The sequence below is a fragment of the Pelecanus crispus genome, chromosome 12, assembly GCF_030463565.1.
Source record: "Pelecanus crispus isolate bPelCri1 chromosome 12, bPelCri1.pri, whole genome shotgun sequence".
In the NCBI taxonomy this organism is placed as follows: Eukaryota; Metazoa; Chordata; class Aves; order Pelecaniformes; family Pelecanidae; genus Pelecanus; species Pelecanus crispus.
In genome coordinates this window covers 5,287,563-5,798,501 of record NC_134654.1, presented here as the reverse complement: position 1 = coordinate 5,798,501, position 510,939 = coordinate 5,287,563, and the positions used below count along the sequence as shown (strand labels likewise).

The window sequence follows — 510,939 nt, the reverse complement described above, 5'->3', positions numbered from 1 at the left end:
GAGGGGCCCCCACGGGAGGCGATTTGGAGAGGGGCGCGAGGCAGGAATCGCCGGGATTCCGCAGCCGCAGCGAACGGGAGCAGCGGCGGCACCCTCGGGCTGCGGCCGGGTTGAGCCGCAGCGGCTCCCGCAGGAGCCGGAGCCCCGGCCCGCTCCCGGGCTCCCCCCGCAGACCGCCCGGCAGCAGCGCAACCGGGACGGGCCCCGCCGGTGCTGCCCGGGCGCCGGTGCGGGAAAAGTCGGCTCCAACAAATATTCCTGCCCGCTTCCGAGGGAAGCACTGGAGATTTTGACTGCTGCTTAACCAAAAAAAAAAAAGAAAAAAAAAAAATCACAGGCTGGTTGTTGGAAAGCCTGAGAGCAGAAGGGGGAGACAACTTGAAACTTGTCAAAAATTTGCGACGTGTTTCACACCGTTCCAAACCTCTGATGATCCCCACTGGAGCACGTTGAGCGAGGTGTTGGGCAGCTAAATGAGCTCAACTCCCGCCTCTGCTCTGAGCGTGCTCCGCCGCAGCGGAAAAGGCCAGCAAGACTTTCCCCTCGGATCGCCTCTCCGGCCAACGGCTCCCAGGTCCCTCTCGGCACCGAGGCAGAGTGCAGACAGAGCCAAGGACTCCCCACGGACACCCAGGCAGCACTGAGACACGAGGGTTTTGATTTGAATGCAGAGCAGTGAGGAAGCGAGGCAGGAGTTAATTAGGAAGGCAGGAAAGGGGCAGAGAGAGGGATGCGGAGACCCAGGATTGGCACCTACAGGCCTGGAGTTGGAGGCAGAGTCCTGCTCCGAATTACTCGCTATTCTGGTGTGATCAGTTACCTCCAAATACTCACAGTGTGCACCACAGCAAACAGGGAGGAAGAGTGACAAAAGAAAATGCGATCATGTAATTAAAGACTTTTAATTAATGTGCACAAAAAGAAAAAACGGGCTGCACAGATGATCCTAAAAACAGTATTTCCTCATTTCTCAGGGCTCACACTTGCAGCTTGAATGCCCTGTTATGTTTTTTTAGTATTTTAATACAACTGAACAAAATTAATAAAGTTCCTGTGTCCAGAAAGCCCTATCAGACTTTGGCTCTGTTCTGCTGGGCACTGTACAAAAGACAAAGCCTTTGCCCAGAGATTTTACAGTTCCCAAGTTTTATTTCACCAGAACGTAGTTGAAAGTTTATGCCTCAAGCACAGCTTCCCACTCCACCCTCCTCTTTAATACATAGGAAATAAAACTTTTCCTACCAGAAATACCAGCTTCTACATTAATATAGAGGATTTTTTTCAAGATTTGAGGTGCCCGAAATATCACGAGTTCTGTGCCCAACTAGCCCCCCAGTTTGCATTTCTTTCAGCACGATGCAAAGCAATTTAAAATGCAGTGAAACCGTTTAAGCAAGCAACTATGAACTTTGGGCTTTACCCGCGCTCTCAGGAATAACGGTCCTTTCAAACGCTGACTCACAGAGTGACCTCACATCGCTTAGGAGACGAGTCTTAAAATGAGGAGCCAGGCTTTAATCACAGTTGACATTTTATTGGTGGCTTGGAAGAATTTATTTTTAATATAAGGAACTGGCTTGGAGACATACACTTCAAAAGACTGTGAAGAAAGCAAACAACTACGGACAAATCAGCTCTGCGCGCACATATACCAGAAATCTAAATACAGAAGGCAGCGGGTTGTCTCTTCTTGAAAGATAAAGCAACTACTCTGCTGCTTGGAAGTGTCATGTTGTCAGTACGATATTATCTAAAGCTTGCAAAAACAGATTAAAAAAAACCCAAAATGATACAGCCTGGGGCCCGTCACCGTCGGTAGCACACCTAGCAAACGAAGGGCAGGCACCCCGCCGCAGGCACCCCGCTCCGTGAGGTGTTAACTGCACGGTGTACAGGGTGGGCGACCGCCCCGCTCGGTGCGGGGATGGATTTTAAAGGTACTACAAGTTCCAGCATGCAGCGCTGCGCCGCAGCCTGGAGTCTCCTACCTGCCCTGCTGGGACACGTAGTCTTCGGAAGTTGTACTTTATATTAATCCCATCCTTAGCACAACGTTGCGCCAGTTACGCTATGTTATTAATATTCAGCGGTTGTTCGGGATGTGTTCTCTGTGGAAAAGGGAAACTGGAGATTTCCGTGCCTCCTCATCCGCAGCAGTTTTCCTTCTTACTGCTCTTTGAGTTTGGCAAGCCGGCAGGGTCTCATGCAAAGGAAAGAGGTAATTTTCCTCAGAATTCCACACCCTGTGCCAACTATTCCCACATCCAGGCACAAAGTTGGGCACAGCCAGCATAATTTCTAACTCAGTAATTTATTCAAAGCTTTATTTTATAAAGCTTTGAAGTAGATGGCTTTTCAGAGAACCTGCCATTTAAAGCTGCAAAATGAAGGCAGCAAGGAATGAACCAACTGCTACAGACATCAGGAGAAAGTTTTCCTGGAAAGTCTCACCCGAGATGAGTTTTGAATTCATATGAAAATGCAGTTAAACCAAGACGCTAGTCTAGTGATTTTCTAAGAACAAATAATTTCCTTGCAAAGGCAATCCTTTTTAAGACACTACATTTAATTTCCATTAAGTGTTTTCAGATAAGTTAAAATTGAAACTATAAAATTAATCTGTGAAAAATGCTGGCTTTGTAATATTTCTTGTTTCTGTCTCCCATTTTAAGACTCAAAATTGGAAAACATCAAAATGACAATATTTATAGATATTGTGAAGGGCTCATATAAAGTATGTGTGGCATTTACTTACTTCTTTTTTGCCACAGTATTTTCATTTATAGCAAGGGTTCAGACTTGCAAAGTTCTCTATATTCTAACACATCCAACCTAACAAAGCACTCAAGCACATGTTTAGTTCCAAGTATGTTTATAACCATACTATTCAAAACCTTGCCACGTTTGGCCCCTGAAATCTCACGTATTTCAGTACAATGCAGTCACGATTTACCAGTTGATGTTCAAATGTCGGAGGAAGACAGATCTCAGAAGTAGTTTAGTCAAGACAGATGAGAGGGCTGACACTGCTCCTTGCAGCCTTCTGCTTGACCAGGGGTACAGCTATCCTCACGGAGCTCACGCTGCCGGCCTTCGCGATTACGTTCAGGTAAGGTGGTGCCTCTCCTTGACTCCATTTTTGTACTCTGCTGTGTACATTATTTATAGATACAAAGCTGGTCTCTTTAAAGACTTCTTTCTCTAGAGACAGCTTGATAGCAGACTTTGGGTTAGGGGTCTTAAAAAGCAGCCAAAAAAAAAAAAAAAAAAAAGGATTTATCCCCTAATTTATCCCCTGAGTTGTAGGAATGGATACTATGGACACCTATCTTTCCCATCCCTAACAATTTAAGCATTTCCACCTAATAGCACATGCTGAATTAACACTTTTTTTCCCCTAAAAATTTAGCTTCCAACTGCCATAAGCACACTGCATTAATCCTTCATTCGCTCTCCAGAAAATTAAGGCAGCCCAGCACCAAAAATAACCATAGGGCATAGTTTTGTGAAGCAGCAAAACTGACGTAACGGCTGCTCCCAAAAGGGAAGGTCAGCTCTCTTCTTCTGCCTGCCTCTGCCCTGCCCTCACAGCAGCACTGGTGCTTCTCCGAGCCCGTCTGAGAAATTAAAGACAATTCTTCAGATGAAAAAGTGCACATTTTTATTCTGGTTAAGCTTCCTGAACTGTTTCACGGAGGAGCCAGACAAGTATTAATGCCCTTAAGAATGGGCTGTGGCTACAGCAGCTCAGGAGTTGCCTTCTACAGCCAACCCTGCTGCAGGGATGACCCCTTCTGGGAATCGGGCACTGGGGACACAGCTGGGGTTGCAGCCACTTAAGCCGTCTAATTTTATTTTGCTCCTATTTGTGAGTCAATCCCCTCAAGTGCCCGGAGAGGGATGGCGTGACCACCCTTCAAAGTGTTTTGAGCAAGCTGTAACAGAATGGCTGTAACCAGTGGGACTTCCTTCTGGTGGCTACATCCATTGTTTAATAGGAGTAGATCTGAGGAACGTCCCCTGTTGTTAACACATTGAAGTGTTCACACAGGCATGAGTAACATCTGCTGCCCATATCTGCATGAAAAATTGTTTACTAGAGTGCAATCATATAAACTGGAGGCAGCTTCTTGGACATATATAAGAAGCAGCACAGGAGGCAGGCTAGCAGGTTGGCTTCAGCCAAGTCTCTCATCGTTACTTGTCTGAGATTTCAAAGAATCCTGACTCTGGGCTTTCAGAGAGTTCTGGATCTCGTCCTGCTTATGGGGAAACATAACCCTCATTTTTAAAAAGGCAAAAAAAGGAAGACCTGGAACTACAGGCCAGTCAGTCTCACATCTGTGCCCAGCAAGATCATGGAGCAGATCCTCCTGGAAACTATGCTGAGGCACATGGAAAATAAGAAGGTGATTGGTGACAGCCAACGTGGCTTCACTAAGGGCAAATCGCGCCCGACAAATTTGGTGGCCTTCTACAACTGGCTTACAGCATTGGTGGATAAGGGAGGAGCAACTGATGTCATCTACCTGGACTTGTGCAAAGCATTTGACACTGTCCTGCACGACATCCTTGTCTCTAAATTGGAGAGATGTGGATTATGATGAATGGACCACTCATGGATAAGGAAGTGGACGGTCGCACTCATCAAGAGTTGCGGTCAACAGCTCGATGGAGACCAGTGATGAGCGGTGTTCCTCAGGGGTCGGTATTGAGACCAGCGCTGTTTAACACCTTTGTCGGTGACATGGACAGTGGGATTGAATGCTCCCTCAGCAAGTTTGCAGAGGACAACACCAATCTGTGTTGTGCAGTCGACATGCTGAAGGGAAGGGATGCCATCCAGAGGAACCTTGACAGGCTTGGGAGGTGGACCCGTGAGAACCTAATGAAGTTCAACACGGCCAAGTGCAAGGTCCTGCACATGGGTCAGGGCAATCCCAAGCACAAATACAGGCTGGGTGGAGAATGGATTGAAAGCAGCCTTGAGGAGAAGGACTTGGGTATGTTGGTTGATGATAAGCTCAGCATGACCTGGCAATGTGCGCTTGCAGCCCAGAAAGCCAACCGTACCCTGGGCTGCATCAAAAGAATCGTGACCAGCAGGTCAAGGAAGGTGATTCTGCCCCTCTGCTCCGCTCTCATGAGACCCCACCTGGAGTACTGTGTTCAGGTCTGGGGCCCTCAACATAAGAAGGACATGGACCTGTTGGAGTGAGTCCAGAGGAGGGCCATGAAGATGATCCGAGGGCTGGAGCACCTCTCCTATGAGGACAGGCTGAGAGAGTTGGGGTGGTTCAGTCTAGAGAAGAGAAGGCTCCAGGGAGACCTTATAGCAGCCTTCCAGTACCTGAAGAGGGCCTACAGGAAAGCTGGAGAGGGACTTTTTATAGGGGCATGTAGCGATAGGACAAGGGGTAATGGCTTTAAACTGAAAGAGGGTAGATTTAGATCAGATATAAGGAAGAAATTCTTCACTATGAGGGTGGTGAGGCACTGGAACAGGTTGCCCAGAGAAGTTTTGGATGCCCCACCCCTGGAAGTGGTCAAGGCCAGGCTGGATCAAGCTTTGAGCAACCTGGTCTAGTGGAAGGTGTCCCTGTCCATGGCAGGGGGGTTGGAACTAGGTGATCTTTAAGGTCCCTTCCAACCCAAGCCATTCTAAGATTCCCAGGATCACCACAGGGACCACAGAGAAACCCACACAAACACCTTCTAAGGTGCTCTTGCAAAAACTGCCCTGCTGCGCAGGCAGGCAGTCTAGCCTGACTTACATGGGGGATTGTATCAGTCACTGCTTGCAGTAGACTTTGACCTCTGGAAGACAAACGAGAAAAAGCTCAATCCACAAATCCCAAGCACTTTTTATCTTGTTATACAACACAGTCACAAGATCGCTAGTCACTTACATTTCATTCTCATTGCATTTGGATACCAAGCACATATTATTTTTAAACAAGGATTTTTTTAATTATTATTTTTTAAATATGCATTGGGTATGTCTCCATCTGGCACGCAGGGACTTAAACACTTGTGTTTGGACTCAGGGTCTCCAACCTAACAATGCCTGGCAATGGCAGAACATTGACTCTGGAAGGGTTATTATTTGAGTTATTACTACGATGGCTGTTTCATTATGTGACACAGGGCAATGACAGTTGACTACAAGATTAGGGATTGAGAAGAGCCCTTGTCTGAAGGAAAAATAAAAAGACTGGGACCATTCTCCTCTGAGGGAGTGAATAAAAAAGTCCACAGTGAAGGCATTACAGAATGCATAGCCTGGAGATAGCAGTATGAGAACTTTTGTTCACCTTATCTCAAACCAGGAACACAAGAACATGAAGGGAGGAGGGAAAAAAAAAAAAAGGTAAATTAAAAGATAAGCAACCAAATTTTAATGCTTTGCCTAAAATATATACAGAATTCACTGACATGCAACATAGTGAAGAGCAAGGTATTATTAGTATTCTCAAAGGATGGGCATAATTCAGCTAAAAGTAAATATTTAACATCCAAAATAGAGGTTTTAGAAGGATTATTATCTATCATTCTTCAGGGCACAAGTGAGCTTCTACCTCTTAGGATGTAAAAGGAGATTTCTGCTAGGTATCCAACACCTGGAGAGCTCAAATAGAAGTGGGGGGCAGAATTTACTCATAATAAAACCATCTACTCCAAAGAACTCATGAACGGAATATAAACAAGACAGCTGATGGCTCTAGCTAGACAGGGAGGAAAACACAAGGCACCAGAGACCAGTAATGACTGGCAAGGCAACCAATGGTCACTATGCAGCAGATGCCTGTCAATATCTAGATTCCATAGAGGGGTTCTTGCATTCTCAACTTAATGGATCTATGCTCCAATTTATAAAATTCAGGTATTTTAGTTATGAAATAACACTGCAGAAGACAGTCAAAGGCTAACTCTCACCTCATCTTTAGCCCTACTTCCATATCTCGGAATCTGGTCCACAGTGCCGCTCTCTTTCTCCCACACAGTTTCTTTACTTCACTGCTTACCTACTCATGAGGACTGAATTACAGGACAAAGGCTATTGTTTGCAGCAAAGGGTTTGTGGAACAGCTATTCTAGCACAGCTCCCCAGGTGGAGATACAGCTCATATAGGCAAAAGGACTCACTAAACCATCTCCTTAAAAGGCAAACTACACCATCAGAATAAATCATCTCTACATCTTTGCTTTTTGCATGCCATCATTGCTGCAGGGTTAAGTCTGTGATTTTTACATTCCAACCTGCATAACTATTCTGGCAAGACTAGTAGTTCCTTGACCAGGAAGACAAGATGCACCAGGAAACAAACAAAAAACCCACGACAAAGGGAAAAAAAAAAAAAGCAAGCTTGTTTTGTTTCCTTAAACTGCTTCTTTTTTGTACATACTGAAAGAGAAGAATGAACAAATGAGCCATGGGCACTGGCCCTGTTAACAATGGGAAGGGGAACTACGTCCAGAAGTCACCTCTGGGGTGGAGAACAGCAGCTGAATAGCAGTACACACCAACCCTTACAAAAGAGTTTATTTACTACATGTATGGAACAATAATATTATGTCCTAATGAAGCTATAGTGAAAACACAAGTAAAATCCAAAGACATAACACAATCAACTCATCCAGAATTGAACCAGAATTCTAGGTATAAAGACCCCCACTCTACTGGAAAGTAGCCTAGGAATTCATACACCAAGTCCAATTAATAATATTCATTCTTCGTTATCATCTTTACACTGCAATAGACCTCTTGTTGGCCCCGGGAAAGGATATGAGTCAATCCTTGACTAACTGGCTCTGATTCACTAAGGAACCAAGATATATAAAATCACTCAAGATAAAAAAATGCAAAGGTTTGCCTCACTGATAATTTATCTAATGGCTGCTGAGATTGGAGTAATAGGAGAGAGATGAGAGAGAACAGCACTACATTGCTATGGAAACTAGAATTTTCAAAATAAATACCTTTGCAGAACTGAGGTTGCAGACCTAAAATAATCCATACCGTTTTCAACGTTACCTCCCTTTGCCACGAGATCCATCCAGGCTGACCAGCCAGGCATAGGCAAAAAGCTTGCATGCGGTGATATAAGATATCCCACGGCTCGCGTTGCTTATTCCAGTGCAGGTATGGGCTCTGAATAAAAACCTCAGTGTTTGGTCTGTTACCTGTACAATTTTGGGAGCCTTCCTGCCACGCAGCCAGTCTGGCCAGGCCAATGCAAAATGAATCCATAACCACTTAAGGCAGGAAGTGTTACCTTTATCCCACTATACTGATAATCTCAAATATTTGCAGAGTCTTTTTTTTTTTTTTTTTTTTTTAAGTGAACTAAGACAACATGATATATACAACTTTGTGAAGTTCTGATTCCCTTGCTCACACTAGGAAACTCCTTACCCTGCAAACGGCTCTGCTGCAGTTACTGTTCAGGGTATCCAGTCCTTTGCTCCCTGTTGCTCCCTGTTAGTCTCATTTTGGAAAAACAGTTGGTAGCTTCCCCACTTGCGCTTGGGCAAAGGGTTTCTCATTTTAGACACACACAGACCTCCATACCCCACCTACCTAGTACCATCTCGCCGATTGCCACGGTAAACAAGTCTACAGTCTAGAAATGCTGACTCACAGTGCTAGGACTATGGAAAATATTTAGAGTTGCTAAAGAAGTGAAGTTCAGCAGGTTTCCTGCCCTTTCTCCTTATCTGTGAGCCCCTTGCCATGACAGGCTGTAACAAAGGACCTTGCTTCCTGAGAGGAGGCAAAGAGTAGGTACTTGCTTCCTAAAGATAGGCCAGGTTCCTTTGAATTCCCAGTTGCTAGCTAGTAATTGCAGGCAGGGGAAGAAAACCCCCAAGTGCTTACAACCACAGGGCTACAGATGTTGAGAGATTAATGGCTCCTGGGTAGGCTCTTGCCTAATGCAGCATTGCCCACTTCAGTGCACTTCCTGGGACACAGTCAAGCTCCTTTAAAATACCTCAGTATCTACTATGGAAAGCTATTCTTTACCTATAGACTTTACTGAACCGGATTTAGCTCTGATTCCTGCTTCAGCATAGCTGAGGCAGTGCAGACAGGCAAATCACTATTTGCTTTGGGAGGGTTTGCCACCAATCGAGACACAGGCAAGCAGCGCTGGGTGCAAATTATGGTTTACTGTAGGCATGCCAGCACAGGCAAGGAGAGGGACCTGTGCTCACGTGAACTGCAGGGACGGCAGAGAGCAGTGTGGGGAGATCGGCGCTATCTAGACGGGAGCCAGTCTGGGTGCATTCTGCCTGTGTTAGCACGCTGCTGCGCCCAAACTAATCGGCTCTGGATTTTACCCAAGTGACAAGCTGACTGCCCACCACATCAACAGCCTGTTTTCCCCACTGGGAAATGACCTCCTGTTGCAAAAGGAAGAGCATTTAGGGAAACAACAAAGTTTTATACCCACACGATTCATGTGGCAAATAACTCCAGAAAGCCCAAGAAGCACGGAGCCTTTACGACTGACTGGGATGGGCACGTTGCTGAGCTGCCTCCTCCTCCTCCTCCTCCCATTACCTACACAGCTCATTTGCAAAGAAGGAAAGGCTGATGAGCTACATTTGCAAGCTGGGCAGGGCAGACCAGGGAGCAACTCTCACTGAAGGGAAGGAGGAGGCTGTGGCGAGAGCTGTATTGCAGTGCTCAGAAATGACTGTGCTAAATGGTCATGGGAGTGGTATTGAGTTGATTTTACCTATAACCTATTCTAACTACAGTCTGCAATCAATGTGGCCTGTAGCTTCGAAATGCACTAGAGGCACACAGCTAGAGATGCAGAGCTTCCTTTCTTACTGGCAGCTGACTTTCAGCTCAGCTTAGCTGTGCATCAAATGAAATCCTTAGCGAGCCGATCTTGCCCAGAATTCTCTCTGTACTTGTCAATTTGGAGATGCATTTGGCTGAAGTTTCCCTCTTTCAAGGCAACAGGAGCCATTTTGCATAGGCGGAGACTGGGGCTGGTCCTACAGGGCCCTCACACTAGTTTAAGAGAACAGTAACTACAGTGCTTTTGCCCTATTTATAGTGCTTACTCAAAGCAAACCTGAGGTCCTAGCTGTCATTCATCTCGGATAACTGCTGTTACGATGAAGGTGGCTCAGTGCGAAGATGGCCCTATATGAAGAATAGATCAGATCACAAATGCAGAACAGCTGCTTAAGCAGAATGCAAGGAAAAGAAGCAACGATGTTGCTGGGCAGAGAAAAGCATTGCGAGAGTTTACAGATAGCCTCCTTTCTCCAAAGGCACATGCGCACTGCTATCACTCAGTCACATTTCTCTCAAGCTTCCTGGTAGCAGCATCAGCAAGTGCATTCCGTCACATCTGACTGGCTACAGGACTCTCTCCTCGTCTGACAGTAATGACCTGGCCTCAATTTTTCACAATTTTGTCACCTCCTTCCTCTCCTTCAGCACCATAAAATCACTAGGCATGAAGCCTGCAGCACAAAGGAAATTCTTGCTAGCACAGCCTGCTGCAGTACACTTCCCTCAGCAGCACAGGCGACTGCAGGCGCGGCAAACCTCTCATAACCTACATTAGATTCCCATAATGTTTCAAATCAGGCACTTAACTTCCAAGCTTGGCTGAGACTTCCCTCCATGGCAAGGCTTAGGATACACAACAGAGACTAAAACTCTGAGGATCATGGTGAGCAGCTTTGCTCCTTTGGTAAAACGTCATGCTTTACAACAACAGACATTCAACGCCATAAAAACAGCCTTTTTTGGCTCAAGAACAAATATTTAAATCCCCCTAGAACTAAGGGCTACCCAGATTTCTCCACATGCAAGTTGCGCTGCAAAAGATCAGTTCTCTGGTTGAATGGCTACAGGAAAACACACTTGACATTGCCACAGCCATAGCCTCGGATCTGCCACTGGCCAGAGGTGATGTCATGGGCTGTGTTCGCTGTCTGGAAACGCGGAGCAAGAAACGCGCTGCTGTTGGCTGGCTGGCCCAGTCCACTGACACATCCTGACATGGGCCATGACGAGACAGAAACAGGCAGACTGATGCCTCTTAAACACCACAGAAATAAAACCCCAGGGAGAAGTTGTCTGTGCAAAGTATCTTGGTCAGGGGCAGAGGGTCTGCCCTGGCCTTTGATGTTTTTGTCCATCTCTCTTGCTGCACCTCCTTAGTCCTTTCCCACCCCTTATCACCTCTCTCTCCTCAAGGCTGCTTAGCTAATTAAACCGCTGCTGTTGCCCCTTTGTTTACCCAGTTCTACCTGCACTGAACAGCAGCAAGAGTGCTCTCCCACTGATGTCACCACTACCTTTAAGAAAAAAGCTGACCTGCAAACTATTTTTAGCCACATTGTAAAGTTATGGAGCTATTTTGGTCACATCTCTGTACTGTAAGCTGCAGGACGCTGACAGGCTCTATGTTTGCCTAGGGCAACAGGGGCTTTAACTGTGAATGAGAACGGCTTGTGACTTTGCACTGAGGCTTCTCTGCCCTTCCTATGCCATAGGACGCTCTACACCAAGACTTGACTTCTCATCATTTTAGAAAAGAGCAAGACGTCCTCCTGAATTCCGCTGGGATACCAGAGGCTCTGTAGGGCCTTTGCATTGCTGTCCTCTAGCCTTCATTGTTTCTAGGTCTGCAGAAGGTGCTACTTATGCTGTGGGCTCCCTCACTCCCATTTGCCTCACTTGCTAGGAGGAGACAGGTGCAATTATGAGTCCACAAAGACACCAGACAAGATTTTATCGGTCTTCCTTTGCATCAGATCTTTGCAAAAGATCAATAGACATTAGGCTAGTGCCTGCTGAGAAGTCAGGTGCACGTAAGCGTGTGGAGGTAGAAGGAAGAGCAGAAAGGAACTATTTGCACAACAACGTGTTGTTCCGAATACAGACTGACGCCTTGGAGCTCTGGGGTACATCCAGGGCATCAGGCAGAAGGTGCCTGGCCTAGACAGTTGTTTTCTCTCGAGTGCCCAAGGGTTGGTTGCCAAGTTTGCTGTGGCTACGGAGCAGGTGCAAAGCACAGGCAGAGTAGAAGCCAAAGCATCTGGATTTAATAGAATTAAGCCCATAGATAAAAGAGGAAGCTTGAAGGATAGGAAATATGAGCTAAATGAGAGGAGAGAAAAGAAAATACTGAAACTGGTGTGTTTAGGACAGGCACGGGTGAGTCAGATCTATAAAGGAGGAACAGTGGAGTAACTGTATATGCAAGTTTTTGAACAGCTGTAAGCCGTCCCTCCCCAGAAAACTCCTCTTAGGACTACTGCTGTCTTCAGCTGTAGTGCATGTTTTCCCAAGACACTTCAGATAGGTGCACGACTATTAATACCACTATCCTGTTTGGGGCAAGCCTGTCATGCCACAAGAGGAACCAGAATTTCATCAAGTCAAATTTCAAAGTCCATCTCATGTATTTTTCCCCCAACTTTCTTCTGGAAGTTCTTCTTTAAGAGTTCTCACACTAAAACCTACGTCCTGCTCCTAAGGTGAGCCACTCCTTACTCTACTGACGCAACTTGCACTTGTGTTCATGAGTCAGCACAACCCACATCTCTCCTTCACAGCAGGATCACCGCCTGCTAACAGGATGGACTCTCCCAGGGAAACACTGGCAACCTGTTGCAAACAAAGATTTGATTTACAGAGCATCACTGTATTTCACTGGGTATTTCAGCAGAAGGAGCTGCTTTTACTCATTTGGTCCGAGGCAAGCATTAATCTGTCAGTGCTATAGACATTACAATCTTCATGCCAGTGAAATCAGCTGACCATTAACTAATATTTTATGTAAATTAAATGTTAATAGGTAATATTTAATATAATATGTACATTTCAATTGGTTTAGTAGGTATTTAACTTTTTAGTCAATAGGTAGAAATGGCACAGACAGAATAATACTTTTCAACATGATGTTATTTTAGCAGGACAGAACAGAACTGCTGCAGTTCAGATCAGACACAGAGATGTGTCCAGCAGCAATATGTCAAGACCTGTCGGGTCAAAAAGTTCAATGAAGTGTTTTGTGCTTCAGCTTCCCCCAGAGTCTATGCACAAGACTAGCAGCAAGCGTTACATAGCGAAAACATTTTTGTGAGATGAAATAACATAGCAACATGTTGCATTCTTTCCCTGCTGAGCTCCAGCAGCCTTGCTTTGGGACTCTGCATAAGCAGGCTAACAAACACAGCATGACGAAGAGTGTCTGACGGAATAGACAGAACAGATAACCTGTCAGCTCCTGCATGGTGGACCCATGCTCCTGCTAGCAGAGCTTTGCTAGTGTCGGGAGTTACTAGTTTACCTTTCATCAACTGCCTAGATCCTTATATTTCATCCATTTTCACACAATTTATCTTACTGTGAGAACATTACTGGAATCGTCACTTGTCTCCACCAATTATTTAATGAAGACATCATATCACCATCTCTACAATGCAGATATCTTTATATTTAAAGAAAATGCATTTTTAAATATTCCTACACCTGTTCTATTTTCTGGTATGGAAACACCAGGCATACGGTAACAAATCACAGGCAGCTCACCCCATAGACGTAGTCAGAGGTTGTCCACCAATTGTGTGGATCCAGACAAGTGCACACAATACGCTTTCGCTGCAATTGTTCCAAGTCTCCTCTAGGGAGTGCAGTCGTAAAGGAAGAAATTAAAACTGCAGCACACACATGAGCTGGTAATCGGTGACTCAGGATATTCAGGCAGTCACAAATGGTGTCTGTCCATTTCCAGCTGAACGCAGGGAGCGGCGATGAGGTTTGTGCTTGATGTAAGAGCAGGATTCTACCAGAACCCGAGGTATGCTTTAGCATGTGAAAGAAAACTCTGCCAAGATACTAAAAATCAAGATGTAAATCAAGCAATAGGACTTCAAATACTGGATCAATCATTTAACCCAACACACCCACAGCTGAATGCAGCGTGGACAGCACCGCTATGGGGCTTCCTTCTCTTGCCCACTAGTATATCATGCTCCATATCCATCAAATCATCCAGGGAAAGCATGCTCAGTCTCAAAACATCATTTAGGCCTTGGCCTCTGAGCAAAGAACAGCAAAGAGACAGTCATTTCTAGAACTAGCTGTATTTTGTGTGTATGTGCACATCTCTGTATGAGAAACTGGGCAGAACCGTCAACTTATTTCCCCCTGGATTCACAAAACAGCTAAGCAGATAGCATCTGGCTGATCTTTGTGGTAAGGAATCATGGATGAAAAGGCATAAGGTTGCCTATGTCCTCCTTACAAATCACATGCATGCCTCGACTCTGTGATCTTCTATGTCTTCCTTAAAGAAGCACCAGAACATGAAACAAATCTGCTCACAACAGGATCTTTGCCCCTAAAAAAATCTCTATGTTCCCAGTCTCAAGGGAAGGAAAAAAAAAAAATTAAGGAATGCAGAAATCATACTACCATCCACCTGAGGCAAAGGGTAAAAGAACAAACTTGCCAGGTCACAGTCTGGATAGGAAGAGCAGGTTGGCAGCAGGGACATAACTACATTCAGACAGGTGCCAGGGTCCATCCCACAGCGCAGCAGAGGGCACAGTGACTGCTGCAAAGTTATTTACTGCTTTGTGACAAAGCAGCTCTATTGCATTTCCTAAGGATGGTCCCTTAGTGTCACCATGACAGCACACCTTTAGAAGCAGGGTGTCTTTCTGTCCTGCCACACCACACACTCTTTACTTTTCTAAGTGCTACATAAGAAGCTGCTGTCACAATAATCAGGGATTGCACAGCGATCCATTGAAGCAGAGATCTTTTGCAAGATCCTTGCTTTCTCACAGGGTGCCAGGCTCTGGGCTCCTCATCAAAGCCAGCGAGCAGCAGCAGCTTTGAGGAAGCGGGTTTTGGAAGTCAAGAAGCAGCAACCGTTGCTGCTTATGGATAAAGCTGCCAGGCTGGCACTGACAACTTCACCACATACAGGAATCATCTATAGCAAAACAGGAACAGACATTCACAAATCCTAAGGACAGCAACTGGACAAGTGGCCAGGGATTTCACTTTCAGCCAGGCATTCAAGTGGCAGCAGATACCTATGGGGCAATGCCAGCCTTGTGCTTTTCGAGACTAAAAGTTCCCTCTGTAGCAGGTGAGAGGACGATAGCTTCTGCTGTGTCTGTTACTAGATGTGGGTTCTGCAATTAAAATGCCAGCAGCTGGCTCAGTTTAGACTGAGCAGCATTGCTAGTATCTGCTAGTGTGTAGCAGCCCATGGGAAGGAGGTAGAGGCACTGAGCACAAGCTTCATGTTTACTCAGCAAGCACCAGCTGATGAGAACCATCTGATTTCTAAACTCCTGTTGCCTCTGACTTTTTATCTCATCATCACCCTACGTATCTAAGCCACACATGTAAGGTACCACAAGCTAATTCACTCATCCACTCCCTTTATTATAGCCCCTCTTGCTGTTTTCTCACCTGTCTCCCTCAACCAGCATACCAGAAGCCCTATGTACTGACATGGGGGGGCGGGAGGGAGAGAGAAAAAGCCTCTAGAAGCTGTGATAAATAAAAAGGAACCATCAGCTCTTTCTCACCCTTGCAAATAACAGAGTATCTCCTGCCTGAACTGTCCCATCAACTCTTTAGTTTTCCCACCAGCAGTGATTTCTATTGCCGTCTTGAATAGTTACAGGTGCTTTTTAATAGAAGCATGAGAAAGGCAGACTTAGCATTAAGAGATCCTCAGAAATCTGTAAGAATATTTCTGGTGAGCGCGCATCTGATTTTAGGGGGAATGTTCATGATGTATGCATTATCACAGTCTCAGAACTTCGTTCTCCACCTATTTAGGATTCCCACACCGGATTACAACCTGCCTTCAAATATGAGATGTTGAAGCTTTCAATGAGGTCACACCAGACTCTGACAAGCACTGACGGGTGAGTCATGCTGCAGTAGCCAGAGATACTAGCAACAGATTTGTTAATCTGTATGCAGTCTAACTCTTTTTCTGGTCTAGAATCTTATTCAAGAGTAGAACACAATGTCTCAGAGATAGGTGACTGCAGAATTGCTGAAGAGCAAGGACACATTTTCGCAACTGTTTTACAGACTATAATAAGAATCAGTTCCTGGGAGTATGTTTACAACAATGCAAAATGTGTTGTTTTACCTATAAAATGGAAGATCAAGATCCAGATGGGGTCAACAGCGGAGCTGTTCATTGCAGATCACTGGAAAAGCCGCCATGCTAATAAGGAAGGTAAAGGTTCTCAGAAAGTTCCACCAACTCTTGCTCCAGCAGTTTAAATCATCATCTCCAGCAAGCCGCTCTTCTAGAAGCTACATCCCTGTACCAGCAGGTGTAAATACGCGTCTGTACACCAGCCAGTCTAGCACAAAGGCCAGTGTAGTAACAGGATGGTTAGGTTGGGGTTTGAGCTAAGCCATCTAACCCTAACCCAGCAGGGTCAGGCACAGAACAAACCCTCTTCTGCTGCCTCTGCTATGGGGCGGGAGGGAGCCTGTGGAGAAGGACTAGACCAGCAAAAGCAACATCCTGAACCGCCACAGCAAAATTCAGTGGAGCTTGCCCATGAAAGCTTTGGAAGCGTAGCAACAGGGACACAGAAAACCATGGAACAAGTGAGATATGGGGACCGAATGCATGACAGCGGAAAAAGTTTCTTCATTTTGGCTAAACTACTGGACAACCAGAAAAGAACCAGTCAGAAAGGGAAAAGGCAAAGCAAATCTAAAAGAAATTCTGTAGAGGGAGAACAAAGAAATGAGGTGCTGCTGTAGTCTCATCGCTACGAAGCTAAATTAAGCTTCCCAAGTCAAGCAGAGAAATAATTGTTTAAGACTCCTATTCAGAAGACAGCACAAGCAGCAAATGCCAGTGGGCCAACTAACAAAAGGTGTCTTCTCACAGAGAAAGAAAACCACCTGGAGATTGCGTAACTAGAAGAAGTTTCCTCCCGGTTTCACATTATTAGTCACCTTTCACCCTTCTCTGCCAAAGGCCTCTTCTTATCCATCCATCCAAGGACCAGAGCCAAGACGCAAGCCTTTTCTGCGCTGCTTCTTTCCATCAGTCACTCTTCAAGGTCAAGGCCTTCACAGTACTGATCCTTGCTACCCATTCCAGCCATTCTGAACCAACTCCAGAGTAAAACCCTCTTCAGCCCTGCTGCTGGGAAAACATCTGAAATACCTGAACAAACCCTCCTTATACTCAGTTGTCACACCCTGGAAAAACAGTTTTTGGACCAACACATTTTGATTTTGCCATTAAAAGGGAGTCAAGAACATTGTTAGCTACTACTGTGTTTAAGAGACACCCCAACACCGCACTTGTCTAGAAGCATCCAATCTGATATATCAAAGTGCCATGCATCTTCTTGTGCTGTATCGGTCACAATATGTTGTACTGATATTCTGGAAGTACTTCCCAGCATCAGTTCATTTGGCATGTATGTTATAAGCTATGTATAAAAAAAAAAGCACCTGAAAAACGACAGCTTAATCAGCTAATTGTTATTCCCTTGCAGAGATGGGTAAAAAGAATTCCTGGGTGTCCCTGGGCAACATCTATTACAAAAAACCCTGAAAGTAATCAGTGGAAATGTACATATGGCAAAAAGATAATTTTTTTCAAGTTCTGAAAATATTTCAAAGCAAAACCATTGCAAAGATCCGTCGAGGAGCCCCCTCCAGCAGAAGACGTGCCTACCTAGAGTCCCTTGGAAACCTGTTTGACTCAGGTGGAAATGACCTACTGGCATTTATTTGTAATTGCCCAGCATGGCAATTGCTGAGGAAGGAAAAGCTGTTGAGTCACACTGCAAGCCACTTTTCCACTTTTGTCTGGTTGCCCAGAGGGTAGAGTGGGACAGTCAGAAGGCTGAGATTGTGTTTATGCCTCTGACACTGATTTCCCATATGACCTTGTAAGTACTACTTCTTCTTGTGCCACTGTTTCCCCATTTCTTAATAGATAAAACCACTCCCTTCACTTATGGGACAATCCTAAGTGCACAGCAAGGAACACATTTGTTTATCTAATAAAAGGTAAGAGAGAAGGGTGAAGTATTATTATTGTTGTCATATAATACAAAAGTGGTTATGTAATAACATCGGTATTGCTTCATTTTTGTCATTGCGACATAACAAACTGTCAGAGGGATACTGTTTGACATGGTATCTTCATCCCAGCAAATGTACTGAAGCGTTTGCCTCATTGATTCAAAGCCAGATTACAACAGTCTGGAAGACTCTACCTCGTTTATTTTGACCAGCCTTTCTCTAGAACATGTTTTTCCTGTATAACCTTGTAACCCATAATAATGGCCCAAACTACACTGTAGGAATGACGGCAGGTTTCATGAGCTACTAAAAGCAAAACAGTTCCTCACTTCTGCATTTCACAACTAGCCACGCACTAACACACACAAGTGCTTATCTTTTTTGCAAACAGAGAACAAGCTGAAAGTTAGGTTCTACATCGGTACATAATACATACAGGGAACACGTTCTAAAAATCTCAATGCCGTGAAAGAATTAAAAAAACTCCACAATTTGGCTAAATTACATTCTGCTCGTATGAAGACAAATTTCCTAAAAGAAAAGCATTGACAACTGCAGTTCATAACTGCTATCATAATTAATAACCAAATTCCATTGGTTCAAGTTCTACAATTTATTCTAAAACTTACAATTGTTCGCTTAAAAAAGGTCAGATTAAAGCAGCATGTGGACTGACAGCTAAGGAAGGTATGACTGTGATTACAGCAGCTGAGATCCTGCCCTAATCACACTCTTACCTTTCTTATCTACTAGAAGTATTTATAAAGCAATGATTACTGTACTAGGCCCCATCACTCCTCTGAGTTAGTTCTGAACCAGCACCTTTGTGTTGCTGTAAGAAGTTTATACTGCTAGAGGTGGTGTCATTCTGCTGAGACAGAAAGCCAAGCTCCTCATCATTTAAAGTCATTAAAAAAATAAACTATGACACTTCTAAAGAAGTAGGGGTGTTAACCCCAATGTCCTGGCCAAATTCCCAGCTTGAGTGTAATTACAATGTGCCTTGAATAAATTCTTGCCACAGTTTCCGTTGGACATAGTATTGTTCTCTACTTCCTCTCCTACAATATTATGGAGTGCTGATGCGTGCTCTTAAAGGTCCTGTCTACGCTGGAATGTCGTACGGGTCTACCCCAGGACCAGCTCTGCGGCAGAACACTGGGAACAATGTGTTGAAACCAGTTCTGCCTGTCAGCTGAACCGCTAGGCAATTTGTAATTTTTATTTATTGATGTTCTGGCACCTCCTTCAGATGGAATTAACTTTGGGTATAGCTATCTAATAGATAGCCTGGTGCAAATCCCAGATGCAAACATACACAAACGGGTTTAGTTCTTCTTTAAATGAACTAAATTTGCATCAGGAAATTAGCAAACCAAGCTAAATTAATTTAACTTTCTAGATGCCTACTATGGTCACCTGAGAAGGCAACGAGAGCATGCCTAACATGCCTAGAGAACCATGCTAAATGTGTCTGTTTAGTTTAGCTGGTGACAATAAACACCACAGTTTTCATACTGTCTGTTCCTTCAGAATTTCAGCGGACTTCTTCTAAACCGGTGGTCCACAGATGACAATGTTTATTTTTGAAGCAGGCACCAAATGCGTATCAAATGCAGATCCAGTATTTTAAGTAAAATACTTGATAATTAATGGTAAAGCATTTTTCAGATTTTTCTGCAGCCACCTTTAGAGACTAAGGATTTTTACCTAGAGCTTTCATTCTCTTTTTATATGTGTAACACAAAGAGCTGAGGCCCAGACGCTCTGCTGGTGTTTGCTAGGTTAGCTCCATGGGCCTCAATAACTGCAGCTTGTACTCTTATAATTCATGAACTTTAAAGGCAATTTGTCTGCAGGAAGAAGTACAAGATCAAGATTCAGAAGAACCTGATTCTCAATTCCACCTTACGACCCCATGGGCAGATCACTCCCTCTTACTGCTCCATTTAGTTCTCCCATCTGCGAAAGCAAATGATACTCAATTTGCCAAAACAAGAACAAATTTATATTGATAGGCCATGCTGAGCAGATTTGTGTTCAACACCATTGTTCTAACACTTGAAAATACAAATATTTACCTTTCAAGCATGTCCTTAATTTCCGCAGAAGCATGCCTCCAAACCCATATTATTTTAGAAGACAGAAACGGTAGTTTCAGAAAGTGGATGGTTTTATTTTTGTGCCATTACAAAAATGCCTTTTAACTTGTCAAACGATACGCTACAAATATCTTTGGCAGATGAATGAAACCAAGTTTCCTGTCATAGCTGCCAACTTCAAGGTTGAGATAATCAGATAAACCTTTAGTTTGCCTCTCCCAATACTTACAACAACATATGTTTGAAGTGATCCACATTTGTATTTCTTTTCCTATTGGGATTTGAAAAGGCAAAGTATCAGACCACTATGTGACAACTTTGCAAAACGCTAGATGTTGTCGGCAATTATTACAGCCAACCTCTGTTCTCAGCTTTCCTCAGCTTTCCCCCATCCCAGGTTAAATAGTCCCCAGTAGCTCTGCTTGTCTAAAGGTAAATGCAAAGTTCAGATCAATAGTATCCAGCATGGTCTTCAGTGCCTGCTGGATACAAAGCCTTCTTATGGTACAAAATACCTGTTAGTTTATGGGAAAACAGAAGGAAGTTTGTGTCGCTTGTTTTATTTCAGCAGTATCAGTAACACTGGGGCTTACAGAATTGCATTATTTCATATTGGGGACGCCTCAAAACCATGAATATTTGCAGGGTACTTTATAACCGAGAACACTGTCTCTTCAGATATAATCCCGAATTTAAAAGTGGAAGCAATCCCTACAAACACACCTTTCACAAACTTTGTGCCTTACGTAACTGTTTCTATTAATTTATTATCAGGATGTCAGTAGAAATTGTTATTTTGACGATTCCTTGCCCCCATACTTCTGAAAGGGAAAGCAACTATAAACACAAGGGAGACTGACCTCAGTGATTTCCTCTGTTCAGACAGGAGCACAACGCACTTAAACACCATGACAGGGAGAGGTGGACCGCTTAGAATCCCTCCAGCTGTAATCTATAGTAAAAACAAATAAACAAATACGTGACTACAGGATGCGATAATTAATCCCTGCACGAAGCCAACTGTTATCTCTAGTTCATAGATGGAGATACCAAAGCACACAAAGGCTCAACAACCTACCAAGCTCAAAACCCACCACTGAGAGCCAAGACTACAGCTTGGGAGGCCATGTGCTTGGTCTATGGTATTTTTCCCCCCCCCCCCCCCCCTCTTCTGGCCATAAAGCGGATACAGTTCGGGCAAGGGCAGGCAGTCTGAAGCGCACGCCTTTGGTCAGGCCAGCTGCACAGGAGCTGGCACAAGCAGACACCTACCACCTCCCGGGATCATGGCCTGTGGCCGAGCTGCTCCCGGCGCGTAGGGCAGCTCGGCTCAGCCATGTCCTCACCCCCGCTGGCCTACCCCAAACCCACCCTCCTCCGCCACACCTGCCCCCGACAAGCTCCCACCTGCCTCCAGGCCTCTCCCCCGCCCTCATTCTTCACCTCCCCACCCGTGCCCAGACCCCACCTGCCGCATCCCCCAGCCCTCCTCCCCGCTCCCCCCCAGCTAGGCTTCCCCACGCCTTTCCTCAGTTTCCCCATTCCCCTTCGAGCCTCCCACCCCCCCGCAGCCCCGCCCGAGCTCCGGCGGCCTCAGCAGCAGCCCCCCCCGCCCCCCCTCAGGCCCCTCACAGCCCTCGGGGTCCCCACACGGGGCTCCCGCCAAGCCCCGCTCCCCTCCCCGCAACCCTCGCTGCCTCCAGCGCCCGCCACACCGGCTCCCCCCCCTCCCCCTGCCTGCCCCCCAGCCGCCCCTCACGCCAAGGCCCCGCTCGCCCCCTCCTCGCACGGCCCCGCCGCGCCACAGCTGCCCCTCGGCCGCCCCCGGCCCCGCCCCGCCGCCCCCCGCCCCTCCCGCGGTGCTGGGGGGGGGGGAGGGCGGCGAAGTCTCGCGAGAGGGGCGGGCGGGGGCCGCTGGCTGCGGGCAGCGCGGAGCGGCGGCGACGGAGCAGCCGGAGCCCGGGCGGCGCTGAGGGGAGGCGGCCGGCGGACGGGCAGGCGGGCAGGCAGGCAGCCATCCCGGCGCGGCCCGGCCGAGGGACCCCGCTCCGCCGCGGCAGGCACGGCCGGCGCCGCCCGCCCTCCCGCACGCCGTGCCCCCGCGGCGCGGCGCGGCCTGGCCGCGGCTCGGCGAGCGGGGCCCAGGCGGCGGCGGCCGCGGTGGTGGCGGCGGCTGCAGCAGCAGCAGCAGCGGCGGCGGCTGGGCGCTCCGCCGCGCCTGCCCTGCCATCTTAGGTGCCGTGCCCCGCCGCCTTTGTGCCCGCCGCGCCCGGGCACCCGCGGGGGCCGGGCCCGACGCCCCTCCGGGGGCGCCTCCCCCCGCGGGGCCGCCGCCCCTTGCCCCGCTCCTCCTCCTCCTCCTCCTCCGCGGGGGGCCGACCGGCGCTCCCAGCCCGGCTGCGGCGGAGGGTAAGGCGGGCATCGCGGCGGGGGGCTCGGCCGGGGCGGGTCGGCGGCGGGGGCGCCCCCGGGAGGGGTGAGGGAGGAGGGGGGGGGGGGGGGCGGCCCGGTGGGGCCGGCGCCTCCCCCGCCGCGCTCTGCGGCACTGCCGCAGGACTCGGGGCTGCCGCCTCGGCCCCGGCGGCGGGCGCGGAGCCCCGGCGGGGGAGCGGGAGGCGAAATGGCGCTTCCCTCGGAGGGGCGGCCGCCGCCGGCGGGGTGTTCCCCGCGGCCGCCGCTGTCAGGGGCCGCCAGAGGCCTAGGGCCGGGGCAGGGCTGCCGGCTCCCGCGGCCAGGCGTGCCCTGCGCTTCGGGCCCTTTTTGTCTGCGCGGCCCCGGTGGGCTTCGGCGGCCGAGCCGGGAGCCCCCGGGGGGCCGGGGGTCCCTCAGAGACCGGCACGCATTCCGGCTTACCCCCCCTTACCCCCCCCCGGTTTTTTTTTCCCCCTTCCCTACCCCTCGCTCCTCCCCAAGTGGTGAGTTTTCAGTGTAAATACCATTTTGTTCGGTGCTGGTATGGGATTTGGATGAAAGTGACCTATTTTAAAGACCTTTTCTTGCTTCCCCTCAGCAATGCATGTGGCGGCCGATTCCGTTAGCCAAATAGCGTTTCCCAACCATTTTAATTTGTCAGATTAAAACATCCTCACAGAGGCTAGATTTCTGTAACCCGTGTGTGGGTATGTCTTTAGAAATATCCTTCAGCCTGCTTCGCTGCAAGCATCTTTGGAGCATTAGAGTTCACCTTTGTCACTGTGAAAGCAGAAATAAATATAAACGCGATACCTGGGCGCCTGGAACATGCAGTTGTACCATTGTGTTGGGCGCGGTACAAGAAATGGGGGGGGGGAAGAACCGGGGATTAAAATGGTTGTTGTCAAATGTAGATCTTTACGTGTCTTAAGAAAAATGACAGAACGGTGTTAGCCTTGAGGACTTGCATTTATTTGCTTAGAAAAATGCTTCGTGTTTATCGTGCTCGTCTCTGCTGCTTATCATGGTATGGAGTATTTCATTAGGTGGCATTTTAGTGGCTGAGTTGGTTAAATAGCAGTTGCATTAACTAGTTGAACAAATTGTGTCCTTCACCTTTGACTGGTGCATTTTGAGAGCCCTTACAGGAGTGCGTCCATGCATGCCAAGGACGGATTAATAAGATGTTACCTAAAGGTTTGGATGTTATTGATTCCTTACTATTAATGCTATTTATAGTGCATTTGACATGGCTCTTGTTTTATGTATTTGGATAAAGGTTATCAGCTCAGAATGCTTCAAATGAAATGTTCCCAAAATACCCCCCACAACGTTATATATGTGTGTAATATATATATATTGTTGAGCAGTATAGTTCAGATCTTCAGTGTCTGAAAAATAGCTTTAGTAGATGGCATGCCATAATAGTGAAAACACGGTAGAAAACTGTGATATATTTTGATGCTAGTGAAGGTTTGTTTTCATGTTTCAAGATCACAGAATAACAACTTTTGTTGCAATAAATATGTTTTTAGATACATTTTTCTTGAAACTACTTTAAGCCTACATTTTCCTTGCCTTTGTGCCTGTTCATAGTAAGCGTGTCATAGTTTTTGCTACTTATGTCCAAGGGCAAACCTAATCAACGATTGGTTTGAGCCTTCATATTAGATTCTCCACAACATTGGCCTAGATCTGACTGGTACGTTTGCCATTTTTAGGACTCTTCTTCCTTTTATCTGTAGACTCAAATACATCGATGAACTTGAACCTTAATTTGTCCTTTGAACTTGAGAGAATGTTTTTCTCCTCTGTTAAGAATGTCTCAATGAAGGGAAAGTGATTCTGGTAGAACAGCTTAAATTAAATTTAATCCTGTTGAAAAACAATTGCCTGAAGTAAAAACTCCTTGGATAGTTTGATATTTTTTTCTTTTTAACTAGGCTGAAATTGAGTGCTGCATCTAGAGGACCAGATGTTGGCGTTAAAATTACATACAGATAAGGTGACTTAGGCCTCAAGTTAGACTATTGGAAAAAGTTATCTACTGTATGTCCTTCTGTTAAATTCTGGTGTAAGCTAAGCTGGAGAATTTTAAATGTTTACTTCCATGTAAATAACATTTCCCTTTGTGCAGCTTTCATCTTTGCATATCCATTATAATTCATCAGTTTCTGTCACTGGAATAACATATTTTTAATGAGTTGTAAGACAGCCTAAGTTTTTATGCTTGGTGAGATACATTAGAAGAGAAGCAAATATCACACTAATAATTACATCTTCAGATGTATCCTAGTAGTGGATTTCCTGTAATGAGGATGTTTTGTAGAGAACAATAGATATGGCAACGAATTCAGGGATTTGTTTTAAAGATGTTGTAGGTAGCTGACTCTGCAGTAGTGAGTTCCACTTTGACACAGCCCTTGCATACTCAACAGGAACATTAGGTGGTTTCCAGGTACTTCGTTTTCAGGTGCTAATTCTCTTTCTTGCAAAGACAGACTGGATGGGACTACTGCTATTGTCTATCTCCTGCAAGGATATACTTCTGATCTAACTGAACAGAGGCTATGGTCATTTGCAAAATATGCCTTGTATAAGTTTATTTGATGGTATAGATGTTTTGTCAAATAAGAAAACGTTCAGGGTTGATCCAGCTCTCTTTGTAATCCAGAAGTGGTAAGGAAGCTATGATAAATATCACTTGTCTTATTCCATTCTCAACATATTTTGGAGAACGCTTGCATAATCACTAAGATCCTGTCTTAGAAGCACTTTCTGTTGTGTTTCTGTTCATATTAAAATCACGTAAACAACATATTGTTATGTTGAAGTGCACTCTAGAAACTATAAAAATCTTTGGTATTACCAGTGGTGACCCAGGCTCTTGTCTTCTGAATTGCTGTGGTTATGGGTGGCCATTACATTTTTCCTGTTCAAGTATGCTATGTAGTGTGAAGGTTTTCTGTTTTATTTCCTTATGTGAACCTGGACAAAGGGAAGAGCTTAACTTCAACTCTGGACTAAAATCATGTCTGCGTTAGAAAGTTATCCTGGGTCTGACAGCAGGGTTTCAGATAGGGGTAACACAGATACCCTCCTTCGGTTAACCGTGTTTGAGATGAGCTTGCCTATAGCACTACAGAGAAGGATGATTTAGTACCTTCTGCGACTGATGGCTGTCCTTTCTTTTATAACTCTTGAATGTGTCTTGCTCTTCTCCACAAACTGCTCATTCTTGACTGACACGACACAGGATGAAACCCCGGTCTTTGTGGTCTTGTGCTCGCTGGTGAGTTCCGGTTACGCTAGAAGTTGATTTAGGTGCGTGATCCCGTCCTCCACCTGCTTTTCCACATATGGCATTCCATTGGTGCTAGTCTTTGATCCTGCACTGAGCCACGCCAGCAGAAAGCTAACCTAAAGAAAAAATGCAGAGTTTTGTGCCGGCTTGGTGATCTGAAATGGCTCAGCGTGCAGTTAGGTGATGCAAGAGATGACCCAAGGGACTGGGCTGCACCGTGACAGCCAGCGTGTAGATGAGTTTATGCTGCTGTGGAACCACAGCTTGTTCAAAGAGAAATGTTTGGAGACAGAGGTGGTTAGTGGCACTTTTTCCTAAACTTGTAGTAGTTAGGTTTCAGGATTCTTTGTTTTCATTGTTCTTTAATGTGCTGTGGAGTTGCTCATCATACATTGATTTCTGTGTGGAGAAGAGACTGGAAAAAATCCAATGGATAAAGGGTCAGAAAACCACTAATCCCCTCATGTGAAGTTCCAGAGGGAGCTCAGCTGTGCAGAGCTGCGAAGCAGAGTCCTTTCTGTGAAAGAACAACTTAAAATATAAAAACATGAAATCAGAGGTGAAGTGCAAAGCCTCTGAGGGGAAAAAGTGTGCGCAAAACGGGAGGAAAGGATGGAGACCTGTTTAAAAGCACAGCTGGCTTTTAGGCACTGTATTCCCTCCTCCTTGTCTAAGTGCTCATTTACAGTACAAAACATGGAGGAAGGAATACTTTCTGACGGCCCTTAGAAACACAATGGCCATTAGACAGCACAATGGGTGCTCCAAACGTGGTTTCTTAAAGCAGTTTTCGAACAAATATTTGGTGATCACTGGAATGACAGTATTTTTTTAATTACCAAAGGGAAGCTGTTGAGAACTTTTAATACTTTGTCAGAAATTAGTGCATTGTTACTCTTGATTTTTTTTTTTTTTTTTTTACATCCTGCTAAATCTTGCTTTCTTTGCCAGAAGAAAAGGCAAGGTAGCCACTGTAAACATAGCGTGAAATTGCCAAAGCAGCAGTAAGTTTTGTCTAAACAGAAAAGTTTCTCCGGTTTAATCAGAGCTTGCTGAGGCCGGATATGCAGAGTTAGTTATGCACCTAGAGTGTAGCTTAGAGATGAGGTTTTCCTTCTCTTAGGGGTATGGTGAGGACAGCCCAACAGACATTCTGGGTTACAGTGATGATGGCTTCTTAATACGAGTGGACAGTAGCTAATAGTTTTGCCTGTTGTATTGCTTGGCTAGAAACAGTTTTGATTTTTCTCTAGGGGTCAGGATGGGGTGACAGCATGAGATTTACATATTGAATATTGTCCTTAGAATGGAAAAGGCTAGAAATGTTTTGTTTTGGGGAAAACTTAGATCTTGAGGAAAGAGGTAAAAATCACAGAACTCTAAAGCTGGCAGGCTCTGCAGTTTTCTGTGCCTGTGATCTTCCACTGACCCTTATTACACTCCTGGCTACAGCCATACAAATATTTTCTTTAGAGTGAGATGTAATTTTATAAAAACAGTTTAATCCTACGCTCATCAAGTGTAGTGTGTTTACAGGGCAGCCTTCTATCAGAATGTGGGTGAGCGGTGCCTGTGAATTTAGTTGGAAGCTTTTGCTGCATGTCAGTGATGTCAAGCCATATCTGAAAAGTAAATTTTGATGTTTAGTGTTAATCTCGGAGATTCTTGCTTATAGCTTTCAGACCGAAAGCCAAAGTGTATTATACCTGAATTCTTAAAATATGACTAAAGTTGCTTTCAGCCTTTCGCTTAGTTCAGCTAAACTTCAAAACCCCTTTTTCTTCCCTTTACTCTGGTGCCATTCACTGAGCAGAAGTAGACACAGTTTGCGAGGGGCTGGGTCCTTTAGGATCAGTCCCTCTCTTTGCGTTGCTGGTTCAGCTTCAGTTCATTCTGGTCTGGCTGATTTCTAACCTGTGGAAGGCTTTGGGATCCAGGAGCATGGGAAAGTGCAATATGCGAATGCAAGTATGTTGAAAGGGTAGGGAACATTTCTTGTAACAGTTTTTGGCTTGTTCCCCGTCCATGTGTTCAGTCTGTTTTCCAAGCATCCAGTAATCCTTCCTCTTCCCTGACATACCACTACTCAAAGGCAATAACAGACCCATGAGCCTGTTCCCAGAGAATTGTTGTATTGGGATTTCTTGGAAAGAATCGCATGTGGTATTGCACATGTTTGTTATTTTTGCCTCCCTCCCCCTTCTTAATGTGCAATTCCTATTTCCCACCTCGGTCCCCTTTTAATTGGTGACTGTCACTCCCTCCCCCAGCCGAGGAGATGAGAAGAGAGGTTATTTTTGCTAACGCAGTTTCTCAAATAGGCCACGGGTATACAGTAAGTAGTGCAGTAACTTTCTCCATGGGAAACCATCAGTTATTAGGATTTCTCAAGTGCGTCCCGGTGGCAGTGCAACATGTTTCTTCTTTAGTTCTGGCTTGCAGTTGTCACTGGCATTAGCTCCTCCCAGTTCCCACTTCCTTGTAACCCAATCTGAATAAAGATCATGGGATTTGAATGTGCCTTGCTTCGCTGCTGCTGCTCTGAATGTTTGGGTTGTCTCTGTGTTCTTCGTAAACTGTATGCCGTGATCTTCTATTTGGCTTTGTCTGTTCCAAAGAGCAGTTGACAGTTGTTAAAATCAGTTCTGGGCCAGCCATGATTTGATACGATTAAACTGTGTTAAATATGTTCCAGAACTGTTTCTTGGCCTAGATAGCAAACTAGTTAGACCCTGGTTTTGAAATCTATTTAGGTATGATTTGGCCCTGTACCCCTAGGTAAGCTGTCTACCTCTGCAAGGGTCAAACAGAGCACGGGACCAATGCACAGCACATGATCTTCTGCCTTTAAATCCACCGCCCTCCCACATCTCCTTGGGCTTTTTTATTACTCTTTGCATATCGAAGTCTTGTCTTGAGAATTATGTGCCAGACTAACTGTAGTAATGTGGTTTCACCACCCGTAAAGACTAACGGTGTTGCAGTGAAGTGATTTTCCCTGGCATCAACTGAACTGGTACAAACCCCACTTTATACTTGCTCAGTATATCCTAGTATGCAGGCAGGCTCCTAGATTGAGGTTTTTATGAAGGCTTGCAACTTTAATTAAAAAAGAGGGTAACCTAGGCCTTGACAAAATTTCATGCTGGCTTCTAGAAGTGCATATCAAAGTTGGGAAGGAAATAATGATATGTTTTAGAGGCAGTGCCTTACTACAAATGCCGAGCTCCATTTTTATTATGGGTTAATTGCCATATAGGCAAACCTGAACTCTTACCTGGGTTTTTGGCTTAATTTTCCTGCTTCCCTTTCCACACAAACCCCCCTCTAACCCGTGCTTTGAAGTATTTAAAACTAGGTTAGTCTCTGGCTGGAGGTGTGTGGTAGAACCTCCTGTTAATTCTTGCTGGGACCTGCCCGTTTTGCAGCAAGAATGCAGGCGAACCCATCTGAATGCTGATCATCTGTCCTTTGTGGAGGATGGAAGATTATTTTTCCTTCATTTGACACAATACACGGGCAAAGGAATCCTAGAGCATCTCCATTCCAAAAGCCATGGCAAGTGCCCAGGAGAGCAGGAGTGCAGGCCCACGGAGGTGGGGTAGGAGGGCTTGTGAGGATGCTCAGTCTGAGCTTGCTCGTTTGCATGACAATCACTGGAGCTATTTCCTTCTCCCACTCTCAGAAGATGTTGCTGTGAGCTGCTAGCTCAGAAGTTGACCACATTCTTACCAGATCAACCTGAGCTGACCAGAGTCTTCAAAATTTCACTCTTGCTGACTGGGAAGACAGAGCACAGGGTCCCAAACACTAAGATAACCGGTACTTAAGAAGAGGTCATGATGCATGCTTTTTGTGCAAAATAAAATGTTACAGAAGAAGCAAGTTCTCATCCTCACCATTACTTTTGATTTCACTGCAATACTGATGCAATGAATTTATTTGCAAAAACAAGACTGGGCAAAAGATTTGTTCCTGATTTGACAATAACAAGGAGAGCGCTTTGGATGCTAGACTAACATGAAAATAGTTTACTTACAAAGAACATGAGTTACGTTCACTACCTCATAATTAGTCAGGAAAACATAAAGAGCATTTAAAGAATTATTTGCTACTTTATTGAAAAAGATTTGACATGCAGTTTTTGATGCACACTGTTTTTTAATATATTTTAAGAAACTCCCTACATTTTCCAAAATATTTTAATGGTAGGTGCTTTTTCTTAAGTAGCCCCTGTGTCTTGAAAATATTAATTCGCACATTATTTTAAGTATCTTGTCTTTTCCCCTGTTGCAGGAATTGGTAATTGTGGGAGACTGCACAGGCAGGTCGTCACATGGGGCTCTGGAGTCTTTCCACGGTGGCTGGTCCAGCACCAGGGTGTGTGATCCTCATTTGAATAGTCTTCCCATTGCACTCTCTGGTATTGAAAGTTAATTACTGTAGTGACTATAAATTGGTATAATCACTATGCTTCTTGTAGGTATTACAAATATTTTTATGTTTAAATAGAAATAGCTATCATTAATATTAATATGATGAGAAATGAAATATTAAGACACAAATAGAATTTTAACTAAGCTGTAACACAAAAAGCTTATCTTACATATGTGATGTTTTTATACTTTTCTCCGAGTTGGCAGGATAATAATAGTAATTCCCACTTCTTAATTTCATCCGTAAATCTCAAGGTATTTTAAACGAGTGATGAATGCATATTTATTTTTCACATTTACAAGGTGGGAATACTGAAGTACAGGTAGAGGAGTGAGTGATTTGCCCAGCAGAGCTGGTGACAGAGGTAGAAGAATTTGCCTCCTTGGTCTCCAGTTAACATCTGACCAGCAGGACTCCAGCACCTTCTAGGTTGTGAAGCAGAAGCGTACGAGATGCTGTGTTGTCTGTGGGGTGCGGTGGAACAGCACAGGCCTCAAAGTTCAGCAGCACCACTGTCCCAGATCTCTTCCCGAAAGTCTGGCTGGCCTACTAATAATTCAGGGGACAGGGTTTTTTGTTTCGTCCTATGAGCGCTATGTAGATTTTTCTTACCATAATGGCAATTTAATGCTGTTCATGAATGAGCTAGCTAAATCCTGACATTTGTAATATGATATGTGACTATGATGTGACTTGTTGCCTGATTTTTTTTTTAGTTTTATTTTTTAAAATAAATCCGAAAGGGGCCTTTAATGCATTGAAGATCGATCAGTCCTTGAACCCGATGAACAACAAACTAAGTATTTTCATTTTGGGAGTCAGTCACATACAGGGATAACTGGGGACTGCTCACCTAAGTAAAAATATTCTTGTGCATATATATTTGCAAGACTTGGGGATTGTCTGGACATCTTTATGGGGATCTGTGGAGGCAGAGTGTGTCCTTTTATCCCGTTTGTGCAGTCCCTGCTACAGCTGAATCTCACGACTTCTTAAGGGTCTAGTTATTGTGTAATGCAAACGCATATTGCTGTTTTCTGTAAAAAGCTGAAAGTGTCCTCACCTGATACACTAGGAAGGAAGAAGAGCTTCAAGCCCCTGTACCTGTCAGGAATCTTAAGCATTGCTGAGCGAGCCGTTGCTCAGCTCATCACAAGTAACGTTCATCTGTTCTAGATTAACTGTCTCTGCAGAGAAGTTTACCTTGTTGGTATTCATTTAAAGCATGTCTATGCAGTAGAATTGCTGGGGCTTATTTGGAAATAACAAAACTAAGGGTTTTGTTGCTTCAGTTGTGTTATTTTTAAACTAGAATAACTCCAAAAGCATAAAAACCTTGAAATTTGAGTCCTTGTGTAGAAGTGCTCAATATTTTGGGACCTTGGTTTTCTGAGGGATTTTTGTTCAATGTTGCTTGCCACAGCCATGGAGTATGAAACTTAGCAAATTTTCTCCAAGATCTGCTTTCAGCTTTGGAACTAATGCCGCCTGTGCTAGTTTGAAGTAGTTTGTACCTGTTTATCATGTGCATTGCAAAATCTACCTACGTATTTACATAGGTGTTGGGGAAACAAGGATGATACGGACTAGCATGAGTGGTATGGAGCAGCATGAGTGGAAGGAGAGTATGGTGTGAGTTGTGATTCTACTTGTCTGCTTATTTTCTGGTTTGGAGGCATCGAGCACCCGCTGATTTAGGGGTTTTCTGTATGTGATTTCATGCCTGTGATTAGCATTTCTAAGGACATGACACATACAATCTCACCGCTAAAATACGTTCTGTAAATATGTAAACAGAAAATTACAGAGATGGTCATTGTCCGTCTGTCCTGACTAGTCTCCAGAGGTAACCCAACAGGACTCGGCACGCTTCATTGGGCCCATATGATACAACAGATCTCGGACTTCAAACTTAGGAGTAAAATTCCTTCTCTGAGTGGAGTTACCACCTCCTTTTGATGCTTCCTTAATGGCAGTTGCCGGTCTTATTTTCTTTCTTTTTAATCACTGGGGCAGGAGATTGAGATGTTTAGATAGCGTATTCCAGTGTCTTACCACTTTACTGTTTAAAGTCTTGAAGTCAAACTCTAGAAAACTTCAGCTGCTTCACAGAAATCTGTAATTGCATTTTATCTGAAATCACCCATTGGTTATGCCAGGATTTCTCAAGGTAGCAGTAATAACAGGACTTGTAAGTTCTGGGGAGGTGTGGGAGATCCTGTATGATGGCGTCTTTTAAAAATGTTTTTGTGGACAAAATCTGAGAACAATACCTGGTTAGTTGATGTTATTGTTGGAGCGTTGTCCCTAAGGTAATAGCAAGGCTATGTTTGTTTTGCTGCTTTGAGAAATTATTAGTATTCTGTCGGAATTGAGCAGGCTGCTAATACTGATTAGCTTGTGCATAAGGTGGAGATGGCAATCTCCTTAATTTCATATTTAATTACCAAAAAATCACAGCAAGGCATTATCGAATGATTTTTCACCATTGTGCTGTTCAGTAGCTATCAGTGGAACCATGTGACCACTGGGTATTTAATATCTTCCCCTTCTATTAATTCTCTCCCCCCCCCCTCTTTTTTTTCTTTGCTGTTTTTTGCTGTTGCTGTTCAAAATTAAGTCATAAATTGTTAGGAGCAAGGAAAATGGTCATGTATGATCTAGTGTGGTGTCTTGACTCTCCAAGAAGCATCTTGGAGATTTGCTTCCAAGATTTTACAGATATTTCTCACTTAAACCCTTTTATTTCTGAGCTTGCCAGTCATGTTGATCTGTTGAGTTCAGGTGTTACATGAAGAATAAATCTCCTTGTGATGTGGAGCAGTCGGTGCACATGTTCTAGCATGGGCCTCTCCTGAGTTTTAATAAATACAGACAAGGTATGAATGCCTCTTCACTGCGAGAGGCGTGTTTTTTCCCTCTGCAGGTGCTACCTTCTGCATGCATGCACATCTAGCAATTCCTCTGTCTCTGGTGTAGCATGTGTACTTGCTCTGCAGCAAAGATCCTTCTTGGGAACGCTTACCTCCTATGGAAGAAATAGTTTTATAAAGCCTTTAAGTAAGAGCAGTTTCCAATTTACAGTGACTTAAACATGCTATGCTTTGCTTTGCCTCATCATGTATGTATCACCACTTGCCTGTATAACTCGAAAACAATAACAAACCAGGCATAAACAAGCATAAAACAATGTAGTGTTCAAGGTATCTTTGTAGGCAAACAATACTTAAATACCTTTCAGCTTGATTCTGTGTGGTGTGGAAAGCATCAGGACTGTCGCCTTCCCCCATTTTGATGGGCTGTTCTCATGGGCCAGGGGTCTGAAGGGAAAATTATTTTACCCCTGGACACGTCGAGTTTTGAGTTGTCCAGAAGGTAACAGCCGGAGGCAGAGCTGTCGTTCAGAGCTCGTGTTTGAGGGAGAGCTGCTTCCCTCCTGTTTGGGTTTTGCTTTTTTTTTTTGTAGGTGTGATGTCATCATTCTGCGAGGTCTGCGCCGCCGCGTCCTCCAGGAAAACAAAACAGGGGGACGAGACCTGAATGTCAAATGCAGAAAACAAGCAGATCTGATTCTCCTTCTCCTCCCTCCCCCTTTTTCTTTGAAAGGAGCTTTCAAGCTGACTTTATACAACAGGAATTAGCTTAATAGAAAAAAGAGAGCGAGAGAAGCACGGTTATTTCTTTTCAGTTCTTACTATCAAGTTCTCAAAAATAACTTCTTCCTGCCTTGTATGCTGGAGGATGTGATGTGTGTTATGTGCCAGATGCAAATACATGGGCATTTTAAAAATACCCGAGTCCTCCTTGCTTCAGGGATCTTTTTTCTTCAAATGTAACCTTTCTCTGCTTTTTACTGTTTTGGAGGTATTTAAATAAGCACTGCACAGTGACTTCTTGTCACACGTGTTGGTTTCTATCAGAAAGTGTCCCGTATGCTTCAAATGTTTGTATAAATATCATGGTAGTACTAACAGCAGCCTTCCACCAAGATTACTGTTGGGCCCTGGCCAGGGTCAGGGGAGCAGCCAAAACCAACTGCAGGACTGATATAACCAGGCTGATTTTTGTTCAAGCCTGTGAAATTTAATGTAAGAGTATATCCGAGTTCTTCCTTCTTTATGGGAGCCCTTCTGTGGCCTGGCAACAACTGGCTTTCGTGCAGCTTATTAGCTATACTGAGTAATACAGCTCATGTAAAAATGGACACGTTTATTCTTTTTCAAGCTAGAGCTTTAGATATTCCCTCACTCAAGATGACTTTGCAAAACAAGCTGCAGAGAGGTTTTTTTAGGTATTTGGAGGCCATAAACTCTGAGTATTGGTTGTGAGAGGTTAGGCTGGTGGTCTCTGAGAAGCTGTCCAGATGCAGTAGGAACTTCTGAGCAGCAAGCAACACTGGAGCTGATATTCTTTGCCCTGTTGTGTTCAGGAACCTTAATTACTTCTTGGTTGCTCTTTATAGGTTGCATCCAAAAAGTAAATACTGTTTTCTGGCATGGCATGTTGAGTTCTCACTAGCTCCCTGTCCAGCTGGGCTGCATGGGTGACCTGCATGCATGATGAGGGAGCAGTTCTTGCTTTTTCCTGGTCGGTTGTTAGGGGTGTATCTGCCCAAGGTATCAGGAGGTTGTCCTACTTCTCCAGCTCAAAAATCCGAGATCCTTAGAATTTGTAAGATGGACACCTGACTTTCCCTTTGTTTATTAGCCAACAGGAGCAGTCGGCAAATAGATCTTCTTTTAATAAAGGAAATGTTGCTTGAAACTTTACAGGTTTGGGGTTTTTTTGTTTTCCCCCTTATTTGTCTGTTCCTACTGACAAACAAAAGGCATAATCCATTATTCCAAACTGCTGAAAAAGAGGCTTCAAATTGCCAGGTATGAAATTATGCTGCTTGTTCAGTTACCAGTAGGAAACGGCATGCGAGATGTTTCAGAACCTACAAAGGAGAAAGTTCTTTGTACGTGTGAATTTAGTATTCACAAAAGATGTTAGATTGACAGCCTTGGAAATTGTGGAGATTGGAATTTTATTTATCCCTAGAGTAGGTGCAGTGCGGGCTGCAATAGTGCAAAAATTTCCTATATTACTCTGCTGTTACATCCTACTAGTGCCCTTCACAGGCAGACTGTAGGGGCAAGGAGCTCCTTTCTCTGTGCCCCTTCGAACAGCTGGCTGCCAAAAGGGTGTGAGGGTGGGTTTTTTTTGTGTGTGATGTGGGTGCTTGTCTCCTGAAATCTAAACAGACGTGAAAGGAATTTGATAACATCTACCTCTAAACAGCCACTGGAGCAGAGGCAGCTTTCAGCCTCCATATTCTCTGGTTGTGTGCAGACTGGTACTCTCGAGTCAAAAGATGCTAGTGGTCATAATTCTGTTATTCACCGACTTAGCTGTTCTTCTGCAAAGGTTTAACACTCTGTCTTGTGATAAATGTAAATTATATTGAGATAAGAAGGTTATAAAATCAGGTAAATAATACCGCTCCTTATTTTAATAGACTGGGCACTGGGTGAAACTTGGAAAAGAAACGCAGACCCTATGTATTTAATGGTTGGCATAAGAAATGGGACATCAGACCTTTCTGTTCTTGCTGTGAACTTGTGTGGTCTTGGACAGGTCACCTCTTATTCATACAGTTTACATGTTTGTAAGGTAAGAATGTTTATTGCAACTCTGCTAAACACTCAGAAAGTATCAGGTGCTTTTTAAGCCTTGGTAATGAAAGTATAGGTCAGATTGTGAGTTTTGTGACATTGTGAGTTTTGACAGTTGAATAATATCCTTTTAGGAGAAAGTAGTGAAAATGGAAAAAAACGTGAGATGGAGCAACCTCTACTCACCAAAGCTCTGGTCTTTCCACACTTTTCCAGACCCAGCATAAGGCCTGAGAAATGACAAAGGACCTGTGAATGGAGACATTGCAGGTGCGGTCTCCTCCATCCTGTTGAGTTGACACAGTTGGCCAATGTTAGTCATGCAGAGCTGTCCTCGCTCTGTAGGCTGCGAAACCATCAGCATGAGCTGTGAGCTGCTTCCTTCAGTCTGTATGGACAATACGTTTGAATACCGCAGACTGATAGTGTTTTGGCTTCGGGATGAACGGTCTTTATTTCAGAGAGATGATTTTACTTTACTTTTCACCAATAATTAAATACCATCAACCCCAGTGCAAACCATTGCTTCTGTCCCAAAAGGAAAAGCTCTTTGTAAAAGCTTTTACTGTTCACCAGGACAAAATTTCTAATGCAATTTCTCAGTATAAAATATCTGTGGCATGATAAAATCTAAACACGCATAGCTATCATTAATTAAGCTGGATTTTAGGTGACAACTGATTGCCTGCTTACATGCTCTTTTACTTTTTAAATTCCATGAGTTTTCAGTGAAAAACGCTGCAAATTTTTCTACCTCAGAATAAGGACTAGTTCACTGCTGCTGTAGCTGCGTATAAGGCAGGTTCTTAAATACTGTAAGGAATAGGACCGTTTTAAGGGAACCTGGACGGGTAGGATGACAGTATTTGAAACTCTAATGCAGCCAGCTTCTCTTATTTTGTCTAAAAATGTTTGATAAACTCTCCAGGGAAATAGGAGGGTCTCTGGGAGGTGTCATTTAAAAAAAAGTGTAGTGTTTTGTGTAAGCTGTCTAAAATGAAAATGGAGAAAGAAGACCAAGCCCTGTTTCTGGAAAAGAAAAACAACAACACCAAAATAAACCATCAGGTGATTTATTTTTGAAAATTTCTAATGTCCCCCTGGCAAGGTCTGTCCCACTGCTCTCTTGGGACTGTTCTTGTCGCTGTCCTTGTCCCGTGCTGCTTTACTTCTTCCGTATCTAGATGGGGCCAGACCCCTTTGTCGCATATTTGCAGACAATCTTAAGGAAGCCCTTCAGACCGTACAGCTTAATCCTGCTCCAGCTGTGCCACGTGGTTATAGCTCTGGGTAGTAGCTTTTATCATCTCCAGTTACCATCCTTCATTAGACGGCACGATTGTGTGCCTCTCGGAAGCATGGTTTAGCTTTGACCAAATCACTGATTGCCTTCAGATCAGAGACTCCTCGCAACAGCCACCGCTGCCGTCCAGCAAGGCGCAAGGTGCTGGCTGAGACGAAGGCCTTTGAGCTCATTCCCTGCCAGCAGTGAATGCTTAAGGAGAAGTATAAGATTATTTTAATTGGCTTTTTCTTTGCAACGCTATTCCTTTACTACGTCTCTCAAAGATCAGGTCGGTCTTGGAAAAGTCACCTGTTGGCAGCTCCCTGCCTCACCTCATGCAAAAGCTGAGGCCAGAATCCTTAAAACAGGCAGGACAACCTTGTTTTCAGAACGTCCAAGTGTGAGAGCAAGTTCCACCATATCTCAATTAACCTTTTATTTAAAGGCACAGAAAATAGTTTTGTCCATCGACTGAAGCAATCAAATTATTGTTCACCTCAACTAAAGGGTAGGAGTGGAAATGGTTGCTGATTATTTCTTTTTCATTCATTTGCTTTTGTGAATGATTGCTGAGAACAGCTGGATTAAGCAGCTTTGTGTGTGAGCACACAAAGAACCTGTGAAATATAAAGGTGTTTGGATCTGTGCTATTGGAATAGACCAATTTCTGATTACAGTTTTCTGTCAAATTTAGGATGGATGTGTTCCTACTTGAGCTGAAATTGCCTTTTCAGCCTTAAAAGACTTCAACGCTTACTAGGTACATTGAAGCAACTTAAATGCTTTCCTCCTCTTTTCAGGCCGGAAGAAAGTGCTGTATTTCTTGCTTGGGAGCTGAAGAGTTGTTGTACAGTAGAAAAAAATTTTTAAATACTCCCAGTAAGAGTCAGCCTAGGTAGGATGGACCTTAGGCATTAAAACCTGCTTTGTGGGCCTTGTTTCTGAATTGTTGTTCCAAGTATTTGTTTCAGGTGCAGATGCTGACCTACCTCTTTCATCCCTTGTATTCAGGACAATTAGTAATACTGCCAAAACCAGAGAAGAGCCAGATAATTTTTTTTTTTTTAAAGCAGGTTTTTGGAGAAAAGATGTAGTCATTTACCTTCTGTGTGCGCACAAAGATGTATTGACTTAACCTGTCTTTCTAGTGGAGAGGCAGTCAAGCAACAGGATGTCCAAGTCTGTGATTTGGTAGATGTTTTAGTAAACCTTCTGTAAGGAGAGATCTGCTGAATTTCCTGGGTATGCTCCACTGCAGTGGGTTCCACTCTTCACTCCTATAGTGCTTGCAGGTGCTGGTGTTCAGAGAAAACATAGCACTTGGGCATTCCATGCATGTGTCTTTCTCCTAGCGCACGAGAGAGATATATATCTCAAATAATGATATAGGCAGGTAAAGCATAAAGGTTGATTTGTTTTATATAAGTTCCATCAAGATGGAGACTCTTTGTATTTGCAAAACACCTCCTGGAACAGGGACTTACTCCTTAGTGCAACCTGCTCTTACAGTGCAACGTGCAATGGTAGTAAGAGGGTAAACCAGAACTGAGCATTGCTTAGGCATTCTGCAGCTCCTGGTGCTGAGCAGGCGGTTACCCTCAGAGAGCAGCTGAAGATGCTCCAGCCCTGGGCTATGGGAGGTCAGAAGGACTTTTCCCTGCCAGAGAGGCTCCTCTGCTTTCCAGTTCCTAGACTGTTGGGAATCTCTGTCTTGTGTGCAGTGAATCATTCCTGGAGAGCACCCAGGCAGTGTGGAGGAGGAAAATGCCTGGTGTGAATGCAGGAGGTATAAAAGTCAGATGAGAGAGGAGAGATAAGAATACGTCAGGACAGAACTATAGTGAAACTGGGGCTGCAGAGGGATCAGAGAGGAAGCAGCTACAGCTGGTGGAGAAATGGAGCTGGAGGTTTGCAGGAGAGGTGACTTGGGAGCCCGGGAGATGGGGAGGGAGGCAGCAAGTGAAGTGAGGGAGATGGCAGTCTGAATTCTGACACTTTCTAGTTTTGGAGTGCTTGCCTTTGTAACCTCAATAATTTTGTTCTAATACACTAGATACAAAAATGACATTATATGTTCTGAGGAATTTGGTTACTATGGTAATGGGTATATAAGTACATAAGAGATAAGATGTCAGCAAACGGAACAGCTGTAATGTAGCACACAAACCTGTGACTGCCTGAATTTGGGAGGCAGGCTGTTAGAGACTTCTCCTGCTTCAATCTCGTATCTCGCTGCCGGGACGTCTGTTCCTGTGTGAAAGTGACATTAGAGCTTCTACAATAAATCAGGTGTATGGAATTTCAGCAGACGTGCCCAAAATTCCTGAGTAAACGGACCATGTACCGCCCTTCGGTGCCAGGGCGGGGAGGTGTCTCTGTTCCCACCTGGCCTCTGGAAGTGCAGGAGCAGTGCTGGCCAGCTGGACCGCCAGCGTGCGGGATGGGAGCGAGCTGCTGCCTGCGCTCTGCCCTCTGCTCCGGCACCCTCCTTCCCCTTGCTTGGAGGCTGGGGCTGGCTGAGCTATGGGTGGGCGGGTGGCTCCTTCCCACAGTTGTGCAACCAGTTTCCCCCTCCTCGCTGCTGGTGCCCTGTCTAGACGGATTTTGGGAAGTGCAGCTGATACACAGTTTTAAGTCTTTGCCAACAGCCATTACTTTCATTACAGCAGCTTGGTCACAGTGTTGTGTTGCTCAGCCGTGGCAGTCGGGGAAGGTGATGGGGAATAAGAGCATTCTGGGGAGCGTCGGGAGGAAGCGTGGGGCAGCTGTTGGCACAGGAATGGAAAGGACAATGGTTCTCACACGCTTCTTGTCCCATCCCTCCCCTTCCCCCATCTGCAGCAAGGATATGTTTTGTACACCCGCCCATGCCTTCTGATGTAAAAACTACTCGTGCGATGTTTCTCATGCTTGGATGGAAGGGTTGTGAGGGAGCGACTGCCCTTGCCAGGAGAGGGGTGCTGGGGAGCTGACGGAGCAGGACAGTGGCTGGGATGGAGGAGCACTGCAGGTACAGTTCATCTCACGTGGGTGAATGTCAGCACAGCACAGGACACTGTTGGAGGCTTCTTAGAGTACGGTGCAATGGTTTAGGGACCGTCTATGGGAAGGTGAGTTAGTCCTGTTGAAGGAGGAAGTGTGGGCTAGAGGGAAGCTGCTAATGGTTTTCAAGGACCAATCTTCAGACAAATTTTAAATGGTCTTTTGGCCTTGGTGTACACATGAAAGGACTGCTTTAATAAAATTGGCTGGGGTGAAGTTGGGGGGCATCGTCAGGCCAGAGGACTGGAGTCTCGCACGGCAGGACTGAATGAGCTGGAGGATTTGCAATAATAGAGACATAAATGGGATAGTACAAAGTGTATTGTCATGTAGTAACAACAAATACATTGTAACATATAATACACAGAAATGTTTGTAATAATATATATATAAAATATATAAAAAATATAAAAATGGGGTTTGTCAGAAATGGAAAGATGTGAAAGACTTGAGCATAGCCGTTGATAACATGGTGATCTTAAAACTTTAATGCTCTGTGATCAGGAAATACACAGATGTGGAGAATTCTGGTCAAGGATGTTTTAAAAAAAAAAAAGCCTTAGTTTGGGACAGATGTGAGGAAGGGCTGTTACGATGGTTTGGGAAGTGAATTCTCTCTCTTGTGTCGTAAAGGGAGGCAAAATTGGCTTACTTCTTTCAGCTAACAGGCTAAGGGGACACGTGTTATATCTCTGTACTTGTGCTTATCCCTCAATATTGAAAAGGGAAGAAAACTGTTTAAACTTTTAAGGACAGTATGGGAAAAAGAGTAAGTCAGTGTAAACTGACAAATAATAAATCAAAACTGCAAATCGGTCTTAATCGGTTCTTAATCTTAAATTGGTTCCTAATCAAAATGGAGTGGGGTTCTGGAGCAGCCTTGTAATCAGAGTAGTGGCTTTGAGAGGTTCTCAGGAGTTGGTTATTATTTGATGATTGGATTCTATTATATAGTTGCTTAAAATAGCAGAAACAGGACTTAATAGGATCTCCAGTCCTATGATCTTAGCTGTCCAATTGAGACATATTCTGTGTCTGAACCACTGCTACCTAAATTGTTTTGTATATTAGTTGAAATGAGCATTTCCCCACAAAAGCAGATAAAACTCATCAAATTAAAAGGGTATGCTTGTTACCTTAATATGTGCTGAAAACTATTTTTTTTAAGTGGAATGCATAAAAAGAAGTAATCTAGGCTTTGCAGAACCCACTGGAGAAGCATATCTTCAAGTAGGTAAAACAGTGAAAAGGTGTTTTTTCATTTGTTGTTGTTTGCTTTTGGTTGCTTGACTCATCCCATTGCTGTGTGCTGTTTAAAAAAAATTGTTCTGCTCAGTCATGTGGAGACAGGAAAGAAAAATACTCAACCTGAGCTGGAGTAAAACTGGACAAATTGCCATGACTTTGGGGAGTTCCAGCAGGAAAGGAGGTGCTCATGGGCTCTAGAAATGTGTGAAATAATTGCTCAGTAAAGATAATCCATTTATGGGTACAGATAATCTGGTAGAACAGATTTAACAGTTATAGAAGGTTTTAAAGTCCTGTGATGCTGAAATGTGTTTGAACCCCTTTTGGCACCTGCTTTAAGTTACAAACTCACATAAGCAGATGTATAACTGTGCCATACTGCTAATACCTCTTTCTGCGTGCTCCGTTAGATGGGTCACTCCTTCATAAAGAACCAAATAGTCTTTCACTGGTAATCTGTTCCGGAACAGCTTTTCTGCGTTTGCCCAGTGATGAAGGTCCATCACATACGTGCACCTTACTAGAACCTAGTAGGGTACTTTCTCATTATTTCTGTGCAGTCTTTCAATAAACCTTTTTTCTGTTTATGATAACAGTAGTATATTTTATAAACTCCTGTGTTAAACAAAATTGACCTTTTTCATAACAAAGTATGTTTTGATGATGCTTGTTTGACCCTAGAACAGCAGCAATATAAAAATTGTTGTCCAGAATCCAATACATAGCCTGTCTGGTCCTATCTGCTGTTTCTGGCAGTGGTAGCGACTGGATGCTTCAGAAGAGGTGCCAGGAGCATTCGGGAAAACCTCACCTGACCTGTCTGTGGATGTTCTTACTTGTGTAAATGTCTAGTTTAAAAAGCAATGTTTCTATCTCTTGGGCTCAATACCTTGCAGTAATTTCTGCAGGTTAATCTTACTCTTTATAGCTTGATTGGTTGAATTCCTTCACTCTGTTATAGATATTCTCTTACATTTTATGGACTTTCCCCTTGTTCGTGAAGTCTGAGCACTTGACATGGCTTCCTTATGTATGATTTTTAACTCTTTACCTTTTCTCCTCAAGCTTAGTTTGTTGTCTTGGGCATTTACAACTTCCTATTTGAGTCCTTTTTGTACTGTACTTTCATTTTATTGCTAGATGTGAGTGAAGAATAATAGCCAGGAGCAGACCATGGCAGAGACTTCCTTAATGTATTGTTAGAAATTCTGTATTATTTTCCTAATTGACTCTTCATGTTGTTTTTTTAAAAAAAGTCTGACGCTATCTTTGCATAATTGTGCAGTTATTTTCATAGAGCTGTCTGCACGAGGCTCAGCTCCTGAGTTATGTTTGGTTTAAGAGTAGATATGTGCTTGATGGTTCTTTACTGTTTGTCCTTTGATCTCCTGCCTTGTTGCTCATTCACATTGTTTTTTTAAGGTTCCTGTGTACTTTCTGGTACTGTCAACTGCCCTAAATAAAACTTGTCATGTTCCTTTCCCTCCCATTCCAGACCTTAAATGCAAATATTATGCAGTATCTGCACAGTATCTGTGGTCACTCTGGTTGCAAGGGCCTTTTCCCTTGCTCAAAATACATAATTATGTTTCTGACCTCTTGCTTTTTTCAGTTTTGTATCAGTTCAGAGGTTATGTTTCTGTTCTCCACCTATAACTAATTAATACTCAAAATAATTTTGTATACAAGACTTTGCCCACTTCTTTTTGAATATTCTTTTGAGTTGTTCTGTTAGTTTAATGACATACAGTCTAGTGCATAAATGTTTGGCTTGTTAGTTCTTGGTGTATCACAGTCACCAAGTGATTAGCATGTTACTTCCACTAATTATTAGTTCAATTAATTCTTCAGTTCAGCTGCAGCCATTGTGGGGTCTTTCTCTGCAGCAGCAGCAGCTGTTGGAAGGGGACAGCAGTTGTGACAAAAGTATACATCACTCTGGAGCTACATCAGACTTTTAGGGCAGCTACTTACTCATCTCCATAGGTCAGTAATGTTTAATTTATGAGTTTATTGAAGGACCAGCTTTCTTGCTGTGTGGTCTGTGACAGCACCATACCTTATACCTAGCCATCTTCTTTGTGCAGATAATTTACCTTCTTTCCTGTACCCTTGCTCTCCTGCATGGCTTTTTTCCAGCCTGGTAGCGGAGCAGGCTGGGTGACTGCCTGAGGCTTTTTGCTGTCACAGCTTGGGTTTTAGGATTATTCCTGCAGATCTTCCAGTTTTCTCCTGGATTTTTCCATTTGTATTTTACTTTATTTTCTACCTTTAGGTCCTTCCCACTGGCTTCCGTTTCGCCAGGTTTGTACTTGCTCAAATAAGGGTCTGACCTGTGGCCGGGGGTGGGTTGGACATGGCCTCTGGCTGGGGTGGACATGTGTCCTGGCGTTCTTCTGCACTCCAGTGAATTCAATTACAGGCTCAATTTAAACATCTTTTTTTTTTCTTTCTTTTTTTTTTTTACTTATTGGTCAGAATGACTTTAAATTCCTTTCAGGCCACCTTTCTAGAACTGTGTGTGATACTGCTACTTTTTAATTACTTCTTTTCTCAAGGGTAATTATCTATATTGTGAGCTTTAGTAGCTTATTTTCTGAGTTATTTATGCTGAATCCAAAATAGCTAATTTGCTTACGTTTACTATATTTATTGTTCTGGGGCAAAATTGCTTAGGGGTCAAGAAAATGTTTCTTTATACTCAAGTCCCATTAGGGTATCTGACTAGTTGTTGTTTTTTTTTTTTTTATGGGCAGCTGGAGTTTCCCAGTATTTTTGCCTCTAGACTTAATTGACTCTCATCAGCTGGCCGCTTGCTAACCTCTTCCTGGCCGGCATGCTGCTAGCACGGCATCTCCTGCACTGGAATCGTTATAACATACGCTCTTTAGTCTGAGAGACGTGGCCACCGAGAGCTGTCTGTAGGTGATGCAGTCAGAGAATGTGCATTAATGCAATGCTTTGCGTAGTAAAGGAAAAGAGTTGGCAATGACTGTGAACTTAATGAATTGCAAAAGAAGGGGGACAGAAGATTTCATTTTTTCCAGTTGCCTTCCTCATAGCTTTGTTAGCCTAAGGAATTACTAAATTTAGTGCTGACCTTCTTAATAAATGTACTAGAACTATCACAAGCAAAGACGTTCAGGAGATGTTAGTGTTGAAGATGTCAGGGTATGGTTAGCGCTTCTTGGACTTATATGACATTGGTCTTTGAGAAATGAATGCTGGCTATTCTTCAGCTAGGTCTAACTTCTGATCCCATGGGATGTTTTATTTTAAACAGGAGAAAAAATACAGGATGCTTTTTGGCATTAATGTTTCTTTCAACTGCATCAGTAATGTCTTTTATTTGTGTTATTTAAGTGGTAGGGTCAATGGTAGATTCGGTGTTTCTCGGGTGAGTGATGCTGCAAAAATTGCCAGTTAACAAAACTAGTGTTTTCAGGAGTACTGGTAGTATTAGGTATATTAGTGTTTCTTTATAACTGGTATATGTAACTTGTCAAAATAGATTTAGTTTGTTCAGAATATGTGTCTAACACAGGAACAGTCTTACTCGGAGTTATCTTTTCCACTATTTAGAAAACTTGAAAGATTGTAGAAATAACCAGAAATACAGAAAAATGTTTTCATTTTGTTTCAAATGGAAAGTACAGGGTAGTTGTTGCACTGTTGGCTTTACTGCTGGTGTGGATCATCCTAACACATACTTACACCCAACCCAGAAGCACAGGTCCTGGGCTTGTCAATGGAGCTTTGGGAAACTTATCTTTCTGACCCTTTTGCTAGTGACGTTCCTGGACAGTAAACATCCAAGCAGAACAGCTCAGCGGGATCAGAAAGTGTGCTGGGGTAAGTAATTCAGGGAGTTGATGATGGACATTTTAGTGTCAGAATCTTGAGAGGAAATCGAAGTAAGGCACACAGTCTACAAGTGCATGTATAAGAGAAATGCAAGCAATACTCTAACATAAAAGTGTCTTCCTGGGGCTATTCTGTGAAGAAGTATAATCCAAGAAAAAGTACAGGTAGAGAAGCAGGGAAAGAAAGAAAGAAAAAAAAAAAAATCTGCAAAGAGGTTTTTTTGGGGATAGAACCATTCCTCAAAAATCTTTTTGAAATTGAAAAAGGAATCTTACTGGAATGATAGGCTTGCTCTTTGTCAGATGAAGGAAAATTTACCATGTTGGGGAAGAAAAGCTTGTTGAATATAGGTCCTCATACAGATAAAAAGCTGCTAAAATTCACCACGATATCCAGGTGCAGACTCATCCTTTTAATCTGTTCCTTCTGGAAACACACAGATGAGGGAATGTGAAAGATATAAAGGGGACAGCATTTGATGACCATTCTTTGCCGTAAACTCCTGCTATGGAGGAAGATCTCAGTTCACGTGCGGTGAGCAGTACTGGTGTTACACAGGTGTACGTGGGGCTGTAGACCGCATGAAGTGCTCCTTGCTGTCATAATGCAAATTATGGAAGCGTCCAGCACGGCTGTAAGATCTCACCTGCTTCAGGCTTTGGCAGCAGAAGGGGCTCCTGACTCGGAGACAGGGCACTCTCGTCTTTTCCCTTCCCCTGGGGACTGGCAGAAAGCAGAGGAGCATCTTGCATACATAATCCTGAGACTGAAAAGCATTGTAGAGAAGAGCAGTGTCTCAGTGGGGCTTTCCGTGGGCCACAGTTACCTTCCACAATCCAGTTTTCTCAGCCCATTCCAGGTGTCTTTGTTCTGCTTGTAGTTGGCACTATTTCAGGATCGTTTCTTTTTTTAATCAGTTTTGTGACAGCATTTTGGATTTTTTTTCTGAATATTAAACATTTTTCTAACAGTCTCTTATAGAATGCCATTCATCTGCACCTCCCTTTTCCTTAATGACAGATAGTCCTAGTGGATCCAGTGTGGAGAACAAGTGTACCAAAAAGAAAGATTTTAAGATAATGAAGAGAAAGGCAAATTCATGACTTCGTCAGCGTTTTTTCATCTGATCTGCAGCTCACTACGAAGTGGTAGAAGTAAGTTAGCAGGATCCTGAGGGAGGTGTTCCCGAGTGCCTCTTGCCCCTTTTGCAGGGCATGGGAGAAGCTAAATGCCGCTTGCTGCATCTCCAGGTTTTTCTTGGTTTATTTCTGGGATATTTTTTTTTTTCTTCCTTAATTACCACTCTAGGAAGATTTCCAAATTGTGGAACTAGGAGGAGAAAAAGTAACATGTTGTTAGCTTGGTGGGAGAGGCTTACCCAAGTACGCAAGTAGTCTGTGGTATGTGGTTTCACATAAATCAAGTGACTAAAATTGCCGTCCGTTTTGAGAGGCTTGGAGATGCTGATAGACTTTCCATTGTGATAGTCACCTAGAATACAACTGTCTTGACACCATCTGCTGTGGTGTAATTGAGCATGGACGGGAAGCTGATGTTTAGCTGTTCAAGGAAACAGCCTTTTTCTGCTGTGAGCAGAGAGTAACTCATCTTCACGTGTGCAATGCATGTTAAGGCACTTGGGAGTTGCTCTGTTTTTGTCAGAGCAGGAAAAAAGAGTGGACTGGGTGGACCTGAGCCTAGGTTAAGAGAGGTTTTAAGGAACATCAACAGCACTTGGTGGGTTGCCAGGACTTTTTTTTTTAATTGGGGAGCAATAAAAACCATGGTACATAGTTTTGACAAGCTTGCTGGAAGGAAAAGTTGGGCACAGTGATCAAGAATGTACTTTCCCAGTGACCATGAAGCACCCAATCAACATGTGTCCCTGTGTTTGCTGAGATCTGCAGACACACGGATAGAAGATGATCCTGAATCTGGCAGCATTGCACTTGGCTGCAGATCCCCTGAATTTCAGATCAGCCAACAGAACTTCTTCTATCTGTGCCCTTAGAGGAAGGACCCACTGACTCAAGTCCTGTTGTGCAGCCCCACTGTAGCAGGCTGGCCAGCGCCTAGTTTTTGATGAACAGCAAATAAAGTGATGGGACGTGTAGTAGGTAATCTCTGTCTGCCCTTTACGTTTCCAGATAAGGTAACTGGACGCGTAGAATTCATCTGACTAAAATTTTAATGGCTGGTTTATGTGCAGATCGCAAAATGAGTCAAGGGTAGTAGCATCGTTCCTAAAGTCACGTATATCAGCACTGCCTGGTGTGATGGATGTTCATTTCTTCTGATGCTGGACCTTCATCATCTTTTCTGAATATGTCCCCAGCAAGCATACAGCCCTTCTGCTGCTGATACCAGGTTAGAGTCAAATCATCACACTTGCATCCCCATGGGTTTGAGGGGTGGATATTGCAACATACCGCTGTTGCCTGAAGAGAGTACGCTAGTATTGCAAAACACCAGTTTTGCCTGAAGAGAGTACATTGCAGAATAAAATGAGAACTATCTTTCTTTCTTCTCAGACAATGCGTATGCGGTTCATCACATGGTCTTTTCTTTCCATACATTGCGCCCTTGTTTTGCGGTGTTGTGGATCAGGTATTTTGCTCTCAGTCACATAACAGCCAGCGCTCGGCCTCCTGTGCTCAGCAGTGCAGTCTTGATAAAGTGGCGGCGTGCCTGGGTACACAGTTGTATGTTGTGCTGGGACAGCCTCTTTGGCGTCTAAAATATATGTCAGACAAGAAGCTTCTCTACCCGACAGACAATATTACATGATACTGGAAGTCCAGCTGTGGTTTCCTCTGCATGGTTTAAAACCAAGCAGCTCATACATGCTGGTATTTTTGGTTAGTATGCTAGAAAACTCTTATTTAAGATTTATTTTTCTGAAAATCATGGTGTAGTGACTACTTCACGTTTTGCATACAAGGAGCAACTTGCATTCTATAATTTAGCTTCCTTTTTTTCATCGTACAGGTTTTTATTCAGAGTCTGTCAAAAATGGCGAGTCATTTGTCTGCTACTTCCAAAAAAATTATGCTTTCAGGTCAAGCATTCAGTGCCATACAGAAATTTTTTAAAGTCGGTATTTTAAGCATTCTTGCCATCCAACTCTCCCTTTAGGCATAATTGTAAGTAAAAGAAAAATAAAATTAAAAGTCAGTTCTTTCAATAGTTCCAGCTTACCATATTTATGATAATGGTGGAAATTTTCAGTGTCACCTGGAAGCCATTCAGGAAATTTTTAATAGTGTGTTGAGAGGGTAATCTCAGCTTCATACACTCCCCGGATCTGACCCATATGCAAGTAAGAGAAAATCCCTTTTCCCTTTTTTGACTGTTGCGTGATGACACTCGTTCCCCATCTATTTGATGCTCTTGCATTAGATCCTGCCAGAGGAAATTACGCTAAAATTTAGCAACTCTTTGCACTGCATGCAATGCAGATGCTTTGTAAAGAAAAAAAAAAAATCTAAATATCAGTTTCCAAAAGAAGTTATGTTGTGGTGGGCTGTTGTTTTTTGATGGTGGTTTATTTTTTGTTTGGGTTTTTTTTGTGTGGTTGTTTTATTCCCCCTCTGACTTTGAGTAAGAAGACCTGGGAAGGACGAGTGGTTTTGTGTGTTGAATATTCAGTTTATAGTCTTTGCTGTTAGAGTGTGCCGCTCTAAAGATCATAGGTGCTATAACTGGTCTCCTGGTTGGTTGGTTTGTTTTTAAAGCGCCATGTATATTCTATCAGGGAAAAATGCATCATGTACCTACATTTTATACTGAAGGCAAGTTTTTATAGAATTTACTGTGTTAAGTGTATTATATAGCAGATGACTATAACATAAAACAAGATTTGTCTCTCAAATTGCAAATAATTTTTTGTTTATAATTCAGTAATGAAGGACAGCATTCCTGTCAGCCTCATTAGCCATCGTAGGAGTCCATGTAGCGTGCCTCTTGGTAGCCGGTGAAATGGAGAGACATGCAGGATGATGGATGCATAAATCTGTTTGCTGTTTCCATTTTGTGCTCACATGGTATTTGTTTAACTCCGGTTATAATATTCTTGTGTAGAGAAGCTGAAGGATATTGAATATGTTGATTCCTTGAAACTTCATTTGTATGGACGAAGTGTGCTGCTTTTTAATGCTAATAATCTACAAGCAAGCTTACATGCTAATTGTCACATTTTGGTTTCTACAAACTTTTGAACCATCTTAAGGAACTACAGATGCTTTGATGCCCTCATGTTTAGTGTAACCGAATACCTTCTGGTCACTGTCACTCTCACTGAGTTGGTCTGGACGTGAACTTGAGAAATAACATGACAGATAGGTGGAAATCTCGGTGAGTAGGTTCACTTCTCCTTTGCAGGGAAGGCTAAGTACATTCTCTTCTTATTACATTGATTTATCACATGAAAACAGTTATCTATGACGCTGACAGCCATCAGATATTTTGCTGTGGACAGATTTCAGTTTCTCTGAGGTACCTGTAGCATAAGGCTATGCACTTTAAATATGGCAGCTGACCATTTAGAGCTTTGCTTGTTCTGCTCTGCGGGATCCCAGGGGATGTTAGTCACAGGGGTGGGTCTTACTTGAGCTTGAGATGACATGGCAGGGAGGCAGAAAACTCAGAAGAGAACAGGTCTTACCCCGTCCTCATCTTCAGCTTCCTTATGTGAGTGGTTCAAGGGGTGTGTGTGTACATTTAATATAGCCATAATTACAGGGAATGTAACATCTTATTGATTCATAGACTTCTGTGGATGTGTGCATGCGGTTTCTACTAACTGGTAGTCGTTCAGATGAAAGTAATTTGATAAAATATTTTGGCCTGTAGTCGGTGTCATTTACACTAGTAATGGTAGCCACTAACTAAAAGTAGTTAGTTCAGCCTACTGTATGGAAATAGAGTTGGTCCAGTCTTGTGCTTTGGCCATTCCCTGGTTTATTTTGAGTCTTTCTCATATTCCTACAACGCCTTGTTGGTCATGAGTGGAATTGATCTAAGTACCAGTAGTTGCGTTGTATGCAATGCAATGTTCTCTCTCTGTATGAGTGACAACTAGGAAAAAAAGTGGCACTTATTTTATCTAATTTTAGCAGCCTGCAGGGTGGCTTGTAGGTAGACTGCCTCTTCAGCCAGCAGAGAGACGGGCACAGTCAAAGGGTGCCGTATCCTGTTTGCAGTGCCTGTCTCTTGGCCACAACTGGGATCCGGCCACCTGAGCTGCCTAAGGTGAGATGATCAGTCCCATCCACTGGGAACAGTTGTGTTTGACAGTATAGCTGCACCGACCCAAAAAAACTGTAGTAAAGAGACTGCAGCGGTGGAAGAATGTAAAATACGTAAGTGTAACTTGACTGTAATTTAGAAAACCAGCTGCCTGCTGGTATATGATTTAATTTTCAGTGCAGTTTAGTTGCAGGGATTTTTTTAATCTTAAGACTCGTCTGTATTTTTTAGTACATTTAAAATAATGCAATAACCACGTCGCATGCCACTTCTAACTTCACTTCCATTTCCCCAAAGTGTTCAGGTGTCGTTACTGCAAGGCAGGAGGCAGAGCATCTCGGCTGCTGGCACTGTCGGGCTTTGGCAGGCAGTGTGTGTTGTCTGGGTAAAAAGAAGACTGAGGGAATTTAATATTGTAGCATCCATAAAAAATGGGAGCACTTTATTAAGCGAGACTGTGTAAAGCTTTCTTATGGATGGAACGTACATTAATGCATTTTACTGTTCCATCTAAGCAGATCAAATGGTAAGCATAGTGTCACGTACACGTTTGTGACTGTTCTGTTTAAATAGGTTTTAATACTTAATGTTTTTATTCTGATGCATTTCAAAACAGCAATTATTTCCAAGAATAAAGATAATGAAATTTGTGTCTCGGGATTAAAGGGGGAAAAAGCTGTATTTTAAGGTGTATCACAATAGATGAGGAGTTCTGCTCTGACGTGCCATTCAAAGTCTGGCAGCACCGTAGCCAGTCCCGTACCACTTCTGCATGTATTGTCAACAAGCCTAGTAAGAGTTTTAGCAGCGGTAAAAAGTGTTGCCTGTTGATGACATTTCAGAGGCATGCTCAGAAATGATGCCAAGAACGAGTCTGGTGGCTGGTTTGGCATCGGGGGTAGGTGGGGAGGGGGAGAAAGCCGGAATCCATCTCAGCTGTGCGTGCGCAGGGTTTTTCTCCTGGCTCTGGCTCTCACACGCAAGCTCGCTCGCGGGGACATGTGACTTTTGGCCATATTAGCAGGTTTATCCAAGCCTAGCCCCTCTGACTAACAGATGTAGGGAAAAGGGCATTCTGGGATTGCAGCAGTTGCTTTTGAACAACAATGTCCTTTTTGTAAGAATCTGATGCTTCTTAAAAGATGGAACATGACATCATTACCGTCGATCCAAGAAACATTCCTTCAATAATACTGAGTGTGCTCTGGTTATCAGCTCCCTTCCCCCAGCTCCTTTCTCTCCCTTTTCTGACTGATGCTTTTTGTCTATTGTTTCGTCGGGGGCTGTAAATGTGAAACAGTTGTCTTTCAGTGCTATGTGCTTGTTAGAGCTGGAATCAAGTGGAATATTGTTGGCTTATTTGAAAGAAAGAAAGAAAAATAACAAAAACCCCAACTTTTCTTCCAGGCTTCATAAATGTAGCATGCTTTCAGGTACAGGCTGAATTGAAGCTAATTATTTCCCTTCCCACACGGTATTAGTTACTGCATTATGCAACGGAAGGTGGAGATATTGCAGTCCCGTTCCTGTACATCTCACTCGGCTTCATTGGCAGCTGGGTATGTTGTGTGCTGATGCTGCCTGCTTCGAAGGTTCCTATAATCATCCTGCGTCGATGCAGAATGTGTGTGTATGCTCACGAGTGCAGTATAGCAGAGTTGTGAACAGCTGCATATTCTCTGTGTACGTATATATATATGTTTTTATACTTGGTCCACCGCTGGGATTTGAATGTCGGTTTTTCCTTAGCCCCTGAGAGCGGGCTATCATGGAAACACGTTTTGGGTTGCATTATAAATCTTTTTGAATGCTGACTGCTTGGAGGAAAGCTATGAAAATGCTGGATTTCGCTTCCCTTCTCTGCGTTCTCTCTCTCCCACGCATGTCTTCATCAGAAAAACTGGAGACTCTTGCAGACTTTACAACTAGGTATGTCTTGGCTGTCTCTCGCACAATCGTGCTCTCCTTGTAGCGATGCTGGCAGTTATTTGAACTAACGAGGAGCTGGCAGTCTTTGGCACTTTCACATGCTGCAACTGTCTAGAGAAGAGTACCACGGAGCATAAACATGCAGGAGTATGTCTTTTTCCATCCTTGTAGGAATTGCTCTGCAGGGAGGGGAAAACACATGATTCATTGATGATCTAGAGGCTTGGAGAAAGGTGGAGTTACAGTGTCCAGAAAAGGAGGAAAAATAGACAGGGCCTTCTGATACATTGGTTAAACTCAGATTTATTGTCTTTTTTTCCATTATGAAGATGTAAAACTTTTTTGAAAAACAAATTTGAGGTATGAAATATGAATTAAGAAAGCACAAGTCTTGACCAGACAAGGATTTTTTGGAAAGAAGTGAGCTGTGTGATCAGCTGTTTGCCAGTGACACAGAACTGTGTTTATTGGTGGCAATTTACAGGGAACTGAGAGGAAATGCCAATACCCAGGCCCTTCCTTTAGGAGGAAAAAAAATTGTGCATTTTTACTTGTAATGGTTGTTTGGCTTCACCTGTTGTAAAGATGCAGTAAGATTTTAGCACAACTTGAAAGTATACTTTTATTCTGGATAGATTCCAAGACACACTTTGAGGAAATGAAAGCAAACACATGGTGCAAACAGAAAGGATTTGATACGTTCCCAATGGCATCTGAACTTGCAAGTTCCTCTGAAGAAAGTGTTTGCCAGTGGGCTATTGTAGAAGGCTGTGTCATGTGCTGTCACAATTAAAATGTACGTTTGCATCTGCTGAAGCAGAGTAGAAAGACATGCGTTGTGTGTGGAACTGGGGATCTCCTGTTCTGGATGCTGTTCCTCTAGAGAAGGGGGTTGCAAAGAAGAATCTGAAGAGCATGGACTTTAAGATGGAGATGTACAATTTAGATAAGAGAAGAACCCCAAAAGGACCATGACTTATTTAGTTGTGGAAGGAGAAGCTTCCGAGAGGTCTCCACGCGCATGCTGAAATGAGTAAAAATTGATCACTGGCTGCTTCTTAACTGGAGTACAATTGCAGAAGAAAAAAATGCTGAACTGAATTTACTAATCTGTATTTGTATTTTTTAAATAGCAGTGGTGGTTCATACACGTCATACTTGTACCTTATATCTTGTCTTGCAAAGACCATGAGATATATATATATATATATATATGCAATTGTGTCATCCACTTCACAAAGTTCAAATAATACTTTAAGATGTAGTGTGTGTAACTCTTAAGAGGGAGGGTGTCAAGGTAGTATGGGCTCGTTAGTGACAAACTGGTTATCACTGTAGGTCAGAGAGATTCTGTTGACCGCCCTGTGAGTGACTGAGCAGATGCTGGAGCAAAGAATCTGTCTCATCTTGTGTTTTGGTTTTAGTTTGTGTTCTGTAGAAATGCTTGACTGCTGTCGCAGTGGGACCGTGACGTTATCCCAGCAGATAGGTTGCGTTGCTTCACGCAGCAGGGATGCTTGCTCTGGAAGAAGTGGAAGCTGCTCTGCTGTAGCTTTGTGTCTGGCTCTTTGAGAGGAGGATAATCAGTGAAGGATTGCAATCTTTTTCTTGCAGTAATCCATGCTGAAGAGGCTCCATTCATACAGATGAACCAAGGGTTGAGGCAGCACTTTAAACCCAGATAGTCAGTCGGCTAACTGCCCAGCAGGATGCCATCAACCAGCCGAGCGGGCAGCCTGAAGGACCCAGAAATTGCAGAGCTCTTCTTCAAAGAAGATCCAGAAAAGCTCTTCACAGATCTCCGAGAGATTGGCCATGGAAGCTTCGGAGCAGTTTATTTTGTAAGTAGCTCTGTGACTTGTGAATTTTAGCTGTGTCTCTTTTTATCTTTAAACTGTGGACGTAGACTTTTTTGAATGTATTGAGGAAAAGAAACTACTGTGAATCTTTTTGTATGGTGTTTGCGGCAGAGGTGTTTTCTTGTGTGTCTGTACAGTCTCAGTCCGTTCAGACTCACAGTATCTGTAAGTTGTTTGCATACAAACTGAAAAGGAAAACTGGAATGTGGTCCTTGCCTGGTGCTTTTAGGTGCATCATTATGTTGCAAGCAGGGATTCATCTGCAAATTAAAATATGGACTTCTGCTCCATCGATTCTGACTGGCAATGCAGTTCTCTTGGTCTGATCGTCTCCTTATCATCTCTTGTCCCTTGAGAGAAATTGAGTTCTCTCTCCCTTCATGCATACCCCCAGGCTCCCTTAAAGCCGTTCTTTGTGTTTGACACCTGAATGTTGGTGCTTTTGTTATCATTTGTCCTGTCACATCCTTCCCTACTGCAGGCGAGAATCCCAGTATTCATCTGCATAAAACTTATTTGATGTGAACGTCTGGACAGCAGAATTTTTCCCAGGCTGCTTGTATAGCTCAACGAGAGGTGGGATGTCTCATGGTAACCTCATTTGCAGGTTGCTGTATGTTAACCAAAGTGCATACTGTGAGACCTTCATTAAAAAAACATTTTCCTCAGAAAACCTTTTCACATTTATAATTATAGGAGGTGTGGCCAAACCTGCCAATTTTCCTTCAGAAAACCATTTGTGTCAGTATTTTATGAGATGCCTATTCATTGTTAATAATTGAAGCAGACCATGTTGGGAACCTTCCAGCACAAATTTAATGCAGCACAGATGAACTAATTAGGAAAAGCTTCTTAATTTTGTTCTCTGCTTAAAACTATGAGCCGCCACTGTCTGGGAACAGATCTGGGGGAGGAAGTATTTTCTAACGAAACAGTACTCACCTGCAGCCTTTACTTCATCTCATTTACTCACTTTGGTTAAAGAGTGGATATAAAAGGAGGGAACTGACAAATCTGTCTTTCTGCAATGTGGAAATGTTACTGAAGTTTTTCAGGAATGCTGTTATCTTCCAGAGGCGTGCATGACCCACGCAGGTGTGAAAAACCAGCATACAGGCTAGAGGTAACCTGCGAGCTGTATGCTCACAGCATTCCCAAACATCAGCAAGAAGCTGCCATTGTGCCATTTGTAGACTGCCTGAACTTTGCAGTTGTGGTAAGGGCTGATTGCCCATTACCAGCTCCTTCTGCAAGGAGATTGAAAGTAAGAGGTCATTAATTTCTGGGCCTTTCTTTCTCTTTTTCCCCACCCTTTTAGACTACCAATTCATTATAGGTTGGTATTTATTCACTGAAGAGTGCGATTACTTGACAGTGTGTGGATTGTGCTCCTTTGACAGAAAGTACGTCTAATTTGGCGCTTAGAAAAAGACAAGCGTAAGCAGCGCATTGCACTACTCCAACCCATTTGGGGGCTTTATTTTTGTCAAGTAAGAGAGAGTTTCCAGTAAAGAAGATACGCTGTTGCGTTTTCTGTGTTACGAAGTTGTAACCTACAAGTTTTGTGTTGTGTTATGGTATCTTTTTACTAGTAGCAGGTCTAAGATCTTGAATCTGAAACTGTTTCATGTAATGTACTTGATACCTCACACAGAAGCCCAAGAGATGAGAAAGACAACGTGGAGGGAGAAATTTAGGTTAAATTAAGTAAGCATAAAGAACTAAGGTAGAGGAGTGTATCTCTTGGGACCTTTATTCCTCTGTAAAGCTAGAGGAAGAAATTTTTTACAATGAGGGTGGTGAAGCACTGGAACATGTTGCCAGAGGGGTAGTGGAGGCCCCATCCCTAGACACATTCAAGGTCAGGTTGGATGGGGCTCTGAGCACCCTGATCCGGTTAAAGCTGTCCCTGCTCACTGCAGGGGGCTGGGCTGGATGATCTCTAAAGGTCCTTTCCAACCCAAAGCACTCTATGATTCTTTTAAGTTTCTTTAACAAGATTTTGATTCCGCTAATGCAAACAATTAAACTTTCTCTAATCAATGTAATATTGGATTGTAGTTAATAACTGCTTAAAAGCATATTACCAAAGCTGATGACATACTCCACCTTTTCTTTGCTCATGTTTACCAGTATCACTGCTGAAGTTACTCTGGTCACCAGATATTGGTCTTTGTATGGAGTTTTCAGAGGAAAGCAGGATATATGCGCATAAATGTCTGCCATAAAACAAGCCTTGTTCGTTTGGATTGTTTAAGTTAGCTGGCCTTGTAACATCTTCATGGCTTTTGTCTAGGAAACCGTCTCTTTTCAATTATTCAAGATCACAAGGAAACTAAAAAAGCAAATGGAACTCCATGATTGTAACATTCATGGGGTGTCAGCTGTGATGGTTCTCTCTCTCCCAGCCCTGCCGCGGCAGTGAAGGACCGTAGGTGCTAGGTAAATGAAATCAGGGGTTGCTTGCTTGGGTTTTCTAATACATAGCACCCGCACCACCAGTCTGCCTTCATTGCATATGGCCTGGACCAAAAATGTTGATGATAAATAGACGTGGGAGTATTTAACAAGTAGGAAAATCCATAGAATCCTGAAATCTCCCCCTGCCTTTTTTTAAATGCAGTTTAGTCTTTTGTTGTTAGTTGTACCTACCTTTCTTTCCTTTTAGCAGTGATCCCAAGAAGGGGCGATATATTTATCTTAGGTGATAACTGGCTAAGAGTGTTCACTCTGGTCTCTTTCTTTGTTTCTGTTACATCCTGCAGTGGCAGAAAGTTTTAGGTTGGTGTTTTTTTTTTTTCTTTTTCTTTTTCTCATTTCATAATTGACATGAATTTTGCTGGTTCACCTCATGGCTTTAGTTTCTAAGAAACTGCAAGTCTGGCACCTCTGAATCATTTTGGTATTATCCTTACCCTACTCCCTGCTCTGCAGTGTAATAATAGCTTTCGCTTGACACAGGAAACCTACTACACTGGAACACTGCAGATGGAGCAGAAGAATAACCCACTCTCTTTTGTCAGAGCTGTGTTCCTTCTGCTCTACTCTAGTATTTTGCTTGCCTGTTTTATTGCAGTTTTTCACCGATCTGAATGTTTCGGAGATTGTCTCTAATTAGTAAAGATCTAGGAGGCAGAGTTTTATTCTTTTTGTCTCAAAAACAAAAAATAGTCACATTTCCCCCAACCTTAGAGGTACTGTAATATCAGAGAGACAGTAGGAAGCATCCTCTCAAACAGAAAGAAAACTAAAAATAGTATTGGTTCAAGCTTATCATAACTGGTTGAAATAAAGACTGACAGGGAGTTCTGGGAATCTCTTTAATGCATGGCAGAATTAAAACATGACAGAAAAACCTTTCTACAAAAGGCAGAGTCCTGGTACTTCATTAGTCCGTGTTCTGATAGGCTGTGCTCGATAGTACAGATATATTAAAAATCAGCATTTTCATCAGTCATCAGTGGTGCACATTGTTTTGATTTATATCGTTTGGCTTCGTACCCAAGTTGATTATTCTTATCAGACAGACTCAAAGGTCTTTTCCTCCACCACCCTCCCCTGCTGCTGAAATCCTTAACAGAGTAGAGGCTGGGGTCTTGTCTGGAGCCATCCTTCCTGCAAGGTGGAGCAGCGCTGCCTCTTCTGTCAGGGTGAATGAGCTCTTGCTTTGGTGCTAAATTAAGCAAAACTTCTTGTCTCGTCTTATCTTGGATTGTTGCTGTCTGAAGTCAGGAAGTCTGCCTTTGAAGTGTGAAAAACCATGTACATTTATTGTGCAGTGTAAATAATAATATTGGACTGAGAAAGTGAAAGTCTGAATGGGAATCGGAGGGTGGGTTGCTTAGGTTGCTGCCATCTCTCTATATATCATCGGCCTTCCTTTAAGACGCAGTAGCTAATTCGTGGGAGCACTGGGGAGAAAGCTGCCAGCATCTGGAGCAGGTATCTCCTGCGCATCCTGCGACATCTTTCTTTGTGTTTGGAATGGAACAAGGGGGCTGAGCCTTGCTTCTGTTTGGTCTGGAATGGACCTGGGCAGGGAGGGAAGCCGATTTAGGGAAAGTCCATTCTACTTGAATCAGAGCTGCTTTTATAAGCTGTGATTTTTAGTTTAGAAGTGACGGTGCTCGACTCCTGCAATTTGCTGGATGCTGACCGTTGAAAATTGTCGTACCTTGTCTCACAAACAGGAGGTGATCTTTGATTTTGGAAGGAAATTTCTAATAGATGCAGCAGTCACACGCCTTGGAAGATATTTTAGTTTAACTCTCTGCAAAAGTTAACTAGTGGATAAAGATTTTTCATTGCTTCATTGTGAGTGTGTTTGGTTTACATCTTATGGGAAGTCATGATCTGAAGAACCTGATGCATCATGTTTTCATGTTACAGGCACGTGATGTGCGCACCAATGAAGTGGTGGCCATCAAGAAAATGTCATACAGTGGGAAGCAGTCCAATGAGGTATGTAGAATGTGTTGCTTATTAAATCTTGACCATTGCAAATACTTATTATATGGGATGATTTTAATTAGCTTGGGTTACAGCAAGAGAGATCTTTCCTATAACTGTAAAGGTGAATGAGGGTACTGTGTAAACAAAACAAATTAGTTTACTGTTCACAGTGTATTTCTGCCTAATCTGCTCCTGGAAAATTGGTAGGACTCATTGCTTCCAGACACAAAAGGCTCTTCTATGGGACCACATAAACGTGTAGAAAGCAAAAAAGCAAATTAAAAATGGTAGTTTTGTCTGTTAGTATGTCTTGTTGCCCTTAAAAATTCCATTTTAAATACCTTTTAAAATAACCATGTTGCTTACTGGACAAAGGAATAATAGCAATGGATGCAGTAGTGAAAGATTCGGAGGAAATCTTGCTTGAACAAAGTAGTAAGGCAGAATGCATCCTTCCCTGGAATGACCGCGCTGATGAGGAGCTAAAACAAAAGCAAAACAGCAGTGAATGAATGAGTGTGAAAATCTGAACAGCAGCATAATTACGGAAGAACTGCCAGAGCTAGGGATTAAGGCAGTCTTTGCAGAGAGGTCTGTAAAAGTAGGCCCCTGAGATTTCAACGTTAAGTGTTTTCATGGCCACCCCAGAAATCTGTTTTTTCCCTAAGACGCTTAATGGAGATAATTGATTTTATACTTGAAATGTTTAAGTGCTAATACAGGTTCTTGAAAAGCCCAACATGACATGAACAGCTGATTTGGTATTATTTCTGGTAAATGACATCTATCAAATCGTGGCATGATTTTTCAACAGAAGTATTTATTGTAACCATGTTGTTTGAGGCATTTATGGTTCCTTCCCTCCATTCTCTATATTCCAGCCCTAGAAGCAGTCTTGCTCCGATGAGTTTGACTAACACCTCATTGCTTTCTGTGCCTGCCTTTTGTGTATTGATCATCTGCGCTACAAGGAGCTGAACTATTCCTTCATTTCTCTGTGTGTGTGTGTGTATGTATCTGTGTAGGAGGTAGAAGTGGCAGTGTCTCTCCAGCAGTCCTAAATTCTAGCTTCATAGTTAAATTTGCTATGCGTGTCTCTATTTTGTCACTGCGGTGACTTGTTTAACTGTGTACTGATGAAAGAATAATTTGTACTTACTACTTGTCCTACTGTTTTAATTACTGTGAGCTATAAATACTCTATTCACATGAATGAAACAAACTGTGCATGCTTCAGAAATAGCTTTTGTTTGTCTTCAATGCGTATGTTTCTTTATTTTGAAGAAAGTAATAAGACCAGGATTAAAACACTTTCTATTTTACTTCTATATTTATTTGTTTTGCTCAGAAGTTCGTTAAGAGTTATGATCTAGCCTATGTAAAGAAAATTGATTAAGGGCATTCTTGTATCTTTTATATTTACTTTGGTTTCATAATAAGATTTTGTCATTGGTGGAAGCAATTATTCTCTAAAATAAGGACATATTTTATTCTAAAAATAAGTTAAAAACCTTTGAAATACGTAGTACTGTGCTCTTAATGTGATCTCGGAGCTTTTTTTTTTACGCAGGAAATCATGAATACATCTTGACTAATATATGACCTCTCTTCCCAATATAGTTTAGCATGGCGCTTTCTTGGTTTGGCTTTTATTGCTTAGTACCTCAAAGCCTTTGAGGCTCAAGGTAAAAGGCAACTAAGTTCTTGTACTGGAACAAGGCTGTCAGTGAGAGAGTTTATGTTAGTATAGCTCCACTAATGTCATTCTCATGAAGTCTCTGGTGTTAAGAAATGCTTAGTCAATAAGCTGCCTTGATTGTGGCTACTGTGTTCTTGGTTGTGGCTACTGTGTTCCTGGTTTCATTTGTTTCTCTAACTGTAAAATTTTTATTTAGGAGGATTTGGGTTTTGTCCATGTTTGCCAAAGCATTTGGGTGTAGGCACCTCTGTCCGTCTGTGAATCCTAGCCACATACATACACCTAAGTGTGTGCTGAGAGATTAACAGGACCTGGAAAACAGCTTTTGAACCTTTTGGTGTTGGGTGCGGTTTCTCTAATTCTGATTAAGTTCAGAATGGATACTTTCTCGAAAACATTTTTAGTGTCAACACTCCCGTGTTGACGTCTGCGTACTTAAATGGTTTTAGCTACTGAGTTTGTTTTTGAAAAATCTTTTCCAGTAGTTGTAGTTTTGCTGTTGCACTTACAAGCTTTTGCCTTTCTTGCTGGAGGAGGTGTGGATGTGCAGCAAATGGGAGGACACGGTGATTTCCTCCGAGGGGAGTAATGGCAGTGTCTAGGCACACATTGCAAAATGACATCTTGGCCTCTTCTGTACTTTAAAGTTGCGCTGGTAGAGCTCCCCCCATTATAAACCTGGATTTTGTTTTATCTGTTTATTCTTTTACTCCTGCAGAACCATTCCCTTATCTAGTACGTAACTCATTTTAAATCGGTCCTTGTAAAGACTAAACTGGTAATGGAGAAACATCAAGAATGTAGTCTGATATTTAGCGGCTGATAAATGGAGCCTCATCCAGTGTAATATAGTTACTCGTAGGGATAGGTCTTTGTATCTACAAGAGTTAAATGAGAGATGGCTGATCCTGCCAAAGGACACTTATCGTCCACATGTCTTTCAGGTTGGGATGTATGTTTGATTTGACAACAGGAATGGTATCCCTTAAAAAAAGGATTGCTTCTTTTTTGAGGACTTTCTCAGATATTGTTTACCAGTATATCCTATGCGTACATATAAAGTATTGTGTTGATGAGAGATCCTTAGGCCCTTCCCATCCAGCCTAATTGATCAACTTCTTATTTAGTAGATCTGTTGAGGAGTTAAGCAGTGAACATCATGGTGTTGATGTAAATTTATTTTGATTTGGAACCTTAAGATGGTTTTGCCTCTTAAAATAATTAAATGACATACTAACCTAACAACAACAGAAAAAAAAGGTAACAGTTTTATAAAGTCTTTCTATTCCTTTTATTTTCTACAGAAATGGCAGGATATTATTAAGGAAGTCAAGTTCCTCCAAAGAATAAAACACCCTAACAGTATAGAATACAAAGGCTGCTATTTGCGGGAGCATACAGCATGGGTAAGCATCTGCTGCACTCTGCACTTCTCTTGCCTTGGGTAAGGGCGCTTTAAAATATCTCCAGCTGGCTTTCAAGAGGCACCTGAACATTTGGGTGGCACAGACTCAGATGAGAGTAGCCAAGGACCTTACAAATGCTCACCAAAACTGTCTGTAGTTTTTGGAAACAAGATTTAGGGAAACTTTTCCTTTCGCTTGCAGAGTAAGGTGATGGTGCTGTTGTTCTAGTATATTTAGCTTGATGGATGGGTATTCAAAATAATAATGAGCAGAGGGGACACCCACCAACTGTATCCATCACTTTTCTTGCTGTAAGGAAAGGTGCGGATTTCACTTGTACTGACTGAAAGGCAAGTATGGCAACTTTATTAGATACTTGCGGGTCATTTAACAACGTGTTTGGTATGCCACTGAGTATTAATGGTTCAGTACTTCACAGGTTGACTGAATGTGTTCCAGAAGTAAGCGTTCAGTTGTATTTTAATGAAATAGGTTAGAATCTCTCCTGATAATTGTAATTAAAGTATATTTTGAGCAGCTAATATTTCTGTTTAACTGAATTATTCTGTTGTATATTCTTTGCTTCTGTTGTCATTTTTGTGTGTGTGTGTTTAGGTGACAAAACCAAGTAGCTGGTTTTATCTCTGGCTGTCATCTCCTACCCAGTTTCATACATTTGATTTCAACAAACAAAAAACCCCAACCCTCCCCACACAACTAAATTTGGTTTATTTGAGTTTGTTTGCATAAAAATGTGTGTGTAGAAATATACGCAATTGGCTACGCAGAGGAAGCATTTTGTCAGATCAAGAGTGTGATGTAGCACCTCTCATTGACAAAATTTTTGTAGTGTGATACACTAAAGAAATCATATTGTTGAACTAACAGTTTAAATTGTAAGTACTGTTCATGTATTAGCTTCAATAAATCTGTAGGACAAAGTTTTATTGTCTTTTTTGAAATCTGACAGGGACAAAATCTTAAGTAAATCCTTAAATAGCCCCTTAATACTCCGATAAGCTTGTTAAGTGCAATTTAACATTCCTGTTAAGTACGTGCATGTAAAATAAGATACGTAATACAATACATAACCGGTCATGAATATGTTTTTGCCTTCCTTATAAGTTTTGTTGCTTGGTATCTTAACACAGGAAAGCTATGCTAATTCCAGTTAGAGCTGTCGGGGTTCAGTGTGACAGTGCTAGGATGGGGCTTATGTTACAAGCAATACTTGCTTTGTTATAGCAGTCTCCATAGTATGCACCAGTGATTATTTCTGGATTTCTCCATAGAAATCTAGAAAAAATGCATTTACTATTGGAGATTTTCTAACAACTATTTCGATTTCTTCCTGTACAGCTTGTTATGGAATATTGTTTAGGATCAGCATCAGACTTACTAGAAGGTATGTCATGCACGTTTATTTGATTGAAAGTCAGAAGTATAGTACTGAAGTAGGAGGTTACAGCATCACAGAATTGTCCTTGAGTATATAGCTTTATTTGGGGGCAGAGTGTGTGTGAAAAGTTGCACTTTTTTGAATTTTTGCATGGTTGTAATGTTTTTTTTCTGTAGAATACTGGCTTTCCTAGGTGCCTTGTTTCTCGTTGGTTCATATTATTTTAAAGTTGTCAGCCAGCTATTTATTTTCTTTTGAGTTTTAGGTTCTTCTGTCATGACAGTTCAAGATTTATTTCTGAAAACCCTCGCTGTTGATTTTAATGCTTACTAACAACTGTAGGCCTGTTGACTAGAATAACATTGCAGCAGTATTAGGGTTTTGCTTGATGAGGTCTTTTGTTAAATGGTCGTTTTTCTATCAGGCTTCTTGAAGTGAACTTTCTTTGAAGGTATATGTGTGGCCAGTAAGTTGTTCATCTCCTTTCCTTGCCAGAAGTGTTTCAGGACAAAAGGCTGAGCTGCCAGAGAGTCATCTGTATTGCTACAGTTTATTTATTCATGTGTGAATTGTTGTAAAGTTCTAGAGTTTGGGATTTAGCTTCATTAATGGAAAATTGAATATTGGTCACAGAACTGCCAGGAATGTAGTTTATGGTTGCAGAGTAGTCTCTTCTTGATAGTAAATAGCTGCTGTTTTACAGTTAGAAGATTACATCTGATTATAGAATGTACTCTACGCTGTGAACTATTTTTACATTTGCTTCTTGTACTGAACGTAGTAAAAATGAAGTTTTAGTATTTTCTTTGTTTACACTGTTAACAGTACTCACTTGCATGCTGCAAACTGCACTGTTTTCTTTAATATTGAATTTCAAATAAATTCTTTCCTTAAGTTCATAAAAAGCCATTGCAAGAAGTGGAAATAGCAGCAATTACCCATGGTGCTCTCCAGGGATTAGCATACTTGCATTCTCACAATATGATCCATAGGTAAGTGGTTATACTTCTGTTGTCTCACACACTTACAGGTAATTTACCTTGTTGATTGTATCCCCTTCATCCCAAATTTAATATTTGTAAGCAGACATTTTCTTTTTGCAGTGTCCGAATGCTCCCAAACTAGTGATTTATAGTAGTCAAATACTAGTAAGCTGTGTATCCCCATATACACCGTCTCTTACAGCTGGTGTTCATAATTTCTGCAGAATTGCTTTGAATCTGCTAAGTTTTTCAGTACTTGATACGATGCTTCCCTGAAGCAGTGAATGGCAAGGCAGGCTGAGTTCGCCTGAATAGCTCGTAGCAACTGCAAGGCAAAGATTGCTGGGGCAGGGGGGGCAGTGCTAATGCTTGAAAAATTAGTTTTATGTGAACACACATGTTGAGAAGCACACAGTAAGTATGAGATGCAAATGTTCTTTGTGTTTGAAGTACCTGCTGCATTTTAGTAGGACGAAGGATTTGAATAGTTACGTTATTAGGACTTATAAAGGACATAGTTGGTTCAGAAGGTTTTGTCGAACTGTATATGAAGCTTATCCAGGTGTGCCATTTTGTTGATTAAGACAAACTAGATCCAAGATCAAGGGCCATGTTAAGCAATTAACCTAAAGACTAAAGATTTTGTATTTGGAGGAAATGTGGGTATTCTGCAGCTTGGGGATGTGAATATTCGTGTGTTTTGTAGTCTGTTCTATAGAAAGTTTTATTTTTTGGAGAGGAATAATACTGACATTTGTATTCTATAACTAGAGATATCAAGGCAGGAAACATCCTGCTGACAGAGCCAGGACAGGTGAAACTTGCTGACTTTGGGTCTGCTTCCATAGCATCTCCTGCCAACTCATTTGTGGGGACGCCATATTGGTAAGCCAAGAGTTTTATGCATTTCTGGCTTTGTGAAGTAAAAGGGTCATTTATTGGGTATTTATTATACGTGGGCTTTATTGGAGCTAGCTTTGTAGTCTTCCAGTTGTGGTAGTGATAAAATGTACTTTGATAAAAAAGATAAAATAGTAATTAGGCTCTGAGTTCGAGAAACTGTGAATCCTTGAATTCGTAGCTCACAAAAAGTAATAAAAATACTTTGTTGTTCTACTTACCCTGACTTTAAGTGATAGAGGTGGGATTGAATCATCTGTAATATATTTTAATCACTCCCCCCAGTGGTTTTAACAATTCGTATGTTCTCACCGCGTCTGGTTGTTGAAATAACTGAAGTGTTTTTTCTTTCATAGGAAAGGCCAGGTTCATTGAACAAAACCCTTTGCAGATCCCTTGTATGCTTTTGATCTCTTACACCTAATCTGTGGTGTTTACACAACTGCATGCTATAAACTATTTCACCAGACTTGGCCAGCCAGCTAAACTATTGGAAATGTGGGAGGGCGAGAAGGTGGCGTTACTCCTAAATGGAGAGCTGGGCAAAAAGCACAGGAGAACATCGCGCAGCCTCTGTATAGGCTTGTACTAGTGTGGGTGCCTGGTCTTTGTTCCCAATATCCCGTGTTCGTGTCTGATACTTTGGGGAATGATTTGTTTACGGTAGCTGAAATCAGTGAAAAGCCTGTTTCATTGAAATACTGATGATGATAATGTGTTCCATTGCACACGATTTTATGAGCACCCATTTCCTATTTTAGGATGGCCCCAGAAGTGATTTTAGCCATGGATGAAGGGCAGTATGATGGCAAAGTAGATGTTTGGTCTCTTGGAATTACCTGTATTGAGTTAGGTAAGTTATTTTCTTTGAAAAATTATAAAGTATTGTTACTTAATACCTAGAACTTACTCAGCTGAATCAGAGTGCAGAAGATCTATGCTTCCTTCTTTGTCCTGGTTTCTCTGGGACTTGAGTTTTAGAGAAAAGAGCTAAATGTGCCCTCTAGAATTCAAGACCGAGTCTCCAATTTTATGTTTATTGAACTGGTGTTTTCAGTGCCTGAAGAAAAAGAGATTATATAGACAAAGTAAATAGCCAAGCTATATCACTAAAGGTGTTCACATTCTGTGGGAGAGGCAGTTAACTTTTGAACTGAAAAACAGTCTATTTGCTGAACAGCTTTAGAAATGAACCGTTAAAAGTACCAGTGTGAAAATATATTTAATAAGTTGATATTGTTTGCATGAAAATTTAAGATACATTAACAAGTCCTGCAATAATGAAGTTTTGGATAAGTGGACAGCTTCAAAGCTATATTCAGTGTATGTTGTCACTTGTGAATAGATTTGGCTGGAAAATATTTATTTAAAAAAAAAAAAAAAAAGATATGGAATAATCCAGTTTTGAAGTGGTAACCTATAAATCAAACCCAAAAGAAATGATGGCATGGCCATTACAACAGACTCCTTAAAGCAGAACGTCAATTTAAAAGGACTATGTTTGTATGGCGTTCTATTTAAATGTAACGTGTAGTATTTCCTTGGAGCAAAAATACACTCACTGAAGCACACCACCATGCACAGCGCTACTCGGATTTTAGTCAGGATCCAGCTCTCTGGAAGCACTTAGCTGTAAGTTTTCCTTGGGATGGTGAGGTTCAGTGCTGTTCGTTGCACCTGAGGCTGTCCTACCATCCTTGTCAGATCTCGTTGCTCGTGCTCCAGACCAACCTCAGTGGAGGAGCAGCCCGGCCAGGCAGCGAGAGCTCTCAGGAACACGCTAATCCATGTGAACTGCACAGTTTAGCTAAAAATGCTGTCTGGCATTCCAAACTGTCAACTTCATTTTCTTCCAGGACGTGAAATAGATTCTTTCTTCAGAGCAGAGTTTTTTTTGGTTGCCAATATAAAGCAAGTTGAAGGGGTGTGACTGTCATGACAGAATCCTGCTCCGAGTGGAGTAAGGAGACTTGGCTGGCTGCAGTGCTCCAGGAATGCAGTGAGCTCATGGCCACCACACCCCCGGGTGCCTTCCTGCACACTGCCTTTTTGCAATATGAAGCGTTAGGCTTCGTCTATAGCTTCTAGTGTGGTGGGAGGTGAGACTAGGTCAGGATGGTAGAGCGTTGCAGGCTGGGTTGGTGTGGTTATCTCATTTGTGTTGGTTTGAATAAGCATGGGAAGAAGGCAGAAAAATGAGACATCTAGTAGTCTTCTCAAACTATTAGTCTTAGAAGTGGCCTCACTGAGGGCTCAGTTTCAGTGTGTCCTAAGGATTTTTATTTCATTTGGGTAAGAGAAAAAGAGAGAATAGTCAATTAAAATAGTTTAAGGGGTCAGTTAAAATAGTTTCATTGGTAATCAGTCTGATACTCGATAGCGGCAACTGGTTATCTTACAGATTAGAGAAGGTAAAGTGCTACATTTGAGGAAAGGCTTAACTGCTCAATTTACCCGTTCTGAGGAATTTGTAGGGCTTAGTCTGTCCTCTGATAGCAATGAGTGATCTCTGATATATGGCTTACTGCTACTATTTGACTCAAAATTAAAAAGCAGAATAAGAAAACTGGCATTATTTTTTCCTTGTTTGTTTTTTTTTTCCAGGAAGGAAAGTTTTCTGTTACATTTTCACTAGTGTAGGAATGTCCTCGTGGCCTGACCAGCTTCTCCGGAATGTTTATGGCGAGGCTGAGCTTCATACGTTTACCCCATAAACATTCTGATGAAGCTTCAATTTTGTTGTTACAGTGAGATCATCTCCTTCCTCATTAAGCTTTCATGCTGTGTCAGTCTATAAGAGTAACACAAGCTTGAAAGAGAGAGAAGAGCCAAAGAGAATGCAACTCTCAAAATAGTATAAAGAGTTGGCCTGTTACTGACTTCCTGCCCATGTGCTTAGTCAGTTAAGTGTGATTTGATGGTTCTTGTAACCAGCTTTTTCTTCATCACTGCCATCCTGCTAGAATTAAATATTTGTTAGTTTTTTAGCAACTGTACCTTAAAAAAAAGGGGGGGGGGGGGGGGGGGGGCGGTACCAAGAGTGAAACCAAGAATGCTTAGTGGCTAAACACCGAGTACAGAGCTTACTGTTCACTTCTATTTTAGTACATTAAAATGAGTCAGAGTACTCAACTATGATAAACCACGTAATTTAAAAGCTTGAGAGGACAAGGCATTTGATCTTCAAAGTGCTTTCATCTTCTGCAATGGTATAGGACATATGCCAACATATCTGTCTGATTGCAGGGTAGGGTTGGTTTGGGGTTCCGTGTTCAGGCAATAGTGATTCTGCTGATGTGGTTTTCTTTTTAAAGGGATGTAAACTAAAAAAGAGCAAAAACATGAGACTATCTCCCTATATAAAAATTATTTTCTTTTGTGTGTAGCGGAAAGGAAGCCTCCTTTGTTTAATATGAACGCAATGAGTGCCTTATATCACATAGCGCAGAATGAATCCCCTACACTACAGTCTAATGAATGGTGAGTATTACTGAGGGAGGAATGTTGTAGGGAATTGCTGTAAATGGAGTGCTTTGTCATGCTGAGTTCTTGAAATGGCTGGATTCCTGTTGGGAGGATGTGAGCTGGAAGGTTCTTATTAGGTTCACTATACATTTTATATATAAAATTGACCAATTACTAAATATGCATTTTAGACTCTAAAATGTAGTAGAAACAGGACATGCTGCTGGAAGAATTTAAGATCCTGTAAAAAATTCAGTTCAAAGGTCAGTGAACTTCTGAAGCTCCCAGGCTAGCCCAAAATGTGGGTTTTAGTGTTTTTTAATCACAAACCACACTGTCAATTCCTAAATCTTGTTTTGCTGAAGTATTGGTTTGCAAGATGAAGACACTGCTTGTGTGCGGCAAGTGACTGTGGCATAAACTCCAGAAGAATAAAGCACAGTAGTAACATTTTGTGCCTCCCAGCCTCAACAACTGCCTTTTGAAACAGCAAACACAGTAAACTGATTTCAAAAGTTAAAAAATTCCTAATTACGTTTTTCTGAGCCATAGTCTTAGGCCTCTAACAAAATACATTGTGCCATATTTTTATAATTTTTTTTCTACTTTTGAGATTTTCTGGTTAGGCTATTTCACACCCTGGTGCTTGACAAAACATTCAACTCATTTTAGGCGTTTTTCTGACCAAAAAATGCAATAATTCAATTTACTGAAAAATTGCAGTAGCAAAAACCCCCCTTACACGATGGGAGGGAGGGAGCAGTGGGGGAGGAAAGAAAGAAAACCTGTACAACTGAGGTGCTACTGTTCTCAGGGTATAATCCTGCCCTTCTGAAAACCTGTGTTGAGAGAAAGAAAAGGCAAAATACAGAATTTTAGCTTAAAGAGGGAGAGATGTTACTAAACAAATCATGACCTTAAGTCTTACTTGTGACAGATTGCACAATAGTGTAGAAGTTGTGTCTGAGGGGCCAAAGGCATTTCAAGAATTGTGTGTTAATACAGTTTGCGGATGAAACACCTGCGCACAGAGGTGAAACGGGGCAGGGGCTCCGATTAGACCTTGAAGAGCTTGTGCAATATAGAATTTGACGGGATTGATGCTCACGCTGAGATGTGTGGGTGTCTGCCTTGATATGGAACTTCCCTTCCTCTTGAACTGCCCCATATTTTTGCATTCTTAAGCTGAAACATTTTGTCTGCAAGCTGAGGTTAAAGGGATCTACCTACTAAGAGCGGTGGGCTTTGGCTTGACTAGGGATGTCAGAGGCTGTAGTATGGAGCACTGGGTCTGTGTGGTTTCTCCCCACTGTTTCTACTAGCAGTGCCCAAATGTGAATGTCTTGATTCCTTAATGAGCTTTGAAAATTAAACTGGGTAGTTAACTCAGACGTTTGTTTTTTTTTTTCCCTCTTTCCTTGCCACAGGTCTGATTATTTTCGAAACTTCGTAGATTCTTGCCTCCAGAAAATTCCTCAAGACAGGCCTACATCAGAGGAGCTTCTGAAGGTTGGCTTGCTTGTCCTTTTTGTTTCCCACATGGTATTAAAAAGGGACCATGCCCTGTGACGCTCTTCTGTCTCACCTACCGTACTAGGTTATGGTTAACGATGCTCTCTGCCCGTTATCCGTAACACGTTTGAGCTGAGGGTGCTGTGGAGTGTACCGAGCTGGCGGTCCTAGCTTTACTGCCCCTTTCCAGTGTCTCGGGCAGTTCCCCAAGCCAGCCTTATTCTCAGCATAAAAGGATGCCCCAACAAGTGACACTGGATCACCATCAACTTGTCGAGAGTTTCAGTTTCTTAAGCTCAGTCTATCCTTCCAGTGATGATAATTAATCCTGACAGAGCTGCCATGCATTAGTTAATAAATACCTTTCGTTACTTCCCTCTTTATTCTATGCTATATATACACTCCTAAAGGCTTTTTATCCTCTCCCCATCACCTATGTGCTTACCCGTAGAACTGAAATTTGCTGTTCTAATAGTATCCCTGGGGGAAAGGGGGCAGAGGAAAGCAGTTTTTCTTCCCCATACTTTTCCTTGACATGAATAAGCCTCAGCTTTCTGCAGGTTTTCTCCTGCAAAACCATCTGAAGGTTTTTCTTTATTTCTTAGCCTTTTTTTTTTTTTTCCTTCATTTGTGCTCCTGTATGCTGCAGATACTTGATTTTCCTTGCTCTAGTCTGGAAACAAAGCCAATGTGGTAGATCGTTGCAAAAAGCTGATGTGTTCCTGAGTGAACACAACTCAGATAGAAGTTAGGTGTTAGAGCTGCTTTATTGTAAGTGTGACTTTGATGGATTTCCTTTGTGGCATCAGGTAGCATTCAGAATTTTGCTAGCTTGTCATTCTCTTTACAGTGCTCATGACATTATTTTGGGGGATTTTTATCCCAGCCATGTTTCTGCTAAACAGCAGTTTTCCAAAATTTGGCATTGCAGGGAAATGTATGCTATTTATGAAGGCTTTGTCATCACCTTTTTGCATGTTTTTACTTAAATGGTTCTGAGGACTTTTGCCTCTTTAAAAACTGTGTATTCAGAAAGTAAATGCAATTATCCGGTAAAGGTTTTGGTGTGGGTGTGTAGTCCTGCCATTTCAGAATTCTGCAGATTGGTTTTATTTTGAGCAATGCACTGCAATTAAAGAGAACATTGATGGAAATTAAATGTTTGTGAATGTATTCCTTCCATATCTATAGTCTGAAACAGCTGCATGCCACTTTACAGGGACAGGTAGGGAATGTGACATGTTGGAAATGGCAATGCAGTTCTCCAAAGGAACAAAATGAAACTAGCGGTGGTGTTAATAATGACTCATGCTTGCACAGCACATTTCATCTGGAGACTGCAAAAGCTGCTTCTGACATACATAGACAGGACTTGTTTTACCTATTGGCAAAATGTAGCCACCTTTGCAGTGAAATGCAGTGAATATTTCCAAAAAAAGTGCATAACGTGGCTAACTATTCTAGGGCCGGCCTTGAAGGTTCACAGCCTATTTCATGACTCAGAACTGTATGCTGAATATTTGATTCTCAAGCTTTTCTAAACAAGGAAAAGGGTTTTATAGTGAGAGTTAGCTGATGAGTTAATTAACATTTGGTTAGAGATACGTAACCAGTCTAACACCTTTAGCATTTATATGTTATTTGTTGCTCTTCCCCCTCTAAACCACAAGTAGATAACGTCTCTAAATACCCCAACATCCAAAGAAGGTTTAAACTAGAGCCCACTTTCATGGTATATGAACTACCATTTCCGGGTGGTTTTTTTTTTTTACATCTTTACTTTTTGGTGGATGTCTCCTATCAGAAAGCAATCATTCTGAAATCTATCTGGATCATGAAGTCTCAAAATAATGCCAATGTAAGCTGTGAAGGTATTTTCCTCCTGTGCAGGGAAGAGGGCTGACAGACCCAACTAGAGCTCATAATTTTATCCTCAAAGCATGTGCACTGGAGGCATTAGAGGTCACTCACCTATTTGTGTGTTCTACAGCACATGTTTGTTCTTCGGGAGCGGCCCGAAACAGTGTTAATAGACTTGATTCAGAGAACAAAGGATGCAGTGAGAGAACTGGACAACCTGCAGTATCGTAAAATGAAGAAGCTCCTCTTTCAGGAGGCACACAATGGCCCTGCAGTCGAAACACAGGAGGAGGAGGAGGTGAGAGAAACTTTGGATTTCATCACTGAACCAGAAAATGGTGCTGTAATTTAAATAACCACAACTCAGATATTGCTAAAACGAATGGAGGCTGTTTACACACCTGGCTGTAAACTCTGTCTTCCTTTCTGTGCTTGGAATAAAGCTACCTCAAGGCACAAAGAAGGACAAACAGGGTAGATGCCTAGTGCTGGCAAGAAGCTGTGCCATGTGTTCATGCTTAAACAGTTAGCTTCCAGTTCTGTAAATCCTAGCTCGCTTTGCCTGTTTATAAGGCTTCATGAGGACCCTTTCAGCAACTGCAGTTAACCTCTATTTTGACCATATGTACAAGGCCCTTGACAGTCTTGTAGTTTTGTCTGGAGAATGTTCTTCTGAGCCTAAGACCTAGTACTGTACTTGGTTTTTAAAAAAAAACCCACCCAAAAGTTTTCAAGGAAATTAATTTGTCTTTTTTGGGTTGCATGCTGCAATCACCATGCAGAAATTGAGACTCTCTGGATTGCAGTTCTCTCATGTACAGAAAGGAACCATGCGAGGTGCAGGGTCCCAGCTGAGCACTTAGATGATACTGGTGTCAGAACAGTTTCTGGTGAGACGCTGTTGCTGATACATGCTAGAGTTCAGCTTGTTAACAGGATCGCTGTTGAAAAGAATCTGACATCAGCCAGTTAATCTTGACAAGGCTGAGTCTTTCTCTCCCCAGCATCCCACAAGAGAAATGTTTCATGGCAATGCCTGGAGGGAGGGAACTGCCATGACATGGCAAGTAGATGCCTTTAGAAAGGAATGGAATGAACGGTTCATTTGGTAATGACCATAGATACAACTGTGACAGACTTGGATTTTCTTAATAATTCCTTTCTCCTAGGAACAAGATCATGGTGTTGGCAGGACAGGAACAGTGAATAGTGTCGGAAGCAATCAGTCCATTCCTAGTATGTCTATCAGTGCCAGTAGCCAAAGCAGTAGTGTTAACAGTCTTCCAGATGCCTCGGATGATAAGAGTGAGCTGGATATGATGGAGGGGGACCACACCGTGATGTCAAATAGCTCTGTCATTCATTTAAAGCCGGTAAGTGTTGCATTTTTACTGGATAACTTTGAAGGTTGGCAAGATGACAAAAAGTTGAGTGCTTCCTATCCTAAATCATTATCTGCAGGTTCTAATATTGTGTCCCAATATATTAATGTGCTCTGGAAACTTGGGAAGGCTGCTGTAAAAATTGTTTATTTCTGTTGATTCACTAAAAATTATTTTACTAATTGCATTGTTTAAAAACTGTTTTGCTTTACTGTGAGGAGTTGGAATGGCAGGTTGTGAATAGGTGTATTTAGTGAATGCCCTTAACTTACAGAGCATTGCTTCATGGGACAAAAGGATGTGAGAGTTCCCCCCTTTTACCTCCTGGTTAGTGAATTCTTACTAAGTTCCCTGAGTAGTGATTGAAATCTGCTCCTGAAGCACCTAGCTTCCCAGCTCTTGATATGAATATTTGGTTAATGAACCAAATATGCACAGAAAAAGAAAGGCAGCACTCTGGTCATGGCGAGCTGTGAAACCACTTCCCCTTCTTTACCTCTGCACGATGAAGGATAAACTGGGGAGTGTCCTTCTGAACCATGCTGCTCTTGCTATGGAGGGGTTATCGCACCTTTTCTCAAACCAGTAACGTTTCCCTAGCTAATGATAGGTGTGGTTAGAATGTTTTGTTCTTTGCCCAGATAGGCAACAAAGATGCAGGTATTTCCTCGGGGAGTTAATTAGTATATCATATCTAACTACTAATCGCTCTGTGATGAATGACAAACTCAAAATAAGAATGTGGAATACACCATGACAAACTTTAAAATTTGCTTTGAGGTATTTCCGTAGTGGGTGTAATGAAAATCTTTCTCTGTCTTTCAGGGTTACAAAGATGATGGTTTTTTTTCTTTCAGACTTGATATAATCTACTTTATAGCTTTTATGTTTTGTTGAAGTAAACTGTTTAACTCAGTTTTCAGTTTTCCATTAATTTTTCTCATTTTCAGCTTTAATTAGTAATTTTCCTCCCAGTAATAAAAATGCGCAATGAAATTTCAAAAACAAGGATCCTAGATCAGAGCTCTTGTTGCAGTATATTCCTTCATCCAGCTTGTTGGCAGGAGGATTTTTCAGAGCTGCTGAATGTAAAATTGTTTTTCTTCCTTTTAAATGTCTTTTGAACCAGACCAAAATCAAAATATTTAACACAGATTCTCTTCATTCTCTCACGTTAATATTTGCTCATAAGGAGGAAGAAAACTACAGAGAGGAATCAGATCCTCGAACGAGGGCATCAGAACCCCAGTCTCCTCCCCAAGTATCTCGCCACAAGTCTCATTATCGCAACCGAGAGCACTTTGCTACTATACGCACAGCATCGCTGGTATGTTAAGGTTTTTACTTTGATGAAATTGTATCGGGAGGGATGCCTTTGAACATAGGGCTATGAAACTACTCAGAGCTGTTAGGATTTCATCAGAATATGAGCTATCCTCATTGACTGAGATATTATCACTGAAATAGTTTTAATGTAAGTTAATAAAAGCTTAAATGCGACACCTGGGCAAATGTAATTTGTGTATATTAGATATTTTCAAAACCAATATGCCTAGCAGAATGCAGGAAACCGTTTATAATAATAAGCTGACTTTTATTTCCATACGCATATTATGTATATTAGTGTGTGTGTGTGCATATATATGCACACTCATTGCAGTGGGCTAAAAAGACATTATTTAGTACCAGCTTTATAACAATTGTACAGTTTTTCTGCTGGAGCCCATATGAGCTTATCTTCTACAGCAGAATTCAGTTTTTAATCTGCTCTGATGCCATTAGGATGTGTGCTTTTCTTTACAACAAAATCATATTTCTTTGCTGAACAGTTTTCTTTTGTGGTTTGAAGACTGCTGAAAAGCAGATTAAGAAGCATTAACTTACTTCTGGCCCGATGTGGTTACCTTCCTAGGTGACAAGGCAAATGCAGGAACATGAACAGGACTCTGAACTCCGAGAGCAGATGTCTGGCTATAAACGTATGAGACGGCAACACCAGAAGCAACTGATGGCATTAGAGAATAAACTGAAGGCAGAGATGGACGAGCATCGCCTCAGGTTGGACAAAGATCTTGAAACACAGCGTAACAATTTTGCTGCAGAAATGGAAAAGCTAATTAAAAAGCACCAAGCAGCCATGGAAAAAGAGGTAGGAGATTACGGTTTAGCAGACCAGTCTATATCTGTAAATTACATTGAATTGTCCGCTTCCCCTCACTGATGAAAAGATGACATTGTAGTCTCTTACATGTCTGTTTTCAGGAGCCAAGCAAATTGCTAATTAGAAAAAGGCTAATACATCACCTCCTTACTCTAAGGGGTTTATGTAACTAGAGGAAAGGTATGTCCTTCATCACAGTGCGTTATACTAAATGTTAGTGTACTGACCCCAGAAAAAATACTGTAAGGGTTTTCCTTTCTTTTGCCATATATATGCTGTCAATAACTGACTGCTATCAAGTGTTATGGAGGCAGATTAGCCTGCAGAGAAATGTGCCAGCTACGCTTAAATGTTCACTGTCTAGTTGCTTATGGGTATGGGGGTTTTTATACTTTTAAATAATTGATAATGAAGTGGTGCTGCCTACAGCGATTATTATTGATTCTTTGCTCATCTTGGATCTCTCGGTGGAGGGCTAAAGATATAGTTTATCATAAGGTGTTGACTTTGTTAGACAAGACTAGCTGAACAATAGGGCTGAGGAAATGAGACACTGAAAAAGGACTTCTGCTGGGTGCGTTGATTATGGGGTGGAATGAGAAGAGGGTGAGGGCAAACTCCTGAGACTCACGCTTACTTGGAGTCATGGTGAGTATCATGGTGACTGTACCATGAGTTCTTGGTCTTGGGGCTGAAATGGAACATGAGCTGTGAGTCCCGAAGGACTAAACTGATTTGCTGCTGGATTTGCTCTAGGCTAAAGTGATGGCCAATGAAGAAAAGAAGTTTCAACAGCATATTCAGGCCCAACAGAAAAAAGAATTGAACAGTTTCCTGGAGTCCCAGAAGAGAGAATATAAACTGCGCAAAGAGCAGCTGAAAGAGGTAACTCATCTGTAATGAGAAGTGTGAATACAGTACAAGATACAGTGTGAGAGTGGTGAACGTTCAGAAATAAAAGTGCCGCTGTGCACAAGAGATCTTTCGCTGGATTGCAGCAAGTTCTGCATTTCACGAGCAGTCCTGTACATACTGTATTTGTTTTGTATATTTGACCTTAGAGTAAGAGGGTTATTTATATATTGGCACCTATATATTTATCCTGTGAAAGTACAAACTTCCCTATTGTTTAATACTACTTTTTAGCCAGAAACATGCAAATTTGGCAATCCTAAGGAATGAAAAAAGGTAGTTTAAGAAAGGTCATGAGCATTTTTCTCATACTTGTTGCTGCAGATATTGACCATGCACTGCAGCAGTTAGTGAAGTTTCTTATCACTTAAATGATGTTTCTTTAGTAGCAGCAAGAAAACAGAGCAGTAAAGATGACCTGCAGGATTTTTTTAAATGAAAATATCTGTAAAAAACTGTAATTTTAATGGAGAAAGCTGTGTTAAATAGTAGTTTAATAATCACTGTATTGTAGTGAAAATCATGACCTTTGTGAAATGGAGGGAAACTGTAGAATCAAACTTCCTGATTCTTTTTGTGGAGTAGCTGAAACCGTAAGCACTATAAATAATTTTTTTGAAAGAACCATTTGATGCTCAACCATCAGCTTGTGTGACGCAACTTTGGAACTTGCTCCAAAGGGGAATATTCCCAAACACAGGCATTTCCCAGGAGGAAAAAAAAGGCTAAAGAGCAGCAGAGCCAAGAAAGATCTAACAAAAACTTATAGTAGCGTGGGCTCTTTATAATAACATAGAATCTTTTTCTAAGTGGGCAGTAGATCACAGAGCACCAAGAAACACTGATGAAATACAGAGGAGTTCTGTCTCATACTTAAGTTGAAATGTATCACGACAAGTCTAGTTACTGTGTGGGCATCTCTAGTATGCAATTCAAGCAAGTAGAGTCTTTTGCCAAAGATGCTTCAAGCTATATATTGAATTTAGTACAAATGTGGAAACTGTGGCCTTACGTTTCACCTGTGAACTTCTTTATATTGTTTTTGTAAATCATGGAGTCTCAGTGAGTGGCCCTGCCTTGATGAGTTACTTACAAAACATGTATGTGTTCTGATCAAGCAAGACACGAATTTTCTGATGTGTTTCATGTGGCTGGAGTTTTGTATGAATAACATTTGCAAATGAGATAGGATAACAATGCTTTCCTTCTCAGTCCTTTGGGAGCCTGTAAAAACATTTGTCAGGCAGTATGGCAGGACCTCCAAGTGTCTTTGTTTTCAGTGGCAAACCATCATTTTTATGTTTTGAGCTAATACATATGTCTGGAAACTGTGGACATGAACCAGCATTTTGATGGGTTAAAATGGCCAATGCAGTTGTAGTTAAATTTGCTCCACTGTGAATTGTCTCCTGGTGTTCCCTTAGATAAGCGATATGAAGCGTTTTTGCAGAGGCTGGGATGGTACTGGCCATGAGAAGACAAGGTAGAACAGCTTTGTCTGAAATGTAGTTTATTAGGCAGGTCTGTCCAGTTGTTCAGGGCCAAGGAGCTTAATGTGACTATTCCACAATTAATTATCTTGCTGTTATCAGGAGCTGAATGAAAACCAGAGCACTCCAAAGAAGGAGAAGCAGGAGTGGCTCTCCAAGCAGAAGGAGAACATCCAGCATTTCCAGGCAGAGGAAGAAGCCAACTTACTGAGGCGTCAGAGGCAGTACTTGGAGCTGGAGTGTCGCCGCTTTAAGAGACGGATGCTCCTTGGCCGCCATAATCTGGAGCAAGACCTGGTTCGGGAGGTAAGAGAATAAGCAGAGATGAGACCTAGAACCACCTATGTGAAATGTATCTCACAGGAGCACCTGCCATCCAACTCCAGTCTCGCTGAAGTCTTAATTACCACATCTGAAATTTTTTGATAAAATAATGGTTCGATATGTTTTGCAATGCCATCTGGTAATCCCTGTGGCATTTAGGGGATCACGCGGAATCAAATGTTCAGATTCACGCCCTACTGTGGGAGAATTGTTAGATCCAAAAAGTCAACAGACACAACAGTTACGGTCCTTTCTAGAAAATGCTTACTGTGAATCCTGTTGAGCATCTAGAACAGGAAGAAGAAAAGTGAAATAAGGAAGGAAAAATTACCGGTGGTGGTGCTGTCTGCTTCTGATAAGATGTAGAAACCCTGTGCTCTGTCCTCAAATGCCGTGGAAGGAGAGAAATGCCCTTGTGAACAAAGTGGAATGTCATACTGTGAGTGGAAATCCAAGTAAGTACAAAGAATCTAGTAACTCCCTCTGTCCTCCTGTTAGGAGTTAAACAAAAGGCAGACACAGAAGGACCTGGAGCACGCCATGCTGCTGCGTCAGCACGAGTCCATGCAGGAGCTGGAGTTCCGCCATCTCAGTACCATCCAGAAGATGCGCTGTGAGCTGATCCGACTCCAGCACCAGACCGAGCTCACCAACCAGCTGGAATACAACAAGCGCCGGGAGCGGGAGCTGAGGCGTAAGCACGTCATGGAGGTCCGGCAGCAGCCCAAGAGCCTGAAGGTACTAAGTGATGTAGGAGCTCTGGGCGCGAGCTGCTGGTGGTGGTGGAAAAGTGGTACATTACAGCTCGGTTCTCATTTGCAGTGTATGCAGGTCCAGGGTATTTTGAAGCTCGTTAATTTGAAGACGTGTCTCATTCTGTAACGAATACCCTTTTTAAAAAGTGTCATATTTGTCAAGTTGTGTAACTGCCAGAGTGCAACTGCAGCCCTACAAGCACTGTATGTATGAACCACAGCAACGGTGATCAGGGTTGCAGTGTATTGTCGGCAGGCCATAGCAGCACTATTCCCTCATTTTGTTTGAAAAGCTGCTGTTCTCAGCAATGTGCCTTCCTTTTTTGTGGTAGTTTAAAATGCATTTAATCTTTTCAGTGCCCTCCCCCCCCCTTCTTCCTCCTACACCGTTTTCTGATCCTCTTCTCCCTCCATATACAAGAAGAAAATCTATTTTTCTGTAATGAAGCAGTGTCGTTTAAAAAAAAAAAAGAAAAAAAGCTTTGTGTTGCTCTGTGCATCAAAATGAACTGCACTATTGGTCTTGGCTAGCACACCTTGTTATTGTTTTTATGTTAAGGCTGGTATGCTGGCAAGTTGGGGGGGAAGAGAGAGAGATACCAGGCAACTGCAGTGTCCTCAGGAAGCTCCTAGCGCTGACCTTTGCTGTGTTGTGCTCTCATGGGTTTCTCATGCTGCCCTTGTAACTGCGGTGGCTGACCAGAACTATAGGGCCTCTGTAATTGAGGCTCTTAGTGTTTTCATTGTAAGCCCTCACTTCATCCAAAGAAGTCCAGTGGTTTATTCTAAAGTGTCTGAGAAGGGAGTATAAGGCCTTTCACAAAGCTGCCTGGTACATTTCCTTTGAGGAGGCAGACTTCTTCTCTCCACCCAGTGTTCAGCTGTGCCAGTAACAAAATGAGTGTATGGCATACTGAGCATGGGGTTTCTTTGTTGTTCTAGGTCTTTCCTCTTCGTGATATTTCCCATCAGACTTAGTTTTCACCACCTGCAAGTTATCTTCTTACAGAGAAAATAACCAACTTGAAAATAGAACTTCAGGAAAAAAAAAACCAAACCAAACCTGATTTGTCAATATTAGAATAATATTAAATAGTGAAAACCTAGCTTGTGAGAACAAGGGACCATCTGATCGCTGTTGAGAATCTCCAAGGATAGAGTGTATAAATAGCTGATGACTTCACAGGGAAGCTGCGCTGCACTCTGAGCTGAATAAAACTGAAGCAGCTGTATTAGGTTGATCCTTCTGAGATTAGCATGAATGAGTTCTGCCTCCCCAAGGTGATGCGGTGCAAACACGAGTGGGTAGCATGTCCGTTCTCGTTCCCTTGCTGGCAGTCGGGACAGCAGGATCGGCGGTCTTTGTGGGCTGTAGAGGCTTGGCTGCCCTCTCACCTCTGCAGACTCTTCAACGCCTTCCCTTTTCCAGTGAGGATAGGGCTGGAGCATTCTGCAGGGAGCATGGGAAGGTTGCACTTTGCTTTGCATGCCTGTTCTGTGATTAGTGAAGGATTTCAGGCTTGAGCTGTCAATCCAGCACCTTTGCGTGTACACAGTGCTAATGCAGCCTGCTGGACAACCGTTCGGTTTGTAGTACAATCCCCTATTTATCGAGACTGTTCCCTAGTATTAACTCTTCTCTTGCTTCTGACTAATGCAGGCAAGTATTCTTATTTGACTAGATAGCTTGACTATTTGTTCAGTTTCTCTGCTCAGCAACATTTTCCCTTGAGGGCACGTGTTTCAGGCTTTCCCATTGTTATTTAGTGAGGTCCTTTGTCCTGAAAGCAGACTTTTAACGGTCAGTGTCTGTTGCCACTATTACAGCACCAGAAGGACCGATAACTAGAATTCACCCTTCAGTGAAAACTGCTCTGTTATTATTTCAAGCATGTTAATTGTGATGCAAATACCCTCTTGCTGGTATTTCACAATACTAGGTCAAAATGATCTTGTCAGAAGTCTGACTGGAAATCTTACCCCTCCCTTCTGTTTCCTGTTGTTAAAGCCTTTGGATTGGAAGCCTGTAAACAGTCTGGTGTCCAAGTGAGACTTCACAGAAAGTGAGGACAAAATAGATTGCTAGTGTTTTGCTGTGACCAGGTCCCTGATGGGAATGTGTAACCCGCTGACACTTCCCTTAGGGGCGGGGAGAAATAACCTTAAAGGTTTCCTGGAGGGAAATAACTTCCTATGAATTCAGAAAGGGTCAAAGCGATGTATTCCTCTCCATGATACACGTTTTAGTTTGAATGAAACACATCTTCGTCCTGTTTTCTGCATCAGATTAGCAAAGTGGAATTTGTCAGTTTATGCAGCAAAGCATGCTGATGTCTAAATTGGGCTGGATATGTTGTCTGATCCCACTGCATCGTTGTAGGTAGCTACAAGTGCTGTGCTTATCACCTACCCCGCTGAGCCTTGAGTTAGTGCCAGGAGCAGGCAGCGGAGGAGCTGACGGGAGACACGCACATATATATATTTGCCTTGCTGGTTCAGATCGCAGAGCTCTTCCAACTTATTCAAGGAACAGGAATCTGCTCCTATGCTCTGTTCCTGTCCGCAGTGCTTCAGGATTTGACCATGGTGGCTGACAGTAGGAATGGCCCAGAGTGTATACTGACTGCCCTGATGTGGGGGCTTGGAGGGGGGGTTTGTTTGTTTGTTTTTTCTTACCATGCCAAACTTGACTATCTGTCAGTTAGCCACCATTGCTCATCACTTCTGGGTTTTGTTTAGTTAGTATTATCCCTGCCAGCCCTCCTGTAGGAAGATACAGGGAACTCCAGAACACCCTCCTTTTTAGGGTCTTAAAACACTTAGCAGATGTTAACCCTTAAAGGCTGCTCTGGAGGCAGATAAGGCAGGTGAAAAGAAAAATTTATTAATTTCCTCAAGGTCATACAGCAAAATCAGGTCCAGATACCTTTTCCAGGATTGGTGTCTCCCAGCTCTGTGTGCAGTCATAAAGTTATGCCTCTAAACAATACAGAGATGCTAGCAAAGTGCAAAGGGAAAACTCAGTCTCCAGTAAGCCTCCATTGGGACTGGGGAATTGTTTCGTTTGCTAGACTGGCACAATGCTGATGTTGCTTGTGGCATACATCTTCAAGCATCTTATCTTTCCCAGCCATTTTTTGAGTATCTTTACGAAAACCAGGTTCGTAATATCAAGGGTTAGAATACATCTTATCTTCATCAAACCCTCAATGGAAAAAGTGTTGCTCTTTTTCCCTGTCCCTTCCCATGCACCAGATCTGCTTCTTTTCATAACATTAAGTGCTGTTCATATATATGTGCCATACAAGCAGAGTCATGTGTAAGTATGGCTTTTGGTGCTAATAAAAATTAGTCCTGTCCCTCAAGAACTTTTCTTGAAAAGCAACATCCAGGACTGGATCCAGTCCAGTGACAAATGTGAGGCTCTTTGTGCAGAGACAGCTGTATTTAGGCTGGAGCTTTGTTATAAAAGTGTCTGTATTGCAATTGTTTCGCACAGTAGCAGTGTCAAAGCAGCTGCAGCAATAGTCGTTGCCTCTTGTGTATTTTGCTTCCCTCCTTGCACTGTAGATGTTAATATACATTTGTGGATTCTTGAACTCATATCCTTAATGCAATCCTAAATATCCATTCGAATGGATATTTCTCCCATTTGAAACGTGCTGTTTTTCTCTTTGTTTGTGTCCCCTCCATCTTTCCAGTCAAAAGAACTACAGATAAAGAAGCAGTTTCAGGATACATGCAAGATCCAAACCAGACAGTACAAAGCACTGAGAAACCATCTGCTGGAGACCACGCCAAAGAGTGAACATAAAGCTGTCCTCAAACGGCTCAAGGAGGAGCAGACCCGGAAGCTGGCTATCCTGGCTGAGCAGTATGATCACAGCATTAATGAAATGCTCTCTACACAAGCTGTGAGTCACCTCCGAGGGACCCAGGGTTCCTCAGCCAAATAGGGATGTTTGCATTTTAACCAATCTGTATCCTGACAGCAGGCTGTCTGCTTCCCTGCTACATGCGCCATACCCAGCACAGTCATTCCTCTGTATTTAAAAAGCAGCATTCAAATGCAGAGGAAAAGAGGTATTACCCACTTCAGGCAGGTTGAAGCTGCTGTTGCTGAGATGCCAAGTGATGCATCTGTGTGGCAGAGGACTGCTTTTGCATGAAGTTTGGCGACATAAATGTCCCTGTTAGAGCATCGTTAAATAATGTGCGGCTTGCTGTCTTAAGTCATTTAGGTTTTGATTTGTCAATGATACCAATCAAAGCATGTCCCACTGGTGGAAGATGCTCATTGAGTCCTGGAGGAGTCCAGAGCTTTGACTGTAAATCTGAAATAATGTCAAAAGTTCTGTGATTCCTTCTATAAGAGATTCCTTCTTTGGAATGACCACATGAGCAATGCTTTGAGTCCTTGCTACAACTGAATGTGCAGTTTTCTTTGCACTTCTTGCATATTGCGTCCTGCTTGCATCACTCTGTACAAATTTGACAATGTGAGGCAGGGTAGCTGGCTTAATTTATGTATGGGAAGGTTAAAAGTTCAGTATCATATTGCTTTTAGGTTTATGTCATCATATTCTTTCACCCAAAGTCCTGCATTGGCAGGGGTATGGACTTAAGTCTCCTGCGTACAGGTAATTGGTTAATCCAGCTGAACAGAACAAGAGATCTTCTCTTTGCCACTAGCAAAAGGAGAGCTGTGGATGTTAGCACCTCCAGCAGTCTGGTCTCTGCAGTATGGATCGTGGTTCCTGAGGCGCCACTGCTCATCAGCATCACTTGCATTAGCGCTGTGGGCTCACTGTCACCAGTCTTTGTCACTATAGGTTCTCTGTTCACTGAAACGAAGTACAATAGAGACCAATTGTATTGCTAAGAAAACAAAGTCCCATCCCATTCTCTCCCCCTCCTCGCGGTCCTCCCCTGGAGTGTCATGAGTGGTTACCCCATAGTGAAACATCTCTATTGTCTGTCTTTCCCAGCTGCGTTTGGATGAAGCACAGGAAGCAGAGTGCCAGGTTTTGAAGATGCAGCTGCAGCAAGAATTGGAGCTGCTGAATGCATATCAGAGTAAAATCAAGATGCAGGCAGAAGCCCAGCATGATCGGGAGCTGCGTGATCTTGAACAGAGGGTATCCCTCCGTCGGGCCCTCCTTGAGCAGAAGGTAAAATGGGCAGGCGAGCATCATTAGCACGCTCCATATTTCAGATCTTAAATTGCACTGTACTTATCAATAGAGAAATTGCTTTTTACCTTGCTGTATATAGTAACACAAATCATTTGGGTATTTGCCTCTCTGGGATGATAGCTCAGTGACACATAGGCTAAACTTTCTGCCAGCTCAGCCATCCTATGTGAGCAGCTTCTGGCTGGGATAGAGCTGCTTGAAGCGTGCCAGAGGGAGCCCTGCCTCTCTGGGCAGAAGGGAAAGAGAACTGTTCTTTCTGTCTCTGAGCTGCAGATTAGAGGACAGACAGTAACAGCCTAAAGCTGGGGGGGTGGGGGGGTTGGGCGGGCTTTTGTAATTTCCATAGTGTCAGTAGTAGGTATCTTTGGGGAGGGGGCGGGGGGGAAAGGTAGAATGCATTTGAGACCCTGTGTTCTATGGTAATACTGTCTTACTGCAGATCTGCTCCATTTGTCAGTCTGTGGAAACCAGCCTGCAGTTTCCCTGTGAAATTATGCTTGTTATGGAAATGCTGCTGTCTGCAGCACTTCCCTAAGCAAACTGAAGTAGCCAGACCCACAGGCACGGGTCACCTGCTGCTCCCTAGATTTCAGCTTGTAATTGGCTATGTGTATTGGTGCTCCTTGTTGAAGCATGCTTTTCTGTGCAGCGCCAGACATGGCGTGTGTATAGAAATGTGAGTGGCCTACACGGACCAGGGGAAGGGTAATGCACCAGTCAATGAAAGGAAATACACAATCAGCCTAATGCACCAGTCAATGAAAGGAAATACACAATCAGCCTTCCTCCTGCAAATTTTTTCCCCTTTGATTTGCCCTGTGGGTGCCAGCCATCACCATTCACGCAACAGTTCCCAACTTTGCCGATCAGCGGTTATTAAATTAGGGCAATTACTCTGTGGCCTCGAGGTTCTTCACACTTAACTTCTCCCAGAGGCTAACAGATTGATGTTGGGCTGATAGAGGGCCCTTGTCGGAATAAAACTGCTCCACCTCATGGTCAGCTGAGGAAGCATCTCTGAGAAGACAGAACAGTCCTATTGTGCTTTGGTCTCCTGCAAGTAGACTCGAATCTCTGGAAGTAACTGAATTTGTGAAAACAGAGTTCCCGTGCGGCACTCATGTGTGTAACAGCTGTCTTTAGACCCCATTGCTAGTTATTTGCTCCCATCCAGAAGAGGACAGCTCCTGTCACAGCCCTGCGTTTAAATATATATTTATGCTGGGTGTGCATTGCCCTCTGGCGGCATGATCTGACGAGAGCCCTGGGAAGAAGAATGCCACGGCAAGCCTGCTGCTGGGCATTGCTCCTTGTCTGTGGGAGCAGCATATATTGCATTGCCCGTAGCATTATGTTAAAAGTTGAAGTGAGGCCAGTGACTTAAGGAAACACACATCAACCGATAATAATGTTGTGTAAGTCTTTCAGTGTGGACCAGGATTGAAGTCTGTGCATAGAAAGCCCCTGCGAAGCGTTTGGCGTCAGTAATGGTGATAGAAAGCTTAGAAATGCAACATCATAGGAAAAAAAAAAGATAAAATTAAGACCTAGCATGATTTTTCTGTGTGTGTTTGTGTGCCCTGTGTGTGCCTATGTGACTACTGCATTAGAATATGGGCTCAAGCTGCGTCAGGGGAGGTTTAGATTGGATATTGGGAAAAATTTCTTCACGGAAAGGGTAGTCAAGCATTGGAACAGGCTGCCCAGAGAGGTGGTGGAGTCGCCATCCCTGGAAGTGTTCAAAAAATGGGCAGAGGTGGCACTCTGGGACATGGTTTAGTGGGCATGGTGGTGTTGGGTTGATGATTGGACTGATGATCTTAGAGGTCCTTTCCAATCTTAATGATTCCTAGTTTTTACTTTCATTATAAATAATCCAGCCACCAAGCCAGGAAACATGAAATTGCTACTCTACCCTTAATTGGTTTAGTGGTAGACTTGGTAGTGTTAGGTTAATGGTTGGACTGGATGATCTTAAAGGTCTTTTCCAACCTAAACGATTCTATGATTCTCATAGCAAAAGATTGGATGGTCCTTCAGTTTCCATAGGTGGGAGCCTTTATTTAGCGATACGTGCAGTGTATTCAACTCTGTTGCAGAGTTTTGTGAGTTTGCAGACTCACAAAGTCGCGGACCAGCGATAAGACTGTTTCTTGCTGGGGTTACAGTCACTTAGTGGCAGCTCAAGGGAAAACATATGGGTGCAAAGGTAGATGCATCCTCCTTCTCCAGGGGTATTCTTTGGGGGGAGAGAGGGTGTTCTGTTTTTGTAAGAATTAAGAGTTACGAGTATTCCGGTGTGGGTTGCTCAGCAATGTCACCTGGTGTTTGCTTGCATGTGCTAACTGAAACTGGCAGCCAGAGAAAGGACAGGTATGTGAGCGAGATGAATGTCTGAATTTATATTCACAAATATGTACATAGCCTCTGGCAAAGTCAGTCCCTGATGTTCAATAATAAACCAGATTCCAGAAGTTAGGGTGTGCATAGGACTCTGCTTCCTTCTCAGCACACTGCTCTTTATTTTTGATGGTGCCCATCGCCATAGTAACTCACCAGAGCACACACATCTGACTTGGGCTAAGGAGGGAGTAACCAGCCCCGTCGATGCGCAGCCTTTAAGTGCCAGTGACCGAGGCGCTGTACAAGCTATACCCTGATGCTATGCTGTTTGTGTTGCACCAGTAATGAGCATGTCCCAAGAGCGTCTTTAAAAGACTTCAGATTTACTCATTTCCTTCCCACATGCCTCAGACACCTCATCTTCAGAGTCCTGCAACCCGAGGTTGTTTCTAAGGGATGTCATTTTAATGTGGTGTGTTAGGCATGTCTTTCTGTGAAGCTCAGTTTCACTAAGTCCCGCGTGTTATGCTGTCGCAGAGCCTGAAAACTGAGCAGCTGGACGTGCTGAAGACAGTGTAGTTTTGAAAAAGGAAGAGGAGGATTCTGCTTAGATAGCAGGACTGGAAAAAACAAGTGGAGCATTTTAAAGAGCTAACATTAGAGAAGGCACCTTCTTCCCCTTCTGTCTTTTCCAAGGCAGCTGACCACTGCGTGGCTTTCAGCAGGAGTGAGCAAGGCTGCTCTGTGGAGAGAGTCAGTGTCACTCGCCTGGCGCTAAGAAACAGGCAAGTGGATAAGGCAGTTTCTGAAAGCCCCAAATGGCTCAGGAGATGACTCACGCTGGAGCAGATTGTTTCCTAAATTCCAGATGAAATCACTTTGCATATTCCCTGACTAAGGCAAGAGAGTGCTTACAAGTGCAAGCTCTGCCCAGTACCTTTAGCACAGACCAAGATAACACCTCTTGGCCACGTTACTGCTGACGGCAGGGGAGATGCCAGTGAGCTATGCTAAAAGTCTTGGCTGCTGCTTTTTACCCATTTGGTCTTTTTCACTGAGGCCAAAAGTAGCTTTTTCAGTGCTGGCAAGAAGATAATGGAGCGATTCTTTGGTTCTCCACCTGACTGCAAAGATTTCAATAAGAAAGGCTTTCATCCCTGTCTGATGGGTGTCAGGAGGCCGTAGCCCCATGTTTTCTGTACTTAGAGAGCTGATCCCAGTGCCCCTACCAAAGTACCGTTGGAAACCAATTTGGAACAGTGTTATGGGAAAGAAATTGGAGTTGCCAGCTTGCGTATCATGTAGCTAATAATCTGCCATGCAGTTCAAACATCACTGCTTTCTTCAGCCACACACCCTGGAGAAGGTATCAGGGTAATGAAACAGGAGAAACCAATTTAGGAAAGGGGTAGATAGGAGGTGATAAACATGAGCTAAGAAAATCTGGCCAGCGAACGTTGGAGAGGAAACTGAGTGTGGGCTCGTACATTGAATCTGGAGAAAATGGCAGTCGTCATCATCACATTCAGCTACAAACAGTGAAGGTCACATTAAGCTGTGTTGGCAGGTATTTGACTGTATAGGCACTGTGCTTGGCTGTATCTGAAGGTGCTTTCCCAGTAGGCTTTTATGGACGCTGTAGACTTTGCTGCATCTTAAAAGATTAACCTGTGTCAAGCTGTTAGTATCACTGCAAACTGTGGCTTTGCATCTTTAAAACTTCTGTCATCACCAGGGAACGGGGAACAAAACCTTCCAACTGATGTTCACCATGCTTTGGAATGTGCAGGTCTATGGGACTTAGCCCTTTGTGTTCAGAACAGATTGTGTGTCAGTGGACATCTGATCTAGATCCGGTCTCATGTAGGAACGTGGGGAGAAGGTTCCTCCTTAGCTTGCTGTTACAAGTGCTTTGGAGAGTTGAGGCCCTGCCTGTAAAGAAGTCCTGCTGCTACAGACTGTCTCTTCTTTTTTCCTTCCTAGATTGAGGAGGAGATGCTGGCGTTGCAGAACGAGCGTACCGAACGGATACGAAGCCTGCTGGAGCGTCAAGCTCGCGAGATTGAAGCCTTTGACTCAGAAAGCATGAGGCTAGGTTTTAGTAATATGGTTCTTTCTAATCTCTCCCCCGAGGCGTTCAGCCACAGCTACCCGGGAGCTTCTGGCTGGTCCCACAATCCTACTGGGGGTGCAGGACCTCACTGGGGTCATCCCATGGGTGGCCCACCACAAGCTTGGGGCCATCCAATGCAAGGTGGACCCCAGCCATGGGGTCACCCCTCGGGGCCCATGCAGGGGGTACCTCGAAGTAGTGCTATAGGGGTCCGCAACAGCCCCCAGGCTCTGAGGCGGACAGCTTCTGGGGGACGGACGGAACAGGGCATGAGCAGGAGCACAAGTGTTACTTCACAAATATCCAATGGTTCACACATGTCTTATACATAACTTAAACAATAACTGAGGGTGGCAATTCCACTGGAGCTGTCTGCCAACAGAAACTGCCTACAGACACCAGCCCAGCAGCCTCCTCAGTGCGGTGCTGACGTGTGGAAGCTGGGTGCACATGGAATATTGTATTCATTTTGTAAAGCATTACGTTTTGTGTTTACTAACTGGGATGTCATAGTATTTGGCTGCAGGGTTTGCGGGGGTGGTTTTTTGGGGGGTTTTTTTTTGTTGTCATTTTTTACTTTTTGGAGGGGTCTTGGGAGGGCGTCTGAGAAATATATGCAATTAGTCAGAAGAGCTGGCTGGTGGTTGTCACACTGACAGGACAGAAGGGCCTCAGACTGCCCTTGTCACGCCAACCATAGGAAGTCTGAGGGAGAATGGAGACCTCCTCCCATGTCCATAAATTTCGAACTGCCACCCTGCAAAAACCAGGCGAGCTGCCTTTAAACCAACATCCAGGGGAGGAACAGCTGGATCTTCTGTTCCATTTTTATTTGTCATTAAATTGGATACATTTCTAGGGTATTGCCTCTGCCAAGAGGCATTTTCAAAGACTTGTAGATGAGGAAGAAGGGTGAGAAGAGAGGCCAAGAGACACCAGGGCTCAGCAGGGCCCTTCTACCCAAGTGCCCGCTCCGTGTCGCGTAAGAAGTGACATTCTCTCAGAAGGCACTGGTCAGCTTCCCGAGAAGTGTGTAGGTAAACCTGTCCGGAGGGAACAGGCTAGAAATGTTCAAAATTGTATTCCTGCTTTGGCACTCCCTGACTGTGCTGCTGGTAGCTCAGACGAGGTTGGGCAGAGGAGCATAAGTAATGCACTTGTACAGCTAATACTGTGACATCTCATTTTAGCTAAGCATCAGAATAATTATTGGAGCCCAGCATAGTCCTTTTTGCTCCATTCAGAAATGTTTAGACTTTCAGCCAATCAGTCTCAAATGCCAGAGGTATTTTGAAGGATGCCATAGTCATAAAATGTCATTGATCGGGTTTTTCATTATTACACTACATCCACCAATTTATTACCTTTTTGGCTTGTTGCAATTTCCTGTTTACATGTAGAGTGTAGCCAACTGTTTAAATGTTTAGTTGCCACAGTGTACCAGGAGGAGCTGAGCCAATGACTCTTTCCCAGCTGATGACTAACCCACACCACCACTGTAGATCTTGCTGCATGTGAGGCTCCTTTTTATTATTTTCGTTGCTGCAATACTTCACAACTTTTACGGTCCCTTGAGATGCTGTGATATTTTTGGCAGCATATCACACCATGCAAGAAGGCACTACTTCCAGAGGCTCGTTGGAGCTGCTGTACTACTGAAAGGAAGCAAAGGAGGTTGTGAAATCCATACGGTGATAAAGGGGTCAGGGAGTCTAATTAACCGAATGACTTTGTGGCATTGTGTCATCCCTTAGTGCTGGGAACTGGAGGTGCCCCCATGCTCTTGTGCCAGTGCCAGGGCGGTCCGGGTCAGCCAGCACTTGGGGCTAGGGAAAGAGCAGGTAGATGAAGTTTGGCTTGAGGCAAAGATTTCCGTCTTGGGGACTGACCAGCCAGGGTTCTTTGTAAATGTTTTTCCTTGCACACTAATCATCTTGAAGAAAACACTAGCTGCTAACTCTAGGATTTGCCTTTAATATGTTTATAGGGTTCAAAAGCAAGGTTTTCCGAATGTGTTTGTCCATGTGACATATTTATATAGTAAATACTCTAGTGTCTCGCTGCTGTTCAGTACTCTCAACAGGGCGACGTTCTTTCGTTAGCTAAATTAACATCCACTCCCAATCCTTAACTCTCTGCCAGTGTCTGGTGAATCCAACTGGGATTTCTAGCATCTTGACGTAGCACATCACTCTAAGCGAAGATGGAAGCTCTACCAAAATATGTTTGAGCAGCCCCTTAGTAAGGAGCTTTGTAGTACTAACAGTTGACGGAAGCCTGGGATGAGGCGGTGGTCCCGTGGAGGTGACTCAGGTTGCCCCCCGCCGGGGCAAGTGGTGACTGTGAATTGTCCTGTCCTTTCCTCTGCTATGTTTTTATGTGGAATTGGATGTTTTGGGGTCATTCTTTTGCATTGCAGTGTTGTTGAAATGCAGCGAAACTGATTCAGGAAAGATACCTGTATTTTCCTGGGTTTAGAAAGAAAGACAAAAATGAAATGAGAGGCCAAAATTGTTCGGGATTTGCCACGTGAGAGTGGAGGGTGTGCCCAGAGCATGGTGCTAACGCAGCGTTTTGAAGTTCAGCTCCTCTATCACAAACAGCAGCAGTGACAGCGGGGACAGGCTATACCTGCAAGTTCAGTGGGTTCATTCTTTTGCTTCTGTTATGGTTTGAATTTGGTCAAAGTCTCTGGCTTAAATTGAGCTACTTTCAACAGAATTCTCTCAACCCATCTCTTTGTGTAATGTCAAGCATGACTGAATGCTGAATCCAAATGATGGCTATCCCATATTGGCTTTTTTTGTATTCAAAAAGAATTGTGTAGTAACCATTTTTACATGTATATCATGTGCAGACCTGGACTATTCCAACAAGTTAATATTTTAATTAAAATAGTTTGCAAAAACTGATTCAGATCAACTGGTCTAAATGTGTGTGTCCCTGTGTGTACGTGGGGGAAGGAAAGCTGTCCCAAACAAGCCTGATCTTGAGAGAAAGTGCCCCGTTGTGCAGCCGTAGCCAGAGGGACTCAGGGTCAGGCTGTGCCTTGGAGGTATATGAGGAGGCCCTTGGTGTTGGGAATTTTAATGTATCTCGGGTATATTTCTGAGATACATAAACAACTGTAAAGTATGCTAGAGAGAACGCAAACACTCTCTGAATCAGTTTGCAAACTCTGTTTTTTAAAAGTGAGACCAATTACTCCATATTGTACTCGTTGCAGTCATGCCCTAACTTTGGTTTTAAAAATACTGTAATCTGTAAATTGTGGAAACTACTCCAGTACCTCAGCAAAGGTGTTCTTTTACATCTTTTATGTTCGTATTTAACACTGGGGAAACTCTTCTGTGTGGACTACTTTGCAAATTTTATTGCAGAATTTTCAAATCACCAGCTTGACCCCTGAAATCTCTTACTCTGTGGTTATTTTTCTGTCCCCTTTGCAAAGACCTAAAGTTCTGATGTAGTTTAGCCCAGAGATGAAAAAAAAAAAAACAGAGGAGCCAGCATTTTCACCTCTTTCTGATTTGAATTTCTTTCCATTTTACTTAATTAAAATCAGTGAAAGGGACCACGTTTTTCTTGTTCTCCATGGTCCCAGGGAGTCAGCAGCCACCTCTCCCTTCCATGTTGAACATTACGTGCTTTCTTCCTCGGATGCAGCACTGAAATGGAGGCCAGCTCTGTTTCACCTGCATTTGCTCCAAGCCTGTGAGCTTCAAAGGGGTTGAAGAAGTAAATGTGGTACGATACCAAGCTTTCCACAGAAAATTCCCTGCAGCCATTCCTTGCCTGGCTTGGGGCCAGGCTGGCATCGCTCTGTATCCCACCCAGCCCTCCCACTCCAGAAGAACGTGCGTTGCACGCTAGCTGTAACCTGCACGGGGTGCACCCCGGTAGATCTGGGATGATGCCGTTTATTAACACCCCCCCAGGGAAAAGGGCCCCTTGCACTTCAAGCCGCCCTGCCCCTGTGACCCTGCTTACGTGCCATTTCTTGAGAGGCAATAAATTGTATTGTACCACTGTCTACCATTACTCTGTTGAATACGCACATCTCTCTGGTTATATATATGGTATCTCATTTGTATATATTTATATACTCTGTACGTACGTGTGTGTGGGTATACGTGCACACACCTCATGCTGTGCATTTCTGTCAGGGCACTTCAGTTCCGCTGTTCTTTAGCACTCCTGTTCATGAGCAAAAGCAACCCCTGCAGCAGGGCGCTTTAGGGCGAGGGCACATACGTCCGCGCAAGCTGTGCCAGGGCTGAACGCAAACGCCCTCGCTTAAATGCTGCCCTGCTAATTGTAGCTTTCTTTTTCTGGGGAGTGGGAGGGTAGGCTAGCTGCTATGGGTGTGCTGTAAAGGAGAGAAGAGAGCTCCTGGAGGGTACCAGAAAGTCAGAAGACAGAAGAAAACAAGATGGTATAGCGATAGGAAAGCAGCTGAGGCGATGTACCGATCTGCTGGGGAAGCGGCGAGTGGGCTGGGGAAGTGCTCAGCAGGCTGAGCTCGAGTCCCCAGCTGCGTCTCGCCACGAAAGATCACAAGCCCGGCACGGTCTTGGCACGCTGCACCGGCACTGAGTTTTGGCAATCCTGAGTTCAAGCCGCCGCTGACTCTGAACACTGTCTACCTTTGTCTGTGTCTAATAACTAGAGCAGGTTATGCGGAGGATCAAAAGAGAAGCGAAATTGGAAGATTTAAGAGATACGTGTGTGTGTGTGTGTGCGTGTACAGCACACACATACATATATATACACCCACACACAGGCACTTTTGGTCCCTTCTTTATTCTGCTTAGGCATGTGTGTTTTGTTACTCGAGTCCAGTAAGCAGAGGACAGACTTGTTTTTCTCCTGGGTGCTTGCTCGACATTTCTAGTAAATCTTGCGCTGGTCTTTTTCATAGCAGAGGGGCAAGTGCCATGCTGGACACCGCGAGCTCCCCAAGCTGTGAAGACCCTTCTAACCTTCTCCTTTGTCCTCTACAGACCCCATCTTAGTGAGACATCTGGCAGTTTGGGGGATAAATGGTTCTTGCGTGTGTCGAGTCACAAACATTCATCCAGCTGCGATATTTACCCCCCGGGGAAGCCCGGCCAGCTCAGCAGCGCGCCAAACATGGGCTCTCTTCTTTGCGCTATCAGAGAATTTGGAGGCAATTCTCCCCCCTGTCCCTTTTGGAAGGTCTTTTGCGAGCTTTTTAGGTGAGGCTTGGGTGTGGTTGGGACATCCTTACCCTTTCACAATGAGTAGTGTTGTCTTTAGCTGTGCTCCTGCCTGCGGGACCTTCCCACCGCGGCGCTGGCCGGCTGAGCCCAGAGCCGCGTGCCGAGGATGGCGGAGCGGTGGATGCCCGGACGGGGATGCCGGTCGGTGTCCCTCTGCTGTGTTTGTTTCAGTTTGCACTTTTACGAGTCGATTGAGCCGGAGTCTGTTAAGACATACGTGTGAGGCGCTTTGGAGGGTTGTGGGTAGCTGTTCACAGCCAAAAAAAAGAAAACCAAACCTCATCTAGCGGTCATGGTAAACATCACCCCACGAGGGAACGGTGGCAGCAGATAACCCTGGTTCCTGTTGCACGGTGAGATTCGGCCAGCTGGGGCTGTGCCGCTGCCTGCTGCATCCCTGCCCTGCCCCTCGGCCCAGGCTTTGCTGGGGACGGAACGGCCTTTATCAGCTAGAGAGGGACTTAGTAAATCGGATTTGCCGGCAAACAAGCACCTTAACCACCGAGCTGTGGGTCTCAATACTTGCACTTCACCTGAAGGCTCCTCTGCGGGGGGAGGAAGGCAGTTTGGTACGTGACCATTGGCTTCGCACCCGTCTGGCGTCCTCAGAACATCCTAAAGCCGCATCCTAGGACAAAAAAAAAAAAAAAAAACAACCCCAACATCGGTTCCCTCTCTCCTTGCTTTCTCTGAGTGCACACACTGAGTCCAGGAACCAGGAGGGGCGAGCGTTGCCCCCAGGGATGTGAACAAAGCCGGGGGGATCTTGCCCCCCCACCTCGCCCCTCCGGTCCCCTGCCCCGCTCCCCACCCCTGAGTACGGGTACCTCAGAACATGCACAGTTTGAATTTTCACTGACAATTAGTTTAATTATTGTGAGTGAAAAGAATTGTAATTATCTGTAAATATGTAGTTAACAAATTGACCTAGTTTCTGTATTTTTTAAGTTTTTGTACTAAAATTTATAGATACAGTATGTGCCAGCTAGCAAAAAGCTACTGTAATTGCCAGTCGTAGTTCAGCATGCATCTAATCCCCGAGACTTGTCAAAGTGATGCTGTGAGGAATTGTGCTTAAATATTGCGAGCGGGGGAGGCGCAGCGGCAGCCGATGGGGCAGGAGGGCTGGGGAGGCCGACGGCCGCTCGCCTGGGGCTTTCGGTTGCCCGCCTTCAGCCGGGTTTTCCGCGTTTGCTGTGTGGAATCTTCTTCCCTTCGGCGTCGTGTGCTGTACGGTGGGCAGTGCGAGGGACGGAGCGGTGGCTTCGAGCTTTCTCTGGGGCTGAACTCGATGGGAACCGAGTTCAGGTTCTTTGCTGCAGTTTAATACCGGCTTACGATGATATTTTTTCAACCTCTCTAGAAATGATCTGTTTTCCCCTTCTGACTGCTTTTGTCTTAAACCCAAGATGATCTAAACCTACTGGAGAAAAGAAAAAAAAAGAAAAAAAAAAAAAAAAAAGGACTTTCATTTAAGATTGTTGCCTGCTTTTAGTGCCAGGATCACGCATTTCTATGGCAACTCTGAGCTCAGCAGAGTTTAGAAATCAGCACAGGGTTGTTAATGAGCTGAAGTACGTCGCCGCTGCTATTGCACGGCTCCGGCAGAGCCTGACTGCAGCCGGCGGCGACAACGAAGGGCGAGTTTGCAGGTGCGATGCGGTGGCTTGCGGGGGTCTCGGTGTCCCTGCCCCGGCTGCGGCTGGCTTGCGCTGCAAGACCCGCTGCTGAGTGAGGGGTGGGCTCCCCCGCGCTTCCGAGGGATGAAGTAAGGACCTGTGCTCCTTGTCTTGTGGCAGAGGCAAGTCTGCAAGTTGAGAATAGCTTTGCTGAGCGTCACGGGAAGCTGCGAGCAGAGGAGTTTGAGCGCCGGTGAGGCCGTGCTCTCCAGGTCTGGTTGTCCCGGAGGTCGTAGGGGATGGGAGCTTGTACGGATTCAAGGATCAGAGAAGGAGAGGCATACGTGCGCGTACGCGTTCGGCTTCTGGCAAGCAAACCACCCCCTTCCTTTCTTCGGCTTTTCTTCCCTCCTAACCCCCCGCAGCTCTTCCCCCTGCTTGCTTGGAACAGGAACATTTTTTTACCTGCCTAGAAACAGCTAAAAGATTTGGGGGGGGGGGGGGGGGGGGAGGGGGGCAGCCCTGATGTAAATAATTAACGTTACAAAGTGAAGTGTGTATAACATAAAAGGCTACAGCCCTTTGGTGACTTGTAAATGCTTGAGAAGGTTGTGGTGAGACGTGGAGGGCCGAGCGACCTGCCTGGGGCTCCGCAGCCATCGCCGCCCCACCGCCACCTCGACACCTCGGGGCCAGCGGGTCGGGGAGGGGGGGCCCGCGGGAACCCCCTCGGTTTCGTGGATGGGAGGGTAGTGTAACGTGTGTAATACGGATAGGAGAAGCTGTGTGAGGTGTGTATAGTGTACATTTTTTTAAAAATAGCTTGCTTGTATTGTGAAGATTTTAAAAGACAAACTTGAGAATTCTAGCCTAACTATTAACACAAGTTTAACATCAGTTACCCCGCTGGGTTCAGAGCCTCTTGAATGTATATTCCTTTTTGTAACCTAAATGACCTATTCTTCTACCAGTCAGCCAGACATCCTATTTATATTTTTAATTTTATATATTACTTTCCATTTGTTTTCATTATTTCCAGCATGTTTCTGGTTTTGGTTTTGTTTGGGGGTTTTGTTTTGTTTCTTTTTTTGCACAAGCATTGTGTGAAGTCAAGGAAATGTTAACTCAAACCTGGTATTTTCCAACCTGTCCCGTCGTCCCCCCTTCCTCTCCTCCACCCCTGTTTTTTTTTTCTTCTTCCGCCAACAGTTTGGGATTTTTCTGGGCTGGGATGCAGCGGGTGGGAGGAGGGGATGGCTATTTTCCATTTGCAGCTTCTGTGCAAATGCCAGGTCTTTTGCCAGTCAACTAAAAACGCTTCACTTGCTGGTTGCTTTAAAAAAACAAAAAAAAAAAAACCAAAAAAACAAAAATGTAACCTTATCAGTCCAATGTAGACCATGGTGGGAGGAGGGGAAGTGCACACCTGTAGCCACACAACTCTAGCTTCGGCTGCGAAACAAAAGCAAACCTTTTCTGGCGAGCAGGTAACCGCAGCTCCCAGCCCCGCCGGCTGCCCGACCCCGTGGAGGTTTCGCCAGGCACGAGCCCCGCGGTTCGGCCGAGCCGCGCCGGGGAGCGACGTGCCTTGGGCTTGCTCTTCCCCCCTAGGCGCCTGCCTGTTCATGTGCACAAACCCCAGAGCTGCCTACCGAGGACAGCAAGGCTGTTGCTGCTTTTCCTCTCCTCCTCCTCCTCTTCCTCCTCTCCCCCTCCGTAAGGAGGTCCAGCTCACCACCAAGAGCTCGCCCAGTGCCGTGGCCGTCTGCTCTGGGGCATCATCCAGGTACAGCAAAGCCCAGCTGCCGCAGTGCCGGGCGAAGGTGCCTGGCCCCGCGGTTTTGTGCCACAGAGCGTTAGTTAGAAAAAAAAAAAAAAAAAAAACAAACCCACACACATATCTGCTGTTTTACTATGAACACTGGTCTGAGGTTTCCAGGCCCAGCACCACGGTGATGGGCCGCGAAGGATTTAGGGGAATTAAACTCCTTCCTGCTTCTGTGTCTGGTAGCACCAGCTGGTATGAGTGAATCTACAGGTGTGCGTTTTCCTTCTTGTAGAAAATGCCACGAGCACTAACTGGTAAGGCTTAATGTACAGTATATTGTCAGTATTCTGGTATTCTGGTTCAACATACATTATAGCTCATATATAACCTGTATTAATTGTATAGATTGTGCATTTAAAGCTGTTACCAAGTTGTCAGAAAATAAGAGAAGAGAAAAAAAAAAAATAAGGTCATATGTAATATTTTGTTTGTAAGTATCCTTTGTATCATAGCAAAGGAAATGTTAAAAAAAAAAAAAAAATCAACTGTAATAAAGTAATTTTAGTACACGGAGTGTCTGCCTGCCTTTCTGAGCCCCCCCTCCCCGGCGTGTGGGACCCGGCCCGGGGGCTACCGGGTGTAGGACCTCTGCCAGGTGAAGACGGGGGGCTCGGCGGCCGGGACCCCCCACCTGCGGGGCCGCGGCAGCCCCTTCCTCCGCTCCTCTGCCCGCAGGAACTCGGCCATGGCCCTGAGGTACTCCAGCACGGCCTCGTGGCCCCAGCAGCGGGGTCCGCGCCGGGGGAAGCCGCAGTGCCCCCCGCGCAGGGTCAGCAGCAGGAAGAAGTAGGGGCTGCTGCGGAAGAGCTCCAGGGGCAGGCTGCGGGCCGGGGGGCCGCGGACGGGGTCGTCGGCGCTGCAGAGGCACAGCACCGGCACGGCCACCTCATCGGCGTCGCGCAGGGGCTCGTTGCGCTCCCAGTAGGCTTCCCAGCTGCTGGGGCGGCTCTTGGTCCGGCAGAAGAGGGCTTCCTCCAGCTCCCGCAGCGAGCGGCTGCCCAGCAGCCCGTCCACCTCCACCGCCTCGGCCAGGGACCCCACGTACCTGCGGGGACGGGGCGGCCGCCGTGGGCTGGGGGCCGTGGGGACGCCCGCGGCTCATGCGCCTCCCCTAAATGGCTGGGGTTGGGGAGGGGGTGGGTGATGCATTGAGGGGCCCCCCCCGCCTCCAGAGCTGATTCAGGGGTCCCATCCCAGCCCCTTGCTGGGGATGCTGGGGGGGGGGGGGGTTGGTGGTGGTGTGTCCCCGCAGCGCAGCCTGCACCAGCCCGGGTACCATGGCAACGGGAGGCAGCCAGCGCTCTGCTCCGTTGCCATGACAACAGCGCTTGCAAGGGGTATCGGGAAATGGGGGGGGGGGGCACACCCCCTGCTGCCCACCCCCCCAGCCCCCCATTGCTGCAGTAACCACTGTGCCTGCCTGCACCCACCTGGGCTTTGCTGAGGCTGAACTTGGCACCTGTTTACCCCAACATTTTGGGGTTTAGTTGCCTTTTTTTTTTTTTTTTTTTTTTTTTTTGGCCCTCATTTGCCCACCAGTGGGGCCCCTTTGTGTCATGTGTCACCGTCCCCCCACCCCCCCGAAGTCTCAGCACCACCCAGGGAGATGCTGCTTGCTCAAGGCCTTGGCACGGGGCAGTTTCTCTCCCGTCCCAGCGTGGCCACGTTGGGCAACAGGGACCCAGAGCCCTCGAGAAGGAGAGGTGGCAGCTGCCACAGCCCCCTGCCCAGCCGTGGGTTGGTGGTCCTGGTCCCCCAACCCCACAGGCCAGACAGCCTGGGTCGCTGCTGGGGGGGGCAAGCAGCAGCCTGAGGCGGTAGCCAGCCCCACTCAGCCCCTGGGGTCCAGCGCAGTGCAGGGGCTTTGCCAACCCACCCAGTGCTGCCGCACGGCAGTGCCACATCTCTACCAGGGGACCCCGCGGTGCTGCCACAGCCCCGGCCGGGCCAGGGAGCACGTGGCGGCCAAGCTGGCCTGGTGGCAGCCGGCTCCAGGCTGGTGTTCATTAACCAGCGTGTTTTGCTGCTCTCAGCACCTCTGCCCCCACGCTGGGGCTCCCGGTGCCGGCAGCAGCACCCATTGCGTGCACCACCCCCCCCCCGCCCAGGCCAAAAGGGCTCCCAGGGCACCCCCTCCCCAGCCCCGAGGGACCCCACTGACCTGCTGAGTCCCCTCTTCAGGTGCAGGAGCAGCGGCCACTCGTAGAACCAGGGCATCCCGGCCTCAAACCAGTCCCGGCCGCGGAAGACCGGGGAGATGCAGGCGGCGGCGGCCAGGCGGCTGGAGGAGCCGCTCTCCCCCAGGTAGGCGAGCAGCAGCCCCGAGCCCGAGCCCTCGCTGACGGCCAGCAGCAAGGCGGCAGGGTGCCGGCACCGCAGGTAGGTCACCGCCTCCCGCAGGTCCCCAGGGTCCCCAAAGGGCTGGAGCCGGGGGGTGGTGAGGGGGCAGCCGTTGTGACCCCGGCGGTTGAAGATGACGGGGATGAAGCCCCGCTCCAGCGCCCGCAGCCCCAGCTGCAGCAGCCCCGCCGTCACCTTCCCGGCAGCGTTGGGGATGAGCAGCAGCACCGAGCCGGGCCCCCCCCTGCCGCTGCCGGCCCCCCGCGGCCCCACCAGCCAGTCCAGGGCCACCAGCCCCATGTCGGGCAGCTGCAGGAGCTCCCGGGCCACCACCGGCTCTGGCTCGGGCGGCTGCAGGAGCTGCTGCAGCATCCGGAGCCGGGGCCAGCGCGGCCACAGCCAGCGGCCCCCCCGCAGCCCCGCCGACTGCCCCAAGCTCCGCACCAGGTGCTGGGCCAGTGCCGAGGGCTTGCACAGCAGCCGGCAGCGCCCTGAGCCGTCCTCGGTGATGAAGGGGATCCCCTCTTCCTCATCCTCCTCTCCGCCGTCTCCAGGTACCTCCAGCCTCCCTGCCCAAAGGCACCAGGCCAGGAGGCCCAGGCCGGCGAGCACCGCGGCTGCGGCCACCAAACCCTCGGGGGACACCATGGGGGCGGCAGGAGCCCCGGCCGGCAGCCCCAGTGCTCGGCGGGTTCGCAGAGCGATGGCGGGGCTGTGCCGGCAAAGCCCTGCCCCGGGGCTGGGCGAGCAGTGGGGCCATGCCGGGGACGGCAGGGCTGTGCCGGCGACGGCGTGACCGGGCGCCAGCCGTGGCCAAGGGGACTGGGTGAAACGGGAGGGACACGTGGCCGAGCCCTGCCTGGTGCCGGGGGGGTGAATCCCCTGCAGCCACGGCGCAGGGGGACGGGACCCGCCCATGGCCGCAGGAGCCGGGGGCCCGTGCAACGCTCACACCTTTATTGATACAAATGTACAAGGACACATCTTACAGTAGGGAGCGCGGCCCCCGGGGGGGGGGCAGGACGCCCGGGGAGGGGGGGCCCCGCGGGCGCCCCGGTCCAGTGTAACGCTGCGGGCGGCCCCGGGGGTACCGGCCGCCCGGCGAGGGGCTTTTGGGGGAGAGGGGGTACATTGCCACCGCCGCCGCGGACAGCTACACAGGCTATGTACAGGATAAGTTAGGCGTGTGCCGCAGGGCGGGCTGCGCAGGGGCAGGCAGGGGTCTGTACAGGGGGGATGCAGGCATCTACCCCGCAGGCTGAGCACCGGCTCCTCGGCAGCGCGGGGGGCGAGGGGGGCTCGCCCCGCGCCCCGGCCCCCCGCGGGCTAAGGCCACTTGCTCACCCCAGGTGCCAGCTGCTGCCGGAGGGGAGGGAGAGACGGAGAGCGTGGGGGCCAGGGGGGTGTGGGGGGACACGGGCTGGCGCTCACTGCTTCTTCTCGCGGGTGGTGATGGTGACCAGCTGCTTGGCGGCCTTGGCGATGTCGTAGGCACACTGGATGACCTGCTGGGTCAGGAGCTGGTAGTCCACGGCAGCGCCCGGCTCGGGCGGCACGGTCTTGCGGCACTCGCTCTGCAGCCGGTAGGCGCTGGCGTTGAGCAGCCGCAGGGAGCTCCGCACTGTCTCCAGCGCCGGCTTCTGCAGCGGGGCAGAGTCGGGAGCCGTGTCGGGGGGGGACAGCACAGTGCCGGGGGGGGACCCCTGCACCCCGGGGACCTGCCCTCCCCTCCTACCTTGGGGAAGAGCGATGCCATCTCCGTCACAGCTGAGTGGATCTTCTCCGAGCAGGGCACGAAGCTGGGGGTGAGCAGAGGGGGGTGAGTGCTGGGGGAGGACGACAGCTCCCAACCATGGGGGTGGCAGAAATGGCCCCATATGAACACAGCTGCTAGGACTGGGGGGGTCTGGAGGGACCCCGTGCCGTGCCCCAGCCCTACCTGTCGTGCTTGGACTCCTGCGCCGCCCGCAGCAGCTCCTGGATGTTCTTGGTGACCTGCTCGGTTTTGAGGATGACGTCCTCTGTGCTGGGCAGCCCAGGGTCCAGCTCCCCGTCCAGCGGGTCCAGCTCGTGGGGGAAGTCCTCGTCCTTGCTCAGCTCCACGAACCGCTTCCCCTCCATGCTGCAGGGACCGACCGACCCCTGGGGTCAGTGCCAGCCCCGTCCCCGGCGCTGTCCCCGGCAGTCCCCGGCACTCACCTGATTAGGACCTCACCCGCCTGGGTGTTGTCGTAGTCGCTGTCGGTGCCGCTGCCGTGCCGGTCCAGCTTGCTCTGGAGGGGAGAGGAGCAGCGTCAGGCCCTGCCCAGCCCCGTCCCCACACAGGGCTGGGGTCCCCCACCCCGGGAGCTGCCCCCCGCGCCCCCAATACGTCACCATGTGCCGGGCACCGTCGGGCGGGCAGGAGAGCAGCGGGGAGGATGGGGGAAAGGGCACCGAGGAGGCAGACGGACCTTTCCGGATCTGGAGGGGGAAGAGAGGGGAAGACGGCGCTGAACGTGGCGCAGAAGGGTCTAGAGCTGATCCCGGTGACGTGCAGGGGAGGACGAGCACAGAGGACACCACCGCCCTGCATGCAGGAACGTCCCGCGGCCACCGTCCCCCGGGGAGGTCCCCGGCCTGACCCGGGGGGTGCAGGGCGGCGGGGGGACGGGACGTCCCAGGACGGCACGGAGGCCCCGTCCCAGGAGGGTGACGGCCACCGTGTCCCATGCAGGAGCCGGCCCCGCCGCGGCCCCCTTACCCGGTACACGCTGGCCGGGATGTGCATGGAATACAGAGCCTCGTCCTCCACCTCCTGGCGACACACGAAAGGTTACGGCCCCGCGGGGACGGGACCCAGCACCCTTGGGGGCTGGGGGGACCGCCGCACCCCAAAAACCATCCACCCGCCCCAGCACACTCACGCCGGCACCGAAGGGCTGCAGCCGCGTCACCAGCTCCTCCACCGGCTGCCCGAAGGGTTTCAGCGCCGAGCCCGGCTCGTACATGGAGAAGGCCTGGCGGTCCCGGCGGTGCGGGGGGGCCGTGCCTGGGGGGTGCCCGTGCTCCGGCCGCTCGCTGGGGGCCGGGGTTGGGTGCACGGGACCCGTCTGCTGCCGGATCTGCGTGTTCTCCGCCTGCAGCTTGTGAATCTGCAGCGGTGAGGGAGGAGGCATCAGCGGGGCGGCGGGGGGGGGGTATGCCAAAGTGGGGGGTCCCGGCGGCCCCGCACCCACCTCGCGCTGCAGCCGGCGCAGCTCGTCGCTCAGGCTGTTGTTCACCTTCATCAGCTGCTGCACCTTGGCCTCGGAGGCAGCCAGAGCCTTCTTCACCTCCAGGTACTCCTGCAGCGTGATGGGGCCGTCCGAGAGGTCGGAGGAGTCCATGCTCTGCGGGGAGAGGGGCTCAGCACCGGGATCCCGGAGCTGGGGGTGAGGGGGGGGGTCCAGGGTGGGGGTCTGGGGCTCACCCTGGCACGGTTGTTGCGGGAGGCGTTGCGCAGCAGCTCCTGGTCCGTGTCCTCGTCGGAGGCGACGCTGTCGTAGTCGTGCTGGTCGTCCAAGTCGCTCTGGCTCCGCAGCGAGTAGTCGAGGGCGTCTGGGGGAGGGCAGGGGGGTGCTGAGCACGGGGCGGGGGGGATCCTCGGCCCCCCCTCGCTGCCCCCGTCCCTCACCTGTGGGGCTCAGCAGGCTCTTCCCTTGCTGCCGGCGCTTGGCTTCCCCGAGGATGTCGATGAGCAAGGTGGCGAACTCCCTGGCATTGAACCTGGCCAGCTTCTGCCGGCCCTGGGGTGGGGGGTGGGAGGGAAGGGGTTGAGCAAGGGGGTCTGGGTGCAAGGGGGGGTGGCGGGGGCCTGGAGGGGGGCTCACCTGGTTGCGCGTGGCCGAGTACTCGGGGTTGACAGGGAGGAAGGGGACGGCGCTGCGCTCTGTCACCAGCGTGCTGTGGTTCTGCGTCGTCAGCCAGACTGCGGGCAGGCACCCCGGCGTCAGGCTCGCGGGGGGCTGCGGGGGCCAGACCCCCCCCCGGGAGCCAGCGGGCTGCAGGGCCTGGTGCCGGCGGCGGAGCCGGCAGGACGCAGGCGCGGGGCCAGCCTGCTGGGACTGGGAGCGGAGCCCGGACGGGCTGACGGGAATGGCCTCCCCCAGCCACCCCGCCGGGCTGGGATCCCCCCCTGCGCCCCGCAGCAGGGACCCCCAGCTCTTCGCCCTTTGGGGTGCCAGCCCTGCGCCCCCCCCAGCCGGTGGGGAGAGGGCTGGCGTGCCCGTCTGTGCCTGCCCCACCGTAAAAATGGGGTGGCCCCCGCCACACCACCCCCCAGCCCAAGGGCACCCCTCTGGGCTGAACCCCTGCCCCTGGGGGGTCCCGGCACCCACCTCCAGCAGCACCCCAGCCCCGGCGCCCAGCGGCGGCCCCTCGCTCCGAGAAAACCTTCCCGGCCGGAGGAATGAGGAAGGAGGGGCCTGCGGTCCCGGCGGACGGATCCAGATCGGGGGGAGCGCCGGGGCCCCGCCGGCTGCTCCTCCCCGTGCCGGGACGGCCGCCCCAGCCCTTGGGGGGGCTGCACCCTGTGCCCCCCGCTCACCCGCGTCATTCTCCCGGCGGTCCACCTCGTCGTAGACGTCCATGGCCAGCTCCTCAAAGAGGCGGTTGCTGAGCTACAGCAGGACAGGGGACGGTGTCAGGCGGGATGGGGGGAGTGGACGGGACCCCCCAACCCTGCCCTGGCCCCCCACTCACCGCCTGCAGCTTCTTCTTGGCCGCCTTGGCCAGCTCGGAGAGGTCCAGGCTGGGGGGGTGTGGGAATGGGGGAGACACAAAGCAGGGGTTATTCCTGCCCTGTGCCCACCGAAACGGTCCCCAGCTGCACCCCACCAGGACAGGGACCCCCCCCCAGGCACGGGGGGCTTCAACAAGCGGGGCTGGCAGGCAGGCACGAGGGGACGAGGTGGCGGGGGGTGAGTGGGACCCCCCTCCCCGGGTGCTGGGCTGGGCCGAGCAGGCAGGGCTGCAGGGGGGGCCCGTGCCAGTGGCACGGGGGGGCCCCCGGAGCCGAGAGCCGAGCGGACAATACCTCTGTGCCATGCACTTTGGGCGCACCCTGCGCTCCGGAGAAGGCAGCGGAGGGAAGAACAGGATAAAGGCGGACGTTAAACGCGTGGGCACGCGGACCCCCCCCCCGCCCTCACCGGGGATGCTCCAGCGCCAGTCACGGGGAGGTGACCGGGGACCCCCCTCAGCCCAGCGGCGACGCCGGGGGGGACGTGGGACGGGGCGGCGGGGCCGCGGGCGCCGGGCACTCACCTGTCGGCCATCTGCGGGATGATGTAGTGCCCGTTCTTGTGGTCTGCACAAAGAGAGGGGCGGTGAGCGGGGGCCCCGTGCCCACCCCGGGGCTGAGCCCCCCGCCGCGGGACCCCCACGCTCACCCGGCTTCCTGCCGCAGAGGTAAAAAGCCAGCCGGTCGGTCAGCTCGTACTGGCACTCCACCAGCCGCTCCGCCAGCTCGTGCTGGGCTGCCTGCCTGTGAGAGGACGGGCAGGGGTGATGCCCACCCTAAGGAGGGGGGGGTGCAGGCAGGGGTAACCCCCCCCGCCTTCCCCGCCCTCACCTGGCGTAGTCGATGGGGGTCCGGCCGTTCACGTCGGGCGCCCCGGGGTCGGCGCCGTAGACCACCAGCAGCTCTGCCTGCAGGATCTGCCCGGCCTTGGCCGCCACGTGCAGCGGCGTGGTGCCCTTCTCCTGCGGCACGGGCAGCCTCAGCCCCGCAGCCAGCCCGCGGGACGCGGCTCCGGGACAACCCCCCCCCCCCAAAGCCCAGCACCGTCCCCAGGGACCCCGATCCCCACCGGCGCTCACCGGGTGGAAGAAGTTGGCCTGGGCGCCCAGCGAGAGCAGGCGCAGGCAGGTCTCCAGGTTGCCCGTCCGTACGCTCGAGTGCAATTGCTGCGGAGGAGAGAAGCGGTGAGGGGGGGGCGGAACCTGTCCCCACCGCCAAGAGGGGGGGTCCCCGCAACCCCGCACCCCACCTTGCTGAGGTCCTTGGCAGTGACGCCGTCGTCGTCCCGGCAGGGCAGCTTGTGGACGAAGGCCAGCATCTGGTACTTGGCGCGGATGAACTCCGACTTGGTGGGGCTGGGGGGTCGGCAGGTTATGGGGTGAAGCGGGGGGGCACCTGGCCGGCGCAGACCCCCTCCCCACGGCAACGCGGGGGGCACTTACTGCACTTTGTCCTGGGGGTTTGCCTTCCGGCGCCCGCTCTGCACCTGGGCCGGGTCCAGCAGCGAGTGCTCCCAGATGGAGTTGGCCCCGTTGCTCGCCAAGGTGTGCACCATCTGCGGGGGAGAGGCAGGGCCCGGTGCGGCGGGGGTGTGTGTGTGGGGGTCCCTGTGTGTGTCCCCCAATGTCCCCGCGGGGGGCCGGCACCCACCTGGAGCAGGGTGGCGGGCCAGGGGCTGTGGCGCAGGTGCTTGACGATGGAGATGTGGCGGCCCAGGCTGCGGTGCACGCTGCAGCACTCATCACAGATGAGCACCCCGCGGTTGATGGAGGCCCAGCCGGGGTCTGCGGGGTGGCACAGGGAGGGGTCACCGGGGTGTCCCCGCCACCGCGGTCCCCTCCCCATGCGACTCCCCCCCATCCACCCCGCTGCTGCGGGCGGGGGGGGATGCATTGCCACAGCGACCGTTTCCCCGGTGATGCTGAGGGGCTCTGCCCATCGACGGGGAAACCCACAGGTTTCCCATAGCAACCAGGCACCAGCCAAAAAGGGGGGGGGAGGGGGCAGGATTTGGCCTCCCCCATCAGGAGGGCGGCTGGTGGCAGGGGTGATGCCAGCCCCATGGCAGTGCACCCCGAGCAGGGGCACCCTGGGACTGCAGCACCCAGCGAGGCTGCGTACCCCCTGAGCCCCCAGCTGGGCATTTGGGGGAGTCCTGGGGGGGGGGCAGCATGCCCCCTGATGGGTGGGCACCCCCAACCCGTGGGCTCTCACATACGGTGGTCACTGGCTCGGCAGCCTCAGCACCCCACCCCAGGCACTCTGGCTCTCGGGGCGGGTGCTGTAGCCCCCCCCAGTACCACCATGCCCCCCCACGTCGCCGTACCCCCACCCCAGCCCCAGCTGCCGGCCCCGGCCTGGCCGCACTGGAGCCCTTTGTGTCCCCGCCGGGAACAAAGGGCCATTTGAGCGGCCGCACTGGCCCCGCGCTGGCACCGGCCCCGGCACCCGCGGGGGCCCCGCTCCCGGCCGGGTGGCAGCTCCCCACGTCTGCATCCCAAAAATGGGTCCTGGGGCTGGCCCGGGGTGGGGTCCGGCCCCACGGGGTGGCTGTGAGGCTGCAGCTGTCCCCGGCAGCACCGAGGGCAGGATTTGGGGACCCTCCAGCGGGTCACGGCCCCCTCCTGCGACTCACAGCCAGGCACAGGGTGACGATGCCGAACCGTTCCTGGGTGCCCCTCTGCTGGGTGCCGCGGGGGAGCCTCGCCACCCCTTGTTTCTGTAGGGCCTACGCAAACACTGCACCGCCCCACGGGAGGGGGGAGCCCCAAGCCTGGGGGCACAGGGCATGGGGGGGTGGCAGCACTGACCTGGAGGGGGTGACGGTGGCCCCACGACCCCGCAGAGGAAGGCGGCCAGGCCTCCCCCGCTTCCTTCCTCCCCGCGGGGTCCCGGACCCCTCCCCAAGCCGCCCACATCGCCCTGCGGACACCGTTTTGGGGGGGCACCCAGCCCCACAGTGCTGCAGTGCCCCAGGGCTGAGGTGGGGTGGCTGGGGGGAGCGGTGCCCCCCCCCCCCCCCCCCCAGCCTGGCAGCCCCGCACACGCAGATGGCAGCGCCTTGGCAGCCGGCGCAGCGGCATCTGCGCCTTCGCGCCCGCTGCCCACGGGGCGCTGCCGGGAACAGGACGCTCTGCGCGGGGGGAGCCGCAAGGCAAGGCTGCCCGCGGCTCCGCAACCCGGCAGATCTGGGGTACCCCCGGGGCGGCACCCCCTCCCGCTGCAGCTGAGATGCGGGTGGGCATTGCAGCAGCTCGGGGAGCGCTGGCACAGGGACACCCCAAACCCCAGGAGGATCCTGGAGCCCAAGGGAGCTCCCGGCACCTCCCTCCCTGCACCGGGATGCGGGCTGATGCCAGGACCTCCAGCACTCAGCCCTGCACCGGTGAGGGGAGGGCTGGGGCCGGACGGCATCCCGCACAGGGCCAGCAGAGCGGGATTCGGCCAAGGGAGCCCGGGCAGAGGGACCAGGGCACCCCACAGGCACCCCACCACGCAGAGCTGGGCAGCGCATCCCCGGCAGCGGCAGTGGGTGCTCCCGGAGCGGTAGGAAGCCGCCTCTGGACTTTATAACTCATTTCCTCACATGGCTGCCGGGAGATAAGAGATTGGAAGAAACTGGTTTCCATTTCCCCCCGCCCCAGCAGGGAGCCTCAGCACCGCCCCGGGCACCCCTGCTCCCCCCGCTTGCCCGCCGGCACGGGGGACGTGCCCGGAGGCAGGGCAGCCCCGCGCCCACGCGTGCCGCCGGCTCTCCTGGCAGGATCCGGCCATTGGCACGTGGCCGGAATAATTTCGGCACAGCCTTGGCCCGCGGGCAGCTTTCCGGGGCCGGCTTGGAGAGAGCCTCAAGTCTCGGCCCCCGTTCATTCATTGCCATGGGGCCACCTGTGCTGGCCACAGGCAGGGTTTGGGGGTCCGGCCCCACTGCAGGCAGGGTTTGGGGGTCCAGCCCCACCGCGGTGCCCACGGGCACGTGCCCAGCGCAGGCGCTGCGGGCACTGGCACCGCCGGGGACGGGAATCGTCTTGCCCAGGCTCAGGCTCTGGCTTGCAGCACAGCCGCCGCCGGCCCAGCCTAGCCTGCCTGCACCGCCGAGCCCAGATCCGGCCGTCGTGGGTGCTGGCAGAGGGGTGCTGGGGGGTGCAGGAGGGTGTCCCCCCATCTCGCCATTTGCAGCCTCCTCGGTGCTGCTGGCATCAACCGGCACGTCCCCAGACTGTCCCAGCAGCTCCCACGCTGAGGGGTGCGAAGGCTGTGGGTGGTGCACGGGGGGGAGTGTTGGGTGTGGTGGGGGTACAGTGGGTGCACCAGGGCGGCAGTGAAGAGGGCATGGGAGGTTATCGGGGTCATATTTGGGGTATACTGGGAGATTCCTGGGGGGGGAAAGAGGGTGCACCGCGGGGCCTCATCAGGGCATTGCACTGGGGGCACACCAGAGGGTTCCTGGAGGCAGAGCAAGGGACTCAGCGGGGGTCCCTAGGGTGTGCACCACAGGGTGCCGAGGGGACTCGCTGGGAGGGTCCTGGGGGCACGCAGAGAGTGCAGAGAGGCCTCACTGTGGGGTGCACAAGGAGATGCAGAAGGGCTCCCTGGGAGCATACCGGGAGGGTGCATCTCGGGGCGCAGAGGGGGCTCACGCAGGTGCTGGGAATGTACTGGGGGGCACCGTGGGGTGCAGAGGGGGCTCATGAGGGTGCTGGGGATGTAGTGGGGGGTACCATGGGGCAAAGAGGGGGCTCATGGTAGTGCTGGGGCCATACTGGGGGGCACTGTGGGGTGCAGAGGGAGCTCATGGGGTGCTGGAGATGAACTGGGAGGCACCGTGGGGTGCAGAGGGTGTGCTGGGGCTGTACCGGGGTGCACCGTGGGGCACAGAGGGGGCTCACAGGGGTGCTGAGGCTGTACTGGGGTGCACCGTGGGGTGCAGAGGGGGCTCACAGGGGTGCTGGGGCTGTATTGGGGTGCACCACGGGGTGCAGAGGGGGCTCACAGGGGTGCTGGGGCTGTATTGGGGTGCACCACAGGGTGCAGAGGGGGCTCACGGGGGTGCTGGGGCTGTACCGGGGTGCACCGTGGGGTGCAGAGGGGGCTCATGGGGGTGCTGGGGCTGTACTGGGGTGCACCGTGGGGCGCAGAGGGGGCTCACAGGGGTGCTGGGGCTGTACCGGGGTGCACTGTGGGGCGCAGAGGGGGCTCACAGGGTGCTGGGGCTGTACCGGGGTGCACCGTGGGGCGCAGAGGGGGCTCACGGGGGTGCTAGGGCTGTACCGGGGGCACCGCGGGGTGCAGAGGGGGCTCACGGGGGTGCTGGGGCTGTACCGGGGGGTGCAGAGGGGGTGCTGGGACCGTACCGGGGGGCACTGTAGGGTGCAGAGGGGGCTCACGGCAGTGCTGGAGATGTACTGGGGGGCACCGTGGGGCGCAGAGGGGGTGCTGGGGCCGTCCCAGGGGGCACCGTAGGGCGCAGAAGGTGCTCACAGGGGTGCTGGGGCCGCACCGGGGGGCACCGCGGGGCACCGAGCGGCTGCTGGGGCCGCACCGGGGGGCGCACGGCAGGCTCCCGGGCAGGCTCCGGGGGGCACGGCGAGGCGCGACGGGCGCCGCCGGGGGGGGCGCGGGAGGCCGGCGGGGGGAAGGGGCGTAGCGGGGCCGCAGCGGGGGGGCCGGGGCCGGGGGGCGGCCCTTACCTGGGGCGCTGCAGTCGGCGCACACCTCCGCCCGCGGCGCCTTCCGGGACATCCTCAGCGGCGAGGCGGGCCCGGGCCCGGGCCTCTGCGCCAGCGTGGGGCGGCGGCGGCGGCGCCCCCGGGCCCGCCGGGGGGGGCGGGGGTCCGGGCGGCGGGGCGGGGCGGGGGCGGCGGGGGCCCGGGGCCGCGGCGCGCCGGGGGCTGCCGGCTGCTCCCAGCGCCCGGCGGCTCCGCAGGAAGCGGCGCAGGCCCGGCCCCGGCGGAGGAGGGGCCGCGCCGCCCCCGCCCCGCCACCGGCAGCGCCAGCGCCAGCGCCGCCGCCCCGCACCGGCCCCGGCCCCGGCCCGGCCCCGCCCCGCGCCCCGCAACACCCGCACCAGCAGCCGCCCCCAGCACGGCCCGCTCCCGGGCCCGCTCCCCGGCCCAGCCCCGGCCAGCCCCTCGACCCGGTCCCGGTGCTGGGTGCCCCAAGCCCAGTCCTGGGCATCCCCCCCCACCCCCGGTTCTGCTTCCAGCCCTGAGCACCCCCCGCCCGGTCCTGTGCCACCGAGCCTGCTCCTGGGCATCCCCCTGCTCCTGCTCCTGCTCCTGCTCCTGGGCGTCCCCCTGCTCCTGGGCATCCCCCTGCTCCTGCTCCTGGGCATCCCCCTGCTCCTGCTCCTGCTCCTGCTCCTAGGCTGTGCCACCGAGCCTGCTCCTGGGCATCCCCCTGCTCCTGCTCCTGCTCCTGGGCGTCCCCCTGCTCCTGCTCCTGCTCCTGGGCATCCCCCTGCTCCTGCTCCTGCTCCTGGGCGTCCCCCTGCTCCTGCTCCTGCTCCTGGGCATCCCCCTGCTCCTGGGCGTCCCCCTGCTCCTGCTCCTGCTCCTGCTCCTGCTCCTAGGCTGTGCCACCGAGCCTGCTCCTGGGCATGCCCCTGCTCCTGCTCCTGGGCATCCCCCTACTCCTGCTCCTGTTCCTGGGCATCCCCCTGCTCCTGCTCCTGCTCCTGGGCATACCCCTGCTCCTGGGCATACCCCTGCTCCTGCTCCTGTTCCTGCTCCTGCTCTTGGGCATCCCCCTGCTCCTGGGCATCCCCCTGCTCCTGCCCCTAGGCATCCCCCTGCTCCTGCCCCTAGGCATCCCCCTGCTCCTGCTCCTGGGCATCTCCCTGCTCCTGCTCCTGCTCCTGCTCCTGCTCCTGGGCATCCCCCTGCTCCTGCCCCTAGGCATCCCCCTGCTCCTGCCCCTAGGCATCCCCCTGCTCCTGCTCCTGGGCATCTCCCTGCTCCTGCTCCTGCTCCTGCTCCTGGGCATCCCCCTGCTCCTGCTCCTGCTCCTGGGCGTCCCCCTGCTCCTGCTCCTGCTCCTGGGCATCCCCCTGCTCCTGCTCCTGCTCCTGGGCGTCCCCCTGCTCCTGCTCCTGCTCCTGGGCATCCCCCTGCTCCTGGGCGTCCCCCTGCTCCTGCTCCTGCTCCTGCTCCTGCTCCTAGGCTGTGCCACCGAGCCTGCTCCTGGGCATGCCCCTGCTCCTGCTCCTGGGCATCCCCCTACTCCTGCTCCTGTTCCTGGGCATCCCCCTGCTCCTGCTCCTGCTCCTGGGCATACCCCTGCTCCTGCTCCTGGGCATACCCCTGCTCCTGGGCATACCCCTGCTCCTGCTCCTGTTCCTGCTCCTGCTCTTGGGCATCCCCCTGCTCCTGGGCATCCCCCTGCTCCTGCCCCTAGGCATCCCCCTGCTCCTGCTCCTGGGCATCTCCCTGCTCCTGCTCCTGCTCCTGCTCCTGCTCCTGCTCCTGGGCATCCCCCTGCTCCTGCCCCTAGGCATCCCCCTGCTCCTGCCCCTAGGCATCCCCCTGCTCCTGCTCCTGGGCATCTCCCTGCTCCTGCTCCTGCTCCTGCTCCTGGGCATCCCCCTGCTCCTGCTCCTGCTCCTGGGCGTCCCCCTGCTCCTGCTCCTGCTCCTGGGCATCCCCCTGCTCCTGCTCCTGCTCCTGGGCGTCCCCCTGCTCCTGCTCCTGCTCCTGGGCATCCCCCTGCTCCTGGGCGTCCCCCTGCTCCTGCTCCTGCTCCTGCTCCTGCTCCTAGGCTGTGCCACCGAGCCTGCTCCTGGGCATGCCCCTGCTCCTGCTCCTGGGCATCCCCCTACTCCTGCTCCTGTTCCTGGGCATCCCCCTGCTCCTGCTCCTGCTCCTGGGCATACCCCTGCTCCTGGGCATACCCCTGCTCCTGCTCCTGTTCCTGCTCCTGCTCTTGGGCATCCCCCTGCTCCTGGGCATCCCCCTGCTCCTGCCCCTAGGCATCCCCCTGCTCCTGCCCCTAGGCATCCCCCTGCTCCTGCTCCTGGGCATCTCCCTGCTCCTGCTCCTGCTCCTGCTCCTGCTCCTGGGCATCCCCCTGCTCCTGCCCCTAGGCATCCCCCTGCTCCTGCCCCTAGGCATCCCCCTGCTCCTGCTCCTGGGCATCTCCCTGCTCCTGCTCCTGCTCCTGCTCCTGGGCATCCCCCTGCTCCTGCTCCTGCTCCTGGGCGTCCCCCTGCTCCTGCTCCTGCTCCTGGGCATCCCCCTGCTCCTGCTCCTGCTCCTGGGCGTCCCCCTGCTCCTGCTCCTGCTCCTGGGCATCCCCCTGCTCCTGGGCGTCCCCCTGCTCCTGCTCCTGCTCCTGCTCCTGCTCCTAGGCTGTGCCACCGAGCCTGCTCCTGGGCATGCCCCTGCTCCTGCTCCTGGGCATCCCCCTACTCCTGCTCCTGTTCCTGGGCATCCCCCTGCTCCTGCTCCTGCTCCTGGGCATACCCCTGCTCCTGCTCCTGGGCATACCCCTGCTCCTGGGCATACCCCTGCTCCTGCTCCTGTTCCTGCTCCTGCTCTTGGGCATCCCCCTGCTCCTGGGCATCCCCCTGCTCCTGCCCCTAGGCATCCCCCTGCTCCTGCTCCTGGGCATCTCCCTGCTCCTGCTCCTGCTCCTGCTCCTGCTCCTGCTCCTGGGCATCCCCCTGCTCCTGCCCCTAGGCATCCCCCTGCTCCTGCCCCTAGGCATCCCCCTGCTCCTGCTCCTGGGCATCTCCCTGCTCCTGCTCCTGCTCCTGCTCCTGGGCATCCCCCTGCTCCTGCTCCTGCTCCTGGGCGTCCCCCTGCTCCTGCTCCTGCTCCTGGGCATCCCCCTGCTCCTGCTCCTGCTCCTGGGCGTCCCCCTGCTCCTGCTCCTGCTCCTGGGCATCCCCCTGCTCCTGGGCGTCCCCCTGCTCCTGCTCCTGCTCCTGCTCCTGCTCCTAGGCTGTGCCACCGAGCCTGCTCCTGGGCATGCCCCTGCTCCTGCTCCTGGGCATCCCCCTACTCCTGCTCCTGTTCCTGGGCATCCCCCTGCTCCTGCTCCTGCTCCTGGGCATACCCCTGCTCCTGCTCCTGGGCATACCCCTGCTCCTGGGCATACCCCTGCTCCTGCTCCTGTTCCTGCTCCTGCTCCTGGGCATCCCCCTGCTCCTGGGCATCCCCCTGCTCCTGCCCCTAGGCATCCCCCTGCTCCTGCTCCTGGGCATCTCCCTGCTCCTGCTCCTGCTCCTGCTCCTGCTCCTGCTCCTGGGCATCCCCCTGCTCCTGCCCCTAGGCATCCCCCTGCTCCTGCCCCTAGGCATCCCCCTGCTCCTGCTCCTGGGCATCTCCCTGCTCCTGCTCCTGCTCCTGCTCCTGGGCATCCCCCTGCTCCTGCTCCTGGGCATCCCCCTGCTCCTGCTCCTGTTCCTGGGCATCCCCCTGCTCCTGCTCCTGGGCGTCCCCCTGCTCCTGCTCCTGCTCCTGTTCCTGGGCATCTCCCTGCTCCTGCTCCAGCTCCTGGGCATTCCCCTGGCCCTGCTCCTGCCTCTGGGCATCCCCCTGTCCTGGCCCCAGTCCCAGTCCTTGGTGTCCTGCTCCCATCCTCAGTCCAGGGCACTGTCCTGGTCCTGGTGCCAGCCCTGGTCCTGTTCATCCCCACCTCCAGGTCCCGGGCACCCCTGTGGTCCTGTTCCTGGTCCCGGTCCCGGTCCCAGCCTGGGTCCTGCATACCCCAGTCCCAGCTCTGGGCACCTCCCACCCATCCCAGTCCTGCTCTGGGCACCCCAGCACCGGCTCTGGGCACTCGGGTTCAGCCCCAGCCCTGGGCACCCCCCAGTCCCGTTCCCAGCGCCAGCTCTGCCACTGTGCACCCCCACTCCTGTGCACCCCCACTCCTGTGCACCCCAACTCCCCGTCCTGGCCCCTCCCCAGGTGCACCACGGGGTGCAGCGCGGGCAGTCTGGGGGGTCCCAGGACACTGGGGGTCCCTGCCTGCCCCAGCAGTACGGGCGGGACACTGCCCTGGGCATGTGTGGAGTGGGTACAGCCTCCCTGGGGTGCTCAGCACCGGATTTTGGGGGGCGTGAGGGGACTGGGGCCCATTTGGGGTCCGTTCCCCCCTCTGGGATCCTATAAGCACTTGGAGCGGGAGGGGGGACACCCCAATATCACCATGGGGGCCCCACAGGCAGCGAGCTGTGAGGGCTGGGCCCCGCGGCACGGCCACCCCAGGCGGGAGCCACCGGAGCAGGGCCGGATCCTGCCCCCCGCCACCCCGGGCCAGGCTGCGTGGCCTGCGCCGCTGGTGACCTCACCGCTGTTTGCTCGGGAGATGGCTCATGACGTCACGGGGCAGCACGGCCGGCGGGGAGATGGGGGATGCTGTGCGGGGACCGGGGGGACGCGACCACCGCCACCTTGGGCACGGCTGAGCGGAGGGCAATAGGGAGCGGGGCTCGGGCCTGGGCAGCGGCCCCGGGGCAGCGGGGGGGCAGCGGGGCGGGGGGCCAGGAGCGCGGCGCCGGCGGGAGGCCGGGGCGGCCGGCGGAGGCCCGGCCTCGCATTGTTCTCGGGCGGCAGCCGGAAAACGCGACGCCTGCCCCGGAGAAACGCAGGCGGAAAAGGAAACGGGGCCGGGGGCCCGCGCCTGCCGCTGCCCGGGCTTGGGGGGGCTCGGGGGGGGGCCCCCGCACGGCCCCTGCCCGACGCCTTCGCCCCTGCCCCGCCATGTGCCCGGGCTCGGGGGGGAGCGGGGGTCAAGCCGGGAGGGGGGGAAATCAGCCGAAGCGGGGCGGGGGAGGGGATGTGGGGGGTGCCAGCGGGGTGACCCTTTGCAGCCGCCCTCCCGGGGTCGGGGGCCGCGGTGATGGGCTGAGCGGGGGGGGGGGGGGGGGAGGAGGAGGAGGGGGAAGGGGGCGATGCCGGGCAGGGTGACTACAAGTCCCATGAGGCCGGGCGGTGCCGGGGGGCGCGGGGGGGAAGCACCGGGCGGGAGGGGCCGTGCCCGCCCCGCCCCGCGCCCCCCCGCGCCCCGCTCCGCCCCGCGCCGCGCCCGCCGCGCCGCTCCAGCATGCACGGAGGATGCTCGCGTCTTGCTCAGGCAGGAAGGGGCCGGAGGGCAGGTACCCGCTGCACTACCTCGTCTGGCACAACCGCGCCCGCGACCTGGACCGGGAGCTCAGCGCCAAGCAGGTGGGGTGGCGGAGGGGGGAGGGGGGGAGCGCCCCCGGGCACCGGCCCGGCACGGCCCGGTTCGGCTCGGGCTGATGCAATGCTGCCAGGCTGCTGCTCGGGGGCTGGGATGAGGATGAGGGAGATGAGGATGATGAGGATGATGGTGGGGACGGGGTCCCTCCCGCGGCCGGCAGCGCTCTGGGGGTGTCGTCTGGCCCCCCGCACCCCGGGACTGTGCCGGCTGCCCCCGGGGCTGGCATGGAGCGGTGGGTATCACCCGCAGGTCCCCTGCATCCCCCGGCGCAGCGGCCCCAAGCATCGCTCCCCATGTGTCCCCGGCTCCCTGCTAGGCCTCGGCGGGCCCCCGGCACCCCGACCCGCACCCTGCTTCTCGGGGTGCTGCCAGCCGCGCTGGGGGTGCAGCTCCCGGCTCCCCACCCTCAGGCTGAGCCCCTCTCGGCGGGGGACACGGGGCCCTGATGCTGTCGGGGCGCAGCCCCCCAGCCCCAGGAGGCCAGGCGGGTTCTCCTCAGGGTGAGGGGACCCACCGTGTCCCCCCAGCCTGGGAACCCCCTCAGACAGCCGGTGACGGAGCGGGGCCGCGGGCGCGTCCCCAGGCGGGTTCCCAGCCTCCCTCTCCCCCGTGGCGTTGCAATTCAGGTAATTAAAACCCAACCCCGAAGACGCAGGAAACCGCAGGCGCTGGAGCGAGGCCGGCAGCCAGGCTGTGCCGAGCATCCCTGGTCCCTCGGCCCAGCTCCCGGCACCCCAGGGTGCTGAGGGCTACACCGGATGGACCCTGGTGATGCACAAAACGGGGGGCCACCGTGCCGCGATGCTCCTGCCAGGATGCAGGCGATGGCTCCCGCCACACCCGCCTCCATTGTGGGGGCCGGCCGGGGGGGGCTGCACCGGCATCGCCCCGGCCCCCCCACCCCATCGCCGGCATTTTTATTTCCATGGTAATTTGGGGTCATTTTTCCCAGGAGCCTGGCGCGGCGGAGATCAAAGCTGGGCGCAGGCGGTGGCGGCTCGGCGGGCGCGGGGAGATGCAGGGGCTGCGAGGGTGGCTCCGGCCCCGCTCGCCTGCAGAGAGGATTTCTAACCCACCCTGCCAAGCCTGGGCAGTGGAGGGGCTCTGCCATGGCCCCCACGGGGCCCCCGCCGCCATTTGCAGGGCGAGAGCAAAGCCGGCCCTGTGTGCACCCCAGGGGTGCGCAGGGGAGGGCCTATGGGTGCTGCAGGCCAGACCCCGGGGCAGGTGGGGGCTTGGGGGAAGGAGGTGGGGGCCGGCCCAGGCTGAGCCCCCCCCACCTTCATCCAGGGCATCCGGGGACACAGCTCAGCCCTTCTCCCCGCCGGAGCATCCCCTGGGTAAGCGGGTCGGGGCTGGTGCCGTGTGTGACGCTGGGGGCTGGGTGTCCCTCTGCCCCCTGCCACCCTGGGGACCCGTGCGGGGCAGTGGCACCGTACCGGGCCCCCCCAACATGTGCAGGTGTTTGGGGTTGGGAGGTGCTGGGGCAGCTGGCAGCGTTGCTCCTCTCCGTGTCCCCACGAGGACCCTGTGTGGGTCACCCTTGAATTGTCACCATGAGCTCCCGTCCACGCTTGCCTCCACCTGGGGAGCGAGGCCCGGTGGGTGCCCATGGCAGGGACGGCGCGAGGACGTGGCAGGCAGGGACACGGAGCCCATCATGCCAGGACACCCCACACCACAGCCCGCCCTGGCACGCGTGGCAGGGACCTGGGGCTGCACAGGGACAGCAGCGCCTGGCACCGCGTCCCCACGCTGGCCCGCGTCCCCCGCTGCCACCCGGGAGCAGGCGCTGGGGTCTGTGCCCGCGCTGAGGTCCCCCACCCCGGGGACACCCCCGGCAGAGGGGCTGCGCTGTGCCATGTGCCCGGCTGGCACAGGAGGAGGAGCAGCGGAGCTGCGGTCCTGTGCCGCACCACCGCCACCCCGCAGCCACCCCCGTCCCTGTCCCCGTCCCCGGGGGCTGTCACAGCCCCAGGACAGGCAGCGCTCCGAGGTCTGTGCCGCAGCCCCCGAGCCAGAGCTGTCCCAGCTCTCGCTGGCAAAAACTGGGTCACGCCGTGTCCCCCGGGGTTGGCTCCAGTGCCACGTCCCCGGAGCAGGGACCCTCGTACCACCCGGCGCTGGGGCAGGGCTGCAGCTGGGGAGCTCTGCTGAGCCTGCAGCACCCGTCCCCCGGCTGGGGGGCGATTGCTTTAATTAGAGTCATTTCATTAGTGCAATTAAGAAGCAGCAGACGCCTGGAGAGCGTTGGAGCAGCACGCTGGCTCCCCGGGAGCTGGGGGGGCTGTTTTGCTCCAGTGATGTGGGCAGCCTGGGGGGGGGTCCCCCTGCCCAGTGAGCCCCTGGGGGTGAGGGGCATGGGGATGGCCACAGCCCGGGCAGGGATGGGGACACCCCCGGGAAAGGGGGACAGCAGGACATGCCCAAGAGCAAGACAGGGACTTGCTGCAGGGTGAGAGCCTGGGCACCGGGGAGCCCACACCCCCCACCCCTGCCCAGCCCCAAATGCCTCCCGGATGCCTGGTCCCAGCCAGCACCTTTGGGTGCTGCACCCAGGTTTGTGCTCGTGGGAGTGGCCTCCCCAAAACCCATGCCCTGATTCGGGGTTCATCCCCACCGCCTCCTGCCCCGGCCGCATCTGACTGCCGCTCTCCTGGCACAAGGTTTCTGCCCCGGCTGGGTGCTAGGGGCAGAGGCTGAGCCCCCCCCCCACCTTGTTGCTCCATCAAGCCCCGAGCCGTGCCCCCAGCCCTGGGCACGGGTGCAATGCTGCACCTTGCACAGGGAGCGGGGCCCATGGGCGCTTGGGACACCCACCACCGCTGCTGGCGGGTGAGGGATTCCTCGGAGCTGGCTGGGCGCCAGGCTCCCGGCTTGGCACAAACAATCGCAGCCCCAGCGCGCGGCTCCCCAGGGCCCGGGATCCTCCGAGCAGCCGCTCTGCTCGCGCAGCCGTCCGCCCCCGGCTCAGGCAGGGGAACACGTGCGCCCGCCGCAGCCCACGTCGCCCGCCGTGCTCCCGGCCCCGGCGGAGAGGAGCTGCCGGCAGCTGCTGCTGGCAACTGGGCAGCAGACCCCCCCCCCGCCTCCAAATCCCAGAGGTGGGGGCTTTTCCCCGAGCTTGCAGCTGCACCAAGCCATGCAGAGCTCTGTGCCTCAGGCATCCGTGCCCCCTCCTCTGCTGCGCCGTGCCCCTGCTCTGTGCCCGCATGTTGGGTGCAGCCCAGCCTGACTGTGCTGGGTGCTGGCAGCCACCGCCGCGCTCTCCCCACCCTCCCCATGGGGCTGGTAGTGGCTGTGGGGAGCAGGGAGAGCCTTTTGGGGTGCAGTGCATGTGCATCTCCTGGGGGAGCTCAGGGATGGGGATGCTCTCCGAGACACCAGCAAATGTCGTCTGCTTTCCCCAGCTGCTCCAGCTGGGAGCCTTGTGCCTGTGGGAGGGCACTGGGGGGGTGAGATCCGGCCGCTCCGGTGCCCCCTGAGCCCTGATCCCTCCTGGCAGGCCGACATTGAGCAGCTGGACCCCCGAGGACGCACCCCGCTGCACCTGGCCACCACGCTGGGCCACCTCGAGTGTGCCAGGGTGCTGCTGAAGCATGGCGCCGATGTGGGCAAGGAGAACCGCAGTGGCTGGACAGGTGAGCGGGAGGGCTTGCTGCCTCCATCCTCCATCAAGCTGCCCTGGCATGGGCACGGGCACATGCACGTGGACAGGCATGGGCATGTGCATGGGCATGGGCACGGGCATGGGTACAGGCATGTGCACGGGCACGGGCATGCTCAAGCTGGTGCTGCAGCTCCCAAGGGACAGCTCACATGGTGGTACGTGCATGTGGCTCCTGTGCAGTGGCCTGCTGTGCTGTGCCATGCCACGCCGTGCTGTGCCACCCCTCTGGGCACTGCCCCTCTCTGCCCTGCAGTGCTGCAGGAGGCCGTGAGCACCCGCGATCTGGAGCTGGTGCAGCTGGTCCTGCGCTACCCGCGACTACCAGAGAGCCATCAAGCGCCTGGCGGGGATCCCCATCCTGCTGGAGAAGCTGCGCAAGGTACCTCCCGCCGGCGGGGCCACCCGGGTTGGCGATGCTGGCCACGGGCTCCTCCCGACTCCGCTGTGCTCTCCGCAGGCCCAGGACTTCTACGTGGAGATGAAGTGGGAGTTCACCAGCTGGGGTAAGCTCGGGGCAGAGCGTGGCGGGGAGGGGAGCGGGAGTTTCCCAGCACAGCCTCCCCCATCACTGGCGCTGCCCTCAGCCCCAGCATCCATCCCCAGGGTGGGGGACGCCTGTCCCCTTCCTCCCTACGAGCCAAGCTTGCAGACCCCCATCCTGCCAAGGCGCCGGGCTCTCAGGCACGTTCCGTACCCGGCTCAGCGCTGGCAGCCCGCCTGGGGGTGCAGGGTGGCCCCGTCCCTGGCTGGGCTATCGCCGTCTCTCCCCAGTGCCGCTGGTGTCCAAGATCTGCCCCAGCGACACCTACAAGGTGTGGAAGAGCGGCCAGAACCTGCGGGTGGACACCACGCTGCTGGGCTTCGACCATATGACCTGGCAGCGGGGCAACCGCAGCTTCGTCTTTCGGGGACAAGGTGAGCCGGCACCGGGGCGTCCCCCATCGCCGGGGAGCACCGGCAGAGCCCCTTGGCACTGCAGCAGGGCTGGGTGGTGTGGTGGGGACTGGTTGTCCCCACATACCCTGACCCCCCTTCCCCTAGACACCAGCGCGGTGGTGATGGAGATTGACCACGACCGGCGAGTGGTCTACTCCGAGACGCTGGCCCTGGCCGGCCACGACCAGGAGGTGCTGCTGGCTGCTGTGCAGCCCACCGAGGAGCAGGTGATGGGGCGGCTGACGGCCCCCGTCGTCACCACCCAGCTCGACACCAAGAACATCGCCTTCGAGAGGTGGGCTGAGTGCCCCTCACCAAGGGATGCGCAGCCCCCCGGGGTGCCCGCACCCTGGGCTGTCCGAGCGAGACCATCGCTCACAGTGCCCTGTGTCACCCCAGGAACAAGTCCGGGATCCTGGGCTGGAGGAGCGAGAAGACAGAAATGGTGAATGGGTATGAGGCCAAGGTGAGGGGCAAGGGGGGTTGAGCAACCTGAGCGGGGCGCAGCCGGTTCGTGGGGGAGTATCTACCTCTAGCGTTCCCCCTCCTCGGCCAGGTCTACGGTGCGTCCAACGTGGAGCTGATCACGCGGACGCGGACCGAGCACCTCTCAGACCAGCACAAGGGCAAGAGCAAAGGTGGAGCCGGCGCGGGCTGGGCGGGCAGGACTCAGCGCCGGCTCTGGTCCTCACCCCCTCCTCTCCCGCAGGCAGTAAGACCCCCCTGCAGTCCTTCCTGGGCATCGCCGAGCAGCACGTGGGGCCCAACAACGGGGTGAGTGTCCCGGGGGTCCCGGCGGGTGGGTGGCCCCGCGGCCAGACCCCCTCCGTTACCCCGCCGAGGTGTCCCGCAGACGCTGATCACGCAGACGCTGAGCCACGCCAACCCCACCGCCATCACCCCCGAGGAGTACTTCAACCCCAACTTCGAGCTGGGCAACCGCGACATGGGGCGGCCCATGGAGCTCACCACCAAGACGCAGAAGTGAGGGGGGAAGGAGCAGATTGGGGGGACCCCCTTTCTCCCCCCCCAAACCGCCCGCTGCAGAGCACCCGGGGAGGGCAGGCAGGGGTCCCCAGCCCGGCGCCTGTCCCCGGCAGGTTCAAGGCGAAGCTGTGGCTGTGCGAGGACCACCCGCTGTCCCTCTGCGAGCAGGTTGCCCCCATCATTGACCTCATGGCAATAAGCAACGCGCTCTTCGCCAAACTGCGGGACTTCATCACCCTGCGCCTCCCGCCCGGCTTCCCCGTCAAGATCGGTACGGGGAGGGGGGGTCTTTGGCGCCGGCGCGGGTGGCACAGCCGGCTTCCCTCCCTGCTTTTTTTTTCCCCCCCAATTCCCGCAGAAATCCCCATCTTCCACATCCTCAACGCCCGCATCACCTTCGGGAACCTCAACGGGTGCGACGAGCCCGTCAGCTCCCTGCGGCACAGCCCCAGCAGCGAGGCACCCTCACCCAGCAGCGACTCCTCCAGCGTCAGCAGCTCCAGCTCCTGAGTACGCGGGGTGGGGGGCACACGGCTGGCGGGGGGTGGGACGCGGCGGGGGTGCCCAGCCACGCCGACGCCTGTCTCCCCGCAGCCTCGTGCCGGGCGTGCGAGATGGACCCGGCGCTGTTTGAGGTGCCGCGGGGGTACAGCGTGGTGGGCACCCACCAGGACACGCTGCGGGAGGACGAGGATGACCTGCTGCAGTTCGCCATCCAGCAGAGCCTGCTGGAAGCGGGCAGCGAGTACGACCAGGTGGGCACTGCCACCCCCCTGCCTCCTCCTCCCCCCCCGTCCCCGCCCCGGCTGGGGCACCCCGCTGCCCACCCTGTCCTGGTGCTGCCCCAGGGTGCTCACCCCACCTTGCCCCATCTCTGCATCCCACGGCGGTGGGTCAAAGCTCATGCACGGGGGGTGGGGGCTGGGTTTTGGGGTGCTGGGGTGGGGTGGGGGGTGTGTGCCACCCTCCGAGCACCCGTCTGCCACCGGCCGCAGGTCACTATTTGGGAAGCGCTGACCAACAGCAAGCCGGGCACCCACCCCATGTCGCACGAAGGCCGCCGAGGAGACAGGTTGGTAAGGTCCGGCCAGCCCCCGGGGGAAGGGGAGTGGGTGGCTCGTCCCATGGGGACCCCGCTGAGACCCTGCCGCCCCCCAGGACTCCCCAGCACACGGCGGCCCCCCGGCCCCCCCGTTGCCCCGGCCCCGGGGGGTGGCGGGGGCCCAGCGCCCTGTTCCCCAGCTACGCGGAGCAGCTGCGGCTGGCCATGGCGCTGTCAGCGCGGGAGCAGGAGGAAGCCGAGCGCCGGACGCGGCAGGAGGAAGAGGAGCTGCAGCGGATCCTGCAGCTCTCGCTGATGGAGAAGTGACCCCGCGCCCCCGCTGAGCCCCCCCACCCCACCCCACTGGGGCTGGGGACGCGGCCGGTGCCGTGTATGGGGGCACAGAGGGGGAGTGGGGTGGGGGGAGCCAGCCCAAGCACTGCGGAGGGCAAATGGGGAGGGGGGGTGTGCAGGATTCGGCCCTGGCAGGGGGGAGATGTCCCCATAGCCGGGGCGGTACTGGGGTGCGGGGGGGGGGGTGAACCCCAGAGCGGGACAGGGTGGGGGTGGGTGATGGCGCTGCAGCTGGGGTGGCAGGGACCGGGGCGGGGGCAACCCCATGGACTGTGCCCCACCCCCAGGACAGCTCTAGCCCTCCCCAACCGGCCTATGGGGTGCTGCTCGGCCCCTCGCCCCAGAAAGGCGGTGGGGGGCACATCCTGCCCCAGATTGGGGGGGCTGCCAGCCGTGTGGGGTCCCGGGGTGCCCCCAGAGCTGGGGGGCTCTGCCCAGCCCCCTCGGCCCCCTGTCCAGGCGCTACCAAGTGCACTTACCCGGGAGCTGCTCTGCCTGCCAAAGGGGGGGGGGGGCTCAGCCCCATTGCACCCCACAGCCAGCGTGGGGCTGCACAGCCACCCCACCCCCCACCCCAGCACAGGGGTCCACTGGGGCAGCCGAGGGGGTGCCTGCGAAAGGCCACCCAGTGTCACCGCCCCCCTTAACCCCCTGCTCGCACCGCCCTGCTCGGATGCCCCCCCTTGGCAGCGCTGCACCCCCTCGTCCCAGGCACTGATCCCCCCCCCCCCCCCCCCCCCCCCCCGAGAGAAACTTTACGTCAAATGGTGCTAACCCCTGGCCCCCCACCCCGGGCTGCTCCTCCTTTGCACATGGGGGCCGGGGGGCCGTGGGGGGGGGGGGGGCCGGGCTCGCTCCCCTGGGACTTTTCGTAGCCGGTGCCCCCCCCTCGCCACGCACCCCACAAGCGATGTCTGGGCCAGGGCTGGGGGAGCCCGAGCAGCTCCGACCGCGGCCAACACCAATAAATGCTCTTTAATGTTTCTCTCTCTCGGCCTGCCTCTGCCTGCGCTGGGGCTGTGCAGGCAGCGGGGTGCAGGCAGGGCCCCCCCCCCCCCCGGCGTGGTGGTCCCACGTCCCCGGTACCTGCCACGCGGCCACGGGTGGCCGAGCCCTTTATTAAAGGGGGGCCCAGGAGCAAAAAGCTGGTTGGGAGCACCTGCCAAGGGGGGTGACTGGGGCAGGGGGAGGCGAGGGGGTGATGGGGGGGGGGGGGGGTGTAGCACCGTACCCAAGCGCATCCTGGTGGGGGGGGGGGGCCCGGCAGCCCCCTGTCCTGGGAGGATGCTGGCATCCGGCTTGCAGGTCCCTGAGGAGGGATGCTCAGCAGCCCCCAACCTGCAGGCACCCAAGTGGGAACCCCTGGGTGCTGCAGCGGGGTGCTGATGTGCCGGGCCACCCCGGGAGCAGGATGCGGCCGATGCCAGTTGGTGGGGGGCGGGGGAGGTGTCAGGGTCCGACCCCTTCCCTGCAGCCTTGGCTCCTGGGGAAAGAACACGGCTCTGGGCTCCTGCCCTCTGCGGGGACTCGGCTTTAATCCCCGGGGGGGGGCCGGGGCAGTCCTCGCCCTGCCCGTGGCCATGGCCGGCGCGCTAGTCCGTGCCGTTGGTGAACTGGCAGAGTTTGTTCTCCAGGTCGGAGATGCGCTTCTCCTGCGCTTGGACCGTCTCCTTCAGGGCACGGATCTCCTCCAGCACCTCTTCCAAGGCTGGCCGCTGCAGGGAGCAGGGACACGCAGGGTCACCGGGGAGCTCCCTCTGGCCCCCCCCAACCCCACCCCAGGCAGGGGACAGCCCTGCCACGCTGTCCCCACCCCCAGGACACTCACGGAGAAGTCAGGGTTGCAGGTGGAGTGGCTGCGGTGGGAGCCGGGCGGGGGCTTGTTGTCCAGGATGTTCTTCTTGACCACCTTCAGCTCCCGGTTCTTGACGGGGACGTAGCCATCCCGCAGCGAGATGAGGACGGGCTCCGCGTCCTTCCCCGACAACCACTCGTCCGCTTCCAGGGCCGGCTCGGGGCCTGGCGTGTCGGGGTACAGGTCGTCCTGGAAGAGGTCTGACTGCAGGGGCGAGGAAGAGGTCTGACTGCAGGGGCGAGGGAGCCGGCGGTGAGATGGGGGTGTCCATCCCCCACCCAGACGCCCCTATCTCCCCGGGACCCCCGCGGGCTCACCTTGCGTGGCACCGTCATGACGATGGGCTCGCACTTGCGCTCGTGCAGCTTGAAGAACCTGCGTGGGACAGAGGTGGTCAGGGTCCGGCTGCCCCCCCCTGACCCCTCCGCCTCCCCCCAAGCCCCCCACCCTGCTCCCACCTGGCGATCTCGCACTTGCTGACGTCCAGCCCGCGTTTGGGCATGAAGCCCATGCCCCGCTGCGGCTCCTTGCTGCTGTAGGTGTTCAGGTAGTGCACGTAGGGCGCCTCGTCCGTGATCTCGAAATATCGGATGCTGCTGTCCCCCTGCGGGTGTGGGGATGGGTGTCAGCCGGCCCCGGCACCCCCAAGGGATGGGGTGACATGGTGGGGGGGGTGCTCGGGGTGGGGGTTACCTTCCCGCAGAGGTAGACAATGCTGGAGTCGGGGTCGTAGAAGGGCAGCAGGACCCCGTTGCTCGTGTCCATCTCCTGCAGGGCGATGGGCTCCTCAAAGTTATTCTGTGGGGCCGGAGCGGTAGCAGGGGGGGTGAGGAGCGGCCCCGAAACCCCCATCCCAGTTAGTCACACACATTAGCCACGGCACACTGCAGGGACAGGGCTCGCCCCCCCCCCCCCCAGTTTGGCATGCCCCCCAGCCCACTCCTGCTTACCTGCACGACTGGGTGCACCCCAGCCCGGCTCGCCCCCGCCCCAGCACTCCCTGCCCCCCTCCCCATGCCCGGCACAGCACGGCACACTTGGGAACTTGGCATCTTTTGGAGATGGGGGGATGCAGCAGGCACCCCACCCGGGGGTGGGGGGGGGTCAGAGGGTCGGGGGGGGGCCAAGTTCCCGGGGCAGCACTCCATGCGGCCTCGTTACCGGGTCCCACAAGCCCAGCTCCCGCTGGCTCATTCTGGTAAAGCCCGTGGTAAAGATGTGTCCTTCCCGCGTGAAGATGGCCCGCACGGGCCTCAGCCCTTCGTGGGGGGCAAACCTCTCCTGGGGGGGGAGGGGGAGAGAGTCAGCACGGGGCAGGGGGGAAAACGGGGAGGGGGGGGTCCGGATCTGTCCCCCAAAACAAGCCGCTGAGTCCTGGGGAGCGCGTGAGGCTCCCGGGGCGCACGCGCTGCTGGAAAGCATCCCCGGCACCCGGCGCGTCCCTGGCTCCGTGGGGTCCCCGGGGCGGCGCTGGCTGGGCCGGAGCCACCGTCTCGTACCAGGTCCCAGAGGCCCAGCTGCCGCTCGCTCATCTTGCTGAAGCCGGTGGTGAAGATCTTGCCATCGGCCATGAAGATGGCGCGGATGGGGCGGGCGCCGTCGTGCGGTTTGGCTTTCTCCTGCGCCGGCCGTTAGCGGGTTAAAACCAAAGACAGAGACGCGCGGGTGCGGGCGGTTAGTAGGGTCAGGCAGGCACTGGGGGGGACCCCACGGCGGGATGGCGGGGGGGACGCGGGGGCACTCACCGCCACGACCTGCTGCTTGCGGGGGTCGATGACCCGGACCTTCTTGTCCTTGCAGGTGGTGACGAGGAGGCTGCCGTTGCGGTTCCAGCCCACGTTGTAGATGAGGTCGGTGTGCATGTCCTCCAGCACCAGCAGCATCTCCCCCGTGCCCACGTTCCAGAGATCACCAGGTTGTCACAGCCTGCGGAGGACCGACGGGATGGACACCCTCACCCCACGGATCCCACCCGACCCCGGGGAGGGTGATGCGGGACCCCCTTACCTGCGCTGAGCAGGACGTTGCGGGCAGTGGGGGTGCCACGAGATGATGCCCACCCGCTTGGAGTGTCCCTCCAGCGTCACCACTGGCTCCGTGATGTTGCGCACGGGGACGTAGTCCCGGATCCTGCCAGACCTGGGGCGGGACGGAGAGCGGGGTGTGGGGGTGGCAGGGATCACCCCGCGGGCGAGCGCTAAGCGGGCTGAGGGCCTCGGAGCCAATTAACCTCATCGTTAATCCCGGCTCAGGCCGCGGGGGAGGGTGGCGAGGGGATGGCAGCAGCGCCTGGGGTGCATCCCCAGCGCTTGGGGTGCTGTGGGCACAGGGAGGGGGGCACAGCTGGGGCACAGCCCCCAGCACCCCCCCCCCCCAGCTATTCCTTGATGCTGAGTCGCCGGGCGGGTATATTTAGCACAAACTGCTGCATCATGGAGGGAGCAGCCGCCGCCAGCGCGTACGCATGGCACTGGGGCTAAAAATAGGCCAGTGACACTTCACAGGCGGCAAAGGCGGGGGGATGCTCCGCGCGCTCCCCCAGTGCCCGCCACCCCCGCTCCCGCCCGGGGTCCAGCCCCTCCACCATGACGGTGGTGTCCTCGGAGGCGCTGGCAATGACGTTGTCGTTGTGGGGACACCAGTCGATGTCCAGCACGGGCGCCGTGTGCCCCGTCACCAGCGGGTGGTTCTTGTCCACCCGTCCCGTCTGTAATGCCGAGGTGCCGGGATGAGTCCCCAGCGGGGTGGGGGGGGGCCCTGCCAGGAGCCCCCCCAAGCCCCAGCCTGGCCCCCACGTGTGGCTTTGGTGCAAGGGGGGACATGCAGGGGCCCCTGGCGATGGCCAGAGCTTTGCGCCTGCCTCGAGGGGGGAAACTGAGGCACGGAATGCGCATGAGGCTCACTTAGCACGAGGCCCCATAGCGACGTGGAGGGGAATGCTGTGCCCCAGGAGGGGATGTTTTGTGTCCCCTCTGATGGGAAGGAGGGGCTGGGGACCCCCTCCCAGCCCCTCTGCTGGGGTGGGCAGGGAAGACCCCCCACCCTACTGGGATGCTCCCTGGGCATCGCATGCCCCCAGGGAATTTGGGCTGGGGAAAGCAGCCGGGGGGTTTCCGCATCACCTCGATCACCCCCGGGATGTCACCCTTCACAGGCTGCCTCTGCCCCAAGCCCCGACATGAGGATGGGGGATGTCAGGGCAAAACTGGGGGGGCTCTGGGGCCACAGCAGCCCCCCCAAAAGCAGAGCCCATCAGCATGCCCCCCCAATACATCCCAGGGGGGCCAGCCCCCAGCAGCCTCCCAACTCACCTTGGCAAGGGGCAGGACCATGAAGGCCCCCCCGCCACCGGACTCCACGATGATGGCAACGAACTTGGGGTTGACGGCGCAGAAGGAGCTGTCCCACGTCACCTTGGAGACACGGATGTCCCTCGTACATCTGGTCAGCTTTCACCGGCTGCCCGAAGACGTGCCGGAACTTGCTCTGGCGCACCACGCGGCGGCTCATGGGCTGGGGGGCACGGGGTCAGGCCACGACCCCCCCGGCACAGCATGGAGGGGTTTCGGCCCCCTCACGCTCCAAGAGACCCCCCCCCCTACTCTGGGCACAGGGGGAAGCCTGGGGACACGGAGATAGCGGGGGAATGAGGGTGCAGGATGGGGCCTGACGTGGCCCTGACCCCACAGCAGGGACCGGGGGGCAGCCCTGGTGCAGGGGGTGCCAGTGCTGGGGGCGGGCACCCCGTGGCCGGAGCCGCTCGACAGCTGGGCAGGGACGTGGCCGTGCCGTGATGCGCAGCTGTGCCGTGCCCGGTGGCTGTGCCGCGCCCCACGGCTCTGCCATGCCCCACGGCTGGCGCTGGGCTTGGCACATGAGCAGCTGCAGTAGAGAAGCGGGGCTGAGGGGAGTTTGGGGCGGCCGTGGCGGTGCCGTGCACCAGCTCACAGCTTGTCCTGTGTGTCCCGTCCTGCTTTGGTGGCCCGAGGTCGCCCGGCTCAGCCCAGCACCCAGGAGGGAGGCTGTGCCTCTGGTGTTGCCCACCCCACGCCTCCGCCCATGGGCCCTGCCCTGGGGCTCCGTGCGTGTCACCCACTCTGCACCCCCAACCCACTCGCCTGGCGCTGACCCGGGGCGGGGGCTGGACCTGGCACAGCCACGCAACCCCATGGGCACGCTGGGGTGCAGAGGAGCCCCCCGTGCTCAGCACGGCCCCAGTGGGGTCTCCAGCCCTCGCCACGGCTGGGCACCGCTGCCCGCAATCACCCATCTCCGTCCTGAACCTGCGCCGCTCCTGGGACCTGCCCGGGGGCACTGAGACCCTTGGTGACCCCGAAACTCCTGGAGCTGGGGCTCTGCAGCACCCATGAGCCACTGACTGCCCCGGGACTCCCCTGTGCTCTTTTGAGGCCTCAGCCATTTCCAGGGGGCCGTGTCCAGCCACCAAACCACAGCCTGGAGGGCCGGGCACCACTGCCCCAGCCTGCGGGGCCGGTGCGGGCAGAGGCAGGAGCAGATCTGCTCCTCCGCGTCCCGGCCGGTGGCTTTTGGCCAGGGCGCGTGCAGCACCAAGCCAAGCCTGGTCCCTGGGTGTCCCCAGGGGTCCCCCATGGCCCTTCAGCGTCGCCCCCGGCCTGGCAGAACGGGTGCGGGTCAGAGCCAGGTGCTGAGGGGGCTCGGAGCCCTGCTACTGCGGGGGGCTGGATGCTGGCACCCGCTGGCATCACCCCCACGGCCCCGGGCATGGTCCCCAGCCCTGGGGAGGAGTGAGCGGGCTCTGTGGGGACGTGGGGTATTTTGCAGCACCTCATCCACTGCCAGTGGGAGCAGAGCTTGGGGTGTAGGCACGCAGGGGAGCGGTGGTGATGGCCTGGCTGGGCTGGGCAGAGTGCAGGCGGGGTGCAGGCAAGGTGTGGGGTGCAGGTGGGGTGCAGGTGAGGTGCAGATGTAGTGCAGGCAGAGTTGAGCGGGGTGCAGGCAGCGTGTAGGCTACAGGCTGGGTTGGGTAGGGTGCAGGTGGGGGTGCAAGCAGAGGTTGGGCAGGGTACAGGCAGGGCTGAATGGGGTGCAGGGCAGAGTTCAGGCAGGGTGCTCTCAGGGTGCAGGCAGGGCTGGATGGAGTGCAGGCAGGGTACAGACAGGGTGCGAGCAGGGTGCTAGCGGGGCTGCAGGCAGGGTGCAGGCAGGGCTGGATGGGGTGCAGGGGGGTACAGAGAAGGTGCGAGCAGGGTGCTCGCGGGCTGCAGGCAGGGTGCAGGCAGGGCTGGATGGGGTGCAGGTGGGGTACAGAGAAGGTGCGAGCAGGGTGCTAGTGGGGCTGCAGGCAGGGTGCAGGCAGGGCTGGATGGGGTGCAGGTGGGGTACAGAGAGGGTGCAAGCAGGGTGCTAGTGGTCTGCAGGCAGGGTACAGACAGGGTGCAAGCAGGGTGCTAGTGGTCTGCAGGCAGGGTGCAGGCAGGGGCTGGATGGGGTGCAGGTGGGGTACAGAGAGGGTGCAAGGAGGGTGCTAGTGGGGTGCAGGCAGGGTGCAGGCATGACAGCTAGACGGGGTGCAGGCAGGGTGTTAGCGGGGTGCAGGCACGAGCCAGGCAGGGTGCAGGTGGGGTCCGATGGGGTTCTAGCAGGCAGGCAGGCAGGGTGCAGGCAGGGTGCTAGCAGCGCGCAGGCGGGGTGCAGGCGGGGTGCAAGGCGCGATACAGGCAGGACAGCCCCGCTCCCCGCTCCCCGCTCCGGGCCGTGCCATTACGTTGCCACAATTGAATCCGCAGCGGCTGCTCGGGAACGACCAGAGGTCACTTTCCAAATATAGCCATCTCCTGCCGGGCGGCGGGCGGGCGAGGGGCCGGGGGGCCCGGGGGCCCGCAGCCCCAGCCCCGCCGCCCCCTCCATCCCGCTGCCCGCTGCCCGCTGCCCGCTGCCGGCCCCGGCCCCGCCCCGGCTCCCACCTGCGCTCCGCGGCTCCTGCGCTGCGGGCGCGCCCGGCGCTGCGCCCCGCTCGGCTCCGCCCGGCCCGGCCCGGCCCGGCCCCCCGCTGCCTTCCCCGCCGCCCGGCTCCGCTCGGCCCGGCCCGGCCCCGCTCGGCTCCGCTCCGCCCGGCGCGGCTGGGCTGGGCACCGCGCAGCGCCGCTGCCGCAGAGAACAGCTGAGCCCAGCCGGGCGCCGGGGGCCGGCACAGCCCCCCCCGCCGCGGGCACCGGGAGAGGGGAGGCGGCGGGTGGGGGGGGGGGGGGGGGGGCCCGGCCGGCCCCGCCCTGCCCCCGCACCCTGCCCGGCCCCCGGCCTGCCCCCCCCCGGCTCTGCCCGCAGGGATCGGGACAGCCCTGGCACAGCTAGCCCCCGCTCCCTCCCCAAAATGGGGGTCCGAGGGCGCCCGCGCCCCCCCACCGGTGCATGGGACCCCCTCGTCCCGGCGCTGCGGGAGGGGGGGGGCTGGGGGGCAGGAGGAGCCCCTCTGCCCCCTCCTGCCAGGCAGCGTCTTCCCAAAGCGTTGGGGGAAAGCAAAGGGAGGGTCAGCCCTCGACACCCCCCCGCCGGCGGCCATCACCCCCGGGGTCACCTCTGCCCAGGGCTGCCGGGCGTCCCCCGCAGGGCTGCGACCCTGCGATGGGCCCCCCCGCACCCTGCGGGCCAGCCCAGCCCCACAGAGGCCATGGGCCAGCCCTGGGGGTCCCGACACCCGCAGCACCCCGTGGGCTCGCTGCCTGCCCCACGGGAGCAAGGGGGCTGCAGGCCCATGGGGGTGATGAGCCCAGGTCAGCCCCGGCCCTGCATAGCGGGGATGGTCACGGGCACATTCAGAAGCCAGATTTGGGATTTAGCAGAGCCCAGCCCCGCAGGGATGCCCTGGCCCAAAGGGATTAAGGGATTGTAGGCTCAGGGACCCGTGGGAGGGGAGCCGTGGTTCCTGGAAAGGCAACAGAGCCCTGGACCCTACAAGGGCACTGAGCGGAGCAGGACGAGCATTGGCTGAGCCGGGCAGGAGGGGGCAGCTGGCAAAAAGGCAGGGAAAAGGTGACATCCTTGCTTGCCTGGCCAAAGGGGTGGCAGGGAGGGAGGGGGCCACAAAGGCACCCCTGCCTGCCCCATCCCACCACAGTCCTGGCTCACTCTGCCCTTGGAGCTTGGGGCTGGAGCGAGCCCCGTGTCTTATGTCCCCAACTCCACACCACATCCCCGGCAAGTGGGGAAAAGGCCCTGGGAAGCCTTTGCCCAGCCGGTGCTGGGGGGAGCGAGAAGGGACAGAGCACCCCTGGGACACTGCCAGCCCCACAGCGCCGGCCCTGCACCCCTGGCCCCACAGCTGTGTGCCTGCTCAGCCCTAGCCCAGTGGGAAGCTTCACGCAGGGCTGGTGAGGCTGAGCTCCGGGCGATTTGGGCTCTCTCCGTACCCCCCTGCTCACAGCCCCGCTGCTCCCCACGGCCGGGCAGCCCAGAGGGAGCCCGCAGCGGCCTTTGCGCCACGCTTGCTTTGCCACGACGGGACACGATGGAGCAAAACCAACTCACCTGAGACGGGCTGTTTCCCAGCAGAGATCCACTTGCGCTGCAGTTATTCGGTGCTTGGATTCGGCTCAGCTCCTTGGCTGGCCATGGTGGGTCTGGTCCAGGGTCCGGCTAAAACCTCGCATCCCCCTTGGAGTTGAAACCCCAGGACCCTCCCCACAGCTCCGCTGCCTGCAGCAGTGCAGCGAGGGCACCCACAGCATCCCGGCAGTTTTGCATACACAACCCCCCGCACCCTCCCTGCGACCGCAGCATCCGACATTTTGCATACGCAACCCCCGGCACCTGCCCCCGCAACCGCAGGAGCTGGGAGAGCAGCTGCTTGGGCACACGGCTCCTCCGCCCCTGCACAGGTCACTTGGGACGGGATGGGTCCATCGACGCTTCTGGCAGGGGACACGAGCGAACAGCCCCACTCTGGTTCCCCAGACCCCCGGTGCCGCCCCGTGCTCCGACAGCAGCGCGGCTCACTCGTCGCCCCCAGCCCTGATCCCAAACAGGAGGCAGCACGCACCCGTGTCATCTTCAAAATAAAACTTTATTCATTCGGTAACAAGAACATTGAATCTGCACGTCAGTGCACAAGTTCACATTTAAAAACAGCTGAGCACATCGGTCATAAAGTCTTTAGGGGGAAAAGGGGACGATCCCAGCCACCGAGGCAGGTCCAGGAGGGGCAGACAGAAGCGCTCCCCTCCCCGCTTTGCAACTCCACCGCCAGCCATCCCTGAGGGCTCACGGTCCAGCACGCAGCGCGGCCGGACTGCCCGGCCCCGGGGCGATCCCTACAAACCAGCGCGTGGACGTCGCACCTCCATACAGGAGAAGACAAGGCACCGGCACCTGCTTTTGTGCCAACACCACCTGCAGCGCAGGCGGGCTGTTCGCACCTCCGGCGGCACTGCCGGGGGGTGACCGAGAGGCCTCTGCCCAGCGCGGAGCCCTCCTGCGCCCGGCCAGCGCCCGCCTCTGCCCCACGCCAGCAAGGGCTTGGGGGGGTCTCTCCCTTAGGGAGAAGTTTGGGGGTTTCCGCGGAGCTAGGACCAGACTAAGGCGGGACGCACCGCGATGGGAGCGGGGGACCTGCGGCGGGTACGGCTTCCTCCTGCCGCCGGCCCGGAGAGCTGCGGGGGTCCCCGAGCCCCCGGGCAGGCGCAGCACCCCGGTGCCCGTGCCAATTCCCAGCACCTCACTCCTCCCAGGAGGTCCCCGGAGCAGACGGAGCTGGGGTGGGATACCTTCCACCTGGCCTTTGCTGGCAGAGGGACGCAGAACTAACCCCTGCCCCGTTTTAAGTGAGCTCCAAGTGGCGTCACCTCCTGCCCCCTCTGCCACCCGCTGGGACCGTGCCCCTAGGAAAGGGCCGAAAGGGGAGAGATTTGTACATGTCACGACTTCTCAAGCAGACCGGACACACGCACGCGCGCACACACACACACACACATCATCGAGTGCAACAGAACGCAGTGTAAAAACCAGTTTCACGCACACGCTATCCGTTTGTGCAAGGCTCACACGTTACAGTACAGCCGGAGATCGGGCAGGCAAGGGGGGAGGCGATGGCTGAGATATTGTACAGGAGTCAATGTAAACAATAAAGCGTCCTCCGAGAGGGCTTTGCAAGAGACCAAAAGAACAGTTACTTTGTACAAAAATGCCCTTAAAACAACACGTTTTCTCCTAAACCTCCTCTCTATCAGCAAGGCTTGTCAGCTGCCGAGCGCTCCGGAGGTGCTGCTCCCCGCGGGGCTTGGCAGGTCACAAGAAGCTCTTGTGGGGCAGCCACGGGGACCAGGAGCGAGCCACCACCCAGCCATGAGCCACCAGCATGGAGAAGGGACAACCGTCCCCAGGCAGAGACCTCTGATGCCAGCGGCTCGGTGGCCTCATTGCCCAGACACTGGCCAAGGAGGAGCCAGGGCTCCCGGAGAGCTGCGTGCAATGTGCCCATCCAGCCCGTTCCCCTTGCTGCCGTCCAGATCAGAGCCTCCAGACCTCCAAGGCCTTCATAACTCTGCAAGAGAACCACCTTCCCCGACTCCCTCCACCTGTCCACAGGCTTCCTAGAGAAAAACCACAGTTGTGCCAGGCCAGAACCAAGGACAAGGGGACAACAAAGCCCCTCCCTGCAAGGGCCTTTGCCCCATCGCTGCTCTCCCCAGCTGAAGCACCTGGACAGCAGCAGAGCATTGGAAGGAAGCAGCATTTCTGGTCTGCATGGAAGAGCCTTCCTATAGGGCATTTCTCCTGAGATCAAGCTGGGCAAGGAAACCTGACCCCCTTCCTCCTCCTCCCGTCTCAAGGGATCAGATTATAAACAGGGCTTTCCCCTCCCAAGCAGATCCTTGGCACCAGGACACGTTGCCAGCCAAGCATGCTCCCTCCAACACGGGGCAGGCTTGGTGGCACCCCGTCCCTTCCGCCCGCGGAGGGGCAGGCAGGCATGTCCTCGGGGTCAGGAACGGTGGGGGAGGCAAGGACTGAAACCGTCCTTCACAAGATGACATGAGCCACTTGGCCTTTCCACGTTGCCTGCCCAGCTCCGGAGCCAGCTGGAGCTGGCTAGGAGAAGCCAAATGTCTTTCAGCGTCCTGAAGAAGTACCTGGCCTCCAGGGCCAGGGACTTGGGTGACTTCTAGTGACTGCAATGGCCTGGGATGGCATGCTATTTGATCCAAGACAGGGCCCTGCTGGGCTACTTTGGGCCGTGCTCCAGCCTGCAAGCTAGCACAGGCAACAACCTCCCCCAGCAGAGCTCAAGCTCCTGGGAAGGGGCGGGACGAAGCGCCCGTCGCTGCTGGAGAAGGACAGACGTGCTCACGGCCCCGTGCCCGGGCTGCGGGCACGCAGGCTGCGCGGGAGGATCCCTGGGAGCTACAGGAGGGCAGCGAGGTGGGATTACCTTGCGAACTGCTAGGCTATCCTCTGCTGCTGGCTGGCTGTGGGCAAGCTGGGGGGTTACGGACACCCCTTCCCCAGGGCAGATGCATGCTGCTTCCCAATACTCCACAGCTGCTCCGGTGCCGCGTGCTCCTCTCCGGCTCAAGATGAGCTTGTCCCATCGGAGCCCACAAGGCTGTGCAGCATCAGCGCTGCTTTCTAGGCATGGCCTTGTCTGCTGCTCCTCCCACACCGCATCCTCTCCATGCTGGGCTTTCAGCAGCTGGAGCCATTCTGCATCTTCTCTCCGCTTCGCTCCTCCCCGGAGGGCAGGTCTGGGCCAGAGCCAAGCACCAGCTCAGAATCGCTCTTCTGCCACAGACCTGCCACGGCACTGCAGACAGGACCCAGAGCTCTCCTGCAAGTGCCAAGCGCCTCTCTCTCTGCTCCTACAGCACACGTACAATTTGCTGATATGCGCGGCTGGAAAGGAGGAGCTTTGATTTAGCCAAACTGCTCGGGAACCATAAAATTAATTTGCTGACATTTGGAGCAGACCCTTCAAACGCAGGTTCTCCGGGGAAGCAAGAACCTGCAGAATGGCTTTCCACGTCCGACTGGCACTTCTGAAACCCAGCTTCAAGCAGGAGGGAGACGGGCAGATACGCACTCCCCGCCCTGCAGTGGGGTAATGGGGGTTCACGCAGGACGGAGAAGGGACACATTTGGCAAAGGCTGGCATCGAGGCTCGCTTTTGGAAAGGGAAGACAGCTTACAATGTCAAATCCACTCCCATTTCTGTGCAGATTACAACGAACAGCACTGAGTTTGAGTAAGGTGGTTTTGTTTTCCAGTTTACAGAATGCAGTCTTGCCCTTTTTTTAAAAAAAAAAAAAACACAACCCAAAAAACCAACCCAAAAACATATAAACAACAACAAAAAACTTCTATATAAATACCATATATACAATTTAGGCAAAAAAGGAAAAAAAAGAAAAAACTTCCAGAAAAGATCCTCCCTCCAGGTTGAGTGTTAGGAGTGACAGCAGAGAGGACAAAGCTTTGCATTCAGTAGGGGCAATTCATCGTGTAATAATTGTAACAGCCTCTACGTTTGGGAGCGACCAGAAGTGCCTGCGAGCGTGACAGAGGGGAGAGGAAAACTCAGGCAGCACGAGACAAGAGCAGCTTTCAGGCGGAGGGGAGGCAGCAGGAAGGCAGAGGACAGATGATATGGCCATGAACTCGGAAGGCCCACAGCAGTATTCAAGTAATGGGAGGGTTAAAACCCTAACGAGGCATTTGTTTTAAAAGAACACGCTGGCTTTGGGGGGGCTCCTCCTCTTACCTGCTGCTCTGCGGCAGCTGAGGAAAGGTGAGCTGGGCAGCTGGTGGAGGAGCTCTGCTCCACCTCACCACAAAATGGGGGGCTCTGCATGACCCCGCGCCAGGAGGCGAGCGCTGATCTCAGTGCCAGGCTGCCCGGCGTTTTCCAAGCCCGTCCATTGGGAAAATTTACCCCCGTGCGCTCCTTTTGGGGATGCACCAGCTGAACCGAGCGCAGGGCGGGGGGTTTGTCCTGAAGCAGCTTTGTGAGTTCATCTGCCAGCATCATGGAGTTCCAGTTTGCAGAAATGAAAGGCCAAACAAAGGGACATTGGCACAGCCTTCAACATTTATGAGGGCTCTCACCCCAACAACAGCCCAGCACCATTTTGAGGCATGGGGAAAATTCAAGTTAGGAACCAGGACCTGGTTCTAAGCAAAACTCCACCTTGCCGAAGCAAGCCAACATAAATTTTCGCATGGTAAAGGTGTTCTTTTAAAACAAACTAACAAAAAAAAGAACATTTGAGGTTATCAGAGTTAAAAAACTTAAAAAAACCAAACAGTCCTCCAGTCAGAATCACACACAGAAGAACCAACCCACACCTACATGCGCCAGGAACAGTAAAATGACAATATATATAAAATTAACCAATAAAGTGCATGTTCCTTATATTACACCTGCCCCTTGCGTGAACGCAACACCACGGGTTCTCAGTAAGAAATCACAGCTGAGGGCTCAGGATCACATAGTATTGTAGAGGGGATTGGTTGTCCGCTTTTTATCATTGGTCTTTTTGAGCCTCCTCAGAGGGTGAGTTCTCCCGTGCTGCTGCCGGGGTGCGACAGCCAGACCTTGAGCCGGAGACAAGGAGTCTAGGACCTGCACCTGGAGCAGCGGAGGACCCTCCTCGGAGCTAGTCCACGTCGGATCCGCGCTGGAAAACAAACTCTGCTGGCTGGAGCCGCACTCTTTGGCGTACTGAGCTAGCGGCCTCTCCACCGGCTTGCTCTGGGCAATGCACTCGGCTGTTCTGAGCTGTTCCACAAAATGCTTAGCGGGCTCTGGGGAGGAAAGGCGATGCTTTCCGCACACGCTTTCCGAGCCCGTCTCCAACCTCCCCCTGCAAAAACCTCGGCCGAGGGCAACGGTGAGAAGCACCGGGTTGGCATCGGAAGAGGCCGACTCCCTCTCGGATAAGTCATCCTTGGAGAGGTCCAGGCAGTCCAGTTTGGCCAAGGATGCCGAGCGTTTCATGTGGGAGGGTGTGGTGAGCCCTGCGTGCCGGATCCGAGCCTCTATTTCCTTCGCTCGCTGCTTGACCAGCCCGGGGCTGTTGCTGCGCTCCTTGACGCTGTGGCTGCTGGAGCTGTGGGGGAGGCCGTAGCACAGGAAAGAGATGTCCAGAAGGTCCATGTTTTCAGCGCGTTGGCCGGTGAAGTCCTCGCCGCTCAGCTGCCTCGAAGTGCCAGCACCCCCCTTGCAGAGAGGCTTGGGGCTGTCCCTGAACGGGAGAGTCGTGTCTCCCTCAATGCCACATGGCGTGACCGGCTCACCATCTGTACCCGTGCTCTGCTCAGTGACGCCTTCCAGGTGAATTACATAGGGGTAAGGAGAGCAATCCGGGCTGGCCGAAGGCGTAGAGGTCACCTGGGCAGAGGGGGAAGCAGCACTGAGGTGAACAGATAACCCAGCACCCTCCTCACTGGGGCTTCCCCCAGTGAAGGTGGCCTGCTTGTGTACCGCGTGCTCTGGCAGCGAGAGATTTACCAGTGTCAGAGCTCTGAGACAGGTTGGTGCCTTCTCCGAGCACAACGAAGGGTTCAAGTTTTCATCTAAAGACGGGATGGCTGTGGCCAGCCCGCCCTGCTCACAGCTTGCGTCGGGGTGCTCTGTGGACTTGACTGTGGGAGTGTATTCGATGATTTCAATTCTCTTTGGGAGGAAGGAGGGCAGGGATGGCTCCTCCGTCCCATCAAATGAGACCACTGTCCTGCACTCTTGTGCCGTTCCCTCCTGCCCCGGGCTGGGCTCTCCAGGCAGGGACTCCTGTGCAGAGGAGGCAAGGGGTGCAGGCAGGTGTCTGCCCACAGGCAGCTCTGCCCCAGGAGGCAGCAGCAGTTCCTCAGTGCCTGGACCCTGCGCCTTGTCGCCCTCCGGAGCCAGCTCCAGGGGCGGCTCCTCGCTCTTCCCCCGCGGCAGGAGCTCGGCAGCAGGAGAATCGTTCCTGGAGTTCTTGCGGGTCGGTAAGATGCAGACTGGGGACGCATGCTGGTGCTCTTGCTCCTGTCTCAAACGCTCCTCGAACTCCAGGGTGGCTCGCCGGACGGAGCCGGGGCACCACTTGGGCTCAGGGTTGATGGAGCCACGAGGCTCTTGCTGCTCCCCTCCAGGGCTGCTTTCCTCCAGGTCTGATTTACCAGAAGACGGCTGCAGGGAGGAGGCAGCTTCTTGCTCAGCTTGCAGAGGGTCCTTCTCCTTTTCCTGGTGTCCAGCACAGGCTCCTTCGCTCTGTTCCACCCTTTCCGATGCCCAAATCGCCTCCACTGGCAGGTCGTGCACCGTGTTCCTCTTTGGCGTCTGGGTGAGGTTGGCTGAACCCTCCTTCTGCTGGGCAGGTCCTGCTCCCTGGTTGATTGACTCGATCTCTGTGATAATTTCCTTCACAGAAATGGCATTTTCCGAGTGGGATCTCGTGAGATGGCCTACGCTAGGCAGCTCAGGGACCTCCTGCAACACAGAAAAAGGAGAATTACAAAGCGTATCAGCTGCGTTGACACAGAGCAAACAACAGGGGCTTAAAGGAAATGCAGGTGCATGACCCCAAAGGAACAAAAAGCACACGTGCCAGTGTGTGGGGATAGATTACAGGTGCCATAATCACTAACGCAGAAGCATTATTGTCTCTGGGACTGCATTTAACATATTCCAGGCTGGATTTTCACCTAGACTGAGATTTAAGAACTTTTATTTGATTGCCATGAATTCCAAGGGAAATTTAGCCCTTTTTTTTTTTCTTCCTTTTTCTAAATAAAAAAAGTCCAGTTAACAAAAAAAAAAATCCTAATGCTGCTAGAAGTGCAGTTTTGAACTGAAAATGTGGAAGATTCTGCTCACGTACAGGAGTGAACAGAAGTACAGCATAAAGAATGACCAAGTGCTGAAACGCTCTGGTTTCCCAGAGGAAAATGGCCAGAGAGGCTCCCCCATCCACACAGACGCTCTTTCTGCCAAATCACTGGCGAGAGCGTTGGCCTATTATATTTGGAAAAGCCTTATTGCCTCACACAGAGATGGAAAAGATTCAAGCAATGCAGTGTGGAATTTAAATAAGAGAGGCTCCCAGAAAATGATGGCCCCAGATATCATCAATCCCTGTGAGAGCCCTGGAGGGTGGAAAGCAATTATAAGAGAAAGGTAGCTCAATTCAGAGGTTACTAAATTTTGTCAGGAACATTTCTCTACCCAGGAGAGAAGTGAGCCATGACATGCCTGATCCCATCACCCCAGGCCTGGACAGGCTCATTCTCTTCCTCCAGCAGTGGAAGCTCTACATCTGCCTTGATTTACTATCCCAACGCTGGTGCCTCCCAGCCAGGGAAAGGTGCCAGTTTTGTCACGTTCTCTGGTGGATTTCTCAAGTCAGGTAAATATCCGCACGGGTTCGGGATGCTGGCTGGCCTTGGCTGTTCGGGGTTCAGCTGCACTAGGGGGTCAAGTCCCACCTGTCTGCTCTCCTGATGCAAAACTCAAAAATAAGTTTGTCATGAGAACAGCACAACAGGTCAGGTCAAGATCGACTCAGCCAGTGCCCTGCCACTGCCAGCAAACAGATGTTTAAGGAAAAAGTGCAGAAAAGAGCAAGTATCTAGAAGTCAAGGGGAAGCATCTAGCAATCCCTCCCCAAACGGCTACCCTGTTCAGTGAAAGCCAGGACTAGAAAATCCCCTGTCCACAGCAACCCAACTACCCGCCAATAGGTTGAAGCAGCAGTTCCTAAAAAACCAAGCAAGTTCTTTCAACCTTTTGTTGTTCTTCATCTGTGGAAGAGTCATCCGATGCCTGCGGAGAGTTTCCAGAGCTGTTCCTTCGAGCATCTGCACCCCCATCTGCAGCAGGCGGCACTTCCAGCACGGGCACCCTGGAGACCCCGTTCCTTCCGCTCCCTTGCTCCTCCATCCTGGAATGGGAGCAGGTGCGTGACCGGCTCTCCTGGGAAAGCTCCACGAATTTCTCCAAAGCACTAAAGAAATCAATCCTGTCTGTACTGAGATCTCTCACTTTGGGCTGGGGATTCTGTTGGAGACTAGGGGAATTTTGGTTTGGGGATTGGGGAAAGTCTTTTAAGCACGAAGTGAATTCTTCCATGGGAACCAAGTGCACGTTCATATCAGGCTTAAGGGCATCTTTTTCTAGATCATCCACTGTCAAATCAGGAAACCCTGTTATCTCCAAGGGGTGCTGGAGTTGCATTAAGGCCTCAGAAGCATGGCAGTTATCAGGGGGGACAGAGTCTACGCAACATCCTGCCGTACAGCCATTGATGTTGTTCAGGTTCAGCTTGTCCTCCATCTGCTCAGCATGGAAGTCTCGACATGTAAACTCTAGGTGGATCCTTCTCTCCTTCACACACATCTCCTCGATCATGTTTGCATCCTCTGGGAGCTGCTGCTCCCTGTCTAGCTCAGCTGAGTAGATGGGAGACATCGGCTGCTGGTTGTCGTTGGTCTTGGCCTCTGAGATCTGGTCGGCCGAGGTGGTGATCTCCTTCTTGTTCAGCTCCAGCCCAGACTTGCAGATGGGCTCGTGATGGTCTGAGAGGTCACTGTCTGAGTGCGAGCGCCACAGTTTATTATGCCGCTGTTTGCTGTGGGGAAGAAAAGCAAATGAAAACATTGAGTAGTGTTTTCACATATCAGGGCCAGACCCACCTTGTTGTAAGAGGATGCAACCTACATGAAAAACCATGCCAAATACTGGAGTCATTGACCACAACTGCAGCTTCACCGAAACAGTTCAGGGTCAAACTTGCTGCTGGAGAAGTCGATCCAATAAAAAGCCACTTTCCAGTAGCTAAATCCCACTGCACTGTTTTGCTCCACACATACGCATTCCCCAGCAGTATTTATCAGTCTGATCAACAAATGCAATGTTTAACCGACTACAGAATTTGGTCCTTTCTCAGCCAGGAAGTACGTTTCCATTTGCTGGCAGGTGAGCCATGGCCAGAAGAGTCAGGGTCCCTAGTCCTGGACATGAGTGGATGGTGGACACTGAATGAAATCCCATTTCCCTTGTGGCTCCTTCTTTGAATAGCTTCAGTGATCAATAACTGGGCTCGGGTAACCAAGTGGGTGGGGTGAGTGGATGTTGGGGGGTGTGTGTGTAAAACACAGAAGACATCCTCAACAGTCAATAAGCAGCCCAAAAAACCACCTGCCTTCTCACAGGAAGGAAGCTCAAGAGTTCTCCAGCTCTTGGAAAGCCCCTTTAGGAAGGTCTGAGCAGTCACAAGGCCAAGCAACTGCCAGCAGCATTGCACCACCCTCCTTATCTCCACCTGCTAAAAAACCTGGCCCATGCCCCTGGGCTTACAGAGAGCAAAGGAAGCAACTTCTCACAGTGAAACCACACCAGCTAGCCATGTCTACAAGGGATTTGCTGAGTGACCACGGCCACAGGGCTGTGCTTCCACCGTTTGCCCCTAGGAGGAGAGCAGATACCACAGAAAGGTCCTTGGATCTGCAGGAGACCTTGCAAAACCTCTCCAGTCCCCTGCTAGCGTGAGCAGGCACTCCCAAACACATCCATTGGCTGCAGTAAGTTAATTAACACATGCTATTGAACTAATTACAATGTACCAGTTTAGTTTTGGGTGCCCAACAGCTAAGGAAAATAATCCATCACAGATTTAGCTTTCTAACCCCATAATCAGCTGCAACCTTCGTGTATGGCACAGGGCAGAATCAGGCCCTTTCAGAGGAGAGGAGGGTCAAGACTAGAGGCCACAGGCATTGCTCTGGGGTGCACGTGCTCCGTCTCTAATGGGTTTTGGAGCAAAGTTTGACACTGGCAGCAGCGCCAGGCACGGCACAAGGTCTGGGGGCAGCACCAGGGCTGGCCAGCTTGTGTCCACACCAGCCTCGGACCAGGAGCCCCCCGCACCTCCCACCACGCTGCAGTCAGTTCTCCGGGCTCCAGTATAAAACTCCTGTTGCTGATTCACAAGTTGCACAAGGCGTAGGGGATCCCAAACACTGTTTTTCTGTAACTTATCCATAACTAATAAAAGAAACAGAGCTGGCTCAGCCTTTCTGTGCCTATCACCGGAGGGAGGGGACAGTTTAACTAACCCCAGGAAGTATGACAGTCCTAAAGAGCAAAACATGCTTGTTGTTGTGACTAAAAGCAGGCAGGGGGTTTTCATTTTACAGCTGGAAAACATATCCCAGTTGCTATAACCCCAACACAAAACCGTAACTAGATAGTGCGAGCACATGGCTGCCCTCACCTTCCCTCTGAAATCGGAGCAGTCACATGAGCATGAATCTGTTGGGTTTTTGTTTTTGTTTTTTTTTACCTGTCCTGGAATACCGCAGCAATAAACAAGGCAGACAGGGGCCAGAGGACAAAACTAAGTAACACAGATAAGAAAGAGCAGAAAAAGCAGTTTGGAGCTGAGAAAGGAACCGCATAAAGGACAATTTCTGCAGCACAGAGAGGCAGGCCATTCCTTGCTTCAGTGAAGCTTCACTTACTGCAGGCTTTTTAGTCCTACACACACAGATGTAATGCACTGCTCTTGCATTTTTTAAAGCCTCAGAAGTAATCCTGTTTGTGCTGTTGTATGGGGACTTGCAGAGTAGGTCAGGAGCAGTGGTGTGCTTAAGTGGGAGAGGAGCCACACACCATATAAATGATGGCAGCAAGAAAGATTTACCTCCTGAAAAATAAATTACTGGAAGACAGGAAAAAGAAATATCCTCAACCAAAATGTTTGCAAAGGGTGGCTTTGCAGATGTGCCACCAACTACCAGACTGACAGATTACCTAAACCAACTGCAGGGCTGAGGGCCTGAAGATGCAATATACCAGCTGCTACCAGCCCAGGGCTCCTCACAGGTGTTCACCAACCTGTTGCAAAGGACAGTGGCATGCTTTTCCTGTCTGAAAAGCTTCTTTTCCTCCATCCAGTCTACCCCAGTGAGATCTAATTTCCCAGTCTGCCCAATGCTTCATAGCACACCACACCGGTCAGGTCATCTCTGGCTCAGAGTTAAGCACTGACCTTGACTGGTGCCAGCAGGACATTTGGTGTCACACGAGGCACCAAAGGCAGGTGTGGTGTCTGTCTCAAAGGATTGCAGCCCAGAAGAGCACAATTTCTTAAAATATCTATTCCACTGTCATCAATCCTGAGACATGATACTACCTGGCTGCTTTTTCAGCGAGATAGGGTCATTGTGGCAGTCAACATTTGGGGAGCAGGGGGAGAGCAAAGCAGGCATGGGAAGAGGCAGAGGACAAAGATCCTGTGGGTGCACAGGATCAGGGAATAAGATGGGAGAGCCCTCAGGTTGCTCATCTGTGCAGAGAGGGAAAGAGGAAGCACACTTCAGTGACAAAAGGAGCTTACATCAGGGATTTGGTGTAAAAATCCAGAATCCAGACCTGGCCCAGCAGCAGATATAGCCAGGCTGCTGGGAGCAGGTTGAGAGCAAAGGAGGAATGATAAGTCATTAGCACAGAAAAAGGGAAGGGAGGTCTTCACAAGTGAATAGGACAGACCCAAAGGGATAAAACCAAGCAGAGGACAGAGGTGAGAAGTGTGCCCTAAAGAGAGCACAGGAATACCTGAGTTGCTGTAGAGAACAGCATAAGACAAAACATTCTAAGAGCCACCTCCCGCGGCAGGAGGCTCAGCTTGGGTAATTCTGCTTACTTCAGACAGGCTCCCTGGCAAAGCACACCAGGATCCTAAACAAAATACCGTAATCTGGTGAAACACAAAGTATCACTACCTCCTTCCAGCTGATCACGTGCAGACATTGCTCAACACAGCTTACAAGTGCGTTTCTCAGAAACATGCAATATTTATGTCTTTTTGCTAATCAGGTGATAGGCTGGGGATTACAACACACTTGCCTATACCCAGGCCCAGCTCCAGACCAGCCTCAGGACTCCATGCAGGAATAAACACCGCTGTTGCAATGCACAGAACATCCTGTCCCCTCCCCTAACACCGACACTTACCGAAGGGATCTAAATAAAACCAGACCAGCTGCTGAGGAGGGGCATGTTCAACAGGGAACTGTAAGGCTGAGATGGAGACAAAGCCAGTTCCCTCTGCCAAATGATGTTAAAAGCAATAGGGACGTCATTTATCTCCGCTGGAGTCTGCACAGCTCTGAATGCTACATTTGGATAGCAGTTCACGGGATGCTACTCTCCAAAAAACAGCCACCCTAGAAGCCAAACAGCCTCCTAAAAGCTCTTTATTACACCCATTTTCCCAGGCTCAGCTGAGATAACCCATGAAAACAGAGCACTATCTTTTCCAAGACAATCACGAGCCTACATAACGCAGTGATGGAAGTTCTAATTAAAATAACAGAGTCAATCATTTAAGTGTTATGCCTTAACATGGGTAATCCAGGTTATTCCTTCCACTCACCTGGCCAGCAGGATCCCTTGGTACTCCTCCAGCTGCCGCATAAAGCTGGGGTTGGGCTTGGTGACAGTGCGCCGTTCCTTCACGTAGTCGTAAGCCCTGTCCAGGTTCCAGCCGTACTCCTTCATGGCGTAGGCAATCACCGTGGATGCTGAGCGGCTCACTCCCATCTTGCAGTGCACCAGGCACTTAGAACCATTTTTCCTGAAGCGGAAGAAAGACAAAGGGGATCATTAAGTAGAAAACATGGCCTTTGAGAAGCTTAAGAAAATAGCAACTTCTTTACCAGAGCATTATCAAACACATTTTCAACACTGCGGCCACAGTTGAAGTCTGGGATGTGATCTGATAATCCAATTTCCAAACTGGAGCAAGACACACAAAGAAAGTGAAGAAGAAGGTCTTAATATTCTTAACAGATTTTGTTACAACAGCTCTTCTGAAGCTTTTATCGCAAAGTGGACAAACATTGGTTGTTTGCAGAGATTTATGAAGACTGCTAAAGACTAATATGGCATCCTTGAACTCAGCCCAAATGGCCCACTGGTATCAAGCAGTATTCCAAATAAAAAGGGCACCTATCACACAAATGCGGTGTCACAGTTTAGATGCACATCCCTGGAAGATACTGAGCAGTTCAGGGAAGCCCCTAGCACAGAGACGTTCTTCTACTGCAAACTTCTGATGGCATATTATTGGGTTTGGCATTGACTGAACAAGACCAACATTACTTTAGTCAGGTGTTTGAAACCCCACCTATCTCCCATCCACATCTCTTGAGAGCCCAGGAAGTGCAAATCCAGCCAAAACCTCCACGGACCAGGCTGGCAGATTTTTCTTGATACCACCATTTCTTAGGACTATCTGTAGGTAGAAAGCTCACCCTCCCTGCTCTGTTTATAACAGTCCTTCACCCTGGTACCTGTCCAAATGCAAGCGAGTGGAAAAGATGACCTCCCCATGGCTGGAGGCAGAGACCGCAAACGATGGCTGCAGTGCAGTGCCCTGCTGCAATCAGATGGAAGATCCTTCAGCTTTAATTCGTTTTTCAAAGTAAACAATGCCTTTGAGCGCAACGAGCAGCTACTCTGCTTGGTGAGGCTGGTATAGAGCCTGAAAGGGCAGCCAGCACTCTGCTCCAAGGAACTGAAAAATATTTGCCTGCCGTGAAATACGAGGGGAAGGCTACGGCCCTTCTCTGTGAACTCCATGCACTGGGCAGCGTTGGCACGGTGCAGGCTGAGAGAATCTGGATTTGGCACCTTTCATTTTCTCCTTTAAGTGCTAGGTTTTCTGGATTGCCAGCCATGTGAAGTTCCCACAGGACAAACCAGGAGGCCACAGAGCACACACAGTCACGTGCCTCGACAAGCTCAGACCTCAGCTGCTTGCAGCCGTCTGAGCCTGTACCTGCGTCCCCAGGCACTCTGAGAGATGCCTGCACTGCTTGGGGTATTCTGGGCTATAGCAGCCTTTAGACTGCTCTAAGACTTTCTCAACTTTGCAAATCAAATCAGTCAGGACATCGCAATGCTTTTGGTGGTTAAACTGCCCCCCCAGACACAACAAGCAGGTAGGGCAAAGAAGGGGGTACAGTAATTGCCTCAATGGAAAGTATTCTGGGCAGTAAAATACTTCTGAGGATGACAACAATTAAAAAAATCAATACTTAAGGGAATACGATGTCTTTTAAAGAAACCATCTTAAATAAACTAATAGACTCAAACGAGTCAGCTTTTAAAGGCTATTAGAAATTGCAAGCACCAGCTATGGTTAAGAGATGACAGACTTCTATAATGGAAATAATACTTTAAAGGCAACATATGCCAATCTGCTTTCTGACCAGTTTTCCCTTAAGAAAGCTGCTGAATTAACTGGAGACAGCTCATATAATGGGATGCAGGTCTTTGCAGTAAAAAGGCCCTACTTCCAGCATCCGCTATCAGGTTACTCGCTCTAACTGACAGCTCAGAGACCTACACAGGCATTTACTCCTGTTGAAGGGAAGAGTTTGCTCTGGAGCATTACACTGCAAGAAATCACTTCCAGACTGTGAGCTTCATTGCACAATCTCACTGTCGTGGTTTAGCCCCAGCCAGCAACTCAGCACCACGCAGCCGCTCGCTCACTCCCCCTACCCCGATGGGATGGGGGAGAGAATTGGAGGAGTAAGAGTGAGAAACACTCCTGGGTTGAGATAAGAACAGTTTAATAATTGAAATAAAGTAAAATAGTAATGCTAATAGTAACAGTATAATAATGATAATAATAATAATGATATACAAAGCAAGTGATGCACAATGCAAATTGCTCACCACCCACCAACCGATACCCAGACAGTTCCCGAGCAGCGATCGCTGCTCCCCGGCCAACCCCCCCAGTGTATATACTGAGCATGACGCCATATGGTATGGAATAGCGCTTTGGGCAGTTTGGATCAACTGTTCTGGCTGTGCCCCCTCCCAGTTTCTTGTGCCCCTGGCAGAGCATGGGAAGCTGAAAAGTCCTTGACTAGCATAAGCAGTACTCAGCAACAACTAAAAACATCAGCGTGTTATCAACATTCTTCTCCTACTAAATCCAAAACACAGCACTATGCCTGCTACTAGGAAGAAAATTAACTCTATCCCAGCCGAAACCAGGACACTCACAATGCAGGGAGCAGCTTATCTTTGTGTTTGGCTTACAAGGTTTTGCTTCTTACTTCTGTTAAACCCTGCTCGCTTCCTTACTGCCCTTTCCTCCCACCAGCACCTCTGCAGATCCACTGCATTTCCTAAGCAGCAGGCAAACTGTTAGCTCTCTAGCGCAGGAATGATGATCTCCACTGTTTGCCTGGACTGCAACTGGGCAGAAACCCCTCACTAGTCCTACCTGCTCCTTGTACAAGCACCCGCAAGAATGAAAATCTGTGGAAGGCAACTCTAACATTTAGGCAGAAACTACAGAATGAAAATGCTTTGATCCTAGGTAGGCAAGGAGGAAAAGTAGTTAAGAAAATCAGTAGGAAAATATAAAATACTTAGTATACATCTTCTAAATGTGTGTGTTCTGTTCTGAAAAGACTTACTTTGCCTTGGAGATGAATTTGTAGGTGTCATTCCAATAAGCCAGAAGATCTGTTGCTTCTTCATCATATACCCGAATATTATGGTATTCAAAGAGCCCAGGGAAGAAGTTATCTATTTCTCGAGTCACATTCAAAATATACCGCACCCTGCATGGAAACAGACAGCAGATAAAAATGCAGAGTGTGCAGAACACAGCAAGTTCAGAGAGAGATCACAGCTGCTACACAACAGCCTTGCCTTGCTTTGCGAGTGGCAAAACTCAAAGCATTTGAAGTTGCAGTCTTGAACTTACCTCCTTGCAAATCAGGACTTAATGCAACGAAGCAGCAGCTAAGACAGACAAAAGGTTTTGCTGAGCAATTTAGAGCCTAGCCTCTGACAAAAGGACTTCCAGCCATGCTGGATAGAAACTTCCTCTGCAGTATGTCAGGTTACACTGCTTGCCCACCATCTCTCTATTCTTTAGCGACCCTTGTGTCACAGGAGCTCCTGCACAGACTGTTCAGTTAGTGTTTGGACACTTTCTCAAAGCCCCTTCGTGAATCTCCTCCTGCTGCACCAACAACACAGGAAGACTGAAGGCATAAGCTTGTGAGCAACACCATAGTTAAATAAATGCATAAAATAACTACAGAGAGATGTAACAGACAATGAGCAACTGGGGAGGATTTATTTCTTATCCCTAAATTTTCTGGAAAGGAAACTGCTAGAGAAAGCATATGGTATTTATGTACACTACATCTAGTATTTTTAGCCCTGAGGGTTACTTGTAAGATGCTTATGAACTGCACTCATGCTGCAATATCAGACAGAACAAGGGCACTGCAAGGGAGTGACATCCCTTTTCCCTAGCGGGTATGAGATCACTGGCAGTCAAGTAGGACCTGTCTGACCCAAGGGAACTGCAGCAGACCCTGCGCTCAATGAGGAGAGCCAATTTTGCCAGGCTGATTCTCCAAGGTACGGAAGTATGCTATCAATCCAATTCAGCAGAGTGATTAGGTTTTTTCCATCGGATTGGCACAAATAAGCCAAACATGTAAGTGATTATTTAATTGCAAAATCTTGGTGCTTAGATCCACCTGGCCTAAAGAAAGGACACTCTAAGCTTCAGCCCAAAAGGTAGAAAGGGCAGGACACAGAGGAACCCATCAGTGCTAAGCCAGAGAGCTACAGGACTTTAGTTCCTACTGGGCCCCACTCAAAGCAAAAAAAATACTCTTTTCCTTCCTGCCGCAGTCCGGAGGTCCAGACTCCGAAGCGCCTCTGTAATCGTGAGACCTCAGTCCAGAACAACGGGCTGGAGCAGCGGGCACAGAGCCAGCTACGCAGCATCCAGTTAAGTAATTGTAGCTTTTTGCTACTTACAGGTATGAGATTGCTGGCTTCCTTTGTTTGCCAAGGGGATGTCAGTCAAGGTCAGGGAACAAGATTCTTTTACTTTAGGGTGGCTGTTTGTGGGACGCGGAGTTTGGAGGAAGCAAGAGCTTGTTCAGATCTGCAAACCCTCTAGTAAGACTCAGATTACACAGCAGGTATGGAATAGAGTTTGTTGCATAGACAAGTGTTGAGGCCAGGCTCTTGCTTTTAAGCTGATGGCCTGAAGCTACTTACCCTCTGTTCTGCAAGTCTTCCAAATTGGAGGCGTTCCATTCCGAGCCCTGCAGGGAAAACATGCAAAGGGACACATCAGCCAGAAGGAAGGGACAGACAGACAACCAATGGTCACCCGTGAACCGGAGGAGGAAGCTGGCCAGCCAAGTGTTGGAGAGCTAGGCGTCTTTTGAGTCAAGGGGTACACAGAAGAGTGGTAACAGGGATGATGTTCAGCACCTTATCTCGCCCCATTAACCAGCTGTATTCTGAAGCGACAGGCAGCTCTGCAAAGCAGGAGCCCAGCACCATATCCTGGCACTTCCTGCAAACCGCTGACAAAACAACCTCAGCAAAGACAAGACCACTCCACCCTTCCCCTGGAGGCTGCTGCCAGCTCTACCCCACAGAAGAGAGACTGCCTGCATTTAAAAACCATCCAGGTGCTCTTTATACATGAAACACCCATCTCACACATCAAAGGCAACAACACCGTAGGCTCACTTGGGTTACACCTCTCTTCCCCACGTTCAAAGCCCGTGTGAGCAGAGAAACACACACATTTAACCCTGGCTAGCTAACCCTCTTCTCTGCAGCACACACAGGGCCTCCAAGCTGCTTGCTTCCTGCTCAAACACATAAACCCTGACCGAGGACAAAACCACTTAGACAAAGGCTTCCTTCAAAAGTTAAGGTGCACAAGCTATCTGCTTCCCTGCCCTGAAATAGCTCCTAAATAGAAAGATGGTTCAGATGAAGGAGTAAGCAAGAGGGATGCAGGCAGCACTACTATCGCCAGCAGAACAGCACTGCTCATGGCTGCTCCCATGGCACAGGCTTCCACATCGCCCCAGGGACAGGACAGGCATAGCCAGGGCAAGCCAGCCCTTGGAGCATACCCACCGCCTGTGTGCAAACCCAGTCAGCCCGAGAGCGAGAACCTCCCAGTCTTGCAGAAGAAGCAGTGTCCACCCAGAGGATGGGTTTCTGCTTGCCCCAGAAAGCGTGCATAGGCACCCCGTGTCTGAGATGGGGGAGCTCCAAGAGCTCTGACCAACAGGCACAGACTTTCTGCACTTGCAGAAAAGTCCTGAGCACTCACAACCTGTGTCTAGATGTACACGCACAGGAAAGGGCCATGTTACTATTCTGGTAGCTACTGGGGACAAGTCTGTTGTCTTGTCTTGACACTTCAGGAATACAACAAACAAAAAGCAGCTGGTTCTTCACAAACTGAACTACTTCCTAAGAGAGGTCATCATAACGAGGACACCATTCAAGGGTTCAGCACAGACGGGACTCTGAATTTCAAGCAGAATAAAGGGGTAAACGTTACATGCCATGGTAGCCCAGATTTCAACAGAACCCATTGCCTTCAGCCATAGATCAGGTCAATCCCAGCAAAGCCCACAGCTCTGCACAATCTGAAGGAGGACTATGGGGGCTCTTGCTATTCAGTGTCTGCCAACAAACATATTTTGATCCTTGCCCTATTTACCCTACCCCCCCAGACCTAGTTAGCTTCACGTTGTCTCTTTCTGGCCATGGAAGAATAATTTAAATCAGACCTGGGAACCACCAGTTTCCACAGGTATGGAAAACAATGTTGCAGTGGTGAAAGCCTTTTCTCCTGTCCTTTGATCCACAATCACCAACATCATCAGGTCTCTTATTTCCTGCTTAGTTATTTTAGCATTCCCTAAGCAGGATCCCCCAGGGCTCTTGCCTCCACCTGGATGGAAACAGCTCCATGCCTTCCAGAGACTTCACTATATGACTTAGCCTTGCCGTACACACGCTCCTGAATTAAGCTGGTGCCCAGCCCCAGCAGCACTGCTCCTCACCGCGGAGAGCTGCTTTGCAAATGCTTCTATTCCACACATTAGCCACAGTTCTCCTTGGTGCTGCCTGCAAGCCTTGTTTTAAAGGTCTTGTTCCCATTAAATGCACTCAGAGCCAAGACTCCAAGCCCTGCAGTGGACCGAACAGCCTGTGCTGCTTTTGACCAGCACTGTAAGCCTGAAACAAGTCCCTCTCTCCAGAGAACACATAGTCTGCAAAAAAAAAAAAAATCCATTACATTGTAGGTACTTTAAGTTTCCTGGCTCTACCCCACCACAGTTTCTTGGGAGTGCTCACATTAACATACACCATCCCTTCCGAGCCACGGCACTAAGCTTCAGGAGACTGGGAGAGGCCCTCTCCATTTGGAAAGACCAGCTGGTCCGAGAGGAATGGCTTTGTTTAAAGTTGAGCCAACCTCATAGCCCAGACAGCCCAACCAAACCTGTGTCCATTGCTTCAGGGCTGGGAAATCCAGCGGAGCACTGACTCACCAGAAGGAGGTGCAGGAATTAGACAGGCCCCAGCAGCAATGAAAGGCAACCAAGCAAGCAAACATTAAAAGGTGAAATAGTTATGTTTCCTTAAGGTGAGTTATCTCCAGGATTCTTTGTTAAGCTCCTCTGTTCCTCCCGGATCACATGAACTCAGAGCTTTCCATGTTACAAGAGTGTCATTCCATCTGAATGTTACACAGCTCCCCTCCCTCTTTGCTGTAGTTATGCCCTTCCCAAACAAATGTATACTCCAAGAACTTGCTGTGTGGGTACCCCGGACAGTTAAAGCTACAAAACTGGTCTTACATCAATGGCAACAGCCCTGAAAAGTAGTTAGAATTAAGACCTTTTCCCTTCCATCCTCTAGTGACAGGGTCTACAGCTTGACTGGTGTATGGCAAAGTTTAGTACAGCCAAAAAGCCAGGCTGCTCTTGTTCAATAGCACTAGTGTCTTGTGTCTTGCTTATGAGTACGTGACCCCATGATCAGCCAATCTCTCCTTCAGAGTTCCTTTAAGTTCCTCCAGAGGCCCCTGTGTCAACCAAGACACAGTGACAAGTGTTAGGTGTGTTTACTCTTGAATTCACTGTTGGACTTACCAAAAAGACATGATCAAATATCTGTGTGGGGCTGTCCATCTGCCCAAGGATCACTATCATTTCATTGTCAATGAACTCTTTGAACTCCCGCAGGTTACACACCATCTGCATCTCCAGCTCGGTGCGTATCTGTGTGGGGAGGAGGAACACAAGGAAGCCATATGAAGTTTTTGTTCTGGCCTTTCTTCACGGCATAGAGTACAGAGCTCTCTAGTTTGTGCAACAGCACTGCCAGTGCTGCTCCCTCACCACTTACCTCTTTTGACGTGATGTTCTCCAAATCTTTCTGCATCATGATCTCTCTTAATTTGGTCTTAATTAGCCGTTCCGTGCGTTCCCGCTCAGTTGGGCTATCAGAAGAAAGCAACACAGTCAGTGGGAGGGGAAACCAACTGGACTCATAGCACTTTTTAAACAGGTATTGTATAGACTGAGACTCTGCTGTCTCAGATACTCACACTACTTCCCCCAAGCACGTCTTCAGCTTCAGGGAATTCAGGCGACTGTAAAGCCCAGTTTAGATTCCCAGTTGTGTATGAAAGTGACCAACTGAGTCTTCCTGATCCATTGTAGTCATCCAGAGAACCTCTGGTATTTGGTAAAATTTAAATTGGGAAGGCTGCATTATACTCTCTGGAGCAGTATCTAAGCTTCCCCCTACCTTTCTTGGAAAGGTAACAGCTCCAAAGCTCCTTACATGGAGAGACGAGGGCAGCTAAGCCTCTGTGCATTCCTCCAGCCTCTGCTGCCAGGGGCCTTATCACCAGCTGCAAAAATAGCCTGACTAACACCAGGGGAAGTTGCAACAGAGCAGCAGCACAAAGCTGTCTCACCCATCATCTTTAGAAAGGACCCAGCAGTAACAACTCACACCATCTTTCCGTTTTTCTGGAAGGCTGCCAGGATGGCGACTGCACAGACACTTCTCTGCTTTACAAGTGTCCAACTGGTGGTTCACAAGTAAAAATCATGGAAGTTCCTGGTCCTTTTAACCTCACGCATTATTTCAGGACTCAATTAAGAGAATGCTGTCTAGGTGTCCCCAGGAAATCATTCAATTGCTGCCACCAGGGAAAGGGTGGGTTACATAAAATTTATATATGAAAAGCTACAAGAGAATATTAATCTGACAGCCTGCCAAAACTTTTCAGCCACCCTCCTTGTACATTAAAAAACAATCAAGTGTGAAGACTCGTTCACAGCTGAACAACTGCTTAGCATTATTATTCACTAACTGAACTCCAACAACAGGAAATATCTGTGAGCATAAATCAACCAATGGCACTATTATACTGGGAAAGCAGCTGGGGCTAGGGAAGTAATTTCTTCTACTACAAACCAGGCAACTAAGCCCTCACGCTTGGCATCACATCTGGACACAGACTGCCTTTGAGGTTCTATGGTATCGGTACCATCAGCAATTACTAATTACAGGGACTGTAAACCTTGAACATTGATACAGCCTATACATTTTGCCTTTCCAAACTGTCTACCTATCTACCTCAGCCACTGTTTTGGACCATATATCACCAGACATCCAAGCATTTAGCTAGAGACAGCTTGGGACCTATACACTGTCCTGTTCCACACTTGCAGAGCTCCTCAGAACGATGAAAAACTGCATTGCTCTTTGTCCCCATTCTTAGGTATATCAGATGGATGCCTACGAGGATGCTTCTGAGCTCACAGTCTCAGAAGCCCATACATAAACACTTCACTTTACAGCAAAATTAACTGAGTAGGGAAAAAAAGACCGCATTACTCTAAACACGTGCTCAGATATGCATCAGCACAAGAGCGAAGTCCAGAGAAACCTGTTTCTTCCAGGAGACACCAGGCCTGGAAACCAGAGGACAAAACCAGCAAAGAGGAAGGCCCAGGTACTACATTACACCAATACTTCTCTCTCGCTAGTAACACGGGACTTACCTTGCAGAAGCAAAGATCTGCAAGCCTAAAGCCCAAGGTAAACAACTAGGCTGAAAACAGAGGCTGGGGGAGATGCAAGGGACTCCCAGGAGGGCTAAACTTCCAGTGCTGGTGCTTACCTAACCAGGGGTCTGCTTATTACCTGGAACAGGAAACCTCTCCTCATTAATACCTAATTAAGAGTAATCTCTTGTGGAAACCATTTCCTCATTTGGAGACTGCAGTGCTTGACAGCCAAACACTTTGGCTCAGCAGAGCCAGACCAACTTACACATCTGTGAAGAGGGCGGGCGAGTCGGGCCGGTGGGACTGGACATCTTGCATGGCGTTCCACTCATTGACTGACGACTGGTCGGAGTTGATATGGCTCTCATAGTAACTGACCCACGTGAGGAAGAGGCTCCCTGGGTAGTAATTGTTGCTCCGTGCCACCTCACAAGCCTTATGTAAACTCTGTAGAGCAGACCTAGAAAGGGAAAAATACTTGCAGAATTATAATGTCTTCCTCAGGCTGGTATGGAGCACAGAGCAGCAGCCAAATCCAGGATGCTGCTCACATCCCATCAGTTGGTATAAACCCTAGTGCTATGTGCAACGGCCCCTGGCACTGAGCAGGAGGCTGTCCTGGATAACTACACATTGCAAGAGCTTGCATATCTTAACTGAAGTGTGCCAAGACAAGCCTGGATAGCAGCAAAGGTGCCCACAATTCAGAGGGCAGAGGCACCTGTATCTCTGGCTCCAAAAACTGATGTGACTACCTAAGCCATAAGTAAGATGCACAGAGCTCTTGTCCAAGACAGGGTGCTCTGACAGCTCCTACCGTGCCATCAGCTCCCCTGCGTGCAGGGCAGGGACACCCAGGAATGCGACACGGAGAGCTGCACAACAAGGGCTTAGGATTTGACTTTACTGAGGTGTTTAGGTGTTTGCCCTCTCTCACTGCACGAGGGATGTCAGAAGTTTCTTCAGCTGCTGCTGGGAAACAAATCCCCCTCTCCTATTTTTAGCTTGTTTTAAATCTTTGACTGGGATCAGAAGGATCCAGGTCAAAATCACTGGGGTGACACAGTAGCATGACACCCTAACAGGCGATGTATTTCTGCAATGCAAAGAAGCTTGAGCCAGAAATACTTTAATGGCCACTACATTCTTACATGAGCCACCCTAAAAGGAAAGAAAAATGCAGGCAGCTTCTCTTTCCTTCTCGCTATCACAATGAACATGTCTCACTGGAGACAGAGACTCTTAAAATATGCAGCGTGTATTTCCTTATTTATGACAAACAATAATAATAATAATAAAAAAATTATTTCAAACACATGCTCAAAGCAATTCTGCTTCGGAGAGATTCAAAGCAGCAGCCCTTTGCAAGGAAAATTAGCCTATTTCTTCCTGCCCCCAGCTGAGACAAAGGTGTGGCTGCAGCAGTATTATAAACTCACTGCTGTATACCAGCACTCGCATGGTTTTTTTCTTTGGTATCAACCTTCCTTCCCTGTCTCTGAAGGAGACTCCTGGCTGCTTGAGTAGGTCTCAAGATACCAATAATGCAAAGCAGCACCTGCTTTTTAAAAGCTCAAGCAGCCAAAACACCTTGGAAAAAAGATCACTGGGACAGATTATAGTAAGTACTTACCACATCGCCTGTACAGACACTGGCTTGAATATATGAACCCTGTTATCTGTCGATACGCTGAACCCTCTGGAGAGAGTAAAAAAGGCACAGTAAAAATGTGTCCCAAAAGCAACTTTTCAGTTAATAACTGATAGTTTGTAGCACGTTAGAACAGCAAAGGAATAGCCCTATGCATACACTGCTGAGTTCAGCTAGCAAACAGATCAAAATAGCATGCTAAAAGCTCTAGGATAACTTTTTAAAGCGGATGCTGTTCGGGAACGAAACTAAGACAGTGGGACAATGCTGGGCTGTGCTGTTTACCTTGGCAACACAAATTCAGTGCCACAGCTGGGAGCAACAGAGTCCAGCTAAAATGATCCTGGGGCAGCTACCAAGGAAAGAAAAGTCATTCCGCGGACTGCACTGGACAGCCTTTGTAACTGGCACAAACAGGAGTCTGCAAGTCAGGTGTCTATTTGGCAGAGAAACATCATTCTTATTTTACGTTCAGCCGAACGCTGCCTGCTGCAAGCGTGAAGGAACACATAATAGGATCCCTTTAAGGAGCTTTCACTACACACCCACTCACCAGTAAAAGCTCCTTTACTCCAGCTTAAACACACACAAGAGCCACTGTCTCCGTGCGTGTTTATTCACAGATAAGTCAATTACTGGTGTTCCCTGCCACAACCGCTGTGATTTAGGGCCTTTGAGCCTACTAACCCAACACAGGTCAACAGCAGGAGGTCTGCTGGGGCTCTGCCATCATTTGAATCCTTCTCCATATACCGTGCTGTAAGCTAACACATGGAGACCCTCTGCTACTGACCTAGAACAAAAGACACTCACCCATCCCCGTCCAGGTGGATCAAGGTGTCACTCCACAGTGGCAGCACCAAGCCCATTGTACAAGTGCTACTGTAGTAAGAAACAGAAGGTCAGCCCATCTGCTGCAGCACCACGCTATTATTCTAATTTCACAGCAATGGTTGCAGGTGTTTGCACTCATTAGAAAAAAAAAAAAAAAAAAAAAAAGAAAAATCGCAATGTTGCTTCAGGGACAAACAGAGGCACTGCTGTTCTACAGGTATCTGGCAAGGATCATAAACCAGACACAGGGTACAGCAGTACTCTTTCAAGCAAGCTTAAAGGGTTAACATACGCCCAGGAGAAGAGCAAACAGGATTCAGAAGCAGCAAGCTTTGTGCAGAAGGTCAGAGAGGGCTCGCAGTCTTCAGTAAGCTCAAGGCTTTCTTCACAGATTAGTCCTTCGCAGGCTCAAGTGGTTTGGTTCTAGCTCTGATTTTGCAATCCATAGCTTTGTTTTCTTGTTTGTCCCTCAGCCACAGCTGCTGGGAACTGGGATCAGTCTAGTGTAATAGCAGGGTGACTGGCAGCACGGTAGGTTAGCAATCACAGCCTATCACCCGCTGCTGACTCCTGCCCCTTCTTCTCCCTCCCACACCTCAAGGATAAGCACAACAGAAAGCCGAGACAGACACCTTTTGGCAATCCCACTCCCCTCTCGGCTCCTTTGACCTCTTGGCCTTACAGTCACCTGCTTTCTGTAAGGCTGTGCAAAAAGCCAAGCTAAAAGCAGAATTCAAACGATAGAAAAAAGGCAGAGGCAGGGGAACCCCAACACAACCTGCACCAGGTTGTCAAATGACAAAGCTGAATCTCATAAAGCTGTAAAGCTGTTCCATAATCAACACAGCATGTTGAAGAAGAATCGAATTCAACTGCCTCCTGTTCTTATGCTTTGCATTAACTGCTCTCAAATTTCCACAAGCCCTAACACCCCTATCAGTCTCTGCAGATCATGAGAAGTGGGGGAAGAGGGTGAGACTCGAGGCTTCAGAGGGTCAGCAAACATGAAGCCCTGTAAACGCGCACGCCTCGGAGTCACTGGTGCCCAGCACAAGGAGACACCGTGGCACGCAGCTATTTCTGTTGACAACATGAGATGAGCTCATGGAAAGATGTGTTTTTAAAAGGCTTCCCAAGGTGGCCAGGGTATTTTTAGTGATACTGTTCAGCAAGCGCTTATCAGAGACCATAGCAACAAGTCTACATTGAGTTATAAATACCAAGTGGGCTAAGGGAGGGTGCATCAGACTGACCATCCAGAACCTAAGTAACTCTAGCAGAAAGCTAAAATGACCCTGCTATGTTATTAGACACTGAATACCAGTGAGCTCTCAGTTATCAAAGGTGGCTGTGCTGGTATATCGCAGCCAATATCAAGCTCCAAGCTCACAGCAACCTGTGCAAGGACAAGTTATTCTTACCCTACCTCAGGAGCATCTCTGAGCTACAGCTGTACACACATGCACAGGAAGGGAGCCAGGAGCCAGTGGCAGCATCAAGCTGGTCCTCCTTTTTAGCAGGCATCACTTGAGCTAAGCATCCAAATCAAGCCACTAGAAATTAAGCATGGTGGCTATTGCGATCAGCAGGCTGTTTGGAAGGCCATTTCTCAGGCAAACAGTTCGAAAAGATTTTCTAGTGACCCTCCTAACTATCTGAAAGTAATTTCTACCAACTAGGGTCAGTAGCAAGACTCATTCCTGTAGCAGTTGTGCTAGAACTAAGCATGTGTATGAAACCTTCCAAAACAGTTTGAATATCTAGGTTTTTCTTTCCCTGCATAGGCCAAAACTTACTTACAACCCTTTAAAAGAGCCATGTGCCTCCATGTCCTCTCCAAAGTACCTAGTGTCCCTTTCTAAACTCGAAGCTTCTGCCTGTGAAGCTACTGGGGGTGCTGCCTCCTGACTTACAGTCATTCCAGCAGCAAAAGCTGCTTCCCAGCCACATTCTGCAGTCTTTTGGAGAGGTCAGCAGCAATTTAAATGAATGAAGCAAAAGCACTAAACCCTGATGACATACTGATGTCTGGGGAGAGCACACGTTGTGTAAGATCTGCCATCAGCAACCCTGAAATTCCCATCAGGCCCTTTGTGCCATGACCTTGGCAAGGGGCTGCCTGACAGTCACTATCTCGTTAGCTGCTCTCCTGAACCCTTATGTCCAGCTTCTCTAATTGCAGCTTTTTCCTTCTTTGCATGCGAGTTGTCTCTGTCTCTGGTGTGCAGATGGAGGGCTCAGGGACCTCACTATTCAGAGACACTTAAGGGCACTTAACATCCTCATACAAGCCTGAGGCTTGGAGGAATGGAGGAAATGATGACCTGTGCTGTTGCCTTCCCATTTGCCACCTCCTTTCAAGAAATAAAAAGGGGAATTCTGGATCTCAAGAAAGGTGTTAGGCTGGAAAATCTGAAGCAGTCTATCACCAGAAAGCATGGACACCAGACAGTGGTTTCTACACTTCACTGGACATGTGGGTGAACACAAGGACTTGCCCCACTCAGACACTGTGAGTACCTGTCATTGGAAGAGAAATCCATTCCTAGGACAATGCTCTCTTCGGTGTCTTGTCTGCCGTTGGTGGACACTACCACCATGTATCTAGTGCGGTTCTGGTAGGTACTTTCCAGTCTTACAGCCTAAGGAAAGGAAGGGGAGAGGTCAGCAGTGCAGCCAGCAAAATGCACACAATTACTTTTACAAGCCACCTTTTCATGCTGAGTGACAGGCGCAGAAGCAGTGATGCAGTTTGCACTAGTACAGATGGCCCATACTTCTCAGCTGGGTAACCAGCAGAAGAGGGAGAAGCAACTTACTCTCTCGCACACAATGCTTTCCTCAACAGCTGGCATGCTCCTGGTGCCTTCTGCACACCTTGCTGCAGGCCTGCTCTGTCCCACCAAGGCTGCGTTTAAACAGCAGCCTACAAGGCTGGCTGCCACAGTCCTCCGACTGGTCCCAGCCTAGTGAGCTTCATGGGGCGTTACGCGTTCAGCAAGACAGATGGGTGCTGAACGTGCTCGTCACCTCTCAGAGGGCTTTGTCCAAGGAGCTAGAGCTTTCCTTTGAACTACTGTGTGCTACAACAGCTCCAACGACTCTTTCCACCAACTTCCCAGACAGCTGGACAACTAGGATCTAATCAATACGTGGTTTCCTGCTGGTCCTTTGAATTTTTCAAGCAACCTCCCCAGTGCAGAAGCAACCCTACTGCCTTACAGCTGGCAGGAGAAGATCTCCCTATTACTAAGGTGTACCAATGGTTGGATTTGGATCGCTCAGAAGAGGCAAAAGCCGTTGTGCTTCATTGCTTCTACCACAACCACGTGCACCTCAGTGCCAAAAAAGAGATCTAGCAGCACTGAAGGATGCCTGAATTTCGCCCCGAACTCCCCCAAATCAAGTACTACTCACAGCATTCAGAAAGCGGCCGTGCAGCAAAGTTGGGAGCATCAGACCAACACTGAAGCTCCTGAAAGGCTACACTGAAGTGTTAACGCTCCTCCAGAGCCACGAGGAAGCGAGAACTGAAGTGACTCCAGCAAGTCTTCTTACAGACAGACTGCTGGTTAGTGAGGAGCCCAGGGAAGGGAGCCCAGCGTTTTGGGTTTTGCCTATAAACATCTGCAGTAGGCAGCCTTTACTTGCAACGCTTTTTGGACTCTGTTCCAAGCTACTTGCAGTTATTTTAGTCACAGGATCCCAACTACAGAAACTATGACATCCCTAGAAATGAAGTGTCTTAGTTATGTACACTGAATCTTAACTTTGGACAGCCTAATCCAACCCCAAGATGCTGTCTGGCTTCAGTGTTTACCTTACTGTTAAACTGCTTCTTGAACTTTGAGCAGGGCCTGCAGAGAGCAAACACGGGCGAGAGGGAACCAACACAGCCCAGCCATGCCCTGTGCTGTGGACAGACACCTGCCTGCTGTGATGGGATCCAGTTGCCAAATTCCTTGCGACCCAATGGTTGAAGCTCACAGTGGTCTTCGACATCTTTCGCAAACTGAACTGAGTTCCTCAAACACCAGCAGCCCTCCTGAGCCACTGCTTGTATAGACACTTCCTGGTGGCCCACAGTCATGGCTCAGAAAGCCCAGTTTAAACAGTCATTTTATCCTTAAAAAAAAAAGCTCACAAAATAACTATTGCGTGGGATGTCTCAGAAGTAGGCTGGCTTTTCCCAAATACGCTCCTGTAGTTCTTTCTAAGTTGGTCTTGAGGCCAGAATGGCACCTCCTTGCTTAGAGGAAGCCCCCTCTGACCTCCTCACACCTCGCCTGTCCACTAGCCATTCAGTCTGGGCAGAGTCTGCAACAAAGGTTAAACAGCGCACGGCGGTCAGAACAGAGCTCGCTATTTCACTGAGTGCTCTATCGCAGGAGACTACGCTGACAGTGGCAGGGAAAGCTTCCCAGTGGTGTTGCAGGGAGCAGCAGCTCTAGTGATGGGGGCGGAATAGCAAGTGCAGGCAGGAGACGGTGTTGACCGTGTCTTCTAGACTTGTCCAATGGGACTGAAGACTAACAGAAACTACCCAAATGCTGATGCCAGCAGACAGACATGCTCTGTACAGCGAGAGACTGTGCCCCACCCCATCTCTTTAGGATAAGTCATGCTAAAACCAGCCTTATTTTCCTTCTTGCTCCTTGAGTCACTGAGATTCCTTTGGAAACATGGAGGATCAAAGTGGTCAGGCCTTCAAGGTGTGAATTCTGCCAAAGACGGCTGTTTCTACAACTAACCACTGGTAGCAAAACAGAAAGGGTGCTCTTCAACCTAGAAGAGCAAGCAATCACCAAGATCTTGGTGGTTAAAGTCATTATCTACATTAGGAACCAAACCTCAAACAGAAACAAAGACTTGCCTAAAACAGGAGCAGGCGGACAACAGCTGCCCTGCATCCAGGGCATCCACACGAGGTCTGTTCTGCTTCTCTTGAGGACAGTCCAGCAGCAAGAGGATTAACATAATCTAACTTACTTTGCTAAACCAATTTGGCTAGCAGTAATGGGAAGTGTGGTCTTAATGCAAGACCCTTTAGAACGTGGCTAGACAAACAGCGGCCAAAGGTCACGTAGCTTCAAGTCACTGGGGTTGGATTTTTGGAGGACCAATTAAGAGGAACAGAGCATGGCTTATTGTGGCTCTCTAGATCCAACACTTACACACTTACCACAAAGCACAGGACCACGACTAGAGCAGATAATGTGTTTTGCTAAATTTACTAGAATAATAAAACAGCAACCTTGACATTCTAAACCAGCCAAATCTCAAAAGTTACTATCAGTGCTCCAACAAGCCCATCAAATCAGAAACTATACTTTTCATTAAGCTCTAGTTCATATGCTCACCCAACAGTAGGAGCATACCAAGTAACTGGTCTGACACCTTTTAAATGAAGATATTTGAAATCCCACTCAATCTAGGGAAGATGGCCTAGCTTTGGGACTGTGATGAGATGGAAGGTTCTTTCTCAACAGCTCATCTACCTAGAGCTACCTTCTCCTCAATATGGGGAGGTTATTTATAGTCTGTTCATGAACAAGAACGTCTCTGTAGTCCTTTCAGGGCCAGCAACACTTTTCTTAGTTTTAGGCTCACCTAAATATAAGCCAACTTTATCTTCTGCTGCATTCTTGTTTCGTCAGAAGTGTGATGTGGCATTTTACCAGCCCTTTTGAACGGCACATTCCAAGAGGTAAATTCATGCTGACCTTTCATCTTTTTCATGATACATGATAGTAGGTGTTTCATACAAGAACACATCTCTCATTGGGATATTTGATTTGAAGACAAAAAAGTGCCCAGCTTTCTGAAGTCTTTTATTATTGAACACATGTGAGTGAGTAAGTCCGCACTCTACTAAGCAGAGATTGAACACGTTCAATCAGTTTGTACCCTTTTAACTCATTTTTCTCTCCTTCCTACTGATCTTACACTGGTACCATTGCTCTAATCCTGCTCTCATGGAAGGATAAAAAAATCTGCCACTAGCTCCAACAGAAACAAGAGCTGTTCCAAATTTTAAGTGTAGCTTTATAGAGGATGATATTCCTCTGCTGCCCTCTGAGCTGTGAAGTCTGCCCTCCAAATGAGAGCAGCCAACACAAGAAGAGAATGCATTTCTTTCAGTACTGTTTATATTTCAAATCTCATTTGTATCTACTATTTTATGAGAGAGTCTATTGCAGCTCTGCACACCCTTCGTTCGTCAAGAATCAATTAAATTCAAGTAGACTATCGAACTTAACCTCATGCAAGATTTCAGCATTCCAAACGCAACTCTAAACAAAAGGGTTTATGTCTCAGTCCACAAAGTCCTTATTCAGCTGTTAAGGCTAATTTGTCCCAAATCACACAATGTAGCCACTGATATTGCTGAACAATGACTTGTTCAATAGCTTCCAATGTTCTAACCCTGGCTCAGATTCTGAAAAGCACTGAGAACCCCCCTTCCCATCACTTTCACTGAAATTTTAGTGACAGCAAGGTGTGCCTGACAGACTTTGGGAGTAGGTCCTTTAGTTTGCTTACCACAAATTATTTTTGGTGGTCATTTTTAAAGTTAAAGCATTCCATAGTAATCTTGGCTGTTTCCTAGCTACACTCCTAAGATCACTCCAGCTCCAGCATACCTCAGGAGGATTCAGCAAACCAGAGGTGCCAGAATAACACTTCTGATGCTGGCAGTCCTACTTTGGGCATACGTTGCTAAGATGCACGAAGACAACACAGGAAAGAAACTTCAAACTACTGAGTGGTGAGAGATACAGATACACTGCAGTCGTGCCTGACCTTGTAGAGCACTTCAACATGTCCTAGACAAATTCCTCACTGCTCTTCTTTAGCTTCTGGAGGTCTTTAGGACAGCATGTCAATGCTATAAACAGCAATGCCTAATTTTCATTACATTATTATAGGAGGCAGCAACCCAGACAAGCAGAAAGACAAGGTTCAATATAGGTGCATAGCTACATGGGGATCCTACATGCTCCTTCCTGATAAGCCATGGCCTTTTGGGATGCAAGAAGTTACGAGAGCAGAGTGTGGAACACAACTGAACTAACGTGGAAGGGCAGGTGTTCACGCTGGTCAGACATAAGTCACCTACTCTTGATTTAAATAGGACACCAAGCTAATTTACCCAGCTTCTCTGGCAATTGTTACAGCACTTTTTGAGAGTGTAAGTACTCAACACTTGGATCAGACAAAGGCAGTCTTCTAGCCATACAATTTGTCTCACTGAACAACCCAATAAGCAGGCCTTTCATAATTAGCTGCTTTCCTACCTTTGTGGTTGCAAAGACGTCTCCCCAAACCCGCTGATGAAACCACTCAAACATACACGCACCACTGCTTTCAGGAGTTGCACAGGTGTATTTGTCAAGTGGAACTTAACCTTTATATTCATTAACAGCAGATAAGCAAAAAGCCAGCCTACCAGTCTGATGTTGTCTTCTGGGCGGAGCAGTATGAACATGGCCTGCAGGTGTTGCTGGAGATCCCCTGCAGGAAAGAGGGAAAGGTTAGTGCACAAAACCAGCTTTAAATCACACACAGGTTGCTGACCGTCCAGCCAGAGGAAACATCCACCAAGAAACCTGACACGTCACTGTGAGCGTTGTCACTTCCACCCACTAAGAGATGACAAAACTCCGTCTCTTAGTCAGCTGCTCTTCGCTCTGTGCGCTCACCTATCCCCATCTTACCATGCTCTCTCCTGCTAAATCCTGTTACCTTTTTAACAGAGGTAAAAAGCCTTTCAGTACTCTTTGTTCCTTTAAAAGACAAGGCAAACTAGGTAGAAATGGACTCCACCCCATGGTTCAACATCTCATTCTACCATGCCGTTCAAATCAGAAATCTGTCACTTCTTTTACACCAACTTATTACTTAGTGCGGAACTGCTACCTGGACAAAAGTATCCCCTTTAAAGTGAGATTCAGTCCCATCTTAGAGCAGCACATGCCCACATACGCTTATGTACCAACCCCACCCAAAAGCAGCTAAGAATCGCCACTTGAAAAATCAAGCAACCATAAGTTTTCCTAGAAAAGGCTTGCTACACTTTTATTGGTGAGGCTGAGGAAGACAGAAAGGAAAAAAAACCCAACAAAACAATAACCACAGTCACGCAGTAACTTTAAAGTCTTTAAAAAGAGCTGAGTGTCCCAGGTTTCTAAAGCAGCAAACATTTGAAAGACAAGTGAGATGCCTTTCTGTTGGTACTGGTGCACTGACTTCTCAGCACTCCTCCCTGGCCCGTAGAGAGCCAAGAGCTTCTCTGCTAAGCACATTACCTTCTGAGTGTCAGTAAGCAATAACACCTCCACCAACGGGCTGTTTTTTCAATCTTTACCTGGAAAATTAATCTGCATTCCCAGAAAAGAGAGTGCAAGGCTGCCAGGTGGGTGGCACAGAACGGCAAGAAGAGGAGCCTTTACTCTTTCACCCTCTCCCACTCCCACACAGGTGGGAAGCTGAGTTTAGGCAACACTGCAGGGAAGAGCACGAATGCTGGAGCAAGTATTCAGCACAAGCAGCTACAAGAGCATTTTCTAGGAAGGCTGACTAACCTTCCTGACCTCCCTTTCTAATTCATTGGTGGTGCTAGAATCCATGCTATTTCATGGACTTTCAGAAATAAGGAAACCTTGGACATGGAGCAGCATCCAGAAGTGCCACAAAAGGGAAGGGGAAGAAAGGAAACGCTGCTGAGCAAGAGCATGGTACCTCATTTCCAAATGATTTTTATAGCTGGTGGAACAGCAGGGCTGAAGGGCTGCTGCAGCCCCTCTCCTGATGAGGCAGAGGCAAGTTTGTGTGGAGTCGGCTACGCAGGACACGGCATTCCCTGCTCTCCCCTTCCTTCCTCCTCGAAACACATTTCAGCGTATGGAGAATGAGTCAATGCCCTCGGACTGCATTTTTAACTGGGGGTGGGAAAAATTGAGACACTCCACAGTGCTAGGGAAGTCACATACAAAGCAGCAGCAGCAGTGACAAGCACCTGAAGCTACTTCCTGCCCAAGGACATTGTTCCCAGCGCTGAAGTGGTGGGCACGTGCCTCCCTAAACAGCAATTACTTAGGGGGATAGGTAACGTAGGAAAGGCCAGCTCATCCATCGGATGCTTGTCCTCCCAGGGGTGCAGTGGGAGACAGGATGTCCCCACATCAACGCCAGTGCACAGTCTTGGCAATGCTGCTCAGGTCCAGCAAGTTTCAGCTCCTAGCGCAGTGGGAATCGGCGAGAAGTGGACTCAACAGGCAAAGGTCCCTCTGCTTCAGGTGGCACCTTGTGTCTGCAGCCTGGAAGAGCCCAGCAAGTATTTGACTCATGAGGTATTCACATGTCTTAGGCAGCTTGAAATGAAAGATGTTTAAGAGCCGAAGTTTCCAGAGGTTTTTGTTTGTTTGTTTGTTTGTTTTTTTAAAAAAAACAACCACACACACACCACCAGGACTACTGGATTTTCTCAATACTTAAAAAAGAGAGGAAGTTTGAAGTTTCTAAGCCAACCCTTTCTGCAAGGCTCAGTCAAGGACCTCCACTATGCCTCATCCTCAGAAAGTTTATTGCACTCCTCCCTGTTCCCCAGCCTGCCCTGCCAGCCTTGGGAGCTCCAGAGCTGGAAAGTGAAGTATTGCTTCCTTGGCTGGCTTTAATCGACTTGCAGCATTTTCAGCCCCAAACACACAAGGCATTTTGTAAGCTTCCTGGATTAAGAAAAAGCAAAGGAAAGGTTTTAGCATGCCAGAATCAGCACAAAGATATCACATCCTGTCCTGTGAAGAGCTGTCGGCTTCGCTGGCATTCATGGCATGACTGCTGCTTCCTATCACATTGTCCAGCAATGAGCAGATGCTTTTGTTTCCTTCGAGCTGGCAAGCTAGGTGTAAAACATCAGCTAGAGCGGGATCTTAAAAGTGATTTACAGTATCCCAGAGATGGCAAAAGCCCCAGGGAAGCTGCATCCTTTCCTGGCCTCCTCCAGCATTGTTGGAGTGCAAAAGCAAGCCCACCATCCTAGGGAACACAGCTCGTTTGCCAGGTGGCACGGGGCGCAGGACCGCCCAGCGAGAGGAGCGCGGACAGCTGGTACCTTATCTAGTCAATCTGCCAACTAGCAATTTCCATTGCTGAAGATGATATGATTAAAGAAATGGGTGTAAGCATTAATTATTTCCTATTACGCATTTACTCTTTATGCTGGATTCTAGCCCCTCTGATGAATTAGAAAGGGAGGTCAGGAAGGTTAGTCAACCTTCCTAGAAAATGCTCTCGTAACCACCTGAAACACTATTGCATCCATAGGCAGCAATTCCATACTGGAAAGTTATGTCCACTCTCCGCCACCCTTCTAATTTTGTGTGCCAGAGATAAGTCACGACATGCACATGGGAATGAAAGTTGAGCACAGATTATCAGAGTCCAAGAAAGGAGACAATTTTCTTAGCCACACGCTCTGCCAGCTAACTGCCAGTGGCCGGTTCACCTCTCAGAGCCACACTCATAACATCACCATTTTAATTGTGTTGGCACAGATGTTTTGCTCAGCAAGACGATACACTGATCTCTTGGTCTGCTGGCATATATTGCCCGTTAGAAAAGTTCACAGAAAAGAAAGATGGTGCACACTCACACAAAGGGCTCTTCAGTGAAATCTCCAATCACCATAAAAAATATATATACTATTCCCATCAAGCAGGGAAACTGAGAAAAGGACAAATACTGATGCCTCATTAAATCTCACCCCATAAGCTGAAGAGACAGGAATAAAAAGAGTCTTCCAAGAACAAAACTCCCACCCCTTGGGCAAGCCAGCCTCTTAAATACAAAACATCTCGCTGTAAGCAATTACAACACACCAGATTTGCTTTCTTGGCAACCTGGCTTCCAAAAGCTCTGGGCTGATTAGACAAGCGACTCTTTTTTTCCACCAAGGTCTCTGGACCTCATGTAAGTCAGCTGTTGGCAAGGAGATGAGGCAGCAAGAGAGACTCAAAGCTGGCTGCGCTGCCTTGCACGGGTTCACAAGGAAACCCATCCAGCAGGTCTCTTCTACAAGGTAAAGCCAAGACAGCAACTGACCTGGGCTTTTACTATGCAGAGGAATTTGGAGAGATCAAAAACCAAGACAGGTCAAGATAAACTTTTTAAAAGACTGCTGTCTACTTTCACGCTGAAGACATTTCTCTTCAGTCTCAACCAGAAAGGCCAGCTTTAAATTAAGTTTCAGAACAATTTATTTTCTTTTGATAACTGGTAACTAATGCATCTCATTCAAAGCAATTTAGGGACTGCTTGTACTATGTCTGAGTGGAAGTGTGTAATTAATTGCCTTCTGACTTAAACTCTTTATAGAAAGATGTTTGTAAAGAGATTTTGAGGTGGGCCAGTTATCAGGTAGGTTAACTCTGCCAGTTGTAGATCTGGATGACAGTCTGATGGTATCAAAGTACAAAGGACTCTACACCTGGAACCAAACCAAATCACCTTTTGGTGGTCCCTTTTTGGCAAAGAAAGTTGACTCCAGCCTCTCTGTTTCTGTCTCTGTCCCATATGCAAAAGCCTGAAGGTCTCAATGTTGTTTTTTTCCCGTTGGTTGTTTAATGGAAGGGAAAAACCCCACACTATCTGATCCCTGTAAAACACCATCAGTGAATAAGCACCATATACACAATGAAAAACAACCTACCCTGAAATGTTTGAGTTTCATTATTCAGACTGACTTCTCAAACAAAGAGTCAAAGCAAAAAATTAGATTAAACTTTCAGCAGATAAAGGGGGTGGAATTATGACTGACTCTGTATTATTCACTCTGCTCACAGGTCTGAAAAGTCACACTGACTTTGCTCACAGGTTTCTTCACCACCACGCAGAGGTAAGTCTCCTCCCTTTCTTCCATCGTAACCGGTTACTTTCAGATCACGAAGGACAATTAGTCATCCCATATCATAACCTCAGGTTTCCCAGTGCAATGCATGAAGGTGTTGATGGCACTCCTCCAGCCCCTCTCATACAAAAATTATAGGATGGTATTTTGGAGGGCAGTTGTTCTCAGCTCTCTGCGATGTCATGATTGCTGCCCTGATGTCACTCATTTGTTTGATTTTGCAGGATAAACAAGAGAGTACTGAAACCTTTTTTTCTATCAGCATTAAATATTGCAGTCTTGAGACTGGCAGGTCTAGCTTTAATACACACCTGGTACAGACAGAAACATGTCATCTGGCGAGAACAAACTCAAGGAAGGTGGGCTGAGAAACAAGAGCGAGCAGACAAGCCTCAGCCGTCAGATACAGCACATACCTGCATGCTTGTTGCGCCTGTGACTGATCCTGGGAGTAGATGACCCATTTCCTCGCGGCAGGAAAAGAGCTGCACCTTTCACAGTGAGGAAGCTTTCGCTGATGCTGCAAGGGAAGAGGCAAACAGTGAGTAAGGAAAACTTGATATTGTCTTTATAAGGAGAAAAGCGACGAAACAAGAGAGGTTCAAGGCACTGAATCCATGCTCTGTTCTTTTGCAAGGAAGCCATTTAGATGGAATTACTTTGTTGGTAAAGAACTACCCCCCGCCTCTCCCCCCATAAGTACTGCAAACATTCAAAGCATAACTGAGAACAACATGAACAGAGAAACACCGAAAAGCAGAACATATGCCTGGTACCGTTCTACCCGCAGAGGTAGAACCTGAGCAGGCAGAGGGGATTAACCTATGGCTATATTTTCGATTTGAAAGATGAGCGATCCGCACTTCTAAATGGCGATGAATACAGCAAGCCCACGCATCTCTATAATTACAGATTCTGTTAACCCTGTGCTTTGTGGTTCAGACACAGTTGATGCCCTGCAGAAACAAATGTCTCCCTTCAGCAGTTAGCCAAAAGAAAATTAGTGTACATAACAGATTAAGAAATCATGAAACTACTGTCTATGAGTCGTATGATAATTAACTCTCAAAGACTTATAAATTAAAAGCAAAACTGTAATGCTGTTGAATTCAGCAGACATCACTTACTGCCTTGATTTTGCCCTTTCTGAAGTCACATGAGGAGAGAGGTTTGTGAAAAGGGGCAATAAAGAATTCTCAAGTTCTGTGGAACAGCTGATATTTTAACCACATCTTCCAGCAGTTTTTTTAAGAGATGCTGTGGCTCATGGAAAATGCGAGACACACTACAGATTTTGCAATTAAGCCATCCTGTTGCACAGTTAAGGGTTCCTGCTTTTCTCAGAATTGGTAAGATAGTCATACATGCTTTGAAGAAAGCCATAAACAATTCTACAGTCAACAGGATGGTTGATGAATATGATAAGACAGGATGGGAGAGTCCCTGGCATCGTGCACCCCAGCAGCTCCATGCCTTGAAAAAGACGCTGCCTTGTTCTCTTCAACTGAAGAAGAGACTAGGAACTTCTTAGTTCCTTTCTCTGCTTGAACAAACACCAAACCTAATTATTTATTCCCTTCCTTTAAGAGACGAGGACGGGGAAATAATCATAGAGTAAAAAACCCCGTCATATATTTGAAGAAATTCCATGTTACAAAATGCAGGTGAACGCTAGAACATGCCAAGTCACCACCCTTCACAGCTACTTCTGCTCTGCAGAATAAGCCACGGCTCACTGCTGCCCGCAGCCCGTAGCTCCTCAAAGGCAGGCATACACCTGAGCACGACTGAAGATGACAGCACCACAGAGAAATCAAACATGACCAAGAACCAGGACACAGCATGCCATGAGCCCGTGATCTTCCAGATTCATGATTTGAGGTTGACCGCTTTTAACAATAGGCTTTGCTGACTATGTTTTTATAGCTACAAGAATTATAAAAGCTTGTGTTAAAGTTGGATTTCCCCCTAACCTCAAGCACATTTCTGGGCACCTCTCCATTTTCCTGCTGGGGATATCAAAAAAATCAAATTTTCTGAGCTCCAGCAAAGCAGACGCACGCACTCAAAAAGAACTTCTTTTTTAAGCCTGTAGCACATCCCAACGTTATGCACTGTCTGTCACAACCTCAGCACTCCTCCTTACTGACTAAGTTTCTCCCAGGACTTTTTTTCTAAAATTAAACCAGATGTCAAACATGCACTGGATGTTCCAATAAAACAGGAATTTTAAAAAGGAAAGATCACTCATGCCAAATTAAAATGGATCAGAGATCCTTACTTACGCTAAAGTTTAAAACAAAACAAAAAGTAAAATTTAAATTCGTTGGGCACACTGAGCACAGATGTTTCCTCAGACCCTTCTTATATAAAAAATTTTCACTGAACCTTTCTAGCTTTTGGTGACAAACCAATCCTCTGAAAGCCCTCAAGCTACATAGTTTCTTAAAGCCTGAACTGGAGAAACACTGAGTTATCCTGGAGCCACTAGCTTTAAAAAAAAAAAAAAAAAACCAACAAAAAACCACCACCAACAAAACACCACAAACAAAATCCATTCTCCCTCACTTAGCTTCAACATACTTTGGTTCAGCAGTGCCCTGACGTCCTGAAGAAGTACACTTCTGCTTTCAGACTAGCACCTAGCACCCACAAGCGGGAGCAGAGCAAGAGAGCGTGTCCGTGCTTTGCTGAGCCTCTTCAGGAGACAACGATGCAGAAAGAGTGAGAAAACATTCTCTCCCTCTCCTCCTTCCTTTACAATCTCACCACAGAGGCAAATGAATCTCAGGCTGCACAGGAGGAGAAAGATTTCAGTCGTCACAGCCAGTTTTCACATAGTTAATTTTTTCAGCAGTCAACAACTAATATTAGCAATCCTTTAGCCTGTGCCTGAGGTTTCCCCAGAAGCTTGAATTAGCAACTATTTTTAGTGGATAAAGCAGCATGTAGCTAGAGGGCTGGGAGGTTAAAAAATCTTCTCACTTCCATCACTTTCTTTTATCACCAGCGCTGCGCTGTCAGCCACCTGCCTGGGAAGGAAACATGGGCAGAACTAAAGAGATTCCCATCAGGTACATTCTTCCAGGAGGCCACCTTCTCTCCTAAGGCCAGGGAGAGCCTTGTTTTGGGCCACTAACCAGAAGCAACAAGTTTGACTTGGTAAGACTAGGGAAAGGGAATGTAATTTCCCCATACAAAGGATCAGAACAGATAAAGAATGTGGCGAGGCAGATCATTCTTGTAGAGCAGGGAGGTCAAGCAGGCAGGGCAGCACCTCCCGCAGGGCAGGAGCGATGGCCATCAGCACCGTTGGGGAAAAAGCACGTCGGCAGAGAAAAGAGCCTCGTCCTGCTAGTTACAGCTCTGGGGACACTCACTGCGCGGACGAGGGCATGGCATGCTATCGGCACTCTCGGCATCACCTCCTACGAACTGCTGACACCAGACACACAACACATCAGTATCCAGCACAGCACCCTAGCAAAAACCACCCGTCATACACAAGCACACAACTAAGCCCTTGCTCTGCGATTCAAGCAGTAAAGAAAATCTTGGGAGGAAAGGCAAGAAGTTTATAGGAAACTCCAAACAGCTGTAAGAATAATTAGAATAACTACCAGTGAAGCTGAACACCGTTCTACTGGGAGATGCTGATTTTTGTGCCTGTGATGCACTATAGGGACCAAAAAAAAGCAATCGTTGGCCTGACATCCCCTGTACCGCCCACGGCTGGCTGCTCTATTTGGGTCCACCCTGCCTGGATAGCCCCAGCCATGATCTCTCCCAAAAGCATGATATTTCAGGGCAAGATCACCTTTGGATACTGCCACCGATATGTAAGGAGAGAGGATTCCTCCTGTAGGATGCTAACAGCAGGCCCCGCTCTGAGATGCTCCAGAAACACAAAAGGTAGAAAAGATGGGTGTGAAAATGGGTGTGAAAAGGGCAATTAAAGGCTCAAAACAACTCTCACGATGTGGGACTGTGCTCACCGCAACAGCAGAGCCATGCTACCATCCACTACTGATTTTACCCTGCTGACAGCTCGATGGCTCCCAAGCACAACCAGGGCTTTGAAATACTTCATAAAATCTGGTTTGCCAGAGCCTACTGGAGCTTCGATGCTCTTTGAAACAATCTCCTGGAAACAGACTGGGTATTAAAAGACACTAAATGCGGTTAGGGGAGAAGTTGAGTCCAGGAGAGCAGAAGACAGGGAGCCAACTTGGCAGAGGTAACAAAGCCGAGTTGTATTTTATCAGCACACCAAGCTCGTCCCCAGTCCTCTGTACGACACAGTGGCTTTATTCTGGAGAAGACTTACTTGGGACATATCTATGAAAGAGTTATTAAAGCTATAAGCAACCTTCAGCACTACAGCTGTGAGGAAAAAAAAAAGCTTCTGTTCCATGTTTAGCCTGTTCACCTCTGAAGTGAAGTAGCAACCTCAAGGCCACCAGTAATGTGTTATTTGTAATTCACTGCTCACTGGGAAGAGAACCAACATAAGCGGAACACTTAAGCAACTCCTACCGAAATTACTACTTGTACCATTTTTTTCTCCCAGGCAGAAAAGATTGTGTAGAAATTGTACGAGGCACATCATCAAAACTATTTAAAGCCTTCTGCACAAAAAGCACAGACGTTTCCCTCAGAAGACCCAGTTTCTAAACAGCAGTAACAGCACGAAACAGAAGCAATTCCTGTGCTCCCTGACTTGCTGCCCAGCGGCTGAGCTCCTCGTGCACGAGGAAAACACTGCACGGTTCATACCAAATTCTCATTATGCTACAAAATCGGGGAACCACATAAAACTTACAGATGGCAAACAGCTAGTGAATGCCCTCCCAGCTGTTATCCTGCTCCATTCATAAATTGCAAGCACAAACACCAAATGAACTGTTTTGAAGACACAAAAGAGAAAACGCTACTGGTTTATGGACTATGCCAAAGAGATGCGATAACACGAATCACCTGACACTTTGCCACGACCGCCCTGTACGATGCCTTCCACGTAAAGGGCTGCTCGGCCGGGGAGCTGCTCGGCCAGAGTGCTGCACCACCAGCCAGGAGGTAGGTGAATCTGCACCACCCACCAGTTTTCAATGAAAAATTCTCAGTCCTCAATGTAAAATACTCGGACAGGAACCTTGTAGTCTTCTTTAGAAACTGTTTCATAAAGCAGAGAAAACTTTTTTAGAAGTACAGCAAGGAAAGCAGAGGCGCACCTGAACAGCTTCTGGCAATGTTTTATCCTAATAAACACTTAATTAAGTTATTGCGAGCCTGAGGATGACTTTCCAGTCGGCTTTACTTACTCACTGGAGCAGCTCCTTTACAGCAGGCTCCGTTCTGTCCAACCCAGCCCTTAATCGGGCACTTGCCAAGTAGCAAAACCGACAGAGCTGGCAGCATCCCCTGAAAGGTTCAGCAGGAGAAGTCCACCCACCACGTCCCCCTGCACAACGCGCAGGAACGGGTCAGCGCGGCGAGGAGCAAACCTCCTCGCGCTGTCACCTCCTCGCCAGCTGTGCCATGGCACGCGCAGGCAGCAACATGGGCACTGCAGGGAGCTCTCAGCCCCCTGCCCCATTCCCCCTCTCCCTTAGAAGAAAGGGGGAGATTAAAAAACAATGGGATAGGGGACATGAAGATTTGAAGATACTTGACATTAGAATAAAAGTCCACTACCTGTATTATTTACAGAAACACAAACATAATTTCTCTTTCAGCCTCAGGTATTTATTAATCAGAACCCTGCAGAAAAGTGCTCCGAAGCAGCATCCTAGCTGCGTTTGCGAGCTACAGCTCAGCACTGGGAGGCTGCACTGGGATTTCAATGCCAAGCCCGGCTCCAGCTGTAGCTCCCCGTGACAAGAGCATTGTGCAGTAACTACAGAGGCTTCCAACTCCTGAGCAAAAGGAGGTTTTCCTGAAGGGCATCTCTTGGGACCCAAGCACCACTCAGCACAAGCTTTGCAAACACAAGAAGCTGCCCGGCAGGACTGCACACTGCCAGGAAGGGCTCCGAGTTTCCGACCCATCTGCAGGACATAGCCTTCCCCTCCAGCTGCCGGTCAGACCAAAGGCAAACAAAAGAAAAGCAGAAACACTGACTGAAAGCAGGCAGGCAAGTCCGACAGCAAGGAATGACACAAGTTAACCCTGGTGTTGACTAACCAGGAGCATTCAGCAGCCCAAGCCCTGAAAATGGGAAGTGTCAATGCAGACATCTGTACTAAAGCGCCGGGGATTTCGGCTGGGAGCCCGCTCTACCAAACGCTGCTCACGTGGGCAGCAAAAGGCAGCCCCTGCCTGAAGAGTCAGCAGCTAAACAGGCGTAGGACAGGGACCAGACACGCTGAATTCAGAGTGTCTACTAGGAAGTGAAAAAATCTTGCATTCCCAGTTACTTTCCCTCAGTTTTAAGCCAGGTTGCTCCCTCAAGAGCCCCCCGACATTTTGCTCTAACACGAGAAGCCAGAGCGTGCTGCTGGGGGCGGGGGGGAGTGCACATCTCTGCATTGCACATCTCATCTGCTGCCAGCTCAGCTTTGTCATCCTCCTTCAATCCACAGGTTGCAAAACACAAACCCAAGAAAAAGACCAAAATTCAGATGCTGGCAGGAGTGGCGTAGCAGGCGTCAATACTTAGCTCATTCCCGAGGCTGCGGAGCCAGGCGCGGAGGGAGGGCAGCCGGGGACATGACAGCAAGCTCTCGTAGCACGCCAGGACTCACCCTGCAAGAGCAGCAATTCCAACTGCAGCTTGCTGTGCCTGGTGTGGAAAAAGTTACAGGAGGGCAGGCCGAGCAGCCTGCTGTTTTTCTCAGCACCTCAAGCCATCTCCCTCCTCCCTCCTGCTCCACACACCTCCAGCATCCCTCCATAGAGAAGCGCCTAACTCTTCCAGCTTACACCGTAGTCTGTTTTTCAATAAACAACATCCTTATTTCCCTCGCTTACTTTTTAAAGCGGCTGGTTTAATAACTGCCGACAGTATAAATGAATTGTATAGAGGAGAGCAATGTTTGGCTTCCCGTGTAAGCCTTTGCTCCTACTCAAGTGATGAAAGCACCTGGTTCTCTTCACACAGAGGCCAGATCTCAGGGCTGAGTAGAGCAAAGCAGTACCAGTCACTAATAAAAAAATAAATCCAAACCCAGAAAACAAAAACCCCACCACAACAACAGCGAAATGGAAAAGGCAAGGATAACAGGATTGCTCTACACTGACATTTGTATCAACAGGGTCAGCTGGCAGCACGCACAGACAAGTCTAGGCTTCTCCGATATCCAAAATAGAAACAAACCCAGCGCAGAGCAAAACAAGGGCCATGACTTACCAAAAAGGGCTCTGTAACACTGTCAACAGAGGTGAGAACATTGAGGGCAGGGAGAGAAAGGGGAAGTGGCTCTCCAACAAAGGCTGTCTCTTGCCACTCAGCACTTTTGCAACTTAAGAAACAGCACAAGGAGAAAAACAAAGCAAGCGTGGGAACCCACTCCATCGCAAATGTTTGACGCAAACTGCATTTTTAGCACATCTGCATTTGTGCCTTTTTTTTTTTTTTTAAAGGAACTGTCTACAGGCACTTCCTCTGCTCCAAGGTGGGGGTCCCTGGAGAGGTAATTCAGCTGCAATGACACAGACAGGCACAACCACAGAAAGATTCGCAATGCGCACGGTAACTCATTTGTACTAACTTATCTACCGATCCCTTCTCACCATAGCCAAGTCGTCTTGTCCCTTGCTTCAGTCTCCAATATGGACATCTGCTGAAGCTGAGCTAAGACAACAAGAACAACTTACAGTTTGCTGGAAGATACCCAAAGGTGAGGATGATGGGTGTGAATACGAGCTCTGAAGGCATTGCAACTCTAAAAGCATTCCCTTTATTTGCTCCAAGTGAGGAAAGAGTTTATGGTAAATGCGGAGAGGATACAGCTTGCAAAAGGGAGCACTGATGAGCATGGTTGTGTCTGCAAGCAAAGAGCAACCACTTCAGATGCACAAAACGACCACACTCATGGACACAGTTTCAGAGATGGGATTTAACCAGCCTCAGGTCATCCAACAAAGCCGTAGGGAGCGTTGATGCCCACTCAATACCCTACTGAGTTAACGGTCTACAAGTCAAGCCCACTACTGACAAAAACCATCATGCACACGTGCCATCCGTGCTCCTCTGCCACCAGGATCATTTGAATTGAGCCACAGAAACCATTTTGCAAACTTCCAAGTCAAAGCAGCTTGGGCAGCCTGGGTACACCGGTGAGAGCAGTGGCATCCTTTGGAGACAGCACAGAAGACAACAGCTCTGGGCTGAGAAACTCATCCCTGCCAGAGATGCCTTGCTGCCAGCAAGGGGAGCAATGACAGCTGCTGTTTGCAGCCCAGGTTTTCAGCCCACACAGCTGCATCGGGTCTGCACTGTGCCGAAGACAACCACAACCACCTGCAGCACTCCTCCACCTCCCAGTGCCCTGAGCCTGGCTCTGCAGTGGCAAGCTGACCTTCAGACTCCTGTCAAATGTACTCCCTCGCAGACAGAGCTGGGATTTATCTGTTACAGGTGCAGGAAAGCAGACTGGGTTTTGTTTTAAGCTGGATTCCAGAAGAAGACATTTTATAATTTTGGAGGGAAGTCAAAGTCCATGTGGGTTTCCCGTTCCCCTCATGTACTCCCAGCCTACGACTGAGCCAGCTCAACAACGTACCAACTCCTAAATCAAAGGCAATGCAGGCAGACCCCTCGCACAGGCATCGGCTGCCTCCTCACCAGCCCGCCCGGCAGAGCAAACGCCACGAGCTCAGCGCTGCCTTCCCACCCATCTGTGCGCCCATGCCTGCTGCTGACAGCTCCATATTACGTTTCACAGGGCTGCTGCTGAACGCGTGCTCATACAGTAACACGCACACAACCCTCCCTGTGTCACCTCGCTGCCGAGCTCCTCTGCATTGCTTCCTGCCAGCGCTCGGCAGCCTCAGAGCAGCGAGCAAAGGTCCTCGTGCCGAGCTTGGGCACCTCACAGGCGAGCGAGATGTGCCGAGTCGCAACACTGCTGCTGCCACCGAAACGCAGCATGGGCTGGGACGTCCCGCTGCAGCACAGATCATCAGGCAATAATTTATTTCAAGGAATATGAACTTGGGCACAGACTCTGTGATTCACCACGGCAATGAAGAACAGAGAGGTGCAAGGATGGATGCAAGCTATCACACACTGAAACACTCATTCCCACACAGCACAAACAGCAAAAAACTTTACTGGCTGTCTACCTTGCTATACAACACTAAAGGAGCCCCAACAAGCCACGCATTGGATGGCCCACAGTCAGCCTCCAAGCTGGCTTTGGAGGATCCATCCAGAGAAAAATATTCCAAAAAGTAACAGCAAAACAAGTTGTGCAAACAAAGCTCTGACATGCCCTGGAATTCAGGATTGAAGATATGCACAAAATCATTTTTTCTGCAGTCCAAGCACAGCAGTTCACGTACAAGAAAGGGGGCAGCTAACACAATTAGGATGCGTATTAAGAAATCCAGGCACTTGGTGTTTACAGAAGAAATTTGATTCTATGCACTTTTTTTAAAAGAGACCCAGACCGGAAGCAAGACCGTGAAAGGAATTTGTTTTACATGATAGTCCCCAAAGGCTTCCAGGTCTCCAAGTCAAGACATTCCCAGATGAAAGCCCTATACAACATTCTTCTCGCACTATATACTGTTTAAACATCCACAGACTTCAATGCATACCACCGGGTTCACGGAGCAGGACAGTTATACCCAAGAGAGCACTCCGCAATGTTTTACCACCACATGCTACACTCGTACCAGCTCAGTCTGTCCAAAATCAGCCAGCTGCTGTGGTATGAACAAAATGCTTTCGGAAATATATTCTTAAAAACACTTCAATCAACATGAGAAAACTTTGGAAGGAGAAGCTATTGTGTCAAGGACCAAAGCAAAAAAAAAAAAAAAAAAAAAGCCTCTTGATTGGTTATTTTTGGAAAGAGCACCCCTCTGATTGACACGTATTTATCTTTTTTCCTCTCAGAATTAACACAGTCCACGTTGATCATCTTTAAACCACACAATAACCTCCTCTGCCACCAGAGTTTGAACGCGTTGCCTTCACACATGGCACATTTCTTTTTAATCCTTACACAATAGCCGAGACATCCTCGAGCAGGCTGTTAACAACCAGCAAGCCTGAAAGGTCTCTCCCCACTATGTTTAAATACATTTAAGATAGGATATGTTATAACTAATTTTTACTCTGATCTCCCTGCATATGCAGGTGCATGATTCATCACTGCCACAGACCTGGCCATGTTTGGCCTGACCGGCAGCGCCCCGTGAGAAGGACCCCTCTGCTTTAAATACGACTGTAACACAAGTCAAAGGAGACATGCTAAGGTCAACATACTGTCCCTCCCTGCAGCAGCCAAGTCCAGAGGCACCTATATTTAGACAAAGTATGCCCAGCACTTTAAAGATGGAAGGAGACCACTGACTTGCCTGAATCACTGCCAGCGCTGGCCATCTCCCCAGGATGAGGACAGTCTGACCAGAAGCTGGCAAGCGCCCCGGCACCCGCTCAAAGCAAGGCACCCTGTGCACCCAACACAGCCCCACACCCTCCCCGACAGCCCCGGCTCCCCCAGGCACAAGCCCAGCCTCGCAGACTGGGAAAGAGCAGCCGCAGCCGGGATGCGGGCAGGTCGAGGAGGACATTGCTCCGTCGCTGCTTCTTGCTGGTTATGGTGGAGGTGGCCAGCGCTGAGCGTGGCTGCGGTCAGCTGGAGAGCAGAGGTCCTGCCGCCTTGCGAAGCGGCACCGTGCCAGGACTCGGCTCTGCAACCGCCCCGACGCCCGGAGCGGGGCACGGGATGGAGGAAGCACGCTGGGGAAGCAGCCTGGCTCTGATCGCAGCCTCCTTGCCTGCCCTCAGTAAATACATTAATGGACCCCTGTAAATAGAGCACCAAAACAAGAACCACTCTGTCTCCACACAAAGAAATCAATGCTGAATAATAAGCCTTTTCCTCTGTGCTAAAAAGAAGCAGATGCTTGTTTACCAAAAGCATCAAAAATCATCAAGAGGCTGTTGGATTTAACTCGTAAAAAATAGAAGGAAGTTATTTGTTCAGTATTTTAACTTCTGCAGCACTCAGCACTTTCAATTTTCTCTCATTCTTATTGCATCCTCCCCATGCACGAGGACTATTTGATCCCTAAATGACAGTTTCCAGCAGGAACAGTAAAATTAGTTTAGGACCGACTGCCCCTAGCAAAAAGGACAGTCAGCAGTAACCAGCAATGTGAGATGGGTTTGTGAACTGCTTCAGAGAGAACAGCCACGTGCCAGATTTCTTTCAATAGGTTTTGATTTGAAATTGGAAGTCACAGGGAGCTTTACATGTTGTGCTGATACAGCCCATAACCAGGCTATTGATCTGCTCACCCTTGCAAATATGCCAGTGACTTCATTTTATGGAATAGCAAAGCCATAATTAAGGGAATACAAACTTTAATGTGGCTGTAAATAGTAACTTGAAATTTTAATCAGTTAGTAGCGAGAAAACGTCAGAGGTGAATGATCAGAAACATTTTATAGTTGGAGTAGTTTCCTGCATTCTGTGTCTTTTCTTCAGTCCAAGGCAACACTTAGGACAGTCCTTAGCATAAGCAAGGTTAATACAAACTTCAGATTCAGTTTAAAGCTGCAAACCGAGGAAGAAATCCAGATCACTTTGGGTTAACCAACTCAACACTGCGGAGCCTTTAAAGATAGTCTGCTCCCCAGCAGACAAGGGACACGCTGCCTCGTCCGCTGGTGCTCAGAGCACACAGCCCTCTCCCGTACAGCACACCTACCCCGGCAGAAGCCACGAAAAGCACTCCAACGTTCTGCGGGTGTAAGTGACAGGCAGTCTCTGGAGCCATCAGAAAAAGCTCTCCAAATGAGAGCGTGAGATATAATTATGATGCATTTCAAAATGCAGACTCAGCATCGCTTTCCAGTCAAACTCTTCCCCCCCGCGGATGTAGCACGTTCTTCCTGGAGACAACATCCCTTGTGACTCTACTTTTTCTTTTGGCTCTCTGAATAGAGATCAGCTTACCAGGAGTCCTTTATTCCTGAAATAATTTCCATTAATCACTCACCATACACCACTTTAAACAGAAGCTGACAGACTGTGGGATGTCTAACACCACCGCAGCATCTCCCAACTTAAATAAAGGCTGAAACAAAGGGCAGCTGAAGAGGCAAAAGGAACCAGAAGATTTCCAAGTAGCAGACAAGTGAACTTCTCCAAACTGTTCCCAAGCATTGCAATGCTTTTATACAGATACCTGCAAACTTTAAATAAAAGCAGGGAAGCAGTACCATTAGAACCATCCACACTTCATTACATCTGCTTACAAAAAAAGTAAATAAAAGGCACTTTTGCATTTGTGATTCCTCTGTATAGCTGCAAATTAACTTACTCTTTTAGCACCTTAGTGTGACTTTCAGCTAAAGGAGATGCCAGTGCTTAACTGCAAAATGCATTTTAAGGAGTTTCTAACTCAACATAAAAACCCTGCAAAGTTTTGCTGGCTAGGACTCAGACTGGAAACACATTAAATGAAGTTGTAATTTACAAGAGCTTGAACTCCGAAGAGTAGAGATTCCAGATGTGTTTATCCCTGCAAAAGTAAGGTGCTAAATTTCATCAGAATTAGCACTTTAGGCAGTTTGGCAGCCAATTTTCAGTGGTTAACTCAGGTCTTCGTATTTCCTAAAAGCATGCAAACCTCTTTAAAAACCACACATTAAAGCAGAAAGACCAACGGAATACTAAACACTGCTGCGTATCACAGACCCAGAGAAGTCTCTAACAAGAACAGAGTGTACTTTAGGGAAAAGGCTCTTAAACGGCTTTTAAAAAGGCTCTAGAACAGATATTTGCCTAATTTCAAGCTAAAGAGCCTCTCATAAAACATTTCATGATGTACTTGAAGGAACTAAGGACAAAAAAAGTCAGTAACATTACAACAGTGTCAAGGTTTTGCTCTGGTGACTGTGCTGGGAAACGCGGTGATGCCCTGCCCTATCTCCCTTATTCCCGCTGAGCAGACGCTGCTCCCCGAAATGCGGGCTCCCCACCTTGCTTACCCACCCTGGCATTTAGGGGAGCAGCTCAGCGATACGCACCGGCCCTGCTCCCAGGCACACGCTGAACGTACGATCCCGTAACTCTCAGATGGATGTTTATTCTGCGCTCGTCACCCCTGCTTGTTATGGAGGCACATGAATATTCCTCCGTTTGCTTTCTTACAGCTTTCTCATCATGGCAAACCAACAGCAGGGCTAGAAATGGTGCTGACAAATTATTTGTTTTTATTTAGACTAACTGGCTTTCAGTCTTTGCAACACAGAGGAATGCAGCTGTTCTACTTTGCATTTGTTTTTTGATTTCTCCATCTCTTTTTTCAAAGCAAACAAAGGAAAAAAAACCCCAACCCTAACAATAACAACAACAAAGCCAATGACAAACTCTTCACACACCACCACACAATGAGCCTTAAAAAGAAAAACCAGAAAAAACAATTCTGGGTTCATTTTAATCCAGCACGGAGTTGCAGAAAGCAAGCGGAAGACTAACAGACTAAGCTTTAGAGGACAAAGGTAAGACTAATGATAGCTTTTCCCACCTGTACCTTCGAGCAAATGAGGCTCCCCCTTAAATTATGACCTGACGAAGGTAAATTTATCATTTGCTAATCAAAACAACCCTCCTCCAGTCCCATCTGCCATTCGGAGTCTCTCATGACACATCGGCAATACACCCAAAACACGGCTGCCCGTGGCCGTCCATCGGCCACCATCTCGCCAAGCTAGAGGTGGCTGAGCCAAGACACAGGTAACAGCTCGCTCCAAAGCGTCCCGTTAGGATCTGTAAGAACGGAGGCTGCAGGGCAACGAGAGGCTCAGACGAGCAAATTCTTTCTCTTCACGCCGGCGAACAAAGCACAGTGAACAATGAACAAGCACAGTTCATTATACGCGACACCACTGGTGCACAGACAGTTCGGTCTAAGCTCAACTCATCTCGGTCCTCTGCAGGGGCAGGGGTCCCAACCCACCCTGGGCACTTCGGGACAGCACCGCACCAAGGGACGAACTTACTTCGATTCATCTCTGTGCCTCCACAAGAGCCATACCGCAAAATTCAGCCTAACAGATCTGCGCTTTTCCAGTGAAAAGCTGGAAATTTAACAGAGTGCGAACCAAACCCAGAGCTGCGGAGTTACTGAGGAGATGGCAGGCAGGAGAAAGCCCGGGCTGGTGGGACAATATGGACTCATTAAGCCATTGTGAGAAGTGTGCGAACAAACTAAGGACTTCACTACTAAGTGACAAAGATCATTTGTTTAAAAGAAAGGACTAAATCATTTATGGTTCAGCAGTCTGTGGATTTAGCCTACTTGTAACAAAGGTGTTTTGAGAAAAAGCATATTTCTTAAATGGCTTATTACAAATAAACCCAGACACCCCAACAGGCTGAATACAATGTTGATGAGGGCCAGATAAGTACGGGATAAACAGGAAAATGCACTGACCGAGGAGCCTGTGGCCTTAATATACCTAGAAATGCCCAAATTTGAAAAGCTGCCAATGCCAAGAAGTGCCAGCCCTACACGGAGACCTCATGGGCTAGATTCCGGTATCACTCCCAGCCTTTGCAAACGCTGGGGTACAGCTTAATTTTATTATTCCTCTTCAGGTTTTTCTTTCCCCAGCCTCCCTCAGCTGCGGGCTGATGTCCTTGAACCAGAAGGCTCCTCTCTGTCCCAAAACATTTGGTTAATCCTACGCAACACAGCAATAGGTGCCTGCAGAACAACTATTGCCAGTCTCCAGTTACTTCCCAAGCTGCTGAATTAAAGCTCTGGCCCAGGTGCATAAGCAAAGCAAAGGGGCGTCTTCCGAATACTTCAGTGAAAGCACAAACATTCAGAATTAACAACAGCCGTGAATTTCACTCCGCGTATTTGTGGAAATAGTCTTCAGCCAGCTGCTACGAAACACCACGGCTGGAAACTCAAGTTGCAGATTTGCTCTGTACACGTTACATCCATTACACTGGAGAAAAAAATATTTGCTGAACTAGTTTTAAGCCCATACGGGCTGATAATTTAAACGCTGTTTGTCAGACCAATGCAGAGGAGACAGCAACTCTTCAGAGCCTATCGCAGAAAGGGATACAGAATTTTCAACTTTTTCTGACCCCACAAACACTAGTTAGAAGCAACATTTCAAGAAAGTTAGCCTGGAGTTGTTTAAAAAACAATGAAGTAATATTTTAGCCAGGGGCTCTGTGATAAAGGTACAAGGAAGTGCAGTCCTGCAAATAAAAAAACCCAGCCAGCCCATTCATTGGCCCCAAAAGGTCCTTTTCTGCTGATAATCTCACTCGGGTCCTTCTGCTTTGTAGTCTTTAGAAAAATCCCAAGCATGTCCAAAGAGAGGAACATCTGCAGAAGTTTCAAGAAAACACAGAATCTCAGAGGCAACCTCTACCATTCACAGCCTTTTAAAACATGAACTTGGCAGCCCAGCAGCGTGGGCTTCCTAGCTAAAACATATTGCTTAAAAACTGGTGGTGGTGTTGGGGTTTTGTCCTTGAAACACTAGTTTGCTGCTGAAGTTTTGATTTTATGTCTGATAACCATCTCTGTCTCTCTTCCAACCCCCTACCAGGAAGGATCGGTGAGACAAATACCCACAGCTTCCAGGGGAATAAAAGGAAAAGCCAAACAGGAAAAGTAGTTATGAACAATACAGCCCTGGCTTAGTTAATGATCAACGCTGGAACACACAGCATACTACTTTTACCCAATTATCGCAACTTATTTGCATAGAGTTTTTAATAATCAGTGGGTGGTAAGAGGCCTTTTATGCATTGCATTTGTGTTATCGCAATCAGCAAAGAAATAAAAAAGATGAGAAACCCGCAACGACTCCGCTCAGTCAACAGGAAACCCATCCACTGTGCTGGGGGAGCTCAGCTGAGCGGAGGGGTGGGCAGGAAGGGTACGGGGTCAGGTTCCTCTGCCTGCACGTTCCCGTTGCACCCTTGATGGAGTATGAGGCTGTCTTCTGCAGTCATGCAAACCCTGAGGACACAACACACATGGAACTGGAAAGCAGCGCTGCTGGAGTCTGTACTGATCCTACCAGCCTCTACAAGAGATGAAGAGCTAACCAACTTCCTCCCACATTTCAAGCACCTCCAACCAGAGCGACCCTCAGCTCACAAGGCAACTTCAACCAGAGCTGATAGCGGTAACTGGAATCACTCTGCTGACCTTCCAGTCTTTTTGAGCAGCTGCTTCCAAGCACCTCCTCGTCAACTCTTAAATATCATTGACTCTCAGCACAATGGTAAAACACTCACAAAGGTACGGCACTTACAATAGTACAGAGGCAATTAAAGATTTCCAATAACACGCTGCTTGGAGGATTGAGGTCTAATTGCTGAACGGTCAAGGTTTTTGGTAGCAATAACATCGTGAGCACATGAAAAGGTTGTAAGGTTTACCATACAATAAATAAATAAATAAGCAGCTCTCCGAACAATGGCAACAGCAGCTGCACACCTACCCAAGTTCCTGATTTGGCACTTGGAATAATTTAAAATTTGATGGTCATAAACTTTCCGAGCATAAAGGCCACGGCCACATGACAAAGGTAAATGAAAGGGGTGGGGAGGACACGGGCCAAGGCAGGCTGGGCACAAAGACAGGCTGCAGCGAGGAGGAGGCAATACAATGAGCCTGAATTACCCGGTGTTGTAGTTTAGCGTACGGTTTGTAATTACCTGCACAGCCCGTAACTTCCTCTTACATTGTAAAGTGTTGTTTCTTCACACTACACAGAAGAAGGGTTGTCACTTACAAGAAAACTGATTACGTGAGAGAGCAAAAGGCTGCTAAGCCAAGTCTGCGAAACATTTTGTGGCTACCTTTAATGTTTTGCTGAAAATAATTCTGTTTAACTTCTGGGTTTTACTTCTTTTTGTTTTTTTTTTTTTTTTTTAAAAAAGAGCTCCAAGATCTACCCACAACACTGTAAAGAAACTATTCTAGCTCCTCCCCCCCTCCCCCAAGTTTAAAATACTTATAAAAACTATCAGTTAACATCTTATAACAGAAAACAGACTGGTATGAAGCAAGTATGAGAACCGTGGAAAGCAGCAAACATATTCATGTTTTTAGATCCATCTGGCTCCCAAAGTGTTGGGAGGATGAAGTAGTAAACAGTATTGGAGTGCTTTAACACATGCTCAACGTGAGCCCAGGGAGGGCTCCCACTGCTGCTTTCCAGAAAGGAAGCTAAGGCAGAGACAAAAGTATTTAAACATGCAAAAAAATGCACAAAAATGCCAGGAGGATGCGGGCACCAAAGGTAGATGGTTAATTCTCAGGTTCAGAAGAAAGGCTGAGCACCCATCTGCATCTCCAGGCACCACTCCCTTGCTGAACGCTGGCCTGGCAGGACTTGGCCACAGTCGCACAGGAAGGATGTGGCGCAGCAGGGGGCAAGAGCTGGGTCTTCCCAAATCCCAAGTGAGCGCCCTGATCGCTGAATAATCCTGCTTTGCTACCGAGAGATAAAGAGGAAAACCGAGTGACGGAGGAATCTGGCATTATCACAGGGACACGGAAAAAACACTTCAGGGGCACCAACAATGAATGAGATGCCTAAAACTTGGCCAAAGGCAGAGGAAGCGACTGCAGGCAGGAAGAACGGATCTACAGCCATTTCTCCAGGTTTCTTCTGTTAAAAATTCTTTGGTATTTGCAGACTGTCTGAAGTTTTGCTTTTTTTCTTCCTATCTTTCCATCAGCTACCTTAGAGTTTTAGTAGACCAAAGTAAATTTTGAATCCCACACACAAACTAGTAAATCAGCAGAATTCCCACCAGGTTCAACGAGAGTAGCAAGACTTTCTGGAATGAGTTACAACTATAAATTCTGAGCATTTTGATAAACACAAGTTTCTCGGACACTGATTTGAATCCTTGTGAACCTGAAATGAATCAGACCCAGACCAGCTGACTACGTTACTGACTAAAAGCGTCAACACAAGAGTAATTTCTGCTGATCTCTGAAAGTCAGAGCTGATTAGCCAAACACATCTACTAAAGAATACACTGAAACAGAAGTTTCTGATAACGTTTGGGTCACCACTGCCCTTCCCATTCCACAGAGAACACATTTTTAGCACAGCAAACCAACAAAACCTGGCTTTTTAGGTCTTGCCCATGATGAAATAAGAACATCCAATATTAATCAGCCTGTGTGAATTTGTAATTACCCTTTATTTAATTAAATTATTAATTGTAACTTTAAAACAGGCCTTTATTATGCCAGCCCGAAAGCCACAGCACTGTCCTGATTAAGAATGCTATCAAAATATTAATCCTGCGCTCAGCCTTGTGTGAACATTTATGCATGGGCCAAAAGCTCTGTCATTCTCATGCTTATTAATCTTTCCTTCCAGGAGGCAAAGGACAGTGCAAGCTCCCCTGATAACTCAGTTATCTCTCTTCCCAGAAAAGGAAAGGGTGGTCCTTCCAACCAAGTGGCAATTTAAACTACCATGAGGTACAAGACTGCAGGGCTACCAGCGACTGAGGGAGCAGAGACGAGCAGTTATTTCCCCTTTCTTTTGATGCCCTTCCATACAGTCTCAAACTGTGGGTGACGCGTTTGAGCAGCATATAAACCAAACATCTTAAAAGCACTTAAATTGTTACCTAGCTACCTAATACAGCTTGGCAAATCGTCTTGAGCCGTAAGGAAATGTTTCAGCCTATAGTAGGTTGGGTTTTTTCCCCAGAATTACTGCTACTTCCCAAAGTCCGGGGCATATCCAATTTGCATCCTTCCTTCCACAGAACAGTTCAGGTGTGTTACTGATACGTTATCAGCAACCACAGGGAAAGTCATCACGTTTACAGGCAACCGTGAGCAGAAAAAAAAAATGACTAATTACAAGTATTTTGGGTAGAGTACGAAAGGCTCAGAGAGACTTAACTAAACTGATTACCAAACACAGAGGTGATTGCTTATGCTCAAAAAAAGAGGCCACAGAGGCCAGGGACTTATTTCCGTATCGAGCATAAGCAGGGATATCTATTAAAGGCTTCGCAAGTGCAAGGCAGCTCAATTTCTAACAGGGGCTTCTTATGACAAGAACGCAGTTCCAGGTGCAACTCGGCATTTTATCCTACTATCTCTAAGCCTTTCATGATGTTTCCCAGAGATAAAACAGCCGTTGGCTTCTTTAAAGAAATATCAAGCACGACTAGACCACACTGGCTACGTCTCTAAAAGCCTTATCTACCACTCCATAGCAGCCATTTCCCTCCTTAATCCTCCCAGCCAAACCCCACAACTCAGGCAGTCACTGTTAATTATCTACAAATTAAATGATTATTTATATCCGCATTTCAAAGAGGGGTGTGCAGCTGGGGAGACCGATTTTTCAAGCAGCTTAGGACGGGACACAGAGACACTCACTCTGCACTTCATAGCTGCCCAAGACTGACAGTACTGAAAAATTGGCATCAGCTCACGCCGCTCCCTCGTGAGCTGCAGGTCCTGAGTGTAAGGTCTCAGTCCTGCTCCTATTGCACTGACCTGGGGGAAAAAAAAAAAACCCCAACCCCAAATCCGCAGCCCCTATCTGCCACCTTGTGATAAACCAAATCGAGGGATCAAATCGAGGGGTCAAATAAAGGGGCTAATCCCTACTTTAAGCCCAAGAGAGGGCCAAGGTACATGGTCAGAGGAAGCTCGCACCTTGCTAGCGAGGGCCTGGCCGGTGTCTCTGGGGGCGGCGAGGGGAGCGCGCTGCAGCCGGGCCCGCACCGGCCCCCGGGACCCCCCGCACCGGCCCCGGGACCCCCCGCACCGGCCCCCGGGACCCCCCGCACCGGCCCCCGGGACCCCCCGCACCGCGGGACCCGCCGGCTCCGACCGGAGGACGGGCAGACCCGGATTTCCCCGGGCAGCCACGGTCTAACACCTACCGAAGCGCCTGGCCGAGACCCGCAGTTTTGGTGGGGAAGAGCAAAGCGAACGAGCGGTAACGGAGAAGCGGGCAGCCCCGCGGTGCCGCTGCCCCCCGCAGCCCCGCTCCCACGGGAAAGTTTGCCCGCGGGGGATCCGCGGCGGAGCCAGCTACCGAGAGCGGGGGGAGCGCAGCCCGGGCGGCCGCCCGGCACCCGGGGGAAGCGGGGGGGGACCCGTTCGGAGCCGGGGCAGGCGGAGCGGCAGCCGGTTACTCACAGCTGGGCGATGGCGCCCTGGGAGATGACGGCGTTGTCGGAGAAGTAGGGGATCATCGCGGCTCCCCGCCGAGGCGGCCGCCCTGCCCCGCGGCATGGGGATCCGCTGCCGCCGCTCTGCCCCGCGGCCCCGCCGCGCTCCGGCCGCCCCCCCCCCGCCCACTGCGCAGGAGCGGCCCCGGCGGCGGGGCGGGACCGGGGCGGGACCGGCCTGGCCCCGCCCCCTGCCCGCACGTGGCGCCGGGGCCGGGAGCGGTGGGGCCGGGGTGGCACCGGCGGCTGCCCCGGGAGAGCGGGAAGGGGACGGGCGGCCGGGCGGCTTCCCCCCCCCCTCCCCCTTTTTTTTTAATTTTTTTTTAAATCCTCCTCGATATGGGCCAGAAAAGCCGGGGAAGGCTGGAAACTTTGAAAGTAGGTTTGAAGCAGCACATCAAAAGATTTTGGGGTTTTTTTTTCTTTTTTTTTGCAAAAGGCAGGCAGCGACCTTAATTTCTCTCCTGCAGGAGACGGGGGGGGCGGAATAGTTCTTGGCAATAACTTTCATATGCAGAGACTTGACAACTCGTTTTCTGCCAAAGGAGAAGAGAAGCAGCTGCCTTCCAATGCTATTTAATCTTTAGTTCCATCGCCCCTCAGGAGAAAAGGAAGAAAGGAAGTTCTTCAGAACAGAAATCTTGTCCTCTGGCTGCTGGGAATTCAGATGTTACAGCGCAAGGGAATAATATAACAGCGTTTTCCAGGCGGAGGGGCAGCTTGCTTATTCCAGTCCTGCACATGGGACTCTGTTCCAGATGGGCATTCTCCAGCCCTTGCACCGAGCGAGCGGTTTAAGTAAGGACTGTGGGAAAACAACCGAGAAACCTTGGAAGCTAACTCAGTTTTCCATTTCCCATAGGAATGCAGGCCATCCCAGCACAGAGAGACACACGTAAAATACTATTCTTACGTAGTCTGGTGCGGATGGCACGTGCTCAGACCCAGTAACAAGGCACAAGTGAGTTGGCATTGGAAGATGCAAGTTCAAACACATGGACTTATTAATTACACCTACTCAATAGTGAAAAAATACTGCTGGGCATCACTGCGGAACTGCCCCTGCGATCAGACAGCAGAGCTGGAACCCAAAATAAAGCTTCGTGCAGGGTTTATTTCCAACTATTAACTAAAACTTTATTTGGAAGTTTAAAAAAATAACACAGCGCAATGGCGACTGCTTCAGGTCTGAGACTTCACAGGAGCAAGATGGACACTTGTCCGAAAGGTCTCAACCATCCCCACTTCAGGGACTCACAGAGAAAAGGACAAAGCAGTAGAATCTGTGATTCTGCAAGTTCTTCTAGAATATGGCTTGGTTGCATTAATTTAAGCAATGTCATCTTACATAGCCGAGAGCACATCTCTGGTAATGGTTCCTCACAGCTGTAAAGAAAACGCCGTGCCAGCTTGCTGCAGTGCCAAAAAAAAAATCATTTTGTTAGGCAGAAATGAAGTCGGTTGCAAGAAGCAGTGGAAAAATCAGGACGTTAGAGAAACGGAGGGTAACTCAATCCTTGCAGAGGTCAAAAGACTGGCAAGAACCTCATACTCAGTAGTAACACATGCCACACATTCATAGACTGAAAAACAAACCCAGAACTTGTGTTCTAATTAATAACTTAAGGGCTTTATTCAAGCACTGCAGAAGACTAAATGTACTTAGATACTGCCCAGATGTCAGATTTCTTACATGCAACTAACATTACAAAGGCAAGCCCTCAAAAACTGTTAAAAACAAGTGCAGTGATTAACTACAAGCAATGCTCTGAAAGCAGCTACTCATAACATATGGATAATAGATTTGCAAATTAATTAGTCCTGGATTAATACAGTCGTGCACTGCATCTCCATATGCTAGGAGACCAAACGCTGACACAAATATCCCAGCTTTTCTCTTTTTGAACCTTTAGAAAACACAAGTAGGAAATCCTCAAATAGATTCATATATTGAAATCTGCACTAATAAAAGGTATTTGAACCTGGTTTTGTTGCCATGAAGACTGAAATACCAGCCTGAGACTGGCACTGCCTTCAGGCTACATGTTAGCGAGAGCAGCATTTGGGTTCCCACTGTCCATTTGTACAGCATGTGTTATTTTCATGCCCTGCTTTTTTAAAAATCAGACTTAAGGAACAACCCTATTTCTTTGTCAAAGATGCATCCTACGTTTAGACATGAGCAGAAGTATTGACCCAATAATCTGATCTCTCAGCATGCAGGAGCAAGCAGAAAGAAGGGTCTTTGAGGGGTTGCACAACAAGATGGAGTTGAAGGCAGCAGGGCACAAGACAGCCAAGAAATTACTCTTTGCTGGAAGCAGGTGCACTCTGCTGGGACAAATACATAAAGAATTTAAAGTGCGCAAAATTGCAGTGATGACAGGTAGCAGTCTAAATCACTACCGTGCTGCAATAGAGCATGTGAGCGCAGCCATTAATCACTGCATGACAAGATGTAAATAAGTCTGTCTGGGGTCTCAAGTGCTTCCCAGCCCAGTGCACGAAATTACACTTTGCTGGGGGGGGGGGGGGGGGGGCACTGCCCGTCCGAGTTTTTGGCCAGCATTTTGTGCTCCCCAGGAGGTCACAGGATTGGCAGGGCCATGCCGCCTGCTGCAGAGACAAGCGGTAAACACCACCGCGACTGCACTCAGTACAGCACGACCCTTGTTGGGCAGCGGGACTTCATTTAACCTTTGAACACTACACAGACTAATAAACTACAGTTACATACATCATGCAAGACACACTGTAAAAAAACCCAGCCCAAAACCTTTGCAAAGCTAAGTCAGCGACTCTCCAGCAGCTAGAACCAGTTATGGAAGCATCACGGAAAAAACCTACGGAAAAAAACTACGATGAAGAGTGCTAAGGAGATCTGGCCAGGCACTTCAGGAGGAGGGAACAGAGGGAATGCCCACCAGAGCCACCTCTGGAGGAAAGTTTAAAGGGGTGGAGGGAGAGCACGTATGCACAAATCTCTTGTATTGACTTGCAGTGTTCTGCCTGGCAGACAACAAGGCTGAAAATACATGGTTTGTTCATACAATCATCATCTCCCCCAGTGTCTGTACCTCAAAGCTATAGAGTCACAGTAGCTTGCCCCAGTAACTTCAGCTGCCTTACTTTCTTTGTGAAATTTAACACATTTTGATCTTGCACTGATGTAATAGAGTAATTCTGTGTCCTGTACAGGGCTAGCAGCTTGCAAATGGGATTCTCCTTGTACAGCTGAGGCCTTGGGACACAGGTCAGCACTAGAAATGCATGAAGCACTCTTAAGTCAGGTTTTGCATTAGCATGCACAGATCTGACACTTGCAGAAAGCGTGCTTCCAGCTGGACAGGGAGTCCTGTAGTGCACACAGTCCACATGTAAAGAGGGCATTAATCAAGCTAATGTTTCCATCCAAGATGAACAGCTTAAGGCTAAACTGCTGCTTCTTGTCAGGCCACACAAAGGTGTGGGTGTCACCATATTCCACCCACTCCTATCCCACAGGGGTTTGTTGAGTGTCTGCTCACATGCTAAGATAAGACAATCCGTGCTCCAGATTTAATCATTAGGCATGTTCAATTCTTAGCCTACACTGACCTCTTTTCATTTCAGAATATGTCTGCCAGCAAGACTTTTCTCTGGTCCTTTCAGTTCTCTCCTTCTGAAGAGCCCTAATGAAGACAATATATTGCCATAGCCTTTCTATAGAAACTTATTCCAGTGGGTATGAAGGGGTGGGTATTATTTTAAGTCCGTTTGGACTGAAGTCCAGGCACTCTGCAAAAACAAGCAATGTTCTTCTCTTCCTCCAACGCAGCAGTGTAAACCTGTGGAAGGTACTACAGCTGTAACGTTAGCCGTGTTCAAGGTAAAGGGAACAGTGGGATGTTGTCAGGCATAAGAATTTTGGCCTCAATCTGTCGGTATCAGTGTAGCAGATAAGGCAGTGCAGAATCTGGACCCGTGTTTTCAGGGGATTATGAAAAAAAAAAAAAAACTTGTGAAGCTGCTGGGTTAGGCAAACAAACCTCCCCCTCACCACCATCACATCCTCTCCCCACAGAGCGATGAGCTACGGCAGTGCCGGCTCAGCCACCTTCACTGCACATATGGAAAGTTTGTTCTTTACGGCTGGGCAGCTGTTTCCGGTGTCGTTTATGAAAAGTTACAGAATTTTGAAAACAACACATCACTGCCCACAGCTGAGCCCTGGAGTCTTGCACAGGCACTGCCTGAGAGAGCAGAGGTAGCAAGTTCATTTCCGTGTGCAGAGGTGGGGCCGAGCGCTTTGTTTTTCTCGCCATCAGCTACACTCAATCTTTCCCCACAAAGCCAGCTGCCTCAGCATCAGGTCTGATGGGGAAAAAGCATCCTAAGAGGTATCTTTGAAGAATATGGTGCCACACTCCAGCTGTCTGAGGGTCAAAGGATCTGATGCTCCTGCTTTTTTGGTGGGAGGTCAGTTGATTCAGCCTATTGCTATGAGGACACGTGGCCTTCTGCAATAAACAGAGTCTACAGATGAGTGAGTGGATTAAGAGTCCAAACATCTGACTTATCTGGGGAGAGCCTTAAATTAGTGCAGCAAACCTGTAAACAGGTAGACACAGATCCTTTGAGAGCAGCCCCTCCTGCACCCGTCTCCTATTGCTGCCTACCCTCCTCGGAGGGAGAAGTTGATCTGTCAGAAGTCTTCTGGCCATTTTTAGCATGGGAGACAAAGCCTACTGCGTTATGTAGTCCAATTTATCAGGAAAACATGAAGCCATTTCAGTAACAGTGATCATAAACAAGCCAATGCATGCAGGGCAGAGTAAGATATAGTAAAGAAACAAAGCTTTCCCAGTAAGAGGGATGCCACCCACCAAGGCAGCACTTACATACACCAGCTTCAGTACACACAGTAAGGGAAATTTAACAAAGTAATTATAAAGGAGCCCATATCTAGGTGTTTTTTTTTTTTTAAAAAAAAAAAAAAAAAAAGAGGGGGAGGCAGGAACAGGGAAAGCACACAAAACTATACTTGAATCCTGAAGAACCAGTCAGAACAGGAAGCCACGTTCTAAATTTGGTTATTTAAGCCGTCAAAGAGTATTTCTGTTTCCAGTTCTTGAGCAAAGAAATCAGACAGGCACAGGGGTAGAGTGATAAGCATCACAGAAAGAAAAAAGCCTTGCTTTTAAAGCCCGTTTGGTCAGTTGCCCATCATGATCAATGATAAGGCTTCTTAGTTGAGAATTCAACGCCTATTTTGCAATATTATCCCTTCATTAAACCCTTCCCTCACAAACCCCACACCCAATCGTTGTATAGTTTACTTATCATTAAATCTTAGAGGGTCTGACACGAAGAGGTCAATGCTCAATTACACCCCTTTTACAGAGGCAGAAGCAAAGAACACTGAAGGGACCTGAGCAGTGCCACCAGGCAGCAGGGGTAGGAAAAGGGACACCAGCAGCAACGTCTATCGCTCTGGTCTTTCAACAAGCAATACTAATGTTGGACCGGGGTAACACACTGAGACACAACTTTTGCTGAAACATCTTCTCCCACAGCCACCTTCTCCTGCTTTCTGGAGAGCTGCCTTCTGCGTGCATTCAAGCAAACCAAGAGGAGCTTTGCAGAAACTAGTTCTTTGGATGCAAAAACTACAGTGCATCCTATTTGCACAGCAAACTGCTCTCCATGCAAACATCTACGTTGGTACTAAAAAGTTAATCCAGACCCTTGCAAACTGTTACAGCACTGCTCCAAGTCCAGCACAGAAGAAACATGCCTGAATGACATGTCTGAGATCATAAAACAGGTAATGTGTTATTTCAGTGACCTATGGAAAAGAAATATCTAAATCCTCTGAACTGGCAAAAACACACCCCTAATTTTATAAAGGAATGTTTTTGATGCAAAGATACCAAAGAGCTGAATGTCAACAAGTCCAGAAACCCTGGCCCAGATTCTCAAAATACATGTAAGTGCCTGAAATCCACACAGAGCTGAAAACTCTGAGGATTCAGGTTAAACTTTGAAGCCTTGCCAAGGTGCCCTACCAGGAAAGGGACCAGAACGGCTATTTTGGAGTTTCCCTTTCTGTTTACAACAGGAATCTTTCCTTAACTTAGATTCCTCCAGCTTAGAGCACCTGGTTCATGCTCAGCAGGAGACACAAGCACGTATGGAATCCTTATGGCACCTCCTGGTCAGCCCCTCCTTCGCTAACCTCTGAAGAAGGAGCACAAGTGCATGGGGGCAGCTGTTCTGGGCTTGCTCAGTGCCAAGCAGACCCCTTCGCTAGCTGAAGGATCTGACCCGCCTTCATTCCTTTTACTTCCCAGTTTCTCTTTGCCTTGTTCCTCATTCTCCTCTGTTCACACACTTAGAATGACAAATTAAAAAAAAACACTTTTCATAAGCATTCATATTTTGAACAAGCTCCGTGCTATAGCATCGTATGTTTACCTGGTAATTTGGTAATGCAACGTTATTAGTCTGCTTGATTCTTCAGCCTGAAGGTCCCATCCGAAGTCATCTTACACATTATTGTGATCCACAGGTATGTAATCGGACTGGACTGAGTATGTTGTAACTACAGACATAGACCTTGCAGTGAACTAGGCCTGCAGATATCTGTTACTAATCTAATAAACCCAAGTTTTACTACAAGTGCTATGCCTTTGCTCACAGTTTGGTGATAAAACACCTGGTATGCAAAAATGAAGACCACAGACCCACTTTCATGAATCATGATGTGTGGCCCACAGAACTTTTTCTGGTGGTCAGCAGAGCTGGCAGATTAACAGAACAGTTCTTTATCTCGGTATTACATTCTCCACAAGCAGCTGTAGTAAATGCCACAGAGAGGCTAAGCTGTCACTGAAAGGAAAGACAGAAAGATGGATTCAGGAAACACATTCTAAAGATAAGGTTCATACAAGAGCTTAGTAATCTCCGGCACGGATAAACGCAAGCTTTCCCGTACATCACACACACAGTCCCTTTAACTGAAGAGCTGGAGCTAACAGAGTGTCTTGCACACCCATTAGAAGATCCAACTACTGTTGAAGTACCAACAAAATAAATGTTTGGCAGCTGCAGCAGCAAGCAAAGGAAGCGCACGGAAGGTTTAGTCACTAGCACTCACAGCGCATGGTTTTTGGAAATCTCCCTTGTAACACAAGATATGCTTTAAGAACAACCCCAAGTGTCAGGACCCCACCACAGGAGCACCAAATGGCGATGATACACATCTCCAAAAGTCACAACAGACACAGGATGCTGCAGATTCGCACATCTCAAGGCGGACTGTAAATGAGCCTTCTGAAGTGCAGTCAATTCGTATCACAGAATCACTCCTCTCTCTCCCAGGGACTAGCACACATCTGCCGTAACCCTCAGGTAGTGAGAAGCCTAAAATAGGTCTCAGTTTAAAAAGAAAAATCAACCAAGTTGGCTGTTGAGCTGTTGCCCTATACAAGGAAACACATGCACCAAATCCACTTACTATTTGAAAAACAACTTTTATATTGTTATAAACCATAAGCTCCTGCATCAGACTGCGGTCTTCCGCTCCTAAAACAAAGGTATTTACTCACAACTTGAAACCTGGAGGCATCTTGGCACATCCAACTGTTATCATGGCAATAATCTGATTTGCTTTCCTTCCCAGTTCACTCCTGGAAGGAACTATTTTGACAAAAAAAAAAAAAACCAAACCAGAAGGTAAGCATACTTAAGCTGCAAAAGGTGGTTTGGTTTTGTTGGTTTTTTCGTTTTTTTTTCCTTTCTTTTTTAACACCACTCTCCCACCCCCACCTGAAGAGGGGAGGAAGGACAAGCACTTTTTGAGATCATTTTCAGGAAACAAACCCCAGATTTCAAGCAGGACCTAATCACTTTCTGTGGCACTTCAAGAGAATGACAGGTTCCTCAGCTTTACCAAAGCAAACCGGCTTCAGTCTGACCTAGCACCAGGCCATAAAAGTTCAAAGAATTGCTCTGAAGTCCCCCGCAGCCTCGCTAGGCAATACACCTAACTCAATTTTATATGCAGCAGTTCCCATGCAGCCTCAAATGCTGCATTTCAGCAACGAGCACAGTTTCAAGGCACACAGAACTGGTAAATACACAGATAGTGTGCAAATGGAGGCACCGTTTCAAACATAAAGCCAAAAAGCAACCGGCAGATCCTGACAGCAAATCCAACGCAGACTGCAGCACCATGTTCTTTGTCAGCAAAACAAAAGGTGCTGAATCCTTACAACCTTGGCACAGAGCACACAAAAACCTGAACATCAGTACGTCAGCTGGTGTAAACACAACTCAAAGCTCAATATACATGCATTTTAGGTAAGTGTTAACAACGTTGGGATGATGCAAAGATATTGTTAACACAGATGCTCCATTAAAGAGTGTATTCAGCATGGCAGCAGCACATCTAGGGATGGAAGGAGAGCTGCACAGGCCAGCTAGCTGTACAGCCTCCAGACAGCCTAATAAAAATGTCTAGAAGGTAGCTATGAAGGTAATAAATGCAATAAATAGATTGTTCGGGACATCTGGTTGTGCAGTACTCTTAGTCCCATTAGCCAAGAGTTAGACAGGTGACAAGGACTGGCTCAATCAGGGACTCCAGAGCAAGAACTTGGGCCCATATCACCATTTGGGGGATCTTCACCCATAAACTGCAAGAATGGTCACAGCTTCGGCAGGGTACAGAGACCCTCCTGGGCTTCCCCCAGAGCAGGGCTTGGGTATGAGAGAAAAAATTCCAGAAGCCTAGCTGGTTTTCACCTATTTGCTCAGCTTCAGGTATTTGCAGTATTAATTTTCTGTGGTTTGTAGTAATGGATAGAAGTCTATAAGAATTAGGTCCGTGTTGATGATACCCAAGTACTTTCCTCAAGAAGGAAAACAAACCATTCCTCTTTGCATTAGTAGCAGTTTGCCAGAAAGTACTGTTTCAAGCATCTTCCAAGGATAATTGCAGAGCACACACGAACTCTGCTTCTGCACATCTAATAGCTCTTTCCATCTTTTGGAGAAAAGCTTTAAGTGGATTCTGCCAATTCACAAAGCAGAAAACTCCTCATTCCGTGATGGTGCTGGTAGAAGCAGTCTTGTGGCGAGCGCAGACTTGTCATGTCATTAGACTGCTCTGTAAAGCATCTTTAAGTTTAAACAACAATTTCACACACTTCCTCTCCCTTTGTCTGCAAGACTTGAGTCCGTGCAATCACAGTCCTCTGTGGTATTAAATCTTAAAGAGCACAAACAGGTCAGCACCCAGATAGATTCTTTGGTTTAGATATGATGATCTTGATGTACCTACCTACAAGTTTAAGCTCCTGTTTGAAGTTAATTTCTCTGCCTCTTTGGAGTACATTTAGACTGGTTGCTCTTCATAGCCAGGGCTCAACAAGCAGTAGTCACTCCTGCTCTCATACTGCCCATCTTTTCTGCATGCTCCCCTTCACCTCAATATATAACCCATATCTCATCAGTGAGAAAAGATAAACAGCAGAAACCTAACACAAGGAGCTATCTAGAAATTGCTAGGCACAGGACTAGCAATGTTGTTGAGCTGGATCTAAGTAGAACATTGGTCTCATTTGAGACAGCAATCTCTAGACTGTGCAGAGACATAGAGACTCAAGAGGATGGAAATGAAGGCTGTACAAAATGATCTTCAACACTGATCGCTGCAAAAGTCTTTTGACACCAAATATGTCTATGTGCTTATGCTTAGGTCTAAGCATGAACATCTCTATGCACTAACATCCTATTTAATAAATATTGAAAACTTATTTTATTAACCCAAACATGCCTTAGCCACAGTAGTACTCTGCATCCCAGTTAACGGGATGAGTTTGGGCACGCTTGATGCCAACCATGCTACCCTGAGGTAGCGTTTGAACAAATTTTACATGAGTGCAGGAGACGAAAGGACTCCTCGTCAGAAGAATTTTACAAATAGCAAAAATCCCACCCCACACACTGCCTGTAGCTACAGCCAGGTCACCTGAACCATAGCTCAGGAGAACTTCACCAGCCTGGCCTTGCCCAGGCAGGCAGCTAGGAATGTCAGGCTGCTGCAGAGCGTTACTTCGGTGACGTTGCAGCTGATAACGTACCTTTCTTTTAAAGCCAAACTCAGGCCATTGCCTTTTTACTGTCTGCATTTTTAATAGCTACTACTTGCTATGTTCCCTTGAAAACTGGGGATTAGATATACTCAAAAGCTGTTTATAGACAACTGCTGCTCCTCCACAGCAGGACTCCAGGTTGACTACTTACCATGTCTGACTGTATTATTTTTATCCTACTGTAATCAAACACATTTAACACCCACCCCCTTGTTTTCCCTAAGAGGGATCTTGATTTCAGTTAGCTTTCTGACCCCAGCAACAGGAGTCACGGAGTTCAGATCACCACATCAACAGCAGGTTGTCATTTCCTACCCCAGGAAGTTATTTAAAATATATTAAAAAATGCTCATTTCAAACCTAATCTACAATGTTTGCTAAGTGCCCACAACAATTAAATACCTCCCATCCCCTCCAATACATTATGTATACTGAGATCAAGTCATGAGTTGATCTTGTGACTGCTGAAAGGCTAAGAGTAAAATTAAAAAAATCGGATTTTAGCTGAGTTCAGTTTGAGCCTTTGGGAATTGTGCTTTCCAGCTTTCCTCTCACTCATGAAAGTTATAAAAGGAAGAAATGCAATTCTTAAATCATCATTTAAGGGTAGAAGACTGAAGGAAACAGACCAGTCACCTTCCCCAGCCCACACAATCACAGGACTACACTGAAATAATGGGAATGCGCAACCAAGACGTCTTTTTCTTTTGCAGATTCATCCAAGTTGGCCCCAAACCCAAAGCCCAAAACTTGTTCAAGCCTTTTAAATACTAGAAATTATGGCTTCCATTGTTACCTACTCACACAAACAACATTAAGCAAAGAACTGTAACAGCCAAAGAGCTCAAAGTGAGAACTATTTCACCTTCACTTCCCCTTTACTCCCTCTGGAGGGAATCTTACACCTTTCATAAAATTTGACTGTAACATTTTAAGCCAAGAAAGTGCTCCTGCTGCTGAAGAAGTTACCTCGTATATACAGTTTTTGCTTTTATTAACTTGAGCTGAAATAATTCTTTTGATGGCTTAGAGAATAGGAGACAAAGCCTGCAAGACTTCAAGAAGTTCACCCTTAAGACTACAACTACGTTATAAAAACACCATTTATACTTGTCACTGTTCAATCAGCGAGTTTCAATGTTTGTTTGGTTTTTAGAGATAAACATTTATCAAATAAGGTTCTTCCTGAAGCAACCGAAACCAGCATTTACAAAAGCGAATATCTCCACACAAAACAATCCCAATTAAAAAAAAAAATCTTGTAAATTCTCAGTGTTTTCCTAACTTTGGAGTAAATGTTTGGTTACCTGCATCAGCAGCAAATATCTATGCATCCACTGAACATGGTATTTTAAGAAGCAGGTGCCCTTATGGCATGGGGTCACCCTGTGCTTCAGCTTCTACAAATACAACTTTTCACAGATCCCAAAGATGTACACAAGGGCATAACCAGGAGGTGAAGAAACACAGTTAGAGGATGACTAGCACTGCTGAAGTCTCTCTTGTGATACTCCTACTAACTAGAATAATCCAATTCAGCTCTTGATGGCAAGAGAAACTTTTTAACCAGAGAACAAGAGTTTCTCAGTACGGTTATTCCTCTCAGAATACTCTTGAGGATGGACCAAATCCTGAGAAACACCATACAACATTGGAGGGAGCTAAGGAACAACACAACCAGGATTTGTTCCTAAGATATAAGCAAAGTCTCCACATGCACAGAGAAGTGGAGTATCACCATCTTATTCGGAACATGTCTGCAGGCAGGACACCACTTCCAGGATGCAAACAGCAGTCTGGGGAATATACTCACTGACATCATTGTGAGCTGGTCCCCATATATATTTTTTTAGTGTGTAATCTGACTTTTCCTGTTTCCTGCTGCAGCAACCCCTTTACTAGGAGCATCATTTAGGCGATAGTTAAATATATTTTTCAGTAAGGTACACATGAGATGGTTGTGCAACATTAACAACAGGCAGAAAATGATGCATATTTGCGGAACATGCCAGAACAACAACAAAACCCCCTGTGGAACATTTCAGAGAGACAGGTATCCTCGAGGACTCCTGCAAGCCTCAAGCGACAATCTTACCTTCTGGGCTGGGACCGGCATTCTTCTTCCCCACTGTCTGCCTCCTGCATACATAGGAAAGGAGAAAAAAGTTAATATGCTTTAATATATGCAGAATCCAAAAACTTGCATTTCACTGGTTTGATTGTAGAAGGCAAAGGAGACTCTCACTGCTTCTGCATGTAGCTGTCACTACAGAGGAACTCACTTTCTGCTCAGCTGTCACTTCATGTTCTCTCAAAACCCTTTTAAAAACTCTGCATTACAAGAATTTTTGCCATGGCAGGATTTAGCATGCTTTTGCATGGACTTCCAATGACCCCTGCCAAACAAGGCAGGCCAAGAGCCAAACACATAGTTTAGTTCTGGACAAAAAACCCTGGGTTTTTTATTACCTTTATGTAGATCATATTAATTCATAGTCCAGTGTCAGCAATCAAGTGCAAGAATCCACAAAACCAGCAAGTAATAAACCTGCCAAATAGGACTGGGTGAGCGCAGATAAGACTATAAAGTGGAAATTTGACATACTATGCTGCTTTAGATGCAAAATTAACACGCACAATCCCTAACGTACTGTGGAATTTTACTAGGCCTACCTACTAAAGCCCAAAGCAATACCTCAGTAGAGCGATCTCAGCGATTAATTCTGCTTCACAGTACATTTACATACGCATTGCCAGGCACTGGCAGGAGATGGGGTATAGGATCTGTTTTATCAGTGAAAACTTACTATATTCGTGTAAGTCTGCAGGAGCAACACATTTTAAAACACACCAAGTGTTCGGTCAGTGCAGGGGTATCCCAAGACAACCAGAGTTCAGCACAAGGTGACAGAGGAAGAAAAATGACAGTTTTGTGTCTAGCTTGCTTTGGGCTTCCCTCCCGCTGAAGATCTCCTCTCCAGTGAGCACACACCATTTGCTGGCAGTGTCTGATCCAACAGGAGGTGTACAGAACTGACCCACATTAAAGAGCAAGACCTCAGTATGGCACCATGTATTTTGGCTATTTTTTCAAGGCACAAACCAGCAAGTACGTGGTTGCAAGAGACCTCTGCCACTATGACAACAGGGGTGCTAACGTTTTACTAACGAAGTCATGTGGTGGGCACTTAACTCCCTGAAGTGTTCTTTTTTTTTTTTTAAACTCGTTACAGAGTTCTTTTCTATCTAACTTTTACCGAGCTCCAGCAGAGTTACTGCATTTTTCTCATTTTTCCACCACTCATCCCACCATCCTTTAAGATGAACACATCCTCTCATAAGCAAAGATGCTGGCATGGATTGTGTCATGGCAACAGTAGAGTGAACAGCCATGTTCTGTAGCTTGCATTACTCCTGAACTCAAGGGTCACTTTATCAACACAGAATTATGCACTTCTACTGTGCTTCTGAAACAAGAAAACAGGGACAAAGGAAGTCCAGAGTTGTTGTTCTGCAAACACCTGCAGAAGAGCTGAAACTCTGAAGCCAAAATGTCAGCAGAGAGCGATGGCATGTCACACAGGGATGAAGTCAGAGGCGATTTATACCAACACAGTCACCATGCTCTCCTGCCCAGCACTGCCCCCTGACCAAACACCTCTGCAACAGGCTCCGATAACGTTCTCCCACAAACAACCCCATGCGAGACCGTACAGCTCTTCTGAGAAGGGAAACTATCCTTTTCTTCCTCTTCAGCATCCTTCAGCAGAGCAATTTGAAAGATGCTCTATCGTGCATACATTGCTTTCTGTTCTACATACTACACAGCATACTGATGGAAAAAAAGAAAAAGCGTGTAAGAGATTTCATGGGCTAGGGGAAGGCTGGGAAATGAGAGAAATGTCCATTCCAAATGGAGTCAGTGGAAAAAAGGAAAAGAATTGTGCATCCTAGGCCTCTGGTTCAGCCCAGCCAAAGAGGACATGTACCTACCCATTGCACAGGGCAGGAGAGGAAGGGAAGCAACAGGAGAGGGAGAGATTCTGGAACAGACACATTTACAAAACCTACAGAAACTAACACATACAAGCATCAAGCTCAGAAAAGGGAAGGAGTGGAAAAGTTTCTGTAAGATAACCATATACACAGATGTTTTTTCCTAAGAATCTTTTGAACTACATTCTTTGTGCTTATTGCATGCAAAGCTTATACTCAGTTTACTTTTTAATACAGAGTTACATGCAGATACTCCTGCTGGATATTCTGTTTCTCTCTCTCATTTAAATTACCTGAATCTGTGAGATATAAGAATAATTAGAAAATGCATGCTTGCTACCGGTCTTCTATTTCTAAGAACAGAACCAGAACACCATCATGAAGTAGTTCATTTGGAGCCACCTGCAACCACAAATTCAAGCTAAAACCTGCAGCCCATCTACAACAAGCAAGAGCTGGCAGGCATACCTTCCACTCATCATACCTTAGAATTAGCTCAGCAACTCGATAAGGAAGCCAGCATTCCTGACCCCTTCAAAATGAAAACACCAATGAACTCCACAGTCAACAGAAAACAAGCTGTACCATCATTCAGAGGGGTGCAAATACACAGATGAAGAGCAGCCATCACATGAGCAGCCACAGAGCTCTTTCAGACCAGGGAGCCAAGCCCTTGTTCCCAAGATGGAAGGTCAGCTGCGTTCCCTGGCTGGCAGGACACTCTGGGATAATTCTCTGGGATACAGACCCAAGACTGGCCTTACTAAAGAAGGATCCAATGGCGTAGAGTCACTTTCCATTATTCAAGCTTTTGCAATAACCACACTGCCTCAGGTCCTATCTGAGCCAGACTGTTTGCTGTCCACAGCTCCAGACACTGGACAGCTGTCCTGGCGATCCGTGCTCCCCACGCCGCCAAAGTCTCCACACATTTTGACTGCATTGCTTAACACCTCAGGGGCAGTAACTATTCAATGTACCATGCTGCTCGTTCTGCATTTTGGCCTATTTTGGCTTGACAGGTGGTAACAGCAGCATTTTAAGTTTGCAAAAGTAAGACAACAAGTACTTCCAAGCTGTTCGCTAGTGCTTAACTACTTTGCATGCATGAAAGCAGTAAATACCCGCATTTCTAGAGTGAGCAAAGAAAGTCTACTTCAGTCCTAAATAATTCTTGTGCCTCCTTGCCTTACTCCTCTTCCCCTAAATTTGTAATCCTAATTCTAGCACTTCCCAGGAGAATGTATATTCATTTCTCACCCCAGTACTGGAAAGTGCAGGCAATTCCCAGTAGGTTGGAGTGGAAAATACTGTGGTGAAAAGGATAACTCCAATCCCCGAGATCACACAGTGCCACTCTTAGCCAGGCAGCCAATGTCACCACAGAAGCCACACTGGCCACCTCCTCAGTGCCACCCACCAGTTACGGCAAACAGGTACAGCACACAGAGTGAACCTCACTGCCTCTGCCAGTGCAGACAACTGTCTGTTGCCCCTGCGTTTGAGAGCAAAGGACCTTCTGGATTGTCCTAGGCAGACTCTGCACTAGCTTCTAGAGATCTGCCTGCAGAAACGGAGGGATGTGGTAAGTCCTTGGCACTACTAGTTGCTAAGTGCAATGGACAAATCTTGGAAGAATTTACACAGCTCAATGGGGTTCTCCTCAACAGAGCCGCACATTAGAAGTTCTTGCAGCATTAGTTAAAAAAGAAACACAAATAAAACATGCACACAAGATTTGCAGGATGAGGATTCAGATCTCTGAAGGGTCAGTCACTCAAGTATCAGCAACAGAGCCCCATTAAACTGAGAAAGACACTAGCACTACAGTTATGACCACCGGCTTTGCCCAATCCCCAAAGCCACCCTACCGCTTTGGGTTGCATGACCTGATGTAACTGCCTCACAGCATTAGGATGGTGGTGTCAGATGGGAATGACAAATTTGAGCATAAGAAAGATACGAGAACCACAACACCTTTCATTCAGGATGCTGCATCACCTTAAGGACTTGGTGTGCTAAATGTCCTAAACAAGATCAACAAGACAAGAAACTGGAAGCCAGCATCAGGTGTGCAGTTAGATTCCTTTGAAGAAATTCATTATTTATCTCAAGTCCTTCTGAAAACATCATTAGCTGTTGTGGATGTGTTTGTTATCACTGGAACTTCTCAGACCCTGCCAGAGCATAAGCTCTGATGAGTTTCCTGTGGGTTGACAAAAAAATTTTACTTCGGGGGGGGGGGCAAGAGGAAGAGGTCAGAGGGGAGGGGAAGAGGCTTCATTACATGCAGGATAGCTAAAGACATGATGGGGTTTTTGAATAAGAGCAATCAGCTCAAAAGTGTACATTTAGCTAGAGAACAAGTTCCTCAAACCCACAGTAAGGTAAAACAACTGAAAGAGCGCTTGAAATCTCTATGGTGCTGTTCAGGAACCCAAACTATGCAAACATTTTTAGTATTATAATGAATGGCCATTTCTGCATGCCAAAAAAGAATCCTCATCACAGCAACAAGCAAGCCTGGAATGCCACTGCCAAAAGTCCCACAAATGACAGGAGAAGATCCTAAAATACACAGATCATTATCTTAGCTCCACTCAAGATTCAGCCCTCAAGAGCTCGGTGTGGAGGAGGCTAGACATGGCCCAATCAATTACCATCTGTCTCTGCTGAAGCTCTTACAAGATCTCTTTAATATTAGACATAAATGTAGCAGATCTGCGTGAGAAGCACATCTATTTGGAATATAGCTGACTGTCTACGGAAACAGAACTGTAGACAAGTGTGATTTGAGCAAGAGATCCATCGCCAGTACCTGAGATGCTATCTGGAACAAAACTAAACCTTCACTAACCTCCTCCTCTTCTCATTAGCCACTCTGACCAGCCTGCAGCCTACTCCTTCCTTGTATCTCATGTTTTGTCCTGGTATTAGTGCTCAGATTCAGATATCTGAATCTTCACCCCATCAACTATCTCCTTTGCAAATGCATCCATACCTTCTCATGGGCAGAGGGCATTCAGTATGGAAGAAGATACAGCCAATGTTCCCATATTTCACATATCCCACCACTACTATTTCTCCTCTTCCACAAGTCTGTGCTACCATCCAGTGCATACCATACCCGTCCTGTGCTGTGTTCTGGTCACTCTGTCATTCTGCAACTGCAAAACATCACAAAAACCTCCTCAGTAGCTGTCAGCCAAAACTAAGCTGCAATGACAAGTCACCCCACTAGAGGGGAGGGCAGGACAGAGAAGACGTGCCCAATTCATGGTCAAGTGCAAGCTTCGGTGAAGGAAATGACTCCAATGTTGACACTAAAATTGACACTATTGACATTAAAACAAACACCTTCAGGTTTTCTTGCCATTTTCAGTTTATTTCCAATGAGGAGGAAGTACTGCTGTCAGTGCAACAATTCATCGGCCAAAAAGTGGATCAAAATCTGTAAACATTCCTTTCTGGGGACATCTTTGAGAAGGAGCACGCTTGGACACTGACACCAGCCGTTGGAGGTGTGACCTGTGACAGTGACCCACTTCAGCTTTCAAAGCTGCCTTCGCACAGGTGGCAGTGAGAACCTTGGATCTTGCCGCAGCCCTGGGTTCCCCGTGCCCTGCAGCACCCGTGCTGTAACCACAGCAATAGGTGCAAGAAACAGCAGCTTCCACAAACGCTACTTGAAGATTCCCAATGCTGGCAATGGGGAGGAAGCTGAGCAGCACTGATGAGCTCCAGAGGGAGTCATGCCCTGCTTTCCTTGACCAGAAACAGAGGCCCCGGGGGAAATGGAAGGAATGAGTCGCATAGCTCTAAACTAGGCCACAATATTAAATGCAGTTTAAAGTGAAAGATGAAAAATTCCATCTCTGCTCCTTTCAGGCCATGTAGGACAGAATATGCAAAACATTAATCCTGTCTGTGCTTTGATCCACTGCCAACTATCTGTCATCAAAAGGGCAAGGGAGAAGAGAGAAATTTTTGAGTGCTATTCTGTTCTATACAATGGGAGTCACTCCATGTCACACAAACAATTCTGCTCTTATAAATCTCCTTTCTGCAGACTGATGTAATGATAAACAAGATTCAATCTGCATTCTTACATACAGGGACTGGAGCTGTCTGCCTGTATTTAACATCAGGAACATCACAGCAAGTTCTTTTACTGTAAGAGATATGATTATTAGCATAAGTCATACGTCTAACATTTGCTACATTTCTATTAACCAAGGAACATTTCACACAGACTACACTTCACACAGGCTACACCCTAAAAATACATCTTTCAAACCTTAAAAGAGATTCTGATTTAATAACTGCTTGCTACATATTATTTTATGCCAATGTACCTGATTGTATAGACAATGCCTGGGAAGTGTTTTTATCAGGAGCGTGAGTAGTCACAGCCATCAGTATCAAGGGAGCACTAACAATTTAGACAGGACAAGGATTCCAGTTTTCACCCCACGAGTCAACATTTTGCTCATAGTTGTGATGTGCACACTGCAGACATTACAAAACTTCTCTCCCCTTCACTGTTTTCTAAATCTTGGCTAGGTGGCTAAATCTTTCTGGATGGGCAACTTCATTATGTTCATTGTTGGGTACACTCCCCCCTTTCACAGGAATCCTCTGCACAGCAACAAACACCAGCAGTGAGGGATCCCGAATTCCTCATAGGAAGGCAGAACCAAGAGGTGGATGTGAAACTTCTCTCATTTCTTGAAGCTGTTAATTTTCAAAGTCAATATTGTTCTTTTTAAAAAAGATCCCTTATTAACAGGGCCAGAGAGGCCTTGTGCAAGAGTAGGAACGCAGAAGCTATTTTGTGAGAAGTTATGTGAGACAAAGAACTTGAAGCCTTTTCACCTCTCCTAGTGAAGCGCAACTGGCAGCTTCTTATTTATACAGCAGAAACTTAGTTAATATAGATCCTCCAAAACCCGCAGCAAGATTCAGATGTAGCCATGCCATCAGAGATGCTTTTCACTTAACATTGTCAAGCCACCATCATGTGAACAACTCTGGACCGCATCTCAAAGGAGGTACTACAAAGAAAAGGCTTGTAATTAAATGAGCAATCTTCTAGTTCTCTGCCTACCCTTTCCTTGAGTAGATCCCATCCAGTTGTTCAAACGCACACTGAGCACCTCTGAGCCGAACATGACCTTTGGTGGGAAGAAGGCAGCTGCTTTGGTCAAGTCAGAGGCTGTGCATCCAGGCACCGATCCGGTTGTTAAACCATGCAAATACTCCTCTTCATAGCATCTACCTGTCTCCCAGTATATCTTTGTTTGGGCTACAGCCATACAGTGCATCGCAAGCTCCTCTGTACAGGAGCTCTCCTTGTGTGTCAGCAAGCATTAAGCAAGCCAGTAGAAAAACCACCCTCCCCCAACTATTAACCCAATGCATGGATAACCCAGTCTGGTCGAGCGTTGCAGAGAGAGTGCCTATTACTGCAGCCACAGCCTTTCCTCTAACGCAATACATGTCACCTAGAGATAAGAGCATCCACTGCACGTTCAGATTCCTTAGGGCTCAACTCAACTCTTGACACAGACACATGGTGACATTAGAGATGCCCTGGGGTATCTGACATCTGCACGGGACTGGCATTAGGTGCCCAAAGAAGCAACTGTACAGAGGCCCTTGAAGTCCAAAGGACCAGGATCCGTACATGGACATAACATGTAACTGAAGTTCAATGCCTTCCAAGATGAAATAGTTGATGGGTGCCTGTCCAACAGCAGGCCCTGCACAAGGCTGGTCCTATCAATAATCTCAAATCATCGGCTGGAACAAAGTAAGACAAATGTTTGAGTCAGATTGCCAAATATCTATTACGCATTTCTGTAGCGGAGAGACTTTCATACAGTAGTCTGAGTTGTATCAATCTCTTAAAACAAACTGTGTTAGCAAAAAGCCCACACATACTGCATTTGAAGTAAGGCTGAAGTGCCAGCAACAACACTCTGGCTGGTAAAAAGAAACAAGGGCTGACTCGAAAACCTGGGTTGATAAAAGGTTCCCTTTTTTCTTGCAAGAAGCCCAAGACTATACACAAATTCACCGGGTAGTGCTTCCGAGGCTGGAGGGGGGATGCTGAACTGTAACAGGTACCATTTCCAGCCTGACTGTGTCTAGTAGCAGTTTGGTACTAAAAAGGGCAATTTGACCACCAAAAAAATGGGCAACCAGCGTTTGCAAGTTCCACGGCTGCAACATGGAGAACAAAGACAACCAGAAATCTGCAGCACTTTGTGTGAACCGATTTATTCGGTGTATTATGGAAACCATCAACATGGTAGCAATGTGCAAGTACTTACGTATAGAGGATAGGTCTCAAAGCTGAACTGAAAACCAGTTCACTTCAGAATCCCTTGGTCTCTGGAGATGGTTAACCTTAACCATTATTAAAAATTGTGAAACTAATTAATAAAGTCACGTACTATGCTCTAGAGAGCTAGCTCATTGCTAATTTTTGAAATACTTACATTTGCCATCAAACGCTTTTTAAAAAGAGAAGTTGCTACCAGGAAGCCTTTAAGTTTGACTAAAAGTTCTTCAGAAAGCTAAACTGAGCAAACTAGGCCACAAACGGGAAAGGGGAGAGCTGTGCTGTGTTTTGCATAGCACTTTTACCTCTCCAAAGCTATAGGGATAAGGGGTAAACAAGCAGCTTTCTCCAGCCATTTCTCTCTCACCCATCACTATTTGCATGAAATGTTTTGAATGAACACTGTTTTCCTCCTCACATTTCTTCTGTGTTTGAGGTTCCACATAAGCAGTAGATTTCTGCAGCCAAGTGTTCATTCAGAGGTTGGCATTCTTTCCGGATTGTTTTCTGTATCACTTTGCTGTGTCAGTAGTGGGTATATTTAGGTCAAAGACATTGCGCTCCTGCTCTGGAGAGAGAAAAAAACAAGTTCCTTATCAAAGCTTTCATCTTCCTGCTGGAGCTAAGAGATTTATGCAAACCTTGTTTAGATTAGGCCTCACTAAAAACTGCAGAAATAAAACTCAAACATTTGAAGACAAAAATTAGAAGCCTCCAACTGGTACAACAAGAGTTAGGATGAGAAATACAGTGTGACACAGCCTGCTACACTACACCACAAGAACAGATTAAAAAGGAGATTACTGTCAACTGAATCTCTGCAGTGAAATAAGCTTGCCCGATGGGGAGTACAACAGCTTTTGCCTTAATCAGAGACGCACCCAAGAGAAAAAAAAAAAAAACAAACATACAAACATTGTAGATACACATTCACATTAAATATCCCTTCACCAAAGGAGTATTAACTTCTCTCTAAAACTGTGTAGTGGTATATCATCTCTAGACACTTACAGACACTAAGAAAAAAAAGAATCTATTGTCTCCCTGAATAGACCTTTCCTCTAACTTTTCAAGGTCTTTCAACACTGTGCAAGTATGACAGAAAAGGCAGATATTTAACATAATTATGATGCTTTGCTAGATTTAATGCCTCCCAGAACTTTGATGATACTTGCTTAATCTCCTTTTAGGCAAAGCTAATGAAGTTGTCCACTAGAAATCTTAAAATCTAGAAGCATTTGTTTCCCTACAACAGTAACAAATGCTTGTCATGATGGGACAAGTCAGAGAAAAAACTCACTCGCTGTATAAACACAGGCACTATAACTCCAGCTTTTATACTGGGAACTGTTGCTGATGTCAAGGGTATAGTTTGACTAAGACCAAGTCAAAGATATGTATGTGTACACTGGTGACTCTCAGGGCAGGGCTTCTACACAACAAACAGTGTGTGATTAAAATGAAATCCCAGCTCCACAGGTTACCACAATGAGCAGCCGTTCATTATCCATTCATGAAGGGTGACACATTTACATGCATGACATGGTCCCTATGCAATTATGAAGGATGGACATTCACACCTCAGACCCTCTCCAGTCACTACCTGTTAATACACAGACCTTGCTCAGCCTTCCAATGCGCCCAAGAGCTTTCAGAAGCAGCATAGCCACGTGCACCTCGTCACCCAGAGGGCTGACATCTTCACCTGAGAAGCTGGGCCTGTTTCCAGCTGGGAGAGAGAGTCTCCTGAACTGCATTGAAAAAAAGGGAGCTAGAACTAAACAAGGTTGAAGGAGCCTGAGAAGCATACTGGCCAATGAGCCATACACAGGGAAGTTGGAGACCTGGAACTGCAGCTGATAATCTTTTATCATTCATGAGCAATACTATTACGGTTTACAAGGAATAAGGACATAGACCAGACATAGCAGATGCACAACACCAGCTTCTGGTTTAAGTCAGCTTCCCATTGCAATGAGCAAACATTAAAAGTGCTTTTAAAAGAAGGAAATAATTGGTTTTCACTCCTCACGCTGAAGGGCTATTTTAGGAGGAGGAGGGTGGAAGGAAGGGAGGTACATTGCAGAGGGAAGGGTCTTTGTCTTGCAATCAGCCATCTTCCTGTTAGCATCCAGTTTACCTTGGTGCACACTCACAGCAGCCTCATTTGTACCCCTGCTACAGTTACCTCCATGAAAAACCAGGGCGTAACTCTAGGGCTCTGTGCAGGCACAGTTCAAGTTAAACTCCAGAGCTTTGACTTTTCCCAGGATGTACAGTAGACTCGCTAAAGCAATGCGGTTCCACCTGCATCATGTAAGAAATATAAATATATTATTCCTATAACAGGACAAGAATAGAGCTATCCGGATACCATTCCTATCTATGTCATAACTGTGTCCACAGAATGAAGCTGCACCAGCACAGCTGTCTTGATAAAAGTCTAATTCCCGGTCAGCAGCAGCAAACCCAGACACGGGCTTTTCATTTTGATAGCTCGCCTTAAACTACACAGAGGAAAGCACAGGCAGCCGTCTATGAGACACATTTAAGTTGCATCTTCACCCCATACCGGCTCGGCAGTACACTCCTAAAGCCAACTGGCTGGCTGTAACACGCAAGCATCTTTCTCCCTGCCAGAACGTTAGAAGAGACTCTCACCCACTCAGCTCCTCCGAGATCCAATCCCTGCAAGCTCCCGTCAAATCTCCCCTTGACGTAACGAACGTATGACACAGGATGAATTAGGAGCAGCGCAGAAATGTTCGTGACCTACCTGAACTATAAGCACCAGCAGCCAGACCACTTAGGGCCATTGGCTTACTGCATCAATAATTAAAGGATAATTTTCTGGATGAAAAAATTTCTCAAAGTGGGAAGTTATTTAACACTTAAGAAGGCGAAATAAAGGATCTGAAGAGGGAGCAGAGTAACACTCAAATCTTTTCAAATTCCACAATACTCAACCTCTAAAAAAGCGATATGGAGGGGAAGTCATTAATATTTCAAATTCTTAGCATTGCTTAACCTGAATCTGTGCTCAATGGTACACTTCTAAGTTGCAAATTGTTACCTACTTGTGAGAAAAACAAAAAAAAAAAAAAAAGAGGTATCCAAGCAACTATATTGTACAGTGTGTCTGGATGCAGCAGCATCTGCGTTGGCACTCACAGGCTGCTATTGCGTAACACTGGATTCGAGCAAGAGCACAGCCGGGGAGTCTCTGCTCTATTGCAGTGACATATCTAGAACAGAAGTGGCTGGTAAAGGTTTAACAGCAGGAGTTTAGACTATATCAGAAGAGGAATTGGCAGAAAAGTCTCTTCACCTCTAGCCTCCGTCTGAGTAGGGAAAAAACCCCAAGTGTTTCAGGCAAAACTTCAAAAGGAATTGCTGGGACAGCTTTCTGCACACGCAGGACACAAAGCAGAGTCTTCAGAGAGCAGAGGGAGAGGAATGCCTGAAGACATTCCCTGGCAAGGCACTGCAGAGAGAATCACAAGGTACAAAGCGCACTCCTTGTTCACATCCTCCATCCCCAGGTCGCAGAACAGCCTCCCAGCTGCCCCGCTTCTGGCAGGGGACCTCCGCTACCAGAACTGGAGCATAACGGTTATAAACTACCCAGAATCAATCACTACTTAAAAAAAAAAAAAAATGCACCCAGGTATTAGCCTCATGCTGTTGGAAATTAAGCCAACATGCTGAGCCATTTTATTGCCCGATACAAGCTGGTTTATAGGCTCTTGTACACTGTTTCTCCACAGTAGAGCTCTGCCTACACTCTTTCCGCGCTGCATGCCTACAGCCAACTGGAGATACAAGGGTCTAAGCAGTTTCTGAGGGACCCAAAAAAAGGCAGCAAATGTAATGACACCTCCTCCAACAGGGGTTGAAGAAAAAAAAGAAAAAAAGAGAAAGGAAAATGAAGCTGAGGAGTAAAACAGGGTTTTCTGGATGAGTCAAATATGAGCAGAATGAAGTTGCATAAGAAGTGCCCCTTGACTTTTGTTATTTCTCCCAGCCAGCTCCTCCAAAAATCTATTTGTTATTGTTTATTTGGGTATCAGTCCAAATTGCTGTGGGAGGAGAGAAAAGGAAAAAAGGAAATGCTGTCAAGCTATTAATTCTAGTACTGTAGTCATCTCGCACTCTCCATCTATTAACAAATCAGTGTCCTGTTTACTGCAACACTCTCTAGAGCCTGAAAGTTAAATACAAGAAAAACAGATCTTAGACTCTCGCAAAAGTGGCTCCGGCACTGTTTCTCCTCGGCCAGGATGATTTCTGCCTTTGCTTATTTACCCACTGCTCAGTCCAGCACGGCAGTGTCGTTTCACGCACCTCTCCAGAGAGAGCAGGCAGCAGCAGGGGAAGCAGGCGCCCAGCAAGCAGCACGCGGCTGGGAGCATCGCTCCTGAAATTTAAGCCTTTGCGAAACATCATATTGCAACGAAGGCCAGGCTGTGTCAAAAGCCAGGAGCGACTGCGGCCACCACCCATCCTCCCAGGATGGAAAAGAAGTCACGTTCCTACATGTGTACATCAGTAACAGGATGTACTAAACCAGAATGCAATGTTATGCTGGACCATACAGCCACTTGCCCTCACTCTCTCCATGCCAAACCTGGCTATTCCCAGGAGCAGGAGTGGCTCAGGCAGAAGCCCACTGTCCAGAACAGCCTTTAAAGACAGAAGGACAGAAACACTGTGCCAAAGGCAAAGGAACCACAGCAGTCTTGGCACCAGACTGGATTTGCCTGACCCCTGGAAGTTCAATAGATGTATCAGATTTGTGGCCCTGCAGTACTTGTCTATATAATCTCAGCCTCCTTTGTACCATCTGTTTCCCCTTCGGCAGACTGGCCATTAGAGACACAATGCTAAAACTCGTGTCTCCCTAGTAACAGGTTTTTGTTGATCTCTCCCACGCTTCACAATCTTTCTATCAATCCTGTAATCTACTAGGATTTTCCCTGCAGGGGATGCATAACGGCATCAGTGGGAAAAAAATATGGGACGAGAGAAGCACTTCAGGGCAAGGGTAGAAGGTGTAAAAGGGGAGTGCACGAAGTTAGAAGAGTTACAAGTCTATCAAAACCAGATGTTCTCATTATATCGGAGCAAGCCACCAACACACCTTCTGAGTGCCAGGTTTAAGATCTCATCCGAGCACTCAGTGCTTCAATAGTTTTTTCTTAAAGAGGTGCCAATTATGAACAGTTTCCCACCAATACACAAGTCTTAAGAGAAAACACCCTACATATACCCCACATTCCTAAGACTGGCTTCTCTAATACCCCAAAGGAAAACGCTGCCCATCTCAAACACTGTGCAGGTAAGGAAGGACTGTATTTCCAGCCTGTAGAGACTGGCTCTCTTACAGCTGGTTTTAAGTCAATGATTGCTGGCTGCCTTTGGTTCCTTAATCCCTAAATCCCTACACTCTCTTCTTGAGGTTAATCCAGTTAAAACTCTCCCTTCGCTTTGGCTGGTGCCTTGCATAAATAACCACCTGAAGAGTAGAGCTGCGGAAGCCAATGCTCAGAGCATGGCACTTCCCAGAACTTTGTCCTGCTGCAAGAGACAGCACAGAGTAAGTACTTACTGCCTATGCCAGAAAAGGAAATCAAGATTAGCTAGGTAAGGGCAAAAGGCACTCCTTACGGATTGCTTAAGCCATCAGGAACCAATCATCCAGTCCGATCCAAATCCCCCAGTTGCTTTCTGCCTTAAGATAACTAGAAACAGGTTTATGCTATACTAAGCAGCCTTAAACCAGTGTAAGCCCTTATGTGAAAATCCCCCTTTTTGGGAGGAGAGGAGAACTTGCCTTTGAGGTCAGCTCCGAATGAGATGGCTATACAATTATAGTCATAGAGGCCATGTGGTATTTGGAAAAGCAACACCAGTCAGCAAAAGAAAAAAATCGTTTCTTTAGACTTTGCCTGGCTGATCTGGCCCAGCCAGCTCCCTTAGCATTGAACTCCGTGGGCAGGAGAGTGAAGGCAGCACTAGAAGCAGGCAGCTGGTCCTCAGCGCTCAGCCAGCCAGGAGTGCAATATACAGCCCGGCACATGCAGACCATGAGGACTGTCTCATTATGCACGAGGCATCAACAGGCTAATCCAGTGAAGATGTATATTTGCCCTGGAGAAAAAACAAAACACACCCAGTGAAGATGCAGAGGTATCCTGAGAAGAGTCTCACCCATTCCCTGCTATAGAGCAGAGAAAGCGAGGACAAGTGGCTACAGGAAAGCGTGTCCCTTTCCGACAGGTGAGACCGTACAGATTTCCAGTGGCACCTGTCCCCTGGGATGGAGCCCTGGGTAACCTGGCACCATCCTCCTGGGCAGGCAGCGAGCAGTTGCAAGAGAAATCCTTAAGCTGGGACAGGCTTTAGGTCAGTGACCCGACAGACCGCACAGATCCTGCCCCTGCAGCCCCCACATGTTATCTGCATGTCTTATTCTCATTGTGAAGCTGGGCCAGAAGCTCTGGAACAGGGCGCATTGCTGTGGAGCAGCCTGTCAGAGAAAAAATGCTGCACATGGGCTCCCTGGTGCTTGCCAAGCTCTTCAAGCTATGCACTGGAGCCAGGACTCGGACCATAAGCTCTTTGTGTTCCTGGTCATTCACAACCAAGAGGAGCAGAAATCTGGTTTTGAGGACTGTTTATCAGCCTAGTCCTTCCACGATTCTCAGTCTCGGGGCTAGTGAGAATGAACAACCCTGTCAGCTTGCTTGCCTAACCAACAGAGATAGCAAGCAGAATATGCATTCTGCTTCCCAGGGCAGAAGCAGTTACACTGGGATAAGCAGGTGTGGGGTAAGAGGACAAAACAAGGAGCAAGGTGCCTGCAGAGATCTGAGCTGCAATATGTTTCTAACTCCATTCACACAGATATGAAAAGCTGCCGCTCAGTCTCTGGTGCATATTTAAATGCTCATTCTGAATGGCCGATTAGTCAGAAGTGGAATGTTTCTGCATTCATGGAGTAGCTATTTTAAGATTGCATTATGCACTCTGCTTCCATTAATAGGTACGCTTTTTTTAAAAAAAAAAAAAAAAAAAAAAGGAAAGGCGTTACACCCAGCGATGCATTCAGCAGACTTAAGTGCTGCATGTACAAACACCCAGCGCTAGCAAAGGAAAGCTAATGAATTCTGTTATTAACAAGCCACATTCTTTTTCACAGCTCCAGAGATCACCTCCGTCATTAGGCTTGCCAGATCTTGATGGAACAAGTCGAATCACCGTGTTCGCTGGCCACCTCTGCTATAGGCCTGTCAACCTGCATCTTCCACAGAGATTTAACGCAGCCATAGAAGTCACCAAACTGAAAGAAGTTCAGCCAGACTACTGCAGCATCTCACGTGTCCTGCAGCTCTGGAGGAGACTGACCCAGATACGCTCATTCCAGACACCAGTTTCCCTGCTTGTGTTGCCCACACTCTCCAGCGCTGCCTTCGCTCAATGATAACCAGCGCACACCTATACCCCTCCAGTACCGTGGATCCCCTTCAAGGCCTTGGAGTCCCACAGTTATTTGACAAGCTGAAAGTTCAGAGGAACTTGTTTTGGAGCAAGTCAAGAACTCTCAGGGGCTTTTTAAAGCTAACAAAACTCAAATTATTAAATGCTGACAAGCTTTTATGAAAGCCAAAGGCAATTTTTGGGAAAATACAGTCGCATTTGGCTGAGACCGCCCCCAATCTCTCCTGCATGTATTAAGATTGCAGCCGTTTCCCTAAAATTCACACACAATCACCCATCAACTGTAACATCCAGATTTATTTCTTCCACCCTCTCCAAGCCTGAGGTGCAGTATCAGGGTTTGATCAATGTGGTTTTCTGAGAGGGAGGACTGGAGGAGCTAAGAAAGGAAGCACAAATACAAGCACTTTGCCAAACACCACAGCTGAGTTGCATGCCAATGGCACAAGGGATATTATTTTGATTGCAAAAATCAGTAATCTTCACACAGGGCAGATTCAGCATAAAGAGTCAGTTTTCTGTCAACCGTTTTGCTTTACCAACAGGTTTATGCAGATTGTTTTAAAGATCAAAGCCACAGAATCCAAAAGGTACAGGTATAACACATCTAATTAAAACTAGAGCAGGTCAGGCCTCTGATGAACTTAAGTGGTAGATCCTTCTAATGCTCTTGAAGAAAGCTCGGGTGACCAGCCAAATAAGGATTCCCTCAGCTCACAAATCCACATCTTCTGAGCCAAGTGGAAATACTCTATGAGCTAAGCAAAACAGTTTCGTGTGTGGGTTGGTGTTTTGTTTGGGGTTTGTTTGTTTTTTTTTTTTTAAACAATGTGAAGAGCAAGCAAAAAGCCTCGAATTATGAAGCAAAAAATACTAGAGTCAAAGCTGAAAATAAAATCCAACTTGGAGGAAAAAGGGTGATACAAAAACCACTGTGTGAAACCAATGTTACTTTGATGTTGGAGTCAAATCTAAAGAAATGCCTTAGCCCACGCAGACATAAAAAGTACAAAAGAGTCTAACAGTAAGTGAACTCTAGAGCACAGCCCATCTGCTGAAAAATGAAAGCTACTGAAGATGGACAGCTTTACTGTCAGGGCATCCACTTGCAGAGACTTCAGGACACTGAACAACTTTACCTGACAGTCATCTCTCCTGTAAAGCCTTGATCTCAAAGAGTTAAGAACACTGATTTATACCCAGTGTTTCTCTGCTGTATCAAAGGCGGGGTGGGGGGAAACACAGAGGACTGGACAGCAGTAGCAGCACACATATATATGAAAAACAGTATTATGTGGTGTCAAGGAAGGAAAGTAAAGCTAAATAGAAGGATGCCCAAATGCTTGAAAGCACTGCTCAAAGCAAACCTGATACGAAGTCTGACCTTGTGAGTCTTCAGCCCAGGGAGGGCCCAGCTTCCACTGTGCAGAGATGGAATGGATGCTGGCAGCGGGACTAGGAGCTGCACACACGTTCGCTAACAGCACTTCCAGTGCTGGAAAGCTTTGGCCATTGTGGAGAAACAGTAAACTCTTTTCAGTTCTGTTCATTTTACTGCAGTAATAAAGATACTGCTTTACAGATGCCACAGTCGATGTGGAACAGAGTAGTTAGTTCCCAACTTTCCTGGTTAAAGCACACAGCCCTCACCAAGGTTTAAAATAAATAAATAAATACAAAATCTTCTCCCAAGGTTTCAAGATATTTCTTTTACCAAAGCATGGGTTTTTCCCCCTGTTTTTTGTAAGAGGATAGTAATAAAAAAACCCAGCTTCTAACACAGAAAACATTTCTGTGAAAATATGGAAGAGGTAGAAAATCCTGGATTGTATTTAACTAGTGAACAAGGTCACAAATTTTAAGTAGTCTGAGAATTTCTGGTAGCTTACCCCTGAAATAGTCCCCCTTTTTTCCACCCCCTTCGCTACTTAGCTCAAAATGCAAGACCAGCAAGAACACATGATACAGCCTGCATTGGTACGGTCAAATACATGGCTGAAGTCACAGGAGCACATTCTTCAGGGCTCATGAACCATCACATGACAAACATCACAAGAAGCCAATTTACTAAACACAATTTAAACTTGAAGTTAATAATAATAATAATAAAAACTATTATGGAAACATATCTTAGGAAGGAAGGAGCTACACTTGAAAAGACAGCAGCAAACAACAAAGCAAAGATCAGTTCTCATGTTAGCTTAAACTTTTGATTTCTAGTGCTACACATAGAAGTCAGCATTGCTTACAAATCCCTAATATATACTTTTAGTTACATAGCTTACAGCCAATTAAAAAGTTGACCAGCAGTCAGCAAAGACCTTATCAATAAGCCTCAAGCTTCTCACAAGCACACAAATATTTGAATAGACTTGAGCTAAAACTTTTCTGATTCAGTGTGCTTGAAAACCAGCAGACTGTTCATTTGCTATAAAGCTTATAGGTAAGAGCGACTTAGTTTTTAAAAAGTAAGAGGACATGCAACCCACAATCCTTCTCCTTAGCTGTCAAGAACTACTGACAGCTATTCAAAACACATACAAGGTCTGCTTCCAATTCCAACCAAATAAATGGAAATAAAAGCAAAACTGCCTCTTAACAAGATGGCACTGGACAAACTGATTTTCACACTTCCACTGTCTGTATTGATTTCTGTACCAGGACAAAGGAACTTGGTTTTTATTTCATAAGAGCCACTTTCACTGGAAAAGTCTCAAAGCTATACTAACATTTCATCCTGACAATTTAATTGGGGATTGGTCCAACCCCAATTGTTGAGTAGTGCTCAACATTCAGGGATCCTGAAGGCTCTTAACTGTTTAAAAAATTTACAACAATCCACAGGGCCCCTATCAAATAGATCACTGCAGACTCGTCCTTGGGATTAAGTCATCTCTATTTGTGAGCCCTTATGTGACGATCTGTCTATTACGGAGCGTAAGTACTGCATGAAAGCCTCTTCAAGGCCTTCACCACCATCTGTGAATTACATTATTAACAATGCTATGAACTTCCTAAGAGCATCTGGTTCTCTTCCCCACCCCCTTCTCAAATCACTGGAAAGAGCTCTTCAGTATCAAAACTGGCACGGGCAAAGCTGTTTTCCTCCTTTCCCTCTCTCTGCAGCTCCTGCTGCCCTCCAACAGCAGAGGATAGATGGGGCTCAGTGCTCCACTTCCATGCCCTATGTGCATTCTGCACAACTCTTGCTATTGCTAAATAAAGATGAACTAAACCAACTAAGTGACATGTGTACCACAGGCATCTTACTGGGAAAAGCAGAAATTTATTTCATCATTTTGCAGAGGCAGCATCTGAAGTATGCTACTGAACTGCTGCTGCAGCATGCATGTGCTGAGGCGCAACAGGGAGCGCAGTCCTATGCTGAGACCTCACTTCTCACCAGCGCAAGTCCTGAAGTTAACCAAAACCAGGCAGCAGCCGTTAAGCCAACTTGAATAGTTACTGCTGTAGCTAACTTTCTAGATGCAAATCAGTATTTTGTCATCCCAATCCTCCTCCCCACCAAGAATGTTTCAGAAGCTTATTCTGAAAACATGCTAGCTTCCTGTAAACAAGAAGTAGGAAGAGACAGTATCACCCGGGACATCGGAGCATGCTCTCATCTGAACTTTGCACAGAGTTCACATCAACCAGCCTCCTTGGCTACTCTAAGGGATCATTTACTCTTACAGGAACAGAGCTGTTCTTATCTCATTTTCTACTGCTTGCTCTTCAAACTTAGCTTCTTTTCTTGCTCTATACATAGGGCTTTTAAGAGCTTTCGTCACCTCAACTTTCTGTATACATCATCAACAGTTTTTCCATCCTGTTTTTCACAGTATAATTCTTTAGTTGCATTACAGATCACAGTTCAGGCAACATTGCTACAGCCCTGTAAGATACAGCACCTTCCTCTGTCTTAAGTATTTCTTGAAAGAAAAGAGCAACATTATGGCCAGCTCAATGAAGACTTCTATTCAGCAGGAAACAGCATCCAAACCAAACAATCCTGTGATGTGCAATAACAGACAGAAAATACTGGGCAGGGGGAGGGAGACCAGGAGGGAGACAACACCGTTTCTGCACAAATTCACATGAACCCTTCTTCAAACATACTGTTTCTCTTACGCCCATGTTTCAAATAAATAAATAATCAGGCATACGTTGAGATGCTGGGGCACTAGCATCTAGAACATACTCCTACTGTAATTACAGGTAAATACAGAATTTCTTCAAGTCTACGAAATAACGGGCAAGTATATTTATTCGAGGTCACCATCGCTCTGATGCGCTGCCCGAATGCATGCTCTTTGTGCGGGTTGTAAGAGGAAATATGCAATTACTGTTGACCTCAAGCTACAGGAGGGGAGAAAGCTAGATGCACACAGCAGCTAGCCTCCAGGATGGTTCTGCCAGGCTTTAATTTTATTTTGGTCACAACTAGTCTCTCTGCTTTGGATGGCAGGTCAGGCTGAAGATGAACCACTACCCAGACTACTGGGAAAGGACATAGCTGCGTTTTTATGCAGCCATTTAAACAAGTCAAGAGAGCCAGAAGAAAATTAAGCAAGTTTTATGAGTGGCTTTAGAGGGACAGCTTAATAAGAGAATCCCAAACTCTTATTCCCTATAGCTTATTGGGAGGGCTACAGGGAGAAGAAAAGCAAAGAAACTGGCAAGTCTTGGAGCAAATTAGTGGCAATTAGAGACAGGCTCTTCCAAGCCCAGCTCCCAACACACAGTGGGAGCACAGCATCCTATCAAAAGGATCTCAGGATTGTAACACTGATATTTGGAATGACAGCAGCTAAAATTGGAATGAATTCCCATCTTTCAAACAGTATGTACAGGTGACCGTGTAATTGAATTAGCTAATATTTTGCTAAATCGGTGCATTGAATATCACCCAATGAGCTCATTTTTGGAGGCAGTTCAACGCCTCACTTCTAGGACTGATGTCAGTGTCACATGCTTGGAGAGGATCAGTCTGCAGCTGGATATTTTAAAGCCTTCTATTAGCAGTACAGAAAAGTCAGCAGATTTCAACAGCATCAACTAATGAATTTGTGTTTTATCATAACAATTTAGTCACCAGACCCAGCTGTCAATATCTCTGTGAGAATATCAGGCCATTTCAGACAGCTCCCCTTCTCTCTGCTTTAAGCCACTAGATGGAAACTGAGGAGTGCAGCAACTACGTTAATTCAACAGGGAAAGTTGCATCTCAACAGAAAAGGGAATCAACAGAAAGACAAGGCAACAGGAAACTCTCACGGATTCTGACTGATAAAATGATGAACCATTGAGAGACTAAACTCAGCAGTTGTAAAAATAAACAAACAATAGCAGGGCAAAAGGTACTAAGCATCAGTAGCACAAACGCTTCAGGCAGTAACATTCAACCCTACGTTCAAATCCCATTCACTCACAGGCCAACTGTGAAGTCACATTTTATTTTGACATAAGATAGGGACGTCACTGAAGTTCAGTGGCAAGTGTTCATGCAGTATCTGTGAAGTCTCCCACACTTTGATGCTCACTGGCTGCACTTTGTACCAACAAGTAGGAATAGATTTGCATTACACAAATAAGCAGTGTCTTCATTGTGCAACTGCATGCGACTTTTTCAGAGAAAAACAATGCTCAAATACAAGGAGTGTTGTGTGCATCAGGCTACAGAGTGGGTGGTGGTGATGTTGGCAGAAAGCACTCAGCACTGCTTACCTCCACGCCCATTGACTTCAGTAGAAGGCTACATAGGAAAAGTCTCTGAAGATGAAGTTGAAGTGTTCCCTAACCCATGGCACTGTCCATACACTATACTTAAGAGAGAGACAAAACAAAAAAACCACAAAAGTGAAGCAGCATGAAATTGTAGCCTTTTTTTTTTTTTTTTTTTTTTGGAAGACTCTAGCAGTCCCCATGCCAGTTAAGAAATCAGACTATATACCACCAGTTCTGAGCAAGCCCTTCACCACACAGCCTGTAAAAGACACCTCTAGAGCACAGGATGAGAACGACTGTAATTTACTGCATGCTCACATTGCTCCCAGAAGACCTTGGATGGAGATGCCTTAAAGCTTCATGCTCTGCTAACTGTTCAGTGAGACTAGCTAGTTTAGTCAGGGGTTGTATGAAAACACACAGCCCCCTCACGTGTAGCACGGGGCAGGGCCCATTTTAAAGATCCCTGGGAGCTTCTCCCAAAGAAGTTCACAAGCTCTGTTTTAAGGGCAATTCAGTTCACCCTCATCCAGGCTACAAGTTTCATTTGTAGTAGTTTTAAGAACAGGAGAGTCAAAGGCAAGAAACACTAAACTGCCATGAACGTGAAGCCCCATATACAGGACTGCCAGAGCAATGAGCAGCTCAGGTACCTCCAGAGGAGCTGGCAGAAAGATCAGGAACTTGAACTTCAGCGTGTGTGACAGACACCCTGCTTGCACTGGGTGAGCCTACAGGTGGAGAAATGCATTTGGTGTACAGCCTGCAGCTGCGGTTGGGGAAGGTTATTATACCAAGACAAACTACCTCACAGTATTACTCGTAGTTAACTTCCAGAGGCTTATGATTTATTTTCAGACTGTAGTTTTTATCCTGGGCGTTCAGTTGAAGAAAGAACAGACTAAAGGAAATAACACATGTACAAGTTCTTATTTAGCTGCTTGTGGTTCAGTAAGACATTCCCTCTCATTTGAAGATGAGGCCTATAAATTCAGTGTGCCTCAAAGGTTTTAAAGTAAGCAGAACGCATCCTTAATTCCAAAGTATCCCATTTTCAGCCAGAACTCCTCTATACAGAGCTCCATTTTTTCAGAGGTTTGAAGCTATTTGGCAGTTGTATGCAGCCCGGACCAGCCTGCACATTTCTCTCTCTCTCTTTTTTTTTTTTTTTTTTTTTTTTAAATTTTAGACTTAATGGAGCATGTACTCTCAGAAAGGTTTACAATGCAGCCTTCTGTAGTTAACTTGCTCCAAGCTGGGCCACTGCCAGGTTGTTATCAATGACATTTTAAAGCAGATGAATGAAGTTCTTATGTACGGTGACAAGCAGAATTGTGATATGGCACATGCATACGCTGAAAGAAGAGAGCTTGCTATTAGTTTGTCACATTAATAAATAAATAGTGATTTCATGAATAAAAGCCTTTTATTAGGAAACAATAGAAGAAATTAATATTTATAAAGCTTTAGTGGTTTAGAGCACCCTTTAAAATAAGATTATTCCATTTCAGTCAGAGCCACCATCATGGATTAGAGATTCTTGAACACAGCATCCCCTCCTAATTCTCTTATCATAGCAGTTCAATACAGAAAACAAAGCTCTGCCTTCCGAACTGGTTCAGGCCAGGCTCAGGCCTGTTCCACTACTCCTTCATGTGCAAGCTACTCAGTTTGAGATTGACAATATCGAAGGCCCATGGCAGCAAACACTTTGGTTACGTCTTCAGGACCGCAGCTAAAGGCTGCACCTGCTGGAAGAGCTGTTGGCTCCTTATCGCAGCAGGAAGTTCTCACGTTTTACACAGCGTGCTTCCACGCTACACAGAGGCATTGAAACCAAGCCAAGCCAACAAGAGCGACGCTACACGTTAGCAAAACCGACTGCTATCAGAAGTCAGCTGGCAAATCACTTCCCATCCTCTGCCCCCAGAAAAGTCTTCATTAACACCCTGTTGATATCTCTCAACCGCTTCAGGGTTCTTCAGTATTTCCCACAGTGTGTGCAAAGAAATGCGTACCATCAAAGCAATGTTTAAAAAGAGTGAAGTATGTCCAAGATGTCCTATTTCATAGCAAGCAAATGAAATTCTGACAAATACAGATTGCTTCTCGCCTCAAGTTATCTTTGCATGTACCCCCTTTGGCTCAAGGCATTCTGTGCTCATGTGTCCTAAAGTCAAACTTGCCAGTCTAAACTTTAAACAAGCTAAGTAGTTTTTGTTTGGGTTTTGTTTTGGGGATCTTTCTGGGGTTTTTGGGTGTTTGTAGGCAGGGGGGGGGTGTGTTTGGTTGGTTTTGGGTTTGTTGGTTTTGTTTCTTTCTTTTTTTTTTTTTTTTTTTTTTTTTTAAAACAAGGCACATCTCAAGTTCAGAATCAAGATATGAACAATCACTCAAGCTTACGAATTTATTTTGGCTCATGCCATCTTCTCCCCAAATAGTAAAAAGATGTAAACCTTTTCCCTTCTCCTCAAGGGAAAGTCAAGTTTGAACATCTGCACTCGTAAGAGAACCAGATAGAAACTGCCCCATAATAACCATCTCAGCCATCTACAGTCAACATGAACAAATGTAAGTTAAATAGAGCTTCCTCCAGACAAGAGCAGTTTCTGGTATATGTGTAAAAGAGGAAAAATACCACTTCAGAGACCAGAAGTGTGGGTTGCAGAAGCCCGTGGCACAGTTGTTATCTTTGCAGCATGAAGTACAAGTTGATATCAGGGATCTGTAAAGTATATGTGAAAAATATTCATTTCACCCACTGAGACTATGCAAACTCTATTCCAGCCGTACTATAAACATTAACTGATAATGTCTCCCTTGCCTTAAAGTTTATAGAACTATGCCCAACTTCTGGGAAGGCATCTGAAAATATGCTATGTTCATATTGTTTTGCCCTGCTAATTTCTTTTATTTAAGATTCAGGAGCAGAGCAGAAGCTGCACAGAAGGACAATTCACTCCCAGCACGTCGCTGAGGCAGTCAGCCCCAGCCACCACACAGCAAAGCGCTGAGGGACGCAGTGGCAGGCTGACACAACAACCAAGAGATAACATATTAGTATTTGATTTCTATTAAATGTTGAAATTTAGGCTTCCACGTTCTATTAACTGCTGCGCAACCAAAGTACCATGAAGAAGGAAGAAATGCCAAAAAGAACAAAAAGACTAAGTTGTCCTGTTTCACTTCACTTTTTGAAGTCACAAGCTTGCTACCCCACATAAGCGCAACTCAGCTGAAAACAAAACCAGAGGAAACTCCTATTAACAAAACTCACGAGATGTTACATAAGAAAAACACTTATTCAGAAAGTGAATTAAGTCTTTGTCAACCATTCTGCAATTTTAAAAGGCAAAGGAGAAGTCATTTCAAGGTTTACACTTCACCCAGGAAGACAATGTAACATGGCAGCTAGTTAACTGTTTCATACCACATTTTGAAGCACTGTATTTAAATACAGTGGTTAAAGCATCATCTGAAAAACATGCCCAGAGCTGTCTGTCCTTAAACTATTTTAAACTATTGAGGAGGACTGTGGAAAGGGAAACAAAAACAAAAAGGCAACAACAAAACCAAAGAACAACAACAAAAAAGAATCAATCCTTATTCCAGAAACACCTTTATCTTGTCACCTAGCATTTCCTCTTGCAACTAGGTTTAGCTCCTGTCTGTAGGTCAGAGAGCTGAGTCACTTTCCTGCTTGCCCCACAGCTACTTATGAGCTAAATTTTCAGTGTGACACCCTGTTTCCTACAGAAGATGCTCCAGAACTCAGGACTACTGCAAAGAAACAGCAGACTCAAAAAGGATACCTGCTGCCGTAGAAGGAGCGGGCCATCTCACAGGCAACTGCTGACCCTCTGCTCCTACGCACTGACATTCGCATACAGAAGTTCTGGGTTTTTAATTACAGTTTGCTACAGACTGGCCCCTTCCTGGCTGAGCAAGACCTTGCAAATTTTTTTTCAGACAGAGGGACAGCAGCCCACAGGTTTTCCACATGCAAGTGAAGGGTAGGGGCTTTTGTTTTTAAATGCCTGGAACGTGGCACTCGGGACACTTAACAGCATCCAGCAGCTCCAGAGATTCGTGGGAAACTCCAACTTCAGATGGATTAAGCCGAAGGGTTGGTTCTGCATCACACAGAAGACTCCAACTACCTCTAAGTACCAACAAAGCTCTCCTTTGGAAAGCAAAGCATTTTACACATGCAAGGCATATGCCCTATCCCTCCCTCTCATCATCACACTAAAAGGTATAGAGATTAAAAGCTTTAAGTGTTTTGTTTTTTCCTTAAGAATCCCAATATACACGTTTCTCAGATGTTAGCCATTGAAGCTAAACCAAGCTAGTTGAACAAGTCTTGAAAGTTCTTGCTGCAATTTTAAATGTGATAATTCTGTACATCAAAACAGAAGGGATATGGTAGCAGCCAGTGAGAGTAATAGGCCAACCACAGTCCCCTGCAACAGGAGCAGCTTTCCACATTACGAATCCGTTTCTCAGATACTTAATCCTGTTAAAAGTTGAAGACAAAGGTGCTTAGCACAGCAGCTTTTGCCTTTTTGCTAAGGAGGCCTTGAGTCCTAACAAATGAATGCAGGATCCCTCAACAAAATCCTTACAGTGCCATTCTTCCCCTAGTGCTTCCTATCGCTTCCTATCTGTTCTAAGAAGAACAAACTCTTGGATTTGGAACCTGCTCCAAATTCCCTTTGCAGCACCCCCCTCAAAACAGCAAAGCCAGTCACAGGCAAACTAACAGAAGCAGCCTGCAGATTGTCTCCTAAGGAGAGAGTATCATGTACCAGCTGCTACAGCAAGTGTGTTAAAGCCTACTAAATAGAGAAAATACGTGACTCAATGGACTCGCAGTACACAGAGTCAGGTTATGGTCTTCTGCCTTTCAGATCCTGCTTTATTTTGCCTCAGACTTGTTTGTGGCTCACCCCACGGGGGCATGGGCAGTGGGTACGCTGTGCAACAAGGAGCCTGGCATCACAAGTCCCAGACCCGCCCAACTACTGAGACGACATCTCTGGAATTCACTTCCCAGGGATCTCCTGTGCTGCTCTACTTGCAGAGCAGTGGAACGCTCAAGCATCCAAGCCACCTCCTGAGCTCTGGTATGAGCTTAGCACAGGGACAGAATGATCTGTGATAGAACAGTTCTTTCAAAAATAGGTCAGGTTAAGTATTCCAATGTCTTTAATTAGTTCAATACAGTAAGCTTATACTCTGGCCTTAAGTTCCTCACTAATTTCACCTTGAAACAGCCTACACTGATACAGTAACTTCATTATTTCCATGAAGCCTCAGCTGAGGAGTTCCTCGGTAGATGGAGGACTAGTATACCCAAAAGCAGTGAGCAGCCACAACACATTTCAGCGAGTGCCACAGGCATTTCATTTACCAAGGCCATAAGAAGTTCACGTCACAGGGTATCTGCCAGGAGTTTCGTGATTGCTGGCATACACAGTAAGGGTGCGTCTCACCATGGAAGCAACAAGCTGTTTAACTGTGTGACTCATCTTACAGCAACGTTTTATGCCTTCCGAAAGGAGATCAGCCTGCAATGAGCAACACTGATAAGATGCATATTCAGCGCAATTCTATTTGGGCAAAAAGCTATTGACACATTTGAAATGGCATATACAGAAGCCTGCCCTAATGCTAACTAAAGCACACGAACACAAATGCTGCGCTATTATACTCTTGCAACAAGACATTCTGCAGATGGTTGACAGTGATCTAATCAATTTATACAGCCCAACTCAGAAATGCAAAAATGGGGTTTAGCCTTCATAATTTTTTATCCCTTTAAACAGAGCACTCTGGAGGAACAGCTTCCAGCCAAAAGATACCAAACCCTGCCTGCCTTGTTTAAATCACCAATGACTCCCAATAGGTATCACCTGTTTCTTTCTCTTGCTTCCAAGATCTGCCCCCAACCTTTATACAAAAGATATGAGCTTCACTGTCACTACCTAATAAACAAATTAAAAGGATGGTCAGGCAAATCAATGGAACAGAGAGGAGACTCTTGTTAAATTCACAGGCTGAACTAAACAACTCAAAGACTTGGAGCAGGCAGTTAACAAGCCTAGTGCTTTCACGCTGCAAAGCCAGTTTATACGCAGGAAGTATCGGTCACAGAAGACCAGCAGCTTAGTACATACTTCTTGCTAACGGCACCAGCAATAGTCAGATAGGAAGACAGTAAAAGCTTCAAGTCAGTCAAACTCTAAAAGTACAAGAGCATTTTTTAAGCTTCCCATCCATTACATTTGTGCAAGGACAGCAAGGGCTTCCAGTGTACAGATGTTCCTGAGAGCCAGCCTGCGAAACAGCCTTCTCGCTTCAGCACAGTGAAGTTGTGCTGTGGTGCTGGGAGGATGTGGTTTGTTGTGACTGAAGAATGAAACCTTGAGCTGCAGGCTGTGATCAGGGAGCAGCTACACTAAGCTAAGCTGCCCAAAGGCTATTTTCTTTTTTTTTTTTTTCATTTCCCGAGACAGAATAGTTGCAGCTATAGATCTTTCAGGATTTTTTTTTTTCCAGTAACTGGAAATCCTCAGGCATTACCCCTGCATGAAGGCAGCCCTCTTACACTAAAATACTTCCAGCAGACTGCTTTTTGAATGGCAGTCTCCACTCAAAATAGTATTCTCCACTTAAGTAAATGTGTCATTGACTCTCAGAATAACTGTAGATATTACAGTACCCTGCCCTTTTCAACCTTCTCTCATTGCTTAAACAGCAAGAATCAATACTGGTCAGATAATGACTCATTACAGCATCACAGGTAATTTGCATTTTCAAAACACAAGAATTTAGGTACTGCTGGCACTCAAGCGGTGACAACTTCAGTGTATATTTCACTCAGTTTGTTTCAATGTAACTTCATATTTTGAAAGATGCAACTAAGCTGTATAGTTGTCTTATCTACAATGCCACAAATGGTATCATTTAGTGGAATTAAAAAAAAAAAAGCGAAGTAAGTACACTGACAAAGTACTACCAGAAGCCTGACTTTGCCCAAGAAAAGCAGGCTTCAGCTTCTAGGCCAGCTACCATAGGTTCTTTTGGCTGGACTTCACCGGTCAAGACACAAATACCCCAAACCTGACAACTTGTAAAACAATGCCCCAGTAAACAGAACAAAAAGAAGGGGAAGGATATGGGAGAAGTAGCTGCCGACTTCGTAAAGAAACCTTAGACAGAGTAATCCAATGTAAAGCACAATATGGAAGAGGTATTTTATATTCAGTACATCCTTTAGCTCCATAAGCACAATAACAAACAGTGCAGCGTATTAGACCCGATAGTCAAAGCAAGTTGTAGCCAGGTCCAAATTTATACTCCTCTTCTCACAAATCAGATACAAAAAAAGCCAGCAAAAACTAAACCACTCCACTACACAAACCAAACCTAATCATCACCAGTGTGGCTGTAAGGTATGAATGCTCAGAAAAAACTAGAAACATATCTGGGAAATGCGAATGTAGTGTTGGCTGTTTCAGTAAGAAATTAAAAAAAAAAAAAAAGTCAAGCTATCATTGAGATATCCTACAAACGGACCGTTAGATCCCTTAAAGAAAAAAAAAAAGAAAAAAGATAAAGACTTTCTTGTACTCTGCAAGTTTTAAGAATGTTCCTATATGATCCTCGGTGAGGTTCCAATTCAACTGTCATTATCCTCCTTCTCAGCTCTAAATATTGTTCCTAACCTAAAAAAGGACCTTGCATTTCATGCGGATCTCTAGAAGAGGCTGCTATGTGTGTAGATAACCGATCTTCAAGAGAAGGATTGGTCTTTTGTCACCAAATAGCTTCAGCTTAACCATCAAGCTGCTTAAGGAGTTGAGTCTCACCACGTATGAATGCATTTACACGTACAAAATTCTCCACGACCCCAACGCCTGGTCTTGTGCAGCTGGACAGAAACCTTCATCTTTTAACAACATCACACCCAACATGAGGTAGATGCCTCCCATTTTCCTTGCAGAGCTTTCAACAGAAGTTTGAAAGATAGGGAGGAAGTTACAGATCACCTCATGATACAGTTTTATCTCCCAAATGGTGACAGCTGGCAACATACGAAATGGAAGTATCTGTAAGGCACTATGAGAAGTTTGCCTAAAGCAGCAATCAGTACATTCTTCTGGTCCACTGCCTCTGAAAACTGAAGTTTTCATAATGAGCTATGCCTATACCTGAAAAACATCAATTGAGGAAAACCAACAAATAAGAGACGATAGCATCTTTAAATATTAGGCATTTGTAAGTCTACTAAATATTTCATAAGAAGCTTCTGTTCTCCTAGCTACATTGTAGTCCCCTCCAAAAATCAACTCTCCACATCCCTATACAAGCAGCAGCTATCACAATCTTAACTATTCAAAAAAAAAAATAAAAAGGAAAAAAGAAAAATAAGTTCTACGTGAGATAGACTGGATTTACCAATGATTAAATAAACTCACAATTACCACATTGTTTAATAGCAATTGCAGGACCAGGGTAGAGAAATGTTATATTTAGCTTCCCCATAAATAAGTGGGAAAATATTTCCTGTATGTTCCACCAGCAAGGAGCTCTCAAGCTAAACTTGACAGAGACTCCCAAGCACATTTGCAGGACTCTGCTTCCTGCTCAAGCTGTTCTCCTGGGATTAAGGAGGGGAAGTCAAATGGCTTAGGTTTTCATTTGCTTTAAACTTTTTTTTTTTTTAAAAGTGCATTTTAGAACAATATATGCAGCATATCCTCTCTTTCTGGGCCAGTTGCTCCCTTCCAATAAAAGCATATTGTCTCCCTGAGGGTAGGGAAGACAAGTGAACTGCGAGAGCAGTCAGGGCCAGATCGCCTGCCCAGCTTCTTCACTTCTCAGGAAAGAGACCTAACGGACAAAGGAAAACCAGCACTTAAAAGAGATTGCATATTTTGTTCTGTAAAACTATGCATAAAAATAATTTAAAAGGGCAAGCTTCGATAGATTATTTCCCAAAACAGATAATTATCAGAAGTCTTTTGGAAAGCTACAAAGAGTATTAGAGCAGTTTTCCACTGCTCCCATCATAATGATGACACAGATTCAATGTTAGCCTGGTGACTGAAGTTACCCAACAACTTCCAGTGCCTTAGATAACAAGGCTCACAAAGGACTGAGGCAGGCATCTTTTACTAGCTCTCCTCTGCTTTAGCTAGAATTCTTTCTTGCCCCTTGTCCCTAGACCTGACAATGTGGCTGCTGTCCCCACACTTTGCTACAGAGTGAGCAATAGAGATATTCCATGTTTGTCAGTTGGAGTAAGACATCTGCAGCTTAATATCAACAGTAGATTCAGAGAGACAGTTCACTGCTTAGAGATCCAAGCAGCAAAAGTAACTTAAAAATTGTATGTAGACAAGTATAGTAATAACAACTGCCTTGAACAACAATGCATGCACACTAACAGCCCAAGAACAATAACTTCATCCCTTTTAAAATGGTGTATTTTGGTTAGCAATGGTGAACAACTTTTTTCTTTTTTTAAATTTAAACCCCAGAACCAAAGGATATAGCAAGTTAAATTCATCCAGATTTCTTTCTCTTCACTATCTTACAGTTGTCAAGAAAGAAACCAAAGAAAATATGCTTTCATTTTTTTCTACTGAAACGAACATGCTAGAAGGGAAGGATGGGAAAGCCCTACCACTTGCCAAGATACTGTCCTGCAAGACAGGAAATATGGCACAGATATTTGGAAGTAGGGTCAAAGAATGTGGGGTATGGAGAGAAAAAGCAACAGGCTAGATTTCTCAAATTGCCCTAGCAGAGCTCTGACTGCAGGTCTCAGTAGCACTTGTGATCATTTCACTGCTTTTGTTCATGATGGGACTACTGCGCCCACCTGCTATAGTGCAGATGCAAACTTCAAGGGCCCTTCCTTCACTTTGACTCAAGTCCTCTTCCACCCAAAACAACCTTCTTTAAGGGATGGGAGGGAGAACACCCACCCCCCTCAGCTCCCCCCAAACACACACAGGAGGAAAAAAAAAAAAAAGAAAGGAAATCTTATTTTGTGTTACAAGATAAACAAAGGCCTTGATCAGCACCAAGGAGCCCCTCTCCAGCTCATGGTATCTTTACATTTTACTGTAGTACAGTCCTGTCTTCTACCATTTTCTACTAATAAGGCACGTCAGGAGACAACTATTCTGCCATATAGAAGTGAAGACTGCAGTCCTATTTCTCAAAGTGGCTGCATAACCAAAGGCCAAAACAAACAGATAGCAGAAGTCTGGACAGCCAATTAAGGGAATTTTACAAGTCATCAAGCGACCAGAGGGCTGTAAATGTATAATCAACACTTTGCATGAACTACCCTGAAATGAATGCTCATGAGATGCTCTATGGCAATGAGAACAAGATAAAAACCTATAAATAAAAGCCATCCAATTTCAGAGTGATTCAGATCAGCTATTCCCCTCAATCCGTAACAGCCAATTATAACTGTTTATAGGGCATACTTAATGCAAAAATTCAGTTTGAGGACATCAATTTCACCCTTTCTCCTTGTCCGAGAAGTTTAGGCAAGGAGACGTCAAGCAATTTAAAAGAGAATCCACTTCTGTCCTCAAAATTCTTAGTGACCTGGAAACAGAATTAGACATAGCCATATGCTTGCACACCGACATGCTTCTTCCTTGCCCACAAGCTGGAAGAGCAAAGTTCCAGCAGCTACCAGATAATCTTTGTTCAGAAACAGCAGGGTTTCACACAGGAAGTTAGACCCTTATACTACTCATAAAAAATTATTTGGCAAGATGAGCTTTCTTTTAAAGAGGTAGTTTGGAGCTAGAGTTGTCAGTCCACACAGAAGGAAGCTACCATCAGTTTACAACAAATTGTTTCAACCAATTTCACTTAAAACGGAAAGAATCAAGTCCCCCTGCTGAAGTCAACAAGGACCCATAAGAATGGCAAGCGTGGCAGGCTCGCAGAACCAAAGCCTTCCCAAGGACTAAAAAGGTGACTGCCCTGCTCACAAGCCCTTAGCAGCCTAGAAGGGATCGTCATCTGAAGTGATACCAAAAGTTTTGATTAAGAAACAAGAACTTTGTGACAGAGGAGGAACACACACAAGCTCAACAGAATTCTGACAGAGGGATGGAGCTATCTAACAGCTATCTAACAAGAGGCTAAAAGGGCAGTCAAAATTCTGAAGTGTGGTTAGGAACTTATAACAGGAAATGCAGAAGTACTCAAACAATAGCAGTTAAGGGCAGAATATGATGAATATCATTTCCACTTTAGACTGCAAGAAAAGTCTGAGAAAGCAGAAATAATTGTGAGAACCAAAACCAGGCCAGGAAAACTGTCACACACTTATTTCTGCAAAGGGCACCAAGGATTTACAAAGACCACTGGTACAGAATACACCTCGGTACTATGAGATTGAAAAAAGGGAATATAGATAAATACACTGAAAGCTGCATTCTCTGGATTTATCAGCCTCTGGAGGGAGTTGTTTATACATTTAAAAATTAAGTAGTGTTCAAAAATCAGTACAGTTTCAATTTAATTTAATCAGTTGGGCAACAGCCCAGCTGTTCCAGATGGGAAAGCCTTACAGAATACAACTAATTGTTCAGATATATCAAATATTTAACAAAGGAAAAGGTTATGCATCCAAGTGGGAGAAAGAAGGAAGATGCCAAGAGAGACCCACCTATTCTCACAAGATGTCTAAAATGCAAGAAATGTGTGAGAAAAGGAATAGTGGAAAGGGTAAAGAAGTCAAAAGGGAGAAGCAACCTCTGAAGTAATGCAGCACATTAGTATTTCTAGCAGAGAAATATAAGCAAAATTAATCTGTGTTGCTAAATAAACATACCTTAGGACAGACATGGCAGTGAAAGAGGAAGAAAAAAAAAAAAGAAGGAAAGAAAAAAAAAGCGTTCTGACAGCTAAAATGCTGCCGGGGCAGGCAGGACCTGTCAAGTAGCTGATCTAGTTTCAGAAGAGGTTACTTAACACAACAAGAAATATTTTCAGAGTAGTTGGCTTTTTCATCCCCTTACCATGATGGAAGCAACTGCGATTTCAACTCTTTCCCCCCCAAACTTTTGCAAACCAGACAGAACACTAATGTGATAATGCAGGAGGGTTTTTAAGGAAAAAAGCCGAGAACTACGCATACAGAAGGTGACAGCAAGCTCACTATTTTCATTCTCATCCTTAGTTGTATTACCAACAAGCCACATAATCAGGAGGTAGCAGTTTAAGGGGTTAACATCCAAGATGTTACAATACAAAGGTACTAAACCAGCCCATCCCAAGTTTAAAGAGCATGGAAAGCAAGAAGTCTTTATAGCCGCCTGCCTGACTTCCTCATTGAGGGCAGCGATGAGAATATCTGCTCATTCTGCACATCTCACCCAGAGACTGGAAATCTGGCCTTTCTGTATCTGTCTTGGGCTTGACAGTCTCTTGCAGATTATATGCAACGTTAAAAAAAGGAGAAAAAAAAAAAAAAGAAAAAAAAAATCTTAGCTCTTCGCAAAGGAAGGGCCACGTACTGGAGATACCCAGAGGGTACTGTCAGATGAAATCATCCTGAAACAGCCGTAGCCCGAACAATGTCAGTCTGCTTCCACGCACACTTCCCGCCTCTCTCCCACCACACACAATGAAAACAAAATTAAACCAGGCTGCTTTATTTAGACAGTTCCGCGCTGCAGATGGGGCAGCAGCACCTTTACACAGGGGCTGAGGCTCGGGGCGGGCTCAGACCGGGACCCTGCGGGAACCACCCGGCTTGCGGTGCCCGAGAGCCCCTCCGCAGCCCCAGGGCTGGCGGCGCGGAGCCCCGCCGGCTCCCCCAGCCCAGCCCGGGCCTGCTGAGGGGCACCCGGGGGACCCCCGCCTCTCCCCTCGCCTGTCACCCGGCCACGGCGACGCAAGCGCGACGCGAGGGCCCCGCAGGGGAGTCTGCCCCCGTTTCCGGGGACTGAGGGCAGCGGCGGGCGGCCCGGGGGCGCCGGGGCGGGCGGGCGCCGCTGCCCACACGGAGCTGTCAGGGCCCGGCGGGAAGCGGGGGGGGGGGGGGGGGGAGGCGGTGTGGCGCACGCATGCGCACGGCCGCGCGCCGGACCCTAACGGCCACCAACCGCCGCGCTCCCCTCAGCGCCGGGCGGGCGGCCGGCGGGCGGACTCACCGAGGCGCAGGGGCTGGAGGTGGCGCTGGGGGTAGGCGAGCGCTGCACCGTGACCAGAGCCATCGAGGCGCGGCGGGGCCCCCCGTCCGGCCGGCGGGGGCCTTACTCCATGGCGAGCCGCCGGCGGCGGGAGGGCGGGGAGGGGAGCGGAGGTGGCGCGGCGCCGGCCGCAGGGGGCAGCAGCTCCACGCGCGCCAACGGCCTCTCGCCGACTGAGGCGCGCCGGGGCTGGGCCGGCCGGGCACAATAAGGCGCCAGGGCGCATGCGCCACCTGTCAGCGCGGCGCCGCCCCCGGGCCGCCGCGGCGGATTAACCCCTGCCGCGCCGGCCGGCAGCCTGGCTCCTGGCGCCCGGCGTGCGAGGGGCTCTCGACGATCCCTCCCCGGCCTCTCGAGCCGAGAGATGAGTTTTGGTAATGTGTGCCAACTTGGCTGCGGCCACCCGGAACGCGCCCCTGGCAGGGCGCTCTGGTACGTAAACGCGATGGGTTTTTTGGAATCCCGTCCTGCAGGGAGCTGTAGCAATGTGTGTGGCACTGTACTGGGTGAAAATTGGCATTAATGCTCGCATACTGTAGCTTTTCCTTGGATTAGGGAACAACGGTAACTCTTCCTGTAATGAAAACAGCATATAACACCTATTTTTACATCAATGCCCAAGCCCAAACACCAAAAAACTAGTCTAAGAAGTATACATGACATTTAAAGCGTTCAGACATCCCCAGAATGCAATGCCGCTTGACAGTTCGGGTTCTGAGACAAAGGGCCAAACGCTATTAAGCTTCGTTTCTTTTGCAGCTTCAGCCTGGTGCTACCGAATTCGTGGGAATGTTGGCGAGGAGGTAACTGGGATCAAGAAATGTCTTGGGTGTCTAATGACAGCACTGCATATGATGAACAGAATCCAGTCTAAATATTAAAACGGAGCAAACTCTTCCTTGTCAAGAGTGTGTATTAACCTATTGATTCCGTTTAAGCACTTGGTCCATCTTGCTTACATCTGCTCCTCAGACAGACAGGGCTGTACGGGACTCTATTGCCTCTGTAAATCTAAGCACCAGAGAAGCCACATGGTAGCTCTTCAGGTTATTCCCCAGTGCCTTGCAGTCAAAATAATTAGCAGGGCGGCTCTGGTAGAGAAGCCAGGCTCGCTAATGAGGCATTTTGCCTCCTAGTGGACAAGAGAGGATGAAGAACAAGCTCCCTAAACTGGACTGAAGCTGAGCTTCCAGAGTGAACTGCACAGCAAGCCAGCATCTTGCACATGAAAGAGTCCGAAAGAGCCCCCAGTGGGATCTGAACACATGGGGAGAATAAGCAAAACCTTTAGGTAACCAAAGAGTCATTGTCCTGCCTTTTACAGCCATCATGTTGTTATTTTGAAACATAATATTTATGGAGAGCGTGCTAGCAGCGCAGTCTAATTTATGGCACAGAGGTCAAGAAAATGCCTTCCAGACCCCTTTTAAATTAGTATACCCCAAGTTCTGAATATTCCACAGCTTCCCAATAAAACAATATCTCATATCTGAGCAGCTTCTTGTCCAGTCCCTCCCTCCCATTTATTTGTTAAATGCTTTATCTTTTCTGTGGGCAAATCTGCAATACAGATGTGGTTTTGGTGTATCTGTACAGTAGATATAGATTGGCAAAGACCATTCCAAATACAGACATCCTTTTGCCATTATAGCTAAAGCAAGCTGTGAGTTTGGGGAGAAAAAGGACTGTTCCGTGCTTGTGAGTTGCACGTATCAGATTTTTGTCACACTCTCAAATGACATAGCTAGACTAGTAAGGCTGTTAGGTGTGGCTACTGAAAAAAGCTCTATCTGTAGTTTCAACAGAACGTCTTTCCTATCAATATTTGCTACTTGTTCCAGCTATATAACTGAACCGCATAAAGTATATTTTCAGACCATATTATTTTTGTTTAGTTTGTACCCGGTTCAGGAAAGAACAGCAGTAAAATGTTAACTAAAAATGTCATGGATCAACAATATAATGGAGCGCATGGGAACCTTTTTGTTTTCAATAATTTTAAAGATTATTTAGGTTTGCTGCTATTTCATTGCGGAAGCTTTTTGTTATATTTTACTCAAATACGGTGTTTGTTCTAACTACATTTTTCTGTCTTCTTTTCTGTGAAACTGAAAAAGTGCTTTGTCCCCTGGCAAAGCATTTCTTTCTTTCAGGTAAAAATGATCCTGCATCACTTAGCAGTCCCTTGGAGAAGGTTTTGGGAACATAAGAAGCATGAACTTGAATGGCTACATATTGGTTATACAAAGAATGGTGAAGCTTAGCAGAAAGAGAGATTCCTTGTGGTTACCAACCGCCATGCTGAGGTGGTAGCCAGATGCAAGGCCATGCTGCTGTAAAGTTTTTTGCCATGATTTTCAGTGGAGGCAGGAGTCTTGTTTGAGGAGGCAAAGTTTTTTCTTCTCTGGCATATGACAGGAATCTTAATGCTATTCACCTTTCTCTAAAGCATAATATCCACGTTATTATTTTGTTTCCACAAGTGAATTCCTGCAAATAATAGGGCTGCTTCAAGGCACGTAGCTTCTGTTCAGATATGTCTGCATTGGTGCAGAGGATAGGTGGAAGACTACAGGTTCCGAGAGTATTCTAGCAGTTTCCTCACCTGGGACTGGCATTTCATTCTGGATTTTGAGCACTGGTCATGCAGGGATTACTATCAAGAAAGGATTATTTAAATCAGCTTCCAAAATAGACTTTTGTGTAATTTTCATATATCCGGTAGCTATTCCAGGTATTTGAACAGCAAACACTTTTAAAAAACATTTACCACAAGTAAATAATGGAGTTGCTATCTACAGTTAGCTAAAGGTCCAACATATCAGTTATTAACCACAATAATCACAGATTGCAATGGTTCTCCGAGCCATTAGAAAGGTATAATTTGCATGTGCAATGTTTTTAGCAGCAGAATTTAAATGTGGAGGAGGAAGCTATAAGGCAGATGTATTCTGATTGAAAAGAGCAATTAGAGGGCAGCCTGTGGTCACAGCATCATGGCTGGCACAAAAAAGGAACTGGAAGACTGTGGTCTTGTTCTTCCCGGTGCTGAAAGCTCCGTGGTCAGCACCTGCAGCTTTAGCCCAATATGTCATTTAAAGGATGTGAAGCTATACATGAGCTGGTTTTGTATGTATTTCCAAAACTAACTATTTTCTTTCTTTAATACACTGCAAACATTTCTCTGGCTAACACAACTTATTATTACTATGTGTTGGGGCTTTTATTGCATAATCTTGGCATCAGCTGCAAAAGGCGACAGTGCTCCCAAAATGTATCTTACGCAGAAAACCAAAAAAAGATAGAAGAGGCAATTCCAGCAAAACATCTGTGATGACATATTCAGCCCATTATTTTGTCAACAGTGCAAGTATTTGATGGCATAATAAAAGGATACACTTTGCTTAGCAAAAACATTAAGGGATAACAGCCAAGTTAAATAGGGTGCGATTAAAGGTTTGCTTAACCCACGGGATTCCACTTCCAGGAAAATAAAAATAGAGCAATTTTGATCCCTCCTTTCAAGTTCTATTTGTATGCTCTTGTTTGGGGGCTAAAAAATCACTTTAAGAAAAGGGAGAGTATTTTTTAAATTTATGTTTCATACCAAAAAAAGAAAAAGTTTTGGAAGTTAGTCATAATAGCAACAGAATTCTGAATTGCAAAGGGGAAAAAGCAAGCCCACCTGGGAGAAGAGATAACAGGAGTTAATCATGTGCAAACTGCTTTGAGGAAAAAAGTGCACAATCCAGTTTAAAGCCTCATTTTAAAATATTCCTGTGCACTAATTTTCTGCTTCATTTTATTGACATAATTGATGCTATACTTCAACACATCTTGGAAATACACTGCAGTGAGCGTATTTCCTTCTGGTACTTGTTGTTTTCAAATACATAACAAAGAAACTATAGTTTATTACAGTGTATTTTTCATATGAAAGTTGACTCACATGTTTTTGGTGGGGTTTTTTTGTGCTATGTTTCCTCGCTGCAAGCAAATACTGAATTCTAAAATTAAGTCAGTATTGTAGTGTCTATGGCATATTATGACACTGGTAAGCTTGGCATTCCAGTGGTATTTGAGAGTGTCCAGAAGAAACATTTTTTCAGAGGGACACTTAGCACAGATGGCCAAAGGTATCTGTAGAAGTTACAACCACGCAAATTTTTCTGAAATATGTACAGGAGTACGTAGAGGAAAATAAATGTTGCTGGGTACAAACACCAGGAATTTCTATAGTGTCCTCCTTTCCAGAAAAGACAGTATAAAAATAAAAGAAAAATGGAGGCTTTTGACTCTCCACTAAAGTACAATTGTTATTGTAATTTCTGAGCAAATTTCCTCCTTGTAAAGAACCTGTACACAGCATGTACACTTGCTAACTTCTATGACAGGTCTTCGGAACAAAATTAAACCTTTTTTTTAAGGGCAGCATAAATGTTGTACTGGGTTTATGTTGGGACTCGGGGTGCATGTCACTTAGAGCTATTTCCAATTCCAGAGTTTTACAAATTAATTATTATTTACCTTGGTGTTGTGGGTGCTGTAATAAATAACAAGAGACTTGATGAAGATGCCAGACAATGAAATTTTTGAGTCTGCAGTTAAAGCGCCAGAGTTCCTAAACTAGAGAACAAATGTGACTCTAACAGTAACTGTAGCAGATTTTGGAAAAATTCTGTTATTTATATTAAACCTCCTCTATTTCAAGTTTTGTAACAAGCTCAGCTGTCCATAAAATGGAGACTAATACTCTGCTAGAGGGTAGGGTACCGTGCCCCTGTTCCAATGACAAATACTGTAGATAAGTCACGGTTCAGTTTTCCTGCAGGTAGATAATCCAAATATCATGCCTTTTCCAGTGCAAAATGCAAGAAAGAAACAGTGTTAAAGAAACCTTGTTTCCTGTCAGAAATTGCCAGAAATTTCTCAGTTGGAAGTCCTGCATAACACCAAGGAAATAGCTGAACAGACACCTGATTTACATTAGTATAAATGGGTGCAGAATGGCTGTCATAGATGGTTTTGTCTTTTCCCTCCTCCTTTCCCTGTGTTGCATATTATTCTTCAAGAATATAGCAGAAATTATTAAAGGTGATTCATCAAATTCCTTTAGATTCAGGTTTAAAGACAGTCTAACAAAATGGCACTACAAACTCCCCCCTTATTAGTGCTGTACATGCCTTTCCTGAAAGGCTGCTTCAAAGCGACACAGTTCTTTACAAAAAAGAGAGCCTGAAAATGTTTAAATTGAGTTTGCAATTGATTTGTTTTTATCTCTCAGAGTCTCACATCTGGTTAATGCAGCCCTCAGTTCAGCTTGTAATGGACTTGCAACAGTTCTGGACCCTGTGAACCTTAAATCTGAAGGTAAACCTCCTGTCACCGGGCTCCTGTGGATTCTCTCTCTGACTATTTGTGCCCTTAATGTTGTCTGTTGCTATTCATAGTCTTTTTTATTTTACTTTCTTTTCAGTCACGTGATGCAATGATCTAAGTTCAGTACAGAAGAGTCGGTTGGGCTGCCAAAGCCAAAAGACAACCTACAGCAATTCTGAGTCGTGGAAGAGACATAGCAACCTTTGGGATTATTGCTTAGCAACTGCAAACACACAGAGGAGTAAAACTCACAGCCCGGCTCCACAGCAGGTCTGAGAAATCCCTAATTCACTTTAAGATTTTTAATGGTTGAGAACAGATGGGCATATATTAAATTCCTGTTCATTTGCAAAGCCACTTTGAAAGCAGGAGGAGTAAGATCTATTTTGATACCTGCTCCAAAGGTAAGAAAAACAGTTCTTCAAAGCTTCAGAAAGCAAAAGAGAAAGTCTTTTTAAATTTTAATTGTATTGAAAAGAAGATCATGTATGAAAAGGGTATTGGGCTCTTTGTGATTGGTGAGATAAACATGCTCTGTGAAGCACATTAGGGAAAGGCAAAACTATTTCTGAACGATAGAACGTCAAAAGAGGTTGAACTCTGGTTTTGAAAAGACTTTTCTGACTCAAACATCTCCAAAATATTTACCTAGACAAACTTTAGTCTTTCCTGGCCCTGGCCCACCCATCAAAATCACCTAACAGAATAACAATGAAACCATTAAAATCTTATTTATGAGCAGATTTGGGTTTTATACAGAAAACGGGGAGATAATCTTTTTGTACCTGCAGGGATTCCAGCAAGAATATTTCTCCCACAGAAAAGGAGCCAGGAAAGTGGCATCCTACTAAATAATGAAAAGCTTAGCTTGCCTTCAGCTTGAACAAAGGCTTACAGGAAACTTTATATCACATTTCAAATTTTGCAGGTGTTTCTAAAGCTTGTCTCTGTGCACCATGCTTACTATTATTTGGACAATCAAGCCTCCACTTGGGAATGTCATAGGCCATGAGAGCTCTATATATTGTGGACCAAATTCTCAACTAATGTACATCAGCACTGAAGTTTATGAGCCAATGGTGTCTTATACAAACTGGAGGTGCATCCCGTAATCCTCAACGGATTCTGAGTTTCAGGGCCTGATTCTAGCACTCCTTTGTTGTTTATTTTAACAGTTATGTGCTGTTTGTATGTTCTTCCATACCTTCTTAGACTTCTTTATCTGTCCTACATAAAAGCAGTGGGCATAGTTCTCTATGCTCTGCTTCCATTCTTGGAGTTAGGCGAATGCCACGGAATTGAGATAGAACAGTCGCACTTAGTTGGTTTTTGTTTTGTTTTGCTTTGTTCAGAGACATAGAGATACCTTATAAACATTTATTAATTCTCAAAATCATCCTAACAAATGGTTGACAGCAGTGTAGAAAATATATTCATCATCATCCAGAATCAGCTACCTCATAAAGCAGAGTGCAGTTGTCACTTTAACATTGCACAGAAACTGCAGAGCTGTTTCATAAAAGATGTTAAAAAATAACAGAAGTATTTGAAACAGTTTATTTTGGCACAACAAAACCAGCTGATTTGGAATGTGACCAGAACATTTGTTTAACACCCTGCTTTGAACCAGAAAGAGTCTGGTTTTACAGCTTATTGAAAGAAACTCACCTAAGCAAGGAACAATTTGACAGGGTTGACAGGTTTCTCTTTCTACCATTATAAATCTGGACTCCTTTACAGCTCATGTCCTTCAGTGGCAAAACAGCTACCATCTTAAAACCCTCTCTGTGGGTCAGCCAGGCAGCTTGATCCATAAATCCATCTCCCTCCCCATCAGGTAGCCATCTTTGAAAACAAATTACCAGAAGATGCCAACAAGCCCATCAGGAAAAGAGACATAGAAATTTAGTGCTGTGAAGCATCCTACTATCCAAGCAGTACTGGACTCAAACAATGGTTATGAACCAGAAGGTCAACATATTAGTAATTACATTTGTGTGCCAGGAGGGCTGTAGATCACATTTATGCATCTCCTGGAAGGCTCTCTTCAGAACAGCTACAAATGCTTAAACACGAAGAGCAAAACATATCAAAAGCAACAGCATTGCTATGGATACTGAAAGGCCTTAGTGAAAAGCACTTTTAAATAAGAGCTTGACAAGGACAGTGTGGCAGCAAGTTCAGGGTGGAGTTCCATCTTTAATTTGGAAAGGCGTTAGGCTCTCCCTATTAATAATCACCCTTCCCTTGCTGTTGTTTAACACTGAGCTGGGTTTTTTTGCAGCACGCTGGTGATTTTTCATGCTTTGAATCAAGTTGTTAGGCAACATTCTGCTCCATTCTGTATGTCTAAGTCCCATTACAGATGCAGACAGTTATGTGGGGAGACATGTAGCAATAGTTTTCAAATTGTGCCTTGTGAGCAACTCAGTTTCTTCCTGATATTTCACAGAATGTATGTTTTGAGAAGAAAACAGTGGAGTTTGGGAAATTGTAAAGGGAGGTATCTGCAACTCTCTGTAGGTCTGTCTTTTACAGAATAAACTACAAGATTAAGTGCTTGTGAACAGCTTAATTACAGAGTTCATGGTATAGAGTTTCCCTTTCTGTAGGAGCTCTGCTGACCTATACACCTGTGTCCTTGTTACCTTAACAAAATGTCCGGAGGACAAAATAGTTGCCAAAGTTGAAATGAAGTAGTCTATGGGAGAAGCTTCCTCACTGTTTTTCACAGCTACAGAAAAGATGAAGCAGAAGGCGGCACGTAGAGAAATCTTGCTCCTAGGCATCTGGTATTTTCCATTACTTGCTTCCTTTGTCTCATATCCACTGGATTTCCTGGGGGCATGGAATGGGGCCTAAACAGAAATAACGATACTAGGGTAAGAGGAATCCACTGGTTAGAACTGGGGGACAAGGCTTCCAAGCACTGTTCACTGCTTGGTTTCTGAGTCTCTAAGTGACCTGGAATTAATCACTTCTTTTCTGTGTCTCAGTTTCTTCTCCCGTAAGAAAGGAACACACTTATTTAGTTGCTCTGTCTCCAAGGGCTGTTGTGATACATAATTAATCTTTATAAATCATTTACTGGTCTTTGAAGTAAAAGGGCTGTATTTATTTAAGAGTACAAAGCAGCAGTAACAGAATAAAAAAAGGAACATAGAAAAAGAATATTAGTTAATTCCTAACTAATCCTAACAGGATTTTCTTCCTGTGTCATCTGCTAGGACACTGCTGCATCTTTTGGCATTATATAACATGCTGCTTTTGTTCTGTGTCACAGTGATTGAAGTATGGCTGCTCAGCCAGAAGCAGCAGCCCAAACTGCAGGTCTAAAACCTCCTGAACTTGGAGGTAAGAATATGACTGCCACAGAAATGAAGAGAAATCAGGGGAATGATGAGCTGCCATGTCTTAGTAATTATGCTCCGTGGAAAGAGTGTTTTTATGAAAAGGTACAGCAGAGGTGTCTGAGTCTGCAGGAGACAAAGGTGAAGATGATTCGTGCACAAAAGGCAAAAGAAGAAAAGGTGAAGAAGAGAGAACCCTGTGACTGGATGTCCAAAGAGTGGTTCAGTGAAGAGAAAGAGTCACTAGATACTCACATCTATTTGCTTGACAAACTCCTACCTACGTTAATCCCAGGAATGGAAAAACTCTTAATGGAAGTGGAAAGAAAGAATGTGCTTGCACCGGACAAAGAACCAAGAAAATTTAACCCCATTATTTTTCTTGGAGAATATCTGATGAGACATAACCCTCAGTATAGTATTTCTACAAAACCAGGCCTGTACCTGAGAGGAATGAAGATGGTCACAGAGGAGCTAAAAACTCAGATGCCCGGTACAACATCAGAGAGGTGAGAGTTGAAAGTGTGGCTGGTCACAAGACCAGAGCTGGTGTCTTGATTTCTGTTTTACAAAAGGAATGATGTGACTGCAGCCTGGCTGGCAAAGTGTCGAACAAAATGAACCTTGTGGAGTACAGTGCCAGAGATGGTAGTTGTCTTTCATAAAAACTTGAGAATGCCAGAACATGTCACTCAAAATGAAACACTAGCTATTCCTGTTTCAGGCACTATTCTGCCCTTCACAAGTATATAATTCCTCTTTAGACTCTATCTTAATTACATATGTGGAATGCAAACTACTTTCAAACTGGTCTAGGTTAGTGACAGTTCTTTAGGACAGGTGTTAATATCAAAGGTCTATGGACTCTTCAGATCATTTCTTCTGTATTCTTCCAAACTTAATAAAAAGATACCCTTTTTTCCTCCTTCAGGATGATTTCTCTTGACCAAACTGACAACAATATTGTCCTGGCACATTGTAGAAACTCCTTCTCCTGGGATTTTTACTTAGGCTTTCCTTTCAGATTCTATTTTCCCTTTAGAGTAGAAACTGTCTTGTATTTTATTATGTTGCTTATTTCTGGGGTGTATTCTAGACTGCTTGCTGTAGTATAATATTTAATAAGTATTGGAAGGGGGTTCCACAGCATATTACAATATGCTAAGGTTAGAATGTGAGTGCATTAGGTGAACAATAATGCTTTCATTTTCATCACTCTATTCAGAAAAACACAGAAGTGAACATTTGTGTTTATAGATGACCCAGAGGTGATTGTGAATGATGTCAAAATTACTCATTCACTACTAGATCACTTTATTCTATATCTGTGTTTGTCGAATAATGACTTCTGTTTGAATGGCTGTCTCTTCTATTTGCATAAATAGTACATACAGCTTGAAAATTGGTTTCAGGGTTTCAGTGTCAGGCATTAGGGAAGTAAAATGTTGACATGTCTTATGCATAAACTCTAAGTGAAGATAATTGAAGTTCCCAGTATTATAATGAATAAAAGAGTATGTCAAATCTCTCTCTACTGCTCTGAGTTTCTCTCTCTACATTTCTAGTCCACATACTGTTACAGTTCATAGGAACATGCCTTGTGTGAATACAACTAAAGCAGTGTGGTAAGTGAATTTCACACAGTCACTTATCTCCCTTTTTCCCCCTGATAAAAATAATTTTAACTGACTGATCATGGTCACTGTGTGAGAGCTCAGCTTTTTGTTTTTTCTTCATAAGCAGACGTACAGTAGTACAACCAGAGCTGGTAAAAGATTTTCAATTTTATTTTTACTTTTTAAATGCCAGTCCACTGAAACAAATGATGTGGGGAACCATCTTCTTTTTCAGTGAGCTTTCATTCAAGCACATGTTCTGGGGGGATGTTTAGGATGCCAGTCTTACCACACCTTTGTTTTGGGGACTATTTCACCATCCATGTTGCTTCACAGAGGGACACCTGGATGCAGGAAGTTCAAAAGCATACCTCATTTTTATTTTGCTAAAGAAAGTGAATTAAAATACACAAAAATTCCTGGGGGTTTGGGTTGGTCCTTTTGTTTGGTTTTGGGTTTGGGGGGGAGGGGTCTGCTAAAATACTCTTAGCTTTCATTGTGAATCAGAGCTTATTTCTGGAGAGGTCAGATCTTCCTGTAGAATGCAAAGTGTTGGCTACCGGTGACGTGTTATCTTGGCCTCTTGGCCTTGGCTGTTAAGTCCATGTTTACATTTGGAGACAGGTTCTCAATTTGTAGCTATCAGAGCTGATGCAAAGGAGGTGACTATGAAGACTTGTAGAAATCAATCTCTCTGTAGACAGCACTGCCACAGGCATTTATGTAGCCATAGCTGTAGCAGGTTTTGCATATTTGCTGGTAGTAGTATCATGGGATTTGCATTCACAGCGGCTCAGGATTTACATATTTGTGATGGCTGTATTGTGGGATTTGCATAGGATTCTTAAATCACAGCAGCACAGAGGATTTTACCATCACTGTGTAGCGCTGAGACTCCTCATGTGAGTCACTGGCTTTCTAAACAGGAAAAAAATGTTACAAGAGAAATGCCAGTGCTCAGAATCTCTCACATAAGCACCAGAAAGATGAGGAGTGAAATTCTGGCCCCAGTGATGCTCCCGGGAGCCTCGACATCACGTTCAGGAAAGGCAGGATTTCACCACAGGTTCTTATCTAAAGCTTACCAGTCCTCAGTGAGCTCTCTCAGGCTTCCTCCAGTCTCTCCTTAACTGCCACCTGTCTGGGACTCAAGGCATGCAGGAGAACAGGTGGGAGAAATTCCTTATCCGAATGGATTGATACCTGAAACCGAGACTCGATTTGTCCAGGGATGGTAGTCCTTCAGTCTGAGTCACCCATCCTTGTGTGGGAGTTAGGCGGCTGTCTTCCTGAAGAAACATGTTTCATTCTGCAGGGAGAAGTCACCCTTGCTGCCATCTCATCTTCTCTGGAAGTGTCGAATACTGAAATGAGCTCGCTTTGAAATGGGTGCCCAGCACTGTTATAGCCTGTTTTGCCATTGTTGTCTAGGGAGGAAACGTTTTGTCCCACATCAGAGACATCAGGCAGAGGATGCAGCTGCCTCGTGTTTTAGGACCCTAGAAATAAATGCAAAATTGCAGCACGCAATGTAACTTGTGCTGGGCACTGCCCAGATTAATCACCAGAGCACCTTGGCAACGCCTAGCACTGCCTGAGCTCTGCTTTCAGCTTGCAGACCGCTCCTGAGGAGGAGCTGCAGCTAGAAATGGTCTGGTTTTCTCTTTCTGTCCATAGCATACACTGGAGAAAAATCTGTTTGTTAGTCCACTTAGCTTGGTACCTGCTCCATATCTCCTCTTTGCCATGTCTGTGAAGGAATCAGAAGATAGGAAATTATTTCACCCTTCCCCTGTTATCAAAGTGCTGGAGGCTGAACTGCCTCAGCAGGCACTTGTGCAATGCCCACAATTGATTAAGGAACCCGGCTATTCATTAAGAAACCTCTGCGATAACTGGCCATGAAGAAGAAGTACCTAGTGATAAAACTGACGGTGATCAAAGTGTATTGCTGTAACATGTTAAACAGGCCTTTCTATTGATTAAAGAAAATACCACTGGTTTATAATTTCTAGGATGACCCCATAGCAACAGAAGAGAGCAGGGACAGGATTGGCCCATCTTCACAATATGTGAAACACAGCGGGAAGAAGGGAGCAGAAATCGTTAGTCAAAATATAGTTTCTGGACTAGTGTGTTCTCAGGTACAGAAAAGGAGCAATTCCCCTTCCTCTGAGTAGCCATACAGGGTCTAAGTGAGAGCCACAGAGGTGAGCAGGGCAGCAGTCTCAATGCAGAGACTATTCCAGGAGCCCCCGTGAGCAGGAACTGTTCTCCCCATATGAACTGATCCTTTGGCTGTAAGCATTTTGCATTTCCTAAAGGCTTTTTTTCCATTTCATAAATGAACAAAGTCAAAACCAAAGCAGATGAGTTCTGTGGGATCAATTTTATTCATTTTTTTTGTTGTGCGAAATGGAGGATTGGGAAAAACATGGCTGGGTGATTAGAAAAGCAAAGAAAATGGAAGGAAGAGGAGAAGGAGGTACTTTTAGTCCAAGCTTGCAAACTCTATGTGTTCAAAATGACAAAGAGGTTGGTGTATTATCCCTGTCCTAAGGCAGTAAGGACTTTATTGTGTGAGACTACTTAAGAAATTTCATTGAATGTTGTTCTTTGCCAGTGAAGTGCTCATGTGAAATGGTACTTAGGCTTTGAGACAAATGCATACTGACGCAATTTTGTTGGTAAATCAAGTGTAGCAAAATTAGGCACCTCTGTTCCTGCTAAAATTGAAAGAAAATTGAAGGACATCTACACAGTAAATGATTACCGCCATTATAAATGTGAAGGTAAAATTTATCACTGTTGAAACTACACAAAGTAGGAGAGCTGTACAGCTGATTTTCCCTTAAATGTCTACCGTATAGTCTACCAGAGGCTCTCTCCACATGCACGTACCTGACACTCAGAGGTTATTTCTTCAGATTCATAGTTACACTAGATTTCAGGAGATGATACATGTCAGAATATAAATATTCTCACCTCCTTGGAGCTGCCCTCTGAAAACACAGATTACTAATATCTAGTCCAACAGTCACACTAGTAATTTGGTGCCCCAAACATCAAGTATTTCTTTGGAAAAAAATCTGCTTGTACTAGAAGGACAAGAATTTCAGTAGGAATTTATTTCCTTTCCTTTTGTTCTTCAGGGTAGACTTAATCTAGCTTAAATATGTTTATGATGGTATCTTTCTAAACCATATTCCCATGTCCTACAGGCTGGCCAGGATGAAGTTGGAGGCAAAGAACAAACGTAAGGAAAGGGAGCAGCTGGAAAATCTGAAGTCTCAGGTGAAAGAGATGAGAAAGGAGGCGCTGGCAATTCAGTTCAAAGAGTGGACAGTGGATGTCAGTGGCAGAATACCGGTTGCACTGGTAACTAGAGATGATCCTTGGTAACGCACTGCTATGATTGTTCCGGACAGGGGGAAAAGGAAGTTTGTGATAGTGCCATCTGCCCTGGCATGGCAGCATGGAGCACAAGGATGGGTAATGGCTCTGACATCCCTTAGGGTCAGGGTGCAAGTCGCTGTCTACCACTTAGCCTCACCAAGCCCTGATTCCCCACAAGCACATGGAAGGATTGTGATGCATTCTCCACAGAGGTCCTGGGAAGCTAAATGCCCCTTAAGGTACTCAGACACTCCTGAGGTTGTTGGATACGTACCTCATCACTGGATGTCCTTCTCTGCAGCTGGTTATCCCTCAGAATCCCCTTAAAAAGGTCCGAAGCAGCAGTCACTCTTGCTCTCCTGTGGCCTCCGTTAAATCTTCTTTCTTCCCCTGTGACTCATACAGATTGATACTGCAGCTCATAAAAGATGAGATTTGCAGTGATTGTAATACATCTCTTGGTACAAGCATCTTTCTTACAAGTCACACAAAGCCCCTAGGAGATTATCCTGTGGTTACACACAGCACAACATAGACAAGGTCTACACTTAACAGGGCCCACCTACGTACGGTAAGAAGAATTGATGGCCCATACGACTTACTATTCCACATGATTTATTTTAGTAATTGCCCACTGTCTTCTGCATGAAACAGGCCTTTGACTATTACCTTAATTTGTAGGTTCAGAGTGCCCTGAGGTCTTTTCCAGATGTCATTGCTTCTACTCCCATAGATGTGAGAAAAGGTAAGTTTTTTATGTGTCTCCTTTAGTTTTATTTCTGTGGTCTGAATTCTGATGCAAACTGTGAGCAAACAGTGAATGAACAAGTTTGATAATAGAGAAAGAATCTCTAGGGGTAGTTACACCAGCTAGGATATTAACCACAAATCTTCAGACAGATTGGAAAGAGACTGAACCACCATGTGGTTCATCAATATGATCTTGAAAAGTATGGAAAGTAGTTTAAAAAATCTTTCAAAGAGATAGAAAGATCAGATGCAGGCCCTTTCCACTTACATCCTGCATTAGCCAGACATTGCCATGTGCTTATCACAATTTCTAAGAATCACCGTAACCACCTCCTTCATCTCCTCTATCCCACGGTACTCCTTGTCTCATGGGAGGTCTTGGAAATCCCATGGATAGTTTGGCATACTGGGAGGTATGGAGGAAAGGTAGGATCGAAAAAAATGAAGTCTGACAGTGTTATTACCTTTTATGGTTTCAGGGAAAATGCTGAAGCTTACCTAACACTCCACCAAATCACACATCTTGTCCAGCCGTTCCCTTTGCCAGTCCCAGGCATGCCAGTGACGCACAACACAAGGGCCTCTGTATCAGAGCACTCAGCACAGAAAGATTTCCGTAATTCCTGTCCACTTTACATAGCTTACACTTGACCTCCCCGAATAATGATAACAGGCTAGATAGAGCCAGGAACATTGAAGTGGCAATGTACAGCCTGCTGCCAGCCCTTTACATCGATAGCCTGTAATGCTCATCAATAGTAACAAATCTGCCTTTGCTGGAAGATGGGATGGTAAGCAGGGAACCTCCAGAGTGCATTTCTGCTTGCTGCTGAAGTCACCTCTGTCTAGAGCTTGCCCTTGCTTAGCCCTTTCTATATTACAGAATTGTTCCTCTGAGTAATCATCCTATATTGGTAGTACGTTGTGCGAATGCCAAACACGGCCCTTACACTCCTGCTGTGGTGGCTGTGGTTCTCCAGCGTGAACAGATACTGGGATGTGAGACTGAGAAGGAAGTTTCTGTCCAGATACTTGCTCTACAGATGCCGGAGGTGCTTTATGTCATATTTCGCTAACTGTGTGGCTCCATTTCTTAGCGTATTTCATTTAATAGCACCCAATATACATTAATGGAACATTAAGCTTTGGCTTATAGTTTAATAAAGATAATGTCCAGTTTAGGAATGTCTTAAGCAACACAAGATAAATGCATTCCATGGTGAATTTTCTCTTTATTCCTGATATATTGTAGAAGGAAGAACAGAAAAATAATTCCAACAGAAATAGCATGTCTGTGCTCAAAGACCTCACTCAGAAATCTGTGCAGACATTTGACATACCTGCTCAGTTCCATCATATCAGCCCAGAAGCTGACCAAAAGATAGTTTTGAATATCCTAATCAGTAAAAATATTCCCACAGAACTTCCTGGGAAAGTTACTGACTTTCAGATTCCACTCTTGCAAAGCAGAATCCATGTCCCCAGAATTTTAACGCTGTTTTATCCGTTTGTTAAAGCAAAAATAATTTCTTCCCTCACATAGTTGTAAGTACTGTTAAAATCATTGCAATTTGCACCAGCATATGTCAAGAATAAATATGACCATACAGTTCTGAATAGATAAGTGCAGATTCTCAGCAAAAGAAATATGTAAGAATCAGATTTAGATAGCCTCTATACAGTCAGATGCTTCAGCTATTTTGTAGGATAACCTCAAATAAATGTAATCCAACATGAGAAGAAAGTTAATGTAACATAACAGTGTGAAAAAAAATGTGTACAATATGCAAAACCATAACTTTTTTGCTTTCTAAACCAATATCCCTTCATTTTTTACTAGCAATCTATGGCAGGAAGCTGGAAATCATCGACACGTTGGAAAAAAAAGTAAACATAGATGAATTCACAGAGGTGAGAAAAGGAATAAGAGCATCTGATTCAGAAAATGATGTTTATCACAAAGTAATAGCATTTCCCTGGGGACTGCTAAGATGAGTAAGTGAAGGGCTTCACTTGTCCAGCATCCCAGGTAACTGGTTGTTTCAGGACATTTCATGTTCCCTCTCCATATCCATCCTCTGCTGTCAAATGCTTCCATGCTGGCCAGCAAGGGGGACGTATTTGGCTTTCCTCAGAGCTGCAGCCTGTGCCGCTCTCTGAGAAGTCACTCTAGACGCAGTGGTTTTTAGGACATCCCTCGCAGTCCCTTTCTAGAATGCCAAAGCCCTGAATCACCTGTGAATTCAGATTTTGCGTTGGCTGCTCAAGGGAGTTTAATGTCCCAATATAACCGTTAGCCTGAGGTAATTAGTAGTGCCCCCAAAGTATTGTTATTTCTGATTAAGTTATATTAACCATAGAAAAACCTAACAAGTGATGAACTGGGATGGGAAGGTCTACTGTTTTTTCCCTGAACTGTTACTGGCCTGAACTATAATCAAACTGCAACAAGTGTCATAAATGCCTGAGAAGCATAACCAGGCTTAAAAATACGCAGTTTTAAAATCAAAAGCTATCATTGAGAAACATCAGAAGTGTGTTTTTAGCTCACCAAAATCAATAAATGTAGTTGGAAGTTTCACCCCATTGCTCTACTCTTCATCAATCTGAAAACAGCCAAATCAGTTCAAACTATATTTACTGAAAAACTCTCCAGGCCAAGACTTTGCCAGCCATTTCTACCTACGACAGAGCCAAATTTTATGGCTGGGTAATTAAACCTGTGAAAAGGGATGTTTAGAATAGAAATAATGACAGACCCTCAATTGCAGCAGTGCTAGTGGGTGCTGTTACAATAATTAAAAACAGAGTATAAAGCAGCTGTGCAGAGACTAATTTTAAGCAACCATGTGTGATTTTTGTGCCTTCTTTGCTCTCAGGAGACTCACATGTTTGTTTTTTTGCACAGAGATGCATTTTTATGATAACTTGTTGAAGGCTTTTTTAAGCATGAAATGAGGTATTTTCAAATTTAACCTCAGAATAACTGCATTTAATTAAGAAAACTATTGTGGATAATGGGAGCCCAGAGAATTGCTTTTCTCACTGAAATGAAGCATCCATCCATAACCCCTATGGTACATGTATAAGCACTGAATGAATTCATGCCCCATTAGCATTAGAAAAATGTTTTCAAATACATTTTGTGTACTCTTTATTTTAACTCAATTAAAGATATGACAACAGAGATCAGAAGTACAAAAGATACGGACTGTCAGGCTGTGATTTACCAGCCAGTAGTGCAACGTTGTTCTCAGAATATATTCTCTGATGCTTTTTCCAGTCCAGTTTTAATTGAATCAAATGATGAGGCTTTCATCACTCCCCTTGGGAAAATGTTCCACAATCACAGGCCTCGCTCTCAGGACAGGGCTGTTTCTAATCCTCAGCTACAACTTACCTTTGTTCATCAGTTTGCATCATCCACCAAAACCAGAAAAAGAGATGATCTTTCTCCATGCTGGTCTAGGCCCTTTGACATATGGAAAGCATTGCTTTTTAATGGACCTTAAAATTAAATGGCATCTTTTTTTTTTTTTTTTCCCTTGAATTCAGTGCAGCTTTGGGTTACTTACAGGCTGTTAGAAACTCAGTAGAGAGACCTCACACGTTGTTGCTGGGTTTGGGGTTTTTTTCCCAGACATGCAAAACAGTGACTGTTGAATTTTTACATCCTTCGTGAAGAGCTCATGGCATCATTTATATTAAAAGTGTTTAAATCCCAAAGACCAGTCCTTAATAGTTTATTTCAGAGGCTCAGTACTCTAACATGCAGAACCCCCAGCAGTATGACACAAAGCTATTCACACCAAGGGAAATACTCACATTGCCTTTGCAGGGTCAGAATCAGGCTTTAAAGGATTTTTCATGATTGCATGTGGCTTCCTCGATTTCTGTTGAGATCAGCAGGAACAAAAAGCAGAGATCCATTGTTATTAATCATAATGTGTTCGCAGACTACAGCGAGGTCTCACACTGGATAGCAAGAAGGAGGTGTGCCAGCTCTCTTCAGATGGGTGTCAAAACCTCTTGGTTAATAATAAATATATGTATGCTTATTATGTGTACAGTACTTTACACGGTAGAGTGCTTTACACACATCAACTAAGAAAAGCCTATGACTCTACGATAGTTCCTCCTGCCCACACAGCCGAACATACGCTTCTAAAAAATTTTTTGTGGAGCTGTTAGACAGCAGTATTAATACACAAGCCTTTGGATGTGTCATCAAGATGACATACAAAATAACAAGCTGCTTGTCCAACCTGCCTTCTCCCAACTGCTGTCATCTTTAAGGTTCATCTGTCACAGGGCTCCGGGTTGTAATAGCTCTGAAAAGCTAGTAGATACACGTAGCCCCAGATCTGCCACCTTCTCTCCAACCCACCTACATCCTCTCTTTTTATGCTGAAATCCAGAAAAAACATACATTTCGTTAGGAGTTCTTCTTTCCCACCAGCCACCCCTCAGGCCATTGGCTGCTGCTTTTCTGCTCTTCCTCTCTTCTCCACTTGTCCCATATATTTGGAAATTATGCAATATAGATATGAATAATAATAACAACATATATTAGTATTTCAGTTTGTTAATGCCTGTGCGGCATTTCAACATGTCCAAGATGTTCTAGCACTTATGTCAGGTATCCATACTCTAAAAACAGACTAATGGGAAACATTCTGTGTTTTGCAAATTCCTCCTTTTAACTGTATGGGCTCCCTGTTACGGTGGCTGGCTCCAGAAACCAGCTATAATAATTCAGCACAGGCTTTGGAATCGTGGTTTGTTCTGATGGCCATTATTATTTATGTCATGCACACCACATTTTTAGAACCATATTGCTTTTGCTCATAAAAACCACATGGCTATAAATCTAAAGTGTTAAAGTGTCTCCAAGGCTAGAACTTAAAATAAATCTCGAGTCAGTAGTATTCCCAGTGTCAGAGGACCTAGGTGACAGCAGGCTCATTTTCAAAAGGTTCTTTCCTTTTTTTATTGTATCCAGACTGGTTCTCTAAACACTGAAATTGTGGGCAATGGTCATTTTGTGGCAGTAGAGAGTTGAGCGACTGTCAGTTCTGCAAAAACTAACGGCTCAAAATGCCTCCTTGAGAGTGAAGTCAAGAATACTAAATGCTACAGAAAACCACAGAGAACTTACATCCTCTCTGAGATAACCTAGCTTCAGCAATGACATTTCACAGGAGGGATTCTGATCCAGCATCTCTGAACCATTGAACATGATAAGTGACCTCTGGGCCGGGAAAGGAACTGTTCAATATGCATTTGTGCAAGTGCCTGGTGCAGCAGTGTCCCAGGCTTGTGTGGAGAATATTGCTGCTTCTGAAAGAAAGAACAAAGTAGGCAGTGTAGCATCTGTGCACCAAGTTTGCATTGCATTAGCACATTAACTACAAATTCACATATATTTTAACACATGCAATAGATTTTTAAGAGTTCAAATAAAGGTGAAAATACTTGAAGAAAGCTAACCATTTACACTACTGCTTTCTCTCCATAGTATGTCTATTCCTACACTGAACATTTTTCAAATGACATGTTCCAAGAAACCCTGAAGCATCTCTCTCAGTGTGCTGCTGACTTCCAAGAAGCAATAAGACATGATATGCGGAGGCAAATGTTTACTGATGTCTTCCTAGACTGTGATTATGGAAAGGTAGGCAAAGCAGCTCTCAACCTAATTTCAATATGGTGATGCTTCCAGTTTGGTATTTCTCTGGGTCACTGCCTTCTTTTTTATTCTGCATGACTTCAGATACTCTCTTTGTGCTTACTCAGCGTTATTTTAGTGGACAATAGTTGCTGCATTGCCTTCAAATTCATAGTTCTTAGACACAGAAATAGCAAATAGCCTATAAGCTGATGGCTAATTAAAAACTGAATGACCTAATGTGATGACTCGGGGCTGGAGTTTGATGATTCTGGAGAAGAAATTAACCACAAACTTTACTACTTCTGGTCATTACCTGTTCCCACACAGAATGCTTGGATGCTAATTTGTCTCTTCAGCCATACTTCGGAAAAGATAACCTGGTATAGACTGACCTTAACAAATGTGCACATTACTACAATAGTAACATATATTGTGTTATGTTGCATTAATTTATACACCTTTAGGGCTTCTATCAATTAATCTCATAATAGTTTAAATTTAAAATGCAAAATAATCTGTCTTTACAACCTCTCTGAGAAAAGTACTGTGAACTTCAGCCACAGTTTATGGGCAGGAAATTAAAATACAATGAGTCAGTTACAGAGCTGGAACTGGAAGTCAAAAGCCATAATTTGGTTTTCAGCAGCTCTAAACTCTATCTATTGGCCTCTGAATACACCTGCATCCCCATTTAAAAAAAAAAAAAAAAAAAGCTAGACTTAGTAGAGAACCAGTAAACAGTAGGAGCTGAAGAATCAGTGGCATAAGCTATTGCTAAAAACTTGGGTTTCATCCAAAAACTATGGTACTTACTATGAGTAGCCGCCGTTAGCCAGCTGCTGGCTACTACACAGCAAACAGTTGCCATAATCTTACAGTTTTCTCCCCTAAATAAATTATATATTCCATCCAGCACTCCTCTAGTGATGTTTACAGCATACTTACCCAGAATGAACTGTGCTCTACAATGTCATGCTAATAATGTCATTACCGCTAAGAGAATGGAATTACAGAGCACGTTTCAACACCAATGGTATGTTTTAGAGAATAGCAGGCAAGCTGCTGGTTCAGGGATGAGGAAAGAAATGTGTCTACTTCCCAGTCAGGAGACATTTCATTTTCCTCTTGCTCTGTCAGGAAGAGCTATGATGGATCCTCCTGGGTAGAGTGATATATAAAGCCGAGTCCTATCTTTGCTATGCATTTTGAAAGGATCCCTTCTTTCCCTTTCATGTTTTAGTATTACTTTCTTCCTATTATTTCTATGGCAGTAATCACCATCTCCATGCTACTAATCCCAGTGGAATCTCAGAGGCAAAGAACCAAAAATGCTAGCACAACATAAGAAGAGTGAGCAGCTATCAGCACAGATGCCATCGCTGCCCAGAAAAAAGTTATCAGAGCACAAACATTGTTGCTGTTTCTAGCCTCCCCGTAGCCTTGCTCTGCAAACTGAGTTCACTAAACTGTAGTGTGGGCCATGCAGTTCTTTTAAACCTGACCTGGTTTCTTTTGTATAGCTCTAATAAGTCCTGCCATACCGTACCCACAGGGAAGATAAAAGATGCAAACTAACCCAAGGACTTCTACCACTTGAACGTGGTCCATTACCTGTAGTACTCATTCTGCAAAGCACAGCAAAGCAGTTGTTTCAGTTCCTAATTTACATTTGTTTGGTAGCAGGCAGTTATTCCAGTCTGCATGGTGAGTGTGGCTGGCTGCCTCTGTGAGTTGCAATTAGGGCCGCAGAGCTGAGAAAGCAGTGTTTAAATTACAGTCAAATTAGAAGGTATCCACATGATCATTATCATGATTTCAAATGCATGCATCCAGAAGGATGGCAGCTCAGCAAGAACAGCCTGGACTATAGAGTGAAGCAGAAACTTTCCAAGACAATACCAGAACACAGTTGTATCGCTGCTCTAATGCCCAAAAAGGCAATAGCTCTGTGAATTTTAAGCTTATTGTCTCTCTGTGCTCACAAGCATCAAGTATAGTTTCTTTTATGCATTATAACAGAATCTGCATTAATTTTCAGGGGCGTTTTAAGCCGGGGATCTTTAAATGTAACTGAATTTAGTCAGAGATTAGTTTTCAAACTAATGAAGTTTGAGCTTCTGATTCCCTTTATGCAGTACAGCAGCAACAAAGTCTGCTTTCTCGTGACCCTTTCTGAGTGTCTGTTCTTCCCATCTTGCTCACTAACAAGCATAGTGTGGTGTTCAAGATACACACATCACGTTTCCAGAAAAACAATCAAGCGGTTAAACACTGACCTATCACTGATGAAATAGCAAGTCTGGTTTAGTCTGTGTTGCTAAAGGAATTACTCAGAGATCACAGAGCATTGCTGAAAACAACTGAGAATCATCACCTGCCAATATCTAGGTGACAAGAAAATTAGGTCAACATGTTTCAACTCTCTAGCCACTAAAGTTGGCATTTGTTAAAAGTGGAGACAAGTTTTGGGCGGTTGTACAAACACAGATGGTCGGCTGTTATTTATAGCGAATGCTGTACCTGTCCTGCCAACAAGACTCAGTACGAAGGGCTGATGGGCAGGAATCTTTCATCAGCCTCCCTGGTCACAGAGCAACTACAAAGAAACATGACCTTTGCTAGTAAATTTGGGAACCCAGAAAGATAGCGTAACTGGGTATAGGACCTTGGAACTGGTTTTCCTGTTGTAATGCTCTTCTCATCTATAGATAGCTTTACTGTGACACATTCCTCCCAAGGTAAGTTGTAAGGAAAAGTGTCCTGAAATAACAGAGACATCTGGTAGAATGGCAAATCTACATAAATCGTAAACGTTAAAACAAGGTGGAAAATATACCCCTAATTCATATTCAGTAATTTCTGAAAAGGAATTTACTATTTTTAACAATATCTAAAAATAAAATTATTTCATCTAAATCACAAAAAAACTCTTCTAGAATTGGAGTTATCTAAATCCTCCGAGTATATTACTTTAACATGACAAAAAAGTATCTGAATCCCAAAACAACATTTTAATTTTTTTTAATAATACTTCATTCATTGATTTACCTTTTTAATAAAAGAAAGCTTTGCATTAGTGCTGCCAGCTTCAAGGCAACCAGCAGATGATTGTGACAAGTAACAGCTGAGGAAATTTAAAGGGAAAATTAAGTGTGTGTAATGGAAATACTGAATGGAGAATTACACAGTGATCTGGTAACATCTTCAAAAACATGTTCTGTGTTTGTATATCTACTAAACAGATGCAGAATCCGATCTGATATATTCAGCTGAAAAGCAAACAGCATAGAGAAATGTTTGCATGGGAGCATGCAAGATATTTGTATATTAAAGTCAAGAAGATGAAGATCCTGGGAATCAGGGCCTACTCTTTTAAGTTTAGGGACAGAATTATGTGATGACATTTGTGGTTCCAAACCCACACATGGCTGAAATTCAACTGTAATTTCCAGCTTTTTTTTACCAGCAGGAATTAAGTTACAGGAGTCTGAAACACTAAAACTGGACTAGACAACAGGTTACATTTCGGTTCTGATCCTTTTCTCAGAATTTGCAAAAAGCTTTCAATTCCATTTAAAGGAAAGGTGTTGTAGTAACAGAAAATGTGATTTATTCACTTAGTTTTCAGTATTAGCTTCTGTGGGAGGCAATTCTCCGCTAAGTCATGGGTGTCTCTCAGTTGTTTTCAAATCCTCAGTTCCTAAACACTGATGCCATTAATTACAGTTTTAGATTATAAACAATACAGTCATCTTGAGCTCATTTCCAGAAAAGAGCAGCAAACTTCTTCACTTATTTCTTCAGCCTAAGGGCAGGAAAAGGTCACAAAGAATTAAAAGCTCGGTGAATTTTACATTTTGCGGTCTTTAAAAGCAAAATGTGAAAAGGAAATCAGTAATTCAGTTGGAAAGCTACTTGCTACAAATAATGAACTTAAGTAAATCTGTTCTCTAATTAACTACTATATTTCAGAAATGGGAGGGAGATTACAAAGGTGACAGGACTTAAATAATGACAACAGGAATTCATCATAAAGTGGAAAACTTGCAATCGTTTAGATTTGCTTTACTTTTTAAACTCACAATTTCCTGATTGGAAATGGCCTATTTCATTGTCTTTTCCTGGTTTTATTGTCCGTATACATTCACCCTGAGCAACAAGGACTTAATAAACTCTGTGTGTTCCTCTGCACTGGAACTGCGGATATCTCTCTCACCTCTGTGGTCAAATGCATATACATTTTTAAAGGAAATTAGGAAGGTTGTCATAATAGCTCAGGTTTTTGGACTAATTGTTTTCCCAGGCAGTTGCCAATACATAATGCTTCAAAGGAAATGAGGGGGCACAAAACCAAACTACAACGTGCAGTCACTAACATAATACAGCACAGCCCATAATATGTGAAAATTCTTCCATAGTACTGTCAGGCAATCAGTATCTGTCCTGAAAGTGTGAAATGTTGAAACTTTGATCTTTACATGAAGAACGTCTTTGGCAGAAGTGGTTACAATCATCCAACTGTAATTTGTCAAGAATATGCAAGAGGATGTGCCTACAAAGTAGTATGTATGAGGAGTTCCAGCTAAGCCCAGAGAAGAAATTTTTGCCCCTATGAAATCAATTCACTTCTTTGAAATTTCTACTGATGTTCTGGTAATGGATCATTTTCAGTCACAATTAATTCTTAGCTAACAGTGCCTTTGTAGTGCTGCAAATGTTGATGTAAGTCCCAAGAACCAGAAACAAAATACAGTAATTGTAATCTTTTTGTCTAGGTTGGGCTCTTAGACAGACAAAAAATACTCGCCCTACTGGTAGACTTCTATGACAGAAGCCCGGTGATTGCTAAGAGGGGATTCTGTAACCCAAGACAGTGTAAGTATATGGGATGTTTCAACTGTGGTTAAAACATTAGGAGGTCACATGAGGTGCTGTAGTTACTATATGTTTCGTAAGTGTTACCAAAAATGGACAGAGCCTAAAAAAGACCCAAATGAATGCTGTGACCTATACACCATAATTTGCAAACGTGTTTTGCAAACTGTGATGCAATGTTCAGAAAGACTTCAGCATCCAAAACTTTTCCTTCCTACAAAATTCTGAAGTACTTTTTAGAAGTAGCATTAAAGAAACTGCTTTTCCTGAAACAATTGTTCTTTCTAACTGGGCAATATTAGAAGTTTATTTCGTGTTTACACTAAAATTTCTTCATGAACGTGGAAGGATAAAGAAAAAACACAGAGAATAATCTACATGGAAGTAAAATATTTTAAAGATATTGGACATTAATTAATTGCTAAGATCAAATGCAAGGCAAATTACAGCTTGCTTTCTTAGTATGGAGAATTATGAAACATTTATTTCAAAAGAAATATGGTGTAATACACAATAACAAGTGCAGTTCTCTGCAGGCAAAGACATTATTCTGAAGTTTTGTGTTTCTGAGATGCATGTTTGCAGAAGGTACTTTCTGATAGTTTATATTTGCTTGGGAATACCTTTTTTCTTTTTCTTCAGATTTTCTTATACAATACTAGAGACCATAAAACCAATGCATACTATCAACTTACCAAAATTTTTTTCTATTCTAGGGCCAATAATTGAGCTGCAAGAGATTGAGCTTGCAGATTTATGGGGAGGCCTTGATAGCCAGGAAGTTTGTGAGGAACTCAGTGAAAAGTTAGTCTTGTCTCAAACAGGAATTTCTGAGGGAGAGATTTTAGCGTATGAAGCTGTAGATGATAATAGACAAGCCACATACAGGATGAGAACTAGAGTCAGAGAAGGTCTGTTTGAACAAATGGGCACAAGTGAAGCTGAGACTGGAGGAATTTCTAAGGAAGAAATCCAAGCAGCAGAATCAAGTGATGCTGAAGTGAGAAAGGAAGGTAAGGACACTGTGTCAGCGGTGAGAAGCACTGATTTTGAAGCTCGTGATTTGGATGGAGATACAATATATAGTGAGAAATCCAGGTTCCATGAAGACATCAAAACTGAGAGGCAAACTGAGTCCGCAAGTGCAGACAAACAGGAGGAAGCTTTCCCAGGATCAGCCTCTACTGGGTACAGTCTGAGTAAAGGTGGAGAACCTGGATCTGAAAAACAGGTGGAGGAAGAGGAATTTAGCCTGGGTAGAGAGCCTGATACAGAAACAAATAGGGAAGAAGGTTATCATATCTCCGACACAGAACCTGGCTCAGAAGGGCAAGTTAGTCAGGAGAAGGACAACTGGATTGCAGAAGCAACCAACACAACACCTGAAGCTACAACCATGACCTCAGAAGCTGTGGCAGACATGGACATCATTACTTCAAAACAGGATGCTCCAGTTGCAGAGGTTGTGAAAGAAACTCCTGCAGGAAAAGAGAGTTTTTCTAGGCAGCATGGCAGCCAGTTTGGCCAACAGACAAGCCCAGAGACAAGACTGCAGGATGAGGACCTTCTGCAAGACAAAGGTAAAGGTAAAGCATTCTCCTTTATTCTGGCAGACCTTAATCTTTTTCAACATATACATGTGGACTGGTTTAACTATAGGTGTGGTTTTAATCCATTTCAAAACTATTGAAAGCACGTGAGTGATTTCTGAACACACAAGACAATAAGCTTCACTGTCTTCTCAACATGTTTTTTTCTGCCGAGGTTTCAGAGTATGTTCCTCTCACAGGACAGCAGGTGAGTCACTTTGCTGGTGATCTGTATTCCAGGCACTGAGCAGACACTTTAATTCAAGTAGGGACTTCCTGAAGCAGCAACATTTTTATAATAAGGAGAAACTTTATGTTCTGTTTCACTCTGTAATATTGGTAGCAAGACAGGAGCCTGAGCACGTTAAATATAGAAATGACTTTTAATAATTTTTAGACTGTGATTGCCCATAGGGAGATATCTTATGGGATCATATATCAGGAACCTTTTATTTTAAGCTCCCACTGTGTTTCTAAAGGAACATCATACTTAATTGTGTACAAAGGCCCTTGTTCTAGGAAGGCTGTGGTCGGGCAACTGTGTGTTTCATGAGAGGTACTTTCTTAAACATACTAGAAGGATGAACTTCCTTGTTTAAAACACTGCAAGGACTGGGTCTACACTGCCAGAGCAGTCTAGTGACAGACTTATTACATAAAGGGCTGTAAAGTTGATGATACAGCCCATTGGTACCTACAGCCTTCTGTGGTTAACTTCCAGCACTCAGCACTAACCTGTCATTCAGCCAGTCCCTGGATGCGCACATCCTGCGTTGGTTGGGGCATGCAGTACTTCCATCTTCAGAGCAGATTCCCACCCTGTCCTTGCAGAAACAATGGTGTGATGGTACGATGCTCTTTGAGAGAAAGGTGGATGGAAACAAGAAGTCTGAATATAATTTTGAACCTATCTTGGAAAAAAGTTATCTTATTGCTCTTGATAAAATGGATATTTGTATCTGGGCTTAAGAAATGCAACATTCACCAGGTGAATTTCAGGAAGCAGTATTTCCAGACAGTAAAAATAAATAGCTACTGATAACAAGGGTAACTCCAGAAACACAGAGGTAGATTTTACATATTAATCAGAAGGGTGCTCAGACTAGTAAGCTCTGGTTCATGGAAGATTTATTTTTAAAACTGCAGGTCCAGCACACTCAGACAGACAGGATTCTCCAGCTGAAGCTAGCCAGGAGTTTGAAGTGCCACGGTCAGGTGACTGCTCATGTCAGCTCTTTTCATCTGTTTTAGAAACTGTAGCTTGGAATATGTATTTAAAGGCTTCTATAAAAGCTGTATCTTGTGTATTTTTTAAAAGCATACATCATTACAAGGTATATTTTATCTTTCATCAGGTGACCTTCTGACTGCTGACCTAAGTTGCAGGTATAGCAGCTATGGAGAGAGAATTCCAGAGGACTGGAAATGTGAGAACACTAGATTTCCAGGTATTTGGTCACAAAGTTGTGTGTTCACTTGGGCACACAGTGGCTGGCAGTGTCTGCAGACATGCCAGTGCTGTGAGCTGAAAGTTTTGGCAAGAATACAAACACTAATTCCTGAAGCTGACTTCAAGATAAGAGCAGCGTAGTCTTTGTCTCAGAAGGCCACTTGCTGTGTAACAGTAATTTCAGCTCACCTGTATTCAGGGATATGACTTGGTTGTATGATAGCATCCATGCTAGCCTGGAGCATAAATCTGAAGAGTTACTATTAGAAAAGTATAAGCAGATTAAGGCCTTTAGTCAGCATGGAGTCAGTCTGTATTCAGCCATAATTTCACTGGATAGGAAGTGCAGGATTCAGGACTGCGTTGATATCTGCCAGCTTTAGGGCAGTATTTGGCTTCCTGTGACACACTGTGCTTTCTGCCTTTCAGACTTACATCCCATCATGGCAGAGATTCAGAACCGTTGGGCTTCTTGTACTAGGAGTGCCTTTGATGAAAGCTGCCTCAACCTGCCACAGTTTGTACAGCTCATGGAGACATTTGTTGGTGAAGACATTTCTCTGCCTACTCTGAAGAGGCTTATTGCATTTATCAAAGAAGAATACAAACAGACAGAAGAGGAAAAAATGGAACAACTAGAAAAAGTAAATATTGATAAGTTTTTCTGAGCCCATGTCCAAACAAAAAACAAGCAAATGCCTACAGACACTGACAAAGTCAACTTTTAATCTCATGCTGGCAGAGCTATTCACTTCCAGCCTTGCATTGTCTATTCCTTCAAGAGACCTTTTACCCCTTTGTTTTCATACGGATCCTCCCTCCCTAGCCCTTAGCTCTAGAAGTGATGACAGCTCATCCTGTAAGAGGTTGTCTGTCTGTTCTAGAGCCGGACTCAGTGAGACAGCAGGTTGACAGTCAATTGTGAAAGAGCTCAAACATTCCATTCTGCTTATTCACCTTTATAATAGCCAAGAACCTGATCTCTGACCTACTGCACTGGCATGTTCATATGAGGTTGTGGATGTTTCGGGGAGGATTTTAAAACAAGTGTGTTTGGTTTTGCTATGTGCATGGCTGTATGTGAATGTGCACATGCTTCTTTGTGTTTAAGTTACAAGGTGTTCTTGGCATGTGTTGAAAAAAATATAATCCCCTTCAGCAATACCCTCACGCATATATCAGGGTGCCCCATATCACTTCAGAGTACAGATACGTTTCATGGTGGGTCTGTCCATAGGAGCTTCTCTAGCTGCCTTTTCCTCACATCTCTTTCTAGTTTCCTTCTGTGCTGCTGACCTAATTTGGATGAGATACTGGATCTGACGGCTCTACTGTCCTCACACTGAACACAACACACACTGCCAGTATTTTGGCCTTTGAGAGAATTCCATTCTAGCCATTTAGCACTGTATGCTGTGCAAAGACTGGGTTTAAAGGACAAATTATACATGCATTTTCTTCGAGCCCACACACTTCAGGGCAGCACCAGCAAAATAACAAACTGTCAAATCTTCGGTGTTACTAACAAGGCTGTGGTTAGTTCTTGCTAGGAAGACATTTGTATTCTGGGAAACTTCCACTAACCTGAGTTGGTCTCACCTTAGATCCAGCACACACTTCATTTGTTCACTGGGAAATAACCCTCTGCAGTGCTGACTCTGCCTGGTAAAACTGAACTGTCGGCTGTGCTTAGTGTTTCCAAATAATCTCCTAGGTTTAACGATTCATCTCCAGGTCTGAGCTGTGTATGTACAGATTTGGCCTGGCCCATAGGAATTATGTGATCAGCATACCACTGCAGTTTCCATACTTGCATAGACACTGAGCATCGGTGTCCAGGAATTATCAAAGGCCAGCTGTTCCTCTGTTGTAGGTTCACCACATCTCTCGCTTGGCCCAACGGAAACTGCTTCTGGAGGCACTGTTCGAAAAGTGGGACAACAATGCATCTGGGTTTCTGGACCTGGAAGAGGTGGATGCTGTTCTAAGCACATTCAAGGAAGGGATGGAAAGAGAGGCCTTGAGGAAGGGTAAGGAGACAGCTCTGCTCTGAGAGAACAATGTCAACACAGTAGGCCTTGAACCATTCAATGACATTTGTTTTTGCAAGCAGTCATAAGCATACAAGGTATGATGCATAAAATGAAAAGGAACTGTTATCCAGACCTACTTGTTAATGCATAGCTCCATCCCCTCCTCATGTGCGAGACTCCCCTGCGACAGATTCCCAGTCAGAGAGGTAGCCCAATGCTTTCATGACATTGTGATGTGTTGAAAACTTATTTCAGCTGTAAGACGCGATGTATACTTATAATAAGGCAGCGAAAAACACACGTAAAGCCTGAGAACAATTTTTGCACTTCTAGTCTAGCCTGTCTGTGTTATACAGCTATTTTTAATAGATACATTTTACTGTGCTATCTGCAGGAATGTATCTGCATAGGAGAGAACACCAGCTTTCCTTATGGGTCTCAAACGGCCTTTAGTAACCCACACTGTCACGCAGCTCTCATGAATTAGATAGCAACTTCAAGTCTCACTTCTCTGTTGGTTCATTTCTCCAAATAAACTTAGCAAATTTGGTCCTTGACAGAATAGACTTGGGTCAGACAGAAGTGCTTCACCTGGACCTGTCTGGCAGCCTCACACATATTAACCTGTGGGCATTAGGTGCTCTGAAATACCGTATTAACAATTAAGAACATGTCTACATGTGCGCTTGGGTGGAGAGGACTGGTTTATTCATCTCCACACGTATCTTCATGTTGCTTGTTCTGCCACACATTACTGAAAACGGCTCATTTTGGCAAACACCAAAATGTCTTTATCCTTTAGCTCATTTGAGGCAGCTGGTGGGGTGGGGAGCGCACCGGCATGTTACAGTTAATTGTCTCCAGGCTGCACAGCCACAGAAGAGACTGGCAGTTCACAGCTCTCTTGTATTCAAAGCATGCCAGGACACACTACAGAAATATGGAAGGACATAGTCCCTTCCGTGAAGGGCTCATAAACTAAAGGACAAATAAATAGAAAGATAGCGTAGCAAAATCAATACCACCTACAAGCAACATAAAACTATTTCTAGCAGCTTCAACCTAACCTCTCAAAGACCTCATGGAACAAGCAGGTTTGAGGGAAAGGTTCACAGACATTGCACTCCTCCTGGATGAAAACAGAGTGAAAAGTGGCTATTTGATTTGATTTGATTTTCCTTGTAAGTGAAAAGTGTAACATTACAGATATAATGGGGGAAATAATTTGTTATGCTATAGCTCAGTAATGAAGGAACCGATCATGCCATGTTTAACTTCATATGTATTTCCTTCTTCCTCTCTTTCTTCAAAGAGAGGAGAAAGTGGAGGTGAAAATCCAAACATTTTTATACCATCAAAAAATTCTCCATCCTAATTCTGTCAGAAAACCAGAAATTAAATTAAAAATATTGAATGTTCTTTAGATGATGGGCAGGATAAGACAGCATTAACAGTCAGCTCCACCATGATTGGGGCCAGTCACTACTTGCTACTTCTACAGCTAAAATGAGTGATAAAATGCCCCCTGACTTCTGCGGGGGAAGGAGGAGGCTCTCAGCTCCCATAAACGTCAGCGTCTTGGGTGCACTGGGAGGCAATCAGGGCAGCTCCCTGCCTGTTCCTGTGCATCATCAATCAAAGCATTTTCCATTGCAGTGTTCCTTATAGCCCACTGTAGGTATCGATCACAAAATACTCCCTGCTTAACAGCAAAGTCACACTTCTACCTATATATCTTTGCTTGCTTCGTTTACTAGCAGGAAGTGGCTTGACATATCGCGCTCTTTCCTTTTCTTTACTTCTTCAGGTCCAACAGGATTTGAAATCAGGATGCAGAAAAAAAAAAAAAAATATATGAAAGTGTTAGTCATGGCAGTGCTCAGGAGAGGCACTGCCAAGAGCATGATCAGGCAAGCACAGCTCGGGCAGAGCACCCGGTGAATCCCGGGTTTCCAAAGCCGGGAAGCTGCCTGCATCTTCGGAAGCCTGTGCAAGAGCTCCCCCGTGAGCCCAGAGCTGCGGCGTGGGGAGCAGCGTCGGCCCTGCAAGGGCTGCTACAGGGCTTGAACTCCTCTCTTACACCGGCTGCTGACTTAAGTAACATCTGAATAGACACCGATGCGGTAAACTTACATTTTCATGCTCAGTCTGTTAGGGTTACAACTCTGAGTCCCATTTGTCTTCAGGACCTCCGGGCAAATTGGAAGTTTGGGAACTACAGTGAGTAGATACAGGAAAGGGATTCTTGAGAATCACAGTTTGACCCTTGTGGCGTTCGTCATTCCTCCAAGCAAAAGAAAGCTCTGCCAGAACTTTCTACTGCAGCTTATTTGCCCGTATTTGGACCAGCCCAGCTGCAATCTCTAGGACATGAAAAAGGGGACTGGGGCACGGCTCCACTCCCCGGCCGTGTGCAAGATGGGAAGGAGCAGCCTCCGTGCAATGATCTTTACTCCTTCACTCCCCTAAGAGCTAACAGGCAGCACTTCACTGTTTTAGGTGTTCTTCATACTCATTTATTCTTCTAAACCCTGTACTTCTTATAAAAACTCCCTTGCTCCACACCTACATCCCTTGGTGCGGTACAGGTGAGTCCAGAGCACTGTTGTCCTGACCTCTGTATGACTTCAATAGAGCTTTCATTTTCTTTGCTCTTCATTTATGAGATTTAGAACAATACAAATGTTATTTCAATAATTCATCAAAGGCACCTAAAGGGTAATTAAGAGTAATAGTTACTTTGGAAGGCCTCAAAAGAAAAACATGATGTCTGCAAGTATGGTATATAACGGAAAATCCAGGAATATGAATGATCTGTGAAATCATCTGTAGACTCTGGCCTTCACATTTTTAATGGGATTGATGAATATTTTTTTCTATAAGGTCTCAACTACTACTATGCGGAATGCCTACTTGCAGCCCAGTCCCACCAGCCCCTCAAGTGTCCATAAAATTTGGTTCTGATGTGAAGATGCTGCTGATTTTTGATAACTCCAAGTAGCTGTCCTATTTTCCATTGACATTTATTGCTTAGGTATGTTGCAGAGGTACAAAAGGGGCATTGAAGCAATGCCTTGCAGGTTTCTTTCTCAGTAGGTGAGAACGCAGCCATCTAGAGGAAAAGGTGCATCCAGTCTGGAAGCTGGAGATTACCTGTCATGATGACAACTTACATTTAGGAGATAGCTCCAAGAAACCCAGAATGATGGACTGGAGCACTCCATCCAAATCCAGTTTAGGGCTTGATTCATATTTTGCACAAGAAAAGCAGAATATTTTATTCAAATAGACTGTCCCTGTCTTATTTTCTCTTTCTTCTACTAGCAAAGAAACACCTTTGCTCCTGTTACCCACAGCTCAGCAGAGTGGGGAAGTTATCCCCAAAGGCATTCCAGACTTTCCTTGAGTTAGTTGCTTCTGAGTTCACTGGTGATGAGGATGAAGCTATTGAGAATTTGGTGGAATTTCTGACTACAAGCGTGGAACAAAGTCACGTGGAGTGCCTGCAAAGCTTAGCCAGGAGGAAATGGCTGCACAATATCCAGCAAGCAGCTGAGACCAGCGGAGCAAGCATGGGACCAGTTTACAAAGCAGTGTTTAAGGCCCTCTCCCAGGTACGCATCCCAGGGAGCACAAGAGTCGTTTGTGTCGGGATTGTGGCACTGACTTCAAACCCTGGTGCATTTGAGTGGAACTCGCAGGTAGCATGGGAAGCTGGTCTGAGGCTGCTTTCCTTGTGCTTTTCTGCACTTAGCTGATGAGAGCCAATGGTTATGCACAGAAAGAGTCACAGGTCAGATCTGCGATACAAGAATTCTCGTCCATGCTCCGCCAATACAGAATGCATCTCATGGATACTTATGTCTCCTTTTTTGAAGAGCTGACTTGCATCAAATCTGGAAATCCATAGTTATAGTTTTGGAGCTTCTGAAATGAAACACACCAGAGTCAGTTTGGGACAAAGATGGTTAATTTGTAGTGGAGATAGTTTCTTTTTTAACTTGCAGCTGCAACTTTAGATGCTTGTCCTCACCATTAAAGCCCTCCTCAAAGCAAAACTTCTCTCATCGTAGCTGGAGTGTTCTTACAACATTGTCTAGATTTGTAATTGCAACTCTGGCACTTGTTTGTCTGAGTGTTCCAAAGGAATCTCCTATTGGAGAAGAAATCCATAGGAGTTTTGCTTAGGTTATATAGGTTTTTTTACATATATATACATACACACACTTAGGTTATAACCTGAGTTAGGCACAGGTCATAATTAGGGATTATTTTTATATTAATTTCTCCCCATCAGCTGCAGGAAAAAAGAAATCCATTTTCCCTGCCAAGCAAAATACCAAGTGTTTTTGCTTGTAACAGAGCATAGCAGTCAGACGCGATCACAGCATAGACACATACATGTCATGTAGTTGGTGCATGACATACAAAATCAGTGACCCAGAACAGTATCTCAGCAGAAAATGAGACAAGTGCTAAGTACATGAAGTAAGTGTAATGGCCAATGGCTAATGTACATAATGTAATGGGAAACATTTGGTTGCTAGGATGCAGAAGCCCACGGGGATAACAAGAAGATCAGTGCATATATTGCCCTTTTGGAAGAGAACCAGCGCTCACCAGAGCGGGGACAGATTCTCCTACGCTATGTGGCATGCACCGCAGATGATGCTCCATATGTTCTAAATCAGATACTTTACAGAGACATGAAAGGAGTAAGGTAAGAAAAGCTGCAAATAACTGTTCCTTTTTCTCAAAAATATTTGGAATGCCGGGGTACCAGGCAGTGTTTGGGGTGCACTGGAAACAGAGCTTGATAGAGGGAATCCCCTCAGGGACCATTGTGGAATGATTCATTATTGTATACATGCCCTTATACTTTGCATGGTCTACTTAGAACTGCTATGTTTGGGATTTCACTCCTTTCCTTGGGGAGATTAGCTCACAGTCTAATAAATCTCATCCTTTAGCAAAAGTCTATTATATTGGGCCTACATCTTCTTCTTTAAAAATTAATTCCCTTACACCAGTTTACATCCACAGGATATTTTTTGAGAACAATGCCTTTCCTTCCCTAGTGTTTACACTATAAACAGCTTTCATGCCTCTTTATTTCTCATTTGCAAAAGCTAGACATATTTCCCTCTTTCTTTAAATATTGCTTCTTCTAACCTATTAAATGTAACTGCTGCTCGCTTCTGTATTCCCTTTCATTACATTCATTAGTTGATGTTTTTAAAATGTCCTAAGGATGAAAAGTGCCTTATTTATTACCACTGTCTTTGGGATGCAAGTGGTAAATGTGGTATTTCTGGGTGTGGTCAGAATAAGGAGCTAACGCTTTCCTTCTCTGATGCCAAAAAGCAGGGAGAGATCAAAGCTGCAGTATTTATTGCTTTGCTAAAGGTTTTCTGCTACTCTGAACAAACCTCCTCATAAGTTTATTTTGCAGCTTTGCAGCTGTTGAAGAGGGAAAGCCAATCCATGTTCCAAGAGTTCAGCTCCATGGAAATATCCACTTCTGGAACTATGACCGCCCAGTGGAGGAGAGAAGAGGTTCACTCCTGGTACTGCCATTGCACGACGCTCGCTGGAAAGTCTTTGGCGTTCTAGGACTTGACACACTTCGGGATGAGCGTGAGAAGACCATCTTTCTGACCCATGAGATCAGTTTCTATCAGGTAAGCACCATCAGAAAGCAGTTTGTTAGACTACTCTTCAAAAAGCCGTGTAGGGACCATGTGAATTTTACATGTTCGTTCTGAGTAAACGTAAGATGTACAACTAAGAAAAGACCTGTGGGCCCCTTTTTACTGTATATGGCGAAAGCGGTGTGAGCAGAACACCTTATCGGTACCTTACTGATTAGCATCTTATCTGTAACCGATTATGAGGTATCACTTCATCAATAATGTATTTAAGTTTCTCCTGACTAGTAAATTAATTGCACTTTTGCGCAAAGCCCCAAGATAGTAGCTTTTATAGTGTCTATACTATACAGATACTATAGTATCAATACTATTTTGTATAGTAGCTGAAGCTCTGAACCTCATATTTACGTTTGTTTCCATAAAGTGCCATGAAGACTTACATTTTACACGGTGGACTACTTATAAGCAACAGCAGTCCGGATTTCTTTGGGATGCTCTTTAAAATCGGCCTCATTGTGGATGCGTCATCTGGGCAGCAGGGAGCGCAGCAAGCCAACATTACCACTCAATTTGGCCATCTCCACTAAAAACCAACTTCGTCTAGTTTAGGGCTTGGCTGTGACCTGGGTACTCTGGAGCTTTAGAGCATTATTTGATAAGGGACATTTCACAGTCACTTTTCAGCTTTACAAGTTCTGATTAAAGTAACTTGTTACAACCATTTTGCTTCATTTTGCTGCGTGAAAGTTTCCCTGGCTTTTTCCCTAAATCATATGGAACCATCTGGCTCATCTGGAGGATTCTGCTTTCACAGGGAGTTTCTCAGGCGTTCAGCAAAGCCTACCACCACGTCTGCAGACTGGAAAATATTCTACAAATGACTGTTACTGCTCTGGACTGGTTGTATCCCAGGGCACCCAGCATCCGCACTGTGATTACATACCTGGTGGAGCCTGGCAAAGACAAGGTACAGAGATTACTGCAGTGAAAAGGCCTGTAATAGTCAGAGGCTGACAAGGCTACTTTAGCGAGGTTGGGCCATTGCTAGCTGCCTGTGATTTCCCAGTGGGTTTATCACAAAAACTGAAGCCTGCCTGAGATTCTCGTGCCTGCCTGTGCAACAAAAGGTCTGCAAGGGTAGAGAGGGAAGGTTCCCTCTGTAAAGGAGGCCACTCTTCATTCTTTTCATCCTCCCACGTAAAACAATTCAAGAGCACTGCTACTATAGTCCCTTCTCCATGGGAAAAGGGAATATTCTCCTGCTTCAATGCTCACAGCTGCATAGCAACCGACAGAGCAAAACCCCACACCTATCCATCTGTCCATCCATGGGTTAGCCGACACTGCAAGTCCCTGCTAAAGCTTTGCTGTTTGGGACCTCCACAAAGGGAGATGCTCTTCTGTGGAGATTTTGCGCATATCAAAATTAGGTATTTTATAGGAAAAAAGAATGTCCTAGCTAATGTGTTAGCTCTTCATTCTGAACTAATGTCAGCAGCCAAGACGTAAATGCAACTCAGGAAGTGGCTGCTTCCCATTAGCTAGCTTGTAAAGGCAGATCATATTCCCCTCCCTGCAGATCATATTCCAGTTTTGAGCAGGCACTTGGGCCCTGGGAAGCTTGTCACTTCATATACAAGTAAGTTAAGAAGATGAAAAGTGTATGCAATATTTAGGACTGATCCTGTGTCATCACAAAGTCTGTATGACATCTGCTGTAGCCATAATTCAGCTGCTTCCTCTGATAAGCATGGTTTATGTTGGCAGCTTTCTGTTGTCATTCCAGGCTCTGCTCTGTTCCCTTGTTAGCTGCCTGATAGCCAGGTCGTTCACTCCCCTCCGTGCCCTTCACGTGTCAAGGCACACTGACACAAACATGACATGAGAAAGAGGACTGCAAGGGGATGGGAAAAAGAAGGGAAACCTCTTCCTGGCCTGTGGGTGTTCCTCAGTGTGGAGCCCGGGGGTGGATTAAATAGTCTGGCTGAGGGAGGTCCAAGGCACATTCTTCATGCATCTTGAGCAACACACTCCGGGAATAAAACCAAGCATTGTTGGGAGATGTCTTTAAGCCATCCCATTGCACTTGAATGTACATAGGAGTTTCCTTTAAGAAAGAAACAATTTCCTCCCTCTCCAAGCTTCAAAATGGCTGTTCCTTTCTTGGATGCAGCTTAAACCTCCCTTTTCTCTCTGGCAGACGTGTGACTACGCTCTGCGCAAGGTGATTACTACAGATAATACAGGACAAAAAGAAATTCATAGCTCTCCTGTTCTTCTCCTCAGAAAAGAAAACCTCTTAAGGTAGGCTCCAGCACCTGCAGTCGAACTAGTTAGCTCTGGTCCTAGACTCTAGCCTGCATCAGACATGACCCATGTTACATGGGTAACGCTGCAAGAGTGTCTGGCTGTAGCTCTCACTATCAAGGCTTCTGGTGCGTATGCATGTGATACTGAATTATGAAGGCATGAGGAGTATTTTCTCTTTGAGTTTAGGCCTGCAAAAACTTAACTTCCAACTTAATGCTCACCAGCTGAGCTGCCAAGCAAGCTCTACATCTGCTGTGAAATGTTTGCGGGATTAGGGCCTACACTGAAGCATTCTGCTCTTTAGAATAATCTGTCTTTTTCCCTGGCCATATTAGTCTAATTTCCTTCAACTATCTGTTTCCTTCCACTGCCAAGATCCTCACACACTTGTCTTTTAAGCGTATTGTCCTTGTTGTCAAAGTTGGTTGAACAGCCATTTGCTGTTCCAGCAGATGTTTTTACTTTTTATAAAACTCTATAGAACAAATATCAACATGGTTATGAACAGGAAACTGCTTTTAAAGCAAGACTACAACCTAATTTGGGTTTGTTAAATTCTTATTATTTTCAGCAATTGCCCTGGCTAAGCAATATTGTGTTCCACAATGCTATTTTCTCCTTTTTGTATATGGCTTGAATGATACTTAAAGCTGTATGTATTTCAGTTCAAGGAAATAAACAATGATTTAGTAACGTAGTACCTTTGTTTTAACAACAAGAGATGAATGGCATCTTACTAAAATATGCTAAATAGATTACCAAAAGAAACCAGAATGGTAAAGTCCAGTACATTTTCCTCTCCTTACTCTCATTTCAGAATTTACTTATTTAAGTGCATAGACAGTTCAGAGGTCATTTGCACTTCTGTCTGTGGAGAATACCACACTGCAGTACCTCTCCGTGACCTATCAGGACAAGCTCTTGGGATATTTGATATCAGCATCGGGCACCAGCAGAAGTTACCACCTCATGAACACAAAGACCTACAAAAAATGCTAAAGATGGCCCAAGCTGCCTGCTCTGAGATACTGAAGATGTCTTTAGAGGAAACAGAACCAACCTATGTACTGGGTATTGTGCATACAGAGCCAAGATAGGTTTTTTAGGGGGGAATTAGGAATTTCAGTAAAACCACATCTAAAGTATTAGTCTTACAAGTATGGAAAGACAAATACAAATCTTTACTACACATGAACTACTCTTGAGCAAGCCTAAGTGCTTAGCACAGTACACTTAAACAGAATGTTTAGCTTTTGACTCTGGTTCACAGGATATTTTATGCGCAATTCCCATGAAGCAAGGTGCTTTACTGTATCAGAGATCTTGCACGTTTCCTCAGAACTGCTCCAACTAAGGTCAAAAGAATTTGAATGTCACAGTTCCACAATCACCTGCATGCCTGAACCCTTCATGGTCTCAGGACCCCTGCTTGCCCCTGAGGCAAGTTTTGTCCCCTTCTCAAGCACATACCCATTTTCAAAAGTTTCATAGGATACTTGGGCTGTATACTAATCAATCACTTAGTCAAGGAGACAAAGAGTTAATCATAAAGAGGGCAGAGCCTTTCAATCAATAATGTAAGTCTTGAGCAGCAGTTGTTTCTGAGAAACTTTTTGAAAGGTTTGCTTTTGATTCCAGAGGCAGAACGCATGGCACATTTGAGGCATGCCGGGATTCTGTTCCACCGGTTCATGCTGCAGGACCTGCGCGAGTGTGTCCAGAAACTTGATGCTAAGAGCTTTGCTGAAATAAAAAGCTATGCAGAACCGCCAGCTCTGGTACATAACATAGTTAAGGCTGTGCTGTTGCTTTTCCATCCAGACTGGAAGGGCTCAGAGAAGACTGAGAACTGGAGTCAGTGTATACTGGTGAGACTTCAAAATATTGAGACTTTGTTTTCTGTTCTTCCTCCCCCAAGAAGATACAGTGGAATTTGCCACAGGAGGAATTAGCAGTGAAATAATTAATTACCTACAGATTTCCTATATGCTTGACTTAGCCATCTGTAATTCTCTAACCTTCTCTTAAGTTTTTCACTGCTACCTGACTCTTTCTGTTCTCTGCATTGCAGAAACTCGATGACAATTTGATTCAGGAGATTTATTGTTTTGATCCAACTACTGCATCTGTGCAAGTTCAAGCAGAGCTGCTGCTGGACTGCATCACTGGTAAATATCATAAACTAATCGTGAGATTACCAGACACGGCTCAGCAATTAAACTGTCAGTGGCAACCTTCAGCTGAGTGCTTTTAAGGCCCTTACTTCAGAAATTAACTTTGATTTCACAATAGATTAAACAACAGGTAAGGGGTCCTAAATATCTGCAGTCTTTTTTGGTCAATAAAAGTCAACCTGTTAAATTTAGAATCAAAATGAACTGCCTTAAGGAAAGGGGAGCAGATCAGCTTTGAAACCTACCGGAACAAGCAATCGCATTGTAAACCCCCAGATAAACATGTTAAGAATGATGGTTCTTTTGGCAAGTGAATCTACCTCAGACCTCCGTGCCCTGCCCGAGGGACTGACCTAGCCCCAGACAGCAACACGACTGTGGGAGGACAGTGTGAGCCCTCCTCTTTGTAAACACCATCTGCCAGGTACTTCATATACTCACTGGCCATATGCAGGAGCTGGGTTTCACTCTGTATTTCTCTCCTTTAATGAATGTGAGCTTTTCTGGTGCCAGAGCAGTCAAGAGGCTGTTATTATTTGTAATAGCTCTGCGAGAGAGATGACTGTTCTTGTTGAGATCTCTCCCTTGATGATCTAATGCCAGACTGAGAGGCCTGTTAAAAAAAATGAAATGTGTACAAGACTTGTTAATTTAGCTGGGGATATTTATCTACAGCACCCTGCCTACTGATGAACAGTGAACACTTAATGCAGTCATAGTTCCTTTTCACGTGTTCCCCTCATATATATATTGAACTAATTCACTGGAGAGAATGAGGCAGGCCTAGAGCATCCAGTGTTCCTCCAGTTAGGGACCTAGATGTAACTAAAAGAATACAGCTTTGGCAAACTGCTGGTATGCTACAAAAGGTTGGTTTCCCAGGCTGGAAATTACTCTGAGAGAATAGTGACCGATCACTGGTGTGAATACAGGTTTAACTCACAATTATAGGAATTCCTTTAAAACGAACATCAGTGTTTAGACATGGTGTATGTTGGATAATGCCCATATGTTCCATATACATGTGCTGTAATACAGAACAGAGCACAAAACAACCTACACTCTGTCGATGGAGCAACCTTTAATGGTACGATTCTGTGGTGACCTTTAATAGCATTTAGTAAAAGAGCTTTGAAGGATATTACTGAGCTTGGAAAAAAACCCCACTTTTCACTTTGCATTTTTAATTATCAAATGTTTAGCATTAAAATATAGCAGAGCACTTTGTACAACAGGGGACCTACCACAATACCAAAGAAATTATAACAAAAAGGCAGCACTCCCGTGCTTGACCATTCACTGTCACAAAAACGCTGTCTGCTTTTCAAAGCATCACCATTTTCCAGGGTGGAATTACTAGACTCGGGGAAAGCTCCGCTGATGGGATGATCTTCTCTGTTTGGTCTTATAACAACACTGGTCACAGTTTTGACTCGGCTTTTGGAGTCACCTCTCTGCTTTGTTTCAGGTGTCCCTAGAGCGGCGGTGTGGCAGCACGGCTCAGCTCCAGCCGAGTACCTCTACAACTGGGTCCACACCTGCCTCTCACTAGCAGAGATCGCAAGTAAAAAAGCTCCATCTTTAGCCCCGTCTGGCATCCAGTTCTAGTGTGCCTCCAATGAAATCTCTGATTCCTCATCTAACCTTAGAGATTCTGGTATTTGACATCTTTTATTAAATTAACTGTTGTTTATTTTTTCTGCATAGCCACTAAGTATTTGTTGTTAAAATGGTAGGAAGTCTGTTAGGGATTATTAATAAAATAGCTGTACAAACATTGAAGGAAACAATTTTGCTAGTAGAGCTTCTAAATTTTAAAAGCTTGATTAAAGGTGTTTTTTGTGTTTTTTTTTATTTTTACTTCTGATGGGAAAAGAGAGGCAGGGACAAGTTTGTAACTACCAAGCTACAGAGCACATAAATGATACAGCAAAAATTTTCAAGAATCAGCCTCCTTAAATTACTTTTACAAATAGTTTTAAGTAAAGGTTGTTTGTCAAGTTCTTCTAAACGTATTGCGGAAAAAGCCCTACATATTTAATATCGCAAAAAAAGCTTTCTTGTTGGGATACAGCTTGAGATTACAGCCAGCTGCACTGTCTGCGGCAAGATTTCATCTTTCCAATAACGTTTCTTTTGGCAGAATCACTTTTTTAATAAAATTTTGGGAAATTAAAACTCCTCTTTCTTTCTTTCGTCGGCAACAAGCGACGTCTCCAGGCAGGGGATGACTGGCGGGGGCAGCGGCGGCCACCGGCAGCGGCGGGGAGGGCGCCTCAGGGGCCTCTCCCGCCGCCAGGCCCAGGCGGGCCCTGCGCGGCCCGGCTCCCCTCAGGGCGACGCGGGCCGCCCGCAACGGCCCTTCCCCTGTCGGCACTTTCGCCACTCGCCGCGGGCCGTTAAAACGCTCGTCCCCCGCCTCCAGCCCCCTCCGCCCGCTCCCTGTGTCCCTTCTGGAGCGGGAGCGGGAGCGGGAGCGCGGCGCGGCGGCAGCCTCCGGGGCGGGCGGGGGCATCTCGGCCGCGAGGAATCTGCGGCCGCGGAGCGGGAGGCGGCTCTACCTGGCGGCGGTGGCCGGGACAAGATGGCGGCGTTGAGCAAGCAGTGAGTGAGGGTGGAGCTGGGGCGGCGGGGCCCCGCCGTGCCGCCGCCGGGCTCCTCGGGCCGGAGGGTCCGACCGGGCCCTGCTCCGCGGGGCAGCGGCTGGGGGGGGGGGGCTGGGGGCCGCCGCTGAGGGCGGGCGCAGGCGGGGCCGTGCCTCGGGCCCGGGCGAGCTGACAGAACCTCCCCGCCCGGGCCGCAGGAGGGGGGCTCGCTCGTCGCGGCCGGCGTGTGTCTGCTGTGTGGCCTTGCTGTGTTGGCCTGGATTTCAAACTGTGTTTGTTTAAAAAACAAAACTGTGGGAAGGCATCGGAGGCTGCTGCTGCGCTGCCGGGGGAGAGTTTTCACTCTTGGGAAGCAGCGTCGCCTCCCGCCCCGAGCCCCGGCCCGAGGCGGCCGGGCTGCGGCCGTTCGCTCTCGGCTCCCCGCGGCGCGTTCGCCGCCCAGGGAAGCGAATGGTTCGTCACGATGATGATGTAGGACCGACGGCACCGTGGAGCGCTCGGCCGCTGCACGCTGTGACGAGCTGTTTACTCAGTGATGGACTGGGGGAAAGGCAGGTGGGGGAGAAATGCCTGATTTAGAGATCGCTCGTTACCAAGAACGTAGGCAGTGTTCCCGAGCACAGGGGTTGGCTGTGTCAGCAGAAGAGGTCTCTGTGTGTAATCTCTACGTGACACAAGCCGGCTGTAAATCTTGTCTCTTGCCGTGGCCCTGTCTCTGCATTGGTCGTTTACGTTGCCATGCAAAATATAAACTTCTTACTGCCCCTGCAAAGGTAGTTACGGAATAGTGTCTGGTGTCGACTAAGACTAAATCTCTGGAGGTTAAACAATAGTGATTTCTTATTCCGAGGGAGAAAAAAATCACTTAGAGATCTCTAGACAAGAGGGATTTGTGGCCTAATTTAGGAAGATCATTGCATCCAGGAAATTTGCATGGAAAAAGACAGCAGTAGCTATGGGAGAAGCTGGCAGGCGTGTGGCAAGGCTGAGTGCGCTGCTGCAAATGCTGCCCAGCTCTATACTTGTTATGTATTTTTTTTCCTAAAATTGTGAATGGTAGATTTTTGTTTTGGAACATGCTATGTGTTTTGTTGTAAGTAACGTTAAAGGTAACTTTTAATTTTTTCCCTAGATATGGGCTCATTATGCCAAAAAAATTGCCACAGAAAAATCTTGTTTCGAAGAAACTCTCAGTGTTTGCAGATGACTCTGATGACGAGGTCAGTTCACCAGTTTTCTTCTGAAATTTGCCCTGCGTTCTGCACATTATTTGTTCACGGCCCTTAATGCCTGCATCAGATTATGGCACTGTCACTAAGATACGTGTCGTCATTTTGGATTTGGGTGTGAAATATGATCTGTGTTTTTCTTTAGTGCAAGTTACATGGAAGTGATGACTTGATTGTTAGTTACTTTCTGTCAGCTCCTCCAAGTTTATCACTTGGTGGCAGCCTGTTCGCAAGAGTTAACAGTATCTAGCTTGTAAAGAAATTTGTTGGCTATCACTGGTGAATATGTCTGCAAATAGAAAGACAGTAGTAATCAACAGTCGTTTCTCAGATATTAACTTGAAAGTGTGGTTGTTAAGTGTATTTTATCCTTTAGCTCATTCCACCCAAATTTGATATAACTGATCTATGGTGTTCGCACTCACTGTAAACAAAAGCAAAGCGGTACAACCAAAAAGTTCTAAAGCAAAAAAAAAAAAAAAAAGGCAAATAATGAGAATTACTTGTAATTCCGGAAGTACTCGCAATGCTTGCAATATTAGGTTAAGGAATCCACAGGTTTTCTGTGCTCACAGAGTTTATTGATACTCTGTGATGTATGACTGTATTGCATGATGTTGGTACTGTTCTTTTCTATAGTGTCCTTTAATTTTTTACGTTTTTTTAAGTATTAGCTTTCTACCTGCCCCAGTAGAGGGTGCTGTACACTATAAAAATTACACTTCTGGATGTTCTGCTGTGAGTATGGGGGGCATCCAAGAACTGGCGTGATATATAGGCTGGTTTGGATACCTCACAGAAACCCAACTTCTAAAATGGAATTTTTGAAGGATTTAAAGCTGGTGGCTTCATAGTTTATGGGTAGAGAACAGAAACTCAGAATTGTGGAGATGAACTCTCCACATGGATGGAGCTTTCTGGACATAGTTACAATTTACTGGGTTTTATCAATCTGGAATTACTTGTGATAATTCAATCATAATGTCGTCATATGCATATTTAACTTTTTTCCACAAAACCCAGAAAATACTTTACATATACCCATAGTCTAGAATTTTCACGGTTAAGAAGTTGAAATTTCAAATCAGTTGCAATTTAGAAACAGAAAGTGTTCCAGAAATGTTCTTACTGCTCTAGAGCTTCATGCAATGCTCTTTCTTTTGTGTGGTTGAAAACAGCAATGCTAATAAAGTGTCAAATAATCTTTGCAGGTTCTGATTCCGATTATCAAAACATTTTTTTAAAAATGTTCTTTTAATAAACTAGCAGTTGTTACTTTTATGTCACAGAACGCCTGAAGCTAGCAATTCCCAATCTCTGTGTGCCTGGTTCCATTACAGAATGCTGCTGTTGAAGGGGTCTGAGCTCCCTTTACACAGGGTGTGAAAGGGCTGAGGGCCTTCCTAGCATCGACTCAACATGAAACTGCCTCAGTGCAGCTTATAGGGCTTAAAGGAAACAGAAGGACAGGAACATGTCTTAAATCCCACCTCTTTCCTCACTTAGCTGCTGTCCTTAGCGCTCTTAGGAGGTGCATCCCTCCACTTGAGCTCATAGCTGGCACTGTGGCTCTGAATAGAGGCTTTCCGTTAAATATAGCTAATGCAGATGACAGTGGATCCGCTGTCCTCAATGGCAGGAGCACTTCCCCTGTCAGTGTGGGATTTGGTGTTTTTCCTCTACATTAAGGAACTGACCCCGCATTTTCCAGATCCCAAGAATGAGCTTGAATTAATCTGTTGTCATTAAACATTACATGGTAGGACTGGAAAGCTTCCTGAGTATGGGGCTATCTTGTGTTTTTTCACTTCTTATTTTCTTTTAATATCTAAACATTAAGGCAAAATAATGAATGCTAATAATTTTAATAATAATAATGTATGATGCTACTAACTTTTAGCTTAACAGGTCATGTATCCTCCCTTTTAGAAAGGCTGACAGATTCACTACCAGAGTGTGTTGTAGAGACTCTTAAAAGTTGTCATGCTCATCAGTATGGTACATACCCAGCAAAAAGTAATAATCTCGTAACTGCCTTTATCAAAGAAGATCATTTTTGAAAAAAACAAAATTACTTTATTAGTTCAATAATAATTTCAGAGCTTTTCAAGATAAGGAGCAGCATTTGGGAGGGGTTTCATTTCCTGTCTGCTACCTTATCAGTCAGAACTACATCTCAAATGTCTGGAGATTATGTATTTTTAACTGAACTCTAATAAAGTTTGTGCTGGGAAATCGGCACACCTGACTTGGTCTGTGATAATATATTAGATGCCAAACTTATGCTCCTTTTTTTTTTTTTTTTTAATGTTACTATGCATATTTCATTAAGATTTTGTCTGTACCCTTGCTGAAGGAATTTGAAAGGTTTTTTTGCTGTGGCCAAGAACATTAGTGGATGTTAGTTGCCAATGAAAATGATCTTTGGGTTAGTTCATAAAAAACAGAACATCGGCAATGGAAACTTTCTTGAAATACAATGTTGACTGGGAAAAAGTAAACCACGCAATTACAGTTACTTCTAGCCAATATAAAATCATAGAATCATTTCTGTTGGAAAACACCCTTAAGATCATTGAGTCCAACTCTAAACCTAACGCTGCCAAGTCCTACTAAACCATGTCCCTAAACGCCATGTCTACACGACTTTTAAATACCTCCAGGGATGGGGACTCAACCACTTCCCTGGGCAGCCTGCTCCAGTGCTTAAGAACCCTTTCAGTGAAGAAATTTTTGCTAATACCCAATCTAAACCTCCTCTGGTGCAACTTGTTACTTGCCTTCATAATGAGGAGTTGTTGCTATCTTTAAAAACTGGGGGGAAGGTTGTTACCCCTAGGAAAGCCTGTTGTAGAGAGTAGGTGTTACAGCAACAAACTATGTTATGTTAGAAATAAGTTTCCATTCTGGCTTACCGTTATTTGTGATATATCCATTTTCTCAAAAAATATTATTCCCTTACTCATGCGTTGTGTTTTCAGAGGTGGTTTGTCAGTATTCCCAGTACGCTGTTCCATGTTTTATTTTATCTTTGGAACTCAGTTGAAAATATATCTGTGGTGTAGCAGATAAAATTTCTGTTTCTTGATTGTATCAGAATTACCCAGCATACATTCCTGTACCTTACCAGCCTTTCAAAACTGATTTGTTGCTACAGGAGGTAAAGTGTAGCTGAAAAAATAACTGTATGTACACCACAGTAGGCGCTAAATTCCGGAGAGAGATCGTGGAGTCAGCGTGGATAGTTCTGTGAATGTATCAGCTTGATCTGGTGGGTTTTTTAGTGACCATCTAAAAGATAAATGGAGTGTTTAAGCAGGCACAAAGGAAGAAACTGAAAAGCAGCAGCAAACTGTATCCTGTTGTAGACTAAGGCTCTTGGTTTTGCTTACACATCCTTCCATTCACTTTGCAACTTTGCAAAGGATACAGTATGACTAAAAAAAAGATTGCAAAAGTAATGAGTATTGATGATGATCAGAGTTTATGCAACATTTTTGTGCAAAATAAGACTAAAGAGGCTCATAGGAAAGAGATTACTGAGGAGAAGGAAGTGGAGAGGAATCACTGGAAAGGATGTATGTAAAATCAAGAATGATTCAGAGAAAGTAAAGTGATTTTGCCATTTCTCATAATATGAGCAGTAGGGTATATTACGGAATTACCAAGTAACTGGTTTAATCTAAACAAAAGGAAGTTGTTTTTTTTTTCCTCCACACAATGTATAATTAAGTTGTGGGACTCATTGCCACAGGATATTGTGGCATGGCCAAAAACATAAAAGGATTCAGAAGTGGCTTAGTCAAATTAAGGGATGCTCGTGGTGTCAAACAATGGTCCAGGTGCATCCTCCAGTTCAGGAAGTCCCTAACCTCCTGGTTTCTGGAAGCTAGGATGGAATGCCGAGGAAAGCTAATTCTGTACATGACTTGTTTTTCATGTTCGTTCTTTTGATCTTCTCCTAGTAGTCATGACTCGTGTATGAAGTGGGATTAATCTGTTGCCTGACTTGATTTTTTTTTTTTTTTTCTTTCCTGTAAAGGCTTGAGTCTCATGTACACTTAGTGATCATCCACATGCAGGCTGTAGTTGGATAATATAGTCTCTATGAAGGGCAAGCCTTAACGATTCACTGCTAAATACATATACATGAGAGTGTAAGTAGGTCATTTTAAGATGTTTTGATACCGAAGTGTCATGAATCCAAAGATCTTACAGTCTGAAATTCCTTATCTGAAGTGAGCGGAGTTAGATCTCAGCCTTTCAGAGACGTAGCCACGTAGGGCCACAAACTTGGGGCGAGATCCACAGAAACACATGCAGGTGTCTACCCTTGAGTTCCCTGAGCTCCCTGTACAGTGAGTAGAGATGCAGGTACTTCTGAGGCACAACTTACCTCATTCTAAAGTAGACACCTAAAATGAGTGAGATTAATTTTGCTCTGAAAGTGTCTATTGCTCAGTCTTTAACAATAAAGTACTCTCGGACTGGCTAGTTCGGTATACATGTAAGCTTTGCGTTTTGTGAACTGGCCGACTATCTGTGCTTCTTTCACTTGCTGATCAAATAGAGCTCCAAATTATCCTGCTGTTGCTGTTTGGTCAAATACTTTTCTGCGCATCCAGTTACAACTAGATGGTTGTAGTGAGAGATTAAAATCAAACTGCATGTAATCTGCCTGACATCATTGAGACATTTCATTTCCCTTTAAAATGTATTTCACTTTAAACAACAGTAATTTATTTTATGTGTCTACTGCAAAGCAGCATGTAGAGAATTCAAAAAGGCAACGCTAAAGGGCAAAGCCCCCTCATGGATCTTTCATAACAGGTTGTATTAGAGCAGAAGCATCTTTTAGTTTTAAAAAAGGAATAGTGTGATGTCTTGCATTGTCTAGTAGTAAGTACCATGCCTGGGGTTTTGGTAGCAACCACAAATGCTTCTCCTTAGGAGGCAGGCTGCGCAGCTAATACAGGATACTCCGTCAATAATAGCTATTATGTCAGAATTTGTTGGTCTTGTACTTCTTGTGGCAGTCAGTGGGGAAAAACAAGTCGGGCATCTCACATATACTTTGAGAGCATCTCTTAAAATAGTTGTGACATTTTTACAAGACATTCACAGCTTCAGAGTTAAGGTTATAACTTCCCAGAAACCAGCTTTGGCACTGAAAATGGTACTAGTCACCGACTAAGACTTGTTCTCTGAGACTGTGCTTAAATGGTGCTGCACCCTCTGCTCTGGAAATTATGTCGTTTACAGCAGCAGTTTAGGAGGAATTACTTCTAAAAACCCAACGCTAGCAACTAGCTTTTTTTTCCCAAAGAACAAATGAGACAAATGAGTAGCAACTCAGAAGGATAAATAGAGCCCAGGTATTCTTTAAACTAGGCATGTTCAGGTGAATCATTTGCTATCCTCCTTTTGGTTTTCTAAAAAGAGCTTTATGCAATTAATTGTCTGACATTTGCCCGTAGTAAGTTTCTGATTGTACTGGCCAATTTTAAGTGAATTCAACAAGACCAGAGGTCTCTAACTGCAGAACAAAGACCCCGCTAATGCCCCGATGAGGAGAAGCGCAGGATGATCTCAACCCTCCTGGGTTCTGTTCGGCTGGCTGCCTCGTCTAGGTGAGAGGGGAGGAAGCAGGAGATGCAGAGGGAAACCAAGGAGCTGCAGTTGGGACCTGAGATGTGGGAAGACTGGGACATTGTGGTGGGAAGGCAGAGAAGTCAAATTTGTAAGAAAATGAGGTTTTAGTTGTCTCCTTTTTAGGTGTTTGCTTTTGAGCTTCGAATTGAGCTTTTTGTGTAAAGCTGTAAACTGTTTACATGCTCTGTCATGATTTGAACATAGCTGAGACAAAACAAAAACTTTGGTCAGTAGTTTGAATGTTCTTCTTTGGTTATGTAGGAGCAATGTAAAGAAGACATTTTAAGAAGTAACTTACAAGGGCTGCTTACCTGTAGGATAAAAATAAGGAGGTAGCTCAACCACTTAAGAACCTGAAAAAAGTTTATAGATACCTGAAGAAGGTAAGAAATGGGAGAGTACAGTGAGAAATGTTAGTAGATTGGGGTAATTTCTTTTCTTACTCTTTTTTTAACCTTTTCCATTGTGTACAAGCTATCTTCCATGGTCTCATAGGGCTGGTAGACTGTAGAGTCTCATTTCTAAGTTCCTTGATTTGCATGGATTCTATGTAGTTTCACAGGATAGGGTTAAAACATTTTCTCCTTGCAGAAAATATTAAACTATAAGCTTTGTGCTTCAGTAGAATAGCTGCAGGGAAAGAGAAAGTATGAGACAGATTGCTCAGCTTATAGGGCCTTTAATAAATAGGCAGTTGATAAGTAAAAACAATACAAAAGAACTGGAAGTTCTCATCTATCAGAGCTCATAGCACAACAGGAAATTGTCAACCATAAACCATTAGGGAAGGTGTTTGTTTTTTGTGAACTTACTGCCACTGTAGACAAACAAATGGCAGGTGGACTTCTTTACAATTATATGTACAATAACGAGGAGTATATATTACGCTTGTGTTTATGTAATCTTTGTAGATCAACACATTTATTTCATGTAGGCAGACAAGGAAAACATTCTAAGCAGTGTTTCAGATATTTTGGTGGATTAAAGCTTCTTCTGTAAATTTAACTGCAGGTTCTGTTTTGTCTTACTGAGCCCTTGCTTTCTGGTGTAATGCAGGGAAGATTCCTGACTGCTTAGGTACCTTTCTGTAAAACCAGTATAAGAGTGTCCAATAAAGGAATCCTTCAGTGATGACCCTTAATTTGTCAAGCAGAGGACCATCTTCTTCCCCAAGAGCCAGGAGGAAGTCTAGGTCTTCTGTGTAATGCTGGTGTATGTTCCACTGCCAATATGAAATAGTCATTTATATTAAGAAAGTTATACTGACTCATTTATAGCATTCTTTTAGAAGAAAGCATATGACATAAAAATCCAGTACAGTATTTTAAATATTTCTCAACATCAGCTCATCAGTCCTGAAAGCCAGGGGTAAATACTAGATGAATGAAGCTAGGATTTTTGTAGGCTGTTTTAAACTAAATAATCCATTATCGACTTCCCCCAGTCAACCAGCCAACCACCTACATAAATAAATAAAAGATTATATCCAATTCTAGTCCAAATAATCAGCAAGCTGCAGTATACGGGGTGTAGTTCCTGGTACCACAGTGGACTCTTTGGGAGTGCGTTGCTCGTGTCTGCCAAGCTCAGCTTCCGAAGCCTGAAGCCTGGTCTGCGTCCTTACCTGGTTATCTGCGGCTGGGCAGGGGAGAGGCTGCTTTCTCGTGAGGAGCATAACTGAAGCACCGCAGGGTTTTCTTCCATGAAAGTGCACATCACGTTTTCCCTTTATTACTGTAGTTTAACCACAAGGTTTAACATTTTGAAAACAGAGATGGATTTTATATAAGTCTGCGTGTAGCAATTAAAGCACCAGAAAAAGTTGGAATATGCGCCCTTTCAAGTTCCCCTTTTGACTTGTGTGTAAGTACCTCACTTGGAGTGGGCTAGGAAGGAATATCTTGACTCTTCCATGTCTCAGTTTTTTCCGATTGTAGTATTACTTACAAAAGTAAGTCCTAGCATGTTTATGGGAAGTGAGCAAAGTTCTGAGTATCTAGAATTCAATGGATGCTATTATGTGATACCATATGTACTTCTCTGAATATTGACAGTGTTGCCTTAGCACCTTCTCTTGCTGAGTTTAGAATGACTTGGTACTCCTCTGAGATACTACCTTTCTGGCTTTTTTTTTTTTTTTTTTACAGCTGCACAGAAACTTGCAAGTCTTTTTATTATTTATGTTTTGCATAGCAGAAAAAAATCTGTTAGAGGTGATCACTGTGTGTACCTCTTAGTCCCCATGCGACTTGTAAACTCACTAACAATCTTAACTGTCCTTGGTGGGTGGCAGGGGTCCCAAAGATACTGCGTTCCTGCGGTCTTCATGAGAATTGGCAGCTGGGTAAAGGGAAAGACATAGATGAGAGTTTGTGATTTTAATCTTTCTCAGTGTTGAGGAGGAAGTGTTGACTGACTGCTCAGCGCAGGCCTAGCTTTTGGTCACACACAGTGTTGCCCACCTGCCAAAACAAGCAGGCAGGGTGTCTGAGGAGGCGATAGGGGAAATAGAGACAGAGGGCACAAAGTCACATATAATGAAACTCCATTAATTCTGCCGCTCACGGCACAACTTGTTGCCTGTTTCTGAAATGAACCAGTGAAAAATATTGGGACCGTTTATAGTCTGTCATGTAGAAAATTGTGGAAAAGCACTTGTTTTTTTCCTTGTTGACACATCTGTTAAAATTTTAATAGCATAAGAAAGAGAGGTCACAACATATTTTATTTTACACATCAAATGAAATCAAAAACCTTCTTGTTCAGGGGATCTGACTGAATTTACATGGTGCTAATTTTGTTTGATTTCAGAAGATCCTAGTCCCTGCTGCCAAGCTCCTAGTTGGTTTCCATTTTTAAATTTTCTTAAGAACTGATTACACAGTCTCTTTGTCTTTTTAGAATGTGATATAGAGCATATATTAGTCAATGTTGCAACATTTAGGAAGCTGCCAAAATGCAAAAAGATTTTTTCCTTCCAATTTCTGCTTTTTAAGATTAAGAGATACTTAATTACATAAACAAGGATACGAGTCCTGTCATGTATAGTGAATCTGTTTAATAAACAGCTATTCGTTGAGAAAAGATAGACAGCAGTTTAGTTCAACACTAATTAAAAGAAAACTAAATAAAATGCAAAGATTTTTTTAAAAGACAGCATGATTAGAGAACATGTTTTCAGTAGTGGATATGTTTTTTGTTATGGAAGATTAGTATTGCTATTTTCTAGCATATTAATCTTGAAAAATTAAACATCATTTGAATTACATGCTGTTCAAATCAGTAGTATTCTTATTTTAAAAAATATGGAACTAATGATACAGATCATACTTGAAATAAGCGCCACATCCTTTCAGATATTTGGTTTTTTTACTATGAATACCATTTTTTCATGTGATGAATGTCTGCTCGTGACTGCTACATCTCTGATGACATTTACATGCTGGAAGAAGAATATGTATATTCTGAATAGCACATATCTATTTCACAGACTATTAGAAATATAGTTAACAAATAATTGAGAATATTTATCCTTCTTTATTCGCAAACACATAATTCCCAAGAACATTAAAACGTTTTTGATACATAAATTGGTAGGGGGTTATAATTCCAATTCCTGTTGACTTGGGGAGTTTGTTTTCTGTGTTTTCCTTTTTTTCTTCTTTTTTTTATGGCAAAACCTGAAAGAATTGTAGTGTTTCTGAGTGAGTAGATGTATTACAAGCATCCTTCTGTTAGGAATTTGTTTCAGTACTGGCTTTAGCTGTCCTTGCCTGCTGATGTGCTAGCTTCTTGCACCAACAGACTGACCCTTACCATAGTGGAGGGGTATGTCTTTTCTACCAGTTTTTCGGCAGTGGTTGGAGGAAGGCATTGCAACTAAACAGTTTTCACAGACCTCCTATGTCTGAAGCATTTCTTGGACAGAGATTGCTTGTTCTGTGAAATGGCATGAAATTTTATGCAGCTTTTGAGGTACACATCATTGAAACAGTGTTCTTAAACCCATCACCATTTTCATTAAAAAACACCCCAAACATATACGTATATATATCCAGGTACTGCAATACTTTGCTCATGGAAAAGGAGGATTCATTGTATGCTTGTGAATGAACTTTTAGTTTTTCTTGCTTACAGAATACTACTATTGAAGTGAGAGACTGATTTATGTAGTGGGACTATTATATAGTTGTTCGTTAGAATGGTAGAAAAATAATACGAGCTATGTCAATGTAATTAATTTTATTTCTGCAACGTTTCCTTCTTATAGCCGTCTGTTGGTGAAAGTCTTCAGAAAGAAGCATTGAAAAAACAAGCAATGAAACAGGTAAGATGCAGTGGGAACTCTTCATGCCCATGGCAAATTAGGAAATTACTGCATCCACTCTCTTCTATTAAATAATTGCAGAAATATAATTGTGCAAATTCACAGTAAGAGTTACCCTTCAAAAAAATGGCACGTAATTTATTATTTTGTGCATTGCTCTTTGCAGCATGAAACTTTCTTTAAAACTTGACTTGACATTCTCGGAGCCTTTTCTCTAGCAAAGATTTTGTTTCACTTTTCTGGGCAAGATTGTTGTTTTTGAAGTTCTTCTGGCTATGATCAGAGTAGCTGAAAAACTGCCCAATGAAAGCTGCATGAGTGAGGTTTAACACAGAGCTGGTCATAATTTAAAACACAATAAAATTTCTGATTACTCAATGCAAACACTTGAATACTCAAGATGTTGAAGTTTGTTTTGTGGCATTGAATGCATTGATGTTTTAAAATTTTTCAAACAGTTTGTTTAATTTGTAGACTATGTTACAAAGTATTGGGTTTGTAAATATATACCAACAGTGAGCCTTTTCCTGTAATCAAGGAATAAATTGTACAGAGAAAACATTAATTTTACATTTTAAAAAGTTCCAGACCAGTAAAAAACATAGCTAGAAGAAGAAGATATTTATGCATCATATATTTAACACATTGCTGTTTTTTGATGGAGTTAATATGTGCTTGAGAGAAACTTGTATGGCTGCCGTTCAACATTCCTCTTCTGTTGTCAGGAAGGGGGCTACAACGGCTACTACAAGGGCTCCCCTAGTTGTTTTTTTTCTGATGGGGCTTTTAAAAACTGCATGGTTTCACAGTTCTTACTTCCAACTTGACTGTACAAACAGAAGATAGAACTGTGAAATATGCAATCATATCCTGAATTATATTGGTACATATTTATTATTTGGAGCTTTGGGAAGGGGGATAAACTATAGATGAAAACAGACAGGAAAATTTATTGAAATGTTGTTTACTGTTTATTAAAAAATTGAATTATGTTATTTGATGGAACAGTTTGCTCATTAAGAAGTTTCCAGTATTGTTTTGACTGTTGTGCTTTGCTTCCTGTATTGCCTATAACTGCAAATACTGGTGATGATTTGGTTGTTCTTCTCAATACTGATAAACGGTTCAAAAACTTTGTAGATCAGACTGGTTTTTATTTACACTCAATGTTCTAATGGATAGGTTTATACTATAGATCTGTTTAAATTACAATATAGGAATAAAATATTTGAAAATAGTAAAAAATTCCTGCTTAATTTTTGGGTGTCTTTTCTTCTCCCTTCTTTTTTTCTTTTAGACTAAATTGGAGATTCAGAAGGCTTTGGAGGAAGATGCTACAGTGTACGAATATGACAGTATTTATGATGAAATGCAGCAAAAGAAGAAAGAAAGTAATGCCAGAGTGTTATCTGGAAAAGATGACAAAAAGGTCGATACCTGAAAATGTATGCTCTCCGTCTTATCTCTGTATGCTTGGAATAACTACGATTAACTTTTAAGCTTTGCCAAATGCATTTTCTCATGGGGAATGCAAATATTGTGCACAAATCCTGTTACATAAGGTAGTAATTTGCAAGAATTTTGGCAAAACTATTAGTTCATCAGATACTCCAGAGTCCTGATCCAGTGGTATTCTGGAGGGTGGCAAACTGCAAGTTTCCCATCCGATTTATGATGTACATATAGCATATCTTTCTGTGTATTTCTGAAGAGAATGTTACAGTGGGATAATAGGATTAGAAGCAGTGGGCCCTGTAGCATACTACTTCTGATAATAAAGACTCTTTGGTTATTAAGCCAGTGAACCTAAATCGTCCCTCCTCACTCACGAGTGTGCTTACTGGAGGACTGTTAGAAGACTGAAATAATTAACTTACACTGGTGAAATGCGAGCCAATTTCCACAGCCCAGTGCCTTGTTTCAGAGCATTGTTGAATTACCCTGACAAGTGATATTTTCATTGTTACTTATTCTGTTTCATTTGAAAGCTCTAGTCAGGTTACGTGGGTATAAAAGAAAGCTTCCCACTCCTTTACAGCAATAGAAAGGAAAGAGTATTACAAGACAGAAGAGAGAGGGGTGAGAAATTAAAAAACAATTAATTTCACTCAGAGCAAAAATCATCCTAGTCAAAGATGGGCTGAATGTTTTGATTGAATACAGCAGCCTCTTTTGTTATTGGGAAGCATGCCATGTTAGTGATCTAAAAGGGAATGACAGTGTATTTCAAATAGCTGTCAAACAGTATGAGAATGTGTTAGACTATCTTCTGACAATTTTCTTCCATTACCAACTTTCTTCAACATCTCCATCAATCCCAATTTGTGTTTTCTCAGCCACCTCAATTACCTCTCAGCATGATACCTTTTTTCCCTCCTATTTTAGCCCAGATACATCCAAAATATCCTCAAAGCAGCTGAGATTAGAAAGAAGGAGCAAGAAAAAAGAATGGAAAGAAAAATTCAGAAAGAGCGTGAAATGGAAGGAGGAGAGTTTGCTCACAAAGAGGCTTTTGTGACTTCAGCCTATAAGAAGAAGCTGCAAGAAAGGGCTGAGGAGGAGGAAAGAGAAAGAAGAGAGGCAGCTCTCGAGGGTGAGATTCACACTGAAATAATTCCTCTTAAAAAGAAGTATGGCCTTGTACATGATTTACAACATTGTGAGCTGGTCTCTCCGTGAGGCTTGAGATAATTAAAATCAAAAGGGACCAGATAGCAGATACTGAATCAGGTCCCGCTTTGTCTGTTAATTTTCCTTTGTACGTGTTACTAAAGGAACAGAGGAAGCTCCTCTGTTTGTGTGTCAGTACTATCTGGGTTGCTACTTTTAATTTTTAAGACTCATAAGCCTGGGGTACAATGATGCTTACACTCCTTACTTCAGGCATTCTGTACAGTGTCCCAGGAATAGGTGTAAAGAACAGGATATAGGATCATAAGATTAATCAGGTTGGAGTAGACCTCTGAAGGTCATCTATTCCAGCCTTTTGCTCAAAGCGTGGTCTGCTCTGAGGTCAAATCAGGTTGTTCTGAGTGTTTTGCACTCTGGGCTTGAAAACTTCCAGGATGGAGATGGCAGTGTCCTGTTTTCAGCTGGGATAGAGTTAGTTTTCTTCCTAGTAGCGGGCGTAGTGCTGTATTTTGGATTTAGAATGAGAAGAATGTTGATAACACACTGATGTTTTAGTTGTTGCTAAGTACTGCTTATGCTAGTCAAGGACTTTTCAGCTTCCCATGCTCTGCCAGGTGCACAGGAAACTGGGAGGGGGCACAACCAGAACAGTTGATGCAAACTGACCAAAGCGCTATTCCATACCATATGGCGTCATGCTCAGTATAGAAACTGGGGGGGTTGGCTGGGGAGCAGCGATCGCTGCTCGGGAACTGTCTGGGTATCGGTCGGCGGGTGGTGAGCAATTGCATTGTGCATCACTTGCTTTGTATATTATTATTATAATATTGTTACTATTATCATTACTATTTTACTTTATTTCAATTATTAAACTGTTGTTATCTCAACCCAGGAGTGTTTCTCACTCTTACTCCTCCAATTCTCTCCCCCATCCCATCGGGGTAGGGGGAGTGAGCGAGTGGCTGCGTGGTGCTTGGTTGCTGGCTGGGGCTAAACCATGACAGGCAGTCTTGGTGGTGTCTTTACCAATTGTGAGTTGTGTCTGGTGACTATTTGTGGCACAGTAAATCCAACCTTGCTTTCTTTCTCTTAGCGTACCTGGATGTGACCAAACAGAAGGATCTCAGTGGATTTTACAGACACCTTTTAAACCAGAGGGTAGGGGAAGAAGAGATGCCTAAATGCAGCTTCCGTGAAGCCAGGTAGGATGCAATTCCAGAAGTCTTTCAGATGTAAACTAGCTTCTGGTTGTTGGTGATTCCAGACTCACTGGAACACTGTAAGAGTTAGGCAGAGACTACTAAACCACTGCTAGGCTAAGCTGATTACTTTATACATCTGATTAACTGAATTATTTGGAAAATGTCTAATGATTGTCTATGAGACAGAAACAAGCAGGACAGGGATGCCATTTTAAAAGTATCAAGAGGACAGTCATACTTGCAATACTGCTTGGTATTATTCTAACCTAATATATGGCAATCTGTATTAAGTTACATATTTTGAATCATGAGGGAGACAAAGAGTGAAATAATGGGCATGGAGGTAAGTCATAGGAAATGACGTTGTGATAGGAATTTCCTGAAAAGAATGTGGGTCTCTAACTTTGTATTTATTCCACATTTACAGGTTCACAAAAAATAAATTAATTGAGTGTTGGTGCTGTGGTAAAAGGAAATTAATCAAATATATAGGAAACACAGTGGGAATATTTTAAAATCTTAATATATGCACATTCCAAAGCAAAGCAATGAGATGAGGCTGAATTATTTCTGTAGTTGAGACGGTGAAATTCTGCCCTGTGGATAAATATGGTGTGAAGTGGCTGTGTTTCTTATATGCAACAACTGATCATTTGAAACAATTAATTCAGGTTAAACCTCACTTGAGGTAGACCTTAAACCTGGATATCACTAGTTAAACACTTGCCATCACAAAGAAAATGCAGCTTTCGTCAACAGATCTTCTAGATCTGAGATTGGATTATTGGAAAGTAAATTCTTAGCTTAAATGAAGAATGTGATCACAGTGAAGTTACTCAGCTATCTGAAATAAGGGAATTCTTGATCATGTCTTTATACTAGTATAAAGTTATGCCAGCTTATTGGAAGTAAATAGGGAAAAGTAGTGTAAAAGAAATAGGAAGTAAGAATTAATGTGTGGAAGAAAAGCAGAACAGCTTCTTGAGTTTAAGCAGAAAATGGGAAATTTGAGGCGACAGTTTTGTCATTTGAGACTTAAAGTATTAGTATACCTATGTGTTTGGAAAAACATCCTGTCTCAGGTTTTCACCAAAGAGAAATACCTGCCTGGTTTCAGTGGTGCACAAAGATTGCTACTGAGGTGGTTAAATGACTTTTGCATTTTATGGTTTCTTCTTTTTATTGATGAAATCTAGGTTTTATTCACTTGCATCTCTTTATAAAAACAGTAGCAGTAGTGGTCAGCACCCTTGGTTGTCCATTTGCTTTAATAGTTCTTTCAGAGTGTCTTCAGGAAGATGTAGTTTTGTACTGTGTAGAGTCATCATTTGAAATGATGGTTTCTTAATACTGGAAATTAAGGAAGTGTTCCTTTTGTGAGTTTTATATAAAATTAATTCAGGAGAAAACAAGTAGTACTGTAGATGGTGCTCCCAGCAAGGCTTTCAAATAAGCTGAAGTCTATATTTTAATTTTATTCTTTCTTATGGTGGTACAATAGGATGCAGAGAGATAACAGCTTGATTTTTAGATCTCAGAATTTGCATCACTTGTCCCTAGTGTGATCCACTTTGACTTGTCATTTTAATTAATTGGATTACTAAATAAATTACCAAACTTTTCAGCATAATTTTTACTCATTGTTCATAGACCAACCATGCTTTCAAGCATGTATCAAGCATTCAATCTAACTAGGTGGTGTGCTGATTCATAAGAATTTACCACAGACTGTAGCTGTATGATTAGAAAGAAGAGACATGGGGCTTGTGTGAGTAAACATGCATTTCCTTATCAGTCAGAAAAGAATGACAAAGCATAACCGTTCTGTCTACTGCTCACATTGATCCTCCATGGGTCTGCTTTTTGTGTTTAAGAATCTATGAACTGTTAAAAAAGATACTCATTTCTGTCTAACCACAAGAGCGAGATCTTCAGAAATACTGGATTAAAAAAAAATCTACTACTAATAATAATGGAAGCTATGTTCCTACTTCTGTCAACGAAACGTACAACCTGCTGCTTTTCTGGATAATTATTTGATGTGAATAGAGGAATAAACACATAGGAAAAAATGTGTAGCTTGCAAAAAAGCTTACACAGGAATACAAATCTATGTCTTTCTCCTTAGATGAAGGCGACAGATACTTAACTGTAGTCATTGTTTTAGATAAATTCATCAGCTCGCATTCACCAATGAACCAGATACACATACTTAATAGAATCCTTTGCACTAGATGCCTGGAACCTGAGCCACAGATAGATTTGCTTTCTTAGACTTTTCAGCAGCATCTTTTGGTCAAGTTCCGACCAGAAGTCAGTTTGTAGAAAAGTCTGAGATTTCAGGCTGTGTAATGTTGTTTTTTCTTTTTTAACATAAAAAAATGTAGGATAAAGGAAGAAAAATCTGACAGTTGTTATGATGAATCCAACCGAAGGAACAAATGTCCATATGAAAGACAAAGACCAAAGCCCTCTGCTAAAAAAGAGAATAATCCAGATGCTGATACCGACTTAGGAACTGATAGTAGTGATGACGATAAGAGACACAAAAATAGTAAAGTAAATTTGAAAAAGAAGAAAAGGAGAGAGAGCTCTGTGAGCAGTGAAGAGGAGGCTAAACATCACAAGAGCCAGAGGCATTCCAGGTCACCAAGCTCATCCAGTGTGGAAGAAGAGCTGTGCTCAAAAGCCCAAACAAATCACCTTACAAAGAGGGGAGAGACCAGACCAAGCAGAAGGGGAAATGATGAACAGTGCAGGGAAAAAGATTACAAGAGAAGTAGGGCCCATGAAAAGGATCACCAAAGGGAAAAGGAAGAGCGACATAGATATGGGGATCACACTAATAAAGATAACTACAGAAGGAGGGAAGAGCAAGATGATAAACAAAGGGGGAGGGAAAGAAAAGAGAGGGAGGGACATGACAGAGAATGGAGGAAGGCAAAGGAGAGAGAAGAGAAGGTCTCGGAAAAGGAACGAGAGAAAGAAAGAATAAGAAATGATAAAGATAGATATAATGACAGAGAGAAGGAGAGAGGAGAGAAATACAGAGAAAAGGAAGATCATGTGAAGGAGAGGAGAGAGAAATACGGTCGTGATGAAAAGAAATACAGAGAGAGGAGGGAAAGTACTCCTACATCTTCAGAAAAAGATGGAGAGACTGATCTGGAAAAAGATAGAAAGGGAAAAGAGAGACAGGTGGATGAGAAGGGAAGATCCAGCTCTGGAATTTTGTCTGAGCAGAAACGTAAAGCTGGAGAAGGGGAAAAAGAGGAGAAAGAACAAGCACAGAAACCATCTGAGAGCATGAGCAAATTTGCCAAACGGAGCAATGAAGAGACAGTCATGTCAGCAAGGGACCGCTATTTGGCAAGGCAAATGGCACGTGTCAGTACTAAATCTTACATTGAGAAGGAAGAAGATTAATGTCCCTGTGGTGGACAAAAACACTTGGTCTCTCAACCGAGAGGAGAAGCCACTGCTGCATGGACTCTTGTACAGAAGTGAAAGTGTATCCTAGCTATTTATTTCTGGCTTTTGTTTAAGAAATTATGTGTGCCATAGTAGAACAACTACTTCTGAAGTGGATTAATGGATCCCTTGACGCACACCCTTATCTGTTTATACAGTTGAAATATTAAATTTGGCTGAGTGTCCACCCTGGCCTTCAGTACCCTATCCTTGGTACTTCAAAGATTGTGGGACAGACCTAGGAGCGTTAAACAACGCAAGGTGAGAATACTTCCCCCTGGCAGCCCCTACTCCTTTCACCAGCTGAAACTGAGCTCTGCTGAAACAAAGGTGTTCTCAGGCCTTAGCATGAGTCATTGTTGCCCACTGATGCTCTGAAAAATGAGCAGCAGACCTGTAAAAATGGGAAAAAAGCAAGAAAAACAGCCTGAGGAGTAATAATCTAGGAGATTTCTGTACGTAGTATGGCGTTTTGTAAGCTAAATGCATATTGACGTAAGAATTTTGTATTTATGTGTGGGCTTTGGTTTTGGGACCTGATGTACAGAAACAAATAAAGTGTAAGATAAATACTGGATCTAACGCGTAGGTCTTTTTTAATGCGTTATTTTACGCCCTCTTTTTTGTGTGAAATAAGGTATATGAGTCTTTTTCATCTATTACAGTCATATCTGCTTGTTCTGCTGGAGGTAATATTTTAGTTTTGTCAATCTGTTCAAAGGTTCATAATCTAGAATAAATTTATCTCCAAACTATAACTTAGTAGGTAGGATATCTGATAGTGGTTGCAGTGTTTCAAACACATTTTCAACACTTTTCACAGTGGTTTCTTTCACTTTGTTTTGTAGTAAATTTATCAATTTTATGCTACAGTAAGGTGAACCAATATTAAAAAAAAAAAAAAAAAAAGATTTTGAGATTTGTGTTTCTGTAATATTTTGTTCAACAGACTTAGTAATGAGGCAAAATGTGAGTAAAATTAAATGCCAAGCCTGCCAGTTTACAAAGACTTGAAGTGGAGTGAGTTTTATATGTAAGTTAGTCGAGTAGTTAGGCACTCACTCCAAGTGTGGATGAGTTTGGTTTTGCTGTTCCATCTAAACAAATATAATGTGCATCGGTTCTTCTGTTGGAATAGAATGAAAAGAGTATTTAGCAGTGGGCCAGGGTTCAAACACTGAAGGAAATCCTCTGCTTTTTGTCAGAGGCCTTGTTGGTGTAGTAAACTGGACTAGATACTCTGCTTTTTTTTGGAACTGAGTTTTATCTTTGTTCTTCCCATAAGAGAGAAGTACAAGAGACATCTACAGATGGATTATGAATATTAAATTTATTACAATAACAGTTTACAGTACAAGGCACATACTGATGACTTACAATCAGCTTGCAACACTTGTAACTAAACAGCCACATAAATTAATACAGGTGCATCATGTACAAGTTGGAGGGAATACTTAGTTCTGTACAGCTAAAACTCCAGTTTAATTCTCTTTGCTTAAAAGAGCAAATTCGCTTTTCTCTGTTCCTAATTTACCAGTTTCATAAATTCCTTTTCACTGTTCAGAATAGAGGGTAGGATATACTTGTGTGATAGACAAGCAGAAGGTGAGCTGAAGAGAAGGAATTTGTTTGCCTCAAAACACTTTTAATTGCAGTGCAGCCCATTTGGTATCGATATAACTAGTTTTTCTACAAAACCAACGTTTAATAAATGGCTACTTGTTGAGCTACCTGATAAATATTGGTTACTCTAAATGTTTTCAGGTGGATATGTAAAAGGAAGAAAAAAAGAATCAACAATAAAAATAAATGAAATAAATTTCTCTATTTCAGTCACTTGGCTAAACAGAGATACTAAAAAATGAACTTATCATAAGAAGATTTAGAAAACTTCAAACGAGTATGCCATATAGGAAAAAAAAAATGGAGACTAAACTGCCTTGCAAATTCAGCTTTTATAGAATGAAAACACGGATGTACTTTATCTTCGTATTACTCAGGAAAATAAAAGCCTTTTTAATCTACTTCTGGAGGGCTTCCTTGCCCCTTGTTCCCATAAAGACCTCAGACTGGATTATCCTGGTGGAAAGAGCAGAGATTTAACATCACTAATGATCTTCTGGACTGCCTATTTCTAAAAATACTTTTCCCATGACTTTGCATGTCTACATTGCTTTTTATATCTTTAAATAATTAAAAAAACCTTTCACCTTTCTCAGTATGTCTGTACTCAGAGTGTATCGTTCTCATTTTTCAACTGAGAAATTCAAGCTGAGACACCTTGCCATATTTACACTGTGACTGTTGCAGGGCTGTATTAATATCAGAGCTTCTTGGCTGATTTTTAATCCACTAGAAAACAGTGGCATTTCTTGGGAAGTTGCTCAGCATTCTGTGCTAAAACCACCCAGAGAGACAACATCTATTGTGTATTAGTGTCTTAAAGGATACGAATTAAAGATTAATCTTTCGCCATTTCAAATGCTGTTACAAAAAAAATAAGATCAGTAGTATTGCATGACAAATAGCAGTGATTTCCGCAATTATTACTCTGCAAATTATTCCATTAGAAATAATGTTCCCAGTTTCAGTTTGTTTGCAAAGGCTGAAAGAGAAACTTTGGCTTTGATACAGATAATGCTCGTATTTAACGCAACCGTTTCTGTCCCCACCTTCACCCTTCCTAATAAAAGGTAGCGGAATGTCTGTTTAAAGAGGCTTTTGCAAGTGGGTATATGTAAATGATTAAAAATCGGAACTGTAAGTTTTGGGTTGGTTGTGGGGGGTGTTGCTTTTGTTTTGTTCTAATAAGTCTAGCATGAAACAGTATCAAGTCTGGCAAAAAAAAATCTATTTGTAAGGTTTATCTATATAAATACGTATGCATTTAAGAGGAAACGTATGTAGTGTTAGTTGAACACCGGTCTGAAGAATGGAGAAGCTGGGTAGGGTTTTCTCCTTTATTTCCCACACTTTGATATTGGATACATAGGAGTACCTCATTCATCTTACATTGACATTTCATACGTATTTTTTTCAATTAATGAACTCAGAACATTTAATTTCTTAAAAAAATCAGTAATTTTCTGAGTGGTAACTTAATAGCTGCGTGGCTTTCTAACATGAAAGGAATTCCCAAACTGTTCCTCTTTTCCTTACAGTGAAGCCAGTTTTAGAAGTAGTTTTCAAATATACCTGAGGGATAAGCTACAAAACTATTTCTTATGAGTAACTGTCCAGTAAGGCAGACTTACTAGGTTTTTCTGGTGGCAATGCAAGAACGTATTCCCTTTTTAAAAACAGTTTAGGAGTGCTTTGTTTGTAGGTCTAAAGAGCAGTCATTGTGCCTTTAAGTTATTTCCTTATTGGAAGTTGGGGTTGAGACCTAAAGTTAAGTGAGCTCAAGTCAATAGCTGAAGCATAAGGGGCCTTCCTCCAGGAGGTCTCTGCACAACTAAGGAGAAAAACCTTGGTGGAAGCGATGAAAATGTTTTCAAAAGGCAAACACACCATCACTGCTTTCCTCTAACATGGTAAGTTCTTCCTACTGACTTAAACTCTTCAGTAGGTTTCTTAATGCCTGCTGCTACGGATGCATATATAACCTTGTTAATTTTAGTAGTATGTTACCTATGTAGACCATGAGATACAAGAGGGACTTGCATCCTCTATTTTGTTTTACTTTTGGCATAATCTATGTGGTAAAGTAAAAATACAATGCAAGTTTTTACATAAATGATGCCTACTTGGGTTTATCTAAACTTCCGTGTAACTGCAGCAAAACTATTGATCTCCAACTGACTCCACAATTGCAGTCAGTCTGAAGGGCAGTTACGTTTGGAGAGCACATGCATGCATTCAATATGAAGAGGTTAGTAATGTGCATGGAAGTTAATTTGTATATCAGTGCCTCAAGATTTAATATAAATAGTTCTGATGAGAATCAATCCTGCTGAACTGTACTCAGCTTCTTGTTAAAAAAAATTCCCCTCTGTCTCTTCTTCAGGGTGAAAACCAAATGTGTTCACATCAGAATATGAGCTAATAAATCTTCAAAGTAGCTTTGTATAGTTTGCTAAATGTACTTTTGTCAGCCAGCCAAAAGGATTATTCTAAACTTTAGTTCTATACTAAGAAAGAATGGAAAAAGCCACAGCTCCAACAAATGTTAGGTGTGAAATTAAATTGGAAAAAAAAAACAACCAAAAAACCCGAAGCAAAGCAGAGAAGCAGATTTTAAGATTCCACTTTTTGGCATCGGAACTCAAAAAAAATTCATTATTGGTCTGCAGTTTCTCTGAGTGTGTTAGGTCTGTCAGGACAATGATGCTGTGACTGTCTAGCTTAAGTTATGAAAACAGTATAGAAAGTGCTAGCAACTTGGGTACTTGTCAAGTAACCTATGATGAGTTTTTGTGGCTTGATTGGGTCTAAAGGAAAGTAAAGCCTACAACATTACAAAAAATGCTTTTGTAGTATTTGTTATGCAAGAAACAATTAATAGAAAGCGTTACCATCTACAAAATGCAGGAAATGAAAAGGAGGGTAATTCTACCAAACGTGTGTGCTAACGTATGCAGAGCTGTATATAGTGCTGCTCAGGATTGTTTCCTCTTCCTCTGTCTACTCCACTACAAACCTAGGGAATTTACTATTTTTTTTTCCTAGCTTATAAAACCCTGTGTTACTTGAGTAATGTATGGCTATCAGAAATATTTTTGTATTTTTCAATGTAGTTTAAGCAATTAGAACCTTGGAAGCGAATACGACATTGCCCAGTACGAACGATCACATTGAGGAAGATACAGGAGTACTGCCACAAACTTGGGATTCTACGCCTAATCCTACCCGCTGATACTCGTCCTATAGTGGCTTATGCAATCACGCACACTTTCAAACAGCCCCAGTGTCCACGCATAGAGTAGTGGTATTCTCATGCACACAGACATCCTCGTTTTTCCAGAATGAGTTAGTTCTTAGTCAGTTCAGTCTGGTTAGAAGAATTGCTTGGATAAATGTGCTGGAGGCATCATGTTTCCAAATGCCTGTTGTCAGTGATGCAACCTCCACAGAGAACTCCTCCGTTTGTTGTCTCAGCTGGAAATGTAGTTCTTTGGGGGGGGGAGAGTATGGGGAAAGTTGCATTTTATGCTCCCCCTCTCTCCCCCCAGAAAACAGGTTCGCTTATACTGCATTCATACGGATGTCTCCAAAAGGAATTTCTGTAGCTGTTTCTGGAGTAATGCTTTTCAGAATACGCTGTTGGAAAGAAATCAATATTAGGAATGGATTAATTTTAGAGATACTATACAACATGGCAGCCATTTGGAGAGAGATTTGTAATAAAAATATTACTCTGGTTTGAGTTATACCCCTTGAACCACACAAGGATGTTTCAGGCTTCTGTTAGCTCTATGAAGACATAAGGTGCTATAGAAGTACACAGTGTTATTTCTTAATTATTTGTAACATAAAATTTGAATCAAAGTTTGACAGATGTCGTATTAATGCTTTAGGACTTTGCGGTTTACTTGGATACCCTGAGCCAACTGAAAATACTCTTTCTGAACTGGTGTTTACATGAACTTAGAAGAAATCCCCAAAATGTCATCACAGGCTGCCACAGATTTATGTCAGAGTGATCTTATTAAGCGTGGGAGAGAAAAAGAAACTTGTTCTTACAGACATACCCAAGGGAAGCAACCTTTCACTGCCTCATTCACGTGATACTGTGTCTTGTGTGATTTCTGTGAAAAGCCTCCGGTTCACCAGAACTTTAAAAAAACAACTTGATTTAATATTTTATATGAATATGTCAATGGCCTCCCTAAGACCTGGGGAGATTTGTGAATCACTTGGAATGGGCAGAAGACAATTAGCTATCAGCTGGCTAGGAATAGAACAGCAATAATCCTCAAGTCCCAGCGCATCAGACCCTAGAAAAATCTACACGTAATATTTCTCTAGGAATCAGCTCCACCCTGACAGTCAAATAGAAGCAACAGAGCATCGTGGATACCTCCTTAAGTGTTCCTGGAGTGATGATCAACCGATAAACCATGTAGATTGGAATGCAGATGACAGAAGAGGTTCCTATGCAATAACCCACTACTGTGGTCCAGTAGGGATAATTATAATCAAAAAGCCGTAGCTCAGGAGGATTGGACAGAAAGCTGCAAGTGACGAACTGAAAAAGAAGAGAGGAAAGAATGAATACGCGTATTTTGATGGCACACGCTTACTTTAGGGAACTCTGTGTCCCAGCATAGCATTGAACTAAAAAATATTAGTAGGACTCGAGAAGGTTTAAACATGTCAACAGTGGAAAAATGCTAAATGACTTTAGTATGGATTTGAAAAACCAAACAAAAAAACAAACCCACTTTTGGATATCCAGACTTTCCTTCAGGAAGTTTAAAACAGCTCAGGAGCTTTAGAGTATAGCCCAACTAGGAACTAACTGAAAGGAACTAGGTAAAAATTCTCATACAGCTTCCTTATTCCATAAATATACATCGTGGTGTTTCTTGCTTAAGGAGCATTAGAGAGAAAATTCAAGACCTCACTTGTACATTTAAAGGATAAAAAGATGTTAGCTGGACAAAATCAGATTGGTTGATTCAAGCGTGCAGAATTTCATCCAGTTACCCGTGTACTGACACTGATAACTTGATTCCAGCTAAAGCATCCCTTCCAGAAAGGCATCATCTTAATTTTAAGACACCAGAAATGGGAGGTGTACAGTTCCCTTAGCTACTTGTCCCATATTTAATCATGATCAGTGTCAGTTCTGCTTTGTCTGAATTTAACTCACAGCCACTGTGTTGGTTTTTTTATGCTGTTCTTTATTGGGTTGTAGACCCTTTTAATACTCTTTCAAATACTGGTAAAGTACTTACCTGTTGTAATCATATCAGCTTTCAGTTTTCTCTGTGACAATCTAAACAGATTCCTTTTTTTTTTTTTTTTGCTGTTGATTGTTTTCTACAAGTTTTATCTTTTCTTTGATACTTTTCTGTAGCATTTCGGTTCTTCAGTAGCTTTTACAAATGTTAATACTAGTTTGGATATAGTATTCTGGTCTTAGTTCGATTAATGCTGTTAGATCATTTTCCTGTGCATATCCTTCATGACTGAAAAATTTATTGTGAAACGACAAATCCTTTTAGTTGAATACGGCAGGAATAATATTTGTGGCTATCCTTGGAAGGCTCTCTGACTTCGTTTTTTCCAGAATATCATCAGAAGATCAGGATTACCAGCACAATTTCCATACAGAAATAACATACTACCTTCTGGGCTTTCCTTATTTTAGTTCAGTTTCCACAGAGAATGCAAATAGCTCTGCCTAGTAACCACATCACCAGAGCTGTATTCCTCTCTGTTATTTTACTCTTTTAGGATCACAGAGAGGACACCAGCATAAAAATTATTTGTGGTGTCACACTTTTATTTATAGCCTTTTCTTCCCTTCTTTTTCCAGGGGTAATAAAATGAAACCTGTTAATTATGCATTGATCATTACAAGTGTTTTGAATTCTCTCTGTAGGTCTTCAATCTATATTCTGTGCTTCATAAACTCCATCTTGACCTGCTCTGCTTCCACTAAGGCTCTTAACAATAAAAGACAGCGTGAGCTAATTTTGGATCAGGAAATGAACACTTTATGTTAAAATGTTATCATTAATACTGCCAAGTCAAACACTGGGACAGTATTTCCAATTCTGAATTACGGATTTATAAAGGTTGCACTTAACTGCAGTAAAATTTAAGTGGAATATTCTAAAGCTGTCAGTCAGTGGTTGCTGAGACAGTATATTTACTTATCTTGGTTTTCCTCCCCAGAGAGTGTGTTTCATCATCACCTTTTATGGCTTCATTTTTCTGGGGTGAATATAAAGCAACAAAACAAAGTGACTTTGTTCAGCAGAGGAAAGGAGGGGAATTATTCAGAAGCCAGTATTACTTATCTAGCTCATCTGCAAAAATCCTTAAAATAGTGATTTAGTAACAAGACCTTGCAGCGTTGTATTGGATTTTTCACTAATTGAGGCTTTTTGGCTTAACAAGAATTGTTACTAAAGAACTTCACAAGCAACTTCTGTAATTAACCTTTTAGAAGTCTAAGTAGCTTCATTGTTCAATGGTAGTTTTCATGTGCTGGAAAGAAAAAAGCTATAGAGAAAACTCACCAGAAGGAAGATGGGACTAATTGCTACCCAGCAAACTCTCCAGTACCAGCCTGGGGTAAAGCCTAGCATTTCTTTCACATCGTTGCAAAACTGGGTGATGCCTGTGGAGACAAGTGGGAGGAGAGCGGTGACAGCAGATACAAGTTTTTCAGAAGTAGATGCACAGCATTTTGTATGTGCAGCAAATAAATTCCGATCCATCGTGAAGGACTTTTGTTTGTGTAACTCTTAATTATATTAAAGCCTTAATTTTTCTGAATTACAGCTCTTGTTACTTTTAGACAGCACTGTGCTTCTGTTAGAGAACAATTAATAATTCTCAGGGATTTGGTAATCGGTGGGTTTGTAAAAAGGTTTGGGAAATTTTTTTCTGGAGACATCAGTGATCTTGTCTTAAGAAACAGAGGAAATGCTATGCTGCAGAAGCTCAGGAGTTTGGGTTAGCATTGTTTGTCAACATGGCAGTAAACATACCGTAGAACCAGGCCACAGCAATTGCTTCCAGAAACACGACTGTTAGGACAGCCGGACCAGTGGCGTATTCCTCAAACAGCTTTACCACATACGCACCCCCCTAGAAAGGAGATCATATTATCAGTGAACCAAAGATCCAGTGACAGAAATCATGTAATACCGTTGTTTGTTATTGCCTTCATCTGGACCAGAGCATTCACAGATGGGTAATTCAGTCAGTTCTGTCATTTTGTGGCAGTTCCTGCCAGTGAAATCCTTAAGCATGCTGCCGATCTGCTCTCTGGTACCGTGCAGAAAACTAAAACTGAATCTGCTGGCAGTTCTAGCTGGATTTTAATGAACGAATGAGATTTGGTGGGGTTTGATGGGATGGCTTTTTGCATGCCTGCCGTGATGGCATCTTCTTTCTTCAACCTGAGTCATGGTTACTGAGCAGGAAAAAATAGGGAGTTACTCTGCTTTCTTTCCATTTGGGATCTAGAATCAGATGAAGGAGGAGAGCATTGTGTTTCAGAGAAGAGCTTTTACAGAGTCTCCTTTTTACAGAGTATCTTTTTACAGCAAATGCTTTAAATGAGAAGGAAGTTGTGCATAAATGAGCAAGTGGAGTGACACATGACGGCAAAGCCAAGTATTTTTTCCTTGTCCCTTATGATCATTACACTCATTATTCAAAATGTTGTCAAAATGAAATCCCACAAGACCCACAATGACTATTTGGTGTGACTGATCATGATTTCATGTGACTGATTTGATGAGGAAGATCCAGGAAATTCATTGCTAGAAATTTTTGGAGGATAGCAACAGTCAATTACAGCATTTTCTACCAGGTAATTTTTTTATCTTTTTTTTTTAACTCAAGATACATTTCAAACATTGTGAAAATTAAGATAACAATTCATATTATTTTTAAACATAGAGCTTTTGAGAACAAGAAGTAAACCACATACAAAATGTGGAAAGTTGTCTGCTTACGGATGCAGCAGTTGGAGCAGCAGCTGTGTCATTCGTGATGTGTAGCACATTAAGTTCTGCTGAACTGCAATAAGATCATTTTGCAACACGTTTCCTAGTGAGAGCTACTGTTCACATTAATTCCAAATATAGACTTGTAGTGCATAAAGAAAACAGGCTGAAGATTTAGTCTGATTTCTTGAACTCTCTTCAAAAAATACTACCCTCTCCAAGATGTCATTTGCAGGAACCTGCCAGTAAGGAAAACCAAGGAATGGATAAAATACTTACGAATGTCAGGGTTGCTAATGACCCCAAAAAGCAAATGATGGTCAGACCAAGGACAAACAATTCCCTGCGTTTGCTCCAGACATGGGGGAATTCATCCAGTACACCAGTAATCACTCCCTCTAGTCCTGCAAACTGAAAAGCATGGAAAGATCACTGGACAATAGAGGGCAGTTTTACCTGCTTTAAAGCATTGAACACTGGAGCTTTTTTTCTGCCTGTAGAGTTGGTGTGACTGTTGTTTGGCCAGTCTTTCTTCAGAACTTTTGAACTTTCTAAGGTTGGGATTTAGTCTTCATATATCTGTAGGAAGTGCCTATCATCCAGAGGAAGTACTATATTACAAGTAATAGGATGCTGATAAATGGTAGGCGGTTCAGCAGAACCAAGATTGTGAAATCAGCTGAATTTAGCCTTCCTGGAAGGAGCCAATCGTCAATCTGTAAAAAAACAGGCTCACATAGCAAGTTTTTAGAACATCTGCTTTTTGCAGTGCTCTTAAAAAGGCCGCCTCCCGTTCCCACCTTTTAAATCCAATTAGTGTGAAAAAATTCCAGAATTTAGTAATTCCTTTGTAAGTTTTCAAGTACAGGAAGCCTGTAGGAGGAGGAGTGAGGGAGCCCATAAGGCTGCATCCAAACAGGTGTTTAGGAATCAAATGCTTTGGTTGTGTTTCCAGGTCTGTTACTAGTTGTCACAGCATGACACTGACAAATCATTTAATTTTATTTAGGTGTATTTAGGTCAAAATTGGAGTAATAGTCGCTGTCTTACAGAAGGCACATGGAGATGCCAATCTTGCTTTAAACTCTTTAGCGACGGTGCGATATTTGTAATTCTGTTTGTTCTGATGTTTGCGGGGTAAGGCCATACACCAAATATCTGAGAGGTCTGCTGTCTCGCGTACTGTCAACTCACCGTGCTGTCTAATCCCAGCGTGAGTAACATCAGGAAAAAGATGATGGCAAAGAAAGTGGAAGCAGGCATGTTTGCAATGGCCTCAGCATACGTAATGAAGAGAAGGCTGGGTCCTGATGTTAGAACAGAGAATTGGAGATAATTGTTAGCGCAGTGCTGCTGCGAGGAGGACAGGCTGTTTCACTGCACCATGTTGTCTTCCAGGGAAAATCTTCTCCCCCCCAGGCTATTTTGCAGTGTGCGGTTACCACCATGTCTGTGAAGCTGCATGCAATATGACTTCTATATGCTGTCTTTATGGAATAATTTTTTAGCTGTAGTGTGCATTTATAACAGTGCCCTTATCATAAAGTACGTCAGTATCCTGAATTACATACTAAATATTTTGCCTAATTTGGGCTGCTCTCAGTCTAGAAGATAACATACAAATATATTCTATCTTAGAAGCAGTTTGAGAGATGTGTACAAAAAGTTAGCCTACCAGTATCTTTGGCAACCTCTGATACATCTTCGTTCCTCATCTCAGCCATGTATCCCAGCACAGTGAAAATAACGAATCCAGACACAAAACTAGTCACGCAGTTCACGGTACTGGTAACCAGAGCATCTCTGCAACAGAAGACCTAACTCATATCAGGGAGTTGGCATCTGCTAGAAAGGATAGTTTACTACCAGCTGGAGCAAGTTACTGATCTAGACAGACTCCTACAAAAACCAGGGTAATACAATGAAATGAACAAGCAGCAGATTTGAAAGAAAAAAAACAACCCAAAACACGACTACTTTTTCTTCTTCCACTTCAAATAGATGCTGTAACATTAGTCTGACACCGGACTGAATGCTGGATGTATAATGGTGTTTTAAAAAAATAAGAATTACTATGGGAGTAGTAAAGAAGTGAGAATTTTATTTTACAAGTTATAAAAGAATTTTTTAAGATAACAAGGAAACAACTATAAATTGCCTTTGAGCTCAAGACTCGAAGGTCATTTCCTAACTGACTGCTGAGATTAAATAATTATAATGTGATTGTTTGGCAGGGGTTTAGTCCATTTTGTTGTGGCAGGTTTCTACATCTTAGACTCCTTGCTGTAACAGGTAGAGATTATCTCTCTTTAGGGTAGGCACAACTGAGAAGAAATGTTTTAGATTGCAGGTTCTTTCAATAAGGACTTTTGTTCTGTTATGCTTCTGTCTGATTTGTATGTACACAGATCTGACAATTCAGTGCCTTTCACCAGCACTGTGTTTCTTTTTCATAAATACCCACAGTTACATTTTTTTAACTCAATTTTACTTATAGAATAAGGTAGAACTCACTGGTAGCAGTTGTTATGGAATTTGTTGTAGCTGGCATAAGCCAATAGGACCCCAAAACCTGGACCAAGGGAGAAAAAAATCTGAGCTGCTGCATCCACCCAAACCTGAAAAATATTGAAGATCAAGAAGAAATTACGTGAAACATATCAAATGAGTTTGACATATTCAGAATATCACTTAGCCCTACAAAACCGTGTTTCACTAGTCTGCCTATATGCTAGTCCCGGTCTAACAAACATTTTCTTAAGAAAGCATGTTGAAATATGAATATTTATTGTAGATCTGTGAGAGTTGTAAATATCCACTATAACTTTAGTGCCTATACCATGCTTATTGTATCTCTTTACGCTGCTGTAAGTGCTCACTGGCGGTTTCACTTCTTACAGTATCTTAGATTAATTCACAGTGATTTGCCTGCAATCAGTTTAATGCAAGTTTTGCAATGTATAGAGAACTTTCTATCCATGATTTTCAGTGGGCTTGGCCCATCTTCCTCCAAACTCTGTGCTGTGGAATAGTCCTACCTTTGGCTGTGTGTCCTCCAGGCTTAGTGGTAGGTGATCACTGCTCAGATTTTTCCTAGATTTATGGAAATACATTTGGCAGTGTGGATGCAGTTCTAGTCCTTATGACTCAATTCAGCTTTGTTGTAGCCATGACAGATGCAAGTGTGATGGTGTTGTTATGAAAAGCCTGTTGTACTTGAAAAGTGGCCACAGCCTTAATGAGTAGCGTTCCTGAAGTACAATATCAGTTCTCATTCATTTATCCTCTTTTGATTGAAACATGGAGTTCATTACACTCATTTCTAATATTCTCTTCCATCATGTGAGGCCATCCTGTATCATCCACAGACAGAGCTCTGTCATCGTCCAGCACACAGATTGCAATCTGCTGTCCTCACTTCAGATACATCCAATACAATATCAATGCCCTTTATTGCTTTTTCAGAAGATGTGGTCCCTTATTGGAGATGCTGCTTTATCAGAGACTGGTGTCTTTTCATTTCCTCTTCATTCAAAACTCTCCGTATCAGCTGGGCAGCAGCAGACTTGCAAACATTAGAATTTTTAATCTTTGTAGTATTTATTGCTTTGGGGTTTTTCCATCACCCTCCTCACTACACACTTTCATAGGCAGTGAAGTAAGTGCAGCCTTGAGCCTGATGGATTATTTGTCATCCACGGAGTTCAAAGCTGAATCAGATGCTGGAATGCTTGGGGTTTGTTGGTTAGCTCAGTCTTGTCCTCATTCCTCCTTTCTTTTCAGATCTTGGTGGTGTATGCAGGCCTGATTTATTCCTTCTCCACATGCACTTGCATGCATTACTGAGTCCTGTTTTAGTTGGTGGCTACAGAGTCTCCTTGGGTTTATCTGCCAAAGCTTGTCACAGGACAGAGATCTGAAGTTTTAACTCTAGTAACCTGCACTATTTAAATATGGGCAACTGTGGACACCATTGGGCTGTAGAAAGGCCCACTCAAGTGTGTAATGATCCCCTCACAGCCAAAAAACCTGCAGCTAGACCAGTTGTTAGGGCTTAGTAAATTTAGTTTGCTCAGTGTGACTGTCATAGGTAAAGGATTTTGTTGCAGTGTAGCAGCAACCGTAGCTTCTTGCTCAATATCAGGGTGTTCACCATTTTCCTGGCAAGAAATGGTTTGGTCACTTGTTTTCTTTCTAATCGTATCACTAATTCTATTCAACCACTGTATGGGAACTCTACTATTAGTTCAAGCTAAATTGATGCTGGACTCTAAAAAAAAATTTTTATAATTATGGAAAGAATAGCATGACTGTTTAAACAAGAGCACGAAGTCAGGCTTTTAAGTCCATGCTAAGACATCGGTTTAATCATGCTCTTATGCTGAAAACAGACATTGAAGTATATAGATGCTGATATACATGCTGATAGGCTAAAAGCAAATCTCTACCCTTTTATAATGTTTTTTACCTCAGTGGCCAGGAGTTTCTGCCAGTCAGGTTTCAAGTAGTAGAGGACACCTCTCCAAGCCCCAGGCAAAGTTGCCCCTCTCACTAGCAGGATAAAGAGTATGATGTAAGGGAATGTGGCAGTCACCCATACCACCTGTGAGGGAAAACAGTAAGATAGCATTTGCCATAGGTAGAAAGTTAACAGGTGGTAGTAAGAATGAGTTATTCTTATTATAGTTCTTAGCATTTATAACATCTTCATCTGGACTTCTCAGAAGGTCTGTAAACAGGCAGTTTGCATATCTATACCCACATTGTCTCTTGGCCGGGTTGTTCTTGTCCAGAGAACAGTGGTGTAAGTTACTGTTGTTACATATCACTTGGATAACAGTAGCAGTCACTCTAAAGTAAGTGCTTCCCAAATACATGAGCCTATAATCCCTGTCATGAAGATAATCTGAGATAATTCCCTGTCAAGTTAATTGGCTCATTTAGAACTGTTGCTAGACTACACTGTACCAAGTTCATTTGTCTTGCTTTTGCATTCACCTTGCCAGATGTTTTGACCCCTTTCCAGATGCTGAAGTACACAATGGTGAAGATTAACAATAAACAGAGGGTCAATTGCCAGCTAATGCCCCCCAGGTCATCCATCCCATTGGACCTGTGCACCTGTAGAACTTGGCGGCTGAAAGAGGAAAGAAAAACACAGTATAGATATTTTTTAACAAATGCTTCTGTTAAGTATGCTTTGAGCAGTCCCATACTGTGGTCTGAGCGTTACAAGTAGTCCTGAAGCCTTGATAAGTAGCCTTCAGGGTCATGTCATTTTGGATTTTTTTTTTTAATTAAAAGTTTGTTATTGATGGTACACCAGGGATGATAAATGATAAGTGATGACAGCTGACAATGGGTGGGAACCTCTGATCTAAAATACAGAGTACCCTCCCATACACCCCAAGCTTATATACGCCTACAAGTATTTAGTCATCTAAATAGTTCAGAAAAGGGTGCTGCTAATAAACAGCCCTGCTCCCCCTCCAAAGAAAAGCTTGCTACATGTTCCACCATTCTCTCTAATATTACTGTCCTCACTTACATGCACTTACGTATAAAATTCTTCTGCGGGAGAGATGGAGTGCAGGGACCAGCTGACATTGTCCTTGCTCAAGTAGTTAGTGCAGTTGCCTGTGTTCCAAGCGTTTGTGCAGCTAGTCCATGGTAGCTGCGCCGTGAAGGAGGATACGAGGTAGTAAAAGGCCCAAGCCATAATGGTGTTGTAGTAGGAGGCTACGTAAAGATCTATTATACAGATGGCAAAGCCAATTCCTAGTAAGGCAGGAAATAATTACATGGAGTGAGTGTAAGTTTTAGGCCAAAAAAAAAGGAAAGAATTGGTTATCACATCACCTGCAATTAGTAACTGTCTAAGGCAGCTCTGCAGGAGGTACACATACCCTCTCAAGTGTTTACAACACTGGAATTCCTTGTGGCTTCGGAAACACTCAGGCTCCGATTCCAAAAAAGCATCCTTAATCAAGACAGAACATGCTTATATAGTTTTATTCATCTGTTCTTAAATTCCTGGAATTTAGAAATAGGCATCTTGCACTCTCAGCAAATAAAAAAAACAAGACCAGAGCTATAACACTGGGAGCAGGAGTAAACAAGCATATAGGACAGGTCCTCCTACTGTAAAAGACTGTGTGGCAGGATGGCAATTGACAGACTAAGGCTGAAGATGGGGAATAATTTCTTTGTAATATCTTTGTAATACAAATAGTAGATCTTTATTTTTCCTGGTTTTAATTTATTTTGCCTTGGATTCACTTTATTTATTACCTTTTTTTTTTATATATATTTTCAGGCTTGGGCCAGAGAAAATGGACTCGTTTCTATCTAATCAATTTGAGAGTTGCACATCATATGTGTATATGAGAGTACACACACACTTTGCAGATGTACATAAAGTTTTATGAAAGCTTTCTTTGTAAAGCCAAAATCTTGTGTAGAACAAGACTTACTTTGTTTTATGGGATTTTCAGATTTTTTTTCAGAAATTTCACCTTTATAGGAGAATCTTCCAGTTATTCAGAAAGTTCCTAGTAATTTGCCATTTCCCTTCTTTACCTTTGAATATAGGACATATTTTTCTCCAAATTGAAATACACCCATTCCTGTGGTACTGTCCTAGTGCTAGTTCCATATAGAAGAGAGGAATCCCTCCAAAGATGGCCATAATTGTGTAAGGAATGAGGAATGCTCCTGCAAGAAAGAAAGCAGATTATTATAACTCTTCATAGGACTTCTCTTCCAACAGTACCAGCACTCCATAAATGACAGTTCCTTTTATCCCACAGGGAAAAGGCATATCCCCTCCCTAGCCAGTGTTCCACACTGAATTACCATGGGCTTTCTCCTAAGAGTAACTAGTCAGCGGTGTGAATAAGAAGCAACACTCAGGCCAAATTTCTCACATTTCCGTAACAAGTATACACAGGATTCAGCAAGACTGTACTGCCTACAATGGATACAATTGTGAGATGGGGTACAGATAAAATAATTAATTTCTTCAATAAAATGCCTTTGTTACATCAGGGAGATAAAAGTCCTTTCCAAGGTCTCTTTGATCAGATTTATGTTTTGGCTGAAATGTCAGTGAGTCTAAGATCTAGCATTCCTGATAAGCGTGTTGACATGTTGGTTTATCTGATTTTAAATACTCCATGGGACAGGCATTGAGTCTCTTCTCTTGGAAGGTGGTTCTGCACCTAACCGGCTCTCAGCTTCTAGTTGTGCTAATTGTTTAGATCTTGCTAAACGGTTTTTCCTCCATCTTAATGTGCCTAGTTATCCTATCCCAGTATTTACATTTTCCAGTCTGCTTGCAAAGTAAGTAATTTCCCCTTAGTCATTTGTTATATATGGTCTTAAAATAAGCCACTGAACTCATCCATTTATAAGCAAGGAAGTTCAGCATTAAGGAACAGCATACAGAACTAGTCACTGACCTCCTCCATTTTGATAGCATATATAAGGAAATCTCCACACATTTCCCAGATCCACCGCATATCCAATGACAGAGAGCAGAAAGTCAATTTTTTTACTCCAGGTCTCTCTGTCTTCTAGCTCCATCAGCTGCTGCTGGCCTTCTGCTCCGCAGGTGGTAGAAGTGGTGGTTGTAGTGGTGGTTGTGGCTGCCAGGGCAGTGCGCTGGGCATCTTCCACCTCTCCCATTCCATTGCAGGGAACAGGGCTCTGAACCCCTGAATAACCATTTGAGATCTGAACTGCCTCCCCTTTTTCTCCCTGGCTGGAATGGACTTTATCGCCATCATCCACTAGCCGTAGGGCAGATTTAGTGTTCCTGACCAGAAGTCCATTCTCTTTACAATCTTCTCCTTCATTACAGTCTGAGACATCTTTCTTGGAAGTCAGCAGCTCAGTCTCATTGCTTGTTGCTTTTTTTTCCATTTTTTCCCAAGATCTGTTCTGATCACTTGCAGACGAACAGCAGCAGAGAGTCCCTTTGTGGCTTGTCTTCCCAGCGTATTCCCAGCACTTTTAGAATTCCTCTTCCATATTTAAATCCATCAGACTGAAGGCCCAAACACCATCTAAGAAATGAAAAATCGTTAGAAATCCATTACAGGCTTACTGATGCTGGTAACTTTACAGTTACAACTGACGGATTCTGTGATTAAAATACTTTTGGAAGTAATTAACCATCACAGCACACAATGTGAATCATTTAGCAGATAATTCATTCAGGATTTTGTACAGAGAAAGGAAGGAAACAATCATCCTCTTCTACAGCAGAAGTCAGTGTACCTGGTTTATAACCTTTCAGGCAGATTTGCTGGACTTTGTGCATTGTTGGACAAGTTACAGGCAGTCACAGTCCTGTGCCTTCTGGTACCACGTTCTCCCTCGGAACACTGGTTTCACGCTTAGGGAGGATGTGGGACTCCCAGTTTGCAAAAATGAGGGCAGAGTTTAGTGTGGCTTGTATTTTCATTTTCGTAAGTTCATCCTGTGAGTTCTACTGGCAATTTCTAGATTCACCCAGTAGGAAGGGAAAAGAATTGAACAAATATGAGATAACAATGGACATAAAAATTACATTTCATGACCACTTTTCTTCAGAAATCCCAGAGTGCCTGCTATGTTTAGCAGCAGACCTAGAAGGCTTAAACAAAAGTTTAGAAAAGTATTTAAGTCTCAGTGGTTTTGTATCAACTAACTTTTCAGGTGTAGTCAACACTAATAACAAGGAAAAAAAAAAAAGATCAGGAAGCTTCAATTTGATTGTTTTAAGTAAGAACTAACATGTGGGTCTAAAGGACAAAACTTGTCCCCAGTTTTATTTAACTCCTTGGAGAAATAAAGGCATCTTTCATTCTGTTTGGATCTGCTAAGACTGGGTCCAGCCCCAGGAAGGGCAGTGGGCACTACTCCTCTTCTACTGTCCACCACCAGCAAAAAAACCAACCCAGGCACTGGGAGAATCCCTGACTTTACTTGCCCTTTTCATACATTCTAGAAGCATCATCCAGGGGAAATAAACCATCCCAAAATAAAGAAAAAGTATAAAACAGTTAACTTTTCCTTCAGAACAAAAAAAACAGAAAAAGAATTGTGATTCAGCGGGTCATGTTTTGTGTTCTGCTCATTTGTTCAGGTAACGTAAATGCCCAGCTGCCTTTACTCAACAAAATCTTGAAATAGGAGCTGATCGTCTGTGCTGTAAATTCCCTGGGTAGTAACCTTTCTTTATAGCTAGCAAAGTGTTACACAGTCTCCACGATGCCACCACAGATAATATAATTACATCTAATTTTTCCTTTTCAAAGCATTTTACCACAGTAAATATCATTGTCACATCCTAGCAGAAGAATAAGCATTATTTCACTTTTAACTGTTGGAAAAACTAAAGCAGAGAGGGGATATTATTTGCTCATTACTAGAATTACTAGCTTGTTGCCAGAGCTATTAAAACTCAGGTTTTTCCCAGCTTTTAGCCTTGTGCAAAGACTGTTAAACCTCTGCCTAAACATTTATCAGTGCAAGCAGAAAGAGAAGGAAAGTTAGAGCTGCAGAGCAAACAGGAAGATGTTCTCGAGATGAAAGTCTCTTGAAGGTGTTGCTTCTAACTTTCAGAAATCTCTACTTCTTCAGGCTTACATTCTATCTTTACCCAGATAATGTTCTTTTCATCATATAGCAAGCAGTGCATCGTTAATGCTGAATTCTTACAAGAGTAGTACTTTGCTACCATTAGTTAATCATCCACAAAGACCGAAACATCTTCAGAGTTCCAGAGAAAAATACCACAGGAAAGAACAGAGTTTCTGTTTTACCTGCAAAACTATAAAAACTGAGTGTCTTTCGAGTCCGAAACCTTCCAAATGTCCCAAAAGAGCTTCTGTAGATAAAAACGGCCCTACCACCACTGGTGGCAACAAAAAAAAAAATCCTAGGAAAGGCCACAGTCAATCCTTTCCTTGTTTAGAATGTGTTAAATATATGGTAGGAATATGGAAAAGTAACCCGAGCCCTTCTGGACTTTACACCTCTTACTCAAATATGGAAAAGCAGTAAAGGATGTTGATTTAACTGCATTATCTCATGAGAGTGTATTTTCCATACCTGAGACAAACTCTTACTGTATTTGTAAAACACTTTATTTCAGCACATAGATATTTCTTGGCACTTTCTTTACTGAGGAGAGGTTGTTGAATGTATTGTTGATTTCCCAGATCTGTGACAATCAAGATAGTTGCCTTATCCAGATCTAAGCTCCTTCTGGTCTTCTGCAGACCACAGGAAAGAAGTATCACATTATTTGCAATATTTTTGTAGAATTTTCAGTAGTTTGAGCCTCAGATATGCAAAATGATGTGTGAACTTTCAGGGGCTTCAGCTGGAATTTGAGCTATTCTTTTCTGAAAAAGAATTATGGCTCCTCAACTACCCTGGGAAGTCTCTGGAGTGACCGACTCTACAGCTATGCTGTGGTGTTGTTCACAGCGGCATAGTTGGCACATGAAAACAGAACAGTTACAGAATCAGAAGATTTCATTACGCTGTAAAAAACTGTGGGAGAATGTACTTTTCCCTCCTTCTTGTTACAATTCAAGAACAAAAATATCTGAAGGAATTGTAACTGCTACAAACAGTGTGAAGAGCTGCAGAACTAGAGCTCTTGGGGTTGAGAAGTATGCTAGGACCACTAGGGAAGATATCCCGGGGAAGATTTCACTAATAGTGAAGGATTTTGCCCACCTCAGCCTCCACTTCATCTCTGTGCACCACCCTCTCAGTAGTTACAGGTTCTAGAATGACGATGGTGAATGATACAAGAAATTGCAGATTATTACATATTTTCAATCTGAGCTGTTGCAAAGGTTGCTCTTACATAAATACACATTGGTTTCTTATCACTAACATAATTAGCTACAGAAGGAAAAAAAAGAAAAAGAAAGATAGCTGTGGCTTCATTTTGTTTTGATCTGTGTTTTGTAGATGTCACTTTGCTCCTTGGAGAGGCCCAAAGCATCAGCACCTTTTCTCTCTCCAGTAGCTCCGAGCAGAAATTATTCTAAAGGACAGTTTTCATCTCCATAATGCTGTGCCGGAGCATCTGAAAGGTGCCGTAAATTGCACTCCTCCTTACGCAAAGAGTGACTAAAGAGGAGTGACCCTCAGCTCTGCTCCAGAGAAACACCCTGTAACAAGCATGTCCTCCACAACTGTTCCCTGCTTTGCTTGTTTGTTGAAAACACTAGGATGGATAATTGAAGACATGTGTTTCTATGAGCTTGGCTGAAGCCACCAGCACAGTTCACGTAAGCCAAATATTAATTAAATTATAATTTTTGGTTACTCCCACACAAAACTAAACTTGAACCAGCAGTGCAGATGTAAGAGCCCTCTATGTCCCTTGATGCACAAACCCAACTCCTTTGCCTCTACCAAAGCAATCCTCAGGGAGCATCCCTGTCCTGGGGTCCGGTTCCTTCCCCAGCAGGGAGCTGCGCAACTGGTGTATCCTCATCACCTTGTTTATGTCTTGAGGCATGCAGTGACCTCTCGTGGCAGTGTGGGAATGCCTTTCCTTTAATGCTCTGCCATGTAGTAAACCAAATCTTTCCAGCACTTAAAAAAAAAAAAATATTTTCCTGTCTTCTGTATTTTTTTTAAAGGAGAAGATTGACTTGCAATGTGTCTAGGAGATTAAAACAATTAGGTTGAGGTGCAGCAAATACCAGATGCTTCAAGGGAGGCAAATCTTAATGCCTCAAGTCACCTGGAGAATACTTTATTTGAGGTGGGGCAGCACAGACTTCCTGAGTTCCACAGCACAAGGCTTGTTCAGCCTCACTGCACACGACTACAGAAGTCATTACTCACCTCCAAATCATCAAACACATTTTAAACTCGCACAGTTGCAAAATTTGTATATTTGCATATACTTAACTTCATACAAATTATGTTCTTTTTTCATGTGCTAATTTTATAAGCGAATGCTTGCTGGAATACCAGCCACTCACTGGCATTCCTGCAGCAAAACTCACATTACCACTATCACTCACACTGCTGCTCCATCTGCCTTACTTCTGTCCATTTACACATGCTAGCACTTGCAAAGAATTGAAGTACTCCGAACTCTAAGACAAAAAGTTAGCCTACAGTGTTGGCAAACAGAATCAAGCATTAAGATGACTTCTGTTAACTTGACCTAAATCTCACTTTTGTCACAAAGTATTTAAGATTGTTAAAATTATGTAGCTGCTTGGCTGCATATTATACCTTGCAATAAAGACACAGATCACACAGGCGGTTTTATGTAGATGGAAAGAGTCCAAGGAAATTACTTTTATCTAGAAAATCAAGCAAGCAGTTTGTATGACAAATAGAAATCACGTATCCCACACAGGAAAGGGCTGTGTTGTTTATCTGTAGGTACTGTTCTCACTTCTGAGCTACAATATCAGCCCTGACCCTCCGACAGCCCCGTACCTGGGTGTTCCCAGGTACTGGACTCTGATAAATATAGCAGTAAACATTTCTGGTCTTCATCCATATCTCCTCACACAGTCCTAGTCTGTCTTTCTGCACAGGAGGGGAGGTACGTGACCTGGACGACAGCGAGGCCCTCGTAAAGATTATTGCTTTTCACAGGCTTTTGTGGGCTAGTGCATTCCTGTTTTGCTGCATGTGTGGTGTGAAGGAATATAGAGGCTTCATATTTTTCCTCTGACTTTGCACAGGCCAGGAGTATCCCTGTAATCAAAGTTATTACGGGATAGCTCAGATGCTCCCATACTGTGAGGAGTTGTTAGAAAATAAAAATTTCATCCAATTAAATCTTGAGACTAAATTGCACTAGATTATGATGAATTTTACCTGCTGTTTGTCATACGAGTCATATTTAGAGTTCGTAATGCAAAAATTTAATGCCTTTTGCTTTAGACTGTGTTCACATATACTGATTTCATGAATAGAAAAGGATATTTTAGGTACTCATTTTTTAGATTGTTTCCATTAGACAAGCTGTTAGCAAGTGTGACAAATTGTATTTCAGATTACAAAACCTGGTATTCATAAATACATAGTAAGAGTCCCAGCTTTGGCAGGGCTGCTGGTAACCACACAGTCAGAGGTATTAGGTGCAAAGCAGATATAAGCTGATATCTAGACCACCCGTCAACAACTGAAAATTGATTTCTTCTTTTTTTTTAGCTATGCTTCCCTATTCTAGTTTAAGAGAATCAAAACTGACTTTTGATAAAGAAATGAATGTGTCCAGTGAGTTATTTCCATATATAGCAGGTCTGATCCCAGTGCCAGTGATTTTAAATATAACTGGATCTGGTACTTCCGCACATCACTGTAACATGTGAGTATTTTTTAAGAAACTTGCAGTATGTAGATGACAAAATGGATCCTGTATATGAATATTTGCAGTTCTCCAAGGGCTTGCTCACATTCTTACTAAAACAGAGTAGAACTGTACTCAACAAGTAGTCCCACTGAGACAATGGCCCTTCTGGGAGAATAAAAGGCTACTTACTGAAGTAAGGATGGCGTAAGAGTGAGCTCTTTCCAGTTAACTCGTGTATTCCCAGATAAGGCTAAACATAGGTAAGATGTGAAAATAGTGCTTCTGAAAGCAATAGTATTGGGGGAATATAAACCTGTACTGTGAGTTTTATGTCATAATCTTGTCCATGTTTCAGTCTGAAATTAAAAAGCCAGCAGGAAAGAGAGATTTTACCTTTAAAAATTTGTTGAGAAGACAGACACTATATTGTAGTGGGAATGCTGCCAAATTGATGACAGTCACTTAAAGAAGGGGGGTGGGGGGAGAGAAAATGCATTTTAGGGCTCGAGAGTGTCCATATGTAGTGCAAGGAAACAGATAAGCTTAGAGTGAATGATATTCCTTCTCTATTCTTCCTCAAATTATTTATATATACTTGAAGGAAGAGTTGTAACACAGCAAATATCACCAAATAACCAGAGCACACTGTTCCTTAATATAACTCCGCACAGGCAAATTAATGGGCACGGCGTTTCAAGTAGAAGACCTGGATGCAGACTCAAGTCAAAGACTGGCTGCGCATATACGCCAGCATGCGTATACTTGTGTTTGCAATGTTTTTACCTAAAGTAAAGAACCAGTCACCATTGTTTCCAGATGATGTTTCTTTGAAGGAGACTTAATGGCTATCTCCAAATTACAGCCCCTTTATTCAGGCTCCAAGTTCTACTTAAGTTCTTTATGAAACACTTATCCCATAGATGGGCTTCATTATGTTGTATAAGCTCTATAAGATACAGATTGCCAGATCAACAGAGCTGCAAATATACAGTTTTGGAAAAGGGTTAAAACATTAGCATCAGAAAGGATGCCAGGATACAGAATGAACATTTCTTTAGGCTCTTAATGCTGTTCCTAATGAAAACTTGGTGGTTTATATTTCCTTGGAGGAAAGCAGAAAGAGCTTAAATACACTGCACAATTCCATGTGTGGGAATAATTTAGGGGTTTTTATTAAATTCCAGTTTTGGAGCAGTTTTTAATTTATATAACCATTTGAAATTCATCACACCCTGTCCAATTAGAAGATGGACCCACAACAGTCATTTGCTGTATGCCAAATTTACAAAGTACTCTCCAAGAAAATTATGGTCAATTCACTCATCAAAAGCACCAGAAGATGAAGCCTAAGTGTATGAGACCTTCCCTAGTAAAATGCCTGGCAGCTAACAACCCACATTAAAAAAAATCCACAACATTTCCAGGAATCCAGATCCCTTAAATGCACGATCCTTTTCTCCCCAGGCTTTCTTAACACATCAAAATATGTTTTCCCTGACTATACATTTAGTCACATTGCATTCCTCACTTAAACTTCCACATTACTTAGCAAACTAACCCAGCAAGCCAGTTGGTTTCAGCAGTAAACATAATTGACTATAAATGTATATACAACATACTCTTCAGATTTATTACTTACAATAAATCTGACCCATTCAGTTAAATGATTTACTGTGTTGGCACGGTTTAGCTTTTAAAATACAACTTAATATGGTTAATAAAGCCTTTTAAAGTAAATAACAGTTTGCACTGATTTTTTTTCTTCAGATTCTGCTTCTTTCCTTTATTTTTCCTTATAGTTTAATGCTTTTTTGTAAATTTTAAATGAACTTTACATTCATAATGCAATTATGTGGACTGACAAAACTCTAATTTGAGATTGTCATAACATGTTCTGCTACAGGCATTTGACTCCCAACATTCATAACTGCCGGACAAGTGCCTGAACAAGACGGAGTAGAGCATGTAACATCAGAAAAGCAAGAATAAGCATAAAAAGTTAAAAAAAAAAACCAAAGCAAACTTTCACCAACAATCAATGTATCTTTTTTCCCCCCAAAAGCTTTGTTAGATGTACATTTTCCGATGTTTTAGAAATTACTCCAAGACCTTAAAAGTTAATTTAAAGAACAAAACATAGTATACATATTTTAGACTGTCGTTAGTATTGCAGGTATTTTATACCCAAAGTTGAAAGAGGCAATGAAGAGTGCGAGTTAATGAACCTCCAGTCTCTGCCTGCTTCAGAAGGTAGGCTCTGAAGACAGCCGTCCAGGAGCCTGTCTAAATTTCATAAAGTACTTTAGATAGCAGTGTGTTAAAAACAAAATTATACAGTACCTGTCTTTCGGATGGGTTTGAAGTGCTTTCCTTGGAGTTATCCAAGCTCGAGTAACCTTCACCCACATTTACTTCAGAGTCTCGGGAACTCAGCCTGTGGGCAACTCAGCATCTTGGTGAGGTTTTTGTACACCAGTCCCCCTCACATGGTCTGATTTCCAGATAATCTGCTGCCAAAGAGCTCTTTAAGAATTTTTGCGTCACTTTAGTCAAATAAACTTTATGTTTCACCAGGGCTGCAGCTCAGTTTTCCTCCTAGAGGTGGGTGGCTACATTTGTCTGTTCTGATCAGTTCAAAAGAGCAGGATCCAGTGAAGGCAGAGTGAGAAGGAGGGAAGCTTTTCTGCCAAGGGACAGTTTTGCTGGCCGTCATTACAGCTATAAATAACAGGATGATGATGATGGAGACAACAAACAGGACGGAAGTTTTGAGGGAGTCAGTAAATTACAAGTTTGCGGGTGGGTCTGTAGATTACAGAAAGATAGGGAGGACTGGGATATTATCACAGTGAAAGGGCTTGGAAAGAATAATTTCTCTTGCTGAACATTTACATTATTTTAATAAATAAGGTTTAGTTTTGTTTTAAAGCATTAAGCACAAATTCTTTAAAAGTGTTTTACTGCCTCAGTAAGCTCAACAAGTAATTCCCTTTCTTCCTACCATTCCTCAAAATATCTCACTCAACCTCTGACACATGCTTTTTCTCCAGCTTTTTTCATCCAAGATTTCTTCATTCCTAGACCTTATTTATAAAAAGTCATAAATCACAGGTCAACAAAATAGTGCCATAGTTTAGGTGGTGGATTTAGAAAAAAAAAAAGTGGAAAACCAGAATGGGGACAAATAAGAATAGCTAATTGTTAGAGCAACAGCAGTTTTACTGTAAGTGGTTGCCAGTTTTCAGAGACTTGTTCCATACAATTGAAAACAAATTTTGAAAACTGAAAAGCATAGGGATATAATTAGCACTTTCCTTTTTCTGTCTTCTGGTCCCTTAATGAGAGCAGCAGTCAGCCAGCAGCGTGTCATTTGCACCATCTCAAGGTTAACTCCGGTATTGCAATTGCAAACATTAAGGAGACTTGTGTTAAAATAATTTTTGCTTTCCCATTAATTCTTATGGGCAGTATATTAAAAATGTTTTGTCAAATTAAGTTTGTTGCCTTCAGTTGTATTAGAGAGTCACCGTTCTTTTAGTGAAAATAGCAATATCTAACTCGCCTTCTCTCTGCTGTGCTGGATTCCCCTCCTATACTCTTCTTTCCAAAATAAACAGTTTTGGTCACATTAATCTCTGCTTAGCTGCGGACAGGAAAAAAAAACCCCACAAGTTGGTGTCCTTGCGTATTATAATCATCCACAGCCTTCCCGCTGTTCTGTCCCATTCTGAAGGGTTTGCAAGGACAGATACCATCCTGCCTCCCTCACTAAACCTTTACAAAGGTCGAAGTACAATGTTTTAATGCGTAAGTATCCATCTGTGGATTAGACCCCGTGCTTTGGGCAGCAGGCTTTTTCTTTCTTGGGAGGTGGGAGGACGGATGGTACGAGGAATCTGTGCCTTCCCTTTCATACGGATTTCCAGCTCACCACTGGCTGGGAGACTGGAATGGATTTTCCAAACTCACTTTTTCCACCCTCTTGCAAGAAAAGTCCTGCCTGCTTTGGGTCCCTCTGCTCTTTGCATAATTATAGGGGTTTTTAAGTTTTAGGGGAATCATAACCTTTGCCTGAGGTTTTTCCTCTCTCAGTCTCTGCTTAGAGTAGGTTCTTTTAACAAATTCTGAAACACTACTGCATACCATTCATCTTGGTCAACACTTGCAGTTAAATTGCTTTCATCTGCTCACATCAGTGGCACCCAGTGTCAGTATTTAGTTATTTTTGTAGGGCATGCAAAGCTGTAATGTGAAAACCAGCATATTGAACACAAAACCACCTTTCATGACTTATCCTGGCCTTTTTGTTCAGTTGATTTTTTTTTCCATTAATGTCTTCTGCAGCAGCATGGTGTGGGGTTTTTTTTGGTTTGTTGTGTTGTTTTTTTTTTTTAAATTTCTTGCCAGTCCAGAGCCTTTGAGGCATAATATAAATAACAGACTTGAGATTTCAGGCAGACTCCTCAACTTTATGACATTCATTTACCCCACATGTGAAAAACTTTGGGGTCCTGTATAGAGTTAGTTTCAGAAATCTTCTGTGCATTGGTGGGCAAAATCCTAATGATTTAGGGAAAGAAAGAAAAAACCAAAAAGGAAAGAAACAGACTTTACACACAACATAACTTCAAACACTTCCACAGTTCTCCATAGATAAAGCCACTGTAGATTTCAGTTACCAATGCCAGCACAAGAATGGGAAGCATCAATCAAATTACCTAGTAACAGTAGTACCAGCTGTACTAAGGAGAGATTAATAATAATTCTGCAAGCATGTCTCTGATTGTCTCTGCCAATAAGAGGATAGGAACAATCTTCCAAACAACACAAAACAAACAAATCCTAAAATATTTATTTGTTCCCATCTTTTGCTTAGTTAGGAATCAGACTACATTTAGAAGCTGTTAAGGTTGGCTTCAGGATAAAAAGAAATTCTGATTGTCCCTCCCTGCTATTTTCTAAGCTGACTGTGCTGGGATATACGTCTGGGAGTTAGATGGGTTTTGGAGAGGTTTTGCTATTTCCACTACAACTGTTTTGAGAGAGCATTTGAGTGGAGAAATCCAATTCTGAGAGCCTACAAAGTGCCACTGCACATAACCTCTCCTCCTGCCTCTTCTTTTTCTAAGTTAGCAGTAGTTATTATTTTCTGACTTTTGCTTGAATCTGAGATAGTTGACTTTTATAACATTATCTGTCAATATTTTCCACCTGTCAGAGGAACTGTCTTTGAATTATCACACGAAAACTACACACTTTCGCTGACAAACTGGAAAAGGAAACTGTGTTAGTTGGCTGGTTCCTAAACAATCCAAGTCTTTTTAAGGATTTGAAAAGGATATAAACTGAAGAAACAGCACCAAAACGCAGAGGGGATTAATTGGTTTTGGGTTTTTTATTCTAAACTAAGTATCTTTTTATCAGTTCAATGTTAAGGTTCTTTGTAATCTGTGTTTACAGCTCATAAGGCATTGAGCTTTCTTTGCTGAGAGCTAGGCTTATTCCCACATTATTTCCATTCCATCAGTTGGAAAGAGCTTAATCTTTTGATCATCTCTGAACCATTTCCTGCAAACTGACAGGAGTTAAGCAGTCTGTTCGTCCTTTACATGCTCCCATACTACCCTGCCAGAGGGGTGCTGGGCCAAGTCTGCTAATTCCGTGTCATCTCCAGGCTGTACTCTAACTTCCATGCACCTGAGAAGAGACTGAGGTTCTTCTGCATCCAGCTGTGCCTCATGCCATGCAGGACACCAAGAACTTCCTCAGCCTCCGTACAGAGAACATGGCCTCTCGATCATCTGCTCAACTGTCTCGATTCTCAGTCCCCTAGCTGAGGGCTGCTGATCACATTAGTGATTTTTTTCCTTTAGGACAAAAGAGCAGAGTGATCCAGTAAACATCACATCAACAGGAGCTGTTAAGGGGAAATCATTTTACACATACCACATTTCAAACTACTGTTTAAAACCAAGCCCATTTGCCTTGTCTGTTTTATGGATAACAAAGCTACTTAGCAAGAGCACGCAGCTATTGATTCTTACCAAAGGCACTGAACTCTTTCATGGACAGTTATCACACAGGCAGCAAAACAAGAGGAATATCCTACCTAATGTTGTGCCAATCTTTAATTAAGAGTGTCATTAGCATGAACCTTAGAACTGTTTGCTTGACTGCCCTTAGAGTCCTCAAAGTAGAAGAAATACAGCTCTCACTTTGACATATGCATTTCCCCTCCTCTTCCCCATTCCTTCTTACAAAGAATTTATAAACTTGCTGGGCATAAAGGCAAAACTGTTTCTGCCAGATTGGCTTCATTTCCTATAACGTGTTTTAGCCATGTGGATTTTCTGTGCTTATTTAAAAGAAAGGAAAAAAACATACTATTGTATAAGCCGTACAGGGAAATATCTGGGCAAGAGCTGCAGAGATAAGCATATGCTAGACAATACTTTCAAATACTCAAATTGACAAAAACTGGCTTGGAAACCGTTTTTAATTTGTCAAACTCAGTCCTCATCAGTGCTGCCATGGGCAGCAAAAATGTTAGTCAGTTAAATTCCAGAAAAAAGTTAACTCTCTTTGGCTGCTGTCCCCCTCTCATAGATAGCATAAAGGAAATAGAACTAATGTAATGTTATAAGCAGATTTTTAGGACTAAAATACTGACCTTTTGGAAGAAAAAGCCCCCAAAACAACACATGCATTAGTCATAATCAAAATATTGTGCATAATACAGCTTCCCAAGAGATTTGGCTTTGTTACAGAGCCACCAGGGTTCAGCATCAAGTACAAGACTGTTTACTCGCCTCGATGCAAGTAACAGCATGACTGCATCAGACCCATAAAGCCAAGAGGGACCTCAAAAGATCACCTGGGACACCCCTTTGCCAAAAGGAAGGATCAACTGTACCAGCGCCATTTCTGACACGTTCTTCTCTAACCTGTTCTTAGTTTCTAACAGCAGAGGCATCACACATCCTCAGGCAGTCTATTCCAGTTCTTCACTATTTTTATCACCAGAAAGCTTTTCCTAATCTCACTAAATCTTGCTGCAGTTGAGGCCCATGACTTTGATTTGATGAATTTATCATGAGCAGCAAGAATAAAATTCCCTTCTTTAAAGCATTCATTTATGAATTAAAAGAATGTGAGTCTCCCCTTTTCTCTCACTAAACACCATGTTTCTTTCAGCCTTTTACTAGTCACAGTTTCAAGTCCTCTGATCATTCTTGCCACTCTTCTCTACACTCATTTTGGTCTGCATCTTACCTGAGGTGCAGAACCCTAAACTAGACACTGCGCTCCAGCTCACTCCCCAGTCTTTGGCAGAGCTGGGTAACTTTACATATATTGCAGGCTATTTATCTGTTTATACACCCCAGGATTACATTATGTTTTTCTACAGGAGTATGTGATCAGCTGGCATTTTTGTATTTTTCCTTCCACACCACTCAAACTTAGTTCACACTTGTTCTGCACCTCTATTTGCATATCCAGTTACTCCTGGCTAGGCACTGTTCCTTATACATATATATTCGCACTGTTTGATAGAGATCACATTTTGATGAGCGCAGAGTATAAATCAGAAATGGTGGCAAAATATTTGACAATAACCTGGTAATTGAGTATATTTGACAAATCAACTATTCAACAATATCCTGATAATTAAAAGGTATGTCCAAACTTCCACAAAGATAACTGCATGTGATGCACACTTCTGCCAGCCAACACTGTAGAAAGCAAGAAAGGTCATCGACCTGTCTCAAGACACAGAAGAAGATCCAAGCATTGAACTTTGAGTCTTGCAGATTAGGAAAATCTACTGCAAAGGTACAACTTTATGTTATTGCTCATGACCATTGCTACTTGAAAAGGCAAGCTGAGAGCCATAGCCATTTGCTTCTGTACTCTCACAGGTCTTGAGATGACAGAAAACCTTTTGACATAAGCCTAGGATAACATGAGCTGGATTTTACTAGAAGGGAATCAAATTATAGTGTCCCTGTACTGTCGACATACATTCTGTACATCTCCAGAACAGCTTTGTTACCTTTGCAGAAAAGGGCAGAGACTCTTAAAACACATCATTCAAGGACAGTAATAATAACCTCCTGCTGCTGTTCCACACCAAATTCTCTTATCTAACCAGCACTCCTGCCCACTTCAGGAAATGTTAATCACAGCAGGCTGAATCATCTTGGATGACTCCTAGACAAACCCTAATCTGGATTTAGTTTAGCAGGCAACATGCAGACGTGATTCAGCTTGGCATTTTTAATATATGTACATACATATACACACAATCTGTATAACTAGCGTAAGATACACTTTCATAATCATTTAACAACTTTCTATCTCCGTAGTCCAAACAGAAGAAAAGTCAAACCAAATTGTAGAGTACCATGGCCATACCAAACATCCTTTTTTTTTGCTTGTACTTGACTTAAGTAACATCTATCTGCTACCCACAGTAGCTGGAAGTTGTGTTTCAGTGTGGTTCTTTAGCCTCACTTACCTTCTTATTTGCCCATGACTATACCCAGTACAGAACAGGAAAATCATCAGGGTACCCACAGAGATAGCCCGCCATTTTGGCACAATTTAAATCAAAGGATTAGCACTGTGCTCATCAGCAAACTATTGGAGTGCCTGTAGCACATGAGATACTATGTTTATCTTTGTTCAGTGAGAGGAGCATCTTTGACTACTACTGAGAACATAAAGCAGCATGCTTTCCTGATGTTCACATTCTGGCTTGCTTAGATTTGTTTGTAGGTCACCAATATCCTTCCATTTCATTAGTTACATCAGGCTCATTTAAAAAAAAGAAAACAGAGCTGGTACCAGTCACTTTAGAAAGTGTTTATTCAAAAGCTTCATAGCACCATCTTGTTTTTTAAAACATCCAAATAAAATGCAGCAATCAAAACGGTGGGTTTTTTTTTTTCTGTTGAGCATGACACTAACTCCACCTGTGAACATATTTATGTTTGTTCTTGCTAATATAACTGAAAAATAGCGCTCCTGTGCACACAGACATAGCACTGGGCCTTGATACAGGTTATCCAGTCTCAGCTCAATAATGGAAGAGTGAAAACAAGTGAAACTGGAAACATCAAGGAAACAGTTCCCCTCCAATTCTGCTGGAAGAGAAAATTTTCTAAACTTATTTTTTTAGTTTCAATTCTTACGTCTCCTCCAAAACTAAAAATGTAAATATATAAAATATTTTGGGCATTCTTTTATGGTACAAGTCAGACCATGGATGGTTAATTTATAAGTATCTCAATGTATTTGTTCTAACAATCACCTAGGTGTTAGTTCTAAAGCAGGGCCTTTTATGGCCATCTTTTCTAGGGAAAACACTGGTCAAAATAATTCTACTAAGTTACTATGCTGATTTTTATTAAAAATTTAAGGTAAAATCAAACTGCCCATTGACAGCACTTGTAATATGTTTTCATTATGAGTTTTTTCCTTTTCCCTTTTAGTTTTGCGGAGTAGCCTGTCAGAGCTTTATTCAGCCAAGTCAGTAAAGCGCTATTTCCCAAAGATCCTCAACTTAACATTTCAAGAATATGGACCATGCTGAGTGCGTGGTCACATTATCATTTGGCTATGGCTTCCAACCACTGGAATTCTCTATTGCATCTACTTCTGGTTGACCATTAAGAGGCAAGTATTCTGTAGTTCACTTGGCCAAAGCCCCCATAGGATCCCAAGCTGGCAAAACAATTGGTTCCTGCTGCATCACTGCCAAGACGTCTTCTGGTACATGCTTCTTATCCACCACAACTTCGTAGACGTACTCAGAAAACCAGTCATCAGTCATGATCAGGTAACCTGGAGATGAAAACAGTTCATTACAACAGAGAACCATTACCAATACAGTGGAGCAGGCACATATACAAGTTTCACCTATGAGTGATGCATCACAAATGGGACCTAGTCATACTTCGTATCTCAAGACAAAGAAAAAAAAATCAAAGAAAAGCACATATAGGCTAACCGAATGTACTTCATGTGCACTGAAAGACCAAGCAAGAAGCTTGCCAGGAAAAACAAGACCCAAAATAGTCATAATTTATGCTTCCTGTGTTAAAATAGGCATTGAAACGACTCAAGTGAATTGCAATGCCTTAAAAAACCTTAGTATTTAAGGCAGAATGTAAATTTATCTGAATATCTGGCTTTAGAAGTTTCCAGAATTTTGGTAAGAAAAGGGAAATTTTCCAGGTGAATATCCAAACCATCTTTGGCTTAAGAAAACTTTGCTGTTTAGGTCTTGCAGTAAGAGAAGTAGCCTACCTGCTTTCCTCAAACAAAGCCATCTAAATCACACTTTGGCTGAACCAAATCTTAATTTTCTCCCTTAACATAATTCTTACTAAGAATTTCAGTGAACAGCCTTTGAATTGGGAGAAAAAAAAGTCACATTTAGAGTATCACATAAAGCTACCATTGGAAACAAACTATTCAAGGTGAACTGAAAATGAGTGGCTGGGAAAAAGAAAGCATTTAGAAGACAGATGGGAAGGCTTTATGTAATAAAGTTCCTCATGTCCTTATACAGTATCATCACACAATCAAATGAAACAAGAAAATGTCCAAAGAATATGGACAATAAATGCATTTATCTACACCATCTTGTTTCTAAAGCAAGAGATCAGATAATTCCCATAAATTAAAAACCCTATCAATTGTAATCCGAGCTAGAAGCCATTTTGGAAACACTGCCAAAAGGAGCTGCCTTGATTATTCTCTCTTCAGGATATGAGTTCTTGGGACACACAAAAACCTCTCACTCCCAAGAGCCAACAAGTAATTGCACCCTGAGAGGATAATGAACTCTGCTTCTGACATCCTGTATCTCACAGCTTGACAGTGCTGATTATGATCACAGTGTCTGAACAAGAAGGAAACATCAAGCAGAACTTCAGAACATGCAAATAAGTAAGGTCACTCTTTGAGAAAGCCTGTGCTCAGTGTCACAGTGAAAGCCATTATCAATTTCTTCATTAAAAGGAGACACATACTTTATACGCAGCAATACATATGCCTAAGAGCCCACCTAAGGCAGCCCTGGGCTCTGCATTCCATCTGGGTAACAGGCAGAAGCAAAAGAAAAAAAAGTTTATTGCATTTCGGGGCAGGGTACACAATGGAGTTTTACCTCAGGCAATTAATCTATTGCTTCTACTCAAAGCATTTGTATGTTAAGGCCAGAATATGGAAAAGAACTTGGAACAGCATCATCTTGTAACAGAACCTAGCAGCTGACTACAAAAGTGTACTCCTTTGTATAAGAGTAGTCCACACTTCCCTAGCTTACCCAAAGGAAAACCTGAACACGCAGCATTTTAAAACTGACAAGCTGCTGGCCAGGGAGAGGTCAGTCGAGGATGAACAGGCTGCAAGTTATTGCATAACCTAGGATTTGGGCACCTGAAAATAAAGCCCTTGCAAAGTTCCCAAAGGACCTCATACAAGCCACTTTGTGCTTGTGCCTTGAGAACAAATTAACAAAGCCATTCCGTCGTAGTGTACTACAGGATGATATATCACACACACATACATGAATAAAGGACTAAGTGTCTACAGTTAAATCCTTAAAATGTCTTCAGGCAGAAGAGTAAGTATGCAACAGTCAGTACAAGAGATTAAAAAAGTCAAAAGGGAACTGACTTCTAGCTGGAGATGTACCATAAGAAAGTTCTTTTCATGCCAAAACAAGCAGATGGACCCCTATCAAATGGATGTGATAATGTGACTTAGTGTTCTCCTCTTGCTTGCTTTTCAAAAAAGATATCCGATGGGATAAGCCGGGTTCAAAGTTAGGCAATAATGTACTGTGTCTCCAGAACAAAAGAGTAAGCAGAATAATTAAACTTGCCTGCATGGCTGACAGAGCCAGTAAAACTCAGAAAGGAAATATTTGACTGGGAAGTGACTTTTTTACCTCAAAAACCAAGCAATGTTTGTCAGCAGCTGTGTTCATTCCTTGAGGAAAACCAGACAGGACTCCAAGCAACACTTTTACAACAGATATGAATGTAATTACTAAATATTTAGGAGAGGCAATGCTAGGCTGTTCCCAGGGCTTCCCCTTCTCCAGGACAAGCACTACCACAAGAATTCAGTTATGCTCACTCCAGAGTGTGAGCATATAAATAACTTCATCCCATGATACCCAAACCAGGAGTCACAGTTTTTCCAGTCCTGCACCATGCAAGTGTGGTGAAACGGGTGTTGTCTGGCACCTCACACTGTACTCAGAGCAAAGCAAGAGGGACCCCATGTGAAAAAACACTTCCATTTCCTACCAACAATAAGTCATTTGTTTGTTTTTTAATGACTCAAGTCTAGTCTCTGGTGTTTTGTTGCAGGCTGTACCCTTTATTATCCTGTCCAAGAAATAATGGAGTTGGGGCTTACTTGTATCCCCCACACCCAACTGGGCCTCAACTGGGATGTGCCAAGTTTAACATCATTCTTGGCTGCCTCTTTACTGATGCCGATTCTGGTTCTCTGCACTGGACTTGCCCAAGCACAGCTTCCCAATTCCTTAACAAGGCAGATAAGATAAAAAATGACTGCCAGACTCACTCAGTGGCATAGCAAGAGAACTAGGGCAGGCTACAAATCCTCACCCTCCTACACCAGCTAGTACTGGATGTTGAAGAGCATAAGAAGCCCAGCAGGAGGAAGGGGAAGAAACCCTGTCAAGTTACCTCTTCTAATGTTTGAGAATGAGCTCTGAAGGATGTGGCCTTTAGCTCAACAGTGGGTTGTTTGGTCATACCCAAGAAAATCATTCAGGGATTCACCTCCCTGAAAAAAGGAGCCTGAAATAGAGTCAAGCTTCCTTGTTCTGATGGGATTTTCTGTCAAGGCACTTTTCCAGGCAGCTCCCTAACCAAAACAAAATAGAGTGAGTAACACTTTCCAGAGACCACAGTCTCTACCAGTGCACCACAAATAAATGACAGTGACTCACCCAGAAAAGTTCACATAGACAGTATGCATACAATACATACATACAAGGTACAGGCAGGGTTTATTCAAGTCACTCTGAGGTCCTATATTTCAAAGGAACTACTAGCTCCCCTTAAATGGCTCTAGAACTTATTCTTGAAAAGTGTATCCATATTTGGAGAAGAGATAATGTCTAAGGAGAATAGTGTTACTGCAAACCAAGTAGCAAGTTAAGCTTACAAAGCTGGCAAACAAATTCAAGTAATACTCAAAAGACAACTAGCTAACTGGGTTAATTTAGTGTTAGAAGACTAGCTAACTGGGTTAATTTACTGTTATTCCTAACTTAAAGCCTGAGGCACTACACTTCTTTCATTTCTAGTTGCTGTAGTTTTTTTTTATTTCGGTTTCATGCTCAAAGTGAAGAAAGCCCAAAACACACAGCTCTCCACACACATCGATCACAGCCTCCACAGCTCCATCAGAGCATTCACTGATGCGCCAGCCCCGTAACGCCAGCACACAACTCCTGCTGTTCAGTCACAGCTCAACAGGTACAACTTTTACTAGCAGTGTCAGGCTTCAGTCTACTGCACTGATGTTTGAAAGTAATACCCCATATCCTGAAACTGAGCCCGGCCTTTCTGCAGTTCTAAAAGAACAGCTCTGAACCTTGGCCAAGGAGCATGTATGGCTAGCACAATCCAAGTTGCTGACAGACACCTATTAACTTCAGAATGTTTGGAGTACTAACCAAAGTCCACGCTGAGCGGTTGTAAAGCAAGCTGAGTAAGGCACTTCCTTCCTGGAAGGATTCCTTTAACACTAGTAGCATCTGACATCACAAACCAAGTATCTGGAGCATCTCAAAGTGTTCTGACGATAAGAGCACAACTAACCAGGCATTTTTATATTTTATATTCTCTATTATATATAAAGGTGCTTAACAATAGTTATTAGTTTGTATTTGGAGACAAGAAAAGTTCTGATGTTACTTCTTTTTAGTATTGATTTGGCTTCTTTTCTTAATCCAGCATTCCAAAGTACATTTTACTACTCTCACATCGATGAGCCTTGAAGGCCGAACATCATAGTTTGTTTTGTCAAGACTAAAGACTTTTACTGGAATACTTTACTGTGAATGTATACAGCCAACTCAGAGCAGACACTACTTCAAGACCAAGGGGCCAGAATATAAAACAAGACACCGTCCCAAGAATATTCTATGTTTTAGTTAGCTGTTCATGTACAAGATAGCAAAAGCTTATGAATAAGACCACATCCTAAAATAGAGTTTTCTGGAAATAGCCTATTCCCAGAAGAAACCCCAGACATGCTGGGAAACTTCAGCCATACCAAATCTTGCAAGCACAACATTTGGGATTATCTTCAACAGAACAACATCAGCAGCAATGACTACTGTGACACACTGAAGTCTGGCTTGGCATGCTCATCACGGAGCTTATGCTACGGCCGACACCACATCCAGCCTGTCTCAAGATAGATGACAAAAATCATGGAGATCTCACCCCACTCCAATCATTTCTTAGGAAAAGCTGACTGACTGCAGGCCTTGGCAGAGCAAGTAGCAATCTCTCACACCATCAGCCCCACTCACCTCGGGCCAGGGGAGGCCAGAGCTGGCCCTCCAGACCAGGCAGAGAAGCACTCTCCAGGCATTCCCAGGCTGAGCAGGGAAGCAACTAGAAGCAATTTCCTAAACCGCTACTCAGCCGAGACTCACCATCCTGCCCACGTGCCATGCCAGGCTGGCGCACCCACCCCACTACAGCCCTACAGCACTTACAAATCCTTTTTAAGGGAACAATAGTGCAGGCTGAAACAGTCATCAACAGGAAAGCAAGTTCAGGCAGAAAACCTGGCATGAGCCAAACTGCATGCAACTGGATTTTGTTGTTGCCAGCACTTGTCATACCAGAGAGGAACACTGCAAGGATGCCACAGGTCATGTTTTCAGCACAGCTTTAGAAAGGCAACCAGAATTATGATTTTTTTTTTTTTACGGACAGGTGTTGGAGCTAGCATTGCAGCTGTTCACAGCACAAGCTGGAACCAGCCATACCCTCATTTCCCCATCTACAAAACCAGTAAGTAAAAGCTTGCAGTGATTGATAAACAGTGCTTTAAAAGAAAATATAAACCACTTAGGTTTCACATGTGACTCCAGAAGATTATTTAAGTAATATCAACCACAGCCAGCATGAGGTCCCAAAGATGAGACAGCTGTAGTGTACAGATTTAAGCTTAGCTCTGTTACCAAAAGCTTTAGTACATTTAGAAGTACTGCAGTGAAGTTTTCATTTCTCCTGTCACTCTAGAAGGAGAAAGCATTTCTATACAGTGCAGTTCTTGAAAGTGATCCTATCTTATTTGATACTGTGAAGCATTTCTTATCTATTGTCTCTTTATTAAAAGATCGGTTTACATGCCTACTGGAATTCTTGGTATTTCAGAGAAGTACTACCATATTTTCAGACTGATACTACCAGATTTTTTAGACTTGTGTTCTGCAGCAAAGGATTATGAGCAACAAAATAACAAAGGTTCTGCTCTCACTTATCAAGCTCCTACAGCTGCTGCTTTTTTTTTTTGACAGTGATAATAGCTGGCAATTTACTTGTGATCAACAGCAAACTGGTATACAATGCTTAGGAAAATATGCAGCTTTCCAGCAATAAACTAATCAACCTTAAAGTTATTTTATCAAAGTTTAAATACTTCATTATATGAACTTTATCTGAAGTCTACCAGTATCTTCCCATTACCTTCCATACATAAATTACACTTTGGTTATTGGATTGTCAAAAGCTGTAGCGTAAGAACAAGATACGGCCCATATCACTGAGCTATACTCAGTGTTCCAGTTCCAGCCTCCATAGGGGCATCTGACAACTTCGTCCTCCTGCCTTTGGGACAAAGATGCCCTGTCTGTCAAGAAGTGTCAGCATCCATCACTTATGGCCATCTCCCAAAAAATGCAATTGCCTCTACAGTTGAACTTGCAACCAGTGTCAAGTTCATCCAGTGACATTCCTGCTTCTCCATTCAATGTTTACATTCGATTTACTTAGATGCAAGTCACATTTAAGTGCAGAATTTTTGTTTTCCAGGAATAGAGTGCCATAACTCAGTGACCCACATGCTGTTTGCAGGCTTGTTTCATGCATGTCCTGGTGAAGTACACACAGCACATTCCCCCTTCCCCCTCCTTATTTCCAAACACTAAGTTCTGCTTTCTGTTCCTGTGACTATAAATTACTTTACCTTTATTACCACGATCTTCACCCCAGGAGTTTTCCACTCTCCATTTTTCAAACGCCTCTTCTTGCCCATCCTGTGACAAAACAAGTCGATGGCTATTCAGTAGTGAAGGACCATGTGAGTTTATAGCCACCAACCCTTCCAAGTCTAAATCCAGCACCAGCAAACCACAGAGCTCCGCTCCCAAAAGTCTACAGGCATTGGCGAGTTTCAGACAATGGTTTCTTGCTAATGGTTGAAGAAATGTAATTTTCTAAAATACTTGTCTATCCACTTACATGAAATATGAGGAAATGTGGTCAAGAAGAGAGCCTGCAATAAATATTTATTTTCACCAGAAAACTTACATTGAACTAAATCAAAGTTTGGACTTAACTGACTGACAGAATTTAAGCAGCCTTCCCTATTACCTGGCAGGACACAGGGGCCTTCTGAAATGCAGAATGCAGAGCTTGCTTGAATGAAGAATCAGAGGAAAGGACCAAGGGCAATGAAACAAGTGTAATAATTTAAAACAGTATTAGTAAGAGCAAGTGCAAACACTTGAAGAATCTAGCTGTAGGATACAGGTCCAGGTCTGGTGCTTTGAAAGATATACAAGGCTTCTAACAAGCATGAAGTACATTTGATTTCACATTCAGAAGCATGCTGTATTCTAGCCTGCATTGTGTATATCTGAAGTCTAGTTCAAATCTACCAGCTACATAAAAGCACTGAAACCAGCTCCATAGGCTTGCTGTGCCACAAAGTGAACGTTGCTTCCTTCAAGCAGCCTCTCATGAGGAAACAGCAAGTCCCTTGAGGAACCAAAGAACAGTTATTCTTTTGCTACTACATTTTTTTTTAAATGCAAAAAACTAACCTGGAAAACACCCCACAAATCCATTTTTAATACTTAAAGGAATATTGTTGTATTGCTTCTATTCTCACTTAAAATATAGGACAGTCCTTAAAATGATACACTTGAGAGCTATGAGACTGAGGGTAAGTCAACTCTTGATGCTATCAGACAGAAATTGGGATAAACATGTTTATGTACCTTAAGTTTTTAACCAAAAGGTGCACTTAATCCACATCAATTTTTTATGTTGTAAAATCGTAATAGGATTTTTTTAAATCTTCAAAGCCTTTTTATGAAGTAGGTAAATCCAAAGTATTACATTTTACAACTCAGTTTATCAAAGCTCCTTTAGATTAAGTTAAGGTTTAATATAAGACAACATGTTCAAACAAGAAATAGACAAACAACTTAGTCCATTTTGAATGTGGAAAAGCCACTAAGTGCTGAACTTGTTCTAGGATAATTTTTTAAATTGTCTTCTGATTTTAAATATACTATCCATCATATACTGATCTTATACACTTCCTTTTCTTAAAGGAATCAGGTCACATTCGATCACATTTTATGCAACTATACGTTTAGGCATCCAGCAGTATGAATTTAAAAATAGAGACCATTGACTATAGCTGCCAATGAAGTGCAGCCAGTAACTGGGTACAGTAAGTACAAATATACACACTTCAGTTGTGAATAAACAGCCTTTGAACACTAGAAAAGTATCATTAGCACTGGAACAGGTTGCCCAGAGAGGTGGTAGAGGCCCCATCCCTGGCAACATTCAAGGTCAGGTTGGATGGGGCTCTGAGCAACCTGAGCTGGTTAAAGCTGTCCCTGCTCACGGCAGGGGGGTTGGGCTGGATGACCTCTAAAGGTCCCTTCCAACCAAAGCATTCTATGATTCTATGATCATTTGTAGTATCTAACTGAAAAACAATGGAAATTTTCTTTAAAGATGCATTCATGTAATCCGATACACAAAATAGAAGCGTTAAGAGCTCAGAACACAACAGGAAAAGTTGTATTAAGTTGTAAATAGCAACTCAGAAAAATTCTTCTGATTCAGCAGTCCCATCTCAAGTCCACAAACTCCAGAGCTCAAACTTTTTCAGTAATATGCAAGCTGTTACTTCTCAAGCCAAGGTCATGTTGGACAGGAAGAGATCACTTCAAAGAAACTTATTAATAATGACAACTTCTGGAAATAAATGGAAAACATCGATACTGCAGGCAACCCTGAGTCGTAAATTTTCACATGGTTCTTTTTACTTCACACGTGCTTTGTTATCCTGCCAGGAGCAGATTTAGCTGTGGATTCATCTCAGAGCTATTTTGGACACCATTTTCCTTCCCTAATTATGACCAAAGAGGTCACATGCCAGTGAGTTGCAGGAGGTTAAGATTGTTGAGAAGTGCCTGCTACCAGCATTTTAACAGAAGAAGCTTCATGGTGTAGAACAGAGATTGGACTAACCCATGGAATGGGACAGGGTAGGAAATACTTGCTGTCATACTAGATTTCTTGCTCAGCAAGACACAGCAGAACCTGTATTTAAAAATCAGTTAACATAGGTTTTCTGGTATCTTAAAAATAGAAGCTAACTTTCTTTTCCCTTTCCCTAGTAAAAGTTCGTGGGCAGAAGGAAAGAAGCCCTTGACTTGTCTAAAATTCTTCCCTCCTTGTTAAATATTTATAGTTCTGAACACTCAGACACAAACAACACAGGGAGACGAGACAGCCTAGGCCTTGTGCACCAGGGTGTTGTGGCACACATGCTGAACTCTAGCAGAACAGCTTACACACTGTGAAGGAGCCCAGAACACATAAACAAGCTGCCAGAATATCCAAATACATCTGTGCCAGCATCAGAACTTCTGGAGGGAGACTCTACCTTCTCAGTGACAGCCGTCAGGACCATGGCATGGGTCATCATTGACTCTCCAAAGATTAACCGTTCTGCTTTGTTCATGTTCTTGACGGAGACACCAAACACCAGCTCATGATTAAATCTATCAGAAAGCCACATAAGCAGTATCAGAAAGGATGTGGGAAGATTCTCACTAGTAAACCAGAGAAACAGTAGACTGCACTGTCCCAGGAGCCACTGCACAGGCATATAAGTTCAGCTATTTTTAGTGCCAGAATAAATGCAAAAACTGATCCTTTTAGGAGTTTCTCTCACCAGGTATTAGGCAATCCAAACGAGTAAGAATATTTAACAATCACTTGTAGTGCATCTTTAAAGGATTAAGATTTTAGCTAACAAGTGGAAAAAAACATTTCTGCTGCTGCTGAATTACTTAAATATACTCTTTTTGGGTATGTAATCCAAAGTATGGACAAGTTAGTTTCTTAAGCAGCCAAAGCACTGTTTATGTCCTAGCCAATCATCCCAAATGGTATTCTGTTTTGATTTTCTACTTACATATTCATGTCATTGATTCCCAGCTTGCCATAGAAGTGCTTTGCAACATCACAGCCAAACCACACAGCCTACAAACAGAAAGAAGAGTCATGTCTAGGCTATATCCTGGTGAATTTTACATTACAAGAGTTGCACCATGCCATCCACAAAGAGAAACCAAACCAACCTCGCCATCCTTAATAGATGCTGCAGCTAATTTTTTCAAGACTTCAACAGGCTGGTTGTTATAGAGCGTTTTCCTCCCTCCTACCATGTTGCCCAGGTACTCCACTGTGTACAGCCTGTTGTACGGGTTCTGAGGGCGAGGATCATTCACTAGACAAATCTGCCAAAGACCAAGATGCCAGATTAAGGTGTGACTTAACTGAAATCTTTGAGAAGTGAATCTAGGTGGATTTCAGAGAATTGCTTTTGTCCCAGCTAGCTGTCTGTGCCATTAGCAAACAAGCCACTTTGCTGAAATGCCAGGTTTAAGTTTTGTTTTTTTAAGTTCACCTCGTAACTGTGGCATAGCAGCTTTGCACGTTATTCCTGCTCTCTAATGGCTGTCTTACAGTACTTTATGACTGGTTAGATCATTACATATTTTATCATTACAAAATCATCGTGGAAGTGTAATGCAAGATCACAGCTAATTGAAGGGCAGAGCACAAACAGGAAAAGGGGGAGGATAAACAGAGCCACCTTTGACTTGTGGGAGCAGTACCCATCCCATATGGTGCAGTTACAGGGGTGGACTGTATGCTTGCAACAGTGGAAAATTAAGTGGCTTAGCAGCAAAAAAAGGTCTTGAGAAGGTACTGCCTTTCAGCATCCCCAACCTTGTCCTCCATGTTGAAGTAAGGCTTCACGTGCTCATTGTAGAACTGGACCGGTGTCACAGGGCCGTATTTGTGGTAGTTCTTCTCCTTATCCCGGAACTCCCAGCAGAAGATCTCTGGAGGGCTGCCCAGGCAAGTACTCACTATTCTGAATACCTGCCCAGAGAAGCAAACAGCTGTGAACTTGCTGAAAAATGCAGGTCTGCCTCTCCTACCACAGCAATGCCATTGATGAATGGATTTCTCCACATGAGAACCAACTGAAGAAATGGGATCTTAACATCCGCCTTTGAAGAACATGAATAAACATACACACATGAATTATTTGCATTCAGCTCTGGTAGTCTAGGCATTTCAACAGTTCAAAATCAATCTGAAAAACCACAGAAAATCAACAGCATCTCTCTCCATTCTTACTCTATGTTCTGAGGCAAACTATTAGGCAAACCAGAAGCTTAAGGTTGAACATATAAATTCCAGGTTATCCTAGGAATGCAGCAGGCAAAAGCAAAAGCCAATACACTGCCCAGTCTCATTCCAACATTTCGTAAGTAATTCTGAAGCTCCTCCAGCAAGATACTTTCCCGGTGCAAGAGAAACTTCAAACTTTATCAAGAAAGGCTTAAGCATTCCACATCACCTGTTCTACCAGGCAGTCTGCCCCATGCAGAGACAAACCAGACCTCCTAACATGCATATAGCATTTTATCCCAGTGCTTCCCCTGTACTAATCCCTTTTTTCCTGTAATGTTCATTTAGATTTCAAAGATGGGCCTTTGCTTCTTTTCAAAAGCCTAGAATAATCTTCTCATCTGTTTAAATACATTTAACAATGCCTTGATTTAGGGTTGAGCTGGCAGGTTATGTAATTTAATTCAAGATCCCTGCCTGCAGACTGTGACATCTGTTGCAGCTGGCAGCTTTCTGTTGATTTTCAGCAGAAAAAGTTGACCAGATTTCAAGTCATCAGCCTCCCTATAAATCAGAATATGAAACGGCACTTAAGAACCACTACTGTACTTTCTCACAGGGCTTATCATAAAATGTGCTAACTCATAGTCAGTGTAAACAGATGGCTGTTTTTAGGGATATTTAGCAGGACCTGCCACAGGTACTCTGGGGACAGAGAATTCGATCATATTTGAACAGGTTTGAATCTGTTTTACTTCAGCTGACATTGGTCTACTTCAGCTCTGTCCATGTCTTGAGCACAAGACAAGTCTTTTCCTTGCAAGGAACCCACAGGTTATTTTAAAATAAAAGAATAGGGGATTCAAATCTCAACTGCATCCTTCTGCACTAGGATCCAATGCCTGTGGTTTGTGCCAGCTTTTCTAGGCTGTCAGTCTTCACACTTTCCTCTCACTGACTTTTCACAGGAGAAGAGACAGAATACCTCTCCCAAAGCTGACTTAACTCTTTCTGGAGCTAGCCGAGCTGATTTATACAGATCCTAAGGCTCCATAAGAACTAGCTTTGTGCTAGTGTGCACTTTGTGCTCATGGCAAAAGGAGTGCAATGTTCATGCTAAGTAACACTATTTGGCTGTGCAAAGAATACAAATAACAGTGTTCTTGCTCCAAGCAATTTAAGAAAACAAGTGAAGAAGTTAACTACAGGTTGAAACAAGGGTGTGGGCTTCATGTTTTTACTGGAGGAACTACACATTTATTTCTCAATAAATATGTTAGAGCAAGTGTAAATCCCTAGGCTACTCTAAGTATTTAAATTTGCACAGACTGCGCAAAAAGTAGCATTTGCTGTGGATACACCCACATTACCTCAGATAACCCCAAGCGGTGAGAGATGAGGCCATGAAAACAAAATAAGCAAGAAAAGCGCCTAAAAGGAGAGCAACAAGCAAGCCAGCTCCAGCCAGAAGGAGGAAAATGATGGAGACAGAAGTCTCAAGTTCAGAGGCAGTGGAGCCTGGGAATGGCCTCCCTCAATTGTTTTGCCACCACACCCATCACAGGCCATCTCTTAGCATCTCCCAAGCTTCCTCTACCAATAAAATAAGGAGACATTTAAACTAGAAGGTGACACATATCACTAGTGACAACTAGAGCCAAGATAAGGCAAAGATGTAGTGGCTTGTGCTAAAAAACAAGATGAGTGAGGAGGGGAAGAGAAGGACACTCCTGATAAGGAGGGTCTACAAAGGAGAAGAGTAAAAGAAGAAAAATTCAATCACATGCACTGCACTGATTTCAACTTCTGACCTGCTGTGCACCGGTTTGATAAGCAGAATTTTTATACAGTTCTGGAGTGAATATTTAATCTTGTGTCCCAGTACAACTGCCCCATTTTAGCTAGAGCACTGCCTCCCAGCATGAGTGAACCAAGATTTGCTATGCAAATAAAACTTCACAGAACAAAACCAAGTTCTGCTTTGCCACATACAAAAATAGATGCAATACCACTTATATACATATAAACACGTGAAATAAAAGAGTGATCTTAAACCTTTGAAACTAAGTGTTTTTAAAGTATACAAGTGCAATTAATTGCACATTTCAACTACAATGTTTATTGAAAGTAAATCCACATAAGTTGCAAACCACTATTACCACTGCAAAAGGAAATTCTGTGTTAACTTCAGAGAATTAAGCACAACCTTTTTACAGAACAGACAAATTGCAATCAGTTAATGAGCCTTTAATGCCAGTTCCAGGATCCCTTGTCAGAGGGCAAGAGGCTCTAAACAAATGAAGAGACATTTTGCAGTGAACTGTATGTCACTGCCCTAAAAATGAACATTTCTAGGAAGCTTTTGATCTCTACTGTGAAATCCCCCAAGGGCTTTTGGACACACACACTGCATGTAAGTTATATGAATTCACTTTTGAACTAAGTGCCGATCAGCAATGTACTGGGGCAAGCTCAAAGCACAGAACTGCTGTTGACCTTAAGGTGTACATTTCATAAAAGTTTTACTTTCAATAATATAACCCAAGGAACACAAATCAGTTTTCTTTATTTAACCTAACCTTAAAACTGGATAAAAAAGCTACAGGTTTTACATGAAGTGCAAAGATGAATTTCCAAAAACCAAACCAACACATTAATCAATACTTGCATATTAGTGGAACTGCCTGAAGCTTACAGAAATAGTCCAAGGTAGGTTCTGCCTAATACTGATGCTTACTAGATTGCAGAAAAGCTAACACACATAAACAAAACATTTGATTTCTTGAGCCATCTAAAGACAGACTTTGAAACCACTGGGCCACTTTGCACTGTATGTTTGAGAAACAAATGAAATATATAGGTTTTTTTTTTTAAATGCATGCCCTTGGTCAAACTAAAACAGCCTGAACTTTTAAAATTGCCTTTGGCTATTTAAGAATTGAGTACAACTACCACTGAAAAAGAAAAATGACATGTGCTACTGTCACATTCAGTGTGAACAGATGGAGGGCCAGCCACTACGCACACACTGCATGCTACAGACTTGCTGATCGATTTGATTTTGAGTTAATTCACACAGCCAGAAACATGTAATTCCTTCTCTGCTGCCCCCAGTATCAGGCCACAGCTGGATTCAGCCTTGTGTTCAGCTCATATCTTTTCCATAATGCAGAGAACTCCCTTTTGTTGTTCATTTCTGCTCTCTTGTGGGGAGTTTCTGCAACAACACTTGTGCTGTAAGATTTTACAAAGCCATCAGAATGCAATTTTCAACCTGCCTCTCCCCTACAGTTTATAAAAGCCTAACATGCCACTATTTTGATCTCTCTTAAGATACAAAATGCTGCTTTCCTACAGAAAGGGGCAGATGTCTCTGAAATGTAATCATTCTGGAACCTATAAATTCAAGATATTTGTCTGGGAGTATTAGAAAAAACACAGAATGAGATAAACAACAAGCCACTTCAAAAAAATTCACTTGAATACCTCCAAGCACACTGCCATACAAAACATTCCTAGTTAGGTAAACGAAAGGCACTTGTTTTGGCTGATGCAATAGCTATAGAACAAGAGGAAACAAGAAATCTCATCCATTCTAGCCTCACCTTCCAAGAGGATTCATGTCACACAAGAATATTTACCTCTTCTATCATCGTGTCCATTGCAGCACAAAGTTCTCCTTTATTTGTTCCACTTTCCACCATATTTCTTAGCCGCAAACAGTATTCTCTCATCTGTTTAAAGAGAAAGTAATTTTATTATAAGGGTATGAAAGGTGCCACCTAATCAGTTTTCAGGACTTCCTTAACTGGTTGTTTCAAGCACCTATTTTACTATTCATAACATGTTTTCAAAATGAAAAGAAAATCCCTTTCAGAAAGATTTCGTTAGTTATTGATTCTTTAAAAAAAAGATAACTGAATGATTTAACAGATCACAAAAAAAATCAGAAATTAACAAATAGCTGCAACTTAATTACTGTTTTCCAACCACTGATTTGAAGCTTACAGTCATTAGCTTTTCTTAAGGCTTGATTTCTCTCGGTTCCGTAACTCATGCCGCAACATCCATACGTATTCCCACCTCTGTGACTCAGAGAACAGACTGTCTTCATACTGTAAAATTTATTTTGCAATTCTAATGCATAATTGATCTCTTGGTTGATAAAAAGAATGGAACATTTCCCCACTGCATGCAGAATTGCAGTAAGAAGAGCACATGCTTCCCATCGCTGTCACCATCCATAAGGCCAGGAACAGTGAGTGGCACTCCCACAAGACCAGCTGCTTTGCAATGTTCAAGACTAGAATAACATTAACACCATTCATTATGTCTAAGCTCATTTCAGCACATATTTTAATGTGGATTTCAGCAGGCAATTTTCCCTGAGCATGTAGCATATGAACTGGAAAAAAAATAATCAAAGCCCACTGTAAAAAAATGCTTTCATTGCCTTTTTATCTAGCTACCTACACTAGCATCTTCCCAGATTAACTCATTTCTGTAGTTCAGGGAGTACACTTACACCTTCCTTCAGACAAGGCTGCACACTTCTATACTAAAAGCTGATTTTTAAGATTCAGTGTTTTGAAAATGCTTCTTTTTTTTAAATATCTTTTCCATCAAATTTGGCAGTAATCTATAGAAACCTTGGCATACTGGTAGGTGAAATACTGAGGGGGTAGAAAAAAGTCACCTAGATGCCAAGTGCTAGTTTTGCAGAAGCAGACTTAATCACCCAAACATCAAGAATTAACGTTTTAGAAATTTGAGGATTAGGAACAATTGCTACTAAAACCATGTGAGGTACTTGCAAGCTACTGAAGCTTGGCAACAGCCATCTTCCATAAACACACTTTCTTGCTCCATGTTTCAAGATCAGACTTCACTGAGGCTTTAGGTTGCTTTTTGAATAAAAGCAAGTTAAGTTGCTGAGATGCACTTAATACTTTGGTCAAGAAAGAGAAATGAAGGTGGCTAGGAACACCTGGGGCAGGGTCATTCCCATCCCCTCCCCTTCTTGAATTGTATCATCTAAATCAATCTTACCTTATGATTCAAGATCTCATTCATTCTCCTAGTAGCCTCTGTGGTATGAGACTCCGGGAAGTATTTCTTGGGGACGACACCATACTTTTCTAAAAGAAAGTAATAAAACTACGGGTTAACAATTGTCTTTTCTACACAGCAGATGATAGTGCTTCTGCTTATACCTACATAAAAGCTAAATGCAGTTGGGTTTTGTGCAAGGATTATAAGGGAAAGTCTCTTATTTAAAGGTTACAAATACTCAAAGTTTACATTTTAATTTGTGACTGAATCTGGACCTCTGGTCTGCATTCCACAGGGATCCCAAAAGGTGGAATCCCCCAAATGGCTCGGTATCATTTAATTCAACACATAAGTTCTAAACCAATTAGTGCTTTTTAGGAAGCTCTTTTCACCAGAAAAAAGAATGATTACTTGAAAATTAAGCTCCTTACATATCTTCTAAACAACTAAGCCTCTTATGAATTATTCCATGTATTTTATCTAAGGTTGACTAACTTCCCAGTCTCCTTTCCTCCTCAACGTTTATAAAACACCAGCAGCAGCTCAATTGCTTCCTACATTATGATACCAATCAAAAAATCACATCATGCAAGGCTCTGGATGTAACAGTAGCATCCAAAATCATCTCTGTCCTGATTATATATTTATAACAATTGGATGGGGAAAAAAGTAACCTCCAGGCTTCAAAGAAACAAATTCCTTTTGTGATTCTAAACTTACATTATTGGTTTGTTGACTTACAAAGGTGTCACATTATTTCACAATACAATTGAGAGCAAATGCTAGTGTAATTGAGACAGACAACTATCTCCTTAATCAGTGTAAGGAGGATCCCACTTAAATTGGATCTTTGCAAGACCAGCATGGCCACATTCCACATCATTTCCCTCTCACTGATCTTCACATCATCTTTCTTCAGGCTGCAACTCTCCAAATAGTTTTGTTTCTGCCTTGTAGACACACCCTGGTCTAGCCATGTTTTTTCCTTACTATGTGCCCCAAAAATTGCATACAGTTGATGACTGAAGTAAAAAGGGATTGAACATTTTTACTAAATGGAAAGCCTGGGATATCTAATTACTTCTGTTCATGATCTGAGTTTCTCTCATCATCAGCAGCAATATGCAAAGAGTGAAGATACCAGAGAAGACTGAAGCCTAATATTTATAAGCTGGCATGAAAAAGGTCTTTGATTAAAAAGGGTAGTGACTAATGGCATCGCATTCCTTTCGAAAACTCCCAGGTCTCAAACTTGATTTCTTCTTCTATTTCATTCCTCATCTCTCAAACCAGTGTACAATTTCAGGAAGGGCTCCTAGTGGACTACAGGAAATGGGCTCAAGCTGCGCCAGGGGAGGTTTAGGTTGGAAATTAGGAAAAATTTCTTCACAGAAGGGATGGTCAAGAATTGGAACAGGCTGCCCAGAGAGGTGGTGGAGTCACCATCTCTGGAAGTGTTCAGAAAACAGGTAGACATGGCACTTCGGGACATGGTTTAGTCTAGTCTACCCTTGATTGGTTTAGTGTGGACTTGGTAGTGTAGGTTAATGGTTGGACTGGATGATCTTAAAGGTCTTTTCCAACCTAAACGATTTATGATTCTATGATTCTAGTGACCAAGTGTCTTACCAATAATGTTAACCAACATATCCCACTGTCCACCATCATTCGTGGGGTTGGAGAGCAGGAACTGTATCAGTCTTCCTTCCACAGGCTCCTTTTTCTGAGCTGTTTCCACAAATGCATTTAAAAAGTAGTAACAACGTTCAACCTGGAATTGACAGACAGGAAAACCAGATATTTCCAGTGTGACATTGTGCATTAATTCATTCCTGAGTATTCAGTTCTTCAGAAGTCCTAACTAGATGAAGCTGCCTTCTGCTTATCTACCAAAGTTCTTATTTTCCCTCTAGCATTCCAGGACTTATCCTATAAACTTATTTCTGTCACAGACCAAGTACCTAGGAGTGAGTTGGCACAGAGCTTGATGGTAGGGGAAGAGGAAATGTGAAACAGACATTTCACAATGAAGCCTGGTCCAAACTAGCACTAGATTTTCTTGATTTCCTTTATGGGGAAAAAAAGCAGGCACACAGCTCGCAGACCGGTGGGTCGCAAGCACAACTGAAAGCTCAACAGAAAGTTACAGTCGTGTTTCCTCCAAGCCTCCTACAAGTAACTTTGGAAATACACACACACCCAAAAGAAGACTTTTACCAAAACATCTTGACAACCAACTTCAAGATTAAAGCCCCACTTTACTCAACCCACATTTAAAATATATGTTTAAAGAACTTCTGAAATTTTTTCTCATGTACGTTTCCACCTGACTTGTTAAGATGGTACAGCCTAAAAGACATTCTGTCCCAGTACTAATACCCGATTGCTTAAGCCATCCTAGCACAACCTGTGACCTGTACTACAGTACCTTATCCCAGAAAAAGAGATACGACTGGCTGAATTCAAACTCCTCAATGTTGTATTTCTTCATGAAAGGAAGACGCATTGCATTGAGACAGGAAAAAATCCAACATCTCCCTGAGAGATCAAAGGAACAAGAATTAAACTGGAATGTTTAAGAGCCGTGTAAGAATTTTTTTTTTTTAAACACAAGATCCATGACACCATTCCGCCTCAAGCCTTTGGCCCGCTGTTCTGGCTGGGATTGTAAAATGCCAAAAAGCTCATGAGAAGTTTGGAAATCTTTTACTGTAAATGCAGGTCTCCCAACTGATTTTTATCTCATACGATGCTGAAGGGAAAACAGGCAAAGGCTGCAAGTACAAAGGCTGCTTGACTCAAGAGGATGCCGCAGGGATTCAAATCTGCTCTCAGCCTGATAAAAGGGACCTCGGAGGCACCGTCGCTGCGGGAGCAGGGCCACCATTACAGCACTCATCCCCCACAGCCCAGGGCCGCCGAGGGAGCGCACCCCTCCTCACCGCCGGCACCGACCCCCGCGCCGGCAGCCGCCGAGCCGCTTACCGGAGTTCTTCTGGTTGGTGACGGGCTTGCCCTCGGCGGGCACGGCGTGCTGGAAGACCTGCACCGTGTCCTGCACCACCTGCCGCTGCAGGCACACCTCCAGCGGGTCGCTGCACGTCGCCACGTTCTGGGCCAGCAGGAACTGGGGCTCGGCCCGCAGCCGCCGGGTGAAGGCGGCGGCCTTCTCCGTGCTCAGCCCTGGGGGCCGCGGGGCAGCCGTCACCGCCGGCCCCTCGGCCCCCGCAGCCCTCCCCGGGGCACCCGTTACCCCGGTAACCACCCCCCCTTGCCCAGGTAACGGGGTGTCGCCCCCCGCCCGCCTTTCCCCCTCCGCCCCCGCCAATTCCACCCCCCGGGCCCGTTGCCGCGGTAACCGCCCCCCCCCCCCCCTCCATGGACAGGGCCCCCCCGCCCGTCGCCCCGGTAACGGCGGGGCCCCGCCCCTCACCGCGGGCGTTCATGGCACAGGCGGCGCGAGCTGCCGGGACGGAACGCGCCGCTCAACGGCCGGGCCCACCGCAGGTCGCGCGCTGAGGCGGAAGCGGCTCTTATAGCCCCGGCACCGGAAGCAGGAAGAGGGGCCCCACGCGGCGCCCCGGGGGGGGGGGGCTCGGGGCGGGGGGCGGAGGGGGGCGGCTCGGCGGACGGCGCGCCGCGAGGGACAGGCTTGCGGCGGTTGCGCGCGCCGCTGCGGCGGGGGCCGCGCGGGGGCGCCGGGGGGCTCCGCCCCCTCACCCGCCCCCGCTTCCAGAACGTTCCGCGGCGCCGCCTGAGGCAGCGCGCGGCCGCCCCGCTCCCCGCCCCGAGGAGCTGCCGGGCCGGCGGCTGCCCGTGGGCCAGGCCCAGCCCTGCGGCTCCCGGCAGCCGCCTTCCCGCAGGGCCGGCGCGGCCCTGGGCGAGCGAGGCCCCGGGGGAGCGTCCCCATCCCGCTGCCCCCGGGGCTGGCCCCCCGCCCTGGCCCCCCAACGGCAGGGCTTGGAACGGGCCTCTGCAGCAGGCGGTGTCGAGGCCCGGCGCCCGGGAGCGTGAGCTGGCAGCGGCATTGCGCGCTGACAGCCCTTCCCGGGCGCTGGCAAACGTCAGCCAAGGACGCGATCCGGGTCACGCCGCGGTGGCGTCCTGTTGAGTAACAGCCCTGCTCCTCCGAGAAGAATATTTGCACATCGCAGGCTCAGATTGATTTACAGCACGCTGTGTTTACTGACGGTATTAGTAACGCACCACTCCAAGACACGACGAGGCCCGAGAAGCTTGCCGGGACCTTGAGAAAAATGCTTGACTGGCGGTTTTGTCGTGGGGCGGGATGGAGAGCTTTTCCTGCCATCGCAGGGCTGGAGCATTCGCGCTGAAATTTCCCCTGTGCGTTATCGAGCGCTTGGGGCTGCCCCGAGCCCTGAGGTCCGCTCTCAGCCAAGGGAGGCGGGAGGTGCAACGAGGCAGCCTTCGCCCTGGCAGACGGAAGCTGAAACGCCGGTGGGATTACTGGGGAGGGGCAGCAAGTTGGGTGGCCGCCACCGCTAACACCCTGTGGAATGGCACTGTAGGACAGGGCCGAGAAAGTGGCTGCCAGCTCAATGCCTCAATTTGTTCGTGCATCAGCGTCACGATCTGTGGCAAGCCGGCATGGATTCCTCTGTAGACGGATCGAGAAGCCGCATGCCTGACTGCACGTGCCTGCCTGTTAGGGACAAGCATGGAGGGCGAGATCTGCCAAGAGCTCAGGCAGCCCACCCCCCGTGGCGGTGCCCTAAGCAGTAGGTTAGAATGAACAGATGCAAAGAACCACTTAGATTTTGAAAAGACCGTATAAACTTGACCCAATAAAACCTTGTTTCAGTGCTTTATCTCATCATTTCCCACAAGAGGTTATGTTCCACCACTAGAAATGATGTTTTTCTGGGTAGGCACAGGAACCTTGTGGTCTTTACCTGCAGCAAAATGAAAAGAAGAAATGAAAAATCACCTACTAGGGAAAAAAAAACAAGTGAGTTGAATTTGCTTGGGCTACATCCAGCTCCAGAAGGCTTTCGGCGTGCTGGGGATACGCCGTCACATTTGTTCCCCGCTGCCTCCACGCAGGCATAGCCAGGACCCTGGGATGTCCAGGGCACGGGCAGGAGCCGTGCCGTGCCTGGGGCGGATCTGCGTGCGCCCTGCCGCGCTCCTACGCGCCTCTGCCCAGCGCAGCCTCTCCGCTGGGAGAGGAGGCGCGGGCTCGTGTTTAGCCAGCCGAACAAGAGCTCGGGAACTCGGCGCGGCTGGGTTTAGCGTGCCCAGCGCTCCTTTCTTTCCTTGTTTCTGCCAAGGCTTAGAGGAGGGGGTTCATTTGGAAGCTGCGTGAATAAGCAGTCAAATACTTACAGAGCTGTTTCACTTGATCTTTTGAAGCACTGAAAATAAAGAAACTGTGTTATCTTTTGTATTTCCTGGCCGCAGGGATATTTTTAACAAATATCTTGCAAGTGCGCAATGCTTTCCACCTTAAAACACCTAATACTGGATTTATCTACAGTAATTCTAAAGCAGGAGGTAGTGTGTAGTACTTCTCTAACGGTGGAAAGCAACACTACAAAGTAGCATAGAAAAGGTGAAAAAACCCCAGGGCACTGCAGCAAAACAATACTAGATTTTTCCTAAGAAACGAGAGCTTTCCATACCTTAAAAATTTTATCTTTTCGAGCCACAATTCCAAAAAGTACCGTGAGTGTAACCACCACAACGGCAGCAATAATAGCCTCCTTGGGGAAGACAGGTTTTTTATCTGTCAAGACAGAGAGGAGGTTAGATATGCGATAGATTGGTGCAGTCATATAAAACACAATGTCTCGCAGAACTGCGGAAAGCCATATTTCTTTTCCCGTGGCTGTCACTGCTGATTTGAACTGTTGCTCTCTCTGCTGCCCGCAGGCCACCTCTGTGGATTAGTCCCCTGGAAAGGAGGGAGCCAGGCCTGTATTTTAGCAAACTGAAGGAAGAATTGAAACGTCGGTCTCTGAAGAAGATCCCCAAGGCGCTCCAACGCATGGAAGTGAGGGTGTCCGGCCATATCACGGACACAGCGATGCTTTCCTCCCTGTTCCCGGAGCGCAGAAATGAGAGGGGCCGGGGCAGTGGGTGGGAAATGGGTGCCTGGGGGGTCGCCTCACCCACTGTCACACCTGCCTGGGACTTGAGCACCCAGCCCCTGCAAGGCCTCCACCTGCGTGTTGGCCACAGGGCTATAGTCTGGAGGACAGCTACTCTCTCTTGCCTTAAGCAGCTCTTTCGGAGTGACAGAATGCTGTGGTCGGAATAAAAAGCTTCAAGTAAGACCTAAGGTGCTTTAAACCACACTTGAACGTGCCCTGGCTGCATGGGAAGTGAGGCAGTGGGATGAGCCCGCCTCGGGTCACGCTTGCCAAATGCCGCCTCCGAATAGCAGGCAGAGCAGGAAAGGCCCTTCCTGGTGCTGCGGTCCCAGGCACAGGGGCAAGGAGAGCTCCTTGCTGTCGCTGTGCCCTCAGACGTTAACACCAGGAATTTACCACTTTCCACTTACGCTTCTTAATACAAATGGATTGCTATCACCGTAAAAGAGAATGGGGAAGTTATTTGTAAAGCTTATTGTTTGACAGCAGCCTTGTTACCTTCAACTATCAGGTGGAAATCCTTTCTCCCCTTTCCCAAAGGAGATTGCGCCACGCAGGTGTAGGTCCCGTTGTCAGACTTCTGTACTTTTATGATCGAGAGCTGAAAGACCTCGCTAGTCTGGTACAGCTGGTAACGATTTTGCTGTAGCGTCAAGGTGATGTTGTTCTTATACCAAGCTGTTTGGGCCTGAGGGTTGGATTTGGTGTTGCAGGTCAGAGTCACATCTGTGTCTTCTTCAATTTGGAGGGACTCTTCTTCAGTCAGCCGGGGAGGAACTGTTCACAGTAATGCAGTTCAACGGGTCATTAATAACGCTGCTCACCATTTAACACAAAATAAGTTCCCTTTCCACATCTCTTGTGCACCTTGTTCAATGGTGTAACACAGCACAGTTGTGCAGCCTTTCACAATCCCCCGGAATCAGCAGGGCAATCAGTGGCAGAGATGGTCACTCCCGTGACTCCTCTGCCCTGACTTGTATCCTTGAGAAAGAATCTAGGTGGAGGCAGGGACATATCCACAACAGCTTCGTAGTTAAGGGCCCACCCACTCCCTATAAAAGAGGCGTTAGATCAGGCCATAAGCACCGCTGTGGAAAGGGAGTGTCTTATCACGTGAGCTATCTCCTCCTAAATGCATTTTTTCTTGGTGAAGACAGTGTACAAGGTTGCAAAACACCCTGCCTTCACCTAGCGCCCAGACACCGAGGTGCTCAGCCCATGATTTTGTCCCACCCCAGCCATTCTGCAGACACCCACCACTGCAACTTACACTGGACATCCAGGGTCACGGACACGTGCACAGACTTGTCCCGTGCCAGCTTGCACGTGAAGGTGACTCCGTTGTCGGACTCGGTGACGGGGGATACGCAGACGTTACTGACGTTCACTTTATTCCCATCTTTCAGACCCACTTTCCCATCTCCTCGGTACCAGAGCAGCTCCTCGGCCTGGCTGCTGTTCTGTACTAGGCAGGAGAGGGAGATGGGAGAGCCAGGAAACGTAGTCAGGGAGAAGTCAGCAGCGTGGTTATTTACAGACAGTTCCAAACCTGCAAAAGAAGGAGAACGAGGGCACTAAGCATCCTAAGCTGTACCCTTCCCACAAAAGCTGCCCTGCTAGCTTCTCCAAGCCCTTGACCTTGGAGGAGGGACTGAGTTTCAGGCTTTAGTCTAACAGCTGTGCTCAGGTGGGACTTCAGTTTTTGAGACAAGAAGTGTCTTCATTCCAAAGCTCCCTTCACAGTTATTTAAAATAAGTCAGGCTTTTGCAACTGACTGCAAGAATGCCAAAGCCTGACCTGGAATAAGAAAAGGTCTGAAAACCAGCAGTGACCACATCACACACGCAGCAAAAGATCATCCCCATCCTGCCGGTCTTGCTCACCCTCCTGCTGCAAATCACCGCTGCAGCGTACCTCTGCCCTCTGGTTTTGTGCCCACAGTTTGATACGCTGCGTTTTGGTTGGAACTGAATTCGCGTGAGAATATAAATTAGTTAATCAGCTCCTCAGCCGTACCCCGGCCAGTCCGAGTCCGGCTGTTGGAAAATTGCAGTTTGTCTAACGTACAAACCTCGGGACGTATTAAATGAAGAACCAGTAGGGGAAATAAATTTTTGTAATGGGCTGAAGCTCGCTACTGTAGCCTGTGTCATAGATGAATGAATGAAAAATACAGCTCAGAATATAAAGGCACTATAGTCCTGTGAATATAAAAAAGTCTGAAGCTCCTTGTCTCTTCCCTGGTGTTCCCAGGTAGCCAAAGCTTTTCACTTCTTGGAGCAGGTTTGAAAACAGTGGCCTCGTCACCCCTGTGCAGCTGCTGCGATAACGCTGGAAAACGCTGAAGCTTCCCCATTCCCTTCTCTGCTACTCTCAAAATCAGAGGCCGGATTTTAGACAGTCCCCTGGGGATGACCTCCAGACCATCTGAAAGCTGGGATGCTGGTGTGGCACATCACCCCGGGCACTGCTCAACCCCGGACAGTTTCGAACGTCGGCATGATGGGGCCTGGACAAAGCCATGATGGATTTCTTTTTCCATTGCTTACCTGTGGCTACACAAGCCAAAAAGCAAACGGCAAGGACAGGGGCTTCATAGGCGACTGCGAGGCTGCTTCTCTGCGCCATCTCGGAGGAGCCCAGCTGGCGGCTGTTGGAGAGAGGGTCATGGCGTTGCTGCTTCTCCTCGGGGCTCGCAGGGGGTTAATCGCTTGCTGCCATCAGACACCCTGGGGAGAGCCCTCGCAGACGGGGACAGGGTCACCAGGGAATAAATTAAGTCGATTTGTTGCAGGACTTTTCCCAGGGCAGAGCAGAATCAAGGACGCTGCTATGTCTCTAATCTCTGTTGCATGAGTTCGGTGTCGCCAATCACCCGTCTATCAGGGGAACCCAACTCTGGGACGTGTAGCGCTGCACTTACCTTGGGAAGAGTCTCTGGAGAGGCTGCTTCTGCTAAGAAATGCACAGCTCTTTCCCCTCCTTATTTATAAGGTCTGAATTTTAATATTTTATGGTAGCTCAGTAAGAAGTGAGTCCATAAAATGGGTTCAAGGCCTCGTTCAATTCCTGGATTTCTGAGCTCTCGGAATAATGAAGAAAAGTATTTGCTGGGCTCTGCTGGCTGTTTTATGAGACTTGCCGAGGCAATGAGTAACTAACGAGAGAGTTCCTACATCAGCTAGGAAGACCTTCAGCCAAAAATAATACCTTTTCCCTCTCAGCGTTCTAGGTCTTCACGACACTGTTTCAAGCCATAGGAAGTTTATCCTAGCTTATCCTCGAGCAGGAGTAGACTCCGATTTACCCCTTCCTGCCCAAAGCTCTGTTGCCGTGTCCTCCTTTGACTGGAAAATGAGAAAATGCACCGATTCAGACTTTGAACTGCTTGTTGGCAGAGGAGAGAGCGGAGGCACTATCCTGCTCACCGGTGTGCACCCCCGGGGTGCTGCTGTGGTTAGCTCAGCCCCTGGGCACCCCCCGACGTGGAGCGAGGGTCCCCCCACTGCTGGGACAGCTGGGTGCAGGGGCTGCGTGTCTGCGGGGGGCACAACTGAAGGAGCCGGCTACGGGGAAAACGGTGTCTGAAATCGCCTGCTTATACTTCAGCAGGGTGACGGTGACGTGGTTGGAAGCGATGGGGTCCTCGCAGCCTCCGGAACGTGTTCTCACCGCGGTCGGTGTCCCCGCAGGCACGGGGCACGTCACACAGGGCACTGGCTCTGCAGAGCCATAAAGAACATTTCATGAGCAGGAAGAGCCTGGGACACGTCCTCGGCATTGTCTTCGCTGCCCAGCTCAGCGGCGCAGAGGTGGGCAGCGACGGCTGGCTGTACGCAGAGGGCACACGAGCATACAGCATTATTTATTTGTGGGGCTGTTGCAAACATGGGTCACCTTTGAGTGTTTCTTAATATAACTTTTTCTGTGTTCATTGGTTTACCCTTAAAACTAACAGGTAATCATTTTCAGTTAAAAAAAGATAGGTGTACAAAAGTCTCTTAAAGAGACAGTGCTCAGCCTGCCTTCTAGAAAACTGCTGGTTTAGAAATATGTCCAGCCTTTAACTCACTTTTTACCTTCAATGTCAATTTAAGAAATTTTAAGAAATAAATTTAGCTTCTTCCACCATTTTTAGGAGGTTGTATGTCCTGTCCTTGTAGCGTTCAGTTAAATGTTGGCTTATGATCCAGTGCAAACTTCAATCAAAATGCTCCTCCTAAGAGTAAAGTGATCTTTGTGGTTTGGTATTAAGCTGAGTTGAAATAGAGAGGGAGGCAAAGGAACGGGCTGGGAAACGGCTCGTCTGCCAAGACGTGAGCCAAAGGCGGGAGAGCGTGGGGACGTCTGCGCTCCCCTGGTCCCTGCCTTGCAATGATAATGCAGGAGAAGAAGGAGGTGTTTAAGTGGGGGTGTAAAGAATGAAAGTATGGAGTTTTGGGGTGATTTTTTTAGTCTAGAAATTAGAGAAAGGGAAAAGATTGTCAGCGAACAGCTGTTCTGTGGTGGTGGTCTGTTCTGTTCTCGTCATGATGCAAGGCACAGCATCGCCTGGGACCTGGGAAAAAACTGTCCCAGGTTTGCAGCAGGTCTGCGACAGGCAGCGAGGTGAGCTCAGGTTAATCTGGTTTACGTTTTTTAAATGAAGGCAATGGCAGCGGCCTGTTTTGCAGTGGGCTTTGATATCTGCTGAAGGAAGAGAGACTGGAAAAGCAAGGTGTTACTTGGCCAGAGGCACTGAAAGGCAGCATTTTTAAACTGATAAGAATTACTTTCGCAATCACTTTTTACACTTTTCTTTTTATACAGGGCGTGATTATCTTGTGGGTGTCTAATTACTGAGGTCTAGAGTTTTGTGGGTTGCATTATCCACCTTTCCATTACGTTTAGGAAGGATGTAAGCCTCATGTTGCAGAACGCAAAGCAGCCACGAATGACTCAGACTGGGAGGAACCTCTTCAGTGAGGCAGATACTCCGTAACTCTCCACGGCGAAGGATCTGGATCAAACCTCTCGTTTGAGGTGTTTGGCTCGGGCACTCTCAAGGCTGGATTAGACAGACCATGGGCTAGAGCCAGAGTAATCCACCACACCGGTTCCTGCTTGTCATCCTTATGGCAACAGCGGACGAACAAACCCTGAATAAGGCTGCTGTTAAATATGACTCTGAACAGCCCCAAAGGGAATAAATTAATAAACACCAGTCTATTCCTGGGTGTAATCCAAGCCTTAGAAACCCGAGAAGAGAAGATTTAGAACATGATAGAGATTGGGCAGAACTTTCTTTTCCACTGGGTCTCTTAACCTCCGACTCCAAACTTCACAGCAGTTTGGGTTCTGCTCAGCTATCCTCAGTGCCTGCAGGCGTAGGGGGCCCAACTCATAATCCCCTGCATTTTCAGTGGCAGATGAGAACTCGTTTATATTCAGCAGCATTGTGAGGGCTGAAGGTTGCTCTTGGAGTCTGGGGCATAGCAGGATCTGCGCAGACAGGTGGAAGCTGTGGATCGGATCTATGGGTTGGTTTGTCAGGCAAACAATGCCTGCAACATGGCTGTGATCCCGCTCCAGAAAACATGTTTCTGCAACAGTGCCCGAGGCTCTGCTGGAAGGCTGCTCCTATCTTCCTACTCGTTGTGGTTCCCCACTCCTAATCCCTTTTTAATATGTGGTGCTACGTATTTTGCAATACTTCCATTGTTGGAGAATGACTGTAACACCCAAACCCAGTGCCTCCGCTTGCCAGATAGCTGGGCTGGAAAGCAAGGCTGTCAGGGAATGCTACTTGAACTTACTCAGCACTCCTGTTCCCTCCCACAAAACCTATTTTTCCCCAAGTGTAATGATTATGGAGATGCGATGTGCCCTGATTTCTCAGACTCCCGGCCCGTACCCCACGTATTTTCCACTGTTGAGATGGACAGATCTCGAGTATTTTTTTTTCATAATATTTTTAATAATTCTATTTTCTGATGGTCCTTCTATAAAAGTCTCACCCTATGCCATTGAACACAGAGGAATGATAGGTGATTTTTTTTATTCTTGGGAAGGACTGAGAATAGCAAAAAGCACTAAATCAGTGAATATTTTGAATTTTTAAAATAAATTGCTCAGAGGGCATTAAACATTCAAATGAAAAGTCTTCATTAATGAAATTAATGAAGAAACAGACCCTGAGATAAGTAAAGCACAAGAGAAGCCCTCAGGAAGGTGAAGCTGCAGCACAAGCGTTGGACACGGATGCCATCTACTGGATACCCACCCAGGGGAGCTGGCAGCCCTGCGGGCGAGTGGCCGGGAGGGAGGAAAGTCACTTTCTGGGAGGTCCAGAAACAGGATGAGATCCCTGTGATCCCCACGGCAGAAGCTCAGAGGCAGTAAATCCTGCAGAAGACTAAAGCAATGCCACACTCATGGACAGGTCTGCTGAAACCTTTGGGTGACTGGCTCAGAGGAGGATGCATTTCTGAGATGGTTTTTCCCCTCGCGTTTTTCATCTGTGCTCCGGGAAGTCCCCTGTGGAGTCTGCGCTCCTAGTGATGCAACAAGGAACCATATCCTGGGCTTTTACTGATATTGCTATACTCGTATTTCTCTTTCAGAAGTGTGAGTAAATTAGGATTAGAGAACCTCAGTCATTGCTTTAAACAACTGCTCCTGGATCTTTTAAACTCTCCTGCATTGAAGTGAGTGCAAGAAACGGAACCGTGTTCCAGGAGGGCAAGTCTAACCTTCCATCAAGAGCATCAAAGCACTTGCCAATCTTTCCTGCGCGGTGAAGAAAGTATCCAAGGACTGGAGAAACTCTTAGGACCATGCCAGAAAGCCCCACCACATTGCTGCAGTGCAGTACGCACGGCTGTCTGTTAGCAGCACTCAGCACTGGTCCCCCTCTTTCCCAGCCGCTCTGGGTTACATCCAGCACTGGTGGGTGCCTACAGTCCCCAACCTTGACTTAGAAGGCTAACGAGAGCACACTAGCATGGCCATTGCTGTCCAACTCTGAGAAATGTGGTCCCAAATAAAAGGAAATGTGAAAAGAGCTTGGCATTAAATTAGCAGTGCAGGTCCCCTGCAGGAGATAAAAGTGACTTATCTGCATTAAATACCACTTAAATGTTGGCCCTCGTAGTTTCCCATCGAGGGAGTCCTGGTTAGTAGCTTTCAGCTTTCACACCTAGCAGCACTCAGGGAAATTAAAACTATTAGGGAAATTAAAACTATTAGTCTTTACTTTGCATCATCCACTCATGAAACTCCGTTTCCTATCTGATCGAACCAATTTGCAAGGTGGTCTCCTGCCTCAGCCACGGGGTAAGACTGTATGGTAGCAGTGATTATCTACCGCGTTCCCATGACTTTGTTCTTTTTCTGGACAGAAAACACGCCTCTGCCACTGATGGGCTGGACTTCAAGAGGGTTTTGTTTCCTCTGGGAAAAAAAAATGACTGAGGATGATCCTAAGCTGGGTGCCCATTTCTTGCCTGATTTAGATGCTTTCCGGTGGCCAGTACAGGACATTCCCTAGCAGTATTCCCGGATCTGCTTCTCTTTCAAGACCGCATTCTGCTGTGACCTCAGATATTTTTGTCTACCTAGGAACTTTCATCACCAGTGGGATTTCTTGGAAGTGCTCTGCTGGAAAACCAAGTGCTGATTTGATCTTGTGAAGTGCTGCCAAACAATATTAGCAGTTTTAACTTTCCTGCTGCGGCGTCATCCCTCGTTCCCTCTGCGAGGAATCTGCAAAGACTGAACTGCTCCATCTTTCCGGTTCATGGGGAACCATTTGCTGTCAATCTTCAGGAGGAAACCGCACTCCTTCTCCGTGGCTGGAACCACTGCAGAGAGTGTCGTAAGGCAAAAGCCACAGCCCCTCAGTAAGCACCTTCTCGAGTGCCAGGGCTGCAGCTCTCGGCAAGCACGAGCACAGGGCAGAGCTGAGGAGGAGGAGGAGGAGGAGGAGGAGGAGGCTTCTTGAAGGTCGGTCCCTAACCTGCGGACTTGCTCACCCAGGGATCTGGAAGGCAGAGCTCTCTTAGGTTGGCCCGAGGAAATGAGAAGGTTTTGTTGTTACTGGCTGCTGAGAAAATGAGTGGATGACTCATCAGTCTTCTGCCACATGCTGCTTTTACAATTGGCTTGTTGAAATTCCAGACAACTGGGCTTTTATCAGCTAAAAAGGGAAATGAGCTCAGTTACTCTGTGTAAATCCAGAGCAATTTATTTGTAGACTCAGGACTTAAAGCTATGTAATGGTGATCACTTCTGAGACAGCCAAATTCCCTCATGACGTTCCTTCTCCCTTTTGGGTTAAGAATGTCCTGATGACCAAGGTCTTTCGGCTTTTCCAGTTTAATTTTATCTGGGGCATCTTTTCGATGGATAATCCCTGTTCCCTGCTTGTCCCTCTCCTAATGACTGTGCAGTGCAGATGAGAGAGAGAAGCCAATTTACTCTCCTTTTCCTCGGGGCCCTTTTGATGCTGTACCATATTTGGCTTACAAAAAAGTTTGCATCGTCTGAGCTCTCACGCAAAGGATCCCAGAATGCAGTGAGATGAAAGAGTCATATCACTGACGGTTCCCCTGAAAATCAGTTTTATGTGCTAGACTCGGAGCTTGTGTCTCCAACAGGAAATACCAGAGCTGGGAAGCAGATGTGTACATGAGATACTACTGAAAAGCGAAACGGGAATCGACGAGACCTGCTGTCGGAGATGGCTACTTTCAATGTTTTATGGACTGCAACACGATTTTGGCAGAGTAAACCATTCTGCTTGTTATTCTTCATCATCTCGCCTGCCTCAAAAAAATGGAATTAGCAAAGATCTGAATGGAGGAAACCCCAAAGTACTATTTATACATCTTCTCCGGCACACAGTTCCGCAGTGGCTCGCCATACAGCGACACGCAATACAACGGTGTTAAAATGACTTTAATACCCCGGAGGTCTGGTCTGAGCTGGTAGCGAAGCCGGGGCGGGCCACACGTGCTCCCTTCCAGGAAGACAGGCACCGGGAGCGGCACTTTGGCCCCTGCGAACCGCGGCTCGTCGCCGCGCCGAGGCGAGAGGCCACCCCGCTCCAGCCACGTTTGTGTTCAGGCTTTTATCTTTTGGAGGGGATGCTGCAGCAACAGCGTGTCGTAACCCCCCTCTGAGGTACGGGGAGCATCGCCATGCGCTGGCCTTTGCCCCCCAGATGCAGTAACTCGGTGTTGGATGGTTACAGATATTTACTGCGCCGGGGAGCGGCTCCCTGGGCCCCTGCCCCGCTCCTGCGGGGGCTTTCGGGAGGGGAAATGCTGAGCGCGGAAAGCCAAGGGCTGATTGCTCCCGAGGGGGGAAGGAGGACCACCTCATCGGGGAGCGCAAGCCCGCTCCCGCCGCCGCTCGCCCCCGCCGTGCGCGTCCCCCCCCCCGGGCCGGGGGCAGCGCGGCCACGGCAGCGACGCGGCCCGCAGGGGGCGCCGCGGTGCTCCCCGCCGCCCCACCCCATCGTGACGCCGCGCTCCCTGCCGCCTCTCATTGGTCCGTCGCCGCCTCGCCCTAGCGGCTCCGCCCCTCCGGCCGCCGCTCATTGGCGGGCGGCGGAAGGAGCGCCCGCCCGTGGGCGGGGCGAGCGCCAGCGCCGCCTCCCGCTGCCCGGCGGCTCCGCGGAGCGGCGAGGCCGGGCGTGCGGCGGGGCCATGGCGAGCGCGGCGCGGGGGCTCGGCCGGCGGCGGGGGCTGCCGCTCCCGCTCCTCTGCGCGCTGCTGCCGCTGCTGGGCCCGGCCCGCGCCGCGCACATCAAGAAGGCGGAGGCGGCGGCGCCCGGCGAGGCGCTGCGGTACCTGCACTCGGCCGAGCTGGGCGAGGCGCTGCGGGCGCTGGCGGCCGCGGCCCCCCCGGGCCTGGCGCGGCTCTTCAGCATCGGCGACTCGGTGGAGGGGCGGCCGCTGTGGGTGCTGCGGCTGACGGCGGGGCTGGGGCCGGAGCGGGCCGGCGAGGAGCCCGGCGGCGCGGCCCTGCCCGGCCGGCCGCAGGTGAAGCTGGTGGGGAACATGCACGGCGACGAGCCGCTGGCGCGGCCGCTGCTGCTCCGCCTGGCCCAGGAGCTGGTGCGGGGCTGGGCCGGCGGCGAGGCGCGCATCGGCCGCCTGCTCAACACCACCGACCTCTACCTGCTGCCCAGCCTCAACCCCGACGGCTTCGAGCGCGCCCACGAGGGCGACTGCGGCGGCGGCGGCGGGGCGGCGGGCGGCCGGGAGAACAGCCGCGGCCGCGACCTCAACCGCAGCTTCCCCGACCAGTTCGGGGCCGCCGAGCCCGACCTGGAGCCCGTGCCCGAGGTGCAAGCCCTCATCGCCTGGATGCGCCGCAACAAGTGAGTGCGGCCCGGCCCCGGCCCGGTTCCCCCCCGCCTTTCCCCGACGGGCGGCCCCGGCACCCCGCTCCCGGGGAAAGCGAGACCCCCGGCTCCGCTCCCGGGGGGGCTTCAGCTCGCTTTCAGCCTTCCCCAGTGCTCCCTGGCAGAGCTTGGGGGGACGAAAAGCCATTTCCCACCTGTGTCTCCCCCGCCCGCCTCCTGCGCTGGGTTGGCCTGTTTTTGCGGCGGGGGTCAGTCCTGCACCCAGTGACCGGGCCAGCCCGCACGCCAGCCGGCGTGTGTGGGGCAGCGGTTCGGTGCCTGCAGTTTGCCGTGCACCTGCTGAGGAGCCTCGCTCGCTCCGCTGGGCGCAGCCCGTGCCCTGCACGCGCCCCGGGTGCTCCTGGTCTCCGTGGCCATCTGCGTGCCCCCCTTCTCCAGGAGCCTGCGACTGGAAACTTCTAGGCTTGAGTTTGCCTGGAGGTCTCGCTCTTGGGACCCAACAACGCTTTCACCATGAGCTGTGGGACGCTTAAAATATTCAGGGTTAAGTGTATGACTCGTCTGTGTACAAACATGTAACAGAGAGTTGTGTTGAACAGGGCTTCTTCCCCCCATCTTCGTGTTTTGTGGAAAATTCCCTGGATTTAGCAATAACGCTCTGTGCGGCAGCGTTTCTAAACGCAGGCCCAGCTCCTGCGGCCCTCTTCCCCATCCGTCCTGTCGAAGCATGCGGGACTGAGCCTTCGGCGCCCACGCTGACCCGTTAGGCTCTCGCCTGAACCAAGGGGCTGAATGGTGAGAAGCTGCTGTGCCCGGAGTCGGGAGACAGTGAATCCCAGCTGTGAATCCCAGCTCCATTTTTGGACCCTGGGCAGCCCCAGAAAGCGCAGTGGCCAGGCCGGGCGCTGTCTCTTCATTTGCTGTGTGTTCTTGAGAAAACTGGAAGATCCGATCTACTAAGGTCAGCGCAACCAACCGTGTGAAGTTGTGCGGAGAAAGCCAGAACGCAGAGTCTGATCGGGTACAAGCAACGCGCTGAAACAAAGTGTGGCCCTCTTCCCAAAACGGGGATGGAGAGGAAAATGGGCAGGGGATGGCTGATGGCCGTGGCGCGCTGCAGGGCTGTTGGTTGGACCCAGCCAAGACATGCAACGCTTAGCATCATATAATGTTTGCTCAGTTTTAGGGAACAAAATTTACTTGGAAGAAGTGTCTTTATTAAAACTTGGTGGATGGCAGTGCCCATGGGGATTATTGCTCTAGAAGAATTTCATCAACTGCACCAGTAATTTGCTTGGCCTAAGGATCCTTTAGGACAGCTCTGATGCGGCAGTTTGCACCAAAATCCCTCCAGACTTAGTTACTAGGGAAACTCATGCACATTCGTAATACCGTTTTGAAAATACCTTGGGCTTTTTTTTTTTTTTTTTTTGCAAGCGTTTGAGGTGGTATTTGCATGTAAGCCAGGGTGAAACAGGAAGAACGCGGTGCTTTGTGCATCCCTCTGCCTGGCAGCACGAGTTAATGCTGGTACAATTGTTAGGCTAACGTAACCGCTGATAGAAAAATGAATGGGTAAACAGAACTGTTTGATTAAAAAAAGAGATAGAGGGTATAATGCAATTTGTGTGCACTATTTTAAGCAAGGCAAAGTTATTGGTCATGTTACCTCTGCTCAGAAACTAAATCCCGCTTGACCAAATGAGAAGGAGAGCTCTTTTTCCCCTCAGTGCTGTATTTGGTGGAAAGAGGAAGAGCAGGGTCTGTTACCTTTGGGATTCATTGAAATGCTTATGCTGCCTGGGATCAAATTAAATTTGATATAGGGCATGCCGTGCTATATTTTCTGACTTGGGATTTTAACAACTCTTGTCACATACCCAAATTTTATTTATGCAAGTCAGTTCTGTTGTACATACCGAGCGTTGCTCAAAGCTTGACGAAGAGCCGTGTATATTGATTGATGCACAGGGCACTTCTTGTCTGTCACGGAGTTTGAGGACTCTATCTCAGGCTGAAGCAAGAAACTTGTTTCACTTCCAGTAATGTCAGATGTCAGTTTGGGGAGCGAATAAACCAGTCCTGAGAGTCGGTTTATTGCAAAAATCTGCTGGCTTCCCTGACATGCTGCTCCCACTTGGACGCTCTTCGGACCCTTCAACAGCCCTGCTCGCTGCGTTGGAGGCTGGCGTTAAAACGAGGGGATACGTCTCCCAGGACAGTGTATCTTTTTGTCCAATGGTAGCCAACTCGGTGTTGGACGAGTGCGTATCTGTTAACATAACCATGGTGTAGCTGCAGCTCCGCAGGAGTTCTCCCTGCACGGGGCTGACGGAGCAGGGGCTGATCGCTTCCTCTTCCAAAGCAGCGTAACTGCTGGGCAGCTCGTCCAGTGGGCACGGTTTGCCTCATTGATCCCAAATAGAGTTTGGAGGCTCCTGAGAACATGGTTTGGGTGGGAAGGCAGCAGAATAACTGGTTGGGCAGCTGTAGCCTGCTTCCTGTTGAAATTGTTCCAGTATGACTCTTTCTTTTTCTTCTTTTCGTCCTTCCCAACCCCAGGTTTCTGCTTTCTGGCAATCTTCACGGTGGCTCAGTGGTTGCAAGCTATCCCTATGATGACTCTCCCACGCATAAGCCCACAGGAGTCTACAGTAAATCAGCTGATGACGAAGTGTTCAAATATTTGGCGAAAGCTTACGCGTCACATCACCCTATAATGAGAACTGGCAAACCCAATTGCCCTGGCGAGGAGGGAGAGACCTTCCAAGATGGTATCACAAACGGTGCCCAGTGGTATGATGTAGAAGGTAAGCTGTGCTGGTGAATCGCTCTAACTCTGCTAGTTCACCTAACAGGCTGTCTTGTAGAAATAGTTTCTTGCTCCCAGTAAGAACTGACATCCAAACCAGTGGTGATTATCAGAGAGGAAAGGACGGCGGGTGAAGTGGTATTTTTAGCTTTCAATGTGTTCTAGCAGCTTGAAATGAAGGGAAGTGGCATCACAGGCACCTCAGTTAAGTGCTTGATGAATTACAGCCTGGGAGATGTTCGTAGGGAATAGATCACAGCCAACTGGAGGGTTCTTCCTGACCCTGTTAGGTGCAGGAGAGTTATTCTGCATGTGGGAGGCTTCATTTGCCACATGAACGTTTATTAGTTCTCCGGGTGATTGCTAAATTTTGATACAGGAAAGAGGAAACTCATTAAAGGTATTAAACCAATGCCAGTATTCTGTCAGGGTTTTTTTTAACTTCCACATTTGTAATTTTGTAAATGATTATAGAATAGCCTGCTGTAAAAATATGTAAAATGATTCAAATGCGTGGTCTGACCTACCCTAGCCGCCTTAGCTGGAAGTGGGGTAGGGAGCTTTCCCGTGAACTGCTCTGCTGTTAGACCTGTGCAGAGGGTGACAACAAGCATGGCCTGTTCTCGTCCCCCAGTGTGCTGGGATCTAGAAGTGATCCAAAATTCGGTCTGCTGGGGCTTCTAGGAGAGCTCCTGTGCCCTCACTTAGGCAGCTGCGCTGGGAGGTGATCGAATACAAGCAAATTACCTCCTGGTGCCACCACTCTGCTTTGTGTGCAGGTGGCTGGCTTGGCTCAGCCGTGCTGTGAGCTGCTCTGTGTGCGTTGGTTCTGCTGAAAATGGGATTTAAAGGACAGTTTATGTGAGAAGATGTTCTTGTGGGAAAGGCTCTGTGGGCTGTTGGGAAGAGAAATCGTGGCCGTGTCATTAGAAGAAGTTACACCATTGCCCCCTCAGCGGATGTTGTACAACCATGGCCTCGCCAGACAGTGCAGAAACTTCTGTGGTGAGGTCACAACAAAAACCTTGCATAAATGATCCGAAAAAAGTTGCGTTGCTTTGCTGCGCCTGGGCTGCTCTGCTTTCCCTCACGCGAGGGCTGAGGGATGATGGCAGGAGTGCTGAGCAAGCAGTGACATCAAATGCTGTTTATGCTTCAGAGCTTACAGCTTAACAAATTCTAATAGGACGGCGTCTTTGCAAAACATGGGCTTCAGAGCTGGCTCCTGTCTTAACCCCGCATCTGCCTCGCTTGGGAGGGAGGGGGAGGGAGCACATCACCTCTGCTGGAAGTCTTGATTTCACTAGTGGCTGAATCATCCCCCAGGATTTCACTGGTCAAATAAGATGTCGTGTTCAAATAAGATGCGGTTTTTACCTCTTTCTCTAGCAGCCGTCTCCTTCCCTCCACCCTGTTGAGCACACCGGCCCTGGTGTTTGCTGGCTCAAGGTTCACTCTGCTGCTGTGAAAAGTCCAGCAGGAGGAGGGTTTGTGTAATCTGGTGAATTTGCTTACGAGGGAACAGGATATCCTGGGTGATCTGTGCTGCCTTGTTCTGGTGGCAGTCGTTATCGGCAAACATCTCAGTCGGGAGGTTTGTTAGCTGCAGCTCTAATGTTTTCTGACCTTGTAACGAAGCAGGATGGGTGTGCTCTCAAGGGAAGATGGTTCCAGAGCTTGGGGCCTGGGTTCCCCTGCCCCCAGTGAGCAGCATTTTTCGCTGCAGCGTTAACTTCTTCATCCTCCCGCTAGGATGCGAGACACCTGGCTAGTGGCCGCGGCACTGGTGTGCGAGCCTTTCGGGCTGCCTTCGCCTTGTCAGCGAGCAGAGCAGAGGTTTCACCTACTTTTGCTTTTCGTAGCAAGTGGCAAGGTGTGAACTGAAGACCAGTTTGCGCTGCACTGCCGTCGCTGTGGTTTGTGCTCCATCCGACAGCCTCTGGCCCCTGCGGAAACAAACCCTTTCGCTGTGACAAGCCACAGGCTCGGGCTCAGCGCTGATGGCTGTAGGCGATTCGTGGGCAGAGATTAAAGGGAGGATGCACCGACGCCAACTCTCAGAGCGTCGCTGGGGTTGGCAGACCTGCGCGGTTTCTCCCCTAAGTGGGAATTTACCTCTCGTTGCTGTTGAAGATGCACACGTGGAGGGTGATGGCAGCCCTCGGAGCACCTCCCAGGCTGAGGAGTGCCCGTAAAGTGTAACCCACGGGAGCTGAGATCCAGGCAGGAGCACGGGTGAACTAACAGATACCCCAGAGGCCAGGACGCGTGTATTTTGATGTTGTGTGAAGTCACCGTGTCTCTTTGGGGTTTTAGGTGTTAACGTTTATTTTTAGTGGTGGATGAAGAGCAGGCACACGGGAGTCAGTTGTATGCAGCGTGTGACAGAAGTGGCAAAACCCCCACGGTGGCTGTATTGTCATCTGACTCCCTCAGCTCTGTGCCAAGGACTGCTGAGGCTCATACTCAGCCCAAGAGGCCTTTCCCAGTGATTGCAGAATTTAAATGTGTGGTAAAATGAGGCTGGGGAAATCCTAGCACCTTGCAGGAGCTCCCTGGGCTGAGCTCTAGAGCTAACCAGAGCACGCGGTTCTGCGAACGGTGCGGGGCACGCGCTCGTGGCCTGCGGATCAGCTTGCGCCAGGAGAGGCTGCAGGCTCCAAGTGAACTAAAGCCAGAAAAAACAAAGAAATGAGAACATAATGTTTCAACAGGTGGAAATTTTCCTGCCACATTTTATCATGAGAAATCAAACATGCTGGAAAGCCAACTGCTATGCGATTCATTTTCCCGGAGTTACCAGTTCAGGTTTATGCTGGTGCCAGGCCCCATTAACTTTCATTTGAGTTTGCAAACAACCTCTTATGTGTGTCAAAGCGAGGTGGCAAGTACAAACTGTTGGAATAATTGTTAAGGTCAAGTGTGCACAGAGAAAGATGGCTCTCCGCCAGACGGCTGAATTTGACTGCTGCGTTCCAGCTGCTATAGATATGCGCCTCGGTGACTGGGGACACTTTTTGGAGGCTATCTCTGTTGTACATGCTCGTACTCTTCCTTCCTTTTTAACCTCTGAGGGCTTTAACTACCAAGTGGCTGGTTCAGATCAAGAAAATACATGCAAGTCTGGTGATGCTTGGAAAGTGGTTAAGAAACTGTTTTAAGTCTTATCTGTGGGAAGGACATGCTTGCCTTTGTTTTGTAAAGAGTGCAGTTCAGAAACGGAATTCAACGTAGTTTTCAATAGGGTATTTTGTGGGCAGCCTTGGAAGGTCGTCTTGTTATTTGGAGTCCCTTGCTAGAAGTTATTTTCCTTGCTAGTTCCTTGCTAGTTTGACTGTCTGATGTCCAAGTGTTTGAGGTGTTTCTGGTGTCTGCTGGAAGGCACTTCTCGGGTTCAAAGTGGATCGAGGTTAAGTGTGTGCTTACTAGGTTGTTTTGACTGTGGTTACTCGCCACGCTGAGCTTCTGAACAGCTTTTGGTGGCATCAAACTCGGAGCAATTAAAATGAGTGCCGAGAACAGTGGGTGCTCGCGGCGTCACTGTGGTGGCCTCTGTTTCCTGGGCACGGCAGAAGGCGGTTGCACAGTGTGAGCTCTGGTAGAAGTTTTCAGCCATGTCTTTCTGGGATACGCCCTTATGTGTTTGTGTTTTCGTAAAATTCTTAGCGTAAATTTTTCTTTCTTCTTGAGGAAAGTACTGGCTTGATGGTTCGAGGGTCTGATTCCTCTTTGCACATCTAACGCGAGCTGCTGGGCAGCGCTGTGGTGGTGCAGCTCTTGGGAAGACTCTGCCCTCCTCTTGGAGAGAGCCCCGGGCAGGCTGCAGGGCTGTGCTGCTCTGGGCTGTGTGATGCAGCTGCTGGAGTTGGAGGCTGAAACCTCACCCCCTCTGAGTTTTAATGATTTCAGACTAATGGACCGAAACATTCCTCTGCCTGTTTGGTGCTGCTGCTGGTGCTCACCCCATCTCATGGTACGAGACAGTCGGTTCTGTCCACAGAGTAAGCAACTCGTGCCACGTATTTAATCACATCTCTAGCTTGCTTTGTGCTGTCTGCTCTCTCTACAGAGCAGACAGGACCGTTTCTCTGCGTTGACTTAGCTGCAGGTCTCTCATCTCCTAATGCCTGCTCCAGCGAGAGCTGGAATTAGAGAGGTTTCTGCATAGTGCAGTTCGAAAATAGAGTCCTGGCTGGCTGGCCTGGAAGGCTTCTCCTGGCACGTGGTGTATTTATGGTGTCTGGATCCCCGGGCTTGACTCTAGAGAGCTGCATTCCCCTGCTTGCCTGCCTGGTGTGGAGCTTGGCAGGGAGCAGAGGCGCGCTTGTCAGAGTGAACTCCGCAGCGCTTGTGCTGCGAGAGGTCTGGGAGCCTTGCCTGAAGTGCAGTCCTGATGCTCAAGGAGTGGGGCAGAGCAGGGGACAGGTTTGTTCTGAGCATTTTTGTGACCCACTGCCAGCTGGGGACTGACTTGCTGTGACTGTAAGCTGCTCACTCTTGCTTTGCTTTCCTCGCTGGTAAAATAGGTATGATGCTTCATTGGGAGGCTGAAGCTTTACGCAGTGTGGGCTTAAAGACACCCTGTGATTAAAGAATGCTGGAATAAATCCAGCAAGTTATCCCAGGTATTACCCAAACAGATAGGCAGAGTTTAAGCACTGTAGTCTGACAGTCCTCTGCCTTGGGTGTGCTTTTTCTGCTCTGCTCCTTGAATGTAGTGCTGTGCTAATGGTGGGCTGTGTACAGGTCTCTCTTTACACCTCCAGATCTTCTGCATAGCCGGGAGAGGCTGTGCAGATGGTATATGGAAAAATACATAATTCCATATGCTGTAAAAATAACTGTCCTGCTCTGCAATGGGGCCACGTGAAGGCCAAATATGTGCAGCGGATACGATCCAAATTTTCACGCATGCAATGGACTACTTTCTTGAAGAGACAGTTTTACTGAAATTGATGCAGCAAGCTCTAATTTAGTCTGTTGCTGCTCTGTTATGGGTGAGCATCTGTCCTAAATTTGCTTGAATGGCAGATGAAGCACTAAATATGCTTCATAATGGCTCTGGTTTACGTATGGATGTTTTCAAATGCATTTAGCGTCCTGCTATGAACAGATGGCTATAGGCTGGCAAATTGTTTCATTCTGCATGGTGTTTACTGGCAAGAGAGCAGCCCGCTGTGGGTTACTTCTCTGAGCCTGGTAACGGGAGCTGAGTAGAACTGAGTATGTATCAGATTCGCAGGCCTCATTCCTCTAACCTCTTGAAGTGAATTTGAGAGTTTTAAAGTCCACAAACACTTTTTGGCCCCTTGTGCTGGACAGAAAAGTCTCTTTCCTGTTTTGATCTCAGCCCGTGCACAAGCTGCAATGCTTTCCTTCTGGCTGCGGGTGACATTTGATTTGTTACAACAAAAGCTTCGTGTTCCCTTAGCAGCAGGCTCCCAGAAGAATCCAGAGGAACTGGGACGTCTTTGATGTGGTACCGTCCCGCACATCTTCCCAGGGGTCTGTTCTTCTAAATCCTACTTTATGCTGTCAGTCCATCCCTGCGTTACCCGAGTGTGGTGGGGCTATTGAATTCAGAGCAGCGGTCCCTGACCTTTTGGGACAGTGAATGCTCACAGCCACCACAGTCGGTATGAGACTCCACTGCTTGGTAAAGTGCTGCTGATAGCTTTTCCTGGCCGTGCATTAACACAGCCTCTGCAACGCCAGGTAGTGCATTTGCATCGTGGTGTCGATCCATTCTGGCCGGTTAATTGGCCAGCACCCTGGAGGGTCCTTCGCTTGTGAATGATTAGGAAACTGCTCAGACAAAGCAAGTAAGGTTTGTTAGCATAGCACTAATGTAGCACTTTGGCGGGCAAAGCAAAAGATGGGAGTACAAAGTATGCGTTTCTTACAGACTTGCCTGCTGGGGTCCTGCAGGCTGGTGCCATGACATGTGCCTGACAAGCACAGGCTGCCTTCTGCTTTCCTTCCTCCTGAAGTTTGCATCTGCCTCCTATGGAGCAAATGTATAACTGGTCCATGACAGACGGGCTTCTGCGAGCCAGTTTGACTTCTTCAACTCATCCAGAAAAGACCCATTGCCTGGGCCCCTGTGTCCAGCTGACACCGGTGGGAGCGGTTCAGTCGGTGCGCCGTGGTCCCGGGTGCTGCCGTGCAGGTTGGGATGGAGCCGTCTGGGCAGCGGTGGCTGAGGCCGTGGCATGCCAGTCTGCCCGGATTGTAAGCGTCTAAGGCTGTGTAACCCAGAAGGTACCATCAGTATGCATAGAACTTAGCGTGGTGTGTTTTCCATACTGACACAACTGCCTGATTTACTGGTGCTGGTGGAACAGTCCTCTCCTGTGGCCATGACATCTGGCTACGGTCCTGTGGTGGGATTTGTCAGGGTGACTCTGAAACCTGTTTCACAGACTTGTGGTGGTTTTGGAATGTCCTTTTTACTACTGAAGACTCCCATGAATGTTTAGAGGGCTGAACACTTGCAGTCTTCAGCAGCATGCTGAAGTCTGAGCTCCAGATCATGAGTGTCGATACCTGCGGACCTCAAGTCCTGCTGGTACATGATTCATTCCTGTTTGAGAAACAGATTTGCTTGCTGAGGGTTGGACGTAAACTTCAAGCAGATGCGGTCAGGGCACTTGCTGGAACAAGGTGACCTTTTTGTTTCATAGCAGTGCCTGTGGTTTCTCTGAAGGGCAAGGATAGCAAGATGAGATTAATACTGGGAAACAGCTCTGTGCGCTCCTGTTTTCTGGTGCTCGTGGAGGTTTGGCTGTTTTAACACTAAGCTACCGAGCTGTTCCCAGGTGCTGCAACGTTCTTAAATTAATTGAGACTGCTGCCTTAAAGAGGAAATGTGGGAGGAGGCTGGTGACTTGGCTGCAGGGCTCAGGGAAAAGAGCAGGTTTCCCAGGTGGACAAGTCTGTGTCCTGTTCTCCTCTTGCAGGACCTGGCTGCTGTGGGGTCACAGGAGTCCTCAGCGGTGAGGGAGGTGTCGCTGCCCTCCCAGCTCAACAGGGGAGTTTCCTGAAGGTGACTTGGACTCGCTGCAGTTCACTGCGTGCTGTCACCATGTCAGATCCTGTCAGACTTTCCGCTAGGGCTGCTCTAAATATCACGTAAATGGAGACCTTCAGATAAGGAGTTGGAGGAAAAGAGCAGCCTGAGGAAGCAGAGACGGGGAAGCATTGCTCTCATCTCGTCTAGAGTTTTGCTGAGTTTTTTGGGGGAGAAAAGCTGTGTGGTCCTTGAAACTTTCAACATGCAGATTTGAGCTGCCACCTCCCAGGTTGATAGTCTGGTGTGTTCTTTTGTATCAGAGGCCCGAAGCTCATTTTGGGTAGGGTAACGTCTCTTGTGGGAAAACCTCGCAAATCTAAAGGTGGCTTGGAGCACATAGCGAAGGAGTCAGCAGTAGTAATGTTCAAACTCCAGTGTGCCTGCCCTGGCCTCCAGGATTTGTAGTGTCTGGAAAATGTCTTCCCAGTGAAATGAAGCCATATGAATTTCCAAATGCTGTGCTGCTGAGTTCAGCTGGCAGAGCAGTGAGACCGAAGGGACTGTCATCTTTGAACTGTCTGCGGCTGATCTGAATGGCCCGGTGTGCTGGTTACTGGGAGAAACAGAGCTCAGTCTTCCCCAGCACAGGCTCTCACCGTGATCTGATCTGACTTTTCTCCTTAGGTTGTTCACTCTGGAGCTAGGACAGCATCGTGGTGAGATGCCGTGGGGGGCTGAAGGACAGGGAAAAATGTGCATCCTGTGGCGGGATGTCTGTGCATTGCTCTTGGGACATGTCTCTGTCTCATTTTCTCAGGTGGGATGCAGGATTACAACTACGTGTGGGCCAACTGCTTTGAGATCACGTTGGAGCTGTCCTGCTGCAAATATCCACCGACCTCTGAGCTTCAGCAGGAGTGGGAGAATAACCGGGAGTCTCTCCTTGCTTTCATTGAGAAGGTAGTGCGGGCTGGGACGGGGCACGGGGGCAGCAGCTGTGAAACCCGCGTGTCCGTGCTGGGCTGAGCGCACCATGTTCAGTTGCTCTTGTGGCTTTGTTTGCTGCGTGTGGTAACACAACTGCTGCAGTCGCTGTGCAGAGGTTGGTGGCTACAAAGCCTGCTGCATATCTCTGTGGTTCTGCCACAGTTCCCACATCCTCCACGATAGCAGAGCTCTGCTCAGAGGGGCGTCATGGGGTTCAGTGTTAAATAGAGGGACCAATCAGTGCAGTTCTCACTAAGCAAGGCAGAGTACCTGTATGGCCTCAGTGCCATGAACCTCCAGTGATGTTCAACGGCACCAACACTGCTGAGACCTTGGCTTGCAGCATCCTCTGCCGGGCTGTCTCCAGATGCCTGCGTATGAGTTGAGAAGGTGACAGTTTAGGCTGGGAAGGGAGGCAGCTGCATTTTGTCCCTTGGTATGGCCTGTAATCCTGCTATGTTCATATTGTGTGCCTGTGGCGATGAAATAGGGGATTTGTTAGGGACAATCAGTTCTGAGATCTTGCTGCCTTCCCAGTGCGTGCTAGAATTCCTGTGTGTCTGGCCAAGCACTGTCTAAATCGTGGGCCCTTTTGTGTCTTTGCCTATCAGCTCTCCTGCTCTGCTGCGTTTGGGTAAGGGCAGGGGGTTATTCCTGCGGGAGGGCACGGTTCCCCTGATGTTGCCTGTCTTCAGCCAGGCTCTCGCATTGTTTCCCTCAGGTCCACATTGGTGTGAAAGGCTTTGTCAGGGATGCAGTCACTGGAGCTGGCCTGGAGAACGCGACCATTGTTGTTGCTGGTATTGCTCATAACATCACAGCAGGCAAAAGTGGCGATTACCACCGACTGCTTGTGCCTGGGACCTACAACGTGACCGCAGTTGTAATGGGGTAATGTCTCTATGGCAGCCTGCATCCGTGCTGCCAACTGCTCATGTTCCTTCACTTGATTTCTTTCCCCAGAGCATCTTGTTGTGTATTTAAGGGGCTTGGCTGGAAGCTGCAGGAGTAAAGGACTCCAACCTAGAGTTGCAGCTGTGTTTGCTCACACCATGCCCCGCTGCAGCGGGGTGCTGTTGGGTGCGCAGCATTTTTGTCACCTTTGTTTGACTGCTTATATCAGCCTGCATCTTACTTTCTGGGCAAAGGGAGAAAGTGGAGTAGGGTCACCCCAGTAAGAGTTTGTGTTGTCTCAAGTCTGGGTGTACACACACAGCTTGCCCCTAGGCTAGCCCTGTGATATGCTTGTGGCTTCTTCCCCAGTGAGGCTGTAAGCAAGAATTCATGCCTCTGTGGCACAGCAAGGACAGCAGCGTAGTTTGGTCAAGCGTTGGTGGGATGAGTCCCATTAGCTTGTTTGCTGGTGAATCTCTCACATAGTCGTTAACTATGGGCTGGGAGGAGTAGGCTGAAGTGGTGGAGAGGCTGCAGGGGGTTTTGGCCTCTGTTCTGCAGAGCCTCCTTGCTGAAGCCAGCTGGGTTTTTTTACAGTTACACACCAGTGACCAGAGAGAACATCGAGGTGAAGGAGGGAGCTGCAACAGAAGTGGATTTCTCCTTGCAGCCAACTGTAATGCCACCGGCTCTTAACGTCACGCAGTTCACAGCAACGCCTGCTCCTGTCTCTACCATCGCCCCCACCCCTGTGCAGGCAGAGGCCCCAAGCCCAACTTCTCTCCATCAACCCATCCAACCTGTGGACTTCCGCCACCATCACTTTTCAGACATGGAGATCTTTCTGCGGCGGTACGCCAGCGAGTACCCCAGCATAACCCGACTCTACTCTGTGGGCAAGTCGGTGGAGCTGCGGGAGCTCTATGTAATGGAGATCTCAGACAACCCTGGCATCCATGAAGCAGGTAACGTGGGAAATCCTTTTTAGCGAGGCACAAATGCAAGCAACAGACCCTTTGCGCTGGGAGACCATGGGCAGAGCGAAAGGGAGTGTAGAGCTGGCACCTGTCTGAAGAGAGACTGAGCTGCTCCTTGCGGTATCCTTTTGTAAAAAGACCAGGTGCAGTGGGTGGCTCTAGCATGTTAGAGTGTTGCTGGAGACATCTACACTGGTCATGGAGCTCTGGGGACAGAGGGACCAAGGGGCTCCCCCAAAACAATGTTCGTCCTTTTTGGTGGTGTGGGAGCAGAAGGGTAAATTTTAGGTAAACGCCCTCCAGCCCTGCAGAAAGGCCTGAGAGCGCAATGCTCAGGGTGGTGAGGTGTTAGTGTAGTGGTTATAATTGTCTCTTTGGTGTGGCCATGTGTGTGCAGGTGAGCCAGAGTTCAAGTACATCGGCAACATGCATGGGAATGAAGTTGTGGGGCGAGAGCTTCTCCTGAACCTCATTGAGTACCTCTGCAAGAACTTTGGCACAGATCCTGAAGTGACTGACTTGGTCCGGAGCACACGGATCCACATCATGCCATCCATGAACCCTGATGGCTATGAGAAGTCCCAGGAAGGTAGTGCTGTCTGCGCTGCAACATCTGTGGGGTTTCTAGCTCTGAGAACAAGCCTTTGGGTTCGTGGTACCTCTCTGAGAAATCTGGAAGCTTTGCTGGAGCAGAAGTGCTCTCTGCACCGAGAGGCTGGGAAGGGACTTGGTGCGTGCTGTGGGATGAGTGGGTGGACCCTGCACTGCAGTTTTTGGGCTGTCAACTGATGCTTGAAGCTGTTGGAGGGAGCTCTTACGCTTCAGCAGTGCCACATACTGCCCCTGTTTGGGTCCCTTTATGCTTTGTGCCTATCCCAGGGCTTATTTTTAAAAAAGACATTCTTTTGACATAGCTCATATTTGCTGTGCTTTGGTCCATGCTCGTAGTAACATGTGACATGGGAACCAGGCTGTCTGCAGAGCACTTGCCCAAGGATAATATAGACTTTTATCGTGATGTTGAAATTGGCAAAAACATCCTTCAGGGAAGTCCTTAAAACTGCGTGGCTCTTGCAGATTGGCAGAACAAAGTCTGTCCAGAACGATTTTCTGGAAGCAGAGCTCTGCTTGGTTTTAACAAAGAACTTGTCCAGCTGGTTTGAGGAGGTGAGCTCTGAGGTTTCTGCAGTCGTGACATCCGGCTGCTGGGATTGTTCATGGTTCGCTGCCTTTCTGCTAGCTGTGGTCTGGCTGGCACCGAGAGCCTGTGCAAAACACCTGCTGAAAGGGCCCTCAGACACTTTCATGCACAGAGCAGGCTCGTCGCTGAAGGAGAGTGTGGGTGTCCCCTCACTCTGGGGTGTAGGAAGCCAGCACTGTTGTGCTCTCTGCTGTCTTCTGTTAATTAATAGCTGTAAGCTCTGTAGTTAAGAGGATGAAGCCTCTGCAGTGAAGTGGGAACTTGCATAGGGCACAAGCTTGAACTTGTGTTTAATTTTCAGGAGACAGAGGAGGTACTGTTGGCAGAAACAACAGCAACAACTATGACCTGAACCGGAACTTCCCAGATCAGTTCTTCCATGTGGCGGACCCTCCACAGCCAGAAACTCTCGCTGTCATGACCTGGTTAAAGACTTACCCATTTGTGCTCTCAGCAAACCTGCACGGAGGTACGGCAGCCAAACCGAGCTCCCTCCTTTGCACTGAGGTTCAAGGGATGGGAGCTTGCGGGGCTATCTCCATGGTGTTGTAGACATGAACGGAGGAGCTCTTGCAGAGAGCTCTCTGCCCTCGGCATTGCTATGAAATGGCAGGAGCGAAGGCAGCCGGCTTCCTGCAGCAGGGGCAAGGTCATTTCCAAAGGGCCTACACAAACAAAGAGTAAACCAAACCTTTTGTTCATGCTGCTGGAAGATGGATCAGAAGCTGGAAATAGTGGGTGAAAACCGTGTCCCCAAGCACATTTGTAGGGAGTTGAAGAGGCTGCTGGGCTGATCACAACCACTTCTCTGAAGGGAGCACATGCGTTGGGGAGTAGCTAACTCGCTGCCTGCTGGGAGATGGGAATGGGCTCGTCAGCGGCTGCTCAGCAGCTGGGTCTGGGAATGTGATACAGTGCTGTGGCTGTTGGAGGCTTCGTAGTATTTATAAAATGAAGGGAATGAGATGTAGTCCTGAGGGTTCCCTGCCTTGAATTGCATGGCGGAACTATGAAATTTGCTGTAATTTAATTATCTTTTTGGAGTGATCTAAATTAAGTCTCTGTATTACAGCTTATTCCCTAGACAGTTTGTCTGCGGGCTTGTAGCTGTGGTAACTTGCAGGTGGCTGCTTTGTGCTAGCATGTTTAATTTTGTAGTGCAGAAGTACCGTGTGTGGGTACGAGGGAGCTGGCAGTTCTCCAGCAGCGGTGGTGTCTGGGGTTCCATGGTGCTATTAGTACAACTTGCTTAGGGAAAGCTTCAGTAAGCCAAAGATGTTATAATCTGACGGTGCTTGCAATAAACTCCAGAAGGCTGAAAAACTACAGCAGTTGGGCCCAGGGCACTATGCATGTTCTAGGAAATACCCCCCTTTGCTTTCTGTCCTCTGCAAAAGGGATTATTACAAGGTTGTGTTCAGCCCTGCTGCATATAAGAACCAAACCTTTGATGTGTGGTGGCTTTGGTTCACCTTCCCAAATGGGTGTGGTCTTATTCCTGTGCTTTTGTGGGCTCTTCTAGCCACTGGGCTTAGCGCTTTGTTTAATGCCAAGTCTTGAGAAACAGAAGACTTGGCACTCTTTGGAGAAAAATAAAAACTTCCCCCATTAGGCTGAGGGATCACTTGGAAAGCGTGCAAGTACGAGTCAAAGCTTGTCTCCCCTGCAGGTTCTCTGGTGGTTAATTACCCCTTTGATGATGATGAACAAGGAGTAGCCGTATACAGTAAATCCCCAGACGATGCTGTGTTTCAGCAGCTGGCACTTTCCTACTCCAAGGTAAAGCTCTAACGGGAAAACAGGCACATCCTGCTGCGTTAACTCCTTGTGCTGTCGGGAGCCTCCTGAGCAGCTGGTAGAGGAGGGCGCAGGTACTGTGGGCGCCTGGGGTTGCAGGCACAGCAGAAGGGTCCTGCGGGAGGCTCGTGGTCCGTGAGTGGATGCCCGGCACGTTCTGTCTGCAGGCACTGTAGGAGGAGCGCTCTGTGCAGGCATGGGGGCCATATGCACAGAGGGATGGTAGAAAATGGTGAAAACATGGGCCGGGAGGAGAGCGAGAATGTCCATGGGCTGCGGTTGGGTGTGGGTGCAGTCGGTTTGTGCTGCAGCTGTACAAACACGTGCCTGCATGAACCTGTGTGTTTGGTAACCCCAAGTGTGTGACTAATGTTAGAGCAGAAGTGCCAGTGGCTGTAGAGTGCAAAGACTCGGCTTCACATGTTGCGTCTTGCTTTTTAGGAAAATGCAAAGATGTATCAGGGAATCCCCTGTAAGGATATGTACCCCACCGAGTACTTCCCGCATGGCATCACTAATGGGGCTCAGTGGTACAACGTTCCAGGTAAAGTAGACCTTAAATCTCTTGCATTGTTTGTGTCCACGTTAATGCATGTGCAGCTTAAAGAATTTAGTCTGATCAGTCACAAACTCTGCATTGGTCAGCCCAGACTACTGGGACTCGGGTTTCTTTTATAACCCAGATAAAGTTATACCTGAGGGAAGGAATTTATAGTGTAGTTCTTCCACCTATCAGCAAAGTAGTTTCATAAAATTTTACAGCAGTATATTAGCATGAGAGGTATTTACAAAGAGGGTGGTTATTTGCCTGCTATTTTGGCATCTCTTTGAAGCTTGAATCTTGTCCTGCGTAAAAGCCTTCTCTCTTCAGCTATAAAATGCGTGCTGTAGTTTGTACTTCATCTTTCTCTGCTATCTGATGTATATTTATTTTTTTGAGCTGTAGTACAGTTGTCTTTAAGAGACCTTGTCAGAACGTTTTTTACATTCCTGTTGTAGGTGGGATGCAAGACTGGAATTACTTACATACGAACTGCTTTGAAGTGACCATTGAGTTGGGCTGTGTGAAATATCCAAAAGCTGAGGAGCTGCCAAAGTACTGGGAGCAGAACCACCGATCTCTCCTCCAGTTCATGAAACAGGTGAGACACTTTGACCCCAAGCAATTGTGTGAGCTGCCTCTGGGGTTTGTGTTAGATGTGCCAGAATGAACAGGCTAATCTGCGGGCTGAAGCAAGTCCTGGCCAGACTGGGTACCTGCTCCACAGAAATAATCCCCATCAGAACATGTCTGGACTCCTCTCCCCTCCTTCTCAACATACCAAAAATCTGTATGGAAACAGCAGCCTTTTTCCCGATGTAGGTGTGGGCTTTTTATTTGCTACTACCTTGGTTTTCCCTAGGCCGGAGTGGCCTTTATGTGCCGTTCTCCTTGGAGTCGGGGCTGGTGGTAGTGCTGTGCACCTGGTGCATGCAAACAAAGGTGTGGAGCAAAGAGTGCTGTGGTGGCACCCTGAGCCAAACAATTGCTCACTGTACTCCTCAGGTGATCTTTGTCCATGCCAGCCGCTGGCAAGTCTAACCTGAACCCTTTTGGAACATGTTGCTCCTCTGGGAATGCTCCTGGGCTGGGAGTTGGTGGGATCTGGGTGTCAGTGACCCCACAGCGATGTGTGGGGTGGGAGGTAGAGCAAGGGCTGGCACTCAGCAGAGCTCCGGGTCTGTGCTCAGGTTCACCATGGCGTCTGGGGATTTGTGCTGGATGCTGTGGACGGAAGGGGCATTCTCAATGCCACCATCAGCGTTGCCAACATCAACCACCCGGTCACCACCTACAGGGATGGAGACTACTGGCGCCTCTTGGTCCAGGGGACGTACAAAATCACAGCATCTGCCCGAGGGTGAGTGAGGCATGGCACGAGGAGCTGCACTCCCGACTTCCCAGTCAGGAGTAGTCCCACCGCCTCTGCCTACAGCAGACGTAGGCATGGGTGTTTCTTCTGCCTTCCGGCCTGTGCAGAGTTAGCAATGTGGTGCTACCCTGGTGTCAAAGACTGCTCGCTTGGCGCCGGTGTACAATCCAAATCTTCCCTTGTTTGGAGGTGGTATGGGGAAGGAGTTGATAACTTAGTGTCTTTAGGGGAAATTCTCTTTCAGACAGATGCCCGCAGAAATGAATTCATCATTTCAACAGCTGCCAAAACCTTTGGGTTTTAAAGCAGCCTGACTTGTTGTCCTGCCAGTCTGCCACGTAACCCTGCAACACCTGAGCCAAAAGCAGCTGAGTGCTGTGTTGGGCCCTGAGCTGCTCCCTGTCCTCCTGTCCCTTTGAAGTGTTATTACTTTTTTTTTTTTTTTTTTTTTTTCTTTTTTTTTTCTCTAAGATGCTTCTCACTTTTGACTGGGGAGCAGTAGCAGTCCCATGTGAGTGTCTAGTTAGGAAGGGAGGTGGCTCGTTGTGTGAGGCCTTGAGCCCCTGATGTTTCCTTGTGCCTTCTCTTCCCTGGGCAGGTATGATCCGGTCACTAAGACGGTGGAAGTTGGCAGCAAAGGTGGGGTGCAGGTCAACTTCACTCTTTCACGGACAGACGTCAAAGTGGAGGAGGGGAAGGTGCCGGTCCTGAACACCCCAGACACCAGCGACCCCAATGAGAAAGAATTTGAGACCCTGATCAAAGATCTGTCTGCTGAGAATGGTCTGGAGCGCCTCCTGCTCGCCTCCCCGAGGGATGTCTCTCCTTATCGATACCGCCCTTACAAGGACCTCTCGGAGTTCCTCCGAGGCCTCTATCTGAACTACCCGGAGATCACAAATCTCACCAGGTGAGAACTCAAAGCAGTGGTGCTCAGCTCAGCACAGCTCCACAGCAGCCTGTGGTAGGGAAGCAGTGAGATGACGAGCCATGAGCGCAGTGCAGAGACGGGGAGCTTGTCCCTCCCCTGCCCTGGTCCCTGAGTTCAAGGGAGTCCCGCATGTAAGGGCATGGTGGCGGAGCACTGGCTGCAGGGACTTGCAGATGCATCCGTGTACTTTTTCCTGAGACATCGTTTTACTGACTTAAACCTGGGGTGCTGTCAGTTCCCCAGGGGTGCCTGGGACTGGCAATGTTCCCAGCATTGATATCCCAAGTTTCTGCAAATACCTCTGTTCCATGCTCTCCGTTTCCTCCCTTTTCCAAATCCTTTCTGACATCCACCCTGCTAAAAATTCCCCAGCAAAAGCGATCAAATTTGACTTAAAAATCTCCAGTGGCCTTTTTTGATTGTCTGCCTTCAGATTTTAATTCAATAGCACGAGACGTCTGAGTTAGCTTGCCGTGAGCCAAGGTCTCTGCCCTCCTGCAGACCAGCTGTCTACAGTCCTCTGCTTTCCTTTGTGACCTGTAGCGCTTATCCTCTGTCAGCTTTAGAAAGCACAAATCTCTTTGTCCCAGGACCTCATTTGCTTGTTGTTACCAGGCACAACATGCTCATGTGCTGTCTCCGCTGGTGCCAAGGCTGCTTTTCAGATCTGTAGCCTCTATTGTCTATCCAGTTGCATCAGCCCCGATTGCGTTCCTTGCTTTGCTGTCATTCAGTTTGCTAACTTAATAGCATGACTGTGGCAACAACTTCTGCATTAGTGGAAATAGGCCTGCTTTTGTCCTCTAAACTGGGTGCTTTATAAATTACTTTGATGTCTAGATGTATCCCGCTCTGAAGGGGGGGGAGGGGGAAGGGCAAACCAACAACATTGGAGGCACAGAGGCATTTAGCAGTTCCACATTCATGGTGATGGTATAGGCTATATAGAGATACATGGAGCATTGGGCATCCCGTACATCTGGATCTGGATACATTCTTACACAGATGCTTGTGTTCAAACTGATGTTCATAGTGAATTTGATTCAGTGCTGCTGCAAATCTCCCATGATGTGGTTGTGTTTTGTATGTCACATGTCTCTGCAGCCTCCTCATGGAGGTAGGCAGCAGTTCCTTTCCACACCAGGATTTCTCCGTAGGGCCAGGCTAGGGGCGCGGCTCTCTTCCTGAGCTGATGCTCTGGTTTCTCATCTCTTGGCAGTTTGGGTCAGAGCGTCGAATTCCGTCAGATCTGGTCCCTCGAAATCTCCAACAAGCCCAACCAGTCCGAGCCTGAGGAGCCAAAGATCCGCTTTGTTGCTGGTATTCATGGAAACGCTCCTGTTGGTACAGAGCTGCTCCTGGCACTGGCAGAATTTCTTTGCATGAACTACAAGAAGAACGCTGGTGTTACAAAGGTGAGAAGCCAATGCGAGGGACCATCTTGGAGCCCTCCAGTTATATCCTGAGAAGACAGTGCTCGCTGGGAGAGACTTGTCTTGTTAACAGTGGCTTGTAGGTTGCAGTGATCCCACACGTAATGGGGAGGTGTGAAATCCACAGGGCCAGTGGGAACCTCTGACTGCTGATATCAATATAAGCAGCAGTTCCTAGGGTGAGATCCAGACAAATGAGATGCACAGAGAATGAACCCTACTGATTGCGCTTTATGTACTGTTTCTTCTCCTTTTGTTCAGCTGATTAACCGAACACGGATTGTGATTGTGCCTTCCCTGAATCCAGACGGACGTGAGATAGCGCAGGAGAGAGGCTGCACATCGAAGATAGGCCAGACTAACGCTCATGGCAGAGATCTGGACACAGACTTTGCAAGTAAAGCAAACTAGAGCAAAGTGATGTGTAGTGTCCCTGTAGAAATGCAGGCTGCTGTAGAAGTCTCCTGCTAGCTGCTCTAGGGTCGGTTTAGTTGTTTGGTTACACGGTCTACCTGTAAAGAGAGCAGCGCTCCTGCCCTGCAGCCCAGGCAGCACAGCTGCTGGGAAGCTTCCAAAGCTTGGATCCCCCTTACAGATGGTAATTTGCAGTCCCTTATTTGCAAGGAAAAGACAAAGCAGAGTTCTTTAGGAGTAGTCCAGAGGTTGGACAACGGCTAATGTATTTTTCCTGTTAATTGATTTCTTTCAAACCTCCATTTCTGAAAAAAAATGCCCCCTGTTCATGCTCCCTGCAAACAGTCTCCTTTTTTCATGCTTTTCTGGTTTCCATGTAACTGCTTGCTGTATCCACAGCACTGTATCAGTGCTATGCCCACCCTTCCTGGGGGCGAAGTGTTCTCTCTGGCCAGGTTTGGCTGGGAGCATTCCAAATGCTTTCTTAAGAAAATGTCAGTTCAGTGACATGGAGGAGGGCAACCACACAATGAAATACCCTCTGTGTCACAAAAGCAAATAGCTTGGGGAAATAGTGATGTGTCATGTTTGTTTAGCTTGGCAGATGAATTCCCCCCATGGGTAGCGTGGACTAGGTGCTTTACTTGATGTCAGGTGCATCTGCTCAGATCTAAGAAATACCTTTTAATACATGCAGCAGGCTTAATTTCAGACATAAACAAAGAATACTTCTGCTGGCCTCTCAATTAGCAGAGGAAACTGTTGTCAATTCCCTTTTCTATATGTTGTTCTGATTTACAGGCAATTACTCCCGGTACTTGGGGACACAAGAGCCTGAGACCAAAGCCATCATAGAGAGCTTGATATTGAAGCAGGATTTCAGCCTCTCTGTTGCGCTAGATGGAGGATCTCTGCTTGTCACTTACCCGTACGATAAGCCAGCGCAGACAGGTATGACTAACTCCTCCAGGACCTTGCACACATAGTTACCCTCGGGCTGTCTCTGCAGAAGTTCATGTGACCACATGGTGCAAGAGCTTCTTGCGCTGGTGGTGTTTTATAGTCTCCTTTTGTGTTCAGCCCTTCGTGTGTGGAGTTGACAGTCTAAGTAAAGCTATAAAACCTCACAGGATTCAGCTAAGGATCAGAACACTTAGCATTTCTGTTCCTACAACAGTATTTCAACTTTGTCTCTGCCAAAGCCAGTATAAAGTCTGCTTTTGATACCACCCCTCAATGACAGAGAAAATCTGGAATACCCCTGAAACAGTGTGTCACTAATACAGGATCATGGGGTTAGAATGGGAATCTGCCCCTCCAATGAACAGGAGTTGCACTCTCAAAGTCTCACTTTTCTCTTTGTAGTGGAGAACAAAGAAACACTAAAGCATTTGGCATCTCTGTATGCCAACAACCATCCGCTGATGCATTTGGGCCAGCCAGGCTGTCCAAATAAGTCAGGTATGTTTGGTTGAATCCTTTAAACCCTCCGTGAGCTTGTGCTAGACTCTGCTAGGAGCAGATCTGGCTGACAGCTGTGTTCTTGCTCTCACAGATGAGAATATTCCAGGCGGTGTGATCCGTGGCTCTGAATGGCACAGTCACTTGGGAAGTATGAAGGTACTTCATCACGGCATAAGGCTTTCCACCTCTGCTAAACCAGCATTAAAAAGCATATTTTTTCTGATGTCTGGGCCGAACTTCCCCACCTCCAGCTGCACTTTGCAAAGCTTTTTAAATACCACCTATTTTGTTGTAACTGTGGTTTTGGTTTCTGCAGGATTTCAGTGTTACTTTTGGTCAGTGTCCTGAGATCACTGTTTACACCAGCTGCTGTTACTTCCCGAGTGCAGGGCAGCTCCCCGGCCTGTGGGCAGACCACAGGAAATCTCTCCTTAGCATGCTCGTGGAGGTGAGCCGCAGTCTGTGGAAGGAAATTCTGGCAAGGAGTGAAGGTAGTGGGCTGAGTGGGGAGGAGGGGAGAGGAAGAGCGCAGTACGGAGAGTCTTTGTGTTTTTATTGGTGCTATGTAATTACAGACGGTCAAAATTTAGACTACATGAGGAATGGATTGAACAGAGGCAGTGAGTGACCAGGAAATGTGTTGACAAGCGAGTTAAACATCTGTGCTGTTCTGCCTCATGGTGGGCCGAGCAGTCCTTGCAGTGTTGTGCACTTTTATTTATTATGAGGGTCAGGGATAGAGAATGGGCTGTGTTTTGAGGGGAGGATTAGATCCTGTTTTAGTTACAAATATGCCATATGCTTGGATCTGAATGTGAAGTGTTTGAAATGCTTTATTTCAGGTTCATAAGGGCGTCCATGGGTTTGTCCAAGACAAGAGTGGCAAGGCAATTTCTAAAGCTACCATTGTTGTTAATGAAGGTTTGAAGGTCTATACTAAAGAAGGTGGCTATTTCCATGTGCTGTTGGCTCCAGGTTTGCATAACATTGATGCGATAGCTGACGGGTACCAGCAGAAACATGTCAAGGTATGTGAATGTCTGTCTTTGGAGATCTTCCCTGTCATATAAAGTCATAGAATCATAGAATCGTTTAGGTTGGAAAAGACCTTTAAGATCATTCAGTCCAACCATTAACCTAACATTACCAAGTCCACACTAAACCAATCAAGGGTAGACTAGACTAAACCATGTCCCAAAGTGCCACATCTGCCCGTTTTTTGAACGCTTCCAGGGATGGGGACTCCACCACCTCTCTGGGCAGCCTGTTCCAATGCTTGACTACCCTTTCTGTGAAGAAATTTTTCCTAATATCCAATCTAAACCTCCCCTGGCGCAGCTTGAGCCCATTTCCTCTTGTCCTATCGCTAACTACTTGGGAGAAGAGACGACACCCAGTCATCCCCTACTGGGGCTCTGCCTCATTGCCTGTGTTTAGCTGCTGGTTATATGCCCAGGGTAGCTGTTTTCTGCCTTGATACAATGGATGGAGAAGAATTTCCCGGCACAGCAGAGTTGTTTTGGGTAGTAGCTTTTCTTTCCATTGCACTTGTCTTTGGCATCTGCCTGGTCCTGCCCTGGTCATCAAGTACCTCTCTTGTCTGGACACCTAACAGAGGTGAAAGCTTTGAGACAGTCTGAGCTCTTCTATCTTTCTGCAGGTCTTTGTACGTCACGATGCACCCAGCTCTGTGTTCATTGTATTTGACACAGAAAACAGGATATTTGGTCTGCCAAGGGAGCTGGTTGTAACTGTTGCAGGTAAAGTGACACTTGATCAAAGCTTTGAGCTTTGCTTTCTGTGCTGGTTCATGCTGACAATGACCCTTCTCTTCACCGAACTGGAGAAGTAGCCTGCGGACTTAAGCTATCTCCTGCTTTCCCTTCTGAACACGTGCTTGTCCTTGCAAACTGGTCCAACAACCCTTGGATCTGGTGATGCTGGGCCAGCAGATGGGGAGGGAGGGTGGAAGGAGAGAGTGTTGCAGGGGTCTGAATGGTCCAGAATGGATTTTGAGAGATGCCTGGAATGGGGTTTGTGCATAGAACTGGGACCTAGGACATCTTGCTTCTTCCCCAAGGTTTCTTTTGAGTGGTGTGGCACCAGGTAAGCATTAAGAGATTTTTTTTGTCGAGGTGGCAGCTGCTGGGGAGGCTAGAGTTTATACCCAGTGGTCTGCAGAGGAGCTCAGTGATGCTACCCTAGATTGCGAGCGCAGAAAATAAAGCTAGTGCAGTGCTGCTCTGGAAGCAGCTCTCTTGCATGGCATGTTTTCTGTGGCTTGGGAGGAAGGAGCAGGGTCACAGTGAAGTGAGGAAAGTGAGTGTGACTGTACAAGGGGAGAGAGATGGTGGCGAGCCTATGAGTCTCTGGGGTGGGGGAACATGGCATTAACTTTGATGTCTTCTTTCTGGTAGGTGCAAGTATGTCTGCTCTGGTCCTCACCGCCTGTATCATCTGGTGTGTCTGCTCAATTAAGTCCAACAGACACAAGGATGGCTTCCACCGCCTCCGACAGCACCACGATGATTATGAGGACGAAATCCGCATGATGTCCACCGGCTCAAAGAAGTCCCTCCTGAGCCATGAATTCCAGGATGAAACAGACACTGAAGAAGAAACATTGTACTCCAGCAAACACTGACACCTCCCGGGCAGGAAAGGAGGTTCCCATGGACCAGACCTGGTGGCAGGGGGGGCGATCCCTGTGGTTCAGTTTTGAAACATTAACTTGCAGGATGTGTCCTTCAGCGTGGGTGGCAGCTCCCAACTTCCCTCTACTATTTGCCCTGTTCCTATGTACATGCAAATCAGTGGGTGTTGGAGGCTGTGTGTGGGCTAAGGACACGGCTTGTTTCATTTTTGGGTCAAGATCTGGATGTCCACGTGACATTGTTTGAAAGGCAACTTAACAGGGTGGCCAGCAGAGTTCCTAGCACTTGCCCAGCATCTCAGCACAGTGAGCAGATGGTGGGGAAGTGCCCCAAGACCTGCATGGGGTCGTAGTTACAACACTCCAAAGCAGTTTACCTGTTTTGATTTCATGTTTTCCACTCTGTACTTGAGGGAAGCCAGATCCTTCACTTGACTCCACATTCTGCGGAGCAGCCCTTGGAAAAAGACTGTACTTGGTTCTCAGCTGCTCCCTTGGAGCTTTTCCCCACCATGAGATGATGTGGCTTGCTATGATCTGCAGTGGTTGTGGAGCACCTCTAATGTGTTGCTAGTTCCGGGCAGTGACTTGGCATTCTGAAAGCTGGGGGAGATGACATCCATTCTCAGTGTGAGCTGGACAAAAGAGCAAATGTCAGAGCTTCGGTGAACTCCAACAAAGTTCAGTTGCTTGCCAGCTCTGCAGTGCTGCTGTTCCTGACTTCTGGGGAAGAAAGAAACTTTATCCCCATCACCCCCGGTTGCTTCTTGTTTGTGTAGTAGACTTGGCCTTTGGGGTCTCATGTTAGCGTTACAACAGCACAGTGTCCGAAAGAGCAACTGGAGGTTGTTCTAAGCAAATGGATAAACTGATTGTGGTGGATACTGTAGAAAAGCAATCAATTATTGACTCCACCTGATCAGTTTTGCTCAAGTCCACCACTATTCAGGAGGAAACCGTGAAATCTGACCACTGCTTTGTATTTGAGCATTATTGGAGCAGCAGGGAGAGGTCATGGGAGTATCCATGGCCCAACTTCAGTCTTAAATTTTGAAGAAAAGCTGCGCCATTTGCCATTGTCTGTCTAATACCGTTTAGTGATCAGAGCACTTTGGAAACACCCTCTCATCAAGCTCTGGTAATGGTAGGCATCAAATTAGCTGCTGGCTTGGCTCTGTTCTGCTACTACAGCATCCCTGAACTATGTAGCAAGAGCTCCACCTGCTTGTGTGTCTGCAGTTGTGTCCGCTGCTGCGGGGGCCTGGGTGCAAGGCGTGAGGAAGGGCTGAACGGCTGTGCTGAAAGAGAAGGGAAAAGCAGCCAAATTCTGTTTTGTAGCACTTGGCAGGAAGTTGGAAAGAGGAGCCGCAGCGTGCATCCCCAGGACACATTGGATTTGTGGGGAACAGAAGGAATGTCCAGAAGGGAAGAATGGCTGAAATGTTTGATTTTCAAAGCCTTTATGCATCTCTGATGTTCCCATGCTTTCTGAGCAGAAGGCTGGGGTTAGAATAGGCACTTACTTTTTTGCTGCTCATTTTCTTTTTTAATTCCTGCCCCACTGACCCAAGCTCCGGGGTGCAGGAGCCTGGCGCAGCAACATCTTAGGCACCTAGTTTGCCCTGGGCTGATCTGTTCTCCAGCAGCCTGGGGAGGTCCACTAGTGAAACCTGCACACGGTGTGTATGGGAGGTGTTTGCACCCAAATGTGGTTCTGGCCTGGTCTCCTCTGGGGGAACAGCGCAGCGGGTTCCCTGCTGAAAGCTGCTGGGCCACATCACCTTGGGAAGGAGCTGTTCCTCGCCTCTGTGTGTGGTAGATGCCCTTCTGGAACCACATGCCTGTGGCCGTGCTGCCGTGCTCATTGTCTCAGCAGCTGCGTGCTGCTTTTGTGCAGCTATCTGGAGGGACAAAGATAACCCTTAGAGACCAGTATACCTTCTTCCCTGCTCCACAGGGAATTATATGGCAAGAAGCACGTGATGAGATCTGGCTGGGGAGGGGTGCTGGGAGCAGGGAGGTGAGGCTGAGGATTCCCCATGCTCCTGTCTGCATCCGTGTGGTGTGAAAGAGCTGCTCTTGTTGCCTCTGTTCTGCGGGAGCCATGAACATCCCTGTGCCTGCTCCCAGCTCATCGTGGTGAACAGGGGATGGGGTTTGGTCCTGGGCTGTGACCCTTTTCCATGTGTAATGGGCAGCAGCACGCAATAGCGTTAACCCTGCCTAATCTCTGAACTTTTCCTGCTTCTGAGGGCGTTAACAAGAGACACAGCTGGGGTTTTATATTAAAGTTGAGTTTGCAAATGGCTCTTAGGGCTCTGTTCGGGCTTTGCTTGCTCTGGCAGCAGGTAACGGACTGAGCTGGCCTTGCTTTGTCCCACTAGCAATAAGTCTCGTTAGGAATCGGCCCTTTCCCTCTGAGAGTGCATTCTGCAATTAGCTTGGAGTAGGTGCATATTTTTGAGGTGAGTGGTTTTGAGATGTTTTGCAAACGTGTGAGACTTTTCTACGCAGCAGGACCAGGTAGGGTGTCTGGCTCTCGCTCCGTGCTCGCAGCCGCAGCAAGTAAGCGCTGGAGCTGTTTGTCGCCAGTTTTGGGAAGGCGGGAGCAGCCTCCCCTCGCCGTCAGTCTGTCTGTCCATCCGTCTGTCTGTCCGTCCATCCATCCGCGGGAGCACCTGTGCAACTTCTGGCGAGGAGCCGGTTCCCCTGCGGGTGCTCGTCCCTGGAGCGTGTCGGTCCGTGCACTGTGCCTTCAAATGTACATTTTTAAAAGGGACTTGAACGCCTTTTCCTGGAAGCAGGGCGGTGCGAGGCGAGGCCTGGCTCTGCCCTCAAGCCAGGCCCTCTGGTTTTTTTTTTACCTGTATACTGAGATCCAATAATCTGTATAAAACTATTTTGATGTCCACCTGGCTTGTCTCGTTCTTCCTACGACGGGCAGCGGGGGCTCGGGGCTGCAAGGAGGACGCCGGGGCCGGGGCCGACGTGTCCCGCCCGGTGCTCGGCGCTGCATGGGGACCGCCGGGGCTAGGGGCCGCCCAGCCGCTAGGGGGCGCTGGAGCGGGAGGTCCGCCCGTCCCGTCGGGCACCGCGCCCTCAGGACGACGCTCTGGCCCGCTCTTCTCGGCGGCGCGGTCTCGCCGGGCCGCGGCTGACGTTGGACAACAAAGATGGCGGCGGGGAGCAGCAACTACTGGGAAGGTGAGTGGGGCCTGGGGGCGGCGGGGACGGGGCGGCTGCGCGCCGCGGGGCCCTCCCGGGGCACGGCCCGGCCCGGGCAGGGTGGTGCCGCTGCTGGTTCCCCTCTGCCCGCCTCTGGGGGGGTCGATGGCGCCACTGCAGCCTCCGGGCGCGGACGGCGTCGGCCCCTCAGCCATGAGGCGTCGGTGTCCGGCTGAGCCCCACGGCGGGGAGGCCCCGGGGCCCGCGGTGAGGGGGGCGGCACCCCGCGCCGGACGCTCCCGGTCGTGTGGAGCGGGTCATGCGGGTGTGTTCAGCCGTGAGCCTCCCTCTTTCAGCGTGGGGTGCTCCCCCTTCTGCGGTCGCCCTGTTGTCGGTTCCCCCCTTCTCTCTGGGGCTCTCCTCTCTGGGGCTCCCGAGCGGTCTGCACCAGCTCCGCTCGAAAGCACCTCGTGAAAACGCGTCCCCCAAAGGCGTGGGGGTCACCGTGCGGGTTTGTGACTTCTCCCTTGCTCTCGGCCGCCCCGTGCAGATCTCCGGAAGCAGGCGAGGCAGCTGGAGAACGAGCTGGACCTGAAGCTGGTCTCCTTCAGCAAACTCTGCACCAGCTACAGCAGCACCCGAGACGGAAGGCGCGACAGGTATAGGTACTAGCCCATGTCTTTATGTTTTAAATGCTGCTTGCGGTACTTAGTTCGTTTTTATAATTTTCTTAAGGCTAATCCTACCTGTTGCTTTTATGCTTAGCTTCTTAAGAGGCTCATTTCAGCACTTCTTGAGGCTGTGATGCTGGTGTTGGTCGCGATGCGATATTGGCATGTGAGTTAGAAAGGTGTGTGGGCTGCAGTGGTGCGTCGTGAGAGCATGTATGTCGCTAGGGGAAGCTGAATTTAAACTTCAGTGTGTAACTGTGGGGTTAGTGTGCGAACTGATGATAGGGCTTTTTAGTGCTCGCTACATCGGCTTGTTTTCCAGTTTTTCTTGTATTAAATTAGCAGGAGGTTTTCAGGGACTTCAGTGTTAGGGGAATTTAGCTTTACACCTCCCAGGTGGGCTGGTGTAATATACCAATAAATACTGTACAATACCATAGTATTTGTTATCCCTGTTTTAATGGTAAGAGAACTGGAGTGTTTAGCAGCTGTGACTGGTCCAAGGTTGAGCAGAAGACCATCCCTCCCTTCAGGAGGGGTAGCTGTTTCTTTCTGGCTTTCTCCTAAGATGAGTAATAATAGTGAGAGCTAGATATATGTTTTTATGTATATATAAACCAGATACATACATATACGTGTGTATACATCTGAATAGTTTCTGTTTGCTTTAGGCAGATTCATGTTTGACTGAAGAATTAGTATGATAAAACTTTTCAAGTCTTTCTAGCTTATGGGCCAGAGTTGAGGTCTTTCCTGCAGTTCCACAGCACTAATTATCAACTTCTCTGTCCTTGTGCACAACCTTTAAAAACCAACATTCCTTGCTTATTAACTGTGGGTCCCAACACTGTGTATCACTTGTGAATGTGACTACTGTATGGATGTGTGTTGGTATTTTTATTTATTTCATTTGATGACTGAATCAATTTTGAACCTTTAAAAGAATTTCTGGTTCTGGAAGCCTGAGAGAGCCTCAGGAATGACCATGTTACTCTTGAATCAGAGTCCTAGTTTCTCTTTTGTTTCTGGTTTTGTGCTGTTACTTGCCGTGTCATCTAATTGTTTTGGTTATTTTTGCTGTCCTGTGCAAAACTTACTTTTCTTACTCTAGTTACAATAGCTTACGAAAGCAAAGAGTAGTCTCTGAAAGGTATTTGTTGTCATACTGCTGCAGGTTGGCATGCAAAGTGTTGTGCTTCTATTCTGTTGCTTAGATATGACTTCTCATTGTGGTTTTAGTTTATCTTAAAAAGCGTACTGTATGAAACTGTAATTGTGATAAATTGTGTGGTTTGTATTGCTCTGTAGAACACTGACTGCTTAATAGGTCAGTGAGTTGTCCTAGCACTGTGTAATTAAAGAGTAATTATGCAGCTGGTGTAACATGCTAATAGTGCATTGCTCCCTCCTGCCAATAAATAAATAAACTAAGCTTAAAAGTTGGGGAGAGAAGGGTATTGGTGCTAGACACGTGCTGGTAGGAGACAAGTGTTTGGTGTCAGGCATATCTTTCGAGAGGTTGCATTTTCCCCAGGTGATACTGTGTTATTAGTTCAGATAAGAGTTAAAGGTATGTATGATAAGTAAATGTAATTTTTCTGAGCTTAATTAATCCCTAGGAAACCTGTGTAGTGGAGCTTGCTAACACTAGTGTTTCCTTATTTCTTGGATTCATGAAAAGATGATGTACTTTGCAGTAACTGCTCTGCCTCTTCTTCCTTAGCTCTGACACAACTCCTCTCTTAAATGGATCAAGCCAGGACAGAATGTTTGAGACTATGGCTGTGGAGATTGAACAACTTCTGGGAAAGGTAACGCAAGTTACTGTGGTTTTACTTCAGCATCTAGGAAATACTGCAGTACAGTTTCTGTGATGAATGTTAGGAAATACTAGTGTGGGTGTTGAGTGTTTCAGAAGGTGTGCGTCTGTCATCAGAGCCAGCTCCTTCAGCTTATGCATTGTAACTTACAAGAATAAGCCACTTCATGGTTTTGGTTTTTGTTTTTCCTTCCTCTAGCTTACTGGAATAAATGACAAAATGGCAGAATACACAAATAGTGCAGGAGTCCCGTCCCTGAACGCTGCACTGATGCATACGTTACAGCGTCATAGAGACATATTGCAGGTAACAAACACACGTCCTTGCTTTTATTTTGTTTCTTTGTTTGGAATAATTATTAACAGTGCAGATATCACAGCATGCTTGAATGTCTTACCAGAAGATTTAAATGCCGCCGATCCCATGTCACTTTTCCTCTCTCCAGGCACCCCCCTCAGTGAACTCTGAGTTGAAAAAATAGCATTTTTTTATGTCATATTGGTGACTAGTACCTAACTAAGAGCGAGCAGTAAAGCATGCCGTCTTATGTAGGTGTCTTTTATATAGCAAAAGGGGAAAGGTACTGTAATGAATTATCTTGTCTGTGTGGTCTATCACATAGCAATATGAGAGGGAACATCACACTTAATATGATTTTAAAACCATCTAAACTGCTAAAGGGAGTTGGAGGAAATGTGATGGCTAAAGCTACTAATTAGTGTTATAAATCAACCAGGTTTCAAACTGGTAATGTTTTCATGACATAGTAATGTTAAAATTAATTTTTAAATTAATTTTAAAATTAATTTAAAAATAAAGTTAAAAATGCATGTTTTATTTGGCTGGTCATGTACAGTTTGATTTCTGTTTTGTATCTGTGCAATACATGATGTAAAAAGCATAATATTTTGTAAAAGCCGTAGCATTTATATGAAAAATAGCGCTGAATTTTTACAATGGTTTTGGTGGACACCAGTTGCCAGTTAAATTGGTTTTCGAGGAGTATTAGCTGCCTGAAACGTTTTCAAATGTAAAATTGCAACTTGAACGTTAAAAAAAAAACATCTTCACTGTTCAAAAATACTTTTTTTTTCATCTGGTGTAACTTAACAAAATAAACCCAAGAACATCTTCACCACACCAAATAAGTAGGTTTTACTAGGGCTTCTGATTCAACCAGCAATGGGAAATTCCAACACGAAATGAGAATTCATCAGAAAGGTGAAGAGATAGGAAATTGGGAGAAGGAATTACAGTGGATTTCCCTCTATGACCTGAGCTGTAGCTATCAAAAGTTAGCAACTACTGTAAGAGCAGTGAGTTTTAAAAATACTTTGCATTAACTTCCAAGCACTTTTGATGTTAATTTCGTAAGTTGTTCTTGCACTTTGTATTAGAGAACAGGTAACATTTTAAAAGATGGTTGGCTCTTGCTTGAGCATATTGTGTTGTTAAATTGATCTCAGGATCCTAATTTGGGGAGTAATTGTTTTGTTACAGGATTATACGCACGAATTCCACAAAACCAAAGCGAACTTTTTGGCAATACGAGAAAGGGAGAATCTGTTGGGATCAGTACGAAAAGATATCGAGTAAGTTGTATTGCTTGTTATAGCAATGGTATGGGACTGTCCTCGGAGGGAGAAGGTGGAAACCCTCCTGTAGGAGAATACTTGGCATAGCTTATTCGTCTGTGCTCTGAATAAAACAAAGTTACTTACTTGAATTCACAACTCTTATTAAGGTTGTGGTAAGATTCTGTTTTGTTTTGTTCTTGGGTTTTAGATCATATAAAAGTGGGTCTGGTGTGAATAACAGAAGAACAGAACTATTCCTGAAGGAACACGAACACCTTCGAAAGTAGGTGTTACTTGTTATTTACTTATGTTGGACGTGCCTAACTTTTCTGGGGGATGAAACATTCCTAATTTCAAGTATGTGTGAAAGCTTTGTCCATTTGTGGATATGTACATCCACAATGAATGCCTTGCACTATGTATTCTGTGACAGTGCTGCTACTTACGCAGCTGGGTAAACATTTATTGCTTGTGCTGACTGTGAAGCACATACAGTAGGTAGTAGTCACGTGTCCTGGTTTTGGCTGGGATAGAGTTAATTTTCTTCCTAATGGCTGGCATAGTGCTGTGTTTTGGATTTAGTTTGAGAATAACAGTTGATAACACAGTGACGTTTTAGTTGTTGCTAAGTAGTGCTTACACTAGTCAAGGACTTTTTCAGCTTCCCATGCTCTGCCAGGTGCACAAGAAGCTGGGAAGGGGCACAGCCAGGCCAGCTGACCCAAACTGGCCAAAGGGACATTCCATACCATATGGCGTCATGCGCAGTATAGAAACTGGGGGGAGTTGGCTGGGGGGCAGCGATCGCTGCTCAGGGACTGGCTGGGTATCGGTCAGCGGGTGGTGAGCAATTGCATTGTGCATCGCTTATTTTGTATATTATTATTATTTTCCCTTCCCTTTCTGTCCTATTAAACTGTCTTTATTTCAACCCACGAATTTTACTTTATTTTTCCGATTCTCTCCCCCATCGCACTGGTATTTAGCTGCCTGCTGGGTTAAACCACAACAGCATGGTAGTTTTCAGTGATTTTGACTTTAGGATCTCTTCAACACTAAGTGACATCTGCATGTTGTCTTCAGTGGGCTTTCACAAGTCACTTGTGATTCAGACTTCAGGCTTGGTTTCCTGTCTTAAGGAAGTAGATGCCTTTATAGTAATACTAACTGGGATAAGGGTTAAAAAACAAGACAGAAAGTCCCAATGATTTAGCTGGTTTTCCCTTTCTCCTTCTTCATTTGTCGGAGTCAGACAGAGAAGAGCCTTTTTTTCCTTGTGTCTCTACTGAATGTGTAGAAAAGTTGATGGAAGAGACTAATTCCAAAATTACCTGTCCACTTACGTATTTGCAAATAGACTCATTTATTGGCCAAGTTAACAAGTAAAATAGAAAGCACTTTCTTTTTATTCCTGTTGCAGAGAGGGCATTAGATTATAGCTGCTTTGTGTGCTCCCCATTCAGCAAAAGCAGCACACTCGAGTAGAAGAGTGCTGGAAGGTTCACATTTTCTAGATAGTCAAGTAGCACTGATCGTCATGCCTCTGTTCTTGACTGTAGTGGTGCTAAACCTCAGTCTTGCACAAGAGGGCAGGCTTTCATTAAAAAAAAAAAAAAAAATTACCCGTTGCTTTCTCAAATGTGCTTTCTTAAAAAAACTTAAATTTCTAGCCAGAACTGCACAAAAAGCTTTTACAGGAAATTAAAACCAAATTTTTTGATTGTGGCTTACCACCACTTCATCCTCAATTTTCTTCACTATCTTTAAAACTCAGAAATTAATTGATTTAAAGCTTGAATTATGACTTTTGTTAGGTTGAATTTATTATTAAGCATGCATGATCAGGAAATGTAAAGTTTCCAAGAATAAAACCCCATCTTAATATTTTGGAGGTGAATATTACCTGCAGTGTTGTACTTTGAAGAATCAATGTCAGTTAATCTGAGTAAACCTGATCCTTTCTAGATGTTGTTTGGGGTTTTTTGTTTTACTTTATTTACCACCCGTCCAGTAAAAAAAAACCAAAACCTTTTATGCATTTGGCATTTTGTTAAAGAAGGCTACAAATAAAATATTTCTGGAGTTGTAAAATATACTTCTGAGAAACTAACGTTCCTCTGAGTGCACTATTTTGAAAAGTTTGAAACAATGAAGAGAGGAAAACTTAAACCATTTTGTAAATGTTATCTGGCAGATGTCTTCAGAATTTGAGCCTAGCATTCATTGATTACTTTGATCTCTTCAAACATGCTAAACTCTCCAGTATGTTTTTAGGATGAAAATGCATGAAAAATAGAATGAAATAAAGCAGTTTCAGAAACAGTTAAGCAATTTTCTAGGTGATTATTTGAAAATGTCAAGACTTAAAAAATCCCCCATGATGCTGAGAAAAAGAAAACAATGAGTAAGAGTGAGTTGGGGATCTTTAGGAAAGAGGGCTAAAACTAATCGTGGAATACTCCTGCCTGGTGGAGATAACTGTAAGGTGTATGAAGAAATGTGGTGTAGAAGCAGAAGACAACCTTGGTGAGAAATCAAAGCTTGCAAGATTATGGAGAGGTTCATATTGAGTGAACTCAACAGGCAAGTGCAGGTCAACCAGGGGATCAGGCCCAGGCAGCACGGGTTTATGAAAGGCAGGTCCTGCTTGACCAACCTGATCTCCTTTTATGACCTGGTGACCCACCTGGTAGATGATGGAAAGGCTGTGGATGTCATTTACCTGGACTTTAGCAAAGCTTTTGACACCATCTCCCATAATATTCTCCTTGGGAAGCTGGCAGCTCATGGCTTGGACGGGCGTAGTCTTCGCTGGGTAAAAAACTGGTTGGGTGGCCGAGCCCAGAGAGTTGTGGTAAACGGAGTTAAGTCCAGTTGGCGGCCGGTCACGAGCAGTGTTCCCCAGGGCTCTGTTTTGGGGCCAGCCTTGTTTAATATCTTTATCGATGATCTGGATGAGGGGATTGAGTGCACCCCAGTAAGTTTGCAGATGACACCAAGTTGGGCGGGAGTGTCGATCTGTTGGAGGGTAGGATGGCCCTGCAGAGGGACCTGGACAGGCCGGACCCATGGGCCAAGGCCAACTGCTTGAGGTTTAACAAGGCCAAGTGCCGGGTCCTGCACTTCAGTCACAACAACCCCATGCCACGCTACAGGCTTGGGGAAGAGTGGCTGGAAAGCTGCCTGGCTGAAAAGGACCTGGGGGTGTTGGTCGACAGCCGGCTGAACATGAGCCAGCAGTGTGCCCAGGTGGCCAAGAAGGCCAACAGCATCCTGGCTTGTATCAGGAATAGTGTGGCCAGCAGCAGCAGGGAAGTGATTGTCCCCCTGTACTCGGCACTGGTGAGGCCACACCTGGAATACTGTGTCTGGTTTTGGGCCCCTCAATACAAGAAAGACATTGAGGTGCTGGAGCGTGTCCAGAGAAGGGCAACGAAGCTGGTGAAGGGTCTGGAGCACAGGGCTGATGGGGAGCGGCTGAGGGAACCGGGGTTGTTTAGCCTGGAGAAGAGGAGGCTGAGGGGAGACCTTATCGCTCTCTACAACTACCTGACAGGAGGTTGTAGTAAGGTGGGTGTTGGTCTCTTCTCCCATGTAGTAAGCGACAGGATGAGAGGAAATGGGCTCAAGCTGCGCCAGGGGAGGTTTAGGCTGGAAATTAGGAAAAATTTCTTCATGGAAAGGGTAGTCAAGCATTGGAACAGGCTGCCCAGAGAGGTGGTGGAGTCCCCATCTCTGGAAGTGTTCAAAAAATGGGTAGATGTGGCACTTCAGGACGTGGTTTAGTCTAGTCTACCCTTGATTGGTTTAGTGTGGACTTGGTAGTGTAGGTTAATGGTTGGACTGAATGATCTTAAAGGTCTTTTCCAACCTAAATGATTCTATGATTCTATGTTCAAAACTTTTGAATTGAGAATCAGTAAGCTCAGAAAGAGATACTGGCAGAGGAAATTATTAAGAGAGTTTCAACATGTTTGTCTTCAGAGAAAGCAGTTAATGAGCTATTAATGCCAAAAAGCTGTAAAAGCTAGCAAAAGGTCCCAGGAAATCACCAGGAGCTTGCAGATTACACCAAACACGCTCCTACGATAAGCTGACAAGCTTTGTGTGAGTCTTGATGCTGAATATTTGCAGTGCAGTAAATCATGGTGCTAGACTAATTGGTAGAACTACGTGATAAATGTATATGCACTGTCACAAAGAGACAACAGTAAAAATTCAAATGTATTTTTAGTGAAGTTATGAAACCTATTTAAAAGAGCTTGAAAAATGGAGATGGGAACATAAACTTTGCATGTGTGTTATTATTATTATATGCTGCAAAGTAATGAAATAATGCAACAGGAATGATATATTCCTATCGAATATTGGAGTGTTCGCTTGGTCTTGACCCTGCTTAATTTATTAAGTACTTTATTTATTAAGTACTTTAACCTATTACATATTTATTCCATGATCTGATAATGGAGAATGTATGAGCTATTACCCCACTGCAGAGTACCAGACTCGTCTGTTGGCCTTTTTCTTTATGCGCTACCAGGTGAGACAGGATAAGCAGAACTTGAGTTTACTCTTGGTGGCATTTTCTGTGAATGCTCTTTAAAAAGCGTGCTGGCAGCCCTAGGTGTCTTGTTTGTGGTGCTTTCTTACTTGGGAGTAAGAGGAGGAGAGCGAGAAAGCTCTTCTCCAGGAGGGACTTTGGAGAGAAGCTGGACCTCTGTTTTTTGCCTGAATCTGGTTTTTGATTTTTCTGTCACATTTTGAACATCATCTCTTCTGGAAGGACTAAAAAGGAGGGAGAATCTGTCTGTCTTAATTTTACATATGTAGGTAATTGTGAAAAAAGGAGGGGAAATAAAAAAATCTGAGTCCAAAGTTTTGATGAATAAAAGGATCTGACGTATATTACACACCAAGGGAATTACAGCAGCTGAAGCGCTGTGCAAACCCTTGCTATGCCTGTAATACATAAACTGCTATCCATTAAGCCATAAGGATCATGCATCCATTTGGATTCACTTTCCCTGGGTGGGGCTGGCTGCTGTGTCAGCGCTGCTGGCACCAGGGTGTTGTGTGCTTTTGCGTTAGGATCCCGGTGCTGCCGGGGCAGCCCTGGGGCTGGGGGCATGCAGGGCTCCGTGCTGCCGCACCCCAGTTCTGGGAGGGTTAGAGAAAGTGTATCATGTTCTCTCTTCCACTGAAAGCTTCACTGCTGGTTCAATTCATTTTATAAATCAGCTGGTTTTGAGTTTTATTGGGAAAGAACATTGATTTGTCTAGAAATTTTATTGACTAGGTGTGAGGCATGAAGTTGCTAAGTCTCTCAGTTTGCTACTTAATTTCTATAAGGATAACTTAAGGATAGTTTTACCTACCTCTGCAAAGAAAACCAATAATGCCTGATTTTTTTTTTTTTTTTAAATAAAAATTTTAACACCTGTTAATTAAAATGAGGCTGGAAGACAGGTCTTGTCGAATGTTGATGCCCTACTAATATTTTTATCTAATACCTCAGATCTTTTGGCATGTCGGATGCTTAAAGAAATAGCAAGTCTAGCACGGTTGTGTTTGCGGTTGATTTTTTGAATGCTTGTTTTCTCAGGTCTGTGCCATTCAGTAAACGTATTTGTCTCATCTTTTCTGTTTGTATGCTTTTGGGCAGGGAGGTAAGCAAGTCATCCTTTTTCTTGTAACACTGTTTTCCATCTAAAGCAAACAATTTTGATGAATAGATCCAGCTTAGCATTTTGAAAAGTGCTCTGAAAAGTGCTGCCTCAGAGGAAAGAGTCCTGTCAACTTAGTGTTTGCCCTGAGAAATTCTGCTGTTATTGATGAGCTATAGCCTAAGTCAGCAAAGACAGGACTAATGTGTTTGATTAAATTTGCAATATTGCATGTGTAACAATTGAGGAAGGCTTCCAAGATTTAGATAGAAATTACAGATTTTATTACCTATGATGAATTCTTTGTAAAACTAGATGAAAACTAGACCACTTAGTGGTCGCCAGCATTTACTGTAGTAGATTTGTTCTGTCATTGTAGGGCCACTGTATGACTATTGCTTTATTACTCAGCTCCAGTGCTCAAAAATTAGACATTTGTCCTTTCCCAAAAGAAGTGCCTGGTGGTGAAGCAGGTGCCTGTGCTGGCACAGATATCGTTAGTTGTGTTTTTAACTGTTGTCAGATGACTCTGTGTTTCTGGTGTGTGTTGCTATGCAGGCTATCAGTCTAATCAGTAAAAAAAATTTTCAGCTTGGAGTATCAGGTGTAAGTGATGCAGGTGGATGAGATGAACCTGCTCCAAGTGTTCAGGCTAGCTGAGGACATAAAACACTCCTGTGTGTTTCAAAATGTTTAGCACGGGGAACAGAGAGGGGTGCCGGATTAGGTGGGTGAGAAACTTTGAAGGAGAAAAGGAGGAGAGCAAACAGAGAGGGATGTGTTCTGCATGTGAAAGAGAAAAGAGGAATAAGAGAGGTGAGCAAAAGAAATAACGGGAATCTGCAGCAGTTGTGTAATGGTGCTATTAATAATACATACCTCCTTCATGGAGATGATTAGGATAAATTAATGTTCATGCAGTACTTCATATATGTGAAGTACTCTGAAGTACTAAATACTGTGATTACTATTATTATTGCATTTCATTTTTGAGCGGAACTATTTCAAATTTCCTGTTGTTGTTTGGGCAGAAATGGCCACATTCAGTAGAGAATAATCACCGGGAAACTGCTTTCAAACTTTGTTCATAATACAGTCCAGACCTTAATAGAGGGAGTGACTTGTTGACTGTTTTCCTTCTAAATATTGATGTTGCTTACAAATTTTTACTTCACTACTGATTTGCCTGGAGAAGTCAGCTTAATGAGATGCTGAGATGCCTTACAGGTTTTTTGATTACAGGTGTGTTGATCTTTTGGGAAAAGCTGCCAGTTTTCTATGGTAATTTAATTTCCTTTTCTTTGTTATCCCTGTTCTCTGCTCGGCATGCCCTGATTTCCATTCACTGTGCTGTTGCTGCTCAGGTTCCTGTGGATGTCAGTGGACCTTCAGTATTGGATTAAAACCAGAGACCTGCTGTTGTCCCTCCTTCCATCCCCTCCCTCGCCTCCAGTTGCAGGGGGAGGACCCACAGATGCCTGGGCAATGACTGCCCCGGCTGATACATGATTCACCACTGCATCTCCTTCATCTTCTCTTGAAAAGAAAGAGACTGTAGGAAAAGCAGCTAATTCACCAATTCCTTTTTCCTTCCCAAGGTGGTTGGGGAAGCAGCAGGGAGGGAGGAGTGTGATGAGCCTCTCCTTGGGTGCCTGCTGGCTGCCTGCTCTGCAGCCTCAGAACTGCTGAGCTCCACTTTAGTTAGGCCCAATAAGGTTGTTTTTGGGGGTTTTGTTTGTTTTTTTTTTTAATTGCAAAACTTGCCTCTAAATTAAACTTATTTTTTCTTCATCTCAAAGCAGAATGTGATGTTCTTGTTGCTTCATTCTCTTAATTTTAATACAGATTTTAACTGAAGCACTGCTTGATAACGAATAATTTTCTTTGTAGCAGTTATGAAAAAACAAAACAGATCTGCTATGAAAGGACAATACATGCTATCCACGCCCTTGGTTTGGACTGTTTGCCAAGAAGCAGCAAATACGGTGTAATTTGGCTGCAGACTTGCTGTGCAGTAGTAATGGAAGGCTGCAGCACTTTGTCTATTGAACTGGAAGATACAGTGCAAGGAGAGATTGAGGAAACTGGGTTAAAATGTTTTTCTTCTGGCCATTAATTGCAAGAGCTCTGGCAATGGTCTGTCACTGTTTTCCCAAATGCGGTTACATACCATTGACTTGTTTTCTTTGTTTCTGGAATAAGGAAGTTTGGGAAACTCGCATTAAAAGTGCGTGCTAGTGCCTCAGCTCGCCAGTCAGGATGATTGCGGTAATTACCTTACTGACTGACTTATCATTGAATATCCATAATATGGACTTTCTGGGTAGGGCTATGTGCTCTGTCTGAGCAGCAGCACAAATAAAATGGTTTTCAAGGAAGAGATTTGAACAAAGGAGGATTTTTGCTATTGCAAAAGCATTCTTAAAGATGCATGCCGACTTGTACTGTAATCCTGTTTCAAAATAGGATTCTGTTTTTGCTTTCTGCTCTGTCTCCTATAGCTGCAGAGTTTTCTCAATTGCAGTTACGCATCAGTGATTCCTTCCTTTAGTCTTATGTATGGAACTGAATGGGTTTTATCTCCAAGCCTGCTGGCAGAACTTCTGTCTCTTGAAGATTCATGGCAGAATGACACAAGGCCACTTCCGAAGTGGCTGGATCGGCTTCCCCTGTAACAGTCCCAGACTGACTACGAGACTTGGGCATATCATATACTTAACTGCAACACCAGACTGAGCACGACTTACCTATTTCCTTATTTTAATAATAAATATTCCTCAATGAGGGAGACGGTTCATGTCTTCTGGAAAACAGAAACTTCACTGCTTATTATGTGGCTGTAATTATATGACTGTATGAACAAGTTATTGAAGTAGTTTAATGAGAATTTGGGGAGGTTCAAAGCTTGTAGGCAATGAAGGAGGATGCTCTCCTGGGTATCGTTATTATTTATAAATAACTTAATAAAAGAACGTGAAAATCATCCAAGCACTTCAGGATTTAAAAGAGGTTTTCCCTCTAAAAATAGCTTGAGCTTCATTAGAGTAAAATCAGCTAGTGCTTTTCATCTTCCTGTGCTGTATTTAGGACTTTAAAAAACCAAACCTACCCCAAAACACTAAGCCAAAGATGATATTAATCTCACAAGGTTTATCTGCATGCTTTCCTTATAGTTGGATTGCTTTAAAAATACTGTAATCAAGAATTTCTCTGACATTGATGACTTTTGACATTTTTTATACTTCAATATGTCTGAAATGAATGATACTTGAAGAAAGCGGGGGGACAGACACCAAAAAAAAAACCAACAAACCCACAACACACATGCACAGAACCCAGTTTGAGGACTTCCTTTGTAACTTCCACTACACAACTGGATGATCCAGGTGGCAAAGGATGCAGTCACATGGGTGTTAGTATTAAAAACCTCCAACTCAAATTGTTTGCTTTTCATTTTTCATCTGTATAAAATGTGAAGGTTTATGCATGAACTTCCATGTACCCCCAGCAAAGACACTACAGAAACTATCCTAAGTCTTTCTGAATGTCTGCAGAAACTAAAGAACAAACCCTCATAACACAGTGTGAAAGATTGCCCAAATATATCACGGAAAAAGGGTGGTTGGGACTAAAACTCTGCTCTGGTTCTCAGTTCCAGGCTTTACCTTAGAAACAACACTATGCCCTTGATGGGGTAAGAGGGAAGGATAAAAAACTTCAAACTTCAGAGCTCTGTGTTTGCTTTGGAAGTTTCTTGCTCGTTTCAGAAATAAACAAGTCAGTGATGCAGGTTTTATTTGTTTTTAGCTTTCCTTTCAACACTGTTTCTTAACTAGGACAGCTTCTCCCCCCCCCCCCCCCCAAGCCTGTATTGAAATTAGGACTTTGACAAGTACTGAAATCCTTCTTATATGGGTTGGTTTGGAAAAGTAGGTGCATCTTTTGAACAGAAACAACAATTGTGGAGTTTTTATAGACTTTCTCTTGTGGAATCTGAGAATCACTAATTATTCTAATGTGACATGTCATTTTTTTGTCAGTGTGGCTGTGTGCTTCCTTCTTCTTTAAGGCCAGAAGTGCTTGCTCTTTATTTGCTATTGGAATCTCCAGTAAAAACAAGCTGTTGAATTTAATTTGATGTTAAATAGTGATTATTTCTGTTTTTCTCAAATACAGTGTGTACCTCTGGAAAAGTTATCATATTACTGTGTAAATGGCATTCTTGAGTTCATTTAATTTGAGCCTCTGTACTAATGCATCAGAATGAGGTTCTCATTCTTGTCTGCTGTACGGTAGGCTATGCAGATATCTTAAGTGAGTTGCTTTACCAGTGGTTTGATAAAAGGCATCAACTCCCATCTGCTGAGGATACTTTCCATCAGATCCATGCTTTGGTAAGAAGAGCTCGACCCACATTCCCACTAAAGCATGCCTATTTTAGCCTGATAATACAATTTTGCTTACAACCTTTCAAGGACCTTAGTTTTGTTGTCAAGTGAAAAGATGCAGAGTGCTTTCCTCTCAATTGAGAGACTTGTTTATATTGAGTAGAGTCGCACTTCTGGAAGAATGCATCTTGTTCAGTCTTAGATAAAAAAAACAAGCCTAAGAATATAGTGAAATTGGGTCGGAAGAAAAATGTTGAGAACTTCACCCATTAATGAATTGTGTCCTGAATTTGGATGGTAGATGGTTTAAATGTAGTGTGCACTTTAAATTTTAAACCACGGGTGTTCATTATATTGTATAGTTAACTGTGCAGTTTTAAGAATAATTTTCTGAAGCTTAATAAACAGATAGGTGGGTAGTTTAACATCAGGTACTTCAGCCAAGTCCTGGATGAAAGCCATATCGCTTTCTGCATCTACCAAACAAACCCTCAAAACCACAGCAGGTGAAAATGCAGTTAGGAAGCAGAATACATTTCTGTCAATGTGTATTTTAGGGTTTTGTACTAAATTAAAATTGGGTTGTCATCCTAGGGATAACTCTCACTTCATTCCTGTGTTGGCTTCACTGGAAATTAAAAAGATATTAATTACAAAGTTGTTTATATGATGGGGCTCTTCTGGAAGACATTCCGTGTTCTCTTTTCTTGGTTTCTTAGGAGTGTGAGAGTAGTGGAACAATTTTTTTAGCTTTGTCTAGCTTTAGTCAAAAACCACTGAGCTAGAAAAGTGGCACAATCTTTTTTGTTACAGTACAGATTATAAACGGCTTGTGTTTCTTGTAGCTTGTGCATTTATCGTGTCTGTGTGTGCCCAACAAATCAGTAATGACAGGTTATCTCAGTAGAGCTTGCTTTTCGTCAGATCAGTGTTGGGTATCGAAGGCTGCGTTGCTTGGGTTTGGGGGTATTTCCCTTTAGTTAAAGGTATAATCTAAATTATGTATTTTAAACCAGAGGAAATAATGCAAACAGCACTCCCACTGAATGCTAGTTCTGTATGCAGCATGTAAAATTTGAGGAAATGCCGATATAGTCCATTAGTAAGTTACTGGAATTGTTCTGACAGTTGTGGTTAGTGATAATGACTTACAGTAAGGCCTGCCCTTCTCAGTTCATTTAACTTTGTTCCTATGGGTAATATGGAGCAATTATACAGGAGGGTCAATCTATCCAGGAACTTTCACAACCATGAATAGCCTCTAGAAACCTCATTATGTGGCTGTTGGTGCCATCCTGGCATTGGTTTTATGCTTACTAATATGCAACCAGCTGCTGCACTTCATTTAGACAACAGGAGCTGTTTTCATTTTAAGTTTTTAACTGTGTTCTTTGGGTAAACTATATACTGCAGATTATTGAGAAGGCTCTTATTTCCTTATAGATTAGCTTTAAAGGAAGAAGTATTGCTGTTGCTCACCCTCTTGGGACAAACATCAGGCACTCTCCCCAGTAGTCTGTGTGCCAAAGAGCTTTCTTGGCTAACTCCTCTTTTTGCAGAAACATTTCTTTCACTCTGTTGATAATTCCCAGACAAGTCCAGTGGAGGTGCAGCCTGTACCCTTTGGAAATCCATGAGAAGCAACTTGTTGGTGTTCTCGGACCTGTGAAGGTGGATCCCTGCGTTCAGGGATCTCCCCTGATTTGCTTGCATCCATTAAATTGTTCTTTAAACTGAGTTAGAACAACTAATCTTTTTGTTGGTTACTGTGCATATGTAGACATGTTTGCAGATGTTAGACAGCTGCAAAGAAAGTACTTATGTTAGCTTATCTTAAGTCCAAATTGTTGGAATTGATAAGCTATTGAGATATTTACTTAGTGATGTAGCTAGGAGTCCAGTTTTTAGTGAATTTTGTGTCAGAGGGTTGCAGGTTGGATGGAGTAAGTTTCACCATGACCATTTTTTTTCCCTGGAAATCCTTTGGCAGATTCTTCCCTACAGTGAAAAGCATGCCTCTTGCATGGTTGGTCCCGTCCGTCCGTCCGTGTCCCCCCCCCCATATTCAAGATACATGTTGAACCACCTGGAAAGAAATTCAATACCAAATACTGTTGGTTAACTCCTGCCTAGAGCAATGGATTACATTCCAGTGCTTTTCATTCTAGATTTAACAAATTGCTTGCATTGATTAAAAGCAATGTGATGTTGTGCTGTTGTGCTTTTTTTCTTTTCCATTTTTGCAACTATTCCTCACTCTTATTGGAAGTGATTACTGAGTGTCAGAGTCCCCAGAACAATGATCCGCAGAAATAAGCTTACTTATGTGTTTAGAGTTTGTAGGTGTGATGTTGTTAACATGTTCCTTTGGAGCAAATCTGTATATGGACTTAATGCTCATGTTTGTGCTGGTTTTTATGTTTGTTTGTTGTAGACTCCTATTTAATTTTGTCTAATGCAGCAGAAAGCGTGGAAACGTTGTACCTCCTTAGCATGCAGACTTGTGCTTTCATTAACATATAAAGGGAACCCACAAAAGATAGCCGTTTACGTTGGTATTTGAACCTTTCTCTGCTTTCAGAATGGTTTCTGTGGGCAAACTGTTCATCCCTGAAAATGCCCGTTTTACCTCACATCTTTGATTTTGGCCAGCTAGCTCTTCTCATGCTGGAAACATAAGATGGATGCTTTGTAGTCAAATATATTCCTTTTCCTCCCTGTGCTGTTGCATGCTGTGCATTTATAGCAGGTGCTACTTCTGCTCTTCTGTAGAAACACAGGAGCGAACTTCGTGTTGTCTGCACAGTCCTCTATTACAAATGGTCTCTCTTTGGGTGTCCTATACCCCAGGTCTGTTTGTCTCACCGTGCTCTTGTGTTGGGTCTCAGTCAGCGAGTTGGCTTCTACGCCAATTTTTCTCTTCATTAGCAACTGTGGGAGACTCTCCAAACTAGCTAAGCAGCTCCAGTGCAATTTGCTCTTTCTTTGACACTGAATTGAATCAAGCATGAGACGAGTCTTATAAAAGCTGGAATATCTTGTTTGTTATCACAGGAAAAAAATGTGTTCTACTTTACATTTTTCTAGTTAAGTCTTTAAAGAGCTTAATGATCTTCAGAATTTTTTTAATGATGAGTTATCTTGATGGCAAGCAGAAAAAATTAGGTGGAGCTAGGGGTTTTTTTGTGTTTGTGTGCACAGTGTTTCTTTCACTTGTGAGTTAGGAATTAGTGTGATGGTAATAACTGACTGTACAAGTCTGATTTGCTTCATCATAATCTGTATATTTGTATTAGAATATCAAGTATGTTTTGCAATATTTGCATTCCTGAAGCTCCACGTTGCCTGGTGATCTAGGACTGTGAAAATACAAATGATTTAGTGCAGGCAGTTTGAGAGAGCTGAGACTAGGGATTAATCTTGCAGTTAGAGAAAGAACAAAGTAAAATTATTATCCTGTAATTATTCTTTACGAAAGAAAGTAAGTAGTTATCAAGTGCTATATTAGTTTATTCTACAGGGGGTTTCCCTAATCCTTTTAAATTATTCTTCGTGACAATATCGCCCTTAACTTTATCTGAAGGGTTTAAAGTGCATTGTGAAATGAGTTGTGTGCAGATGAGTCTTACTGCTGAATCTTGTTTCTCTGACAAGTGCTTGTCTTGGGTATCTAGCTGGTAAGTCAGCAGAAAAATCTTTGGATGTGGGAGAAGCCCAGTCCTCACCTAAGTAGTCTCTATATTACTGAATTTTAACTACGGGCATAGTGATTTGCTTCAAAAAAAACACAGAACATAAAATGCTTTCTTTAGTTGTAAAAGCTTGGTGTGATGGACAGGCTTCTCTTCTATCCTAGAGGCATATTTCACTTAATTTTTCCTTTGGATTAATTTACCTGTCTGCATATTTAAATGACAAAGTGCACAATCTTTTCTGAAGACAGCAGTTGCAGAGGCCTGATTATTTCATATGCATGACTGCTACTGTTGGATTTGTGCCATTTATTACAGTAGGTGATTGCCTCAGCATCTTTCAGTGTTTCTTTCGTATAGTATTTTTAAATGGCTTTGTCAAAGTGCCATCTGTCTCGACAGGTGAAAATGCATAGTTTATTGAAACAGATGGTAAATCAGATTAATATTGCCCAGATCCATAGTTTGCTTGCTTGGATGTTCATAAGGTAATGTCCACTGGATTTGCTGCGTTTGCTTGGAAAGCAGAACAACAAAGTCAAGAGACTCTTTTTTTTAAAGCCTCTTTTTGTAGTGTTTTGAATCTGTAAGTTAAGCAAAATTACCTCTTTCACTGTTGTTATTTTTTATTCCATCAAACAGTTGAAATTAACATTATTCAGAATTGCGAGAACAACTTCCAATTGTGTGAAAGAGGTTATTAATAGTCATTGATCTGCCAACTTCCCTTGGGTCTCTGGGCCCCATTGTACTTTGTGTACTTTTGCAATCTTCCCTAAATCTGACTTACTTTCGGTAGTTATGAACTGTAAAATGATGGAACAACTGCTTGCTTCTGGGTATCACTGTAAGTGAACGTTAAATCTGTATTTGCAAGAACTTTGAAAGACTAAGAGGTGCTGTATTACTGCCTTTAGAAAAGCCTCTAGCATCTGCTTAAACTGAACTTTTGCAGGAAGTACTAAACTTAACTCTGAGGGATTCTGATGCGTAGATTTTTACCATAAACTGTTCCTGCTCACGCTGCCTTTACCAAAATTTCAGTGAATGTCATTGCCATTTTCTGCTGGAGTTTGTTCACCTGCTGGAGGCTTGCAAGTAGAGACGTTTTTGGAAATCCTCTTGGGGTCGTTAAAAGATGATGCTCCTTGGGGAAGGAAGAACTTACTGCAAGTTGTGTTTAGTAAATCTACATGCTTCCCAGCTATTTATTTAAGACTGTAAGAGTTAGTTCAGTCTGCTCTTACCTATACATCAGTCACTCTGTAGAAAATTCATATGCATCTCATCCTTTTAAATAGTTGGGATGACCTCCCCATAAGTTGAGAAACCTTGATCTTTTGACTTCAGATGCCTGTTAAATGCCGTCTGTTGGCAATTGCATCTAATGTCTGTGTTTGCTGGTATTGAGAACTGTTTATTACTGGGTTTATACATTTTTATTAACTTCTGCCTGTCATCATTTTACAGGTAGCTACATTTCCAGGGTTTATTTTTACACATGCGTATACATACATACATATATAAAAAATAATGCAGTATAATATAATTGAATCTGAAGCTTTTAAATACTTTTTGTGTTTGTGTCTCTGATTAAGTAATAAAATAGCCCAGCTACAGCTTTCTCTAACATAAAAAGCAGTTAGTGTCTCTGCTGCAAATGGGTAAGCCTAATATTTTGTGCTCTGAAAACCTCGGAGAGCATCCTAGTTCACTTAACGTCTCTGAATGTGTTCAACTTCACTGTTGTCTTCAGTTCATCAACATGAAAATACTGTAATTTCATCAGTTAAATGGACAAAGAGCTGGTAATGCTGGTGGTGATTTTTCCAGGGTAGGGTTTTTTTTAATAGGACTGTTCTTGCAATGTTTTGTTCCACAGAATTTTTATAAGTCTGATTTATCTCCAGCTAGGCACCTGATATCTTTTTCTTGTTAATAAATTAAATGGGGCAACAAAAACCCCAAAACCCAAAACTTTTTAAAAATGTTGCGTTCTTATGCACCATTCTTGCTTTTCAGGCTGTTTTCTGATCTTTTGCGGTTTATTCTTCTTATGCACTGCCCATATAATACACTTGTCTGTGGGAGACTACGTATGTATGAAAGGCACATTCACAGTTCAATTTTGTATCTTTGAGAATCAGCGATTACAGAAATCTTTAATGCATTGGTTTTCTCTTCTGCTTGCCTTGGGGATATTATCAGATGCTGTGAGACTTGAGACTGCTTACATCACTTTGTGTACATAACTATGGTGTTTTACTTCTCTGTGCCAGTGGTAATAAATACCACACAGTGAATGCAAATGGGTTTATTTGATGAAACCAATGTACTGGCGACTGATGTGAATCTTTGGAGTGTGGCTTTGTTTTGGGAGCAGAAAGAAGTGTTCCAGTTCCAGTGTTTTCAGCGTTTGCTGCCCCAGTTGAGTCCCTCTCAACTTAAAATTGGGCAAAATATTTTTAGTGCTCTGTGTGCTGTCTCCATATTTCAAGCCATGGACTAGACTGAAATAGCAACCTTCATGTTTTCACTCCTCTTCACAGACAAATAAGGACATTCTGTTAGCATCTACCCCACCCCCCCGGAGCAGTTTACACACGCGCGCGTGCGCTGCACAACGTGCTCCTTTGCCGTGCCTCCAGCTGGAGGTGTGGGGGGATCTCCAGAATATCTGTGGGTAGAAGAAAAGTTCCAAATCGGGCAGCTCTGTGGCTGAGTCAGAGGCAGAACTATGCTGCGCCAGAGGCTGTTGATACCTTCCCTTCCTGAGGTGGCAGAACACGGGGAGGATGGAAGATGAAGACGGTCATGTTGTTTCAGTGTCTTTTAATTCTTTTTAGTTTGGCAGCAATAAATTCTGGTTTACTGCTGGAAGCAATATCCAGTACAACATAAAACTCCTTTCTGTCAGATTGATTTCCTTCTTAAACTGCAAACTCACACCCCCCCCTCCCCCCCCCCGCCCCAGTTATTCTACAAAAGTTTGCGTAAATCTGTGGGGTAAATGGAGCAATTGTAGGGATTCATCATTTCTGCAATATGGGAAGCGGGGATGCGGTCACCTATGTCGGTGTTACATTTGAGATACTGGTTGCTGTAACAGGTTTTTCTGGGATTTCATAATTGGCTGTAAAACAGTGATTAAAAACCTGTCTATAACAAGTTGAGTATGGAAAAAGAGAAATTGCTCAAGTCTTCCAAGGATCTTGTTTGTCATCTTAATCTCACACATCCGTTTTTAAATGAAATGTTCTCTCTGTGGTGCTGTATTTTAGGCTGTCCTTTTCCCAGCGATGCTACATAGAAACTCGATTAATGCGTGGCAGCGAGGGGGAAGGGGCACGTGTTATCAAGGTCTTTGTCTTACAGATGGCGTGTATTCTGTTCCCCATAAGCATCACTTACTTCTCATCCGACTGGTATTACTACAGAAAGAGCTTGCCTCCCTAACCACCATAAAACAGTGTTTGGTAAACCAGCTCTGAAGCAGTATTTTGAGATGTTATTACCTGGAACCAAGCCTCAGCTTTTATTTTTAATTGCTTTTTTGACAGAGTGGGCAGGAATGACCAGGATTAAAGAGGGGAAAAAAAAAAAAAATAGGTACTTCCTTCTCTAATGCTCCTTTCCAAACTGTCCTGGGCTGCTGGTACACATCAGGCTCAATTAATGTTAATTAGCCATGAATCATGAAGCCCATTCCCCTTTTTCTGTCTTGGTATTTTATGCATTCTGAGCATCTGCTCTTGCATACAGTTAGGAAATGCTGCTCTAGAGGACGCTACGTGCATCTTCTCCAAAGGCTCTCCTATATACCAAATCTGTGTAGTAGCAAAAAGTGACAACATCCTGAAATAAGACATTCTAAGGGCAAATTTGTTAAGGATTATATTATGGAGATCTTTGATTTAATAATCTAAAATAATACTTAGTGGTTGTTCCTTTTTTAACTTTTTTTTTTCTTTTGGCTTTCAGCTCAGATCGACTGATAGAAGAAACAATAAGGTAGGAACGAACTTACTGATTTTCATTATTTTCTGTACAATCAGTGTTTACATTGAATTGTGTCCAAAGATATCAGTCATTTTGTTTATACAATAACTTCATTGTTTACAACTCAAAGGCAGTATTACAATGAAACGGTGGTGTGGGGTTTTTTTTTCCCTATTCAATATTGACATAATGGTGTCGCTTATTAAATATTTTATTCATCGTAGTTTAGAAAATTCGGGTTTCTGTTCAAAGGTGAATAGACCCTACAAAAACAAAGGGAATGATAGAGCAGAGTGAATCTCAGGTTGAGCTGTTGAGGGCTATTCTAGTAGTCAAGCTGTTTCTTCTCATAGTGACACTCTTCTACAACGTGGTTTTCTGTAATCCTTCAATGTATTCAGCACCCTGGTATGCAGGTGATGCAGGTAAGGGCTTTTACCACAAGGGCTGGAGAGGTTATTGTTGTTATATGGTTATTTATCTTTTGGCTTTTTACATGGTTCGAGTACTTGAGTGATACCTTCTCTAACTGATTAGAACTGTAGCATCATAAATTACTTTTATCATCTGTGCCCTTCCCAATCTTCCACTGAACTCTGGGATTTTGCAAACCAATAATTCAGAGTGCCTGACTTAATGGTTTTATATTTTAGATTATTACTTTTAAAAAAAAAGGGGGGGAAGAAAGCAAGCAAGATATGCTTTCAGATAATGCATATCCTGGCATAAATGATCAAGAAAGTAATTAGAGGTGCAGCAAGGCTCTATGTCCATTAAGGGCTGGCTAGCTTAAGTAGGCACAGTGGGCTCAATATAATTAACGTGGTGGAAGAATGTGTTAAACCACATTAATGCACAGTGATGAACCAGAAGTGGTCAGTATAATAATGTCTGAAAACGTGGATATAATCTCACCGCAGCCTCATAAAGATATTTGTCAAACTTAGCACAGTTATTTTGAATATTTGTTTTACTTTGGGTTCTAGTCCTTTCCCAATTAAAAATCCTCTACTTTATTGCCATGCTTGTAGCCCTACTTTTGCGACTCGTAAAAATGCTCAACATTTGTCGAATCTCTTATTTGCTGCCACTCCAGTAAGTAGATCACTAAACAGCATATGGTGATTTATTAAGCTTAATATCATGCAAAATGACTCGTATTTTATCATTTGAGCTCTTTGCGTAGCCTCTTGATTATGTGTCACCAGAGAAGCTGAGACTGTGTATGTGTGATAAGTGAACCTCCGTGTCGATTTACCTGTGCAAAGGAACGTAGCTGTGGCAAACTGGAGCTCAGAACGGGGCAGCTACTTGAATATTCACCCAGGTTCCTCCATCGGTTTTGAGCCTGCTCAGAAGCTCCGCGGTGACATCAGTAGGTGTCCTGGCTGGTTTGAAACTCCTTGGAGTTTCATTTGCATGAGCTGCAGTCCTGTGGTTGACTGCAAATGGGCTATCTCTACAGTGACAGCTTCTCGTGCAATAGTCCCTGCTTGGTTCAGAGCTCCTTGGTGCTGTTTACTGGAAGCATTCCTTCTCTTAATAAACGAATGTTGATTTTTTTTTTTTTTTTTAAGAGGCTGGATTTCAGCACTCCTTGTTGCACCATTTATTAACTGTAGTAAATTAACCTCGTGTTGTAGTTGTTGCCAAAAATGTTTACATTTCTTTTTGTAGAAAAAGAGTTTGTTTTGGTAACGACATTGAGCAGGAAATATAATTTCATTTATATCATCCTAATTCAATCCCGACACTGTCGAAACCAGGGTGAATTTTTTGGGTTTTTTCTTGTTATTCCCAGTAATTGCAAGTTTTCAGGTTTAATATTAATTAGTGGTAAACCCTGCTGCATTTTAAGTGAATTCACCAGATAGAAATTTACCCAACTTCTGATTATCAATTGCTTGATCTATTGTAAACCAAGTAAAAGAGGGAATTCTGCAGGGGAAGCTGTTTGAATGCAGATTCCTTGAGTGAAGTGAGATGTAATTATTCTGGCTACTAATGCTGCTTTGTCTTCAAGGTTTACATCTGCTGTAGTTCATTACTCATTATTTGGGTGTAATTCAGGAAGTTAAGACATCACTTGGTCTTTTTTTAGGGGTTGTTATTAAGCAGGGATTCTAAACACTGGAAAGCGCTTTTCTGTGCATGCAGAGGCTTTTGTTGACAAGCTGCGTAGCGGTGACCCCGCTGCCCGGGACTCCACAGTCGGCGCTAATTGTGAAACCCTTGCTCTAACTTTCGGTAGAGAAGAGAACCGAAGAAGTGCAGAGCCTGACTCTTCCACTGCATGGTTTCTCCACGGGAGCAAACATACGTGCAAGAGAATATATGGGCACCTAAGCTGAAATTATTCAGTAACAGAAGCAGTGAGTAGGGCTGCCATTCCAGATGTTTTGTTAGTACTAAACTTCTAATCAATTTTTAAATGAATTACATGACACGGGTTCTTACTGCAGCATACTTCTTTCCAGAAATGAGTGGGATGTGATACTTTGTACTGCAATTCTTTTGGAACAGTGTTCACTTCTCTTGGCCAGATTTAAATATAAGCATAGATTTTGCTTAATATGTTTGGTGTTCTCAGGTTTTCATTTTCAAACATTATCACTTCTCCAAAATAGCAAACGATTTATTTCTTGTTTTCCAACAACTTATGTTTTTAGGTTGGCTCAGTTTGAGTTTTTTTATACTTTTGGATATACAGTGTGACAGGTTCTTAGGATTTTATTGTAAGACTGTTTCTGAGGCCTGATTCAGGCTGATTTGTCAGCATTTGTATATTAACATATTGTATATTAACTCCACTTCCACTCTGAAGTCAGATCAAAACCACAGATTTAATTTTAAAAAAAAAATCATCTCCTTATATATTTGGGGTATTTCTTTAGGTAATAATTAGGATTTAATAAAAGGGAAAAATGCACTTGCATTGAGTCTTGACTTTACAAAATGGAAAGGCATGAATTAGATTTTGAGTCTTAGCCTTTTTCAGAAAAGCCTTGCCAGAGTGTCTAGGCAAAATCACTTTCATTTCTGGGTAAATGTTCCTTTTGTTTGCATCTTAGGCTTCATCAAAAGGCACAATAATCTTTAAAGTAATTTGAAACATTGTGTATGTGCGTGTGCATATACACACGCACGCGTATTATGTACATATTTATACACAAAGAATAAGTGATATAGTCAGTATTTTACCAATTTAAAACTAGAGCTTGCATTTCTATGCAGAGTCACAGAGGCCATTCCCTTAATCATAGACGTTGTCATGAATTTAAATGAGCAAGTATGATTCATGGAGTGCAAAATAAGCAAAGTTCCAGTAATACATGAATTATTTGATTTTTAAAAACATGTCTTGTTCCTTTAGAGCTTTGTTTTAGTTCTTCATCAAAGTAGATTTGACTGAGCTGTCTCAGTGGATGAAGCAAGGAGTTGATTTTTTTGTTTGTTTGTTTCACTTGATAATACACTGTATGTATGTGGCTGCTATGTGGAGTGAAAACACCCGACAGCTTAAACATTTGTCTAGGTAAAAACACTTTGCTTCCAAGTCAAGCAGCATTAAAAGTGTATCTCTGCACATTAGACTAGTTTGACTGTGATAATGGCTGGAAATGTTTATTACTCTGTACCTTTTCATGCCAGTGAAAACTACAAACTCTGTACAAATATCGGTTGGTTTACTCTTGAAGAGCAATTTGGTTGCTTGCATACCCACAGCACTACTGAACATTCGAGGACAAACTTGAAACGTAAATGAAATTTTGAGGAAATATGGCTGCAAGCACAGGAATTTGAGAACTGCTGATTTGTGGAAGAGATGGGTGGGCTCTTTGTGCTCTGACCTTGGGCTACCTAGAAGAGATTTCTCTAGCGGTGCAGCAATCTTTAATGTTGTACTTCAGTAGTGCTTCAATATTAAATATGGAGAGCAGAATACCATCTGGTTTTAGAAACTTGGTTTACACCCAACTGTAGTAGTCCAAGCCAGTGCAGCACCATGCTCGTTTCCAAATGAAACATTAAATCAGGGTCATCTTGATTGCAGTAAGAAGCATTTAATCTTTTATCGTAAATGTTGTGTAGAAGTTTCAAAATGTAAGGAAAAGGTATTCTTGATCTGGGGAGATTATGATGTCGAGTAACTAAATGGGGCCAATATTGTGAATGGGAAGAATATGATTAATTTTTTTTAAAATGCATTTGTCAGTGGAGAAATGGCAACAGTATGTCAGTGAGCATATGTTAGGGATGGGAATGAAACCAAAACTGTAATGAAGGATATGAGGAAGCTGCAACACTTAAGACTGTACAAGTCCAATCAGTGGCCCAGTCCCCGGGAGCTGTGTGTTTTCTGGTAGTGCTTAAATTTAATAGTCTCACTTACAGATATAAAGGCTTAGGTAAACCAGCTCATGTTTTGAGGGATCAAATTATACATGAACAGCAGTGCTTTTTACTTCCATTTTGACTTTTTACTGGTAGCTAGAATCCAGTTAAACTTCTGTTTGTGGATATCACAATTATATTTCATTACTGAACCATATCATATTAAAAATGGTAATCACTACAAGTATTTTTTTCTTCAGAGCTCTTCAGTAAAACCTAGCCCATCGAGCTAAATTTTTTCAAAGTACTGGGTGAAAGAAATGAAGAAGGTTCCAATCTCGTAGTATGTAAGCTTAAACAGTTACATCCTGCCTTTTTATATGAAATGGACAGTTTCACTCCTCAGATGTTAAAGCAGGAACCTTGTGTACCATGATAATCTGTAGTAATTATTTCCAAAGGCATTTTGGAAGTGTCTCAGGAACACTTTATATCCTGGCAATCATCTTGTATTTTCACTTCTGTAAATTAATGGATGCCTTAATGAGTCATTGGATGCATCTTGTGAAAACATGTGGCTTAATTCAGGAGTGCTTTGAGAAATGCTGTATTAAAACTTCATCTGGAGAAGTATCAAGTGAGTGTGAGGGGTGTAAGATAAGAAGCTGTAGGTTACTGAGCAAGCTTTCCTGTGTACAGCTAGGAAATCTTTTTTTTTTTTTCCAATTTGGTTCCTAGTAATTCAGACTTTCCTGAGTGCTCTTTTCAATAGCAAATGTAATGTTTTTACGAGCTTGTGGCTTTTTACTTTAGAAAACTAAAATATCTGTATGCTGAGTTGTAAATGTATATAATCTGTCAAATGCCTATCTTCTCACATATGATATGATTTATTTATTTTATTGATGTATTTACTGTTCTGGTTTCGTAGTCCCTTTTTCAGCCCTTGATGGTAACTGCTTTTTTTTTATATATATATATACATACTATATATATTTATATTTTTTTATTTATAGAGCTGTTTATTCTCTGTTCAGAATTTCTGTTAACAGCTTCTCTTAGATGCTTTCTTTTACATACTCATGCACTGCTGGGGTAGGCAGTGATGCGATTCTTTTTCTTCTTCTCCAATCTAATTTTCATTTTCTTTTCTTGTAGTCCTGGAAAGACTCTCCTATGTAATCCAATAAATCAGTTGCATTTATGGGTTAGATGAGTTAGTATATCCACAGGAACAAGCAGACACAATGTGCTGAGTGGCAGTACTACACAGTCTGAGAGGAGAAGCTTTGTAGACTTCCTTCTGCTCTTTTTGCAGAAACAAAGAGCATTGGTTAATGGATTCTGGCAGCCCCTTTCTAAACACCGAGGCGGCGACTGCAAGCCCTGTTGCAGGGCTCCAGCTAACCATGAGTTTCATTTTCACTTTGTGCTGATTTGGCAGTTCAAAAGTATTTTTTTTAAAAAAAAAAAGCTAAATAGCCAGCTGCAAATAAAAAATGCTTGAAGGTTTTTCTTAGTTCTGCCCTGAAACTTCCGTTTTTATTTCTTTTTTTTAAATCTAATACTTCAAAACTTAGTATTAAGATGTTAAAATCTGTTCTTATGGAGCTGCTGATTGAAAATGTCAGGGTTTGGCTACACGTTATCAAACTGTTTATATTCTCTTTAGGACTGATAAACTCCCGATTTCCTAATGTATGTCCAAGTTTACAGAATGCTAATATAACCTTAAAATAATATGTTGATCTGCCCTGTCAATTCATGTTGTTCTATTTAAAAGAATTTGCTGTATAGAGCTTTTGGAAGAGTCTTTTCTGTGACCTGAAAGCTACGAGAGCCATAGGCTGGCCCTTCTGTCACCTGTGTCTCACATATGTCTGTGTGATTGCGTTCCAAGGTATTCTGCTACTGCTAAAACCAAAATCATACCACTTAACAACACTGTGATGGAAGCATCATTAGCTAGGACTTCATTATACACCAGCTCCCTCAACTCCAGCTTATGGAAAACAGCCAGGTGGGGCTTGCTGGGAAGAGCCGTTAATGCAGGAGAATCCAGGCTTTGCCCGCTTACTTGGAGTCAGAGGACAGTGTTAATCCCGAGTCAAAGTAGATCGCAATGCTTTATTGTGTTTAAATGTCTTCAAAGACCTGGTGACTGTATGTCCCAGCTTGATTGCGTAAAGCTCCGTGAGCTGTGTCAGGTCTCAAACAGCGCTTCCATCTCCTCTCAACCAGCACGTTTGCTTTGCAAATTGATTTTTAATTGTGAGTCAGCTCTTGTTTGCTTAATGCTTCTGTAGCCGTCATATCCTGATGGCAGGCAAGAAATTTCATATGCTCTCTAGGGTGAAAGTAAGTATGGGGCTTCTGTGATTAAACAAACTTCTAAATTTGAAACTTATGCCAGAAGAGTACCTTTAGGTTTGCTTGTAATGTAGTACCATTTTTTTGTTGGGGCTGGGAGGGATATGCCAAAACCCTGCCTGTTTCAAGAAGTCACAGTGTTTTCAATTGTTAATGGCTTATATAAAAAGAGAAATCATTTAAGTGTAAAGGATAGAGAATAATGGAAAAAATGTGGTTTCATTCATATTGCTTCACCTCATTCATTGTTCTCTAAAGAAGCGTTGCCTGCTTGCTTTCCTCTTGTTTTAGCTGTAGGTTATTCTTAGCACCAACAACTTGATCCACGCTCTTTTTTTTTTTTTTTTTTTTTTCTTTCTCCAGCATTGCCATGGCAACTAAAGAAAATATGACTTCGCAGAGAGGGATGTTGAAGTCAATACAAAGCAAGATGAATACCTTGGCTAGTATCCTTTCCTAAAAATTTGTGTTGCCAGTGCATAAGAAGAGGTATAGTACAATTTTTCACTCTGTCATCTGGGGATCAAAATGTTTTACGATGTCAGTGGCTGTATAACCTGTAGTGGTATTGTCATTAGTGACAAACAGACCATTTTTTAACCAGTCTCACTTGATAATTGGACTGAAGCATCTTAATGATGAATGTGGTGAATAAGTTATTTTTACTCAAATTTAAATAGTGCATATAAATGAATGTAGCTTAATTTTCAGGTAGAGATCTGCAACGGCATTTTATGGCCTTCCCTGTTATATGTTTTTGTTGAAGTATAATTTCATTTTACTTCTTGCTTTTTGCTTTCAAGACTGCCCAGAGCTGAAGCGTGGCATACATTGCTGCTTGTTATGGTTTACAGCTAAGAGTATTCATGACCTGAGTATCCTCTTGTCTGTCACAGTCTTGTAGATGATGATGGTTTCTCCTCATACTCTGTGCGTATGGCTAAAGAATGTGCCGGACTGTCAAGTCATACGTGTTTGTTGTTTTCTCACTTATTTCTTCCTTTCTGTCATAAGGGCCTGAAGAATACAGTTAGCATCATTTGATTAGACAGATTACATGCTGAAGAGATGTATCTTGGTAACCCATAAATCTCATTACAGTTCTTAGCAACTGGTAAGAACAAAAAAAAATTCAATAAGCTTTGTCCTTAAAGGATTCTTGGTTCCAAAGACATGAAGCTCTGAAACTTATTATCTTGCTGGCAATTGTATCTTGTACATTAAAAGATAGATTTACATCTTTAGGATTTTTACAGTAGGAGGAGTTCTTCCTTATGTGCTATACTTGAACAGTGCATAGTCATGCAACGTGCATGATTTTCTCAGTCAAATGCCTTTGGTTGTTCCCTTCACCAGTAACAGAATTCCATTAAATAAATTCCACAGATGTTTTATGTAACTGCCCCATTTATTTTTTTTTCATTCTCATTTAAACACAATTATTAAAAGTAACTAAGCCTCACATATTGGAGATTAAAGTGTATCAAACTCTGGTAATTTAGGCGATCAGGTGATGATTTCTGTGGAAATGCGAACTCTAAGCTGTTCTGTTCTCTCTTTTCTCTGATTGTCTGTTTTTAGTGAAGTACAGTTGTAATCCTGCTAACTACCCATCAGGTGTTTTTACTGCACCTGCTTTCTCCAGCTTGGGAGTAGTTCGGCATTTCTTGCAGTATTGGGATTTCCACATACAGATTTGGGGCTTGTTAGTGAAGATACTGTTTGCTGATAATGCCCTTGACTCAGACTGCTTAAAGATCGGTTTCCAGCAGTGAACAGCCTGATTCAAAGGATCAACCTTCGGAAACGACGAGATTCTCTCATCTTGGGTGGCATTATTGGCATCTGTACCATCCTACTGCTGCTATATGCTTTTCATTGATGGATGTTCCCCCATGGACTCTGCTAAACTCATCACCACCATCCCTCCCCCCCAGTCAAGGAAAAGTGAGTGGGGGAAGAGACAGACTTCAAACAGCCTGCTCGTTACGGCTGGGAGTATCAGCATGACGGCTAGAACTTACGAGGGTAGACTGCGACACTGGTTTTGGGTTGAAGCTGCAGTGTTTCTCCTTCCCTGCCATGCATTTTCCTTTGGTTAAATTTTGTGGGATTTGTTTGTCTTTAATTCACTTTCTCACTGCAAGGTAGGTAAATAGGGGATGCTTACCAGAACTGGTCGAACAGTTTCTGTGCTCGGCGGCGCTGGGGAGGCCTGTTGTTGGCTGGTAAGTGGGAAAAGATTGTTATGCTTGCCTTGGGTGGAAACTCTACAGGAAGCCTGTTTCCCCTGTAGGCCAAGCACAGTACTGAACACTTTTGCCCTGTGAGAAGAATATTGCAGCTTTAAGCCGTCAGGTTGCTTTACTACTAAATACATGTTCTGTAATTCCTTTTAATTCCTGGTTGAGATACTAGATTATTTCTGCATAATTTGTGCTGTGAAAACTGTGCTTCACACAAATTCCTCAAAAGTTTAAAAAAAAAAAAAAAAAAAAAAGTTGTTCAGTTCACTTTTTGCACAGAATATGAATAAACTACCCTCTGAGGAAGATTTATAAGGTTTCTTGTGGCTTTAAAGGGACTAACAAGTCCCCCTTTGTAAAAAGGGAGCACGGTGTCCTAGCAGCTGTTTACTATAGTGTTCAGTCATCTGAAAAGTGACCAAACATGAGTTCACCTAAAAGTAGTCTTTTGGGTGTAAATACTTTGATTTTGGCTGGCATCATAAAGGTCTTTATAAAGACATGATAAGCAGTTGAAAAGTCTATATTGTAATTTAGATAAAGTTATTCTAATAGCGTTAATATTTTTACACTGTAAGTAGGATATAATCTAAACTGTCAATTGGAAATTAAAATTATGATGGTTATACCTGAGGCAAACGTATCTGCGTGCAAAATTTTTGGACATAACTCCTCATAGTAAAGAGTTGAATGTATGAATAGTGAAACAAGTATTACTTATTATCTGGGGGGAGGTAGAATTTTTTTTTTGTCCAGACATGCAACATGAATCCTGTTGTGTTTGCATCTCTAAACAAAGCTGATGTCAGGAATGGCTTGATATTGCAGATTCACAGATTATGGATTTTTTCTGCTATTTCAACGGCTCTTTTCCATCTGTCCTAGCATAACCCACTGAATTCAAACTGAGGCACTGAAATATCTTTTGAAGAACTTGATTAACTCTTTTCACAATCAATTTACAGTGCTCCTAACAGATTTCATGTATGCCGTTACCCACAAATGTCAGATAGTCTCCAGGTTCTGTTCTGGAACAAAGTCTAGCGGGACGGACGCAATTTTTTTACTGCTTTTTATAGTGTCTGTGAAGTACCTGTTGGAGGGAGTAGAGACTTGTGCCTGTGTAGTGTGCAAAACCACACTGTTGACCCTAAAATGTTTGTATGAATTTGAAGGCTTATTTGCAGACTAATAACTTTGTGCTAAAAAGTCAACAAAGGCTTCTTATCAGTCATCTTGTCATTGGGATTAGAAAGCATTTGGAATTAATACGTGGAAAACTGTGGGGCTTGTATTTTAAATAAAGGGTGATTATTTGATTGATTTGGGAATGTTCCTGGTTTGAAATGAAGTGTTCATTAAAGGGGATTATGAAAAACCTTGAGGGATAAAGGAGGTTTATTAAAGAATCTGTGTGTTGGGATACGAAACCTCTTCTCCCCAATGCTTTTTCTTTGATTCCACCACCACCCAAAGGGACCCTGATCCGCAGTCGTGCTTCTGTTTAGGATTTGTAGGATTTGGTTGCTATATAGTTGGCAATATGAAAGCTGCAGTACCATAAATAAATTCACTTATTTAATCTTATAACCAGTCTTTTTGCTGGACTTAATTGATTATTTGGTGCATATATTTAATCTTATTGTGTGAAAAAGCTGCTATGGAAAATATGAAGATTATAATAAATATGTAACCATAATTGATTTTTCATGTTATGAAAATGTTATGGAGGAACTGATATATTTTAGTATAAAAGAATTGAAATATGCTGAATTATCTCTGATAAAGCTTTACTGGAAATGGTTTCAGTGTTGGCAACCCCTCCGTGGTTTTTATTTGTGTTGGTTTTGAGACAGAGTTTTGTGTTGAAAAATACATTTAATTAACCTTGTAGTCTCCCCTTCGTCATCATCTTGTAGTCCTCTCGCAGCGTGAGCCGGCGTTCTGCCTTGCTCTCTAGAGTGGTGTGCTTGCATATAGCCAAGGGAAAAAACTTGCCGATTCTTCTGAACATCCCTAGTAACATGGATCTGTAGTTAGGGCAGTGGACTGTAAATGAAAACAGTGGATTGTAGTATTTAATCTCAAACCCCAAAACATAGGTTTGTATGTCTCCTCTTGCGAAATACGTTCTCTATGTTTTTCATTCTGTGTCGTTCCTCTTGCTCCACGGAAAAAAAATGTGGTTAAAGAATTCTTGTTTCTGTAATTCCTGGCAAAGTTGCAGTTTCGTAACTCAACCAAATAGAATTGTGCTAAGAAAACTATTGCTAAGGCATACAAAGGAAGTGAGAAGATCCATAATATTTCTACAGGGCACATTTCCCACCCTCCCACCCCCACTTTTTAAATTTCTGCTTTATTCTTGCCAGTATGCAAGCACCTATTTTAAACCTGTCCAACAACCCCTTAGCTCGGCGTTAGAACATAAGGGTTCATATTGATAACTTTTGATACCACGCTTCACACGGACACGAATATTTTTATCCTTGCTTTTTAGACTGTTTTTTTTACGTGGTTATCTGATCTTCAAGCGCTGGTTGCTAGAGCAGAGGAATGGCATTCGGGCAACACCCAGCATTGCGTGTTCAGTCAATAGTGAGTGTTTGTGTGACTTCTCCCCAGCCCTTCGCGGGGGGGGTGCCTGAGCCGGGGTGGAGGCAGGAATTTGCTATCCTGTGTGCCTCTGGGACCAAGCAGCGTGGTGCTTCTGGTTTTACGAGAGTTTGCCCTTCCAGGGAAGGCACAACACTTTTTATTAACCAATATTGATTTCAGGAGGTTTTGGATATCTTAAGTGTGATATAAATTCTTGCTGGATTCGTTACACTGAAGAATCAACTAGAATTTTTCATTTGTAGTTTTAGAAGTCTGTCCTTTTGGACAGTCTTAAGATTCCTGTGAGGAGAAAGAGTCAGTTCCTCGCTTGATGTTGAAAGCGAAAGAGCAAAAGTAGATTTTTTTAAGCGACGTTGAAGTTTCAGATAAATTGTCCTCCAGGGCTGCGTCCCCTGGGAAGCTGCGTTCCTGAAGCTCCCCCAAAACTGCTGCACAGGGAGCAAAGCCGGGTCCACCACTTCTCATTGTGTAACTCGTGTGGTCGGGACTATTGTAACTCTCTAAACCTAGCAGCTTGTTTCCCAAGATCACCTGGTGCATAACCTTTTCCTATTTTTACTTTTTCCCCAAAGCTTTTATTTGAAACAGGAAGGAGAGGTAACAGCTCTATCCCTTCTGAAGGAGGAAATCATTCTGAAACTCCTTATAACAGTATCGGATGATGAAATCCTTCAGAGCAGTGGTTCTATTGAGTAATATGCAGTGCAGGAGACTACAATGAAAGACGTACTGAGACAAAACTGAGCCATATTCTAGGTGACATCTGCAAGTCCTCTTGGTGCCCCACACCTCTCCTGTCGACTGGATGTTTGAAACCAGTGTTATGCTTTCAGTTCTGAATACCTAAGTGGTTGTTGGTCTGTCTACTACTGAGTGAGGAAAGCAGTTTAAATAAACACTTGACAAAAAAACAAAACCCTTTCTCACAAAATATCTCAGTCCAGACCCTTGTAAATGATTTTCTGATTGCACTTTCTGATTATTTTTTTTTTTGCTTTTCATATAGCTTCTTGAAACTTATTTTATTGTAACTGTAATTATTTTTGTTCTCATCTATTGTGCATTCTCTGTCTGTATTAAAAAAGCTTTGATATGTGATTTAATAATAAATTAGAATTCTAAGCAAGGTGCTTGGTTCTTTCCCCATGACAATCTGCCTACCTAAGCTTCACGGAGGATGCAAGATTCATCTCTCCGGTTTGGGATTGTTACTGAATACACGAATTAGTTTGTTCTCCATTTTTGTACCAAATACCAGATGTGATGGAGCATTTCCTGGCCCAAGGTGCTTGGTTTGGTGGGATGTGCTCCTCCTGCCTGCGTGTGCATCCGCATTGGAAAAGTCTGAACATAGTTGTGACCTTTTTTCTTGCTGTTGTTTGACAGATGGAGCAAGGATGGTTTTCTTTACAGGTAAGCTTTAAAAAGTTTTCTATATATCTGTAGTATAAAACATTTAATTCCCAAATGCACACTAAAAGTGATGTTGATCTGAAGAGCCTTCTCAGCATCAGGTGCCTCCCCCCTTTTTAATACACTTCTCAGTAGTTTGGTACCTTTTTTTTTTTCACCCCCCTCTGCAATCACAACACAAACACCAAAAATAAGTCGATACTTTGAACATGGTACAGGCAATCGTAAAAACTGTCTCCGTGAAGTTCTGTCGCACCCTGTAGTTTTCTAGCCGTGCTGTGGTCTGGACCACCTCCATCCTCGGGTGTTCAAACCAGGCAGCGTCGTGCCTGAAGCACCCATCTGTATCTGATGTTTCTGAAATCGGTGCTAAATCTTTCAAGGCCACTCATATTTCTTTTCTCAAACAAGAAAATCTGCCTGGCAGTGTGATACCTGTCTATTTGCGTGAGGCTCAGAGTGAAGAGAGGTAGCTCGTTTCAGAGCTGTTGTGCTGTGTCTGTAGTGCTGCTTTAAAGTGGAGATGGATTTCTGTATCCTTAATGTGCCTACTAAACATTCGGGAATGACCATACGCTTTCTCAAGGGAAGGCTTTGACTGTATGTTTCAAATTAGAGAAGAAACTTCAGAAACTGTTTCCAAAATGGAAAGGCGATTCTGTTTCAGATAGTGGGAAGTGCAGTTAGTTTTTCCAGTTTGCGGCGCTGGTAATAAGTGGTGCATAAAATTCCATCATCTTTTGGATTAGAAAATAAATTCTTAATGCAACTGAATCCCTTTTTCCAACTCCCTGTACAGTCAATAATTTATAGTGGCACAGGCGTAAGATAGATATTTTTAACTATCCGCCTCCCAGAATACTGTTGTTCATATTGAAAACTGCTGTCCTTCCTGACAACCTCAGGCGCAGTGGGTGTTCGTGCATTATGGATGAGCCGTGCTCTGCTCCTTTAGTCCTGGTGCAATTCCACGAGCAGATTTCCTGCTGAAAGGGGGCTGAGCACTCCATTAGAAATTCATAGGGAAAGACAGGAGTGGCTTTGTTTTCTCCGTTTCGCTGAATGTGGGAGATGTACTGCTGCGTGGGCTTGATTTTTGAATGTTTTAATAGGAAATCTCAATGTTTACAGCAGGTATTTACATTTTCTGAATGCCAATCCTTTATCCGAAACAGGGGCCTTCAGGTACAAAAGCTGTGCCGCCAGTGATTGTGCCTTAGCGCCTGGGATGTGCTCATTAGATGCTCAGAGCCTGCTGTTGCCTTCATCTTCCCCCTTCTTTGCAAGCCGTTTGAGAGCGTTACACGCGTGTGCGCTGCTGCTCATCCCTTGCTTAATCTTTCCCTGTCGTTGCAGCCCGCCTTGCTCTTTGTTCTGAATGGGACCCTGAGGCTTTGCTAACCCAGTTTTGATGGCACTGCTAGTAAAGCAGGGGAAGACTGGCCGTAATCGAAAGTCCCTCAGCTTTTGAAACAGCATTCGCGGTGCTCATCGCGGGTTATTTTCTGCTTGTCTTGACTTGCGTGCCCTGTGAATCCTCTGTCAGCCAGCGGTGCGATTTTGAGGTCTTCTGCGATCGTGTCCATTTAGGTCTTACCTCTTCTGTTGCTTTACCTTTCTTTGCTCACTGCACTGCCCGTCGATTCTCCTCCCTTGCTTCCTGGGTGTTTGGCTTCAGCTAGACGTTTCAAACACATGAATTTATTTTTGGTCTCATAATTTTCATTTCTTTTTTTTAAAAAAAAAACCAAACCAAACCAACCTATCCTTCCTTTGAAGTCCAGAAAGGCTGTCCCAGGGTGACTTGAAGCTTGCCGATCAAAGCCACACCTAGAGCTCTAGCTGAAAATTCACTGATAACGGCTTTGGTGCGTGAGCACAGCGTGCTCTTCCACAAATGCTGTAAACGGGTAGGCTTTAGTCCCTTCAGGTGTTGTTTTATTTCTTTTCTTATCTTTTTTGCCCATACCCATCCGTCTGATGCAAGGTTCTTAGAAGTGGGGACAATATTCTTCATCTTTTGTATTTCTGAAGATGTGCTGAAAAGAACTAGTAGCTCCTTGCTGCAGGTTGCAAAGTCCCATTGAGCCGCTAGCTCTACGGTGGAAACTTTCTTAAGATGTTTGCTGGGTGTGTCATCTGCTGCAGATCCATCTGACTTCAGACCCATGCTGAGCTGGCTTCTTTCAGGGTGAAACGCTGCTGAAACATCAGATTTTTTAAGGGAACCTTTTCTTAAAACTCTGCAGGATGCTCAGGAGTATTGCAGGTGTAAAAAGAAATCGTGAGTAGCTGTGAAAGTGCTGATCGGGTGTCCCTGGCAGGTCCAGCTATTAACAACAAATTATCGTTTATGACATTAAAGAGTAACAGGACCACGCAAGGACCTTCGTCAGCCGGTCTCCTTGATGTAAGAGAAACACCCGAGTAGAGAGGCCAAGGGCAGAAAGGGGGCATATGTGGCTATTTCCCAGCTGTGCTATAAATGGAGTTCCCTCTAGGTCAGGCATGTATCACCAGCGCTAAATTTACTTTAAAATATTACTGAGGTGGGGAGGTTTGTGAGTCAAGTCTATAAAAGCATGCACTGCTTATGTAAAGAAATATAGCTTAGCAAGAGGCAGAAGGCGGGAGGGCTCAGCCCGCGGCGGGGGCCGTTCCCGGCGCGTGCCTGCCCTCGCGCAGTAAATGGCTTTTGGTATTCAGGCAGCAACTGCGCCTTCGGGTCCTGCTGTGCCTTGCAGCAGGACTGAGGGGTCTGCTGGCCAGCTCTTCCTGTGTTTCCATGCATTTCAGGAAATGTAAATCATTTTCAAGCCTACGCTCTGGCTTAGATGAAGGGGTTTTTTATTAGAAAAAAAAAAAACAACCCCAAACTTTTGGGGGATGAATAAGTTCATCTGTTCTTGTAATACTTCAGGGATACTTCAGCTCGAGTTGTGCCACGGTGCCTCTGGGAGGGGAAAGGAGGAGGGATGCTGCCGTGGGGATGTTGGTATTCAGATCTTTTTCATTCGTTCAGCTACACGTATCTGTTTGACCTTTGAAAATCTGAGGCGGCTGTGTCTTTGCTAGCAGAGCATCGCTGCGCGCATTGGCACCTCGGGCAGGCGGACGTTGGCCGTCCTGCACCACCACCAGCCTCCTCGGCTCTAACCACGGACACGGCTACATCCCAAGGGAACGAACTTCTGTGCTTCCTGAGAAAGAGATGTTCCCTAACTCAGCAACCGAGTCCCTTCTGCAGGCGTGGTGCCGGTAACAGCCTTCGGAGGTGAGCACTGGCCTGGCCGTGGGCTGGGAGCTCTCAGCAGGAGAGGCTGAGAAGCCATCGCCTGGGCAGAGGGGGAAGAGCCTATTCCACAGCCATCAACTCGGTTTTTGGGACACTTCCATACCCACTGTACGTTTTGCGATGTAGAAAACCAAGGTAAAAACCGAGCGTCACTTTAGAGCTTTAAAGATACCAGGTCTTACGAACGTTCCTTTAATTTTGTTACTGTTTGCTGTGTGCCTGGGCTAGCTGTTTCAGAGCGCTGATGAATTACAGTGCAGCGGGTGAGGTGCTGTTTTGTTTTTCTGCCCAACTGGAATTGATGAAGTGATCCGTTTGCATCGATTGTCGCTGGGAAGGAGTATAAAATACGGGTTTTATGAAATTGGACCTGAGGCCAAATAACTGGAAGAAAAGGCTACAGATTCTAAAGCATATAGTTAAACATTTCCAAGAGGCAGCGAGATACAGCGAGCTCAGCAGAAGGAGGCATTTCACTGCGAAGACTTTCCTGTCTTTGCTTTGTTTCACGCTGTGTGCTATTAAAGCAAACAACTTCGCAAGCTTCAGAAGCATCCGGCAGCTCTTGACCAAGAATAGCATCTAACATTACAGCTAAGCTGGAAACAACGAGGGCCACCAGTCACCTTTTTTGGTTTTTTTTTTTTTTTTGGTTTTTTGAATGTAAACTAGGTAGCTTGACTCATGGAGAAATCCCCATTACTCTATTAGGTGTTCTAGAGATTGCAGGATGGGAGTTTTCATCTTGTGAAGGATTCAGCAGTAACCACCATTAAGGAAAAGTCCTCATTTAGAGCAGTGCCCTGATCTGCTGGCACAATTCATACTTACCTGTGCAAGCCCGGCTCTCCTTTTTTCCATTGTATAAATCCTGACCACTGGTCTGTCTACAAAGTTTGTCAAATATGTCTTGTCTGATTAAAAAAAAAAAAAGAGTTTGAGATGTGATAGAAATATCTACCTTGTGCCAAGTAGGATCCACTAGACTCCTGATTAAATGTCTCGCTCTGTAGATGCGGGAGCCGTGGCTGTGTTGCTCTGACTGCGTTTGCAGGGGAGCGGTGACAGCTTTGGACTGGAGGCAACGTGCAGAGTTGTGCTGCAAAAAAGTCTTCATCTGTAAAGGGGAAGGCTGGTTCTGGGTAGGCAAACAGGAAGATGGAGGCTTTTGGCACCCTCACAAAGTCAAATTCAGTTTTCCTCTGCTCTTTTACTGGAGCGTACTAGGAACGTGTTTGGTGAACTTCAAATTCTGAAGGAGATGTCCACCATACGTTCACCCTAATTTAATCTTTTTTTTTAAACTCTACAGCTAAGAACCCCTTCTGTCAGTAGAGAGACGTTTGGGGTGCAGTCTTTTTTTTTTTTTTGGCCCAACGCTGAGCTACAAGCCCCTTGTGTCTCTGCAGACCGGAGTGAGCTGTACCAGAGCCAGCGTGTTTGTGTGCTGCTCATCACAAGGTCTTGCTGCTGCAGTTCTGCAGCCCTCAGTCCTCCCGCTGTGATTGCGCGATGCTGCTGCCTGCATGGCTGCGGCGGTTGCGGCAGCCCAGGGCTCCGGCGCCGCACAAATGACTTGCCAAGAGGCCGTGCGTGACTTTGAGGGTGCCCAAGGAAGCCCTCAGCTGCACACTTGTTCCTTCAACAGCAGCCAGTGTTAGGAATGAGAGAGAAAAGGGAAATGTTTTCCCAGTGATTTTAATTCGTAGCTCCTGTCTGGAGGAAAGTCATGGAAACCAGGTGAAGAACTGGTGAGCAACTTTTTGACCTTTGCCTGAACCCCAAACCTCATGCAAATTCATTAGCAAAGACAAACATTAAGAGGTGAACGGAGAGCCCATAGTGTTTAGTAGAAAACATATGCAACATGGAAATTGGATGTAAACCTCTTGCTGTTCCTTTGTGAATCTATTATACATGAGCCCATCAGAGCAACGTATTAATAAAACAGGAGGCTAAAGCAGTTGGCACTCCCATCTCTTTAGCGAGACATCAGAGGCGAGGCTGTCAGCTTCGGTCTTTGAAGTCTGGAACTTGCATCTGCCCAGCTGCTTCGGTGACACGGTCAGGATGCTCCGAGGGGAATCTCGCCACCGAAGAGAAATCTCTCCATGGTGTGGGGGCTTTTTTATGTGAGTAAAATCCTCCTTCTCCAGGACAAAACCATTGTTCTTTCCCGCTCAGCCTTCTTGCCTACTGAATTCTTTAAGCGATACACGAAGGCGGCCAAAGATGGCTTCAAGCGACCTCAGACCTCATGTGCTGAGCTGCAAATTGCATCTGTTCCTCAAAGCTCTCCCCACCAGGACCACTCTGTCCCAGTCTTCTGTTATGCACAGGTACCACCAACCACAACCACAAGCCCCTTTGCTTCGCTGAATAGTGGGAAGCAAGTTACACTGAATTTTCTAAACATCTATGTTTTGTTTCTCCCTCAGGACAAATAATGGCGGCTCTTTGGACCTCCCCCATAATCACACCCGCGTTGCCAAGGGCCCTTGCGCAGGCAGTAACGCCTCTTGCACCTCGGGGTGAGCAGAGGCAGCAAGGGGATGCTGCCGCTGAATAACACGGTGGTTCGTGCAAAGTCCAGCCTTAGTGCAAAATGGGAGTAGCTGTAGCGTGGTGTAGGTTAGGACCTGCGTGGCTGCGAGTAACTATTCGTGGCTGGTGGCTCTTTAAAAGATAGCGGTTTGAGCAGCTGATGTCCTAGCCCTAGTATGTGACACTAAACATCAAGAACGCTGATTTAGGCACTGTTACAAGGGGCGGGTATTTAGGAGTAAGAACCAGTAGATCTAGTTAGACTTGCAGATTTCAAAGCAATGGGGAATGGACGCACCAAAGAAATGTGCTTCATTTGTTAAAAATGCACTAGCAAGCTGCAGAGCCAGGCGGGGGGTGGATCGTGCGGTGTAAGGGAAGGGCTATGGGATACACAAGAAGGCTGAGCTCATTGCCGTTGCGTTTGGGCTGCAGAGCAGCGCTGGCTCCCTGGGAGCTGTCTGGGCAGTGATGTACCAGTGCCGTGCTGCCTGAACCAGAGGAAACCTTAGAGACAAATCCAATCCTGAGACAAGCTCTGGCTTATAGGGGCTGGGCTTTGTGTTGTGGGCAGTGGCAGATCTAGAAGAACTAATTACTGTTCCTTTGATCGTTTTCTGAGATGCACATGAGGATAACGGATCTGTTTTTCATGAGTTCGCAGACGTTTATTCTGCATCCTCTCTGGCTTTGAATACCTGGGGGTTTTCCTATTTTTTTTTTTTTTTCACCACCCAAAAAAACTTACAGCTTGCGTCCTTAAGAAAGGAAGAGAGGTGTTTATCATAACACTGCCTATGAAAAGGAGAGCAGACCAAAGCTTTACTGTGTCACGTCAGAGCTAAGGGATTTGGGGTTGGACCACAGAGGTGGTCTTGAACGGTCTGTTCACCCTGCCGCCCCGCCAACAGGGACGTAACCATTTCCGAAACGTGACCGCAGCAAGTCAACCAGCTGAATCTGTTTCATTGCAGCGTTTGCTGCCGAGTCATTACCCATTGGGCTCCGTGGGGTGAGCTGCCCACGGGGGAGCGAGCCCTGGACCCGGCGGGGCTGGTGGCTCAGTGCTCCCTAATTCCTCTGGCCGCCTCGGTGGGGAGTGACCTGCCTCTGCCTTGGAGGGGATCTCATCGGCAGGACGCGCTCCTGGCAGGGCCGTTAAGTACGTTTGCTGCTGAATCACGCTGCGGGCTGCCAACTTTGCAGAGAATTTACATCTATCTTTTTCCATCATAGACATGGATGAAAGTGGAAGTGCTGTGTCTGATACGAACTCTGGGGCCATAAAGCTTCGTTTTTGATCCCTGCTGCTGGTGGTGGCACCTGCCTGCCATGTGCATGCTTTGTGTGTGCTGCTTTGCTGGGAGAGGGAAGGAGTCATCCTCGGGAAGCTGCGGGACCACGTTATCTCCAGTAAGTCCTACCCTGATGCCTGGACAGCTTAAGCGTATTGCTACAGAGGAGAGAGCTGTGTAAGACAACTAATTCATCTCAGACTGGGCAAGTCTTCTCTCCAAGCCGAGCTGGGTTGGAAGTTGCATTGCCATTCATTCCGGGAGGATGCCAGAGACGCGCAGCCAGAGGAGGATGTTAGGATTCAGCTGAATGAGGTTGTTGTGCAACTGATGTTCAGTACAAATCAGTAGCCTTGACTGACCGGTGTGCCGTTACACGGAAATAAACTCTGGTAGTGACCCAAGGTGCATGTTATACACAGTCAACAGCTTTTCATTCTGGTTGGAAAAACTCCTCCTGGGAAAAGACTAAAGCCCATGGTTTTGGTAATGGCTGAATTTTCAAGCCTTGTCTTAAGAAACTTTTAAAAAGGACTTGCTTCCTGGGAGCAGCCTGCACTTAGGCTTTTTGAGCAGAGACCAAATATTACTGTGCATTCTTGAAATCTATGGTTTTGATCAATAATTTTGGGTTTTAAGCAGATTTAGAATTTGTATATGTTCTCTCAGACTCGGTTGTGCACCATACTATTGACCTGCAGTGGCAGGGCCAGCAACGAGAAGCAGTTCCCAGTGGCTACTTCCCATCCCATCCTTGTGTGCTGCAAGCAAGGAGGATTTCTCCTGCTTCCCTGGGCAGCCGTGCCCTGCGGCACAGCCCAGGGGAGACCTCCCACAATAGCCCTGCTTTCTCAGGAGCTCGGTGCTGCTTGTCTCTGCAGCACAAGGCTGATCTATCTGGACCTTTCTGTGCTCTGACTTGTGCTATTTTCTTCTGCCTTTTGCTTATATGTATTTATATGCAACCCACTGCACCCAAAATACAAGCTGATCTGCTTGCTCTTGGAGTGTGAAGCAATAGTTAATTGAGTAGTTTGGATATATATTTTTTTCTTATTTAAACAGAAGAAACAAGTTCAGCTTTGACCATGCATGTTACATTTTAATTTTTTTTTTCTCATGCCAAGAAATACAAAGAAAGTATATAAGATATACCATATCATCCTGCAGAAAAAGAAACATTTATCAGCAAAGAGAAGCGCCCAGCTGCAATTCCTGATGTGTTCATGCTGTGTGTGAAACACGGCTCTTCCAGTTTGGCTTTGAAACAGGAGGAGCCGGTGCATGGACAGTGGTGATGGCAGTGGGGGGATAGACCCTGCACGCAAGGATCGTCTCCTGGGCACCATCTAACAAGGGCACCTGCTCGACGTGGTGTCAGAGTTGCCTTGGTGAGTCCTGCACACGTTCCCTTTCTGATGTTTCTTATCCTGGATGGGTATTTATAGGTTTGAATTTCGCTACCTACTGGTGTCAGCAAATGCTTTACAAATATTCCCACTCTGAAAAGGCTGCTTTCCCCCACCACCCCCTTGGCTTGTGCCCAAGCATGGGAGTCTTCAGTCCAAATCTAACAGTTTTTGCCAAAATTAAAGGATGTATGCTGAAAGAAAATCAACCTTAAATCTGAAATTATTTCAGCTTGACTGTGCAGCCCTGTCTGTGGTTCTGTGATAAGTAACAAAGTGATAGGGCAAGGTTGGGGGTATCAGGAAAAAAGAAAGTCATGGGACCAGCCCAGTGGGTGCGTTTCTGCAGCCTCTCCCTGGACCCAGACCGAATTGAAATGGAGTTTTTAGTTTTATCTAAAAGGCAGGATCTGCTCCCCTTGTCTACACGGAGAAGTCTGTATTTGGAAGGACAACTACTGCAGTGCTACACGCTGGAGTCCGCAGCCAGCCTGGGGCAGAGCCTTGGAGGAACAGGTTCCCTACCCCTTGGTAACCCCTTTCAGCAAAGCCCAGCGATGGCATCTCATTGCCAACAAGACCTGTCCCGGATTAAAAGAAAGGCAGAGAGTGGGAGGGAAGAGCCTCTGAGACTCATGCATTGCTCTAGGGGTAGAAATGCTGAGGGGAAAGCACGTTAAACTCGCAAAGATGGGGAGAGGGGGGGGTAAACCGGAACGGAGTGAAATACCGACCAGAAAAAGCAAACTCATCATTAACACAGCAAACTGAAATAAAATCTTTTGTCATTTTCTTTCCTCCCTTTGTGCTCAAATCCCTTTGGTCTCCTCTGCAGGCACCCGGGTGGGTTGCTGTGACCAGCTGATTCGTGCTACACCTCTTCTGACCGTCGGTCGTTGCATCCTACGAGGAGGTGGTATGAAACCAAGCTAGCTCGTCTGCTCAGTAGCAGCAAATCACTCATTCAGCTTAAGCCTTCAATCTAGCATTGCTGTACCCAGCAAGGGCTCTGCCTCCCTTGCTGCCCTGCAGAGCCTGACTGTCCCCAAAACCCTGGGGAGAAGAGCCCAGGGACACCGGTGCCAGCGAGGTGCCATCAGCCATGTGCTCTGCTCACGGACTCTTCCTGAGCCGTGCAAACCATGTATTTATATCCCACCAGGACCTCACACTTGTCGATCGTAACTCCTACTTCAACTTCCATTTAGAGACGTTTCCCACCTTCTCCATCTCTTCAGCAAGCTATCCTCCTACCAGCTCAGCTTCGCTGTCAGGTAAGGCTGGGTTGCCACTGCATCGCTTGGATCTCGCCTCTCCTTCAGCAGGGGGTAGAAGTTGCCCAGACCCCGAGGATTTCATGACTGTTATAGTTGTGAACACATAGAAAACTTGGTTCTGACATGCTTAAAGGAGGCTGTGACATAAGTAATAAGGCTTGTTTGTGGGGATGGAGAGGGAAAGTCTTTTCATGACACAGGTTTTGTGATCGCCCTCCTGCGTGCTAAAAACAAAGTTAAGGAGAGGAACGGTTGTGCCTGGATGTAGAAAAAAAAGATGCTTGCACTTAGGTGAACACTAAATCAGCAAAAAATCATGAGAGATGCTGTTGTTCCCCAGACATAGACCAAAAGAGGAAACTTGCCTGCTGGTGGCCTCAGGATGAAAGTCTGCCGTGATTTAGGCCCTCATAACGCAATCACAGGTGACGCATACGTCAGCGTTGGGGGCTCAGCAACTTCTTCCTTCACAAATACAAGCTAATGCACCCGAAAGAGCCAATCAGGCAGCTGAGCTGGGGTAAAACCACATGTGATGTGGAGAGCAAGGATCTAGTGGGAAAACCTTTGCAGAACATCGGGCTGCAAAAAGTACAGCGAAGTTGTGGGAGAGCAAGGAGAAGAGACTTTTCAGATGACTCTGGGGAGTTTGTTTCTCTAGCACTGGAGAGCCAGGTTACAAGGAGAGAAAATATTTTGTCAGGAGTAACTGTAGAGGCTTTCCCCTGGATTTAAGTGCAGGATAAGAACCAAAAAAGTCTGTTCAAGAGTGCAGAGCCGTGCAGTTGCATCTAATCAGAAAGAAGATTAAAAATGAAAGGAATTTAAGTGTCTTGGGTTTTCTTTTTTATTATACTTAATAGAGAGATGAGAAGCAATTGCCTCAGCAGCCTGATGATACAAGCTAAGACAGAAGGCACATTTGGGTGCATGCAATAAATCATCACCATGGGGTTTTTTTGGGAAAGCTTCTGCCTTGTCCTGTGTTCAGATGAATTCCGGTACCTCTACTGCTCTGTGCTTCACCAGCCTGGGACTTTGGCAAGGACCATTGCAGCTGCTTTGCAGGTCCCTTGTTCCCACAACGGCAGGTATCCCAGTCTATTTTGAAGTGTAGTGTGTGTTCGCCTAGATCCCTTTGGAAAAATCAGATTCAAAGGAATTCTTTATTCATACATGGTTCTATTAAGAAGAAGAAGAAAGGAAAACAGGTTTCTTTTTGGAGCTGTATGGTGCATGTGATGCTGAGCAACTTTGCCATCCATGCAATTAGAGCAGCGTAACGCTAACCCACCTCGTGGGGGGTGGCAAAGTTTAATCCTTTAAATGTGGTAAAGCACTTTAGATGAAAGGCTTTATATAATGATAAAAGAGCATTTAAATTCTTACTTAATAAATGCTTGGCCCTCTCAAGTGCTATAACTCATTGCGGCAGTTTTCCCTGAATGTCGGCTCTTCCTGCCCAAGGAGGAGCTTGCTCGGCTTTTACCATAAGCTGAATTTCAGCAGCTGAAAGAGCAAAGGGCAGAAGACGCACAGACAGGCAGCGCTGCCCTTATGTATCTCAGAAAAAATAATGTGTGTTTCCCAGCAAGCAGCTTTTGGATTCAAGTGTTAAAAAAGGAAATATTTGGGGGATTTGATGGGATGTCATCAACCATAAGATGAGAGTTCGAATCTCCAAGGGAGGGTTTCTGATGAGCTTGGGAAGAAGAGATCTGGTGCCAAGGGGCACCCTGGCAGGACCTGTGGGTGGGAGCTCACACCCAGCAGTGTTCAGTGGCCCCTGCTTGCTGAAGCTCACAAAAAAAATGAATTGCAAAAGAAAAGTTACAAATTTGGTCCATTTTAGAAGCCAATAGTTTGTCATGAAGTGCTGGCAAAGGGGTGGATGGGAACAGAGCCCAAGAAAGTGCTGTAGTGAGGTGCTATTGTGTGAGTCCCTGGAATCCCTCTTAATGTAGAGAAAAATGTTAACAGGGTGTCTAGGGGATTTGGCTTTCTTACCCCCCAGATTCAAATAATGCCTAGCAAAAGAAAACACTTTAAAGAAGGGCAACCAAACAGGTGATGAGAATTTTCACAGCAATGCCATGGCTTTGCCCATGAGTTACTGCAGACTAACTGCAGCGTGGATTTACAGTGGGCCACTACCCTGTGCTAACCCACATGCACACGCATGCCCGCTCACACACTCCAGACAAGAAGTTAGTGCCAAGCAGTTACCACATTGGGAAGTTTCCTATGGTGTGCAGTAGATTCTCCATGTAGACAAGCCCTCAGAAGCATTAGATTTGGTCTAAGGTTTGCATTTTTTTTTTTCAGGAGATTGATGGTAGGGAGCAGAAGTGCCATGGACCACCTTATTTCTCAGTGCAGTCCATCTTTCTAGGTCCCAGGCTGTCAGCTGGAGACAACAGAAAGGCTGGGGAGTGCAGCTCTTGGCCATGTACTTAGGCCCGCAAAGTTTTGATAAAAGAGAGAGGCTCAGCTAATACAGAGCCAATGGATATGGCCAGAGGCCATCTACAAAGCCTGAATAAAATAACAGGCGGTGAAACTTTGCATAGTCTGGGTGGCCAGATAGAGGACCAGCCCCAGTAACAACCTGCAGCAAGGACAGGATGAGGGGAAGGAAGAGGGGATGGGACTAGATGGAGGCTGGAGGGAGCGTGGTGTGATCGGATCCTGTGGGAAATGGCCAAGGGAGCTGCGCGGTGTGGAAGACGTGGTGGCGTGCAGGGTACCTATAGGAAGATCAGGAGGAGCAAAGTCTATTTTCTTGTTACATTAAATATAAAACATTAAAAAATAATACTACTTGTGGAACTGACCCCAGCCAGCTCCGGGGATGCTGTAGATTTTTCAGAGATGCAGAAGAGCATGTGAGGGGTGCAGGGACAGGAGCAGGGATCTTAAACTCCTCTGTGCCTCTGAAAATCTCCTGGAAGGCCCTAAGCTGAAGCCCAAAAGGGTTGGGGAGATGAGCACGGACAGTGGTGGGGGCTGGATCATGCTGAAGCTTTTGTGTGATGGACATGAGATGACATAAATGTATAAGTGGGTAGAACAGGCTCTCCGTGCCTTAGTACTGCTGCTACAGATTAACCAGGGTCTTTTCTCAGCTCCACGAGTATTAACCTCACTTTGGGTGCACAGAGAGAGAAATGTGTGGGTTCACAGAGAAAGCATTATTTTCCCTTCCATTAAAAACCCCACCATGGGATCGGGGTGAGGAGGAGCCTGGTGTTCTCATGCAGCAACATCCTGCTCTGCCAGCTCTGAGATCTGCCCTAAGCGATAAAATAGCTTGTAGGAACAGACATAGAGAACATTCCCAAAGGCATGCAAATGGTCATTGTCTCTTTTTTTTTTTTTTTTTTTTCATCAAAAATACAAAAGCACCCACCACATCCTCCAGCTTTTGCGGCTGCATTTCGTTCGGAGCAGAGCTGTGGTCCTTCTGCAGCTCTGCTCTCCGTCCTCCTCCATGAAACAGCTCTCAGCTCCTGATGGCAGTTTGAGCTTTGTTGTTTTTGTAGAGACAGAGAATTTGATGATTTAAAAACCAACAACCCCCCAAAGATTCAGTGACTTGTGCCAAAACTCTTAGGAGGATTCCTCAAAATGTCCTGTTCTCGCCTTAAATTTTCTTTTAAAATAAGCTCCGTTCTTGAAACTCTCTCCTCCTCTTGTACTTTAGTTGTCTCCCCACTCCATAAGTTCTGCTGGAGGGGAATGAGGTAGTGGATTTCCCCTTTCTCCTCTCCGCTCGACATCCGATGTTCATTCCCATTCCTTCTTGCGATGTTTTTTTTATCCCATCACGTGTACAAACTCATTTCCAAGAGGCGGTGAAGTAGAAGCATGCGTTCCTTCAGACGGCGCTCCAGAGCAGGCTGTCTAGGGCTGCCCACCTACACTGTGACAATTTTTTGTTGCAAGGCTGAAAGTAAAAACCCCAAACGGAAAGTTGTCTTCTTCCTCTTTGAGGTATTTGCATGCTAAAATGTCTTCTAGGAAACTGTAAAATAAAGAGAGTCTTAGGGCAGCTTCCAGTAGTCACAGATGTTTCCCTTATGCTCTTGTGTTTGGGCTTTGTGTGTGTCTGAGGTTCCCGTTTGCCTGAGCTGCATACTGGTCATGCTGGTTTGGCAGGTGGGTTTGTGTTTGGGAGGTTCCCCAAACATTTTGGAATTGCATTTCTAGGCAGGTTGATTTGTGTCCTGACACCCTTCAGTTTTTACCCCACTACACACTGCTAAAACCTTTGCCATGGCAAGACCTTTCACCAGAGGGACCTTGTGTGGTCACCACTGCACTATGGGATGGCACAGGGGGGACTTTCCGTTCTGGTCATTTGAACAGTGGGTGTTGCTCCTGCAAGGAGCCCGTTCTCCAAGGTGTTTTGCATGCACGTGTGCAGCTGGTGATAGTCAAACCAGCCTGGACCGTACAGGTGCTCAGTGCCCTACCACTGCAGCTGGGGTGGGAACAGAGCACCACCTGCCCTAGGGTGGTGGTGGGCGGGTGTCTCCTATACACTGGGCTGCAGACAGAAGCTGCATGAGGTTCCTGCTCTAGCTGGGCTGGGGAAAAGAGAAGGAGATGTTACCTCTGACGCTGAGTGAAACGTAGAGCACGATGATGATGGTCCCCAGGACAATGGAGACGATGCTGAGCAGCCTGGCCATGCGGCCGAGTCGCCGGGCTCCGTCCATGTCCCCTTGCTGCCCGCTGTTCCTCGACTGGGGGGAAACACAGAAAAAGGCTCTTGAGAACGGCTGCGGGCTCTGAGGTGACTCTTTGGCTGTAAGTCCCCAAAATGGGCTGGATCTGCCATCCTGGGTTCTCGCAGGATGGCACACGTCCCCTCAGTGAGCCCACGGCTTTGACAGCCTGTGGTCCTGCTAAACTGACGTGCCTGGAGAAGCCTACCGGGGATGCTCTTCTTCATGCCCTGGGTAGGAGCTGGACTGGCTCAAGTCTGTCTTTGTTGGAGTGACTAAGAACTAGCCCCGGCCTGGGACAGGAGGCTCAGCGCAGCCCCAGCCAGCAGCAGCCCCTCTCTGACTCTTTCATGGAAAACCCTGAAATTCTTGACGTCAGTCCCCAGAGCAGCTCACTTCTACGGGACTGCACAGGTGGACTGCGTCCCCCAGGGGTACCACAGCTCTTCTGCAGCTTGTGTGCAGGAAAAGCATCCTCCCTCCGTCTTCTGCAAATTTATGTATTGAGAAGCAATGTATATTGTGAGTTCAACTATCACTGACAAACTGAAAGAAAAGCAGCGACACTTCCAAAGCAGCATGTGACCTCTTTGCTGGCCATTGGAGCTGCATGGGTGTGCAAGAGGAACGAGCTTTGCTAAAGCGGGCAGTAACTGCTGGCTTCCATCTTGCGATGGGATGTGCTTTGGAGCCTCTGTATTACCCTGAATTTCTGCATCAGCGTAGATGGGTTGCGTTCACCATCTCTGTTTTTAAATGCAGTCCTCCTACAGTGAATTTCTGCTCTTGTGTGTGCTGTAGGGAGGGAAGGAATACTCCATGTAGCTTCCCTATTCTGCTTCTAGTTTCATTGTGATTTCCCCTGCTGCTCTATTGATTTCTTGAGGCAGCTCAGTGAAAGCTTTCCTCTGCTCTGTAACTAAAATAAAGGGCTCCGTGGCTGTGGCAGGGTTGAGGAATGAGACAGGGGAAGGCACCAGTATGTGCCTGGTAATTATTGTGTGTGGACTCATTAAGGGATGAAGAGAGATCCCCAAGAGTTGGAGCTAGAATAGGGCTTGCCTGGCACTGATGTTGGTGGGCACTGCCATCTTAACGGGAGGCTCTCGGTGGCATAAATTGCAGTGGTCCTTGTCTTTGGGAACAAGTGGCAACCCAGGGTGGATGGAGAACACAACTTGGAGGTTCCCTTGGAAACTCTGCTTTACGCTGCTCAGCCAGGGCTTGGCCACCCATGGGCTCGGCAGAGATCCAGACCCTGGGGGCATCTCCCAGGGGCGTTAGCGAAGCTTCCCCAGGGTCTGCCCAGCAGTGCTGCCGGGGCCACAGCTGCAAGGGGCTGGATGGGTTGAGCAGGATTTGGGCTCACACCCAAAGAGGAAAGACGTAAGACTGGATGAGCATGGGCTCACCACGACCTTGCCTGGTGCCTGATGGGGCAGTGGGGGTGATGCTGTGGCCTGACTCCGCCGAGCTTCAGTGCCAGCTCTCTTACTGCCCTGGGCTCAGCAGTGTTGCCAACCCACTGGGCAAGAGAAGCCTCCACCTATGCCAACCACACACAGCAACCTGAAGACCAAGCACAGCTCATCAGAAAAAGTATAATACACAGATACGTTGTAAACTTTCAGAGTAAGTGAATAAGTAAGGACCGATCTTGTTTCTTGCTCTTGTAATTGGCAATCATTGGGTTCCCAAGTGAAAAATACTGAAAGTAGGAGTTCCTGGTGAGGGAGAAGCATTACTGCTGAGAGAAGAGCCCAAAGTGCTCCTCAGCCTGCCGGAGCGAATGTGCTGGGCTTCCTGCACTTGGCTGAGGGAGGACCTAGCACTTAGCAGAAGGGCAGCTGTGCAGTACCACGGTGAGGTTATTACGGTGAAATTACTCACCATGCGTCAGCATTCACTGCATGTGTGGTGGAGAGGCTGGAGCCCCTCCATCAGCAAAACAGGAGCTCCCTGCTCGGGAAGGAGGCAGACGGTCTGCAACCAGTGCAGCTCTCTGGACCGAAAAGCCTTTCCGAATTCATGCAGAGCCCTTATGTCTCCAGTGAAACCCATTGGGAAGGGGTTTTGGAAGGCAGGAAATTGTATAAGGAGTTTTAAGGTCCATCGGTAATGTTTTCACCTGGTTGGGAAGGCTTGGAGGTGGGGGGAGAGAGAAGAAACATAGGCTGGGTGGAGAGACCAGGGCAAGGAGGAGGAAGCCCAGCACACAGGTCTGTCATCTTGGTCTGGTGGAGGAGTTGGGCAAAACTCCCCTGACCTCACTGGGGAGGGGGTTTTGTAGGTACGTTAGCAGCCTTGAGGCAGTTACTCTTTCTTTAGAGCTGCTTTTAAGGATTTAACATTTTTACATGGGTTAAAGGCTTCTTTCCCTGCCTGTCTCCAGCCATGCTGCCTTGCCTGAGCCAGGTCTCAGGAGAAGAGGGAGATCCAGGGCAGGCTGTGGAGCCAGCAGCTCCCCGCAGCCCCGTACCTGGTGCCGGCTCCTCCCTTTGGAGTGTGGCTGCTAAAACTGGGGAAACTCCGAGTTAAAAAATAAATATGCTAATTAAAAAGAGTTAAAGGTGGAAATGGATGGGTAGACGTGGCACTTTGGGACATGGTTTAGTGGACATGGTGGTGTTGGGTTGATGGTTGGACTGATGATCTTAGAGGTCCTTTCCAAGATTAATGACTCCTAGTTTTTACTTTTATTAAAAAAAATCCAGCCACCAAGCCAGGAAGCATGAAATTGCTACTCTACCCTTAATTGGTTTAGTGGTGGACTTGGTAGTGTTGGGTTAATGGCTGGACTGGATGATCTTAAAGGTCTTTTCCAACCAAACGATTCTATGATTCTATATATTAAAACAATGCCACTTTCCTTTCAAAAAAATGTGTATCTCAGAAATAACAACTGTGCTGGAAAGGGTCGCCTGTCAAATGTTTTTAAAAAAAAAAAAAAAAAAAAAAAGATAAACAAGAGTCAGGAGGCCTAGCATAGCTCCAGCACTAACTGTGAAACATTATTCAGAATTCAAATGAAAAAATACTTGATGTTACTACCCCTTTTCCTGTTCATCCTGCTTTAATACCACTACCCTCTTGGTAGCACCATGACCAAAAGGTCCCCAGCACCAGCCCAGGCTGCGCGCTGGCTGCTGCTCCATAGTGCTCAGGTAGGTGAAATGCAGCTTTGAAGGTTTGCATGTACTCGTTTTCGTTTGTATCACCATGTAAATAACGTAGCAGAGCCTCAAACAGGCGGCTGCTTCCACTGCATCCCTGCAAATGTCCCGCTCCGCTCATGTGCCACCCTGTATAACAACGTCCCCGCTGCTGACCCTGTGAGCTCAAGACCTTGTTCCTTCTGGTCTCAACAGCACGTTCAACAGACAATATCCAAAATTGATGGGATGCAGCCAAGAGCCTATTTTCATTACAGAATGGGAGGTGACAAAATGAAGCCTCACGGGCTGGTGGTGAGAGACAGGGAGAACGCAGTAGCCCAGGGATTGACAGGATCCCTGCCCTGCTCACTGGCAGCTTCCAACGTTTGGGATTTTTAGGCTCAGATTTCTGTAACAAGTGTAATATTTTTTGCAGGGTGTGGGTTAGATTGCAGTGAAATATGCAGCTTTAGCTGTCTTCTAGGGAAAATATACAGGCTAATGAATTTGATATATTTATCACTACAGCTTCTGGAATTGTTTACTGCTCGTTTATCCTGACCAATTATGAAAAATACATTAGCATTGGCATGGGGTGTTTAGCAAGCATTTGTTACTGTACATATGCCATTCATCGGTGTGGAACGGCTTGATTATAGCTCTCTAGTATCACTAATCCTGTGTTTTGCTTTCCACATGAAAACATGAACATCTTGTTTATTAATCAAGACTTGCTGAGGCAGAATATCTCAGAAAGGCTTGAGGGCTACGGGGGAGTGAGTCACTGTGTGTGTGCCAAGGGACTCCGTATTACAGCGGAATATTAGAAAATCTGAAGGACCCTAGAAGTGGGGCTGGAAGGGCACGCTGTACCGCGGCACCCATGGGGCCAGGTAAGTCTGAGTGATTCAAAGGAGTTATTAATCTTACCTGTTTTCACACTGTTACCTGTTCAAGTTACTGTTCAGAAGGGGTTTTTTCCATAATCGATCACCTAAGTTGTCTTGTTGCAAATGAAGGCAATTACTTCTCTGTGCTAGTCCCAGGGACAAGAGAAGACGAATTGCCACCTCCTCTTCCCTGCAATCTTTCCCAATTTATGAACCGGCTTTGGATGCATTCTGCTGCCTTCCACCAGTTACTCAGAATAAATCATTAATCCTCGACACTTGCATTTTGTTGAAGAAAACATTCTGAGAGGCATAAGTCAAAATCAGACTTAGATAGATGACTGTGCCATTTAAAATGAGTAAGGATAGTTTGACTTCTCCCACATCTTTCAGGAATGACAGCACTTATTTTGGACACCAACTGCTGTGCAGAATTGCCCTTGGTGTTACTTTATGCTGGTTCTGGCTGGATTTACCTGTCTTTTTCACTTCACTTCATTTGTTTGGAGTTTTGTACGCTGGTAAGTGACCTCTCTGCTTCTTCCCCCGATGTGGCTGCATTTTGGTAGGAAGGGGGAGGAATTCAGCTGTGCGTGTGTGTGTGTGTGGCACCCTGCCCTGCCTTGCCCTCCTCTGGGACGGGTCCCACGGGATTGCGTTGCCCTTGTGTCTGTCAGTCCTGCTCTCCGGCTCCGGGAGGAACCCGAGCCCCTTAGAACAGCCAGCTCCTTGCTTGGTCAAGGAAATGCATCCAAGGGTCAGTGGAGGAGCCTCCAGGTAACTCGTTTCCATGAGACCAGCATTATCAGGAACAGGCTGGGGGCTAGAGCAGATTTTTTTTTTTCCACCTCTGGCCATAGGCCCTGCTGGCATTTGAGAGCAGCTTTTGAAAAATGATTTATGAGACACTAAACCCAAAAGCATTCATTTGCTTTCCTCTCTGGTTGCTGCTTATTACCCAGAAAAAAGCTTTCATGTGCAAAATGTATTGACTTAGGAAAGAAAAATACAATTGCCGAGCTAAAGGAATGTCAGCACATTGTGGAAAGCCCCCCCCACCCCCCCCGCCCGTCCAGGCATCGGGAATCACCAAAACCTGGTTCCTGCTCAGATTTGTGCGTGATCAGGCACCCCTGGGTTTTATTCTGTGGGGAGACCTAAGCCTCTGGGAGCCTCAGGGGCCACTGGGAACTAAATTCCTCCCTAGTATGAGCAGGTGAAACATCAGCTGATGCCCTGGGAGCTGTTCCTGCTGGCAGGAGGACCCAGCCAGATGTTTCCTGGCTCCCCAGGGTCAGCACAGAGCAAGGATCGCTCCTCATCCCACTCTGCTGGCACCGTGCGGGGGTCCCTGGCTGGTAGGTGGGTGGCGTGTGCGTAATGGTATAGGCATGGCCAGGACTAGAAACTGCAGTAATAAATTAAGTGTCCCATGGGACAGGGAGCGCGGGGCAACTGTGAAGGAGCCAGAAGATGGGCGCTGGCTACTAACATGCTGTGTGTGCTAGAAACCTTGTCCTGGAGAAGAAGCTCATCCGAGTGTGCCTTCTGCCTCGGTGGCCCCAGAGGGCTGGAGTCGGGCATCCCCTTCCCCAGCGCTGGGTGGGCTCTGGGTGATGCTGTCAAGGGCCTTGGAAGCAGAGGGCAGCCAAATAGTTGTTGGTCCTGCCTCCCTTTGTGTTTAATACAGTAAACGCACACCGGTACCTCGCTGTCTAGCAGTATGAACTGACTCCTGCTCTTCTTTCACTATTTACTCTTCTACTCCGTGGGGCTTATGTGGCCCAAGGCACATCCCCACCGTGCTGGAGGCTCTAACGCCTGCAAGGGAGAGTGTGAGAATCTATTTTGCATGAAGGCTAATGTGGTTGGAAAATCCCCGTGAGAGACCTTGGTTATTACCATGGATATGCAATACCCAGCTGCTTTCCCTCTCGTTGCAGGGCAAAGCCAAACAAGGCTGGCTGGCTTCCCTGTATGCTGCCTAAACAGGCTCCGCCACACAACTGTACTACGCAGATGACGGTTGGCGCTGGCAGAAATGATGATTCCTCCTCAAAATGGAAACCGGTCTCTCTAGAGGGCTTTCTGTGGCAACTACTGGTGTCTGTCGTCAAGTTGCTGGTGGTTTTGGGGGAAGTGCTGGCTGCAGGTGCCCCTCAGTGTATTTCTGTGTGGTAAGCATGTAATTGCTTCCCCCGAGCTGATTTTCAAAGAAAAGATTTCCCTCTGTGCAAATCAAGGGCATAAAAGGTGCCCGGGGGCTGTAAAGCAGTGGGGCACGCTGATGGGTAAGGGGGTGGCCGTGCTTGCAGGGCTGTGCTGGCAGAGCCACCTGAGCTGGGTGGGAGGCTGGCTGGCTTTATTCTCCTCTGCTCTGATGTTGGTGTATTTGCTGAGGTGTGGGGGATGTGTAGTGGATAAAATTGCTTCTCCAGGCAACTAGAAGAGCTGCAGGTGCGGCCCGGCCCTTTGAAGTGTCTGAGGACAGGAACCAGCCCCCAGCCAGGGGCTCCCCAGTGCTGCAGGGCTGGGCTCGGCTGCTAGGAGGGTGCGGAGGGAGAGCCCTCGTCCTTGCTTCGTCTCGCAGCTCCTTCCCGGGGAAGCCCCGCGAGCGAGCCTCTCCGGACCGCTGCCGGGCAGCAGGGACCAGGCTTCCCGGAGCCATTGGGCTTCCCAGAGCCATTGGGCTTCCTGGAGCCCTCGGGCTTCCCGGAGCCCTGCCCTGGGTGCACCCAGATGCCACCCCCAAATCCCGGGCCGCCCCTCTGCATCCCGCCGCCTTTCCCGCAGCCGGCCCGGGGCTCGGGCACCGGCTCTGCCGGGGGTCCCCGCCGGCTCGGAGAGCCCCTGCCCGCCTCCGCCCGCCTCCCGTCCCCGGAGCCCGACCGAAGCGTCCTGCGGGAGCCGAGCAGCGGCACAGCCCGGCCGAGCCCCCCGCGCTCCCGGCTGAGCGGCGGGAGCCGTGCAGGCTCCTCCCGCCCCGCTCCCCGCCGCGCCCCGCTCCCCGCCGCGCCCCGCTCCCCGCGGGTGCAGCACCGCGGACAGCTCCGGTCCCCGGCCCCGCTCCGGCCGTCGAGGGCGGCGGCGGGGGCAGGCGGGCGGCTCCGGGAGCCCGGCGGGTCCCGCACTCACCATGATGGAGAAGACGAGGGCCACGACGTTGATGGGCCAGACGGGGCAGAAGCAGGAGAAGATGGCGAGCACCAGGTAGTCCCGCGGGCGGCCCTGCTCCGGTGCCGCCGTGCTGGTGGCCGTGGAGGAGGCTCTGCCCAGGCTGAGCCGGGACGGCGAGAGCGGGGCCGCCTCCAGGTGCCCGACCGACACCGACTTGTAGGCGAGCCCGTGCCCGTTGCGCTCCGCCTCGCCGGGCAAGGCGGCCGTGAAGGATTTGGAGCAGCGGAGGCCCTTCTCCTCCCGGCCCTCGGTGGCCGCCAGCAGCTTCTCGGTCTCCTGGAAGCGGGTGGGCAGCGCCGTGCCCGAGCCCGAGCCCGAGCCCCCGGGCGCGGCGCCGCCGCTCGCCATGGCCCGGCGGAGCGGGCTCCGAGCGCGCCCCGCCGCCGCCGCTCTGCGCTGGGGGCCCGCCGCCCCGCGGGAGGCCGTGCCGGAGGAGGGGCCAGCCCGGCTCGGCCCCCGGGGCAGGATCGGGGCCGCGGACCGCCCCCGGGGTGTCCCCGTCCCGTCCTCCCCCCCCGCGCCCCCGGGCCGCGCTCAGCCCCCGCCCGCCCCGGTGCAGGCGGTGCCGCTGCCCCCGGGGGTGCTGGCAGGGACGCGGGGGGGAAGCCGGGGTGTCCCCTGCCGCCTCCAGCCCGGCCCTGCCCGAGGCTCCGTCCCGCCCCACCGACCCCCCCCCGGCTCTTCCCGGGGGCTCCCACGGGCTCCGCTCCGCGGCGTGAGAGCCCAGCCCCGAGCGGGCTCCGCCGGTGCCGGCGGGGCTCGGGGGCCGCCTCCAGCCCCGGAGGAGCGGGGGACACGGCGAGGGCAGCTCTGCACCGGCTGCCAGAACACACAGCCCTGCTGGCCCTGCGTCCCTCCTGGCTGAAAGCCTTTCCCCAGGCGGGGGGGGGGGGGACATGGGGCACAGACGGGCCCCGGGCAGCGGGCGGGTGCCCGGCGGCATTCCTGGCTCCAGGCGCTCCGGGAAAGCATCCTCCCCGGGCCAGGGTGAGAGGAGGCCCTGGGCAGGCTGTGCTGAGCTCACCCTGCCCTCACAACTGCACGGGTGATCCCGGAGACACGGCAGCTGGGGACAGGGATAGCAGGTCAGTGGCAGGTCCTGGGTCCCTACGCAGGCCCCCCGGGGGTGCAGGGTGCAGGCACAGGGGTGGGTTACGTACTGCAAAGCACATAACAGCATCCTCGGGAGCGGGGCATGCTGTGAGGGGCGGGAGGGAGGGCTAAAACAACCCACGGAGCCTGGATGCCTGGCAAAGATGGATGTTTCCCACCCATTCCGTATTACACTTCAGTTCCAAGCGTGTCGGGGATTTCCCCGGCAGTGAGTGCTGCCTACGGGGCACACCCAGCACCTTTTGCCTCTCCGAGAGGTGCCCAAGGAACCTGCTGCCGGCTGGGGCCTGCTGCCCGATGCCCAACACTACTCAGAGCCTGCCGGGCTGCTGCCCCCCTCCACCTGCCCCCCCGGGACTTATCCTGTCCCACAGCCTCTGGACAGAATTAGGAGTCGCATTTCGTATGTGTGAAGCCAAGAGCAGCGGGGTGACTCTGCCTCGGGGGGTCTCACGGGGCTGTTATGCCTTCCCCCTGCTTCTGCCTCTCTGGCCATCTGCTTCCATCTGTCTCGCCTTGGCTGGACACCAAAGCTAAAGACCTGGAGATGCAAATTTGGGTGGAGGGAGGGGTTTGTGTCCGGGTTAGGGCTGGGTTTCGCTTAAACCTTCTTTGAATGCTGGTATTGCTGGGCTCTCTCTCCCCGTGTGATGGGTGCTGACGGGGCAGAGCAGGGGCGTGCGCTGCTCCGGGGAGACCCAGAGCAGGGGAAGCCGCCCAGCACAGGGATGCTGTTGGGAGAAGCAGGATTCCTTCAGCGGACATAGCTGCAGGCCTTCTCCTGCCAGGGGAAACATCTGTTGGAGATTAAAGCCAAGACACCTCACACCGTCAGCACTTTAAAGAGGCTCCTTTGCTGAGCAAAGAGCTCTCTCTCCTGGCTGCTGCTAGCTTTCCTCTGCTCATTTCCCAGCTCCCTTGTCCCACCTGGGGATTAAGGGAGGAGGAGGAGACCCTGGGGAGGGACTGGCACACCGGAGCGGAGGGTTGAGATGGTTGTTCCAGCGTGTGGCCACCCCTTGCTCCAAGGGAATGAGCTCAGGCTGCCCGTGGTGCATCGGCCGCCAGCGATGGGGCTCAGGTGGGAGCACTGGGGTGGGAGTGGAAGGGCTGGAGGAGCTCTGCGGGGGCTCAGCACCGCGGGAATCACGCAGGACAATTTGGCCTCTCCAAAAATTTGCCAGTTGTCATGCATGAAGCGGTAAAACCCTGCTTGATTCAGGTAGCAATTCCAGTTTTCTGAGCCCAGGGCAGAAGGGAGCCCTCCCAGCTGGTCTGAGCTTTCTGAGCCAGAGGGAAGGGGCCAAAGGGGCCTTTTTAGTAAAATTCCCCCTTCCTCCCTGCCACTGGGACCGGCCGGGAGCGCGCTATTGGCCTGTCCCACCAGAGCCCCTTTGCTGCGATCAGGAAGAAACCGCAAACGGATGGGTGGGTTTTATGAAAGCCAACATCTGTCTCCCCTCCCAGCCACAAACGTCTGCACCAGTGAGCTTAGTATCAAAAGTCCCAGGGCACTAACCTTTCCCTGCTTCTGCTCCCCTCCTTCACTGGCGGGAGCCAGAGCCACCAGCCAGCCAGGGGCTTTAGCATGATCCCCATGGCCCATCTGTCCGCCCCACGCATATCAACAGCCAGTGCCCTGGTGCTGGGATTTTAAGTTGTGTTTTCTCACAGAGCAAGCAAGAGAGAATAAATAACAGTGACAATCTGCAGCAGTGAGACCCCACAATGAGAAACACAGAGCTGGCACTTCCAGAGGACTTCCCAGTTTTCCCGCAGAGCGGAGAGCCGCAGCCGGGCAGTGCTGGGGTCCCGTACGGCGTGTCGGGGGCTCACAGGCTCTCGCCAGCATCGCAGCCGAGCTCTGCAGCGCTTCTCTCTCGCGCAACAGCCCCTTCCCATTCCCCCCGTTTGTCCCGCGGATGTGTTACCTTCCCGGCACCGTCTCGCCACCCCAGCCCCGCGGGTCAGTGGATGGGGAGGCACTGCTGGTGTCCCCAGCTCTGGCAACAGCCCAGCTGCCAGGGGACAGCCCTGGCCAGGGGGTCTTGCAGGCTGCCCGTGTATCTCTGCTGGCAGGCGCCTCGCAGCCCGGCGTGGTGGGTCCCGCTGGAGCAATAGGCAGGGCTGGGCATGGAGCGATCCTCCTTCGGGCTCACGTAGTGATGGAGCTGCCTCTCGGGGGAAAACCCGGCGCAGAGAGGGGACGGAGGGCAGCGCTGCAAGCCGGCCGCGCCTGCATAACCGGGCTCCCAAGGGAGCTGGGGGTGGCCGGCCTTCGCCCCCGGCTCCTGTGCAGGGCCCCTGGCCCGGCTGCGGCACTCGGGGTGGGCGCAGGGCCAGCAGCGCCCGGCGCCGTGCAGGGACAGGGACAGAGCTGTGATCCTGTTGATGGCTCGCCGGAGGGTAGCGATTTTAGAAAGCCTTTTGCCACCAAGGTCATGTTTGAGGGCCAGCCGCAGGGCGTTGAAGGCTTGGTTGTAGTCCAGGATCCTCTTGCGCTCTCTGATGTTGGCAGCCATCCTCCTGGCCTTGGAGCGCACCGGCCTGCTCCTCTTCCTCACCTTCATCCCTTTGGCATCCCCCAGGCAGGCTGCTGATTCCCTGCCCTGGGGGACCCACAGACCCTGCCCATAGCACGCCTGGGCTGTGCCCCTCGCTTCCAGTTCCTCGTCCGAGCTGTCGGGCTCTGGCGCTGCACCTTTCCCCACAGCTGCTCCGGACATGGCCGCGGCGAGGGGGAGCGGGAGAGGTGCTGCTGCAGTCCTGCCTCCTGCGAGGTGTGGGAGACACTCCTCCAGGGACACGCAGCCGCCTCTAAAAACCCCACCGCGGGGCTCGTCACGTGGCTCCCTCCCGACCCTGCTCACCTGCCTGCAGGTGTGCTGCCTTGCAGAGAGGCACAGGGACAGCCCTGCCTGGCCTCTGCCCGCAGGGATGCTCCTGAGCACGGTGCCAGGCTGGAGCTTGGGGCACCAGTGCCGGGGTGCCCAGAGTTTGCGGTGGGATTCTCACAGGCTCCAGGGTGGAAGCAGCTCTACCAAGCACACATTGCAGCAGTTGCTTCAGTTTCTGCTAAGAGTTTGGTCACTGCAAGAGTTCCTCGAGCTGCTCTGCCCTCTCCTACATTAGGCAGGCTGGCGGCTCAGCCTGGGATGGATCATCCTTCGGTTTCATACAGTGCCGTGGGGCAGAGCCCTGTGGGGCATCACCACCCTGGCATGGGGCTCGGGCTCTGCTCCCCCACGCTCACTGCTGCCGCAGCATTTCTGTTATTTCCCAGTTGGGGGAAACTGAGGCACGGAGTGATGACGTTGCTGAGGAGAGCAGCGAATGTTGTGCCTGGGCGCAGGAGCAGACAAAATGACTCCCGCCCCAGGAATGGGGCTGGAGCACTGAGCTTTGACATGATGCTTTAGGGCTGCCCCACGCAGCCGCACCCCAGTGAGCCAGGAGCATCCATGGGCACGAGGTAGGTGGGTGCCTGGGCAGGAGCAGCCCCCAGGAGCCAGTGGAGGAATGTGCAGGGCTTGGCACGCCTCTGCCCTGCGGAGCAGGAAGCAGGAATGTGGCAGGGGGGATTGGGGCAGGTGATAAAAGAGCTAAAGTGCTACCTGCCTCCAGAGCCTTCCTGTCCCTTTCCAGCAGCGGGGAGCCCGGGGGCAGAGCTGTCTGGGCTGGTGCTGCCCGGCCTGCCCGGCACTTACTCTAGGGAAGATGATGCTGAAAGCAGCTCCTTGTTCCCTGCATCCGCAGGCCGGTGGGACAGAGGGACTTGCCAGGTGCGGCAGGTCCGGAGGCCATGGGGAGGGCCAGGTCCCCATCCTCCAAGCAGCGCGGGGCCGCCATGTGTGTTTGCCCATCACTTCATTAGCGAGCAGTCGCTAAATGCCTTCCTGTGCAAGGGGTAATGTGTTGAAAAATGGCCCAGGAGTGGGTCTGACAAATTGTTGGGGTGACTCGTGCAAAAGCAAAGCTCCCGGGAGAATGTGCCCCCCCCTTGATCCATCCCTTCTTATCTGATTGTCCCGGCTCACGTTTGATCAATAGCCACAATTAGCGGGGGGCTATTTGTCTATTGCTCTTCTCCTCTCTTGGCTCTTTGAAGTCGGAGCTAATTTAGGTGCCTCTGCTCCAGGAACCCAATAAATCAGAAGCCAGGGCCTCGGGGAGAGGGGAGGACCAGGCAGCAGGACTTCAAAGGGAGGTGAAGCTCGCAAATATTTTTGAGCACTCACCTGTGCTCACTATGGCCCTCTTGTTCTCCCCAGTGGCCTTCTGGCCGCCCAGTCTTGCTCTGCCCAGGAGCGGCCGCTCCCCCGGCTGCCGACTCACCCAGTGAGCTCAGCTTGGGAGCGAGAGCCTCTTCGGGATGCTTGAATGCCGGCAGGATGTGCATGCCGGGCCCACTTAGAGATACGCCTGTCCAAAACCCAGCTAAGCAGGATGGATCCCTGCCGTGAGGATGTTTTTGCTTGTGTGGGAGGTCGGGAGGTGCAGCACGGAGCAGATGCAGAGGTGGCTGAGCTGGGCGCAGAGCTGTGTCCCAAGCGGGGTGACGCTTGGGCAGTGACGGGCAGAGGGCAGGCAGCAGCCCCGAGGTGTGCAGCAGGCAGGGCAGAGCCCGCTGCCCGCATCCTGCCCACAGCCCCCGGGAACTCGCTGGGGAGCGCTGCCAGGGGGTCCCAGCATCTCAGCTCTGGGCAGCCCTGGTCCTGCAGGGATCCAGCCCCAGCTCTCGGAAGCGGGCAAGGCCAGACCATAAATCACGGGTCATCGGATGCCACCTGCCGCCTGTAATTAGCGCATCCTGCTGGGCCGTCCCCACCTCGTCCTGGATGCTTCCTACCTAGGTGCCCATTACAGGGTGGGAGGCCAGGAGGAACGCCCACCCTGGCCCTGCTCCTTCAGCCTCCGCTGATTTATCGCCATGCACTGGAGAGATTTATGGGCTGAGATAGAGAGCCAGAAACGTGTTGTAAGGCTCTGCCGGGCCCGTCTGCCTGACAGATGATGAAAGAGCTGTAATTATCCGTCGCCATGCATAAATCACGCCACTCACGGCACCCCCCTGCCTCCTTCCCAGCCTCCACGAAGGGGTTCAACCCCCGGGGATACCCCACCTCTCCAGCACGTGTCGCGTGGGACTTGGGGCACTGCTGCACCGGCCCACCCTGGGCAGCAGTGTCACAGCTCTCACGGGTCCTGCAGCCCAAAGGCGTGTTTTGGGTGTCGTTGCCCCTAACACCTCTGCTGAGCTCCTGCAAAGGGCCCAGGACTGGCTGCCCCCCACCCACATCCATCCAGCACCCCCAAAATGCTGCTGCTTCCAGATGGGAGCTGCCGGGGCCATCTGGGAGCGCAGCCTTCCCTGGCGATGAAACCCCGATGGGGTGGTGAGGGGGCAGCTGACATGGGCTGGAGGGGCTGCCCGGCTCCTTGCAGCATCCCAGAACCATCCGTCCTCCTCTGGAAGGCTGCACCGGGAGGCACGGCTGTGCCAGAGGGAGCCCATGGAGAGGGAGCCCACGGTGCTGAGGCGCGAGAGCCAGGGACCAGCACGCAGGGAGGTGCCCACCCCTGCGCAGCCCCCTGCTCTCGGGTAGTGACGGAGGGGAAGGAGAAAGTGGTTGTGGCAACACTGCCTGGACCCTGTGGGTAAATAAATAGGGTGCTTTGACGCTGGCTTGTGAGACATCCACAGCCAGCCATCATGCGGCACACGGGAAGAGGCGGAGGAAGGCAGCTCCCATGGCCGCGCTGCCTGGAGGCTCCGGCCTCTCTGCCCCCGGCACCCCGCGAGGTCCCGTGCCCCAGCGCCTCACATGGCACGAGGGAACCGCTGACCCTGCGTGGGGTTGGAAAGCCCCGACCCCTGGGGCGGGAGTGAGCCGGGGGGGCACGCACTGCCCTGGCGGCTTAAACGCAGCGGGCACGCGTGTCGTGGCCTTACGTGGGCCTTCGTCGTCCACCGCAGGAGTTTGTGCCCTTCCGTCTGGTGGGAATGGCCCAGCCATCCTGAGACAGACAGGGCAGGCAGAGCGTCACCGGCCCGAGGATGAGGATGGCCGGGAGACGGGCAGAGCTCCACAGCGAAGGCCGGGGCGCGCACCGGCTGGGGGCACAGCATTTCGGTGGCACAGGAGCTACGCGGCGCCTTCAAGGCTCAGTTGTTGCTGGCTCGGGAACCGATTGCTTGCAGCGCGTAGGATTGTTTGTGTCATTAGCTGGCGCTTTGTTAACTGCTCTGACGCTGCCGGCACCGGGCGCTTCCTCGCCTGCAGAGCATCCTCCCGGCCCACATCCCGCAGCTCCTCCGGGGAGACCCAGAGGTGGGGGACGGAGGAACCCAAGGTCGAAACAGCCGGGAATCCGGCCCCGCAGCCCGCTCGGGCTCCCGAAATCCATCCCGGGGGGCGCTTGCGGTGCTCCCCGGGGAACGAGCGGCAGAGGCGGGGCTGCCGGGCGCAGGTAACCCGGCCGCTCCCCGCAGCGGGCTTGCAGCCGGCACGGAGCCGGGGGCGGTGGCAGCGCTGCTCCCCGCCCCGGCGGGGCCGTGCCGAGGCGGGGCGGGCCGGGGGCGGGCACCGGCGTCGGGCCCAGCGGCGGCGGCGGGGGGCGGAAGGCGGCGGCGGCGGCGGCGCGGGGGGAAACTTCGGGCCGGGGGCGCGGGATGGCGGCGGGCGAGGCGGCGGCGGCGGCGGCGGCGGGGGAGGCGGCCCAGGAGGACTTCGCGCGGCACTGGCGAGCGGAGTTCCCGGGGGAACCGGCGCCCCGCATGGAGCTGGGCTCGGTCCAGGCCATGGAGCGGGAGCTGGAGCGCTGCCACTGCCACCTGCGGCACCTGCAGCGGGCGCTGGCCGAGGAGCGCTTCAAGGTGGGCTACCTGGAGGCGGCCCTGGCCCGAGCCCCCCCCGCCCCGCCGCCGCCGCCCGCCGCCCCCCGCCCGCCGCCGAGCCCCGCGGGCAGCTCCCCGGAGGGAGGCAGCGGCGGCAGCTCCGACGCGGAGGACGCCTCCTCGGCAGGTGGGTGCCGCGGGGGGCCCCGGGCCGCGGCACGGCCGAGGGGAGCCGTCCCCACCCCGGGGCATCCCGCACCAGGGAGGAGGGTGGCCCCGGCCCCTGTGCCACCCCCCCCCCGCCATGGTCAAGGGCATCCCCAGCCCTCGTGTTGGCCATCCTGAGCGCCCGCGCCGTACCCACGGCACAGTCGGGGGCACCCCGCGCCGTACCCACGGCACAGTCGGGGGCACCCCGCGCCGCTCCGTCCCCACGTCGCCGTGCCGCTGCTAAGGCCGCCCCGGGCCCCTGTGCCTTCGCACAGTGAATGCACCCCGTGCTGAGGATCTGACGGTCCCCCCAAGCCGTCCCCGTCACGCAGCCGGGGCACCCCGTGCCGTCACGTGGCTGAGGCCACCCCGAGCCCTTGTGCCGTTCCCCATCAAACAGCTAAGGCCACCCCCAGCCCTTGTGCTGTCCCCCGTCCCACCACTAAGGCCACCCCAATCCCGTCTTGTCCTTGTCCCGCTTCTGAGGGTGTCCTGTGCCGAGGCCCCATCCTCAGGCATGCGAGGAGCGCGGGGTGGCTGGCCGGTCCCCTGCACCTGGTGATGGGCCACTGGCCCAGGAGCCACCTCTGGGGCTGGGACGCTGCAGGAGCGTCACTTCCTCCAGGTGTGACCTGGCTCACGGGGACGCCTCTGCTTGGGTGACACCCTGCGATCTGCCTTGGCAAAGTCCTGGAGCCGCCAAAGCAGAAGCATGCCGCTGTGGCGAGGTGTCCCAGGGTGTTTCTCTGGGCGGATTGAGGACGATGTTATTTTGCAAGCGACTGGGTGTTTCGTGGCACTGAAGGCGCAGCCAGCTAGCGCTGTCGCCTGTCACGCTGTCCTATTTCCAGCGGCCTGGAAGTTGTTATTGCATCAGCTTTAATCCCGGTTCAAACGCAGTCCTGACAGCTAGGGAATGTCACTTTTTATGTTGCTAATTCTGCAGCTGACTTGAGTTAATTTTGTTGTTGCTCGATTGTTTGGGGTGGTGGTTTTTCCCTAGGGCTGTATCGTGCTGGTTTAAGATTGCCTGGGTAGCAAGCTCTCTGATGTCGAACCATGCTTAACAATTAGCATAATTTATATTTATTGCATTAGTCTGCAGGGCTGGAGAACAGCTCAGTTTCCGTTTCACCTTCCCGAGCTGTCTGGAGGTGAAACGTCCAAAGTACATGGCTGCTTTCAGTGTCGTCTCCGTACTGCGCCGCGCTCGGTCACACGCGTGTTTGTGCCTCTCCCTGATCGATGTGGGAGCCCGCTCCCAGCCCCGTGGCGAGGACTGAGGGCATTCGATGTGTTGCCTTCAGAGAGCCGCCCCAAGCCCGTCTCCAGCTCCCCGTCAGCGGGCACCGGTTGTAGTTTTTGGAGAGCCTGCTCAGCAGCCAAAGGGGCTCGAGTGCGTCGGAGCGACCAAGCACAAATCTTTTTGATTTACACTCAGATCCTGCATTTTATTTCTATCTGGGTAATCCTCCTGAATGTTTCCAAACACCCAGGACCGTGCAAGGCTGCTCTCAGGCCAGGGTGGGTGTTGTTAAAGGGGTTTCCCTGGAGCACAGCGTAAGGAATAGGTCTCTGAGCCCCCGAGGGTCCCAGCTTCATAACCCGGAGGGGTCCTCCAGCCCCGTGCCGCCCTTCAAGGTGGCTAAACCAAGACCTGTGCAGCCGGTCAGGATGAGTGTTTCAGGCGAAACCTTGAAATCCAAGGTTGTGTCTGCTGTGATTAAATGTGGCCTCTTCCTCCTCTTCCTCCTCCTCCTCCTCCCCCAAAGGGGTCTCCATCATGGTCCCCAGCTCCTGCACTCATCCGAGCAGGCAGCGTCCCCTCCACCAAGTGCCTGGCTCCTCGCCCCGCGGCACGGCCGGGCTCTGTGTGGAGGTCGGCTGACGGCGGCGGCGATGAGCTCTCCCCAGCCTTGTCCCGAGCCTTTCCCGAGCATCAGCACTTTTCTTTGTTGCATGTTATAAGGGCGCCTGTGTGCACTGACGGCGCTGACATTTAAAAGCACAATTTGAGAGTACAGTAAAACGCGTGCGGTCGTTGCCTGGATCCCCCTTTCTCTGGATGGTTGTTTAACTTAGCGCTTCCATTGTTTTCTCCTCACTTCTCTTTATTTTTCAGATATAATTATAAATTCCTGATAGCAGTCCTGGTGGCTTCTCCTGACAGCAGTCTGGGTGATAACTCAGTTGGTGCTGCTCTGCCTGGGATCCCTCAGTATTTTAATGTGAATTTTGGAGCTTAATGGTGCTGTGGCTGAATGCGGTCGGTCCCCGGCCATTTCACTGTAACCTATGGTAGCGCTATCTGGACAAGCAAGCGAGGGACTGTTGACTATCGTCTTTATGGGAATTACTGGGGAAAGACGGTGGTTTCCTTTAAGTAGCTTGTGATTAATCTGATTTAAAGCGAGGAAATCTGCAAGATGCCCCTGTTTGTGGCTATTGCATGAGAGCAGTGTGTGTGACAGCCAGATACATGATCCTGGCATCTGAGATAACGCCTGTGCCAGCTCACCCGGGACCGACAAAATCTGAGCGTCACTGAGCAGATGTCTAAAAACGACGCGTGGAAAGGACTGAAATTCCCTTCGTCTCGGCCATCACCTGTCCCTGTGGCTAAACACACAGCTGGCTTCACAGCTGAGTATGCGTGGTGCCATGCATGGTTGTGCCGGGAGGAGGTCGGGGTGTGCCAGGGTGCGACGATGCTTCGGCTGGGTGCTGCCTCCATCACCTCCCTTTTGCCATGGCATGAGTCTGGGGTGAAGGGTCCCGTGCTGTGGGGTGGTACCCATGAGGAGACCGAGCTCAGCAGGCGGGAGGTGACTATGCCGGTGAGGGACGCGGTGATGCTCATCAGGAGACGCTTTGTGCCCTGCAGCTGGGTAGTGTGCACAGAGCTGGAACAAACTCAGTGCTGGGTTTCCCCGCTTTGCCCTTGGGAAGCTGAGAAAGAGGCCAGCTTTGCTGTGGAGCTGGGATGCTGCAGGAGCTCCTGAAGCTCCTCTGGAACGCTGCTGGGTTCGGGAGCCCCTGACCTGCCCCATACAGCGCTCTGTGCCCCGGAGACACGAGCTCTGGGGTGGGGAGTGCTGGCATAGCTGGAATAGTCCGTGGTGGCGTTGGCTGACGGATCTGGTTATGGCAGGATGCTGCAGCTGTGAGCTGTGTTATAAATGAAATCCCTGGTCCTCTGTTTAGCTGGAATTACAGTTTCTGTCGTGAAAAGATCCTGGAGTCACATGGGCTCTTCTGCTCGCCCCGCCGCACCGCATTCGCTAGTACCTTGGGAAATGGGAAGGGAGGCTGCTGGCAGCAGCAGGGTCCCTGCCTCACGGGACGGTGAGTGCAGAAATGCGGCAGTGTCGGTGTGTGCGCCAAAGGGCTGAGATGGGCAAGGGGCCCTGGGGCATCCGGAGTCCCCAGGACTTTGGCCGCCCTGTCCCTACGCACCTGGCTGGGGGCTGGATCACTGTGGGCATCGTGCCGGGGGCTCCTGGCGTGGTTCAGGTAAAGGCAGGGCTTGTTCTTGCTGCTCTGTCCCTGCCTGCAGCTCGTGCTGCTGCTGGAAAATACTTGATACCGCAAAAGTGGTGCCTCTGTCCTGGAGAAACTCCTTTGGGTTGGGGCAGCGCTGCGGGCAGGACTCTGTCCTGCTGTCCTGAGCCACCCTTGGGTCCTGCTGGTTCCTCATCCCTTTCTTGGAAAATCCCTTAAAACCCTAGCAAAAGGAGAATGGAAAATAGCAAGCAAAGTCCAGAGTTTATCCCAATGCATCTCTTTTTGTCTGGGGTAGGTCGCGGCATGCAAGAGGCGGAGGAGCAGTGGTCCCGCAGTGCCCGGGAAGGTGAGGCGCTGCATTGTCTGTGCATCCATTTCCCCTCCTGTAGCACCAGAAGGGATCTCGAAGCCGCTGCCAAGCCGGGGAGGTGCGCGGGTGGGAGTTGTCCCTCCCCAAGAGCCCATCTACCACCTCTGTGTCGTCTTCTTCTTCTATTATTTTTTGAATTTTAACTTTATTCCCCCCCCGCCTACCCCCAGTGTTAGTAAGTGCTTGTTTAGCTCTGAAGATGCTGAAAGTTCCTCTTCTGGCTGCGGAAGGCCAGGCAGAGTCGCTGTGTTTAATTTTAACTGCTTAGGCGAGGACAAAACTGCAGCATGCATGTGTGCGTGCCTGCTGGGGACCTTTGAACCGCTCCCATCTGCTCTGGGGCCCAGCAGTGTTTTGGGAGGTGGCATTTCTCCACGACCCGCCCCCCCCCCCGATGGCAGCGTGACAACAACCCCTGCGCAATGTGGGGCTGCCTCCCCGGAGAGCAGTGCTGCCCGAGCTGAGGACTGAAGGGCTAACACCAGGGCAGGTTGGCACCATTAAAGAAAATCATAAATAAATGCAAAAGGTCACAAGGTTAAAAAGCCTTTGAGTAGAACAGTTGCTGTTTAAAAGCATGGCTTTTCAATGAGAGCAGTAAGTGCTGGTTGTTGGAGTAACATCCCTGTGACGGGCAAAGAGTGGAGGGCTTGTAAAGGAGCTGGAAGAGCAAAGGGAAAACCGGTGAGCGGCTCTGCCTGCGGGCAGCACGGGGATCTCTGCTCCAGGGCAGAGCCGGCGACAGCATCTGCTGGCTGGAGAAACAGCCCTTCCAGGAATGGGCATCCTGGGAAAGCCGAGCGGGATGGATGCGCGGTGGGTTGGGTGTCCCTGTCCCTCTCACCGGGCAGGGGGACAGCGGGTGAGCCGGCCCCAGTGGGCACGTCCGCGCTTCTGGCAAGCTGTTGTGGCTGGGTCTGGCTTTCACCTGGCCTGCTCCCCTCTGCCATCGGCTCTCGCATCACCTAAGCGCAGTTGCAGTGGGGATCTGGCTGCTGCGCAGCATCACAAACCTGCACCTCCTCCAAAACAGATCCTCAAAATCGGTGTGAGCGTTCCCGGGCCAGCTTCCTCCTCTCCCCCGGCACAGATGCCGGCATCTCACATGCAGGAGGTGGGTCTGGCTGCCGCATCCCTGTGCGTCCCTGTGTGCCGTCAGCTGAGCACGGTCCCACTGGCTGGGTATTTGTCGGGGGGGGGGTATTTGCCCCTCAGTATTAGGGGCAGAGACAACACTGAGCTCCCCCAGCTCAGCAGCGTTCAAGCGGAGGGCAGTGGCGCTGGGCTGCGTGGCCTGCTCCAGAGCGCTGCGGAAGGGAAGGAGGGGACGCAGTTTCCCTTTCGGTGCCAGCCCGCCAAAGGGGCGAGCATTTCGGCTTGGAGGCAGCACCCTGGCCCCCTCGGGCTCGGTGCAGCGGTGGCTGGTTGTGGGGTGGTTGGTGGTCCCCATGTAGGAGCAGCGGCAGCAGCAGGGCATCCAAGAAGCCCTCATTAGGTGGCTGGCTACAGCCAGAAGTGCCCTGCAGGGCCTGAATACATTTGCATTGTAAGTCTATTGAAATCTGGTTTGGATTTTTTTTTTTTTTTTCCCCCTGGAAAGACACTTCTGTGCAGTGGGGCTCTTTGTTCGGGTGGTTCCTCCTCCCCTCCTGCCCAGCGTGGCCAGCAATGCCGCCAGTTGGGATCCCGGCGGATGGCTCTGCTCTGTCTTCTGCTGGATGCTGTCTGCTGCGGGCAACCCTGCAGCAGCCAGCGGAGGGAGATGCTTTCCCTCGTGCTGGCGGGAGATTAATATTCCCTTGGGTTAAAGAGGGAAGCCTGGTTTAGCCATGGCAGCTCACTGAAGTGTGCGTGCATCCCGGGAAAAGGGCACCTCTGCCCCTGGTTCATGGCATTGCCGGTTGTCCTCCCGCTGAGGTCGGCCAGAGCAGGGGCTGAGCAGCCGGAGGGAGCACACCAATCTCACTGCATCCCGAAGAGACGTCTTCAAATAGACTTGGCTTTCCCACCCCCAGTTACTTTATCAGTGTTTGCTAAGCAGGATCATTTGCATATGTAGATCAGTAGCAGCAACACTTCTTGGCTGTAGTTGGGGAGCAGAGCCTGGCCAGCCTAAGCAGAACTGCGGAGGAGGGCGTCCTACAGATCTGCCCTGAGATAAGTTCCAGCTGCAAAGTTCAGGGATTGTTTGAAGGCCTGGCAGATAGGGAGAGCTTTGTGCTCAGACTGGGGCTTTCTGCCATGGGCAGTTTTCGTTCTGACACTGCGAACCAACACCTCTTCCTTCTCCTCCATAGGTCCTGCGGCGGGAAGCAAACCTGGCCGAGCCATCTTGACCAGGGCCGGGTGGGAGAGGAGCAGCCTGGGGCTGCGGTGCTGGCAGATACAGCTGCGATCTCCTCCCTCTCAGAAGAGAGATGCAATGCGATAGCTGGGCCAGGCCTTCATCTGATTTTACAGGCTTTTTCCTGCGAGCAGCCACCACCTTTCTTTCCTTCTCTGTCTGGTATTTTGAGAGGCCAAAGGCGCTGCTGCTGAGGCCGGGTCTCTGCCCTCCTCTGCACGCTCGCTGGGCAGGACCTGCCCCGCTTGGCTCCCTGAGGGCAGGAGGCTCTGAGCGGCTGCCCTGCGCTCCGGGCACCTCTCGGCCGTGCCCCGGGACTGTGAGCGGAGCTTGGGGTTGATGCAGCGCAGACCTCAGGGTTTCCATCCTGCGGGAAAGTGATACTGGGGGAAAAGTTTAATGCTGAGTTGGACTGAGGAGCGGCATGTTCAGGACACACAGCGGGAAGGATCTGCTGTGCTCCTTGGTTGGGAAGGTGGAAACATTTTCATTTATTCCTCTTTTCCCCCTCTGCAACCTCTGGCAAGGGAATAGCTGCTGCTCTGCACCAGCGAGGGACAGCCCAGACCTCCCAGAGAGCCCGGCATAGCGGGCACTGGAGGAGCTTGGAAAGGTGGGCTCTCGGCTGGCATCTCCCACCGCAGCCCTGGGCTCTGCCGCCCTGCCTGTGTCCCGGCGGATCTGGCTGTGTCCCTGCCATGGCTCCAGGACATCTCGGCTTCACCTCTCCCAACCAAAGGACTCTGGCTGCTCTCTTCGTCCTTGTCTAACACTGCCACTTGAATGGCGTTCCCCAACCACCCTCTCCTCCTCCGTTCTTCCCCCAGGAAAACACCCCCTTTGCCGCACACCGGTGTTGGCGGTGCAGGTGGCTCCGGAGCTGCTCTCCGGTTGCTGCCAGCCCTGGGTGCCCGCTGCCAGCCCCAGCCCCGGGTGCCCACCACCAGCCCCAGCCCGGCGCCGGGGGAGTGCCGAGGCTGGTGTGGCCATGGCTGGAGGAGCCTCTTGCGCAAGAGTCCAGAAATAGCGATGCGTGGGCTGGCAGGCAGGGGCTGGGCAGATGCCAGGCAGACAGCCAGACACCAGGCAGGCTGCGCGGGGCCGGCGGGTGGCAAGGAGGAACCACGGGACTCGGCTTTCGGCTCTTGCAGCAATGATGCTCCCAGCTGGAGCTGTGCTGTGGTCGGAGCTGGCGGGGGTTGAGAACAGGGTTGGCAGCATCTCCTCACCCAGGGCTGGTCTGTGTCACTGCAGGGTGACGGGGGTGTGGCTGTGGGTGGGTGCTCCCACCGGCCACGGGGAGAGGAGGGAGGTTCAGCCGCTTTGTAGGTTTTGGGGTTTTGTTGTTGTTGTTGGTTTTGCAAAGGTGAAAAGAGCACAAAAAACCAAAGTAAGAATAAAGCCCAGCGGTTTGGTGGGGCTGTTTTGTGGGGGCTGTGCAAGGACACTCGCCTGGGTTGGTGTGCGCAACCAGATAAGGCCCATTGGGTGCGGCGCAGAGGTGACCCCCTTTTGGGCATCTTGGTGTACGGGGAGGCTTTCCGGGACACCCACCCAGCCATGCTCTGGGGCGCTTGGCTGCCTGGTCCTCCTGGGCCCATGGCACTGGCAGGGCCTGCTGTGCGGTGTCACGCCAGGGGTGGCCAGTTGGCAGAGGTGTCCTGGGGGTCTGGTGGCCCACGGGTGGTTCGTCTGAGTGCTCAGCTCATGCCCTGCATTGGATAAAGAGGAAGATGTGCAAACGAGGGGTTGCACCGTGGCGTGGAGAGGCTGGTGCCATGGGTAGGAGCGGTCAGGAAGTGTGTCTGGCCGGGGGAGGCATGTGGCAAAACCCTGGCATGCATGCAGAGAGCCGTGCATGGAAAAACGGCCACCCTGGGGGGGCTGCCTGCTGCCCCCATGTCTCTGCAGCCACCGTGCTGGAGGGTGAGCAGCTGCACCCTGTGCTGCTGCTGCTGCTGCTACTGCTCGGTGCCGCCTCTGCAGCGGCGCTCCCCGAGGTGCAAGCGGAGCGTGGTTTCCTGCTGTGAACGGGGTTGATGTTCTCAGCTGAACCCTCGTTACCTTCCTGGGAGCTCGCTGCGCCGGGCAGCAGGGCCTCGTGCTGCGGGGGATTACGGGGGCACAGGGTTTGGCTGTGGAGGATGGAGGGGACTCTCCATCGGGATCTGTAAGGGATGGAGCGGGGACAGGCCATGGTACCGAGCTGGAGCCGGGGCAGGAGCAAATGGGGGAGTTGGTGGGGGACGGAGAGCGGCCAACGCGTCCCACTGTGCCTGCGCTGTCACCCTTGGGCAGGGCTGGCACCACCCGCGCTAATGGCTGGGGGACAAAGGGAGCTTTGGCACCGGGCAGCGCAGGGGGGGTGGTGGTGCACAGCAGGGCAGCTGGCAGGGTGTGCTCGGCTCCCCGAAATACCCGGGAGTGGGGCAGGCGAGGGGTGGGAAATGGCAGCTGTGGGGCTGTACCCCGTGCCACTGACTCAGCGCCCGGTGGCACACGGCCCGTGGGGGCGGTGGGCTGTGGGCGTGGGTCCTCACATGCCGGGGCTGGGTACAGCCCCCCGGGGAGGCAGGGCTGTGCCAGGGGCAGCGGTGGCTCCGTGTGCCCCAGCCATGCCGAGCCACAGCCTTGGCATTGCTGCGCTCCCCCAAAATGTATCGGCTGCATCTGAGCCTGGCGTGGGCATCCCTGGGAGTGGGGATCAGGCGCTGGCAACACCTTGGCAGGGTCCCCTCAGGTTTCCCAGCCGGGGCGGTTGCCGATGCCACCCGTGTCCTGGCACTTCACGCTCCGGTGGCTCTGCCTTCCCCTTGTGCCCGGTGGAGCGTTATCCCTCCTGCCCGGTTCCCATCTGGCCCTGGCGCCTGGTCCAGGCCCTTCCCCGCACGGCTGAGCCCGCGGGCAGGATGCGGCCGAGGGCACCGGTGCCAGCGCAGGCTGACCGAGGGCAGCCTCTGCACTTGAATGCTTGGCTGGTGCCCTGACATATTGGGGTTGATGACTCTGGCACTTCAGATTTCCTTTGGCCGCATGCAGCTGGGGAGGGTGGTTTAACCCCTGCCTGCCAGCGCCCCGCTCTGCCCACCCTGGTTGTACGGGGCAGGGCAGCTCCTGGCTCCGGGGGGTTCTGGTTCCTCCCGCGGTTGCCGGAGCCGGGGGGAGCAGTTTGACAGGCTGGCGAGGTTTTGCTGGGGAGGGGGCACAGCATCCCTGGGTCATAGGGAGAGGATAAGACCGTGGTGGAAAGGGTGATGGAGCTGGGCTCCCCCTTTCCCCCCACTCTCCTTGGGGTGGCCTGGGGGGCAGCCGCATGCCCCTGTGCCACCACTGTCCCCTCCTCCTCCTCCTGCCTGGTCCCCAGACCCCTGCGGAGGGTCGGCGTGGCTGCATGCGGGGGGCCGCTGAGCTCGGCTCCCCCCGGCAAGGCAGGGGCGGGAGGCGGGACGCGCTGCCATTGCCAGGCGGCACCTCCTTCCCTGGGCACCCCTGGCAGAAGAGCCGCCGTGTGCCCGGGCAGGCGGCCGTGCCCGGCTCTCCCATCCAGCCCCCGCCTGGGCCTGCGGCCCCCCGCCTCCCGCCCTCGCCCGCTGCCTTTGTTGTGAGATGAGAACCGGCTGGCGAGGCTGAGAGCCGGCGCAGCCCTCCGGAGCATGGAGCCGCTGAGCCACCGCGGCCTGCCACGGCTCTCCTGGATCGACACCCTCTACAGCAGTACGTGCCCTGGGCTGGGGGGTGGCGAGGGGGGCTGGGGTGGTGGGGTCCCCCCTACCTGTTGTGTAACGCTGCGTCGCACTGGGGAGGGATGCTGTGCTGGCGATCCCGTGCCCGGGGAGCTCCCGAGCTGAGCCGAGCCGAGCCTGGGCAGGGGCAGGCGATGCTGGCAGGGGGTTGCGCTCCCCTTCCTGAGCAGCCCGCACGCCCCGGTGGCACGGCAGAGCTGGCCGGAGTTGGTCCAGCATCCCCCAGGCTCCGGGGACCTGCTTCTGGCTTCGGGGGGCTGCATGAGCAGGATGGGTGACGGCGGTCCCGGCGCGGTGGGGCTCGCTGGGGCCGGAGCAGCCTGACAGCTGGCGCTGCCCATGGGGGTCCTTGGGGACATGGGTGCTTTCTGCCCCAGCTCCCATCCCCATCCGTCCGTGGCTGTGGGAAGGCTCCTCACCCCCAGCCGTGATTTTTGCAGCGAGCTCTGAGGCACTGCGCCGAGGATGCTGTGGCAACGTGGTGTCGGTACCCAGGGGCTGGCAGCCGGTGGGGCTGGGGGTGTCCTGCAGCAGTCGGGGGGTGTGAAGCCCCCCCGTCCCACGGACAGGCAGCAGGGAGGAACGAGCCCCGGAGCTGTGCCTGTCCCTTGGCAGCTGTCTCAGCGGCAGCCAAGGGAGCCAGGGACACGGCAAGGGGGATGGGGGGTTTGGTCACGGGGTCCCTGTTGTTCATTCTGGGGGAGTGTTGAGCTGCGTGGGCACGCTGGGGGTGGGTTTTGGGGTGCGGGGTTGAGCTCGGAGCCTGGCGTTTGTGGGGCAGCGAGGTTTGGCATGGGAGGGTGCGTGGGAAGGTGGGGTGCTCCAGAGAAGGGGACACGGTGCCCCCTGCACAGATCTGGCTTCTGCCGTGCCCTGGAGGGAGCAGGGGCTGTGGGGGGCACGTTGCAGATGGCTGAGCCCCCCCAAGTTTTCCAGCCCAAAGCCTCTGAAACCCACAGCCGGAGGCCGCATCCAGCAGCGGCAGTCCCGGGGTCTGGCACTGTGCAGCTTGTGCAGGCGGCTGGGCTGGAGCCCAGAGGCCACATCCAGCCCCAGCCTCCACGCGCCCCTTCCCAGCCACGGCATCTCTGCAAAGCCATGGCTCTGCTGCCCCAAATCCTCCTCCAGCCGCCCTCGCTGTGGAGGGGAGAGGTGTGGGGGAGGCTGCTCGGTGTGGTGCCCGTGTTTTGGGGGATGCAGGGCAGGGTCTGGCCTTCGTCGTGCCGGGGAAGGCGGCGGCGCGGGGGAGATGCTGTTTGTGTTGAGCCACCCTTTGGAGGAGGCCCGTGGAGGCAGGTCCGAGGCCAGCTCACGCATCCATGTTGTCATGGTGAATTTTCACCCAGGCACAGGGAAACCGCAGTGTTTCCCCAAAACCTTGCAGGCTCCATGCAGATGTTGGGCTTCTCCTGGCAGTTGGGTAGGATGGGTGAGCATTGGGGTGTGCTGGTGCACTCCCGGGGTGCTGGAGAACAGCATGCATCTGGCTGGAAACTGAAGAAAATGCCACCCTAAGCTGCTGTGACTGTGCTGTCATCTGCCCGGGCTGGGAAGGAGCTGGCTGCTGTCCTTGGCTGCACTCCCTCTTGAGGACCATCGCTCTGGGATTAGCCCAGGTCAGACCTGCCAGACGTGGCAGAGTGGGAACATTATTTTCCTGGGGAAAATAATCCCCCACGGGGACACGCTCCTGGCCCCGTCACCCTCCTGGGGCCGTGTGCCAGCCTGTGGGACCCCTGCCCCAATGGGTGTTGGTGTCCTGCGGGTGCCAGCCCTTGGTGTGTTATGGGGCTGGATCCAGCCGTAGGGCTGGGGTGTCCTCACCCCCCAGAGTGGCTCCCCTGGGCCAGGCCCTTGGTCCCCATGCCTGGGGTGGAGCAGGAGGATTTCCACTGCTGCTGAAAAATGGGAGCAAAAATAGCACTGGGTTTTGGCACGGGCACAGGAACAGGCTGCAGGGGCAATGCAGCTGCGGGGGGAAGGAAGGAGGCACTCGGTTCGGGCTGGCTGGGTGGCAGGAGCACCCCACAGGCAGGGAGATGCAGGGGCCAGCCTCTCAGTGTCCCCTTGCCCAGCAATGTCCCCCTCACCCATCCTGGCTGCTTGGTGGTGCTTGGTTCCCTCCCTGCAGTGGGTGCTGGAGGTGCTGGGGTCCCTCTGCCCGGCCTCCCCAGGTGAGAGCCCTGTAAATGCTGCACGGCTGTGGGTGGCACAGCTGGAGCCATAGCTGGAGCCATGGGGACAGGGCTCCCTCCTCCCTCCTGTGGGCAGTGCAGGGTCCCTCTCCCTGGGTGCCCATTGGAGCACTGCCTGTAGGTCTCGTCCCCAGCTTGGGACCGGGACGTAGATCTGCTCCAACTGGGAGCAATGGCTGCGTGAGCACCGGGTCATTCCCGCATCCCCACAGGTCAGTCCCTTCCCCCTCCGTGCCATCGATGCCGCCTTCTTCCCTGCACCGCTGCAGGTGTCACCTCCCAGGGTCCCCAGCTGCCTCATTAAAGCTGTGTTCCTCGTTACCTTGCCACCAAGCTGCCATAGCCCAGGTTGCCAGGTCTCCCATGGTGCCGGTGCCACTCTGGGTGTCCCCATTGCCCACCCCATGGTTAAGCCTGGAGCTGCAGACCTTGGCCTTGGTGGAGGGGAGGCGGTGGAGCCTGATGGCCTCCGGGTTCATGTGCCTGGTGGGGACCATCAGCTTCGTCCCCTCTCTGCTGCCTTGGCTCCCCTTTGACCCCACCTAATGGGGAAGGGTGCTTAGGCGAGAGGTTCGTGTTTGGGGCATCACCAGCCCAGGGACAGTGCGTGGTTGGATGGGCTCAGGGAAGCTGCGTGGGGTGGGTCTCCTGGGGAGGTGGTCATCATGGGGGGACACCAATGCTGATGCACCTCATGCTGCTTCGCTCCTGGCCAGTGCTGGAGGCATCCCAGCTGGGACCCATCAAAGGCAGGAGGGATGAGGGACATCCCACCCTGAGGAGGCAGGACGAGTCAGGGCCAGGGATCCACTTTCCCTGGAAGCTGAGGACTGGGGGGAGCTATGGGCTGCCCCATCTCTTCCCATCCAGCTCGTTCATAGACAGTCAGCTCCTGGGTTGAATGGGGCTGCTGTGGCCTGGTGAGGGTGGCACCCCAGCCTCTGAGGGACGGTTATTAGCTGCTAATTGCTAATGAGGCAAGGTCTGAGAGGGGCTGCAGCACCCTGGCAGAGCTGGGATGCATCTGGTCCATGTCAGGGCTCTCCTGCATCCCACTCCCAGATGCAGGGTGGGACCCCCGCTCCCATCCCTCCCCACCAGCACTGACAGGGCTCCCAGCCTGAGCGGGCTTTGCAGCAGTCTTTGATTTAAAGATTTATCCACTTTAAATATGAAGCCGAATGCAATATTAATGTGGTGAGTGGTGTTGGCAGGAGTTGGAGGAGTCCTTGGCCGGGGTGGTGGGGCCACAGGGGCACGAAGTAGCGGCGGTGTGGGGTCTGGACTGTGACGGCTGCTCCGGCCCTGTGCACCCAGTTTTGGCCAGGGTCTCTGCCAGGGTCTCGGATGGGGTCCCCCCACTGCTTGCAGCTGGGGAGCCCATGGGGATGGCTGTAGGGCTGCTGGGCAGGGAGGGGAGCAAGGGGCTGATGTGTGGTCAGGTTGGGTGAACCATGCCTGGCCACATCTTCGGGAGCTGCCGAGGGGGTCTCGGCCGCAGGCCCCAGGCAGGGGGTGCTGGCTGCACCCTGCGGCCACCCCTGCCGCAGCCGGCCTCCCTTCCCCCTCCCCTTTGTCAGCATCTCGGGGCTGCTGCAGCCGCCTCTTCCCGCTGCCACCGAGCCGCTGCCGTTTCCATGGTAACAGGTTAGGATGTACCCCAGTTCCCCCGCTGCACCCCGGGGACCCACTGCAGACCTCGGACCCCCCCCTGCTCCCACTCGGGGCTCTGGCTCCCCAAGATGGCTTCCCCCAGGCCGTGGGTGATGGAGGGTTTGTGGGTCAGTGTAGGGCATCCAAAAATGGGTGCTGGCCTGGTGTGACGGTGGCCTCATCCTGCGCTGGGGAAAGCAGACCCCTTCTGCCCCCCCCCAGCATGGCCTGAGCCACCCACCTGCCATGGAGCTGCTGCCATCTCCCTTCTTCCAGGGCTGGTGACAGCGTCCTCCATGCTGCGGACCCAGGCATCCTGGCACCCCTTCCCACGCTCCAAGGAGGATGGGCATGGGGAGGCAGAGAGGACGGCGGCCGTGGCTGCCAGCCCGGCTCATCCCTCTCCGGGGATGGCACAGGGATGGCACAGGAATGGTGGCCACCGGGCAGGCAGGGCAGAGCCGCTTGCGTGGGGCCAGGGCGTCTGGCAGAGCAGCTGTCCCTGCGCAGACAAGGCCTGCGGCCTCTTGGTGCCATTAATTATGCAAATATAGGCAAGTGTGTCGAGTGGCGGATGCCCTGCGGACTGAGGATGCTCTGTGTGATGCCCTGCCTGCTCAGCCGGGCAGGCAGAAAGCAAGCAGCTGAGGCTGGCGGGGCTGGGGTGGGCTGTGGGTGTGGGTGTGGGTGTCCATGCGTGGCCCCGGGTGTCGGACACGGGGTCAGTCACCCGCAGGTGACCGCAGGCTGGGGCGGTTATGGCGTGCCATGGGGTGACCCTCGGCCGTGCTGCTGCCGGGACGCTCACCACCACCCTCTCTTCCCCTGGCAGACTTCAACTATGGTGCAGACGAGTACGACGCCGAGGGCAACGAGGAGCCCAAGGTGCTACCGGAGGGCTCGGAAACCATGCCCTACATTGACGAGTCACCCACCATGTCCCCCCATCTCAGCGCCCGTGGCCAGGAGAGCGGGGACGGCATCTCGCCCACACCCACCGATGGCCTCGGCACAGGGGTAGGTGCTCGGGACGCGGAGCTCTGTGCCGGCTGCGGTTGAAGCCGGGGCTGGGGGTGCCTGGCTCGGTTGTTTCAGCAGTGTCGGTGGTGCACTGGTGCTGCTGTGACCCGGTGGATTGTCCCCTGGCATCCCAAACCCTGCTGGCCGTGGCCCTGTGGGCTCCGGGGAGCAGCACCCTGTTTGTGAGGGTGCCGCGTCTGGGGACGCGTTGTGTCCCTGCCCCGTCGTGCCATGCTGGTGGCAGAGCCAGGATGGTACGGGCCGCTCGGAGAGCGGGGTTCGGGTGCTGGGGCCCAGCCGGGCTTGCTGGGAGACGCGGGGTCCCTGGGGTCCCAGGGGTCCCCTGCTCCGGGGAGCCCCTTGGGGACAGGCGGGCGCTCCGCCGGGCTGCCGGCTCCATCTAGCGGCACTTGGGGACGAGCCGCCAGCTGGGGAGGGACACCTTGTCCCCCCCCTCTTCTGGGGAGCTTAGATTTAACCCCTCCTCTCCCTCTGCTCTTCCGAGAGCATCCTCGGGAAGCCCTTGGGAAGCCCCAGGATCTTTCACAGGAGGGATGCTTGAAGAGCTGCGGGGCGGGAACCCAAAGGGGAAAAAATGTTTTTCCAGGGGAAAAGTTTCCGTAAAGCCCGGGGGCGGTGGGACCGCAGCCCCCGGGGCCATCGGGGTGTCCCGGGCTGTGCCCTGGACCGGGGGGGCTCTTGGCGGGGCAGCGGGCGGCTCTGGCCCCTCGGCGCCGGGCTCGGGGCTGCTGCGGGGAGCGACCGCCCGGCCCCGGGCTGGGGGAGCCCCCGGCGCCTGCCGCTGCCCCGGCTGCCGGGGTCCCGCCGGGGGCTGGGGTTTGGCAGGGGGAGGAGGTCGGGCTGGAAAACGTGAAGGGTTTTGTCGTGGAAAGAGTTAAGCCTTTAACCCGGATGCTGAGGCAGAGGAGGCGAGAGGTGTGGCTTCCTCCCCGGGGCCCGCTGCTGCGCAGCATCCTCCTCCCGGCACCCAGCGCGGCCCCACGGCGGGCCCTGGGCTGGGAGGGAGGGTGGGCACCCTGCCCTCTGCCACCCTGCAGCGCCAAGGACCCTGTCCCAGGCCTGGGTCCAAGCCCCCCGGGCTCGGGGTCCCTTGTCCCCCAGCGGGATGTTGGGCACAAGCCCTGCGAGCCCCAGCCCTGACACCCCGGTGCCAGGGTTTGGCAGCGGGCTTTGGCGATGGGTGTGCTGTGGGCGATGGGCTCCGTCCCCGGGGGCCGGCAGGGATAGCGGAGGGTGGTCCTGGGGAAGCAGGGTTGGGGGCAGACCGTGGGGGATGCTGGCAAAGCGGTGCCCTTGGGGGCTGGTGGAGCGTGCTGGGGCTGGACGCGGGCGGTGAAGCCGGCGCGGTTGGCGCTAACAGGATTGGGAAGTGTTGGAGCTCAGCGCCAGCTCTGCCTCCATCTCTCTATGTGCAGCTGCTTGCACCGGGGCTTCGCGGAGCGCTGTCTGAACACCAGCGTGCTTTATCCCTCTGTGTGTCTAGCCTTGCAATGGGCACGGTCCTGTGGGCGGGTGCCGCTGTGGCCAGTGGCCCAGGGTGCTGGGCTCACGCCATCGCTCTTCTCTGGTGAGGCAGGCTGGTGTCTCTGCCTTTTGGAGGTGTCACCTCCCAGCCTGGGGCCTGGAGGAGGTTTCTGGTGGAGCATCTCTTCTTGCAAGCTCCTGGGGCTGCTGTGACTGCGTCTGGGGCTGCCTGGCCTCTGGGTGCAGGCACGGCCCGTCCTTCCCTCTCCCACAAGGGAAATGCAAGCGCCGTGGTCACGGTGTAGGGTGGTGGCCCAGTGCTCCGGTGCTGCTGGATTTGGCACTGCAGGTGGCTTTCCCCTGGGCAGGGAGCATTCCCCTGGGGACCCAGCCGTGGTGGGCAGGGTCCTGGTGCCCTGGTACAGACCCCTCTTAGCAAAGGCTGGGCGAAGCCTGAGCTGCGGCGTGGACACAGGGCTGAGCACAGGCTCTGGAAAGTCCCCACGTCTGTGTCCCTGCCCACTTCTCGCAGCAGGAGTTTGTTCCAGGCTCAGACAGGCACAGGGAGGAGAGCTGGCTCCTGCGGGCAGAGCACATGCAGCCGCTGGTTCCCCTTTTGCCACCGAAGAGAGGGGGGGAACTGCTGAAATAGCTCTTGCGTTAGCGTCCCCTCCTCCAGCCCGTTCTTGCCCCATTCACCAGGGCCCACGATATCCCTCACAGGCGGCGTGCCACCGCTCATGTCCCCACTCCCCAGCTGCCCCGGGGTTGTGGTCAGGCTGGGGCAGCGGTGAGGTGCCAGGGCTGATCCCCATGGGATGTGGGGCAGATGCTGCGGGAAGGCGTGTGTCTCAGCTGCGTTGCCCTGCGGAGCTGCCAGGGTCCCCTCTGAGGCAGGGAGGGGTCCGGGACCCTTCTGGGGGTGCAGAGCCAAGGTCCCCTTATGGGACTTCAGCCTGCTGCTGCCCTCCAAGGTCACTTCTTGCTGGTGGCAATCCCCGTCCAGCTCTCTGCCTGCCCGTGGGACACGGGGGGGACCGGGTGGCCATGGCAGGCAGGATGGGTGCTCTTCCCTCACTGGCTGCTCTGCCTAGCGAGGGTGCAGGGTCCTGGCAGGGACCAGGGGACCCCTCTCCATGGGTCTCTCTGGGCACACCGAGCTCTACCAACATTGGAAGAGCCGGCTTGGCGAAGGCGGCTGCCGCGCGCCCCAGCCTTGACCACACGCCGCCAACGGAGCAGCCCCACCTCCAGCGCCAAGAGATGCATTTCCTGTAGCAAGCGCGCAGGGCGGAGCGGCGGAGCTGGCTGGGGCGCAGGCCGGCGGGCAGCGGCCCTCCACCGCCGGTGGCCCCCCCGGGGGCGAGCGGAGGCCAGGGGAGAGTCGGGCTGTCCCTCTTGTCCCACTGCTGGTGACCCCAGCGTTGCCGCCGCTGCCACCGCTGCTGCTCGGAGGCGGTTGTGCAGCCACCTAGAGAGCGCCTGGCACTGCGGCCGGGACCCCGGGGCCGAGGGCCGGAGCTGGGGCAGGCGGGAGCGCCGGGGATCCCATAATGGCTCCTTTCATCCTGCGACGGTGGCCGGCGTCCAGGGCTGAGTCAGGCTGGGCTGGTTCAGCCGTGTGAGCCCCTCGCCTGGAGCCTCGCGGGGTCCCCTCCGCCCCCCGCTGCCCGGCCAGCCATGGAGGAGGAAGAGGAGGCCATAGGGTACCTGGATAAAGTGCTGGAGGATGAAGATGACTCTGAGCCAGGAACCCCCACCAGCCCCGGGTCTCCATTCTTGGCCGGCGAGAAGGTGGGCGACAGGGGCAACCCCGCTCCTGCGCTGGGCGGCGGTGGGGGGACAAGGGGCATCTTGCTGGTGATGCCCAGGTCTCGGGGCAGCTCCTGGGTTGGTGTGGCGGGTGCTGGCAGGGGGCAGAGCTGGGGGGGCAGCGGGAGCATCACCACAGCCCTGCCGCTCCCCCAGGACTGCCTGCGGCTGGGGGCACGGGGCCGGGCTGTGCCAGGCATCGGGTGCAAAGGGCTGGGTGGGTGCTTGCGCAGAGCGGGGCGGGCACCCGGCCTTCCTCCCGTGGGGAAGTGGTGGCCACGCGTGCTGCTGTGGGGGGGCTGTGTGGCTCAGCAGAGCCGGCACCGGATGCTCAGGAAGGGGCTGGACCATGATCTGCCACTGCCCCACCGCACGGCCACCAGCAACCCCTAAATGGCCCCAAACCCCCGTGCTGGGGGCTGGGCCCGGGCGGACCCCTGTGCTGGCAGGCGCAGCCCCACACCCTTCTTTTGGCCGCCCTGCCGGGGGTCCCTGGGTGCCCCCAGGGGGCTGGCATGGGGCTGGAGAAGGGCTCTGGCCCTGCTCTCCCTGGGGTCTCCTGCACGGGGTGGCTGCCAGACCCTGCTTTAGGGCTGCCCCTCTGGGTCGTGGGGGTCCAGCTGGCATCATCCCTGTGGGGTGCTGCAGGCCTTGGGCATGGATAGGTCCCTTATCTCCCCGGCTCCTGCGCAGGGCCCAGGCAGGGGGAAGCAGGAAGAGCCCATGACTAATCGGTGGCAAAGAGCCCGCGAGCTCCCAGTGCACAAAACTGGCCCCCCCTGCACACACCCCCCTGCCGCACTGGTCACCATGGCCTGGCCTGAATGGTGCAGCATGGCAGGGAGCCACGGGGTGGGCAACCCGATTGGGGCAGTGGCCCCCGGGGCCGGCTGGTGGATGCTGGAACGGGATGGGGAGATGCTGATCTGCTGCTGTGCCCACCCTGGGGCCAGGCACCCCTGGGTGTTTGCGGCTGCCAGGCACAATGGCCAGGGCTGGCAGGGTCAGGCAGCGCAGGCAGGGGTGAAACAGGACCAATATACCCCCAAACTGGCCCGAATGGCTCATTGACCAGAGCAACTGATGTCCCCGTGGCTCTGCTTGGTCCCAGTCTGGGTGGCAAAGCCCAGCTCCTGAGTGTGATTTTAGGACAAACAGTGCTGGGGGGGGGAGGCCAGGGCACACCGGGCATTTGAGGCAGGCCAGGGGCTGGGGCATCCATGCCTGGGCACTGGCAGAGCCTCGCTGGGGGTCCTGGAGCCCACTAGCCCAGCTGAGCGTTGCCCATCTCCCTACTGCGAGGGTTGTGCTGCTGGAGGGTCGATGCTGCAGCAGACACGGGCATGGGCTGAGCCACCGGCAACTGGAGTGGCAGCAGGGCCCCACACAGCCCGGGACCTGCCCCGGTGCCGCTGGGCAGTGACTGCTGGGGTGGCACTTCCCTGGGAAAGCCTCAGCTGGGGAAAAGGGTGGTGCTGAATCACATGGCAGCACCATTCACCGCCGGGCATGATTTCACCAGGCGCCTCAGGGCTCTGCCCTGGGAGAGTACTGCCATGCTGTGTGCCACCCTGGAGCGCTGCCAGCAGCACCGGGCTCCTGGCCAGCCAGGAGCAGGGAGTGGAACAAAGCCAGCGCAGCCCGTGGCTTCCCAGCTGGCTCCAGCCTGGCTGTGCTGCCCAGCGGGCACGTGCCCGGCCCTTGCCGTGGAGCTTCCCTGATGCCAGTGGGGACACATGCCCACGCGGGGACCCTGGGGATGGGCCGGTGGGATGAGGGGTTTCCTCCTGTGCCGGTTGCTGGCTCAGCCGGTTTCCTTGCTGTGTTGCACAGGGTGAGCGAGATGCTGGCAAAGGCTTGGAGATGCGGAAGCTGGTGCTCTCTGGTTTCCTGGCCAGTGAGGAGATCTACATCAACCAGCTGGAGGCCCTCTTGTTGGTGAGCACAGCCCCCAGCCTGGGCACCCCCTCCAGGGACGTCCCCCAGCCAGGGTGGGTGGGTGGGTGGATGGATGGATGGATGGATGGATGGATGGATGGATGGATGGATGGGGTAATTTCTTCCTGGACAACCTCCCCCAGGCAGGTCTGGCCCAGGTGCTACGTGGGCAGGAGCAAAGCTGCAGGAGCCACACCGGAGCCAGCCTTGCTGTGGTCTGGCTGCCCCCGTCTTGCCTCCCCCTGCTGCCAGCGTGCCTGGTGGGGAGGTATTTATAGCCCTGCTTCCTCTTGCGGACTCACTGGCTCTCATGGCAGAGACGCTGTTGCACAACGCGGGGGTCACTGCCACCACGGACGGGGAGGTCTGCAGGGATGCACAAGCCGGGAGCAGCCCCTTGGTCCAGCTGCTGGCCAGGACCCATCCTGGGCAGCCCTCACTGCTGGCTCAGATTCCCCTTGTCCCCAGCATCCCCGGGCTCTTGCACCAACAGCGTTAGCGTGGCCGTGGAGGAGGCAGCCATCGCTGCCCGCGGTGCGGTGGCAGGGCTGCCTGCGGGGTGTGGGTCTGGGCTGCTACGAGCTGTGGTGTGGAGCTGGAGGAGTCTTGGGGTCGATTCTCCCAGCCTTCATCTCAAATGCTCTCCCTTCTCCTTCGGCAGCCTATGAAGCCGCTGAAGGCCACGGCCACTACGTCGCAGCCTGTCCTTACCCTCCAGCAGATCGAGACCATTTTCTACAAGATCCAGGACATCTACGAGATCCACAAAGAGTTCTATGACAGCCTGTGCCCGAAGGTGCAGCAGTGGGACAGCAGCATCACCATGGGCCACCTCTTCCAGAAGCTGGTACGCACCTTCCCTGGGGCTTGATCCGCTTGGAAGAAGAGGAGGGCTGGGGAGATGGAGCACTGTGCTGCGGGGCTCGGCCCCGTGGTGTGGTTCAGCTCACGCCCTGCCACGTGCTCACCGGTGGCCGTGGGACTTGTTGCATCCCTCCCTGCAGCAGTCACTGCTGCCTGCCCAAGTCCTCCCATCCTGGGATGGGAGTTAGTGCTCCCATGCCGCAGCAGGGATGCCCACAGCTTGCGGGTCCTGGGTTTTGGCTGGAGGTATATGGCGTGGCTTTGCCGTGGGGCTGGCAGGAGCCCGGGTGTGCGGGTGACTCTCTGGGGAGAGGCAGGGGGTTGCTGCCTCTTCACCCCCAGCTGCCTGCAGGCACTGCAGTGGTGGCTCCCCGAGGGCATGCTCCAGGTGCTGCTGCTGCTATTTCAGACTTGTGATGGGAGCACAGGCTGTGCCTGCGGGTGCTGTGGCCATGCCAGGGAGGGGAGGAGGAGAGGGCAGGTCGAAGGGTGCTGGAAAGTGGTTGTAGCTTCAGCCTCTGCTGTCCAGGCACCTGTTGGCTTTCCGCTGGATTTTGGAGGTTTGTGGGGGCACAGGGCTGGGCCGGAGCCCCACCATCCTGCCCTGGGCGAGGGCTTTCCCTGAAGGGCCAAGTGTGCAGCCCCCCAGCTGGCTATGGTACGGCAGTGTCCTGCCAGGAGGGGACAGCTCTGGGCAGTGTCCCCTTGGCAGCTGCCTGGCCCCTCATGCTGGGGGTGGGGGTTCAGCATCCCACTGGGTGCCCGGCTAACCCCCACTCCCTGCAGGCCAGCCAGCTGGGGGTCTACAAGGCCTTTGTGGATAACTACAAAATCGCGGTGGAGACCGCGGAGAAGTGCAGCCAGAGCAACTACCAGTTCCAGAAGATCTCGGAGGTAAGCTGGACTGGGGCTGTGCAGCGGGGACGGGGCTACCACGGCTGGGCTGTCCCGGTGCAGGATAGAGAACGCCGTGTCCGTGGCTGAGCCGACCGTGTGTGCTCTGCACAGATGCTCTCCCTGCCCTGGGGACTCCTGGGGACCGTCCCTGGGGTAGGGCCATCAGCGGCTGTGCCGGAGGGTCATGGTCTCTGGATGTTGTGGGGGTTTGCCCCCCGTCTTGCGCAAGCTCAGGTCGGGCTCAGCCCTCGCTGCTGTCATTTCTGGGATGCTGGGGCAGCCTGCACCCTCTCACCCTGTCCAGCGAGTGTGGGTGCTGGGTACTGGGCACCTGTGGCTCATCTCCTGCTGGCTGCATCTCCATGCCTGGCTCCCCTATAGAAAAGTGGACCTCCATGGCCACAGCCCGGCTCCCCGCTCCCTCCAACCCCTCCACAGAGTCTCTCCATGCCAGCTGTGGGTGCCCTGCTCTAAGGAGACTCATGGGGCACGTGGGGTCTGCGCTGTGGGTCCACTGTGTCCCAGCCACTGGGTGCAGCCAGAGCTGCTCCCGGCCAGGCAGCATCCCGTACAGTCCACACCTCCACCCCAGCACCCATGTGTGGCTTCCAGCATGGCCAGGCTGGGGCCGGGGGGAGATATCGGGGTGCAGGAAGGGTGGGGGGCACCCCATGACCTTGAGCAATGACCTTCCCCCCCCACCCCAGCCCCCCGTGGGCGGCTCTGATGGGCCTTTCCCTCCCTAGGAGCTGAAGGTGAAGGGCCCCAAGGACTCGAAGGAGAGCCACACGTCTGTCACCATGGAGGGTACGGCAGGCGCGGGCGTGGGGAGGGGGACGCAGCCTTTTGTCTGCGCGCGGGACCGGCGCGGATGAATTACTGAGCAGCTCACGCGAGTGGAGCCCTTTGTGTTCCCGTGTGCGGAGCTGGCAAGGATGGGGGGGAACGCAGCTCTTTAGGATGCTGGGGGCGTGCAGCAGCCCCCCACCCCCTGCCCACCCCCTCCTCCCCGCCCGCCGGCTGCGCCGAGAGCCGTGCTGAGGGGCCGATGCTGTGCTGCAGCCGGGCTGAGCTGCCGCGGGGCGGCAGAGATGGCTGCGCGGAGACGGGGCTGCCATGGAAATCCTCGTCGTTGTCCGGCTCTGCTGTAACTGCACCTACGGTGAGGTGGGGTGGTACGGTTCCGAATTCGGGTGTTGGCGGGGAGCGATGCTGTGGGGAAGCTGGCCCAGGGCTGGCTGTCCTTGCCTGGGGATGGAGGCTGCGTCGTGCTCTGCAGCCTGAAGTTGGGAGCGTCTTTGTTCCAGGCTCTATTGAATCATCTTGGCTCCAGCACATGCGGCCACGCGCTTGCCTTCCCAGCTGGGCAGGGGCTCGTGCCGGTGGTGGGATGGCAAGGGCCTGGGGCGGGCGGGGGGACCCCCCTCTGCCTGGGCTGCGCCGTGGGGAGGGCGATAGGATGGGGTCCGCGTTTGCTCGCTGGAGGCTGGGAGCATCGTGGAGCTGGAACGCCCATCTCTCCGCAGCTGGGGAGGAGAGGCACCGGGCATCCCTGCCTGCTGGTGCCTGGCCCCATGCTGCCCGCGTGTGGGTCCCGGGCCGGCGGGACCATGCCAGCGAGGAGCCCAGTGCTCATCCCTTGTGCCGGGACAGCCCCTCCCGGGGCTCCCCGGTGCTTTGCATGTGCCTGTAGTGATGAAGGTCCATCCTCCCCCCGGGTCCAGGGTGGGGAAAGAGGGGGGACACCCTGCCTGCCCCCTCCATCCCAGAGCAGGGCTCTCACTGGCTGCCACAGGGAGTGGGGCTCCGGTTTTACCTGCTGGCACAGAGTCGTAGGGGATGCAGCCTCCGGTTTGGGGTCCATCCCCACGTCCTTGCCTCCTGAGCAGAGACTGCCTGCTTGCCAGGACAGGGGGTCCCTCTCTCAGGACCAGGCACCACGAGGCAGCACCCTCTGGGAGAAGTGGGATGGGAGCCCCCCGCGGCTCATAGCACAGGATGGGGTGGGCAGCACCTTTCCCTCCTCTTCCCTAGCCTGAAGCCCGGCCCCGCCTGGCCCTGGCAGTTTGGGGAAGTGGTCTGAAGCGAAGGGAAAATCCACAGGCATCAGCCTGGGTGTAAGCAGCCCAGGGAGAGGTGCGAGCAGATGGGTGTAGGGAGCAGCACCGTGGATGTGCTTGCCTGCCAAAGAGCCGGGGAGGACGAGGAGGGTCCGGCTGCTTGGGGAGAAGCATGCCTCTGAAGAGACCCCCGAGCCAGTTTCCCACTGGGAGGGTGCGCAGCAGGAGAAAGGGGGTGTCTGTGCCCCGTGTGTGGGGCAGCTTGGACCCCGGCCCTGGACGGTGCTGCACATGCAGGGACGGCGGGGTGCAGGGAGGGGACACAGGGCAGCGGCATTGGGACGATGACTTGGCCCTTGGGGTCTGTGTAGGTGGGGGGTTTGCTGCCGACGGGGGCAGGCTGGGTTCCCCTTGCACCCAGGGCCGGCCGGGGCAGGGGGATACGGGGCATCTCATGGGGTGGCAGAACCCCACAAGGGCAGGTGGGGACAAGACCCGCCACCGAGCCAAAAGGGAAACTGAAAAAGCTGCCAGCTGCTGGGGGCGACGAGCGGCTCTTCTGCTCCACAGGCACCGCATGGCAAGCTGGCGGTGGCAGTGCCTGCACCGCGCCTGGGGAGGCCCTCCACCCTGGAGGGGGATGCGCAGTTGCGGCGGGGACGTCCCGCAGCTGGGCGCAGTTGGGGCAGAGCGGTGTTTGCAGCGGCCCCGCCGGCTTTGCCACCCGTGACCTGTGACAGCAGAGGGGAGGAGGAAATGGTGTCAGGGTCGGTGTCCCCATCGTGCCCCGTCGCGGGACAGGGACAGACCTTGCCAGCACGGGGCCGTGGCTGGAGCAGAGCGCCATGCGGGAAGCGCCATGCGGGAAGCACCATGCCGTAGTTGTCTGGGCTTGTCACCCCAGCGGGGACCTCACAGGCAGCCGTGCTGCTGGCGAAAACCCCTCGGGTGCAGCCCGGTGCACGTTGGGCAGCTGCCAGCACTGGGCTCTGCCCATGCTCCGCACACCAGCCCGGCCGTGGTTTCTCCGGCCCCTGGCACGGCGGGGCATGGGGCTGTGGCATTGAGCCTTGGCTCACCACCGCTCTGGGCAGTGACGTGATGGGCCAGCTGTCGCTGGCTCCATGCCAATGGACCACAGATGCTCACCCAGGGTTCTGCGCAGACCTGGGGGTCTCTGGACATCTGGTCTCCCCTCCTTGCCCCCGTGGGGTGCGATGCTAGCTCTCGCAGGTGGGAGAGGGGCCGGGGCCCCGGCGGTGGGTGGCTGCTGACACCTCCTCTCTCCCTGCAGCACTGCTGTACAAACCCATCGACCGGGTGACACGGAGCACCCTCGTCCTGCACGTGAGTGTGACACCAGTCCCAGGGCAGGGGGTGGCGGGGGGCTCTGCCTCCGTTGCTCCTGGGGACCCGCAGCTGGGGGAGCGCTGCTGGGGGGTCTCTGGGGTGGGTGCTGCAGGCAGGGCAGTGCCCTTGGGCCACTCAGCCATGCCTGTCCCCTTCCAGGACCTCCTCAAGCACACCCCGGCCGACCACCCCGACTACCCGCTGCTCCAGGACGCCCTCCGCATCTCACAGAACTTCCTCTCCAGCATCAATGAGGACATCGATCCCCGGAGAACAGCGGTCACCACCCCCAAGGGGGAGGTGAGGCAGCGGGGAGGGCAGTGCCCAGGCACAGGGTGAGGGCTGAGCCTTCTGCCAGCCCCTGGCTGGTGTCTCCACGCTGAGGAGCTCCATGGTGCTTGGCCGGGAGATGGAGGGTTTCCTGTAAGACGGAGTCCTAGGTGCAAGGTTAGGGCTCTATCTGGTCCTTGCTGCTTGCTGGTGCCCTACTGAGAGTATGGGACCCAAAATAGCACCCAGAGGACATGGACCTTCCCATGCCCCTGTTGATTTAGCTATGGAGAGGGACAGGAGCATCTGTCCCCTGCGGTTTGTAGGCCTTTCTCCCTGCCCACTCTCACGCCAGCCCTGCTGCCCCGCAGACCCGGCAGCTTGTCAAGGATGGCTTCTTGGTGGAGCTGTCAGAGGGCTCGCGGAAGCTGCGGCACGTCTTCCTCTTCACCGACGTGCTGCTCTGTGCCAAGCTGAAGAAGGCGGCGGCGGGGTAAGGAGGGTGCTGGGCATGGGGGGAATGTGTCACACCCCCCCCGTCCTCCAGCGGGCCGAGGGATGTGCCAGGAGGGAGGGTCAGGCATCGCTCAGTGCCCGCTCCCCGGCTGCAGGAAGCACCAGCAGTACGACTGCAAGTGGTACGTGCCCCTGGCCGACCTGGTATTCCCATCACCGGAGGAGTCGGAGCACTGCCCGCAGGTCCACGTCATCCCCGACCACGAGCTGGAGGACATGAAGATGAAGATCTCGGCCATCAAGAGCGAGGTGCAGAAGGAGGTGAGAAGAGGGTGTGGGTGGTCAGGGAGGGCGTGAGACCTGCTGCCGGGGTGGGTGCCTTCCTCTGGGGTCAGGGATGGGACATGGTGGGGTTGGGGGCACCTGTGAAAGCTCCTGTCCACTCGCCACCTGCAGAAAGCCAACAAGGGACAGAGCCGGGCCATCGAGCGCCTCAAGAAGAAGATGTTTGAGAACGAATTCTGGCTGCTCCTCAACTCGCCCGCCATCCCATTCCGCATCCACAACCGCAACGGGAAGGTGAGGAGGGTGGGCTGGGGGCCGGGGTCAGCCCTGCCTGCGCACAGCCTGCTGCATTGCCCTCTCTCTTGCAGAGCTACCTCTTCCTGCTGTCGTCCGACTATGAGAGGTCCGAGTGGAGGGAGGCCATTCAGAAACTACAGAAAAAGGGTAAGTTTGGGGCTGCCAAGGCCCTCTTGGAGCTCCTGGCCCCTCCAGGGACCATGAGGAGGTCTTGCAGGATCACAGCCTACTGGATCCCTGGGCCAGCACTGGCTGCATCCCTCTGAAGCTCCTCTCCTGTCCTCTCCCAGACCTCCAGGCCTTCGTCCTGAGCTCGCTGGAACTGCAGGTGCTCACAGGATCCTGCTTCAAGCTACGCACCGTCCACAACATCCCGGTCACCAGCAACAAGGACGGTGAGTGTCTGCTGGGCTGGTGGGTCCCTCTTTGCCTCCAGATGATGCCGGGGAGGAGCTGCGGGGTCCCTGGTCGGGGACCCTGGCTGTGCAGGGGGACAGCTACCCAGCAGGTGGCACTGCCGGAGCAGAGTCAGGCTCCCAGGCAGAGCAATCCCAGCTGCAACATGGGGCTGCTTTTGGGGTCTCTTCAGCACCCCCATGGGCTGGGCAGGACCAGGGTGTCCCCCAGGGCAAGACCCAGCCAGCCTTACTGGGAACCTCCCCCAGGGCTGCCCAGCAGCAGGAGAGCTCAGGGTGTCTGGCAGGGATGATCGGCAGCCGGGGATATGTGTCCTCTTCCAGACCTTGGGGATGGCCCTCCGGTGGGTTGGGGCCATTGGGGTGTCACTGCAGGCACCCAGTGCTCGCTATGGCAAAGGCTGCCTCGGGGACCGCCAGCCCCACACGCTGGCCCCGGGGCACAGGATGTGGCGGCTGAGCCCTGATGCAGCCTCTCCTCTCCCCGCCGCAGACGATGAGTCCCCCGGGCTCTACGGGTTCCTGCACGTCATCGTCCACTCCGCCAAGGGCTTCAAGCAGTCTGCCAGTAAGTGTGGGTGCCCACCCTCGCTCAGAGGTGCCGGTGCCGGTGCTGGGGTCCAGCATGTGGCCCCGCTCTGCCCGCAGCGCTCCCCCGGGAGCCGGTGGGGAAGTTCCTCGGGCGCTGAGCGGTCTCTGCTCCCCCAGACCTTTACTGCACGCTGGAGGTGGACTCCTTCGGCTACTTCGTCAGCAAAGCCAAGACCAGAGTTTTTCGGGACACCACTGAGCCACAGTGGAATGAGGTGAGAGGAGGGTGGCAGGCTGGGAGGAGACTCTGCCCCCCCTTTCCTTTCCAGCCCCAGTTTTGAAGCTGCTCTGGGGCTGAGCCACCCTCCCTCCGCACCCCAGGAGTTTGAGATCGAGCTGGAGGGCTCCCAGTCCCTGCGCATCCTCTGCTACGAGAAGTGCTACGACAAGACCAAGCTCAACAAGGACAACAACGAAATTGTGGACAAGATCATGGGCAAGGGGCAGATCCAGGTACGCGCTGGGGCTTTTGGGCATCTTCTCACCCAGTGTTGGACTTCTTGGGGCCAGGCCACCTGGGCTGGGAGGGTTGCCCTGGGGTGATGCCTGGGATGGGAGGTGCCTGGCAGCATGGGCGGGCAGCTCCGCTTTTGGGAGCGGGGTACAGGGATTGTGGCTTGGGGTTGAAGGCAGCGAGGTGGGTGGGCATCAGGCATGTGGGTGATGGTCCTACGGCACGGCGGCCGCAGGAAAAGGTGGGATAAGGTGAGAGGGGGTCCTGCGGAGGTGGCAAAGCCAGCAGCCACCCAGCTGGGCTGGGAGCGTTTCTGTTCTGCCACCCTCCGTGCTGCAGCCCTGGGGGGCTGCGGGGAGGGGGTCAGCACCCGCCCCAGGGAGGGCTCTGAGCGTGCAGCCCCCCACCCCTCCCCGCCAGCCGTGGCTGTCCCCCTCTGCCACCATCTGCCTCCCCTGTGCCTCCATCAGCCGCTGTTATGGCAACGAGGGTTTCCAGGGCAACGGCTGAGCCGCCTCTGATTGGCGGTTGCCAGGCAGGGAGGATGGAGGCCTGGACTGCCCTGAGATGCTCCCAGGTGAGCGGGACTGGGAAGATGCAGGGGAGCAGGCAGCCCCCAGACCCCACGTCCCCCCAGCACTTGCCTTGGCCAGACTGCAGGGAGGCCCAGGGCAGCAGGGATGGTTTGGGACGGGGGTGCCCCTGTGTTTTCCTGGCGGGGACCCCTGGTCCAGCTGCTTTCCCCCCTGTGCTGGGGCCAGCATCGTGCCTGGGACACAGCCCTCGACCCAAGGCCACTTCAAAGGGCCTGGCGTGGCCGCCTGCTCCGTGGGAAAGTGACTGAGGGCAGGTCCCCGGGGAGCGGGGAGCAGCACGGAAATGCTGCTGGGAAGGGGACACTGGCGGGGGATGGCACGGCACCGGGTGCGGGATAGGGCTCAGCTTCGCCGGTGGCTTTTTCATGCCCGAAATCACCCATCTGTTGCTCCCTCCCCAGGGGAATGGCGGCGTGGGGGTGGCGCTGGGCCAAGCGGGAGGGCTGGGGCGGGGAAGGGGCTCGGTGCCCCGTGGGGATCAGCCCAGCTGCGCTCTCGGAAATAGCCTGGATCAACAAACATGAGTCACGCTGGGAGACATGGGGGTCGGGACAGGGACAGCACAGCTTGTCCCCGCCATGTGAAAGTCATGGGGGAAGAAAGGGAGAGAGAAAGAGGCCCTGGGGCTGCTTATCCCAAGGAGGACCCGGCTGGATGGAGTGGTGTCAGGGTTGGGGCTGTCCTGCCGTCACCCAGAACGACAGCTTGGCCCCTGGCCTGGGAGTGGGGTGGGTGGCAGGGCAGGGACGGGGCAGCACGGCTACAGGCAGGATGGGCAGTGCCGCTCGTGGGGCTGTGGGTTGTGGCCGAGCCCCAGCGTTGCCCCCTTGCCCTCTGCCCTGAGCTTTTCAAGCAGCCGTGCTGCCCCGGATGGTCCTTACCCCAGCCAGTCCCCGGGCTCGTTGTGAGCTACTGCTGGTTCCAGTTAGCAGCAGGAGTGGGAGACACTGGGAGCGCTGGCATCAGCAGCTCAGTAAATGCCTGTGGTGTGGGGGGGGGCTGCCGTGATGGCTGAACCCCCCCCCCCCCCACCCCTCATGGCCAGTGCTGTGCCTGCTGCCCAGCCCTAATCTGATGGCCCAGGCACGTGGGTCGGCCACGAAAGCAGCTTAGTGGCATTATGGGCTGGCGGGAGCGGGTCAGCGTGCGAGGGGGACACTGCAGCCCCTCTGCGGGGAGCAGCAGGGGCCTCCTGAGGCTGCGGAGGTACCACAGGCAGGACTCATCCTGCCGGCCCAGAGGACATGGCTGTGTCCACGGAGGGGCTGTGGTTGGCACCAGCCTCCTCTCGAGCATCCTGGCAATGAGCCCCGAGGGGTCTGCGGCGTGGCGAGCGTTGGACCCCTACCCCACACCCTGTCCCTGTGGCTGGCTGAGGGTGGGCACCCTGTGCCACGGTGACTGCTCTGTGGGAAGGCGTGTCTGGGCATGGGGACAGCTCCGCTGTTGGCATTAACCCCGTTTTGTTGTTGTTAACCCCGTTTTGCATGCAGTTTCCGAGGCTGGGATGTGCTGTGGCTGGGGTAGAGGTGCTGTGGGGGGCTCGTGTCCCAATGGAGGGCTCGTGTCCCCAGCGCTGCAGGGCTCAGCCCTGCTCTGACCTGTCCCAGTTGCTCCCAGCAGCTGGGCTGCCTCGCCTGGGGCTGTGTCCCATGGGTGCTGGCAGGGGTGCCCGGTGCTGTGGCGGGCTGGCAGACAGACGCTGAGGGTAGGCAGAACAGGCTGTGGGTGCTTGTGCCCACAGTGCAGAGAGGAGAGGCTGGATCTGGCCCCCACGGCCTGGGGTGGGCAAGGAGACAGCGCGTGAAGGGGGTATCGGGGTGCTGCTGGGGGGACAGGGCAGGACGGAGCAGCCCCTTACCCAGCCCCCATTTGAGGCACGGGGGGATGCGGCTGTTGAAGTGCTGTCATGGGCACGGTGCCTGCCATACCCGCAGGGAATAGCTGCCTGCCTGCCTGTCTGTCTGTCCCCCTCACACTGGGCTGGTGGAGGCTCCGGAGGGGGAGATTTGTGGTGTCGGGGCTCCCTGGACCTGCAGGGACGCCCAAGGTGACCCTGTGGATTCAGGGGGCTGCTGAGGGCTGGACCTGGGGACAGCGCAAGTCCCCCTAAATCCTGCACCTCGCCATGTCCCTGCCTGTCAGGAGAAGCTGCGGGCAGGCAGGCAGGGACCCTTGCAGGGCTGGGGTGCATCCCATCCCCCTGCCCTGCAGCCCTGCCCCACCACATCACCCCCCGGCAGCGGGGCTGACAAGGGCCAGGGCAGGCTGGGGGGGGGGCTCCCTGCCAGTCCCTAGGCCTGACAGGAGACCCCAAAAGTCCCCTCCCCGTGCCCCTGGCCGAGAGCAGGGGGGCCAGCCCGGCTACTCCGCGGAGCCGGGGATGCTGCGGCCGACAGTGGCGATGTCCCCGATGGCTGCGGGCAGGGGCTGCCGGCGGCGGGGGGCCGGGCGGCCCCTCCAGCCTCCCCGAGCGGCGGCAGGGCGAGAGTTAAACGCGTGGGGGCCGCCGGGGGGGGGGGGGGGGGGGGGCTGCCTTTGAGTCACTTCCTCGAAGGGGGAGGGAGGCTTTTGGGGCTGCCGAGCCGCCTCTCGCCAGCCTGGCTCACGCCCTGAAGATGAGCCCTGCCCGCTCGCCTCCCCGCCGCCCCCGCCGGGCTCCCCTCGCCGGCCCCCGCCGCCCCGGCCGCCGCTGACCCCCCGCCCGGAGCAGGCGGGATGCGGGTGCTGTCCTAACGCAACCCCGGCCACCCCCCCCGGGCCCTCCCGGCCCCCCTCGTCTCGCCTCCCGGAGCCGAAGCGATCGCCGCGATGACGGAGGTGCTGGTGCAAGCGGACGGCAGCCCCGGCCCCGTGGGCGAGCGGCCGGAGCGCGGCGTGGAGGAGCCCGAGGGGAAGCGTGCCCCCAACACGGGGGCCCGGCTGTGGGGCAGGGTGCGCAGCAAGCTGCTCCGGCAGAAGGTGCCTCTCGGGGTGCGCAGGGTGGGGACGGCTCGGGGGGGACGGTGGCAGGCACCGAGGGGGCTCTGGGACCCGTGTCGCCGGGCTCTCTGCTGTGTGTGGCGGCCGTGGCTTTTTGGCTGGCGGCTTTGTGGGGTGCAGGGGGCTCTGCGGAGAGGGCTGTGGGGTCCGCGCGTGGAGCGGGGAGGCTGTTTGGGTGCTTTGGGAGCTCTTAAAGCAGTTAGCGGCCTGTGGGGTGCTCGCGTCCCTCCTTCCCTCTCCCTCTGCGCGCCGGGGGGGCTGAGCCGTTTGTGCTGGGGGGTCCTGTGGGTGCAGGGGAGCTCCCTGGGGCTCGCCCAGGAGGCAGCGATGCTTGCAGGCTGGCCGGGACCGTGGCACCGCAGCACCCGGTGCCTGCGTACCCCCTCTCGTCAGGGTGCTGTTTGGCTTGCAACCCCCTCCCTCCCGGGTCCATCCAGGCTCCCCTGAGCTCGCAGCTGTGTCGCAGCCCCATCAGCCGGTGCTGCCCCTCTCTGGGGCAGGACGGGGGGCAGGGGTGGGCAACAGAGGTGATGAGGAAGGGGGACAGCACCATTGCAGGCCATCCCAGAGCCCCCACAATCTCATGGGCGACTCCAGGCGTTTCCCTCCGCGGGGTCCCCCTGCACGGAGAGCTGCTGGCTCGGGGCTTGGCTGCGGGCAGGAGATGCCTGGGCACGTGGGGGTTCGGTTTGGCAGCAGCGGGCCGAGGTTTGCTTGGCGGCGGGGCTGCCTGTGACGCAGCGGCATTAACCTCGATTCTGTGCCGCCGCCGCTCCCGCAGAGGGGATTAAGGGGCAGCGAGGGCTGTGCAGGGAGGCTGCCCAGCGGCTGCTGCTGGCTGTTGCTGGGTCAAAACATGAGGGGGTTTCGTTTCCCGGCCCCACGTGTCCCCACCACGGCCACCAGCTTCCCTGCCTGCTGCCAACTGGGAGCACTGGGGCTGCAGGGACAGGATGTGGCCCCGGCAGGTCTGTGCACGGTCCTGGCGTGTGGTGGGTGTCTGCAGCTTCTCGGGTCGCTCTCAGACAGAGCTGTGAATCGTCGCTTTTTTTGGGCAGCGTTTGCTGGTGCGGGGGCCGCTCTGCCCCCACGGCACAGAGCAACTCAGGGACCACCTGTTCCCTGGGGAGGGAGCTGCCGGCACGGGGGTCTGGTGCGGGCATCTCCTGCCCAGCAGAGCCGGGGCAGATGTGGGAGTGCAGGCTGGCGTGGCCATAGGTGCTGTGCTGATGGGAAGCAACCCCAGTTGTAGCAGCTCCCCTGGGATCCCGCTCCCCAGGACCATGGCGGAGATGGCCTCGCCAGCTGAGTCACCGGTTTGCTCCCGATGGCCTCACCCGGGCCGAAGGTTGGGTGACCTCATGGGTGTGAGGCGCGAGGAAGGGATGTGGCCAGGCTGGCAGCCCCTATCCTGCCGCAGCATCCCGGTGCTCGGGACCCTGGAGAGCCGCCATCAGCGTTTGGAGCCATCCCAGCTCCTCACCCAGGAGCCCCGGGGACCCGGCACAGCCGGGTCTGTCTCGGCTGCCGCTGCCCACGCAGGAGCTGTATCTGCAATGCACAGCTCAAAGGTGTCTTGAGGACAAAATCCCAGGATGTGGCCTCATCCTCTTGAGTCCAGCCGCCCCATGCGTGGGACAAGCAGCAAGCAGGGGCTGTGGGAAGCCAGCACCAGCAGAACTGGGGGGGCCCTCTGCATCCGGAGCCTCCCCAGGACGCACGAAGCTCTGCAGGGCTGCTCATCACCTGCCGCGCTGCCGCCTTTCCTTCTGCAACCCAGGGGCCTTGTCCTACAAGCAAACACCTTTGGATAATTTGGGAAAATGGGATGATGGCACATCTGCAGCCAGGACCAGGGAGTGTTTCACCTCGCCGTGGATGAGCGTGGCACCGTGGTAGATGCTGGCCTGGGCACGGATGCTGCGCCGCTGCTGAGTCCTCTGAGATGTAGGAGGGAGCAGGAGAGGCACCGGTGACTTGGCTGAGCCATTTCCCTGGGCACAGGCTGGTGTTTGAAGCCAGCTGAGTGTCGAGTTGCTAAAGAGGAACCGACGTGGGACAGCAGCAAGTCGCTTGTGCCATCCTGCACAGAGCTGGCAGGGAAGCTGTTCCCGGGGGGCTCCCAGGCCAGCAGTTCCCCACTGGCCCAGGACATCCCTGCGCCATGCTGGAGCAAGGCAGCTCCCTTTGGAGGAGAAGGAGATGGTGGTGGTAGCTGCGATGGGGTGTTTGCCAGCTCCGCGTGGGCAGGAGCTGCCTCTGGCACTGTGGGTGGATGCTCCCGTCCGTCTCCAACGCCTGGAGATGAAGCATTAGCCACGGCTTTGCTTCCTGCAGGGAGCAGGCAGCGTGGCGGTGCTGCCTGCTGCGTGGGGTGCCAGCGGGCAGGGCTGGAGGAGTGCTGGGGCCAGGCCACAGCCCGGTCCCCTGCGGGTGCACAGGGACCTGCCCCAGCTGCAAGGGAGCTTGGGCCGGTGGCACCAGCTGAACTAGCTCAAATTCAGGGCTGTGCCAGCTGCTGCAGGGAGCTGGATGGGGACGATTCTGCCCAACCATGGGCAAGCGGCTGTAGGAAGGTGGCACGCTCAGGATAAGGTCTGCAGCGCTGATGGCAGTGAACCTGGCTTTTATTAAAGCTTTCTTCAGAGCCCTGCTAAAGCCCTTCCAGATGTGAGCTGCCAGGGCCATCGGAGCCAGGGGGACCCAGGGGACGGGGATGGGGAAGGCGTATGTGGTGGTTGCAATTAAACTCGCGCTGCAGAGCGGGGAGGCCCATGGCTCCCGACTTGGCTGGGGGGTGAAGGGCTTCACTGCTGCTGACTGCGGCTTGCACGGTTGGATGCTGCCACGAGCGGGACCTGGCTATGCGGGGAGAAGGGGCGAAAGCCCCATGGGACAGGCGGCGTTGGGCTGGCATTGGCCATGGTGGGGGCATGGCAGTGCTGGGGGATCTGGCGCTGGGGAGGGAACACGGGGGAGTTGGAGTGGCAGAGCTGGGGCTGGCGGCGGTCTGGCTGCAGCCTCGTGATCCTGGCATCCAAACCTGCTGCAGGGCCCCACGGGAGCCCAGGGCAGCTGCAGCCTTCTTCCTCCTCCTCCTCCCGCTCCCCCCCGCTGCTGTTCCCAGCAGCCGCAGGACTGGCAGGGCTGGGGTAGGGGCACCAGGGAGGGCTCCACGTCAGGAGCCATTCCTGGGCTGTGCTGGAGAACACAGTGTTTTGGTCTGTGCTGGAGATTGCAGCGTTTTGGGCCATGCTGGAGATCACAGTGTTGCCCATGGCACCGCAGCCGCCAAGGAGCTGCTGAGGCTCACCATGGCACGGGGCTGGGCATGGGGTGATGCCGTGGCGCTGGGTCTGTGCCAAAAGCCGGGGCAGCTTGAGCCTGTCCTTGGGTGTGTGAGGTCTTGGTGTGCAAAAACAACACGAGGGACCCCAGTGTCCCCCCCATCATGACATGTGTGGTTTCATAGGCAGCCAGAAGCTGGGGCAGGGGAACAGCAGCTCCAGAGCAGCAGCTCTGGCCATCTTTGCACTCGCCCGGAGCATCTCCCGAGCCAGCAGCTGTAGGAAACCCCCGCGTCCTTGAGGAGTGACCCCACACGCTTGGCGTGAGCCTCGCCTGGCAGCTGCATGCATGTGGCCCTGGGAGCCCCCGCCAGCTCCCGCATGCCCTCCCCTTCCCTGAGGGGACATTAGTACCAGGCTCTGCCCTGCTGCCCGCCCCGTGCATTACAGGGATCGATGGGGCCGGATCGATACCACCAGCTGGGGACTGAAAAGCCCCGAAAGGCAACTGCACCCACCTCGGCCCAGCGCTGGGGCCCGGCGCCTGCCACGGCACGTGCCAGGGCCTTGGGAATGCCAGCACCTCACCGCAGCAGCCGGGCGCCGGGGCAGCATCACCAAGTCCCCCGCTAGCCCCAAAGCCAGAAATAGCGGAGCCCGTCATTCCCAGGGGTTATAAATAGCCTTGGCTATGGGGAGACGTTGTTTTTCTGCACGGAAAATGCTGCCCTAGTTCTGTTTTATCAATCTGCCGCCAGAAATAGTCCTGATTTCTTGGAAATTTCTTGCTGCTTGGATGTGTGTTAAAGCGCTGCCTTGCGGGGGCCAGGGGAGGACGGGGTGGGGAGGCTGAGCCCACCCGGCTTTGGGGCACAGCCAGAGGGACCCCAGACCTTCCTCTCTCCATCCTCCTGCCACGGGCAGCACGTAGCCAGGGAAGAGCGTGTCCCGTGCCCAACACCGTCTGCGGGTCAGGGGCTCCAGGGGCTGCAGGGCTGGGGTGGCAAGTGGGGCTGGCGTGGGGTTGCGTCCCTGCGGAGCTCTCACACCATCTCTCCTCGCAGCTGGACCCGCAGGCCGTGCAGACGAAGAACTGGCACATGGACGTGATTGAGATGAACGGGGTAAGTGGGGCCGCAGGGACGCGCAGCCCCTCGCTTTGATGGCAGCCCCTTCCCCGGGACTGTGCCATGCCCTCATGCGATGTGGAGGCAATGGGCCAGGGCTGGGTTGCTGGGACTCACCCCCTGTCTCTCGCAGATCAAGGTGGAGTTCTCCATGAAGTTCACGAGCAGAGACATGAGCCTGAAGAGGACCCCGTCCAAAAAGCAGACTGGTGTTTTCGGGGTCAAAATCAGCGTCGTGACAAAGTACGTGTGGGGTTGGGGGGGCTGATCTGCTCCGGTCCCTATGGGCCTGGGGGACTCGGGGGACCTGCTCCGTCCTTGCAGCATGTCTCCTTGGTCCCACCAACACCGGGGGAGCTCGACTTTTGCTCTTTGCTGGGGACTTGCCCGTTCCTTTGCCAGCCCCATCCCTCCCACCCAGCGTGCCCATCCTGCCCCTGGCCCAGGGTTTGCAGGGCTGGGCTGGCCACGGCAGGGTCCCCTGGGAATCTCTGCTCATGCCTCTGCTTTCGGAGCCAGGCGCGAGCGCTCCAAGGTGCCTTACATCGTGCGCCAGTGCATCGAGGAGGTGGAGAAGAGGGGCATCGAAGAGGTTGGCATCTACAGGATCTCTGGCGTCGCCACTGACATCCAGGCATTGAAGGCTGTCTTCGATGCAAGTGAGTGTCCTGGGGGACAGCCACCCTTTGTGTCACGTTCCCGTGGGAGGGTTCACAGGCACCAAGAACCACCCCCAGTCCCCTGCCCTGCAAGCGCAGGGTCTGGTTATTGCACTGCACGTGTGCAAAATGTGCCAGTGTGCCCAGGAAGGGTCTGGGGGTGAGGAGGAGGGTGTAGCTAGGAAATCAAACACCCAGATGTCCCAGCCTTGTTTGTGCCTTGGTGTCTCTGAGCTGCTGCCATGCCTGGCCAGCTCCTGGGAGACACTGACTCAGGGCAACGTTGCAAATGGATTTGCAAATTGTTCCATGTCCCGTTGCCCAGCCAGGCAGGAGCTGCTCAGCTCTTCCCAGCCCCAGCCTGGCTAAACGGGGCCATGGACCCAGCGATGCTGTCCCTGCCCTCCGGCCGGCAGCCTGCCCGGATAGCTGGGGTGGCGCGGGGGGTTGAGACCCAGAGGGGAAGGAGGCACAGGAGCCGTCACACATGGGTGCTCTCTGGACAGATAACAAGGACATCTTGGTCATGCTGAGTGACATGGACATCAATGCCATCGCCGGCACGCTGAAGCTGTACTTCCGTGAGCTGCCCGAACCCCTCCTCACTGACAGACTCTACCCCGCCTTCATGGAGGGGATCGGTAAGGGCTCGGGGGTGGGGAAGGGGTTGGTGCCCAAGCGTGGCTGTTTGGCATTGCCTGCTCCGGGATGGGAGACTCCTGAGGCTCCTTCCCAGCTTGGCCCACTCGGTCCTGGCTGTCCTTGCTGGCTCCAGGCCAGCTTGGGGCTCGTGGTGCTGCTCCCCGGGGCGCAGGCAGAGCCCTGCGGGGTTTGGCCACTCGTGCACCAGCTGCAGGGAGGCGTCCGGCCACGGTGGGTCCTGCTGCTGCACAAAATATCACCAGCCCCTGTCCTGAGCCCTCTCCCTCCTTGTCTCCAGCCCTCTCGGATCCTGCTGCCAAGGAGAACTGCATGATGCACCTTCTCCGCTCGCTGCCTGACCCCAACCTCATCACCTTCCTCTTCCTGCTAGAGCACTTGAAAAGGTAACGGCTCGGCTTGGCCCCCTGAGCAGGGCAAGCAGCAGCTCCCACAGGGCCGCCTGGCACAGGCGGGAGGTGCAGGACGGGTCTGTGTTGCTGCTTTGCCGTGGGGATGGGACGTGAGCGGAGTTAGAGCTGCTGTCTGCTTCCCGCGGTGCCGGTGTGGCTGCAGGCTGATCCCAAACTGGAGGCAATGGTGCTGTGCTGGTGCAGACCGGGGCTGCAGGTGGCAGCCGGGGCCAGCAATGGCAGCTCGGTGTCAGGCAGGTGGCAGAGTGCCCCTTTCCTCTTCCAGCCCCTCTGAGAAGGTGCAGCCCCAGCTGTGTCCCACCTGCCCCGTCTCCCCGGGCTCCGGCACTTTCGCCAGGGTCCTGGCCAGGCTGCAGCCTGCTCAGGCTGGGACCCAGCATGCTGTGAGTCTCTTCGGCTGGTGTCGGCGTTGGCATCCCACGGCTCCTCTCTGTGGGCCCCGTAGGATGCTGGAGGGATTCTGGAGCCATTCTGCCCCACAGAGCAGCCCCTGGCACCCCAGGGCCACCAGCCACGGTGCCAGCGGGGACTGCGCAGCACACGGCCGCTCAGGCGGGTCAGCTCTGCGGGGAGCACGCGTCCTCTGGCAAGATGCGCTGTTGGCTGCCACAGCCCGTGTGCGGCTGGTTGGACAAGTTCTCCATGGGGAGCAGCTGGCCGCGGTGCAGGACAGGGAATCAATTGGGAGCTGTGCAGTGTCCCCCTTAGCAGGAAAACTGTGCTGCATCCCTTCCCACCAGTCGCCCCTGCAAAACAAGGTGTGATAATCCCTGTAACTTGTTTGCAGTGGGTGGCCGAGACCCAGAGACGGTCAGCTCTGCAGACATGTCCCAAAGCTGCAGGTGATGCCCCGCGTCGCTCATCCTGGAGCGAGTGCAGCAATGCGTGGTTTGCTGAGCTTTATTTTGGCCCAGATGAAACCCATCCAAACCTGGGGACGGGTGGTTCTGGGGCTCACCGGGGTCTCCTGAAACCCACGGAGGGCACGGGGCTGTGGGCAGGGCAGCGGTGCAGCACACAGAGCCCGGCCAGAGCTGGCCATGAGTTTGAGACCGGGGCTCACAGCTCATGTTACTTGCATCATGAAGTGGGGTTTTTTTTGGGTTGGGTTTTTTTTTTTTCCTTTTTTTTCCTGTGGTTTGGCTAAAACCTAATAGAAAAAGTGATTGATGCTGGGGGGTGGAGAAGGAAAAATCCATTTCCATCCTGAGAACTGGGCACAGCCAGTTCCCACATCTGCTCCCCTGGCTGGGGCTCAACCGTGCAGCCTGTGCCGGGGAGCACAGCTGCCTCCTAACATGGCAGTGCTGTGGCCCCGCTTCCCTCGGTGCGGGCTGGCTGGGGTCCTGCGGGGTCGGAGGGGTAGGGAGCCTTGGAGGGAGCGGGTGCAGGGAGGCGCGGGCTGGTGTGGAGCTCTCCGTACCCTGCCAGGGCTTGGGAAGGGTGGAGGCTCCGCAGCACATAAGCAAGCAAGGGCTTGGTGGCTGCCACATCACACCCGGGGCTCCCGGCCAGGCCCGGCGGCTTCGGCGGAGGCCATGAAGGGGGCAGAGCTCCCTCCCCTGCACCTGGGTTTGCTGGGGGCTGCGAAGGGCACGGGCAAGCTGGAGGTGCCCTGCTGGAGCTGGGAGAAGGGAGATCAGCACTCGCCCCATGGCTGTGCTGCTCCGGGAGAACGGCATTAGGGTCTCACCCTCCCTCTCTCCCCGTACCCTGCAGGGTAGCTGAAAAGGAGCCCATCAACAAAATGTCTCTCCACAATCTGGCCACAGTCTTTGGGCCGACACTGCTGAGACCCTCAGAGGGGGAGAGCAAGGCACACCTCACCCTGGCCTCCGACATCTGGTCCCACGACGTGATGGCCCAGGTAAGAGCCGTGCGGGGCCACAGCCCACGCCAGCATCCCTGGGGCAGGGAGCGGAGGGGTTTACCTGCCTGTCTGGGTGGGTTTGTCCCTCTTTGCTGGATGCGGCTGCACAGGGACAAGCTGGGACATGGCAGCTCTGCCCTTTTTTTTGGCCTAACATCCCCCCCCCGCCTTTTGCCTGCTACAGGTCCAGGTCCTTCTCTACTACCTGCAGCATCCTCCCATCTCCTTCACTGAGCTGAAACGCAACACACTTTACTTCTCCACGGACGTGTAGCCTGCAGGGAGAAGGCACCAGCTGCAAACACTCCCAGCTCCCTGCTAGGGGACACGGACTGGATCGCAGCCCCCCAGGGAGACCGGCCTGGACCCAGGACGGTGCCGCCTGCAGCTCCTGTACAATCACGTACCAGTGGCCCGGTCCCACCCCAGGCGCCATGCCGCTCTGTAAAGTAGTCGTGTCTTATGTCCCTTCTTGTGTTCAAGAATTGTTTTTATGTATATTTGTTCAACGGAAGAGGTAGTGACTGACAAGGGCTGTGGACACAGGCTTCCCCCTTGGCTAGTTTTCTCCTGGACTCCTTTCTGCCTGCTCACTCCTACGAGGCGCCCCTTGTCTTGCCCAGCTCGAAGCCTGCAGCATCCCACGAGTGCCTGTTTTGCTGCCCAGCTCCCTTGCTCCACGCCTGCATGTGCAGCACCGGCTCGCTTCAGAGACTGGGAGCTCACGGGCTTCCCTTCCCGGTGACGACCAGCTCTGCTTTGGCTTGCTGCCTGCGCAAACATTGGACCCCATGCCTGGATCCTGCTCTGGCCCGAGGACACCTGCGACTGTGAGAGCAGAGGAGCCGGGTGCTGCTTCCTCCTCGCCACGTCTCTTCTGGGTGCTTTCAGGCCAGTCCCCTCTACAGCCCTTATCCTGTGCTTTGCCTGTGTGCGTGTAGCATGGCGGTTACTTCCCTCGCTGTTTCTCGCCTCCGAGTAGCGTTTTGGGGTAACCCATCACACAAGGCTGGAGCGAGAGGTGCTGCGCTGGTCTCGATCCGCGGCAGGCTTGAGGGGTGGCCAGCTGGGCAGGTCCGCTCCCTCCGCCATGGGCTGACCTTCAGCTCTGTGCTCTGGCACCGACGGGGTCCCATCGGGGCACGTGGGTCCCACAATTTCCCCAAGAAGCCCTGGCAGGGCAGGGAACAGGGTCCCTGCCATTTCTGTACACCCGTAGCACAGCATGCATGAACGAGGCGCGCACCGCTGCCAGCCCACCGCTACTGCAAGGGGAGCTGCGCCCCGTGGCAGAGCCTGTTGGGGCACCAGCGCTCCTGCCGTGGCCACGAGCGCGGGGAGGTTTTTTTCCCTCCCTGGCCTTCCCTGCGGCACCAGGCAAACGGCAGCACGTCGCCCTGCCTCGGTGCCACCCAGGCTGCCAGAGGCGAGTGCTCTGTGTGGTGGCTGCATGCTCACCCAGCGCAGAGGGACGGGAGGAGGAAAGCCTTCATGGCCCTCACTGTCGGGGGGGGCAGAAGTGCTTCATTTGCTCTTTCTCACAAAGCAGTTGCTGCTTGGGTTAGCTGTGCCTGGCCAGCTCAGGTCCGTTTTAGTTAGTGGCTCCAGTTCCTGACCCCCAGACTGATGACTGGAGTTGTCATGCCACGTCCCAAGGCAGGATAGCCACCTGCCTGCGCTTGCTGCCAGGCTGTGCTCCGGCTGCCCCAGTGCCTGGCTCCCAGTATGTCCCCACCATCCCACACTCACAGGTAGGTGCTGGTACCTGTTGGGACAAAAAAACCCCTTTCGCTCTGTGAGCCGAGTCTGCGTTCTTGTGGGAAAAGCCCCCTCCCCGACTGCATTGGCCCTGTGCTCTCCTGTGCCAAATGGAGATGGATGAGAAGTGACCAAGCATATCCCTACTAACAGTGGCATTAGCTTTACCCTCCTGACTAACAGACTGTTCCAGGTAGAGCCCGGCCGCCTGCCACCGGTGCACCAGGTACGTCCAAAGCCCACCTCCCCGGGGAAGGCAGCACCTGCCAGCCCCGCACCAGCAAAGTAACTAAAGGAGGGGAGGTCTTTCAGTTCCCCCTCCAAAGGGCTCACACTCCAGACCCTGCTCCTCTTGACTACCAGCTAAACAGAAGGGAAACAGCACTGCAGAAAATAACCAGGCGTCTGTCTTGGCCCTGGACCCAGTAAGGAGGCTGAGTTTTAGATGTGACTGCACAACAGATTCCCTGCGTGTGTCTGATTTGTTATATGTATCCAAGTCTCTGTCCACGATACTGTCATTCCAGATGGAGACTCTGTACAGCCAAATCCCCCCCACGTGACAGTGGCTGGAGGCCTGGTCCACACAGCCCCGGCACAACAGGCTGCGGCCGTCCCCGTGACCGGCTTTTGCTTGTCCCTACAGGAAGGAAAAGAGGGGGGTGGACTCTTGCAGCTACAGGTAGAATAGAACTGTTAATTAATATTTGACTTTCAAAAGTTGTTAAGGATATATTTTTGTTTGTGTTCTGTTTCAATTTCTGTAGATTATAAACTTTAAATGGCTGTAAACCATGTGAGGAGAAAAAAAAAAATGTTAATAAAAATGCAAAGCCCCAACATTTGCACAAAAGGAGCCCCATAGTGTTGCTCTTTGCACTAACATCATGATCACCTTAGCATCACAGCTGCTTCTCTTTCTGTCGTGGAAATCTTGCTAGTTGCACTTCAAGCCAGTGGTATAAGCACAGGCATTGTGCCAGACAATTTTTTAAGAGACATCTTACGGTTTGGGCTACATCCTTGCATTTCAGTACGTTCTGGAGGAAAAAAAAAAAAAAAAACCTGGACTGTCTGGAGCCAGCCTGTTTAATCAGCCCAGAATTACTCAAGCTTAAAATTCAGCTGACTTGCACAGCTCCTAGCCTGAGGATACTGAACAGGCACAGCAAGGGACATCAGGCGATCTGGAAACCTCATCTGATAGATCACATGGTGCTGTCTCCCCACTTCTTTCCATGTGGGAATGGGAGATTATGCCTCCAAACTGAGCGCTGACCACCATATCAGCCAAACCACCCTACTAGTACTGCTTTTCCAGGTAAGCAAGTGCTGTCACCATTCTGGGATGCCAAACTATGAATGCAAAGGAGGGGAAAGTGGGTGGGAGAACCCTCATTAGGTGTGCGCACCGAATCTGAAATCCCACTGCCTCAAAAAGATGAGGGTGGATGTTTGCCCATGTGGAGTGGCTTAAGGAAGGTTAAAAATCAATCTAAACTATTCTGACTATAAAAACTACCCCCTGAGGTCCAAGAATAGAACTTGGTTGGAAGAGCAAGAGGGCTAATATGAACGCATATCAAAAAGGGAGCAGTTCCTCGAGCTAGCAAACAGGTATTTCAAATTCTGCAGAAATAACACTTCACTTTACCCCACGTAACACTGGGGCACTCAGAGGTGGAACAGGGATGTGATGGGAAACAGACTGTGCGTTAAGTGAATGCCCAGTTATCTGTCTAACAGTGGTTTATTCTCACAACTCTACTTTCTAGTCTTACCATCAAACTGCTGGAACTAATGGTGTGAGCCTGTGGCAGTTAAAGCAGTAGCAAGATTACTTGTACTCCCACAGTGAGGTTAAATCAGGCTAGCCAAGTGGCTACAGAGAATTATACTTTGCAATAACCTCTTTTTTTTCCCCCTTAAACTGTTTTGTTCATCTGCCAGTAACCACACGGTTCTAAGGCTAAGGATTCCTTTTTGCTTTTCCCTTTAAGACATGGTAAAGAAATTTGGCTCTCATCTCTGTACTTGAAATAAGACAAGTTGTACAGATGGTGGTTTGTTTTCAGCTGGTATTTTAAGAAAAGCCTGGAACAAACTATTTCTCCACAGGATCTTACCTCTCCCCAACAGAGTAGCAAGCTGCAAACTGGTAACTGTTAAACACTTGCAGCACGTTCAAATACACGGTAACCTAAATCACTGCATTTCTTTTTGAAGATTGTCCTCCTGCCTCTTTTGATGCTAGCAACAGACTTAATCAAAATCAGACCCAAAGGATTGAAAAAACTCAGAGTCCAGGCTTATTTCCTGGAAACTGACAGTCAGCTGATCCATCCTGGAGATACTGCTCGCTGTGCCTGGCTCCATCCTCACATGCTCCAGCAAGTCTGCCTGAAGCAGCACGCCAGGGCTCAGAGCCAGATTATTGTTAGTCATTCAGGAAAAGCAGCCAACACCATCCAGCTTGCGCTGATCAGGACTCCAAAGGCAGTGGAAAGGTAAGCCTGATGGTTCTTCTGCCATGATGCAGGCTCTCAGCAGCAGCACTGGAACAAAAGGGAAACTGGCTCCCAAGGGATCCCACTGTTACTGTAGATAGTAATCAATCGCGGCGGAGAAAGCGGCAAATCCACCACAGCCGATAACCCCTGCCTTCAAACCAGCTGCAAATGCAAAAAGGGTGGGAAAGAATAAGAGACAAAAATAGGAAAGATATTTTTCTTCCCAGTAACTAGCTTACGCTGTGCTGGCTTGAAGAGCTTACACCTGCCTGAGCCTGGCGGTCCGCTACCAGGGTCACGCTAGCACTACCCGCTGCCCAAGGTGAGGGGGGGAAACCTGGCACACGCTGGACTTAAACTACCACGGCTGGACTAGCAGGGCATGCTGGCTGGGTGCTGTGCTGCCGAGTCTCCCCCCAAGGGACAGAAGAGAAAACACCAGCGGCCGTTGCTGATTTCAGTGCGCTCCGATATGAGCGCTGCAAGTGGAGCTTTGCTGTTGGACTAGGGAGGGATAGGCAGAGCAGCTCCTGCTTTGAAAGCTCTAAGAGGATTAGGTCCAGGGCAGACGCAACTTAACAAGCTCAATTAGAAGCACTTTCAAGAGCACTTTCTTTTCTTTTATGCTCTGTGGACATGTTTTTTTTCTTAAGGAGAGGTGAGAGAAGTTTGATATTTTTGATGAGCAGAGCAGCTCTCTTCCTACTTGGGGCTTTTCTCCAGATGTTGTTAGTGCTCAAGGCTTCCCAAAGTCCTCACTAGTGCCTGCTGGACTAAAACCCCAGTGCTCCTGCTCTTTTACAGCTAAATAGAATTGTCTGTTTGAATTGATACATGAGAAAGGAGGAAAGCATTTTACACGCTGTGCAAATTAAGAGTTACTGCCAGTGAAACAGTATATGTAAGTAGAGCTCTGTTAACACAAGAGCTGTAGCTTCAGAGAGTTGCTCAGTACGTATTTTTGGCTCCCTCGCCACGACACCACAGAAGACTGTGGATAGCTAACACCATTTCCTGATTTTTCTTTCAAGTCAACTCTGTTGGTTCTCCTCCAATCTCACTGTCCTGTACTACCAGGCCTTCCCTACCCAGACGTATCTTTCAAGCTGACAGGAAAGCAATAGAGAGCACAGTTCTGCCAGTCTGGAGTACATTCTCCTGTTGACATCAGCATAACCTCACGCAAAGAGATTTGTAGTGTGTGTTCCGGTAAAAACACCGCGTGCTGCATACCCAAATCAGAGTCTTATCACAGAAATAGTTCATAGCAGGCACTACCAACCTCTGAAGCCGATTGCTCCTCCTGTGATGCAGCCGCTAATAACACTATTCTTCCAGTCTGACTTTCCACGATACTGTGGAATTACAAATCAGAGACAACAAGTAAATACGGAATAAACACTCAGTATCTGTACTAATACCAAGAAAGATCATAGAATTGTTTAGGTTGGAAAAGACTTTTAAGATCACCAAGTCCAACCATTAGCCTAACACTACCAAGTCCACCACTAAACCAGTTAAGGGTAGAGTAATAATTAATTTCATGTTTCCTGGCTTGGTGGCTGGATTTGTTTTTTAATGAAGGTAAAACTAGGAATCACTAAGGTTGGAAAGGACCTCTAAGATCATCAGTCCAACCATCAACCCAATACCGCCATGCTCACTAAACCATGTCCCCAAGTGCCACGTCTACCCGGTTTTTGAACACCTCTAGGGATGGGGACTCCACCACCTCTCTGAGCAGCCTGTTCCAATGCTCGAACACTCTTTCAGTAAAGAAATTTCTCCTAATATCCAATCTAAACCTCCCTTAGATGACGTTCCAGCCCCTTCTCATCTGAGGATGCTTTTCCCTCTATTCTCAGCAGATGGCCCCCTGCGCTCTCAAACATAAGATTTGCAGGGCCAGGAGAAGAGGAAGGAACGGGTCACGGGAGAGGTAAGACAAATCCATATGGTGCAATGCAGTGCTACAGCAAAGATTCTCAGGTGAGCCGATACAGCCCCCAGAACACAGCACTGTGCACTAGCACCAGCTCAGAGATTTTAAAGGCACTATAACTACGCGAGTGCAACGCTGAGCCTGGCCCTGCAGCCTGGTTCTCAGCGCAGGTGAAAGCCACAGCACCCTGCCAACAAAGATGTACTATTTCCAGAGCCAGAGCTCGCTAGTTTTTCACCAGTGCAGAGATCTCTTTGTTCTGCTCCATTGTGCAAGCAGATACACTTTTCTCCTAGATGAGTTAAGAAATAATTGTGTCTTTCAATTAAAAGGCAGTACTCAAACTCATAACAGGCTAATTTTCCTATTTAAGAAAATGGATGACAGATTTACCACTGAGCTGCACAAGGTCATTTCTTGCTTTAGGGGCAAGATGAAAACAGGCCTGTTATTTAGGAACTTTCATCAAAGGATCCCTTTCTGCATATGGAATTTTTAGAGGCTCAAATTACCATGTTACAACTCGCAGTTTGATGTTTTAAAGTAACAAGTACTTGTAGCTAGGGTTTTAAAAAGTAATGCCTATACTTGCCAATGCATTCAGGACTTGAACTGAAAAGGACTTTGCTATTACATGCTCTTCTGCTCATTCCGTCAGAGAACAGCAGTTCTGAAGACAGGTCTCAAAGCTAAAAAGCTTTGATGGCCAAGAAACAGAATACACTAGCCTGCTCCCTTGCCCTATTACAAAGGGGATAGACATACTTATTTGGATCTAGTAAAAGAGGTTATTAAGTGTACAAGAAAACATTTCTTAATGCTTAAGAAGTTGTTACTCACAGATTCTACCACGCATTCGGTGCAGGAGAACATGGCACCCACAATGGCGAAGTTCTTTCCGTAGGATATGCCTCGCTGCCCCATATCTTTCAGGACCTCTTTTGCGGTTGGCGTGCGATATGGATCCTTGGGATCGAACCCAACGTTGGTGTCGATGCCAGCTGTGAAGACACCAAATGCGCCTCCCAGAACAAATCCTGTAAAAGACAAACAGTATAAAATGAACCTCGGCTGGATTTGAGCAGCACATTCCACACAGGCCCCAGAGCACCTCCGCTCCCGCTGTCTGTCAATGCTGCGGCGTGCAAGGGGCAGTTCAAGAGCACAAATGGCCTGTCTCTTGGTCCTGCAGACACTGTTGCTGACACCCTCCTTGCTGACAGCCTGTGCCGGGCCGAGAAAAGGCTGTGAGCACCTCTTCCTTTGCAAGGAAGGCAGGCAGACAGAGATCCCTCCCTGCGACCTGTGACAGGCACTGGAGGAGGCTTAGAGGGAGGAAAATTAAAGACGGGGGCCCTCGTGCTGCAGCTTCTTCTCCATCTGCCCCTTTCCCGGCGCTACGGGGACCCCTCCACCACAGCCGCCTGCCCCGACCACCGCTCCCCCTCAACGCCCCGTCCCTCCGGCCTCCCCCGGCTGCCTCGGCCGCCCCCGCCGCACCTCCCACGCAGGCCAGCGCCGCCTTGAAGGCGCAGCTCTCCATGGCCCGCTCCACCATCTTCTGCTCCTCGCCCTTGGGCGGGCTGGGGATGCCGCCGAGGGCAGCGGGATCCCAGGCGCGGGGCCGCCGCTGCTCGCCCACCAGGTGCTGCAGCAGCAGGCTGTACTGCAGCGGCGGCGGGGGAGGCTCCGGGCCGCCCGGAGCGGAGGGCGACGGCGGCACCGCTGCCATGGCCGCCCTCAAACACCCGCCGCCGGCGCGGCCCACCGCGTCCCGGCCCGCTCGCGGCGCCGGTAACGCGGCTCCCGGCAGCCGCCGCGGCGGCGCGCGGGGGCCCACGGGAGCTGTAGTTCCGCCGAGGGGAGGCGCCGGCCGCGCCCGCGCGGAGGACTACAACTCCCGGCATGCTCCGCGCCCGGCGGGAGGGGGCGGCCCCTCGGGACCCAGCGGGACTACGTTACCCGGCGTGCTGCGCGCCGGCCCCCTGGCGGCCGTTAGTGCCGCTGCAGGTGAGCGCGGCTCCGGCTCCGGCTGCCGGAGCATCCTCGGGAGCGGCGGCGGCGGCAGCAGGTGAGCGCGACTCCGGCTCCGGTTCCGGCTGGGGCGGGCCGGCGGCCCCACCCGGGGCAGCCGCGGGCTGGGGGGAGGGCTGAGGTGTGCCGCAGTGCGGGACCGAGCGCCTCTGCCCTGGCTGAGGTACGGGGAGGGGGTGGGAAGCTCTGAGGTAGCGCGGCGTCGGCGCCGTCCCCCCGCCGTTCCCCCCCGCGACTGACTTCTGGCCGCGCCGGTGTCCGGGGGGCAACAGGTCCCGCAGCCCGCGACGGGGCGGGCGGCTGCGGCCTCTCCCCTTGCCCCCGCCTCGGGCGGCCGGGAGGAGGGCGGCGGGTCCCGGCGGTAACCGGGTCGTGCCGGTGCAGAGGGCAGGTCCTGCCGAAGCCCTCGGCCCACGGAGGGTCCGGCGCTGTGCGTGTGGGGAGGCTGGAGCCGCGGCAGCCTGCGGTTTACCCCAGCAGCCTTCAGGCGTCGTCTGAGGGGAGAGCTGAGGAGCCTCGTGGCACCTGAGCGCGCGAGGGGCTCGCGCCAGCCCAGCGCAGGTACCGCCGCTCTTCCACGCTTTCCAGCGGCGCGGTGAAAACGCTGGAGAACCGGGGCATCTCCTGCAGCCTTTCTGAGGAAACCCCGGCCGCCGCTGGCGTGCAGCGGCGATTTTACTTCAGGACCTGTGTATCTCGAAAGGGCTTAGAGAATAACCAAAATCTGTCTTTCTGCCACAAAACGCAAACCTAGCTCGTGTCAAGGCACATAAAAACCTTGGCTCTTGCGTGCTTGTTCCGTTTGGTAATGAGGTGAGAAATGCTGCTTTTCTGCTTTTTACCCCCGGTAAACAAGGTGCTGTGCATATTAGAAGTCTTCCAAGTGCTTTGCTTGCGTTGCATTTTGCTTAGCCTGTTTTACTTTCTTGTGGACTAGAACCCGTTTTCTGTTCAGCTCGGCACAAGCGAAGATAGGTATGCCTTAAAAAATAGCTTGCTTTACTTCCTTTTTGATGTTTTTCTATTTTAATTTTAAAAGTTACCCATAGGTTTTCAAACCCCCGAGAAATAACTGTGATGGTTTCAATGGGATGCTTCGAAGAAGTGTATTTCAGTAGTTGAAAATTATTTAAAAGATTTAATTTTTAAACAATGCATTAAGGTCTTTTCCAACCTAAACGATTCTATGATTAAGTATGAAATCTTCCTGATACCATGAAGCGCAACTCTTTAGAGATCCCAAAGTAATCCATTTTCTTTCTTTTTTAATCCTTTGCACTTTGCCTTGTTTCTGTCTTAGTTTAGGACTGGATAGGTAGGTTCAAACAACGATGTAAATTGATGGGTTTACCACTTCAAATATTTCAATATACGAAGTTCGTTTTCAACAACTTTCCTCTTAAATTCCACTGCCCTCTACTGGCTGGACCAGTAGGGTCCACCTGCCCAGTGCACTTCACTCTTTTTTTACTCCTTTTTTTTGTTTGTTTGCTGGTTTTCTTTTTTCTTTTTTTTTTTTTTTTAAGGTCAGAAACCATTGAAAATCATGCTGTGAGAATCTACTAAAACACTATCTTTACAAGATAGAGAAGGTTGCTGGCAGGATGATCTCCCTAAGGAGCCCTGAACTTGAGATTTCAATCTTCTCCTTGATCCAAAATAACCTAGTTGGGCTGATCTTGAAGTCACGCTGCAAAGCCTATTTTCCAAAGGCATAAAGGAAAAAAGATACGTTGGATTTGGAATCTGAGCACTGAGAGTTTACATGTATAGTTGGAATATTGTTTTGACTTTCTTTTCTCTTTTCCCGGGTTTTGGAGGAAATGCTGCGTTACAATTTTAAATATATATATATATAAAATTATATAAAATACTTTTATTTATAAATATTTGTATATAAAAATGTTACATTTCCCCCTCTTAGGTGTTTAAATACTTTTCTCCTTTTCCCATTCATGCATTCTACATACAAACAAATACTTGGGTACTTGAATAATCTCATCTGCCTGAACAGACTTTAAATGTGAGTGATATCAGATGGAGGATTAAGGCTTGGAGCAAGAATCTGAGAGTTCAACACAGCTGTGATAAATAAGTTGCTCAAATGAAACTTTCAGCTATTTCTTTTTTGTAAACCTGTGAAATTTCATAATTGCAGATGTGTGTAGCCAATGCATTTGATCCTCTTCCTTCAGCAGGCTCTTATTGTCTGAATGCTGTGCCTGAAATCATACTTTCATCTTGCAGCTGTTAAGTCCAGTGTAAGAGCTTTGGTTATTTTTAACCTTGCCTAGTCCCAGGTGAAACATTTTCATTTTGGTGTGAGTGTCCCTCTTTCCTGTGTGACGACAGCATTAGGTGCAGGCGATCATGAGTTTTTCTACAGGCTGTGATAGACCCAATGCTCCAGTGTGCTTAGCATCTGTTTCAGCAGAGGGCAGCACGTGGGGATATTAAATAATTGCATTTCACTTGACCTTTACAGTGACTCAGTCTTTCTCCCACACTTCAATATTCTCCAGACAGGCTAAACCTTGGAAATAATGGGTGTTTTTGTCTGAAATCCTGTTTTTGCATGTGTGTCTTAGTTGTAGAGCTCCCAGGTTTTGAATAGGCTTTGGCTGTCATTTTTGGCATTGCTATTTAAAAAAAAAAAACACATATATTTTTCATAGCGTTCAACTTTATTTTGTAAAACTGCCAGTTCCAGAGTCTTTTCTGAAGTTATCTAACTGGGCACGTAGTGGTTGAAGATTGAAGTCAATAATAATTAGATGAAATCCATTCTTTTTCACTCATGCCTACCTGTCTGCACCTTTTCCCCTTACCAGAACTGTGATGATCTAGGCAAATGAGAGGAAGAGGGGATAAATTAGTGGATATTTTCATGAAAAAAGGAAAAGCTTTCAGTCAGAGGAAAGTATGGCTGCTTTGCAGTTGGTCGCACTGCTGACCTTGCCTCTCATGCAGCAAAGGGGTTTCCAGTGGCTACAAAAAGAAGTATGTTGGGTCCTGCTGGGCCCTGATTCTTGCAGCACCACTTAATATTTCCATCCTATAGTCTTCTCATCTATATATTAAGGCTGATGCTTTCCTACTTCTCATCCAGATTGTGAAGGTGGGGGGGTTTGTTTGTTTGTTTAAAAGATTTTAGGTTTGATAGGGCATTGGAGAAGTGCTTTGTGAATTATATCTAAATTCAGTGAAGGAAAATTGCTTTAACTTCTGTACTTCCCTTGGCTTATATGAGTTTAACAAATTTATTTGTTTGAGAGTGCAGTTATTTTTTTTTCTTCTGAAGTAGCAAGGCTTTCCATGTTGGAGAATACTGTTGCTACCATGGCAAACAGCTACAGTACTGAAAAAAGGTTAGATTGTAACTAGGTGGCAGGTATGGGAGTTAAAACTGAAAAGGTATCCCAACTCACTGGGGTTTTTTAATTTTTTTTTTTCTTTAGGTCAATATAAGATAGACTGCAGAGACAGAGAGATTGAAATAAAATCTCCTTTTAGGATCAGCAGACTTGTTCCTTGTGACTCTGTTTTGTAACTCAGAGAAGGAGCAGGATGTGGGTTTTAAAGATGTTGTTTGATCCTGTCTTCTCTCTTTAACGTTTCATATGTCAAAGTGCACATCCTTTTTGAACATAAGGTTGTTTCTTTGTGTTTGTCCCACTTCACCAAGTTACTCCTTCCCCTCTTCCCAATTTCCCTAATATTACACATGCTTTTGTTTTTACCTACGAAATTTGAAATGCGCTTGTGTTGTAACTCATGGTCTAAAAAAAGATCTGTATAAAGTTTCAGACATCATAATCTCCCAGGGATTTTAGCTGTTGCTATAGAAGCCTAAATTCTCTTTTCAGAGATCTTTCCAATATAAAGTCGTTGATACTGGGGGAAAGTTGTCATGGAAATATGCAGCAAAAAGCAAAAGGAAATATCAATTTGATGACTGTTACGTAGGCTTAGCCAGCTTGGTGAAGTGGCTTCCTACCTAGAGATCTGATTCTGCAGATTCTCTTCGTTACATTCCAGTGGACTGGAACACTACAGGCTAGAACCCAAAGGAATTATTTATTTAACGTTTATATCACCAAAGATACCTCCGCAACTCAGCGAGCTTCATGTTTATCCAGATTCAAGTTTCCTCACTGCATAATGATGTCTAAAAAGCAGTACGACACTATTCCTGAGGCTACCCAGCCCTCCAGGTGGGGAAGCAAGGTCCCTTTTGAGCCGAGTTTGTGGCTGCGTTGGAGGAATGGGGGTCATCGTTTGCCTGGTGTCAGGCCATTGGGGTGGGTGCAGAGAGCAACGTCACCTGCAGCTGCCACCGATGTTTCTCTGTTGGAAGGAACCCCCTCCAGGTGACATTGGTAGGCCGGGGAATTTCCAGCAGCTTGGTTCTAACGTGGGATGAGCTGTAGCACAGTTTTTTTATTACAGTTCTGGCAACGACCGCTCTGAAAGGATTTATAGAGCTATCACTATTGAAATGAGCCTTTCAGAACAGATTTTTAAATCACTAACTAAAAATAGTTTATTCTGTGCAAGCTTCAGTGTCATTTCAGAGTTGAACAGAAGGAGTCCTTTGTGTCCAGCTAAATGGTGGTACAAGCAGATCTCTCTCCATAAATTTCTTGTCCGCTTACACCATCAATAAGCCTGGTTGGTTCCCTGGTTTCAAGCGTTTTGTGTCTTTCTTACTAAAGCTTCCTGATACCTAATAGATGTGATTATGAGTGAGCTGCCTTTAAATACCTATTACCAGTGTCACCATGGTAACTGCTGTAAGAGTTTCTTGCTGGTAGAAGGTTTCTGGTTCCCTGAGATACAACAGGGCAAAATGTTCGGGCTGTCGTTTTCACAGTTTGTTTGAGATCACGCACAATATCAAAGAGGAAAAAAATAACATATTTCTTATTTTTAATAACAGTGAATGTTAATGGTACTGAAAGGAGTAAGATTGATTCTGGAATCTGTCCTCAGATCAGAGAATAGAGGATAGTTACACAGGCAGGGACAGACCAAGCTTTCCGTGGAGAGCATGTCTTCACCAGCAAGCTCCTGCAGGAATAGGCAAATGTCATTCTCCTTGACTGAGCCAGCCCTGGGCCTTTCCTTTGACACTGTCAACAAGTGAACTACTTGATCCTAATGAAGGATGCAAAATCGTGATATTCCACTTGCCACAGAGCAGGCAGAGTTGCTGAGTGATTCAGTCTGGAGTAGAAAAAATTGAGCTGGCTTCTGTGTTCTCTCCTCATTTCTCTGTATTCCCAAACTGCTACTTTTTTGCTCTAGGCCTTCAGCTGCTGTGTACCAGGCTAGCAGTGTTAGTTGGGCAATATCCAGAGTGACTATCCTGCTGCCCTGGATTTCCCAATCTTCCCCTTTCCTTCTCTCACATCTGCTTTCTTTCCCAAGTTCTTGTTGGTTGGCCAATCAATCCTCTTTTGCTCTGTAGTGACAGTGGCTTCTACAGACTTCTCCATGTGACAGGGTCACTAATGTCCCTCATGCTAACTCTGTCACCTCAGGGGGTTGTGTTGCTTTTATTTATTTATCTATCTATCGTAACCAGGTCACAAACTCCATAGGGTACTTCTTCCCTTTCATGCAATCTGTTCTCTTGCTTCGTTACCCTCCTATTTTAGTATCTGCTGGAGATTTTAAATTATCATTTGCTTTTATAGAAACTTGGAAAGCTGGGCACCTATTTCTGCTGCTCTCCCACTTCATTAGCTGTGCCTGCTGGGTTTGGCATTTAGGCCTTCTGCCTTTTGGTAAGGGAGGCTTCTCTTGGTGTAACGGGCTGTTCAGTGTAGCTCTTCTGTACAAGAAAACAGGAGGCTGAGCTTATGGACCCTGAGGAGAGGTGCAATTTGCATTAATTTTTTGGATTTGTGTGTGGGGACAACTAACGTGACAGAGCCAGAGCGAGTGGTACTGTGCACCTCTGTGATGGAAAGAGTTCCAGCTGTCTGGAGGAGGAGTTCATGCTGATGAAGCGCTGATACTTGTCCTTACCTGCCTCAGAGGCACCATGATCCACATACTAAGATCTTTTTTGGCTGAGCTTAAAAACGCTCATAACTGATTTTAGTTATAATGTTTATGGTGTGCCAAATTTGGACTGAAGGTTTAAAATCTGAAGTAATTATGATTACTAACCAAGAAATCCAAGGAAATAATTTTCATAAGAAATCTTGAAAGCAGAACCAGGATCTCGGAATGGAATTTGCTTGCATTATACCACTGCCTGTTTCTTAATGGTTTTTCTGTAACACTGCGGTTAATACTGGGAGGATCTCGGTGTTTGGGTACTTCAAATTTCAGCTGCATGGTTACGTTTCTCAAGTGTGCCGAGTTGATTTATAAGTTTAAGCAGCAGCAAACATGTCTGTTAATACAAGCTGTCTGGAAGCAAGGAATTGCTGAACTTTAAATTAGATTCTCCCTTTTTTTTCTGAATTTGATTAGGTCACCAAACCCAAACTCTTATGCTCTGATTCCGGGTGCCTATGTATAAGTATAACAATATGCATGTCTCTTGCAAAACTGCTGACATTATATGGAAGCTAAAATCAATAGTCACTGTAGTTCCTTACTAGCTTGTAGTATTTTGTCAGTAATTTAGGTGCCTTTGTTTCCCTACCTGTGAAATTGGTAAGTTATTAAGCTACTGCAATGATTAGCTGATTCTGCTCAAGTAATCTGTAAAAGATGCATAGAGTAAGAACAAGATGGAAACTCTAAGACATTGCTATATGGGGAATCAAATCTTACCAATAGCTTTTTTTTTCCTGAAATCCTGATCTACATTAGAGGGCTTGTTCATCTCCTGGGACTTGAGCTCCTTGTGCTTCATCAGTTTTCTCTGTTAATTTGTCCTAGTTTTTGTTGCTGCCGGGCTCCCCGTGATGCGCTCTGTGTATCTAGGCATACCCCGCAGTTCTGTTTCCATTCAGGGGTTGTCAGCAGTTCCAGTGCAAGTCCTTCTGAAACAAAGCTGACAACTTGGGTCTTTTATTTGCATCACCCTGAAATGCACCAAAACGTTCAAAGCAGTGGGGCGTTCCTCCACCATCCCATTGGGTTTTTTTAATTCTAAGGCAGCCTCCAGTGCACATCTTCTCCAGTCCTTAATTTTCCTGCACAGCTCTCCATTGTCAGTGTTCAGCAAAATTTAATGAAATGGTTTTCTGTTCAAGGCTCCTTAGCGTTTCTAATGGATACCTGTTGTAATTCCTTTCCTGTTAGGTGATAAAATGCAAGCTTTTCCAGCATTTGATCCCTCTTGGACAATAAACAAAGGGACCAAGTAGGGTTGTGCAGTATTTTACCTGTGTAGGTAAGAAAGAACTTGCTGTGCTACTTAAATATGGTAATTCTCTATGAATTGTTAATGAATGCCACATTATAACCTATATGTCAGAAAATTAACAGTGAGGAATTATAAAGAATGGAGATATTCCCTTTCCCTTAAGTCTTTCATTTAGTCATTGAAATAAAACATTTCAGTTAAGACTTTCAGGTTTTTTTCTTATCTTCCCCTTTCAAGGAAGAGCACTGAGTATTGCCTTTTTCACATATTTAGATTTATCTGCATTTTGAATAGAAGGGTGACCGAGGTAAAGCTGTCCTTGGTTTGTTGCTGTGTCTCTGATGCCTAAGAAAGTGCAGACATTTGAAAATTGCAGAGAAAAATAAACTTTGGACAAATGTGTGCAAAAGTGATCAGAGACTTTTATTTTAAATATATGAAATACAATGAATATTCCTTCACCACATAGATTTCCTTCCTCATTTTGCT

The 510,939-nt window shown here is 48.0% G+C and overlaps 17 protein-coding genes across 33 annotated transcripts; 7 read left to right on the top strand and 10 right to left on the bottom strand.

Moving 5' to 3' along the window:
* Nucleotides 1–54,243: 54,243 nt before the first annotated feature.
* Nucleotides 54,244–91,679, top strand: TAOK1 (TAO kinase 1). Of its 5 annotated transcripts, none has more exons than XM_009479095.2 (21): nt 54,244–54,453; nt 58,861–58,932; nt 61,927–62,028; nt 63,388–63,433; nt 64,323–64,419; nt 65,182–65,295; nt 66,072–66,163; nt 68,697–68,790; nt 70,203–70,284; nt 72,278–72,445; nt 73,317–73,520; nt 73,806–73,829; nt 73,982–74,001; nt 74,763–74,856; nt 75,442–75,678; nt 76,447–76,575; nt 78,195–78,398; nt 78,915–79,154; nt 82,873–83,085; nt 84,160–84,342; nt 88,693–91,679. In XM_009479095.2, the coding sequence occupies exons 1-21, from the start codon at nt 54,322–54,324 to the stop codon at nt 89,152–89,154; spliced, it is 3,009 nt and encodes a 1,002-aa protein (XP_009477370.1). In that variant the 5' UTR covers nt 54,244–54,321; the 3' UTR covers nt 89,155–91,679. The 5 variants fall into 5 exon arrangements, with proteins under 5 accessions (XP_009477370.1, XP_075575639.1, XP_009477371.1 ...); XM_075719524.1 differs by having other exon boundaries at nt 73,317–73,554; nt 73,804–73,829; XM_009479096.2 differs by lacking the exons at nt 73,806–73,829; nt 73,982–74,001 and having other exon boundaries at nt 74,722–74,856.
* A 6,403-nt stretch (nt 91,680–98,082) lies between these two features.
* ABHD15 (abhydrolase domain containing 15) lies at nt 98,083–100,500 on the bottom strand. Its single transcript, XM_075720232.1, has 2 exons — nt 99,674–100,500; nt 98,083–98,557 (listed from the first exon to the last, which is right to left on the bottom strand). Exons 1-2 carry the CDS (start codon nt 100,498–100,500, stop codon nt 98,083–98,085), a joined length of 1,302 nt encoding a protein of 433 aa, XP_075576347.1.
* Nucleotides 100,501–101,279: 779 nt separating this feature from the next.
* GIT1 (GIT ArfGAP 1) lies at nt 101,280–110,356 on the bottom strand. 3 transcript variants are annotated; one of them, XM_075719720.1, is made up of 22 exons: nt 110,305–110,356; nt 106,265–106,398; nt 106,057–106,169; nt 105,864–105,969; nt 105,694–105,780; nt 105,446–105,576; nt 105,264–105,358; nt 105,139–105,181; nt 104,909–104,935; nt 104,575–104,623; nt 104,420–104,492; nt 103,704–103,801; nt 103,508–103,619; nt 103,304–103,431; nt 103,071–103,223; nt 102,759–102,986; nt 102,596–102,649; nt 102,229–102,315; nt 102,052–102,125; nt 101,792–101,974; nt 101,588–101,651; nt 101,280–101,492 (listed from the first exon to the last, which is right to left on the bottom strand). In XM_075719720.1, the coding sequence occupies exons 1-22, from the start codon at nt 110,354–110,356 to the stop codon at nt 101,280–101,282; spliced, it is 2,304 nt and encodes a 767-aa protein (XP_075575835.1). The 3 variants fall into 3 exon arrangements, with proteins under 3 accessions (XP_075575835.1, XP_075575836.1, XP_075575837.1); XM_075719721.1 differs by lacking the exon at nt 104,909–104,935; XM_075719722.1 differs by lacking the exons at nt 102,596–102,649; nt 104,909–104,935.
* A 5,090-nt stretch (nt 110,357–115,446) lies between these two features.
* ANKRD13B (ankyrin repeat domain 13B) lies at nt 115,447–122,777 on the top strand. Its single transcript, XM_075719795.1, is given in 16 exon segments — nt 115,447–115,782; nt 119,304–119,439; nt 119,722–119,780; nt 119,782–119,847; nt 119,926–119,971; nt 120,240–120,383; nt 120,510–120,699; nt 120,804–120,870; nt 120,961–121,042; nt 121,114–121,178; nt 121,258–121,388; nt 121,505–121,662; nt 121,750–121,905; nt 121,986–122,146; nt 122,387–122,467; nt 122,550–122,777. Coding segments are annotated over 16 exon segments (1,881 nt in total). The 5' UTR covers nt 115,447–115,671.
* Nucleotides 122,778–124,379: 1,602 nt separating this feature from the next.
* Nucleotides 124,380–128,152, bottom strand: CORO6 (coronin 6). The gene is given in 14 exon segments (XM_075719536.1): nt 124,380–124,502; nt 124,616–124,846; nt 124,960–125,017; nt 125,101–125,246; nt 125,336–125,440; nt 125,804–125,923; nt 126,142–126,261; nt 126,388–126,551; nt 126,554–126,568; nt 126,650–126,680; nt 126,682–126,772; nt 127,219–127,349; nt 127,954–128,073; nt 128,075–128,152. Coding segments are annotated over 14 exon segments (1,533 nt in total).
* Nucleotides 128,153–135,127: 6,975 nt separating this feature from the next.
* SSH2 (slingshot protein phosphatase 2) lies at nt 135,128–236,317 on the bottom strand. Of its 3 annotated transcripts, XM_075719433.1 has the most exons (17): nt 236,255–236,317; nt 228,745–228,782; nt 219,299–219,341; nt 201,579–201,622; nt 169,371–169,474; nt 164,497–164,561; nt 159,567–159,688; nt 157,026–157,094; nt 156,195–156,260; nt 154,827–155,021; nt 152,883–152,976; nt 152,627–152,755; nt 149,709–149,755; nt 148,094–148,240; nt 145,027–145,227; nt 140,376–141,219; nt 135,128–139,082 (listed from the first exon to the last, which is right to left on the bottom strand). In XM_075719433.1, exons 1-17 carry the CDS (start codon nt 236,315–236,317, stop codon nt 137,097–137,099), a joined length of 4,257 nt encoding a protein of 1,418 aa, XP_075575548.1. In that variant the 3' UTR covers nt 135,128–137,096. The 3 variants fall into 3 exon arrangements, with proteins under 3 accessions (XP_075575548.1, XP_075575549.1, XP_075575550.1); XM_075719434.1 differs by lacking the exons at nt 219,299–219,341; nt 228,745–228,782; XM_075719435.1 differs by lacking the exons at nt 201,579–201,622; nt 219,299–219,341; nt 228,745–228,782; nt 236,255–236,317 and adding an exon at nt 189,313–189,384.
* Nucleotides 236,318–244,965: 8,648 nt separating this feature from the next.
* On the top strand, nt 244,966–278,530 carry EFCAB5 (EF-hand calcium binding domain 5). Its single transcript, XM_075719853.1, has 20 exons — nt 244,966–245,531; nt 249,860–250,016; nt 250,716–250,779; nt 252,625–252,695; nt 256,303–256,458; nt 261,231–261,330; nt 262,047–262,910; nt 264,066–264,134; nt 264,275–264,367; nt 264,799–265,013; nt 266,243–266,399; nt 269,727–270,016; nt 270,950–271,122; nt 271,843–272,083; nt 272,868–273,020; nt 274,254–274,357; nt 275,181–275,434; nt 276,002–276,231; nt 276,435–276,531; nt 278,006–278,530. The coding sequence occupies exons 1-20, from the start codon at nt 244,966–244,968 to the stop codon at nt 278,143–278,145; spliced, it is 4,194 nt and encodes a 1,397-aa protein (XP_075575968.1). The 3' UTR covers nt 278,146–278,530.
* A 558-nt stretch (nt 278,531–279,088) lies between these two features.
* Nucleotides 279,089–298,214, top strand: NSRP1 (nuclear speckle splicing regulatory protein 1). 4 transcript variants are annotated; one of them, XM_075719631.1, is made up of 7 exons: nt 279,089–279,141; nt 280,276–280,363; nt 290,295–290,351; nt 291,649–291,780; nt 292,737–292,944; nt 294,076–294,184; nt 296,572–298,214. In XM_075719631.1, exons 1-7 carry the CDS (start codon nt 279,122–279,124, stop codon nt 297,608–297,610), a joined length of 1,653 nt encoding a protein of 550 aa, XP_075575746.1. In that variant the 5' UTR covers nt 279,089–279,121; the 3' UTR covers nt 297,611–298,214. The 4 variants fall into 4 exon arrangements, with proteins under 4 accessions (XP_075575746.1, XP_075575749.1, XP_075575747.1 ...); XM_075719632.1 differs by lacking the exon at nt 279,089–279,141 and adding an exon at nt 279,679–279,698; XM_075719634.1 differs by lacking the exon at nt 280,276–280,363.
* A 4,625-nt stretch (nt 298,215–302,839) lies between these two features.
* Nucleotides 302,840–315,210, bottom strand: SLC6A4 (solute carrier family 6 member 4). The gene is made up of 13 exons (XM_009489824.2): nt 314,748–315,210; nt 313,867–314,001; nt 312,846–313,065; nt 312,286–312,424; nt 311,756–311,890; nt 309,802–309,905; nt 308,963–309,090; nt 308,482–308,594; nt 307,567–307,698; nt 306,322–306,421; nt 305,848–305,948; nt 303,675–303,842; nt 302,840–302,914 (listed from the first exon to the last, which is right to left on the bottom strand). Exons 1-13 carry the CDS (start codon nt 315,208–315,210, stop codon nt 302,840–302,842), a joined length of 2,013 nt encoding a protein of 670 aa, XP_009488099.1.
* Nucleotides 315,211–329,568: 14,358 nt separating this feature from the next.
* On the bottom strand, nt 329,569–349,877 carry BLMH (bleomycin hydrolase). Its single transcript, XM_075719868.1, has 12 exons — nt 349,865–349,877; nt 349,417–349,614; nt 348,860–348,969; nt 348,061–348,202; nt 346,429–346,517; nt 345,021–345,113; nt 340,969–341,124; nt 340,314–340,472; nt 340,148–340,215; nt 339,614–339,731; nt 336,887–336,956; nt 329,569–330,469 (listed from the first exon to the last, which is right to left on the bottom strand). Exons 1-12 carry the CDS (start codon nt 349,875–349,877, stop codon nt 330,318–330,320), a joined length of 1,368 nt encoding a protein of 455 aa, XP_075575983.1. The 3' UTR covers nt 329,569–330,317.
* Nucleotides 349,878–351,773: 1,896 nt separating this feature from the next.
* TMIGD1 (transmembrane and immunoglobulin domain containing 1) lies at nt 351,774–355,176 on the bottom strand. Its single transcript, XM_009480500.2, has 5 exons — nt 355,098–355,176; nt 353,818–354,096; nt 353,043–353,321; nt 352,074–352,177; nt 351,774–351,806 (listed from the first exon to the last, which is right to left on the bottom strand). The coding sequence occupies exons 1-5, from the start codon at nt 355,174–355,176 to the stop codon at nt 351,774–351,776; spliced, it is 774 nt and encodes a 257-aa protein (XP_009478775.1).
* Nucleotides 355,177–362,237: 7,061 nt separating this feature from the next.
* Nucleotides 362,238–390,298, top strand: CPD (carboxypeptidase D). 2 transcript variants are annotated; one of them, XM_075720084.1, is made up of 21 exons: nt 362,238–362,914; nt 365,462–365,709; nt 373,541–373,683; nt 374,432–374,601; nt 375,202–375,569; nt 375,979–376,170; nt 377,084–377,251; nt 378,452–378,561; nt 379,021–379,123; nt 379,579–379,721; nt 380,311–380,480; nt 381,091–381,402; nt 382,643–382,838; nt 383,118–383,253; nt 384,072–384,221; nt 384,636–384,731; nt 384,826–384,890; nt 385,051–385,182; nt 385,577–385,762; nt 386,395–386,494; nt 387,152–390,298. In XM_075720084.1, exons 1-21 carry the CDS (start codon nt 362,238–362,240, stop codon nt 387,376–387,378), a joined length of 4,092 nt encoding a protein of 1,363 aa, XP_075576199.1. In that variant the 3' UTR covers nt 387,379–390,298. The 2 variants fall into 2 exon arrangements, with proteins under 2 accessions (XP_075576199.1, XP_075576200.1); XM_075720085.1 differs by lacking the exon at nt 362,238–362,914 and adding an exon at nt 364,693–365,163.
* A 257-nt stretch (nt 390,299–390,555) lies between these two features.
* On the top strand, nt 390,556–423,344 carry GOSR1 (golgi SNAP receptor complex member 1). Of its 3 annotated transcripts, none has more exons than XM_075719641.1 (9): nt 390,556–390,591; nt 391,103–391,211; nt 392,947–393,034; nt 393,242–393,349; nt 394,544–394,635; nt 394,829–394,903; nt 412,345–412,374; nt 419,431–419,513; nt 420,825–423,344. In XM_075719641.1, the coding sequence occupies exons 1-9, from the start codon at nt 390,561–390,563 to the stop codon at nt 420,947–420,949; spliced, it is 741 nt and encodes a 246-aa protein (XP_075575756.1). In that variant the 5' UTR covers nt 390,556–390,560; the 3' UTR covers nt 420,950–423,344. The 3 variants fall into 3 exon arrangements, with proteins under 3 accessions (XP_075575756.1, XP_075575755.1, XP_075575754.1); XM_075719640.1 differs by having other exon boundaries at nt 391,103–391,217; XM_075719639.1 differs by having other exon boundaries at nt 390,560–390,596; nt 391,081–391,211.
* A 13,244-nt stretch (nt 423,345–436,588) lies between these two features.
* On the bottom strand, nt 436,589–447,465 carry LOC104030624 (trafficking regulator of GLUT4 1). The gene is made up of 3 exons (XM_075720102.1): nt 447,076–447,465; nt 439,781–439,913; nt 436,589–436,674 (listed from the first exon to the last, which is right to left on the bottom strand). The coding sequence occupies exons 1-3, from the start codon at nt 447,463–447,465 to the stop codon at nt 436,589–436,591; spliced, it is 609 nt and encodes a 202-aa protein (XP_075576217.1).
* A 2,732-nt stretch (nt 447,466–450,197) lies between these two features.
* Nucleotides 450,198–450,956, bottom strand: BHLHA9 (basic helix-loop-helix family member a9). Its single transcript, XM_075720306.1, has one exon. The coding sequence runs from the start codon at nt 450,954–450,956 to the stop codon at nt 450,198–450,200; it is 759 nt and encodes a 252-aa protein (XP_075576421.1).
* Nucleotides 450,957–465,149: 14,193 nt separating this feature from the next.
* ABR (ABR activator of RhoGEF and GTPase) lies at nt 465,150–495,150 on the top strand. Of its 3 annotated transcripts, XM_075720087.1 has the most exons (23): nt 465,150–465,210; nt 469,920–470,108; nt 475,248–475,342; nt 476,004–476,189; nt 476,993–477,100; nt 477,850–477,910; nt 480,458–480,510; nt 480,673–480,813; nt 481,155–481,276; nt 481,395–481,560; nt 481,696–481,818; nt 481,893–481,968; nt 482,112–482,216; nt 482,731–482,805; nt 482,946–483,043; nt 483,150–483,281; nt 491,212–491,271; nt 491,408–491,517; nt 491,794–491,933; nt 492,440–492,574; nt 492,874–492,979; nt 494,726–494,873; nt 495,061–495,150. In XM_075720087.1, the coding sequence occupies exons 1-23, from the start codon at nt 465,150–465,152 to the stop codon at nt 495,148–495,150; spliced, it is 2,580 nt and encodes an 859-aa protein (XP_075576202.1). The 3 variants fall into 3 exon arrangements, with proteins under 3 accessions (XP_075576202.1, XP_075576203.1, XP_075576204.1); XM_075720088.1 differs by lacking the exons at nt 465,150–465,210; nt 469,920–470,108 and adding an exon at nt 473,273–473,390; XM_075720089.1 differs by lacking the exons at nt 465,150–465,210; nt 469,920–470,108; nt 475,248–475,342; ... (1 more) ...; nt 476,993–477,100; nt 477,850–477,910 and adding an exon at nt 478,220–478,265.
* Nucleotides 495,151–497,687: 2,537 nt separating this feature from the next.
* TIMM22 (translocase of inner mitochondrial membrane 22) lies at nt 497,688–502,818 on the bottom strand. Its single transcript, XM_075719876.1, has 4 exons — nt 502,587–502,818; nt 501,927–502,123; nt 500,427–500,499; nt 497,688–499,306 (listed from the first exon to the last, which is right to left on the bottom strand). The coding sequence occupies exons 1-4, from the start codon at nt 502,816–502,818 to the stop codon at nt 499,230–499,232; spliced, it is 579 nt and encodes a 192-aa protein (XP_075575991.1). The 3' UTR covers nt 497,688–499,229.
* Nucleotides 502,819–510,939: the final 8,121 nt, after the last annotated feature.

Coding starts and splice junctions, on each gene's coding strand:
- GOSR1 (XM_075719639.1), top strand. CDS start 390,561: ATGGCGGCGGGGAGCAGCAACTACTGGGAAGGTGAG. Junction 394,904..412,344: donor GAACACGAACACCTTCGAAA/GTAGGTGTTACT, acceptor TTTGGCTTTCAG/CTCAGATCGACTGATAGAAG. Junction 412,375..419,430: donor CTGATAGAAGAAACAATAAG/GTAGGAACGAAC, acceptor TTCTTTCTCCAG/CATTGCCATGGCAACTAAAG.
- GIT1 (XM_075719720.1), bottom strand. CDS start 110,356: ATGTCCCGGAAGGCGCCGCGGGCGGAGGTGTGCGCCGACTGCAGCGCC. Junction 103,802..104,419: donor CCGCCGGGAGAATGACGCGG/GTGAGCGGGGGG, acceptor GCCTGCCCGCAG/TCTGGCTGACGACGCAGAAC. Junction 103,432..103,507: donor GAGCCTGCTGAGCCCCACAG/GTGAGGGACGGG, acceptor GCCCTCCCCCAG/ACGCCCTCGACTACTCGCTG.
- TIMM22 (XM_075719876.1), bottom strand. CDS start 502,818: ATGGCAGCGGTGCCGCCGTCGCCCTCCGCTCCGGGCGGCCCGGAGCCT. Junction 502,124..502,586: donor GGCGCTGGCCTGCGTGGGAG/GTGCGGCGGGGG, acceptor TGTCTTTTACAG/GATTTGTTCTGGGAGGCGCA. Junction 500,500..501,926: donor CCGAATGCGTGGTAGAATCT/GTGAGTAACAAC, acceptor GTAATTCCACAG/TATCGTGGAAAGTCAGACTG.
- ABHD15 (XM_075720232.1), bottom strand. CDS start 100,500: ATGGTGTCCCCCGAGGGTTTGGTGGCCGCAGCCGCGGTGCTCGCCGGC. Junction 98,558..99,673: donor CTGAAGAGGGGACTCAGCAG/GTCAGTGGGGTC, acceptor CCGTCCCCGCAG/GTACGTGGGGTCCCTGGCCG.
- TMIGD1 (XM_009480500.2), bottom strand. CDS start 355,176: ATGGCGCAGAGAAGCAGCCTCGCAGTCGCCTATGAAGCCCCTGTCCTT. Junction 354,097..355,097: donor TTTGGCTTGTGTAGCCACAG/GTAAGCAATGGA, acceptor CTTCTTTTGCAG/GTTTGGAACTGTCTGTAAAT. Junction 353,322..353,817: donor CGTGACCCTGGATGTCCAGT/GTAAGTTGCAGT, acceptor TACTGTGAACAG/TTCCTCCCCGGCTGACTGAA.
- TAOK1 (XM_075719523.1), top strand. CDS start 54,322: ATGCCATCAACCAGCCGAGCGGGCAGCCTGAAGGACCCAGAAATTGCA. Junction 70,285..72,277: donor CATCAGAGGAGCTTCTGAAG/GTTGGCTTGCTT, acceptor TGTGTTCTACAG/CACATGTTTGTTCTTCGGGA. Junction 76,576..78,194: donor GCAAAGAGCAGCTGAAAGAG/GTAACTCATCTG, acceptor TGCTGTTATCAG/GAGCTGAATGAAAACCAGAG.
- CPD (XM_075720084.1), top strand. CDS start 362,238: ATGGCGAGCGCGGCGCGGGGGCTCGGCCGGCGGCGGGGGCTGCCGCTC. Junction 384,732..384,825: donor AGGCTGTCCAAATAAGTCAG/GTATGTTTGGTT, acceptor TTGCTCTCACAG/ATGAGAATATTCCAGGCGGT. Junction 385,763..386,394: donor ACCAGCAGAAACATGTCAAG/GTATGTGAATGT, acceptor ATCTTTCTGCAG/GTCTTTGTACGTCACGATGC.
- SSH2 (XM_075719433.1), bottom strand. CDS start 236,317: ATGGCTCTGGTCACGGTGCAGCGCTCGCCTACCCCCAGCGCCACCTCC. Junction 148,241..149,708: donor GAAGACTTGCAGAACAGAGG/GTAAGTAGCTTC, acceptor GTTTCCATGCAG/GGTGCGGTATATTTTGAATG. Junction 145,228..148,093: donor AAATTCATCTCCAAGGCAAA/GTAAGTCTTTTC, acceptor CTTCCGCTTCAG/GAAAAATGGTTCTAAGTGCC.
- NSRP1 (XM_075719631.1), top strand. CDS start 279,122: ATGGCGGCGTTGAGCAAGCA. Junction 280,364..290,294: donor CAGATGACTCTGATGACGAG/GTCAGTTCACCA, acceptor TCCTTCTTATAG/CCGTCTGTTGGTGAAAGTCT. Junction 290,352..291,648: donor AAAAACAAGCAATGAAACAG/GTAAGATGCAGT, acceptor TTTTTCTTTTAG/ACTAAATTGGAGATTCAGAA.
- ABR (XM_075720087.1), top strand. CDS start 465,150: ATGGAGCCGCTGAGCCACCGCGGCCTGCCACGGCTCTCCTGGATCGAC. Junction 465,211..469,919: donor GATCGACACCCTCTACAGCA/GTACGTGCCCTG, acceptor TTCCCCTGGCAG/ACTTCAACTATGGTGCAGAC. Junction 477,911..480,457: donor CACGTCTGTCACCATGGAGG/GTACGGCAGGCG, acceptor CTCTCCCTGCAG/CACTGCTGTACAAACCCATC.
- SLC6A4 (XM_009489824.2), bottom strand. CDS start 315,210: ATGGAAAAAAAAGCAACAAGCAATGAGACTGAGCTGCTGACTTCCAAG. Junction 307,699..308,481: donor CGCTGGGATTAGACAGCACG/GTGAGTTGACAG, acceptor CATGCTTTTCAG/TTTGCAGGACTAGAGGGAGT. Junction 303,843..305,847: donor TTAGTCCCATCTTCCTTCTG/GTGAGTTTTCTC, acceptor CTTCTTTTTCAG/TTCGTCACTTGCAGCTTTCT.
- LOC104030624 (XM_075720102.1), bottom strand. CDS start 447,465: ATGGCGAGCGGCGGCGCCGCGCCCGGGGGCTCGGGCTCGGGCTCGGGC. Junction 439,914..447,075: donor CCCTCGTCTTCTCCATCATG/GTGAGTGCGGGA, acceptor GTTTCCCCCCAG/TCGAGGAACAGCGGGCAGCA. Junction 436,675..439,780: donor CGTTTCACTCAGCGTCAGAG/GTAACATCTCCT, acceptor TTGCTCTTTCAG/CTGCTGAAATTCAGCTTATG.
- BHLHA9 (XM_075720306.1), bottom strand. CDS start 450,956: ATGTCCGGAGCAGCTGTGGGGAAAGGTGCAGCGCCAGAGCCCGACAGC.
- BLMH (XM_075719868.1), bottom strand. Junction 348,203..348,859: donor ATCTCTTTTTCTGGGATAAG/GTACTGTAGTAC, acceptor TGTCAATTCCAG/GTTGAACGTTGTTACTACTT. Junction 339,732..340,147: donor GGAATCAATGACATGAATAT/GTAAGTAGAAAA, acceptor GCTTTCTGATAG/ATTTAATCATGAGCTGGTGT.
- EFCAB5 (XM_075719853.1), top strand. CDS start 244,966: ATGGCTGCTCAGCCAGAAGCAGCAGCCCAAACTGCAGGTCTAAAACCT. Junction 250,017..250,715: donor GCAGAATACCGGTTGCACTG/GTAACTAGAGAT, acceptor CTTAATTTGTAG/GTTCAGAGTGCCCTGAGGTC. Junction 265,014..266,242: donor AAATGGAACAACTAGAAAAA/GTAAATATTGAT, acceptor CCTCTGTTGTAG/GTTCACCACATCTCTCGCTT.